Consider the following 503,960-nt stretch of genomic DNA (forward strand, 5'->3'; position numbering starts at 1 on the left):
TGATCTCCCTGATGCACTGTGCATATAGAAGTATGTTCAGCCAATCAGGGAATTAAGGGGAAAAACGCCATATGAAAAAACTCAATCAACCTACTTTGAAACTTGAAAATGCACCCACAAAAGGCTGCCCTGGAATTCATGGTTATCTAGATATTGCAAGAACACATCAGACCTCACTTGAATTACACACCCCTACTGACAAATTTGAATGGAAATGATACAGAAGCACTACAAACTTAAAGTAGCAAACTTCCACTCTTTAGAGTTAAGCATAGAGTCAGACTTTAAGATCAGAAGGGACCAATATGATCGTCTAGTCTGACCTCCTGCACAATGCAAGCCGCAAGCAAGTGACCCATGCCCCACGCTGCAGAGGAAGGCGAAAAACCTCCAGGGCCTCTGACAATCTGCCCTGGAGGAAAATTCCTTCCTGCCCCCAAATATGGTGATCAGTTAAACTCTGAGCATGTGGGCAAGACTCACCAGTCAGACACGCAGGAAAGAATTCTCTGTAGTAACTCAGATCCCACCCCATCGAACATCCTATCACAGACCATTGGGCATATTTACCGCTAATAGTCAAAAATCAATTAATTGCCAAAATTAGGCTATCCCATCATACTATCCCCCCCATAAACTTATCAAGTTTAGTCTTGAAGCCAGATTTGTCTTTTGCCCCCACTGCTCCCCTTGGAAGGCTATTCCAGAACTTCTCTCCTCTGATGGTTAGATTTCAAGTCTAAACTTCCTGATGGCCAGTTTATATCCATTTGTTCTTGTGTCCACATTGGTACTGAGCTTAAATAATTCCTCTCCCTCCCTGGTATTTATCCCTCTGATATATTTATAGAGAGCAATCATATCTCCCCTCAGCCTTCTTTTGGTTAGGCTAAACAAGCCGAGCTCTTTGAGTCTCCTTTCATAAGACAGGTTTTCCATTCCTCGAATCATCCTAGTAGCTCTTTTCTGTACCTGTTTCAGTTCGAATTAATCCTTCTTAAACATGAGAGACCAGAACTGCACACAGTATTCCAGATGAGGTCTCACCAGTGCCTTGTATAACGGTACTAACACCTCCTTATCTCTACTGGAAATACCTCGCCTAATGCATCCCAGGACCGCATTAGCTTTTTTCACGGCCATATCACATTGGCAGCTTATAGTCATCCTGTAATCGAGGTCTTTCTCATCCTCTGTTACTTCTAACTGATAAGTCCCCAGTTTATAACAAAAAAATTTTTGTTATTAACCCCTAAATGCATGACCTTGCACTTTTCACTATTAAATTTCATCCTATTACTATTACTCCAGTTTACAAGGTCATCCAGATCTTCCTGTATGATATCTTGGTCCTTCTCTGTATTGGCAATACCTCCCAGCTTTGTGTCATCTGAAAACTTTATTAGCACATTCCCACTTTTTGTGCCAAGGTCAGTAATAAAAAGATTATATGAGATTGGTCCCAAAACCGATCCCTGAGGAACTCCACTAGTACCTCGCTCCAGCCTGACAGTTCACCTTTCAGTATGACCCATTATAGTCTCCCCTTTAACCAGTTCCTTATCCACCTTTCAATTTTCATATTGATCCCCATCTTTTCCAATTTAACTAATAATTCTCCATGTGGAACCATATCAAATGCCTTACTGAAATCAATGTAAATTAGATTAATTGTTTTTCCTTTATCTAAAAAATCTGTTACCGTCTCAAAGAAGATCAGGTTGGTTTGGCACGATCAACCTTTTGTAAAACCATGTTGTATTTTTTCGCATTTACCATTGACCTCAATGTCCTTAACTACTTTCTCCTTCAAATTTTTTTCCAAGACCTTGCATGCTACAGATATCAAACTGACAGGCCTTTTTTTCCCCTTTCTTCAAAATAGGAACTATGTTAGCAATTCTCGAGTCATACGGTAAAGCCCCTGAGTTTACAGATTCATTAAAAAATTCTTGCTAATGGGCTTGCAATTTCATGTGCCAGTTCTTTTAATATTCTTGGATGAAGATTATCTGGGCCCCCCGATTTAGTCCTAATAAGCTGTTCGAATTTGGCTTCTACCTCAGATGTGGTAATATCTACCTCCATATCTTCATTCCCATTTGTCATCCTGCCATTATCCCTAAGCTCCTCATTAGCTTCACTAAAGACTGAGGCAAAGTATTTGTTTAGCTATTGGGCCATGCCTAGATTATCCTTAACCTCCACTCCATCCTCAGTGTTTAGCAGTCCCACTTCTTCTTTCTTTGTTTTCTTCTTATTTATATGGCTATAGAACCTTTTACTATTGGTTTTAATTCCCTTTGCAAGGTCCAAAGGGACCTTTAATTCCCTTTGCAGGTTTTAATGTTCTGACCTCAATAAGGTAGCTTTCCTTGCTGATCACTCCCATCTTCCACTCCTTGTAGGCTTTCTGCTTTTTCTTAATCACCTCTCTGAGATGTTTGCTCATCCAGGTTAGTCTACAACTCCTGCCTATGAATTTTTTTCCCCTTTCTTGGGATGCAGGCTTCTGATAGGTTCTGCAACTTTGACTTGAAGTAATTCCAGGCCTCCTCAGCCTTTAGATCCACAAGTTCTTCAGTCCAATCCACTTCCCTAACTAATTTCCTTAATTTTTTAAAGTTAGCCCTTTTGAAATCAAGAACCCTAGTCACAGATCTATTTTTGTTTATCTTTCCATTTAGTTTGAACTGAATTAGCTCATGATCGCTCAAACCACGGTTGTCCCCCAAAACCATTTCTTCTATGAGGTCTTCACTACTTACCAAAACCAAATCTAAAATGGCATCCCCTCTTGTTGGTTCAGCAACTACTTGGTGAAGGAGTCCATCAGCTATCGCATCCAGGAAAATCTGAGCCCTATTATTATTACTAGCACTTGTCCTCCAGTCTATATCTGGGAAGTTAAAGTCTCCCATGATCACACAATTCCCATTAGTATTTACTTCATTAAAAACATTAAAGAGGTCTCTATCCATATCCAAGTCAAATCCTGGTGGTCTATAGCACACCCCAGGCACTATCCCAGGGGAGGTTCTAGTAGCTTTCTTCCCCAATGTGATTTTAAGCATTTAGTACAGTTCCAGATTAAACAAAACATCAATATTTTGAAGAGAAGAACATGCTAAAATGACTTGTTCAAGAAGTGGGCACAATGAATAGTAATTTCTTATTGAGGCATTTGCTTTCTTTGATTCAGATCCACTTGTCTTTACTGATTGGGTTTCCCATGTAAGACAGGCAGCTCATTTGCAAGTAAACAATTTGCATCCAAACTCCTCAAATAGGGACTTTCATACTGATATTCTTGAACATAATTTATGTCTAATTAACAATACAGCAATGTAATTAAAGTAGCCATTCTGCTTTCACACCTTTTCTATTAACTATTCTATATCTTTGCAAAACACAAGTGTAGCACCAATGACAATCCCTGTTAAGTGAGTTCAAGTTAACTTTATAATAAACAGTTCTATAAATTATGGACAGAAAAGAATTCCTAGTTATAAAACATTAAATAAAATTGATTGACTACCACCTAAGCAAAAGATTGTGTGATTCTCTACCATGGTTGATAGCCTGGTTACCAGTCCTAACTTCATTTTCTTCCATGTAATTTTTAAGGACTCAATTCAGCAATCTATTCCTGTTCACAGAATCACCTAACCACATACTTAAATCTTCAATGGGACTTAAAAGTATTGCTGACTGGGTATGAGCTTAAGTATGTGCTTAAATACCTACCTGAACTGGGGCCTTAGAGCTGCTGTTGTCCTGTAGATGGTCAAAATAATCAGTTTTGGAAGTTGGAATATTGATTTATTGATCACTACAGGTGAAGGCTAATTAGACTGCACTTAGGTCAGCTTGCTTCAGTTCTGGAAGAGCATGTTAAATCTTATTTGTCACTCATGGAAGCAGTTAAAGCAGGGAAACAATGCTGGTGACAATACCATTTAGAGATTAATTGAAGGATATGCTGACTAATATAAGTAAAAGCTGCATGGAATCATAATAATTTCTGAGGCAGACATCTTAAAGTGTGCTTCTAAGAGAATCTTTTTTAAAATAAACCAAAATGACCCCATCATGCTCAGACATTTTTCCTATATGTATCCAGAGTTTCTGAACTTACTCCAGGAATTAAAACCAGCTTTTACCATCATTTACTGCTTTAGCACTATAGAGTCAACAATTAATAAGAGAATGAGCTAGCTTCTATTCCACCTTCTGCATCATCAAAATTATTTAAGAATTAGTGATATTCAATAGCATCAGTGAAAATCCAGCAAAGGCAACAGGTTAGCACAGGTGTAGCCTAGGAGGCAGAACTTGGCAAGCAATATCTCAACTACAGACAACAGTGTGTGAAAAAGAAAGTACCCAGATCCATTTCTAGAGCCCAAACAGAGTTAATGGAGCTGGCAGCTTATTTAATAACATCAACAAAAGTTTTAACCCAGCACATTCCATATCAAAACTGGGACACAAACATGGAACTCCAAAATGCTATTTTATAAAGTCACCTTTCAGAGCAAGCCCACACAAATTGTGTGGGTGTTTGCTTTTTACAATTTGTCAGATGAGAGGGTTTTTAATGTTGAATACAAGTGTCTATGAACCATTACACTCCAGTGATTAATTTTTCCATTGGAAATCTCCACCCTTTCCTGCTTTGACATTTCTCATTGACAGTTCTGATCAATCTTCTGCAGAGTAGCTTATTCCTACAATATGCTCCTTGTTTGGGTTTAAGTCCGAGGCATTATTCTAACCCCCTTTTAATCAGAGGTCCCTCTATTTTACTATATTTTTATCCTTGTATAAATCTTACTTCTATTAGAGAAGAGAGGGATATTTGTGGTGAGTAGCACCATCACAAGCCAAATATCACTGGGAGACCACTTCTAAACTTCAGGAATAGCCTCTGGCAAGGCTCACACTTATCTGCAAATCCTCAGTTCCAAGTATTACTATCGGCATTCAGAGGTGAGGTTTACAGAACTCTCTTGTCTACCCAGCCAGGTCAAAGAAATGTCCTAATTTCTCAGGCTGATTTGAGAAATATCCCAGGATATCCCACTGCCCAAACTCTTAATTTTAAAAATACATGATACATGTTTTCTTTCCTACTACACAGGATACATCAAGCTTTCTTATAGCTGTTTGCAGGTTTTATGCTTACTACATACACTTTTCAAAAAAACAACAATCCATTTAATGCCAGGTGCTGAACCAACAACAGTTGAACCTCCTTTTTACCTGAAAACAAGGGTAGAAGAGATAGCGGTAGTAGTGGACCTTCCCCATGCTGCCATACCAATGTGCCTCAACTCTGATGGATAGCAACAATAGACAAAAATCCTACTAGTGGTGCTGCTAGGTTCCTAGAGCTGCCTTGCCCACTCCCCGCAGTTAGGGTGACCAGACAGCAAGTGCAAAAAATCAGTACAGGCGGTGGGGGGGTAATAGGAGCCTATATGAGAAAAAGACCCAAAAATCGGGACTGTCCCTATAAAATCGGGACATCTGGTCACCCTACCCGCAGTGGAGAGGGAAAAGCTGCCCAGTTTCCACTGTCAGATGTTTATTCTGCTGCTTGCCTGCCTCCTGCTTGCTCCAACTCTAGGCAGACCCAGGAGCAACACATAGGAAGGAAGTCACCTGTCTAGAGTAGAAGCAAAAGAGTATTGAGTAAGGGACAGACACAACAAGGGTTAAGATGGGGGGTGGAAGCAGCAGGGATTTGGGTCTGATGAGATCAGGCAAGAGCAGAGCTGCCAAGGAGTGAGGAGGAAGGAAAAAGTAGGTGATATGAATGGACTGTGTGGATGGGCTTCAAAAGGAGCAGGGCTTGTGAAGGGGCACTTCAGTTATATAGCTAATTTATGCCTGGTTTCCCATCAGTATATTGTTATGGCCCTGGGAATACCCACAACATGGGTGTGAGAAATGACATTAAATCTCCGAGCCAATCCAGTCATTCTGTTTTGTTTGCCAAAAATGCCAAGAAATCATTTAAGTTATGCTTATCACAGAGGAGCCATGTATGCAGTGGTTATCTATCTTATAGGAACTGAGCTGACATTACCAACTCTTTATGCACTGGTACTCAAAAGCCACACAAACATGGCACTGCAAAAATAATCAATATCAACAATTTCAGATGGTAGTTTCCAGTTGCTATTGAGCTACGTTTGATCTGAACCAGAACTAAAAAGCACGAGATTACAGTAACAATCCCCTATCCTCTAAGTGTGACTCTAACCATTTTTCCAATTTAAAGTTAGCCTGCACTATGTATTTACTGATGTGGATAGTTTTCATATAAGTAGTTTTATTAAGATTAAAGCTTCCAAGAGAATTGTATGGCTCAGGAAACAGGTAATAGGACATAGAGTTTTTCACCTCCTGGCTGCTGGATGAAATCCATCCCAGGTAAGTAAGGACAAAAGTTGCTACCATCTGATTGTTCAACAGACTAATTAATGGTCTCAGCCTAGTTCTCAGGGTAAAAGGCATCCACATATTGACATTAATTCTTGCATCATTGGCAGTCCCAAAAGAGAAGACGAGTGTTGCATGGGTCCTGGTAACTGAATTCCCCCAACTCCCTCATCAATGGAAATGGTCCCTCCAGCTGAGCACTGATGGCAAGCATTAGTAGGGCAACATGAGGAGGTTTGTACTGTAGATGTCCATGCTGAAACTCTTTTGTGGTTAAAGAGAGGGCTTCAGAACTATTGAGCCAGTGCTTTACACAAGCAGCAAACTAAATCACCAACACGTGAACTTATTTTAAAAGATTAAAACCCATATTTTGTCATATGGTTTTATTAACGGTGTCTTACAAATGTGCAGTCAGTAAATGTGAATGTCCTTAGCTTGCAAAACTTCAATTAAAATAAACAGGCTTCTATATAGTGCATAACTATATTCGCAAATGAGAATCAAGTTGTATTTATTTTCAAGCAATGTACAAGGGACCAATACAAAATAAAGCCAATAAAGCAAAAGTGGCAATCTAATACAGCAGTAGTAGTAGTCTAGTAGCTGGTCAAATGTAACTTGATTATCACACCATAGTTTAATAGCACTTAGTCCTTTCTGTGTAATTTTTAATACATGGAAATTGAGACTATTTACTTTTCCCTGAGGCACAATGTGAAAATCATTTAAAAATTAACAAAATGACCTGTTCCTACAAATACTGTAGAGTTGAAAGAGCTAAAATCTGTAGCGATTTATAGCCTGTCCAATCCCATTGACATATAGAATTAATATCCCAGCAGGCTTAAAGAGCTAGGGTAAGACTGGAAATTTCATGGATTTCATGCCTGTCTTGCTGACAGAAGTTGGGTATTTTTCTACTGGGAAGGGCATCTTCTCAAAGAGAGTAATGAAAACAAACACTTTCATTTCTCCCAAGAGAATGAGAATTTACAATATCGTTTAGTCTTCAGAGCATCCCTGATTCTGATGAGTTTAGGAAGACAGAGTGAGTTTTTTATAATAAATTATGACTAAATTAAACAGAAGTTGTAGGGAGTTTGGGCTGGAATTTCGAACCTGTAACAAAGAAATGTCCGTAGGCACAGATGGAAAAGAGACACTGGCCGAGTGGATGAAGACTTGAGATATCCTCTACACTTGAGGATTTATATGGGCAAAATCTATTACATGAGCACATGGTCGTGTGTTGTCTGTCTTAAATATTAGCAATTTCCTTATTAGGGATTTCTCAGTGGTAACAGCTCCCACCTCATATACTTGAATTTAAATATATAGACCAATGTACTTAAACATCTTTGAGGATCTGGGCATTAGGGTTCAAAATAGTAGAAAGAATCATTTCCCCTCTATCATTTTGAACCCTAATGGCCAAGTCCTCAAAGGTATTTAGATGCCTAACTCCTACTGAAAATCAGTGGAAGTTGGGCACCTAGGTACCTTTGAGGATTTGGACCTTAGCACTACCAGTCCATGTTCTGCCTCAGACTATCATCAGCAGTCCCTTTGCGGTAGTTGGGTCCTGACAGGTACATTAGCAGTTACACAAACAAGCATTATGAAGTGTTTGATGCATGATTGCCAGAGAGTTGCTGTAGAAACAGCTGGATAACTTAAGAACAGGACACAGTCACAAGACAGGGTATTTGGGGGGCTATCAATATGTGCTTCACCTTTTGAACAATGACAGTGAAAGGGCTTTGAGGACCTCAGAACAATGTCTGGGGTGGGGTGTATTTATTTGCTTTACCTACTCTCCCCAGGCAGGAAGAGATTGCCATCCTCATCCTGATGCTGACCACAAGGTGCATGAGATCCTGAGTGGGAGATAAGACTCATTCTCCACCAGGTTAGGTGGAAAAAGGTGAAAAAGTTCCAGGTTCAGTTGAGCTACTGATTTGTCTCCAATAGGGATGATCCTAAACACTCCTCAACCCTCAGCTTTGTGAAAACTTCAGTTGACTTCAAACAAAGCAGAAGGGCATAAAATTGTATGCCAAGTCCCTGCTTAGGCAGAATCTCTGGTGCTGAACTGCTGTCAGCATGCAGCGATAACCATGTTGAAAGTCCACCGATGCCAGACAGTTAGCTAGGCTGTCTGAACAGATACCAGTTAGAATTTTGCAATGGTGACAAATATTTTTAACACTTTACGTTTAAGATGGGTTTCTTCCTTGTGACTTTTGGGGTACAGTGAAGTAAATAAAGTAATTACCTGTGATTTTACTCTGCTGAGCAGGGATTAACAGTTAGCTGGATGCTTTGCAAGTATTTAAGTGAAACTTGGACTTGGAACAGCACTCCTGGGGAGTATAAGAAGTCTAGAAGCTACTAAAGACCCTGGAACACTGCTCAGTAAAGCAACTGATGAACCTCCTCTGATCTAAGCACAAAGAATCTCTTCGCTCTTACATGGTTGTAAATCAGAAGTTATTCCAATGAAATGTATGGAGTTCTGATAGTATAAACTTAGTATGAAAAGAGAATCAGGGCCCTTGTCTGAATTCTTCATAAATGAGGGTGTGACGGTCCACGCTCCTGGGGTCAGGGCAGCGTGGACTATCAGTCACAGTCAACCCGCCCGGGACGAACCAACCTTATGAGCCATCATATCGCAACGACGCCCGGCCAGAAGGTGAGGGACAACCATCAACCACTGCCCCAGAAGATGTGGGCCATGATATGACTGGAATTGGATATGATGCTGGAGATGGGCGTGGTCGAGGAGTCAAAGAGTGAATGGCGTAGTCCAATCGTTCTGGTCCCAAAACCCGACAGGACCCCCCCGATTCTGTATCAATTTCCGGAAGGTGAACGCTATCTCGCGGTTCGACGCGTACCCAATGCCATGAGTGGAAGAACTCCTAGAACGACTCGGGGAAGCGAAGTATTTGTCAACCCTAGATTTAACCAAAGGGTATTGGCAAATCCCCCTTACACCAAATTCCCGGGAAAAAACTGCCTTCCCAACACCATTCAGCCTCTTCCACTTTGTAACCATGCCGTTCGGGTTACTTGGGGCCGCAGCGACTTTTCAGCAGCTGATGGATAAGCTCTTGCTACCTCATGACCAATACGCAGCGGCATATATAGACGACATTGTGGTCTACAGTAACAACTGGAAGGACCACCTCAGACACCTCACGGGGGTCCTCCAGGCCCTCAGAGCAGCCGGACTCACAGCCAACCCGGCGAAATGCCATCTCGGACAGGAAGAGGTGACCTACCTCGTGTATGTCGTAGGGGGAGGGAAATTGTGCCCCAAATCAATAAGGTGCAAGCCCTTATGGATATACCCACACCCAAAACAAAGAAGCAAGTGTGCCAGTTTTTGGGACTGGCCGGGTACTATCATCGCTTTGTACCAGACTTCGCATCCCTGTCAGACCTGACGAAGAATTCTCAGCCGCGACAGGTACTGTGGTCCGATCCGTGTGGCAAGGCCTTCAGGATTCTGAAAGAATGGCTCATGCAGGAACCAGTCCTGCGGCACCCCGATTTTACAAAGGAATTCATACTCCAAACGGACGCTTCAGAGGTAGGCTTAGGGGCAGTGCTCTCCCAAGAATGGGAGGGGGAGGAACACCCGGCACTGTATCTGAGTCACAAATTATACGCCCTGACCCCAAGAGCGTGAACTGTCATAGGCTGCTTTATGGACTGTGACCGATAGTCCACGCTGCCCTGACCCCAGGAGCATGGACCTTCATACGTGGTGGAGAATGTGGGCAATGCCCGGGACCTGCTGAAAGGTCCAGTGCAAGGAATCTAGACGGCGGGAGCCCCACTGCCATCTAAGATGGATACAGAGAAGCTTCTAAAGTGGTTGCTGGAGAATCAGTAAGAGCAGGCGACCCAACAGCGACAGCAGCAGGCTCACATGATGCAGCAGACGGCCAGCCAGCAGCAGTTGCAGATGATCCAGCACCAGGAACAACCGCAGCAACTCCTTTGAGAGCTGGCTGCCTAGCAACAATTGCAACAGGAATGCCTAATCCAACAAGTGGCAACTTTACTGCACACGCTGGGAGCTCCAGCCCCCACACCTACAGGAGTGGGATCTGGAGAGGCTCCGGTGGGGCTGCCAGTTCGCCTCACTAAGATGGGACTAGGCGACGACCCCGAGGCATTCCTGGTCACGTTCGAATGGGTCGCCACTGTTGCTCGGTGGGCCCCAGAACACTGGGCCACCATGCTAGCCCCTTATTTGATGGGACACGCAGAGACAGCTACCATAACCTTGATCCTTGAGAGGCTTTGGAGTAACCCCGGGTGAAAGCGGCCATTTTAGACCAGACCAGCATTAGCCCTGAGACGTACCGCCAGTGCCTACATACAGAACAGTATCCTCCTGGGGCTCGACCTCGGGCCGTGGCCCAACGGGTACAGAACCACTGTTGGAGATGGTTGGAGCCAGAAGGCTTGACTGGACCTCAGGTAGCGGAGATGGTGGTGCTTGAACAGTTCACCCAGATCCTCCTGGCAGGAGGGAAAGCATGGATCAACATCACCGGCCGGCAACCTTGTCAGCAGCCGTGGGCCTGATGGAGGACTACTTGACGGCCGAAGGAGCCAAGGCAACCCCACGGAGGTCCAGAAACCTGAGCAGGAATCTCCACCCAACACCAGCCCCAAACCCACTAAGCCTCCCAGCCCCGAACCCAGGCACAGAGTTCCACGGACTCCGATTCGAAGGGAACGGCCCCCACAAGGGGGGCAGAGTCCGCCAAGGGAAGGCCTTGGACCCTCGGAAGGCCGGAATCGCTGCTGGGAGTGTGGACAAAAGGGACATTTCCAGCGGGAATGCCCCTTCATGGATTGCAACTATGGGCAAGTGTGGGTTGCCGGACACAGAGCCCGGAAAAGGGGGCCGGGCAAATTAGTGATTCCTGTGCAGGTCGAGGGGACCCCCACGAATGCTCTTGTGGACTCGGGATGCAGTCAGACCCTCTTACGGGAGGGGCTGGTCCCAGATCTTAGACTCTCGGGGAAAAAGATACACCTACAATGTGTCCATGGGGACATCCGCCCTTACCCCATAGCCTGGGTGAGGATCGGGATTGGCCAGCGAGAGGAAGTCCTCCACGTGGGCATAGCCCCCAGATTGGCCGACCCCATAGTGCTGGGACGAGACTGGCCAGAATTTAGGGAGATCCTCCAGCAGTATCAACCACCCGCTGCACAAATGGAAGGGGCTACGTCTGCAGGAAGGGGACTCCTCGGACACACACCGGAAGCAGACCCCGGGGAAGGGATGTCTACGGCGGGGAAGGCTAACGCCCAACATCCCTCCGTGGAAGACGCACAGACAGAGCTGGAGCGGGATATTGACTTTGTGAGGGAGCAGAGAGAAGACCCGACTCTGAGTAGGGCCTGGGAGCAGGCCACCATCCCCAGCCCTGGAGAGGACACCTCTCCGAGACCTCTGCAGGGGCCTCGGTTTGAGATCCAGCGGGACCGCCTATATTGGGTGGCTCGGGAACCACAGACACCGGAGCTGCTTCGTCAGTTGTTGGTTCCCCGGAGGCTGCAATGAGGCCTCCTACAGTTATCGCATGCAAACCCATGGGCAGGACACCTGGGGCAGGAAAAGACCCTTCAGAGGGTGGCCCGCCGATTTTTTTGGCCAGGCATTCATCAAGAGGTCTGGGAGTATTGCGCGTCTCGCCTGGAGTGCCAGCGGGCCGGACCGAAGGGTGTACTCTGAGCCTCATTAATACCCCTACCCATGGTTGGTGTACCCTTTGAACGCATCGGAATGGACTTGGTTGGACCCTTAGACAGAAGCAAGATGGGGAACAGATTTATTTTAGTGATCATGGACTACACGACACGTTACCCCGAGGCTGTTCCCCTCCGTGCAGCCACGGCGCCAGGGATTGCCGCCGAACTCGTGAAGGTCTTCGCTAGGGTGGGGATACCCGCGGAGATCCTGACTGACCAGGGGACTAACCTATCCTCGAAACTGATAGCTGAGCTGTGCCGCCTCCTGAATATATGGACACTGCAAACGTCGGTTTACCGTCCACAAACAGACTGTCTAGTGGAGTGTTTTAAAGGTACCCTGAAGTCCATGTTGCAGAAGTTTGTGCAGGAAGACCCCAGCCATTGGGATACACTATTGCCAGCCCTACTGTTTGCCATAAGGGAGGTACCCCAAGCATCGACCGGGCTCTCACCCTTCGAACTTTTGTATGGCAGGCAGCCCCGAGGAATCCTGGACCTCCTGAGGGAAGACTGGGAGGCACAGGAGTCGCGAGTACTTGGGACCACTCAGTATGTGCTATACCTCCGAGAATGGCTCCAAGCCTTGGAAGCTTTCACCCAGGAGAATCTGCTGTGGGGCCAAGAGACACAGGAATGGGTATATAATAGAGGGGCTAAGGTAAGGAGTTTTAACCCGGGGGACCAGGTATTGCTCTTGTTGCCCTCGGCCGACTCAAAGCTCCTGGCCAAGTGGCAGGGGCCTTACGAGGTGATCCCACGGGTCAGGCCCGTAGATTATGAAGTCCGGTTACCCGGACGACGGAGGGACACTCTGACTTACCACGTGAATCTTTTGAAGGCATGGAAGGCCAGGGAGGCCTTATTCATCATTCCATCGCCCCTGGACCCAGAACTGGGACCACTAGCTGGGGAACCCCTAGACTCAAGGCAGGCTACACTTGGGACCGGCCTCACCACAGCACAGCGGGAACAAATATCGCAGCTCATAAAGGAGTTAAACAGAGAAGATAGGATTGGGGGCCCCAAACTCTTCAAGTGCAGTTCATATTAAACAATGACTTTCTCCGATGAAAGTACCTGACTGGACTATTATAGAAGGAAAAACAGCAAAAATTCTGCCATGAGAAGAAGGAACATTTCTTGGGAACTTGAGAAACAATATCTTATGTGGCATGAACATGAGCTTGAACTTAGTTCAAAACACATCTAAAAATGAAAGGATTCTCTCTGTTTCTGTAAGAGTACCAACTGAAATGCAAAGGGATGTCTTGAACCACCCTCCCCATGGAGGCTTCATTGGAGAGTTGGACTAAGAGGTAGCTTTCCTGGATGATCCAGAAGTTCTCCTCACCACCTCCACTATGAACAGAGAGGTACCCAGAGGGAACCTATGGAGACAATGCAGTCTTGATGTTGTAGACATGAAATATCCTGATGCATTTTATTAAACCTTGAAAGATCTTGTTGAAAATAAAGCCACGTCTTCAGATTACCAGGAATGTTTGCCTGATATACAGTATCAGATGCCAGAAAGGCCATATTAGAATGAGAATACAGGGGAGCTCTTAACTTTCTCACTTTCTCACTCATCTGCAGTATTACCTTGTATTTATTAAGGAAATTCTGAAAATATTGCTGTCAAACTGCAAGGACTCAATTATCTAAGTTAACTGGCAAGTTTAAAGTCCTTCCACTGTTGTACAGGTCAGGGGTAGTTCTAAGAAAAGTGTGTCTACTGTGTGGACTTTCTGACTCTTTTGCTGCTTTATAATCTGTACATTGCATCAGTCCTTTTTGTACTGCATACAGTACATCTGTATGACATATGTACACACACATGCCTTTAGCTTTGTGAGTGAAAAAGGAATTTGGAATTTGATACTGAATTGTTACACAACCAAAATTTATCCATCAAAGTATTTTTCCAGTTTTGTAGGATGATTCTGCTTTTATGAGGTGTTTGTTTCTTTATGTTTCTTTCTTGATAGATTAATCAGCATTTTAAAACAGCTGTCTTAGACATACTTATCTGATGAAGACAAGAAAGGCTTTTTTTAAACAGTTGAGTCACCAAGAAGGGACTTTCCAAGTTGTGCATTAGTGGAGTATGAGTAAGACACAAACATTGGTTTTTTGGACTCTGCATCCTTTTTGGTTTGTACTAACATACATAAATAAACCTAATAATTGAGCATGCCATGATCACTCTGGAGAAATGAGTCCTTCTGCTTTGCCAGAACAAGGAGTAATAAAGTTTTTAAAACTAATAAAATATTGAAAGGCAATTAACATATTGTGCTAAATTCTATCCTCTAATACAGATGAGTTGAAGAATACTCCAGGGATGAAAACCTTGATCCAATTAGTTCAGTGAGAAAACTCCCATTGACTTCACTGGGCCACAATTTAACGTCAGAACTCTAGTAGCATAGTATCTAAAATATTCCAGAAAGAACTCTGTCCAAAATAAAATCTAAAAATATTATCGGGATTGATGCATATAAAAATGACAGCTTACAGAACACAGGTCTGCAAACTCATGGAATCATAAATTAGAAGTGGAAAAGACACATCACCGCTGAGTTCAGAACTATTCACAGTTTTACAGATTCACTTACTAGTGTGTGGTCTAATATAAACTGAAATGCCCCATGCAAAGAGGCCTTCAACTTTCATTCAGGGACTTCTCTGCTGTTTAAAATATATGACTATCCAGAAGCTTTGGGATCTCAAATATTCCCTGATACTTATGACTCCATGAATCATGCTAAATTCCTCTCCATCCTTGATAGTCACACCCACCAAATATTTTCAGAAAACTGTAACCACTTTGCATCTTCATCACCATTAGGCACTCTATCTAGCACATCTCTAGCTCTCTTTAATTTTTCCGTTCAACCCTAAAATTTATATAATTCTTTTCTGAACTCCCTCCAGTTTGCCGATAACTAGCTTGCAATGTGATGCCCAGAAAGGAATGCAAAAAACCAGGGTTGAAATCCTGACTCCACTAAAGTCAATGACAATTGTCCTCCATTCTATGAAACCTCTGCATATCCCTCTCAAAACTGCATTGGCTCTTTTTTTCTGCCATATAAATGAAGCACTCTATATGCAATAAACGGCATAAAAGTATATTGTATATGTAATTAATAAAGCTACTCACCACAGTGGTCAACTACTGCTTTCTTGAACATACTTTTTTTTTTTTTTAAACCCAAAACTATAATGCTTAGAATACTGAAAATGGCCATAAGCAGTTTTTGTCAGCTTCTTGCATTAGTCAAAACAGGACACTTTCACCCTTGCATGTCTCTTTTTTTTTTTCTGAAAAGTCTGACTGCAAACTATCAATAAGCACTTTTCCAGCTGGGACTTTTCCAATCACAACATAAAATACTCAGAACAGTGAAGCTTACTCTGCTGCACTGAACATGATGTTAGATAAAATTAGAATAAAAGTAGGCAGCGAATGCCTTCAGTGGATGACTACTTGGATAGCATAGACACACCAAATATTACAGAAATATATTACCCAAGGATCAATGGTATCTATTCATCATCTGCCTAACATCCTCCGATGTACCTGTAGTGCAAAATCTAGATTACAATGTGACTAACAAGCATAGTCCCTACAAAACTAAATAGTGTGGCTTTGGCATTTATTTATGCTGTTAACATCTTCTAGGTCCAGGATGTTCAGGTTGATATGTTTTCAATAACTAATGTATTTTAAGTAACCCCCCTTCCTCCATCCCAATCAACACAAACATTTCCACACAGTCTTCTTTGGTAAATAATCACTTGACATTTGACAGAACCAAGCAGAAGGCAAGCCCAAGCAAGAAAGCCCAAAGGATCCGACTGTCCATATTCTTGTGACTTATGTGATGTCAAAATTGTTTGAACACGATGGAATTTCTGTGTTTTTCTTTTCCAGTTTGCTTTTATAAAAAACTTAGTAAATTACATACATAAAACTACATTAAATTAATGTTAAGGTTGCAAAGTCAAGTACTCTAAAGTTAGGAAATGCCAGAATTAAGGTTGCTCATGCAACTTTCAATTGCCGCCTTTGTATGCATGAATTAGCATAAAGTCTTTAATGACATTATTACATACTGTATTTTCCACAGGACTCCGGCCTCAATCAGTTCGCAGGATAGACCTGCTTTAGGGGATGAATCAGGATTTCATAGTAAAGGGGTATCCCTACATAGCATTTTGGAGAGAGTGGAAGTGAGCCTCCCAGTCCAGGTAAACAGACTTGGGCTAGTGGGACTCACACTAGCCCTCTAAAAATAACCCAAGCTGCAACTTCAAAGTGCTGTCTATAGAGCTATTTTTTAGAGAGCTATTGCAAGTCTCACTAGCCCGAATCTGTCAGCCTGGGCTGGGAAGCTTGCTCCCTGTAGCCTATATTTAGGTTGAATGGATATAGTTGTATTGTTGGTGGATCAGTTGCCAGCTCAGACCAAGGCTGTAAGTGTCAGCTAAGCACTGACAAATTCATAGCTGGAAGCCAGACCAGTTCACCTATATATTAGTATTGTTCAAGATAGGTAGAATGACCATATTTCCTATGCTGAATATGGGACACCTGGTAAAATTACTCACATTCAAGCGAGTTCAACGGTAATCAATCAGAACTATGCAGTACAAACATTCAAATTAACATCAAGTTCCATTCTATATGCATCCGAAGAAGTGGGCTGTAGTCCACGAAAGCTTATGCTCTAATAAATTTGTTAGTCTCTAAGGTGCCACAAGTACTCCTGTTCTTCTTTTTGCGGATACAGACTAACACGGCTGCTACTCTGAAACCTTTAAAAACAGGACATCTGGTCACCCTAAAGATTGGTGTTAGATTTGTAAGAATGTGTTCAGTCTCTATAACATGTTTGTAAGTTGCTGCATGCATTCATCTTATTTGTAATGTCTGTATTCAATGATACAAGGTAAAATATGTTTGCCTTAATACTGTAAAAGTGTCTGCACTGAACTTGTGAACCTAGGCAGGAAACATGGTTTCCCTGGCTATCAAGAAGAACTATCAAAACTAAGTGGGCCATTGCCGGACAAGAACTTTGTTGATTGTGCCCTCCATCTATGAAGAAGTTACATGCAGGAGTACTTGTCCCATCGGTTTGAACTCTGTGGGGAAGGGCATCTAAAGATGCTCACAAGAAGAAATAGTTATCTCTTTGCTGTTTGAACTCTCTCAGGCCTAGAGACACTAAACTGAAGCAGAAAGCCTAAGGATTACCCCAAAGGTCCTGCCTGAAAGACATTTTGAACTGACAGTTTACGAGATCACCATTTGGAACCATAGACTGCAACTCATTTGTGCATATATGTTGTCTGCTTTAACATGTAAATAACTCTCACATTTCTTTTCTTAGTTAATAAATCCTTAGTTTACAATAAAATTGGCTACCAGCATCATCTTTATAGTGAGATTTGAGGTACAAATTAACCTGGGATAAGTGACTGGTCTCAGGAGACTGGAAGCAACCAGAATATTTTGTGATTTTTGGTGTAAGTGACCATTTATCACTAGGTCCATCTTGCCTGGGTGGCAAGATAACTGGAGTGCCAAAAGGGACTATCTGTGACTCCATGGTAAGACTGGTATAGGACTTCAGAAGTTCATATTTGTTACTGGGTTGGTGAAATCTAATTATAGAACATACCATCAATTGAGGATATCTGCCCTACTTTTGGCAATCTGCCCTTAGGCTGGCAGACAAGGTCGTGAGCCACTCCAGATAGTGTGATAATAGTAATCAATAGTTCTGTGTTAAACCACAGCAGGGGCAATGCTAGTGAGTGGCAGGAATGGTCACATGCCCCATCCCAGATGCGGGGGGGGGGCACATCCCAGAGGGGGCGGGGAGTTACAGCTGTGCTCAGGTAGGTGCCTCAGGTCAGGAGGAGAGTACCTTGCCTGTGCTCTGAGGCTGCTTGCCCAGCCCTGGTGAGCTTCTTTCTTGCAGTAATGGGACAAAATGGCAGGGCTCAGGGGATGGAGGAAGGGAGAGAGAGCAGGGAGGAAGGGGCGGCTGCTGGGGACACTGGGGATGATCGTGGGGATCATAGGAGGGAGAACGGGGCAGCATAGGCCAGGGCTGGGAGTCTGGGGGCGAAGGGGGGGGTGGCTGCAGCAAGGAAACAGCCATGTGGCCTGGATGGATGGGCATCTGGGAGGGTGGGGGGGCAGCAGGGCCAGGGGCTAGCAATGGGGGTGTGTGTTTGGGAGAGAAATAAACCCATGGGGGATGGGAGGGCTCAGGGAAGGAGGAAGAGAGGGCCGCTGGGGACACTGGGGATTATCGTGGGGATCATGGGAAGGGGGGCGGGGGGTCAGCATAGGCCAGGGCTGGGAGTCTGGTGCGGGGTGGTGTCCGCAGCAAGGAAACAGCCATGCGGCCTGGATGGATGGGCGTTTAATTTTTTTTTAAAGATTGAAACAAAGAGAAGCACTGAGCACCTCTCTGGCTTGTAGGAAAAGAGTGGGGTAGAGTCTGTGTGTATAGTGGTAGCCCAGGGAAGAATGCTTGCTCACTCATTGCCCTCCCAGAATCCCAGGTCAGAATTAAAATACCCTAGATTTCCTCCCTCACATGATGAATCCTTTAGAATTAATTATGGTAGGACCACAATTCCCAGGAATTTTCTATTCATGCCATTGTGTGTGCAGACAAGTGGACTTCACTTTGCTAAGGCCCCTACTATTGGGGTTGACAAGAGTAGCTCAAGGTCATTGGCCACCTGAGTTCTCTGGGCTGGGTGTAACTGCTTGAGCTCTCTGGTTGGATGCTCACGTGGACTTTCTAACATGCCCAGCAAGGCCGGTTTTAGCAGGTGCGGGGCCCCACGCCGGGACGCGAATTGTCTCGCCCCCCGCCCCACCCCGACTCCGCCCCCTCCCTGCCCCATTGGATCCTTCCCCAAATCCCCACCATGGCACCGCCCCCAGCCCCGCCCCTCTCCCTGCCCCATTGAATCCCTCCCCAAATCCCTGCCCTGGCCCTGCATCTTCCCCAAGCACACCGCATTCCTCCTCCCCATCCCTCCCTTCCAGGCTTGCGCTGATCAGCTGTATGGCGGCGCAAGCGCTGGAGGGAGGGAGGAGAAACAGGACGCAGCTTTTCTTTTCTTTTTTTTTTTCTTTTTTTTCCCGCTCCGCCGTCAGCCCTGGACGTTGCGGGGCCCTCTTAGGCGCGGGGCCCCATTCCGGGGAATCAGCTGAATCGGCTTTAAAGCCAGCCCTGATGCCCACTGCCCCTTCTTTGTTTCCTTGCCCCTATTCTGAATGGGCAGGACTAAACTGGGAAAATAGGCAGTGTTTAAAAATGAGTTTGCTAACATGCTTGAACTATCACGTTTTTCAATACAACCTATTTCCTAGTCTGGACAGGGTGGGTCAATGTCATATCCCCATATTCCATTCTTCCCTCAGGTATAGGCTTTAAAGAGGGAAATTGCTCTATTGTATAGTAAGCAGGGCTGTGGGTGTATTTTCCAGCAATGTGTCTTTTGGTTTTCACCCTCTCTCATAGCCTTGAGACAGAAACAGTTGCTGACTCTAGGCTCCTCAGAGCCTCAAACCCTTCTCCTGTTTTTGCTGGGAGTGTGATTTGCATCTAATGCTGGAAGAGCTGTATGGATATTTAGCTGATGGCCTCCTTTCACATTATGCCCTTAGCAGCACATCCCGAGGTGGCACCTCATTTCTTATGTAAAGTCTTTTGATTGAAGAAAAGAACAGGAGTACTTGTGGCACCTTAGAGACTAACAAATTTATTAGAGCAAGCTACTCTGAAACCATTGATTGAAGAAGTTTGGATAGGTCAGGTGGTTTATTTGCATTAGCACTCTGGTTTCTGTAGGTCTACAGCATATGCGCCCTATTCCCATAGTAGCATTTTGGTGGTCTTGCTATGTAACAAGAAAGCCACTTCCAGCTCACACTGGAAATACAGAAAGTAGCATTGATGGCAATGTTTTCACTGCAAAGAAAACAAGGAGTCTGGTGGCACCTTAAAGACTAACAGATTTATTTGGGCATAAGCTTTCGTGGGTAAAAAACCTCATTTCTTGGGATGCATGGAGTGAAAATTACAGATGCAGGTAATTTTCACTCCATGCATCTCAAGAAGTGAGATTTTTTACCCACGAAAGCTTATGCCCAAATAAATCTGCTAGTCTTTAAGCTGCCACCGGACTCCTTGTTGTTTTTGTGGATACAGACTAACACCGCTACTCCCTGATACTTCACTGCAAAGAGTTTGCCAAGAAAGGATAAGGACAAAGTGTTATTAGCTGCTCTCTCCCACTAAGTGCAAAGTACACAAAAGGTGTGCAGCGATCCTGAGTGTCACTTTACTGCACCCATCCCTGCAGTGGATGAGTGTTACATGGATACATACTTCAATATTATTTCTATTACAGTACGTGGATACCTAATAGGGGCTTATAAATTACAAGCTCTGAAAATACTGTGTATAGAGTTGGGTATTAGAAGGTATGCTGTATTGTATACAGTGGTGGGTTGGAAGGTATGGCATATTGTGTACAGTAGGATATTGGAAGGTATGCTATACTGTATTGTATACAGTGAGGTACTGAAAGGTATGACATATTGTTGCACTTTGAAAGCTAGGGATATAATTAATCTGTTGTAATTCCACTGACTCCAGTGAAATTACACCAGGGGTAAAATTGGCTTAGTAGATTTAATTCTTTTTCTGTACTGCTGCAAAAATATCTTATGGCTTACATTGTTCCAGAAATTCTCAGCAAACATACAGTTAGTTAATGTTTGTTCCCTGCACTTTAGTGTAACAAAAAATAAAGAGAAATTTAAGGCTTAAGCCATGAAGCCTGCAGGTCAAATGTATAATTGAAATGACTGAGCAATGCAATATGTGTCCAAAAGCTGGGCTACTAAGGAGAACCTGGTGTCTAGGGTTACCATACGTCCAGATTTTCCCAGACATGTCCGGCTTTTTGGGCTCCAAATCCCCGTCTGGGGGGAAAGCCCAAAAAGCCGGACATGTCCGGGAAAATCGGGACATGCCGGCCGGCGGTGCGGGTGCTCGGGGGTCGGGCCGGGGGCTTGAGGGCCGGGACGGGCCGGGGGCTTGGGGGCCGGCGGAGCGGGGCCGGGACGGGGGCTCGGGGGCTCCGGCGGGGCCGGGCCGGCGGGGCCGAGGGCTCGGGGGTGCCGGCGGGGCCGGGCCGGGGACTCGGGGGCCGGGCTGGCGGTGCCAGTCCGGGCCGGGGGCTCCGGGGCCGGACCCGCGGTGTGGTGCCTGGCCGGGGGCTCCAGGGCCGGGCCGGGGGCTCCGGGGCTCCGCCGGGGCCGGGCCGGGGGCTCGGGGGCTCGGCCGGGGGCTCGGGGGCTCCACCGGGGCCGGGCCGGCGGGGCTGGGGGCTCGGGGGCGCCGGCGGGGCTGGGCCGGGGACTCGGGGGCCGGGCCGGCGGTGCCAGGCTGGGCCGGGGGCCTGGGGGCCGGGCCGGGTACTGCAGTGCTGGGTGGGCCGGGGGCCGGGCCCGGGGCCGGCACCCCAGGGCCGGGGACAGCCTGGGCCACGCCTCCTCCTCCCACACTCCCCCTTACCTGCTTCAGGCTTCCCACGACTCAAATGTTCGCGGGAAGCAGGGGAGGGGGCGGAGACTTTGGGGCGGAGTTGGGGCGGGGGCGGGGCTGGGGGCGGGGCCGGGGCCCCGTGGAGTGTCCTCCTTTGGGAGGCACAAAATATGGTAACCCTACTGGTGTCTGGTGGAGAGATGCAATAAATCTGCTCTGGTCCCAAAGCCAAACAGAAAGTAGCAGGTCAGTGGTGATAGAGGAAGTAAACCTGGTCTAAGATGATCACACCATTATCTGTCCCTGGTATTACAGACCTAACGGACAGTTCTCTGCTTATGCAGCACAGAGTGAACTTGAAACAGCCAAAGGAATCTCCCTAGTGGCAGCGATGGTTCTGCTGCCTTCCACATCTGCCATCTACTGTGCTGGAACCCACTGCATGGCATAAGGAAAAGCAAAGGCTTCTCGGAGGGAAGGAGGAGACAGAGCATGTGAGGGAAGGGGAGGAGGCAGAGTTAGGCTCTGATATACTCAGTTCTCAGCTGACTTAAGGTCCTTGTGGGAATCTTTCCACTTGAGCACAGTGGAGAATTAAGCCCAAATCTCTGAAATAGACCAGAGTAATGGATCACTGAAATAAGCGTCTTGGCCTGGTATCCCCATTTATATAGCTGTTGTTACAGGAAAACTGTCTCTTACATTTTTAGCCCATGGCTGGTTTTTTTAAATAAGTAATACAGAAGTAAAGGTGGATCAGCTGTCTCATTGGTTTGATGGGGATACAGCAGCTCAAGGGCATAACATTCTCATTCACTTTAGCAGGGTTCAAAGCCAGCTAGATAGCAGATCAATGACACATTTTTGTGCTCCATCTGAGCAAGACCTTACCAATTTGCTTGTAAGTCCCCATTCTATTGCCCAATTTGCTGGGCGCTCTCCCGAGACAAACTCTGCCTAGCAGTGTACTTTGCTGCCTGCTTGCACACTGCGAGACAGTATGTCTCTTGGCAGCCATCTTCTATGGACACAAATGGACACAAAGCAGACATCAAGAATTATAACATTCAAAAACCAGTGGGAGAGCATTTTAATCTCCCCGGACACTCAATTTCAGACTTCAAAGTGGCCATGCTTCAACAACAAAAACTTCAAAAACAGACTTCAATGAGAAACTGCAGAGCTAGAATTAATTTGCAAACTTGACACCATCAAATTAGGCCTGAATAAAGAATGGGAAAGCCTGGGTCACTACAAGAAGTAATCTCCCATCAACTGTTGTGTATGGGCCATCCATCCTGCTGGAATTTGCCTCATTAGCACTACAAAAAGTAATTTTTACTTTGTTGACATTCACACCTTCTTGTCAACTGTTGGGAATGGGACACATCCACCCTGATTGACTCATTGACCCCCCATTTGGTAAGGCAACTCCCATCTTTTCTTGTGCTGTATATTTATGCCTGCCTACTGTAATTTTCACTCCACACATCTGAAAAAGTGGGTCATAGCCCACTAAAGCTTATGCTCTAATAAATTTGTTAGTCTTTAAGGTGCCACAAGACTCTTCATTGTTTTATCGTCTGTTGAATATCTCTAAACCACAAAGTGCGGGTAGAATGACCGTATCAGCTGCAGGAATTTTTCTGGGAAATGTAAACTTGTTGGAGGGCTAAGATGCTCCTATTATGCCAAGCTTTCACCGCAATGGCAATGCTTGCATTCTGCACGGTTTAACGGTCTGCTTGCATCTTTGTCGCTAGAATCAGGAAAATTCCTTGACACTGCCTATGAAATTAATATGCATCAAGTGTGCTAATATAAATAATTTGTTATCTTAGTGCTTGGGAACGTGAACGAGGGATAGGACTTCACTCCAAACAGTGTTTTTATTAAAATAAAGATGCATTTTTTTTTATCAAAACCTCACTTGGTTTGGTTGTAATTATAAAGCTGTATGCAGTTGTGTTGGCATTGTGTTGGGGTTATATTTATTCACAAGACTGATTCTGGCACTTTATTGTAAGGTGGCAGTGAGCACACCAAAGAAAAAAATGACAAAATGCATAAGAATTTCTGTGAGCGCTCTTTTTTTTAAGAATCTCAAATGTCAGAGCCAGCAACGTACAAATTGGTCTTAATACTAGCCACATATTAGGACAACTTTCTTAAGATTTTTAATGCACGTACGAAACATACAATCATGGTTTTCTTCATGTGTAGCTCTCTTTTAGAACAATCTCCATCTGCTTTTACATAGTATCATAAAATATAACATCAAAAGTAGTGCTAGAAACCAAAACTCCTTTGTCTCATGAGTACCTGCTTTGAACCCTGCTGCATACCACCATAATCTTTAAATTGTGCTCCCTTACTATCGGCAGTTACTAGTCACCTATGAATCATAGTGTCTTCATAATTAACCGCAACATCCTGCTCAATCCAAAATACCATGTAGACATATCCAAGAGGCCACTTCCTGTGGAATCCTGCCTCATTTGTTAGAAGGTATGCAGTGAATGAGGCAGGAGATTGCAGGAAGAGAAGGAATGGTATTATGGTTAGGGCCCTACCAAATTCATGGTCCATTTTGGTCAATTTCATAGTTATAGGATTTTTAAAATCATAATTTTCATGATTTCAGCTATTTAAATCTGAAATTTCATGGTGTTGTAATTGTAGGAGTCACAAGGTTATTGTATGGGGGGGTTGCGGTACTGCTACCCTTACTTCTGTGTTGCTGCTGGCGGCAGCACTGCTTTTAGAGTTAGGCAGCTGTCCAGCGGCGGTTGCTGGCCAGGATCCCAGCTCTGAAGGCAGAGACATTGCCAGCAGCAGCACAGAAGTAAGGATGGTATGGTACTGCCAGGACTGGCTCCAGCGTTTTTGCCGCCCCAAGCAGCAAACAAACAAAACAAAACAAAAAGCTGTGATCGGCAGCACTTCGGCGGCAGCTCTACCACCGCCGCTTCATTCTTTGGCGGCAATTCGGCGGCAGGTCCTTCCCTTCGAATGGGACGGAGGGACCTGCCGCCAAATTGCTGCCGAAGAGCCGGACGTGCCACCCCTTTCCGTTGGCTGCCCCAAGCACCTGCTTGCTGCGCTGGTGCCTGGAGCCGGCCCTCGGTATTGCCATCCTTGCTTCTGCACTGCTGCCTGCAGAGCTGGGCCCTCAGTCAGCAGCCGCCACTCTCTGGCTGCCCATCTCTGAAGGCAGCAATGCAGAAGTAAGGGTGGCAATACCATACCATGCCATCCATACTTCTGTACTACTCCTGGCGGAGTGCTGCCTTCAGAACGGGGCACCTGGGCTGGTCAACAGCTGCCGCCCTCCGTCTGCCCAGCTCTGAAGGCAACACAGAAGTAAGGGTGGCAATACTGTGACTCCCCTAAAATAACCTTGCAACACCCCTGCAACTCCCTTTTGGGTCAGGACCCCCAATTTGAGAAACACTGGTCTCCCCGAAGAAAACTGTATAGTATAGGATAAAAGCACATAAAAGACCAGATTTCACGGGGGAGACTGGATTTCACGGTCCGTGACATGTTTTTCATGGCCGTGAATTTGGTAGGGCCATACTTATGTTTAAGGCAGATGAATGCTGCCTTGCAGAACTAGATTCTATCCCCACCTCTACCACAGAGTTCCTATGTGATGCTAGGTACGTCACTAATATCAGACTTTTCAGAAATGGTTAACTGTGTGTTCCTCATTTTGGGGGTCTGATTTGAGACTCTGGGATCTGACTTGCAGAAGTGCTGGGAGGAACTATGCTTTGAATGTATAACTTGCTAAATAACACTCAGTACATAAAAAGTCCTTAGACTACTGTACTGTCAGTATTGGACTCTCACACTGTGACATTATCAAATATTCTGAATCATAAAAACCCTATTAGAATCACTTTTTACTCAATAGCAGTCTTATGATTAAAAGATAAAGATGTATGTACTATCAGTGACCTATTGTCATTTCTGCTCAGCAGCACTCCAGTTCCCTTTGTTTTTCACCATACCCACAGGATGAAGCTATGTAAGAATATACTATTTCTAGTCTAGAAATTATATAGTCATATTTCTCCATTCCAGGTTCAGCAGATGGAAATGCTGTTGCCAGGAAATAACTTTTTTCTAATAAATCATCCTCTTGCAGCTAGAGATATTTGCTAACTTCACTTCAGAAGCAAAATCATGACTGTCATTAATACAAACTATTGATTACATTTTTGCGGTAGTAATGAACTCTTACAACGTCAGCTGAAGCAGTTGTTGGTAACCAATCTCTCAAAAGTTTGCTGCATTGGAAGTAGATTGGCTAACGTTTACCCTTTGAAGATTGAATATATCCTTGAATGGCAGAAGCAGAGTGTTTGCAGATTGTGCATTTTTATAAACTAGGCTCATATATTTGTACTACAGCTTCCCTGTCAAAAATATCCTCCTCCTACTGCCCCTTACTTATCCCCTCCTTATCTCAAAAAGGACTGCAGATAAGAGAGGCTCATTGAAGATTTCTTCAAAGAAAAACATAATCTTGCCTTTCCCAAAATATTTATTTTTATCTCTAATGGCTTCTCCTACCTTACAGAGTTGGGGCGGGGAGGGCGTGGAAGGAAGCAAAAGATCATGGCACAAGTCCAGTTCTGTGAAGTTAAGATTAGAAAACAATGGGTCTGATTCTCACTAATGTTAATTTAACACCTTCAGTGGCATTGTTTCTGATATACACAGGTATGCTATCAGTCAAGTCCAGTGTATTCAGTCCCTCACTAAAGGTTGGATCCATCCTGCATTGAAGTCAACTGGAGTCTGTCCAAATAGAAATTGGATTGGGCTCTAAATTTTGACCTTACTCTTTAAATTGTCAAAAGCTTGAAAAAACAATCTTTAAAAAGTCAGTAGCTCCCTAAGAAGGGATATCTGGTCATATACTTCTGCAAAGTTTGAATTAATGCTCCCTCCATTTTTTTTCTCCCTCACTGAAGTGTTTCAGAAGAACTGACTTCTAAATTTCACCATGAGGGCAAAATAACACTTTGAGAGGGGAAAAGAGGGAATTCTAATTTTTAAACAATATTGACAAGCAACAGTTTAATTTAGTTAACTGTCCAAATAAAGAAAACTGTTCATTACTACACTTCTACCCCAATATAACGCAACCCAATATAACACAAATTCGGATATAACGCGGTAAAGCAGCGCTCCGGGGAGGGGGCGGGGCTGCGCGCTCTGGCGGATCAAAGCAAGTTCGATATAAGGCGGTTTCACCTATAACGCAGTATGATTTTTTGGCTCCCGAGGACAGCGTTATATCACGGTAGAGGTGTATGTCCAAAACTGCACATGATCATTCCTTGGTGATTCAAGACTCAATTACAGTTTTAAATTAGCCTAGTTGTAATTTTTCATAATTTCCCTTAAGGAAACTATTCCAGTCTGAAAAATTGCCCTCTTAGGAAGCTTCTTGATATTTAACCTAACTTCCCTCTTGCTAATCCAAAATGCCAATCTTTGGGGAGGGACAAAGGGAAGCTAGGTAGCATATAGCAGTATTAAGCCTTATGCACTGATCCAAGCTCTAGAAGTTTGGGTTCAAAACCAGACTCAAGGTATTAGTAAAGATGATCTTGGTGGTTTTCACCATGCCATCTAGTATGTTTAAGCATAAATGGCAGTTTTCTGAAAATGTGTGAGCCCTAAGGATGGTTGCATATGCTCCTGTAGCTTATGTGCTAAGAAGTTTAGCAGCTTGCTAAATTCTATATACAAACTAAAATCTCCTACTTTATATGCTGTCATAACTATTTATACTAAAATGGTCCCAGGAAACGTACACAAAAGATCTTCCAACTCCGGGAAAAAAAAAAAAAAAAAAAAAAAAAAGATTGTGGCCTGAAGGAGTCACAGCAAAGCCATGCAACTCTGGAAATGCAAACTTACTGCAGACAACTGAATGTAATGCTGCTCTGAGAGGCATCAACTTGCTATGGGCAAAAATCCACAGTCCTTATGGCAAAGCATGTTTCACTGAATGTCTTAGCATCCATGCAACATCTGCAACCAGTGGAAGTGTGCTGGGTTCATCTCAGACTGCAAGAGGCTGGGGGGGAAAGTTCACAGTGCTTTTACGTATTCTGTGGCTTCATGTTACAGATTCTGCTGCTTACATACAATGTGCACAGTTTGATACTTTTCCCTCTCTTTGTCAAAACTTTTCTAAGGATGTCCAATGCTGGTTACTGCAAATATTTCTCTTTCCTAATTGAACAGCATGATGTGAGGAAGCTAGGGACTTATGTACAGCTAGCCAAAAAATGAGAATTATTTTCCATGAAAAGTTTTGAACAAAATGATTTTTATTTGATTGGAAACTTTACATGAAACAAATGTTTTTTTCAATTGGAATGATTCCATTGAAAAATCAGGAATTGAATGCAATTCCCACCCCCCCTTTATTTATTTATTTGCACTACAAAAAGAGCAATGGGGGAAACAAACTAAAACAAAAGAAATATTTATATTGTATTAGATAAGGAAAATATTTTTAATAGTTTTGCTGAAAATTTAGATATTTTTAAATAATACAAAATTCTTTGTATTCTTTGATGAGTCATTTTTCATAAGTTTTTGATGAAAAATTTCAACTGGCCTACAGTTTTAGAAGGCACTAGACTGGGAAACAAGATAGCAGCAATCTCATTTTTACAATTTATTGTATTATGGAAGGCCCAATTGGCCTCAGTTGTGACCCTGGCCCCTGCGAGGCACTGTACAGACACACGACAAAAGTAAATGTCCCAAAGATCTACCACAGGCAATACCCTTATTTATTCTGTGCCTCATTTTCCCTTCCTCAAACAGGAACATTTCCCTTCCATACTACTGTTGAGGCAAAATATATTCATATTTGTAGTAGCACTACAAATACTAATGTGACAAGTACTGTAGAAAAAGCAGTAAATAGACTTAAGATCAGTGCCATAGTAGTCTTACCCTGTTTTTCAACAGTGTAGTGCTATGGAGAAGCTAGAAGTACCCACCTCTGCATTAAGATCTGCCTTAATTCCACCATGATTGAAACTGTCTCTTACTTTTGGCATGCCCTGGAGAATTCTTATTAAGGAAAATGATATAGTTGTAAAGTATATTGAAATGTTGACATTTGCCTATGCATGAATATGCTTTCTGCCCTCTCCTGACAAAAGTGGGCTGTTGATTTGAGATGTAACCACCTTCTTGGGTGGCAAAGATCTATTTGATAAACTCTTGCAGCTCTTTTCAACAGAGTCATGCTGCATCTACAGAATTCCCCTTTCAAAATGATAGCACTGTACCCTGCACAAGTTAGGTAAGCTATTTTACTTTGTCAGAAATAACACAGCCATATGAATGTCATCTCAGCAAGGTCTCACACTGTTAACTCAACATTTGAAATGAACAAAGCAACATACTAATATATTGCTGTGGCCCTATTGTGTCTGCTCAGTAAAAGTGACTATCTCCAGAAGCCAGGGTGGGAAAGTTTTCATAATAATGCCTTTTGACACTAGGACTTCAGATAGCAGTCCCTGTTTTCACAGGCATTAAATTTTAATAGTCATTTCCTCACCTTCAGACCCGCAAGTCAAAAAGTGTTTGGAAGTACAGATTTACTTAGTTTCGGTGTTTCTCATCCAGCATTATTAAGAAATGCAAAAGGATCTCGTATTGCCTAAATTCATCTGCCACAGTCAATCACATCCGACTTATGAAAAAACAGTTAAACGTTCCCTTTTTCCCAACAATATTTCTATTCCCTTCTGATATTTTAACTTTAGTGTCTTATGAAGGCTTTCTAGCTTTAATATGCTATGGTGATTTTAAATTGTTGCAGTGGTTTCGTGACTAATATATGCAGCTTTCCCTTGTGTGTCTTGCAGGATCCAACTCACAACTAGAACTTGTGAGGGGAGAATGCCTACGAGAATAGCTCTCTCACATAAAAGTGCTCACCAGAAAGAGAAACTATTTATTTGTAATATTGAGATTTTGTATTTTGTGCAGCATCTACATTTCTCATGGGCTGTCACAACATTTTTCAGTATAATGGTTCAGAAAATTCTTATCAGGCTGCATAAATTTAAAGACTTCAGATTTGTTGATAATATTTAAGATACTAAAAAGAATTCTGTGTGGTCAACAATGCTGTCAAAATATATACTGGATTTTTCCTGAGACTTTTGTCAAGTTTACATCTACACAACTGAAGGAAAATTTAAACTTACTCCTGTCTAATGTAGCTACTTCATGAACTTAAAAAGCTCAAAGCCTGGTTCAGAATAAAGCTTGCTAAACTTGTGCCCTCCGTATGCTCAGGAATGTTAAGGATTAAGGTAAGCAGCACACCATGTTTGCCAACATGTTTCCATGGGATTCTACTTCTGAATAAACATGAAGCAACCTTTGGTAGTTCTGTTGTAAAATCAGATACTCCAAAGGTCAAGAATTGACTTCAAATAAAGTATGGATTGTCACCTACAAGTAAAAGAACGTGACCTTCAGTGGTGACCTCCTTAAAATATTTTCTATGAATACTTTTATCAGAAACATCTATCTGCCAAAACAAAGTGTAACATTATAAGGAGACAACAGAGAAATACTCATAGTTTTATTAAACACAGCTAGCTCAGCACTTACATAAAAAACATTATGGTATATGAGTATCTCAACATGCTTTACAACAGTGAGTAAGTGTCCCCATTTTACACAGGGGAAAACTGAGACGAAACCCCTAAATTAGGAGAAACTATGGTGTTGGACACCATAGAAATGCCTATAAAGGATTACAGAGAGACTCCAACAGCCTTTACACAGGAATAATTGTTTATGTAACTTGAGAAAGTTATAAATGTATTGAAAGATATCAATTCATTTTCACTGTAGATTTGGTACATGATTAAGTGCCAGTTCTAGGGAGTGCTTCCTATAAAAGAAATTGGCTGATTACACTGCGTTTTCTTTCATGCAATCATACAGCTGAAATATTTCTTTGCCTATTCAATAGTCTGCAGACAAAGGCAAAATACAGACTTCTCTAGATTCCTTCCATTATTCTAATGTATAATTTCTCTAATGTCACAAGATGTTATTCTGAAAGATTAATGCAGTCTCTAGGGAATTACACTTGAAGAGCCAGATCTTTCTGGTGCATCTTAATAATCGATTGATTTTTAATCTACATTGTTCAGTAAACTGCATCCAGAGCAGTGCAGTACAGCAGCTGTAAAGGGGTTAATGAAGACGTTCAATTGAAAGGAGAGGAAAGCAGAAAAATACTGAGCCATGACACTTTTAAAAAAAATTCTATGTTGCCAGGACCAGGGAGCATATATATATATGCTGTATATATATATATACACACACAGTACTGCTTCTGATAAAATACAGTTTCCTAAAGTTCTTGCATCCAAGGAACTGTCCGGTAGAAAAGGAAATAAGTTACTTTTGCAAATGGGCTAAGTTTTTACTGCTAAAGCAAAATTTCTTTCTACAGCAGAAGTGTTAGCTGGTGCTGTAATATTTTTAATAAAATACTTATTCTCTCATATTTACAGAATGCTAACATCAGAGAATTAAAATACCAGGATAAGTAGCAAGATAGCTGTCTGTTGGCTTTATTTTATTTTATTTATTTATTGGAAGGCCCACATAGAAATCAAACCTTCTCATGCCCTCTTTCATGCAAGGTTGGAAATATCCCACACAGTGTGGCTCAAAATAAGTGGACTCTGCTTGTGTGAGCTAAATTTAGGGGACTTCTTTATTTTCCAAAGCATACATAAGTTCAGTTTCCCCTCTTTACTTCCTAAAAGCATTCTCTTCTGCCTTTTAAATTTGATCTTTCATATCTTAAGCAGTCCTGAAAATGTTACATTTCTGCAGATATTTCATTGTATGGAGAGAGATTTCACTGTAGATTAATTTAAATAAAAATTCACTAAACTAAAAAAAAAAAACACCCCAAAATTTGTTCAACTGAATTTGCTTTTCCCCCTAACATTCCTGCTACAGTGTTGTATGTCAATATTTTCCAGGCAAAATGTGCTTTTTATCTTAGCTATAGCAGAGAGAAAGTATTTGCACAAAGTAAAAGTACCTCTGATGAAGAACAAGCGCCACCTCTTCAATCCTAATCTGATTAGGACAAAATGGCCTCTGTTCTGGATTATACTTTACTTGATGACAAAATTGGTATTTCCCCAAATGCCCTGAAAATAGAAGGGTTGGGGCTCATTTCTTCCTCCCCTGGGGACTTCTTCTGTTTCCCACTCATACATTTAAGATTGCAGATAAATCTTGAATGCTACATGGAGAATATGAAAACATAAATTCTGAGGTTCCAATTGTATTTAACACAGTGATTCTGTAACAAAATGAATGAGTCCTTTTCTTTCCTTGGGCTTCACACAAAGTTCCTTGAGAAATTCTCAAATGATGAAATTACCTTGATAAATGATAAAACAGCCTCCTATAATCAACCCCCATTTTGTAAAAATTTGCACAAACTTATTTTTCAGGGATCCTTTCAATTACTTGACTTTCTCCCAGGGCTGTACCAGTCTCTCAAATGCAGCTCAGTGAGAGAAAGAAGATCTTTGCAATGGAAATGCTAATACAACTAACTAGTCAGGGACAGTTCCACTATAAAAACCCGTTGACGAACCCATGGAGTCTAAGCTTTGTTATAGTATAAAATCTGTAGATAAGAAACTTTTTAATGACACTGTTCCCAACCAGAAAAGCCCTCAATTTATCCTAAAGCATAGATAGATACACATGAATTTCAGGTTTCTAGGGCTTGACCTAAATCCCACTGAATTAAACAGGCAATCTTTCTACTGACTGCAGTTTTGGACAGGACTTTAAGGTTAAAACCAAAACAATATTTTAAAAAATAAATAACAGCTAGTCAAAAATAAACTTTAATTTCCAAATTTCAACAACTTCAAATTTCATAATTTGAAAAATAAACAAGAATTTGTTTATTAAATGTGTAATGGTTTCGGTCACAGAGACCCCCTTGAGACTGTCACCTGACATGCTGAGATTACCTCTGAGCCCATTTTCCCTGCCAGCTTGGGACTCCAGAACCCTGCCTTGTTGCGCCAGACATGCTAGCCTGCTGCAGCACAGACCCAGGTGTGGGCCACCCCCCAAAGCTGCAGACTTTAACCAAAAACTGCTCAGCAGGTCACTTATCTCCAGCACCCAGACACCCAGCTCTCAATGGGATCCAAACCCCAAATAAATCCGTTTTACTCTGTATAAAGCTTATACAGAGTAAACTCATAAAATGTCCACCCTCTATAACACTGATAAAGAGATATGCACAGCTGTTTGCTCCTCCAGGTATTAATCACTTACTCTGGGTTAATTAATAAACAAAAGTGATTTTATTAAATATAAAAAGTGGGATTTGAGTGGTTTCAAGTAACAACAGAGAGAACAAAGTAAGTTATCAAGTAAAATAAAGCAAAAACACGCAAGTCTAAACCTAATACATTAAGAATCTGTTTACAGGTAAAATCTCACCCTCATAGATGTTCCAATAAGCTTCTTTCACAGACTAGACTCCTTCATAGTCTGGGCCCAATCCTTTCCCCGGTACAGTCCTTGTTAGTTCCAGCTCAGGTGGTAGCTAGGGGATTTCTCATGACTGGTAGCCCCCCTTGTTCTGCTCCACCCCCTTGTATAGCTTTGGCCCAAGGCAGGAATCCTTTGTCTCTCTGGATCCCCACCCCTCCTTCTAAATGGAAAAGCACCAGGTTTAAGATGGATTCCGGTATCCTGTGACATGGTCACATGTCCTGTGAGACCTCATTCTTCATTCTTCCAGGGCTGACCCATACCCAAGTCGGTTTGCAAGTAAACAGAGCCATTTACAACTGATTGTCCTAGGCAATGGGAGCCATCAAGCTTCCAAACCACCATTAATGGCCCACACTTTGCATAGTTACAATAGAACCTTAGAGTTATACTTTATATTTCTAGCTTCAGATGCAAGAAGGATACATGCATACAAACAGGATGAACACACTCAATAGATTATAAGCTTTGCAATGATACCTTACAAGAGACCTTTTGCATAAAGCATATTCCAGTTACATTATATTCAAACTTATAAACATATGGAGTGCAACATCACAAAATGTTAGTTAATTTTCCTTGTTGTTTGACCAATTACATCAATATTTCACTCACAGGCATAAATCAACTTACTTTATGAAAAGTTATAGGCATGATTCAAAATTAGGCAGCAATGAATCAGATTATTCACTGACAAACACTTGACCAAATTCAGAAATGAACTAACATGCTCAGGGTCCCAGATCAGATTTTTGGTACAGATAGGAATAGAATCTGTGTCTCCTGAGATCAATGCCCCATCCAATGCTTTGACCTACATTTAAGTTAACTATATTGTTATCATGAACTCTATTTAATATCATTTCTACTGACAATGTTCCTTCATTACTGCAGCCATGGGCTAGAGCACGGTGTATTTTTCCATTGATGCAAACAGTTGTGTAGCTTTCCTGAGCATTGTTAAACAGGTGGAACATTCTACACCAGAGATGACTGCACTTCACAAGCCAGGTACACAGGAATATTGTAAAGTTACCAAAGCAGGCTGATTATTTGGGATGAAATATGCTTGTAAGAGTAATGACTGACTCGGTTCTAATGAATTCAACAGGAATAACTATGTGTGCAGTTGTAACTCTTTACAGGACTGGACTAAGAGCTGGTGCGTTGGATGGACCGTGTATCTTTAATTTGAATGTAAGTTAAAATGTTTCAGGTTCCTTTGTAAAACACCTGGGAACACAAAATACATGGAATAAAATGGGTCCAGTTATCTCCTGCTACATAAAACCCCACAAAAAGAAACTAAGGGCATGAAAAATCTGAGATTTCCTTAGACTGCTCCACTCCACTATCATTTTAATTACTGATGCTGATGCATCCCCTTCTGCCATCTCCTCCATCCAAATAAGAATCCCCAGGAGATCAGCAGGAGGGCTGCTTTTGGGTCTCTAAAGAGCTCTCCCCTCAAAGTGCAAGTCCAATGGATTCTTCCTTAACTACAGATGTAAAATTAGATCTTTCTCCCCTCACTCTTTCTGTTTCAAACATGCACTAGAAATTGACCTACTTCATTACTACTGACTCTAGAGTTCTAGAATGCCCCACTGGGTCCTGCTGCTGCCACGCCAATTCTCAGTCACTTGAAGTAACTTCTTTGTCTTCTGATTTGGTTGAGTTATTTCAGTACTTATCCATTCACTCACTCCCCAGCAACTCCAATGGAAATTGTATTCTCTCAGATATCAAGTCTCCTAGGAATGCTAAAACAAGGAACTTAAGCTTTCTGCTAATTGTACCATAAGAGTTTGTGGGGAGATAACGATGTAAAAATGGCAATGTTGGTATGTGCTTCATCTGCCCCTAAGCTAATATACTTCAAAGAAAAGAAATGTTGCTAAACTTTAACTTTCTCTATATGTTACATTTAAATGCAGTATTGGGTCTTATTCTCACACTGTTCAATTTTTCAGAAATGATACCTGTCCAGTACTGTCACTAAATCTCCAGCAGACTTAATCCTATACGGGTATCTGAATTGACCAGTATATCACTATGTTCTATGCACAAAAACATGCCTGGTTCAGGAATATGGGCCTGACCCAACAGTGTACTTCGACAGAAAGCACACATATAAAATAAAAAAGTTTAAATAATCATCCTACCTGTAAATCTGATGGATTGATTGTTGGGCTTTTATTCTTCCTTTTGTAATAAAACAAATTCAAAAATAAAGTTAGGCTACAAAGCTCACAACTACTACTACTACTAAGTATTATGAAGGCACCACAATTGTGGTTCTACAGTTAAGCCTGAGTTCAGTTTTTCAGTTAAGGTGACAATTAGACCTTTATTTTGCATGGAGAATAGTATTCTCTCCCCTAAATTTACAATATATAATCTATAAGTGAAGATTGAGATTTTTCTGATGATTTTCAAGTAAATTTGTTAATTACTTTAAGTTAAAATTCATTAAATCAATGCTTTTAGAAACTTTACTTTCAATCTCTTATTTCAATAACCTCCTGGAAAGTGGGTAGGGGTGAGAGGAAAAAGGGAGAGAGAGAGGTGGTTATTTGAAAGTTATTTCACATGTAGATTTTCAGCAGGTTATTGTGTTATCTTTTGGTTTGATAATATCGGTCATAGCAGTTAAAAAAAATCTAACTATCCTAATTGTGTGAAAAATCTTGAAAATATGGACAATATTATATTTTGTGGCTAGTTTTACAAAAATAATCTCATTTTACAAAAATAATCTTGAAATTCCTGTTCTTTGTGGAAGTGTAAAAAGCCACTTTGACATCCTTTCTAAAAATACAAAATGGTGCAAAGGAAGTACACATAACACAATGTAAATCTATCAGACAAGACTGCTGCACACACACCGCCAGACAAAACCTCAAAAAGAAATGAAAAGTGAAGCCATCTAACTGCACACACCTTCTCCTCATCTACCCAGTGCCACACACCTCAATACAAGTACTCTATAATACAGACAATGGTTCACAATCTTAACGCTGCCATAATAGGAATGTTTGCCTCCCAGTAGTTCCTTCCCCAAACTTGAATCAGTATGGTCCCAGACTGATGGGACAGTATGGCCTGGGAGGAATCTGATTTATTTGATAGGTAACAGGAGGTAAGACTCTGGAGAACAGAGTGCAAAAAGATTGGCAACTCTGTCCCAATAGGGATGAGGCTGTAGTGTACACACATGGGGGTTTAGTGGCTGTGCATGCAGTAAGGTGCATCACTGCATGGAGGAAAAGGGTTATATACTGTAAAACAAATTATTATTTCCTTTTCTTGCTTTTGAAGTAAATTATGGGTGTAGCCAGCCTAGTGTTTTTGGTGTAAGTATAGTTAAAACCTGATGCAGTTACCTAGAGAAACTCAGGAAAAATGTATATGGCTACTTTGTGCGACCACAAGTGACAGAAGGTACCTTGTTTTCTTTTTCAAATACTCATGGTATGACATAAAATGCAAGCTAAGTGAACGCCTCTGTCTCCACACTTCTATAATGTACTTGAACATCTTCATCTTCAAAAACGTATTATTTCACTTATAAAGGTTTCTTTAACTTTTGGGTATCTATAAGGACAACCTGGCAATGATTAATCTCCTTCAGCCTTTAACAAGACTATTGGGCACTGAATGCATTTTTAGTAACTTTGTGAGATGCTAAGATAAAACAATGTTCTCTGCAAGGAACTCATTCAATTTTCATGACTGAATTCTTAAGGGGATAAATATAATTTCAAGTGGCACCCAAAGAGGGAATGGCAATACTTGCTCAGCCATCAGACTTCTGCTTCTAAAACTTAATTGTCATAATCAAAAGACAAAAAATGGAAATTAATTGCAAGTCAGTAAACTGCATTTCAGCAAATTTGATACAGCAATTCAGACTTCTTCCAAACCAGGGTTCGTCCAGTTTTCTCATCTCTAGGGTGCTATCACTCTGTTCACTCTCTCTAACACAGTGAAATGGACCCCTTTCCATGTGATTGTTTTTTACTGATTTTAGATACATTAAACAAGAGCTCTAAAATAACACAATAGCAAGTTCCCTGCCCCTTCACCCCACCTGCTCTTAGGACTGAAGGCTACTTCCATTGAAGCCAGAGACATGATTCTTTATCTAGAGTTAGCTAGCTTGCCTTCAAGTACAGTTTCACTCTGAAATGTGAATCTCTAGGAATGACATTGTGGGGTACCATTTCATTACCCCTTAATGGCTTTCAGATGAACTACACAAATAAATAAATAAATATGTAAACAATAAACATTTGTAAATATTTATTTTTAAATACAAATATGACTGTAATTGCCAACCCTGCATATTCAGTCTAGGAACAGAAAGTCAAGCTGGAATCTGTTTTATAGATGGTGATGTGTATGAAGGAAAGATCATGGAGGCCAAATTCTGCCTGAGGTAATATTCTCGTAACCACAGTAAAGACCTGTGATGCCTGTGCAACCTCAGAAAGAATCATTTCACATGCTGAATATTTATGAATTGATGTGTGAGAAGAAACGAACCCATCATGTTCAGAACCCAAGCTGAGTCTGAATTACTTTAGTAAAATTTTATCTGGGAGTTGCTATGTCAAATCTCAGATCCACAGTAAAATTGGATATTTTACTGATTTTGGTGCCATTCCCGAAGATCCTCTGCCTATCTATCATAGGAAGGAAAAAACACAAGTTATACTTTTGAGTATGAACTCCTGCTTGTTGAAGAAAATATTTGTGTCAGCTGAGTAGAAAGTTGGTCCATTTCAGTCTTTAATAGTCTTATAAAAACCCTCAGTAGCTAACAACTTCATTAATAATACTTCCCTCTGCCAAGGAATTCAAGTTGTTATACTTAAATTATTAATAAGAAAAGATTACTTAAACTTTCCAAAGTTATAGGACAGAAATATTTCTTCCCAATTTTCTGAGTAGTTCTCATGAAGTCACATTCTTAAACTATTCCCAAATTTTGAAATTTAGGTCACGTTATGAAACTGTGTCTAGATAACATGGTTTCAGAGTAGCAGTCGTGTTAGTCTGTATCCTCAAAAAGAACAGGAGTACTTGTGGCACCTTAGAGACTAACAAATTTATTAGAGCATAAGCTTTCGTGGACTACAGCCCACTTCTTCGGATGCATCCGAAGAAGTGGGCTGTAGTCCACGAAAGCTTATGCTCTAATAAATTTGTTAGTCTCTAAGGTGCCACAAGTACTCCTGTTCTTTTTGTAGATAACTTGGGTTCCTTTTTCATTTTTTGTATAGGATACCTCCTAATCCTTCTTTAAGAAGGAATAGTTTCAGACAGGACAAAACAAATTGGAGGAACTTAGGCACCAGTGGAGGTGCCTCCTTATTTCTTTTAGCCTGCTGGTTAGAGGGCTCACCTAGGATGTGGGACACTGGGGTTCATTTTCCCTCTACCTGAAGGGCAGAAGGGATTTTAATTTGGGTCCCCTATATTTCAGGGGAGTGCTCTAGCCGCTCAGCTATTGGATATGGGGTCTCTCGCTCCTGTTGAAGCTGTTCCACTATGTATAAGTAATTAAATAGTAATTGGTTATCGGATAACCAATAGCAGACAGGCACACTTTGACCAAATTACCCAAGCTTTGACACACACCTTTTTCTACAATTCTAAAGTACTGACAAATGCAACAATTCTTGCAGCCTTAAACTGAAGTTTCAATGAAGTAGAAACCAAGACAAGCACTTAGATTAGGAAGCAACCACAAAATACGAACTGTTCCTGCCTAGCCTTACAGATATTGTTAATACAATTACTAATTACCTATTCATTGGAAGTAATTTGTTGTGAATCTGAAGGTGGAAGTGAACTTCAGAGGAAGTGAAAGGGAAAAAAAACAGGTTAAAGGAAATTTAGATAAGATAGTGTATTCAAATCAGCAGGGCCTGACACAATTCATCCTTGGATATTTAAGGAACTAGCTGAAACAATTTTGGAACCATTAGCAATTATCTTTGAGAACTCCTTGAGGATGGGTGAGGTTGCAGAGGACTTGGGAAGTGCAAACATAGTACCTATCTTTAAAAGGGGGAACAAAGAAGACCTGAGGAATTATAGATCAGTCAGCCTAACTCTGATACTTAGAAAGATACTGGAACAAATTATGAAACAATTAATTTGTAAGTCTCTAGAGAAGTGGTTTTCAAACTTTCTTTCCGGGGACCCAGTTGAAGAAAATTGTTGATGCCTGCAACCCAACGGAGCTGGGGATGAGGGGTTTGGGGTGTGGGAGGGCTCAGGGCAGAGGGTTAGGGTGCAGGGGTGAGGTCTGCGGGGTGGGGCCAGGAATGAAGGGTTCAGAGTGTGGGAGGGGGCTCTGGGCTGGGGTAGGTAGTTGGGATGTGGGAGGGGGTCAGGGCTCTGAGCTGGGGATGAGGGATTTGGGGTGCAGGAGGGGCTCTGGGTTGGGGGGGCTCAGGGCTGGGGCAGGGGATTGGGGCGCGGGCACAGACTTACCTTCGGCAGCTCAGCAGCGCAGTCAGGGTGCACCGCAGACTGCGCTGCACCCTGGAAGCAGCCAGCAGCAGGTCCGGCTCCTAGACGGAGGCGCGCAAGTGGCTTTGTGCGACTCTTGCCCACAGGCACTGCCCCCGCCCCAGTTCCCATTGGCCAGTTCCCAGCCAATGGGAGTTCGGAGCCAGTGCTCTGGGCGGGGGCAGTACACGGAGCCCCATGGCCCCCCTGCCTAGAAACCGGACTGCTGCTGGCCACTTCCGGGGCGTAGCGCGGTGTTGGAACAGGTAGGCACTAGCCTGCCTTAGCTGGGCAGCACTGCCGACGGGACTTTTAATGTCCTGCTCGGGGGTGCTGACCAGAGCAAAGCAACCCAGCGCCTTACATACTGCGACCCAGTACTGGGTCACAACCCATGGATTGAAAAACACTGCTCTAGAGTATAATAGGGTGATAAGTAGTAGCCAACATAGACTCATAGACTCTAAGGTCAGAAGGGACCATTACGATCATCTGGTCTGACCTCCCGCATGATGCAGGCCACAAAGCTGTCCCTACCCTTTCCCTTGACTCTGCTGTTGAAGTCCCCAAATCCTGTGGCTTAGAGACTTCAATTAGCAGAGAATCCTCCTGCCATTGATCCCTGCCCCATGCTGCGGAGGAAGGCGAAAAACCTCCAGGGCTTCTGCCAATCTACCCTGGAGGAAAATTCCTTCCCGACCCCAAATATGGCGATCAGTAAAACCCCGAGCATGTAGGCAAGATTCTCCGGCCTCACCCTCATTTGCCATTATACTAATTACCTGCCATGGCACGCTGTTCCTTTGACTAAAATCACATTATCCCCTTAAACCATTCCTTCCATAAACTTATCTAACTTAATCTTAAAACCAGACAGGTCCTTCGCCCCCACCGTTTCCCTCGGAAGGCTGTTCCAATATTTCACCCCTCTGACGGTCAGAAACCTTCGTCTAATTTCAAGCCTAAACTTCCCCACGGCCAGTTTATACCCATTCGTTCTCGTGTCCACATTAGACTTGTCAAGAACAAATCATGCCAAACCAACCTAATTTCCTTCTTTGATAAGATTACTGGCCTGGATGCAGGGAGGGGACGCAGTAGACATGACATACCTTGATTTTAATAAAGTTGTTGACACAGTCCCACCAAGACATTCTCATAGGCAAATTAAGGAAATGTGGTCTAGCTTAAACCACTATGAGGTCGGGGCAAAACTGTTTGAAAGATTATACTCAAAGAGCAGTTATCAATGGTTCACTGAGAAACTGGCAAGATGTATCTCATGGGGTCCCTCAGGTGTCAGTCTTGGGTCCAGTATTATTTAATATTTTTATTAACTACTTGGATAATGAAGTAGAGATTACGCTTATTAAATATGTAGATGACTCCAAGCTGTGAGAGGTTGCAAGCTCTTTGGAGGACAGGATTAGAAATTCAAAACAACCAGAGGTATCATATCTAAGACGCGGGAGGTAGTTTTTCCATTCTACTTGGGTTTGGTAAGTCTAACCTAGAGTACTGGGCACCACACTTTAAGAAAGATGTGGTCAAACGGGAAAGAGTCCAGTGGAGAACAACATCTGATGAAGTGGGCTGTAGCCCACGAAAGCTTATGCTCAAATAAATTTGTTAGTCTCTAAGGTGCCACAAGTACTCCTGTTCTTTTTTTAGAAGTTATAAAAGGTTTAGAAAACCTGACCTATGAAGAAAGTTTAGAAAAACAGGTATGCTTAGTCTTGAGAAAAGAAGACTGAGGAGGGACCTGATAACAGTCTAAATATGTTAAGGGCTGTTATAAGGAGGACAGTGATCAATTGTTCTCTATGTCCACTGAAAGTAGAGCAAAAAATAGTCAGCTTAATTTGCAGCAATGGAGATTTAGGATAGACATTAGGAAAAGTTTTGTAATTATAAAGATTAAGCACCAGAATAGTTTCCCAAGGCGGTTATGGAATCTCCATTACTGGAGGTTTTTAAGCACAATTAGACAAACACCTGTCAGGGATAGTCTGGTCTTGGTGCTGCCTCAGCAGAAGAAGAGGAATTCCGGAAGGGCGGAGTGGGAGATAACCTGTAAGAGTATGCTTACACTGCGATACAAAAACATGCAGCACCAAGTCAGAGCCTCGGTCAACTGACTTGGGCTGAAGAGGCTCAGACTGCAGGGCTAAAAATTGCAGTGTTATGTTTGAGCTTGGGCTGGAGCCTAGGTTCTGAGACCCTCCTGTCCCTTGTCAAATCAGGCAATTGTAAAGTGCAATGAACAAATGCACTAGTTCTACTGTGCAAATTGCAAGTAAGTCCAGGGTAGCCTGTTCACACTCATATCCCTGTGAAACTGCAGCATATGTTTCACTGAACCAGTCTGTCAAAAAGGAGAGGCTAAAGGAAGAGACAGCACACAACTGCATTCTAAAACATCAGTCCCAGAGATTGTAATTGCTGCCTTTGGCTGTTTCTTTTGTGCAGCAATGTTCTGAGTCTGATACAGGCTGACATCATATGAGCCTAAATAGCACTGTGATTGTTTGCAATTCCAATTTGTACTCCTAACTAATACAGAACATAGATGTCTGAAAAAAAAATTAACAGCATAAAAGTCTCTATTAGATCTTTCCCCTTCCGAAAGGATGGAAAACACGCATAATACAATGTTTAGAAATTTATGATTATACAACAGCTTTTGTTTAAATATTTATATGGGCATTGCAGTAGGTTAAGCACTGTACAAAAACAGAGGTAAAACAGGCCCTACGCTGAAAAGCTTGTAGTCTAAGGCCTTGAATTGCAAGCTCTTGCATGGGCAGATCCCAATGACATCAAAGACGCTCCAGGAGATGCAAGGTGGTGCTGCGAACATGAACTTATTTGGCCCTAAAACTTCAATTCTGAGCACTTTAGATGTTACCTAAGAACTTATCTATTATACAAGAGAAAATGGAAACTGGGTAATTAATTTTAGAAGCCTAGTCGTACATGGATTGCAAATACCTAGAAGTACTAATCTTAGAGACAAGATTATCTCTAGTGGGTTCCTGAAAAAGTATGAAATAATGAATTCATCTAAATGAACATCCTCAATGGATCACACTTAAATATATTCATTCAACAAAGAAGACACTCTGCAAAAGAGGATGCACAGTTTGTGGCTTTATCCTCTCAAACTGCAAATCTGTCAAAAACAAAAAGTGCTTCCACTTTGTGGGATTATAATGCAGTTATCACTGTACCTTGTGGTCAAATTCTCCAACTGGACACAGTCTATTAGTCCCCTGTTACATGGCTGAGATGTACTGTGTGTGTGTAGCATGCATATCAATCTATTCTAGTCTCAAACTAGTACTTCATGGTTTGTAGCAGCAGGATTATCAGGTGAGCAAAAGGACAACTTGCTATTGGCTACTAATGATATTTATGGAACAAAGTGACTTAAAATCTGTTTTCAGTGTAATAAGAATTTCTCAACTGAAAGATACTCCAAACACACAGCAGTTGTTTAATAAGCTCAGCAATTATGTTGTATGACATGAGTAACAATCAGTGCCTAGCGCAGGAGCACAAAATGAGGGAGAAATGGCTATTTCTTACGGATTTGAAGACAACTGAACTAAATGAGGTATATAGGAATTATGCAAGACTTAGGAGCTCTCCAAAACCAGTTTGATATTATAATTAGCAGAATTGGTCCAAATACATAAAAATAGGTGACAACTCTGTTAGCCCTCTCCCATCTTTCCCAAAGAAGTTGAGGGTGTTAAATAGTCCAGTCCCTCTTTTTACAACAAAACTTTTAAAATAAATCTCAGAAACCACAGTATATCTTAGAATATAAATGACAGTCTCTGTTCCAGAATACTCTATGCCTGTTGCATTTTCTTGAGCCACAATCAGACAGCTAAAGCTAAAATCTTGAGATATCTACCAATAGGTGAGGTGGTCTATTCTTGCAGATCAGGTACAGCAAGTGTCTGTCTGCTGATATCATATAAAGCCTGAATGTCAAAACCCATAAATCTGCTATCAGCAGTTAAGTCAGGAGCTGCCCTTCCTTGTTTTCCTGATAAATGTGTACATTATGTAAACAAAGGCAAGACAGGGGGGAGGGATAGCTCAGTGGTTTGAGCATTAGCCTGCTAAACATAGGGTTGTGAGTTCAATCCTTGAGGGGGCCACTTAGGGATCTGGGGTAAAATCAGTACTTGGTCCTGCTAGTGAAGGCAGGGGGCTGGACTTGATGACCTTTCAAGGTCCCTTCCAGTTCTAGGAGATGGAATATCTCCATTATTTTAATTTAATTTTTAATTTAATACCCACCTAACTCTTCTTTGGAACGGAAGATACTTCTGGATCTAGGAAGTGGGAACGATCTGCTAGAAATAGAACACAGTGCTGCAGGGAAACAAGTCTCCCTCTGGCTTTTCCTCATCTATGTATCCTGCATGTCTGGGATGATGTCCTTTCTCCCCACAAAATCTTTTGCCTACTTAGTGTCCAATCCTGGAAATACACATGATTATCCTTACTACTACAAGTAGTTCCAGTGAAGCAAACAGACTGAACAGCAGAAATGGATGCCTGTTGTAGTGATGCCCAAATAAAACCTGTCACACTTGAGAAATCATTGCTAGGCTCTATCTTCTGAGGGCTGATGCTGTGATCTTGGCACTACCTTGGTGAAGACTTCTAGAGCTGTGGCTAAGCCAAAGGGCAAAGGAAGAGTAGTGCAGGAAACTAATTCCTTTATTTGGTGAGTATTTCATGGCCTAAAGCACAAGGGATGGTATACTTAATTCTATTATTAGCACCTATTTAAATCCTTTTAAAACTGGCCACACAAAATGATAATCTTCTTTTGAACCCTAATCTTTCTGATTTCCAGTGGCAGTGGGTTCATCAAGTTCATGATGCACTGTATTATCAAACCTTTAATTTCAACATTGTGTCTTTAACAATGCCTATAAGCCTCCACTTTCAAGGTAGCCATCCAGACTGATGGATACATTGCATTTTAATGCGCCTCTCAATCACAAACTGCTGTTCAAATCACTTCAGAGCTAGGATCCATAGATCCTCTTTAAGACATGAAGCACAGATTCTATCCCTGATTCTCTCCCAAAACTGACAGCTCATCTGATTGACACAATGGAAATGGAGTGTGAAAATGACTCACTTTTGGTTTGGTGACAATGACAATGTCTTTCCTGGGAAGCAAAGGAAGGTGAACAAACAATGACAGCCTCTATTATAACTAAACTAATCCAAAGCACAGTCTTTGAGTAGATGGCCTGTAGGTTTCTCCATTCATGCTTCACAAAGCGTGATGGCTATCAATAATAGGGAAAGGGGAGGCTGGCAGCTAACAGCAGGGAGTAGGAGTTTTCCTTTGGAAAACTTGCTGGAATTTTCTATAACCACAGACAGATTGAAAAGACTGAATATGGTCTCTTTCGACAGCAGTATTTCCCAAAGCTCGGGAGCATGGGTGTGCAGATAAAACTCTCAATTGTCCTCCAGAGTCTTGGCTTTTATGAAAAAAAATTAGTCTCCAACTTCAAAATGTGACACAAGTGTAACTCATGTAACATCGTCTGCCTGATTTTGCAAAGAGCACAGTACCTCTGAGAGATGACTTTCCCCATTAATTTCAATAGGTGTTAATTCAGGGGTCAATGGTACTTTTAAAGATCAACCTTAACTCTTTCATTGTTCAAAGCATATAAGAAAAGAGGGTTTCTATCCATCGATATCATGAAGATCTACCCCAAAAAAGTTAAGGACACATTTTAACACAATTCAACTTCATTTCATTAAAATTCTAAAGTTAATTAAATTTATAAATTAAATTCTCAAATTTCATTAAAATTCTAAAATATGGGTAAGCCTCTAACACAGGGCAAGGTTGAAGGGGAGGGTGGGAGGTTTCATTTCCCTGAAGGGCTGGAGGAGGGAGGAAGGAGCGGTTCAGCAAGATTCCTGCTCCAGAGAATTTGAAATTAGAAGAGGAGAGCACATAAGGAAACCTACTATTTATATATAAACAAAAATCCTCTTCACTTCTCGAGGTTAAACTAGTGACTCTCAATATAACCAGTCACCTATGAAACCTAAGGCTAACATTACATCCTCTGTGTTCCCAGCATTTTTCTTGCTTTCCTAGACTCCTCTCAAAGATTTAAATCAAAGACACAAGCGGACAGACTATTTTCTTTCAGGACTTGTAACTGTCTCTAGTGAAGTAGAACTGGCTCAAACGTCACATGGCCTCAAGGTGCAAAAAGTCAATCTTAATGGGTGGTATTGTTGCTTCCCATCTCAAGAGCTGCACTTTGTCTGTAGTGAAGATATTGTCACAGTCTTGCCAAGTCTCAGTTGAAATATAGGTAACACTTTTTATGAAGGGTACATTTGTAAATTGCTGAAGGATTAACAAATGTTACAAGCCTCAAACTGTGGGGAATGCAAAAGTTATCAGGGGAGTGTTAAGAATTTTTCTTGTTTCTTGTTTTCTAGTTTCTAGCTGAGTCTCCAGCTCCTGCTGGCTCCCAGACCACAGACATCTGTGGAAATACTGTTTTTAGACAGAGGGTGACATGTATGTAACATAAATCCCTGAATGGGGATGGGGGGGGGGGTCAGAAAATGTTTGGGAACCTCTGTTATAAGCATGTTACAGGCATGAATAGTGAGTTATTAGCAACCTCTTTGGCTCCATTATAATTGATTTGTTACATATTAAAACTGCTATCAATCATTTATTAACTCTTTTTGTTCACCCATGAGTGAAATCCTTAAAATATAACAAAAATATTGGTAGTACATTAGCCAGAGGCATCTTTGTTTCTTTGTTGTTTGTTTTTTACATTCACAAATCCTTTCCTGTAGATGAACAAATTAAGAATAAGCCAGTTCCTCTAACTAGATAGTTGAAAATAGACATTAAGAGCTTGTCCCAGAGTATCATTCACCTAAATAGTTCCAAAGGCCAACCATGTAAAAGCCCTATCTCTGACTGTCACAGACAAATAAAAGCTTCAAAATGCAAGAGTAATAAACTAAAGGGTAACATGAAATAAATAGTTTACTTTGGGGCTTTAAGATGTCTAATGTGTTTTAAGTTTGACACTGGAAAATAATTTTTATTAGTTGGCTTCTATATTCCAGTGGGCAGCGAACAAATATATGAACAAGGGCTAATGGAAAAAAAGCTATTTTTATTTAGCTGAACACTGCTGAATAAGTGAAGGGGGAAAAGGTAATATCAACAGGGAAATGCACAGCTTTTAGCTAAATAAGCAATTTTAAGACTCGCTTTGCTATTTTATTTAGTGCTATTCCTTTTGCAATCTGTGGTAAAGTCAGCACCAATTATAAAACTTTTATTATAAGCTGTTGACACTCCTCTTTTGAGTTCTAAAGAGATTAGGCTTGCATTAAAATAACTCCTTCAACTTGCTTTTATATATAAGCATTTTTCATTACAAAGACAGTTAGCTAATTTTCATAACTGAATTAGATTTATTACTGTTTCCTTTGATGCTGTGTAACACTTTTTGGTTCTGTTAAGTGGAACATAATTACACTTTTTCCCCCTCTGCACATCATAAATCACTCATCTTTCTGACAGCTTCAAATAACTATTTAAGCTTTAGAAAACTATGCAGTTATGTGAACCTTAGTTTAAAACTTATGTGAAGTTGCTAGGCTTTTTGATGCTAGGACTGGATTAACCGGAAAGCTCTGAAGGTTGGTGGCTCTATTCCATTTCTTACCTTCAGGCACTATTCTCCCAGAAAGGCATTTCATCCATCGCTTTAAATTTAAGATTATACCAAAACAATCTTGAGTATTTATTTCCTTGAAATTTGTGAACTCCTCTTCTAGTGTTAGTTGTGAATATTTAGAGCCACTATTCATGGTAGCCACTAGGGTGCACATAGCAAGGAGGTAAGGCTCCATGTAAACAGGAAATAAAGACATCTTGCATTCACCGTAATGATGCTCTGCAGGCCTCTAATCTCTACACCCCCCACTTTCAGTGCTCATGCAGAGACCCATTGGACCAGTTCTCTTCTCTCCCTTTCAACCTTAAAATATCTTGGAAAGATAGGTGACCATGTTGGTACACTCTCACACTGCATTAGCTCATATTATAGTGTTTAATACAAGAGAGGCAATTAATAAAACATGGCATAACAATAGCACTTCATGAAACAGTGAAAAATAGATTTTATGAACTAAAGAATGTCTTTGTCTTTACAAAGATATTCTGCACATTGTGACCATATTTGCTGAGATCAACAGAAAATCTTTTTATGCTTAGTAAACTGATGGAACATAAGAATGGCCATAGCGGGTCAGACCAATGGTCTATCTAGCCCATTATCCTGTCTTTTGACAGTGGCCAATGCCAGATGCTTGAGAGGGAATAAGCATGACAGGGCAATTTTTGTGTGATCCATCCTCTGTCTTCCACTCCCAGCTTCTGACAATCAGAGGTTTAGGGACACATCTTGGCTAATAGCCACTGATGGACCTATTCTTCATGAACTTATTCTTTTTTGAACCCCATTATGCTTTTGGCCTTCACAACATCCCCTGACTACAAGGTCCACAGGTTGACTGTGCATTGTGCGAAGAAGTACTTCCTTACGTTTGTTTTAAATTGGCTGCCTATTAATTTCATTGGGTGATCTCTGGTTCTTGTGTTAAGTGAAGGCGTAAATAACACTTCCTATTTATTCTCTCCACACCATTCTTGATTTTTTAGACCTCTATCAGATCCCCCCTTAGTCATCTCTTTTCCCAGCTGAACAGTCCTAGTCTTTTTAATCTCTCCTCATATGGAAGCTGTTCTATACTCCTAATCATCTTTGTTGCCCTTCTCTGTACTTTTTCCAATTTTAATATATCTTTTTGAGATGGGGTGATCAGAAATGCACACGGTACTCAAGGTGTGGGCACACTATAGATTTATATACAGGCATTATGATATTTACTGTCTTATTATCTATTCCTTTCCTAATGGTTGCTAACATTCTGTTAGCTTTTTTGACTGCTGCTGCACATTGATCAGATGTGTTCAGAGAACTATCCTCAGTGACTCCAAGATCGCTTTCTTGAGTAGTAATAGCTAATTTAGACCCCATCATTTTGTATTACCCTCCACACTATTTAAATCCCTGCACTGATATTGCATGAGCAGAAAGAGTCATAAAGGGAGAAACACAGGATCTTCACTTACCTCGCATAATACCACACATATTGAAGGCTATGAGTGCCAGCAACTGCTATTCTGGCACATGCACTGTAATAATGGAGCCAAGGCAACCCCAAAGCCTACCTTTTAGTTTATAAAAAAATCCAACACTGCTTGGTTTAGAGTAAAAATTTCCTGCTTGGAGGTAAGGAACTTTGCATTGTATCAAATGTAAACTCTAACTTTCTTTGGAATTAGAAAAATTGGGCTCATATAAAAATATATCCCGTCAGCAATGTTTGTGGCCTACTAAAGTAGGACAACACTGTACAAATGTTGCAAGTGTGCATAGGAGTCTTCCCCTCAGAGTGAGCACAAATCATAGTAAAACATCCTGACTGGAAGCGTAACTGGCTGACTGGTTTCCTTGATAGGCCTGTAGTGTGTGTGTGTGTGTGTGTGTATAATGTTCACTGTATTAGGAGTCATACCTCAGCTAATGGGATCCTCCTCTCTGAAGAACTTAAATAACCCCTAACTTAGACCCAGCTCTCCAAGGTGGGTGACTGCTGATAGCACTGCTATAAAGACTCAGGAACATGTAAAGATAAAGTAGGAAAGGGCACACCTACTATAATATATTGGAAAAGTGGAGGATTACTGCAGAGCTATATTGCAGTTTCGGATGCATTCAGGTGACCAAAACCAAAGTACTCTAGAATATACATTGATTAGTTTTGTGAGTATGTCTAACACCTTTTATTCCCTGACATTTGGGTGAGTGAGCTTTTATGCACCAGAACATAGAGTGAAAACTAAACCATCACTAATACTAGCAAAAATTAATATTCACAAGAATGTTTTTACTGGAAGTGCTCTGGGGGCCATTTTGAATTTTTTTATTAATAATTATTATTATTCACATTAAATTTTCTAACAATTACAATTGCTTGCAGGTAATTTTCTCTTTTTTATAATGCCTAGATCATCCAGTTGGCCAATCAACACACCAGGCTTAGGTGATCAGCTGTAAGGCACAAATTGTGAATAGCAAATTGCCAGTTGTTAACTATGCAAAATAGCAATAGTTGCAAATAGTTGTTATGCCTAGCAATAGCCAGAGTGACTTGTCAACCTCTGACTTGTTTGTACAACACTCTACCTGGAAAAATTGCAGCTAAGCATTAGTTCTTAAAAATCTATTTGCAGCTAATTCATGGGGAAAGTATTCAATTCATAAGAAGTTTATTCCAGGAATTGAACTAGCACTAGCATGCAGTATCTTTGGGACATTATCACTATGCCAATAAAATGGAGCAATGATACATTCTTGTACGGATTCCCCCCGCAAAAAAAAAATTACTGCATAATACATTCACTAATATGCTTACACCACCACACCTTAGATTCTTCTCTTCAGCTTCTCTGATAAAGGACAGGAGTATAGTCACCTCTGATATGTTTAATATATGCACAGATAAGAATTGAGTGTGTTTGCCAAATAAATGAATTCAGCAAATAGTTGCACAGCCAAATTTGCAAATTTCCTTAGGATAGCAATAATTCTGGTTTGGCCAGCCAGCCGTAATGCAGCAATGTTCTCAGGCAAAGCCTCAATAAATATATATTCCATCACTATGCCCATTTTTTAATAGAAGGGAGGACAATTTTCTGTAGTTCACTGACCTCTAGTATCAGAATTATGAAAGGCTAAAAGTGCTGAATCTACTCTTGCAAATGGAGCTTTTATGTAACTCAGAACAAATCTGGGCAGTGAGGTGTCTCTAATATGTTACCTTTTTTCCTTCTGTCAAATACTGAAAATTAAGATTATACTATGTTTTTATTCAAATTTGGGTCATGTCTCCTCCTCCAGACCTGCCACTCCCTGTTTTGTTTTGTTTTTTTTGTTTTGTGAATAGGATATTCTGAAACATGTTTCTGTAGCAGGTGATGCTGGGTAAGCCCCCAACTGTCTGGATGCTTCAACACCATAATATTTAAATAGTTCTCTAGATTTTCCTAATAATTTCTTGACTGCAAAGCTGGTCTAGAAATTTCATAAGAACAAACTTAAGTGATTGCTCACCCACAGCAATCCAGCATCTCCTTTTGCAGTTCTGTTTGTAAACTATGAAAACAGGGGCTTATAAAAGTTTGAGATTGAGACAATTAATCTAACACTATCAAATCTCACATAAAGTTTACTTTAGATTCACATGGGGCAACTGTCTGGGCAAATTCTTAATTTCTCACCACCTTTCCCTATTATTGGTCTCAACTGAATGAAACTGAACGACACTTAGGCCTGGTCTACACTACCGCTGCCGGTTCATCTAAGCAACGCAATTTGAGTTATCTTAGTAGCGTACTCAAGTCGACATAGCTTAAATCTACTTATTGCGGGGTTCACACTAAGCTATGTCGATGGGAGATGTTCTTCCGCCAACATTGCTTCCACATCTTGTTGAGGTGGAGTACAGAAATCGATGGGAGAGTGCTCTCCCATTGACTAAGCATGTCTTCACTAGACCCGCTAAATCGATGCCGCTGCTTAGTTTGTCCATAGTGAAGACAAGCCCTTAGTTATGGGCAATTCCAACACCTACCCACTTCCTTGCACAAGTAAATGTCCCAATAGAGAGGAAATCCAGTGCAATTTATCAAACAAGGGTAGTTGGCCCATAGAATTAATGTGAGATCTGTCAGATTATGTAGGTCTACTAGCCAAACTCTTCCATTACCTTCCCCTCCAAAAGGGGGTGAATAGCTGTAGATGTCAACCAGCCCTGAGGCTGCCACATTAGTTATCAATTGTTTTTGTTGCAGCTCTATGGCCTAAATGGGAGGAGTGAATTTCCCTATATACATGCATCCCCATTGTTGACTCCTTTCCCCAAGCCTGTTGACTTTGCCTTATCACTAGGCAGTGGATTTATCCCTAAAAGTTTGGTATTATGCTGCAGCCCCATGAAGACAGACATGTGCCAACACAGGAGAATCTGATTCCTGAATCGAGCTAGTCAAAAAAATTTCCATTTGATTTATTTTCTGATAGAGAATGCCCTTTTTGCAAAACCAAAATTTTGTTGCAGAAAATCAAAATGATGGCTCCTTGACTGCCCACCCAAAAGGCTCTTGTCAAGTTCATTTTCTGCCAGTGAAATGGGCAAAAGTTTTCCTGGAGGGCTGCTGAAGCAGAGTTCTGGGGAACGGGGAGAGACAGAACTCAGATGCTCTGCTTCTGCACCTCCACATCAGCTCCAGGAGGCAAAAGAACCTCAAAGGCAAAGGTGCCCCAACTCTCTGCTGGTCTGGAGCTAGGGGGTTTAGCAGGGAGACTGAAGGCATGGGCTCTCTGCCTCCAAGTCTGCCAAGAACCTTTCTGGTAGGCAGCTGCAAAGCCAAAAAATTCCATTTTGATTCTCCCTCAACTGGAATTTGTCTTTGAAACCCTTTCCATGACAAATTTCACGTCTGATGTTTCAAAAAGATGATTTTTCCCCCCGGAAATGGATTCCCTTTTTCAGACAGCTCTATTTCAGAATTTTAAATATCCTGTTAGCCTTGTTTACCTCTTCCACTGCATTAGCTGCAGATTGCTTAATGCATCATCTGAATTGGTTCGAATTATGCAAGTTAGATTTATTAGTCCTCTGAGGCCTTTTTTTAAATGTCAGGAAGTGAATTTAGTGCTGTTGAAAGGTGCCAGATTAATACATCATTGGAGACTGAAGTCTTCTACTTTCAGGAGAAAGTACAGCACTTCTATTCCTATTGATGAACCTCAGACTCAATCTACATCTAGAAGGGGCATATAGCTAAAACCATGATTTTTAAACTTCTAGTCTCCAATTAGACTGAAGACAAAGGTGTCTGTGAAATGCTGTGGTTGTGATCTCATCTACCTATTTAGATTAAAATATCAACTAATTTTCCTTCGACCAATGCACTTCAGATAGTCACTTTCATTATCCTCTGCTTGGAAACTACTTTAACCTGAATGACCTGAAACATAGTGTCTTTCAGAATGCATTTTTCCCCATTAAACATGGCTAAAATGGTTAGCTCCTCTTGAGTTTTGAAGTGTCACTAAAACTAAAAAAATTTCATGTTTTATGACAAGTTTGGGCCATAAAAACCTTTTTTTTGAACAGTCCATTGAGCTATTGTTCAGCATGTGTGTGTATATATAACTATTGATGCTTAGAAGTTGTTTTCAAATTACTTACAGCCAATGTTAATAAACTTCATTTCACACCACAAGCACAAAAATATGGAGCATTTATTGAATGTAGGCCTGTGATATTTTATTTAGATGATTAAGTCCTGAACCTAATATACTTTGAATTGCTTTTCTCACATTATGCAATAAGATAGATGTTCCTGTGCATTAAAAATTTAGCTTCTATTATATCTGTGATTCTGTAAAAAGAGACCTGTCATTACATATCACAGTGAGATCATACTTAGCATTCAATGAGCCTGCAAGCAAAAATGTTTTACAGATTTTTAAAACTTGTAAAAACATACTTAATTTTAATGTGGATACATATAATACTTGCTTTTCGCCACCACCATCAGTTTATTGCAAGGATTCAAGCATTTTTTTAAAGTGATTGTTTCTGGTCTCTCTCTTAAGTGATCAAAACTCCCCTATTAATGATTACAAATTAGCTAAACAAGCACAGTAATTACTTCCAGTTGATTTACAATGAATACCACAAACCCACAATCCACCTCAAATGCTGGACTTCTTTACTGCATGGAACTTGAGAGCTTGTGTAATATCCTACATACTAGTGCTTTTGTTTAAACATTTAAAAGCTAAAACACCTTCAAACATTTTTGTGTCCAATCCTGCATTCATTGTACACCCACAAATGGCCACCAACATCACTGAGCGTTTGAGTGTATGGAGAATACAAATTCAGACCCATAACATCAGCCAGCATTTAATAAGAAAAGCAAACCAATTAAAAAACAACAAATGTGTTACAGTCTCTGTAGGTCTGTGTATCTAGTTAGTGAAGCATCCAAGAAGAGGGGGAGTCCACTATTTATTATAAATATTGAATTGGTAACCATCACTGTAGTATCCACGTTCACAACAAGCAAGGGAAAAACACCTCCTATGTAAAAAGTTAAAACATTATTCAGCACTTTGTAAGGACAGAGATGAGGAAGATTGCTATATGGATTAAAACAGTAGTTCTCAAACTTTCCAGACTACTGTACCCCTTTCAGGTGTCTGATTTGTCTGGCGTGCCCCCAAGTTACACCTCACTTAAAATTACTTGCTTACTAAACTCACACATAAAAATACAAGTGTCACAGCACACTATTACTGAAAAATTGCTTACTTTCTATTTTTTTATAATTATAAAATAAATCAATGGGAATATAAATATTGTACTTACATTTCAGCGTATAGTATATAGAGCAGTATAAACAAGTCATTGTCTGTATGACATTTTAGTTCATACTGACTTCGCTAGTGCTTTTTATGTTGCCTGTTGTAAAACTAGGCAAATATCTAAGTGAGTTGATGTACCCCCTGGAAGTCCTCTGCGTACCGCCAGGGGTACACGTACCCCTCATTCAGAACCACTGGATTAAAAGACAATGGAAATTATTGCCACAATTATCGAGAAACCTACAGAAAGTCATGCATCTTCCAGTGCATTCCGATTGGGACCAGGCTTGGCTTAAAGCCAATCTTGGCAACAGCAAATTCCAGAGGCAACGGTCCATTTCTGAGAATGGCCCTGCTTCTGATTTGCTTGGGCTTCGTTCTTTGGGATGGTTAACCTTAAATGTCCTAGAACATTGCAGACGGTGGTGTGGGCCATATCAGAGATTAATTCCCAACCCATGACAGGCTTTATAGATAGTAACACCTGCACCATATATTACACACATTTACTAGCAGCCAGTGCTGAGCAGAAGTGCAATATCTTCTCAGGATCCACCTGGATGGATGGCAGGTGAGCAAGCAACATTCCATGTTAACTGAAGATTCTGGTACCTTAGTATCAGTCTCACTGAGAGCACAGTGCAGTAGCATAAACAAGAAGTCACAAAAGCATGGATGCCTGAAATTAATCAGAGGAAAAGAGGGTTCTCCTTTCTTGCTATCTGTAAACGCAGAACAGTAAAACCTGAAAAAGAGGGACCACTTTGACATGGAGTAAGCAGATCCCTTCAACCTATGGGGCAGTTAGATTATTTTCCTCAAGACATTTGCTCTTGACTAAGGAGTGCTCAGTAGTCTAGGTCCCTGTCTCTTCCAGAATCTATGAAAGAAGAAGAATGGCTCTGAAAAGACCTTCAGGGGAATTTCATTTGTATATGGATGACCCTACAGCTTACACTACGTTACAATCTCCCCACCCCCAGTAGCTTCAAAGACCTTTCAGACAGGATCAAGTAGAACCACTTAAAACAATTCTTCTCCCTCTCAAGTGCAACAAACATTGGCATTTCCTAATTAACTGAATCAAATCTCACCACCAAAAGGATCTCAGATTAGAATCATAGTTCTGTAAGGGACCTTGAGAGGTCATCCAATGATGGAGATTCTACAATCTTCCTAGGCAATTTTATTCCAGTGCTTAACCACCCTGACAGTTAGGAAGTTTTTCCTAATGTTCAACCTAAACCTCCTTTGCTGCAATTTAAGCCCATTGCTCCTTATCCTATCCTCAGCGGTTAAGAAGAACAATTTTTCTCCCTCCTCCTTGTAACAACCTTTTATGTACTTGAAAACTGTTATCATGTCCCCTCTCAGTCTTCTCTTTTCCAGACTAAACAAAGCCAATTTTTTCAATCTTCCCTCATAGGTCAAGTTTTCTAGACCTTTAATCAAATCTATTGCTCTTCTCTGGACTTTCTCCAATTTGTCCACATATTTCCTGAAAAGTGGTACCCAGAACTGAACACAATACTCCAGTTGAGGCCTAATCAGCGCAGAGTAGAACGGAAGAATTACTTTTTGTGTCTTGCTTACAACACTCCTGCTAATACATCCCAGAATGATGTTCGCTTTTTTTTGCAGCAGTGTTACACTGTTGACTCATATTTAGTTTGTGATCTACTTTGACCCCCAGATCCCTTTCCACAATACTCCTTCCTAGGCAGGACATATTATGTCTCTCCACTACACTTATGAGATCAGACCATTGAGACTCAGGATATTTATGTACTGTGTCCTGCTCTGAAGCCTGACTGATAACAAAAAAATCCAGATGTCAATTGCTATCATCACCTCAGTCCTAGAAAGGGGAGTTTAACGATCAAGCGATCATTTGGCCAAATGCTCTCTCAAATGCAGCCAGACTGCCATGTGCTTGAGGGTGGCTGACAGCTGGCCATCCCTCAAGAAGGCATTAACAAGCCTTAGCAATTGCAGGTGCATTTACTCCCTACTCAATCTTACCATCAACAAGGGCCAAGGACCCAATTCACAGGTGACCATGTGGACCTTCCAAAATGTCTCTTGAACCCTGGATTGGGAAACTGCATTATTGAAGAAATAATAGTTTACTTGCATATGATTACGGCACATCAGATTATCTGTAATTAATCTGGGTTTCATACATTTTAAAATAACTACTTTGCATTTGGCTTTTATTTATATTAATTAAAAAAAACCCTCATCTACACAAATGAAAACTTTATCATTCAATATATGGTACCTAATGATAAAATCTTGTCTTGTGGTCCTCTTTGTGATGAGGTTTTACATACAGGCAAGTTTTACAAATAATATAAACTGGAGTCACTTGACCCACCTGTAAAATGCATCCATCCTCTCATGAGGAAAATGATATATATTGAATAACTCACAGCAACACACCGCAGTATAACCACCTGCTTAACTTTCCTATGTATTGTTTTCTGGGGTAGGCATGTTACATTTCCTTGAGCTTTTAAGACTTGTGACCAGCGGTGCTAGAACAATTTGTGGAGGTGCTGAGAGCCATTGAACCTAACTGTAAACCCTATATATGGCAGAAACCACTTAAAGCCAGTGGGTGCAGCAGCCCCCTCAGCACCAGCACTTATGCTTGTGACTGAAGACCTGGGGGGAAAAGGCAGTGTGTGACACCATGTTCCAATGCCTTTATGTATAAGTTTAACAGTTAGTCTAAATAGAGCCTACTCACTTACAAATTGTCAAAATACAAGAAACTGATCAACTATTTTAGTACGTTGTTCATCGTAGAACTAAGTTGACATGATACTGCAAGTTCTAGAGATTTGAAGAAATGATACTAAGTTCAGAATCACAGTATGGGGGATCGGGTAGGGGGGGATTAAGAATTGGATTCATCTTCACAATACACACATTATTTCCATCTGTTTTCCAGGCTGAAAAAAAAAGGTTTTAAAGCAAGAGCCTGTACCATTGCTGCTACTACTGACGTATCATCTTAATTCAGTCATGTCTAGATTGCTTTACCTAATGGGCACAGGCTACAGCATAATTTGTTTTTGCCAATTTAATAGTCGATTTTATTGGAGCTGGACCGGGCACAAACTGCTACAGTAAAACCTGAGGAAGAGTTTCTATTAAAACATTATTTCAGCAAGTTTCACCATTTGGGCATATTTTTCATCCCATGTGTCTATCTTACAGGTGGCTTTTTATTTTGTATTTTTTCAAGTTTAAGCAAAATCCCACTGGCTGTTACTGAATGAGAAGAGTGGATTTTTTCTTCTTAAAAAAAAATACTGCAACTTTTTTCAGAGGGTAATGGCATGTTTGAAAAGTTCAAAGTGGAAATAAGATAGACCTTTAACTGCAACGTTATCAACCATAGGAACAGATTACCAAGAGAAATAAATAATTTGTCATTACTTGAAGTCCTTAAATCATAAGAACTGACTCTCTCTCTAAAAAGGGATGCTCTCTTGAACCATTTATTCCTGCCATGGTGGGGTTCCCTGCTACTGAAATGAATAGTGAATGAAGATCTAGGAGTTATGCTGTGCAGGAGGTAGGAGTAGGTTGATTATAGTTTTCTATTCTGGCTTTAAAAATCCATGAAAATAGACTGAACCTTTAAATATGAAATTTGATATGTATGTAGTCTTTGAGGTGTAGCACGGGCTTTGGTAAGTTCAGGGCACCTGGGTGTAAAAGGAGTTAGGAATGTTTGAAAATCAACTTGGTCATACAGAGTAGAACCTTTAAAAAATATATTATGTAAAAACCTGAGTATGCAAATCATTGAAAAGAGTTGTAGTGCAACACCTCGGCCCCTGTACTGCACTACACAGGTCACAACAGCTTTCTGAATGTCCAGGATCTAATAAAAAGAGATACTTTTCTTGCTGCTTCCCTACCACTCAAGCACTACAGAATGAGCATGAGGCTGGGAAGCAGGAAGCAAAGTTCTATTTCAACCTCTTCCCCTGATTAATGTTAATACTCGATACTTGAAAAACCTTATTTTAGACTCATAGCAGTGCCCTAAGAAGTAAGCAAATATTGTCCCCCATTTTATAGTTTGGGTAGCTAAGGAACAAAGTAGTTAAGTGACCTGCCCAAGATGAGATAGGAAGTTTGTATGGCAAGGCTGCAAGTGAACCCAAATCGCTGAAATATCACATCAAAGTTGTCTTCACTGGATCAGCATACATCTCATGTAACTGGTCTGATCTCCACTTTGTATGGATATGTGTAAAATGGGGTGGCTTATGGTTATCCACTTCTGTAACAGAAACTTCTATGTTCTTGTCCAATTAGAAACCAATTTTCTATATGAACTCTACATAAATTCTCACTCTCTTCAAAGAAAGTACATCCAGTGGTTTGAAAAAGTAATACTCAAACTTTATTAAAACAGTCTGAGGATAAGTTACATGGAAAACTCAAAATAGATACTTCTATATAATCAAATGGTGAAACAATAATGCCTTAAAAAATATAAACAACTCTTCTAACAGAGAGAATCATTCAAGTTCCTCAATAAGTTGCTACTGGTCAGTGGCCCATCTGTCTCCAGAGAAAAACGATCTCCTGATGAACATATACTGTAGTACACTGTAGCTGACCACATTATTGATATATATCTTAAAAGACTAAGTCAATGCATACAAGGACTAAGTCAATTAAGCTGTACTGGACCATTAGGACAATTAAACTAGTTTAAACATACAAGACTAAAAAAAATTAAGTTTCTACACAACTGCATCTAAGGATGTAAGAAAATGTTTTATGATTGCTCAACTATTCACTAGTCCATAATCATTTCCAGTGTTTCTGAGCACCCACAACTGGTTGAGCTTGATGCAGCTCTCCTCACCATACTATCTGAGTGCTTTAAAGACAATGGGATATATTGGAAGTTGAGAACCTCAGAAAAAGGAGGCCATTCAGGTGCCTAAGTACAAATCTGAATGCCCAACAACAGGCACCAAAGTTGATAATATCATCTTCACTCATCTAATGCATACAGCAAAGTTGCCTTTCCTAACTACTGCTCAATGAGATATGTTTGTCCTTATATACAAATGCCCAACTGCCATATTGGTCGTGTTGTGACTGCCATTTTGGGTCGACCTCTTTAGATGTCAGTTGGCATCAACAACTAATTTCCCCTCTTTGGAAAGATTGAACTTTGCTTGCTTCTTCTTCTGCACAAAAGCACCAAGAGTCAATGTGATGGCTTCAAATTGCCCTCGCTGTTCTGGATAACCATGATTGCAATAAATGCTGAGACTTCCTATTCCTGATGTTCTTACATGATTTGGGATGGAATCTCTCTCTCTGTCTTTCCCCCCATGGGGCTTCATCCTGCAAGGTGCTGATTACCCCCAATGCCAATTAAGTTAAACAGAAGTGGAGGACACACATGTATTGTTTATGAGTGACATTCAGTTACAAAAATGTAAGTGCTTGCTGTAAATTTGAATTAATGTAACAAGAGGATACTCAGCCCCTGGGAGGATTTAGCCCTAAATGGAGTGGGAAGGTTGCTAGGCTGCTCCCTTTCTGTAACATTCCCATACGCTTTCTCCAAGATCCAGAATTAGATGCCTAAAAGGAACTAAATTGATATCCTAGCTCACCTATCCAGCCTTATTCCTCCAGTCACATGTGTGAAAATCCACATCATTGACTCCATGACCTATATTTCACCATGACAGTAAACAAAGCAACAGTCGGCAAGACAACAAAGTTGACACTCAGTTACCACCAGGTGGAATCTTAACATGTGTTCATATTTACATGAATAAAAAAGATGGCTATCAAGCTATTACAAAAATTAATTGTGATTAATCACATAATTAAAAAATCAATTGCGATTAATCACACTATTAAACAATAATAGAATATCATTTATTTAACTATTTTTGGATGTTTTCTACATTTTCAGATATATGGATTTCAATTAAAACACAGAATACAAAGTGTTCACTTTATATTTATATATGTGCATTGTAAAAAAACAAAATAGTATTTTTCAATTCTCCTAATACAAGTACTGTAGTGCAACCTCTTTATTGTGAAAGTTGAACTTTCAAATGTAGAATTATGTAGAAAAAAACCCGCATTTAAAAAAAATGTAAAATTTTAGCACCTACAAGTACACTCAGTCCTACTTCTTGTTCAACCAATCGCTCAGACAAACAAGGTTGGTTACATTTGCAGAAGATAATGCCGCCTGCTTCTTGTTTACAATGTCACCTGAAAGTGAGAACAGGCGTTCGCATGGCACTGTTTTAGCCGGCTTCACAATATGTGTATATGCCAGATGTGCTAAAGATTCATATGTCCCTTCATGCTTCAACCACTATACCAGAGGACATGTATCCATGCTGATGATGGGTTCTACTCGATAACAATCCAAACCAGTGCAGACCAATGCATGTTCATTTTCATTATTCTAGTCAGATGCCATCAGCAGAAGGTTGGTTTTCTTTTTTGGTGGTTCGGATTTTGTAGTATCCACATTGGAGTGTTGCTTTTTTAAGACATCTGAAAGCATGTGCCACACCTCATCCCTCTCAAATTTTGGAAGGCACTTCAGTTTCTTAAACCTTGAGTCAAGTGCTGTAGCTATCTTTAGAAATCTCACATTGGTACCTTCTTTGCGTTTTGTTAAATCTGCAGTGAAAGTGTTCTTAAAATGAACATGTGCTGGGTCATCATCCGAGACGGCTATAACAAGAAATATATGGCAGAATGCAGGTAAAACAGAGCAGGAGACATACAATTCTCCCCCAAGGAGTTCAGTCACAAATTTAATTAACACATTTTTTTTAACAAGCATCATCAGCTTGGAAGCATGTCCTCTGGAATGGTGGCTGAAGCATGAAGGGACATATGAATGTTTAGCATATCTGACATGTAAATACCTTGCAACACCGGCTACAAAAGTGCCTTGTGAATGCCGGTTCTCACTTTCCAGTGACATTGTAAATAAAAAGAGGGCGACATTATCTCCTGTAAATGTAAACAAACTTGTTTGTCTTAGCGATTGGCTGAACAAGAAGTAGGACTGAGTGGACTTGTAGGGTCTGAAGTAAAACTTCAGACCCTACATTGTTTTTGAGTGCAGTTATGTAACAAAAAAATCTATATTTGTAAGTTGCACTTTCACAACAAAGAGATTGCACTACAGTTCTTGTATGAGGTGAATTGAAATACTTTCTTTTGTTTATCATTTTTACAGTGCAAATATTTATAATAAAAAATAGTATACACTTCGATTTCAATTGCAACACAGAATACAATACATATGATAATGTAGAAAAACTTCCAAAATAGTTAATACATTTCAATTGGTATTCTATTGTTTAGCAGCGCAATTAAAACTACAATTAATTGTGATTAATTTTTTTAATCGTGCTAAAAAATTTTTTAGTTAATTGCGTGAGTTAACTGCGATTAATTGACAGCCCTAATAAAAATGCAATAACCTGCTGCTCTACAAAGCAGCCTTCCTTCCTCCTGGAACCCAACAGGTCAAGCATAGGCTAGATGCCAGCTCGCTATCAACACATAGTTATTAGTTTAAGATGCTGCAGCAGTGGAACACAAAACATCTGATACTCTGATGCTGAATCTTGGTGCCTCTTGACAGGCCAAAAAAAAAGTGAATGACAGAAAATGATCTGGAATTTTAACAATGCATCAAGCAAAGAAAAAGAAGTCATTCTTCAGCTCTAGTTTAGATTGCATATTATTTGATACTGGCAAAAAGCCAAGCACAAATTATATAAATTCTGCTACCGCAGCCAAACATGGTACACAAATTCTGCAGAAAGATCTGACCTACTGAAATGACAAGCTGCTAAATGGAAAAAGCTAAAAACAAAACCTGTAAAAAAACAAGGAGTTCTATGTTTTCCCCTGACCATGAAGGAAAAAAAAGTACAAGTAAATGAATTTATGCATAGCAGGTCAGTCATAACGTAGGGCCCAATACTCTAATACCTGTGTAGGAAGAGTAGAAAATCTGCAAGTTTGCATTCATGGAGTTTCCTTGTGAGTGTCTTCCTTTGGAAAAGGGTATGTGATCTACCTCCCACCCACTGCTGTGGAAAAGACCAGGGGTTCCATGCTCAGAGCTATCAGAGACACCAGTTCCTCATTTACAGCTCCCTTGCCTGGGAGTGTCACTCGGGCACTGAAATCCAGGACAGAGCTATGCCCCCACCCTTCAAAAATCTACGCTTCGGCAGCTTTGCCTTGCCATTTTCTGAGCTGCCCCATGCGCATGCCCAGCTCAGCAGATGAAGCCAAGTGGGCGGGGGAGGGGGAACCAGGGCTAGGAAGAGGGCGTGGCGTCGGGAAGAAGCTGAGCTAGCATTGTGTGGGCCCACCCAAATTTCCACTCCTACCTGTGCCACTGCCTGACTGTCAAGGGCTGGGCAAACAGCTTAATGTGGGAAACTTAAAATGTTACAAGTAGTGCCTTGACATAAGCTATCCACCTTCACCCTTTCTCAAAAACATCAAAATTGCTGTTTGAAGGTACTGCCTTGTATCACATGCTGTGCATATGTATTTTAGTTTGATTTGAAGGGAATATCCATGAGATGCTGCATACAATAGTTTCCATTCTCACTGATGTCTCTCTAATAACATTTAGAAATTCCTACTGCTGTAGCTGATTGGGGTGGGGAGAGGGGAGGAATACAGAATCAGTCTGGCTGCCCTATAAAATTGTAGTGATATTCTGAATATGGTCACCAAGGACGGTATATTCATTACGAAGTTTTCTGGAACACAAGTGTTTGCTCAAATACTAGCTAAACAAAATAAATTTGTATATCTCACCCTGAAAAAATCATCTTTTATAAATGCTTTTAGCCACTCAAGGATGGCTTTGGCCAAATGACTTGGCATTAGTGGAGCAACAATTGATAAGACAGTCATGATAATTACAAAATACTTATTGTGGCCTTGTGACAATTTGGGGAATCTGTCCATACAATTTAAGAATTCTGTGTGAGATTATGAACTCAACTCTCTCTATGTATCTTTACCACACTGCAAACTCCATTTTGAATGTGGGGGCTAGAAGCCTTCTCTCTTGTCTCTTTACTTCCATGTTGGCCTGAAATGGCAAGGAGTGGTGATACAGGGCTGACAACAGAGGGTCATTAAATCGGGATGGTCCTCTATTCAAATACCAACATCCTAGCCCACGGGTGGGCAAACTACAGCCCGCGGGCCGCATCCAACCCACCAGCCATTTTAATCTGACCCTCGAGCTCCCGCTGGGGAGCGGGGTCTGTGGCTTGCCCTGCTCCGGCGCTCCAGCTCGGGAGCAGGGTTGGGGGCTGCTCCGCGTGGCTCCCAGAAGCAGCAGCATGTCCCCACTCCAGCTCCTACATATAGGGGCAGCCAGGGGGCTCGGCACTGCACGCTGCCCCTGCCCCAAGCGCCGCCCCCGCAGCTCCCATTGGCTGGGAACTGCAGCCAATTGAGCTGCAGGGGCAGCGTCTGCAGACGGGGCAGCATGCAGTCCAGCCGCCTGGCCATGCCTCCGCATAGCAGCCAGAAGGGAGACATGCCGCTGCTTCTGGGAGTCACTTGAGGTAAGTGCTGCCTGAAGCCTGTACCCCTGAGCCACCCTCCCATGCCCCAAACCTCTGCCCCAGCCCTGATCCCCGTCCTGCCCTCCAAAACCCTCGTTCCCAGCCCGGAACATCCTCCTACACCCCAAACCTCTCATCCCCAGCCTCACCCCAAAGCCCGCATCCCCAGCCGGAACCCTCACCCCCTCCCACCTCCCCCAGGCCGTAGCCCCCTCCCGCACCCTGAACTCTTCAATTCTGGCCCCACCCCAGAGCCCACACCCCCTTCCACACCCCAACCACATTTTCGTGAGCATTCATGGCCCACCATACAATTTCCATACCCAGATGTGGCCCTCGGGCCAAAAAACTTGCCCACCCCTGACCTAGACAATAGACTGACTCCCACCTAGAAGAACTGGTTTGCCAGGGGAGAGGCCACCTGGCAACAAAGCCACCTGGCATCCTGACCTTGAGTCACCCTCAGAAGGCTATTCCAGGAGTCATCTGACAGAGGGACTGGAAGATTATGAAAGGGCAGGAGCTGATCTATTCAGTGTCTTCAGCCATTTTTGCCAGCCTAGCTTAACTCAGACTGGTCCCTCAAAGACTCCTCCAGGGAAGGGAGAGTTAGAAAATATTTCGGGAATCAGCAACTGGATCCCCTCACAGCAGTCTAGCAAGTGTCCAAGTGGGGGCAGCTCAGCTAGATCTGTGACAGGCCTCATGAGCCCTGATGTAGCCCTTTAATTCCTTTCTTTTTCCAGGGCACACTTTGGGGAAATGCTATTTTCCAAAAAGGAGAAGACACCTAATTTGCCTAATATACTATATGCATAATATGCATGCATACTTCATGTGCAATCTTCTGGAGATTGTGCTAGAAGGATTTGAAGAAAATTAGGGCAATCCCTACCAATGACTCCAGACCCAATGAAGGGATCAGCTAACAGCTACTTTATCTTCCAAGGGCAGAGGCAACGTGTGGGGGGACATGCAGGGTCCTGTCCCCCATTCCTAGATTTGCTACTTGTTTTTTACTGAGTATGCTCACATGGACTGAGCATGCTCAGTAACACTGCTGAAGCCGACTACCCTCACTCTGCCCTCCCACTAATGCCTAGCACATGTCATCTCTGTCTGAGTGGACAAGCCATTGGATGAGACTTTGCGTAACTGAGGTTTGAACAAAAATACGGAAATGAAATACTAATATCTTTCAGCGATGAACTGTCTTTTAAGGAATTGTTCAGGAACACTGCTGTGCTAGTCATTAGGTGGGAACACATGATGTGCTGGCCAATTTTTAAGAAGTCTGAAAAGACAATCAGCTATAGTAAATATAGGAATTTTTAAGAGACATTAGAAAATATACTTTATGGGATGGAATAAAAGTTTGGTGACTGAACTGCAGTTTCTTAAAACCCACATAGGGAGAGTGAAGTTCTGTCTTCCAATAGACCAGTTTCATGGGCATAATTATCCACTTTATAATGGAAAGAAAATAAGCAACATGAGTATCTGTCTTTTGATAACAAGATTTGTTGCACAAGTAAATGGCTAACTGCAGTAATATAAAATATAGAACGAATTGTGCTGAAGTTGTACCAAATGGGAAAGGAAGATAAATGTTCACAGTAGCCAACTTAATCACAACTTCCTTAGTTTTAAGTAACTTTGGAATTATACTTTAAGTTTCTGGTATTCACCTGTAATGGCAAACAAAAGAAACATCATTCCTTTCCTAGCAATGAATCTCTCTTGCTTATCTCTGCAGCATTGGTGTAGCAAATCCAAAGTACTTGGATAAAAGTAACTGGAACAAGATCACCTGAATAGGTAATGGACTACACAAATATACAGATGCCTAAAAGAAAAAGGAAAGCCACATTCTCATGAAGTTATAAAACAGTCCAGGGGCACAACACATGGGACACCATGCACTGTCACATTCTGTTAAGCTTCATTGAAACTATTCCATTATTGTACATCAGCATATAGCTCAAATATTTAAAAGATGTTGAAAAAAGCTTAAAATGACAGGCTTTGGTCATGAATTATAGCTTAACGGTATAAATCACCTGAGTAGCCATGCCTGGTGTGATAAAACATACAAATTCTCTTGGCTTTAGACCAGCTCCCCACCCAAGCGGGCAATTTAGAATTCCAGCTGATAGCTTCTGAGTTAATCAAGTACAGCAGATTAGTCCACTGATAATTGATCAGTACAACAGTAAAAAGCATTTTTAAGTGAGCTCATTATCCCATGATTCTCACTGTTGTGTTTTTGGTTATTTAGTGGGATAGTTGCATTACGTTTCCTTTTTTAAAGATCATGTTTCAGTCTAATTATGCTGCAAATTAGTTAGCTGTATTACAGTCCAAATTACAGACTGTATGCTTTCCTGCTTAAAGTGACACAGTAGACAGATTGCTTGAAATTTACCACCAGGTAGTAAATATTGCTAATTTACCATTAATCACTAGCAAATACTAAATACCACATTACATATCAATATCTTCCAGTCCTATACCCACATCATGCTGATAGCATCGCATGCAATGGTCATGGCATTACAATGTGATACTATTACAGAGAGGAAGGTCTTGAAGTGAATGCATTCACAAAGCACTCTAGAGAACTGTGTTCATTTTCTGGTTCTGCTACAGCCTCCTTGTATGACTTTGGGCGAGTCACAATCTCAGGGGCACTGAAGCACAGTCTGTCTAATTAGGACAGTAATACTTCCTTTGTCTGTCTTGTCTAGATAGTAAGAGACAGTATCTGCCTCCAAATACCTTATAACGTATGTACAGTGCTTAACAAAATGGGACCTTGATCTCAACTGCAACCTACTGAAGGAAGAAAAAAGAACAAATTACTTTCATTACTTTCATTTTTAAAAAGATGGAATATCAATGGAATACCAATATTAGCATGACATGGGAATGGTGATTACTAAGAATAAAGAACAGGAGTACTTGTGGCACCTTAGAGACTAACAAATTTATTTGAGCATAAGCTTTCGTGGGCTACATCCCACTTCTTCGGATGCATAGAATGGAACATATGTTGAGGAGACAACCCCCCAACCTGAAGCAAATACTCACCAGCAACCATACATCACTGAACAAAAACACTAACCCAGGAACCTATCCTTGCAACAAAGCCCGATGCCAACTCTGTCCACATATCTATTCAAGTGACATCATCATAGGACCTAATCACATCAGCCATGCCATCAGGGGCTCGTTCACCTGCACATCTACCAATGTGATATATGCCATCATGTGCCAGCAATGCCCCTCTGCCATGTACATTGGTCAAACCGGACAGTCTCTACGCAAAACAATTAATGGACACAAATCTGACATCAAGAATCATAATACTCAAAAACCAGTGGGAGAACACTTTAACCTGTCTGGTCATTCAATGACAGACCTGCGGGTGCCTATTTTACAACAGAAAAGCTTCAAAAACAGACTCCAAGGAGAAACTGCTGAACTCGAATTGATATGCAAATTAGACACAATCAATTTAGGTCTGAATAAAGACTGGGAATGGCTAAGCCATTATAAACATTGAATCTATCTCCCCATGTAAGTATTCTCACACTTCTTATCAACTTGTCTATACTGGGCTATCTTGATTATCACTTCAGAAGTTTTTTTTCTCTTACTTAATTGGCCTCTCAGAGTTGGTAAGACAACTCCCACCTGTTCATGCTCTCTGTATGTGCGTGTATATATATCTCCTCAATATATGTTCCATTCTATGCATCTGAAGAAGTGGGATGTAGCCCACGAAAGCTTATGCTCAAATACATTTGTTAGTCTCTAAGGTGCTACAAGTACTCCTGTTCTTTTTGCGGATACAGACTAACACAGCTGCTACTCTGAAACCTGTCGTTATACTAAGAATAAGATTAACATGAGTAGGTATGTTCCCTAATAAAATTCTAGCTCTACATATACAAACACCTGACAGTTAAATTCAAGGAAATTATTCCCCAAAAAATTCTACTGTCAGCAACAGCTAGAATAGCAGAATGTGCAAAGATATTTTCACAACATCCTCAATAGTGAATTACAGCCTTCTGTCTGACCCTCAGGATGGACAATAAATATATACTGAAATCATGGAGAAAGACCCAAACCCTAGTTAACTCTTTGCAGTTAAAACTACTTCACCTATCATAACAGCTCTTACAGTTCAGCTTTATGGCACATAAAAATGGAGCTATTTTCACTAAAACAATGCGTAAAGACCAGTTATGAGACAAAAATTGAAGCTTTGAATGACATACGTATTCAACCCTTTAGCTTCCAACAAAACTGAATGCCAACTTTCAATCAGGCATTTAATAAATAGATACTTAAGCAAAATGTATTATATGGATCAAGTCTAAGTATTAGGTTTCAGAGGAGGCTTTTTAGGGTGAGATTTTTAAAAGCACTTATTGACACTATTCCCTATAGCTGGTCAGAAAATGGAATTTTTACTCCATAGAAAATTCTGACATTTTGACATTTGTTTTTGTTTTGAATTAGAATGAAATGCTGAAATTACCTGTGAAATGAAAATACTGAAAAATGTAGATACAAAACTAATAATGTTGAATGTTAAAAAAATGTTGAAAAAATTCATTTTGATAATTGCAAAACATCATACAATATAAAAAGTTAAATAGACTATATACATTTAATATAATAAAATATTTTATTTAACATAAAAGTCTAAATGAAATGAATCAAAATGATAGTCTAAATGAAATGTTTTTACCTTATCTAAATGTTTTGACACTATCAAATGAAACGAGAAATTTTCCTACAGAAAATGTTGTCAAGTATCAGGGGGTAGCCGTGTTAGTCTGTATCTACAAAAACAACAAAGAGTCTGGTGGCACCTTAAAGACTAACAGATTTATTTGGGCATAAGCTTTCGTGAGTACAACCTATCCTGGAAAATGATCCCTCACTCTCACAGACCTTGGGAGGCAGGCCAGTCCTTGCTTACAGACAACCCCCCAACCTGAAGCAAATACTCACCAGCAACTACACACCACACCACAGAAACACCAACCCAGGAACCTATCCCTGTAGCAAACCTCGTTGCCTACTCTGTCCCCATATCTACTCTGGCAACAGCATCAGAGGACCCAACCACATCAGCCACACCATCAGGGGCTCATTCACCTGCACATCCACTAATGTCATATATGCCATCATGTGCCAGCAATGCCCCTCTGCCATGTACATTGGCCAAACCGGACAGTCCCTCCGCAAAAGAATAAATGGACACAAATCGGACATCAGGAATGGTAACATACACAAGCCAGTAAGTGAACACTTCAATCTCCCTGGTCATTCTATCACAGATTTAAAAGTCACTGTCATTGAACAAAAAAACTTCAGAAACAGACTTCAAAGAGAAACAGCAGAACTAAAATTAATTTGCAAATTCAACACCATTAATCTGGGCTTGAATAGGGATTGGGAGTGGCTGGCTCACTACAGAAGCAGCTTTTCCTCTCCTGGAATTGACACCTCCTCATCTATTATTGGGAGTGGACTACATCCACCCTGATTGAATTGGCCTTGTCAACACTGGTTCGCCACTTGTGAAGTAACTCCCTGCTCTCCATGTGTCTGTATATAATGCCTGCATCTGTAGCTTTCACTCTATGCATCCGAAGAAGTGAGGTTTTTACTCACGAAAGCTTATGCCCAAATAAATCTGTTAGTCTTTAAGGTGCCACCAGACTCTTTGTTGTTTTCCTACAGAAAATGCAGTCAAAATCAACATGTTCCCACAAAAAGTTTCCATTTTGATTAAACGGTATTTTTCCATGGGAAACTCTTAAAAAAAAAAATTCACTCAGCTCTACTGCTCTCATTGAAGTTAACAATTCTCATTAAGAAAAGCTTTCCATTATAGCATTAACATATTTTCTCACTGGTTTTATAGTAGCATGGCTTTCAGTATAAAGTGAAAGGAGTACACTTAATAATTCATCCCAAGTTAAAGCTCTTAACCAAAGCTGTGTCTTCCCAGTGTGAGAGAGATAAGTGGAGCAAAGAATAGCACCAAGCAGACAACTGAATGTTCGAATCAGATGCAGGTTAAAAAAAAAAAAAGTTTCAGGTAGACCCAAAATTTACACAATTTTGAGCAAGTTGTAATGTTAGGAAAAGTTTTGTTTTAGTTTTGAGGATTTTAGCACATTTTTAAACATTTTTAAAAATAAAATTAAGAGAAAATCCAAAATAAAATATATTTCCAAAACAAAAATTCAAAATGTTTCATTTTGGAAATGCCAAAATACGCCATTTTGACATTTCCAGAAAAAAAAATCTACCAAAACAATTTGCTGAAATCTACCCAAAGTCACATTTTGTTTGTGGGGGAGTGGTTTAACACACAATAATCTGCACAGCTCTACTAGGGAACCTCCTTTCTCCCTTTGATTAGCGAGCTTATATCCATAACCTCCACATCTTTTCCCCACAAGGCAATTCACCACTTTTTTGCATATATCAGGATTGCCAAATAGCAAGCAACAATGCTTGTGAATTTTTATTAAGCTGACCAAAGCTCCTATGCTTGGAGCCATCCCAAGTTTGTTTTTTGTTTTGTTTTGGGGGCAGAAGGGGGGTTGTTGGTTGTTTGGGATTTTTTGGTCCACCTCAGGATCTTATAATGGCCACAGTCTATTTTCAGCTTTTGCCTGGTTACAAACATAGGGCTTGATCCAAGCTCAGTTAGTGGGACTTAAATAGACTTTGGATCAGGCCCTCAATACTCCTTTCCCTGGATTCTAAAACAGCAAGTTCTTTGAGGAAGGGACCATGTACCCCTATTTGTTTGTATAGTGCCTTATGCAAGGGGACTCTGGTTCCTGACTGAGGCATTTGGGCACTACCATAGTATATACAAAATGAAGAAACACCAGGAGTATTAGAAGCACTTCTTACTCCCACCTGTATAGTACGAATTCGATTTTCACACAACTCCTAGGCTCAAAATAATATCACAGTGCTTAGTCTTTAGAAGAACAAAACAATCAACATTAAAGGAACATTTGCAGTCCAAAGCTGCATCATGTCCCGGGGAAGAAGATTTTGCCAAGCAAGGACAATGCTGAAAATAGGTTTTCCTAATAAGTCAAGTAGAATAGACATGTATGCAATACTTGGATATCGTTTGAACTAAATGACTTTTACAAGATTAATACATTGAGATTTAATACATATGTGGAAAAATGAGATTTTTAAAGGAATTAAAGCTAGAGAACCAAGCACGAATGAAAATAAATGAATTCCATAATGTACCCTGATTGGGAATATTTAAATTTGTTCTTAAACGCAATTGAAAATAAGAATGGAAGGTGTAGAAATAATGTCCCTGTCAGTTTCTTTACAGTCAGGTGCATCATTTTCTTTATCGTTCACACAAGAGCAATCACCATCAAACACCTCTAACCCCGCCATTGCTCATTCTGTCAAAATCTAACATATTGGTAATGCTTCTGCAGTCTGCTATTAACATGGAGCTTTTTCAGCATACGGACACTAGCATTAAATCTTGAAGAGGACACTACAACTTTTGAGATGCATTTACAATGTTAAAGTAAACAACGTCAATAGAGTCTATACATGCACCGATACCCCCATGTTATGATAAATACATAGCTAAAATGGTAATAACCAGAGAAAGCTGACTGTTTCTAATGGAAACAATGTTTCTAATGGAAATTAATAAAACCAGTAAATGAAATAGGCTTTAATCGAGAATAAATGCAAGTGTTTTCCTATACTGAGGAAGTGAGGAAATACAGGTTCACTGACAGTTTTTCTGTATAATAGAGAAGCTACTGATATTCCAGGACATAGTATAAACCATGCAGAGAGGACTTTAAAGTATTCTCTTGATTTTAGAGAAGAGTGGATTATAACAACTTTCCTGATCTTCAAAACTACCTCTAGTACAACAGAAGTCCCTGAACAACAAGTAGAAAAAGATATGAAAGGATATATCGTTCTCCAACAAACAAAAAAATTATGAAAAAAAGTTTGTGGAAATAAGAAAAAGAAGTCTACCTAAATGTAGGCTACTCCAAAGTTATTCATTTTAGATATCCTTAATTAATATAGGATTATGTATGTGATTAGGTGTTAAGCAGTCTAGGAGTAATGAAAGAACACTTGCAAGGCCAAATGCTGTGGAGCTGAAGGTGACCTATCTTATTATAGATGCAAAGGACAAACCCAAAAGGAAATAGCCCGGGGCACAAAAGTGACATTTCCTTCCATGTTATTTTAAATATTTTACATGTATCATCTGATTTGAATCACTCACTCCAACTTTCCCCAATGGGAAGGATTATTTAGACTGAAAAAAACTAACCTCAGTGCTATGTATGGGCATTGGATCAGACTCCAACTAACCCTTTACCAAATGCAGTACTGGAAGAAAAGGGTTTAGAACCAAGCAAATCAACCAAAAGTAAAGCATAGTTATCAGACTCAATATTCATACCAGTGCAACAAGTTTGTGTGAATTTGCCCCTGACAAAATCTAAAAAGGTATTCAAAAGATAAGAAATGTGCTATATAGACTGAAGTGGTTTTTAAGCCCAAAAAGTATCTGAATAGATTTTAATGTGTCATTTATGTACAGTATCTGGATTCCTTATTATAAGGTTTTATTAGTTGTGATAATGCTCACCATGCACACCTAATATGCTGTAGTAAATTAAAAACAATATTTAAATTTGCTAACTTACAGGTATACCTGCAAAATACTGCATGCTGACTATTGATCACTTCAAGACACTAGACATTTACAATTCAATATGAAATCCAGGAGGGACACACCATAATATTATAACAAATTTGTGACCACCTAGGACTGCATGGTTGTCACTATAATCCATACCTGGGCCACTGAGAAATTAATAGTAATAACAGGGATGGAAATCAAATCCTCCTGCTCCAAAATCACATTCCCCCTTAGCATACAGCTGTTCAGCTGGGTGAGTAATGGAAACAATTATATATCCAATATTTTATATAAAACGTGCCATCACATTTGAGTATGTTATTTTAAAAAATAAATTATTAAACCAGGTCTAGTTAGCAAAACAGGGAGTAAAGTACACAACTAAACCATTATGTTTCTATCCAGCAGAAGACATTAGTACACACTGGCTAATTCATTGCTATATGTTTGACTAAATCATTCACTGAAGTATTCCCATTTACCAGATGATGATATAATAGATTCTTGGTTTAAGTATTAGGAAACATGGTGTTGACTTTCCTCACCTCTGTCAAAAATAACAATACATTCTCAGACAGTCATCTAAGACTACATGAGTTAGAAGAGACATCAATTTAAATACAGCTTGCATCATCTGGGTAACATAGTGCTCTCCACACAAACAAAAAGTTACCTCAGGGAAGTCCCAACAGTTATACAGATAGTTACCACTGGTACATTTCTGAAGATAGAAATCATGCATTAAATTCTGAGTTGCCTCACAGAGGTCAATTGCCTAAACACATTACTATCAAATATCATAGAAACTGAGAATTTAGAGATGGAAGAGAACTATTAGGTCATCTGCTGCTTTGCATGAGTGAAAAGGCAGCAGGAAGCGCTAGTGGGGGGGTTGTGTCAAACGGGAGAAGATCCATATTTGATTCTACTGAGGCTGACCTTGGGAGCATCAGGGACATCAGGGAAGCCCCAGAATACTGTTTTAATGGCACAGCATATTCCATCTTCATTGTCTATTTTCCCAAAATTCCCTCACATAAACCTCATGGCAAACCCTCAGAAAATATATACCAAGTGAAAATAAATGGGATATCTGTCACATTTCTAGTCTTATGTGCTTTGTTTATCTTATTTTTAAGTGGCTCATGCAAAGAGACATCCACCATTTCCCTGGGGAGAGTATTTCATTCTAATAGACATCACTTCTGGGAAATGTTACTTACTACTGCGTTCAGCAGAAACTTTCATTAGATCAATTCAGCCCACTATTCTTAGGCCTACCCACAAAACAATTCCTAACTGTCTTTGTTTGAATTCCTCCAAATATTTGTAGATAGCTGTTACTCATTAGTCATTGTTTGTCCAAGCTGGACATATTTCAGGCTAGACTGTAACTGAATTCCCTACAACATGACATTTCTAGTATTGAGGTGCTCAGAAATCTACATAGTTTCCTAAGTGTGGTCTCACCAATGCCATGTAAAGTGGAACTAGCACCCCTTTGTTTGGACTTACTTTGTTATTTGTGCTCCAGGTATGTCATATATTTATAATGAAGCAGAAGAACCTCCCCTTCATAGCCTCCTATGAAATCCACATTCATTTTAAAATCTGCAATTTGATACCCAATAGGCTTAAAGTAAAGTGATTTCATGCCATAAGGTTTCATATTTCATGAGTCCAAAACCCTCTTCTCTACACCATTTGCACATCCACAGAGGAGTAGATGAGGCATTTCTAGCACAAATAACAAATATCCAAAACACAAGACCTGATAGTAATGGGGGATTTTAAGTACCCAGAAATCTATTTGAAAAGTAATACGGCAAAACACAAAATTTCCAATACGTTCTTGGATTGTATTGGGGATAACTTTTTGTTTCCGCAAGTGGAGGGAGTAACCAGGAGGACTTGATTCTGACCAACAGGGAATAATTGGTTGTGAATCTGAAAGTGAAAGGGCACTTTGGAGAAAGTGATCAGGGAATTTAGATTTCATTATTCTAGTGAAAGGAAGGAGTGAGAGCAGCAGAATAAGAACAATGGACTTCAAAAAAACAGACTGTAACAACCTCAGAGAACAGGTAGGCAGAACAGATTTTCTGGGAAGAAAATCTAAGGGAGAAAGAGGTTCAGGAGAGCAACAAAAATGATCAAAGGTTTAGAAAACCTGACCTCTAAGGAAGGATTTAAAAAATTATGCATTTTTAATCTGGAGAAAAGACTGAGGAGGGGACCTGATAACAGTCTTCAAATATGTTAAAGGCTATTATAAAGAGGATGGAGATCAATCATTCTTCACGTCCACTGAAGGTGCGACAAGAAGTAACAGGCTTAATTTGCAGCAAGGAGAATTAGGTTAGATATTAAGAAAAACTTTCTAACTACAAGGGTATCTAAACTCTGGAACAGGCTTCCAATGGAGGGTGTGCAATCTCCATCATGGGGAGGCTTTTAATAACAGGTTGGAGAAACATCTGTCAGGGATGGTCTAGGTTTACTTGGTCCTGCCTACGCGCACAGGGATGGACATAATGACTTCTCGATGTCCCTTTCAGTCCTATGTTTCTACAATTCTATGATCCTCCAATATTCGATATCCAATATTTTCTTTCTTTACTAACCCTTGGTAGCAGAAGGATCTCAGAAAATATCATCTATATCAATCTTACCTTCAGTTTTCTTCTGAGATCACTGAAGTCGCCTCTAATTCTTACTGTAACTGATTCCCATACAAATAATAATGAGCCTTCTTTCTCCATATTTTTCACTCTTCTTGCAATATCTCTGCCCAGGCACCTAGATATAAGGTCCCATGGAAAGAATTGCAACCTACTCTGCTGTTCTCTAAGATGGAGAGAGCCTAGGCCATGTTATTCACTTCCGAGTTGAGCTGGTGGGAAAACTTATTTTCTCTGCATTCCATCACACTTTAAAATTAAAAAAAAAAAATTGAACCACTCTAAAACAAGATAATTTTTTTGTGAAAATTTGTCATTTTCTTTTCTGGAAAACACCTAAATTTCAAATTTTTCAACAAACTGTACTTTTAGGTGACTAATTAAGATCATGACCTCCTACTCTCCCTCTCTCTGGTGGCTCCTTTTCAAAGTCACTGTTTAGGCCCCCATGTGCCCTCAGACTCTTCTCAGTTTGGTTATCCAATAATGCATGTCATGGATGGAATATATTTTGCTGGTACCTAGGATGAATATCCTCATATGAGTTTTCCCTTCTTCCAGATGAATTCATCTTCACATATAGACATACAAACCAGAATCTCTACCTTTCACCTCAATCCATCTTGTGGCCCCCTTCATGATCTTACTCAATTTCCCACGTGTTCTCGGATGATTTTGATGCCCCCCACCTTTCCCTCAGTGGGAACTAGCTTGCTTTCCATGCCTATGTATGGGCCTACTCTCCTTCAGACAGAAACAGGAATGTTGACATATATAGAAAGTTCCTTCATCTATAGTTCCTATTTACAGAACACAGTCCTTCCATATAGCAATAGAATGTGTCCTGTTAGTCTCCTCTTCCCTCTCAAACTAATTAGGTCTCTTCAATAGCTATTCAACATTCCAATGGATGATGGGGCTGTTTTTTTAGTGGTCTCCTTCTCTTTTCAGAGCCTATCAGTGTTTTGAAAATCTCTTCCTCCCCACTCCCAAGAGCTTCAACAGGAAAGTTTGCAGCTTGCTAGATTTCATGGGCCAAGGTTATAACAACAATCTCAGCTCGTTTCCCACATTTACATTCACTAGTAAATCCTCATTTGCCTTCAAAACAAAGCATGTTCAAGAGTTCTAAGAAGACTCTGCACCCAAACGAGCTATTAATTCACTGTTCTAAGTGCAGATTCTGCACTTGCTTCCCTAAAGCTCTTAATACAAATAAAATCAATCTCATCTTCCTGCTTGCTAACTTTAATTATTGTTTTCAGCTGTCACTTCCATTGGTCATTCAGCCTCTATGAATTCCCACTCAAACTTCCTTATTAGGATTATATTTCTTTCCTTGCAGAGTTGGCATTTCACAATAGCCCTTCTTCTCCAGGGTCAAGGTGACTATGGTCTATAAGGGATAAATCTTTAAAATTTCCCAATGAAGGATGAACAGTGGAAATAATATCTAACAAAGTTTTAAAAAAATGAAGCACTTGTCTCCAGAGAACACATTCTGAGAATCAAATCAAGGAGGCTATATTGCTAAAATTATATCAAAGTTCAGGGTTATAATTATTAGGAGTATAATAAACGGCTGTCTTCATGCCAGATAGCTCCCAATAACTATTATGAATCTACCATTATTTTCATTTTATGCTTCATAGAGGAGAAGGCAGAGAGACCTGTCATGCCCTGTTCTATCTCAGCTTGCTATGTTTGAGCTCAAACAGGTGTTTCTCCAATAGAAATGCTTCATCAATTCCCACTCCCCATACACTCCATTAATGATAGCATCTTTTACCATTTAACTGAAGTCTAAATTCCCCTCGCATTCCAGGAGGTCAAATTAAAGTCAGTCATTTATACAAATCATACAGAAAGCAGAGAGAGTCAACTGAATTTTAATGAAAATGAAAGGCTGTGTAGGCAGGAAGAGCTGAGGCGTTCCCACTCGCCTGTTTTTCTGAACACAGAAGTCAGTACAATATGTACCCTTCCTTCAAAAGAAAGAAAAACAGAAGCAGAAAATAAAAAATAATTCAAAACAGTCCCCCCAAAAAGGCAGAGACAAGAGAAACATACCCTATCTACTCAAACCCAAAGTTATTCATTAAATATTATACAGGGTTATTTAAATATATCATTCATATTGTGCTGTATATTTAAAGCCCTGAAGAAATATTGACTAATATTCACTATTTCTGTGAGGCAGGCAAGAATCAGTTGCATTTTATGGGTGGATTAACAAGCACACAGAAGGTAAAGATTTACCTAGGGTAACACAGGGAGTCAGAGTGAGGAACAGAATTCAGAAATTCCTGAGTCTAAGCCCCATGCTCAGTTCAGTTAGACCACACAGCCTCTACACAATATTCCAGAGCACACAATACTTAGTGTAAATAATACCAAAACTCCATACATGCCTACCCTAGCACCCACTTATGTAAAGAGTTAACAAATCAACGTGATGGTTGTGATTTTATATATGATGCACATTCCTGCATTCTGAGGCTGCACAGGGGCCTACTTGGTTCCTGGTGTAAAACAGAGCAGCCTAGGGCACCTCTAATTTACCCACATCTTGAGCAGCTCCCCAGGGGCTGGTGCAGAGTACAGCAGTTCCACTTGCTACTGGTGTACCCTTCTGTGCTGGGCACTTTCAATTGTGGCATCCCAGCCATCAAGAGAAGCAGTTATGGTTTTCAGACTACTGCCTCATTATGAGTCTCACTGTCCTTCCCTCCCCCATATGCTGCTATAGCAACATAAAAGGGGAATAATCTTAGTAAAGTAGCAAAAGCTATATCTCTGTAGATGTTTGATATTCATCTAAATTCTTTGGGGGCAGAGACTGTATCTATATAAAGGTAGGTACAGAACCTTACACAATCCAGCATGGGACCTCTTGGCCGTAACACTATGCAAATAATATTCTTCTTCTTCTTTATGACAGGAAGATTTGAATTCCATTATATATTTTCCATATAATTATTTTAGATGCTGCCCTTGCTCAGTAGTTCCCACCTTTTACCACACAAGCTAAAGGCAGAAGTAAATTCAAGAGGTCTTAGTTTCTTAATGCAAATGAAATTGACTTGGTGTGTCCTAGTCTGTGGGAAGCTTGCTTCTGATAATGAGCATAGAGAGGTTGGAGGGTTGTTTGAATGCCAGGAGAAGGGGTTCAGAGAAGATTTCTTTCAGGATGTGTTCCCTATCAAATATTGGTTGTAATTGTTTGATGATATCCCATATTGGCTCCACTGTGCGATGGGAGGTGACAACTAGAGGTGTGAGGTTGAAGGGGGTCTTATTTCTGCACTGAAGCAGGAATTTGCGTGGCCCATTTCATGATATGATCTACTTCTCTGGTGGAGTGTCCTTGTTTACATTCATAACTTTGTTAGATATTAAAAATCATAGACTGAATAGGGACACTGGATTTATGGTTTATTACAACAATCTATAACTCACTTAACACCCCCACACACACCTCCCCCACTTCCCCTTCCCGCATGGCTGGAGAGGTGTTAACAGGCCTCTTAACCTTGAATGGTGCCCTGAAATATGTGTTAACTACTTATGCTAAACAATCTTTTCCACCTAGTATTTAGCTGTGACACTGAGTACATTTCCCAAACCTGATGAAGAGCTCTTTGAGTAGCTCAAAAGCTTTCTCACCAACAGAAGTTGGTCCAATAAAAGATATTACCTCACCCATCTTGTCTCTGTAATATGGAAAATATATACATTTTAAAAAAATCTATGCCAGTGGTTCTCATCCAGGAGTCCGGGACCCTCTTGGGAGCCACGAGCAGGTTTAAGGGGGTCCACCAAGTTGCGGCAGCATTAGATTTTCTGGGGCCTACGGCAGAAAGCCGAAGCCCCACCGCATGGGGCTGAAGCCCATGGCTTCAAGCCCTGCCATGCAGGGCCGAAGCTGATGCCTGAGCAACTTAGCTTCACAGGGCCTCCTGTGGTGTGGGATCCTGGGCAGTTGCCCTACTTACTACCCACTAACACTGGTCCTGGCTTTTATACGCAGAAAAACAGTTGTGGCACAAGTGGGTCATGGAGATTTTATAGCATGTTGGGGGGTGTGCAGAAGGAAAAAGGTTGAGAACCCTTGATCTATGCAACTGTTAGTGCACATTTTGGCAGCTCTTGCAATATTTGACATAGTCCAATTTCTCATGGGTTTTAGAAACATCTTCCTTAACCCATCACCTGCCCGTGAAAAGTCAGTCAGAACTGCTGCAGGGCATCACTAAGAGCCAAAATCATGTTCTCTATTCCAATTCTGCCTGAGCTGTGGTTTCATAGCTTGCAAATTCCAGAGATTGGTCAGAATTACTGGATTTACCTCCAAGAACTTTTGTAATCCCAGAAATTAAATGGGCAATGACAACAATATTATTAGCCACTAAACTAGCATATGGAACTGTTGGCATAGCCATTTGAGGCTCAACCTATTCAGCTTTCATTGTATTATTTGTAGTACCATCAGTTCCTGACCCTACGTATCTATAAAACTGTTCTCTGCTGGGGTAAATCTAATCTGTTAAATGTGACTGAGTGATTAGGATGCTGTTTTGAGCAAGATGCAGGTGACCTCACTAATATCTGTTAAACTAGGAAATACCATGTGAACAGATTTTAATTTGTCTTTGCAATACAGTAATAAATTGCACATAGCATACTGCCATGTCTCAGAATGCACGTCAAAATACAAATAGTTTTTTGTTTACAATGGTTCACCACCAGGTAACAATGTCATCAGAGTGTGAATATTGGGGGGTCATTGGACAAAGAAACTGGAGATGATTGGTCGGGGTGAAGTGAGCTTTTCATTTCCTGAAAGAATGACAAGTGTTTCTTTCCTTTCTTCATTGCCTTCTTCTTTTTTTAATTGCATAGTTCTGCAGCCCCATCTACTTGAACTGTAGTGTTGGCAGCAGTTTAAAGATTCTCAGCATCAACTAATCTTGCTGCTGCAAAACATTTTTGGTGCTTCAATTGCTCATGAAAAGAGGTTTGATGGTACAGTAGTCACTAGCAGTCAGTAATAGTTACCAAATTATGGTGCCTGAAATACCACAGGTTTCAGAGTGGTAGCCGTGTTAGTCTGTATCAGCAAAAACAACAAGGAGTCCTTGTGGCACCTTAGAGACTAACAAATTTATTTGGGCATAAGCTTTTGTGAGCTAAAACTCACTTCATCAGATGCATGGAGTGAAAAATACAGTACGCAGTATAAATATTACAGCACATGAAAAGATGGGAGTTGCCTCACCAAGTGGGGAGTCAGTGCTAATGAGGCCAATTCAATTAAGGTGGAAGTGGCCTATTCTCAACAGTTGACAAGAAGGGGTGAATATCAAGAGAGGGAAAATTACTTTTGTAGTGCTAACGAGGCCAATGCAATCAAGGTGGATGTTGCCCATTTCCATCAGTTGACAAGACGGTGTGAGTATCAGCAGAGGGAAAATTACTTTTTGTGGTGACCTACCCACTCCCAGTCTTTATTCAGGCCTAATTTGATGGTGTCCAGTTTGCAAATTAATTCCAGTTCTGCAGTTTCTCATTGAAGTCTGTTTTTGAAGTTTTTTTTGTTGAAGAATTGCCACTTTTAAGTCTGTTATAGAGTGTCCAGGGAAATTGAAGTGTTCTCCAACTGGTTTTTGAATGTTACAATTCTAGATGTCTGATTTCTGTCCATTTATTCTTTTGCGTAGAGACTGTCCGGTTTGGCCAATGTACATGGCAGAGGGGCATTGCTGGTACATGTTGGCATATATCAGATTGGTAGATATGCAGGTGAACGAGCCCCTGATGGTGTAGCTGATGTGGTTAGGTCTTATGATGGTGTCCCTTGAATAGCTATGCGGACAAAATTGGCAACGGGGTTTGTTGCTGGGATTGGTTCCTGAGTAAGTGTTTTTGCTGTGTAGTTGCTGGTATTTGCTTCAGGATGGGGGGCTGTCTGTAAGCGAGGACTATTATGAATAGGTTGGAATATGAATGAAAGGCTGCTAGGCAACTCTCTGAAACCACATTCTACAGGCTATTACCCTCTGATCCCACTGAGGGTTACCAAAAGAAACTACACCATCTGCTCAAGAAACTCCCTGAAGACGCACAGGAACAAATCTACACAGACAGACCCCTAGAGCCCCTACCAGGGGTATTCTATCTGCTACCCAAGATCCATAAACCTGGGAATCCTGGACGCCCCATCATCTCAGGCATTGGCACCCTGACAGCAAGATTGTGGACTCTCTCCTCAGGCCGTACGCTACCAGCACTCCCAGCTATCTTTGAGACACCACTGACTTCCTGAGGAAACTACAATCCATTGGTGATCTTCCGGAAAACACCATCCTAGTCACTATGGATGTAGAAGCCCCCTACACCAACATTCCATACAAAGATGGACTACAAGCCGTCAGGAACAGTATCCCCGATAATGTCACGGCAAACCTGGTAGCTGAACTTTGTACTCACCCACAACTATTTCAGATTTGGAGACAATTTATACCTTCAAGTCAGTGCCACTACAATGGGTACCCGCATGGCCACACAGTATGCCAACATTTTTATGGCTGACTTAGAACAACGCCTCCTCAGCTCTTGTCCCCTAGCACTCCTACTCTACTTGTGCTACATTGATGACATCTTCATCATCTGGACTCATGGGAAGGAGGCCCTTGAGGAATTCCACCAGGATTTCAACAATTTCCATCCCACCATCAACCTCAGCCTGGATCAGTCCACACAAGAGATCCACTTTTTGGACACTATAGTGCAAATAAGCGATAGTCACATAAACACCACTCTATACTGGACCACTATACTTACCTGCATGCCTCCAGCTTTCATCCAGACCACATCACATGATCCATTGTCTACAGCCAAGCTCTAAGATACAACCGCATTTGCTCCAATCCCTCAGACAGAGACAAATGCCTACAGGATCCCTATCAAACATTCTTAAAACTACAATACCCACCTGGTGAAGTGAAGAAACAGATTGACAGAGCCAGAAGAGTACCCAAAAGTCATCTACTACAGGCTAGGCCCAACAAAGAAAGTAACAGAATGCCACTAGCCGTCACCTATAGCCCCCAACTAAAACCTCTCCAGCATATCATCAAGGATCTACAACCTATCCTGAAGGACAATCCCTCACTCTCATAGACCTTGGGAGACAGGCCAGTCCTCGCTTACAGACAGCCCCCCCAATCTGAAGCAAATACTCACCAGCAACTACATACCACACAACAAAAACACTAACCCAGGAACCAATCCCTGCAACAAACCCCGTTGCCAACTCTGTGCTCGTATCTATTCAAGGGACACCATCATAGGACTTAACCACATCAACCACACCATCAGGGGCTTGTTCACCTGCACATCTACCAATCTGATATATGCCATCATGTGCTAGCAATGCCCCTCTGCCATATACATTGGCCAAAAATACAGGGGCTGTATTTTTCACTCCATGCATCTGATGAAGTGGGTTTTAGCTGACGAAAGCTTATGCCCAAATAAATTTGTTAGTCTCTAAGGTGCCACAAGGACTCCTCGTGGTTGTTTTTTTAAATACCACAGTTATTTCCCTACAGTTAGAGACAGTTGACTTCCTTTGTGACTACTGTAATTGTCTAAACTAAACTATATTAGGAAAAATATCATACATAGTGCATTTTATACTTTACTGATCTGCATTTCTGCTTACTGGTGAAGTTTAATGACACTGAAATATAATGTGGGGTAAAGGGGTTGTTATAAGAAAGAAAAGAAAAAATCTTAAAAAGGGACTCTGAATTCTCACCAGGAAAAAAGCCTTTGGATACACATTGATGCCAGATGAAGAGAGCAATCAACCACATTGCTTTCGTTCACTGTGTTACATTTCACAACTGTGTTGAATAACTCATGTTGTCATGAAGAAGAAGAAGAAGAAGAAGAAGAAGAAGAAGGCCAAACATCAGTCCTGGATTTTTTTTCAAATCTAGAACTAGGAGATTCATATCATTTTGGCAATATGTCTTATATGACCCATACCGATGTCATCATACTGCATCAGACATGAAGATCGTGACGTAGTTAAAAAATATTTAAAATTGTAAGTGCACACTAAGGGAAGACAATATGCTGTTGAATGTAATCCAGTTACTAAAAATAAATACCATTAGAATTGTTTCAAAAGGAGCCAATATTAAAGAAGTCATTTTGGAACAAATGAAACCATAAGTAAACAAGCTTTTAAAATAATTTGATGGATGAGATTATCAAAATTTTAAAATAGATTGCTTTTCTGACTACTACACTTGCTTTCATTGACATAAGAAACGGGAATAATTAATGGATTTGGTTGCTTCTCTCCAGGGATGAAGATAATTGATCTGTGGAAGGGAAAAAAAAAAGGCCTTCATCTAGCATAGATACAGTATACAGTACAGCCGATGGAAAAAATCTGAGAGATCATTTTGCTGGCATGTCTCCAGAACTGCTTATCAGCTCCCACTGCTGAATTTTAAACTAACTGAAAGCTGGTGTTTGAAATACTGAGGATGATCATATTCCCTTTGTTATATGAACTAAGATGAATTTATCTTTCTGTTGAGTATGATGACTGTAAGGTGAATACCCACTCAGAAGAAATAAAAAGGTTAGAATTTCCTTGTCTGGCAAGTTCTGTTCTTTTAGCCATCCGGACTCAAGGAAATTGTTTTGTTTATAGATGTATGTAGTTATAATAATAATAAACACAAAATCATTAGCCTGAGAATACATGAATTGCAGGCATATCAAAAGTGCAGCTGCTAAGATTTTGCAGCTATTTACCTCAAATGTTCTCTAATAGAATAGTTCTTGGGTATAAAAACACCTGTTTGGCAGTGTAAAATAGGTTCAACTCATTTAATGACTAATAAATACACTTTTGTGATTAGTTAATGAGATTATTAAAATCTGTGTCACCAAAGCTTTAAACCGAAACTGTAAAAATACAGAATTGAGCTAAGATTTTAAAATGGGTGCCAAACGTTAAGTCCAAATTCGGGCACCTAAATAGGTATTCTGATTCTCAAAGGTGCTGAACACTCAGTAGCCCCTCCCTAGACAATGCATCCACAAATCATTGTATATGAAGATATTATGAATTCTGTTTGTATTTTCTTTTCAGTATTACAGTGTAGTGTAATGTGAATCTACTTTCTTTTCCATGGGGACAGGACATTTTTATGCACACACACACACACACACACACAATTTAAAAAGTTAGGACTTACAAAGAACACTATGTTAAATAATCAACTGACCATAATGAAGAAAAGGGATGAGATTTCATATCTCATTCATTGAAAACTGTCACATATTTCTTAACTGGCAGCTGTAGATTGACTTCTCAGTAGAATTAAAAATGTGAAACTGCAGAATGTTACTTTTAAGGACTTTATCATTTCTCTTTTCTCATGTGCCTGATGTGAATTATCCCTTACTTCCTGCTGACCACATGAGACTAAGGTGATAGAGGGTTGTATGGTTAGAATAAAAAAAAACAAAAAACAATGGGAGGGGGATACAACATGAGATGATGGAGATTAGCTGAAACCAAATGCCTCTAAAGTTAATCTTATCTCCCAGGACAAGATAGTTCAGACTATACCTACTCAAGGCTAGAACCTTAGCCAAACTAGATTGAGAGTTTATGTTCAAGCCTATGGGTGGAGTGCAAAACTGTGCCAAGAGTGGGTGAGCTCCTGAAAGAGTGGGTGACTCTGACATGCCTCTTCACAGCTCTTGCTGTGAACAGGGTGGGTACAGCAAAAGGTATGCTGCATCAACCTAAATGCACCATAAATTGTTGATCCTCTCACCCACAGAATCGATCTCAGGGTAGGTTCTGCCTTACATCCCTTTGGTGCATAGAATTGCTTCCCAATCCACACCTTAATATGTAGTACAGACATGATTTTCACCAGTGCAATGTGATCTGAACTGCTGGAACCTAACTCACTTTCAAGTGGGGTTAAGCTACACTGAAAAAATTTAGCTGTACTGGTGAAAATAGTAACTACATTAACGTTTTTCACCAATTACACCAGCTACATCAGTAGCTAACAATCCAATGTATAGACAAGGCCCCAGGCTCAATACATCCACACTCAAAACTACAGAAACTTACCAACTACAGCTGTAAAAAGCGACAAAGTGTCCTGTGGCACCTTATAGACTAACAGAAGTATTGGAGCATAAGCTTTTGTGGGTGAATACCCACTTCGTCAGATGCATGTGTCTGATGAAGTGGGTATTCACCCACGAAAGCTTATGCTCCAATACTTCTGTTAGTCTATAAGGTGCCACAGGATACTTTGTCGCTTTTTACAGATCCAGACTAACATGGCTACCCCTCGGATACTCAACTACAGCTGATTACTAGTCAGCCAAACTGCTATTCCAAGAATGCAAACTAAAATTGAATACAGACTGAAAAATAAAGATGTGCTTAACTGATAAACATTTTGACACCTGAAGGGATACAATCAACTCCAATCCCACCATTCCCCAAAAAAGAGGTATGTTCTGTGAGCATTGCTATTCAGCCTTCATCTGCACTGCACCTTTTCTTCTGTTGAATATAGGCTTACTACACTATTTAAAAAATCCCATTCCATGAGTTTTAATGATTTTACTGGCTATTGGTGAGTGTTTTAATTCATGATAATATATAATAGACCTGAGGGTAAAGTCCAGTGCATATTCAAACATTTCTTATCAAGTTATGTAAATATTAAATTCAAATAGCTATGTTAAAATACTAACTATAATTGTTGCATTAACTGCACAGAAATCAAGACATCTAACATTACAGTTTTCAATTTCTCATGTACATTTACATTCTTTGGCATTACCTCTCACGTTAATACAATACAGTTAAATTTTACCCTCCAGGGAAATACCCTCAAGGAGTATAAGTTGGCCTGGAAACCCCATGAAGTTGACTTGCCATAGCTGAGTTCCTCTGCTGTGGGATGAATGGATTGGGCTACCGAGAAGGCATGGTAAGCCCTCCAGCCCTATGGGGCTTTACAGGAAAGTCCTTCATTTTCAATATGTGCAATAAAATTCTTCAAATCTAACCATAGGCAAAATGTGACCAAATAAAAATCCATTCACGTAAAAAGTTGTAAAATCAAAGACCTAGCTATATAAATAAGTCAATGAAATTATGAAAATACTGAGTATTCAAATGTAATTGCTTGAGATATCAGATTCTTCTGCATTTTGGTAAGTTTCTTGGCTGAACACGTTGCCATTTTCCCAGTAATAAGATGATTATAGTATCCTCTAATTTTTATTCATTTCCCTTTTTCAGTCTTCTTGTCAGCCTTTTTAGTGCAATTTACTTGGCAAATATTGAAAAAGATACTTAAATTATCATGTAGCTTTGTAAAATATAAAATCATTAATGCTAAATCAATGTAAAGAAACTGTTAGCCTGAGATATATTACCACATCTGGAAACAATTGGTTATACAGTAATGCCTTTGGCTTATGTCTAACAGATATTCTAGTGCCAACAAAATCTCTTGTTGAATCTTCATTGTCCTTACTTTCCAGTGTATCTATCTAGTCCTGCAGTTACTATGAGAGGTTTGAGATGGGCAAAATGACAGAACATTTTTCCATCCTTAATCTTTGACTTTTTTCATTAAAATATAATGAATCGTTTTGATCACCTAGAAGTAATTACTACAGGAAAACTACAAAATGATTAATCAGTATGAAATGTTCCTGTTATGAACTACATCCAGACTATTTTTCAAAGGAGTTCTTCCTTTTATAACGTAACTTGACTCAAAGAAACCAATATATTTTGTAATTTTTGGCATTCTTACACTGGATGTGAGTTTAAACATCACCCCATCTGAAGCTGAAGAATCTATTTCAGTCAGAATTAGTGATGTATTTCATTTTTATATTATGAAAAAAAACCTCAACATTGGAAAATAAAATGAACAAAAATGAGCATTTATAATGCCACAATATAAAATGACATTTATCAGAAAATCTTAAACTGTTGGCCCATTGTTCTAGAATTCCACTATGAATTATTATGAACTCCTGAAGAGAGTTTATAAGCATTAAACCCCTTCCCCCACCCACATTCTCCAAAAACCCTGTTGATATGTTAGAGGTGAATTCTGCATTATGTTTAGCAAAGTAGAGAGTTCTGGGAGTGTTCATTGGAACAGGGGCTAAGCACTGCAGAGGGACATTCAGAGGACTCGTGGATTGGTGAGTGCTTATCACTAACCTAGGTAGAGAGAAGCCCTTCAGAGGCCTGGCAGGCAGTGCTTGCACTGCCAGAGTGTGGTGGTTTCAGTGAGCTGATCCACAACAGGCACAGACAAGACTTCCTCATGGTAAGGGCAGGTGGTGGTGAGGTGCCTCACAACCTGGGGTACCATTGGAAGTGTCACAGCTGGTCACTCTGGCCATGATCCAGCAAAGCACTTAAGTATGTGTGTCACTTCAATGAGACTATTCACGTGCTTAAAGGTAAGCATGTGCCTAAGCGCTTTGTTGGACTGTGGTTTATATAATGAAATAATACTGCATTGGATAAACTAATTTTTAAAAATTTCTTTAACATGTTTGGGAGGCAGGGTGTAGCATGCGTGTTTTGGTTTGGTTTTTTGTTTTACAAAAAATGTAATTTGGTTTTGCTGGATGTATGCTATGCATGGGGACTTCAGTAGGACTGAGCGTGGGGATTTGAATGTGGCCAACTAGCAAATGTCTTGTTTTCTACCTAGCAAATGTCCAAGTTGAAAGCCTTTGCCAGCACAAGAAAAATCTATGGTTATGTATGGCCTGTGACTGGCACTAATTCAGTTGAACTATATAAGGCCACAGTAATTTCAATAAAATGTTATTCACCAGTGTAAGAGAAATGCTACTGATATCTTCAACTATTATGGGCACTGGTACCCTTGGTAGCAGTTTCAATCTCTGCATAGAGTCCAAGGACTGAACCTGCATTGAGACTTCACTACCATTTCATATCCCAGTTAAAACTAAAGTCCACTGATGCAACAAGGTGAGGAAATTTGCCCTGCTTCTGACCATACTGTATTTATTCTGTAGGTATCTGGAAGATTTTGACCACCAAGGATAAAAATCTCTAACCTTTCACAAACAATAAATTAAATGGAGAGGTATTAGAGCAGATGCTTTTATGTGCATAATTGGACATTAGTGCATATAGAATAAAAGAAAAATCTGTAAGGCCAAAGCTCCATTTGTTCACAATTTCTTTACAGGCAGTTTCATACGCATGTATGTGTTAAAAGTAAAATATTGACTATACTACGTGTTTGGGAGATTGGCTTGGAGTCATCTGTTCTAATATATTGTATTTAAAAACAACTTCTTAAATTGAATGATTCCTACTAAAATCATAGGGTATGAGTCGATTTTTTTTTATAGGAAAGAATTTATAAAAGGCAGTCTTGCCAGTCCTCATGGTTTAACTATTTTATTGCTTTTTAATAATAATATTACAGTCCACACAGATATCTACATCACCTTTACAAAAAGAACACTGGTTCCATATATTTAAGTTTACAGAATAGTCTGTAATTGTTAATGTTAATCAAGTCTTCTGTCTTAAACCATTAATGTTCCCTCAGAACATCAATTAAGAAAAACAACTAGGATATAGTAATTCTTCTTGAGATTCATGGGTAAATATTTCTAATGATCAGTTCATTATTTTGGGGGAGAGGGGTAATAGTAAAGAACTGAATGTATGAGAATTGTTGCCAAGGTATCTTTTAGTAGTTCAGTCTTAGAGTTATGCCTTCTGCCTTTTAACCAAGTGTTATTAAGTAAGCAATATTTCTGAGGATGTGCTGTCCGGAAGGTTTCATAGCTTGTCATTAAAGTGTTATGTAAGTAATAGTTGGGGTCAGCAGACAAAGCAGAGGTAGTATTGTTAACTTAGATGAATGAACATAGTAACAAAGATAAAAATTTCACTGTATTTTGTATGAAATATACTTTGGAGAGAAAGGAGATGTCATATTATATATATATATAATATATACATGACAAGATTGGAATAAGTTTAATTTTCAAGAATGACAGGCACAGTCCACAGGAGATCAGCAGTGGCACACAATAGACCATCAACAAACACAGTATGAACTGTGTATACAAGAATATTCCAGCTAACCAAAATCAATTCTGTTTTTGCTTTAGCTTCAGATATATTTTGGCATTTTTTCTCCTTACAGAAAATGTTTCATATTCCATACTGCTTCATAATAAAGACCTAAATTGCAGACACACAAAATGAAAACAACAAATCAGAACAAACAACTGTGATTAACCTTTTCAAATGTTATGTTGGCATAAAAGTGTTCAGCACTCACAATACAGCCTTTTTTCCCCTGCAACATAAATAGGGTTCTGAGGAGTGGAGGCACAATGCAGACAATCCAGTACATTTTCTCTCATAGCGATTCAAATCCATTCTAGGAACAAAAATTCCTTTCTGCATTCACCACTGGAGAGGTGTAATATGAAGTCCTCAGTATAATGTATACCCAGATACTGGGGTGATGGTGGTGATTACTTCACCTGGATCCAATCAAGGTCAAATATGTTTTCAGCTTACATATTCAAACAGTTTACCTATGTACCCTGCTGAGTTCTCCTCTCCATGAATATTTTATCCATGTGGGGAGTTTCAAGGGATTTAAAAAAAAAAAGATGCCTGTAGCATTAGGTTTTGTTGTTCTTAAGGTGGGATGGTCCAATATGGAAGTAACCGTGAAAAATGGGATGGGAGGATATTTCAATTATATATAACATCTAATTAAGTTAATAGTTTGTGAAGGGCTAGCAGGGAAGGGGAACCAGCTCCACTCTGATGAAAATCTATTTAACACTCCAGTGGGCAGAAACTGAGGCATTCAGGTCTTGATTTTATTTTGTGCTTCCCTTCTATTAGAGCTTACTGGAGTGTGCAAGAACTCCTTTTGCTTTCCCTCCATAACTTATACGTGGAAGGAGCTAGAGGATTTTACTGATTATGTCCAGTCAAACACGTTCTCCTACTTTCTTCTCTCCTTTTTACTGTGCTTTCTCTAGGTCTATTTTTTCTCTAAAGTTGCTTAACATAGTATTCTCTCCCCTATCCTTGTGTTGTGGTCCCTTATTTTCTTCTATCATTCTGTCATCCTCTTTCCTTTATAATATCCTCTCTCTCATCCTTCATAATTTTCTCCCTTTATCCACTACCACATATGCCCCACCTCAAGCTTTTCCTGTTCACTCTGGGTATGCTGTTTTCCTGTCCCCACCAGAAAAGGACAGGAGAATCCAAAGTAGCGAGGATCTGGATGTCTCAGAGGGTAGCTGCATCCTGCTCAAAGCAAGCCAAAGGGGAAGTTTCTTAATGTGCAGAAATGAACTAGTTGGTAGGATTTCTCTCAGCATTTCAAGTTTCTGAGCTTGATGCCCTCCTTCACATGAATCTCTGGGATCCCACTTTGCTGCTCTGATGAATGCGGAGAGCCACATACACACGTGAGCAGTAGCATTAGAAAATACTCTAACTTGCTCAACAGCCTGGGCCCCCTGCCACTTCATACTTGTTCCGCCTCACAGCAGCCTTGAATGCATGCAGCACCAAACATCCTTGCTGCAACTGCCTTCAAGAGTGGCCATCCAGCATGGATATGCCATGTAACTCAGATGTGTTCTTGACGTGTAAAATAATTGACCATCTAGTGCTCCAGCACAGACAGATTTTTTAACCTATCTTATTCTCAGATGCCATGCTGGAGTTGGCCCCCAGCACTTCCTGAATACAATAAAACTAACATGGTTTGAATAAGTAGGAAGCCATGGTTCACTAACATTTACTTTACCTGTCAACCTTAGAAGTACTATTCCCAGGGACACTGTCCAAGCTGGGAAATTATCATTCAGAATGAACAACAGCTCCAAAACATACCCAGCTCCTCTTCAATTTATCAACATTTTTAATATGCACATATTTCCAAAAGAAAAAAAAGCCCAGTATTCAAATATTCTAGCTAAAATATACGTAGTATCAAAGACATTTATTTTTATGTAAAGTACTTCCTTCCTGTCATCCCTTAAAGTACTTATTTCAGTAATTCTAGGACAAAGAGGAATAAATAAGTATTCCAGCTGAAGGGATATATTGAGATTAGGCAGAATTCTTCTTCATCAGGCAAAAATGTACAAATTAAAATGAATGTCCACATTTGCAGAAAGAAATCTGAAAGCTGCATCAGCTCTTTGAAAGATGTCTTTGCTGTAATGTCTCAAGTGAAGGCCAGGCAGCTCCTTCCTATGAAAACGTTACTGCCTTCCATCAAGGCTAAAGCCTCTTCATGGATAAAATGTGTCCTAACACTCTTTAGACATTACGCCCTCCACTGTTCACTGGGCTGCTGCAGTTTAAGCTCTTTCCTTCCACTCCTTTCCCTTCATGTTTAAGGAAGAATGTGGAAGGGTCTAACTTTAAGGTTTTTAAATTTAGATTTGCTGTATCTTTTCCTGTAAATTTTCTGGAGGCTTTTATAGGCTCAGTGGTTTTCCACAGGGGATTTTGAAAGGGCATTTGCCTGCCTCTGAAAAACAATGCTTCTCTATTGAACTCTGAGCTCCTTCACAGAAGCTTTTATCCAGCACAGAAAGTATCTATGTCCTCCACAAGAGCTTTCAAGGAGAAAGAGCTAAAGGTTGCAGCTCACCACCAGGGAGTGTTTGTTTGAAATCAATGCAAAATCTGATCTAGACAGTGAGAGCACATAGAGCATTCCCCACAAAGTCTTCTTATGATGGGGCCACACCCAATCATAGACCTTATACACTTCCTGAGCCAAAACTACTCCAGGTTAATGCTGCTGCTCACCATCCCCAAAGCCCTAAGAAGGTAGGACTATTGCCTTGTCCTGTCCCCACCTCACTCACCAAAGGCAATGGCCCTGCATGGGTGAGCACAGGACACCTGGCTCTCTTTCAAAGGGTGGCAGAGATCCATCACCAGAATGCCCTGCCTTCAGCAGCCACAGCAAGAAGTCTGCCTAAATAAGCCTGAAATTCTCCAGATTCATGCTGGGGCTGCGCCTCTCACTTTCCACAACGTGAGCCATGCATTGCATGCATTCTGGCTTTCTGGGTGCATAGTAACGGAGAAAGGTGTAACAGCATGCTCTAGTGCAGCAGTTTTCAACCGGTGGTCCTTAACTCCTAGGGGTCTGCAGACTATGCCTAAGGCGTCCTTGAAAGGTTATCGTTACTATAGAACAGTGGTTTTTAACCTGTGGTCTGCAGACCCCTGGGGGACCACAGACTATGACTAAGGTTTCCAAAGGGGTCCACACCTCCATTCAAAAATGTTTAGGGGTCCACAAATGAAAAAAGGTTGAAAACCACTATGCTAGTGCAGTTTATGTTCCATCATTTAAATCAGAGTCCCGAGCTTCCTCTGACTCATTTTTGGTCTATTTTCTTCACAAACAGCAACATTGCCTCTGCACATAAGGGTTCCTGAGATTATTTACATATAGTTACATCCCACTTGGGGAGGACATTGCTGAAAAGTTCCTATGCAGAGTGATCCCAATGTAACTGGCTTGAAACGTATCCCACATTGCGCAAATTTGTGGCCTTTTCTTTGAGTCATTGTTTCTATACTCATCTTAAAAAGACATGATCATAATATATTAAGATCAGGAGCAGATTATGGAAGAATTTTTAGGATCCAGGAAAAGAGGTCAGAATGGAGCCTAGATGCAGCATTTGATAATATAAGAGCTGACTGCTGCCCATCAGCCAGATGCTGGGATAATCATGAAGTATAGGGATGTTGGGAAGAAGAATTAAGATTCCAGGTCAGGAGAGAGACAAGACTATATGGGGGCAGGAATCTCTTTTTCTGAGGGGGTTGGAAAGGGGATGTCTAAGATAGGAAGAATTATCTGCCTGAGGGGTCCCCAATGTTTTCCAGATTCTAGCCCCAGTTAGCCTTACTCTGCCTTGGAAGAATTTTTCCAGACACAGAAGCTGACTCCTACTGATATAAAGAGAAAACTGAGGATCCATTTCACAGCAGCATAAAAGGGCACCACAGTTCTATCAACTGATTAGCAGGTGCTCTTTGCCAGACAAGATGAGATTACGAGTGGATCAATGTTAATATGAGCACTCACTCCTACACAGTCTCCACTTTGTGTATGGTTTAGCATATGCACCTGATCAGCTCCAAACCAGAATTTATTTTTTAAATAAATGTGCTTATGAGAGAAAAGTCTTAATTAGAAGAGGCTTCAGTCTAGAATTTGACCTGGTCCTTAATATATCAAATGTGGTACAGACCTAGAGAGGTAAATAGCAGATATCAAAGAAGAAGATGAAGCTAAAATAGAAGCAGTTAAGCTCCTAAAAAAGAAAGCTGATCCTACTGCTTCAGTGGAACAATGCAATGAAGGATGCAATTCCAGATGGAAATTTGCCAATCTGTGACTGGGATTCTAGTTCTGTACTCCAAGGTGGACAGAGATGTTTTCTTTCAGTTCAGGATACCATTGCCACTGGCCGAATACTGTTACCAAAAGAAAATACAAGGTATATCCAAACCCTTGCTTCACCCTCCTGAAAGAAAAAGATGTAAAGCAGCACATTAAACAAATTAGCACAAAAAAATTGAAGGTAGCACAAAAGAGGAAAGAAGGAATTTTAGAAAATCATTTAAATATTGCAAAAATTTGAGGAATATTCAATGTTCTCCAATGAAACAATTGGAATTTAGGCAAAACAGAAAATACACTAACAATATAATCTCTCCATAGCAAAACTTTTGTTTTACTAACAGCACTTTGACCTAAGACACTTTTAGGTCATGGTTGTATATTTTACCTGTTTTGTATATATTATATTTTAAGAGTTTTGTATAGTAGAGTTCAGCTTTGTTCCAATCTAACTTTCCCAGACTACAAATCATCACAATCAAAATACACCTCGCTTATTTTAAACATCCACTGTCCATTTCCATCAAGAACTTGTGAATATTTATCTCCTTTAAAACACCAACAGATATGGACTCTGAGTTTAAAAATAATGCTAATGTCTCCTGGTATCTGTTAGAGCTGCATAAATAATATCCACACACAGCGGTATTTACCATAAAGTTATCCATAAGGCAATGCTAATCTTATTTAAGAAGTATTAATGTCTTCAAAATTCTTCTAGGGGAAAAAAGGGAATAAAATATTTACAAGATATCTTTTCACCCCTGTGAATTTTTAATTACTGAAGAATAACCCAGGCCTCAAAGTATTGTGTGATAAATGATCGCTTACTACTACAAAGCCTCTCAAGTATCACATCTGTTAAAATTTCATGGAGTCACAGCTTTAATGACGTCTGAAAACTCTATATTTAAACAACATTGAACTTAGCTGGACCAAAAAGGATGATATCAGTTTGAAATGCTTCAGCCATAGAGGTTGATTCACCAATACTTCAATATTCATATAATGATCGCTTAAGTTAAGGACCTAATTCAGAAATGAGACTGATACAAGAATTACTGTAGATACTTTAACTGGTGATGTAACACTGAATTTAAGGGGGGAAATTTTTTGTCCAGCATCACTTGGCCCAAGCAAAACCTTAGAGTCACAGAATGCAGCCATTGTTCCTACTGGGAAAAGTTTGATGAAAGTATTGTTCATCTTCATGGACATAGACTCCTTTGAAAATACAGCATTTTTAATGAGTTGTTCTTGATACTAATGAAATAAAGGACCTTTTCATGCATCAATTGGAATGCAGCACCATGGATGCCAGCATTCAAACAGGCATATAATAATGGAGAAGAAAGCATAATAAATTGCATGATATGCTTTCAACATAACACCAAATTTTGGAAAGAGACATTCTATACTTTGTGATCACGTGCCCTCTTGGAAGCATCATTAAATGATCACTGCCAGCATGCTATTTACCAATACCATGGTAGAGACTTTTTGTTAACTTCAAAGGTCTTTAGATCAAACCACAAACAACTTTCATTTTATGTTTATAGATACTTTATATTATAGTGCAATACAGGAAAAAGCTGTCTGAGATATGGCACCATTTTAATTTTCCTCCTGCTCCAAAGTGACTATGCTTCATTGCCTCATATTATATTCTGAGACGGTGACAGATCAAGCCAATAACCCATCACCCCATCAGAACAAAATGAACTTTCTCTAGCCTCAAGTGAGGGAAAGCAAACGTCTGTCAGAAAACAAAAATCTTCAAAGAGCAAGTTAACTGCCAGCAAAGGCAGCGGCTGTGATGCCATTTTAATAATTACTAAATATTATTTTTCAAATAAATATAAATTTGCTATAAACACAAATTTTAGTACCTAAAAAGAAAGTGAACAAATATCTTTAAATCCACCTATCAAAAAAAGTTGCTCTGGTAGAAAAAATATTTTTAAATCATTATTCAAAATGTAGCTGGTAACTTTTGTAAGAGAGAAATCAGGTTCTATATACTAATATTTTAAAATGTTTTGAGGGTGTGCATTTCCCCAAGAGTTATATTTCATAATTGTACTTTGGATTATTTGCCCTTGGAATACAACTAACCTACAGAATGGCAAAAGAAACCAAAACATGTAATTTGGTAGAGAACTGATGGCTTTGAACCAAAATACAAAGCATTTCAGCTCCATTAACTGTACTTATTTATCACAGCCCTTGTTGCAAGTAAATGTCATGGTTAATATTACTTTTTGAAAAGCTCTTTGAGTAATTGATGAATCAAAACAAAATAAAAATTAATAAAACGGCAAACATTTATCAGTGATTCATCATAGCATGACATGCAACGGATACATTTTTCATAACAAAGCAGTTTTGACGTCCCTAACCAGGGACTCCCTCCATTCTTTCAGAATAATGGAATGCATAATTTGTATTACAAAAATAAAGCCAGAAATCCACTTAGATAACAGAAAATTAAAATAGGCCAAATAGTATGCTGTCATTTAACTGCATCAACAAAATGCTTTGTGGACAAGCAATGTATTTCAAATTAAGGCCCCAGTCCTGCAAATACTTTGCACTTCCTTAACTTTAAGCACTTCAGCAGTTCCATTATGAGCCTTTGTGGCTGTGTTCAAACAATGAGAATCTGATTTAAATACCCAAAAGCTAGTATATGCTGAGTCAAGGCACAGATATATACCAAAGTATATACTACATATATTTGTATACATAGTATACACACACACACACACACACACACACACACACACACACACATAAATATATACTGCAGGTTAGGAAGTCATGCTAAACTCTCTCCTTTTATGGCTGATCTAGGTACTATGGCAACACTAACCAGCCCCTCCTCCCCCCAAAATCAATTTAAACGTTTAGTATTTGTCACTCTTAAAATCCATTAGTGGTTGTTTTCGGTATGTGTGTGTTTGTTTTTACTGTCCCTTTGCTTTGAAATAAATATATCTCATTTATGAGACCTATTGTTTTACTATTCACTTCAATCCTAGTGAAAGTGTGAGACCCACTTCTAGTCAGTGAATATTAAGGAATTTCTGAATCTCTGTTTGTGAAGCATTAATGTAATAGATGGTGGAAAGTAGCCATTGCAGTGTATCAAACTCCACTATAATGTAACTGATTTTCAGTGTATATAACCGGATGCATTTTAACTGATTCTTCAGCATGCACATTAGTGAATGGACAGACCATGACTATCATGAAGTTATGGCCCAGATTCTCAGCTGTGGCCAAATGGCACACCGATTAATTTAAAGATGTACAAACTGGCTTTTAAACATCACTGCACTCCCCCTCTCTGGGCTGGTTGTGTAATGGGCCAGTCCCCTGGCACAATTTAGAGTAGCCTGAGGGCTATTCTAACTTTTTGCTGGTTGCCAGTGGCCCCAATAAGCCTTGTTTACATCCTGTTTCCCTTGACTGTGCCCTATACATTAGCTTCAAGGAGGGAGATTGGAATAGGAACTGTTACCTTAGCTCTGTGCCACTGAAGGATCCTCCTTACACTGGCACCATTCTCCTGAGTCTGCCTTCGTCAGCTTTAGGGATTCTTTGTGCCAGCGGCATAGCACAAATCAGTCATAATGCAGGGAAGAAACAGTGCCTATGTATCACTAAACTGGTGATATAATAGCTCCTTTGTACCCTTTATTATGCAGCGTGTCAAAAATTAGCTGGGGACTTTATCTTGTGATTCAGTGTTTTCCTTGGTAGGCTGTGTTGACTATTTGTTTTTAATACTGAGTACGAGAACATCTGACCCTCAATCTGGTTGTCATACCAGACCCAAAATTTGGATAGACAGTTAGTTTCAGTTCAGAATAGGAAAATCCACCAGTTTAATAAAACAAATTAAATGGGTAATAACCCCCCAAACCTGAGGTAAAAATTTACCTCCTGGCTGAAGTCCAGCAGCAGTAAATTTGCTGTCTTCCATCATGTATTAGGTATGAGAAAAATATAGTTTAAGAAAAATCCCTCCCTTTAATTTTAACCCAGAATTGTTTTAAAATATCTCTTTCCCCCGAATTTCATTCCTTGCACATCCAATTTAACTGTGCTACACAACCACTGAAACGAATCAGTTCAGTCACAAAGCAGTCAGTATTATTAAACACTGGCTAACTTGAGTACAGACTAGGAAATGCTTTGCTAGCAAACAAAACAAAACTGTAACTGTAATGTCCAAACTCTGGCCTGGGGCCAAATGTGGCCCTCAAGTGTGACTGGGTTATAGATTTTCTTATTACTTGATTTTGAATTTAGAATGTGTTCCCTGAGCTGTATTTAACAGAAAAGCTTGAATCAGCTCCTGCACTACAGAAGAAATCACTGGTTCACCTACAGTCCAAGAAGCAGCTCTGGTGAGAGCTGGGAACGCTTTGTCCCTATCCTGCTGGCCTCTTGCTGCATCACAGGGAAAGGAGAAGGTAGCTCTGGCTGCTCCTATTCCTGCTTCCCTACCAAACTGTGAGAGGCCAAGGGAGAGCAACATAGGAACACAACTGGCTCTGTGAGAGCCTAAAAAAGAATGGGTCCTCTCCCCCACACAGTCATCAAGAGCATCCCAGGATAGTAGAAGAGGGAAACTGAGAATCAACAACCATTTTTGCCTCCCTTGTTCTTGGCCGCAGCCTGGATTGGAGAAGTCTGGAAGCTGTTCTAACTTGCTCTAGTTGGCTGTGCTCCCCAAGGGACTATACAGCATCTGAGGAAAGCTATAAAACTTCCTTAGATGAGGGGTAGCATTTTCAAAAAGTGCCTAAGTGACTGAGGAGTCTAAGTCCCATTGATTAGACTTAGGCTTCTATGTGCCTAAATCTCTTTTAAAAATGGGACTTAAGCCAGTTCTCAAATGTATGTAGGCCTAAGTATACAGACAGGTGTCTGTTTTCAAAAGTGCAAACTCCCATTTAAAATCAATTGGATTTGCCTGTCTCTTTAGGCACATGAAAACCTTTGAAAATCTGACCTTTAGGCATTTTTTAAAATGTTTATCTCCATTCACTAATGAACCCCTACGGGCCATTTCTTTCCACATTATTCTACTGTTGGGACTCTCTAACAATACACACACCCCCACACTTTAGCTCCAACTTGAGCAAGCCCACAATTAGCTGCTTTATAACACAACCAACTCAGGCTTCTCTTTGCCTACAGGAACAGTGAGTATTAACATATTTCATGGTATGACTTGGTTATCAAGTTGCTCTATTTCCTTCTCCATTACTGGGGTTCTTTTAGAAGCAGCCTTGTGTGTGCCACCTACTCCTTTTGATTTGTCTTTTCCCCCCGCTTCAGGTCTTGGCTATTGTCCTCCATAACAAATAGTTTTATTCACAGAACTTGAAACCTGTGTCTTCAACTTACAAGTTCTAGCTGTATGAGTTGAAATTTTCCTCCAGCCAAGTCATTGAGCTTTCCAATCTCTTACTTCTGGTCATCAAGTCTCTTTTTATTTACTTTCTGTACCACTTAGAACCTGAGCAAGGGTTCCTTGCTGATGGTAGGTGTGGCCTCAGTGCACACGTCATATACTGATTTTGCTACATTTCAATGGTTAAATTTAATGGCTTTTTTTCTTTAAAAAACAAAACAGTTTGTATTGCTTTTCAGCCTTTGATTTTTCTCACACTTTTTCCCCTAGCACTTGGTTAGCTTTTTCTGCTAACAGCTCAGTAAACTCTGACTGCATGCCCTTCCTTGCGATTCCTCTTCAGGAAGACAGGTGACATTCCACTACATGTCTACCATAATGGATCTTTGAGCTTGCAGAGTGAAGCTAGACACCGGCATTTAGAAAAAACTAGCTCACCAGCACAAGCCAATTCTGAGTATTTTTAAAAGGTTGGAAGTGAATCTTTTCAATAAAAATGCATCCAAGATAAATGATTGAGAAATATCCACCCCATTTTAGGACTGTACCTTCAATCTAAGTAACAACGTGTGCATTGTTGTTATGTGATTTCAGCTAAAGCTCCCCGAGGCTGGTCTGTGTTTTAAATGTTTGTACAGTACCAAGCACATTGATAGTTGTCAAATAACAAATTATATAGATCACTGGAAGTGTACAATCTTCTCCCTTTCCCTTTTGATAACTATGTTTAAATTATTCATCTCTTTAGCAACAGGAACCAAGAATTTAGAAGTAGCATGTAGCAAATCTGGTATGTTGGAAGCAGAATGTGAATGATTAAATTTGTAATTACCTTTTTCAGTTGTGGCCCTGCAAATTCTTATCCTTCAGGTTGTTTGCTCATTGCTTCTTCCCTGTAGTTAGAGTAAACGGGGATGTTCTAAACTAGAGTTGTCAATTTTGGTTGGACGTATTCCTGGAGGTTTAATCACATGACATAATCTTTACTTAAAGATTAATCTTTAATTGTTGGAGACTCCAGGAGAATCCTGGAGGGCTGGCAACCCTAGTTACAGCACCTCAGCTCTTGCATGTAGTAATTCCAGTATTGATGTGCTCAGCCCCATCTTGAAGTCTCTGGTTCATTTAACAGAATGGAGAAGGACGAGGTGAGAGAAGAGAAACAAAGGGGAAGAACTAATTTGTTTCTTTTTTTTTCTTTTTTTAAAGGTCTTTCTTAAAAGACTAATCAAAAAATGTTCAAAGAATTGCTCCATATAAATAAAAATGCTGTTTAATTAGAGAGTCAAGGGTCATGGGAAATCTGCCTCAATTATATAAAATATGACGACTTCCCAGATTAATTTTGGTACCAGAATTCCATAATGCTCAGCTGTAAGAAAGTTAGATATGCACCTGGAAACACCTGCAAGTCTGCCCTACAAAGATTATCTAAACTTTAATTTTTAATTGTGTTTTTAGTTGTGTTTTAACACATATTAACATGCATTAACTAAGACAATTGTAAATGCTAGTGTAGACAGGACACAAATGTTTGTTCCTGGTGGTTAAATACAACTAGCAGCAAGCGTGTGCAGTGTTTACATCAAAATTTACAATTATGTTAAAAGATTACTAAAAATGCAAGTGTAGACATCCCCTCACAGGCAGCAGTGTGAATCTCACCTAACGAGTAGGACACAACCTCTGAAATTTGTTTGGTGGACGAGCCTCATTCTGCATGTATGTTTTTACTTTTTTTGGATTGTTATACAAAGTGCTACTAGTCTATGAATTGGAAGTGACAATGTGAAATGCAGTATAATCTGAATTTCCATGCACCCAAGCGCAATGCTTGAGAGGGCTGGTAAGTAGCTGCCCTAATCAAATTTCACTGAAAGACTTTTGCACTTTGCCCCATCCCCAAGTCACTTATTGACCCAGTAGGCTTCATGCTGCTTGAAATACTCTCACATATGTAGTTGCTTAGTATGCTGCTGTGCTTTCATAAGACTTTCTTTTCCTAGGTTTGAAGACAAAGACCATTTTTAACTTAATTTACAGTACTATTAATAACGAAGCAAGGAGGTGTCAAAAGATATATTATGAACTAGTGCTTGGTGAACCTTAGACAATTCAGAGTTTTAATTTGGGTAAGCATCAAAAGTTCAGATGTGTATCTGGACTATTTGTAGTTCACAGGGCTGCACAATTAGTCATAAAATCATGTAAATGTTTGAGATATTTCTGGTACTTCTGATTTATGGCTCCAATAGTAAACCCAAAAAACAGGCTCTTTTTTGAGGTATTTTCAGATGTCTTGTAGTACCACCCAAACCAGAAAGGGCTGTGATGTTTCAGAAGGAAAGCTGTGGGGATACCAGGTAATTTTGATGAATTTTTGAAAGTGTTGGCTCAAATAAACATGGAGCAAATTTTCAGGTCTCTTTATTTTAGCCAAACCTTGCCAAGTCCTTATTTTTAAACTGAAAATTTGTTCTCTCACTCGCTCACACAAACAGAGAGAGAGACAGAGACACAGAGAGGACTCACTCAAACATTCAGAGCCTGATTTTGAAAAATTCATGGTCGATAGTGTGCCTAAACTGGCATGCATGGTTATCACGAATGCATGCACAAATGGATATTTGTTAATGCAAATAGCCAATTAGATATGAAACTGGTCATTTACATGCAGATATCCAACGTGCCTGCATAATCTTGATACTCCCTTGACCATTCTTCTGAATCCTGGATACAGCAGATGTGCTACTGCTATTAAAACATTAGATGAGTGATTCAATGGTCAGGCCCCAGCGCATCTTTCCCTCTGTAGCTCCTGAATACAAATTGCAGGCCAGGTGCCCTGCCTGAAAGGCATGCAAATGCCCTCCAACAGCCAACCGGCTGTGTTTAGAAAGCAGTTGCCATAGCTGTGAAGAAATGCACCAGATCTACTAGGAAGCCTGCTTCTGTCCTGCATAATTCAGCAACTGTGACGCAATGGAGAGCTCTCTGATTAGTGAAGTTAAACAGGGCAGCGCTGGTGCCTCCTAAACTAACTTCATAAAAGTCTGTTTAATAAAGTTAACTGGTGCCACAATAAAATCTTTCTAAACTTTTATAATGCATTTATCCTCATAATATCTGAGCAGCTTACAGAACAATCATCTCATTGAGCAGTAAGATAGCTTTAGTTCTTTCTTCTCACGATGGAGCGGGGGAGATGTGTATGCTTTTGTTTTTTCTCGTTTGGAATAGCTGTACCCAGAGCCGGCACCAGGCACCAGCTTGGCAAGCTGATGCTTGGGGCGGCCACTACGGACAGGGGCGGCAGGTCCAGCTATTCGGCGGCAATTCGGCGGATGGTCCCTCACTCCCGCTGGGAGCGAAGGACCTTCCGCCGAATTGCCACCGCAGATCGCGATCGCGGCTTTTTTTTTTTTTTTTTTTTTTTTGGTGGCTGCTTGGGGCGGCCAAAACCCTGGAGCCGGTCCTGGCTGTACCAGAGATGAATCTTCACAACTGGTCCACACAGTCAGTAGCACACCACCTCTCTCTTGTGTAGACAAGGCCACAGATAGCTGTTTCCCACAAGTAGCCTGGGACGAGCCCAGTGACAACTTGGAACTCAGAGACCAGAACCTTGAAAATCATGTTATAGTGTGGTGCATGCAGCTCGTATGCACAGCAGAGCAAATCCATGTCCCAGGTCGTAACCAGGGCATGCAGGGCCTCTGGATTTTAATGCAAAATCATTAATAATCTTTGCATTGTATTTAGCAATCCATTTCATGCTGATGCAAACAGGGGCTGCGAGCTTTGCGAACAGGGGCTGCTAGGGAGTTTCGCAAGGGAGTTCTCCAGGTGAAGGAGGAGCAAATACAGCAACCTTGGGGTAAGTGGCTGTCTGTAGTGTGTGTTTGTGTTTGGGGGTTACTTGCTGGGTGCTGAGCTTGTGTTTGTCTGTTTGTTTGGTTGTTTGAAGGACCGTGTGCTGTGGCTGGCAGTTGGAAGCTGTCAGGTTTGAAAATTAGAAGCCTCTGTTAATTGGCTGAGTCTTAGTCAGTGGGCAGGGCTATCAAGAAGACCAGGGCTTTATAAAGCAGTGCGCAAGCGACCAGGGAGCTTTGCGAATAGGGGCTGCTAACAGGGAGTTCCTCAAGGGAGTTTGGAAGGGTAGTGGGAAGGGGGCAAGGTTCACTTGCTGTTCTTTAAAACCTGTAAACTAAACTATATTCAAAACTTCTTGATTTAAACAAAACCCTTTCATTAACTAGGTAGCTGCAGGAGACAATGCAGACAGAAGTCCAGCAGCAGAGTGGGGGCTATCCAGTTTATTGTGCTGAGTGCAGCATGTGATGTCCAGGAGAACTGTATGGTGACTTGCCTGCCTGGTGCGAAGGTTGTGGATCTCTCGAGGCATCTGGAAAGTCTTATGTGTATTGCTGGGGAGGAGCCGGTGGTCGTGGTAGGTATCAATGACATAGGGAAGGGCAGGAGAGACGTCCTGGAGGCCAAATTTAGGCTGCTAGGGAAGAGACTGAAATCCAGGACCTCTATGGTGGCATTCTCAGAAATGCTCCCAGTTCCACGCACAGGACCAGGTAGGCAGGCAGAGCTTCAGAGTCTCAATGTGTGGATGAGATGATGGTGTAGAGAGGAGGGGTTTAGATTCATTAGGAACTGGGGAAACTTTTGGGATGGGAGGAGCCTATACAGGAGAGATGGGCTCCACCTAAACCAAAGTGGAACCAGATTGCTGGCACTTAACATTTAAAAGGTTGCAGACCAGTTTTTAAACTAAGAGATGGGGGAAAGCCGACTGCTGCAGAGGAGCACGTGGATCGGACAGAGACTTCTCTTAGAGGAGAGTCTATTGATAGAGATTCTCTAGCTCAGGGGTCAGCAACCTACGGCACGCGTGCCAAACACGGCACGCGAGCCGATTTTGAGTGGCACACTGCTGCCCACTGAGAGAAGGAGTGGCGGAGGGGCCAGAATGCACCAAGCTGGGGGAAGAACGGGGAGGAGGAAAACTTGGCTGCCGCAGGACCAAGCTTCTGCCTCCTGCCCCTGCAGGGGAGAGTGGTGGGGGGGGTCCCGGCCCCCCACCCCACTCAGCCCCCCCACCCACCGCTCTCCCCTGCGGGGGCAGGAGGCAGAAGCTTGGTCCTGCGGCAGCCAAGCTCTCCCCCCGGTTTCTTCCCACAATGTGGTACATTCCGGCCCCTCCTCCTCCCCCCTCTCCCTGCCAGCGAGGGGGAGGGGGAGCGGAGCAGAGCCGAGCGCAGCGTGCTCGCTGCTCCCTAGAGCAGGCAGAGAGAGGTAGGGATGGGCCTCGGGGAAGGGGATAGAACAGGGCATATCCCTCCCAGCCCCCTGCCCTGAGCCGCTCAGGGCAGGGGGCTGGGAGCACCTCCATGAGCCGAGCACCCCAGCCTTCTGCCCAGCACCCCCCCACACACACCCCCGCCCTCTACCCTGCACCTCCTCCCAACACCCAGCCCTCTGCCCTGCACCTCCACACACCCCCAGCCCTCTGCTCTGATCCTCCCCACACACACCCAGCCTTCTGCCCTGAACCCCCACACACCCCCAGCCCTCTGCCCTGACCTCCCCGCAACACCCAGCCTTCTGCCCTGCACCTCCACACACCCCCAGCCCTCTGCCCTGACCTCCCCCCAACACCCAGCCTTCTGCCCTGCACCTCCACACATGCTCCAGCCCTCTGCCCTGACCTCGAGGCGCCCCCAACACCCAGCCTTCTGCCCTGAACCTCCACACACCTCCAGCCCTCTGCCTTGACCTCAAGTCGCCCCCAACACCCAGCCTTCTGCCTTGCACCTCCACACACACCCCAGCCCTCTGCCCTGACCTCGAGTCGCCCTGCTCAGCCCACTGCAGGCCTAGGTGACCAGAACCCCAGGCTGGAAGCGGCTGGCAGCATAAGATCAGCATTTTAATTTAATTTTAAAGGAAGCTTCTTAAACATTTTGAAAACCTTGTTTACTTTACATACAACAATAGTTTAGTTATATAATATAGACTTATAGAGAGAGACCTTCTAAAAAACGTTAACATGTATTACCGGCACGCAAAACCTTAAATTAAAGTGAATAAATGAAGACTCGGCACACCACTTCTGAAAGGTTGCCTACCTCTGCTCTAGGTTATAGTCAGGAGCAGAGGACCGAAGAGGATAATGTAAGGGCCAGATCAGACAAGAAACATTCACATAAAGAATCGGACACATCAGAAAAGGGCAGACAAATAAACAGTGATAAGTTTTTAAAGTGCTTGTACACAAATGCTAGAAGTCTAAATAATAAAATGGGTGAACTGGAGTGCCTCGTGATAAAGGAGGATATTGATATAATAGGCATCACAGAAACCTGGTGGACTGAGGACAATCAATGGGACACAATCATTCCGGGGTACAAAATATATCGGAAAGACAGAACAGGTTGTGCAGGGGGATCAGGGGTGGGAGTGGCACTATATGTGAAAGAAAATGTAGAATCAAATGAAGTAAAAATCTTAAGTGAATCCACATATTCCATAGGATCTCTATGGATAGTAATGTCATGCTCTAATAAGAATATAACATTAGGGATCTATTATTGACCACCTGACCAGGACAGTGATAGTGATGACGAAATGCTAAGGGAAATTAGAGAGGCTATCAAAATTAAGAACTCAATAATAGTGGGTGATTTCAATTATCCCCATATTGACTGGGAACATGTCACCTCAGGACGAAATGCAGAGACAAAATTTCTCGATACTTTAAATGACTGCTTTTTGGAGCAGCTGGTACTGGAACCCACAAGGGGAGAGGCAACTCTCAATTTAGTCCTGAGTGGAGTGCAGGAGCTGATCCAAGAGGTAACTATATCAGGACCGCTTGGAAATAGTGACCATAACATTTAACATCCCTGTGGTGGGAAGAACATCTCAACAGCCCAACACTGTGGCATTTAATTTCAAAAAGGGGAACTATGCAAAAATGAAGGGGTTAGTTAAACAGAAATTAAAAGGTACAGTGACTAAAGTGAAATCCCTGCAAGCTGCATATACGCTTTTTAAAGACACCATAATAGAGGCCCAACTTAAATGTATACCCCAAATTAAGAAACACAGTAAAAGAACTAAAAAAGAGCCACCGTGGCTTAACAACCATGTAAAAGAAGCAGTTGGAGATAAAAAGGCATCTTTTAAAAAATGGAAGTCAAATCCTAGTGAGGTAAATAGAAAGGAGCATAAACACTGCCAAATTAAGTGTAAAAATGTAATAAGAAAAGCCAAAGAGGAGTTTGAAGAACGGCTAGCCAAAAACTCAAAAGGTAATAAAAAAAATGTTTTTTAAGTTTATCAGAAGCAGGAAGCCTGCTAAACAACCAGTGGGGCCCCTGGATGATCGAGATACAAAAGGAGTGCTTAAAGACAATAAAGTCATTGCGGAGAAACTAAATGGATTTTTTACTTCAGTCTTCATGGCTGAGGATGTTAGGGAGATTCCCAAACCTGAGCCGGCTTTTGTAGGTGACAAATCTGAGGAACTGTCACAGATTGAAGTGTCACTAGAGGAGGTTTTGGAATTAATTGATAAACTTAACATTAACAAGTCACCGGGACCAGATGGCATTCACCCAAGAGTTCTGAAAGAACTCAAATGTGAAGTTGCAGAACTATTAACTAAGGTTTGTAACCTGTCCTTTAAATAGGCTTCTGTACCCAATGACTGGAAGATAGCTAATGTAACATCAATATTTAAAAAGGGCTCTAGAAGTGATCCCGGCAATTACAGACCAGTAAGTCTAAAGTCAGTACCGGGTAAATTAGTCGAAACAATAGTAAAGAATAAAATTGTCAGACACATAGAAGAACATAAATTGTTATGCAAAAGTCAACATGGTTTCTGTAAAGGGAAATCGTGTCTTACTAATCTATTAGAGTTCTTTGAAGGGGTCAACAAACATGTGGACAAGGGGGATCCAGTGGACATAGTGTACTTAGATTTCCAGAAAGCCTTTGACAAGGTCCCTCACCAAAGGCTCTTATGTAAATTAAGTTGTCATGAGATAAAAGGGAAGGTCCTTTCATGGATTGAGAACTGGCTAAAAGACAGGGAACAAAGGGTAGGAATAAATGGTAAATTCTCAGAATGGAGAGGGGTAACTAGTGGTGTTCCCCAAGGGTCAGTCCTAGGACCAATCCTATTCAACTTATTCATAAATGATCTGGAGAAAGGGGTAAAAAGTGAGGTGGCAAAGTTTGCAGATGATACTAAACTGCTCAAGATAGTTAAGACCAAAGCAGATTGTGAAGAACTTCAAAAAGGTCTCACAAAACTAAGTGATTGGGCAACAAAATGGCAAATGAAATGTAATGTGGATAAATGTAAAGTAATGCACGCTGGAAAAAATAACCCCAACTATACATACAATTTAGCTACAACGAATCAGGAAAAAGATCTTGGAGTCATCGTGGACAGTTCTCTGAAGATGTCAACGCAGTGTGCGGAGGCAGTCAAAAAAGCCAACAGGATGTTAGGAATCATTAAAAAGGGGATAGAGAATAAGATGGAGAATATATTATTGCCCTTATATAAATGGATAGTACACACACATCTTGAATACAGCATACAGATGTGGTCTCCTCATCTCAAAAAAGATATACCGTCACTAGAAAACGTTCAGAGAAGGGCAACTAAAATGATTAGGGGTTTGGAACGGGTCCCATATGAGGAGAGATTAAAGAGGCTAGGACTTTTCAGCTTGGAAAAGAGGAGACTAAGGGGGGATATGATAGAGTATATAAAATCATGAGTGATGTGGAGAAAGTAGATAAGGAAAAGTTATTTACTTATTCCCATAATACAAGAACTAGGGGCCACCAAATGAAATTAATGGGCAGCAGGTTTAAAACAAATAAAAGGAAGTTCTTCTTCACACAGCGCACAGTCAACTTGTGGAAGTCCTTGCCTGAGGAGGTTGTGAAGGCTAGGACTATAACAGCGTTTAAAAGAGAACTGGATAAATTAATGGAGGTTAAGTCCATTAATGGCTATTAGCCAGGATGGGTAAGGAATGGTGTCCCTAGCCTCTGTTTGTCAGAGGGTGGAGATGGATGGCAGGAGAGAGATCACTTGATCATTACCTGTTAGGTTCACTCCCTCTGGGGCACCTGGCATTGGCCACTGTCGATAGACAGGATACTGGGCTAGATGGACCTTTGGTCTGACCCAGTATGGCCGTTCTTATGTTCTTATGTAATTCACATCACAGCTTAGACAGGCTCTATGTAGTAACACTGTCCCGGACAAACTGTACTCTGTAGACTGCAAGCTAGAATGCTATAATGTCTGAGAAACCTCAGGAAGGAAGGTGCTTATTACACCTTACTACACTATCGTTTATACAGGTCTACATCATCTGTCTACGCTTTATAATATCCTCTTCCTTTATAATATCCTGATGTTCTCTCTACACTTGCCTAGGGTAGTACTATAACTAGTACTAGTGACTTTATTTAATAGAATTTGTATATACCCAGTACTACGTACAATTATTATTTGCATTTAGGGTCTCAAATACAGGTATGTATTATATTTAAATTTCATAAAACACTCATCAATTGCCTAAAACAGAAATATTAATTAATGGAGATATCCCATCTCCTAGAACTGGAAGGAACCTTGAAAGGACATTGAGTCGAGCCCCCTGCCTTCACTAGAAGGACCAAGTACTGATTTTGCCCCAGATCCCTAAGTGGCCCCCTCAAGGATTGAACTCACAATCCTGGGTTTAGCAGGCCAATGCACAAACCACTGAGCTATCCCTCCCCCCAATTAGCCAATGTTTTTCTTCAAAATGAAAGGAATGGGCTTAATCTTATTATTTGCTCTTCCAGTCTGGATGACATCATTTCCATTTGCATCTGCCAACTGCTATAAATACTGTTGCCCCTTTTGACCTGAGCAGTTAGTCAGTGTTCGGGGTCTTGTAGGTTGTTTCCATTAGGAGGAGAAATTGATGGAATACAGTATTTCTTTGATGCAATCCTGTTTATTTACAAAGAGTGACATAAAGTCCCGTTTCTCTGCATACAGTAGGAATCAAACAAGGAGACAGGTTCTTTGCTCACACTACCACGCCTTGTTCAGCCAGAACTCTACCCTAAGAGAGCTCTCTCTAGGCTCTTTTTCCAAGGCTTGTTCTGACTGTCTCTTTGGCTTTCTGCTGCTGCTTTGTCAGCGTCTCTAGTGTTTCTGCTTTTTTCTTCACAGGTGCACAGCTCCACCAAAAACAATAGCCAGCTTGCCTGCATTTGCATTCAGCCCACAGTGAAACCTCTCCGTCCACATAACTCAGATGCCCGACTGGAATTGCATGTGGCCTGTGTTTTGCATGGTGGCTCCTATTGCTTCAGTTACCTTATTCCATTAAAAACGCTTAATTGTTTCTTACACTTATTCTGAATGTTATGCCCATCAGCTTCAAGGCTATTTCACCCAATCCCCAGCATAACAGTATATTCCAACCAGTTTTAAATTCTTTATACATTATCACTGAGTTGCATCACTGAGTTGTACTTTTATAGTTCTTGGAAGATAGGACAAGCTTAGTGACCACTTCTCTGACTTCTAAGGTAAGATGACAGAACAGCAGTTACACTTTGCAGTTTCTGATTCCCTTTACATCTTGAGAAACTCCAGCCTAAAGTCAGATCTCAACTGCAACTACATTAGAACATAAGCTAAGGTTATAGCATTCTATTTTAAGCTTGTTGATGGTAATTTTACATTTAAAAATGATGCTCATAAAATATACATGACTTTTTGGATTCCTTCCCTTCTTTACATTGGATGTTCTATTCATGAATAGAGTAGGACTCACAAAGGAACTGCATACTTCTAAGCATATTCGAAGGTGAGTGTGGCCTGAGCACAACCCCACATGAATTCTGTCAAAGCACCTCAGTGCTGACCAATAGTTTCATTTGCTGACTCATTTCAAGCAATGGGATTGAAGTATGCAAATGAACCGGAGGAAGTGATTGATGACTGGCTGAGTTATCTCTGATGTCACAATGCTCCTCTGCCTGCAGCACCAAATGGGCACCCTGTGAAAATTAGGCTTTTCCAGTATTCTGATTTTCCTACTGCCACCATAATCAATAAGGTTCTGCCCACTGATGCCTAGAATATTCCCTAAAATCTTGGTATTGATTGGACATGCTCTTCAAGAATTATTGCTTTACAGAAAGACAGACAAATAGAGAAATACCATCACGTTAAGTATTAGGCCTAATTTGCTTGACCAACCATTTAAGCACTGGTTCAGCAAAGCACATAAGCATGCACCACTGAAATCCATCCTCATCCAATAAATCACTTTAAGCACATGCTTAAATCCCTCCCACTGGAAGTTAACCACATATAGCAAGTGCTTTGCTGCAAAGGTCTGGACTTAAGTACATGCTTATATGCAGTGCTGAATGGGGGATTTAAAGATTACCAGAGAATAATAAAGTTCTTTTTTTCCCCTCTCATTAAACTCTGCAGTAGCTTCTCTTATACGAGCATCACAGAGTCACTGATTCCCTGTAAATCATTAGAATCAAATGCTGATCAAACAATACTTACTTTTTTGACAAAGTATTAAGGAAGGGGCAGGTAGATACTGTGGTGCAGTACATTACAGGCCCAACAACAGACACATATTATTGTGAATAGAGGGGATATATTTAGGACATAATAATTAGGCCCTATAAGCATAAATAATGATGTGCAGGACTGTGAGGAAGGCAGCTTGTGTAACAGCTTAAAATTTAGAGCTACATTAGCTGATCTGGGAAAACATTTGTCCCACAATAAGGCAAGCATGACCAGCTAAATTTTCCTTTTTTATAAAATGGCTTGATATGTGTAGAAAGCCTTTAGAAGAAAGAAGCGTGTTTTCTTGGAGTATTCTAAAAATATGAATTCCTAAAGAGGAGCTCATTTGCATGACAAATTCTCTGTGCATTTTCAGAAGCATCTTTAAAAAAAAAAAAACCTCACAGTTGAAGGAATTATTCTGCAAGCTGAGTTTCCACTAAACTTTGCACTTGCGATAGTTTCTTTTCATTTTCATCAGCATGTAATTTGAATACAAGATAAGGATCACAGTTTTTCCCAAGTGTGAATTTGTTGCTCACATATTAATGCAAACAGAAATGCCACTGAGTTGAGTCGTAGACCTCAATTTGATTGGCCAATGAGCTCAAAGCAGCAGATTACAAAGCAGCATAACATAAGAACATAATGAATGCATTACCTTTGCATCTCTCCATCCCTTTTCAGTTGCCTCACATAAGGATTTAGAATTTTAAGGCAGAATTAAGAGAATTTAAAAAAAGCTTCATGTACACCTGTATGGAAAAAAACTTAGAGCTTTAAGCTGTCCCAATAAATGATTTATAAGCCACCAAGATGCTCAGAATCAGTAAGAAACAGCATGAAAATCTTAGTATTAAAAGCACTTCCAATGCCTGCATTGCAATCGATAAAGCCAATTGTCCTTGCCCCAAAAGGAATCTGTTACATTCTTTCATTTCCAAAGATTTAGGGACAGATTGCCCGGCCGTGAGGGGGGAAAAAAAACCATCAGGGGGCCCAAGAATCTACATGAGGTTATCCCTGATGGAGTCTTTTGTGAAGTATCACATCAAATCAGAAGGGCTTGGCAGTTCCACAAGTAGCTTCAGAAGGGCTTGGCAGTTCCATAGAGGCTGAAACCATCCTTCTGCACCTTGGCAACACAGTTCTGTGAGCAATATTGATTGAGCCCCCTGGAGGGAGCTCACTATTTAACTGTGGACAGGACTGTCCAGGTATTCAAGCAACATTGCCTTCCAATGGGATTTCCACATGGAAATCTCCAGGCTAAGCAGAAGACACTAGCAAAGTAGAGCAGCTGGATTTTAGCCACTATTTCCTGGGATAGGATTACATTAGCCCAAAGGAGCATCTTGAGACAACAAGATGTTTAGTGTGAAATATCTGTCACTGTAGTTGGAGTAGCTCAGCAGAGGATTCTCTCTACCTCTTCCCAGCCAGCTTTCCTCCTTTTAAGAAGAAAACAGGTAATAATAAAGTAAAAGGGCAGGTGCGGGAAAACAGTAATTCTCTTTCCAATGCCTTCTCTGGATTCTCTACCCTGTTCCACCCAGTTTTTGCCTGTCTGTTCTAATTTCCCACTCTAATCTTAGCACATTTTTTGTTCCTCTCCTTCTGTCTCTCCTACTCTGCTGTCTGCCTGCAAGCTCTTCCATTTTTCTTACATAATACAGTGCAAATACTTTACAGCTAAAGGGGGATAGGGGATTTTTTTTTGTTGTTTTTTGGGGTTTTGTTACAGTTGCATACCTTACATAATTTTGGTCAAATTCTCCTCACATTTATATCCATACATCTTAGCTGCACCGATACAAATTAAATATGAACAAGGCTCATTTCTTTTCAAATGAATTTATGTAAATGGTGTGTCTAGAATACATAAAGAATGCTTACTGATCTGGAATGATTTCATTGGCATGAGTCTGGAACGGACACATTACTGATGAGTATCATTGAGGCATGTGTGTATATATTTGGCCAATAAATATATAAATAGCTCTGTAGTTTTATGCCTCTTAAACTAAGCCCTTGTCTACACTTAAAATTTAGATCAGCTACGTTGCTCAGGGGTTTGAAAAATTCACACCCCCAAGTGTCACAGTTAAGCCAGCCTAACCCTGATGTAGATGCGGTTAGGTCGACAAAAGAACTCTTCCATCTCCCTAGATACTGCCGCTCAAGGAGGTTGATTATCTACATGGATAGAAAAACCCCTTCCATCGATGTAGGGAGTGTCAGCATGACAGTGCTACAGCTGGCGTGTAGCGTAGACATGCCATAAGTGTGGGTAATAGAACTACCACAGCTGAAATGTTACAAAGACTGATACTGTAATACTCGCAAACACAAGAATTTCAAAAGTGAGCAGGGACTTTGGGTGCCCAACTTGAGATACTTCAAAAGAGGCCTGATTACAGGAAGTGCTGAGCACCCACCCTCTGAAAATAAAGTCACTTGCAGTGCCTCAAGCTGGGCACCCAAAATTGAGGCACGCAAACTCTCTAATCTATTTTTTAAATGTTGGCCACAAGGTTTGTCTCAGAGGTTTTTCAGCTCAATCTACAGGTTTATAAGTGATTTCCCATTCCCCCCACCTCCACTGTCATGGTATTTACCATAACAGTATGGTAAACCATGGAACTAGGTCATACAAATTATTCATATTCATAATATACATTGCCAGCAAACACCATCCTGTGCTTGTGACCTCAGAAGTTGATGACCATGGAACTGAGTCTGATGTTTCGAGCACAGGACTGCGGTATTAATTACAAAGCCAGGAGCAGCAGGTTGAGTAGAAAGCTTAAACATCTTAATTCCAAGCAAGAAAACATATTTTAAAATATTTTACTTTTTAATCAAGTGTTTTAATATATTCATTTTTAATGTTTGCTGCAGTGTAATAATTTAATTATTAATAATTATAATAATTAATAATTCAGAGAATTAAATTGTCACCTGTATTTCAATATTAGTTTTGTATTTCAAAAATATAAATAATTACAAATTTTACGATAAGTGGATTGTTGGTGTAAACCTAAATATCATAATAAACAGCAGAGAATGCTACAGTGTAACCCAGAAATTAGAATAATTTAAAATATTGGAACCAAGTTTGATGTCATTTCATACATTTTTAAAGTTCTAAGTGCTAATTGCTTGATGGTGGCTTTACCATAAAGGTGCTTTAAAAGCATGTTGGCAGTATTGTTGTAGTCATGTTGGTCACAGTGAGGATATGGGAGAGACAAGCTATCAAATTTTGCAGTTTAAAATGGAAACTTCACAACTCGAATAAGGAAGCCAGACTAAACAGTGACATCTATTTCCTTAGCAAATGCAAGAAACTACACATCATCCCAAGAGGATTTGCCATCTATAACCCTCTAGCCACTACATACAACTCCAAATATGCTGAACAGCTCTGACGAACCATATCCTCCACTTTACATAATCCAAAAGGGACCATCTTAAACAAAAAATCATCATATGCTCCCACACACTGGAAGAAAAAAAATCAGAAAACCTACCTAGAGATTACAGGGCAAATCCAAAGCAACTATCAAAAAAACCTGATGACAACCATCCAACATAAAAACAAAAAGTGGAACCAACTACAACAATCCACAATCAAGAGAACACCACCTCCGGGAGAAACCAAGGCATCACAGCCCACCACATGGACACTACATGACACTCTAACATTATCAATCTATCAAGACTACCCCTAACTGGAACTGATCTGTACTCTCCAAGGGACAGAATTTCTGCCCCACAACAGAACCAGATAATATAATAATGTTGAGAGAAGTATTTTTCCGCAGACTCCGCCTCAAGGAATTATTTCACAACAAGCCCAAGAGACAACTCTCTGACACCACCTACTACAAGGAACTCAAAGATGACCCCTCACCACAATTCACACAGGAATTTAAAGATAGCATCAAATCCTTCCCCAAAGTTCTCCAAGAAAAACTCTACAACCTGATCCTCCATGGACCTATCCCAGGAATCTTCTACACACTTCCCAAACAAGGGAATCAAGGCAGACCCATCATATCTGGCTACAGAAGGAATATCAGGACTCATAGAAACCATTCTTCCACAACACTACCAACTTCCTCCAAAAACTCTGCAACATTAACAACCTCCCTCAGAACCCCATCCTTACCACATCACTGCCTACATCAAATACATACAAGATAACGTACAACACTCAGAAATTCACCCAAACCACTTCAAACTCACCCATTTCATCCTCACCCACAACAAATTCACATTTAACAACAAACATTTTCTCTAAACTATTGGAACAACCACAGCTAGTAGGATGGGTCCACAATATGCCAACCTCTTCATGGACCACCTCGAGGAAGAATTTCTGTACAAAACCATCATGAAACCAATGAGATATCTGAGGTACATCAATGATATTTTCATCCTCTGGACAGATCTAAACTCCCTCATAGATTTCCACAACACTTTCAAAAACCACCATTCATCCATCCAAACGCTCTCTAGAACACCCCCACAGCAGCCACACAAAAATCTTGGAAGAACCTGATTCAATACAGGGAAAAAACCCTATTCACCCCACATGCCTAATTGTCACTTCCCACCCCACAATGGAACCTACACAGGGCATCATCAAATAATTACAACCCTTATTTGATAGGAACCACACCCTGAAAGAAATCTTTCCTGAACCCCCACTTCTGGCTTTCAAATAACTCCCCAACCTCTCCAAGCTCATCAACAGAAGAAAGCTCCCCACAGACCAGGACACGCCAACTCAAAGTGGCACCAGACCCAGCTAGAACAAGAGATGCAAAACCTGCAAACTTATCTCCACTTCTACAACAATCAATACCACCCACAGTACACCTTTCAAGATTCATGGATCCTACACAACTTTATCACAATGTGTGATGTACCTCATCCAGTGCACGAAATGCCCCCAATAATAACTCTGTGGGTGAAACCAGATAAACACTATGCTCTCAAATGAACTCAGACAGAAAAAGGATAAATCTGATAGTTCAATACTTGTCCTCAAGAGGAACCTGCACAACACCTTCAAAAGGCAAGCTTGGGAACTTAAATTCATAACTCTTCTAAACACACAGGCTTTGTCTACACTGCACTTTCGTCGCCTCCAAACGACAAAAGTTTTACCAACAAAAAGCGCCAGTGTGAACAGTGCTCTCCAGCTGACAAAGCTACCGCCTCTTGTTGGGGGTGGATTTTTTTTTGTCGGTGGGAAAGCTCTCTCCTGCCAACAAAGAGCAGCTACTCTGTGCACCTTTTAGCAGCACGGCTGTAGCAGCACATCTGTGTCACTAAAAGGTACGTAGTGCAGATGTAGCCAAAAAAACATGGACTTAACAGGGACACTGGTTTTATGGCTCTTGACAACAATTTGTAATATACTACATTGCCTGCTACCCTCAATTGCCCACTTCAAACCTTTATGCATAACAATCTAACCCCCAATTGCCCACTTTATTTCAAGTGATCACCTCCAACAGGCTTTACCCTTCTGCTTAACAATCTTTCCCAACTTGCATTTAGCTCAGACACTGTGCTTATTTTCCCAGAAAAAAGAGTTCTATGTAGCTCAAAAGCCTGTACCTTCCTCAAACAGAAGTTGGTCCAATAAAAGATATTACCTCACCTACCTTGTCTCTTTAAAAGCATGGCATTGAAAAAATACAAAAAGGGGTTCTATAATGCTATTATAAATTATAATTAGACTTAATGTAATTAACTGCACCCACTTGCAGCTTTATGCCAAATTCACACAGTTTGTAGAAGTCTTGCATGTTTATTAAATAACTTGAATAGATTCAGACAGATGATGAAGCAACTTGAGAGGTCCTTCCATAAGGTGCTTATACATGGTGTCTGCTTAGTGGCAACGCACAGCAGTGCAAATTTTGTTTTTAAAGTGGTGCAACATTCCAATTACTGCATTCTTAAAAAAAAAAAGCAGCTATTCACTCAGCTCTAAGTGCTTTGACTACATGCCATGAAAACAGGGTATCAGAGAACCTAGAGATTATGAACACAAAACACTATTAAGATGGTGCCAAAAAGATTTAAGGGGACGAGGGGTTATCTTAAAATTTCTTGTTTGATTTCTGCTTCTTTTTAAAGTTGTTCTCTGAAGAGCAATGTCTCTTGCCCCAGACACATTGTTGTATTGTTAAGGCAGAAATTCCATCCCTGAATACTGGTTCAATATTGATTTTGGATTTTTAAAAAAAAAGAGATTTAAGTGCAAATGATAGCATGCAACATTTTAATTTAATTCAGAACTAGTGAGTGAACTTGCAAAAAATAATGATAAAATATCTATGTATAAATTTCTTATATTCAGTTCACCAATATTTAATATTTCTGTATTATCACTACACCCCAGTTTCAATTAGACACTCAATACAAATGCAAAACAGAAAGAGAGAATAGCTGAACATGTAGGTTCACTTTAAACCCAAGTATGTGAAATTAATATTATCAGATGGGGCATTCTGGGTCAAAGCTGCCTGAGAAAGGTGAAAGATCTTTATAAAGCAGCACAGGGACTGCAGCAGCATTTCTCAAACCTGACGTGGGACAAAAGGACAGTCATTCACTGCCCTGATGATGTTAATGGAGGACTTGGGCATGGAGCAGCAGACTTAGGAGCCAACCACTGCAAAGATTCTATACAGGCTGACTGGCCCCAAGGACTTTTCGGGGAAGAGGCTATTGTAATAAACTCCTATCCCCCGAGGAGACCTTCAGGTAAACAATGAAAAACAGTTTCATGGGGGGGAAAACAGTTTTCCCAGTTTAATTTAGGTTTTCTAGGCCATACAAACAAAGAACTTACAGCAATCTTCATAGAGAACCAAACCCCAGGTAACTCCAAACTGGCAATTTTTTTACAATCTTAACCTTATTCTCTGCTATATAAAAGAAACTGACTGGGAAATAGTCACAAGAATTTTATTCAGTTAATTAGCTCTCTTCAAAAGATAAGATTCAGTCTGCATTGATCTCCTGCACCCCCTGGTGGCAAACTCAAAGAACAGCAAAACCAATTCAGTGGAATTGACCAGATCCAAGCTATAGGTCCATTGGTACATGCTCTCTCATGACCTCAGTCGCTCACTCACTGTAGCCCTCCTTCACTTAACTTTAGCAACCCCAGACAATTCCCTATGTTTTATTTCCTCCTTCAGAAAGCAGCTCCCACTTACAATCAGTCATCTGAAGAGGCCACCTTAATTCCTTAATACATCCCAGAACATGTTGCATTGCCCAGAGTTGAAAGCCCTTCCCTGGTTGCAACTGACATCTCACAAGGAGAAATGTCATCTCAAAAGGAGTTAGTCAGAGGCCACTTAGCGCTGCATAGGTCAAAAGGAAAACCATGAAAATGAATCAGAGGCCAGTGCAGATCAGGAGACGCAGTGCTCCCTGTGAGTAGCACCGCCACTGCATTCTGAACTAGATGAAGTTTCTCAATGGTCTTCAGATGCAGGACCTTGTACAGCACACTGCAGAAATTGAGTCTCAAGGAGACAGACATGGATAACAGTGGTGAGACCCACATCTGAAAGATAGGACTGTACCACCTTCTTGCCAAGAGTAGATTGAAGAACATTCTCTTTATAACCGCTACTACTGGGGGAAGCAGCCAAGGATCCAAAGAGACCCCCAAGCTGTGAACATGAGTAACAAAAGCAGGCTAGTTCCCTTCAGCCAAAAGCACCAATATCATCTTTGCCATTCCCTTCAGCTGTTCCCCAGAATCTAACAAACTGTGTTATCCATATTGAGTTGGAGCCCGCTAAGCTCCTATTTGGATATCTATCTCAGACACTGGAAAAGCTGATCAACTAAACTGTCTTCAGAGCCATCCCTTGAGTAGGGTGAATCAGGACAACTGCTCTAGGCCCTGCACTTTGGGGGGCCCTACGGACCAGTGCGATTGGCCGGTGTGGTTGGTACCAGAAGAGATTAATCTATCACTTAATCCCAGGTCACGCACCCCCCTAGGGACAGTCCTGACTGTCTAGGTTCAGTAAAAGAGAGAGGTGTGGAGGTGTATGTTATCTTCATACTGAAGGCTTCCCAGCCTATAACACCATACCACCATCTCTTATAACCACATATATCTGTTCAACAAGAAGGCTGACAATGGAACCCCACAGATGACAGCCCTCAGGGCACGACAGCAATACCACCCTCTCGGTCCACTCCAAAATTAAAGAGCAAAGTCACATTAGAGAAGTTCCTTGATCACTGCTATGATCTGCAGTATGTCAAACCACATCTCCATGGTCAATGATATCAAAGATTCCTGGCAGAAGGGGGAGACTTAGCATGGACACTTTACCTTCATAAATCCACCAAAAATTACTGAACATAATGGGATTCAAAGAACTTTTCATTCTAATTTTGACAGGAGAGATTATACCATCTCAAACAGATCTTTTGGGTCCAGGTAAAGATACCTGCACTGTAAATACCGTGCACACAAAGGGATATGGTCAAGCATTTTTTTTACCCAAATGAATGCCCTTTTCTACTATTCCAAGAAAGGAAGTTGAAAGACCATAAAATAAACTGCCCATTGTCAGTATCTAATGTAGAACTGCCCAGCCTCTCTATAGAGCAGGTTTGAAAAAACAGGGGTTTGGTACTGTGAGAAAGACTTCTTTGCTGAGAAAAATAAAAGACTTGCAATTCTAGAAAGATAACAAGTGTCTGGCAGGAAAATGACAACTATGGAGCTCAGACAAGAACTTGTCAAGCTTGTGAAAGCACTTAGCTGATGTTGGAAAGACTACAGAGAAGACAAATACGGGACAGGAAAATTCAAGCGCACCCTGCCCAACGATTAAGTGTTATAATGAACTGAACTGACTCATTCTCTTAATGACAAGTGAAGGTTGGAAGAGAAATGCCAAGACTGGGATGTCACTGACAAGAAGGATTTGAACTATAGTTTAGCAATAGAGGTCAAATCTTTGTAAAATACAATAACATGAAACACAGGTTATATTAATTAGCTTTGCTTTGGATCACTATGGTTTAGAAATGCAGAGAAAGGTTGAGTTTGCAAATTAACACAACCCAGTGGTTACCCTCAGAGTAGGGTTACCATATTTCAATACTGCAAAAAGAGGACACTCCACTGGGCCCTGGCCCCGCCCCAACCCCACCCCTTCCCCGCCCCAACCCCACCCCTTCCCCAAAGTCCCCGCCCCAACTCCACCCTCTCCCCTGAGCACCCCGCATTCCCCCTCCTCCCTCCCGCCCCCCGGCTGCTGCTGTGCTGGGGAAGTTGCTTCGGCCCCCCGCTGCAGTGGAAAGCGGCGGGAGCCGGGAAAGTTGGAGCCCGGGGAGGAGGCGGTCCCCTTACCATGCCTCCCTATTTTCCCGGACATGTCTGGCTTTTTGGAAATTCCTCCCAGACGGGGATTTGAGGACCAAAAAGCCGGACATGTCCGGAAAAATCTGGATATATGGTAACCCTACCCAAGAGCTGCCTCCTGCCCGCCTGCCGGACCCCCCCAGGCCTTACCCCAGAGCTGCCTCCCACCAACCTGACCCCCCAGGCCTCACCCCAGAGCCACCTCCTGCCCGCCTGCCGGACCCCCCAGGCCTCACCCCAGAGCCACCCGCTCTCCACAGGGCCCATCCTCAGCCTTCTCCTGCCTCAGTGCCACCTCTCCTGACAGCCTGCCCTCCGCAGCCCCCCCGCTCTCCAAAGCCCCTGCCTCAGAGCCCCCTCCCAAAGCCCCCACCTTCCATAGTGCCTTCCACGGCACCCCCACCTCAGTCCTCCCCTTCACCTCCCTCCATAACCCCTACCCTTCATTTCCCCACCTCCTCCCATAGCCTACCCCCTCCACAGCCCCCCACTCTCCACAGCCCCTGCCTCAGAGCCCCCCACCCCCTCCCATAGTCCCCTACCCTCAGAATCCCCCCCACCTCAGAGTTCCCCACCCTTCACCTCCCTCAGGGGAGCCTCCACCCCGCTCCCAGCCAGACCTGGCAAGGCTGCGGCAGCTCAGGCTCCCGGGAGCCACCGCGCACCGAGAAACTTTCTCTGTGCCGGAACCCGCACCCGGGCAGCGGCTCCGCCGGGGGGAGGTAGCCCTGGCTGCACAGACTGCTGTCGGGGGGGCTCCTTGCACGGCCAGGACGGAGGGGTTAGACTGAGGCTCTGCCAGAGCCGCGGGGGATGCTTGAAGGAGGAAGAAGCTGCCGCGGGTCCCCTGCACCAGCAGCTGGCTGCAGAGATGCCACCGCTCCTAGCCGTGGGGCGCAGGGTTGCAGCAACACAGGGGGGTTGCAATCCGCAGGCTGAGCGAGCTGACACCCCAAGAGGAGGGGGGCAGTGGGTAGGGTTATCATACGTCCGTATTTTCCGGACGTTTTTATATATTTAAAAAATCCTCCTGGACGGCAATTAACAACTAAAAAGCTGTACATGTCCGGGGAAATACGGACGTATGGTAACCCTACCTCAGAGGAAATATGTTGCATAAAGTATGCCGAAAGAGGGAAAGTGCACGTTAATATTACTAGTAGGAATAGGCCAGCAGAAAGACTGTTTTCTGCTGTAGAGAATGAGTAATGTGGACAATTTGAGATGCTACATGGCCTAGAGAAATATGGGTGGTTTAACAGCAAGGAAGCAGAGTGTGACTACTTAATGGCCCAGGACTCCTGCCTTAGAACAAGTGATTGGTCCAAGTTCCCAGACACCATAGAGAATGACAGCTGGACAGATATGGTTTCCATTTGAAATTTGGAAGCATAGGGTGCTTCTCAGCCTTGACTATATAAACATTTTAGTTGACTGTCAATTCTGTGCATGTATGTAAGCAATTTATGTGATATATGCTGTAATACCAGCCACTTCTACTCTGATTCTAATCTCTGTGTACAGTCACCACCAATAAATATTTTATACTAACATCCACATGAAATGGAAGTATGCCTCCCGCACTGGCAATGAACTCCATAACGACATTGTTCACACCATATTTTTTCTTGCTTAGAAGGAATTAATAATGCTGGATGGTTAGAGCTAAAGTTAAAATATACAATTCTTAATATACTTTGTTTTGTCATAGGTTCAGTGTGGGATGGGGTATTGGTCACTAGTATAAATGCAATTGTATAAACATAACTGCCAATGTTGCCAATATGAATTATTCCAATAGAGTTAAATAATATTTATATTCAAACCACATGTAAGCTCTCCCTCATCTTCAGACTACTTTGGTATTTGCTGAAGAAGCAGTTGATTCAGTTTCTTGGTCCATCGCAACCCTTGGCATCATAACTGACTTCTTGAATAACTTTCTAAAACAGGCAGAGGACAGTAACAAAAACTGTTGTAAAACCCCAAGCTGTAGTTTAATCTGCAAAACATCTACTTTATCAAAAAGCTAACAACAAAAATCACAAAATGTTCTATCAAGCCATGCATACAATGAGTCTGGTCCCAATGATTTGGAAACCCCTATTATGTACAAGCAATGCTCTGATAAACTTTTCAACTATAGCTCAGTTACCATTTCTCTTGTTTTTGCCCAGTATTCAAAGAGAAGCACAGGTGAAACACAATCAAACAAAATATGGCCATCATACAGAGAATTTAAAAAGGATATTGAGAGAGAGATTTTCAAAGGCACTCCTATTGACTTTCATTGGCACCTTCCTGCCCTTTAGTGCCTTTGAAATTCTCCCCCTTAATCCTTTCTGTGCTATTGTATCTGTAAGTAAAAATCAGAATGTGTTCTGCAGATTGTGTTCTTTGATAATTTAATTGTGCTGGGGAGTACCTTTTTTTTTTTTAAACAAAACCCAGAAGATCTGCTGTGCTTTGTTCCAGCAAATATATGTATAGTAATTTCAAGTTTTGCACACATTTTAGAACCCAGGGCAGTTCAGCATATACAAAGTTTGATTTAAAACATGTAATCAAGAAAATAAGGGAATATAATGCAACTCCTTTCTGAAGCAAAGATTTGCCACTGTGTCATTGCATCTTGTAGCCAGCATCATAGTTTCTTGGTATAGAATTCAAGGTACTTTCAAAATGACTCAGTGAATCATCTTTCTCACAACTGGACATCAGAAAGCATTAAAAAAAGCATGTTAAATTAGCATGCTATTTTTTAAGCACACTGCATTTTCTGACTAGCTAACAAAATAATCCATGACACTGTATGGAACAAAATAAAGCATTTGTGAAGATCATCACTCTCATCCAATATACAAGTGATTTAAAAAATCACAACCTCTTCAAACACAATAAGGGTCTCTAACATTGAAGTCAATTTTTCTCTAAGAACTACTTAACTATAAATAGAGATTCACTAAAACTGGAAGGACAGTCTGCACATGCTGCATGAATACATTGGAAAACCTCAGCCCTATAGTGAAATCTAGAAGTAGAGACAAGGGGGTATTTCATCAGACAGGTTCATCTGTATGCCTCTTCTGGTTCCACCGCATTTTCACTTTACTTACTGCAAAACTATGACTTCTGTTGATACAAAAATGCTGACAATATTTTTAAATTAATGTTACAAAAACTGGGCCAAATGTAACCTGAGTGCAATGCTATTGATTTCAGTGAAATTCCACCGATTTATTCTAAGTGTGAATTTTACTCTCCAGGTGCAATATGTAAGCAAAACATGAGGTGCCATAGAAGGGTTTTTAATAGCATTTTTGTTTAACTGAATCGCAGTACTCAACTGCAAAACATGATAAATATCACTGTTCACTTTCTAAATACCATCCCAGTTCCCTATCTAAATGTTACGAGGAGTCCTTGTGGTACCTTAGAGACTAACAAATTTATTTGCCTCTAAGGTGCCACCAGGACTCCTCGTTTTTTTTGCTGATACAGACTAACACGGCTACCACTGAAACCTATCTAAATGTTGTGATAGTTCTTTAATCACAATTCTGATGGCTGTGCAGATTCCACAAAATGGCTGCAAGAATCCCAGATTAAAATATTTAGTGAATGTCACATCAGTCCAAAAGCAAAAGCTACACAGACATTTATTACAAAAAAATTAACCAGTAATATGGAAAATTTTAGCATGGCATTCTCCTATTCTACACATGCCAAGTAAAGGCATCTGTGCCTTCCAGCCCCAAACCCAACTGAAATCTTCAACCTGAAGCAAGAGAAAGGAGAAAAATAATGTATAGCTTACCACTATCTAGCCAAAATGAGAAGGCTAAACCTTATTTCACACAATAATTCCCAGTATTAATCTTGTCCACTAGCATTCTACATGGGCAACTAATTATCTTACTAAAATCCACTGATTGAAAATATATTGACTATACTATGTGAGCAGTCTGAAACTTCAGCATAAACCAGAAGAGAAAGACAATGAAGGTACCATGAAATAAATCATAAGAAAAGACAGATCTGTTCATAAACAGAAGAGACTAAACTAGAAATAACTAAATAAATAAAATGGAGATTTGTGGCAATTCCACTGAGTCAACTCTTCCTGCTGTTGTTTTTCTACTTCTCTTCTACACAGAATGAAGCATCTGTACAGTCTTCCTTCCTGCCATTCATAGCCATGAACAAGACTCTCACACTTCTTGTGCAGGGTATATTTTTTGAATATGTCACTGCAGAAGTTTTGTGAGCTCTTTTTAAACAAGCCCAACACCACTTGAAGATTCTAATTTCTTTTCTCCATGAGTAATATGAAGCTAAAAACAGGAAGACAAATCTTGCACCCACCCTTAGTTAATAAATGTAGAAACTGACATTATTTTATGGTGTTTTGATTATAGTTCCTCTTTTTAACATCCCCTCTATTTCTAAGTGATAGGCTCAGCTTAGACTATAGGAAATGGGAAAAAGAAGGTAAGGCCAAGAGTCCTCAAGACCAAAAAACACAGACAGGTTAATCAGAACTTCTGCTTATCAGCCATAACAAGGGCAGGTGACTCAGTTGTTCCTAACTAGTGAAAAGGAGAAAAGAGTAAATATTGATAGGTGTTTTTTTTTAAATAAAAGCTATGTCACTCATATTAAATCCAGGTTAATTTATTAGCCTCAAAGCCAACTGCACTTATTTGAAATGATGAACGAAGTAGAATCAGTGCAAATAAACCATTCTTGGCTTTAGAAGCAAGTCATGTCTATCCAGAAAGGAAAATATGCAAGGTTGATTCATGAAGTGATTTATAGCGGCAAACATCACCTTAGTCAAATAACTATTTTATAGTACAATACTGATTTTTCTAAACCTAACCTGAGTGTCTGAATGATCTTACTAATGAGATTTTTTACCTGCTCTCTCACTGCACCTACTCAATCTATTAATAAATAAGAACCAAAATCATCCCTCCTAAAAAATAATCACAGTGAAAAACATCTTTGAACATAAATTATGCTAGCAAAAGAAATTTTACTGCACTGAAAAAACTTACCATGAGTTAGTAAGTGCTTTTCCCTTCAAACTCATAAGCAATGTACTGATGGGATACATTGGGAAGAAACATTGATACTCAGCAATTATTTCAATAAATAAAGCTACTTAGCATGGATCTGAGGTGTGCCTGGGTTTCAGGAGAGAGCGATGACCATGAACTTGAATAGCCTTTAGCAACAGACTTATAGAACAGCAGGGAGATATGTCTGAGAAGCCATTACTTTCCATCCACCCATCAGACAAGTACCACAATGGTGGCCATAAAACACAGGAAGGAGAGTTTAGAGAGTATGAAGAAAGATGAGAAAAATGTAATGACTTGTAGGATGGGGCTTATTCAACTTAAAACTGAAGATGGTACAGTGTGATGGCTAAAAATATAGACCTTCAGAGTACTTTTTCCTCATCATAAATGGATGTCTATTCAATCAGATCACAATACTAAATGCAACACAAAATGAATATTTACTGGAGACCTATTAGCCAGAGAACAAAACATACTATTTGGAGGCTGATATGATAGTTGACTGAGGGTTGGGGGGGCACCAAAAAAGGTCCAGGGGCAACACCCCATGTTGGGAAGTCCAGCATGCACTGCCTCCTGCTGGGAAAATAAAAGGGTGCTGAGATTCTAACCAGCTTGCTGCCCTTGGGCCCTGCACCTTCTTTTATATCACTCTGGGTAGTAGGCATCTAATATAACCTCTCTTCACAGCTGTTGGGGAAAAGCTGCTTCTCCAACAACCCTCACCATAGGCCTCCTGGCTGCTGTATGGGGACTAGGCCTTTTTTGTTTGTTTTATTGTTTCCTTTTTAAAATATCATGTGTAATAATGCTGGAAATGGATTGTCTGTCTCTAACCTTCTCTCTATCTCTATCTTAAATTTTGTTTGGAAATTGCCTTAGTTTGACAACTTTTTTAATGTTAGCTTATAAAAATCATTTTTTCTGTGGAGTTGGTACAGTCTCAACAGACAGTGAGCCAGAGCAGTTCCTGGAAACAGAGAGCCTGGGATGCTTATATGCTATAAAGGAGGCCACATATTTAGATCTCTGTTCCAAATTACAGTTATTACATCTACATCAATGTTACTAAAATATGTCTAAAAAACATAATAAAAAGTTTCTTGTGGAGCTTGCAAGTCCCATATTGCAGTGCAAGTGAATTCACTCATCAAAGCCTTCCTCCGACCCCCCGACACCATTGCTTCTCTTTTTAGACGTTTAAAAATATATCACATGTAGATATACAGTAATTTAGGCATCTGATAAACACTTAACAGCAACTTTGAGGACTGCTGCTGCTTGTTGTCCAAAGAGTTTGAGAATTTCCTATTGAAATGTTCTAATCCATAAAAACCACTCAATCACTACATGAGAAGATATCGTCAAATAGATAGTCAAGAATCTGTCATATTATGAAGCCTCATGCACAGTGCTTCTGAGGCTGTTGCAATGACCTACTGACAAGTCTCTGAGCATTAGGTACAGTACTTACCATATCCAACCCTAGCGAAGTTATCAGTAGCAGTAAAGCATACTACTGAAGGAAAATAGCGAATTTAGTACCCATGAAAAGTGCTGGACTGAAGGCACCTGGAGACAAATTCTGTGTTTAAAAAAAAAAAAGAAATAATCCAAGCTGCAAAACACTTCCCCCTACAACATGCCTTAACCCAGTATTGGAGGGATTTATTCTACAGAGTAAGCAGCCCCATCACTTCCTTTTTCGCCCTTGTTTGTTGAGACTGCCATCAAGGGGACCAATTAGTGCACATTTTGATAGTGTTTCTGATGTAGACTTTTGTCCAGTTGGAAATGGACTGAGACACCAAACACATTTGAACCTAGAGTTGATGGGAAAGTTATCCTTTTGCCTCACTTGTCAGAGAAATGAGAGAACCTTAAGAACTAAGTTACTAGTAAGTGAATCAGCAGACATACAAGGGAGGAATTACCAAGGGCCAATTGTGTTCCACATTTTATGAAAACACATAAAGGGGGTTGGAATATCTATATGATTTGCAAAAGGTTTTACTTTATCTCTGGTTTGAGGAAGAATCAACAAGCAGAAGAGGTTAAAATACATAGACACTGTGATGGGGTGTTCACCCCACACCGGAGAGGAAGGGGTTAATGGATGTCGCATGGGCCAGCCATACCCTGTCCCAGAGAGCAGCAGTGGAGATGAATCCTCCAAGCAGCCTAGGGAGGCTGCGCAGGAAGCCTCCAATTGGAGGGAGGCTGCACAGAGCAGCCAATCAGGGACCAGCGGGCTCACATAAACGGGAGCTGCAAGGCAGAGCAGGGTCAGTGGCTGCTGGGCACTCAGGGAGTGAGGATTGTGACCCTGAGAGGCTGAGAGAATATAAAGTACCTTGGACAGAGCAGTTGCTATCAGGGACCAGGGAAGCAAGAGGGAGCTTCTAGCTGGCTGCTAGGACTAGCTGCTTCAAGGCTCTGAGAAGAGGGCAAAGAAGGTGTTGGGGCTGCATGGAAGTGAAACAGCAGAGATGGAAGTTAGAGGCGCAGCAGGAGGCTACTATCTACAGGGTCCCTGGGTTGGGACCTGAAGTAGTGGGCGGGTTCAAGTCCCTCCCACTCATCACTAGAGAAGTGGCTGGACTATAGAACTGAGAAATACTTGCCCTCTGGCGGGGGGAAACACGGATGGGCTGAGTCATGAAAAGGATGCTGTGGTTCCTGGACTGAGGTCATGTCTGCAAGCAGACATGAAGGCGAGAGAGATACCATTAGGAGAGGTAGACAAGACAAGGGCTGAGAGAGCTAATCCCTGAGACAGCCAGCAGGAGATGCTGCTCTGGTGAGTGAACTCCATCACAAACACCAAGAAACTAAATCTTCATAAATGAGAACTACACGTACAGAAAAGTGTAAGCATCTTTTTCCCAGTCATTAAAGTTGGCCTGTGGAAGCACTCTGTGATGCCATGCTGATTAAATTTAAATTTACTGTTTTAAGCTCACAATACCTCACTTATTTCTCCACTGGTCCTGCATTTCTCAGTTACTTCTGTTCCCAAGTAGGTAAAGAAGACCCATCTAGCACTGAGTTTCTTCCTTTCACAAAAGTCTGAGTCTAAGCTAAAACAGGACCACTTGTAACACACTGTACCATTCATCATGACTCAGAAAAAAACAGAACTTTTGTGTAGGTGGAAATGACACCAAAAGAAAAGCTAAGAAGCTGCCTGATTAATATAAGCATACAAATGAATCTCTTATTCTTCTTAGGTGACTACTCCAGCACCCTCTTTTTAAATGCGTCTTCACTAGGAGAAGCCTAAACATTTGCCCTCTATGACCTTACATTACCATTTCTGAAGTGCTAGCCTTGACATACCATTCACCCAATTTTACAGCCTGCTAACCTCATAATTTTCCTGAGAATGATGCATGGTTTAAGAGAATCACACGTGCAGTTCTTCCAGGAGTATTTCCCATATTTCCCCTTAGCAATAATTACATTTCATGCACCACAAAACTCTAAGGAAATTGAGCTCCTTAGCCATAAAAACTACTGTACTTTTTCTTCCCAAAGATTTGTCTCCAACAACAACCGAGCGTCACATGAGTGAAAGTCTGAATGATATTTCACTCATGTGATTCTGTTTCTATGCAGGCTAAACCTCTCTTTTCTGTTTTGCATGACTCCACAAGCTTTTTTGAGATTTAAGGACTAATCCTATTTCACCAAAACATATTTGTTTGCCTCAGATCCAGTTTCTTTCTCCCTCCTCATTGCCAGTGAGCGAGTTTGGATTCTTTTCAATCAGTATGCAGAGCAGTGCTGAGAAATACGTTTACATTTTTTAAAATACTGCAGTAGTAAATGTCTATTAAAAATCATTATGGTTTATCTGAGAATTTTAAGCCTTTAAGTCAGTCTTTTTAGCTGGCATGTTTTAGAAATGAATTCAATCAGTTTAATACATTCTGGGGTTAATTTTAATGCTTATGAAACTGAAAATCTAATAGCATTTGCTAGAGCTAACCATACTTTAGTTTGGGCAAGCACTGTGCTAATGTCCCTACATAGCTCTGCCAGCATGTTTTCATGCTGACCATCATATCCTTGTTATTCCACTAGAAGGATTGCCGAGTACACAGTTCTTGTGATGGAAACCATGGTCTCATTCATCTGGTTGGCTGACACCTTCTAACGGGGGAGTTAGTCACTCTTGTTAGTGTTTTGTCATGACATTTTATGGCGTTCCCCAAAGAGGGATAGGAGCTACTTTTTCCATGTCTTTGGAGGTACTGTATATGTGGTGCAACAATGACTGTGTTGTGGTTTCAGGGCAGGGCCGGCTCCAGTATTTCTGCCGCCCCAAGCAAAAAAAAAAAAAAGTTGCGATCGGCAGCAGCAGTTTCAGCAGCAGGTCCTTCGCTCCTAGAGGGAGTGAGGGACCTGCTGCCCCCGAATTGCCGCAGGTGCCGCCCCTCTCCCTTGGCCGCCCCAAGCACCTGCTTGTTAAGCTGGTGCCTGGAGCCGGCCCTGTTTCAGGGATTCCTGGAAAGTCATTTAAAATCCTTTTAAAAATAAGCATTAATCCCTTTTTCCTTTTGTAGATATTGGGAATAATAGAATTCCAGGGTTTTCTGCATGTCAATCAGGAAACGTCTGTCTCTGTATCCACATGGAGCTCACTGCAAGAACAGGGTCTCTCCGCATTGCTTACATGGATATACGCTGTGATACGGAGAGAGGATTGCAAAGCAGTTACACAGCAATTTAGCAGGCAGTGTTTGGCATCCTCATCAAAACCTCTGCAGAATCTAAATAAGTAATTTAATTTTCTTTTCATTTATATTTTGCAGGCTTTGAGCAGATCCAGGGATGAATCATTGTTACATTTCAGATTACATTATAGCAGTGTGACAATGAATGATCCAATTTCAATGATTTATGCAGGTGATTCTTCTTGAGAAGAAATGGAGAAAAAGAAGAAGTGCTGCAGTGAGCTTGCCTCATTTCCAGACATAAAAAATCTCATGGCAAAAATTTGAAAATGGAGAAGTCAAGTTGTGAGATTGGCATATGTTGAAGTTTATGGCCAGGCAATTTCTTTGAATCTTTGACATAAATTTGTCTGGCCTCAGAAAAGTCTCTATTTAGCAGCTTTGGCAGGCAGGGATGCAATAGTTACAGGAGATCAAAGCCGGAAGATTCTGTATTTAAACCAGAAGTGATTATTAACATCTATGCAGAAGTCATCTCAGCAGACTCCAAGAGATGTCACTGAGCTGCACAATCATTGGTGCACATAATGTACCACTGTAATAACAATGTTATTATTACTGCATCATTTCCCATCCTCCACGCAAAGATCTTCCCTCTTTGTAAGTCAGTTTCAATGACGGTTCATGAACTAGTTCCTATAGAAGTTAAATCACCTTAACTGACTGTGCTGGGCTAACATCCAGAACCTATAACAAGAAACTAAACAAACAAAATAAAAAGCTTTTAGACCTTGTATTGACAGGCGTACACTATTCTAATAATCATGGAGATGGTAGGAAATTCCTTTGATGAATGGCTAAATGTATTATTAGCAGAGACTCTTGGGAAAGGAGAATGGTTCCACTTAAGTCTATTATGAATTATGTATGTACGGATTTCTAGAAGAGCCTACAAATAAAGTGGTTTAGTCTTTTTGAAAGCGCTTAGGACTAGCATGTGACTAGCCCTAGAGCAGCTGAACAGTTGGGGCCTTTAAGCAGTCATGTAAGGACTTCCTGGTTTGCAGTTCCTGGCATTTAGGGGAACTCAGGGGCTGTGCCTGAGATGTTTCTCATCCAGCCATCTCAGAAGTAAATGGACAGGATTTATGTGGGGAGTAGGCAGATTAGAGTTTACTGGACATACAGGGGGAATATACTGAACCCTCAAATTATAACTCATCCCCCAACAGAACAGGGTGTTGAGGTGGGTAAAGAGAGTAGGTAAAGAGGATTGGTGATGAGATACCAGATGTCACTTTTAAAGTGCTGATTCAGAGTCTAGTTCAATAGGGATTGGAAGCTTACTTGTCACCAGTTCTTATAGGGCAGGTGTCCATTTCACAAGAAAAACCATGACATTTGCCACTAATGGGCAACCTTGCAGCATCCTCAGCTAACAGACCTACTATCTGCTCACTCTCAGAAGTGGTCCCATCCAAGTCCAGTGGGTAACTTTGCCATGTCTGTGCTGTACTGTACTCTGCAAATAGAAGACTTCAATTTCCCGTACTTTCAATCTGGCATCTTTCACAAGCACTAATATTTAAAAGAGCCACAGAGGAAAGACAATATAGACCCTTACAGGGAAAAGTGGAAACTTGGTTTCCCCATTTCTGTTTCATCAACAGGAAATTGCCTCTCCATCTAGTCTACAGAAAAACATAGACCATAAGAAGAGTTAAGAGGGAAACTGAGAATCACTGAAATCAGGACAAGTTCACTTCCTCTAAAACATCTTCATAGATCTTCATGTACAAAGCCTCATTCCTACTCCAACAATTAGCATTTGTACATTAACTTCTGCGTTTCTAGTCTGAAATTTTAAAAGTAATGAATATTTTAGTGCTGATAAATGGTTATACATCAATGGCCCTATATATATATATATATATATATATATATATATATATATATATATATATATATATTACTATAATAGAATATTTAATTATATTTAATTTGTGTTACAGTAGCACCTAGGCACTGTACAAGCTCAGTCTCTGTGGCCTATCTAATTCTTGGCATCTTTGCTGAGCCTGCCTGATCACCTTGCCAGTTAGTGATCACAATACTGGGTTTGGGGGGCTTTTTGTGTTCTAGATATCTGTCCACTGGGAAGACTTCTAAATTTATTTCAAAAGCCCACCAAACAACAATTAGATGGGGTTAATGTCAGTTCCTATCTGGGCTGGAGCAGCCTAAGTGAAATATTATATCATATTACCAGTCCCGTGGGCTATTTATTCATTTGCTTGTTTTTTATCCTTTTTGTGGATTTGCTACACAGAAGATAAAATAAAAACATCTCTCAATCCAGAGGCCAGTTATTAGTATCTTTTTTTTAACAGGTACTTTAGCCGAATATTTAAATTCCTCATTTTCTGCGAGGCTCTTTTGCAAAAACGATACTCTGCTCAACTTAAAGCTATATTTTTTAAATGAAAAATTTAAGTGCATGTAATGGTTTTTTTCTAACTGCTTATTCAAAAGGTTGTTGAGATGTATAAATAGCTAAAACATTTTTACAACACAATACCATTTTTAAGCATAACATCCCAAGCCTCTGTAAACAGGCCAGTTTACTATAAACAGTCTATGCTCTGAAAGGCAGCCTTTACACACTTGGTATTTTAAATCTGTTACTGTTAAATGAAGTAACCAACCATGGTGTTCTAATATATTCTGAGAACAAAATGGATTTTGGCAAAAAAAATGAAGGTTTTATAATTTAAAAAAAATCCTTAATACAACAGACTTGTATTACTTGATTCATATAAACTAGAAGACATTCTTGATCTCACCAGTTTTGCTAAGAAAAGAAATCTTTTGAGAGCACAAGGGACATCTGAAGAAACCAATACCAACACATGTGCATGCACATGCCCGCGTGCACACCCGCCCCAAATTTCTATACGCTTTATCCAGTTAAAAAATGTCAAGACTGGAATCAATTTGCTTCAGTAGTTGAAGAGAAGTCTAGTGAATTATCTAGCAATATATATGTAGATGTTCAGTATATTAATAAGATGCTGGGATGATTTACAAGACAGATTTCATGTGATTTTGCATAATACAAAATTTTTCTAATATTGAAGGAGGTGCTGTATATTTCTAACTCTTGCAGTATGTTGTGCTGTATTTATTTTCACTATTCTGTTACCAAATATAAACCCACATTTCCCAGAGAGAAAAAAAGTAAACTACATTTTTATCAGTAGCTAAAATCTAACTCCTGACCCTATGAACAGAAAATAGAACAGTCTTTCTCTATCACTGGGATATTGGGAAAACAATGCTCTTCGGATGGTAACTCACTGAGTCAATAAATTTAATTGCCGTGGGCAAAAAATAAAAATATAAACTTGGCCAAATCAGTTCAATTATATTCCAAAGAAGATTTTATAGAAGATCAGATAAGGAAGTCTGCTATAAAAAGACACCAAATTCAACTATTTAAATTTTCCCAACTGTTTTCTGAAGGAAATTAACAATTATGCGTAGACATATTATCCTATAAGTACAACTAGCTACTGTATTTTACAGGATATTTACATGTTTGATCAGTTTCAAAAATTCATATTCTCTGTTCAGATTAAATAATTATCCACCCCATACACAACACTTATAACAAAGTTTTGCATTTTTCCATTAGTCTATCTCTAAACAGTAAAGCTTTACAGATTATTGATCTGTGGATAGCAGTGTGACTAGAGTTGTGCTGAACAAGATTATTAAGGTTATAATTTTTTATTAAAGTTCATTGATAGATTTATATAGACATCTGTAAAGCTATGCTTATTTTTACTAGTTGCACTTTTGAACCAGTTAAAAAGAGTTACTCAGCAGAAAATGAACTTTTTATAATTCACACACACAACTGAGTCCCTCTGTTGACAATTCTTGTTTCCAGTTCCACGTAAATTGATAAGTGAGATGACTGTATAATGACAACTTGTGAATGTTTATAGTGTTTCTTTCAAAGCAGTTGAATAAAAGTTGGGGTTTTTTTGTTTCTCTATTTAAGGAAGGAGAATATAAACAACCACCTGCCTTTTTTGTAAACTTCTCTGTCTTGCACTTAAATAGTCCTGTGTAAGTTGTTCAATTGTTCAATTAGTTACTCAACTGCCTTATTTTTGTGCATCAGAACAATTAAAAAGTACAGTCTATTCTCCAGTGATAAGAACAACCTGATTTTTTGTTTTTATTTCACATAAATGCATTTTAATTTGTTAAAGGTAACATAAGTCTGGTCAACTACTGGAACACATTTTTTTCTGACAATGAATATATATTAGTGCAGTATTGAAAAAAGCATAGAATTGCTCTACTATAAAATTATGCTGAACACATTCTATAGAGTAAGCAAAGATCAATTGTCAATTCTGGCCTCATTACAAGTTTCATTTTTTATAAATAGCAGTAGGTTATAAATGCATTCAAAGTCTTAATTCCTTCTGTTTGCACCTTATTATTCTTGAATAAGTGTTATCTACACTTGTTTTATGCAGGACTACCAAAGGGCATGTCACTAGTTAAAAAAAATGCTACAAGAATAGTAGCACACTGATGTTTCTCAAACCCCATCTGAAATTGAAATTAGTTTTCTGACACAATCTGCTGGTGTCTCTGTTTAACAACATTATAACTCCTGGTAGACAGTGCTTCATTTACAGATTACTCTTTTCCACATAATGTATTTAGGTTTTAACTCTTTTGTGCATTACATTTATCTACATGCATTTTACATTATCTGAAATGGGATAACAACAAAGTAGGAGTTTTAACTAAACATTATCAATAATATATCATGCACTTTCTGTCCCTATTAGTTCATGGCTACTGCTGATGTACTTAGCATAAGCAAGCTATTAGACTTGCCAAAATGGCTCAAATGAAACAGAATTATAAAGTTATTAGAAAAGAAGATACAAGGCCAAATTCAGGCTCATTAATGGAATTTTGCAAAGTAAGCATACCTTCTGATATAGAAGCAATGTTATTAACTGCCTGTATTATGTCTGGCAGCAGCCTCACCAATAGATATTATCCCAAATAAGTTGTTCTTGATAGAAGCAGGAATAAGTTGAGTGGATGCTTCTAACGGGTGTGGCTAGTTAAGGAAGTTTAAGGGCAAAAATATACAAATGTTGACCCCCTTGTTCCTAGATCCTGCTTGCAGTTTTTCTCATAGACGTTCTGTGGAGCAGATCATCTACAGGTTTCAGGGAACAGAGTCAAAACTGAAGCGAAAACCACATTACTCTAGTTGTACGGCTTTTCTGCTGGGATTCTTGAGCACAGCAACCTGCAAAGATTCTGCATTACAAGTATTTTCCAAAATTTGTCAGGATTTAAAAGTTCAGCATGAAGATCTTTGAAAGCACTGAGTTCTTTAAACTCATCCTTGCTTCGATCATATAACAAACCGATAAAGAGTGGGTTTAATTAATTCCTGTACAGAGGGTTGTCTTAAAGCCTAACACTTTGAGTATACGCTCTAAGTATAAAAGAAGAGATAACAGATGGATGCAGACAGATGGGGGAGCACAAGGAAACAATGGGACAATATTAGCGGATAAGCATCATCACAGCACACCAGCAACCTAACCATTGTCAAGTTTTTTGTATGCATCATGGCAAAGGAAAATTTTGAGGAGGGATTTCAAGGTGAATAATAAGGTAGCTTTGTGGATGTTTACAGCGAGCACCTTCCAGAGCAAACACTTTTTTGGACCCTCTTAAATCAGCTTACAGAAGGCTTACATTAATGTATGTTAAGTCAGTTCAATTAATATAAGCCATTTGTAAACCAATCTATGTGTTAATACCGGGTTTGGTTTGCACTAGCTTAACTGAATTTATTTAAATACCCATTACAGTTAAACAAATGTATAGGCCAGCTCTAAAAGAACATGATACATCAGGTTTAGGACATTATGTTTAGGTTTAACAATTTTCCCTGTCATCTTGCATATACACCGCTACCTCGATATAACGCGACCCGAGATAACACGGATTCGGATAGAACGTGGTAAAGCAGTGCTCGGGGGAGGGGGGGCTGCACACTCCGGTGGATCAAAGCAAGTTCAATATAACGCAGTTTCACCTATAATGCGGTAAGATTTTTTGGCTCCCAAGGACAGCGTTATATCGAGGTAGAGGTGTACGTACTTAAAACATGGGACCAGAGATTACCCCATCCCACATTACAACCAAGGGAAGGAGATTTTTAGAGGAAAAAAATATCCATAGGGCCTTCCTCACAAAGAGTCCCATCAGGAGTGTGGGAAGGACTTGCATGCATCTGTACAGAAAAGGGTGTTAGGCCTACTCCCAAACCAGGTGTATCCTGGGAAGAAAATGCAGGAATCCAGGACCACTTGCACAGGATCCCTGGTTCTTTGCACAGCTTCAGCCCCTTGGTCCCTCCCACTGTCTCCCTGGCAGCACAGCAGAAAAGCAGGAGGGGATATATGCAAAGAGGAGGGATGCACAGACCTGGAGAGGCACAGATCTGGAAGGACTCAAATGGCCTGTGGCTATTTGGCTCTTAATTTACCCCCCTGCCTTTTTGTCAAATCTTTCTAAGCTGTAAATTCTTGGTTTTAAAGGGCAAGATACTTGACCTCTTGAAGAAGTTTTCAAAAATTTATGGGTAAAATATTCAGCTTCCCCTTCCCCCCAATTCATCTTGGGCTTTGAAAGAGCCTAACAAGTGTTTTAATTATAGGAAGGCAACTTTGCACATTTCACATACACAGAGTGATTTTACCTTCCTAAACTCTGAAAAATTAAAATACAAGTCCCACCGAGAAGACAAACTTTGCAGCTCCACCAGGAGATACTTCAAAGGTTTGCGCTGAAATATGCCATGCCAGGTGAATATCAGGCTGAATTTTTTATTTTATTTTTAATTTCAGTCAATTTCTAAGAAGGTAGCTAAGGGGGAAATGGTTTAGCCCAGGTTAAAAAATTGTGATAACATTTATTTTAGACCCTCTATGTCCCCCACCCACTACATTAGAGCAGGATCTTGAAATCGGACAAGGGGCTGGCCTTTGTGTCAAGGATGTGACTGTTTTTCCCATGCAAATCTGGCTAAGTTGTAAGTCTTTGAAAAAAAAAACAATTTGCATATGCTCAGTAGAGACTTGCTAGAGCAGAGGTGAGCAAACTATATGTGGCCCGCGGGACCCTCCTGCCCGGCCCCTGAGCTCCTGGCCTGGGAGGCTAGTCCCCAGCCCTTCCCCTCCTGTTCCCCCTTCCCCACAGCCTCAGCTTGCCCTGCCACCGGCGCAATGATCTGGGCAGCGCCGCTGCAGAGCCCAGCCTGACCCAGTGCTCTGTGCTGCGCGGAGCGTGGCTGTAGTGCTGCCAGCCACCGGTGCCCCAGGTAGCGCGGTAAGGAGGCAGGGAGCAGTGGGGGTTGGATAAAGGGCAGGGGAGTTCGGAGTGGTAGTCGGGGGTGGAGGGTGTGGATAGGGGTTGGGGCGGTCAGAGGGCGTGGAACGGGGGGTTGAATGGGGGCAGAGGTCCGGGGGTCAGTCAGGAAGGAGGGGGGGTTGGATGGGGTGGCGGGGGCAGTCGGGGCAGGGGTTCCGGGGGCGGTAAGGGGACAGGGAGCAGTGGGGGGTGGATGGGGCAGGGGTCCCTGTGGGCCATCAGGGAACGGGGGGGTTGGATGGGACAGGAGTCCCAGGGGTGGGCTGTCAGGGGGCGAGAAGCAGGGGGCGGAGGCCGCCAATGCCCCACTCCCCTAATCGGCCCGCCATACAATTTCCAAAACCCGATGCGGCCCTCAGGCAAAAAGTTTGCCCGCCCCGTGCTACAGCTTAGCAGCTGAATTCTCCGAAGATTCCATCCATACTGAGCATGTTCCAGGCCAGATCTGAGCAGTGCTTTCCCTGAAATTGCCACTCTGGACGGCTACAAGCCCAGGCTGGGTCTAAGCACTGGAACTCAAAGCAGGGAGGCAGTCTCTCCTGTGCTCTCAATGACCCCACTGCTGAGCCCACTTAGCTTGTAGGAGGAAGCTGCCTGATTCAAAAGCAAATGGATCAAGAGCCAGATCAGGGGTAGGACTGGGAGGGATGGAGGAGTAGATTGGAACCCGAAAACCTGAAGGAGCCTGAAGGGAAAACTGGGAGTGGAAGCTGACAGGGACTGGAGAGGAAAACTGGGACTGCAAATTAGGTTGGGACTGGGGAGGATTCTGGGACCGGGTGGGGAAGGAGACCAGGAGTCAGTGAGGAGAGAGACAGCTCAGATAGTGGGTTGGGAGTTGGGGAACTGGGACTGACTGGACAAGGAGACTCGAGGCAAGGAGTGTGGGGTGTGGGTGAGGCACTGAGAAAGTAAATGGCAAGGAGACCAGAGCTTTGAGTCTAGACAGGTTTGAACAGGATGTGCTGGGCAACAAGACTGGAATGAGAACCCTGAAGTGTGGAGACTGAGACTGACTAGGAAGGAGAATGGGACACTGGGATGAGGAGCCGGGATAGGAAAGAGACAGGGGCACCTTGGAGAGGATAGCATAGGAGTCTAGTTTGGGGAGCAGAGGCAGAAGTATCTGTGTCCATTAGAACACCCCTCTCCAGGGCTAAGAATGGCACCTGGATTCCTGAGGGCTTGTCTTCACTACCCGCCTGGATCGGCAGGTAGAAATCGATCTCTCAGGGATCGAATTATCATGTCTCATCGGGACGCGACAATCGATCCCCGAATTGACACGCGTACTCCACCAGCCCAGGTAGGAGTAAGCGCCATCGACAGGGGAGCCGCAGTGGTCGATTTGCCGCCGCCCTCACAGCGGGGTAAGTCGGATCGGATACATCGAATTCAGCTACGCTATTCGCGTAGCTGAATTTGCGTATCTTAAATCGATTCCACCCCCTCCCCCCCAGTGTAGACCTCGCCTGAGTCTCACCATTCCTCTGTTGTCAGCAAATATCTGTGAAACCCACTGGCACACGGTTCCATCCCCTTCTTGTGCTGGGCCTCACAGAGGATGACAACTTACTACTGCTATCACTTACTCCATTAGTTCAAGAGGCAAAGGTCTGTATGATGGATCTAAAGGCACCAATCCTGCTAATACACCATGTGGGTGAAAATATGATGGTACATGATGGAATTTCTGTTTTTTCCCCCATCTGCTTTTTTATGAACCTAGAAAATTACACCAAAAAGCTGCATTAAAAGAACATTATGAAACTTATAGTCAAGCACTCAAAAATTAGGAAATGCCAGAATTGAAGTTGCCTCTGCAACATTAGTTCAGCCCTCTTGTGTGTATGCATTATGATACAGTCTTTAACTATATGATTACATACTAATGCCTGCAACTACATTAGATTTTAATATAGTATATAGGTGGCAGCAAATCAGCCTACAGCACCACTGCTCCTCTTTTGCTGGACCACTTATCTATTCACTTGTTGAGTCTGTATTCTTTTTCTTTAGGATTGAAAAATTAAATGGCCACATGCTACCTTTAATTCCTAAAGTTAATATGATTTTCTTTATTTTGAGTCATTCTGCTCAATTACTTAAGCCATGTAAATAAGAACTATTTTCTGCTTATCATTGCTAGTAAAAGAATTTTCATAGTTTCAAACAGTCTTTCAGGCTGTATGCCATTTCTCAAAGATATGTCCTGGACCTAGATTAGAGCAGTTGCCTTAGAGAATTTACAATGACAGAAGAAGAACATGGCCTCCACAACACATAGAGAGCAATGCAAGTAGTTTTATCTCAAAAGATGCATTATTGTCAACCATAAGCATTAAAAAATCATGGGTTTTAAAAAAAATCTTAAAAACCATGAAGGTTTTTAAAAAAATATATTTTGGGTGCTTTTTATTTACATTCTGATGTTTGAGCGGTTAAGTACATTTTAAATCTTTTTTCTGAAACCATGAAGAATAGGTACTTTTTTTTAAAAGGCAGCCAAGATTCTTACATTATCACTTGACTCCTGAAGCTGTGGGTTTCAGAAAAACAGAAAATATTGTGAGAGTTGTAAGAGAGTTAGTAAGATAAACTTTCACCAAGAAACCCAGAACATTAAATCTAATCCAGGCACTGTATCCCCAGTCTTTACATTAAGCTCTGGAAACTTCCTATAATGTCCGGACTTCACTTCTTCTGTACCTCTCTTATGTGCACAACAACTGAATCTGACTCATCTCAATTTTTTTCTGATTTAAAAAAATTATTAACTATGAGACATCAGGGAGAATTAAAGCTGGTCAGAAAAAAGATTTTATTTTCTATGGAAACATTTTCATTTCAACAAAGACTCCAAAAGTTTCAGTGAAATTTTCCACTTTACAAAAAAAACAATCAATAAAAAAGTAGATGCTAAATTTTTATCTGCTCCAATGAGACTATAAGGGTGCTACATTGTGCCAACTGCATAATTGCAGCATGTATCCTGGCATTCTCTGGGTTACACAGGAAGTGCAAACATAGCTACACTCCTTCATGGTTTGTAGTGTGCTCATGTCCCCATCACCCCACAGTCAGTACATATGCATCCTACATGCTCCTCTATACACCCTAGGTGAGTAAGACAAGAGCAGGCCCAGGGCTCCCATAGACAGTTGCACTTTTATGCTAGCTCCAGTTTAAGAGATGGGGTGGGGGAGTGAAAATGCAGAGTGAATATAATTTATTTTGACTTGTGTTTGATATAAAAAATAACACTCATTATATTTCTAAGCCTAGGATGAACCATCAGAATTAATGTTTTTTCGTGTCCCTGGTTATTCTGAGGGAAGCAATCATCTAGACATCATTTAAACCCATTATGAAACTCTGGCAGTGGTGAAAGAGGAGCAAAAACCAAACATAATATTTTGAGTATGACAACTTAAACGTTGCTTAACTTGTATGTATAAAACGTGTATATGTAGGATAGACCTCAATATTGATAATAATTTTAATTATTTTTTGTATTTACTCATTATTTTTGGTTATTATAACCTTGATTTTGCCTTTACCGTATTTTAGGAGACACAATTATTTTCATACATATGATGCTTGGAGAATCACATGCTTGGGTTTTTGCTTATTTATTTAATGAAATTAAATACCCCAGCTAATTAAGAAAATTATTAGGAAATCTCTGCTTTTGCCAACCAGTGACAGACTCCAGGTGTTAAAAGGGATGACACCTCCTTAGCCATAACACTATATTTATTACCTGCATGTGTGTTAACACAGACTATGGAATGCAGAAAATTTCTATTTTCTTTTATGCTCCGTTTTGAAAGATATATATAAGTGTTAATTATCTTGATTTATGCTTTGTATAGAATATTTGATAGAACTCTTAAATTGCAAATGCACTAGAAAAGGTAGGTAGTAAAACTAGGAACCATTTGCTTGAAAAGACAAACCAACAAAAGTGTCTTCTCAGAGAACAGGGCACCTCCTCCTTCTACAAGAGACCAATTTGGTATAGATCTTTATCACAATAAAACAAATTTTGTAAGATATTTATGGTTTGGAAAGAGACCTGACTATATAAAATAATATTCAGGATATCACAAAGAGGAGTGGTGCTTAGGATGTGTTATCAGAGCTATAACCCAAGTCATAAACAAGTCTTTATCCCTCTTTGCAAAGAAAAAACACCTTGTTTTTAAACCCCCACAAAGAATCCTAGAAATGTCCTTATTGAAACATATTTAGTCTATAAACACTCAAAAGTCTGTGTTCTTTCAACTTCAAGAACACATTTATGACTGGGGAAAGTTTTGCAAAAGATGTTGGTTACTTCTAACTCATGTTTCCTCTTAATGGTGAAAATCTTTGTTGTCCCTGAAATGCTTAAGATGGTATAAGCTTCTTTTGAGATGTATAATTGCAAAAAGTTTGTATCTAAATGCAAGCCTTCACATAATAACTATCTGAAACTATTGTTATGTGACTATTAAGATGTATGTACAAGTATAGCAAGGTCATTTGATGTTGTAACTAGTTACTAATATAAGAGCCATTTCAATATAAAAACATTTATATTAATTGGAGAATTAATTATGTATTTGGCAATGCTTAAGCAACTTCATTACCAAACGCAGGAAGACTGTGCCCACCTCAATCTTTATCCAAGTGTGTGTGGGGGAATGTCTTTGTCTGGCTAACTGAAAGAAAAGATGTGTTCCCTCTTTAAGGGCTCCCTTGCAATAGAGAGAAGAAAGGGGAGAGTTTTCAGGGATGGACAGGAAGCTTTTAGGGCCAGATCAGGGGAAGGTCATTGCACTGTTGTTTCTGCTGATGGGAAGAGTGAGGGTATTCATAACCCATGCAGCCCTGGAGAGGCCCTTTCTAGAATCGGGTGGCAGCACCTAATCACTCATGAGCATGGCAAACGGACTGGGAGCTTTATAGTGCCCTTTTCGTTGTGGGGGATGAGAAGAAATTTTCCCCTGACTGCCAGATTGGCCAAGTTGGGATGGGTTTTTTGGTTTTGCCTTCCCCACAGCAGGTCTGGGACCTGGTGGGGTTGGAGTATGGTGGTTAGGTCATAGCATTGCAACTTAGTACCTAAAACTTGTAGATATCCAATGCAGGTACACTGCATTGAAGGGATATGGTTATCAAATAAAATTAGAAAAGGATTTGAAGAAAAGCATCCCTTAAGGGAGCTGAGGAAGGAAGATTTGGGATTTCTGCACCTCATACAGGAGGAGCCAACCCCTCTCCTTTATCTAGCCCTTTAAGACTGCTGAGGAACAAGGTTTTGGGTTCCTACATGTGAAACAGTAAAGAGCCAACCCCTTCCTCTGATAGGACCCTTTCACCTCAGATGAGGGGAAGGCAGCAGGGTCCCAGCAGCAGGATACCTGGTATCTGGTTGGGGATTATTTGAAATTATTAAGGAAAAATTGATGATCTGCACCATACAATTTAATGCCAAGTACTCCCAGATAGTTTAAGTGAATAAAGTTGCAGCCTAATTAAGCCACATCCTCTGCCTCTGGTCTAGCCATGCCTGAAAAAATACGGGAGAACCTTTACAAGAACTGATAAAAAGAAAATACAATAACTTCTCTGATGACCATTTAAGCTTAAAGACTTTCTTTAAAAATCATCTAAGTTTAAAAACCCTATTTTCAGAGCAGAAAGGCTTTTTATATAAAAAATTGGAGTGCTAAAGGGCTTTCACATAAGGAGGAGTGTTTGGACTCATTTGAAATGGAATTTCAATTCCTATTAAACCTTAATGGAACTGAACATATATATAACAGAAAATGTACTGAATAAAAGAAAGAATTAAAACTAGTTTACAGCTATGCTGAGAATTTCTCACCAAGAAGACAAAAGCAACATAACCGTAAAATTGAAGAATTGCAACTCTGCTGTATGTGCATTAGGAGATTGCATATTTATGAGCTGAAAATGCTACAAAGACCATCCAATTAAGATGCTGAACCAATGAAAGGTGACAGTGGCTTATATGAATCTAGTGAAGCCCCTGAAAGAGGTGAGCCTTCCACATTCAGTGAGACTGTGGAAAAACAGTATAAATTTTATATGTTCTCTTGCTCTTATTACACTCTTACACTTAAACTCCTAAACCCTTAGACTCTATACACTACATGCTTAAACACTCAGGTCTTATCTCAGTCTATACATCTCATCTTCATAAGCAAGCAAACAGTAGCAATAAGACAGCTAAGAAAGAAGCCATAACATCGCAGCAGAAACTGCAACCTTCTAGTCCAGCACCACTTCTGCAACATGATGACATAACCAAGACTTCAGCATTATGGTGAGAGGGAGTGTGCAAATACACCGCTAAAGGATTACATTTAAATTTTTCTTATAATAATTTCAATGGGATACTGTAATTTAAGGTACTAACAGCTTTTCCTGATAAACACCAGATTGTTTGGGCTGTGTACTTCTGGAGAGGAGACATAAACTAACCTTGGTAAAGAGAGAAATGTGGGATTTAATATTCATTAATTTTCCTGTCTCAAGACTACTCCTTGAATGGCTTCTTTTAAGTCACTGAGTTAAAATTTTTCTTTGGTTTCATAGGACTTAATTAAGATCACTCATCTCTGCCTATTTATAAACTGTTAGGTTATCCACGATAAACCAAACAGAATTCACCAACCGGTAAATAAAATTCCTTTGCCAATGTATAAACTGTTTTCGTTAGCTAATAAACCTTTAATTTGTTTACTATAGAATTGACTGTCAGCGTTGTCTTTGGTGTAAGATCTAGGGTACCAATTGATCTGGTAAGTGACTGTTCTCTTGGGACTGGAAGCAACCTAAATGTGGTGTGATTTTTGGTGTAAGTGACCTTTTATCTCAAAGTCCAGTTTGTCTGGGTAGCAAAACAGACTGGAGAGTCTAAGGGAACTGTCTGTGACTCCATGGTAAGACTATAGTGATCTAGAAGTTCACATTTGTTATTGGCTTAGTGAAATCTAATTATAGAACACATCACCTGCTTGGGGTGTTTGCCCTTCTTTCTGACAGTCTGCCCTGAGGTAGGCACTCATGGTCATGAGCCACTCCAAACAGCATGACAATTGGTGTAGTTGTAACCCACACCACCTGGGTGTGTTGTTCTGTCCCATCTAGTGGCACCGAGACCACTTAGAGAGAGAGAGAGATTAATGAGTCTGCTCTATAGCCTTAGCCTTTTAGCTCATGCACTAGAGGTTCATGCACTAAGCTCCAGAGGTCCCAGGTTTGATCCCGCCCACTGACAACAGGGGTCTGTCTGCTAAGCCAGTTACACTAAGTTTCACTAAGCCAGTTACAAGTGGAGGCTCCTCCGGGATTTCAACTGGGAAATCTCTGAAGCTCAGGACACACTTCCTCAGCTAGGGGAAGGACGTAACCCACACCTCCTGTTGTGGTGTTCTGTCCCATCTAGTAGCACCAAGACCACTTAGAGAGAGAGAGATTAATGAGTTTGCTCTACTACCTTAGCTAACAGCCAGTTGGCTTTTAGCTCATGCACTAAGCTCCAGAGGTCCCAGGTTCGATCCTGCCCACCGACGACCGGGGTCTGTCGGCGTTATATAGTCATGACATGATTCACGTGCCATGAGTGCAATGAGTCAATTGGGCTTAAAGATCAAAACTCAACGCTGTTAAAAGTTTATATTTGATATTGAGAGTTTTAAGGGTTAAAGCGTAGTTACAATGAGTGAATCGCAGTCGTATAAGGGTCTTGACACAAAAGCCCTTGACAAATTATGTAAAAAATAGGGGAATATCCCATAAAAAAAGAAGCTTCAGACCAGGAACTGAGGCTTTGCTCATAGACTTTGACCAAAGACAGGGTCTGAGCACCAGATGCCACAGAGACCACAGCAGCAGAACTGGTCAGCTGAAGCTCCTCGAAGCCCAGAAAGAACGTGAACACCAGATACTGATGGTGGAACTCCAAATAAAGGGAAAAAAAGAAACTGCTGGAATTGAGAAGGAAACTCACCAAAGACACAAGAAGTAGCTAGCATCTGAGAAAAAATTTACACACTGCAGCTCAAAGTCCTGGAGCAACAAAAGAAGCAGCCTCAGACTGTGAGTACATCCTCTTTCAACAGCCGGGAGTCGTAGAAAGCCTGTTCAATTTATCAAGAGGCTGACTGTGTTGAGGCGCTCCTGTCCACATTTGAGAGACTATGTGGGATCCATAAGATTCCAGAGGACAAATGGATGCCTATTTTCTTAACCAGTTTGACTGGGAAAGCCAGACAAGTTTTTAATGATACGGCAGAAGGTGATGCTAAGGTACACAAGAAATTTAAAGAAAATGTATAGAAAATGTTTAAGATTACCCGTGAGTCCTATCAATTGAATTATAGAAATTTTAAAATTAACAATATTATTTATGTTGAATATGTGCATAAGATGTGTAATTATATGAAAAAAATGGGTAGTAGGGGCAGAGGCTGAAGGGAGCTATGAAATACTTTAATCTGGTGGCACAAGAGCAATTATTGTGGACTATCACTGATGAGGTAAAAGCAGCTATCTGTGACAAAAAACCTTCAACAGTTTTGGAGGCAGCAGAAAGTATAAATGTTGACATATATTCTGATGTTGAGCTACTTTAGTACATTCTTAGGCTTGGCAGAATTTGATTTTTTTATATAATTAAACAGAAAATATTATATAATTTAGACAGATATTTAGGTTTAAACATTTTAAATATATTTTATTGATTTATATTTTCACTAATGCATGAAATTATGGGCTTTAACCATTTTTTCTATTTTTATCTATTTAGATTTTCTCAGTTACGGGAAATTATGGAAGGGTCAGACAATTATTTAATTATAGTAGACATTCAGATTCAAAAAGTTAAAGCTTTATAACCATTAAAACGTATGTCAATATATACAAAGTAAATATCCTTAAATAAACAAATCATACCTGTTTTTACCATTCATTTATTAGTCCATTTGTAACAAGCCTGCTACAATTGTCTAAATCACTGGATTTTGAATTTAATAAATGTTGAGGCAAAGTAAGAAAAATGGTACCTATCTGTAAACTTTTATTATCATCTATGGTAATATATCTTTTCATCAGTTTGTGCATGTACACTTAAATTGACATTTACCAATAAAAATCCAATTCTTCCAAGGCTATTCATTGTGTAATAGGAATAATAATGTGTGTTCGGTACATACTAGAACTGTTTTACAAGAAATCTGAGGCATAGTAAGCTTAAGTGACTTGCCCAAAAGTCGAAAGAATCAGTGAAAGAGCAAGTACTAAAACCCAGGAGTCCCCTGCTCCATCTACTGTATACTTAGCCTTTCTACTGTGCTACTGATTTGACTAACAAGTGTGCAGTATAAATAAGGCACAAAGTCTGGCTACAATGGTAGAACAAAGACCAAATATTTTCTCTCCTATTGCAGTAATCTAGAAAACCACACAAACACCCTTTTTTCAGGATGTGGGGGTGAGTGGAGGAGAGAAACACTGACTTCTTTATAGATATAAAAACTATTGTTGTATGTTCATCTAGGACAAAGAAATGCAACACAGTTCAAAGATTAAATAGTTCAGCTATGAGTATAGGTTAAACAATTGTAGAACACAGACAAAGAAAGGAATAATACTAAAGCATACAACATAAAGTGTTACAAGTATCATTTTTTCCTCCAGTTCTTTTTTGTGAAGAGCAAAATCTCACACTATGAAGTCAAAAGAATGAGGAAAGTCACAAAAAAAATGCAACTCTACCGCATCATCTTTTTCAGCCGGGAGGCAATAAATAGTAGCAATGACATGCCAAGCAAAATATATGAGATGAATACTATAGGGTCAGGCAAAAGGAACAGGATACTGTATCTTCTTTAGGAAACAATGTATCAACAATGAGACTTATCGGCTTTTATGCCATATTCTTGTTTCCATTACTCTCAAGTTCTTTTGTGTTTGACACTTTCTAAAATGGATAGAATTGAATGGAAAAAGTTTACACCCCAGGTTTTTAACACCAGTATTTAATTATGTAGTCAGACTAGTTCTACCATTTTAAAAAGAGAAAATGTGGAATCATCATCAATTTTCACTTTGTCTATGTACAGATAGGACACAGCATGAAACCTCAATTCTGATTGGCATCTTTTGGTCACTACTGTAATAATTACTTTATCTAATAAATAAGGACCACCTTCAATAAGAGGAACAGATTATTTTTTCAGACATTTATACAATGTTTTGCTATTTTACCTTAACTGTTACATATAAAATTAAGGTATATTTCTCAGTCTTTTATTCTTTTTAAGAACTTGGGAAATTGTCTCCTTTAAGTTATATTTTGAGATAAATATTGCATTCTTTAGCAAAATACTGATAAACATGATTTTGTAGAACAATGATAGCAGTAACAACAATGCATTAGTACTTTTGCACTAAAGAACAGAATTTCAAGGGAATACACAGAATAGTTATAGGTATATACACATGTGCTAATATCACCATTAATTTGATTTGTTTTTCTGCATATTCCCTGCTTGGAAGATTGTTATCAGCATTTTAACTTGTATTGCTGCTGTTCCAACATGTGAATTCACAGCCCAGTTCCCTAAAGTGACAAAAATCCACAACTATGAGACAGAGGGGGTTGAATATACTTTAAGTGCTATATAAGTGCTAAGTAACATGACAGTACCAAAAGAAACTTTGAGATACAATTGATTATCTTTAGCCTTCACCTATGGTAATCCTAATTAAAAATATCCCAAGGCTCTCACCACTGGAATACTGGCAAAGAACCACTTTTCTCACTTCTAGTTGATTTCCAATTTCAGAAATATAAAAAATATCCAAACATTAACTTCATAATGAACAGGATATTTCAATCCACTCTCAAAGAGTACTGAAAAGATTATTTTAAAATAATTTGTATCTTTTCACTAATTATTTTAAAGAATCATTCCTAACTTATGTACATATGTGAGAAAACAATCTTTTTATTTTATAATGCATTGAAAATAAATATGCAAACATATTACATACAAGTGTGTCAGTTTCATCTGTACAGCAAATATATTTATGCCCTAGTGCTCTACCACGTGGGCATACTTTGTATCCCCTGGTGAATGCAGTCATATCTACTGTGATGAGAAACTTCCTAATTTTAGAACCACCACCATTGATGGAGAGGAGCCCCCATTCAAAAAACATTATTAAATATATCTCAACACCATGTATGCTTGGGGTAAAATCACCACTATCACATGGTGAAACGACATGGGCATTTGAAAAGTGTCTCTTTTGCACAACCCATGTTCTTAAAGGATTTGGAGAATGGTTTCATATGATATGACCTTAAAGCAGAGCATCTGATCCACTGTAGTTGTGACACCCACAGCCAGTTTCATTTCTCAAGATGTCCGACTGATTTTGCATCAGAGATTTTTACATGTTCCTAAAACATAATTGTACTACGTTTGTTTAATGTAAGTTATTTTAGACACTTTAATAGAGAAATTAGGTCAAAGGTAACGCCAAAATGTCCTAAAATGAATGGGCTTATTCATTTTAGAATCATGTGCTTACGTGCTGTCATGAACAGGGATGAGTTCCTGAATATGGAATAGAGAGATCCAAGCCATGAAGTTCACATCCAAATCCTACTTGTCACCAAGTTTGGTGGAGAAGGGGATGTTCAGTTTTTCAACTCTGAATTATGCCCCATCTTTAACACTGAATTACAATAATACATCCTTTTTTGAATAGTTCCAATTAAGTTGGTAATTAATAGTGCCAACTGACCAGGGGCACAGAGGAGGTGCATATGGGTTACAGGGATCTCCTGGGTCTGGCATGTACCTCCTAGTTTATCAAAGAGTGTCATGTGAGGTCTCAAATAAAAGCTGTCAAGTATCAGGGGGTAGCCGTGTTAGTCTGTATCTACAAAAACAACAAGGAGTCTGGTGGCACCTTAAAGACTAACAGATTTATTTGGAAGCTTTCGTGAGTAAAAACCTCACTTCTTCGGATTTTATTTTGTAAATAAAAGCTAGTGTCACACTGGTCATCTATATCACCACAAAACACATGCATGGAGTTATATAAGGAGTTATGTACATATACTGAAAATTATGAAAAATATACTAAATGTTTATTTATCTGGTTGTGCACATGTAAATTAAGTATTGTATGGTTCACAATGGGTCTCCTCTCATCAGTTTGAACCAACTGATAATGAAGGATTTTGAAAACTTCAAAGAGAGAAAAGTAACAGGAAAAAGTAAACAGTGGGGAGGGATAGGGGAGGAGACCCTATCCTGAAGTCCATATTAAAGGTTGCTCTTGTATATTTGGGGGACAGACTCTCATCCTTCACCTAGGAAATAAATGGACAGCAAGTTTGCTTAGGGAAAGAGGGGTTTCAGACAGCCGTGGCTGAAAACACTGGAGAGAACTTTGGGTGAAATGAGCTTCTTTAGACAAGAGGGTAATTTAGTAGTTAAATTTAGTCTCTAGAAAGAAGATTTTTATTTTGTTTTATAGCTAAACTTTTGTTTCCAATATTCTTACTCACTATCACTTGACTGTTCTTTGATAATAAATTTATACTTGTTTTCACTATAAATGTATATAAGTGCTGCATTGGGCAAAGTGATTATACTGAGTTGAATCTTAAAAACGGGTATATACTGTTCATTTGGGAACAGCAGGTCTGGTAATTCTGAGAGTGTTCAGTGGACAAGGGAATGGATATTACAGAGAACTCTCAGAGAGCTCAGGGGCTGGTCAGCTCCTATCACTACCTGTACAGAGAGAGAGCAAGGCCTGCAGAAGCCTGGAAGGCAGTGCTTGTGTTGCCTGTGGGTGGTGGTTTCACAGCAGGCACAGACAAAACTTCCTAATGCAGAGGAAAGGTGATGGTGAGGTGCCTCACAACCTGGGGTACCCCTAGGGAGAGTCAGAAACTCTTTTTCACAAGAGTAGTCCCACTGATGGCAACAGAACTATTTGCATAAATAAAAAATATTCACGAGTAATGATAGCAGGATCAGTCTCTAGTCTATATTACAATGATCACATAATGTAACTGTTTCACTAGCATTTGGCATTCTGAAGATAGCAGCTTCTGTCTGGCTCAAGTGAATAAAATGCTTACAAGAATTAGCTCTGCCTGGGGTCTGCAGTAGTCTTTATAGTCCTCTCCTGACTCCCAATCCAGTACAAATCCCCTAGGCCAAAAGGTGGGGGATTGGCTGCTCAATTCCCCCAACCCAGGATATAGGTCTCCGCATCCCATGTGAGAAATCCAGCAGAGCCTGAAGGGATGTACACATGATCATTGCAGGTGGCATCAGAAAGGTTCTATGAAGTTGCAACATGCTCAGTGCAGATGAAGTGTTAGAAGATTTTAAGTAGTAAGCCTCTAGGTCAGGGGTGGGCAAACTACAGCCCAGGGTCCGGATCTGACCCGCCAGCCGTTTTAAACCAGCGGGGTCTGGGGCTTGCCCCACTCCAGAGCTCCAGCTGGGCGCAGGGTCAGGGGCCACCCCATGCAACTCCCAGAAGCTGCGTCATGGCCCCCCTCTGGCTCTTACGTGCGCCAGATTCAAGTAGCATAAGTTAAAAGTATAAGAAGAAAAAGTTAGTCCTTAGAAATCCTACAGAATTAAACATCAGATCCAGCTTGACTTGACTGATTTCAACTAGACTTCTCATTTGAGTCGGGCTAACAGGTCCAACTGGGCAGAAAAACCTCTGACTTTTCAGAAATGATATATTATTCCTTCACTTAATCCTGCTATGAGTACAGGGGACTGGACTAGATGACCTCTCGAGGTCCCTTCCAGTCCTATGATTCTATGACTCTATAACCCCCAAGAATCTTCTTTTCATAGCAAGTATTAAATATGTGCAGACTATTGCCTCACAGGAAGTTATCTAAAACTTTTCAGACTTGGCTCCCAATGTTTGGAGGACACCACTGGATCTGATATTAGGAGTCCGATCCAAAGCCTATTAAAATAAATGGCATCTTTTTATTGATGTCAATGGGTTTTCTACTTTCTTCTGTGTCTACTATGTATTACCTATTCTGCATTAAAACATTTTTGCCAGAATTCTCTTAGAGACCAATTCTATAATAGCCTTTTCAACTAATTAGAATACATTTCCACCCTTTCTGATATTATAGCATTGGCAACTTTGATTCATGCAAGATTTACTGCATATTTATACTTTGCATTGCTTTGGCAAGTTTATAGTTTATTTTGCCTTTTAAAGATATTATTCATTTTTGTGCTTTGATTTTTTTGTTACAAATATTTTTGCAACATTGCCTACATGTGCTTCTGTTGTTGCCTAAAACCCTTAAAAATATTACACCTTAGAAGCTCATTCTAATAGCAAACTTTTACTAAACATCTAGACTTTAAAAAAAAATCAGAATTTTTGAGTTAAAACCGGATCTCAATTTTATGTAACATTATTTAAACATCTTTTCTTCTTTCTTTCCTAAGGAATGAACTTCCACTGACTCACTAGTATTGCAATCCAGTTAACTAATGGATTTTCCCTAATAGAAAATTTAGATAAGCTTGGAGAAAAAAAAAATCCACAGTGTTTTCATCAAATCCTTATCTATCTTGCATTTCTAATGCAAATCAAATAATATGGTGAGTGCTCAGATTTTAGAAATTTTAATTTCTGGTTTGCCTACTCCAACTTAAAGGGTCACTTGCAATGTATTGGCAAAATTATCAGAGAGTACAAAATGTTGCTTTGATTCATTCAGATAGGCCCCAAACTAGCAAGCACCTATTCATGTGAGTAACTGTTTTAAGGCAAGCAGTCCTATTGGCTTCAAGCAGGCTATTCACATCAGTGAAGTTACTCGTGTGTGTTAATTTTTTGCAGGATAGGGTCCTTAATCAATAACACTGAATAGGCAACACAGAGGCACACCAAGCACCATCTCAATATGATTTTTTTCATTATATTCTGATAAAATGAACCTCATTAATATCAGGTGACAGCATCACAAGTAATATATAAGTATCAAAGTTCAGTTACTATGAAAAGTTTCAGAGACATCAAAAATATTTGGATAAGCAGGAATTCAGAGTATTGGATAGCTATGTGATTCATATTGAGATATATAACCAAAATTTGGATGAGTTTCAGAGTAGAGGAGATTGGATAACTGGAAGATTACTATACTGGAGTTCAGCATTGAGAAAGTGAGGATTTGAGTAAAGAAATTATGTGAGCCAAAGGTAGCATATAGAGTACTTAAAGCTCCTTTAAAAATGAAATAACATTCAGTATACTTAATGATAGAGTGAAATAAGACAAAATAATTCTTTCATAAGAAAAAGATGGGAAAAAAATATTAAGAAGCTATTTTTCTTTACAGCATTGTGCAGTTAGAGGATGAAACTGTACATCAAATCACAAGCCTCAGTGAACAATACTGTACCGCTTCATTCACAGAATGAGACACATGTACACAAGCCCTGCAAGCCATTAGTTATAAATATGAATCCTGTGAACAGTTATACATATAAGTAGCTACATTCATGAGAATAGTCCTGCTAAAGTTACTCACGAGTAGTACTGCAGGCTCTGATGCCAAGAACTTGATCTTGTGAACGCTACCATTTAAAATGCAAGCAGTCCCATTGAGTTAGAAAGGACTGCTTACATGACTAATGAGTTGCTAGATTCATCCCTCAGATATTACCATTCTTTAAAAGGCTCTGCAGCAGATAATTATGAATTTCCTCAGAATTTTTTTCTTGGAAATACGTGATAGCTGCCTCAACTCTTATACTATATATAAAATTATGTTTACTACTTTACTACTTTAGAAATTCCTGAACTATACTATTGCTAACTAATAGTTTGTATAGCTTTTATTAAAAAATATGTTAGCTCATAAACTAACATACATACTCCCCATGTATCTAAATTGTATTACAAAATGAGTATTGTGCATAAAAAAGTTATTTTATAACAACTAAATTTTGCATCAAAAAAGAGATTACATTTGTTTAGGTACAATCCACAGTGTTATCAAAAAATGTAGCTATAATATTTTTATATGAATGTAAAGAAAATGTAAACAAAAAAGTACAGAGAAAACACACATTTCTTATTAGAAATGTCAATTCAAAATGAAAGATAAGATTCCTTCATATAAAAATCAATCAACTTTTCAAAGATGTTGTCATACTCATTAGAACCATACAGAGCAATAAACTAGCTGCAATATATTCTCATATCAAATCATTACCCCAATAAAAACAGCCATGTGTCCCTATAATTAATAAATAATATAATAATTGCTAATAATGTCGGCAGTATTCTGAAATTGTGGAGACTGCCTGGAGTTTGGGGTTACAGCATTTACAGCTCTGCTGCGGACTTACTGTGTGACTTCAGGCAAGTCACCCATTCTCTTTGCCACAGTTTAGCTATGAATTTAAATAACCATAATACAAATCCTACCTCAGTAAAGTGTTGTGAAGCTGGGTTAATTAGTATTTGTAAACCACTTAGATCCCCCAAATTAAAAAAAAAATCTCTACAATAGCTAATTGTTACAATAGTCTACTTCTAGTCACACAAATGTGCATCCAACATATGGAGAAGTACGGTTTAGTTGCTCTGGAGAGTCTCTTTTTTCATTTGTTTTATTCATCTGGCTCAAACAAATGCAATTTAAGGAATCAGACTGTAAACTATAAACCTTTTTGGAACTCTCCAAAAAAAGCAAGTTTTGTTTTACATCATTGACACACTGAAGCCCACTACAAAAAAAAATAATTTTGTTCACTTTTCCTTAAAATTAAAAACATCACAGATTTTAAAACAAACTATTTTGTGCCTTAATGAATAGAGAGTAACTTTTAATTAGTTTAGTGTGAACTGCTGTGCTGCAAACTAGAATGGAAGGGTGGGTATATTTCCATGACAGTATTTACTTTTGCTTCTTGAAGTGGTTAAACAAGAATGAAAACAGCAAGTTTCATTAACTATTTACTTCTGTCTTTTTATTCCGTGCATTAAATAATGCCAGTCTTCCTACACTGAAACCAAGCCATTATTTTATAAAATGGTTTTACTCAAGCTCTGTTAAATCAGCTAGTCCAGTTAAAGTTCTGAGCATGCCCTTCTGTGCCAGACTCATGGATTAGCTTAAAGTAACAGCGTTCTAAAACGTAGCACAAGATGTGTCAGCCTTGTGTTTCTATTTACAATATGGAAACCCCCTGAATGGAATTTTACAATCCGCTGCAGGATGGCTATTGTAAACAGACCGAGCCTCAGCCGCCTAGGCTGGGCATCTGGGCTGGGCATTTTCACAGGGACAACTTTCCCTCTCTGCCTCCAGCCCCGAACTTCCAGAGTTCCTTGCTACCGAGCGAGCAGCCTGTCCTCAGCCAAGCCTCGTCTCTCCCTAGCTATGCTCCAAGCACAGCAGGTTGGGAACTACTGCGGCTGGGACACACACACACGCACTTGGGACAATCACAATGACTATCTCCATCTCCGCCCCACCTCCAAAGGTCCAAGCCTAGTCTCCTAACGCTGCTACCCAGCGGGGCCGGGACCTTTGCACCAGTCCAGCCTCGCTCAGCGGATGGTTCCCACATTCGTCTGCCAACCTCCCCCCATCTCTGGCCAGCTGCACCAACCCCCTGCCCCCGCCCTAGAACGCGTAGGACCCCTTCGGAGCTCCCTGCAGCCCGCCAAGAACCTCCCCCGGCTGCGGAAACCCTCCAGCACGGACCCAACAAATCGCCCCGTCTCTCCCATTCCCCCAGCCCGTGGAGCAGCTCAAGGTCACCTAATGACAAAGCCGGCAGCACCTGGAAGGGGGAGCCTGCTGCAAAGCCGCTGGTCAGAAACACCTGCCGCAGGAGGGATCCCCTGCTTTGCACTGGGGGGTTGGGGGGAGCTGGCGCTTGATACCCCCTGCCCCTGCCCGGCCCGCCAATGCTGCAGGATCGGAGCCGGAACGGAAAGTTCCTTTGCTTACCTGGGCTGGGGACTGAGGAGCGCGCGCCTCAGAAGTGAAGCTGCTGGCCGGCCGGCCGGGGCGGGCACGCGGATGCTGCTGCTGCTGCAGCTGTTGCTAAGTCACACAGGCGGCTGAACAAGGGTCCGCTCAAAGCACCAGCATCCCCAGCAGCTCGCGGCGGCGCCCGGGGATTCCTCGGCTGCACGACGCCTCCTGCTGCTGCTGCACCATCCTGCTGCGCCCTGCTGCTGCGCTCTGGCATTCCACCGCCAGCCTCAGCCCAACTTTGGCTGGCCAGACGTGAAGGGGGAGCCCTGCAGGACAAACAGATCCTCCGCCCTCCGGAGAAGGTTCCAGCCCTGCCCCATGGCAGGCAAGGAAACGCCTGGCAGGCCAGGTGCCAGGGAGAAGGGTTGGCTGAAGAACCGGGACTCTAATTGCCACTCACTACCCACTGCTCCCATTGGCACAGAGCTTCCCCAAGGAGGTGAAGGGGGAGCTGCCGTGGGTGCTACTGGAGATGGGAAGTGGACAGCACGACTCCATTTCCCTTCCCAGAAGGGAGAGGATGTGTACCATAGGGAAGGGGATCACCACCCCTCCATTCTGTCATTTCCACTGGGACAGGGGATAAGAGGGAGGCTGGGTGTCCAGCCTGCAAGGAGAACAGTGTTAATCATTATTATCTAAGGGCTGTTAGGACTTGAATGCATCCAATCATTTTCTTGTTTAGGACAGAATTAGGGGGCAGAGCTGGAGGAATGTGCTCCCTCCCAGATGGATTCCCCTTGTTTAACCTGGGCCCTGCTCTAACCCCTCTTTTCTGATGCTCCATTCAGTAGGTCACCTAGTCAGGTAGGCTCCTGATGCTAACATGTCAACCCCAAAGGCCAAGTCAGGGTATTTCTGAGACTGGGACGCTATTTGTTTTCACTTCACCGCCATATCAGCATTTTTACAGTAGCAGACAGAAAATAATCATATCAAACTTTGACCTTTGGAGCACTACTTCCATCCATGCAAGAGGGGATTTAATTGTGTAGTTATCACTACCATAAATGGAAGTTTTCCTGTCATTTCCATGCCTAATTAGGGCCTGACTCAATGTCCATACAAATCAGTGGGAAGAACCCCATTAAACTTCAAGAGGTGATGGATCAGGCCTTAAGACAATAGACTTGTGCATATCAATAACATGGTACCGTATCCGAGGCACCCTGAGATATAAGTACAGTTATTGTATAGTAATATATATTGCAAGGGGGAAGGCGGTGTATGTGAAAGAGTGTGTTAGACATTTCCCACCAGCACAGACTACGTGTTAATTAGAGCTGGTCAAAAACATTAAAAATTTGCATTTTGAATCCACATTTTGAATTTTGATAAGAATAAGATGAAATTTTTCTGAAAGTTTTCTCAAAAATATGACCCATTTTTCAACCAGCTCTGTTAACATTTGGTGATTTAACCAAGCTTCCCTGGTAAAAACTGTACTGTAGTAATTTATCTTTCCCCCCAATATGTATTAAACTATTTATTTTAATAGCTTAACTGAGGATCTGTATTTAAATCCAGGATAAACTGACTGGATATTTGAGAGCTTTTCAATCTCTAAGGTCTTGTCTATGCTAGAGAAATTTGGTGTGCTGACCATTTTTTGTTCCTGTAGCATGCTTGTAACACCCTGTTGGCTAAATTTTCAGCACCCAGCAGCTCCCTTATCCACTGGTGCTGGAACTAGACGTTTTGGAGGTGCTGCCACACTCCTTGGCATGAAGTGGTTTCCATTACATATAGGGTTTAGTTTGGTTCAGTGGCTCCCAGCACCCCCACTATAAAAACTGTTCCAACACCCCTGCTCTTATCTGTCTACATGTGCCCATGTATATGTAACACCGACAGACCCCGATCGTCAGTGGGCAGGATCAAACCTTGGGCCCATGGAGCTTAGTGCATGAGCCTGTATCGCATGAGTTAAAAGCCAACTGCCTCTTAGCTAAGGCTATAGAGCAGACACAAGCTCTTTCTCTCTCTCTCTAAGTGGTCTCAGTGCCACTAGATGGGACAGAACACCACACCCAGGACGTGTGTGGGTTTTACTCTCTCTCTCTCTCTCCCCCCTCTCCCCGGTGCTGAGGCTATCATACCACAACGTGAGTCAGTTGCTTGAAAATCTGTCTGCCAAGAGAACAAACAATTCACTGTACTAGCAACAATTGCTAAGTGCTACTTCATGATCTGCATGGTATATCCCAGTCCCATAGCAGCTGTTTTAATGTATGTGCATAAAACTTTTCTAATTTGACTAGTACACCTTCTGCAGGCTGTGCTAAAATAAGTTAGAGCCTACATGCAGGGGCAACAGTTTTTTTGACTAACTGGGATTAATTTGTAGCAAGTCTTTCTGCCTTCTCCCTTCACAGTGTCTGGAGTGCACTATTTTATATTAGATAAAACGCAACAGGCAAATATTGTAACAGAAATAAATAAATTAATTAATAATTATTTATTATTTAATACATAATTAAATAGTAAAGGACCAGTCATTGAAAGTCCACTTGCTTTCAGTTTGCCAACAGCACACTCCACCACCATCCTGCACTTGCTGAGAGTAGCCTGAATTTAAATACTCAGGCCATAGTTTCATAAGCCAATGGAAATAATGGATATACTGTGAATGACTGTGGAGATGGAAACATCCTGAGTGGTGTTGATGATGATGATGGTGGTGGAAGAATTTCTCCTCTGACCGCTCTTGAAAAGTCCAAAGTTTTTGAAAACTCTGGCATTGTGTACTTCGACCTATGGACATAGGCACCAACTTCCCCTCTTCCTGGTGGGTGCTCAACCCCCCTGGCCCTGGCCCTGCCCCGCCCCCTTCCCCCAAGTCCCCGCCTCTTCTCCGCCTCCTCCCCTGACCGTGCTGCATCCCCGCTCCTCCCCCTGCCTCCTGGAAAGTCTTAAGCACCGCCAAACAGCTGTTAGACGGCAGGGCAGTGGGAAGCGCTGGGAGGGAGGGGGAGGAGCAGGGACTCAGCACCCTCCTGGGTGGGAGAGAAGGAGGCCAGGAGAGGGGAGCTTGGCTGCCGGTGGGTGAAGAGCACCCACTAATTTTTCCCCGTGGGTACTCCAGCCTCGGAGCACCCACGGAGTCCGCGCCTATGCCTATGGAATGATCAAGGTACCTGCCATAATGATCCTCTATGTCTTGCATCACCATTAATTAGTACACCTTTCTGTTGGTGTAATCCTGGCCTTCTTGGTGGAGGTACAGAATGGATGCATGGATTACATCTATAGCTCCAACATAGATCAGGAAGCCATTTTTTGAAATTCCACATCAACCTCAGGTACATAGTCCACTCCAATCACAGTTCTCCTGCAGTATGGTTTGTAATGCCATGGAAACTGCTCCCACTGTGGACTTCCCAACCCAAAGTGTGCCCAGCTGACTAGAATCTGTCTGGATAGCCAGCTTCCCTAAGGCAAATGCCCCTCAATTTTCCATACTGAGTTCAGTTCTAATCCTCATGGTCTGACTGCTGCAATATTGAGACTAATTTACCACCCTGAAGTCCTCCACCCACTATTGTACCTCCTAGGTCTCAAAAATAATGTGGTCTTACCAGTCACCAGAAGTACTGTCTTAAGCCAGATACTCCTAAAGGGATACAGATGGCAATAAATCCATTAATTCATTATCTCTCCCTGGCTCTCCACAGGCCTTCCCCACTGCCTCTGGTGCCATCTGAGACACCTCGTGGCTATTTTTCAAGTCACATCCATTATATTTCTGCAGTACTTTCAGCACACGCTAGTTAGCAATATAGAATTAGGCTATTCGTGCAAAGGCTGAGTACCACGTTTTAAAAGATGAGAAAACATCCAGTTAAGGTTCCTCATTTTATCTTCAACAACAAACGTACAATCAACTGAGAAATAACATTTTCCAATCCTTTCCCCAGCTACATCTCATACCTGTGTAAACATGAAGAGCAAATAAACTGGGAAAACCTAATCAAAAATAGCAGCATCTCTGTTTTGACAATGTTTAAATTGACTCCAGAAAAAAACAGAATTAAAATGTTTACAAAACAAAACAAAAAATAATCATGCAGGCATCAGGTAAATCTGGTGCTATTTTCAGCTTGTGCTTATTAATCATTTAGAGCAGATGGTTGGGATACAAACTGAAAAGCATTAGGTGTGCATTCTTTCTTTTGAATGTATGATAGTAGGATAGTAGTTGAGTGTATGACTGGAGCACATCATAGTCCCTATAGCAAGTCTCTTAGGCTTGGTCTACACTAAACCCCCAAATCGAACTAAGGTACGCAACTTCAGCTACGTGAATAACGTAGCTGAAGTCGACATACCTTAGTTCGAACTTACCGCCGTCCAGACCCTAACATGAAGTAGGACTGGTAAAACAAAGCACAGGGAATACTAGCAATTCATCCTTTTTCTTCCCTTCTCTTGGCCTCAGATCCTCGCTCCTTCCCTCCTCAGAGTGGCTTTATATATTGTTACAAACAGGGCCGGCTCCAGGGTTTTTGCCACCCCAAGCGGAAAAAAAAAAAAAAAAAAAAAAGCTGCGGCAGCGCGATTGTGCTGCTCCACTCTTCGGCGGCAATTTGGCGGCAGGTCCTTCGCCCGAGAGGGACTGATGGACCTGCTGCCGAATTGCCGCCGAAGACCCAGACGTGCCACGCCAATAGCAGCCGGAGTGCCGCCCCTTGGTATTGGCCGCCCCAAGCACCTGCTTCTTTAGCTGGTGCCTGGAGCCGGCCCTGGTTACAAAACAGCATAAATTCACAGCTCTTTAAAACGTGTGATGGTAAGATACACCTAGAATCCAGGATGCACTTTACCCATTTTAGCTACATCTGCCTATGAAAATCTATCCAATTTAAACAAGCATGTAACAATTCTTTAAGTTTGCTAAGGTTCTGGAATCTATCCCATTCAGGTTTCTTATATGGGGCACATCATTGTAGTCTCTGAGGGCCTATTAAGTCAGCCCTTACCATTCCTGATGCTTGCAACTGTCCTACATTTTTTTGTCCTTTCCTTTAACTACAGTATAACTAGTGGATTACCCTGACTGGCTGCAGGTTGCCCACCAATGATCTAGACCAGGGGTCTCCAAACTACGGCCCGCAGGCCGGATCCGGCCCAGGGCTGCCATTTGTCCGGCCCTCCAACCAACAGGGGAGAAGCGAACAGCTGAGTGGGCACAAGCAGCCAGAGGGAGGGGCTGCCGGCAGCAGTGTGGGGGTTCAGCTGAGCTGAGCTCTGCAGAGGAGTGAGTGCCTCTGGGAGCCAATGTCCCCCCAAAGGGGAGCCAACTTAGGGGAGAGTCGTTGCTGCAGCCGAGCAGCCATGGACCCCTGCCTTAGAGTAAAAATACAAGCCAGATGCTTAATTATATCTCCAATAAATGGAGTAAAGAAAATGGAAATTAACAATTTCATAATGGTTAAATTTTAATTACATCACTAATAGAACCAAACAGTATTTGTATGATACAAATGTGAGTTTTTAGAAATAAAATAAAAAAAATGTGAAATGATTTTTAATGTATTGACAAATATTTTGTGTGATTTCACAGTACCTGCATTGATTAACTTTTATACCTGATTTAGAATTTAATGCAATACTGACACAGTAGAGTAGTGTTGTTTTTTTTAATTATTTTGCATATATTTGCATATATTTAAATTCTTTCAAGTTGCTTCAGCCCCTGAAGCCCTTCAAAAATCTAATATGGCCCTCGTCTCATGAAGTTTGGAGGCCCCTGATCTAGACTATCCCTGACAGTTGTTTGTCTAACCTACTCTTAAACATCTCCAATGATGGAGATTCCACAACCTCTCTAGGCAATTTATTCCAGTGCGTAACCACCCTAACAGGAAGTTTTTCCTAATGTTCAACCTAAACCTCCCTTGCTGCAATTTAAGCCCATTGCTTCTTGTCCTATCTTCGGGAGGTTAAGAAGAACAATTTTTCTCCTGCCTCCTTGTAACAACCTTTTATGTACTTAAAAACTGTTAACATGTCCCCTATCGGTCTTCTCTTTTCCAGACTTGAAAAAACTGGGTTTGTTTATCTTCCCTCATAGGTCATGTTTTCTAGACCTTTAATAATTTTTGTTGCTCTTCTCTGGACTTTCTCCAATTTGTTCACATCTTTCCTGAAATGTGGCACCCAGAACTGGACACAATACTCCAGTTAAGGCCTAATCAGCACGGAGTAGAATTACTTCTTGTGTCTTGCTTACAACACTCCAGCTAATACATCCCAGAATGATATTTACTTTCTTTGCAACAGTGTTACACTTTTGACTCATATTTAGCTTGAGTCACTGCGTCACTTGAGTCACTATGACCCCAGATCCCTTTCCGCAGTACTTCTGCCTAGGCAGTCATTTCCCATTTTGTATGTGTGCAACTGATTGTTCCTTCCTAAGTGGAGTACTTTGCATTTGTCCGTATTGAATTTCATCCTATTTACTTCACACCATTTCTCCAGTGTGTCTAGATCATTTTGAATTATAATCCTATCCTCCAAAGCACTTGCAACCCCTCCCAGCTTGGTATTGTCTGCAAACTTTATAAGTGTACTCTTTATTCCATTATCTAAATCACTGATGAAGATATTGAACAGAACCAGACCCAGAATTGATCCCTACAGGACCCCACTCGTTGTGCCCTTCCAACATGACTGTGAACCACTGATAACTACTCTCTGGGAATGGTTTTACAACAATTATAAACCCACCTTATAGTAGCTCCATCTAGGTTGCATTTCCCTAGTTATGCGAAAGTCATGCGAGACAGTATCAAAAGCTTTGCTAAAGTCAAGATATACCACATCTACTGCTTCCCCCCATCCACAAGGCTTGTTACTCTGTCAAAGAAAGCGATCAGTTTGGTTTGACACGATTTGTTCTTGACAAATCCATGCTGACCGTTACTTATCACCTTATTATCTTCTAGATGTTTGCAAATTGATTGCTTTATTATTTGCTCCATTATCTTTCCGGGTACAGAAGTTAAGCTGACTGGTCTGTAATTCCCCGGGTTGTCCTTATTTCCCTTTTTATAGATTGGCACTATATTTTCCCTTTTCCAGTCTTCTGAAATCTCTCCCATCTTCCATGACTTTTCAGATATAATCACTAATGGCTCAGATATCTCCTCAGTAAGCTCCTTGAGTATTCTAGGATGCATTTCATCAGGCCCTGGTGGCTTGAAGACATCTAACTTGTGTAAGTAATTTTTAACTTGTTCTTTCCCTATTTTAGCCTCTGAGCCTACCTCATTTTCACTGGCATTCATTATGTTAGACATCCTATCACCACCAACCTTCTTGGTGAAAACCAAAACAAAGAAGTCATTAAGCACGTCTGCCATTTCCATATTTTCTGTTATTGTTTTCCCCCCGTCAATGAGTAATGGGCCTATCCTGTTTTTGGTCTTCATCTTGCATCTCATGTATTTGTAGAATGTTTTTTTGTTACCCTTTATGTCTCTAGCTAGTTTGATCTCGTTTTGTGCCTTGGCCTTTCTAATTTTGTCCGTACATACCTATGTTATTTGTTTATATTCAGCCTTTGTAATTTGACCTAGTTTCCACTTTTTGTAGGACTCTTTTTTTATTTTAAGCTCATTGAAGATCTTCTAGTTAAGCCAAGGTGGTCTCTTGCCATACTTCCTATCTTTCCTATGCAGTGGGATAGTTTGCTCTTGTGCCCTTAATATTGTCTCTCTGAAAAACTGCCAACCGTCTTCAATTGTTTTTCCCCTTAGACTTGCTTCCCTTGGGATTTTACCTACCAACTCCCTGAGTCTGCCTTCTTGAAATCCATTGTTCTTATTTTGCTGCTCTCCATCCTACCATTCCTTAAAATCATGAACTTTACCATTTCATGATCACTTTCACCCAAGTTGCCTTCCACTTCCAAAATCTCAATCAGTTCCTACCTATTTGTCAATATCAAATCTAGAACAACCGCTCCCCAGTAGCTTTCTCCACATTTTGAAATAAAAAATTGTCTCCAATACATTCCAAGAACTACTTAGATAATCCATGCCCTGCTGTGTTATTTTCCCAACAGATGTCCGGGTAGTTGAAGTCCCCCATCACCACTAAGTCCTGTGCTTTGGATGATTTTTGATAAAAGCCTCAGCTACCTCTTCTTCCTGGTTAGGGTGGTCTGTAGTAGACCCCTCCCATGACATCACCCTTGTTTTTACCCCTTTTATCTTTACCCAGAGACTTTCAACAAGTCTGTCTCCTATTTCCTCTGTTCAAGTATATACATTTTTATTATACAAAGCAACACCTCCTCCCTTTTTCCCTGCCTGTCCTTCCTGACCAAGCTGTACCCTTCTATATCAATATTCCAGTCATGCATATTAGCCCATCAAGTCTCTGTGATGCCAACTATGTCATAGTTGTGTTTATTTACTAGCATTTTGAGTTCTTCCTGCTTATTCCCCATACTTCTTGTTAGTATACAAACATCTAAGATATTGATTTGATTCCCCCCGTCCCCCAGTTCTGTCTTGTCTCTCCCTTATCCCTGCTATAACAGCCCATGCTCCCCCCAGATTCTGACCCTTTTCTCAGGTCTCCATGTTTTTGATTTACCTGTGGGCTTTGGTCACCTGCCCCCTTCAAACCTAGTTTAAAGCTTTCCTCACTAGGTTAGCCAGTCTGTATCCACATATGCTCTTCCCCTTCCTCGATAGGTGGACCCAATCTCTGCTTAGCAGTCCTGCTTCCTGGAACAGTATCTGGTGGTCAAGGAAGCCGAAGCCCTCCTGGTGACACCATCCTCGCAGCCAGGCATTCACCTCCAGGATGTATCTGTTTCTGACTGGGCCCTTACCCTTGACCAGAAGGATCGAAGAGACTACCACCTGTGCTCCCAACTCCTTCACCCTTACTCCCAGAGCCCTGTAGTCACTTTTGATCTGCTGAGGGTCATACCTCACAGTATCATTAGTGCCCACATGGATGAGAAGCATGGGGTAGTAGTCAGAGGGCCAGATGATCCTCAGCAATGCCTCCGTAACATCTCTGATACAGGCCCTTGGCAGGCAGCATACCTCCCAGGATGCCATGTCAGGGTGACAGATGGGTGCCTCTGTCCCCCTCAGAAGAGATTCACCAACCACCACTACCTGACATTTTCTCTGGGGAGTGGTGGCTGCGATCCTCACAGCCTTAGGAGTAGATGGCTTCTCCTCCTCCACCTTTGTGAAATCTGAAAATATCCAACATCTCCCCATTTGTTTTGGAGCCTGAGACCTTTCCCATAGGATTTTCTAGACCCACCCTTTTCAGGCCTGGATATTCAGGAAAATCCTGGAAACTCCCTGCCTATTTTTCTAGGTTAATGAGGATGAAGACTGTGATGGGTTGCCCCCTTTAGGATGCCACCTGATGTGCTGAGATACCACTGAGCCTGTCTATTATGCCAGCCTGGGTACCCTTTTTACCTGTCTTGCTGAGCCAAGCTACTCTATTAAGCCTCCTCCATCGCACCCACAGGCAGGACCACACCCAACTGCAGAACGAAACAGACACTGAGATCAATTCTGGGAAGGCTCAGCTTAAGGGACTTGCCTCAGCACTCAGGTGTCCACCTCCCTTGGGGTGCAGACCCAAATATATATTATGAAATCCACCTCCTCCCTCAATGTGGAGGAAGGTACGCACAGCTTCTTACTCCCCCCACCTCCCTTCAATTATGAATTGTACACACAGGGTTATGTTATAAACAAGAAATACGTTTATTAACTACAAAAGGTAAATTTTAAGTTAATATAAGAGATAACAGACAGAACAGGGCAGATAACTGACCAAATAAAGCAAAATATGCAAGCTAAGCTCCATATACTTAAGAAACAAGTTACAAAATGTAAATTCTCACCCAAAATGTTATTTTAGGCAGGTCGCACAGTTTCTGTGGTTCAGAGTTCCAGTTATATTCCTTTTCAGACTGGACCCCTGTCTCAATCTAAACTCTCCCCTTGCCTTCAGGTCGCTTTAGCAGTCTTTCTTCTTGGGCAGACAGGCCATGGAGAGGAGGAATCTTGTTTGCCTTCCTTCCCACCCTTAAATAGGATTTACACAAGGTGGGAATCCTTTGTTTCCCAAACTTGACCCCCCCCCCTTCCCTTCCAGTGGAAAGTTACAAGAAGTCACAGGTGATATTTAGTATCAGGTGACAAGACCACCTGACCTAGTAGTGTTACAGGTCCTGTCTACACTGGCAAGTTTCTGTGCAGTAAAGTAGCTTTCTGCGTTGTAACTCCCGAGCTGTACACACTGCCAAGCCACTTATTGTGCAGAAACTGGGCAGTTGCAGCACTGTAAAAAACTCACCCCAACGAGAGGCATACAGCTTTCTGCACCAAAGGTACAGTGCTGTGGTGTGAGTGTAGACACCGTGGTAGATTACAGTGCTGCAATTGGCCTCCGGGAGGTATCCCACAATGCCTGTTCTTGTCTCTCTACTGTCCTTCCCTCAGATGACCAACAGTCATCCCCACCCCGTAAATTCCTTTTGAATTTTGAAAATCCCCTTCCTGTTTGCTCAGTATTGTGTGCAGTGGTCTCAGCGCATCTTTCCAGCTGGCCATGCCTGCTCCATGCACCAGGCAATTGCCTGCTTGGAGCAATGCCGAGCTGCTGGACCTCATCAGAATTTGGGGAGAGGAGGCTGTCCAGCCATAGGAATTATGATACCTACAGACAGATTTCACAATGCAATGACAGAAAGGGGCCATGACAGGGACACACTGCAATGCAGGGTCAAAGTGAAGGAGCTGCGGAACGCCTACCACAAGGTGCGGAAGGCAAACCACTGCTCCGGTGCTGCGCCCACAAGCTGCTGGTTCTACAAAGAGCTGGACGCGATACTCATAGCAACCCCACCTCCACTGCGAAGGCCACTGTAGATACTTCAGTGACTTGTGTGTGCCAGTTGAGAATGGACCGAGCCAGGAGGACGAAATCTTGGACGAGGATGTGGAGGGGGAGGGGGACCTAGAGGCAGAGGATGACTGAGGGCAGGTCTTCACTACGGGGGGGGGTCGATTTAAGATACGCAAATTCAGCAAAGCGAATAGCGTAGCTGAAGTCGACCTATCGGAGCCGACTTACCCCGCTGTGAAGACAGCGGCAAAATCGACCTCCGTGGCTCCCTGTCGACGGGGACCACCTCCACTGGTGGAGTAAGAGCGTTGATTCGGGGATCGATAGTCGCGATAATGCGATCCCCGAGAGATCGATTTCTACCCGCCGATTCAGGCGGGTAGTGTAGACCTAGCCTCAGAGGTCAGAGATGCATTTAGCCAGGAGCTCTTTTCTACACCAGAGGAGGATAGCCAGTCACAGCTGTCAGATCTTGGCGAAGCGCAAACAGGAGAGGAGGCCCCTGGAAAGTGGATTTGATTTTGGGAATCGCTGAGGCGAGTTGTTGGGAGCAGGAGGATTGCAGAAAGCAGGCTTGTCTCTGTATGATGCACGTACCTGTAGAAAATGTGGGTACAGGAATGATTACACTGCTCTACAGCCAAAATGCTTCTGAAATAAATGTGTCAAGTATCAGAGGGGTATCTGAAATAAATGTAGTCAAACTTTACTAATTCTGGGTCACTGAGAACGAAAATGATGCTTAAAATTGTTTATTGGCTCTAGTTTTCAAGATATGCTATTGGGTCAGTATATACGACCCTTGACTTGGGAATGGCGGAGGATAAGTGAGTTATAAAGGGAAGGGATCTCAATTTAAACCAGAAATGACTAAAATACATCTTTGACTGGATCGATGAATAAATCTATGACTGGGTTTGGACAGTACTTGCTTTTTAGGCAAAACAATGAATGATGCAATCTGAAGCTGGTATTGCGTCATACAGGATATGAATTGCATCATGTTATTCCTAGAAGTCATGGATGATGCAGTCATAACGAAGCTTACATCACTCTGCTGAACAAATTGCCCTATATCAGCTCTAGAAATCATACAGTGTCGTGCTCTCTTATTTGTCAGTGTTTGATTTTGCAAAGGGACACATTTCTGTTTGAGCAGAGATGCCTCATACTTGTGTGAACAGTGCAGATAACTTCTGCTATGTTTGTGGTGAAGTGACTTTTGCATCACAAAAGCGCAGTATAACCACTATGGTTAAGAAAGCCCATCACCTTTATTTTGGCTGCAAAATTGGAGATCAGGACAAGAGGTGGGCCCCACACATATGCTGCAACACTTGTGCAACAAATCTTCGCCAGTGGTTGAACAGGAAAAAGAAATCTATGCCTTTTGCAGTGTCAATGATTTGGAGAGAGCCAACAGATCATACCAGCAATTGTTACTTCTGCATGGTGCCTCCAGTTGGGAAAGGTGTGTCAAAGAAGAAAAAGTGGACTGTGCATTATCCAAACATTCCATCAGCTATACGCCCAGTACCCCACGGAGAAGGACTGCCGGTTTCTGATGCACCAGAATCATTCTCACTTGAGTCAAACGAGGAAGAGGACGAAACTTCTGGTCCTGAACCATCAATGTCACAGGACCCACATTTTCTCCCATCCTCCTCCTCTCAACCACACCTCATAACACAAGGTGAACTGAATGACCTTGTCAGGGATTTGGAACTACCCAAGAGTAAGGCAGAGCTGTTGGGCTCCAAACTACAGCAGTGGAATCTCCTGACAGGTGATGTTAGGGTTTCCATGTTCCATGACCGTCAAAAGGATCTTGTCCCATTCTTCTTCATGGAAGGTGATCTTGTAGCCTGCAACAACTCGATGGTGTGATGGCAGCCCTCAACATCGTTCACGATCCAGATGAGTGGAGACTGTTCATTGATTCATCGAAGACAAGTCTTAAAGCTGTTTTACTGCATAATGGCAATGTTTTGCCATCAATTCCAGTTGGTCATGCAGTCCATATGAAGGAAACCTATGACAAGATGAAACAACTTTTGAGGTGAATAAACTATGACCAACATCAGTGGCAGCTTTGTGGCGATTTGAAGGTTGTTGCTCTCTTGCTTGGTCTGCAGACTGGATACACAAAGCACTGCTGTTTTCTCTGCGAATGGGATAGTCGTGCAAGAGATTCCCACTCCATCAAGAAAGATTGGCCTCTCCGACAGCCCTTGGAGCCTGGGAGGAAAAGTGTTCAGCATCCACCACTTGTTGAATCAAGGAAGATTTTGTTACCACCCTTACACATCAAGCTGGGTCTGATGAAGAACTTTGTCAAGGCCATTGACAAAACACAAGCAGCTTTCAAGTACAACCATGGAAAATTTCCAAGGTTAAGTGAAGCTAAGATAAAGGAAGGTGTCTTTGTTGGTCCTCAGATTCGTGAACTTCTTCAAGATGATGCATTTGACCATGCACTGCGTGGCAAGGAAGAGACGGCATGGAAAGCCTTCCAGCTAGTGGCAATACATTTTCTCGGAAACAACAAGGCAGACAACTACAGGTTGTTGGTGGAAAACCTCCTCAAGGCATACAAAAGCCTTGGTTGCAATATGTCACTAAAGATACATTTTTTGCACTCTCGTCTAGATTTTTTCCACCGAACTGCGGAACAGTGAGCGACGGAGCACGGCGAGCGATTTCACCAGGACATTGCAACAATGGAGAAACGCTATCAGGGCAAATGGAGCCCATCAATGCTTGCAGACTATTGCTGGACAGTGACAAGAGATGCTCCATTTAATGAATACAAGAGACAAGCCAAGAAGTGCCGAGTAGACACTGAATAGGACTAAACTATGTACATAATAGTTTTTTGCCTTTTGTTTCATAATAAATTTTATTTATATAACCCTTTTGCTGATTTTTAAAGTGTTACATAAACAGGACAGGTGAAATATTATCATGGAAAGCAACCATAAACACATGAAAAGAGCTAGGTTTACAAATTATGATTAAAACTCTACTATCTACACTATATACATAGACATAAAATGTAAAAACTTAAATATCTTAGAAACAGTAGCCAACCAGTTGTTTTAATTGTCATATTTGAATTCAGCACATCAAAATACATAATAAATAGCACATTGTATCTCTGAAACAGACGACTTCTCAAAAATTGTAGACCAGTGTTATCAAGCTCCCCCTACAGTGCTGGCTATAGCCACGTGCCCAGTGTACAGCAGGGTCTGGGAAGAGTGATTTACCCTGCCACTGCAGCTACTCACCATTTTGGGGATTTTGTGGCACATGTGTGCTTGCTTGGGGTCAGCCAGTTAGTGAGAGGTGTGTGAGAACTGGCTGTGTTTTAAAGCACTGAATCAGTGTTCTGTATGTTGCAAACAATACTGCTCCTGTAAAATGTTGCATTTAAACTTCACAGAGATGACCTTGGGATCCCAGCCTCCCTCTTTGTAATCACCGGCTGAACGGCTGTGCAGAATTAGAAAGCGCCCACGAAGAACTAAGGAGGACTTTCTGCATGATGTTATGATGCATTCCATGGCTGAAAAACAGGAACTGAAGGAGTGGCGGGACAGCAAGAAGAGGGACCAAAAGGAGAACTCTGCATGCGAGAATGAAGTCATGGAGAGGCTCTTAAAGGTTATGGTGCACCAATCGGACATGCTCCAGGCAATACTAGCTCTTCAAACTGAGCAGCTCCGCACCCGCCTTCCCCTGTAACTGCTGTTGCAAAACTCTTTCCCATGCGCTCCCCAGACACCGCCAACACACTGTTATCAACCTCCTGGCTCCACTCTCTACCCACAGCATTCCACTCCTCCCCCGTCACAGTCCAGCAGCGTGAACTCCCAGTACTGACTGCACTCAACATCCATCCCCTCTGCAGTTTGGCCCTGCTGAAGTACAGTACCCGCTGCATTGTACTCCAAAGGAGAAGTCTGGATATGATCCCTGGACAGACACAAATCTTTAGCCATCCCAGGACCCCTCCTCTGCCTGGGATCTTCCCTTCTCCCATCCCCCTCAGTGCTGATGTGTTTTTTTGTTTGACTCTCTCCTCTGGTTGTTGTTTTTTAATAAAAGAATTGTATTGGTTTGAAAGCAATCTTTATTCTATTAATTGAAAGCAAACAGAGCCCTGCAAAGCAACAGACAATTATGTTAAACTTTCATATTGCATCCTCTGCATCAATCACAATCACCTCCTAGCATTACAAGCACTGCAGTCCCAAGCATAGCAACAAATATTAGTGGCTTTCAGCTTCAAATTGCTGCCTCAAAGCATCCCTGATCCTTATGGCCCCACACTGCGCCCCTCTAATAGCCCTGATCTCTGGCTGTTCAAATTCAGCCTCCAGGTGCTGAGCGGTCCAGCCCTGAGTGAAGCTTTCACCCTTCCCTTCACAAATATTATGGAGCTTACAGCACGCAGCTATAAGCATTGGAATATTGTCATTGGCCACGTCCAACTTCCCATATAGGCAGCGCCAGTGGGCCTTTAAACAGCCAAAAGCACACTCAACAGTCATTCTGCACTTGCTCAGTCTGTTGTTGAACCGCTCCTTGCTGCTGTCAAGTTGCCCCGTGTATGGCTTCATAAGCCATGGCATTAAGGGGTAGGCGGGGTCTCCCAGAATCACAATGGGCATTTTGACTTCCCCTATGGTGATCTTCTGGTCCGGGAAGAAAGTCCCTGCTTGCAGCTTCTTGAACAGGCCAGTGTTCCGAAAGATGTGTGCGTAATGCACCTTTCTGGACAAGCCTGCATTAATGTCTGTGAAACGCCCACGGTGATCCACAAGTGCCTGGAGAACCATTGAGAAATACCCCTTGCAATTAATGTACTCAGTGGCTAGGTGGTCTGGTGCCAGAATTGGAATATGTGTGCACTCTATCGCCCCTCTGCATTTAGGGAAGCCCATTTGTGCACATTGCCCAGAGTCACAGTCTTTCAGAGCAGGATGCGATTAATGGCCCTGCACACTTCCATCACGATGAGTCCAATGGTTGACTTTCCCATTCCGAACTGGTTAGCGACCAATCAAAAGCAGTCTGAAGTAGCCAGCTTCCACAGTGCAATCGCCACGCGCTTCTCCAGTGACAGGGCAGCTCTCATTCTCATGTCCTTGCACCGCAGGGCTAGGGCGAACTCATGACACAGTCCCATGAATGTGGCTTTCCTCATGCAAAAGTTCTGCAGCCACTGCTCATCATCCCAGACTTGCACGATGATGTGATCCCACCGCTCAGTGCTTGTTTCCCGAGCCCAAAAGCAGCATTCCACTGTGGTCAGCACCTCCGTGAATGCCTCAAGCAATCTCGTGTTGTAGCTGCTACGTGTGGCGAGATCAAAGTCGCACTCCTCTTGCCTTTGTAGTTTAAGGAATAATTCCACTGCCACTCGTGACGCATACTGATCAGTAGTTCGGGATCTATTCCTGCAGACTGAGGAGGCAGAGCGCGCAGTATACAAACCATTGAAAGATGGCACCAAATGCAGATGGAAGCACAGGGATTGCTGGGACATGAAGCAATGCATCACAGGGCATTGGGACAGGACCCAGGATGTCCCACAACCCCCTCCATCTTCCCATAACTCTTAGCAGCAGAAGAGAAAGAGGTGCTCTGTGGGACAGCTGCCCAGAGTGCACCACTCCAAATACCGCTGCAAGTGCCGCAAGTGTGAACACACTATTACATAGGCAGCTGATAGCGTCAACACACAACAGCGGTTTCCCTTCAGCGCTCTCTGAGTGGTGCTGTAACTGCCAGCGCTGTAACTTTGCCAGTGTAGACATACCCACAGTTACTTCCCCAGAAACCTCCCAGGAGAGAGATTAGTATCTTCATGGTTTTGTTGTTCCTTCCTGATGGCTCATCAAATTTGATGGCCTGTCGTCTGGTGGGTGTCTTCCCAATACACACTCAGTTGTAATTGTTACATAGTCCATATTTCTAACTTTAGATACAGAAATGATACATGCATACAAATTGGATAATCACATTAAATAAATCATAACTTTTCCAGTGATACCTTACAAGACCCATTTTGCTTAAAGTATCTCAGTTATGTCATATTCATATCATAAGCATATTTTCATAAAGAATATGGAAATATCGTCACAAAGACGATCTACTTAGTCCACAGCATGGGAAGCAGCAGAGAGCATGACAACCACAGAACCCTCTTGCCATTACAGCACTTCCCTGTGGTTGAAATATCTAGACGTATGGTTGTCACACAGTTCTCCCCACCCTCCCAATCCATTTCACTGACAAGTGGAACATCTTCACCATCTACAACTTAATCTCCACAACTCAACAAATAGAAGATTAATTTCAAGAACACTTATGAAGCGAGGCTCTAACTGATGCCAATACAGTGTGCTGCTGCGCCAGCCAATTTGTTAACCAATAACATTGGAATCGAATAGCCCTATTTCTTAAATTTTGAGGTCCCTTCTGAAATTCCTAAAAACAAGTGTACAACGTAACTACCGGTACTTATATTTATATAGTACATTACACCTTCCATCCCAAAGAATCCCAATGCATCTTACCCACCGTGTACACACAGCAGACATTTCTCCTACTATTAAAATGCAGCTGCTGCTAGAATGAGCAACTATGTAAGAGAGGAAGGGCGGAACATTTTATCCAACTGAAAGTGCGGCTGGGAATTAAATAGGTAAAATGCAGTTATGACCAAAATGGAATCTGGCATGGCTAGCAGGGTCAGCCTCCCATCCTTTTATAAGTAAGTGAGATATTTAATTATCAGAAATGGTCAGTATTACAGTTTCAGATCTCTTCTGAAACACTTAGCTGCCAGCAGCACAGTGCTCCCTAATATCAAAATAGGTCACTGACCTAGAGAGAGGAATGCCCCCTACTGAATTACCAGCAAAATTTCCTGCAGTAATCTGGCATTCCCTTGGAAGTCTCCCATCCAAAAACAGACCATTCCTAATTCTGCCTAGATTTTAAGAGCTAAAACAGTCATAATTTAAGATGATGGCTGTAACACATCCTCAAAGTTTGTCCATGAAGATTTATACCAAACAAATAATCAGTTAATGTTCCCCAGGAGGAAGCATCTTCTCATACATAAAGTTTGAATATGGCATGCATTACAGAAGGAGATTGGGAAAAATTGGCTTAAAAAATCTGACTTTCATTTGGAGAGAAGTGATGCCTGACTTCAAGATTCTTAAATATACTCGAATACTCTACTGCGCTGCTAATATTTCATTGGTCTCCCTTTCCATTCTGTATCACCTCTGATTCAGCACCAAAGCAAAAGAGATGCAGCTGGAGCCTAGTATCACAGCAGATAATGTGTAGTACTGTGTGTACCTAGCTGTGATGCCCTTGGAATGGCCTAAATTTGCCTGTTAGATGGACTTAACCATCATCTGGTGTGAAAAGCAACTTTGTAGCCCAGACATCACAATCTAACAGTGCCCAAATAGCTGACCTTTCCAGACTGACCCCGGTTACAGGGAAGAGCAACTAAAAATTACTGATTGATTTCTTTCTAAAGTAAATCTGACATCTGCCTGGAAAGCATTCTCACAGTTAAGCAATATGTTAAACCTGATATCAAAATTGATGAACTTGCACTGAAAAGCACTTCAGAAACTAAGTGAAAGGAGAGTTCCTTTGGAGGTTAATTTTTGGTGGAAATGTCTAGTACCCGCCTAATCTTAAAAAGCTGTTGTCTGAAACATACAGCAAACAGGCATGAAATAGATCAGAGCCCAGAGAATTCTTAATTTCTCTATGTGTGTTTATTTTATTAAAGGGCTACAGCCAATATTGGCAGATGCATAATTTGTCTTGCTTTTTGCTCTTAAATTAGTTTGCCAAATGGATGTTCATATAAATGGGGATGGAGGAGGTGCATATTTGATTTTTTTTAAAAAGCACTCCAGAACTCATTAGCAATCACACCAGGATAAAACAGTTCATATGCAAAATGGACTAAAATTTGAAAGGAAACAGTCTGGTTTCAAGCTTTTAAGAGATTATTATAAACAACTGATTTCAGTACAACAGAAGAGTGTTTTAGAATTCTACAAAAATTCTCGGACAGCTCTCTTATGTTACTGGACAGGTTTATTAGGCAGTGGCCTTTGACTTTTAAAAACAAAATGCTATGCATTACTCTGTACAGAGGCCATCATGACAAGTAATTTAGCAGGACTTTTAGAAAGGATGGATGGATCCTTTTATAAACATTCATATCATTTGCAGAAGTCTACTTTTTGAGGAAAAAGTCACCATTGACACCTTTGTCTGGCTTGTCCTCATCCCTCCCTCCACAAATGCAAGTCAACACCACACAATTCAATTTTGTTGCAAGCATGTTCTTTCCATTTCTGGACAAAGAGTTTTGTCATGGGATTGGCCCAGTGTGTTTTTGGTCTGCCCAGCAGCCTGGCAGACCAAGGAAAAAGTAGGTGGAAGAAAAGTAGATATGGATGCCGAATGTTGAAGCAAAGAGCATTTGTGTTTAAATAAAATGGAGGCACTGTAGATCTCAGGAACCCAAGACAGTGTGCCATGGAACATTACATTACAGTAGGCGCTAACTTACAATTCAGATATAAGGCTACTTCAGATTTTATTTTGGGGAGCTGGACATTATCACAAATCTACTTCTAACAAGACTCCTCTTTATTTTTCTTCTATCTATGTGGTTTGTATTCAGTAAAGTACTGATAAAGTAATCTGGGTGGATTGTGTTTCAGACACTTGGAGACATGGTCAAAGTGACAAAGAATTGCTACATTTTGAATTTGGTCGATGATTAAATTCTTGGACCTGTGTTGGGGACATCTCAGAAGTAAGGTAGAAGTCAGGCAAGAAGTTTAACTTTGACGTAGGTAAAGCACAAGGCAACAGTGAAAGGTCACTATTAATAAGAATTTTCTGTGATTATTGACATGCTTGATTCAACAGAACAGTCCACTATTTTTACAAGTAAATCTTTTGCTTTCTACAATATTTTCCCAGGGGAAAAAAGGAATAATTGATGTAAGTGCTAGTTGTCATCACCGGTTCTGGCAAAAATTTACTGTGCAAACATAGAAAAATCCTAAAGCAAAATATTTATCAATACTACAGAAGTCCTGTCACAAATCAAGATGGATTTAGCGAGTTCGAACACATGACACAGAAATGGTCCCAATGGTCATAATATAAATATCAGAGATAGCTTGCTGCTGTTTGGTTAAGAAGACCCCTCTTATTTTGTTGATGAGAGAGTTTTGAAATATCTTATTTACAGTGAAAAATGCCAGCAACATTTATGCTGTTTTGCTGGGATGCTCACTTATCCTTTACACTTGTACTGCTAGTTTTAGGCACACATAACAAAATCAAACATCACAAAGGCAAGGCCAAGTTGCCCCAAAACATGGTTTACAGCAAGATTTATTTGTATATATATGTAAGATAAGTGGTCTGCAGGTAAAATCTTTATTTCAGAATAATGGTTGTCAAGGAAACTAATTTGAAAGCCATTAGGTTCCACTCAGAGGAATCCATGTCACTGTAAAAGAAAGTTAATGATAATAAACTGCTTTGCTTTTAGAATATTGGTTCTTGTTTTCTCACTTTTCCAACCTTTGGCCAAAAGCTGCTGTTTAAGATAGAACTCTAATTTCTTACAACATATTGTAAAAAGTTTCTCCGTTTCTTTTACTTAGCCCTAAAACTGGCTTTTTAGCCAACCAGATGTAAAACTTCCTAGTGTCCTGATGATGCTTAACGTCTTTAAAAATTCAGGCTTGGAATTTTTAGACTTTTATAAAGGGACTTGCCAATGTATTGAAAGTACAGCCAAGATCACTTAGGCACCTAAATGCCTTGAAAAATCCAACTCTTGGTGCTTTTACATTAGGTGCATTCATTTGGCTAACCCATCATAGATCTTAAAGATATGGTGCTTCAGATATGAATGCAAATATTTTGAAAAACCAAAATATGTACATAAAAACAAATGTGCTCTGAAGAATTGTACAGTACAAACCTTGAACTTTCCTTGCTGCTTATGCCATGTGCCCAACTAGCATGTCAACAACACATTGGTTATACTGTTCAGACACTTTTAGATACAAAATTAGACTCATCAATTTGACCTAAAATAAAGAGTATCCTAATCACAGTATCCTTGACCTATATGGGTTGTAACAAATTTTTCTGTATGAACCCATCAAAATGTTTGGAAATTCCATTTCCAAAAACTTTTCTGGAGTTGATCTGAGCTTTTCCAAACATATTGGATTATTATGTTATTTCCAGTAGTTCCTGGTGGAACAGAAATATCTGAAGGATCAGAAATACCGCTGGCGAGCTTTTGTCACAGTGTTTCAGTATATTGCCTAAAAATAAAGAACAAAAAAAGTTAAGTGAACTTTTTTCAAAACTCAGTAAAGGGACCAGGATCTATATAAATCTGGGGAAGGTTTAAGTTGATTCCTATTTTGCGCAAACCAGTTATCCCATCCCTAACAAGTCATTAGAGGAAGTGAGAAACTATTATTTGGACATGGAATTTACTTGCATATTTTAGGCTCTGGAAACATCCGATGAAAAAAATAACATTTCACTTTTAGTCTTAGCACTGGTAGCTGTTGGTCAGTGCTGACTTTTTCCTTTCTCCACATTCACAAACTGTTTTATCTGTAAATCTTTAGATGCAGCAAAACACTAACATCTACCTTCCCAATGGAGTAGATGTTCTGCAAAGTAGAAGACAAGCCCCTGTGCAGTTTTATATTAGGAAATCTATAGTTCTTACAGTACTGCTAATGTGTGGTATTACAGCCATTCAAATTCACCTTAACACTTAAACCAACTAAAAACTTACTAGACAAGTAGCTGTCCTAATTCTGCTTAGAAAACATGGATCTTAACAGGCGAACAGACCCAGCAAACGGGAAGGCGTAGCTGCGGACTCTGTGCTTGGAGATAGAGGGGTAGAGGGGATTAATGAGTGGTGTGTTTTGTCTGTCCGTCTGTTTTCCATGAGGATTGTAGAGCTAGGCTGTGGGCTCTTCTGGAAGAGTCTGTTTGTGACTTGGTGTGAGCCATGTGGCTAGGACACGTGAGTCTTTTATCAGACCTGGTGTTTCATGAGAGTTTGAACTATTCAGAGACTTCATACACTCCTCAGTATCTAATCCCTCCCTATTAATGGGAGGGTGGAGCTGAGTAGCAAGACTTAGTATATAAAATAGCTGCTAGGCAAACGTCTGAGCAGGTGAATAGGAGTGGCAAACAGGAGTTAATCAATAGACCCAAACATGGGTTTATGGAAAACAGATTCACTGGTTGGTTTTTGAAGCTAGATAAATTAAAGCTAGAAATAAGGCATAATTTTTTTTAACAGTGAGTTTAATTAACCATTTAACAACCTACCAAGGATGTGTGGTGAATTCTCCATACTGGATATTTTAAAATCTAGATTAGATGTTTTTTTCTGAAAGATATGCTATAATTCAAACAGGAATTAATTCAAGGAAGTCTTGTGGCCCCTGTGATATGTGTGGTCAGAGTAGATGATCACAGTGGCCTTATAATCTATGCACACTTTGGGGAAATTAGATCTGGATCCATATTGTGCATCTTGGGCCCCTCTTTAGTTCTGCTCTTCCCTGTTAGAGATTGTAGAAATAGAGGTCCCATTAAACCATTTTTTTCTATATCCAATAATACTGGGTTGTTACACGTAGAGGTTTCCTTCTTCTTCCAGAGATATAGAAAGCAACCAAGTAGATTAGAGTGGGATGGGAACTGACCAGGATTGACAGCCTGAAGACACATGGGCAAAGGACTATCAGTGGTACCCTGTACTGTGGACTATTGCTATCTAATGTTGTTGAGTTTTGTGTAGTAACAGCTGCAGTTTTTTGTTACTTTTTGTGTGTGTGTTCTGAAATGCCCTGCATACAACAAACATTTCACCATTTTTGCCTGCAGCAATTAAAAAATCTTATTTAAAAAAAAATCTATGCTATGATACAATTTTATGTGAACAGAAAAAAATAAGGACAAGTCCAGAAATTCCTGCACTAAAGGCAGAACTAAATCTAAGGTCTGAGATGAGTGTGGTGGAGTCTAATAGAACCCTGTGCAGTGGCAAAGGCTTCCCAGGGGCCTTGTAAGCTGCAGACAAACAGAGGAGATGGATTTAAGTGTATGTACAGTTATGTAAAACCCAAGAAAAAAAACTCCAGCTGTGAAGCATTCTTGCTGGATACAATATTGGGAAAAAAGGTTGATTTATTGCACAGGACAGCACTGTATCCATAAGGGAAAAGAAACTAAATTTTGTAACAGCAAAAATATACAAGCAAAACATCAACCATTCTTTGAAACATCTCTGAGATTGTATATGCACATTACTTACTTTTAATGAGCTGCAATGGCATACATTAATCAGATATTCTAAGCTAAAGTTCCACCATAATCATTACAAAGTCCCACAATTATAAGGTGAGTTTTCAAGTAGATGTACTTAGTACAGGTTAATATTCCTTTAATTATATAAATCATTCGGATCTGAATAAAAATGAAGCTATATTGTGACAAACTTTTTGAATGCACAGATTTACTGGCTTCCCAGGAGCAGGCAGACATGACAAACCTTCACCAATCTCTCATATTTTTTTTTCTGTTCATTTATCATATGCTTACAATAAAAACAGCAGAGATTAATTATGCATATTTTTGAGCACGCAGAAAACTTAAATAGAAATGTTAAATACAACTTATATGTAAGATCTGTACAAAACACTCACTGACCTTGCTAAGCTTTAAAAGGCATTCTAAGATTAGCCTGGCATGTATTTCAAGTGTACAAAAACAACAATGTAAAACTGTTTTTTAAAATGCTGGCACAGACTGTTTCATGCCTAAATCCTTATTATGCTCAGTGTATTTATAGGAAATGACTCAACTTTAAAATAGTTAAAAGCAAGGAACACTTCTTTTATTAGGGAAAATTGGTCTTCAGATGCTGAGAGACTAGATCTTCAATCTGCAACCTCAGATAAAATGTGTTTTACATCACAGTGAATGCGACATATATGGACTTCCAAATTTTGTAGAGCTTAAGTTAATATTATAGCCCTGAAACATTTTATGATTTAGTAAATATATCTTGGAGGGTTGTGAGTGAAAGAGGTAGGAAGGGGAAAAAGAAAAACCCTTGAAACATGTGCCTAAGCTCCAAATCCCCTTAAACCTACAGCTGTAGCCCCATTCCTCAATTCAACACCTAGAATTTACCATCACTCATTACTCTTGTCTTAATTTAGGCCCTGTTCCTGAACTGTGGGGGCCAAATGCCAATGCCCACACAGAATCTCCTTTAATTTATTCCACCTGTTTCTCCCCCCTTTAAAGAAACATCTCTAAGTTTTTCATTGCTCCCTGGTTTGTTTGGAATGAGCGTTGCTGGCTCATTATTTATTACTTTTCCTTCCCCTCTATTTGATCATCTAGTTTTGTAACCTATAGGACCAGATTGTGACATCCTTACTCATGCTGAGTAGTATCTTACATCATGAGTACCCCATTAAAGTCAGATTAGTAATGGTTCCTACAACGTCTGCATCACAATATTGTATTTTATTGCTGTATAATGCACTGAGAAGGGTGGAAACTTTTAAAAGATAAATTATTAATAGGCAATTAGAAGTCAGTGAGGCACTCAGGATCAACCCTTCCAAGCAAAGTAGTAATGAACATGAGGAATAGATTGGAGGGTACTGCAAATGCAAGGAAGAGAATCTTACCAAATCATCATGATCGCACAAAAATAGTTCAAATATACAAAGATGAGAGAGCTGTACAGAGATCCAACTTGGAAAAGGGTTTGCTGTTTAAAGATCAGGTTAAATAAGGCACAAAAAAGGTTAATTTACCCTCTTACAACGATTATCAGACATAAGAGCCCTGCACTGTGATTTGAATATGAGCTTTGGAAAGCTAAGTGCTGGACAGGTGTCAATTCTTGTCCTGGGCACCACCTCTGTATTCGCCTCCTCCAGGCACTGTCTTTCTCCATTGTATGTGCAATATTTAGGTAGCACAATGTGATGGTTACAGCACACAGTGGTCAACATCAATGAATAAGGTGGTGGGGAGAGAATTTCAAATAGCAGGCACATTAAATGTATTTCATCTAGTTTTCTGCTTGATTGAAACTGCTTTGCCTAGATATTATAAAACACTCATTTAAATCCCATGAAGGCTAATCCAGGCATTGAGGTTAGATTATATATGTATTTGCATATATGCAGCAAAATGTAGGCAATTTAAGGATGACGAGGGAGCTTTATCTTGATGTGACTGAGCATTTTTCACTCCACAGTCAAACAATTTGACTTCACATTGTGGGAAGGAGTATTGTCTTGTACTTTGAGTAGGACACTGGAAGTTAGAACTCCCGGGTTCTGTTCTCTATTGACTCGCCATGCCTTTAAGCAAGTCAATATACTTCTAGGTGCTTTCGTTTACTTATTTATAAAAATGGAGACAATACTTCACAGAAGTGAAAAGACTCAATTAAATTCAATATTTTAAAGAGTTCTAAAGACGGCAGATGGCTATACTATGTAAGCATAAAGCTGCATTTTATTAAAGTAACTCTTGCTTGTGCTGTGAACTTTTACTACATTTCAGCTTCATGTGAATTGTCCCATCAAACTCTGAGGAAGGAGAGATTAAGAAAATCATAGAATATCAGAGTTGGAAGGGACCTCAAGAGTGAATTAACACAGTGAATTATAAACTTGTTCATTCTCCTCTGTGAAGTTGCAGCAGTATCAGATGTTGAAAAAACAAAGACCAATGTCTTGTTTATGAATAGCTTTATCAAAAGAATAGGTAAGATAAAGGATACTACTTGAGTGTATCTCAAAATGGGAAATGCAAATGAGATGTGGCAAGTAATATTTAAACTCACTGTTGACTCATTAGACAAAATATAATATGCACTGGAAACAGCTTATCCAGCACCCAGGCTGTCTCCGAACCGATTCGCAAGCCACTATTTTTGCCTTATTCAAATCCCTGCTAAAGAAGCATCATCTGCCACAAAGTCCTCAAGAAGATGAGTAATAAAATTATACAAATAATTTTGTCTAGGCCAAAATTTAGATCATATTAATCTTATTTGATTAGGCCAACAAGTCCTCTCCTTTGTATTCATTCTCACCTGTGTCACATCTAAAGTCCAGAGAGTAAGCTCTCTGTGTGGTCACCTTTGCCTGAGTCAGAGGTTGCAAAAGTTTCTCCCATATGCAGACCTTGCTACATGATCCATGCTTTTGTCACCTCTAGACTGGTCTAATGCAATGCACTCTCCCATGGGGATACATCTACCTGGAAGCTGAAGTTAACCACCAAGCTGCCACATTCATATTGCAGAGCCATTGGCCATTATCTTTGAAAACTCATGGCGATCGGGGGAGGTCCCAGTTGACTGGAAAACGGCTAATGTAGTGCCCATCTTTAAAAAAGGGAAGGAGGAGGATCCGGGGAACTACAGGCCAGTCAGTCCCTGGAAAAATCATGAAGCAGGTCCTCAAGGAATCAATTCTGAAGCACTTAGAGGAGAGGAAAGTGATCAGGAACAGTCAGCATGGATTCACCAAGGGCAAGTCATGTCTGACTAACTGCCTTCTATAAGGAGATAACTGGGTCTGTGGATGAGGGGAAAGCAGTGGATGTGTTATTCCTTGACTTTAGCAAAGCTTTTGATACAGTCTCCCACAGTATTCTTGCCAGCAAGTTAAAGAAGTATGGGCTGGATGAATGGACTATAAGGTGGATAGAAAACTGGCTAGATCGTCGGGCTCAATGGGTAGTGATCAACGGCTCCATGTCTAGTTGGCAGCCGATTTCAAGTGGAGTGCCCCAGGGGTCGGTCCTGGGCCTGGTTTTGTTCGATATCTTCATTAATGATCTGGAGGATGGCGTGGACTGCACTCTCAGCAAGTTTGCAGATGACACTAAACTAGAAGGAGTGGTAGATACGCTGGAGGGTAGGGACAGGATACAGAGGGACCTAGACAAATTAGAGGATTGGGCCAAAAGAAACCTGACGAGGTTCAACAAGGACAAGTGCAGAGTCCTGCACTTAGGACGGAAGAATCCCATGCACTGTTACAGACTAGGGACCGAATGGCTAGGAAGCAGTTCTGCAGAAAAAGACCTAGGGGTTACAGTGAACGAGAAGCTGGATATGAGTCAACAGATCGAGGGACGTGATCGTTCCCCTCTATTCGACATTGGTGAGGCCTCATCTGGAGTACTGTGTCCAGTTTTGGGCCCCACACTACAAGAAGGATGTACAAAAATTGGAAAGAGTCCAGCAGAAGGCAACAAACAGGATTAGGGGGCTGGAGCACATGACTTATGAGGAGAGGCTGAGGGAACTGGGATTGTTTAGTCTGCAGAAGAGAAGAATGAGGGGGGATTTGATAGCTGCTTTCAACTACCCGAAAGGGGGTTCCAAGGAGGATGGAGCTAGACAGTTCTCAGTGGTACCTGATGACCGAACAAGGAGTAATGGTCTCAAGTTGCAGTGGGGGAGGTTTAGGTTGGATATTAGGAAAAACTTTTTCACTAGGAGGGTGGTGAAGCACTGGAATGGGTTACCTAGGGAGGTGGTGGAATCTCCTTCCTTAGAGGTTTTTAAGGTCAGGCTTGACAAAGCCTGGCTAGGATGATTTAGTTGGGAATTGGTCCTGCTTTGAGCAGGGGGTTGGACTAGATGACCTCCTGAGGTCCCTTCCAACCCTGATATTCTATGATTCTATGATTCTACACTAAATGGAGCATCTCATCAAAAGCACATGACAGCAATGCATCATGATTTGTACCAGCTGTCTACTGCGTTCTACAGGGAATGTAAAACATTGCTTTTTTTGATTTGCCATATAAATCCCTAAATGAACCAAGACCTGAAAACCTGCCCCCAACCCCATCCCTCTCCATGTGATATGGAAAGATGCTGGTTTGGTGTAAGAGAGCAATTGCTGGCAGGGTATTCTCTATGAAGTCTGCTCCGGCTTGGAAACTCACTCCCCTCCAACTTCTTTGATCCAAAATAGCTCAGAGTGATTGACTTGCAGGGCACATTGCAAAAAGCCACCATTTTGACAAGGATGGGGTGGCTGCTGTTTAGCTTATGTATTTGGGAATCAGGGTGGTGGATTTCTGATCTGTAGTGATTTTTTGCTGTCCGGATCTTTTATGTTGCTGGTGTGTTGTTTTGTCATAGTTCTGGTTATGGATTGTATTTTTATTGGATGGCAAGGCACCTACAGCTTCGGCTAGAGGTCTTATGATGCTGAAATCAAAATTAAAATAAACACAGATACACTACACGTAGCAAAATCCTGCTCAGACAATTGCTTCACCATTATCAGTACTACTGACCAGTGATAGCATTATTACAACATATACTCATAGACTTTAAAGCTAGACGGGACCATCATGATCACCTAATCTGACTTCCTACATATTGCAGGCCACAGAACATCATCCACCCACTCCTGTAACAAATCCATAACCTCTAACTGAGCTACTGAAGTCCTCAAATCATGGTTTAAAGACCAAGTTACACAGAATTCACCATTTACTCTAGTTTAAAGCCGTGGAGGAAGGTGAAAACCTCCCAGGTCTCTGCCAATCTGACCTAGGGGAAAATTCCTTCCTCACCCTAAATATGGTGGTCAGTTGGACCCAACAGCCAGACACCTAGGAAAGAATTTTCTGTAGTAATTCAGAGCCGTCTCCATCTAGTGTCTCATCACCGGCCATTGGAAATATTTGTTACTAGCAGTCGCAGATCAGCTACATGCCATTGTAGGCAGATTCATCATACCATACCCTCCATAAACTTATCAAGCTCAGTCTTGAAGCCAGTTAGGTTTTTTTGCCTCGCACTGCTCCCTTTGGGAGGCTGTTCCAGAACTTCCCTCCTCTGATGGTTAGAAACCTTCATCTAATTACAAGCCTAAACTTGCTGATGGCCAGTTTTATATCCATTTGTTCTTGTGTCAGTGTTGATGCTTAACGTAAATAACTCCTCTCTCTCTCCCTGGTATTTATTCCTCTGATGTATTAATAGAAAGCAATCATATCTCCCCTCGGCCTTCTTTTGGTTAGGCTAAAGAAGCCAAGCTCTAAGTCTCCTCTCATAAGGTAGGCTTTCCATTCCTCAGATCACCCTAGTAGTCCTTCTCTGCACCTGTTCCAGTTTCAATTAATCTTTCTTAAACATGGGAGACCAGAATTCTACACAGTATTCCAGATGAGGCCTTACCAATGCCTTGCATAATGATACTAACACTTCTCTATCTCTACAGGAAATACCTCGCATTAGCCTTTTTCATGGCTGCATCACACTGCTGGCTCATAGTCATGTAATCAATAAATACATTCAGGTCCTTCTCCTCTTCTGTCACTTCCAACTGATATGTCCTCAGCTTATAGCAAAAATTCTTGTTGTTAGTCCCTATGTACATGACATTGTACTTCGCATTATTACATTTCATCCCATTTCTATTATTCCAGTTTTCAAGGTCATCCAGATCTTCTTGTATGATATTCTGATCCTCCTCCATATTAGCAATACCTCCCAACTTTGTGTCATCTGCAAATTTTATTAGCATACTTCCACTTTTTGTGCCAAGATCATTAAAAAAATGTTAAATAAGATTGGTCCCAAGACTAATCCATGAGGAACTCCACTAGTAACCAGCCTGACAGTTCACCTTTCAGTATGATCCATTGTAGTCTCCCCTTTAACAAGCGCCTTAACCACCTTTCAGTTCTCATATTAATCCCCATCTTCTCCAGTTTAACTAATAATTTCCCATGTGAAACTGTATCAAATGCCTTATTGAAATCCAGGTAGATTAGCTCTAACTGCATTTTAGTTATCTTCTCAAAGAAAGCGACGAGATTGCTCTGGCATGATCTACCATTTGTAAAACCATGTAGTATTTTATCCCAATTACCATTTACCGATATGTCCTTAACTACTTTCTCTTTCAAAATTTGTTCTAAGACCTTGCATACAATTGAGGCCAAACTAAGGGTATGTCTACACAACAATGTAAGCCTACGGTCAGTGGGACTCGAGTCGGGTGATGCATGTCAGGGAACCCTGGGGTTGAGCTTCTACACTACATTTTAACACTGGGTTTAGGATTTTCTGACCCTTGCTCAAATCTAGGGCTCTGGTATCCACACTGCAGTGCACAGACCTGAGCCAAAGAAAACCTATCCCCAAATGCCTAGCATCCATTCCCTCTACAGTGTCGACACTCTAGCCCTATGAATGTATTGCACTGTGGGAGAACTCTACTGCCCACTGTTTCCTAACTGTGATGGTGCTATTGCTGGGACTCAGGGAGAATGGCTGCAATCTGAAACTTTATATGAACTATCATCTAATCTGAGAATTGGGCTCTCCACCTCTAGGCTCAGTCACCTTGGCAGGAAACTATCTATGTGCACCTGTTCTGATGATAATTAGGATATCAGTCTCCAGGGCTGTCAAACAATTAAAATGAAACTTTGCAATTCTTAATTTTTAGCATAAGATGGTCAATGAAGGTGTTTTTGTTTATTTATTTATGTTTATTTGTTTTGAAGTTTGACATAATATATAAGTTTCAGAAGACAAAACACACACATACCCACAGCCTGGCTGCTGTCGGCTGTGGAGCGGTGAAGTGCATCCCCAGGGCTTCGGGTGCAGCATGATCCAACACCACTCCGGGATACCTTATCCCTGCCCCTGCCTGTTGCACTCTGGGAGGCAGGGCCCAGGGACCCCCAGGAGGCTGTGGGAATTTTGGGGCTGGCTCTCACTCACCACCTTCACAGTGCACGATGCCCAGGCACCTCTGCACACGCAGCGTCAGAGAGGGCGAAGGGGGAGAGGGCAGAAGCAAGGGACAGAGAGGAGTGGGACCAAGTGGCTGCCCTGAAGGGAGGGAGAGTGGCAGAGCTCCCAGCTCAGAACAGTCAGGGGAGGAATGACCCCCAACATCTTAGCAGACAGGTGCCACCTCCTGCCTGTCAGCTTTGCTGCCTGCTTCGGGCAAGCTCTGCACAGCAGGAAAGGAGGATCTGGGGTTGGAGCCACAGGAGGCTACGGGCAGGTTTTGGGGCTGGCTCCCACTCGATGCCCTGACAGTGCATGCTGCTCAGGCACCTCTGCACATGCAGACCCAGGTAGGGGAGGAGGGGCAGAAAGTGGAGCAGGGACCAAGCAGCAGCCCTGAGGAAGAGGCCAGAATATTAGGGGTCATCCTCCCGCATCTGTGCTGAGTCGGGAGCACTGCTTCTCCCCATCTCTGCAAGGCATCTGCTTTGTCCCACTCTGTTCTCTGGCACTTGCTCCTGGACCCCACCTGCCCTCCCTGGGGCTGCATGTGCAGGGGCACCCAGGCAGCGTGCCAAAATCTGGCTGTGCTCTTGTGACCAGAAAGCAGCTCCCTCTGCAAAAAGTTTCATCTGATCAGTCTCCATTGAAAACCCTGCAGGCTCTCTGATAGCGTGCTTGCAGACTGGTGCTTAGCAGACATAGGTTAATGCTGACCTGAGCTGCTGCCGTTTGCAAAGGAAGGTGTGGCTTCCGTTTGCAATAGAGTGCAATAGACTACACTTTAGATTGTCAACACAGAAAGGACTAAGGGAGTTGCTTTAAGGAACTCTGGGATATATCCAGAGGACTTCCAGGTCCCGAGTCAAGCCAGGGCCATGTGCACGCAGGAAAACAATAGGGCTCAAACCGTAGGTCCCAGCTTAACAGGGGCTTGGACCCTCCAGCCCCGCAGGGTCCTGGGACTCTAGGTTCAAGTCCTAGGTTAACACAATTGATGTGTGGGTGTAAAGGGGGTTGTATTGCTGTGTAGACATACCCTAACAGGCCTGTAGTTTCCTGGATCACTTTTTTTCCCTTTCTTAACAATAGGTACTATATTAGCAATTCTCCAGTCATACAGTATGACCCCTGAGTTTACAGATTCATTAAAAATTCTTGCTATTGAGCTTGTGATTTCATGTGCCAGTTCGTTTAATATTCTTAGATGGAGATTATCCAGTCACCCGCCATTGTGTCCCATTAAGTGGTTTGTGTTTGACTTCCGCTTGTGATGTGATAATTTCTACTTCCATATCCTCATTTCCAGCCACCCTGCCACAATCCCTAAACTCATTACTTTCATTAAAAACTGAGGCAAAGTGTTTATTTAGGTGTTGGCCATGCTTAGATTATCGTTAATCTCCACCCCATCCTCAGTGTTTAACAGTCCCACTTCTTTTTCCCTTGTTTTATTTTTAATTTACATGGCTACAGAACCTTTTACTATTGGTTTTATTTTCACTGCAAGGTCCAAGTCTGCGTGGCTTCTGGCAGTTCTCCCCCCCACCTTTTTTTTTTTGACCTCCAAGAGGTAGCCTGCCTTGCAGATCCATCCCATCTTCCATTCCTTGTAGGCTTTCTGCTGTCTCTTAATTGGATTACAACAGTTCCCTACAATTTTCCCCAGTTTCTTGGGATACAAGCTTCAGATAGTTTCTGCAACATTGACTTTAAAGTAATTCCAAGTCTCCTCCACATTCAGATCCTTGAGTTCTTCAGTGCACTCCAGTTCCCTAACTAATTTAAAAAAAATGGGGGAAACTTTCCCCCTTTTAAATCAAGGATCTTAGTTGCAGATATATGTTTGTTTATCCTTCCCTTTAGTTTGAACTGAATTAGCTCGTTATCACTCAAACCAAGTTGTCCCCTACAACCAGTTCTTCTATGAGGTCCTCACTAATCACCAATACCAAATCTAAAATGGCATCACCTCTTGTAGGTTCGGTGACTGTTAGGTGAAAAAATCTGTCAGCTATGACATCCAGGAAAATCTGGGCCCTATTATTATTAGTAGCAGTTGTCTTCCAATCTATATCAGGGAAGTTAATGTCTCTGCAGTATTTATTCCATTAAAAATATTAAAGAGGTCTCTATCCATATCCAAATTGGCTCCTGGAGAATCTGTAAAATACCACAACCACTATCCCAGGGGAGCATCTTGTAGCTTTCTTCCCTTAAGTGATTTTGACTCAAACATACTGTCTTTTATCCATTGCATCACTTCTAATTTCTTTACAGTCTACCTCATCATTAATATACAATGCTATCTACCACCTTTACCTTTATTGCTGTCCATCCTGAACAGCATATACCCTTCAAACCTCGTACTCCAGTCATTCCACCATGTTTCTGTTATCCCTAGTATATCTGATTTCACTTTTTTGCACCAGTAGTTCTAGTTCCTCCATTTTGTCACCTACACTCCTTGCATTGGTATACAAACATCTTCGTTGTTTCTGCTTGGCTTCACCCAGATTCCTCACCCAGTTAGGTAAAGTCGTTCTACTGCCAGTATCACCTGTTAGCTTCATTGGCACCATCTTTCCTCTTAGTGTCTATTCTCTCTACCAATCATGCCCCAAATTCTGGCACTATGGAACATTGATAAAGCTAACATCACCAAGACTGACAGGGATGCTAGAACAATTTTTATAGTGTGGGTGCTGAGAGCCATTGAACCAAACTGTAAACCCTTTATATAATGGAAAACACATCAAGCCAGGGGGTGCAGCAGCACCCCTACCTGCAGCACCTATGAAGACTGAAATGGTCTTTCACTCCTGAGATAAGTCCAAAAAAATTAAACAACACAACCTTCACTTCTTACAAATGAAAAAAAAAAAATCTTTCAAGGATAGATGCTGCATTGCTCTGTGTTAGTCTCTCTAATCTAGGGGACATAAATGGTAATCCTGGAAAAGCCTCTGATTATATTCCAGAGCACTATCATAAAATATTTACAACAGCAGGTGGACTACAATGTTTTGTTAACCTTGTAGCTCAACAGTGTCCTTTAGAGGCCAAATTTGGAATCGATGTGGTTTTCCCCCATCCAATGATATTACCATGTTTACTCTGTGTGTTCAGCCTGGTTTATTATTGTGCTTGTTTTATGCTCACTGTGAAATTTGTAAAAATGCTCAAGCCTCTCTCTTCATTAATTAAATTACGTGTAAGAGGAAAATGCAGACAGATCCCTAACCACAGAGTTACTGCTGGCCACAACTATAAAATAGCTTAATGACCCTTTTGAGAGGAAGAAGACATTTTTTCAAAGTGATTTTTATTTCTTGTAAAAATAGTTTTAAATTGGCAATATTTTAGGAAGACTATTACAAAGGTACATAAAACCTATTTGGTATTTTATTACCCCATATAAAGTACCTTGGCCTCTTGCCAGTCCAACACCTTCTGAAAAACATTCATTTGAGACGACAATTTTGCAGTAAAGACTGAACATAGTTTGTATTTCTCTTATGTCCCTACCCACTCCTTTGTCTCCCCCCTCCAAATATGCACATTTGCATGAAAACATGTTCTATGTCATTCTGACCATACTATCTTTCTTCTGTCCCCTTTTAATATGATGAAAACTATTTAAAAAAATAATTTGTTGCTGGTTAGTCTGAAGCTAAGGTCTATTTCTCACGCTGACATCACAACCAGCTGCTATGAAGATTACTATGATGTCACAGACTGATGACTGAATTTGGGTGGAAAAGCACCAGCAGGGACAGATGCATTCTAAGGTCTGGGTTAGTGGGAATTTTGCCACTGAGTTAAATGGGAAACTGGATAAGGTTAAACCATAAGCTGACATATTAATTTTTTAAAAATGCAAACATGAGAAGTAATCAGACTATTTCTTAGCTCCATAAAAGCACTGATTTAATTTGTTTCTTTTTTTGGCAACTCTTTTGTTCATGTCACAAATGTAAGGTAACAATCAGTAAAGCCATGGTTTCATTTTGCAACTCGCACTTGGCAATTCAGACACATCATAAAAGTAATCTGAAAGCAATCAGACTTGGAGTTAAGTGAAGTAACACTGCAGGCTAACAGCCAAGTTTTCAAAGAGGCCCTTAATATTTTTAAAAACATTAATGAACTGTCGTTTATAACATTAAGACAATAACAAGGTATTACCATACCCATACATTATGCTTAAAGAATAGTATCTTGGGAGTGAATAAAGCACTCAATAAAATGAGAGTGGAAATAAAAGGAAGGATTGTCTCCAACTCTTAACCTCACTCAGGCCATGTCTACACTGCACTTTCATCACTAAAACTTTTGTCGCTCAGGGATGCAAAACCCCCAGCCCCCCAAATAACAAAAGCTTTAATGACGAAAAGTGCCAGTGTGGACAGCGCTTCATCGGCTGGAGCCGCTCTCTCCTCGAGGAAGCTACCGCCCCTTGTTCTTGGTGGTTTTATTTTGTCACCGGGAAAGCTCTCTTCCGGCAACAGAGTGTGACTACCCTGCGCACCTTACAACAGTGAAGCTGCAGCGGCACAGCCGCATCGTTGTATGGTGCGCAGTGTAGACATAGCCCAAGTCACAGGAAAAACGGTCAAGGCATTCACAGTCACCTGAGGTGCCACTGTTCTTGATAAATCTAAGGAAGGTTTCCAAATTAATGTACTTATTAAACTTCCCACTTTGCACTGTCTACTGCCTATGCGCAATAATTTACTCATGTAGAATTCTATACATAGGCACCTAAACTCATTCATTTTGTAATTATGTGAAACACACACTAATTCAGAATGTTGAAAGCAGCGTTCGAACCAGACAATAGCCCACCAGTGCCTATGTTACCACCTGGGAAATATAGCTGTTGAAGGCCAGTTGTCTAACTGAGTATTGCATATTTCACAATAATAAAGGTCAGGGCTCACTATTTGATTAGCTTTGTCAGTCCTCTTGATTCACATTCTGTGCTTCTGACTTTATATTTTCTGTACTGATGATAACCACCATAAAACCTCACTCAGCTCCAGACTGAGCTGCCTGCATCTGTGGCAACAGAACAGTATTCTGAAGGGATTAGAGTTTGTGAAAGAGGAGATGGTAAATTTTTGGTTTTGTGTATTGGTTTCTTTTGTGTGGAAGAAGGTTGCTGGTTGACTATTGGTATTTTTGTCTTAAATTGATTGATTAGTGCCAGACATTCTTTTTATGTTTATAGGCTGAAATAGACTCAATAAAACAAATAAAATCAGAACCGCAAATTCACCTGACACTGGCTGAAGTAGAAAACTCAGCTTAGAAGGAGAAAAGATCTAATGCCTATCAGGAACATTGCAATTTGGACCTCAGACTTACACAGCTGAAAGAAAGAAAAACTAACAGTCAGAAAGGACTTCTTTCCTACCATGTTAAGATACTTTATCTTGCAGTGCTGAGCAATATGGCTACCTGAGATAAGAAACACAGATTGAAACATTACGTAGCCAGTAAAAACAGCATCACATGATACAGTAACTAAGGAAAATGACATCACAACACCAATTATTTTCCCCTTAAACTGTATTGAAAATGGTTTCCAGCAATTACTGCTTAATGCTTAACTTCTATGGTGGGGATCTCAAACTGGGGGTCGGGACCTCTCCGGGAGTCACGAGATTATCACATGGGGGGTCGCGAGCTGTCAGCCTCCACCCCAAATCCCGCTTTGCCGCCAGCATTTATAATGGTGTTAAATATATAAACAAGTGTTTTTAATTTATAAGGGGAGGTTGCACTAAGGGGCTTGCTATGTGAAAGGGGTCACCAGTACAATAGTTTGAGAGCCACTGCTGTATGGCTAGTTACCAGTCAATCTGCTTTGTTAATTTTCAACGGTAAAGTTTAGATAAATTCTGTCACTGACATAATGATAAAGCAGACACCAGAGAGAGGGGTTAATAGCAGGGCTGGCTCTAAGAGTTTTGTTGCCCACTGTGGAAAACATTTTTGGCACACACTGAATGGGGGAGAAAAAAAACTGATTTGGGGAACATCACGGTCATCTGCCCCTAAAGATGACCTACTTAACATAGCTTTAGGGCTGGTAGGAAATAGAGGATGATGCTGAACAAGGAACAGGCCACAAAGAACGTGGTAGGAAGGAACCCAAGATGAACTACTTCCCATGGGAGTCGTTCTAGGGCAGAGGTGGGCAAACTTTTTGGCCTGAGGGACACATCTGGGTGGGGAAATTGCATGCAGGCCTATGAATGTAGGGCTGGGGCAGGGGGTTGGGGTGTGGGAGGGGGCTCAGGGTGCAGGAGGGAGTGCAGTGTGAAGGAAGGGGCTCAGGGCAGGGGGTTGGGGTGCAGGAGGGGTTCAGGGTGCGGGCTCCAGCCTGGTGCCGCTTACCTTGAGCAGCTTCAGGGTGGCAGCGGCGCACAGTGGGGCTAAGGCAGGCTCCCTGCTTGCCCTGGCCCTGTGCCGCTCCCGGAAGTGGCCAGCACCACATCCCTGCTGCCCCTAAGGGGAAGAGGGCTCTGTGCGCTGCCCTCACCTGCGGGTACCACCCTGAAGCTCCCATTGGCTGCGGTTCCCCATTCCTGGCCAACGGCAGCTGCGGGGGATGGTGCCTGCAGGCGAGGGTAGCACACGGAGCCCTCTGCTCCCAACCCCAGGGGCTTCCGGGAGTGGCGTGGGGTCAGGGCAGGCAGGGAGCCTGCCTTAGTCCCATGACGCCATGAAGGTGGCAATCCCGCGGGCCGGATCCAAAGCCCTGACGGGCCAGATACGGCCCGCAGTTTGCCCACCTCTGCTCTAGGGCATCAAGATTGGGAATGTGTTGTTTCCAGTTCTAACAGCCTCAGTATAACATAAGATGACTTCGATTATTCCCTTAAACTGTAGTTTACGTCCCACTGATTGCCCACTATGCGCACACAACTGATCTTACCACCACTTGGCTACAGAAATGCCTATATAATGTAAATTTTTGCACACGCTCTCTACTATATCTTTAATATAGCTACTTTTTGATTCCTTCTGTACTAAAGCTTCAGCCAAGCTGATGGTACATCTGACTTCTTATTAAACCATATGTTGGGACCAGTAAGGGCCAAATTCTTGAATAGACCCAAATAGTACTAGGAAAATCTGCTGGGGCATCCAATTTGCACGTGTAAAAACTGGTAAAAATGGACACAACTACCTGTCTTGTACATGAGAATGCAGGATTGGCATACCCGTACAAGTACACAATCAGGCAGCAGCAGAGAGCCAAAAACAAAATAAAAAAAAGCAAATATAGTACAGTGTTAAACTACTAAAAAAAAGGAAAGCAGCATTTTTCTTCCTCAAAGTTTCAAAGCTGTATTAAGTCAATATTCAGTTGTAAACTTTTGAAAGAATCACCGTAACTTTTTGTTCAGAGTTACAAACATTTCAGTGTTACAGCCTCCATTTCAGAGATATTCGTAAACTCTGAGTTTCTACTATACTCACTTAAGCATAGATTGCAGAATCAAGTATCCTAAACTAGATTTCTCCACTAATTCTTAGACCTTCCTCTAACTTCCTTGAGTTACACTGATTGGCAGAGCTCACTTCATATATAATTAGTAATCAGTATAGCTCAAAAGAGCTTGAAAGATAAAATATAAAGGCATTTGGATGCATGATTAGTCATAAAAAACATGGTGTAATTCTGAGTTCTGATTATTTTTCCTTTGCAAATTACCAATTCTGCAAAGTAAAGAAAATGATTTGTCCTTCAAATGTACTGAAGATGATATTCTATGGAAGTACCTTATGCACAGATGTCTAATTGTCATATTCTATCAAATACAGCAATTTATAAGCATTGGGTACCCTGGCAATTTATCAGAGATGTATGTGTCAGTGTTTTAATCACTGAAGAGAATTGGGAACGAATTGCAAAATGAGGGTAATTTCCACAGAATTCCCTGATGGCCAAACCAAGAAGCACTTAAAATGTAATAGCAATACATATTTATGGATGGTTTCATTTGAGCATTAAGTGCACCTACAAGATTTTTTTTTTTAAATCTACCTTCTGAGGAGCTGAGTGACCCATCATTAGAACTCTTTACAGACAGGGACAGCAAATTAGCTTCAATATTCAGACATATTGAAATAGGAGAGACTTTTCTGCAATTACATAAAAGCTATAATTACATTGGTTATATAAGCATTTTAATTGTGAAAAAAAGTTAGATAACTGGAGGTGCACACTGCCCCAACCCCAGCCAACCGCCACTCAAAGCACAGCAAAAAAGTAACATTAACTCAGCAAATAGAGCTTCATGCTGTAAGCTGCTTCCATATGTCTACAGAATGGAAGTTTCCTTTTTTTCTTCCATTTTTTTTTTTTTTTTTTTTTAAGGAAAACCTTGGGGAACATTTATCAAGTTAGTTTACACTAATGCACAAGCTTTTCTTTAGCTGTTTTGTTGATGTCATGAGCTGATACCATGGAAAATCATATAAATAACTACTAAAAAAAGAATAATTGCTTCCTGCTTAACCAATGTGACAAGGCAGTCTAGACAGCCCTCAAGAATGATGAAGGAACGAGGAAATTAGAAAGATTCACAATGGCAAAGTGGCTATAGTGTGATCATATTTGATGCAATCGGCAAACAAAACTCAGTTGCTATGAAAAAAAATGATTGTGGATAAAATTTTGATGGGAAGAAAGAAACTTTAAAAAAGCCAAGAGGAATCTATACCTTCACTGAAAAGAAGTTAACCATAAGACGTGCCGTGATAATAATTGCCATGAAGATTTTGTCTTTAATATTTTATTGAGTGCACATCAACAATGCACAATACACAGGTTCTCTGCACTATACATTCATATAGAAAAACTAAATTAACACCTTGTAACATGACTATACAGATCCACCACTTCAGTCTGAATTACAATCTGGGGGGAATCTGGGTTGACAGAGCTAGACCCTGAAATCCTCTCTGTTGAGCTGGAGAACAGGTGCAGTACCAGGAGCAGCAGAACCATGTTCCCCCATGCTGCCTTGCCAATGTATGTACTCACCTGGAGAGATCAGCTCTAAAGGTGAGGATAGAATCATAGACTTTAAGGTCAGACGGGACCATAATGATTGTCTAGTGTGACCTCCTGCACAACGCGGGCCACAGAATCTCACCCACCCACTCCTGTATCAAACCCCTAGCCTATGTCTGAGCTATTCAAGTCCTCAAATCATGGTTTAAAGACTTCAAGGTGCAGAGAATCCTCCACCAAGTGACCCGTGCCCCACGCTGCAGAGGAATTCGAAAAACCCCCAGGGCCTCTGCCAATCTGCCCTGGAGGAAAATTCCTTCCCAACCCCAAATATGGCGATCAGCTAAACCCTGAGCATGTGGGCAAGAATCACCAGCCAGATACCCAAGAAAGAATTCTCTGTAGTAACTCAGATTCCACCCCATCTAACATCCCATCACAGGCCACTGGGCATATTTACCGCTAATAGTAAAAGATCAATTAATTTCCAAAATTAGGCTATCCATCATACCATCCCTTCCATAAACTTATCAAGCTTAGTCTTGAAGCCAGATATGTCTTTTGCTCCCACTGCTCCCCTTGGAAGGCTGTTCCACAACTTCACTCCTCTGATGGTTAGAAACCTTAGTTTAATTTCAAGTCTAAACTTCCTGATGGCCATTTGTTTTTCTGTCCACATTGGTATTGAGCTTAAATAATTCCTCTCCCTCCCTGGTATTTATCCCTCTGATATATTTATAGAGAGCAATCATATCTCCCTTCAGCCTTCTTTTGGTTAGGCTAAACAAGCCAAGCTCTTTGAGTCTCCTTTCATAAGACAAAGAGTCCTGTGGCACCTTATAGACTAACAGACATATTGGAGCATAAGCTTTCGTGGGTGAATACTTCGTAAGATGCATCTGACAAAGTGAGTATTCACCCACGAAAGCTTATGCTCCAATACGTCTGTTAGTCTATAAGGTGCCACAGGACTCTTTGTCGCTTTTTTACAGATCCAGACTAACACGGCTACCCCTCTGATACTTTTCATAAGACAGGTTTTCCATTCCTCGGATCATTCTAGTATCCCTTCTCTGTACCTTTTCTAGTTTGAATTCATCCTTCTTAAACATGGGAGACCAGAACTGCACACAGTATTCCAGATGAGGTCTCACCAGTGCCTTGTATAATGGTACTAACACTTCCTTATCTCTACTGGAAATACCTCGCCTGATGCATCCCAAGACCGCGTTAGCTTTTTTCACGGCCATATCACGTTGGCAGCTCATAGTCATCCTGTGATCAACCAATACTCCGAGGTCCTTCTCCTCCTCCTACTTCCAACTGATGTGTCCCCAGATTATAACAAAAATTCTTATTAATCCCCAAATGCATGACTTTGCACTTTTCACTATTAAATTTCATCCTATTACTCCAATTTACAAGCCATCCAGATCTTCCTGTATGATATCCCGGTCCTTCTCTGCATTGGCAATACTACCCAGCTTTGTGTCATCTGCAAACTTTATTAGCACATTCCCACTTTTTGTGCCAAGGTCAGTAATAAAAAGATTAAATAAGATTGATCCCAAAACCGATCCCTGAGGAACTCCACTAGTAACCTCCTTCCAGCCTGACAGTTCACCTTTCAGTATGACCCATTGTAGTCTCCCCTTTATCCATCTTTCAATTTTCATATTTATCCCCATCTTTTCCCATTTTACTAATAATTCCCCATGTGGAACCATATCAAATGCCTTACTGAAATCGAGGTAAATTAGATCCACTGTGTTTCTTTTGTCTAAGAAATCTGTTACCTTCTCAAAGGAGGAGATCATGTTGGTTTGGCACGATCTACTTTTTGTAAAACCATGTTGTATTTTGTCCCAATTACCATTGACCTCAATGTCCTTAACTACTTTCTCCTTCAAAAATTTTTCCAAGACCTTGCATACTACAGATGTCAAACTAACAGGCCTGTAGTTACCCGGATCACTTTTTTCCCCCTTTCTTAAAAATAGGAACTATGTTACCAGTCATACGGTAAAGCCCCTGAGTTTACAGATTCATTAAAAAATTCTTGCTAATGGACTTGCAATTTCATGTGCCAGTTCCTTTAATATTCTTGGATGAAGATTATCTGGGCCCCCCGATTTAGTCCCATTAAGCTGTTCGAGTTTGGCTTCTACCTCGGATGTGGAATATCTACCTCCATATCCTCATTCCCATTTATTATCCTACCATTATCCCTAAGCTCCTCATTAGCCTCATTAAAGACTGAGGCAAAGCATTTGTTTAGATATTGGGCCATGCCTAGATTATCCTTAACCTCCACTCCATACTCCATCTTCAGTGTTTAGCAGTCCCACTTCTTTCTTTGTTTTCTTCTTATTTATATGGCTATAGAACCTTTTACTTTTGGCTTTAATTCCCTTCGCAAGGTCCAACTCTACATGGCTTTTGGCCTTTCTCACTTTTTCCCTACATGTTCTGACCTCAATAAGGTAACTTTCCTTGCTGATCACTCCCAACTTCCACTCCTTGTAGGCTTTCTGCTTTTTCTTAATCACCTCTCTGAGATGCTTGCTCATCCAGCTTGGTCTACAATTCCTGCCTATGAATTTTTCCCCTTTCTTGGGATGCAGGCTTCTGATAGGTTCTGCAACTTTGACTTGAAGTAATTCCAGGCCTCCTCAGCCTTTAGATCCACAAGTTCTTCAGTCCAATCCACTTCCCTAACTAATTAGGGACTGCACTCTCAGCAAGTTTGCAGATGACACTAAACTAGGAGGCATGGTAGATACACTAGAGGGTAGGGATTGGATACAGAGGGGCCTAGACTAATTAGAGGATTGGGCCAAAAAAAACCTGATGAGGTTCAACAAGGACAAGTGCAGAGTCCTGCACTTAGGACGGAAGAATCCCATGCACTGCTACAGACTAGGGACCGAATGGCTAGGTAGCAGTTCTGCAGAAAAGGACCTAGGGGTCACAGTGGACAAGAAGCTGGATATGAGTCAACAGTGTGCTCTTGTTGCCAAGAAGGCTAACGGCATTTTGGGCTGTATAAGTAGGGACACTGCCAGCAGATCGAGGAACGTGATCGTTCCCCTTTATTCGACATTGGTGAGGCCTCATCTGGAATACTGTGTCCAGTTTTGGGCCCCACACTACAAGAAGGATGTGGAAAAATTGGAAAGAGTCCAACGGAGGGCAACAAAAATGATTAGGGGTCTGGAGCACATGACTTATGAGGAGAGGCTGAGGGAACTGGGATTGTTTAGTCTCCAGAAGAGAAGAATGAGGGGGGATTTGATAGCAGCCTTCAACTACCTGAAGGGGGGTTCCAAAGAGAATGGAGCTCGGCTGTTCTCAGTGGTGGCAGATGACAGAACAAGGAGCAATGGTCTCAAGTTGCAGTGGGGGAGGTCCAGTTGGATATTAGGAAAAACTATTTCACTAGGAGGGTGGTGAAACACTGGAATGCGTTACCTAGGGAGGTGGTGGAGTCTCCTTCCTTGGAGGTTTTTAAGGCCCGGCTTGACAAAGCCCTGGCTGGGATGATTTAGTTGGGAATTGGTCCTGCTTTGAGCAGGGGGTTGGACTAGATGACCTCTTGAGGTCCCTTCCAACCCTGATATTCTATGATTCTAATTTCTTTAATTTTTTAAAGTTAGTCCTTTTGAAATCAAAAACCCTAGTCACAGATCTATTTTTGTTTATCCTTCCATTTAGTTTGAACTGAATTAGCTCATGATCACTCGAACCAAGGTTGTCTCCTACAACCATTTCTTCTATGAGTCCTCGCTGCTCACCAAAACCAAATCTAAAATGGCATCTCCTCTTCTTGGTTCAGCAACTACTTGAAGGAATCCATCAGCTATCGCTCCAGGAAAATCTGAGCCCTATTATTATTACTAGCACTTGTCCTCCAGTCTATATCTGGGAAGTTAAAGTCTCCCATGATCACACAATTACCATTAGTATTTACTTCATTAAAAATATTAAAGAGGTCTCTATCCATATCCAAATCAGATCCCAGTGGTCTATAGCACACCCCAGGCACTATCCCAGGGGAGGCTCTAGTAGCTTTCTTCCCCAATGTGATTTTTGCCCAGACAGACTCAGTCTTATCCATTCCATCCCTTCTTATTTCTTTTCAGTCTACTTCATCATTGATATACAGTGCTACTCCACCACCTTTGCCTTTATTTCTGTCTTTTCTAAACAGCACATACCCTTCAGTACATTTACTCCAATCCTGACTACTATTCCACCATGTTTATGTTATTCCTATAATATCTGGTTTCACTTCCTGCACCAGTAAGTCTAGCTCCTCCATTTTGTTACCTAGGCTCCTCGCATTTGTGTACAAACATCTTAATTTTTGCTGTTTGGCTTAGCTCACATTCTTTAGCCGATTAGGCAAAGACAGTCTACTGCCAGTATCACCTATTAGACTGGTATCTACACTACCTTTCCTCCTTTTGTCCATTCTCCTACCCACAGCTATATCCTTTCTTACTTCGTTTTCTTCCTTCTCAATGTTAAAATATGGCGTGGAGATTACCTGGACATCTCCCAACCATCTCCCCCAAATTCATAGTTTAAAGCTCTCTTAATCAGTTGTGCCAGCCTCCATCCTAGAAGTCTATTTCCCTCCCTACTCAGGTGAAGGCCATCCCGGGAGAACAGTCCTCTGTCCATGAATGCCTCCCAGTGGCCATACATCCCAAAACCCTCCTTATAGCACCACTGCTTGAGCCATCTGTTGATCATCATAAACTTGTCACACCTTTGTTGCCCTTCTCTAGGAACAGGCAGAATCCCACTGACGATTACTTGATCCTCGATTTCCTTAAGCGTCTTCCCCAGCCTGGCATAGTATCCCTTGATACGTTCCAGTGAGAATGTAGCCGTATCATTTGTTCCCACATGAAGGACAATCAGTGGATTCTTTCCCTCTCCTGTTAGGATCCTCTTCAGCCTTAGGTCCACATCCCGTATCTTAGCACCCAGAAGACAGCATACCCTTCTGTTCCCTGGATCAGCTCTGGTTACAGGCCTGTCTGTTCTTCTCAGTAAGGAGTCCTCAATCATGTAGACCTGCCTTTTCCTGGTGATGGTGTGATCCTCCGGTCTATCCCGTTCCCTCTGGCTGCAAGTTCTCTTGATTCCTATTCTCCCTTGCAATCTTCTGCAACCCATCCTGTATCCTCCTGGGGCTCATATTTGGTGTTATCTCCATTGACTCTTCCCCTCTTCCTATAGGACTAGCTGCTCTTCTCTTCTTCCTTGCCCTCTCACCTTCAGTGACCACCTGCTGTGCCCCTTCTTCATTTTCCAACTCCACAAACCTGTTCCTGAGCTCTATTTCTCCTTCACTAGTCCGTCTTTTCCTCTGCCTGGTTCTCTTAGTCACATGCCTCCACTGTCGACTTTCCTCACCCAGCAGTCTCCCCTCAAAGTTCTTTGGTCCTGCTTCCATCTGCAAGTCTGAGCTTTTCCCTTCAGCCTCCTCATGTCTTTGCTCCATCATCTGCTCGAACCCCCTTCTAAACTCAACCAGAGTTTCCACCTGCATCTCTAATCCTCAGATCTTTTCTTCCATCAGCTCTATCAGGCAGCACTTCATGCAGACGAAACTCTTTTCAGGTACCCCCTCCAGGATCATGTACATGTCGCAGATTGCACATCCAGTCATCTTCATTGTGTCTTCCACTGCTTGGGTCACTACCACTGCTGCCTCTGTATCTGTCATTGCCTTCCTACCTAAACCCTGTAAGTCTGAGAAACACAAACCAAACCAAAACACCACCACCCACAGCAAAACAAACCTCCAACAAGCACCAAAACACTGCCAGAACACCACACACTCCCTTCACTAGCCTGTCTGTTCCTCTGCCTGCCTCTCTTAGTCTTCCCCCAAACTCCCCTTGCAAACTCCCACTCAAACTCCCCTGTTTACAGCTCTGTTTGCTGACTCCTGTGCCACTGTAGCTGTCTGTGCATTCAGTTGTTGGCCCCTCTATGTGTGCCAACAAGGGTGCCAATTGTGGTGGATTTTGTGGAGTAGACACCTCTCTGGTAGGAATTGTTTGAATACAACCCACTCTTATGGCCCAATCCAACTCCCCCTGACTGCAAGAGGAGTTAGCGTGAGCCATTAGGTACACAGTGGCCATAAGATCAGGGAAGAGGGAGTTGTATAGAAGAAAAATATTGACATTTTAAAATACAAGTGTCCACCCTTTCACTTGTTTAAACCACATTACCATGATTTTGGACACAGTTGCAATGATAAATCTATTTTGTAACACTACCTAAAACTCCCCAGCAATAAAGGGCTTGCTCAGCAGAGATCAGCTCTTGCAGATTGCTGAAAGAAACTTCTATTTCAGTGAGATGAGAAAGATGGGATGCTGTATTACTGTCATCAGTTAAAAAGTGAGAGAGAAAAATCAGGGGATTGTTGCCAGGACTGGAAGATATAAACTCTTAAAGTAAGGACATGCTCTGCACTTGATACAGGCTTCTGCAGATGCCTCTTAGCATTACATCAAAATGGCCCAGGACCTAAATTATACAACAAAAGACAGTTAAGAGGGAAGTCAATTGAAGTACATAAATCCTAAAGAGTATCACATCAAGTCAAGCAAGTATTTTTAGCTTAATCTAGATGAAACAGCAAGACAGCAGGCACAAAAATGAAAGAAAAACTAATTTAAAAAAAGTAAGTAGGAAACTTTCCACATTTCATGAAAGCCCATGAGACAAGATCGCTGAAGAAATAATTAGAGAGTACCCTGGGGGAAATGATGACTAAAAATGGAAAGGGAAATAAAAAGAGTTCAACCCAAAGGGTCATTGCTTGTTCCCAATGATTTCTTACAGTAAGTTTTATAGATATGGGAACTTGATGAGCTAACACTGCAGCAGCCAAAAGTTGAACTTGTATACTAATCCTCATTTGTTAATTACACAACACTAATATGCATAAAAAAAGGAGGCCAAAGTAATCTGGGGACCTAGCAATCATGCTCAATAATGCCATGTGAAAAAACTCTGGCTTAGTCCATTGTCTTATTCTTGCACTGACTACCTGCCCTGGGTGGGTGGGTGTGTCCCACTGTGAACGATGACTGATCCTGACTGAACCACAGCAACAGCATTTAAGGTCAAAATCAGCTGTAGCTGGAGAGACCACAATTTCTCTTCTATCCAATCACAGCTCCGGAGGAGGATAGGATACAGATATGAGAACATGGGTAAGCCACTAAAAAAACTAGTAGGGAAGGCTGCAATAAACAGAGAGAAAGGGAACAATACGCGGGTGATACAATGGAGAAAATGAATAAAGAGAGAGAAAAGGGGGGAGAAGATAGGGAATACTATTATATTTATGGCACGGTGCAAATTAAGACACTAGTCCTGGAAAAAGAACCACATGGGTGGAGCCCTGCACCCATGCAAAGCCCACCCACAGTTCTCTTTGGAAGATCAGTACTTTAAAAAAGCTCAGTGGAAGCAAATTATTTGAGGAAATTGCAGCTTTAACTTTGGTTCTTTTCAGCACAGCCCTTCTTTTATATTTAAGCACAACCTTTATATGGAGAAAAACAGCAGAGTGCAATGAAGGAGTTATGCAGGCAACTTATCTAAAGGCAAAACTCAAATTGTTAGTTGAATATGCTCCTTGACATGGAGAACAGACTTGCACTTGCTTGAAAGATGATCCATTGTGCCACACTGCCACTTGAAACAAGAGACGCTCAGATTTCAGTGATCCCAATTAGCATAGTGACGGAAACTAGAAGTACTGTCTCATGCCATTCGAAGGGTGGTAACATTTACTTCAAACACATATTTGGGAATACATAATGCATTATACTAAAGGGAAAAAATAAGACTAGGTAACACTATGTTAAGACAAACCAAAAGCTTGGAGGGGGAAAAGTAATTTTCACTTTAAACACAACAAAACAAGACAGAGGGAAACAGCTCTCCAGCATATCTCCCTACCAATGCAGGATTTAGCTTCTTCTAGTAATTTGTCTTGTCCAGTTTGTTTAAATTTAAATTAAATTAATGGAGATTTCCTATCTCATAGAGCTGGAAGGGACCTTGAAAGATCATTGAGTCCAGTCCTTCACTAGCAGGACCAACTACTGATTTTGCCCCAGATCCCTAAGGGGCCCCCTCAAGGATTGAACTCACAACCCTGGGTTTAACAGGCCAATGCTCAAACCACTGAGCTATCCCTCCCCCCAAAGTGTCTGAATCAAAGCTTACAGAAGTCAAAAGAAAGAGTCCGTTGAGGGGTATTTCTACAAGTTCTCATTGAGGAATTGTTCTGTAGCATAATATATCTCTGTCAAGACGTTTTCCCAATATTCAAGCCATATTTCTTATTTAAATTTCATCTAGTTGTACGTAATTTGCCTTGTACCATTTGTGAACTTTCAGGTACACAGCAATTTCTATATTGGATCAGACAAATGGCCCACCTCCTCCAGTTCGGTCTCTGACAGTGAGCAGCATCAAATTCTTTAGAGAAAGCAACAAGAAACCCCATAGCAGGCAATTATGTAATAACTTGCCATGGGGGAAATTTCTTCCTCACCCAATTAGTGGTTTGTTTATGCCCTGAATGATTAGGGTTTATATCCCTTACGAAAATAGAACAAAAGAAATCAATTTTTGCTCATCACTGCATTGCCTTCAGTTTGTCAATATCTTTCTGTTAATCATGTGTCAAAAAAAAAAAAAATTTAAATTCCAGGTTCAGTTACACCAACGTTGTATTGTGTTGCCTCTACATAAGCAGTTCAAAATTGCCTTGTCCTTTTTGTCAAATTTTAGACTACCAACTCTTAGGGCAGGAACGTTTTCTTATGTCTGTACAGCACATTGAGATGCTACTGGAAACACGATAACTATTACCTTCTTACATCTAACACTGTCCACTTCTCTCAGAGTAACTGCTTTCCTGCTTCTTCCCTCTCTCATAGATCTGGATTTTAGATTATTTTTCCAGATGGTAGGTTGCATTAGTCTATGTTCAGTCTCATTTTTATTACTTCCTGTCTATATTTAGGGCTATTTGTTTCATTTCTCTCTTCTCGAGCATATTTGCAATGCCTCCCACTTTAGTGCCACCTGAAAATGCAATTAATATACACAAATACTGGCACTGCTCAGATTCTCTGCCTTCTTGGACCATCTTCTCTAACCGCATTCTGGTCAGACTCTGCTTCTGAGGACCCATGGAGGCTCCTCTTCTTGATTTGTAGCCTAACATCAGGGTCTTATTGCTGTGTTCCAGTCCTGATTTGGGCACTATTAAGCAAAGCAGTTGCTCTCTCTCTCTCTAGCTCAGTAAACTTGTCTGTAAACAGGCCCAATACATCATGCAGGAGCACTGAACATGATCAGGTAATATTTGTATAGCAATTTGATAACAAAGTGCAAATATTACTATTAATGTGAGAAAAAAAATCAAATGATGTTCCAGAACCTCCCTCCCAATTTGTCCTCGCTAATGGAGAAATTGCTTTCCTGTGCCTCACAGGAAAGGAGGTCGGAGCGGGGAAAAATTAAGGGTGAGATTTTTCTAGAAGTGCTCTCCCATTGAAGTCAATGAGAGTTCTTTGACTTCAATGGAAGCACATATTGAGATGCACATTGAGAAAGGGTTGTCATTACTAACTTAGCTTTCAGCTACTGCTGTGACAGTCAGTCAGGGTACATGCTTTCTGCAGTAAACATTCTTGTAAAAATATGTAATAGACACATGCAGATGATTCATGTGTTAATACAAACACATGTCAACATTCCCCCTTCATCCCTACAGAGTAAATAACTTACCCAAACTATTTATTGCCAAATATATTCTCTCTTTTTAAACTGGAGTATCAACAAGCATTACTTTTAACAGTGTAACATAGGTTCTGTACTTTTGCAAATAGCCTTTGTAGTGAAGACTGGTATTTAATGAAGGGGAAAGCAGCTGTTTTATTTTCATCTGCAGAATATTCCAGCTGCTTATCTAGAAAGCCTATTTTGGCTACATTTTACTGGATACAATTGGGAGATCATCAGACTTAGCCCATAGAAGGTATTCCTTTGCTGCAGAGTGGATTGCATTTTTGGCATGAAGCAGCATTGTGCATACTTTGAGAAAGGGTAAAGATTCTGAGAGATTTTGACTTTTTTCTACTGGTAACTCAGATTCTGACTTCAATTCATATCCCAGGTTTTTTTTAAGAGATATGCAGGACGTAGCCATCCATCATCCACTAATAAGATTTGTTTGACTATCCCAAGCAACTCTAAGATGCAGATAATTGTGTTCTATGTTTCAATATCCTCATTAAAATGGATTTCTCATCTCATTAATAAGATTTTTTATTTCAGTTTTTACTCTGCTTTTATTTACTTTTTGTAAACATGCAAAGCAAATTCATTAGCTGTAGATCAACAGTTTCATCTTCACAGAAAGTATAATCCTGAACACATTACTTCAAGTGCAAGGACAGATGGCAATAGATGAAGCCTTATTTGATTTTCATGTGACTAAATCAAGAGATAAGCATGGTTTACGGGAAAATAACTTGGCACTGTCCAATACTTCTAGAACTGTGCATTCCCAGTATTTCAGGAGATACAGATTTTCAGAAAGGGCTTCATCACACTACAGGCAAAAATACACGTATGTAGCTACATGATAGAAACTTGCTCCACTTCAAGTGAACTGTGTGTATCTCACTGAAGAACGGTAAGCAAGCATAATAAAAGTGATATTTATATTTGCCACAGATATAGTATATTGTGAAAAACACCATTCAATTTTGTTTTATATCTACATTTAGCATAAAGATGAGAAAGCAATGGAGCATAAGGATGTAGACCAATGGAGAGGTATTTTTTAACTAAGTGCTGGTTACTCTTATAAGATGTCTTTTGCTATAATCATTCCTGTTTCCAATTTACTTAGTTGTCTTCAAAAACTAAGAGGTAAAACAGTGAAGGTAACTTTTATGCCAGTGTTTCATAGTGAGTACAGACTCCAATACCAGATCACATCTCTAAAAGGAACCTGTATCAAATCCAGTGTCAATTTGATAAGATCAAATAGTCTGATTTATTTGTTTTCTTCCCTCTTTGGACCCTAGGAAAGTTCATGAATTAAGGGTTTTAGTCGTTTGGGTTATCAAGCAGAATACTGTAAACAAAACTAAAAACAAAAATGTTTTGCAAATTTTACAACCTAACCATCCATAACATCCACTTAGACAAACTGTACAAGTTTCATGTTTTCTTTAGATTTTGCTGATCCCAAAGGAAACAAAGTACAATCTTCTTTAAGGATGTAGGGAAGTGAATTACCACCCAATTAGGAAAACACTGTTTTGGAGATAAAGAAAATTTATTGTTCCAAAGTATGGAAATTAGGAAGTATTTTCATCAACACCACACTTCATTAAAACCCAACTAGTGTGAAAGCACAGAACTGGGTAACTCCTCCCTAATTAGTTTCAAAGCTGTAACAACACACCCTTGGAGACACGGCTTAGAAAATTAAAGATGGCCTCTGCATAAAGGACAGGCAGAGAACGGCATCACTGAGGTATGAGTCCATTTCTTTTAGGTAAATTACTGCATAGATATCTAGGCTTAAAATTTGACATTACTCTGAATAGCCTTTATAGTATCTTATAATAACAACGAAAATACATTGTATTTGAAACTGAAAGCAGCATATTACACATGCACTGGTAGAAAACATCATCGGTGTACAACTGCTGATGTTGAAAATATAGTACACAACTTGGATGTTCATTAAAAAGCATACTAATCAGAATCAGATCTCTCTTCTGTGAAAAAAGTCTACGTAGGCTTATTAATAAAAATGGAATCCTCAGCATTCAGCTGTTGTTGGTATAACATGAACATACAGAGTCTTCGTATTCAGGGTCTTCATGGAGGTGTCCTTTGTAATCTCTGAACAAAAGGCAAGAGAAAAGATGGAACAGAATTAGCAATCTCTATACAAACAGAACACTGTCAACACTCTTATTTCCATATTCTGAAATAATAATCCAGTTCTCTTTATCTCAGCCAAAATGATGCTTGGACAGGAAATCCTCAGCTGAAATCAGAGCCTGTCATGATAATGTAATAAAGTCAAAGGAGAGATCAGCATACATTAAGCTTGCCACTCATCAACATTTTCAAGGTACTAGTATGATTTCAACAAAGCTAACAAGCAGTTTAAGATTGAAGGACACACACATCCCAAAATATGTTCTGGGACAAAGCCCTCAGCAGTTTCAAGGCCTCATAGTGTTATGTGGAGGATGACGACGACAACAGGAAGAAGATGTTACATTGCACGAATATGAGATCAGGAGTCCACTATGAAAAAGTTACAGTACAACATGATGAAATTGTAGGATTCCTTAAATGTTACCAAAGTCCCCATTTTCTATTTCTTCTTAGTCTCTCATCACTTATGTGCTAGAACTGTGTAGCTCAAAAGCTTGTCTCTTTCACCAACAGAAGTTGGGCCAGTAAAAGATATTATCTCATCGACCATGACTCTCAGACTTTGGTACACAAATGCTTCTCTCCATCTTATCTTTCTGCAGCATTAAAGATTCTGAACTGTGCTGGTTGTGGCATTCAGTGGAAGAACAAGAAATCCTGACTCCCAACTCCATAGATACTAACGTAAACAGAGAGTGTTAGCATACTGGGCTGCATGTGAAGTACAGATTTTTCACTTCATCCTGATAGAAAATCATCTCTCCTGCTAGATGTCTTCCAAATAAAATTATTTGAGCAGCATAAAGTGTTCAAGGATATTTGGGAAGTTTTCAATAGACATTATACTCTGACAGGTGTTTACATTCATTCCTCCACATGGCTGCCTGCGCCAAGCAGCTTTAGCTGAGCTCAGTGCTACTAAGAACACAACATTCAGAGAAAGAGAAAAGGGGTGGGAGAAAACTAGGTGGAAAAAAAAATCTGTAGTCAGAGAGTGAAAGTGAGTTGTACGTGAGCACATTTAGATGTTTATTTTAGTCTCCTTCCATTAAATAATACCTGCTACATATTTAAAAACAAAGAGTTTAACAAATAATAGAAGAGTCAGTTATAAATACATGTGGCAAAGTATTCCTAAATATGCCATATGCTACAGGTACACTGTCTTCCATTTCCTTTTGTAAGATGAAGTGAAAACAAAAACAGCACAGAACAAAGAATGAAAATGTCATTTTATCTAACTCTCTGCACTTGAGAGGTGGATTAGTGTGATCAAAACTAAGAGAAAAAACAAAGTCTCATGGAAGTCTGATGGATTAATTTCTTCTGTACCACCTTAGTAATAAAGGACACCCAGCTTCTGGCTCTGACTTCCCTGCTCTAAGCAATTTGTCCTCAATTGATACTCTCAGTAGTGTCCCGTCGGAGCCCACTTCGTTACAGCAGGACCGTTGTTTCTCTGTGGAGTTCTATAAAGCTTAGTGGGACTCTGCACAGGCAGAGGGCCTCTCTCGCAGGAGCATATAGGGAATGTATTGCAGCAGTGAAGTGAGGCCACATCTAGAGTCAAACGCACCACAACAATTCTCCTCAGCATAGGAGACAGCTGACCTAAACAGCTTTCAATTCTGGAACATTAGAAGGAATGCCCACACTAAAATCTGCAGCTATTTAATATTCTGAATGATTAAGAATATAATATACACTTAATATAAATTACACGCAATAACTGGGCAAAATTACAGTGATGAAACCAGCTTGATTCATATTCTGTATTTTATACATGTTCAGCGTTCACTGTCCTGCTACCTGGATGAACATCAGTTTCTCTCAGTATCACAGGTACAACTCACCTGACGATTCAGTGGCTATTTTTACCTGTTTGAAAAAGAATCTAAGACCATTCTGATGTGAAAAAATAATATTGAGCCACCTGATTCAGGTATCAGAGGGGTAGCTGTGTTAGTCTGGATCTGTAAAAGCAGCAAAGAGTCCTGTGGCACCTTATAGACTAACAGACGTATTGGAGCATGAGCTTTCGTGGGTGACATGCATCCGATGAAGTGGGTATTCACCCATGAAAGCTCATGCTCCAATACATCTGTTAGTCTATAAGGTGCCACAGGACTCTTTGCTGCTTTCACCTGATTCAGATTACTGTGATACCACACCCCATATGTATCTTCTGCAGCAGTACTTTTTTACACCGTTTTCATGAAGCATGGCATTACATGATGGCATGCCTAGAGAGTTAACATTCTGGAAGTTTTTTAGGATCAATTAAAAATGGTGTCAAAAAATATTAGTGCAGGGATGGTCCTCATTACCAAAGCTGACTGAAAACCACCAAACTTTTGCACTAGGTTGGTGGTTTCCATGAAAAACTAAGCGCACCAAATGAAATTAAGTGCCTTATTATGCACTCCCGGACTATGACTCCGCAACTAAATCAGAGCTGAATTTTACATTTAAGGCAGGGATTATAGTAACAATTGCTAAAATAGATTAGTGTAGCGGTCTTGTTAAATATACACCTCTACCCCGATATAATGCGATCCGATATAACATGAATTTGGATATAATGTGGTAAAGCAGTGCTCCGGGGGAAGGGGGGGGCGGGGCTGTGCACTCTGGAGGATCAAAGCTCGATATAACGCGGTTTCACCTATAACGCGGTAAGATTTTTTAGCTCCCGAGGACAGCGTTCTATCGAGGTAGAGGTGTAATAATGTATTCCACACTGTGCCAGATTGGTAATTTAAATCTTCTTTCCAAAACAATGTACATGGAGTTCTAAGGATTATTTGGTGACGTTTGTTCCAAAGATAGGAGGACATGTTTCAAAATTCCATGGTAAGAAGTGCTTGTTATCAGAGAACAATAGGAGGATATATGTCACCAACAGAAGTGATGCACCTGTGGAGAATAACTGCCTGGAAAAGGATGGAAATTAGTCTTAAAATCAATTCAGAGCTGCTCTTCCATTGTGGTGGCTTGCTATGGCACAAGTGTAGGGGAGGGATGGAGATAGCAGGCATATTACCTGACCTAAGGATAGGTCTTTCAGATAGCAGAATGGTAGAAGATCTTGCCAGATGTTTCACAAACATTGCCAAGCCTGTCAAATATCTCTGCTGCATCTATGAAACAGGATTGCTTTATGCTCCTGTAAATACTAACTATAGTCTCTGAATTGATTTTAAGACTAATTTCCATCCTTTTCCAGGCAGTTATTCTCCACAGGTGCATCACTTCTGGTGGTGATTGTGGGGTTTTCAGTTTGTCTCTCTCACTTGGTCTACATCAAATGCGCTTCTTTTACAACTAAAATTTACTTTTTGCTTAGATAACTGCCCGTGTAGCTGAAAGTCAAACTGGATTCTTTCCTTCTCATGCATCACCATCAGTAATACACGTGCCACAGGTCAAATTAGATGTGCACCTGGGTAACTATTAGCCTTCGAGGGGGGAGCTTTTCTCAACATAATTAGTTGCATCAGAGCAACTAATATACCGATTCTGTTTTACCAGTGGTGACACACAGGAAGAAAAGACCCAAGCTCAACACTCGGAGCCCAGGATGACTCTGCAGGGCTGTCTTTAAAAAAATGTTTTATTTGTAAATTGAGCCAGTTTTGTACGGAATTAATAAGACAAATCATGGACCTGCATGATGCCATTTTTACAGTCTCTCTTCAGAGCAGACTTCCGTTTTAAGTATTTTAAATCCAAATTACAAAAGGTATAGGGTCAGGGCACTAATTCATTTCAGCAATTAACACTTCTTCCCCTCAATAGCTCCCTTACACCCTCCCCCCCCCCAGAAAAGATTCTCTCATTAAGAAAAAAATTTAAAAGAATTATTCTGAAGCAGAGTAAAGCCAAATTCACTGCTAAATCACTCAAATTGTGAACTTGGTCCCAAAGTTTTTTTTAAATTATTTTTGAACATGATTGATTATATAATACCTGCTTGAGATGGGTTTATTATCACCATCACATGGTTAAAGGTACACTGTAACCTTACTCTATGCATAACTTCATTAAGAAATAGTCAAAAAACTTCCCCTTTATTATTGTAAGATAGTTTTAATTTGGAACATGAAATAAAAATACACTAGATAGGGCTTGTGTTCTAAACCAAATATATTTCAATTAGGATTTACTGTAACTGTTAACATTTAAATGTATATGGTAATCTTTTCCTAGCTCTGTTGAAATTCTAAGGTCTCAGATACTTTGCCCATCAGTGTAAACTGAAAGCCTTATTTAGGCAAAACTTACCATGCTAACATTTATGAGAGATTTTTCCAGGAGTTCCATAATGAAAAAATTATAAAAGAAACTGCATGCCCTCACTTCCTTTGACACAAAAACATTAAAAAAAAAATAAGTTTTTCAAGACTTTCAAAACTCAGTTCAGCCTGTGAGAAACAGTCCAACACCTGGCACCAGCAGTTTTACAATTCCAGCTGATATTTTATCAAGTTCTTTAACTATTTACCAATGAGTAAATTATTATTTTGTATTAGAAGTAGCCCTAACGAGTTAATAAAAAAAAATAGAATCTCCAAGACTATGAAATACCACAGCTGCTGTTTGCCATTTCAAAGTTTTAAACATTTTCTGGAGTTGTGGCTATAATGATAGATGGATAAAAAGATGGTTAAAAAAATAAGTAAAATTGCAGAAATATGCATTTCCATTAGTTGTACTAAAAAATTTACAGAAGCCCCAAAATATAATTTACTCCAAAAACATTTGCTAGATATTGATCTTGGCTCATTGTGGCAGATAATTTAATGTAATGATGTCATAAAAAAGAATTAGAGTCATATAACTCAATTTGTGTATTTATACTATAAAAAGTGTTGCCAAATCACTTCCTATATTACATCATATTAATAGAGAAAAGGAAAGTGAGAACTTGAATCAAGACAATAGAATTGTAACCATTACACACATAGTGTGTTAGCTACACAAATCAGCCTGTAAACCAAATGAAAGTACTATGCTTCTTGGGGCTCAGGTATGATTTAGAGAATATTCCAATCAGGGCTTTTAGCCTTTAAAGAAGAGTATTTACAGAAACTGCAGCACATTTTAAATTTACATGTTATGTAAAAATTATGGTTTATCCATCGATGGATGGTATGACTTTCCTTAACTTAATTTATACTTTATTTAACCTTAAAAGTAAATCTATCCATTTTCATTTGTGTAGGAATTATAGTATAAAAATGTATTAGCTACTGTACTGGTATATTTTGCTGCAGAGAAAAAAAAAAGTTTAAAGTCATTCCTCATTTTTTCCCTTCCAATACTGGATAACTGTACATTACATTGTTTTTCTAATTTATTTTACTATTTCAAGCCAGTATTTTCTCTGTGATAATTATTTGCGCAGCTACACTGATCATTCGTTGCACTGAGATCTTTCTGCCCTGCAATAACATTGAAAGAAACCAACGACAGATGAGGTTTTAACAAAAAAGTGTAACATCAACTGCTGCCAAATGACAGTGTTCTCTCTAGTCAGCAAGATTTCATCTACAGCTACATTTACACAAATTAAAACTGTGCAGGGTATATTCTGTTCTTATGTCTTCTGCAGTGCTTTAATGATGGTAATTTTCATTCCTCTATATTCATTAACATCAATCTGCAAATTATCTTTAGCATGAGTTCAAACTAGCACTGGACAGTTACAACATTTCACAATCACCTCACTTAAGAAAAGATCTTTTGGATAACAGTATTTGTGGTTCACATGAAACAAGATCTAGTATGACCTAGTACTAAAGCCCATCATGTTCCTGATCCTGAATCTTGGCTCAGATGATAATTCTGGAGTGACTAGAACCCATCAAGTAGACAATTCTAGGGTTATGGTCTCCCCCAGAACAGATTCTGAAGTGCACAAATACAACCAAACACTTACCACAATACAGTGAAAGCATTCATAATATTTGAAGACTAGCAAATATTAACACTGAACACAGACTCAAATGGACTACTTTGAACATTAGTGTGAGCAATTCACAGATGAACTCAGTAGACGTGCTTCATGATTGTGAAAGCACAGGCTGGTGGAATTAAACTGGGTAATGCTGAATCAATTGTTCAAAATGAAAAATAACAGGTAAAAAAGTGTCACTTGCTCAGATTCCAGTCTATGCAACAATTCTGAAATGGCTCCTCTGATCCATACTGATATACTCCTTTCCTCAATTCCCTTTCGCCAAAAGAAAAAAAAATCAAGCCAGTCCTGTAACAATGTGCAGTTTACTGCAGAACAGATTCTCAAAATCTGATCTGCTACTATTTAAATTATTTTTTTCCTCTAAGTAGAGACTTCTTTTTAAATTTACTCATCGCATCAGTACATAACTGACATTTTCATTAGACTGACTGACCTTTCAATTTCAACTGAAGAGGCTCCTAGAGAACTATTCTTAGCCATTTCAGCCAATGCATGTAATTGCACTACTCATGCAAAATTTTACTACATGAAAAGTACTCTCTGTTGGTATGTATATGATGTACTTTGGATGAAATAAATTTAACACTGATTAAATATAGGTTTGAGACCCCAGATCAGATGCACTCAAGTCTGATTAACACACTAAGGCCCCGATATTGCAAACACTTACATACTAATCTAAGGATTTTAAAAACTAAGTAGAAAACAATGAATTGTCAGGCAAGATAATTAGAAAGAAATGTAGACTGTAGGCAACTAAAATAATCCACTGGAATCCAATTAAAAGGATATGTCGCTGTTGTTGAAGAGAAAAAACAAAGTACATAAGCAAAAAAATCCACAGTACACTCAGGCATTAAGTAACTTACCCTGTGTGTGTGCTTCATCTAGGAACAATTTTAGCCTCCTGCTCCTGAGACCAAACACTTTTGCTGTTTCATAGAGAAGACCTTGATATGTTAGTCCATTCTGACCAACTGGGTTTTCCATTAGAAGAGTTCCCACCACTCCTTTCAGACACTCTAAGGAAACAAATTGTGTATTATTGCAATCTGAGCGGAGGAAATTGCCTCCTACTACACATTTGCATTTGTCTTGACCCATAAGCTTAGGACTTATTCCTTCAACTCACCTGTTTCCTCAACAGCATTCCTTAATAGCATTCACTTACCCATGTATAAGCTAAAATACAACAACAAATATCTATCACAGAGTCATCGCTGGAAAGTTGTCTTTTTGAGCTATAAATCCATAAACACTGAACTCTGTGAGCACATCAACAAATGAAAGGAAATCACTAGCCCCCCTACAATGGGCAGGCCACAGTTGCTGAAGAGGGGTTATGGAAAACAAATATTTCAGTATGACACAGGTGATCTACTCTTTCACAGAAGTACAGATCATAAATGCTCAAGGAAAAACACCAAATAAATTGCTGATCATGGTCCTATTTTCTGCCCAGGGTCAGCCCACGCCGATTTCCAGTGACTTCAAAAGGAGTCCATGCAGGAATAAGGACAGTTCTTTGCACAGAAACCAGGCCTAAAACAAACCCTTCACTGGAAAGGCAAGTCTTTTGGAGGCAAAGTAATGAGGGAGGGGAGGCAAAGTAATGAACGTACAATGGGATTAATGAACAAGAAACCAAATTATACACACATCTTGATCTCTAGATTGATAATGAAATAATTCCCCTAGTTCTTAAATCCGTGTATAAGCCGTGGTTGTGATTCCTGCATCATGCACTCAGTGATAATCCCATTACAAGAGAAGCTGGCCTTTTCAAGTCAATTTTAGGCTTGTAGCCTTTTAGAACAAGTTTTGCATATGCAAACCAATAGTTAGAAATAGGAGAACAATTCTGAAACTCTTACTTAAATGCCAATAAGACCATCATCCCCTCTCTCAACTTATCTTTTCCCCTTTTTCAAAAGTGAGGAAAAACTAAAACTCAACTTCCACTTTGTACATTAGAAAGTTTCTATTATATGGGATACAATAAGTAGAACACACCAACTACCAACCCAAACATATGTATAGATCTCAAGTGAACACTGTTGTCCAAAACTTAAATTACAGCAGATAAAACCGGTAACTGAAATGAGAAATATCCTACATACAGTACCTTGCGGTTTTGCATTCACTAGCTGTAAGTTGATATACTGGCAGAGGAGGGTATCATGAGTATTGATCAAAGCAGGGGCTGACCCTGATGTCACATGAAGAGTCTTTCCACTGAGACTCAGTAAGTCAGTGTTGCTTAACAGTTCTGAAATGAAAAATGAAACCAGTCAGGCCGTTACAGGCTAACTAACATCTAGCTCTCATCTGATTAACTGACAGAGTATTTCTAGCTACTGTTTCCATTACAGAAATGATTTCCTTTCTCAAGAGAGATATATTTCTTCATTCTGAAAAGCGTAAGTGAACTTGTGCAGTGAGTTAAGAGATACTTTGTTTTATGATACAAAGTATCTCATCTGCTATGGAAATTAGCATGTCAAGCATAATGGGCTCAGAATGCACAACAGCACTATAGTGCAAAAAACGTCGAAGATTGTATAAGAGGCTGGGAAGTTAAGATGATGTCTCTTAGAAGTGCAGCCCTAGTACAGGAAAACCAGGAAACTCATTCACTCAGCAGGTCAACTTCTAGAATCATAACTATATATACAATAAATAAAAATTTTGCTTGATAGTTTATAATAAGCCAGCAATGATTCCTTTGTACCAGCCATTTCCAAATCATCAAATTAAAACTTTAAAGTCTTTGCTTCTATCTCAATTTTGTTAGCTGAAGCATCATAGAATGGTTTATTCAAGATATTTTTCTGATGCTCCAGGTGCCAATTAATGCAAAGGCAGTGGCTAATAAAATGATTTGATCGTGTATGAAGCCCTTGGCATTTGCATGCAATACCCAAAACAGAGTCAAAGAGCAACAACTAAAACGTTTACTTTCTCATGCCCCCTTTTTGAGAAGCACGTGGCCTGGCGAGATGGAGCTGGCATCTCTCAGAGAGAGGTGACTCACATGTCACTCAAGCTTTAAACAAGTAGAGCTTGACTACATGGAGACGCAGTGTGTAGCAAAGTCGGGCTGTGAATCAACAGTACACTAGCATGCCGTGCATTGTTTCCATGTAGACAAGCCCATATACGTAGCTATATAATAAGATTCCAGGAATGTCACTCCGAAGCCTAAAATGTCTATTGTGTCAGTGTGAAATGATGGAAGCAGCTACGAGCATGGCTGAGAACTCTCTTTGTGCAGAATATCACCAGGTTGAATTATCACTGTGTTTTCTTTTCTGCTACCCTCCAATTTTTTAGTTCTCAGCCATTTTGACTTAATGAATTACACTCATGCAGTGTACAGATACTATAAGACAAGAATCTATGACATGCCAAGAGTCCTAAACTATTATGATATCAGAGGTAACTGTAGAGTGAGGGTGGTGATTGGTTGAGCTAATTTGCATGCAAAAGTTTCATGAGTTGTATGAGGAAGTCTTGCACAAACAGTGGATTACTTGGCCCAACTGTCATACCCATGCACCCTAAAGCTGCCCACATAAATCAACACAAACCTCCAAGACATAAATCAAACACAGCCACCCACACATGAACACAACCAGCAAAACAATGACCCTGAACATCACTCTGAAGCCCAGAATGTCTGCTGAATTGGTGTGAAGTGATGGAAACAGCCACAACAGCAGTTCTCAACCAGGGGTCTGAGGTCACCTGGGAGGCCGCAAGCAGGTTTCAGGGGGTCCGCCAAAATAAACCAGAGAGCAGGGTCAGCGTTAGACTCACAGGGGCCCAGGGAAGAAAGCTGAATCCCAAGCCCTGCTCCTCGGAGCTGAAGCCAAAGCCCAAGCAACCTAGCTTCACGGGGCCCCCTGTGGCATGGGGCCCTGGGTAATTGCTTTGCTTGCTACCCCCTAATGCCAGCCCTGGCTTTTAATCTAGTGAAAAACAGTTGTTGTGGCACAGGTGGGCCATGGAATTTTTATTGCATGTTGGGGGAGGGGGGGAGAGAGTGAGAGGAGGGGCTCAGAAAAAAAAAGGAGAACCCTTGAGCTACAAGCATGATTGTGAGCTCTTTTTGCTTAGAACATCACCAGGTTCAATCATCACTGGGCTTCATGGTCTGTTACTATCCAATTATTTAAAGTTCTCAGCCATTTTTGGCTTTAAAAATATCATATATAACTTTAAAATTACACTTATGAGACAGCATGGGCTTTCAGCTACTCACAGTAAATATCTAAGCTTATGGGTATAACACTTGGAACAAAAAAAGTATTTTCCCAACTAAGCCACTAACTGAAAAATCAAAGATTTTAAGATACTAAAACATCCTGACACTGGTAAAATGAGACCATAGAAGGGATAAATAATTTAGAACACTAAGTTAGTGGACTTCACTAAAGCTGATATGGCTAAGTTTTCCCTTCAAAATGCTGAATCAGACAATGACAAACCTTACCAATGACCCTCACCACTTGGTGATGAGACAGCACCTTCAGCTGTATTCCTCTTGGTTAATATGTTCCGACAAGTGTATTGCTTCTGTCGGCTCATTTCATTTCATTTTAATGTGGAACTAATGGTATGGTACATCTTACTCCAAAGATCAGGGGGAATATTTGATGCAACAGCAAGTATATAAGGAAACAAAATATTCCACAAGATCATTAGGCAATAAAGAAATGCACAAAATTCCCTGGTTTCTCATGAAACTGGCAGATTTGAGGAATAAAGGGCCAGATTAAAGCTAAACTTAAATTTTATGCTAGCATATTCCAGCAAACTGAATGCTGAAGGGGATGTGTTTACATGTGTATGTGTCTGCTGTCTCTAGAGAGTTAACAGTTATTTTTCAAACAAACAAAGCAGAAAAAAAAATCAAGTCACTAATGCACAATACTTAGTGAAAAGAATTTATAACGTAGAGAGACCTAGCAGCAGTTATTTTTAAGCTGCATGAAGCTAGAACAGCTTTGCCTAGCACTGCCATGCACTAAACCCATGATTACTATGTATTAATTATATAACACCTTCAATGTGCAAGGTGTTTTACAGAACAAGTAAGAGACATGGCCCAAGGAGCTCACAGTAATATTGGATAGCTGGAATAATCCAGGTAGGAGGTGGACAAGCATGAGTGACAGAAACTGTGATTTATCTTTCAAGTAACTCTAGTATTTTGCATCACAGGGCCATTGCCATGTCAACACAGAGACAACTCTCCATCTGCAATACTTTCACCATTTCCTTTTTTTTTTAGTCTTTCAGAGTAGACAGAATCCAATATTGTCACATACTTGTGAAAAAGTGTGAAAAATCACAAACCATCATTGTACATCAATATTAAAGCTTTTAAAAAACCTTCAGTTCAGCCTGAGAGCTGAGATTTGTAGTAGGAAAGCACAGCCACTCAACTGGGAGTGGCAGTAAGATGGACTTCCCAAAACCACAGTCCTTCTCATTCTAGGCCAAACCACCCCCCACGGGGCAAAATTTAGCCTATCCACAACTGCACAATGTGTACATTTTATCTTAACTGTTAAAAAAAAAAACTTTTCATTTTAAATGGCTGTCAGCTTCATTCTGCTGAGGCCCTTTGTCCCGGACACCACAGGAAGAAAGACTAGATAATCAGGAATGTGATTTAACTAGACCACAGCTTCATTAAGGAACACATCTGAGAATTATCCAGCAGTAACTTGTCCAGTTCAGGTCATCCTTTCTTTGTAACCTATTCCATGTGGTTGAAGGCTGCTGTTAGCCCTCACCCTCCTCAATCCCAGCATTGTCCTGGGGCCCCACCACCCTTGCCTCATACAAGGATTAAGTGTCTGGGGAAGAGAGGGCTGTGTCCTTCTGTACAAGACATAAGGTGCCCCAACCCCATTCCCCACCTTCTTTAGGAGATACCAGACCCATCACTGAACAATCACCTTAATTGGACTCCTGTCAAGTAGCAACAAAATTAATTATACAGTCTAACCTACCCACCAAGTCCCTGAGGGGAAGGCAAGAAAACCCACCCTATCCAGACCAATCTGGCAGTGAGGGAAAAATTCCTTCCTAACTCCAAAAAGGCAGTTAGCACGATGCCCAGAGCATTGCCACAAAACCCAGCCCTACCTTAATATCGTGGAGAGATGGGGAGAGGGTATCTTCCCTGAGCAGAACGGTACCCTTGGACAGGGGGAAGGGCTTATAAATCCTCCCCTTGGGAGCAAATAGAATGCTGCACCCTTCTGTCCAACCAATCAGCCACAGAGCCCCCCTCCTCAAGCCCAAAGGCAGGCACAATCCTTGAAGGAGCCAAGGGTTTTCCTTCCTCTGCTGATCCAGACAAAGCCCGCACAACCACCTCAGACTATAGGATGTGAAGTGGGGGGAGGGAGGGAGCGCATTCTGGTAAACTATGGTTCTACCGACTACTTATCTCTACAACTTCACACCAGACTACTTTGATTTTGTTCTCGTTCCAAATACACCACATTACTGCTATTTGGAAAATTATTTTAAGGAAAGGTTTTCTTCCACAGCCAACTTTATTTTAGATGGTCTTGTTAAGCAATCCTGAACAGCAGAGTACTCTTTTCATATGGTAGAAATATTCCACTTGGTTCTGTTCAACCAACCGCTTTAAGCATCCTGGCTATTAACAAGCTGAATAAGGCAAATGAAGTGTGTCAGATAGAGAGGCTCAGTGTGGGTACCCCAAAGACATTCTACTAAAGACATGAAGATAAAAATATTTTTTCAGGGAATGAGAAACAGGAAAGGCAAAAATGTAAGAAAAAAAAATGTGGGGATACAGGTCTAAGGCAAGTTACTGGTCCAGTGATGTAATGTATGGGTACAAACTTCTGCTCCTAATAGCCCTGTAGGAATTTTAAGGCAACTGTTCATACTTTCCATTCACAATGATCAAATTATTACCTCCATCTCCCCCTTGTATTTTAAAGATACAAAATAAGCTTTCCATAACCATTGACCTCTGTCAATTTTGCAAACACTATCTACAGGTTTCCTTTATATCCACACCGGTTGAACCTTGAATTGTCTAATATGTAGAATCCATATTAACTTTAAATGCTTCAGTTTTTAAAACTCTCTAGAGCAATACTACTCAAGGTGACATGTCTATAAAGAACTCACTAATATACTATAAAAATAAATTTCCAATTCTTGCTAATCAAAGTTTTTACTTCGCTGCAGCCACTTCTTTTCTCTTTTTTGATTTATTCACTGAGTGGTTTGGTTACTTAGGGTCTTTATACTACCAGCCAATCAATTGTCCCTTAATTCTAATACAACAGAATACACAATGTAATCTTATCATAAAACAGAATCTTGATCTCACAGACATGAAAATAAAGCTAGTTTGTTTGCTAAGGTATCATGGTCACGAATTGCAACATTTTTCAGTTGTATCAGCCACTTTATCTCTGTTATGTTTGCTAAATTATGTGTGCTCTGTACATAACCCATAAAGTGCACTTTACATTTTCATTTGTTTACAGAGTCGGAACACAAATTCAATCCTACAAAAATATTTTCAAAATAAACTGTTCTCTAACAGAAGAAGTCTGGAGATCTTCAAATTGCTCTGCTGTAAAATACAAAAATATGGCAACAGCAAAGAATTTGACTAAAAAGGAAAATCAGTTTGTACTCAATTTAAGTTCTAACTCCATCTATTAGTGTATTTGCAAAATCATGCAACTATATTTCATGGCAGCTTGCCAACTCATGGTACAGTACTAAACTGATGAAAATGCTTTCTGAATTAGATGAAATTTCATCCTAATGAGAACTGAAAAAGAAATACAAATTGGAAATGGATAGCATAACAAAAGTGATGAACACCATTTAACAGGAACTTTTAAAACCATTTAGATTGTTTATAACTGTAAACTATCTATAAACACATTCTCATATGCTTAGTAAAAATCAGCCATAGAATACTGGGCATACTTCCCAGGAGCTCTTTTTTAGAAACTTCATACACACAATCTGAGAAAATGATACAATAAATGATACAAGCTGCCAATGACATTCTTTGAAAATCAACTGAATTGCTACTGTATGCACTTCCTCAGCTTTCATCCTCAAACACCATGTACCTGATTTTCCATTGAAAACTGACAGCTTTGAATTTTTAAGGCCAAAAATGCAGGACACAGCATCTACAAGTTTAGTATAGTTTAATTTATTATCTCCTTTTGGATTTTCCAACAGCAACACACCATCTAAAAATAAAAACAAAAATGAAGAATTAAAATGTAATTTAAGAAATGAGTTTGTATGTTGCAATGATGAACTACTTAGAATTGGTTTGCTATATTATGTAAAACCAATACTGATTATAGTGAATGAAAAAAATGTCTCTCACATTTCTTTATCCCAGGAATATGAACTATGGTTCTCCTCTTTTCTTAAATTAAGCCCATTATAAGAGGGAAAAAAACCCTGTTTCTGGATAGGTTTAGTTAAAAGAAATCTAATCTCCATTGAAGAATTTGTGTGGGTGTCTTTCAGTAGCTTTAATCAGCTGCAATAATCCTATACATTTTGACAGAAATTTAAATCTTAAAGGAAGCAAATATTTATGCATGATGCCATCTTAGTAACAAAATAACAGTACAGAGACATACTTATTTGTATGCGATGTAGACAATTTGGGTATTTCTTGAAAACTGTAAATACAAATGTGCTCCTTTGCTACATCAAAATCCTGTGGCAAATGTTTTATATTGTATTGGATAAATCAATATACAACCAAAAAAAATATACATTGAATGTATATTAAATGCAATATGCACTCATTAAAATCTAGCACGTGCAGGAGATTGGTTTACATATTAATCTACCAGGGAGATGTACATGCATGCAAATTAAATAGACTATAATCAAATCAATTATTTATGTATATATTCAATGATGGCATGGTGCATTATATTTGCAATTAAGTGAAAGTAACTGATGTGCCAAATGCAGGAGTGGTTTTCAATTAACTGGCAGCTTGATCACTCTTCTAAACACATACAGGGTAAAGTCCTAAATAGTGATGCTCTATAGACATGCAGTATTTTGTCCTGTATACAGACACTGTTTTATGCTACAGATTTCTATTAAGAAAGTGTCAACATGAATACAGTAAAAGTTAAATCGGTGTTCCATCACAAATTTAGCATTTAAGTTCAATTAAAACAGAAAAGACCCTCTCAGAGACCTTTAAAAGGAGATTTAAGCTATCACCTCAAAATACTGCCATCATTTCAAAAACAAAATAGTTCAATATCCAAAATCCAATTATTTTCAGTATCTTATGGGAGCTGCAATATCCCAGTTGGCATTTTGGGTATGCTCCTCTCAGGGTGAATCTCTGTGTCCCTTGGAGACTGACATCATATTTGAACTCAGAAAAATCTTATACACTTTAAAGAACGGAAGTCTTCAAAAAACAATGTTTAATCTTGTATTGGATGTATTAGTGTACTTCCCTATCAGGCATCAGTCAAGTGAGTACCACAGCTTAGGTTATGGTAGCCTGAAGGAACATATATTTCACTGCTATAGGTGATATCACTGAATAAAACCAAATCTGAACCCTAGAACGCCACCAGATAGTTGTGAATGCATTATTTCCAGGGATGTCAATTAATCACAGTTAACTCAAGCAATTAACTCAAAACAAAATTAACTGGATTAAAAAAATTAATTGTGATTAATGGCAGTTTTAATCACACTGTTAAACAACAGAATACCAATTGAAATTTATCATAAATATTTTAGATATTTTTCTACATTTTAAAATATATTGATTTCAATCAGGGCCGGCTACAGGTGAACAACTGGTGAACCAACTGGTGAACAAGCCTCTGATAGTGTGGCTGATGTGATTAGGTCCTATGATGGTGTCCCCTGAATAGATATGTGGACAGAGTTGGCAGAACTAGCGGTCACCTTCAGCCCCCAACTAAAACCTCTCCAACACATCATCAAGGATTGACAACCTATCCTGAAGGACGATCCATCACTCTCACAGATCTTGGGAAACAGGCCAGTCCTTGCTTACAGACAGTCCCCAAACCTGAAGCAAATACTCACCAGCAACCACATACCACACAACAAAAATACTAACCCAGGAACCTATCCTTGCAACACATCCCGTTGCCAATTCTGTCCACATATCTATTCAGGAAACACCATCATAGGACCTAACCACATCAGCCAAGCTATCAGAGGCTCGTTCACCTGCACATCTACCAATGTGATATATGCCATCATGTGCCAGCAATGCCCCTCTGCCATGTACATTGGCCAAACTGGACAGTCTCTACGTAAAAGAATAAATTGACACAAATCAGACGTCAAGAATTATAACATTCAAAAACCAGTTGGAGAACACTTCAATCTCCCTGGTCACTCGATTACAGACCTAAAAGTTGCAATATTACAACAACAAAACATCAAAAACAGACTCCAACGAGAGACTGCTGAACTGGAATTAATTTGCAAATTGGACACCATTAAATTAGGCTTGAATAAAGACTGGGAGTGGATGGGTCATTACACAAAGTAAAACTATTTCCCCATGTTTATTTTTCCCCGCTACGGTTTCTCACACCACCTTGTCAACTACTGGAAATAGTCCATTTTGATTACCACTACAAAAAGTATTTTTTTCTCTCCTGCTGATAACTCACCTTAACTGATCACTCTCGTTATAGTGTGTATGGTAACACTCATTGTTTCATGTTCTCTGTGCTCTGTGTGTGTGTGTGTTTATATATATCTATAGATCTAAAATGTACAATTTTTTTTTACATAAATGCACTCAAAACCAAAAACAAAACAATGTAAAACATCAGCTCCTGCAAGTACATTCAGTCCTACTTCTTGTTCAGCCATTCACTAAAACAAACAAGTTTGTTTATATTTATGGGAGATAATCCTGCCTGCTTCTTATTTACAATGTCACCTGAAAGTGAGCACAGCTGTTCGCATGGCACTTTTGTAACCGTCTCTGACATTACACCCTATATTCTTCATAGAAATATTGTTATGATATGAATATGGCATAACTAAGATATATGTTTTATGCAAGATGGGTCAGGTGAAGTATCATTATAAAGGTTATGATTTACTGAATGTGATTAACCAATTTGTATGCATGTATCATTTCTGTATCTGAAGTTAGAAATATTGACTATGTAACAATTACAACTGTGTGTGTACTTGGGGAACGCCCACCAGACAATATGCAATCAGCCTGGATGGGCCCTTAGGAAGGGCAACAGGACTTTGAAGATACTAATCTCTCTCCCTCCTGAGAAGTTTCTTGGGATGCTGCTTTGACACTGCAGGGTCATGTGATCATGTCACCTGGTACTGGATACTATCTTAAAATGCTGGTATTTTTCCACAGGATGGGAAACAAAGAATTCCTGACATATGCAAATCCTATTTAAGGCTGGGGAGTCAGTTAATCTTGGCTCTTCTCCACTGCCTCCCCGTCCAGGAAGAAAGGTTGCTGAAAACACCTGAAGAAACAAAGGAACTAAGATGAGGGGGGCCAGGGGCTGAGCCCAGGTGAGAAAGGTCAGCCTGTAAAAGGAATCCCTTGAGATTTAAGCTGCAAGCAGTGCAGTTTACCTTCAAGAAACTCTGCAACCTGCATCAAACAACATTTAGGGTGAGACCTTACTATCTGTAGCCAAATTTCTTTAATGTATTAAGCCTAGTTTGCATGTCTTGTTTTATTTGCTCAGTAATCTGCTTTGTCCTGTTTGCTATCCCTTATAATCACTTAAAATTTACCTTTTGTAGTTAATAAACTCGTTGGGTTTATTCGAAACCCAGTTTTTGCAATCCATAATTGGGGGCCGGGGGGAAGGGGCAAAAAGCTGTGCATATCTTCCTCCACATTGAGGGAGTGGCAAATTTCATGAGCTTACGCTGTATATATCTCTATACAATGCAAGACAATATAATTTTGGGTTTACACTCCAGAGGGTGTGTGCACCAGCGTGCTTGGCAATTCCCTGAACTGAGTCTTCCCACACAGAGCTGACTGCAGACTCTGTGTGATTCTACAGCTGGGTGTGTCCCTACCTGTGTGTATGCTGGAAGGAAGCTTGAGAGCCTGTCACAGCAGCACAGAGTAAGGGGAACCCAGGCTAGTGGGACAGACGGGCTCAGTGGGACCCTAGCACATCAGGTGGCACTCTGGAAGGGTGGGGTCCAACCCATCACACCAGCATTGCAAGGTATTTTCATGCCAAATATAAAAAACATTTGTATGCCCCTTCATGCTTTGACCACTATTCCAGAGGACATGCTTCCAGCTGATGATGCAAGTTAAAAAAAAAAAAAAAAAAAAAAAAGAGTTAAATTTGTGACTGAATTCCTTGAGGGAGGATTGTAGGTCTCCAGCTCTGTGGTTTTGCCAGGAGCTGGAAATGGGTGACAGTAGATGGATTACTTGATGATTACCTATTCTGTTCATTCCCTCTGAAGCACCTGGCACTGGCCACTGCTGGAAGACAGGATACAGGGCTAGATGGACCTTTGGTCTGACCCAGTATGGCCATTCTTATGGCTTTATCTGCATTCTGCCATATATTTCCCCTGCCGCCAACATCTGGGAGCTGCGGGATACCCCCACCAGTGGCGATGGCAGGGAGCTGCGGGGTATCCCTACCACCTGCGGGGGCTTGGAGCTCCAAGGGCCGCCAGAGTTGCCGGGGGTACCACATAACTCCCTGCCACAGCAGGCAGTGGGAAACCCTGCAGCTCCCAGCCACCACAGGTTGAAGTCACGGAGGCTGCTGGAAGTCACTGATTCTGTGACTTCCGCGACCTCTATGACTAAATTGCAGCCTTAAGCATAAGTAACCATCCTTTCGAGTATGTGTTAGGGTGGATCCCACCGTAGGTGACTCACAAAGAGTATCCCCTCAAGACAGTGGGAATGAGGAGTTCCAGCTGCATCAGTGAAATAGGAATTGTAGTCCTGCTCTCCCGAGAGTTTGACCTATCAATTAAATCCAAGGCACTGTGTTAGTCAAAGGTCCAGTGGGTTACTCCACATCAACGCTTTGCAGATTTCGCATACTGTATTATTACATTTCTGAAGCAGGCGGAGGATGCCACTAGAGGGAGCCTGGATGTTCCGGGTGAAAGCCAACTCCAATCAACAGGTGACACAGTGAGATACATCACATTATCCATTTTGAAAGTTGCTGTGATGAGATGGCCTGACCTTAAGAATGCCCACTATAGATGGAAATAGACACTGCAACAGTCTGAATGGATTGCTCCTATTAATGTCACAAAGCAAAGTCCTGGACACAACTAGTGCAGGCAACTTCTTTTCTCCTGGTGAAGAGTGTGGTTTCAGGAAAAAGATAGGTTGATTGATTGGTTTAACTGGAAGTCTGAAACTACTTTGGGAATGAATTTCAGGTAAGATTTTAGTACCCTTTTGTCTCTTTGAAATGTTGTATAGGGGGTTCAGTCACAAGCATCTGAAGCTCAATCACTCCTGGCCAAAGTGACCAGCATGAGGAAGACTGTCTTCAGAGTCAGCACATTGATATAAGGAATACTGTGAAAGAGGTTCAGAAGGAGGCTCTATGAACCTCAGGATGACTATGTTGAAGTTCTTGGCAGAAGTAGGTTCTCTGATCTATGGGTAAGTATGTAACAGCCTTTTGAGGAACTTTGTCATTATCGGATGAGAAAAGACAGAGCATGACTGTACCAGAGGATGTCAAGGTGAAATTGCTGCAAGTTGGACCTTAGAAGTGAAATACCAATCTCTTAAGTGCAACAGGTAGTCAAAGATCTGTGGTATTGAGGTCTGAATCAGATTCAGACCATGTTGGGCTATCCATATTGAAAACCACTCACACGGAGATGAAAAAACGGTTACTTACCTTCTGTAACTGTTGTTCTTCGAGATGTGTTGTTCACGTCCATTACACATTAGTTGTGCGCGCACCGCGTGCACGGACATCGGAAACTTTTTCCCTTAGCAGCTCCCGTCGGGTCGGCAGGGCCCCCCCTCCCGCCAGAGCGGCGCCCCGCTCTAAGGTATATATATCCCTGCAGACCCGACCCCTTCGGATCCTTCTTGCCGGTGACTCTGACAGAGGGGAAGGAGGGTGGGAAGTGTAATGGACGTGAACAACACATCTCGAAGAACAACAGTTACAGAAGAACCGCAACTCTGGGAGACCTGCCCGCGCAGCCACCGAGTCCAGGACTGCACCTATGAAGTCCAGTCTCTGTGTGGGAGTTAACGTGGACTTGGGCACGTTGACCAGTAGGCCGAACCTGCTGAACATCTGTAAGGCCAGCGTCATGTGAGAGCGGACCTCGGCCTCCGACCTGCCTGCAAGGAGCCAGTCGTCCAAGTACGGGTACACGTGCATCCTTCTTTTCCGAAGGAAGGCTGCTACCACGGACATGCATTTCGTAAACACTCGCGGTGCAGATGCTAGGCCGAAGGGCAGGACCGTAAATTGAAAATGGCGCTGGTTGATGGTGAAGCGCAGGAACCGCCAGTGGGCCGGGTTGATGGCGATGTGAAAATATGCATCTTTCATATCGAGGGCAGCGTACCAATCCCCCGGATCCAGGGATGGGATAATAGTTCCAAGGAGACCATACGGAAACGCGTCCTGAACAGAAACTTGTTTAGTCCGCGCAGGTCCAAAATGGGACGGAGGCCCCCTTTTGCCTTGGGAATCAGGAAATACCTGGAGTAAAATCCTTTTCCCCTTAGGTCTGGTGGGACCTCTTCCACTGCTCCCACTGTGAGGAGGGTCTGCACTTCCTGCATGAGAAGTTGCTCGTGAGAGGGGTCCCTGAAGAGGGACGGGGAAGGGGGATGGAAGGGAGGGGGCGAGGAGAACTGGAGGGTATAGCCCGCCTTCACTGTGAGCAGGACCCAGCGGTCTGATGTTATGCGTGACCATGCACAGTAGAAATGGGACAGGCGGTCCTTGAACCCCAGAGGTGGATCCGGAATGGGATGCGGTACGCTGGCCTCGAGCATAACTTCAAAAGCCTGGTTTATTCCCTGGCTGCGGCTTGCCCTGGCCATGACCTTGGCCTTCGTTAGGCGTATTGTTACGTCTCCGCCTGTTATCCCTGCCACGACGGCGGTACGGTTCATGCCGATGGCGAGGGTGATACTGCCTCTGTGGAGGGTGAGGCTTAAAGGGCTTCTGCTGTGTCACCGGGGTATGCATTCCTAACGACTTTAGGGTCGCTCATGAGTCCTTGAGGCTATGTAGCCTGGCGTCCGTTTGGTCTGAAAACAAGCCTGACCTTTCAAACGGAAGGTCCTGCAGGGTGGTCTGCACCTCTGGCGGAAGGCCTGAAGCCTGTAACCATACTGAGCGCCTCATCACTACCCCGACGCGATTGTCCTAGCCGCTGCGTCAGCTGAGTCAAGGGAGGCCTGCAGCGAAGTTTTGGCCACCGCCATCCCTTCGTCCACTAGGGCCGTGAACTCTGGATGTGCGTCCGGAGGTAAGGATTCTTTGAACTTGGAGACTGATGCCCAAGAATTAAAGTTGTGTCTATTTAGAATCGCCTGCTGATTAGCGATCCTGAGCTGGAGGCTCCCAGACGAGTAGACCTTCCTCCCGAATAAGTCTAAGCGTTTCGCCTCCTTGCCCTTGGGCGCAGGGGCTTGCTGGCCATGACGCTCCCGTTCGTTGATCGCAAAGACTATCAGCGAACAAGGAGACGGGTGCAAAAAGAGGAAGTCAAACCCTCTAGATGGGGCGAAGTATTTCCTCTCCACGCCCCTTGCAGTTGGTGCACTGGAGGCCGGCGTTTGCCATACCGACTTATAGTTAGACTGGACTGTTCGTATAATCGGGAGAGCGACTCTAGAGGGGCCCTCCGGGATCAGGATGTCGACCATGGGGTCCTCCTGCTCTACGGTCTCCTCTGCCTGCAAGCCCAGATTGAGGGCTACCCGGCGGAGCAGGTCCTGGTGTGCCCGATGATCAATCGGGGGAGGGCCAGACACTGTTGTGCCCACCACGGCCTCGTCCGGCGAGGAGGAAGAGGTCGGGGCCTTTTGCCCATCCTCACCTTCCTGCAACCCGTCATTGACTGGTTGTTCCTCTGGGGCCTGTCCCACGGCATGGGACTGAGATGGTACCGTGCTCGGTGCCGAGTCCACTCCTTCCTGCTCCTGCGGTCTAGAGATCGTTGCCTCCTTGTGAGAGGGCGGGCGGTACCGCGGAGAGCGGAACCGGTACCCTGATGGCCCAGATCTCGAGGCCCTAGATGGGGGGCCTTGCTGGTGGTAGGCCCAGGGTGTCCAGAATGGCCATTGGCCTGGCTGGCCCCATTGAGGGTGACCAGAGGTTTCGTAGTCTCTACTGGCCTGTGTCCTGTGGGCATACCCGCTGTACCGGCCCGAGTCAGTCTCCGACACCACAGATGGTGATCTTGAAGGCCACGGCGGTGCCGTGGAACGGTGCCGGTCCGGGTTTGGAGAGTAGTGTCTCCGCGACCAGGACCTGGAGTAGCGTCTCGCCGACCTGGACCTGGATCGGTACCAGTGACCACGGGACCGGGAATGACTACGGGTGGTCGGTCTCGGGGAACGTGTAGCCGACGCGTCCCGGTGCCAACTCGAGTATAGCTGCTGAGTCGGTGCCGACCACTTATTGAGGCCCGACAGCTGTGGCGCTTTCTGCGCGGAGGGCAACAGGGAGTCCACCAAGGCGGAACTCGACCAGGACCGGTGCCGTGAATGGTGCCGAGATGGCGACCATGAAGGGCACACCATCGCCGGCTTGGCTCTGGATGGCAGTCTCGGTGGAGCATCCTTAGTTTGTGGAGGGCCCTCAACGGACAATTCAATGAGGTCTTTTGCTGCCTCATGTGTGTCCGGAGTGGAGGGCTGTTCCAAGAGCTCCTCCAGCCCCTCCTCCTCAGTCGACGCGCCTATCCCGGGGCTCGACGGGCCTTTCGGCGCCGGAGCCACTACCGGGGCCTGTGCCGGGGCCATAACGGCCTTAGGCGCACTCGAGGTCTTCGCTGGCGCTGCCCTCTTATGTGGGGAGCGTCCTCGGGCCTTGGGTTGGCCCTTCGATTTTTCCGGCGAAGACGACCGGTGCCGTAAATGCCCCCGTTGGGTCGGTGCCATGGGCTTCGGGTGACCCGCCGGCGCCGGGTCCCGAACCGATGCCGGGGCGCTCCGCACTGAGGCAGACGGTGCCGTCGAAGTGGAGGGCTGTAACGCCGTCTCCATGAGCAGCTGCTTGAGGCGAAAGTCTCTTTCTTTCTTAGTCCTGGGCTTAAATGCCTTACAGATCTTGCAGCACTCTTTCTGGTGAGTTTCCCCCAGGCAACGGAGACACGAGTCGTGGGGGTCGCTCAATGACATAGGCTTACGGCACGTGGCACAAGCCTTGAAGCCTTGGGCGTGCGGCATACCCCGCCGCCCAGGGCCGGTGCCGGGGTTGACCAAACACCTACAACAAGAACTTCGAGTACTTCCTAAGGAACTGTTAACTACTAAGCTTAACACTAACAACTAAAACTGATAGCATAGTCATTAGTGTTATCTCAACAGTTAAGGGACACTCTCAGACGAGAGAGAGAGTTGTTCCAACGCCGCCACAGACGGTAAGAAGGAACTGAAGGGGTCGGGTCTGCAGGGATATATATACCCTAGAGCAGGGCGCCGCTCTGGCGGGACCCTGCCGACCCGACGGGAGCCGCTAAGGGAAAAAGTTTCCGACGTCCGTGCACGCAGCGCGCGCACACCTAATGTGTACTGGACGTGAACAATCACTCGAAGAAGAAGTCTTTCTGGTTAAATATTTCCTGCTCTCTGTCAGGATTTCCTAGACCTGCAGGGAGCAGTCCTTCTCTATGGTACCAGCCAACTGTCATGCCCTCATGTCTGAGTGGAGTATCTGGCTGTGGTGTTGGGAGATCAGGTCTCAACAGTCCAGGAGCTGGATCTGTGCTTGAATGGACATCTGCAGTAGGTCAAACAGTCGAAACTGCCTTAGTAAGTATGGAGCTACAAGAATGTGGCTGTCTCTCTTCTGATTTGGGAAATCCCCTGGGAATCTATTCAGAGTCAATGTTTGCTGCTGAACTGGATTAGCTGGTTTCCATCACCTGCTGGTTGTGCTTCTCCTTAGGCAAGAGCTTGCTGCTCCCTGACACTGTTGGCTCTTTCAGGCACAGGCCACCTGCTAGACCCCCATTCTTGTTTTAATTTAGCATCCAATCCTGCAATATATTTATCAACAAGCATAATGCTTACTTCTGAGTAGTTCGTTTGGATATTCAGAGCACTATGTGCTACACACTGTAGTAAAAGGATTTTTGGGTTGGATACTTAGGCTGTCAACTCTTTCAGCAGGGCACTGTCCCTTTTGTAAAACATTATGTGCATGTAGTTTCAGAGTGGTAGCCGTGTGGGTCTGTATCAGCAAAAACAACGGAGTCGTCCTTGTGACACCTTAGAATTTGTTAGTCTCTAAGGTGCCACAAGGATTCTTTGTTGTTTGTGCATGTAGTGATATATACATAAATTAAAAAGCACTATACACACTATTTTTTTTCACCCAGTTGAGTATCATCTCTCATTTAAAGACTTAGTTATAACAGTGAAAGTTAGATTTCCTCAATAATCCTTTATCAAATATTATTTACAACTACTATGTAAAGGAAGTCAGCACCACCTTGTGCACATAATCTCTTTGTTCTGTTATCCATCATATTATTCCTTAATTCATCTTATGTGGTGATGGCTCTGAAACATTAAATATGTCTAGTTAAAACAAAAATCTCCTACCTTGCTCTGTACCATTAATACAGATGTTGAGATTGACATAAGCACAGGCTGGGTCAACACGATGATGTAAGCCTCCTCTGACAAGTGTGATTTCTAGTTCTGACCCCTTCAACTAAAACAAAACAAAAACAAGAGTATTTTTACTTCAATAGTACTCTATTAAGATAGAAAACAAAAACAAAACATATGCCTCAAAATAAGCACACATTAGGACATTTCTATGGATCATTATATTAAAAAATAATTACACGAGAACATAATTGTAAATTCTATAGTGTTCTCTCTCTGAGGATCTGAGAGAGTGTTGTGAATATGAATAAATTCACCCTTACTATGCCTATGAGATAAAGAAGGTGGGAGGGGGGTGAGAACTGGAGCACAGAGAGCTAGAACACCCTAATTTTCTGAAATGCTGTGGTCCACAAATCCCACTGAAGTCAATGGGAACCGCAAGTGCTCGAACACCTTTGAAAATGAAATCATAAATGATTTGCCTAAGGTCAAACAACAAGACAGAGGCAGAGCTGAGAAAAACTTCCATCTCCTGAATTTCAGTCCCATGTCCAAACCACAAGCCTACACCTAACCCCACTTTCCACCTTGTTGTGAAGTGCTATGTAAAAACTTCTTAAACCCCCTGGAATATGGAGAGAGACACATGAACTGTGGGCTGGTTTTGTTCTCCTGCTTCTTCCCCCAATGCCCTAAAATCAGAAACACCCTGCAATTAGTCAGAAAGCAAGTTCTAAGCAAGCAAAAACACCTTAATCATGGACTATGCTATTTAAGTAACGCCTAGCAATGACGCAGAGCATTCTCTTCTTGACAGCAGAAAAGTCAGCATTTTCTGGTAATGGATTCTTCACATGCTTAAAGCTTTGTTTTTTCTTTATTCCTATTCAGTTCAGGATTCTTCCACAATAAAATTTGCAGAAGTGGACAGGGTAAAAAAGAAGGCAGGTGTGTGTTCTTTTGGGGTATACAGAACCTTATGGTCATTGGAAGCACATTATTTTAACAATTCCCAGACCTACTCCCCCAGTCTGAAATTTATTCAGACACCTGTCTGACAATAACTAAAAAAAATATAACTGATATCCTATAGCAGGTATAAAAATAACCATGTAATAATATACATTATATTACTTGAGAACTAGTATAGAATCATGTAAATCAACAGTATTTTAATGCATACATTCGAAAAGAGCTAAGGTTTTCATTACAAGCCAACCTTTTTCTATCAGAGGGGTAGCCGTGTTTGTTGCTTTTTACAGATCCAGACTAAGAGTCCTGTGGCACATTATAGATTAACAGATGTATTGGAGCATAAGCTTTCGTGGGTGTATACGTCACATGCGTCTGACGAAGTGGATATTCACCCATGAAAGCTTATGCTCCAATACATCTGTTAGTCTAAAAGGCGCCACAGGACTCTTTGTTGCTTTTTTCTATGGCACTCACAGAGGCATCTGACTACCCCAGAAATATTAATTTGCTCTTGCATCACCCCCGTAAGAAATGGAAATAATTGTATTTTCATTTTGCAGATGGGGAACTGAGGGATAGAGAAATTAAGTGACTTGCCCATCATCATACAGAAAGTCTGTGACAGAGTTGGAAAAACAAAATGTGATTTGTAGTCTCAGTCAAACATTAACTTTCACGAAAGTTATAGTTGTAGCCCATAGGATTATTTTGCTAGCTATTATATCCCACTAATCCAGCCAGCAGTATCAATTAATGTTTCTTTTTCTGAAATTAATCCATTTTATTCTTATATTTTATCAGTATTAATTCCTGGGAATTTAGGATGTGTTGAGGCGTGTGTTTCCTAATAAGTTTTGCTGAAATGCAAGAAGCCTACCAGCCTGTAAGATCCGGTAAGATCTGCTATATAGCAAAAAGTATAATCAGTTATGAATATGTCAGCATAAAAGCTCGCAATCTTTGGCACAGATAAGAATGGTCCCTGAACTTTGGGGAACCAAAGGGAGGAACTATCCACATCACATCACAGGTTTATCCGGCATCTACCTCCGATAGGTAACCGCAGGGTACACCACAACTCGGAGGTCATCAAGAGAGCCTAGGTTGGCAGTTTTGGAGTGAGAGAATCCTTATTAATATATTTAGAAAGTAAGCGTCATAATCCACTAACCTATAGGAGAAGTGTACCCATAAATTTCTTAGGGTACGGAAATAAAATTTGGGTATAGTAAGTTGGGCCTGAATTACATAGGTCAGGATCCTATAAAATACCTTGTAAGAGAGCTTTTCTAAGTTCTAGTTCTAGGCTCTTCTAATTCCTGAAGCTTCGGTTTCTTTGAGTGCTTTTTCCCAGTTCTCTTATACTCTATACCCTTTTCATCTATCTAGCTATTCTATCACGCTACCAGCTCAGCTTGTGCAGTATAGTATAACTGCTCAACATTCCTAACCATTGGGGAAGCCAGCGCCACCGTGTAATCGGGCATACCAGGAGTGAGGCTGGTCCTCCACCTCCTATTACCGGGTCCTCAAGAAAGGGTGTGAGTATGTTAGGTTAAGGTATTTATAATAGAAATGTTACCACCAGGAGTTTCGGAATTCTTTTAATGTTTTGCAGTTATAAGTTTCATTGAATTTCTTATTTTTATGTCAATCTCAATAAAGGTTTTATCAATTTGGTATTGTCCTCAGTGTATGTGTTCTTGCCAAGCACCCCAAGAGTCCTCTCCTGATATAGAACTCTGAGTTCTTGAACTCTGTAGTCTGAATTGGACAAGAACCTATAAATCTTCTGGTCAGATGCAATCAGTGGCGAGCCATAACAACTAACCCATCAAATTCAGGTCAACAGATTGGCGAGCCAGCCAGGAGTCTCAAGGTGTGCGTGGCAAATACTTACTTAAGAGGTTAAAAAGCAAAACTCTGTGTGACCTAATCACTGGGCATAGTCTGGTAACAGTTTCCTTTGTAACAGAAATTCTGGGCATTGATCCCAGAGAATTTATACTACTTCCTTTTTTTTTTTTTTTTCTCCTTGTAGCTTGTGGGTTAAAAAGTTTAACTGTTTTATGTCTGTTTCTTTTATGTGGCCAAATATTAGGAGTAATGGTAGTGTACACGTGATAAAGGATGTTTTTTGAGTATTGATAAGGCAATTGCATTGGGCCCAATGACCCACACTCGTGGTGGTGGCAGAGTTGATTAACGTGGTTAGCTCAGAACTTATACGGTTCCAGTTACCCCCTTGGTAGTCCCCTCAACTCCCCCGGATTGCCCCCCTTGAGCCATCTCTGAGCAGTATTTGCCCCTCTGTTCAGTAGGTACCGCCAGGGGTTTTACCTCTTGATCTCCTAATACACATTGGCCATCAAGGGAAGAGAAGGATCCTATCTCCATTCTTTCTTTTGGAACTTGTTTAAAGTATTGTTGGACCGGTCTGGGGTATATTTTTTATTACTATTATTGGTTTTGTAAGGCGCCTTTAGATTTCTTAATTTAGATTTAAGATTTAGAGTTAAGTTACAGTGTTAAGTTTCCCTCCTTGTTATTTTAAAGTTAAGTATATTCAGTGTAAAAGCAAAAATGAGTGAGAGAAAGACGGCAGAGCCTGTGGAGGCTGCCTGCGATATAGCTTTGGAAATTTTTGTCAAAAGATACATCAGGGAAATTGGAGGAGGATTGGAGCAATGGAAAGATAGAAAAGTTCTCTACGGGCATAGTAACCCGTGGGGTCTCGTGAGTTGAATATTTGAAACTGAAACTGAGAGAAAGAAAAGAAAAGATAGTGAAATGAAAGGGATTGCAATGGAGTTTTTGTTGACAGCATGTGGTCTTTTAAGACGGAAGTTAAATGCAAAAATGGAGCTGCTCAATAAGGCACAGAAAGTTGTAGGGAAGGAGGATAGGGAAATTCAGGAATTAAAGGAGCAGTTATACACTGCCTCTGACTAGCAGTTTTCTCTTTTCTATAAAGGAAAAGAGTTGGAAAGAAAGTTAGAACGGAGTCACCATCATGACTGTGAGTTGTGTGAGGAAGTGTACAGATGGCAGAAATGAGCAGCTGCCAGTTTAAAGTCACTGGAACGTTATAAACTAGAGCGTGGTCGGTTATTGGATCCGATCAGAAAGTTAGAAGGCAGTTGTGATTCACTCAGAAAGGATAAGGCAAGGTGTATGGGAGTGACCACAGGAGTAACTGTAAGCACCTGGGTTCAGACAGAGATTGTAGATAAGGAAGAGCCCCCACAGATTATGGCCAAGGAGCTAGGAGAGACAGGAGATGAGTCAGCAACGGTTCCTATCCCTATCGGGTTAGTGGAACCAACAGAAATTGATTGGCCCATGGGGCCATTGACAAGAGAGAGAGCGAGAGAACTAGCTAGTGTGGAGGTGGCTTCTGAAGCCGCTAACACAGAGGAACAACCCGGTGAGTTAGAAGAGGAAGTTGACAGTGAAGTGATGGGAGCCAGTGTGCCAGCAGAAAAGGGAAGTCCTCCGGCCATAGTGCCTGAGGAGGAGGAGTTAAGTGAACCAGAAAGTATCATCTTAGAAAAGCAAGTAGATGTTGCAGAGGGAGAGAGAGAAGGTGATTCTGAGGAAAAGACTGTCTCAGCTCTTAGTAGAGCAGGAGAAGTGCCTTTGGAGGTTCAAATCGCGCAGGAAATGGAGCATGCTGTATCAGAAGTAGTTCAGGTATCTAATGTGTGTGATACAATCACCAGGATTCAGGAGAGAGAGAGAGAGAGAGAGAGAGAGAGAAGCCTAGGGATGTCATTCACGCACCTAATGTGGTAGCACCATCCAGTTTAGGAGGTTTTCAGGATTCCCTGAGGGGGACGGTCCTTTGCCCTACCAACCAGGCCAGTCACCGGCACCGCCCAGGTTCATGGAATACCTGGGAACTCCCACTCCATGGTACGTGTTAACGTCACCACGTGTACCAGTGGAAATGTCAGTATGGTATGAGAGTACCTTACATAAGAGTTATCCAGAACACTACACTAACCATATATTTCCCAGGTTCCGCTCACGGGAAATATCTGACAGTTCTGATGAAGGAAGTACTGACTCGGGTAGGAGAAGGCCTCAAGGTTTTGGGGGAGATACTTCAGATACTGATTCCAGTGAGAGTTGACCAAACTCTCCAGTAACTCCTGACTGTCCCGTAGCAATGGTTATAGATATTAAAATATTATAGATTTGGTAACTAAACAAGTAGGAATGATGGAGGATTCTTCTGTTGCAGTATAGGCACAGTGGATTCAGGAAACAACACAAATATTTGGTTTGCCAAGTGATGATTGGGTTAAAATCTTACAGCTTACAGTAAATCGAGCCTTATGGAGCACTTTGCTCCCGGAGATTAGGAAGGGCGAAAAGTCTTTTTCAGAAAGAGTGGCCGTGCTTGAGTGTAATCAGCATCCTGGACAAGCTGGAGTGGCTATCCTGTCTAATTTGAAGCAAAAGCCAAATGAGTCTCCCCACCAATTTCATCTTTGGTTAAGTGTAACCTGGCACAGTCACATAAAAGAGGACACAGAGGATACACAGTATATTAGCTTGTTGGTTAATAATTCTCTTCCCTATTTAAGGGAAATGGTTAACATGCTTATCCATGATGGGACCTCTCTGGAGGAGGCCCTGGATTTGCTGGCCAAGGGCCATATCCAGGGAAACCCTAAAGCAGATCAACGTGGAGCCCCAGTTACAACCCTACAAGAGCCACAGTCTATTCCTATTGTAAGGATTGAGGGTCCTACCGGAGCACCTCAAGGGCAGAACCGGATGAATCCTAGGTCCCCTCAATCTCAGCGCAGGGCCAATAATTACAATTCACGAAACAATCGACAAGGGTATGCATTTGGACCTCAAAGAGGGCCTCGAGATAGTGTTCCTTTTTTTGCAGGTGCTGCACATAACTCTTCTTATCCTCAGGGTTCTAGATCCCCACCGCCTTGTCAGAAGGAGGACCTCTCAGTGGTGTCGATGTTCAAGGCAGTGCAGCCAGAATATCCGAGAACTCTGGACACGTCTGAATGAGTTGGTGTTGGGAGATCAACGTCCAAATCCTTTAAACCAACCAGTGGCCTCTATGGACTCAACCCCTCCTCCTGATTGGGTGGCTTATTCTCAAGCAGGGTCGGATACCCCTGAGGAGTTGGAGATGGAAGTTCCTGAAGGCAACCCCCCTATCCATCCCATAGATTACGTCGCATGACATCAGTCGGCCCCAAGGAGCATCACAACCTCTTTGGGAAGAGATGCAAGTGGAACACCCACGATATCTTTAGTGGTAGGGGGCTGCTACCTAAATTTTGTTGTAGATACCGGAGCAGCAATCAGTATAATTCATGTGAAGGATCCTAGATCCTCTGTTTTGGCATCTGGGAAAACAAAGATGTTAACATTTGTAAATTACCAAGTTATGCCCATGCTATCTAAACCTATCGAAGGACAAATTGGTCACCTGCACAAGACCCATGTCTTTGCGTTGCTCACACTGTCAGACCCAAAAAGTAAATCTGTTGGGATCTGATTTCCTTGGTAGGCAGGAATGCGTTATTGATTCGGCTAATCAGTCGTTGTGTCTTACTGTAGGACAAGAGTTGGGTTGCCCGCTAGTGGTCATGCCAGAGTGTGGATATCTACCTACAAAATCTGCAGGAACATTTAAATCAGATCCATCTGCAGGTAGCCGCAAAATTGGGGAAATCAAAATCCAAGGCTAAGGCCTACTTCAATAAAACCCAAAGAGAGACTACTTGCGAGGTTGGTGATCTAGTAATGCTGTTATCCTACAAAGCACAGGCTGTATAATCGGTGGATCGGACCTTTCTGAATCATGGATAAACTCAGTTCAGCAGTGTACAAGATTAGAGCAACAGGAAGCAAGCGTACTAAAGATAAAATCTACCATGCTAATCAGTTAAAGCTATATCAATCATCTAGGTCCCAGGAGCAGCTTGCTTCCCAGGAGCTAGCTGAATCATCTCCTAAAACCCCCTATAATCAGAGTTCAGAAGATTGCAGCCATGAAATGGACATTGAGATTTCTGATCATTCATCTTTGCCCTGAGGGTAGGACTAAGCCAAAATCAAGACTGCCCAGGACCATAATACCCAACGACGCCTCCACACTCAGGTATTTGAACATTTGAAACGTATCGCACCACCAACAGAGACTGAATGAACCACTGAACTTAATTTAAAGCTATATGCCAATTTGCTGGAAAATGGCTCTACGGACTCATTCCCACATCTTGTAAACATCGTAAGTGTTGATGCGATGGTGAATATTGTTTGGAGTTGGAAAGAGGAGACTAGATTTTTCACCTTCACATGATTCAAAGTCAAAAGGATACAAGGTAATCATAAGTTGGCAATACAAACAAAATCAGGGAAAATTGGTCACAGCGATAAAACGGCGCACCAAACTATCCTCCTGGACTAATGATACAATATTAAAAATACATAATGTACCCACATATATGTCCGACAGATATAGAGCAGGAATTTGTACAATTCTCCAACCATTGCCTAATAACTGCATTTGGTAGAGCCATACTAAATTAATTGTTCAACTACTGCACGTAAATGAGTTTCCAGAAATTGTAAATTTGGATCTCCATCCTGAATTCAGCAACCATCCAATCCAGTACATTACAGGAATTAGAGGGGAAGAAGTCACCTTTAAGTATCAATTAACAGGGGTGACATCACTGCCATCAAGTGGTTGGAAAAAAAATTCAGCCATTAGATGAGGAGTCAAAGGGGGGAGGATGTAACACCTATATCTTCACATTAACCAATTCCACATCTCTCAGACATGGAATTTCCTATGGGGATTGGAAACACAAGGCTAATTGTGAAACCTCTGTAACCAAGGAAGTCTAACTTTACACAAAGTAGAATATGAAGATGAAGGGCTATATGAAGTCTGTCTCATAGCTACCTTTCAAACTAAATTGGGAGATAAGAAATACATATTGGATATGACTTTTGAACTTAAGGTCCGCAATCCAATAACTGACTATGACTATGACAACACCATTGGTGATGTATTGATTTGTCCAGCAACAAATCCAGGACCAGCCAGTGGTCTCACCACAACGCCCATGTTTGGTGTATTAATTAATCAAATTCGATTTATGAATATTCCTGTGGTGTTAAACTTGTCCAACTGGCATCTAGGGGACTTTGAATACTTCAAACATACCAAAGTAGCTTCCTTTTTCTCAGTACTCCTTGTGGATAAGATTGTAAGTTATCAGAAACAAGCACGAGGCGTATTAATGTTGGGGGTAGATAATAAAATCATATACCTCCAGGCAAAAACGTAGCTTAAACCCGCTGGGAGGTCTGGGATCCATAGCAGGACTATTTGGTTCAGGGATGTCAATGTAGAACCGTATAGATGTTTGGAAAATCCGCAAACACATAAATTAAGTGTTACAAGAGGAAGCTAATCAAGTGATGAATTCAATGTTGCAAGGCATAAAAGGGCTATCATAAGAGGAACGTTTTACTATTTATAACATGCATGACATAGCACAACTATTCAATGACACTCAATCCAAAATTAACCAACTAATTGCTCATAATAATGATTGGCAAAAGGACCAATCATTAGGAAAGGAAATTATTTGTTCTGCATATGGGGACTATGTTATTAACACTATCGCTGAGGCGTTACAATCCCTAGAATTGGGAAGGATCCCCAATCTAATCAAAGATGAGTAATTATTAAATTGGTATTGCCCTAAATGTTTTGAAAGGCCTGAAGGGGAGAGATCTGTATGTTTGAATGCATGTCTGCATGTATCCACTGAAACTCTGAGACAAATGGGGTCTGTGACACCACATCCAGAGACAGTTGTTTATCTTCTCAAAACTGTGTTGTAGCACGATCCTTGTATGTTTCATTCACAGTCTCTTTAACCGTGTTTGACTCAGACAAGGATGTGTATAAGCGGTTTGCTGCAGTACAGTCGATAGATCACCTCGAAGACAGCATCTACAAGGAACGTTCAATGTGCCTCCCTTGGTAGTCTATCACACTGCAACCCAAACATGGAAAGTTCTGCAGATGGCCTGTTGCTCTAAAAAAGGGCCTCAGTATATCTGCAGATGTAATGTGTTTGAGGCAAATACTATCTTGTGTGGACTGCAGGGAGAGCTCTAGAATCAATCATCGTTAGAGTGTATGGTCCAACTAACCAGATGGAAGACACCTATGGAGAGGGTGACTTATGCTGGAAATGGCCAATTTTGCATAGTAACGAACCAGGAAAGTTTCCTATATGGCTCCTTGGTGTGTCAGGTCACAGATTCAAACTTCTGTTTTACTCCTAAGCAGTTTACCTCAATTGGAAATCAAGTAATTTCCCCTATTCCTGCCTTTGAAAACACAATTATTTTGGAATCTGATTCCTCCTATCTGGATTTGACTATCCTACATACCCCAACATTTTTGGTACATATTCCCTCTCTGGGATTACAATTAAAACAATTGGTATCCTGAAAGGAAACCCACCTTATCCAAATAACAAATGACGTGGATAAGGCTAAACAAGCAATTGTCCAGTTATTAGATCGGGAAGGCCAAGAAGTAGATTCTCCCTGGGAGGAAATTGGATTGAAAGGATGGATTATCATCCAAGGTATTGCAACTGGGATTGTTTTCATCATTGTGAACAATGCTGTTCTCATAATCTATGATCTATAGCATGGCCATGCTGGGTGACATTTTAAATTCTTAACACAAACTGTGTTCAAATTAATGCTGATGCAGAATGCTCTGGAGAGTTCCTTTTATTTGGAAACAAATATAATCTGGAAATAGAGACAAACATGGAACTACTATTTACATGGTGGCTTCTCTTTTCAAAGAGCTGGGTTCTAATATAGGAGGTATGAGAGCCTAACTTAAATGCCCTTCTGCTAAGAAGCACAGGGATGCGTTTTGAGGAGGAACATTTTGATTAGATGACTAGAGGCCCAAGGAAGGGAACAAAATTCATCTGGGAGGCTTCTTGTCCATCATGAGTCTAGAGGCTGTCAGTCATGAAAGCAGGAGGAGGAGCTCTTGAGGATGGCACTCTCCTATTAGCAATTAAAGAATCAATACACTGAATCATGTACTTGTCCATCCCATAGTATTTTTCACAATAAGAATATTAAATTTTGCCATTTGTTAGAACAAGCCTTTTGGAAGACAGTTTGCTATGAGACGTGAGGTTGACGGCCTACATAAAGAGTTGACGATCAGTGTGAACATCAGAGAAGGAATGAGGTTAGTTCAAACAAAATACTTTCAACAAAAAGAGGTTAAGCTTGATTTCATCTTGAGTCTGCATAGAAGTTCAAGTTCATACAAAACTGTTGGCTTAACAACAAATTGCACTCAACTGTTTATAAATTTGGTAAAAACCAACCTGCTAGCTTTCAATTAATCTGCAAGGTGCTTTGGGGATCTATATGCACCTTGTTCTTTAAAATTTATCTGCTTTTTCCACTTTAAGCATTTTAAAGTTATATAACCTTAATCTATATCAGTGTTGACATGAAAAGCACTTAGGGAGTTCAACAAACACACAAGAAAGTCTATGTATAAAATAGTTTCAAATTCATATTGGACCTGATTTGCTAACACCTGTATTTATCCACTTAACTGCTGTATGCACAAAAATATCTATAGGTATAAATTAGGGATATATTTTGTGCACAAAACTACATTATTTGAAAATATTGAATACTGAATACAGGTTGTGGTAGGTAGCAGTTTGTGTAACAGAATTTGCACACACACACACACACACACACACACACACACACACACACTGAGCAGTAGCTTGTGAAAAGAAAGGTACTATACAGTTGTGCACATCTACAGTAAAAGCTTTAACACGCAATGAATGCCAAGGTACTCTTTCATTTAGGGCACAGCTAATAATTTCTCTTTAATTTATAAAAGGTCTCCAACCTCTCCTTACCACCAGGTACTCTAGAAGCAGGAAACTTCACAAATGTTAATGGGGACTAGATTGGAGCCATATTTTTTTCTCTAAATAAAATCATTACTGTGATTGGAGTTCAAAATCTAAACTAAGGAGAAAGCATTGGAGTGTTACCAATTTCTAGATTCCCTTTGCAATTAGTTTTCATTGGGATTCACATGAGATTATTTAATTTTCAGTGTTGAGCAGCATGGTTTAAAAAAAAATTTAAATGAAATTAAGCTACTTTTCCTCCCCCTTAAAATCTTCCAGAGACTATAATGAGAATTCCACACTCAGAAGAACTATGTCAGTGGGTATGCTCCTCGTGTGAAGAAAATCATTACCTTTAGCTAGAAGCTGGATTTTTCTGCTCAATGTAAAATGCAGCAACTGCTTGTGGCCCAGTGTTGCCAATTCTCTTGATACTATCACCAGTCTTATGTTACTTGGTGTTTCTCTTAAAGCCGCAGGTTTGGGACTCATTTGAGTATGCACAAATCTCAACATTCATTTAATAATAAAAAAAAAAAAAAAAAAACACTTTCAAGTTTCTAGCCCTCGTGGTCGATGAGAAGACCTCAAAAACACAGGTCTGAAAGGCTCAAAACTGAAAAACCAACATAAAAAGAAGCCAACATTTACTACTTTAAAAAAAACCTCATGTTTTTTCAGAAATTATGAGTTGTACCCCCAAAATACCATGAAGACTTTGACATTACTTTTTCTAATATACAGTAAATTTTAAAATGTGAAACCAAAACTAATAATGCATCTATAACCACCATGCACCTTAAGGTCACATTCTACAATGAAAGGATTTCAACTTTTTTTTAAGTAGTTATTGATATTTGACAGTTAAGATGACCAAACACCTACAGCAAAATGAAAACACAGTAGAATTTAAGTGTTATGAACACCAGAGTTACAAACTGACTCAACCACACAGCAAACTTGGAACCAGAAGTACGCAATCAGGCAGCATCAGATTAAAAAAAAAATAATAATAAAAAAGCAAATATGGTACAGTACTATGTTAAAAGTCCTACTTCTTGTTCAGCCAATCACTAAGCAAAACAAGTTTGTTTACATTTACGGGACATAATGCTGCCCATTCTTAATTACAATGTCACCTGAAAGTGAGAACAGGCGTTCTAAAGTGCCTTCCAAAAATCTGAGAGGGACGAGGTGAGGAGCATGTTTTCAGAAGTCTTAAAAGAGCAACACTCTGATGCAGAAACTGCAGAACCCAAACCACCAAAAAAGAAAATCAACCCTCTGCTGGTGGCAGCTGACTCAGATAATGAAAATGAACGTGTGTTGGTCCACACTGCTTTGGATTGTTATCGAGCAGAACCCATCATCATCATGGACACATGTCCTCTGAAAAGGAAATTGAAGCATCAAGGGACATGTAAGGCTTTAGGCATGTAAATATGTTGCGATGCCAGCCACAACAGTGCCATGGAAATGCCTGTTCTCACTTTCAAGTGATATTGTAAACAAGAAGCAGGCAGCATTATCTTCTGCAAATGTAAACAAACTTGTTTATCTGAACAAGAAGTAGGACTGAGTGGACTTGTAGACTCTAAAGTTTTACATTGTTTTATTTTTGAATACAGGGTTTTTTTGTAAATAATTCTATATTTCTAAGTTCAAGTTTCATGATAAGGAGATTGTACTACAGTACCTGTATGAGGTGAATTAAAAAACAAAAGAAATAGTATTTTTCACAGTGCAAATATTTGTAATAAAAATAAATATAAAGTGAGCACTGTACACTTTGTATTCTGTGTTGTAATTGAAATCAATATATTTGAAAATTTAGAAAACATCCAAAAATATTTAAATAATGGTATTCTATTATTGTTTAATCACACACTTAAAAAGATCGCGCACTTAAAAAGATCACGCAATTAATCTTTTTAATCGCTTGACAGCCCTAATGTAAATGGTAACCAAACACAGATTAACAACTTAAATATATAGAACATCCATACATCAAGGAAAACTAAACACAGATTAACTTCAATGTGATTCATTTGTTAAAGATTGTCTGTTTATTACTCTGATTTTTTCTTTTATTAAAACGTTTGCATTTTTTAAATGTTTACTATGAAATAGCTTTTTCAGTGTATAAATTTGAAACTTGCATCAATTCTTAGCCAATGTTTATGAGTGACCTACCATGACTGTAGATTTTAAGTCAACAACAGCTGTCAAAACTCAGTTCAACAAAGATCAAGATTTTGTTGTGTGCTTCCATTGGCCCATTCACCATTTGCAATAGTCACTCAATTTTTCCCATATAAAATTTTATCTCTGCTAAAATGCTTTAGTTTTTGTAGTCTGATCTCTTTTCATCATCTTCACATGACGAGCACTACCCAACATAACCATCTCACATGTGCTCTGTAACTAACTAGCTGTTAATTTCAAAAATAGCTGACTGTTCTTTCTGCTATCTGCAGAACATGTTCAACACAGCACATCTACAAAGAAACCAGCACTTTTCTGCCAGGATCACCTCTCAACATCACATAGAGAAATTTTAAAAATACTCTCGTGCTCATCCTTAGATATTCTACGATACATCTTTTCTTCTTTAGATGGATAGGTAAGTTTCTCTGGTTTTTCATATTCGCACATGCACAAAAGTCTAACAACAAAATAAGTTGACCAATATTAAGCTAAATACAGTACTCAACATCGCAGTTATGCCGTAAACACAAATGTGCCCCACAATCATACCCTCAAGCAAAAGTCTGAGCAAATAGATGGACTATCCATGAGGCCTTGAAAATCAGATCTTATGGAAAGCATTTTAGAATATTGTGCCTCATTCATCCCATTTTTACAAACCATCTGCACATAGTCTACTAAGAATACAATTTCATTCACACTAAATTCACTATTTCCAGCTGTCCTACATTCTCTAGTGTTTGCGCTCAGATTTGGACTCAACTTTCTAAGGTCAAATCTCCAGTCAAGCAGCATCTAGCTCCATATTCATCACAAACAAGCAAATATCTAACAGGAATATGACAAACTACTTGCCGGTTCTCAGTCTTTTACTGTGTTCTCACCAACTCTTACATCAGCATGTTCTCTAATTGTAAGTCAAATATTGCCCAATGCCTTTGTCAAGGGATAACTAACTGTGTTGAACAAAGACAAGAGATCGCCTTGTTTGAAACTCTTCTGACATTACAAATTCATTCATAAGAAAAACAAATATGTCCTTCTGTATCAGTACAGGGTCAAAAATGATTCACGAATATCTACCTCTTCGTTTTCAGATATTCCCAGGGCATACATCATTCTGCAGATCAAATCAGTAAGTTATTTTATGTCTAGACTCTTCCGCCATGTGGGCTTGTCACTCTTGTTTAATTCTGAGCAGACTAGTGAGATAAAGGCATGCTCAAGACAAGGTTTGGGCGAAGGAGGCCAAATATCTACTAAAGCAAAGGAAGCAGCTCGACTTTGGTGCTGAAAAATGTAAGCCACCTGGCAAAAGATACCAAATTCGTGCTCTGTATTATCATGCAAGGCTAAACTCCAAAACTATCATTAAAAACTGGGTTAAAATGTTTTTTTCAAGCCTTATAAAGGATCTTAATAAAAATTAGACTTAATTTTAATGTAAAACCATCTTTATCACACATGCAAGGGCAAAATACCCCTGGATTCACACTCTATTATAATATTTTTGTGCAAAATACGCCTAATGAGGTATCATTTAAAAACTAATACCACACAGATCATCAATATTTTTGTGTAATGTATATACAAAATGTGCATTAAGAGTTATGAACATTAGCTGAAATTATGACCGTAATGTGTTTACCAGACAAGTCTGGAGAGGGGGTAAACTGGTTTCTCAAAGACAAAGGACAAGCTGATGCCTCTAGACAACTGTCAAAGTTGGTTAGCAATCACTTGTCAAGTGGCCATTCTTTGGCAATGAAGGGGGCCAGGAACAGATCGATCTGCATTTTAGTAAGCAACAACATGGAACCTCTTTCATGAGACTCCATCTCTGTCCTCACATCAGGAAGGAACTTTATCTAAGGGTAACGCTCAGGAAAATGCATGTCAAAGGGTGACTGGACTATAAAAGCGAGGGGTAAAAACACCCCAAGCTTACTCTCTTGCTCTCATTTAAGACGACAAAGGAATCAACCCTTTAACTTTGGGGAAGTTCCTGACTTGAGAATTTGGTCACACAGTGCTGCTGGGGACCTGTCGTAAGGATTTTTCCTTGAACAAAGTCTAGCTTGTTAAATTTTAACTACCAGAAAGCGTTTTTTCTTTTATTTCTCTTGTAATAATTTCCAACTTTAATGTCTTATACTTGTACTCCCTTAAACTCTCTCTCTGTAGTTGAATAAACTTTTATTTAAATCAAAGCTAATCCAGTGCTTTGTTTAAACTGAACTGTTTGGGTAACTTCAGTTAAAGTAGAGTACTGTGGCATAAGATCCTCTATAAGGCCTGAAGAAATCATTATTACCCAGTTTTTATTCATAGCTCTGGAGCCTGAGCCGAAACGTCTGCACTGCAATTTTAGACCCACAGCCCAGGTCAGCTGACTCAGCCAGCTACAGATGTTTTACTGCACTGTAGATACACCCTAAGTGGCCTGATTTTTAAAGATACTGAACACCCAAGCAGAGCCCCTTGATATTTTGTACTTAAAATGCTAGCTATGGCAATCTGCAGGTCTGAAATGGTTACAGCCATCTGATAAAACAAACACGGAATGTCAACATGTAGGCCATCATCTGTAGTCCAATGTATCATTCAGTTTAATCTGAACAAAAAATACTTTCAAGCATGTAGTTCAATGTATCATTCTTACTTGGGTTTTCTCTTGAATGAGCACTTCTCTTGAAGTAGGCACAGGGTATGGCTTCAGGGCAGCCTTTATTGTTGCAAAAATGAAATCCGTATGCTCCTTAATAACAGAATCCAGGTAGTCACCTTCAGGATGTGATCTGTAATATACAGTAATCTCATCCGTAGGAACTAGATTGCGCTGAAACAAAATCCAGAATTTCAGTTCAGTGACAGCAAGTTTATATGTACATATACAAACTTCTGTAAGAAACATGCAAGTTAAAACTTTTTTTAAAAGTATTTTAGAAAAATATCAGTCATATTTCTGTTAATATGGAACTAAAAGTTTTTCCTGAAAACTGAAAACAAGGCTATTCTTTTGACAGAAGCAGAAAGTATCCTTTCAGTCAACGGAATGAATATAAATAAACACAATATGTTTCTGAATCAAATGAACTAATTTATAGATATTCAGTTCTTCAAGATGTTAAATAATTCAGATAGGATTAAAACAACATGTTAGTCTCAGACCAAAGCTTTTAACAAGTTAAACTCAGTGATTCTGCAGCTGTCACAATCAAGCACTGAAATGTATATATAGATATCTTAAAAGATATGGCAGTAACCTGCACACATAGTGCTGGATGCACATCAGTGTTTCGGACCAGTACCTCACATGAATTATGAGTTACAATTTGTTGGGGGTAGGGACTCAAACTCCCCAAGCCTCTGAACAGTACCATTCTTGCTACATCATACTGCAATATGTTTTTGAAAGCTTAGGATGTTTCTAAATAATTCATTAGGAAAAACAACCAGACTTTAACAAAAGGAACAGGAATGAAGCAATGGAAGTTGTAGCATGTTTTTTTAGCAATGACAGTTATAATAAATAGAGATAAAAAAAATATATGGGGTTTAGTGACCAAATGGGAAGAATTTATGACCCTAGAACATTCTGATAGTGAATTTAACTTTTGCAATAGCTTCTGTTAAAGGGTAATTTTCTTGCCTGTATTCTTTCCTATCTTTATTATGTACCATCATTGATATCAGTGTGTCAATCTTTATGGATGCTCTCTAAAGAATTAACTCTAAACATATCAGACAGATTGATTCCCCAGAACCTATCCCATGAATAACAGAATCTCAATCCTACACTCAGGAAAGACTTCAAATGGGAGTCAGTGTAGATACGTGTACAATCTGGCCACACTGGCTGTGGAGAATTAGCTTTTACTTGTGGATTTTGAAGCCACTATATTTTCTTGCACGGGCTATACAGTACTATAGGTCCTGTCCACATTAAGAAAATCTGAACCAGGGTAGTCACACTGATGCATATGCCTAATGTACATCGGTGCAAAGTGGAGTTTCCATTGAGTGGAGATAGTGTATATACCTTAGGGGCGTGGCACCACGCTAACTATATTAACAGTTATACTGGTTCAAATTGCCTTAACATAGACAGGGCTGTGGTTTGGGAAACTAAGCCAAAAACAATGTTTCATGCAACCAGGAAGAGAGAAATAAATTGGCAAAATACTTCTGTCAACACAATGTTGTCAGACATTCCTCGCACATTTTGGTAAAACACACATTTGCGTTTGTGAATGAAGACATACGAGCTGTGGTGTCTTCAAGTATGATGATGGCAGCCAGCTCATCTCTCTGTCACTGATCCAGCTGATGCAGTCTAACTCACCCAAACTGGGCCAGAGATCTCACACTCACTGTCTGGTAGAAACTGGGGCATGGATGAGGGTTAGCAGGCTGAGGCTCAAACCAGATAAGACTGAATTGATGCTAATGGGTGGGGAAAGAAATCAGAAGATTTGGTATAAGCTGTATTTGCTCCACTTCTGGAAGATGTGTCTCCACTATAAATGATATAGGCATGCAAGCAATATGGGGTCTGGTTAGACTGCTAGCTGCTATGAGACCAAGAAGGAGTGATCAACATAGCTTATTTCCACTTATGTCTTGACCTGTAGGCTGCAAACATTTCTACAGCTAACCAAGCAATATTAAAGTACATGGAGCTGCACTTTAAATCAATTTGGAAACTTTAACCTCCTCAGTATAATATATAAAACTGATTTTTCAAAATGATATCACATTCCATCACTTACTAACCTTCTTGCGAAGTTTTTGGATGCGATTAATCACTTCGCGAGCAACTCCTTCGTCAACCATTGACTGATCTGGGGTGACATCTAGGAGAACTAAAACCTGAAAGAATGTACAGCAGAAGCATTAGTAAAATACACCAGTTATTGCATTAATATGCACGGTTTCATTTTTATAAAGCTGTTTACTTAAGGTTGGTTATGGCGAGGAGACAGATTTAATAAGGTGTGTTCATGTTCAACAGATCAGCTCCACGTATGGATTTGAAGTCACAGCTTCTTTAGTGACAAAGATCAGCCTTTACTGCTATTATTCCTGTTACAAATGAACAGTCAATACCGCTGGAGAAGAGTGAGCTATCCATGATACTATCCTGAGTACTGGCATTTCCATTGACATAGATGAGTGTCCAGTAAGAACTAGGTTAAGACGACAGCGCTCATTTCTAGTTGTGTACTAAATATGATTTGAACTCACTCACTGTGTCACAATTACTTCACTTAAATATTTAAATGCTTACTTTCTAGCAGGACCGGCTCCAGGGTTTTTGCCGCCCCAAGCGGCGGTGGGGGAGAGGAAGCGCGATTGCAATTGCGATCGGTGGCACTCCGGCGGCAGCTTCACCGCACCGCTTTCTTCTTCGGTGGGAATTCGGCGGCAGGTGCTTCCCTCCGAGAGGGACCCGCCACCGAATTGCCGCCGAACAGCCAGACGTGCCGCCCCTTCCCCTTGGCTGCCCCAAGCACCTGCTTGCTGGGCTGGTGCCTGAAGCCAGCCCTGCTTTCTAGGGAAACACTTTGCTTAAAGCAGAGAAATAATTACTACAATACCTGAGCATCAGAATGCGCTTCATACTGGGCAGATCCGCCCATGACCTGATCGAAGGTGTACATGAGACGGAGATCCTCCTCATGTAATTCATGACCTTCCACAACAATGGTACCTATATAATTAATAAGACAATTATTTACACTAGCTTATTACAAAACAAAGCCTTTCTCTCTTAGTCATGTCAGTGAGCATCCTGCAGGTAACTCTTGAATTAAGTATACATTAATATCAAACTTCAAATACAAGAAATACATCACATTATGACATTTCTTTCAACAGGAAGACAGTTTCCTCATTGTGTTAATACAGGTAACTGATTATAAGCAACTAAATTGATAGAAATCCTGAGCTATGTTATTTGAAGTCCAGCACTGCTGTCCAACATTGCTAAGCAATTCTCAGGAACATTAAAACTACTCCAAATTTAGACTTTCCAAAGTAAAGTCACTACAAGCAGCAGAATTTAAGCTCAAGCACCACGATTGGTGCAGACCATTTGGAATCAATAGCAGTCTATTATTAAAGCTGAATAAAAGTTAAACATACAAGACAGAGTAAAGATGTTTGGAAAAATCCCACCCACCGGAAACTATTAAACAAATATTTTTTAAAAAGTTTCAGCTAGATGTTTACTTCATAAATGAATTTAAGAGTCATGGAACAATCCAGCTCTTGTACTCCATACAAGAATCTATTAGTCTACTCTGTTCTACATAATAGTTTTCACCACAGTACATAAAAGCAATGTGTAAATTAAGCACATAAAGCCATTTATTTCTACTCTAGACAAGTAGGTTCACGGTATCAATTCGCAGCTTCCCTTTATTCACTTAGAAAGTTCACTAGTTTGCCTGGAATGTTATCTGGGGGTTGGGCCTTTAAAATCTCTTGCATTTTGATGTAACAATGTATTTGTGTTTATTTTTTACAAAAAATGTGTTAAACTGATTACTATAATTTAAACTAAAAGCAATGGCTTGAGCCTGAGAGGCCTGAAATCCTTTGGCTCTTCTTTGCAAGGTCCACATCATGACCATCAACTGCTGATCAATGCATACAGTCCCACTATGCACCTGTCTTTTGGAATTCTTCCAGCTGCTCACTCTTCAGCTCCTTGATGGCAGTCATAACAGCTTTAAAGGCCCCTTTCAGGCGCTTCCCAAGCACCATATGATCCGGTTCTGCTCTTAGACGGATTCCGTACTTATCTTTATCAGTAGACAATGTCACCTGACGTACGTTAAGTTCCTGTATAAATTTGCCAAAAGAAAATAAACATATAAGCAAAATAACAATTATCACAAAAATAATACTATACTTGGAAAAATAGGGAAAAGGGATGGGAGGAGGATTATAGCATGAAAGCGAAGAGTTTACTATCTAAATGTCCTTATAAATAAAAGGATTAATCTGTTATACCAGTGTGACAATGTATAAACAAAACAATGACATGTAGATTATTCTTTAGGAGCAGATCCCACTCCCATATTTCAGCTGCAGTCCATTTGGCCTATTGGGTAAAGATTTCACTACAATCTAAAGATTCTGTGCAGCTCTAACCTCAAATCAGACTAGCCTTCTCTGATGCTTTTCTACCACGTGAAGAGAGAGGACTGTAGGATCTTTGTGTATCCAATAAATTATATTGCCAGACATTGACTCAAAAGGATGCATAACATATTCAGGATTGTGTTAAGACGTTGGCTGCAGTTTATTTGTAGCCAACAAACTACTACAAGTTTTAGTTCTTCAGTGGACCAAACATCAACCTGAGTACCTCATTTTGCCTTTTTCCTTTTCTGGTTTTCCTACAACCTCATTGTATGTGGATGCATTTTGAACAAGTTAAATTAATGGCCTGTGGTTCTGGAATTCTGCCAGTAAATTCTGATGCAGAACTACAGATGTTTTCCTCATCATTTAATTAAATTAAAAGTTGCCTCCGAACTTTTACCCTTGTTACATATTTTGGCCTGAAGTGATGCAGATTTTCAAGAACCATTGTAGACTTTTGTACTTTACATTCAACTCTATTGAAAACCAGAGATCACTACATGCACCACTTGTAATTTCTGTAGGTTTAAGGAATTTCCTCCTAAAGAGGAAAGCACTGTATCTAGATTTAGACTACACTAAAAGTGCTCTGAGTCTTATAGAAAGCCTGTGGTTATTCTGTCTACTTTGTAAAATTAAAGAAGAATGTCACACTCAAGACACACAATTTCGTATCTAAAATTGGAACTTAAGGCAGAATCTTGCTCTATCTTCTTTCATTGTTTGTTTGTAACAGTGCTTTACAACTTCTGCCCCCAGCATACCATACATTAACTCTTTTACTGACATTGTTGGTTGTAAAATTCTATGCACTTACCAAGACTACCTATATTGAATTTGTTGAATAACCTACACGTTTTGCTTTTAGTACCTGACAGGTTAGCAGAGTTCACACAAGTTGCGATAGAATCACCTAATGCATTTAATAAGCAATCTATTTGTATAAGATGTGGAAACTAGAAAAATACCACCCATGTCGGTATGAAAGGACCCAACAGCTGAAACAGTTAGACTGGGGTTATGATGGCTAAATATTCTCTCTACACCACAGACTCATCTCTAAGGAAGTCCTGTTGAAGAGAACAGCTCAGAAGAATACTCATTTAACACACTGTCCCATTTAACAAACTTGCTTAGGAAAGAAAATTGAATTGGAATTAAATGTTTCAGAGGTAATTAAGTTTTAACTCTGTGCTGTTAGACACAAACCCATATGGAAAGTGACAAATGACAGACATAACAAATAAGACACAGCTCAAGTTTATACAACATCTCTGCCTGAGTTTTAACAAGGTAAATCCAAAACCTAGCCATATTAGCCAATCAATGTTCAAGAATAATCAGATTAAAAACTAGTTTTCTGCATATAGTGTTAGTGATAATACTAGTAGAATTATTTAAGCTAAGTTGCTTGTGCAATCAAGTAGCAGGATAGCATAGGTTTAATTGTGTATTAGTCTCAACATATTGTTTTGATTAGAAAAAACGGTTTATTTGACTTTGCCACTAGGACATCCTTAATTTTCTCAATATAAAATTAAGGCATTATACTGTGTGCATGAACGTGTAATTATATCTGTACAATTACACACAAAGATATCTATACACCATGTAAGGATACAATGTGCATCTGTACTACAATTATTTTAAATACTTGCATCACAATACTTTAACAATCTACAGTACACAAAGTAAAGCCACAAAGCAAAAGCTCTAGTTTTCAAAAATGTGTTAGTTTAAAGTAAATTTTAGTAACTTACTCCAAAATAAATAAATACATATTAAATTAACTAAAATATTTAATTTACCAGGAAAATAGTATATCATGAATGCCATTAAACTTTCCCATTGCATTTGTTTAAAATTTTTCTCAGCACTCTAATTTGGCCCCATCCTTTATTAGAGATATTAGGAGATGGATATGTATTTTAAGTCATTTTATTTACATTATCTTGTACTGAATGCTTAGACTCCGCATTTCTCTCCAGAATCCAATAGTGAGCATGGCATAGGTCCTTTCATCCTGGATTAATCATGACCTTCATTTATATTTTTAATCAATGCAATAATAAATAATAATTTCAAGAAGGTATTTGATTAATAAAGTGACTAAAATAATGTATGTAATATAATTCTTGTCCTCCTAAATGTTTATTCCTTCACGACATTTAAAAAGTTAGATTTTCTCCTGAAAAGCCAACTTTTAAGAATAGTACTTGCTGCGTCAAAACCTTTATTTTTCATTGTTGGGGCAGAATCTGCAGTTTTCATACACAAAAAAAAATTCATGAAATGAAATCAAATGGTTCTTGAAGTGAAGCATCAGTCTGTCTGAAACAAGAGATTTCAGCAGCATGATCTGACACAGAAGAAAATGGCTATGGACTTTGCAGACATCTTTATTGGATAGTATCCATCCATAATGGACTTTATTTTCAGTCTTGCCTTTTAAATGTATGGATTAGTGGCTGTGTGCTGTCATTTCAGGTGGTAGCTCTGCGGACATCTTATAATAACAGAATTACAGGTAGAGCTAGCATAACATGAACATATTTTTTTGAAAGGGTGGACGTCTGCTGCTGGAGTATTTATAAAGCATTTTACTTCTTCCTCCGTGTAGCAAAAACTGTAAATGCTCCTATAGAAACTGAGTGGTTTTTTTTATTCTGATAACTATTTATGTAATTTTTGTTTTGCTAAGCATATTTAATCTGATAAATTCTGCATCAGGGATTAACCAATAGGATTTCCTCACATAATACAACTGACACCCTATCTAACACCAATTAGATTACCTCTGTGACAAACTTGCACACAACTCCAAGGCCTGATGAAATTCATCCTAGGCTATTTAAGGAACTACCTGAAGCAATCTCAGAACTGTTCGCAATTATCTTCGAGAACTCGAGGAGGACATAAGAATGGCCAGACTGGGTCAGCCCAAAGGTCCATCTAGCCCAGTATCCTGTCATCTGACAGTGGCCAATGCCAGGTGCTTCAGAGGGAATGAACAGAACAGGTAATCATCAAGTGATCCATCCCTTCGTCCATTCCCAGCTAGAAAGAAAAAAATTAATGCACAATCACAAAATGGGGAATAACTGGCAAGGTGGTGGTAGTGCTGAAAAGGATCTGCGGGTTATAGAAGATCACAAATTGAATGTGAGTCAATAATGTGATGAGCTGCAACAAAAGGTTAATATAATTCTAGGAGCTATTAGGAGGAACATTGTATGTAAGACAGGGGGTGGTAATCATCCCATTCTACTTGGCAATAGTGGGGCCTCGGCTTCAATATTGTATCCAATTCTGGGCACTCCACCTCAAGAAACACGTGGGTAAACTGGAGAGTCCAGAGGACAGCAACGAAAATGACAGAAGTTTTAGAAAACCTGAACTATGAGGAAAAGTTAAAAAATTGGACACGTTTAGTCCTGAGAAAAGAAGACTGAGTGGGGATCTAATAACAGTCTTCAAATATGTTAAGGGTCATTATAAAGAGGACAGTGATGAATTGTTCTTCTTGTCGATTGGAGGTAGAACAAACAGTAATGGGCTTAATCTTCAGGAAAGGAGATTTAGATTAAAAATTAGGAAAATCTTTCTAACTGTAAGGGTAGTTAAGTTCTGAAATAGGCTTCCAAGGGAGTTTGTGGAATCCCCATCATTGAGGTTTTTAAGAACAGGTTGGACAAACACCTGCCAGGGATGGTCTAGGTTTACTTGGTTCTACCCCAGGGCAGGAGGCTGGATTTGAGGACTTTGAAGTCCCTTCCAGACCTACACTTCTATGATACTTGCAGTAAGTTGTGTACTGATTAAATGTGGACTGAATTCTCCCAATAACTAAAGTAAGATGAGTATTCAGCATATTACATTGGAAGAAAAAAAAAAATTAAGACCATAATATCCAAATCAGTTTTAGCTAGCCAACTCCTTTGCCAATCTAATGCTCCATCATGCACTATGCTGTGGCATCACAATTAATATGGAACCATGGGAGATCCTGGATATGGCCCATATTGAATAGATTATGTTCCATTTTAATATGTAGGGTGAAGAATTGCACATTTCTTTTTTGGAGTATAAAGCTATAAAAAACTTTAATACATAGATCCCAACATTCCTGCTCATACAGTATGTTGGGCTATCTGATGGATTTCAAAACTATGTAAAACCTTGTTAGGACACTGATCCTTCACTGAAAGGGGTTTGCAACAAGTCCCTCAAACCAGTGCTGGAAATGGCTTAATTGCTAGTGCTGACAGGACAAATCCATTTTTGACTCTGTTACTAAAAGCTTTCTTAAGACTTGTTTCTCTTGTGAGCTTGATCTTGGTCCTTTGTGCACTAGCACTTAAACCATTTTTGGCAAGGAATCGATTGCCCAGTCTAAGAGCCCTACCATTAGTCTTAAGTTTCATTTGTTTAAAATAATTGCTTAGTTTTCATAATAAAGAATCAAAGATTGCAGTTCACAAAGCAAGTCAATTTAAAACAGAGCTCGCCGAAGAAAGTTGTTCTAATAAACGAGGTTTTACAAAAAAATGACATCTCCTGTACTTCTCAATTTCTTTTGTAAGGAGTTGTACTAAAAGCTTACACTGTAAGTGACATCACAGAGGTAAATCACAAGAGAAATCCCACTTTATCAAAGTTACCAAAAATCATTTCTGGCATTAATGCTAAAGAATAAAAAATAAAAGTCACAAATACTCTGATTACATTATCAAGTTTGATGAACAACAAAGCTGAGAAGTATAATCAAAATGGAGCAAATTGGCTGAGTTCACATGGATATCTCTAGGTCTGTGCTCTCCTTTCCAGTAACTAACTTGAAAACTTTCCATAAGTAGCAAAACAAATATTGGGTTTTGGTATCAACCTGAAAGACTAAGATTTACACAGCACAACTCTAACCCAGGGGCAAATTAATACACCCTAAGAAATGTCTTATTGAGTGTGTTGCCTGATGTTTTTAAGAAAAAAGATGTCTCTTATTTTTGTCATAGGTGCGGAACTTTAATTAATCCTTAACACCATTTATTACAAACTTTCCTATGTTTAATTTGAGAGGTCAACCCAGCCTTACTTTTATACAACTGTCTGTGTTCCCAAAAAACAATGTAAGTTAATGCTACATTATACAAATGTAAATTAACAAATACTTTTAGAGCTTTACAACAACCCTCATAACTCCCTTGTGCCTTGAGTATTACTCCTAGGTTTACAGATGAAGAAAGGCAGATGAGGCAGGGAGGCTAAATGACTTGCTGAAGACAAGAGGGTCAGTGCTAACAAAACCAGCATTCGAACTCAGGAGTTGCTGGCTCCCAGCCCAATACTCATACCACTGGACCACACAATCTCCAACTGCCAAGAATTGGAGAGAAGATATTATCAAAGACTGGGTGGCTATTCAACACATTCTACCACTCCAAGAGCCAGAATGGGAGGCTATCTTTGTATGGCCATGAAGGACATAGAAGATTCCTAGTTAAGATACTTTATCAGTCCTCTGGAGTCTAGTTTGGTATCAGTCAGTGTCTGATGGCTCTAGAAAAAGTGAAACACTCTCAGTACATCTAACCAGACTGTGCAATGCTACGCGGAAGAATTTATATTTTCACATTTAAAGAGACCAGTCAAAATTGGCCTAGTGTACACAAAACCAAGCACTGGTAGAAGTGTTTCTATAATTTTATTTTCTATTTTATCACTAAACAAAATTCTAATGAGAGCACTTTTTATAAACAAACATTTATTGCAGTACTTGTAGCCCAAACTTGGCAGAATTTTGCTAGTGGATATGAACCTGAAAGTGAAATTGATTAGTCCATTTATATTGCCTAATTGAAGAGAAACAAGTATTAAACAGCAAAGAAAAAATAAATTCGTTTTTAAAATCTTTTCCAATCTTGAACTATCTCCCTTGTTATTTGGTAAAAACAAAAAGATTTTTTCAAGTACATTTTAATCTGTTTCTTTAGTGAATATTACCAAGATGATGCACAAAATGAAGTTATATTACAACAAAACAATCAAGTTCATGCAAAGGATGACTGGATGAAGTAACTATTACATTCAATGTTTATGTGCAGTTACCGTTCCCTATGGAGGATTTAATCACATGCTCAATGAAGATCCTATGTAATTTTTGTGCTTTAATTTGGATATTTATTTTATAACACTAATCAGATTTTCACCATTGCACACATTTTCCTATAGACTTCACGTGACAATCCACCTAAATCATCAAGCTAAACAATTCAACTGTATATTGCTTAATTAATTCTAAACACCTGGCAATCTCCATGTCATCCTTTTACCAAGGTAGATAACATGAGTATAGAGTTCAAAGTACCCCTAAAACTAGCCACTCCAGCTAAAAAACAGTCTTCCTTACCAAATGTTACCTTCCTCTCCTTCTACCCACACACTTGATTTTTCTACTGCAGGATATCTTTGAAGTGAAAGAATACACACTTTAAAATGAGCTGTTTGTAATAGCATTTAATTGAATTCAAGAGACAATGAACAACAGCTCCACAACCAGCATTTAAAGGTAAAAAGAAATAAGTTTGTTTCCCCACCCCAACTTCTTGAATTTGGTACAGAGATTAAAAGCTTCAAGAACATCTTGAAACTACTAATTTTTAGATGACTGGCTGAAAGCAGGATGCCCAGACAATTTGACAGTTAACTTAAATATGTCAAATACCAAAAAGGTTAATTTATTTTGAATGGCAGGGTTTTTATCCTAGTAAAGTATTAAAGGAGGGCAGAGTGCATTTTCTCTAATGGATCCACATAAAAGAGAAAGTACTACAAAGGCATATCACAGGGGATGCTCAAGATAATTGCAAGAAATTATATAGACCATAAAATCTTACCTATTTGACATTTTATTTTCTATAGAACTTTGGAAAAACAGGTTAAGCTTTGAGAACTTTTGGAACATACTCAATTGTTTTCTGCTCTTACTTTTCACAGAACTTTCCATCTAAGCAAGCTATGGATCTGTATACTTCCTTAACCCTTCAGCATATACTCTAGTCATTGCATTTTAATATCCTTGAATTATTTATTGATAAATAATGATTACCCCTACAATTTCACCTCCAAGATTTGACTATAATATACTTCGGCAATCCTGAGTGATTTAGCATGCCTCATTTTCATTCAAACTTAATTTCTGCCCCACAATGAACATGAAAAAGTATATTTCTAAAGTTCTCTGAATGACTTGTATATTACCAAAGTCATGCTGTGTGGTCAGACACATTCAGAGATGAAGTGTTTCTCATAAATGTAGTCTGTAGATTTAGGGTCATAATCTACCCTTTGCACACAGCTCTCTTTTATACGACTCACAAATTTGCATACTGACCAAATATGGAATGTGGCCCAAAAGAGCAATATATGTAACTTACCTCACTTACTGAAATTCAGTTATTAACCAAGCCAATAGCTATGATATAGTAGAGCTTCTTTCAAACTGACTTGCACAGTAAAACTCCATTAATCTCCTCTGTTGATTATGTTCTTACCTCAAGTATATACTTCTCCAAAGACCTGATATTTTCCAGAGCCTCTGGGTCCTGATGGATAACCACTACTTCTTTCAGTGGATACTGCAACAAAAATCAATACAGGTTCAGTCTGAGAGAAGAAATAAAGGGCTACAGAAAGTATTATTTTGGTCATTTTAAACTAAATTCTGTTTAATTCTGCTTGCTAGCACAGATTTAGTCACTTACTTCCCCCTTCTCCGAAAGTTACAGAGCTGCTATATATTCATGGAATATTGATGTAAGAGATATTAAGAGCTTCTAACCTTTACTGGAATGGTTTTTCTGTCTCGGATTACCCGGCCAAGCTCAATAACAGATTGCATCCAGGAAACGGCATTTTCAATTTTTTTGTCAATCAGATCCTCCCTAGATTAGGAAGAAACAATTTAATGTTTTCATCTCTTTAGATTTATTTAAGTGAACCTTTAACCCATCGTCACATCTGTCAAAAATTTCCCATAGCAGATTTGGTCATATCCATTTACTGGTAATGCTAAGAAGCAATTTTGTGTGGGAGTTCCTTTTTTTTTTTTTTTTTTAATTAAAGAATTATTCTTATTAGCTGTCATTAATAGCTTTCACATGACTGACTGATGTGAAATAGTTATCAAGACTATTATTTTACAAGTATCCAATGAAGAGCAGGATTTACATTTATTATATAATGGAATATCCAACAATATATAACAAATGAAACAGTTACATTGCTATTGAAATACCCACACACAGTGAACTGGTGGGATCTCCATAATTTTTTATCTTGAAAGTGTGGGTTATAAAAGGATGATGGGCCATGTGCATTTTTCCAGAATTCAGACCTGAATTTTCCAGAAAGCTTATGTATTTCAAACCTTTTGCTTTTCTCTGTGGCTTGATAACAAGCTCGCACCACACCTCTCTGTTTCCAGACAGCTTGTTTTTCAGGTTAAGCACAGAGTCAAAGCTTGTTTCAAATGTAAAAGCAATCACCAGTTCTATGAGCGATGCCAGTTCTTCTTCTTTGTTGACTGTTTGAATGTATCTGTAATTCAGGCAGCTCCTTCAAAACTACATAAATTTTCAAGCAAAGCACACAGTCATTACTATTTTGGTATTGATTTGTGTCAGAAAAGCTGTGAACAAAGGAAAAGTATACTATGGATGTGAAGTTGCTAATTATACCATTTTAAGTGGAAACATTCTTGGTGTAAAACAGAGTAGTCTGGAAGGTTTACCAGAAGGGAGAAGAATCTGTGGAGCAAGATTTAAGACTTGTCATGCCCTAATCTGTGGTACCAAGAAGTTTTGGATTAAAGTTATTGACTATTTCTAAGTTTCTGTGCTTCTTCAAGCAAATTTCCCAGGAAAGGACTTAAAAAAAAAAAAAAAAAAAAAAAAAAAAAGTTTAAATTTGTACTTTATTGCAATATAAAGTTTTCTTGTTTTCATTCATAAATGTTCATAGTAAGAAATATTTCCACTAAGACTTTAAAGTGTTATTGTGAAACTGCATGTGAGAATATTTTTCATAGATTTATGATTTATTATAAAACTCAATGAAGTATTACAAAAACAATGTTTCTGATTTTACCTGTTACTTTGGACAGAGAAGAATCTAGTTAGCATACAGCATAAGTAAGGCCTTCATTTTCAGTTATTACTTTGTTTGAAAATTTCCTGGGAATTTATCAATATTTATTACAAACATTTTAGAATAGGTGAAAATTGATGCAAAAAAACTAATTGAGCAGTTTTCTGGGTAAATATTGGGAGAGGTTAGGACAGAAAAAAAGCAACAAATAGAGAAAAGTAAGAGTACTAAAAGTAAAAGCAGTTTAACGGTGTGGTTTATTTCATGAACTGCACATTTACAGTACATACATATTTGCACATGCATGTGTGTTGTTCATTCCACAACTCTGCCTTACTTGAGCTGACAGCCTCATATTTACAATTTAGACTAATTTATTATTAAAATAAACATATCTACTTCATGTAATGTCCTGGATTTTCTTATCATCGTCAGTATTTTCATGTATTGCAGGGTCAAAAATTCAGGTAGGAAAAAAAAACAATAGAAAACCAAATAGTAGCTTTTATAAAACCCAGGAATTTTTGCTTAAAAAAAAAAAAAAAAAATCAGTAAAAACTGAAAACAAAGAGCCTGAAACAGAAATCATTGCTAAAAAAAATCCCAATATTTCAGGGTCAAAGTTTACAGATCTATTGTTTATTTGACTGTAATTGAAGTACAGATCTATTAGAGCAACTCAAATTCAACTGTTTCTATAAAAAGTATTAACTTATTGGATTTCCAAGGCATATAAAAGTCTGCAACAAGCAATGTGTCAGGAGACTGTGCATCTAAATGAAGAACAGGAAATAAGAGCCACAGTTGGAGCTCAGAATTCTGGGAGTTAAGGCAGGGCAAAAGAGTTGGATTAATCTCTTGCATCTTGATGGCCGTCTTGAAGGTTATCAGAATTTCCCTAAATCACTAATCTGAATAGCACTTAAAGGGAAAATGAAATCACATTTTTGTGGACTCCCAAGAACTCAGAGCTATTACCATTAGTTGTATATATCAATATATTGCTTAAGTGTCACAGAACCAATTCATTCTCTTACACACATGCAGTTTTAAAAGCTGGATACAAATTTACGTCCAACCCTGAAAATGACACAGTCAGTTTAATCTGACAACCATGATATTTGCCATATAGCTTTTTTTGTATAAACCTATCATACTGCTGTGAAAGTACACACCACACAGCAGTCTACAACTGCCACAAAAAAAGATTATGTCTTTGTTGCTATCTGTGCTACTGCCCTTGGAAAAGCTAGCTCATTACAGATTAACTATCACAATCAAAGCTTAATTTAAACATAACACTAAGACAAAAAAGGCACCAACAAAGAAAAATGACTGCCTGATTTTTAGCCACTATAAAACCTCAAGTGTAATTTAGTTTTAAAATCACATCTATCTTTGATTTGATTAGTAGAAGGGAACAGGAATGCACATGGGACCCAATAAGTTACACAAATCAAGTTGCCATGAATAACTGAATTTCCTTGTATTTGTCCATATAGACCACCAGTTCAAGGGCATTCCTAATGACAACTTATCAGTTTCACATTCTGTGCCATAGAAAATACACTTCTAGAATACATAAAATCAGCAGCATTGCTAAATGAATCTCAGTAGATTTCTTGTAACAATACTTTCCAATTAGTGTATACTGTATAGCGTACACTGTATAGCCATCAGAAGGAACACAACTGATAGCTCTCTTGCTTGGTCAGAGACACCAAAAGGCACAATATGCATAAAAAGAAAAACCTAGGTATGATTTAAACTCTGGGTGGCCCAAGCTGACATCTGAGGTCCCAGATATGTTCCTGTGTCATTCTTGCTGGGTTGTGAGGCTGAGCTGTAGTAAAACAGGAAAGAACCTTTTTTCTTCTCATTTCTGAGAAGTCCCCAGTACCACCTTGGATCCACAGGAACCAAGGACCCCATGGATTTGCAAATGACATGAGCTTACTTTAGAACTGGGGCCGCCATGGTTGTAACGGCTCACCTTCACGGTGCTAGGGGGAAGACAGTTTCAGAGAAAAATCTCTCCACAGCCTTCAAAAGCTGTAGACTCCTCATATATGGTCAGACTGATATAATGGGTGACCTGATGAGGCAGACTGATGTGACCAACTTGGATCCAAGAAAACCCTTTTTGGGACCCCTCAGTTACAGGACACTGATCACACCAAAATCCAAGCAGATTCAGTGACAGGATCCTTATCTTTCTTACCATGTATCCTTTTGTAAAGAGGAGCTTTCCTTGGCTCCATCTGAAGAACACAGACCCTTAGCCAGTGGAAATCATTTTCACAGTTCCTTACGGAGCCCATTCAAGGCAACAACCTCTTTTAGCCTGAGATTTAACACCAGACTGGTACTGAGGAAGGCTTATGGCCAGACATATTCAGACTTGAAAAGGTTCTGGCACAGAGTTTTACGATCCTTTGGGGGGTCTTTTTGGAGAAGGCAGGCACTGCAGCCTCCAATTAAGCATCCACCTTGAAAGAGACACTTCATGCCTATGAGAAATGGGGAACATTATAGCTGTGTGACCCCTCTTCTCTTGCCCCAGCAAGCTGTATACCCAAGCTGTATACCCTTCTCAGCATGCAGAGAAACCCAAGTGTGTAGCCAGCTTCTTTGCTGAAGGGGAGAGATTGGATCTAGAAAGAGTGCTAACTCTGCACCTTTCCTCCCAATACTGCCACAGCACCTTATCAATACTGCCGCAGCCAGACCTGTCAAGGTAACACACTTCAGCAATGGCAAGTGTGTTAAAGACTAAAAGGAAACACTCCCCTAAAGCAAAATGGTATACAGGAGTAAAATAGTTTCATAAACACTTTTTGAAGATTCAATTACATATTTTGCCTGCCTAAGGAAAACAGAAGTGTTTAAAAAAATAAGCACGACTGCAAGATCATTTTCTGGTTGCAAAAGGCATCCTTTGTATCAAAAAATGTGTTCCTTGCATGCTTGTAAATACCCAAGACTGGTATTTTTGCTTTGTTTAAATATGTGAATAAGGTATGAAGAACTTCTCTCTGTAACTACAGGAAAGAGAACCCTGCCCACTATCACCAATAGAGACTGTTTCTTACCTCACTTGAGGAAGCATCAGATAGTGAATGCTATCACAGTTCTTCTCCTGAACGGAGGCCGGATCAATAAGGGTCTTCAGATTCTGGTACATCAATTCAGTGATAAAGGGAGTATAAGGTGCCTGCAATATTTTATATATTATTACTCATGAATGCACTCTTACTGAATTGTATCGTCTATATTTTCAACCAATTATCTTCATCATCATCATCAAAACACAAGTTTTTGTGTGTGTTCCTTTTTTCTTATTAATCAGGAATCCTTATGTTACAGGATTATACTGTCCAACAGACAACTCTGCAAAAATGGAATATTTACTTTGCGTTTTAACACTACAAAGTATAACACTAATTCAAGGAATAGGCCATGATGAACAAATTAAATTGATGCCAGTTGTTCACCTTCCATTTGCATTTAACCCATTATTATTCAAATCTCTTTATAATCTCAGTTGATGTCTGCCTTTAAATAATTAGAATTGAGTGTAAAACCCTTACCATGAGTCTGCACATTGCATACAGAACACCGAATAAGGTTTCCAAGGCCATAATGCAGTCCTCATTCCCATTTTCACCCTATTCAAAGTATCCATGGAGAAAGGAAAAGGATTAGAAAAACATCTATACTTTTAAAATCATGAACTACATTCTCACACTGTAATACATGATTGTACTCCTTCACCCAATAAATGCTAGCTTTCCAAGAGCCACAATTACAGTTCAATCCTACCACACAAAACAAAAATTATGGGCTACTGTGTATTTTTACTGGCCCTATGAAGAAACAAGGGGCAAGAACATAAATGAAGTAAAAAGGGAAAATCATATTTATTTGCAATTTCAGCTATTCAGCCGAAAGCTACCCAGTTTTATATAACACACAAAGATTCTAAAGGATTTTATTAGCTTAATTAATCTATTTAAACTACATTGGGCTCTATCTACAGTAAAAAGTTAGCAACAGAAATAGCATCTACCTTTAATCTTCTGCGATTCATTCTGACGTACCAGTTGGTCAGTACATCAACAAACTTAACTAGTCGAGGGACTACAGTGTATAGTCTGTAGGCTAGGAAGAAAAATTATTTCTTAGTGTACAAAACACTTGCCTTCTGCATCAAATTCTTCACTTAAAGAATCACACAGTAATATAAAGCCTTGACAATTTAACACTCATGACTTTACAGAAGCAAATACCTTCATAAGATTAAAAAAATGGATTAGGCACACTAGTATTACTAGAATCTGAACTTAAACTATATCATAAAATTAAAATTACAAACATAATCAATTCTCATGCTTAAGCATGTCACCACCTTCTGAAGGTCAGAAATAAATTGTCACCCATGGTCTAGTACTGCACAGAGGTGCATTATGGCCGTTTTATGCCTTAATCTGAAGCATACTGGAAGAAGATAATGGACAAGATGGGCCATTGATCTATTATGGTTTGGCAATTCCTAAATTTGAACATACTGCTAAAAGAAACAGCTGAGTACTTAAATTCACCAAAAATTGTGGGAGAAACATGAATGGAGATGTAATTACCCAATTCAGAAACCATTTTAATTTTTATTGCAACTTTTTTTTAACTTTTTTTCCCTGGGAGAGTTTCTTGTACAGTTCTTCTAAATAATAGAGTAGACTAAAGGCTATAAAGTCATTCATGCAAACAGATTTTATTTTATCTCATGAATAATATTAACAAAATAAAAAGCTAGGCACAGCCATTTTCTTAGGTTCTGTGTAATTCAAATGCATGAAGAACTGCTAACACAAATAAGAGGTTCTCACAAACATCAAAGTCCAACCAAAGGGAAACATGACCTTAATTACTCAAACGTTTTTAATGCACAAAAAATTGTTTTCTAGAAAGGTTAGATAAACTAGTCCTTATAAACAAAAGTTACTAACTTGCAGACAGCTTGGTTAAAAATAAGGAGCTGCTATGAATAGCATAGTCTTTTGCTTCTGGAATTTATTTTAGTACTCAAACAGCTATTGAATTATACACCTTTCCTTTGAGAGTTCCTCAGCACACGTTTTACAACTGCATTTCACAAGCTAGTAATATCTTTCAAAGGCCTGGTCTACACTAGGAGTTTATCTTGAATTTAGCAGCGTTAAACCGAATTAACCCTGCACCTGTCCACACAACGAAGCCCTTTACTTCGATATAAAGGGCTCTTAATATCGATATCTGTACTCCTCCCCCGACGAGGGGAGTAGCACTGAAATCGGTATTGCCATTTCGGATTAGGGTTAGTGTGGCCGCAATTCGACTGTATTGGCCTCCGGGAGCTATCCCACAGTGCACCATTGTGACCTCTCTGGACAGCAATCTGAACTCGGATGCACTGGCCAGGTAGACAAGAAAAGCCCCGCGAACTTTTGAATTACATTTCCTGTTTACCCAGCGTACAGAGCACAGGTGACCATGCAGAGCTCATCAGCACAGGTAACCATGCAATCCGAGAATCGAAAAAGAGCACCGGCATGGACCGTACGGGAGGTACTGGATCTGATCGCTATATGGGGAGAGGATTCAGTGCTAGCAGAACTAGGTTCCAAAAGACGAAATGCCAAAACATTTGAAAAAAATCTCCAAGGGCATGATGGAGAGAGGCCACAATAGGGACTCACTACGGTGCCGCGTGAAAGTTAAGGAGCTCAGACAAGCCTATCAAAAAACAAAGGAGGCAAACGGTTGCTCCGGGTCACAGCCGCAGACATGCTGCTTCTACGCTGAGCTGCATGCAATTCTAAGGGGGGCCACCATCATTACCCCACCTCTGACCATGGATTCCGAGGCGGGGGTAATCTCAGCCACACCTGAGGATTTTGCAGACAGGGAAAAGGAGGAGGAGGACGACGACGAGCTTGCGGAGAGCACACAGCACTCCGTTCTCCCCAACAGCCAGGATCTTTTTCTCAGCCTGAGTGAAGTACCCTCCCAACCCTCCCAAGGCAGTATCCAAGACCATGACCCCATGGAAGGGACCTCAGGTGAGTTTACCTTTTAAAATACAAAACATGGTTTAAAAGCAAGTGTTTTTTAATGATTAATTTGCCCTGAGGACTTGGGATGCATTCGCAGCCAGTACAGCTACTGGAAAAGTCTGTTAACGTGTCTGGGGATGGAGCGGAAATCCTCCAGGGACATCTCCATGAAGCTCTCCTGGAGGTACTCCAAAAGCCTTTGCAGAAGGTTTCTGGGCAGTGCAGCCTTATTCCATCCTCCATAGCAGGACACTTGACCACGCCATGCTAGTAGCAAGTAATCTGGTATCATTGCATGACAAAGCCTGGCAGCGTATGGTTCTGGTGTTTGCTGGCATTCAAGCGACATCCATTCTTCATCTTGCTGTGTTATCCTCAGGCGAGTGATATTGTTCATGGTAACCTGGTTGAAATACGGGAATTTAATTAAGGGAACAGAAGTGGCCGTTCCTACTGGTCTGTTTGCCTGTGGCTGAAAAGAAATCCTTTCCTGCAGTTAGCCAAGCGTGGGGGGGGGGGGGAAAGAGTTGGAGGGGGCGGGGAGGAAATCTTCCCTGATACCAGTCACGTGGTGGGGGAGGGATAAAGAGATCACCCCAGAGAATTGGATGGGGGGAGAGGGGGGAAGGTTTGGTTTCTGCTGTTGCACGTTAACAGGAAAACCGCAGCACTCAAGGGGCTTTGCTTGGTATGTGGGAAAGGAGGGCGCTGCTTGTAGGAAAGCTGCAGAAGCCAAAAGACAATGGCTTACCATTGCCGCATGCAAGCCGAATTCTGTTGTCTGGACCGGCGTCTGTGCTCCCTAACACCAAAGCCGCAGGCACTCAATATTAAAAGATGCAAAATGCGACCTTGTACCGAAATCACATGTGCTATGGAATGTGAATAGTGTTGTTCTCCGTGAAAGAGTATAAGAATTGGTCTGTAAATGCATCTTTTTAAATACTTCTCTCCCTTTTTCCCCTCCCTCCCGCAGCTGCAAATTTTTCAAGCCTCCCTCCTCCGTCCCAAAGGCTATCTCAGATAAGGTGTCGAAAAAAAGAGGATGCGAGACTAAATGTTCTAGAAAATCATGGAATCCACCCGCAATGAAAGAGCTCATCTGAATGAGTGGAAGGACACGGTATCAAAGCACAGGAAAGATGACAGTGAACGTGAGGACAGGAGGGACGCTCAAGATGAGAGGTGGCAGGCTGCAACGCTGGGGCTGCTGTGTGATCAAACGGACATGCTCTGGTATCTGGTGGAGCTTCAGGAATGGCAGCAGGAGCACAGAGTGCCACTGCATAACCTCCCTCCCCCCCTCACCATGCTCCATACCCTCCCAATCCACCCGAGTGGACAGCCCAACCAAAAGGCTGTCATTACTTTGAACTTTTTTAGTGGCCTTTTCCTTCCCTCCTATCCTCCTCCCAAACCTCACCCGGGCTACCTTCTCAGTACTCTCACTCTTTTTATAATCAATTAATAAACAATGCATGATTTTTAAACTATAGTGACTTTATTTCCTTTGAAAGCAAGCTGGGATCGAAGGAGGAGGGTGGGTTGCTTACAGAGAACGAGTCAATCAAGGGGGTGGGTTTTCATCAAGGAAAAACAAAACAGAAGGTTCACATGGTAGCCTGGCCAGTCATGAAACTGGTTTTCAAAGCTTCTCTGATGCGCAGCGCTTCCTGGTGTGCTCTTCCAATCACCCTGGTGTCTGGCTGCGCGTAATCAGTGGCTAGGCAATTTGTCTCAGCCTCCCACCCCGCCATAAAGGTCTCCCCCTTACTTTCAAAGAGATTGTGGAGCACACAGCAAGCAGCAATAACAATGGGAATACTGGTTTGGTTGAGGTCTGAGCGAGTCAGTGAAGATCGCCAGCGACCTTTTAAACGTCCAAATGCACATTCTACCACCATTCTGCACTTGCTCAGCCTGTAGGTTGAACAGCTCCTGACTACTGTCCAGGCTGCCTGTGTATGGCTTCACGAGCCATGACATTAAGGGGTAGGCTGGGTCCCCAAGGATAACTATAGACATTTCAACATCCCCAACTCTTATATTCTGCAGTCCCTTGCTGCAGCCGTTTAAACAGAGTAGTGTTCCTGAAGACGCGAGCATCATGAACCCTTCCCGGCCAGCCCACGTTGATGTTGGTGAAACGTTCCTTGTGATCCACCAGGGCTTGCAGCACCATTGAAAAGTACCCCTTGCGGTTTATGTACTGGCTGCCCTGGTGCTCCAGTGCCAAGATAGGGATATGGATTCCATCTATCGCCCCACCACAGTTAGGGAATCCCATTGCAGCAAAGCCATCCACTATGACCTGCACGTTTCCCAGAGTCACTACCTTTGGTAGCAGCAGCTCAGTGATTGCTTTGGCTACTTGCATCACAGCAGCCCCCACAGTAGATTTGCCCACTCCAAATTAATTCCCGATTGATCGGTAGCTGTCTGGCGTTGCAAGCTTCCACAGGGCTATCGCCACTCGCTTCTCGACTGTGAGGGCTGCTCTCATCTTGGTATTCTGGCACTTCAGGGCAGGGGAAAGCAAGTCACAAAGTTCCATGAATGTGCCCTTTCGCATGCGAAAGTTTCACAGCCACTGGGAATCGTCCCACACCTGCAATACTATGCGGTCCCACCAGTCTGTGCTTGTTTCCCAGGCCCTGAATTGGCGTTCCACGGCATGAACCTGCCCCATTAACAGCATGATCTCCAAAGTGCCAGGGCCCGCGGTTTGATAGAATTCCATGTCCATGTCCTCATCACTCTCGTCGCCGCGCTGCCGTAGCCTACACCTCATCGCCAGGTTTTGCAGGTTCTGGTTCAGCATAAACTGCACGATAACGCGCAAGGTGTTTACAATGTTCATGACTGCTGTCTTGAGCTGAGCAGGCTCCATGCTTGCCGCAGTATGGCGTCTGCACAGTTCATCCAGGAAAAAGGCGTGAAACGGTTGTCTGCCATTGCTTTCCAGGAGGGAGGGGAGGATGTACCCAGAAACACCAACGACAATGTTTTTGGCCGCATCAGGCATTGGGATCTCAACCCAGAATTCCAATGGGTGGAGGAGACTGCGGGAACTATGGGATAGCTATGGGATAGCTACCCACAGTGCAACGCTCCAGAAATCGACACTAGCCCCAGTACATGGATGCACACCGCCGAATTAATGTGCTTAGTGTGGCCACATATATTCGACTTTATACAATCTGTTTTCAAAAACCGGTTTCTGTAAAATCGGGATAATCCCGTAGTGTAAACATACTCAAAGACAGAGCACTAGATATTTCAACTTAAAAAGGAAACTTTCTGGAGTCATGTGTCAAGTAAAATAAAAACTATTTATGGGGTTTTATGTTCTGATAGAGACCCCACTACTAACCCTGCTTGAAAAGTAACTACGATGCACAACAAGAAAAGCTTGCCAACGTACTTACATATTTTACAGTGAGATATTTGTTTGTTTTGAAACTACATTTCATTCACTTTTAATAGTCTAGAATCTCCAGTTATAACCTGTACAATGATATTATACTTTGAGCTGACAGAAGGGAAAAAAAGAAAGACACTAAGTCAGTGGTTCCCAAACTGTGAGACATACTCCCCTAGGGGGTGCAGAGAAACATTCGGAGGTCGGTGCATGGCAGAGCCTGGGCCAGTTCCCAGAGGGGATGGGGAGGGAGCGCGACCCAGCCCTGCTCCAACCCCAGATTCACTCTGTCCTGTGCTCTGCCCCTAGCCCAGCTCCAGCCCCACTCCACTCCACCCCACCCCCAGCCCAGCTCAACCCTCATTCCCTCTCCACCCCAAGACCAGCTCTGCCTCTAGCCCAGCTCCTTCCCCATCCCCAGTTCTGTCCCCAGCTCTACCTTCAGCCCAACGCCTCTGCTGAGGAAGCCTTGGCTGTGCAGTAATGGAGGGGAGACGCGACAGATTCCATAAATGCAGGGGGGAGAGGGGGCTGGAACGACGACAAGAGAAGTTTGGACACCACTGAACTAAGCCATTCTCTCAAGTTTAACCAGCATGAGAAACATCAATTTGTAACAGAACTAACAACTTCGGGTTTGTTTGGTTGTTTTTTTGTTTTGTTTTCAAATAGTGGCCATTCATCTCCATTTTTCCAGTTCTGCACCTCTAATGAGCAGAGATGGGGGGGGGGGGAAATCTATGCTTAAAGAAAGAGTTTAGATTGTGACACAAATCAACAAAAATCCAGTAAATACAAAACTGAAACCAATTCTCTCTCTACTGCAAATGCTACTGTATTTCAACATAAGCTTGTCCTAACTACTTATTTTCTATAATACTATACCTACTTATACCAGATTGGAAAAGTCTTCAGCAATTCTCTGGGTGGTTTTGTAGGAGAAACAGAGAGAACCCAATGGAATATTCCTTTCTACAATATAGTGATAAGGTATTGGGAGCTGAGCTATGGAAGTAGCATTTGAAATTGTGCTCTTTGACGGGTAAATTCTTTTTATTATTTGCTTTGTAGCTTTTTTAAGACATCAGACGCAAGCATTAATGCTTGTCTGTGACATTTACGTTGCTGTTGTGGCTTGCCAGACTATACCTGAATACCAGCAAATTCACATTTTGGATTTTAAAAACCAACCTATTTTTAGCCACTGACTCACTGCTTGCTTGCTAGCTACAGTAAATTAAAATAATGGAGCATGAACTACAGGGCAGTGGTACGCCCAGTATCCAACTAAACAGTAAAATGATTAAGTATGCATCGATTGTACATTTGAAACAGATTATATTAACTATGCTTCAACCAAAAATGTTTCAGCTAGCTATTAAATACATACTACTACATATTAAATGCACCCACTTATGAATCAGAGGTCTCTGTGTAAATGGTAGAGGGAGCTAATAAACAATTCAACCCATTAGTAAGCTGAAAGGCTCAGACGAGCTAACCTTGATTATCCCCCAAACTCCTCTGGACTGTGACACGGATGGAAGATCAAGGGTATTGCATGGAGTCCCTTGGTCGCTGGCCCTCTTTTTAGGTTGTTAACCGGTCAAAGTGGGGAGAGGCACTGTAAGGTGCTCCCTGTTATAAAGGTCAATGAGGGAGAGAACCACAGATACTCCCTGTAGGAGGATTAAGGAAAGTGTGTTGAAAGCCTTTAACCGGGAAATTGTGGAAGGGACACTTCCACCAAAATAATGTGTTAAGAGTCCAGGAGACTAAATTAAATAATGATACAAAGAAATGGTCAAATGAGTATGTCTCAAAGGACCGAAAGAAGGAACCTCTATTTATCAAACGATAACAAAAGCTTAGTTGCTCACAAAGGCATTGTAGCTATGTATTTCGTAAACCATCGGAGAGTTCCTGGAATCTGCCAAACCTTCGATCACTCACTGGTAATCTTTCTACCTCCATGTCAGGTAGGTAGAAAGATTTATGTAAAATGTGTGTGTGAAATAAATAAAAGATAAAATTTATCTTTTAAAAGGATTCCATAAAAATCTGTTTGCCTTAATGATTTTTTTTAAAGTAAATTAAAGTCAAGGGTGTTTAGGCATATATACCTCTGTGCCTTTAAATTGTAGCTCTGCTAGAGTGATTTCTTTAGTCAAAGCTGACAGAAATCAGTAAAAAATTAAGTTCTTAGGCCAGCACCCAATCTGCTGCTGTATATAAAAAAGGGGAGCAACTTCCCTGGTCTGTATCTGTTTAAAACAAAATAAAAACCGACCAAGCAAATTGCTTTGCATTTACATTCAGCTTAATGAAATTAAAATTGGTATTCCATAAAGCCAAGTTACAATATTTATTTCAAATAAACTGTCATATAGGGACATTTAATTTAGCATTCTTCAAAAATATCAGTAAGATATAAGGTAACCTTAAAACAAGGATATGCCTAATATAAATGCAAGGGGTAAAGTGAACACTGCTCATTACTCTTCTAACCTGTAACATATGACAGCATGGAGAAAGGAAAAGGATCAAAAGTAAAACCCTTACGTAAATTAAAGTATTATGTGTGTATATATATATTCTGTTGCTACACAACTGCATTAACTAATTTACCATACCTACAAAATTTGTTTGGTTTAAAGTTTTGTTTGTTAAAGAATATATTCTTAATGTAGCTAATTGGCTATTGTGTGTAATCCCAAATATTGGTATCAAGTTAATGATGATTCTGGACACACCCTGGCTGTGATAAAGGAAATCAGCGATGTATAACTTTTTTGCTTTCTACAGAAATCATTTTTAAGGATGTACTAAAGCTTTACTGAAGCCTCTATCAAAATAAATATATATATATATATATTTATTTATATATAAATAAATAAATAAATATTTATATATAAATAAATACATAAATAAATGTAGCAGCCTCTATTACACACAACATAGCAGTGATGATTATTATTACAGGTCTTAATTCACCGTTTTAGTAAAAGTGTCTAAACTCACTCCTTATAAAATGTTTATAATTTCCTTTTATTTTATCTAGGTAATTAAAGCATGTGTTGTTGTTATTTTTTGTTAAATCATTATTGTTTGTTTGTTTTTTTAACAGCCAAAAGTGTCTCCCCTGAACATTCATAGCCTAATTAAACTATTTTTATAGGCAAGTTAAGGTGTAATTTAGCTAAAAGAAGGTTAGCTCAAGTAGTTTTTCTAGGTATTATTTATTCTGTTTAAAAATGGGTAAGTTTTCAGTGACCATCTGCCTTATTGGTCGATGCTGGTGTCAACTAAGTACTGATTAATTAATAGTTTTAACCCTTAGGTTTCCTGGACCCGCCCTAAACAGCAATGTCTAATTCATTGTATAGTAGTTTATCTATTTAAACCTTTGTAAGGTATTGTATATTATATGCTTATACATAACAATGTTGAGATTATTTGTCTCTTGGTTATATGTTTTATTTCACTTAACCACTTTTTTTTTTTTAAATTTTGGGGTTTTATTTTGTTGTTGTTGCAACAAAAACATTTTTTGCATGCAAAAGTATGAAAGAACAACAACATTAAACCTTTTTATACCACCACATTATTTCATTGTAATAATTAGGATATAACTATCATTCGTGTATTATAATATACTAATTTTTTTTTGCAAGTATCAGTCATAAATATGATATGTTTGGTTAAACATTAAATTAAAATTAACAATAAGTTTAAAAAAAGTTTAACCAACAATTTCATTATAAAACATTTTTTTATTGATTAAAATTTTGTTTAACTTGGTTAATTTTAATTTGGCATTTGTTAAGCAATGTGGCCAGTTGTTTGGTACTACCCAGTTTAAACTTCGTAAGTGCATTAAAAACAAACAATATTATGCAGCGTTGATGGCTATATTGTAGCTACAACAATATATACTGTTTGGTTACCTGTGTTACAGATCCTGGCTTTGGTGGAACTCTAGGCGAATGCAGCAGCTTCTCGACAAACTTGGGGGAGATTAGTTTCAGGGCCTAGGCATTTGGATTGGAGGGTCTCCACTGCCATCAGGAGTGCCAGACATGGGGTCTGGATATGGAGTGTGTGCCTAGAGACCCAGACCCAGAGAGACAGTGCCTATACTCTGTGTAGCTCCAGGAAGTCAAGAGCATGCAGGAACCAAGTTTTGGTTCAGCACAGCACCCTGGTGAGCAACTAGGAGTGGGAATATTCATTGGGTGTCAATAAAACATTTACCACAATATTACTTTTACCAAGGTATAAACTGGGAAATACTACAATAAGTTAAATTACTGCAGGTGGTAAAAATGGCTCCCGCTCTAACAGTGGCAACCGTTTGTTTTTAAAGCACTAGCAGTTATACAAGTTATTCCCATTTTTTCTAAAAATGTGACATTTTAGTTCACACAAATAAGATGGAACCAGACTGATCTACTTTTTAAGATCAGAGCACTTGCATGATTTTCTCCCTTTAAAAAAAAAAAAAAAAAAAAAAAAAAGTTGAAGCTATTTCAAATATTTCCAGTGACCGAGTTTGCTCTAAGTCACTGAAAAAAACACCACCACATTTTAATGAACTTGTTTGCGCCACTTCTAAACAGGTCCGTAGGAGTGCTCCCATGTCAAGAGACATTCAGTCAACTTTCTTCTTACCCTATAAACTTTTCATAACTCTTTCTAGGCTCCAATCACCCAGAAGTTGGAGTGTTCTTATTCTCTTCCCTTTTCTCCAATGCCACCCAATTTAAGTATGACACAAAATAGGGACAACCGTCATTGAATCAAATTTAGCCTAGATGCTGGCTACCTAAACTGCTGGTTAAAAATGTGGACAGATTTAGCTGTTATCAAGGGGTTAAATGCTGCTTTAGGACTACAAGTAGATACTGTACTGTAGGTGGCCAACTGATATGAAATTTAGCTATATTCTGAATACAGAAATTGCCAAAAGAGAAATAAAGCTGAAGTGCAGTGAATTACCTTTTCATTCAGTGCAGTATTTCGTGCCCTTTTAAAATGTTTCACACACACACATAAAATAGCCTCTTATGTTGTTCAACACAGTTTTTCTAAGTACAAGGATTCCATTGTAATTGGTTTGATTTTGGTTCCTCTGTGTTCTGTTATTCTTATCCAGGTAGTTAGTTAGATCTTTAGCACAGTAACTATGACGTCACGGGCATTTATTGCCAAGAGTGACCATCGTGACATACATCAAGTTTAGTTCCAGTCACTCTTCAACTATAAATGCTACTATGTCTATTTGTTCATTATTTTTGAAGTCTCACCTCTTTGATCTAATTGATTATATAAAAGTATAAATGTGAAAATTCATCAAAAAACCAAGCTGATTTTTTTTGAAAAGTACAGCAGATTATGACAAGGTAAAACTGGTGAAATCCAGTAATGTATTTGCAAATTAAATGGATTCAGATGTTTTATGCAGAAGTATAAGTAAAAATATTACATTCATCAACATTCACCTCAACATGAGATGTGATACTTATTAGGGGAATGTAACATACTTTCATCCAGCCTAAAAATAAACATTAGCATCTAACATCAATATATTGCTACAGCAGAGCAGCTTCTTGACTTCCTTTTTCTTATGTTTTTCTTTTAAGTGAAAGTTTTTCTTCTTCTTAGCAAAATACACACTTTTCTTTTTTATAAAGCCAGTCAATAACACCTCTCTCATTCTTTGTTAGATTTTTTTTCCCCATTAAGAACCCAAGGTGGAGAGATCTGATGCATAAGAAGAGATCTCTTCCCCGCATTTTTCTTTTTTCTATCAACACTCTTCTCTTTAGAACTCTAACCAATTCCTATTCAATGTGTGCACAAATACGATACCATACAAAGAAAAAAAAACTTACTTTACACTCTTCTCCCAGATATCTGCATTCTTTCCTCTACAAATCAAGGAAAGGATGGCCCTAGGGGGTCTTTCCTCTTTTTTAACCGGAGACGTACTCAGAGCTCTGAAACATGAGGCTTGTTCCCATTCTGGTCACAATTTCAGAACTTGATATTCAACCAATAAGCCTATTTCATCATGGCAATGATGAAAGAATCGCTTTACCATGGCAAAGGGAACAAATTCATTAGAGCTGTCCTCGTGGCAGTCAAGGTTCCACCAGAGGGAGTTCACGAAGCTATAGAAGCAGAGGAAAGCCTCTGCAGAGCTTTACAACAGATTTCTAATAAATGGAATAGTTGTGTACCAGATTCCCTCAAGTGCAATTTGTGCCACACCCTAAACATCTTTACTGCTACCATAAGCTGAATTAATTCAGTGTACAGCTCCGATAACTGCAGCCTCAATAATTCAGTGTAGGATTTCTAGAATACTTTCTTGGACAAATGAAGAATTCATAGGCTTCCAAGCTATGCTAAAGTTCTTGGGATTTAACAAGTGCTATGATGGTGAAAGCCAACCTCCTTTGCAGATATCTCTGAGGGCTTGTCTACATTGACCCACAGTTTGGACTAAAGGGCTGCCAATAGTAGTATTCAACAAAGCGCAATACTGTAACTTCTGCGTGTGAACGCTGTGGGCACAAACTGAAATATTCCTAGTTCGCATTAATGGAATCTTCTTCAAACAAGACTATATTTAATAGGAATTAGGAATCTTTTAGTCTGAGCCCACAGCGCAGCACTTTGGTGCGCACTGCTATTCACAACTCTGTAGTTCCAGCTACAGGGCAGTGTAGACATAGCCTAAGTGTCCAGTGCCCTTTAAAATATGCTTTGACTCACGGGCATATAGTTCATTGCACCAGACTACTTGCTTCAGTGGGTTCCTGCACCTTCCTCCTACATTTAAATGGCACACCAATACAACATGAGCATATGAAGAGATGTGACAGCATGAAACAGATATTTTATATAAATAAGCCATAAAAATGATAAATAGTATGTGTTCATGGTGCTGTGATTTAAGACGCAACTAGAGAAATCCATTCTCTTCAACATATCCAAGAGGGTTACTGACCTAAGAAACAATGTCAAGCGATTTGCCCAGTGTGGGATGAAATTTACCCAATATGGTTATTTCTCAAGATTATTTTATCTGGCTGAAATTATCTTTTACCATTTTGATCTTCCTCACAACTCTCAATTTTTGGGGTGAGGAGGAGGAACGCATTTTTGTTTAAGACTGTCGTTCAATCACTACTTCCAGATTCATTAGTATTTCATAATAGGTTTGTTAATTGCCCGAAATCTCTGAAAGGTTCTATTGCACCAGGTAAACTCAATAAATTTTTATTACTGAGCCCAGATGGGCGAGTTCAACAGCACTGTGAAATGAATGTGAGTATTTCAAAAACCGTGGTCATCTTACAGACTTCATTGTGGGAGAAGTTACTCCAGGCTGAAGGCCACAGTATCACCAGAACTAAGTTCTTATAACAGCAAGAATTGCATGTACATCAATTAAATTAATATTCTGTAGCTGCACATTTCCCTGTGTTACTGTTTTAAGATTTTTTTGCCCCTTTCATGCAGTCTGATCTGAAATCTGAAAATCCCTGGATAAATGCATCCTTTGTGCAAGCCCCTCCCTAGTCACCAGTCAGTGAAAATTACTCAAATGAAATCTTTTTCTGAACTGAAACAAAAAGCAAAAGATGCACATACCTGCCATTTCGGCCTTGAAGAACTGAATGAGTGACTGTGTGAAGGAAAGAATCCATTTATCCATGATGTTGTTGCTCTCCTTCATCGTGTTCTCATTGTACAGGAATTCCTTTCCATCTTCCTATAAACATCATTGGAAAAATGAATAGTAGTATAGCGTGTCAATGCTTGAACGCATTAAATCCTATAAAATAACATCTATCATCAGATCTCAAAGCGCTTCACAATCTTTTAATGTGTTTATCTCACAACATCTCTGAGAGTTAGGTCAGTGCCATTTTAACCTCATTTTACAGATGGGGAACTGAGACAGAGACTAAGGGTATGTCTACACTACCAGCCAGATCGGCTGACAGCGATCAATCCAGTGGGGGTCGATTTATGTCATCTAGACACGATAAATCGACCCCCGAGCGCTCTTCCGTCGACTCCTGTACTCCACCGCCGCGAGAGGCGCAGGCAGAGTCGACAGGGGAGCGGGAGCAGTCGACTCACTGCGGAGTATACACCACGGTAAGTCGATCTAAGTAAGTCATCTTCAGCTACGTTATTCACGTAGCTGAAGTTGCGTAACTTAGATCGATCCCGCCCCCCACTGTAGACCAGGCCTTGGTGTCTTGCCCAAGATCACAGTCTGTGGTAAAGCAGGGAACTGAATCCAAGTCTCCCATGACCATCCTACCTTAAAAGCCCATTTGTTATCCATTGAAAAAAGCCTCCTGTCCAGGCTCTTCTCCATTACATTGGTTAGTAAGAGTACTCAGTGTCAGATACACATTTGTTCTTGGGACACATTAACAGAAAAAGCCAAGATAAACTGACTTGCACTGATCCCTGTTTCATTACACAACAATGTAAACTACAAAAGGGATCAGTTTTTTGTATTTATTAGAATACAGAAATAGTAGTACAGTACACAAAGGAATTCAATAACCCCATGTTTTACACCTTTTACATGTAGTCTAATCACAATTTACAAACACAGGCTAATGATACTGATTTTACATCCCCTTCATCCAGCTGGAATCCAAAGCATGTAACAAACTTTACTGACTCTGAGTGTGTGTGTGTGTGTGTGTGTGTGTGTGTGTGTGTGTGTGTGTGTGTGTGTGTTAAAATATACATAAGTGAAAATTATATAGATAGATATAGGACATGTACACCTCTACTCCGATATAACGCTGTCCTCGGGAGCCAAACAATCTTACCACGTTATAGGTGAGACCACGTTGTATCGAACTTGCTTTGATCCGCTGAAGCACGCAGCCCCCTGGAGCGCTGCTTTACCGCGTTATATCCAAATTCATGTTATATCGGGTTGTGTTATATTGGGGTAGAGATGTATATAAATAACTTTCATTTTGAAATGCGGCAGTTGTTCAACAGCACACCCAAAAGAATTGTTAAGGGTAGGTGGAAAGGATAGCAAACCCAACTGGAACTGCCGGAGGAATTTTAGGCAGGCATCATGTCATTACTGTACATATTTAGCATTTCATGAGAGGCAGCACTGTCCACTGCCCCTGAACACTGGACTCTAATGTATTATACACTGCAAAAGAGAAGGTGGGAAAAGGCTAGAAGTATAAGTGCTAAATTGGTAATCTATCCATTCACTTTGCTCTTTCAGGGAGGGAGGGAGGGAGAATATCACATTGACTTCTAACTGCGCAGCTTTTAAACAATGATCAGTGGAGATCCCTACTGAATCCCCTATACCACTCCCTACAAGTTTTCCCTAAAGGCCTGCTATCCCTGTTGTGAGGATTTTCATTCTTGAAAAATCTAATTTAAAAAAAAAAAAAAAAAAAAAAAAAAAAAAATCACAGTTTGAGAGGGGTTAGGTCTGAAGACAAGGAAAAAAATGGACAAGAATGTGTTGCACTAATTTTCAGGCACACTTATCCAACCATAGAATTAGCAAGAGACATGGTAAGACACATGTTTTTATGTGACCTTTAAGCAAGTGCATCTTGTTTAGAAAATATGAAATAGGAAGTCTTCTGTTATTTGTTGAAAGTAATTACAGTAGGCTTCCTAATAATAAGAACTGTTCTTTCCAAATGCCACTGAAATACATTTCTTCTATATAGGAGGCTTGCCTTTGTCACAAGGTTTCTTGTAATGGTATAGTAAAGAAATAGTATCTCACGTACAGCATCTTCCATCCAAAAAGATCCCAAACTGCTTTGCAAACTTAAAAGAATTATCTACATGAAATACACGGATTAACATACTTGTCTTCACAGATCCAGTTATCACCCCAAACACACCAAGAAATCTTAGCTACAGCCAGGTACTCAGATACCATAGAATATGCTCTGAGGAGAAAGTCCGTGATGTACACCTTAACATGCTTAAAAGCACCGTCACCAAACAAGGACACTCCACCAGAGAAGCAGATTGTATCAAGGAACGGGCCACACAAATAATCCAAAAGAACCTGCTTCAATACATAAATAAAACTCCATCACCACTAGCTGTTACCTACCACCCCACACTGGAAACCCATACTGGGTATCAAACAATTACAACCCATACTTAATAGGGAGCACACCCTGAAAGAAATCTTTCCTGAACGCTCTCTTCTGGCCTTTAAACAACCTCATCATCAGAAGCATAGAATCATAGAATATCAGGGTTGGAAGGGACCTTAGGAGGTCATCTAGTCCAACCCCGTGCTCAAAGTAGGACCAATCCCCAGACAGATTTTTGCCCCAGATCCTTAAGTGGCTCCCTCAAGGATTAAACTCAACTCTGGGTTTAGCAGGCCAATGCTCAAACCACTGAGTTATCCCTCCCCCTGACCCCCTGCCCCCAACAGGCTCCCCACAGACCAGGACACACCAACTCAAAGCAACACCAGACCCTGCCAGAAGAACAGATGCAAAACCTGCAGACATCTCTCCACTGCTGATGATCAGCACCCCCCCACAACACACCTTTCAAGATCCAGAGATCCTACACATACTTATCACTGCATGTGGTGCACTGGACGAGGTACACAAAATGCCCCAATACTAACAATGTGGGTGAAACCAGACAATCACTATGCTCTCGAATGAACTCTCACAGAAAAATAAGACAAAAACACCATACCACCTGTGGGTGAACAATTGTCACTCTAGGTCTGACCTCTCAGTCCTCATCCTCAAAGAAATCCTGTACTACACCTTCACAAGACAAGCCTGGGACCTTAATTTTATCACTTTGCTAGACACTAAAAATCATGGACTGAACAGAGTCACTGGATGTATGGCTTATTACAACTATCTGTAACCCACTTAATCCCCTGCTCCTGGCTTTTTCCCCCCCCTCCCTTTTCCCCCTATGACTGCTGGGATATTAATGGGCCACTGTCCCTTGAAATATGTGTTAACGACTTACTCTAAATAATCTGTTCCACCTTGTATTCAGAATCTTACAGCTGAATACATTACCTCACCCACCTTTTCTCTCTCGCAAACTTAAAGCAATATTGTGTGGCCACAGTCCCAACCTATACCATATCAAGGCTGTTAAAGGCTGGAAAGCAAAAGCCATTAGAATTTAACTCAGTACACCACATCTGGCCATAGGCCTCTCTACATTGCAATTAAAAACCCACGTTTGGCCTGTCCCAACTGACTCGGGCTAAGGGGCTGATTAATTGCAGTGTAAAAGTTCAGGCCTGGGACCCCAGAGCCCATGCTCCATCCTGAGTCCAAATATCTACACTGCAATTAAATAGCCCCTTCGCCCGAGCCCCACAAGCCTGAGTCAATGGTGCGGGCCAGCCGCGGATGTCTAATTGTAATGTAGGCATACCCTCAGTTGAGGAGCTCATCTTTGAACTGGGATTCCACTGATTCCCCGGACAAGTGAAACTACATATGGATCTCTTTGTCCACTATTCATGCAACCCCCTCTGTGGTGCAAAGTGCAAGCTGCTTAATGGTGCACAACAAGATTACACAACAACTCAGGGTAGGGAAAGTGAACAATAATTTACCCAACTGTAACTGCAATGGCAATTTTAAGGGGCAGAACGTAATTACCAGATTTCAGCCAGGACACTGGGATTAGCTATTTCTCTCTTACAGGAAGTATAATGAAATTAACAAGTGGCCAGAGCCTCTATATTAGGTCTTACTCAAAAATAACACCTTCAGCAGCATATTATCTTCTAATTCTATGCTGAGGTATTGTTTCATTATTGACTCAAAGAAAAATTACATTTGCTGAATCAAAAAATTATTCGCTGAAGGGTCCAGGTTTTCTACATACGTCTCCTAACCCCAGCTCTGCTGATCTTGCAAAAATCTAATGGGATGACAGCACAAAATGGTTGGCTGCAAAGCTCATTTCAGCTAATTCCATGGTCACAGGTGAAAAAAAAAATTTAATGTTTTTACGGAACATGAGAAATTTCTTATGAAGGCTGTGAGGATCCTCAGAAAAGCCTCGTTAATTATAAGGTAGTTACCAAACTTTCCTTGAAAAGATTACTACTAAAAAGATAAAACCATTTGCACAACTATTTATTGAAGTCTGCTGCCATTATCACTTCAAATGGCAGCCTTCCAAAGTGATTATTAATAGTGGCTACCATAATTTCAAGAGTACTACAAGGTCTGAACTTTTTGCTTAGTTTTTGCTGAGTTTCCAGCCTATTGGAAATGTCTGCACTAATAAGTGGTAACTTGTTATATGATGACTTTGTTGAAAGGAAGAAATTGCTTTCAAAGGATCCCACACTCCACATATGTAAAAATTTCAACATCTGGCAAAATAATAGTGTTGCTGAGGAAAGACATTTTGATCTTTTTTGTGGATTAACAGGAAGCATTCAAAACACATATCACTTACTCCAGTGTCTTTCATTAGCTCTTGACATTTACTGGTTACATTCAAAGACCTATTGCAGATAGTAACTATTTTACAAAGATGCAATATAGGTTATACATGGTGCTGTCCTCTTCCTATTGCTAAGTGATTCATAGAATCATAGGACTGAAAGGGATCTTGAGAGGTCATTTAGTCCAGTCCCCCATACTTATGGCAGGACTAAGTATTATCAAGACCATCCTTGACAGGTCTTTGTCTAATCTGCTCTTAAAAATATCTCCATTGACAGATTCCACAACCTCCCTAGGCAATTTATTCCAGTGCTTAACCACCCTGGGAGTTAGGAATTTTTTCCTAATGTACAACCTAAACTGCCCTTGCTGCAATTTAAACCCATTGCTTCTTGTCCTATCCTCGGAGATTAAGAAAAACAATTTTTCTCCCTCCTCCTTTTCTGTACATGAATGTCTAGTATCAAGTATTCTTGACTACTAAATATTTTTATGCAAATCTACAGTGAATGCAGTTATCTTAGGTGGCATGTGTGACTTTTTTTAGGAATGATGAATTTCTTTATTCAGTATTACTGATTTACAGTATACTGGGCTAGATGGACCTTTGGTCTGACCCAGTATGAGACTTCTTACAGTAGTCTAATCTTCTCAGGATTAGACTACTCTCCGTAATTTTTTTTATTATTTATTGGTGACTTCATTGATTTTTTGGTACGTATGCTATCAAGAGTGCTTTTGAAGCTCTGAGAAATTATCACTCCAAACTTAAGTCAAAAGTCAGCAAGATGAGAGAGTTAAAGCTTCAAACCCTCCTTTCCTATTACCTAGTTGTGAGCTATGAAGCAAAACATGCCCTGGCGCTCAAGGAGGCGAGGATGGATTTGTGGCAGTTGCTGCCTTTAAACTAGAAAACATGTCCAGATTATTCAATTAGGGACAGATTTACAGGCTCGGTACGAGAACAAGGGTGCAAGACAGGGTATGGTGCAATTTCCAACACTGTTCAATTTCTTCAAAATAAGGTCCTGACATCAAACCAACTCCTGATCCCAGAGTCCAATAGAAGCACTAGGATAATCTGGTGTACAGATGCGTTAGATTTACAGAAATAAAGAGCAACTAAATCAGTGGGAACTAACTTTCGCTTTTAGATGAAGTTCCAGTTCACACCACAGAGCTGCTCCCATTTTTCACATGAAAATACAACACTCCAAAAAGATTTAAAAACCAAGCATTTTGAACAAGAATGTTCAAAACTAAACTACAAATCTAACAGAATGATGGGATAAGCCAATTTTATTTTAAAACAAAGTTCTGTTTTTGGTGTAGTATGAGCCAGTTCCTTCCAAGGAAAGAAAAGTTAGTTGAAGGAAAAACAGAAATCTGCTCTCAAAGGACCAACAGACCTCATGGAACTTTTTTCACAGGTGTTAACTCTGGTGTCCTCAGTAGTTAGTGTTTGGTTGGTGAACTTACTCCTCGTCGAAATGTGATGCTAGCAGCATTGATCTGATTTGAAGCCAGGCTTAAAACGAACATGTACTACAGAAGGTTCACTCCACAGCTCAATTTTTCTATTTCAGTTCCAACACTATAACCTTGCTATAGCATAAAGTTTATTTCAAAACCAAATAAAAGCACCTTTGTACTGTAAGAAATGTTTATATCTTGAAAAGGAATAATATTTGTAAGAGCAAGAAAGCTAACATACTACAGACAACAGTAAACTTCCACCTCCTTTATAACATCATAAACCTACACAGTGCTTTACAGACAACTAAAAATGATGTTTACAATGTAATTTATGACAGGGATGTAGCCAAGCCATAAGGAGTGGGAAGAATAGGATTAAAGAGCTACAGCAGTAAGTTAACTCTGGCTGCTGATGTATGCAACTTGAGAGTTAACCTCATTTTTTATCCTTATCCTTCCTCTGTACCTTCTATTTTCCTTGATATACACATACATGCACTCATTATGGCTTAGAAGGGAAGATTAGCGTTTGTAGCATTTGGGGTCTGATTCAAAATGAGTTGAAGTCAATGCAAATGACTTGTATTGACTTCAGTGAACTATGGCTCATGCTTTTGGAGCACAGGATGGAAGCATGGTGGACTGGGTCAGAGAACCATACTCCAGGCTTAAGGAGCTTAGCAAGAGAAGGTATGGAGAAAATAAAAGAAGACTAAGGGGGTGGGGTTAGCTTTGTGGCAAGAGGGCATGTTATTAATATAACATAATCCACCAAGAAATAGTACCAGGTGTACAAACTAGTCTTTGCCTTCTCAGTGTCTCAAAACTTCATACCTTATGTTGCAGGATCACAATATTTTGAATGAGAAAGCGATACGCATTGTACCAGGGCAGGAAGACATCCTTCAACACATCTCTTACTCCTTCCTCCTTAAACCGCAAGTTTTCTGCTCTTACCACAGGAGAATTGATGAGGTACAGCCTGCAGAGAAACAGTGCAATAGGGTCAACTAGGAAGAAGTTTAATGACATTTCCCCTATGGTCTCTATTACTCATATTAGAAAGCTTGTCATTTTAACAGAAAAAATTACATTCTCTAAAAGCTTACCTGCAAATACTTATCAAAATGTTTTACAAACCATAGCAAATTCCAAACATTGTGCCACAGTGTTAGAAAAACACTAGAGGGGATGGATTCACAGAAAAGAAAATCCATAAAAAGACAAAATTGTAAGTAGGTACAGCATGCTGAAGATGTGAAGGTTTGTACCCTGGTCATATTCTTGTTCCAGCTAGAATACTACCAGTATTAACATGGTAGAACTCAGAAGGAAAATAGTCAGGACTAAGAACCAAATATGAATCAGAATACTAATATATCCTCTCCTTAAAGTCCATAAGGGAGAAGTGCTCTTGCTGTTGTGACTTATTCAAAAGCTGTCCTGATGCTGAGGAGTGATCCAATCAGCTCAGCAGGAAGGAAGGCCACTCCTGTTTTCAGAATCGCTCCTGCTTGCACCTGGAATCCAAGAAGGCTGGCTGCCTTGAGGCCAGAGTCAATTGCTGGATCCTTCAGAAAGTGTCTCTTGACTGTTCTAGGTTTCAAGAATCCATGTTAAGACAGAGGTCTTCTCTGGCACAATCTGAAAGTCTTACGTCCTTTAGCAATGGATACTACTTAGATGAACGGTTTGTTTTTAGGGCTTCCTCTAACAGCATGGGGCCCAAAGGATCCCAAGTTCAATACCAAGGAAGGTTTCAAATTGGATCTACTTGGTCCAAGAAGCATTCTCTCAGATCAGTGTCTCCTGAGCCAACAGGTCTCATGTAATTAGAAAGACAACCCTATTGACCCAATCTCCTTTCTGGATCTTGGGAGAGATGACTTCACAAACAGCATATCCCCTGGAGGAGCGCCCTTCCCAAAAGCACTGAAAACCATTAGCCATGCAAACATCCCACTGATGTTTTGGAAGGGAAACTGATCCCTGCCTTTTTCTCTGCCTCCACTACAATAGACAAGGCCCCCGGTATATTTTAGTCAGATAACAAGGAGGAAAAAAACAAAGAAAATTTTCAACAACTTTCCCTGTACTAATCCTATTAACTAAATTGAAAGGTTTGTAACAAAAAGCTAACTTTCCCACATAGAAGTAGAGGGAGTAAGGTACCAGGACCGCACTGGCTAGTGGTTAGAAAGGAATGGAGACATGGTGGAAACCAGGTATTTACAACCTGATTCAATAGAATATTGGTCTTGAGGGATGTTATGCACATGCCGGCTAAATGCCAGTACTGCACAAAAAGATTCAGGGCCCACATGGGCAGGCTCACAACTCCTATAGTGTGGCTCAAGAGATGCAAAGTCATTAAGGAGAACATAACTGATGGGAAAATATCTTCCCACTATTTGCTCAACTCTGCCAGTCAGAACAGACTACTTTAAGAGCTGCCAGTTGAGATTTTCCCATACTGCATGAAGAGCAAATAAGAGTTTTTAACGTTGGCTTAGACAAGGGATTTTCACTTCCTGCCTCCCCCCCCCCCCCCCCCCCCGTTATCTCATCTTAAGGACAGGATAGTGGGTGCCTGTTTTTGGAGTATCCATTTCCATAGCCACATGAAGTCAAATTGAGCCACTATTCCTCTTAACCAGTTACCCCACTAGAGCCAACAATACAGAACTTAAGGTGTCCTTACTGAACAAAACAAGTCAACTTCCTCCACCAGGCACTCAGTATGCCAACATTTTTTTTTTAAAGTACCAAATAAAAACACCGGTACCTAGAATAATGCATAATGTTTCTGTGTTTGGTTAAAAATTACTATACGTCTACAAGTAAGCAGTGAAATCTGAAATAATTTAGAATGAGATTTAAAGTCTCTAGCCTGTAAATCTGCTGCAAAGGAGAAGAGTAGTTCACACAAATATAAATATAGAAATAGATATATATTATATTTTTGCAGTAATAATGAGAACAATATTCACTTACCTTTTTTTTCAGTGTATCATAATATGTATCCAATTCGGTTTGAAAAAATTTATCTTTTAAAACCTTATATATGCACTGCCCTAAGCTAGTATTTTAAACTACAAAGACAACTTGGTTTCTACTAGCTTAAGTATAACAGAGACTACTGTAGGTCAGAACTAGTGTCTCACTCAGCTAACTTAACCTATACAATTATTTAAAATAAAGATGTATGTAGTACTTCATTCAACTTGCCAAAAAGGTTTTCTTTTAAGATTTCAACATGGTCAGTAACAGATTTATTTCAGAACTCAATTTGTCATGTTTTATAAACTTTTTAAAACACAAATTTCTAAACTAATGAATACAGAGATTTCCTTTAGGGCACTTGAAAACTCTAACTTGGGCTGACAGAATACATTCAAAAATACTGGACCATGAATTCTTCTTGAAAGACCTTCTCACATAAACATAATACATGAAATACAGCTGTTCGGACAAATAGATGGTAAAGCATGAATGTCAGCAGTACAGGAATGTGTACTACTTTGAATTTAACATTCAACTCTAAAAGCTGGACTTCAATACATGTTTAAAAATAAAAGAAACTTTCTTTTGAATTTAGATGACTTATATGTGGCAATGTAAAATAGTTCAGTATTAGGTCTAATTACTAAATAAATGAAACAGCAATTTGACCTCCAATTTTTTTATTTTTTGGTATAGCAAATCTCATTGTACAAGTCTTTGTACTTGCTGTCACTGACTCTTGCGATTTGTTCTCAAGTCACAGGATTTTGGCTGGATCTGGAACCAGTCTCAAAGTGATACAAGAAGCTCCAGTCCCCTCACAAACTTCAGCCCAGTCACCCACTTTCCTGCCTCCTGAGGAAGAGTAGCTCAGACCTTCTTCTATTCACATTAGAGAAGGAACTGGAGCAAGGTGGTTGGTCCGTGATGCCCCTTATACCCTTGGTTGGGAGCACAAGGCAGCAAAGGGAGCAGGCATGGACCAACAGACACTGCTACTGAAAAGTTTCCAGTCTGAGGGGCATGGAGCACATGCACACCCACAGTAAGTACCCACAGGGACCAGCACTGTGAGGGGAGTGAAGAGGACCCCAGGCAGCTGCCCACCCAGGCCTGGCAGAATGGACATGGGGCGGGGGAAGAGAAAGGGGAGAATGACACAAAAATTAATTCATTAGAATGGGGGATAAGCTGGAAGATCCAGGCTACCTTACTCAATAAATCTGGCAGAGTTTACGACCCTAATTGCCTCACATATAGTGGAGGTGGGGAGGGGAAATACAAAGATCTTCAAACAGACCAAAAACTCTACATAATTTTTTAATCTCATAATTTGTGAGCCAGTCTCACATGATTTATAAGTGTGACTGGAGATTTTGAACTTTCAGGGCTGGCAATAATGTATAACACAGACACTGCAAACCAATAATACTGTCGTCTCTACATTTTCCTAATTTATTTTACATAAATGTCATTTTAAATCTTTACCCACTGTGTTCCAAGGTTACCACAACAGCAAATGGCCTGTAAATAAACTTAGGAAAGTAACAAACACTACTGTCTGCAGGCTTCAGAAAACATGCACTTCTCTTGGTTTTATCTGGTGTCCTTGTGTACTGGCAGCTGTGTAATTACAGGACACTGAAGACACTGTAAATAAATTATTTATTGTACCAGAAGCATGGACTGTTATGGACTAAATGCATCTTCAAATGAAATTTGTTTTTAAAGCTAGTCAGAATGAAATGCTTCTGAATGTAAAGAAAAGAAACTAGCACAAAACAAGAGTTTATTTTATTTTCAGTCATTTTAAGGACACTTGCTTATGGTAAAACGCCTTTTTAAAGCAGTTTATACTGAGCCTGCTCAGCTTGCAATAATATCTTTACCTCAAAATCAACGTGGCCTGTGTTTACTGAAGCAGAAAATTATCTGACTTGCTTCAGATGTATTTGGTATTTAATGTTGTGTACAGGTGTTTTTACATCAGTTCTGTGTGCAAGGAGGGGGAAAAAGCTTTGTCTTAGAGTTAAAACGAAGCAGTAGATTTAACTTTTACAACCTTGACATTTATGGTCCATATTATAGCCATACAAAACTCTCTGTGCTTTGGCTTTACCTATTTTTACAGGACTTAACATTTTTAATCATTTTACACCTGTATTGTCTCCACATTGAACATTTGGTCATATAGGACTCTCGGACTCCAACCCAAGACACAAAAAGACAGTTATCAACTTTTCTCCAATTCCCCTAGGGAAAAAAAATCCCAAACCTAAACACCTACACCGTAGGTCTTTGCAAACCTGGCACCCTGGTGTGTGAGCAAGACATCATGGTGAATAGTAGCCTGACTCGTTATGAATAGAAGTATGAGAAAGACTGATTGTTTACAGTGATTGGAATTAATGAGACGGTCTCAAAAAACACACTGCAGATCATCAAAAGCCTCTGGTTTCTAGAGAAGAAAATATAGGTGATCTTCTTGGAGATCCTTCCTATCTCATGAGTGAGAGAAGATAGACCTTATGAGGAGAGGCTGAGGGAACTGGGATTGTTTAGTCTGCAGAAGAGAAGAATGAGGGGGGATTTGATAGCTACTTTCAACTACCTGAAAGAGGGTTCCAAAGAGGATGGATCTAGACTGTTCTCAGTGGTATCTGATGACAGAACAAGAAGTAATGGTCTCAAATTGCAGTTGGGGAGGATTAGGTTGGATATTAGGAAAAACATTTTCACTAGGAGGGTGGTGAAGCACTGGAATGGGTTACCTAGGGAGGTGGTGGAATCTCCTTCCTTAGAGGTTTTTAAGGTCAGGCTTGACAAAGCCCTAGCTGGGATGATTTAGTTGGGAATTGGTCCTGCTTTGAGCAGGGGTTGGACTAGATGACCTCCTGAGGTCCCTTCCACCCCTGATATTCTAGGATTCTATGACCTAGACAGCAGATGATACTTGAGGTTAAACATTGTCTAGGTAAGTGGTATAAAGTATAGGGGTTTGGTTTTGTTGCACAATGGACTATCTTCTATAAGGAGATAAAGATGTATGTCTTGGACGACCTCTGAATTAACAATAACACTGCTATATTCTTTCCTGAATACACAATTTATTCTTCTGGCACCTCATGCCATGAAAATTAGTTGCCAAATGCAAATAGCACATTTTCACAGAGTTGTATTGCTAGGATACCAGTCTGAACTTTGAGGGATAAGGCCTCAGTGAAGCAAACAAAAGCTCAGCTGTAGAAGCTATTGCCCTCTGATTTAAAAAAAAAAAAAAAAAAAAAAAAAAAAAGTGTGATAGAATTGCAGACACTCAGCAGGAGTGGCTGAGTCTATTTGTTTACCTGTGTTGGCAGATGGGGGCTTAGGTTACTTGATTATATTAACAATAGTGAAACATTACTTTCAAGGTAATGTAGGAAGAAATTGATTACTCTGGAACCAATCCAAATAAAGGGACAAAACTTGCATACTTTTATTAATCGTTTATTCTTATAAGGGCTTGTCTACACTGTGAAGTTGTCGACAAAGGTTTTGTCCTTCATGGGTACTTAAAAAAGCCCCCCCGCGAAAGACAAAAGTTTTGCCGACACAAGTGGCCATGTGAACATGGCTTTGTCAGCAGGAGCGCTCTCCTGCTGACAACGCTAATGAGGCTTGCGGGGCTGGAAGTATTTTGTCGGCAAAAGTACCAAAACCAAGTGTTTACACATGCTGACGTTTAGCAACAAGGCAGCCTTGTCGCTAAAAGCTGCATGGTGTAGACAGCCCTTAGACCTGCATTTCTTGGCCACTAAATCTTCATTGCCTTTATTGCCATGTAGTTCTGAAATTCTTAGCATTTTTGTTAGACTCCACAATCACTGACGCCAGTTCACACTCACCATCAATCTAACTTCATGGTAACATTTTAGTATACCCTTATCAGGCACTAGATATCAGGCTGAGGAAAGCCAATTCCCCATCACAAATATATTGATATGGCAAGAAGGGCAAAGTCTACATGTTCATTCTTTCCAAAAAGGTGCAGAGAAAACTATCACCAACTGATATTTGGAAATTATTTTTACTGAAGTTGCAGTTTTTGATCCAGACCAGCACAGTAGAAATATTAACTGTAGCATGTGAAGCATAGAAATCCCCATAGGATAGGTTTTTAGCATGTTGAGCAAGAAAAAACTGCTGAGTTCAAATGCTTGTCTACACACAAAAATCGTACTGCATTAACTATGCTGCTATAGTTAAGTCAGTGCAGTCCCCCTAGTGTGGGCACAGTTATTCTAGTATAAAGATGCTTCTACTAAGATAGGGGAAGAAGAAATAAGCTGTACCAATGTAACTATGTCCACATCAGTAGCTGCATTGGTATAGCTTTTGGCAGAAATATCACTCCTAACCAAAACAGTTATACTGGTTCCAAAATATTATGTGACGCCCATAGAAATAAGTATTTTCCTCCTCTCCCCACTGACCCCATCCCTTCCTGCAGTCCCCACCAGTTTTTGTTGCCCTGCTTTTGGAAATACAAAGCAGGCAGAGTGGAGAGTATAGCACAAATACATTCCCTTTAATGTGAGGACCTTCTTTGGAGCTCATGGAAGTGAAGGAAAATTAAATGGGGAGAAAGAGAGAGAACACCACACTTTTTCCCTCACTGCACGACTTCATCTTTGGCTTACAGCTCATCTGAGTCAAGGTGGTTAAGACTGCCCAAGTGTGATGGTAGCTTTAACATTTAGGACTGGTCTACACAGTGCAACAATGCACACGAGAAAGGGTGTAAAATTGTAGAGGGCTTTGAAGTGTTGAACTCTAACAGCTTTGTGTTGACCCCACTGATATGCTCTAAAAGGTTCCTAGTGTGCATGAATGTAGTCCTGTTTGAAAACAATACAACATAATACATACTTTTAAGAGTGCATCAGTTGGGTCAACACAGGGCAGTTAGAGCTCAATACTTTTCTACAACTATACACCTCTTCTGATGTGCATTGCTGCACTGTGTAAACAAGCTCTTAGACACTGAATGGTTTCACATACAATTCAAAGAACACTGGAATTAAAGATTTTAAAAGTCAGAGACCAGTGTGCTAACTCTCTGTGCTACCTAGCTATTCCTTCCATCTGGAGTTCTCATCCTATTATACATTTAAGCAGCTTATGTGTGTAACTGCTGGGGATGCTGTATTTACTAACATACTGCTGTGCTGAGACTAATTTGAAGCTACCGTTCGTAAAGATTCTCCTGAGGGGGAGGGGAGAACTTCCTTCACAGAAGCTAAAGTAACTGTGCATAGAAACCGTGCCAAAACGACAAGAAAATCTAAAGTAGCTTATTCTATAAACAGTATACAAGAAGTGCTTCAGTGGATAAGCACAAACAACTGAATCACAGAAGTCTTTCCTTAAATGAACCTAGTCTGTACTGCTTTATACTCTGTGTGTGGGTGTGTGTATAAATAAATATGACATTAGAGAGTGAATGTCAGGCAGAAAAATGAATTAGCCTTTTATTGAACAAAAATGGGGAAATAATGGAATTGTACCTTTTAGCATTTTTTTTTTTTAAGGCAGAAAAAAATTAGGAAAAAACAACAACTGAACATTGAGTTTAAAAGCCTCTATAACAACTGGGAATCTCTGCAGTCATGCTGCTTCATATTCTGCTGACCATGGTTAGACTATTATAAAAGAGTTTGATCTTGTTGATAAACTCAAGAACTCTATTCAAGCCTTCACAGTAAATCTAGTTTTTTATGACATTTTCTTCCTGAACTGACGAGATACAAGGTATTTACCAAAAGGGGATTTCAATGTTTCTGAAATGTGTGTGTGTTTGGGGGTGGTGGGGTAGCTTACATTTTAAAGTTGTATCAAAGTAGAGACCTCTGTTCCATTTTTCAAGGTATTCAAACACAAGTCTAGTCTTCTTAAAATAAATGTTAATTTTAAAGCAAGTTTCAGTTATGGCAAATGGAAAGTTTTCAACAGACACAGACACACATACTTATTATTTGATCTGCCATAGTCTCAGCATGCAATCATGATGCCTGGTGACATATTATAAAAACTTGAATATAACAACATTCAAATGGCTCTTTACAACCATAAATAAGATATTAATTCAGATATTCAATGTCCATATTCCACCTTCAGGTTATGAAGAGATTTTATTGCCCCCCGCCAAATTAAATGCCTCTTATACTTGAGCATTTATATTATTTTAATGAAACAACTTAAATTGCCCAAAGCCCTAGATAGTTTGATCAGTAAGGTGCTTTTTGTACATGAATATATTCAGATCTGCCCCTTCACTTTTGTCTCCAATTTTAACTGAACATAGTGCTTATGAAAGATGCTGCATTAAACAGCAATGTAGACCAAATCTTTTCTCCATAGGTAATATATAGCACAGGTAGCGACTGCACAAGCAGCGACTGCACAAGCTTCCCTCCACCATGCAGCCTATGTGCAGATATGCTATTCTAGAGTAACTAGCTCTGAGGAGGAGTTGATCAGAGTTTTCATGACCATTCAAATACTTGGCGTCTATGCTTATAAAGCCAGCAATGATACCAATTAGTGTCAGCTTAAATTGACATATTATATAATAGGAACTGGACACAACTCATTTCCTAACCAAAAAGCCATCAGATAGCAATTAGCTTCAGTCATTATCAGCCTTGTTAGGATCGGAACCAATGTTTTAGAAGTTCAAGGCTCCATAACCCATTATCAATCCCTTGGGTCATCCCTTCCCGCAACTACTTCCTTGCCACAGAGTTCTGAAATACTCTAAACTGAAGTTCTTTCCTATCGCTATCTGTCAAAACCCATTACATCCTTTCTGGTATACATGTCTGATACAACTATTCATAGGAATTTGAAGTATTAGGTATCTACATTACAGAAAAAAAACAGACAGTTGCCAGTTCCTACCTTAGTGCATCAGCTCCATAACCATTTACAATGGTCACTGGATCAGGATAGTTCTTCTTGCGTTTGCTCATTTTTTGGCCATCACTAAAAAAAACAAATGCCAAGTGTGGGGAATGAGTTCTTAGGACTCTGACAACACAAGAGTTGCAACCAAGTATCCTTTTACATCCAGCTTCCTTTCCAAATAATTGATTAAAACTCAAATCTGATTGTCACAATATGTTTACAGTTACCCATGCCACTGTCATGCACTCAGCACACTATTTCAGCATGACGGACAATTCCAGAGCACTGAGAAAATCTGGAAGCAATAGGCTCCTAAATTACAGACTCAATTAGAAGAGTCTATCTTCCTCTGAGAAATTAAGGTGCATAATAAGGTGCAAGAGGATAAAAACAAAACATTTGCTTTGGATCAGTATCATCATCCTGAAGATGTGGCAAGTTATGACACTGAAAAATATATTTACTGTTATAAAAAATATATAAACCTCCAAATCAACATGTAGCTTTTAAACAACAGGGTATCCTTCCTTGTGTACAATGGCATATCATTTCTTTCCTCAATTCCATCCAGTTTTAATTAGCTTTGTGGCCGATAAGTAAGGGCAGATATTCCTGTGAAGAACTAGGCATTATTCCCGGATAGGAGACAGAAATGTCCCTCTCTGACAGGCAGTTAAATTCATCTTCTGTAACGTTGCTACTTTGTGACAAGTTTCTCTCTCATTGGTAGCCAAAACTGACCTAACTATAACCACTATGTACTCCTAGGCTACCAAATGTCTCACTTGTGATTTAGAGTAACATATCTGAACCCATTACAATGAGGTGACAATAAAAAGCTGTTCAGTAAAGAAAACTAATATACTAACCTAGCAAGAACCAGCCCATTTACAATTACATTCTTGAAAGGCGGCTTCCCAAAAAGAGCTGTGGATAGCACCAGGAGAGTATAAAACCTGAAACAAAAAAGTGATAACTTTATCAGACAGTTCAAACCATATTCTAGGCATGTTATGCTAAAAGCACCATGCTGTCAATTACAAATCAAATTTCAATTAAGCTGGATTTATTCACTCTAGCACATTAGAATTAAAAAACATCTGAGTGGACATATAACTGGAAAATATCCATTAAAATCAGCTTATTGTACAATTGCTTTCTTGCTGTGCAGTATATACTATTATTTCTCCAAATATTACACACAAGTAATAGAATACTAATAAATGACAGTGAAACATTTTGGGAATAATTAGCAAGGTTGGGAGACAAGACAGTGGAGAATTTTCCACTTAAGTAATAGATTTTTAAAATCCACAAAATATAAATTAAATATATATATTTATATAAACAAAAATAACGAGGAGTACTTGTGGCACCTTAGAGACTAACAAATTTATTTGAGCATAAGCTTTCATGGGCTAAAACCCACTTCATCGGATTCATGCAGTAGAAAATACAGTAGGAAGATGTATATACACACAGAGAACATGAAAAAATGGGTGTTGCCATACCAACTCTAATGAGACTAATCAATTAAGGTGGGCTATGATCAGCAGGAGAAAAAAAAACTTTTGTAGGGATGGTCCATTTCAAAAAGTTGACAAGAAGGTGTGAGTAACAGTAGGGGAAAAAATTAGCATGGGGAAATAGTTTTTACTTTGTGTAATGACCCATCCACTCCCAGTCTTTATTAAAGCCTAATGTAATGGTGTCCAGTTTGCAAATTAATTCCAATTCAGCAGTTTCTTGTTGGAGTCTGTTTCTGAAGTTCTTTTGTTGGAGAATTGCAACCTTTAGGTCTGTAATTGAGTGACCAGGGAGGCTGAAGTGTTCTCCGACTGGTTTTTGAATGTTATAATTCTTGACGTCTGATTTGTGTCCATTTATTCTTTTATGTAGAGACTGTCCGGTTTGGCCAATGTACATGGTAGATGTGCAGGTGAATGAGCCTCTGATGGTGTGGCTGATGTGATTAGGTCCTATGATGGTGTCCCTTGAATAGATATGTGGACAGAGTTGGCAACAGGCTTTGTTAGAAGGATAGGTTCCTGGGTTCGTGTTTTTGTTGTGTGGTTGCTGGTGAGTATTTGCTTCAGGCTGGGGGGCTGTCTAAGCGAGGAGTGGCCTGTCTCCCAAGATCTGGGAGAGTGAGGGATCGTCCTTCAGGATAGGTTGTAGATCCTTAATGACGCGCTGGAGAGGTTTTAGTTGGGGGCTGAAGGTTACGGCTAGTGGCGTTCTGTTACTTTCTTTGTTGGGCCTGTCCTGGAGTAGGTGACTTCTGGGTACTCTTCTAGCTCTGTCAATCTGTTTCTTCACTTCAGCAGGTGGGTATTGTAGTTTTAAGAATGCTTGATAGAGATCTTGTAGGTGTTTGTCTCTGTCTGAGGGATTGGAGCAAATGCAGTTGTATCTTAGCGCTTGGCTGTGGACAATGGATTATGTGATGTGGTCTGGATGAAAGCTGGAGGCACATAGATAAGTATAGCGGTCAGTAGGTTTCTGTTATAGGGTGGTGTTTATGTGACCATCGCTTATTAGACCATCACTTGTAGGGTCCAGGAAGTGGATCTCTTGTGTGGACTAGTCCAGACTGAGGTTGATGGTGGGATGGAAATTGTTGAAGTAATGATGGAATTCCTCAAGGGCTTCTTTTCCATGGGTCCAGATGATGAAGAGGTCATCAATGTAGCGCAAGTACAGTAGGGGTGTTAGGGGACGAGAGCTGTGGAAGTGTTGTTCTAAGTCAGCCATAAAAATGTTGGCATACTCTGGGGCCATATGGGTACCCATAGCAGTGCCACTGACTTGAAGGTATACATTGTCCCCAAATGTGAAATAGCTGCGGGTGAGGACAAAGGAAAAAGGACACTAAACTATCTAAACTACTGCATTCCACAAGGGGCCACACAACAGTGGTTCCCTTAACTCACCCAACAATATTGTTAATCTAACCAGCTATACCCTTAGCCCAGCAGAAGAGTCTGTCCTATCTCGGGGCCTCCCCTTCTGCCCCTGTACCCCCATGAACATGATATAGTTTTTTTTTGACCTGGAATTCTACTTTCGAAGTCTCCGACTCAAGGAATATTTCCAACACACCTCTGAACAGCACACTAATCCACAGAAACCTATTCACAAACAGGATTCTTGTCAGAGGCCTGGGCCTGTGCAACTCTTTATTTTTAAATAAGTTAAGGGTGTGGCACAGCCTTGTTAGCTAAGGGAGAATATCAAATACATCAGCAATCTACAGAGCTAAAGCTAACACAGCCTTTAAATGAAAGATGATTTTATGGAAACTAATTGACTCAAACCAAGCCACAGAAGGTTATGCTTCAAAACTGTTTATTAGCATAAGATTTAGAGAAGAAATACTCTGCTGAAAGAAAGGTTCATTTGTATCCTCTGAAGTGGCTAGATCTCAAAAAGCTGCATAGAATTGAAAACACATCTGTGGCACTTGAGTATCCAAGACTTGGTAAACGTTGCTTGGGTGCATTACTGCATTTATAAAACGGCTTAGATGAAAGCTGTGATTCTTATTCCCTAGAGAGGCTTTCAACTCACATTATCATCTCAGGGCGCACACCCCTCTAGGCTGTAAAACCTCATAACCAACCAAATTACAATATAACTTACAAACCTTTATCAAACATTCACACATACACAAAAAGTAAAATACAAATCTTTGCCATTTTAAGCTACTTTCCCATTCTTTACTCCTTGTCCATAATTCTCTACCCTCCTCCTTACATCCCACCCCCACCCTTTTTTCCTCCCTCATCTTTAGTCTTCAAAAGAAAAAAAACCTCAATCCTGAGCTTTTGCCCATATGACCAAGGCAAATCAAAACTAAAGAGACTGCATACTAGCTGATTCTTCCCTCAGCTGGTATGAATACCCAACTGACAAAACAGTAATGGGTTATGGCATGTAAATATACATGCAAAACAAACAACAAACTGATCCCAACAACAGCAATTGTCATGGAATGACAACAACAGTGTGGGCATGTCTACCCTTACCTCCGGAGCGATCGATCGATCCGGGGGGGGGTGTCGATTTATTGTGTCTAGTGAAGACGCGATAAATCAACCACCGAGCGCTCTCCTGTCGACGCTGGTACTCCAGCAGAGTGAGACGCATAGGCAGAGTTGACAGGTGAGTGTCAGCAGTCGGCCTACCGCAGTGAAAACACCGTGGTAGGTAGATCTAAGTACCTAGTTGAAGTTGCGTAACTTAGATCAATCCCCACACACACACCGTAGACCAGGCCTGTAAGGCATTTCTATTTTAAAAGCAAAAACTGACTTTGACTAGAAGGAGCTTCAATGTTTTTTTGGGTTTTTGTTTTTTTTTTTTTTATAGGAGACTGGTACATGAGGGTTACGCACTTTGAGGTGGCACATGCAGAAATTTTTTAGTGATTGAAGAAACTTCTCCAGAGACATTAAGTTAGATAGTTCAGTTTCTTAAAAAGCTGAAGAGAAGAATACCCACAATCATACTGGACAGTGTATCTGGAATTAATTGAAACATGCCTGGTGTATAGTGTTGGGAATATAGTGCTAATACTAATTGCTTGCAGTAGTAAATGTTATGATTTTAATGACAACCACTGTTGTCATTTCAAAATATCATCTACATATTCCTATTCATGATCATTCTGTGGTTTGATTTGCTTTATAGACACTACTTGGTGGTTTTAAGTTTTACATTTATAAGATGCTTTTGATATGCACATCTATAAACCAATTAAAAACATGCCTTTCATAACAGCCAATAGACAGCCAACGCTGGTAAAACATTCTGTATAAACATGTACAAGTTGGGTGGGGTTGGGGTAAAGTCCCATATTACCCCAACACTAACAAACCTCTGTCAGAATTTAAAGGCCTGGTTAAGCAGTTAATTCTGGTATGAGGACCTACAGGTAGGGCCAAGACTGTCGTACAAAATGTGCTGTTTTAAATATTAGCCAAACTGAGAAAGACGCTTCCATGTCTAATACATTAAGTAGAGTTACCAATGCTCAAAGAAAAAAGAATGTTAAATGACAAAGGGCAGCATTCTGCCTGAAATAACTGTTTGCTTGTGACTGAGAAATCACAATTTTAAAGATATCTACGTTCTAACAGTTTTACAAGGTTTTGCAAATACAGTCTATTTAAAGCATCAATATTTCAGAGTTGACTGGACCATTGGCCATTTAGCAGTGTTGTCATTTTAGCACGTCATAACTAGAGAAGGATATATTCATTGGCATTTCCCAGAATCTCAATCTTTCACAAGTATAATGAAGATATTGGGGAAAAGTTAACTAAGGGCTGGTCTACATTAAAGAGGTAAGTTGATCTAAATTACGCTAGTTCAGTTACGTAACTGAGGTCAAGGTAACTCCTGTTGACATAGCTTCCACCTCTCAGGGACGTGGAATACAGATGTCAACAGGAGAGTGCTCTCCTACCAACTTAGAATGTCTTCACCAGACCTGCTAAATCGACACCGCTGCATCAATCTAGCCCCTAGAGTAGACATGGCCTCAGTGTAATCCAGCTTTATAATGAGGATGAAATCTAGCAACTGTCTAGTACAGTCTGATGTCACCATCATTCCAGAGGAACAATCCTAATCTTAATTCATTTTTCTGTCTGAAAATTAATAGCTTTATTGGGAAGGTAACAGGCTAGCACTGCCTATTTGAAAAACACCACCTTGTTAGCAGATCATCATCTTGGGAAATGTTTGTGGGTTCTCATGACTTTCTGAAGCAATTGGCTTAATAGCCTCCTAAATAGAAGGAAGGTGACAGCAGCTCTCAAGGGAGTAGGATCTAAGATGCAGCTCAGTGGTTCTGAGGGCGGAACCTTAAGAGTAAACCAAGCCTGGAGAGAAGGCTTGAGGTGAACTTTATGCTGCTGTTAATAAAAACTAACCCCATGAAGCAATCTACCCAGGCGTATACAGTTTGAAAATCTCCACATCTGGCAGCAGTTATGTAGCCTACAGAATATAAAGTGAATTGGCAGGCTCAGTCCAATACCCAATGGATCTACGTCCATATCACAAAAATCAAATCACAATTGGCATTACAGGTGGCCTCTCTTTTGAGATTGACAAAGACAGACTCAGTCTGGAGACAGACCACCCATAAACTCCCCCCAAGTCTCCCTCCAAAAAATGCTCTCTCCAGATCAGGCTCTACACCCTTTAATATGAGAAAGCTTGTAAAGGTGCTGCTCAGATGGCAAAACTTAGTGTTTGGTGCTGCATATTTACTACCTTTCATGAACACTAATCATACTGTGGTAGTGTTTTTAAAAAAAAAATAGAAGAGAAACTAGGAAGTGTGCTAATTTAAAATAGGTTTGTAAATTATAGTGGCCTCACATTTAGATTATTACACTGACAATATAAAAATTCTTCCTGTGTAAAAATGTACCAATGTTCTTCAGTGATACTACCAGATTTTATTTCAGGAACTGTCCTACTGGATCAGACTAGTGGTCAACCTCATCCAGTATTCTATCTCCAACAGTGGCAACAGCCAGATATTTAAAAGGATGGCCTAAGAACCCTAAAGTAAGCATATGTGGAATAATCTGCTCCCCATATTGGTTTCATCCTGTTCTCTAATAGTCAGATTGGCCTAAAATCTGAAGCACAAGGCTTAATTCCTCTTCCAGATATGTTGTCATTAATTAGGACACTTTTGATATCCATATTGATACCACATCCCTTTTTAAAATCTTGTAAAATTCTTGGCCTCAACCACTTTTGTGGCAATGAAGTCCACAGCTAAGTTACACACTGTGTGAAAAAGTATTTCCTTTTGTCAGTTTTTAATTTCCGCACTTTTTAATTTAATTGACTGTCCCCTTGTTCTTGTATTATGAGGCAGGGAACAGAACCTCCCAATCTACCTTCTCTATATTCATTGTTTTATCTACTTCTATCATGTTCCCTCTCATTTGTCTCCTTTCTGAAGTAAACAATCCCAGGCTTTTTCATCCGTCTTTATGAGAGTTTTTCCAGGCCTTTGATCATTCTCATTGCTCTTCTCAGAACCACATTTAGGTTTGCAACATCCTTTTTGAGATGGGGTGACTAGTACTGCATATACTATGACAGGTGAGGTCACACCAATGATTTATATAAAAGTGTTAGAATATTGTCCATGCTGCATCTCATTCCATAGGAGTGTTAACATGTTAGCTTTTTTTGATCACAGCTGCATGTTGGACAGAGATTTCCATTGAGCTCTCTACAATGATTCCCAGGTCCCTTTCTTAAACTGACACTTAATACAGAAACCCTTGTTTTAAAATAAATGTATATTCCATATATATATGATCTATTTCTAGGACTTTTACGAAATACAGTATTGCATAAAAACTAATAAATTAAATTAGGGAATCTGGGATCAGTGCTTAGTAACAATGTCTAGAAAACTACTTGAGGAATAGTGTGCGAAGAATAATCAGGACCTGTAGGAAGTTGTGTCTCAAAGTAACAAGGGATCAATTCTCTTCAATGTTGGGATTCACTGTATTAAATATTCTTTATTAATAATCATTCTGATAGTGTACAGTGAATAATAAATCAATATATAAGCATGGGAAATACAAACTGAAGTAAGATCTTATCAGGTGGGCTAGCAGGTAGCAAATGGAGTTTAATGTAGTAAGGAACAAAATAGTAAAAGTAATTTTAGGGTTAACGGAACAAAATTAGAAAGGACTAATGAAGAAGAATACTTCAGAATTGTAATAAATAATTAATAGAATTTTACATATAGTGTGAGACTGCATATATAGGGTAGTAATGTTGAAAGAGTGTTGACGGTGTATAAAGTTTTGGTGAGGATCCATTTAAAATACTATCCACTGCTTTGAACAGAGTTCAAAGTACAGTTCTACTCTGCAAAGGAACCAAATTTCTGTGAAGGTTCTGGTCTCAGTGATTTTGTGTTAAGTATACTCAATTGGCAAATAAAATAGGTGTTGTTTTTTTTTTTAATTGCCAGCCTTCAAAGCAAAACCTGGAATTTGGCAATCAAGTTTGGTTCTTTCCATCTCACACATCACCACCAGAAATAAAGTATTGCAAGGTTAAATTAGGCCTTCATTTATACCTATGCAACTTTTCTGTATTCATATCATGCCCTCAATGATACCTGTTCCACTACCTTTTAGAAATTAAACCCAATTCATTTTCTCTAATCTCAGAGATTTGCAAAAATACAAATGACTGGAATTGAATAAACAAGTCTATTATATACAAAATAATGCTGAATTTAGCTCACTTGGTCCTGACTGACTTAGAAACGTAACAGATCTGTTTACTGTGCAAGTACCACTTCAATATAGTGAACTATGCTAATTTGGGACGATGGAAGGAAAGTCTAGTTAAGAAAGGTTTGTAAAACTAAGCATAGTCAACCTCAAAACTAAGACTTCAAGGACACATAATTATAACAGACATTCCTAAATGGGACAAAAAGACCAAAAACTAAATATTATACATAAGAAATTACCAGGGACAAACCTGAGATTAGAGAAAAATTTAGCTTTACATCAGGAAAGGTTTGTTTGGCCATGGAAATATCAGTAAATGGAGCAGTTCACAACATTGTGGAAGCAAATTTAAGTCTAGACGTTTATATTTTTGAAAAGGAGTGTCTCCTACTAGTCACATAAAGGTTGACTTAGTTACACTTTTGGCCCTTTCCCAAACTAACACAGAAAAGTTAAATCGCATCTAGGGCATGGGGTTTACTGGCTTACTCATCAGGTATGAAATACCTACCATCCCCAGAAAAGTTTTTGTCTCAGCTCAGTAAACTCAGTCTTTCCTCCTTTTATGGTAAATAAACTGAATTCTGCGCAGTTTACTTTGTGGCAAATTTCTCAATGAGAATATCCAATGGCAAGTCTCAGAAAGAATAAGAGATTGCCCTGGTATTTGCTGACTACTTCCCTCCCACCACTGACGTAGCTGCATTTTAGTGAAAGCTGTATACTTATACACCTCTACCCCGATATAACGCGACCCGATACAACACAAATTCGGATATAACGTGGTAAAGCAGTGCTCCAGGGGGGCGGGGCTGCACACTCCGGTGGATCAAAGCAAGTTTGATATAACGCAGTTTCACCTATAACGTGGTAAGATTTTTTGGCTCCCAAGGACAGTGTTATATCGGGGTAGAGGTGTAGTTTGCACATCACTTAGGGATGGTTCATATGTTAAATGCACTCTCTCTCTCTAAAATCTTGAACAGAGTATATTACCATCCTCTGGTTTGGTCAATGCCTTCAGCAATGAAGTCAGCAGGAAAGGCATCTTCAAATTCTTTTCTGTTCTCAAATGGATAATGGACTTGTGCGTAAGGCATGCTCCCACTCTCAAACCAACAATCAAAGACTTCAGAAACACGGTGCAACATTCCTTTTCCACAGCGTGAAGGGATGGTTAGATGATCAATGCTGTAAGAGAAAAAGATGGACAAACGCTAATCCAAATACTAAGAACTTTGATATAATAGAACTTAATCCATATTATGGTTATGCATTAGATAGAGAACAAAAACAACAACAACTCAGTTTCACCGTGATTTCCAACAGGCCAAGATTTCATATAAAAAATTTTAGAGTTTAAAATGGCTTTGTACATTTAGTATCAATCTCAAATTGAAGTTCCATAAGAATATAACAATGACCATACTAGGCCAAACATGTGGCACATCTAGCCCAGTATCCTGTCTTCTGACAACAGCTGGTGTCAGATGCTTCAGAGGGAATAAACAGAACAGGACAATTTATCGAGTTATCCATCCTGTAACCCAGTCCCAGATTCAGCAGTCAGAGGTTTAGGGACAGCCAGATCATGGGGTTGCATCCCTAACCCTCTTGGCTAATAGCCATTGATGGACCTGAGCTCCATTAATTTATCTAATGCTTTTTAGAACCGAGTTATTCTTTTGGCCTTCATCACATCCCCGGCTACAAGTTCCAAGAGTTGACTGTGCGTTATTGTGAAGAAGCACTTCCTGATATGTTTGTTTTAAACCTGCTGCCTATTAATTTCCAAGAAAGAAATATTTGTATACTTAATACAGTATACATAAAGCCATTCTAGTTTCCTCCATATGCTCCTAAAATCTAAATGATTATTCAGGTTTAAGACAATAATAACTAACATTTCTGCGTGCTACTCCCTAACAGTTGCTAATTAACTATAGGAGCAGTTCATGCTGGTATATGTTCGCAGTGACTGACCTTTCTCTGTGGAGATCAGTGACTTTCACTCCTGACAGCTCTTCCAGTTCTGCCACTGACCCAATGCAAACCACCTGTTAAAAGATAGTAAAATACTTTAGAACCAATTGAATGGATATTTTAAGAGATATTCCAGAATACTGTGCTATTATGTATCACTTTCAAGTACAATACAGACCTACAAACTATAAGTTAAATTTACCCTTTTACACGGAAACCCTGCAACATTTTATAGTTGTTTTCACTTTGGGAAAAAATTATTTAAATCCAAAACCCAATATATATTATTTATATAAAACACACAATACTTAGCACTTCAACAACGCCTTCCATCCAAAGATCTTGAATCACTTTACAAACCTGATTATCTCATTTTATATTTAGAAAAAGAGGCCAAAGAGGTTAAATAATTTGCCTAATCACAGAGATGAGCAGTGGTAAAATTTGGCACAGAACCCAGATATGCTGATGCTTAGTCTCCTGCTCTGACCACTAGAAAATGCTGCTTTCCAAGGGAGTCAAAATAGTCTTTACCTACAAACATGAACTGCTGCATAATGTCATTAACCATTTAAACTGGAACCATTAGCAAAATGGTTAGATGGGAACTAGCTAAGATCCAGAAGTGACACTCATGTTCTAAATCAGTATTTCCCAAACTTTTTTGGGTGGTGACAGCTTCTAAGTCAAACTTTCCACAACACCCGATATTTACTATATGAAAGTAGAGTTAAAAATGTGTAAGTGATCACCTTTAGCCCAGTGGTTCACCCATCTGGGATGTGGGAGACCCAGGTTCAATTCCCCCCTCTTCCTGATGTGGAGCAGAAATTTGAATTTATATTTCCTACACTGCAGGAGAATGCACTAATGACTGGGCTATGGGATATTCTGGAGCAGGTCTCTCGCAGTCTCTCCTATTGAAGCTGTTACACTGTGTATAAATGCTTAGTCACTGGAGCAGGAACTTGAACTTGGGTCTCCAACATCCTAAGTGAGTGCACTAACTACCAGGCTATAGGGTCATTCTCTGTCCTTGCCTGAGAGTTGACAACATCCCTTTCACATGTCTAAGAAAAATGGGATTTAGCACTACAGATTAGCAACAATTAGCATTTTATCAGACTTTTAAACTATGTGTCTAGACAAAATGCTCCCTATTTATTAGTGCTTTTAGAGGCTGGTATTTCAATGTACAAGTAGCGTTTTGACTCCATATAAAAGAGCAGCAAAGGGGCTTTTTAACATACCTATCCATGGACTGGAGCTGCCTCAATCCTTCTACCAATGTTTGCTTCAGCAGAAGTTGGACACTCCACATTACATTTGTTCGAGGTATAGCAGATGAAAAGGAAGTGACTCAAAAAGTGTTTTGACCAGCTTAGAGGTGACCAAGGAAGAGGCAATTCCCCCACCACCAAAATGACTTCTGACAGTCAAGGCAGGCGGATTTTCAGAAGTTTTCAAGCCTCCTTTAATACATGGTCTCCATCCATCTTAAAATTGATCTGAGTTACCAACCATTGTTTCCATCCCAAGAGCTGTCAATTCATGCTCATGAAAGAGTTTGACTATACTAAATTGCTAAGACTACCATGAGGGCATAATTTACCATCTGGCTCAATTGGGATTTTTGGGTCCTGGAAAGAGTTAAGTGAGACATATCTTATTTAAAGTGAAAATCAGAGTAATCTATCAAGGAAGAAAAATGTGTGTCCTTAAAGCATCCTGTACCCAGAAGAAAACTCACATCTGCACAACCAAACCTCCAGGAGAACCTTCCATGGAACTGATGCAGCTAGAACAGATTCACAGGGTAGACAAAGGTGGGGAACCCGGATTGGCAATTACATTTAATGGTGGGCCAGTTTCCCTTGTCCTTGTGTTATGAGAAGAGAGAACAGAAGATTCCCACCTGCCTATCAGTACCAAGCAAACCACCTAGGAGCTTTAAAAGAAACGTACAGGGAATGATTTATATGAAGAACACTTGACAAGATGAGCTAGAGGTGGCAGACTAGTAGCAACTGGACCAGGGCCGGCTCCAGGCACCAGCCAAGGAAGCAGGTGCTTGGGGCGGCCAATGGAAAGGGGCAGCATGTCCGAGGAAGAGAGGGAGCTAAGGACTCGCTGCCGAATTACCGCCGAAGAATGAAGCGGCGTGATTGAGCTGCCGCCGAAGTGCTGCTGATCGACTTCCCTCCCCCTCCCCCACACACACACTTTGCTGCTTGGAGCGACAAAAAAGCTGGAGCCGGCCCTGAACTGGACAAGTGGAAACAAAACAGACTGGGCACGGGACATAGAAAAGATTTCTTCACAGACTAAAAACAGCATAGCCAGAGATTTCCTGTGGTTAGTGCTGTTATACAAGACTACTGGCAATAAAACTAGTTGGTCAAATGCCTTAGTTGAGTGACAGGAGCTCCAAGCCACATTAAAGCATCTGAACCACATCTTCACTAAATATTGAGCAACTTCAATTAAACTGTATGCCAGTTCTTTAGAACTTAAACATTTTATCTTCCTGCTTTATGAACCTGATCATGCAGCGTTAAAAGATTTTACATCTAGTTGAAATGGGTGCTTTTCTGCTTAGTCCTTTCTTAAGAAACTTGTAGGTTTAAGCTCTCAAATCAATGATTTTCACAGAGTAATAAAAAACATAAGTTTCAAATCTCACCTTCCACTATGTGTTTCTACTACCTTATAATTATACCAAAACTTAGTGCAGCTAAAATAAAACTGTGGGAGACTAGATATTGATTTGTACTATTTTTCACTTAACTTGCAATTAGTAACCTTTCTATATATTCAATAATAAATCCACAATTTTTTTCTGATTTTAACATGAACAATATAATTGCACGCATTAAGTGTTCCTTTTTGAAGGGCACATTGTTGAGGTTCAGTAGTCTGGTATGGCTACTGGACCACAGTAAAATTAAAAAGTTTGAGTGTTTCAATGTTAACCTTTTATATTAATTTTTAAACAACATCCCCTTTCATATAAAATATGAGTGAACATAGGCACACTCCGTTTGGATTTTACTGTGGCCCAGTGGCCATACCAAACCTCAACACTTGCTTTCTAGCCGGTGGGTACATGCAGCCTCAGGAGAAATGCAAGATGTCTGTATGCATTAGACCATTTCTTCCCCAATGTCTGATTCCTGGAGGTTATTTTCACTAAACTGCATGGACACTAAACTCAATCTTCCAAATTAGAAAAGGAATTGTAAAAATGTCATCAGTAAAAGAGGGACAGAGATTGTAAGGAGCATTACCAGAGGCCAATATGGATACTGTAGTCTTTTGTCCAGTCTTTTTCAGCTGCAGGACCAAACTTGAAATATTTTAGCATGATACAGTACTGAACCTTTACTAGTACTAGTACTAAAACCCTTACTAGTCAGTACAGAGTATTTTCATTTTGACTTGGCCATTCTGTACCCATTAGGTACAAAACTGTCAGTCATGGAAGTGGATTTTAATCCACAGGTGGGCACTCAGAGAATTACAGCAATTGCTTCCAAGGAAGAGTAATATAAGAAAATGTTTGTTTTATTTTTAGCCATCTTAATGCAGTACAACATCTGCTTCAGGGAAACATTGTTAGCATAAAGCAACCAATCAACTCTCCATGGACCACCAACAAATAGTCCAGGGATCAGTTTGAGAATCTGTGTCCTAGTTTTTCCAAGGGTCATGAAGGACATAATACTGCAAGGGAAGGATAATATACAGCTGTTGGATGCAGGTCAGGATTCACTTAGCCTAAGAATCTCCACCATCTCCCTGCTGTATAAAACCTCTCCTCATTTGATGAAACCCGTCTCATCGGTGGCCTTAGGAAGATCATGTCAAAATCAGCAAAACACCATAACAGGAGCCTGAAGCATCTCTAAGCAGGAAAGCAAGATGGGTTAATATAAACGGTAGCTTCTCAAATTTAAGTTTTTATAGTACAGTAAGACAGCAGAGACTGCCAACATATTTGGACAATACAGCAATAGTTGTGTAAATTTTTATGGAAAACACACCTTTTTGTTTATAAAAGTAAACAGTGGGTCAAGGAAGAAATAATTTGATCTTGCTCTGTTGGGCAGTAGAAATGTTTTTAAACATAAGAACAGGGAAAGGGTGTGAGGCATAAAAGTTACTTTTTACTTACATATATTTTTTCTGTTATCCTGCTTCAGCCCAGAGTGATAATATGTGTTACCTCCTTATTAGTAAGGGGGGTAGAAAGGATAAGAAGCTTCAGAATGCTATCACCACCATTCAGGCTTATATGGGCATCCTGACAACTTCACTTGTTTTCTTTTTCCATCTAATTGTGTTATCAGAATTGACTAATCAAGCTGATCCCTAGAGTAGCAGTATTTTACCTTTAAAAAAATTGAACATCTGGGTGTTTTATGAAACCAGGAACTTGGGCACTGCCCAAGTACCTTGGTATATAGTTTTGTACATTTACTTCATGCTACTAATGCTGAGACACCTTACAACTCACCCAGTCCAATACCATATATTTATATATCAGCTTTTCTGCTAATGTAGGCTTAACTTGCAAGAGAAAATTTCAGGCAGTTTGTATCTACCAGTTATACACAGACTTTTTCTTGAGTGTTAAAAATTAAAATCAAGAGCTGAAAAATAGTGACTAAAAAAAAAATCCTTCTCTTCTCAGTTTTATTTTATGATGTTATAGTTTCACTAGTTCTCCTGAGTGTAGATTCTTCCAGGATAGAGCTTAATTTAAAACATAAAAAACAAAAGAAAAATACATCTGAAATTTTACATTAGAGAGATGAAGAAAAAAGCACTACTTTTTGTCCTTTACTTGCATAGCAGTTTTAAGAACTATTAGCGGAGTACTTCAAACTGCAAAGCACTAAGACCGTTCTGTGCTCTAGGAAATTAAGCAAACCAAAGTAATATAGCAGGATTTCTTCTGTCAATAACTGGAGATTTTTGTTTTCTTACGTACCTCTTCAAAATCACTGCTGACCCACAAAGGGATAGGTGTTCCCCAGTATCGGTTCCTGGAAATAGCCCAGTCACGTGCATCTTTCAGCCAGTTTCCAAAACGTTTCTCTCTCACAAAGTCAGGAACCCTGTTACGAAAGTTAAAAGCAATTACATTATTATCTACAAACGAAACCTTTCAGTCATCTGATAGGCAGACATTACATTCAGACCTCCATATCACAACAAAATTGATTTACTTTCTGATATTTGCATTAATTGGTGTAGTTTCAGGTTAATGTGTTGGTCATTTGCTAGGAATTGCATTTATTACTTGTATGACCTTTGGAGAAAAAAATAATAGTATTGCTTCTTCTGACTCCTACAGATCCTCAAATGTGCTATGCAAGTGCAAGAATATTATGTTTTATTGTTCATTCTCAAAGTAATTCAATCAACATCTGTGTTAGATTAGACAAATATCTACAATGTGCCCATGGATGCATATTATACCCATACAAAAGGTAATAATGATGTTCACACTTCACTGGGATACCTTTCTTTAGAAAATTACTACTAAAAGTTGAGATAAAGATTTAGAAAAATTCACATGATCACTATCTTACAAAAACAGTTCTTAAAGAAACAATCTTTTTTGACATTAACTGAGGATTCTGATATTGCAGACATCCACCCACCCACCTGTTTCTGGCTAATGCATGAAAATCTTATAACGGGGTTATAAGACAACAATAGTTAAAAGTTCAGTTGACTAGGCTAAGTTGGCACTGTGGGCCACTGTTTAGCACCTATCACCAGCCTTTGCTCCATGGATATCACTTCTATCAATACTGCATGAGTTAGAGACTATTCCAGAGCATGGATCCTTGAGAATAAACAAAGTTCCAGATCCTCTCACTCTCCCACAAGGTCATGGCTCTTGCCCTATTCTTGGTAAAACTGTTCATGGATCTCAAATTAAAAATATATATATATATATATATATATATATTATAGTCAATGGCAGCACTCTTTGAAGACTTCATTACTAGCTAAATTGGCTTTGAGAGACGTTTAACTATGAGATCTGACCATATGAAATATCTTGAAGATCAAAGATAATGCTGAGGATTATACCCCATCAAGGCTAATTAATCTGATCGTTTGGTTAACAATTGGTTATTCACATTCTCTACATAGTCACAAGCCACAGCCTGCTGTATTTGTTAAAAAACTAAACAAACCCAAACCTCAGTTAGTTACCTTCTTGTAACGGTTGTTCTTTGAGCTGTGTTGCACACATCCATTCTGCTGTAGGTGGGTGCGCACCTACACTAGAAATGGGCATATACTATCACTCAAAGTAGAACTTGTGCATTTTCCAGTTCTTTAGTTAAAAAAAAAAAAAAAAACCTTTTAAAAAAGAATTATTTGTACCTCATAGAAGCACTTATACAAAAATAAAAAGAGTTGCAAGCTAAATCTTGATATAAAGACAACCTTTCAGGCTTAGGGAGAACTTTTTTGGGATTATGGGATTCACTTACATAATTCATTTGCGGCTTTACAGCTTATACACATATAGTTACAGCTGAAGAGAATTTTAAGACATAACTGTGTTTAATTCAATTCAGTGACTATACAATGTACTAGAAAAAGTGATAACTTTTGAGGTCAACAGCATATTACTTTCATGCCTAAAGAAACATTTTAAAAGTCACAGCACATAAAAGAAGTGGTGGGTTGTAGGAAGCAGCCCCGGAACTTAAAATTCATTATGCATATTCCTTAGGAAGTCAATGCATTTTTTTTTGAAGTTTCACTGAACATCAAGGCACTACAACATTTTCAGACCCCGTATTGCCATAGGCTTATAAGCATTACTGAGAGCTGGTGATATATTGCTTTAAGCCAATGTCACAGATACACAAATAAGAGTGTACAAAATTTAAGGGAAAAATATCCAGAATTATTTTTGACTTTCAAAAAGACTTCAGAGATTTAAAATGTCAAAAGCACCCATGTGATCATAGACTAAGTCTTAAGTTGTAAAGTGTCAATGGAACTTAGGTGCTTTAGAATTATTTATCCTCACTGACTTTACCTACACCCCTCATAGCACCAGTGTTAATATTCCCGTAACTCCACTCCCCAAGCCCCACCCAACTATTTAAAACTGAAAGTGGGTAAAAAGAGCCTGACTTATCCATAGGAACATTTTATTTACTGATTTTTCTAAGATTTGAAGTAGCCATGCCTCAAAAAAGTACTTGCATGCAAGTATGCAAAATGGTATGGAAAAATGCTAACTCTGAAGTATACTAATTAAATAAAAGCAAAACATCAACATAAAACTAATGAAATTCAAGTTGCAATACTTATGAGTCTCAAAAAATATTTAATGAAATTCAACTCAATTTAAAATGAGTAATTTGCCAAAGAGTATGAACATTGATCAGTTTGGTGATACAAATATGGTCCAATTATAATAGCCAGGTATAATACAGATGTATGCAATCGAGCAGTATTGTGAATTTCCTAATTCTTACCCGCCTATCCAGCCAGTGATTCAAGCAGAAACTCTTCCAGAGGCATCCTTCAAGCAACCATGTTGGGACTTTCTATAGTACTCATCACCATAATATCTGAGGGTGTATCTGTCTAAATATGCTTTGCTAGATTCCAAAAAATATTTCCACAAACACTAAAGAAGGCTTCACTGGTTAAAAAGCCATCTCGGTTAAATGGTGAGATGAAAGCAACAATAAAAAAAATTAATTAACAAATGGAAAAACAAAGAAGCTGATCGCAACTAGTACAAATCAACAGTTAGGAAATTCTGACAATTGATAATGGAAGCTAAAAGTAACAATTAAAAAACCTACGGCCAGCAGGGTTAAGGACAATAAGAAGGAATTCTTTAAATGTGTATCAGGTTGACTGACTGGGAGCCATCTTGTGATAAATTATGATACTGTATATTGACCTTGTTATTGGGGTATTTTCTATATGATTATATTGGTTTCTCTCAGCAAGGGTCTGTCTTGAAAAACAGGTAAGAAGGAACACAACTCAAGCTAAGCCACTCCTCAGCTGTTAACATACAGAACTACTGGCCCTATGGATTCTGGCTAGACCTCCTACTGAGCCTACTGGACTGGTTTTGACCAGAAGAACAAAAGAACTATAGCAGGGTTTAAAGAGAAAGGGGCAGTAGCTGTTATGGGGAACCAGACAGATATAGAGACCTGTTGAGAGTCTCTAATGCTTTGTTCCTACTATTAACCCAACAATTCTTGTTTTAAGAAGGCTGCCTGATCATTGTATACCACGGATCACAGATTCCCAAACTGAAGAACCACAGGTGAGAGAACTTAGTGGGCAAGCCATAAAGAATTAAAGGACAGTAGCATAATTAATGCCTATCAACATGGTTTTATGGAAGATAGGTCTTGTAAAACACACAAACTTGATAATGTTTTTTGATTAGATCAAATGTCTGGTTAAAAAAGGTAACTCTGTTAAAATAATAGATTTGTGTGGTATCTGACTTTGCCCTCACATTGCCATAAAATCTGAATTATCCTCCCCTCTCCCCAATATAAACTCTGATGGAGCCCATATTAAATAGATTAAAAACACCTGACAGATAGATCTCAGAGTAACTGTAAACAGGTAATGCTCATCCAGTGTAGGTGTTTCTAGTGGGGTCTCAGAAGGATCAGTTATTGACACAATACTATTCAGTATGTTTTTCAGTCACCAAAAAAAAACCCAAGATAATTACTGGAAGATGACAAAGAAATTAGTGGAGTGGTAAAGAGTGATGGATACAGACCACCCTTGGATTGTTTGGTAAGGTGGGCTCATTTGAACAACCTGTATTTTAACACAATCAAATGCAAGGTCTAAAAACAAAGGACATAGATCACAAAAGAAGGGGGAATTTCTCCTCAAATATAATCACACAAAGAATTAAGGGGTCACTGTAGACAACTAATTGAATATGAGGTCCCAGTGCAATCCCGTAGCTAAGAGGACTAATGCATTCCTTGGATGTATAAGCAAAGGAAAATCAATTAGGAGGAATAGGGAGGTGATATTTCTTCTCTATATGGTATTGATGAAATCATTACTGGACTACCGTAGTCAGTTCTGGTGTCCACACTTCAAGCAGGACATTGAAAAAGTGGATAGGTTCAGAAAAGAGCTTCAAAAACGATACCAGATCTGGAAAACATGCATTATAGTGAGAGACTCAAGAAATTTCATTTAGTTTATCCAACAAGTTAAAAAGTGACAATCATCATCTACAAGTACCTACACTGGGAAGAGATTTCAGATAATAGACTGCACTTTGATCTAGCAGAAAAAGGCATAATAAGATCCAAATATAGGGAGCCAAAACTAGAAAAACCTAGACTAAAAAAAATTGTGTTATTTAAACAGTGAAGGTAATTAACCATTGGTACAATTTATCTGGTGATGTGATGGATTCTCCATCACTTGACGTATCAACATCAAGACTGGATGTTTTTCTAAAAGACATTCTATAGTTCTAACAGAAGTTACGGACTTGATACAGAAGTTACTGGGTGAGGTTCTATTGTTTGTGTTAGGTAGGAGGTCAAACTACATGATCACAAGAGTCCGATCTGGCCTTAAATATATATGATGTTGAATCTCTTTTATCATTACCTGCAAAAAAGACCTAGTGGTTTTCTCTTCACCTTCAACATATTGAGGGGAAAAACAGTCTAAGCCATTCATTGCTTGCCTCTTCCAGTCACTTTCCCTTCCCACCCCAAAATTAATCCAGCATTTCTTGGAGTATAGGCAGTCTGGTCCATAAGCCAGATCCTACAACAGCAGCACTTAAAACCTCTTCTGCAGCCTGCTGAAGGTACTGGCTCTTTAAACAGTTTCATTTATGTGGATACAGGTGCATTGGAAATCTCAAGGGATGTGATTACTACTAGGCCAGAAAGCTTCTTCAGCCAACTAAGGAAGCATCAGACATCAAAAATACTTGAGACAGATAACTAAATGATGTAACTTTTTGCTAATTTTTTCTGACCTTTTTAACTTCAAAAGTTATCTTCCACTACACTATCATTTTTTGTTTGTGCTAAGAGTATAAGCTCTGTGTAACTACCAACATCAAGTAATTATGGCTGAAATAGCTTAAAGAAATCGAACAGTTAAGCTTTCTTGCACCGAAATTAAGAATATTCAGGCTTCACGGATTCTTTTAGAGTTGAAACTTGTTACTGTAACACTCTTCATGCTGACCTTCAGAGACCATCTCTCCAATCACAAGTGGAAACTGTATTACAAACATTAGCATGTGACTATCAGACCAACAATGTGGAAAACTTCTCTTTACACTGCTCTTACAGAAACTAATTGCCCTTTTTTAAGAAGTTCTTAGACACTGTGATTAGCTTAAATTATTAGTCCTATTTAAAATAGCCAGCGGTTGGTACAATCCCCCGGGATATTAAAATGCTTAAGCGTTTTCTCTTAGCCTCCTCAAAATGTATATATAAATAATTTCTTTCCCTTAATGTGTACAATAACCGGGAAAGTTTAAACATTTGAATTCTCTCTCCCCTTGAGCTATAAAGCCATACTTCCTTTTTCTAGAGAAATTGTCTGAGCCCGATGCTAGCCTTTAGTGCAACACTAGAGATCATGTCATGTGCTACAGATGGGGCTCACTAATAGCAATGGTATGCTGCTCTGTTGGATTTATAACATGAGAGTCATCAATTGGTATAATAAGAACATAAGAACTGCTATACTGGGTCGGACCAATGATCCATGTAGCCCAGTCTCCTGTCTCTTACAACGGCCAGTACCAGAGCTTCAAGGGGAGTGTACAGAACAGGGTAATTATGGAGAGACCAACCCATGTCTGCCCTTCCTGGATTCTTGCAGTCAGAGGTTTAGGGGTACCCCAAGTATGGGGTTACAGACCTGACCGTCTTGGCTAATAGCCATTGATGAACCTAGGCTCCATGAACTTAACTAGTCCTTTTTTGAACCAGTCATACTTTTGGCCATCACAACATTCCAGGGCCATGAGTTTCCACAGGTTAATTGTACATCGTGTGAAGAAGTATTGCCTTGTTTGCATTAAACCTGCTGCCTATTAATTTAATCAGTGACCCTTGTTTTTTTTGTTACTGTTGCTATTATTCTAATAAAATAGTGCTTTAAATATTTGACCATTTTTAACAAGGACAATATGTGACTGATCAATCGACTAATTATTTGTGGACTGGTCAAATGCCAAATCCTAACAACCATCTTACCAATCAGCTAATCGTTCTGCCAGGTGGCGCTCTGTCCCTTTGTTTTGTTTCAACAGAAATAGCTACTGATTTTTCAGTCTGACACATCTGGCTTTTCTGCACATTAGAAAATATCAGGAGCACCTTCTATTTAGAACTTTTACAAGAATGGTGAACTGAATACTAACTATTCCAAATAATATCTATACAAATATTTGTTTATTATGTTGCAGGGAATAGCAACAGTCCTTGAGTTAATTTTCCAAAGCTTAATTTCCCAGCCTGTTGGCCACACATAATGCTCTTCCAATCACAAAAGGGAAAGAAGATACTCAATGTTCTTCCTGTAGTTCCTGAAGAAAGATCAAGACTATCTGTCCAAGATACCCATTCCCTTTCTGGAGACCTCATCTCTGCTCTTCCATCCCCCTCCCCCGCCAAAAATATGGACTGCATTCTTCTGTGCCACCCACGCAGAAAAACACAAAATAAATCTGCAGGGGGACACGTCTCTCTTCCCCAGAAGGGCGTCTGTTCCAGCATTCCTGGAGCAGCTTCAGAGATGCAAATCACTGCAGCAGGAGGGAGACTGGGCATGCGTGCCTGCAGGTGAGACGTTGATCACCATCAGGGGGTGGAGATAGCCAACAAGCGCGAGAGACACTGTCTCTCTCCCTTGATATTGTGGCTCGAGGGGCGTGGAGGAGGGTAGGTCTTTTTGTTATGCAGGAGGAAGGCTCTGTCCCTGAGGCAGAAATGTAGCAGCCTGCCTAGAAAAATTTAACTTCTTGAGAATTGGAAAAAAAAAAAAAAAAAAAAAAAAACACTTAAACATTAGTATTATGTTACTGAAAATTGTTTCTTTTTAAGTTAAAGAAAATAGCTTTTGTAAAAAAAAAAAAAAACATTTTGTTAATGTTGCTGTTGATGGTTAATTGATCTCATTCTCTGAGGAAGACATGTAGCAACCTATCTGCATATTAACATTGTTAATTATTCTATCATTAGTTAACTGTTCCCATTCTCAGACAATTCCCCCAGGAACATAAAAACCTGTAAAAGTTTTAAGGCCCCAGCATTGCCAGTGATGTAAAACCTTATAAATTACATGAATAGGCTTTTCTTCAGTGAAATTTTAATTCAGGCTTCTGCAAGAAGGTTCTATGGAAACCAGATTTACTCTCCCTCAGTCTTTCACTGTGAACTATCATTTTTCTTTGTCTGACCCATCCTTTTCCCAAGTTAAGAATCTAATGCCAAAATTTAAACTGGCAAAAAGCAAGCCATGAGGGCCAATGGGATATAAAGTCCTTCAAACAGGATCTTTGTCAGCTGAGTTCTACAGGAAAATTGTTTCCCCTGTCCTCCAAGTCTAAATACTGCAGTGTCTAAGATATAAGATGTCTAAGCCTGTGTGACCTTATGTGTAGGATGGGAAGAAGAGCAGAGAGTGGTTCCAGCCCTGAATTATATATTAACATAGAAATAATTAACTCATTGTTGCTGATCTGGTCAGAATTTGCATCCCCACTCAGAAACATTCTGAAGACTAATACTGGTTAGAATCAGTTCTGGTACTTTCTAATGCAACATGTTTTTTATTTTCAAAATTGATGGGCAGGGGTAAAAACTATAAAGAAGTACATAATGATAAAATAAAAATGATTGACAGGAAAGACAGACAGCTGTTCCTTTTTCACAAGCCTACTTTGAAATGTTTCTACAGTGCTCATACTGTAATTCTAAATATTGATTTAAACTCATTCTACTCCAGAGCTCATACGTGCACTGCAGCACTAAATGAGTTGCTACACCTTTCTCCATTTCTTCCTCCCAGCACGAGATATAGGACTACTGTCTCATCGCTATTTCTTCTATGTATTGCTGAAGACAACAGTGTAAATATTTAAGTAAATAGTACTGTCAAATACTGCTATAGCAGAAATGTCACTTACTTTACCACTAAAACAACTTTAACTGTTAGATGAAATTATATATCTGATTATATAGCTTTAAGTACATTAAATATTTAATATATACTAATTCTTTTTCATCCATCAACTATTTTTTATTCACTACATTCTTCTGAAAGCCACAGTAACTTAGCTATAGTTAATCAAGTTTCACTTGATAAATTTCTAATGATTAAAAGAAGTTCCTTGGGCTATGAGCTATTTTAAGACATACATTTTTAACATCCTGAAATTTAGTGCAGCAGCCAAATATTTAACCATCCACTATTTTAAGAGTTAGATGGGAAAAAAGAGAATTACCTTAACTAGAATAAGAAAGATTGTATGATGGAGGAGTAAGCTACTGCACTAGTTTTCTTCCTCTTCTACAAGCACAAATCCTAGCTTAGGTCTCAAATGTCCATTTGTTTAATCTTATCTGGGGCCCAAAACTAATCTGCCCTTTGGCATAATGGGAATTCTCTCTTTAAGCAAATCATAAAACCAGAAACTAATGTGGTTGCTGCACATCACAAATAAGCTGTATTAATGGAGGGGTAAGTAGAATCTAATAAATGGCACTAGTCCCTCAATTTCAAACACCAACGTTTCTTCAAAATCTAAACACATTTTGGTTGAAAAAATAGTTTGAACTTAGTATAACATTTACGGTCACTGCCTTTTTAAACAGGCATCTAGACCTCAAACACTCTAGAATCTAAAATCTCCTTTATGTTAATTTATCCTACAATAACCAACTCTCAATGTGCCTCAAATTAATTTTTAATTGTTTTAATTCAAGGAGAAAAGTAAGTGAATTCTCATGCCATTCTGATACTAATTAGCTCCAATTCTATATCATAGGCCTAATTTAACCAGCTAGCGAGGGGATTAATAGAGACAAAAAAGAAAAATCAACAGTTTGCAAAGACATGCAGAATTTTCAAGAAAAGAATCTCTCCCCTCCAACTCATGGAAGTTTATTACAATAGTCCTCATGCCATCTACCCTACACAAAGAGTTACGGTCACCTCAGTAAAAGGAAACTGTATTCTTTCCATATATGCCCTACTAATTTTTGAAGTTATTAGTATTTTCAGCCTTTTTTGTATCCTACCCTGTTTTTCGTAGCAACAAACACTTTAGAGCAGCAGTTCTCAACCAGGAGTCTGGGGGGCCACAAGCAGGTTTCAGCAGGTCCACCAAGCAGGGGCCAGTGTTCGACTCACTGGAGCCCAGGGCAGAAAGCCAAAGCCCCGTTGTGCAGAGCTGAAGCCCAGGGCTCTGAGCTCTGCCATCTGGGGCTGAAGTTGAAGCCTGAGCAATTTAGCTTTGTGGGGTCCTCTGTGGTGTGGGGACTCAGGCAATTGCCCTGCTTTCTATCCCCTAACGCCGGCCCTAGCCTTTATATGCAGAAAACCAGTTGTGGCGGCACAGGTGGGCCATGGAGTTTTTATAGCATATTAGGGGGGCCTCAGAAAGAAAAAGTTTGAGAACCAACTCATTTTATATAAAGTGCACACACAAGCAAGCCTCAAAGATTTTTACTTTGCACGATGCAGACACTATGCTAATTACTCTTATCCTAATCTGGCCAATGATGCTGAAAATTTTGCATTTTCAAATGCAACCTTTTACTTACTGAAATAAAGCCTTCACTCTACTCTTTCCACACCATTTTCTTTAAAATGTTTTGACCTTTGCATGCAAAAGTAGGTTACAATGGAGTACAATTTAATTAGCCTGTTTTAACAAATATACATTAATATTTTTACAGACTTATAGAAGGACAGACATTCAACATAATGTATTTACTGATAATTTAGTAAATTCTCTAAAGACTTTGTGTTAAAAGTAGATTAGTCAATTAGTCTTCCAAATCTGAAGTCCTTATTTCAAATAATCCCTTAATTGGCAAGTGACATGGAATTTTTTTTGTGGCCACTTCATTAGGGAGAAAGAACATTTGCCACAGATTGTCACAATTGGTAATCTCTGCTCTAGAGTCCTTGAGCAGGAATAGCAGATATATTGAATCAGAATCCAGGTGCATGTCAGGATTGCTAGAAAAGACCTTAAATTACTCTAATCTACACTAAATCTGATTTTTACCAGTGATAATGCCCTCTCACTTACATTGTGCTAAAACAACACATACAATGAGTTACTTTTGCAGTTGTTTTCTTTTACATCCCAGCCTAGATGACAGAAGGAAGTTTGCATTCTCCCCAGTAAATGCTACCATCTAGTGTTGGACTTTGCTATATGCTTAGGCAATTGTGGATGCCTTAAAGGAAACTTAATTGGCATTTAGATTACATGAACCACAAGATATATTCGGTCATATAGACACAAAATGACAATTCTATTATCATATTAGAAAAAGTAGGAAGTTACAGTGTTTGGTTAAAAAAGTCTCTACTTATGCCAAATAAAAGAAATATAACTTTCACATTTAAAATTAAACAGCTTACATGGGGAAAAATATCCATTTGTTATTCTTAACTAAAGCTTCACTGATAGACAGCAAAAAAAGGGACTTACGGAATTAATTTTATTGCTAGAAGTTGAAAGAGGTGTAGTAAAACCTTCAAGTTAAATCAAAGGGTTAAAACAAGTTAGCTTTCTCATCCATAAAAACAAACTTCTATCTTTTCAAGTATTAAACATCAAATTGACACTGAAAGTTACATTTGCAACAAGTGAATTTGCAAAATTCACAAGCCAAAAAGTACAAAATCATTATATAGCTACAGTAATATACTATTACATTCAGGAGGCCAGATCCTCAGCTAGTGCAAGTTAGCCCAGACTACATTTATACCAGCTAGTGATCTGGTCCATAGTATGTTTGATTATTACAGTAATTAAGTTTATATTCAACTTAATCACTAATTATCAAAAATATCAGGTATGCATTATAAGTATGAAAAGCAATTATTGTTAGAACCTTAACATGTTCTGACTTTCTGCTTTTAATGTTGCAAAATTATCAATATAGATTTTTGCTCTAGATTTAATAGACAATGGGACTGTTTTCAGAGAAAAAAATATGACTTTGGGACCTTGCTTCTAGTTGGGGACAAGATGGAGAAAAGGTAAGAACTAGCTGACCAGTCTTCTCTCAGAATTTCCCATTATCTAATGCAGGGGTCGGCAACCTTCGGCACGCAGCCCATCAGGGTGATCCACTGGCGGGCTGCGAGACATTTTGTTTACGTTGACCATCCGCAGGCACGGCCTCCTGCAGCTCCCAACGGCCACGGTTTACCCTTCCCGGTCAATGTGGCCACGGGCCACAGGGTCGTGCTGGCCACCACTCCGATTGGTCATATTTTTTTCCCCTCTTTGAAAATAATGCTGACCCCTGATCTAATGCTTTGTGCAATCAAGCCTCCTGCAGGTGGGAAATGTAATAGGTTAGGATGGTTTTAAAAATAAAATGAAGTTACTTATTGTCTTTTGCATCTGTCTCCCCTTCCATCATTCTTCCTTTCCCCCCTATGATGGGGCTTTTACTTTAGATACAAAGAATGCCTGATCTGGAAGTTGGTGGGTCATGCCTGAAGGTAGAGTTTTTGATAACTAGTCACGTGGGGACTCTTTGGCCAAACTTAATCACAGTACTACCAGTAGGTGAGAGAGGGTGAGAAAGGGAGACCTTTTAAAAACTGAAATTTACATGCAACAGCTGACTCAGCATCTCTCTTCTGTTTATTTCCACACTTTTCTACAGTCCTCATCAATTCAAATATAAATTACACAGACTTCCGACTCCAGTGTGAGGTAGGGAAGTATTATCCCTCTTTTATAGATGGTGTGACAGACCCATAGCAGTGGGGTACAGGAGTCTGGTAGAGGGCAAATATACTGGTCACTAGATGAGTAGTTTTCTGTTCCCTGACTGACCAGAGAAGGGGCTGCACTAGAGTAATCAGGAACCTGCTAGAACCAGTTGAGGAATCAATTAAGGCAGGCTAATCAGGGCACCTGGGTTTTAAAAGCTCACTTCAGTTTGTGGTGCTAGTGTGAGGAGCTGGGAGCAAAAAGCTGAGAGTGAGAGGGTGTGCTGCTGGAGGACTGAGGAGCACAAGCATTATCAGACACCAGGAGGAAGGTCCTGTGGTGAGAATAAGGAAGGTGTTTGGAGGAGGCCATGGGGAAGTAGCTGTCATGCAGCTGTTACAGGAGGCAGTATAGACAGCTGCAGTCCACAGGGCCCTGGGCTGGAACCTGGAGTAGAGGGCGGGCCTGGGTTCCCCCCAAACCTCCCAATTGACCTGGACTGTGGGTTTTTCCAGAGGGGAAGGTCTCTGGGCTGTTCCCCAACCCACATGGTGAATCTCTGAGGCAAGAAAATCCGCCAATAAGTGCAGGACCCATCAAGATAGAGGAGGAACTTTGTCACAATGGGGAAACTGAAGCAACAAGATTAAGTGATTTGACCAAGGTTGCAACATGAACTGTAATTCCAGCAATTCTAACCTTGTATAGGAACATAGGGGAAAAGTTCATGGAGCAGAGTCTTAGGTAAGGGACCGTGACTTATTGGCACTGGGGATCAGGGCTCTTGAGTTTTGTTTACCAGTTTTACCACACTTGCTCCAAGACATTTGGCAAGTCACATGTCTGTACTTCCACCTCCCTAGCTGTAAAATGGGTAGACAACCAACTTCAGTCATAGGAGATTGAGAAGCTTTTCTGTAAAGCTCTGAGCTCCTACTTAACTTTGAAGTAGTACTGTTCCATTTGCTCATGCATTCTTTCAAGATATTACTAGCTCATTTTTCAAAATGAAGACAGTTGCTAGCTTTAAAGCCATGCCTGTTCAAAAATGTATTAATGGTAAGTTAACTCATTAAAAAACTAATTAGGAATTCAATTAGGTTATAAAGTTTGTCCAACTATGTTTAAAATTTAATCTATTTTGTCAAAAGCAACATCTATAAGAAGAGAGTATTCTTAAGGGACAATATTCTTAACAGTCATTTTTTTGAATTAAAAAAGCAAGGCAGTCATAAAACTCATTTGCAAAGGTTAATACAGCCCCAAAGGCATTCATCTCCAGTTTTCCTGTTTTTAGGAGATGCTCAAGCCCTCAAGAACCCAAATCAGAATTTAAAAAGTTAGGTCCTACTACCAAGGCCGTAACAAAATGGCCAAATCCCTCCAATACAAAGCTCCTGATTTTGAGACATGCTGAGTACCTACAACCAAAGTCAGCGGGAAATGACGGCAGCACCTCTGAAATCAAGCCCCAAGGCTGTCGTACATGTAAGTGAGAGTTATAGTACACAGAAGGGAAATGTTTTCACTGAGCAGCCTTTTTTGAGAGAGTCTAAAACTCACATCATTTTTGCTACATAAAGTTTTTTTTTTTAATACTATATCCTGGATGCCTTTAAATTTTTTTTTATGAAATCACATGCTAGAGAAATCAGCATAATTTTACAAGACATTTTAAAAGTACAAGCTTCCCTGCGTCAGTGAAGCCACAAAAATGAAATTATGCTAATCCATAAGACATCATTGCTTTTACAGGATGCCTTTTAAAAAAAAAAAAAAAAAGGCGTTCAGTTAAGTCATGGCATGTGTGTCATCTGAACAGACAATTTTTCCCAAATAAGACAAACTACTTTTAATTATTAAGAGTTACGAATATTGTCAATTAACAAAATCATTGGATGGGGGAAGTGTAAATTTTTTAAAAAATTACTGGCATACTTTTCTTCAGTATCTTATACTATTAGCATAAGCCTATCTTTTCTATGACAGCTGTCAACATTTGGGGTCAAGTTTATCTCCAGGGCAAATGATGTACATACAGCTGTAGTCATCACTTAAATCCTCAACGTGATGATTAAGTAGAATTCAAGTGGAGATCTCCTGGATCAGGATGAATGTTGCCGTTGGTGAATATACCTTCAAGTTCTACCTCTACATGTCCTCCCACACCAAGATTAAAAGCCCATTAGACAGATATTGTTTTTACTATTGGAACACTCCTTTTCCTTATTAATGAATAAACAACTGTAGTTTTCACATTGACATCAGGCAAATCAACGTGTATACTCATTCTCAGTCATCAGAACAGTAAAAACTTCTTGTAAAAGGTAATTCAAGCAGAGGGCAAAACACTTGTGCCCCCTCCTTCCATTATTTTTCCCAAAAGTGGAACCAGCAGTATGCTTTGCTACTAAAAACTGAAAGCAACATTAAGTATAAAACCACCTTATAAATCCAAGCTGTTCATTTTCTTACCGCACACTTAATGAGCCACCTCTGAAGCATTTTGGATAATCTACAACAAGGAGCTGCTTAATTCTCTCATGTCAATTAATATTCACAGCAGGCATATCACTTTAAAAAAAATCTTCCATGCAAGCTGAGTTTCATAAGAGCTATTTAGGGAGATCTTAATTGCTATCCACCTGCTAAAAAGGAGTGCAGGGATGGCAGAAATTAATTCAAGTCGCCCCTCAAACTTGGCTACATTTTGAGAGTCCCAGAGTATACAGCACTAAAGCCTTCACTCTGAGCTGTCTTAACACCAGGGTATTTAAATACTGTACACCCAAAAGGTTCTCTATTCTGCTCCTCTTCCCTCCCCCCATTTGTGAGGGTACATTTTCGTCTTCTCTTCCCTTTTCCTCTCAACCTTCTTATCATGGACTTATATTGGGGTGGAAGAAGGAAGGCAGGCACTACAACAATCTTTGGAACAATAAATGCTGTATCAGTGGGCAGAATGACAGACCTGAGTGCTGTCAGCACACAGCTGAGTCACAAAATCTCAGCCTGTCAAAATGGCTGCCATCTCCAATAACTCCCTCTTCTGTTATCCCTTCAGTCAAGTCTTAGTTACTTATAGTACATGGATATTTAATTTTTTTCCCCGTAAGGCATCATTTTATATATTAAAAGTATTATTTGGTTTATTTGCCAGGGATACCCATTTTTAACCAAAGATCCCCCTGCTGAAGAAACAAGGTGCGAGTACTAACATTGGGGGTGAGTGAGTTTGCTTGGCTGTTTGTGTTTTTAATCTCTCTTTCAGGTTATTTCAGTTATTTCAGTTACTGGGTCAGTTGGGATTGTGTGTCTGGGGATTGTTTGAGCCTTTGTTCCCTGGATCATCCTTGATCAGCCTCAATCAGCCTTGTGATCACCCTCCCTCTGTGTGATTAACGAGGCGGAAGGGCTGACCAAGGAGAGAAGTCCTTAAAAGCCAGAGGCTAAGCGACCACAAATAAGGGACCACAAAACAGGAGAGTTTGGGAGGGAGTCATAATATAATTGCTATGGTTAGGAAGCATCCGTGCCCACAAGGAATTCATTGACAGTATTCATATGGAGACTTCCAAGGCTGAGCAAGCTATCCAGCTACAGAGGACTGCTGTCACACCACCTGGGGGAGGAGGAGGATATGGCTCTCTCATAGGGAGGACACTGGCTGCTGGTTACTTCTGGCAAAAGATTAATATAAACAAATAACAAAAATGTAGGGACAAAATTAGAAAGGCCAAGGCACAAAACAAAATCAAACTAGCTAGGGATATAACAGGTAACAAGAAAACATTCTACAGATACATTAGAAGCAAGAGGAAGACCAAGGACAGGGTAGGCCCGTTACTCAATTGGGGGTGGGGTGGGGGGAAGAGGAATAACAGAAAATATGGAAATGGCAGAGGTGCTTAATGACTTCTTTGTTTGTCTGAGGTAGGATCAGAGCGTAAAATAGGAAAAGAACAAGTTACAAATTACTTAGACAAATTAGACAGGTTTCAGAGTAGCAGCCGTGTTAGTCTGTATCCGCAAAAAGAACAGGAGTACTTGTGGCACCTTAGAGACTAACAAATTTACTAGAGCATAAGCTTTCGTGGGCTACAGCCCATTTCAGAAGTGGGCTGTAGACCACGAAAGCTTATGCTCTAGTAAATTTGTTAGTCTCTAAGGTGCCACAAGTACTCCTGTTCTTTAGACAAATTAGATGTCTTCAAGTCACCAGGGCCTGATAAAATGCAGCCTAGAATACTCAAGGAGCAGAGATATCTGAGCCATTAGTGATTATCTTTGAAAAAGTCATGGAAGATGGGAGAGATTCCAGAAGACTGGAAAAGGGGAAATATAAATGCCAATTTATAAAAAATCAAATAAGGACAACCTGGGGAATTTACAGACCAGTCAGCTTAACTTCTGTACCCGGAAAGATAATGGAACAAATAATAAAGCAATCAATTAGCAAACATCTAGAAGATAATAAGGTGACAAGTAACAGTCAGCATGGATTTGTCAAGAACAAATCGTGTCATACCAAACAGATAGCTTTCTTTGACAGGGTAACAAGCCTTGTGGATGCGGGGAAGCCGTAGACATGGTATATCTTGACTTTAGTAAAGCTTTTGGGGGGGAGGGAAAGCTCAGTGGTTTGAGCATTGGCCTGCTCAACCCAGGGCTGTGAGTTCAATCCTTGAGGGGGCCACATAGGGATCTGGGGCAAAATCAGTACTTGGTCCTGCTAGTGAAGGCAGGGGGCTGGACTCAATGACCTTTCAAGGTCCCTTCCAGTTCTAGGAGATAGGATATCTCCATTAATTTAATTTAATTTTTTTTTTATTTAATTTTGACACTGTCTCACATGACCTTCTCATAAACAAAATAGGGAAATGCAACCTATGAGTAGCTACTAAAAGGTGGGTGCAAAACTGGTTGGAAAGCCATTCCCAGAGAGTAGTTATCAGTGGTTCACAGTTACCCTGGAAGGGCATAACGAGTGGGGTCCCACAGGGATCAGTTCTGGGTCTGGTTCTGTTCAATATCTTCATCAATGATTTAGATAATGGCATAGAGAGTATACTTATAAAGTTTGCGGACGATACCAAGCTGGGAGGGGTTGCAAGTGCTTTGGAGGATAGGATAATAATTCAAAATGATCTGGACAACTGAAGAAATGCTCTGAAGTAAATAGGATGAAACTGCAAGGACAAATGCAAAGTACTCCATTTGGGAAGGAACAAGCAGTTGCACACATACAAAATGGGAAATGATTGCCTAGGAAGGAATACTGTGGAAAACAAACTCGGGGTCATAGTGGACCACAAGCTAAATATGAGTCAACAATGTAGCACTGTTGCAAAAAAAAGCAAACATCATTCTGGGATGTATTAGTAGGAGTGTTGTAAGCAAGACACGAGAAGTAATTCTTCCACTCTACTCCACGCTGATTAGGCCTCAACTGGAGTATTGTGTCCAGTTCTGGGCACCACATTTCAGGAAAGATGTGCGTAAATTGGAGAAAGTCCAGAGAAGAGCAACAAAAACTATTAAAGTTCTAGAAAACATGACCTATGAGGGAAAATTGAAAAAACTGGGTTTGTTTAGTCTGGAAAAGAGAAGATTGAAAGGGGACATGATTACAGTTTTCAAGTACATAAAAGGTTGTTACGAGGAGGAGGGAGAAGAATTGTTCTTCTTAACCTCTGAAGATAGGACAAGAAGCAATGGGCTTAAATTGTAGCAAGGGAGGTTTAGGTGGGACATTAGGAATAACTTCCTGTCAGGGTGGTTAAGCACTGGAATAAATTGCCTAGGAAGGTTGTGGAGATTTTTAAGAGTAGGTTAGACAAACACCTGTCAGGGATGGTCTAGATAATACTTAGTCCTGCCATGAGTGCAGGGACTGGACTAGATGACATCTCAAGGTCCCTTCCAGTCCTATGATTAATTCAGTGTGTTATATATACGATCACAGTTGTCATATTGTTTCTTGTTAAAATTTTTGAACTGTACACTTAAGACAAAAAACAACTGTAACTCTGCAATGTAATGACAACATGCAGACAACTGTCCAAAAACTAATTTAATCTGATTTGGAACCATAAACATAATCACTTAATCATAATCATAGGTTACTGCATAGTATCTCTGCAGGACAAAGCTAAGGTTATGCCTTAATGGTGCATTTCCATACCTTAACACATTCAGATTTCTTTTAAGCTTAAGGTTTACTCTGGATTTTCTTGGTTTGGGGATAATTGCAGTATCCCTATAACATATTTTGTCCAAAATTACTGATCAGTACCTAACCTTAAAAATTCATTTAAGACTAGTTTTTCTCTGGAAATGTATATGTGGGTAAAGACATATGGGTATTTCAGACAGCTGTGAGACTGTGTGTATTTATGTGGAGTTTTATTCTGTCCAAAGAAACAGGTTTATTAGTGCCAGCACTGCCTCAATCTTATGACCCAATTTGAAGCCTTTATTATTATTGGAGGTGGTTAGTTACTCCTGGAGATTTGGTCACTAGCACCATCTCACTAACTTTACTCCAGAAGGGTAGAAAGGAAACAAGACAGTAATCACAATGTATTACTAAGCAGAAGTGAAATAATAAATATATGCAAGATACAGTACCAGTAGCATTGACCATTATTCTCCAACAGCTTCTCCACCATGTGCTCTACTCTTACAAACCAGCTTGGTACAGCTTTGTAAATTAGAGGGGTATCTGACCTGTAAGAAAAGAGTGCACAAACAGGTTCACACAGATATGTTTTAAATATTTTGAATATCTTCTTACTTAGCAAACAATATATTGTTATGATGCCAATTTCCTCTCTCCAGAACCAAACACTTCAATGGTCAATATTTAGTTAATGTACTGACAGATGAATTTCTGCACAAAACACACACTTGTTAGGAATTATTGTACTTAGTCAATTTATTTTTGTAACAGTTCCATATTTTCAAAACCCACAACAAAATGTAGCAAGTTATTTTTGATCTTGAAAATAAACAAGAGAAACTATTTGTGGGGGATTCATTTTATATTCCTACACCTTATTTTACATCTGACTGATGTATATCAATGCTGATTTTAATGTAAAACAAGTCAAATTCTTAAGCCTTCCAACTGAATTTATGTTGTAGCACTTCCCACCACATATAAAATCAACCTGAAATGTTATTACAGAAACAAGTTCATTTAGGCATGTTTCAACTAGCAGTGTAAAATACTACAAACAATTAGTAAAGAAAATTTTAAAAATTAACACTCAGATTCATAAAGTTTAAGGCCAGTCTGATGTTCTGTATATCACAAGCCATTACATTTCACACAGATACCCTTGTATTGAGCCCAATAACTGTGTTTGAGTGAAGGATATCTTTCAGAAAGGCATCCAGTCTTGAAGACTTCAAAACGGCGAATCCACCACTTTTTAGTAGTTGGTTCCAATGGTTGATCACCTTTTAAAAATATATGCCTGATGTCTGGTCTGAATTTGTCTGACTTCAGCTTCCAACTACTAGTTCATGTTATGTCTTTCTCCAGTAGATTTTAATACTTAGTATCTTTTGCAGGGCCGGCTCTAGGTTTTTTGCTGCCCCAAGCAAACAAAATTTTGGCTGCCCCCCATCCCAGCCCTGGGCTCCTCGCCACACCCCCCTGCTACCCCAACCCTGGGCTCTCCCCCACCACCTGCACCCCCAGCCCTGGGCTCTCAGCCCCCCACCCACACCCCCCTGCCGCCCCAGCTCTGGGCTCTCACCCCCCCCACCCGCACCCCCCTGCCGCCCCAGCTTTGAGCTCCCCCTACCCCCCACCCCACCATTGCCCCACACACACCTCCTGCCACCCCAGCCCTGCACCCTCCTTCCGCCGCAGCCCTGGGTCACTGGTAATTCGTTCTCAGGGCGGGTCATTCAGCAGGAATTTTGGATGTGCACAGAACACAGACAGGATTGGTTCCCATATGATTACAGAACTGCAGTAAAGTGGAACAATTTTCAGCTTGTGTGATTGGAGGATATCTGGATGCATATTATAAGACTGTCCTACATAAATGAGGAAAAGTTGAGGTGCCTTTATTATTATTTTGTTCCACTTTTTCTTTCTATGGGAAATTTGCCAATGCAATATCACTGTGTTCCTTTTAAACAAAACAAAACAAACAAAAAGGCAATGGCTGTTGAAAATAGCAATTCCAGTCCTAATAACCACTGGGAAGCATTTCTTGCTCAATTTTATCCTATTTTTTTCTACAGCAAGTTACAGTGGAACAGTATATTTGATTTGGGAGACATGAAGTAACAGCTGCCCAAACTGAGTTTGAGCACTCCTGAATTTTGAGGTGTTCAAATCTGGAAGGCAGGTGCTGGGGGGGCTGTGGCTCTGCAGTGGAGCACGGCAGCATGTATGCAGCAGTGTGTCTGGCGCTGCGCGAAGCCAGACCCGCTGGTTTGAGTGGCACGGTAAGGAGGCTGGGGGGTTGGAGAAGGGGTAGGAGGTTCTGGGGGGGGACAGTCGAGGGACAGGGAGAAGGGGGGTTAGATGGGTCAGGGGTTCGGTGGGGAGCAGTCAGGGGGCAGGCAGCAGTTGGATAGACATGGGAGTCCCAAGGGTTGTTCAGGGGACAGGTAGGGGGTGGGGTCCTGGGGGGGAAGTTGGGGGGGGGGGTCTCAGGACGGGGCAGTTGGGGACAAGGAGAAGGGAGGCTTAGATAGGGGGTGGGGTCCCAGGAGGGGGCAATCAGGGGACAAGGACCAGTGGGGCTTAGATAGGGGGTGGGATCCTGGGGGGCAGTTGGGGCAGGGATCCCGGGAGGGGATGATCAGGGGACAGGGAGCAGGGTGGGGGTTGGATGGGTTGGGGTTTCTGTGGGGGGCAGTCGGAGGGAGTGGACGGTGGCAGGGTGGGGCTACCCTCCCCCCCCTTGGAGTGTCCTATTTTTTGAATGTTAAAATATGGTATCCCTACCCTTCAGAGTGCAGCTCTCCATTCAAAGCAAGCTGCAGCGTGAGGTCTCACTCCCTCCCCCTCTTTCCTGTTGGTAATGGCCAAGGGAATGCTGGGAAATGTAGTTCTTTCCCTGCTCCAGGGCTGGCTCTATAGGCAGGGAGCTAACCAAGGAACTACAGCTTCCAGGGCCCCCTGTTGGTTCTCAGCTCCCATGCTGGATCCCTGCCGCCCCTGCAAATGGGCTGCCCCAAGCACTTGCATGCTTTGCTGGTGCCTAGAGCCGCCCTGTCTTTCGCCAGGGAAGGAATTTCCACACCATAATCAAGTAATTTCACAATCTGTTTATGTTAAATTTCTCACTTTAGGGCATATACTCTCTCCAGTCCTTGAATCATTTTTCTAGCTCTTTTCTGCACATACTCTATAATTTTTAACTTTAAAACGTGAACACCAGAACTGTACTCAATATTCCAATATGTATATTGGTCTCAACGATGCCATACATATATTCAGAGCCTAAAGGATTAGAGAGTAGGAATAGGGAGGTATTTATTTCTACATAGTTCACACTATTAACTCAGACCCCAACTTTATTTAAAAAATTGTTTAAAATGTGTCTGTTTCATTAACAAAAACTCAGGTTTGGCTGTACAGGATCATATTTTAGTCCATTTGCAGTTTTAATGAACAAGAGGGGTTCAATCATGCCTCAGCTAAAGATTTCTTATTTTAACAGTAGAACACTTATTCCAAGATTCTGGAACTGAAGCTTAGAGCCAATATTTTCTGAAGAGACTAGTGCTAGTTCTGAAAAACCTGACTTTCAGAGAATAGGTGCTCAGCAGTCATAGAAAAGTCAGACCCTTTTAATGAGAACAGAAAAATTGAGGCATCCAAAAATCACCAGGGCACTTTAGAAAACCTTGGCCTAAAGCAATACAGGTTCAATATATAAACACTTCCCTAGTAGGAGAACCTCAAAGAGTAAAAGGAGCAAAACATTTTCTAAATTTTGTCTATGTTCAATATATGATTCTTCACTTGATCTTCTACCCCTGTCTTTATTCAGTGGGGATTTTCTTAAGAACTAGAATAGGGCTCTTTAATGTTTGTCCACAGCATGGACCACATTTTAATAGAAACTGTTTTAGGGATCACCCTCCCCCCCCCCCCCCCCCATTTATGGGCATTCAACATCTCTGGCATGCATAGGAATTATACACATGGAAAAGTGATATTAGAGAAGTAACTTGTTTTAACTATCTTAGTGCAATTTTGCATTACAAATGCTGCTTGATTGACAGGGAGCTCGGTAGAAGCTTGCTATCTAAATTAAGACACCTGTGGATGTATACTACCTTTTCTTTCCAGTAATTTCTGCAAGTGCCTGCATGTAAATTAGTAGACTTTCTTCACTGCTGTATTTAAAAATCTCATTTTTATTAAATGAAAATAAATTCTGTAAGTGAAACAGTAAAGATAAGATTTCAATATAGATTTTGATTCTCCTACACCTTCATAAATTATACGTGTATCCACTTATGCTGTTTGACCTAACAGAAAGCAGAACCAGATCCAAAAAAAGATCAGAAATATAAAGGTAAGATTCCCACTGGACAGTCTCTTCCACACACCAATCTCTGTCCTCTTCATATACAACATCAACAGATATTTCACTAGGCAGTCACTGGGTATTTTTTCCTCACTTATTTGACAAACATGTGTTAAACCAGGATACAGGTACAGAGTAGGTCATATTAATTCTAGCCATTCACTTGTTACACTTTAAAGACATCCCGCTAAGATGCAAACAGCAGCGTATGTTTGCATGTTACTACAAACCAATTCCTCAGTATTTATTTTCTTCTACTGTATACAATACTGACCAGAAAGAGGATACAAACCAGTTGTAGGACTATATGTACATTGTAGTCAATTATAATTCTGGATCTTCATTAGTGAAACTAAACAAAAGGCTCTCTATGAAGGGGTGCCAATTAGACAATATTTAAAATGGGTACCAATCACACATACATGATTTTCATAGACTTAGGATCTCACAAGCAAAACAATTTTGTCCAATTAAAAAAATAAATCAATCAATGAATGGAATTTGTGTGTGAAGAATTATAGTCTTCAGTCACCGCTCAAAAGCTTATTGCTGCCACCTGCTCGATGCTCTTTCCAGGCAGGTTAATACTGAGCAGATTGTAATCTGGAGCTGGAGACTGCTTGATGGTGATGGCCAGGGACTTAGTTTTACCTGAATTAGTAACCAGATCAATACGTGTTGCTTCTTATCCAGTCAGATGACCATCAGCTGCAGTGATTCACCAGTCCAAACCAACAAGACAATGTCATCAGTGTATTTGTCCTCCAGGGATCGGTACTTTCACATCACGAGGGTGTTTACACTGAAGCTGACCACCTACAACAACCTGGTCAATCATCTTTGTAGATGAAACAGCCAAGAGACTCTGTGCCACTGAAGCAAAAATAACCAGTGAAACCTTGCAAAAAGGCTATTCTGGTATCCTAAATGTTGGTGGCAATAGTGATCACTAATACTGAACTCTTATATGAAGCACTTTATCAACAGATCCTCAAGTACTTTACAATGGTCTACCATTATCCCAACCTTAGATGGGGAAACTGAGGCACAAAGGGAAAGTGACATGTCCAAGGTTACACAGCAGGTTTAGGCTAGAGTTTAGGCACATTATCATCTCTTCTTAGAAACACTGCTGTCTGCATAAATGAGCAAGGTCCCTATCCAGTCTGCTTCTGTACTTGAAGTGTATGTTTGACAGACATTTGTAAGCAAATATCCTGAAGAATGACCAGCTACTATTTCCAAAATGCAGCCATTACTGTCAACAACCCAATCTTAAAACGCTCAAACACCTTGCCTATATCCACTGAACTACTTCACATCAAGGATTAGCCTGAAATGTACAGAATACTGATGAAAATTAAGAGGTAGTTCAATTGTTGTGAGAATACTGTGCCTAGTGGTGAGCCTTCCTGAGTGACAGAAGAAAGGAAAGGAAAATCCACCAGCAAAGACTGTTACTCCCACTTCTCAGCTTTATGTTTCATGCTGCCTGATAATGGAAGTCACATCAGTTTTCTTCTCCGATACTGTATCTTGGCCTCTATTTCCCTTTAATCCCAGGCTATAAACTTAATTGTGCAATTAAGAGTTACAATATCTAGAACTTACTTTATGGGGAAGAGCAAGAGCCTGGGGCGGTAATATTCTTGCAGTATTCTCTTTATTGGAGGAAAGGGGAAGTGTAGGCACATTTATGTTACCTTAAAACTTCACAACCTAGGTATAACCCCTGCCCTCAGCTATGTCACATCTGCAAGGGGAACCCTCCCCGCAACCAGGGCAACCCTTGTGGCAGCAGGAGCACTACTTAAAAAAAAGAAACTCTTCTGAAACTTCAGGCCGCTAAGGGGTATTCCAGGAGCAGGCACCTGGTTTCAAACAGGGGCAAGGGTATAATCAAGCACCAAAGCTTGCATTAATGGGGATTTAATGGGGATAAAATCTTTTTCTAGCATTCAATGGTAGAGCTTGATATTCTACATAATATTGTATAATCTTACACCGAAAAGAATAAGGCCTTTACTTTTCCCTCTACTAACCCCCACCAACAATTGTACACCCAAATCAATATCAGCTGGGATTACTCCTTTCTGTCTGATAATAGTTAAAATTTCAGGAAATACCTTTTCCACATGGAATCCTTGGAGTTTCTACAAAATGAAACATCAACTGAGTATCTTACAGCAATGTAGAGCTAATAACAAAGAGTTAATGTGTAAAGAAAAAAAAAGTCACACAGTAAAACAGCTCAGGCAAAACCCTAGGGTGATTCAGAAGTAAGAACGTACCATCCTGAAGCTATTATTATTAAACCAAACTTAATTCAAAAGTAAAAAATCAACTTTATTTCAGTCATTTAAAATATTTGTTATTCTGCTTTGCTGAAAAGTTTCTCTGCTCATGCTAATGCCTGACAGAGCCATGTAGCAAATGTCAAAACATATCTAAGCTATATAAACATTTTAAGAAAAATCTAAAGGAGCAATAACTGTAGATTACTGTTGATGTTCAGCACCAGTAGTTCTTTTGTAGAAACGATAATGGTAACATGCTCTCTGGACACTTACGAAATGTACTCTCTCTTTAAAATTCCTCTATTTCATCACGTTGGAGAAATAGAAGCTACACATCACTTAGCTGTATACTGGAATGAGCATCCCCTCAAATCCATGAGATCCTTTTGTACATAAGGAGAAGAAGGCTGGAAAGACTGCCTCTCTGCCTCGGTAATGGATTGCTGTGTGTCCAGTACATATTTCCAGTAATTTTCTAATGCGGTGGTTCTCAACCTTACCAGACTATTGTACCCCTTTCAGAAGTCTGATTTGTCATGTGTACTCCCCCCACCAAGATTCACCTCACTCAAAAACTACTTGCTTACAAAATCAGACAAAAAAAGTGTCTCAGCCACTATTACTGAAAAATTGCTTACTTTCTCCTTTTTACCATATAAATATAAAATAAATCAATTGGAATATAAATACAGTATTTGCATTTCAGTGTATAGTATATAGAGCTGTATAAACAGGTCAGTCTGTATGAAGTTTTAGTTTGGACTGACTTCACTGGTGCTTTTTATGTAGCCTGTTGTAAATCTGGGCAAATATCTAGATGAGTTAATGTACCCCCTGGAAGACCTTTTTGTACCCCCAGGGGTACATGTACCCCTGGTTGAGAACCACTGTTCTAATGTATGTTTTTGGACCGCATTGTCTCAGACAAATTAAAATGTGGGTAAGGTAATATCTTTCATTGGATCAACTTCTGTTGATGAAAGAGAAACTTTCGAGCTAACCAGAGCTCTTCTTCAGATCAGATATTTGTCTCTCCGATATCCTGGAACCAACATGGCTACAATACTTTTAACTTGGCTGTCTATATTTAATTCTGGATATCCTTACTACTTTTTCATTTTCTTTTATGCAGTTTTGCGGTAGACATTATCACCCGTGGGAGAAAACTTTTTACAAAGCAATCACTCTATATCTGACCTCTCAGGCCTTATCCTCAAGGGAAACCCGCACAATACATTTGAAAGACAAGCCTGGGAGCTCATAACTTTAAACTCATAACTTTGCTAGACACTAAAAATCATGGACTGAACAGACACCCTGGATTTATGGCTTATTACAACGATCTGTAACCCCCCTACTTTCCCCCCTTCCCCATGACTGGATCAGTATTAACGGGACACTTCATCTTGAATGGTCCCTCCAAATGCATTAACTATTATGCTAAACTATCTGTTCCACCTTGTATTTAGCTGTGACACTAAGGCTTCGTCTATACTGGAACTTCGTCGGCAAAATTTTGTTGTTCAGGAGTGTTAAAAAAACACACACAAACAAAAAAACCCCACACACCCTGAGTGACAAAAGTTTTACCAACTAAAAGCACCGGTGTGAACAGCGCTTTGTCGGAAAGAGCACTCTCCTGCCAACAAAGCTGCTGCTATACTGCGTGCCTTTTAGCAGCACAGCTGTGGCGGCACACCCATGTCATTAAAAGCAAGGTAGTGTAGACAAAGCCTGAGCATATTTCCCAGAGCTAACGAAGAGCTCTGTGTAAACTCAAAAGCTCATCTCTCTCACCAACAGAAATTGGTCCAATAAAAGATATTACCTCACCCACCTGTCACTTTTCCCATTTTCTTGTCATTTTAATAAACAGAAATAATTTAAATTAAGATACTGATTTCTAACCCATCATCCTTTAAGCTTTCTACCTTCGGTTTCACTGTGGCTGATGACACAAAATATACAACCAACAGCTGTAGGTTCCTGATGTTGCTACAGCTATAGACGTGCATAGAAAGGCTGGACTTTCTTCTATCTCTTATCTTTCACAGTTCTTAGATTGCCTGTTACTGACACTTTTATCAAATCAAGCACTGTTGATATTAGGCTATCAAGGTCATGTGGGGTCACATTTGTCACTAATGTCAGTGACGTTGCACTCTATGATTTTATGAAAATATGCTAATGAGTTTGAATATAATGTAACAAATATGCTTCATGCAAAAGGTCTCTTGTAAGGTATCGTTACAAACCTTATCATGTGGATGTGGTCATCCTATTTGTATAAATGTATCACTCTTGTATCGCAAACTAGAAATATGAAATAACTCTGAGGGCCTATTGTAATTATGCAAAGTGTGGGCCATTAATGGTGGTTTGGAATCTTGATGGCTCCCATCAACCAGGACAATTGACTGCAGATGGCTCTGTTTTACCTGTAAGTCTTCCTGTATACCTGTGTGCTGGCAAGTGGCTAATAAGGTCTTACAGTGATATGTGATCATGTCACCTGAACTGGAATCCATCTTTAACCTGGTGCTTTTCCACTGAGAAGGAGGGGTTGGGAACCCAGAGAGGGACAAAGGATTCCTGCCTTATGCAAAAGATATATTTGTCCGTGGAACAGAACAAAGGGAGGCAGCCATCATGAGAAATCCCTTAGCTACCACCTGAGCTGGAACAAGGGCTGTATCAGAGGAAAGAACTGTGCCCAGACTAGGAAGGCATCCAGTCTGTGAAAGAAACATATTGAACTTCTCAGGGTGAGATTTTATCTGTACTCAGTTGTATTACTGTATTAGGCTTAGATTTGCGTGTTTTATTTTATTTCACTTGGTAATTCACTTTGTTCTGTCTGTTACTATTTGGAACCACTTAAATCCTACTTTCTGTATTTAATAAAATCACTTTTTACTTATTAATTAACCCAGAGTATGTATTAATACCTATGGGGAGAGGGGGGCAAACAGCTGTGCATATCTCTCTATCAGTGTTATAGAGGGCGAACAATTTATGAGTATAAGCTTTATACAAGGTAAAACTGATTTATTTAGTGTTTAGACCTCATTGGGAGTTGGGCATCTGAGTGTTAACGACAGGAACACTTCTGTAAGTTGCTTTCAGTTAAGTCTGCAGCTTTGGGACACGTGGTTCAGACCCTGGGTCTGTGTTGGAGCAGACTGGGTGTTTGGCTCAACAAGCCAGGGTGTTGGATTCCCGAGCTGGCAGGGAATGCAGGGCAGTAGTAGTCTTGGCACATCAATTGGCAGTTTCCAAGGGGGTTTCTGTGATCCAACGCGTCACAATGTCAGTTAAGGGAACGTTGCAAGGCTCCATTTTATATGCACTTTCCAAGCTGTCACCATTTTTCCCTATTGTTTGTGATTTACTTTTAAGACTTATCTGAATGTGTATCATAGCAGTATGTTGTCATCCTACAAAAAACCCTAGTTCTGATCATGTATTAAAGGAAGAACAACTCTTGACATCAGCAAGCAGTAAACCTTGATTTAAATAACTGAGTTTGAGTTTTAGTTTTGCATTTGTACTTTTTAGCTATATTCCTAAAGAAAGCTTGATGCAAATTAGTTGATAACATTAAAACGTTGATTTGTAACTAAATATAGCGTTTACACTAAATTTGGAATTTCTTTCTGCTAACCATGAAGATACACTACAGCTATATACATTTACCTAAACAATTATATAGCTAATTTATTCAAATTCTTAATTTTTACATTTATGTTAGAAAATGGTGAATGTTTATTTGCTTAATAATTTTTTATTTGTAATTTACAAGAAGTCCTATTTGTGCAGAAATTCAAATTCAATTAAAAATTAACAAAAATAGCATTTTAAAATAGTTTAAACTTATCAAAAAATCTTAAATGTACTAGTTACATAAAAACTTTTATTATCAGAATCTTTATCAAAACATGTTTTGCACTTTAAATTAACTGATTTTTTAAAAAAATCTCTATTTAGTGAATTTAACTGTTTCTAGTTGCCATGTGCTTCAGATTTTTAGAACTAATAGATTTTATCTCCTCTCACAGCTAGGTTTTATTTATAGATTGGAAGAGGGAAGCCATTTTCGTTTCTTTTTAAAACTTCCTATTTGGTTTCTCAGTTTTGAATATACTAGGTTAGTGAGCCGAACTAGCTGAATAAACTGAAATGAAGAAAATATTCTCTCTGCACCTACAGAAGAAGCTACTACTCTCAAAAGCTGCTTTAGAACTTCAGCTAACTCTGGTTCAGTGGTTTGACTTTCTTCAAAATTTCAGCAGCTGGCATGTACTGCTTAATATCAGGGTGGATAAAAATCAATGATTTAAAAAAAAAAATAAAAAAAATCTAATTTTTTATTTAAAACTTTTTTTTTTTTTATAAAATGCTTTTTTGAGGGGAAAACCTATCTAAAGATAGTTTTAATTAAGATACATTATAGCTCAAAGATATCTCATCATGGAATAGGATTATAAATTCTAATTCTATGGTATGAAACAATATATTCATGTAATGTTTAAGAAAAGTTTTTTAAATGAATTCCAATAGTTCATGGATGAGGGACCAATCTTATGGGGTTCCAGGGGCTTCTGTATAGATTATTTAGGTTAATCTTTCTATCTCTCCAATGGGACTCAGTGCTCAGTCTAGAAGATACCATCAGAGATGCTTAGTTTTGCAGTTTTCAAACTGTGAATTTGTTTCTCCAAAGATAACATTCTTGTTAACAGCAAAAATGTTTTTAAATAAATATATAGACAGGTGAGAAATAACAGACCTCAACCCTATTGTCCCTCTGCAAATTTGTGTACACAGAATCAATCCCTTACCTCTCTCTAAAAGTGCCAAGTTTCAAAAAGTTCAATGAATAGAAGATTGTTGGGAGCGGAATAGATCTAGACAGGGAGAAGAAGTCTGGAGATAAATGTGAGAAGGGAGGAACACGCAGCAGAAACAAAAGTGAAACTGTCTGAGCAGCATATTCCAGAAGTCTTGAGGTCTTTCTGAGAGTAGCCTTCGTTGATTTGAGATGTACCATACCATTCTCTCACTAGAAGGAAAAACCTATAATGGCAGCAGGCTGTAAAAGAGACCCAGTTTGGGAATATTTTAATGAAGTTCCTCTACCTGTGGGTAAGACCGGCATGCATGCAAAATGCAAACAGTGCAACAAAGAAATGCAAGGCCTCATGGCCCGAATGAAACAACATCATGAGACGTGTTCCTTCTCAGGAGGAGACTGTGTTAAAGATGATGAAAGGAACATGTCTGAACATGCAAGATCTTCAGGTTGGTAAACTTTTTTATTTCATACTTCTTTCTTAAGGACTGCCTGTCTTCCTTCTGCACTATTCTTGAATTCTCATTTTTGAGCAAAAAAATATACCGTAGTTGTTACTCTATGGTACTGTCATTTTAGATGCAGTTGTGATAAAAAATAAATAACTGAAATAGGCAGCTCTTCCTTTTACAATTTCACCTTTAAAGTACTACTGAGTGTCAGTGAATGCAATGAGTAATACTAAATGAGTAGTACGGTAACAATTAAGTAACTGCATTGACTTATTTTGTTTAAGAGAATCCATCCTTAACATACAGGATTCTGAAGACTTCAGATCACCTTCAAGATCACCATCATTTTCTATAGTTTCAGAGTTATCTGCCAATGATAGTGTTTCAGTCACATCATGCATGTCACATAGTCACAGTATATCACCTGTACCAAAAAAAATATCCATCATCCAGAAACAAACAAAAATAAGCAACAGAGGGTCCTGTGGCACCTTTGAGACTAACAGAAGTCCTGGGAGCATAAGCTTTCGTGGGTAAGAACCTCACTTCTTCAGATGCAAGTAATGGAAATCTCCAGAGGCAGGTATATATCAGTGTGGAGATAACGAGGTTAGTTCAATCAGGGAGGGTGAGGTGCTCTGCTAGCAGTTGAGGTGTGAACACCAAGGGAGGAGAAACTGTTTCTGTAGTTGGATAGCCATTCACAGTCTTTGTTTAATCCTGATCTGATGGTGTCAAATTTGCAAATGAACTGGAGCTCAGCAGTTTCTCTTTGGAGTCTGGTCCTGAAGTTTTTTTGCTGTAAGATGGCAACCTTTACATCTGCTATTGTGTGGCCAGGGAGGTTGAAGTGTTCTCCTACAGGTTTTTGTATATTGCCATTCCTGATATCTGACTTGTGTCCATCCCACATACAGATGGAATACAAGCTGTCAGGAACAGTATCCCTGATGATGACACAGCACAACTTATTGCTGAGCTCTGTGACTTTATCCTCACGCACAATTATTTCAAATTTGGTGACAATATATACCTCCAGACCAATGGCACCGCTGTGGGCACCCGCATGGCCCCACAATATGCCAACATTTTTATGGCTGACCTGGAACAACGCTTCCTCAGCTCTCGTCCACTCATGCCCCTTCTCTACCTACGCTATATTGATGACATCATCATCTGGACCCATGGGAAGGAGACCCTGGAAGAATTCCACCATGCTTTCAACAGCTTCCACCCCACCATCAACCTCAGCCTGGACCAATCTACACGGGAGGTCCACTTCCTGGACACCACCGTACAAATAAGCGATGGCCACATTAACACCACCCTATACCGAAAACCCACCGACCGCTACGCCTACCTTCATGCCTCCAGCTTCCACCCCGGTCACACCACACGATCCATCGTCTACAGCCAAGCACTGAGGTACAATCGCATCTGCTCCAACCCCTCAGACAGAGACCAACACCTACAAGATCTTCACCAAGCATTCTCAAAACTACGATACCCACACAAGGAAATTAAGAAACAAATCAACAGAGCCAGATGTGTACCCAGAAGCCTCCTGCTACAAGACAGGCCCAGAAGAGAAACCAACAGAACTCCACTGGCCATCACCTACAGTCCTCAGCTTAAACCTTTCCAACGCATCATCAGTGATCTACAACCCATCCTGGACAATGATCCCTCACTTTCACAGACCTTGGGAGGCAGGCCAGTCCTCGCCCACAGACAACCTGCCAACCTTAAGCATATTCTCACCAGCAACCACGCACCTCACCATAACAACTCTATCTCAGGAACCAACCCATGCAACAAACCTCGATGCCAACTCTGCCCACATATCTACACCAGCAACACCATCACTGGACCTAACCAGATCAGCTACAACATCACCGGCTCATTCACCTGCACGTCCACCAATGTTATATATGCCATCATATGCCAGCAATGCCCCTCTGCTATGTACATTGGCCAAACTGGACAGTCACTACGCAAGAGGATAAATGGACACAAGTCAGATATCAGGAATGGCAATATACAAAAACCTGTAGGAGAACACTTCAACCTCCCTGGCCACACAATAGCAGATGTAAAGGTTGCCATCTTGCAGCAAAAAAAACTTCAGGACCAGACTCCAAAGAGAAACTGCTGAGCTCCAGTTCATTTGCAAATTTGACACCGTCAGATCAGGATTAAACAAAGACTGTGAATGGCTATCCAACTACAGAAACAGTTTCTCCTCCCTTGGTGTTCACACCTCAACTGCTAGCAGAGCACCTCACCCTCCCTGATTGAACTAACCTCGTTATCTCCACACTGATATATACCTGCCTCTGGAGATTTCCATTACTTGCATCTGAAGAAGTGAGGTTCTTACCCACAAAAGCTTATGCTCCCAGTACTTCTGTTAGTCTCAAAGATGCCACAGGACCCTCTGTTGCTTTTTACAGATTCAGACTAACACGGCTACCCCTCTGATACTAAACAAAAATAAGTTTCTGATAAGAATCAGCAGATAATAAAAAGAGGTAATTGATGAAAAAATTGCCCGGTTTGTTTATGCAACAAACTCTCCTTTCCAGGTGATTGAGAACCCACACTTCATTAACATGGGTCAGTCATTAAGACCAGGATACAGTCCAACCAATAGAGCAGATGTCTCAGGCAAATTGCTGGATAAAGTGTATGAAAGAGAAATTGAGCAGTGTGCAAAAGGTCTAGAAGGTAAAATTGTTAACCTGAGTCTTGATGGGTGGAGCAATGTCCACAATGATCCTGTTGTAAATGCCTGTGTAACAACAGAAGAAGGGAGTGTCTTCCTTACAGAAACAATTGACACATCAGGAAATGAACACACAGCAGAATACCAACAAGAAGTAGCAGTAAAAGCTATAACAAACTGTGGAAAAAAAAAATTCAAATGCCTAGTATGCAGCTTGGTCACAGACAATGCTGCAAATGTATCCAAGATGAGAAGAAATTATTTAGAAGAGATTGATGAGAGTCCCAAGCTAATGACATACGGTTGCAGTGCTCATTTGATGCACCTCCTAGCCAAAGACTTCAGTGTTCCAGAAATAAAGGCTAATGTTGAAATTGCAAAATACTTCTCTAACAATCACTTTGCAGCAGCTGCTCTGAAAGAAGTGGGAGGAACCAAGCTAACTCTCCCACAAGACGTGTGATGGAACTCAGTAGTGGACAGTTTTGAGCACTATATCAAGAACCAGCCTAATCTGATGACAGTTTGCGAACAAAATCATGAAAAAAAATAGATGGCACGGTCACAGCCAAAGTTTTCAACATTGGGCTTAAGCGAAATATTGAACACATGCTGAGTACCCTGAAGCCTATTTCTGTAGCCTTGAACAAAATACAGGGAAATAGCTGTTTTATTGCTGACACTGTTGAAATTTGGAAGGAACTGAGCGAGATCTTAAAAAGAGAAATATGCAAGCATTAAAAAACGAATAGGACAAGCATTATCTCCAGCTCATTTTCTTGCAAATATTCTCAATATTCAGTACCAGGGTCAAACCTTCACTGGCTATTACATGGACATCCAGCAATCATCCCTCCATAATGCCAACTATAATAAACTTCAGAGCTAAAGATGAACCATTCAAGAAATATATGTTTGCTGATGATGTCTGAAATAAAATCACACTAGTGAACTTGTGGAAGTCACTTAAGCACTTGGATTCAGAGACAGTTGAAGTGATAATCTCACTTTTAACAGCAGTAGCTTCTTTTGCCGGTGTAGAAAGACTATTTTCTTCCTTTGGACTAATTCATTCCAAATTGAGACATCGTTTGGGACCTGAAAAAGCAGGAAAGCTTGTTTTTCTTTTCCAGATGATGAACAAACAGGAAAATGAAGGTGAAGACGACTGAGTTAGCTGCACCTCCCAATGACTTCATAAATATCTGCTTCAATTACCTTTGGTAAATGAAATAACCAAACAATCATTCATTTTCTGATATAGCTGTAAAACTAATCTGAAAAGTTTTCAAAATAAATCACTTTAAAAATGTATAGTGTGTACCTTCTAAAAATAAAACCTGCATCTATCTCTAAGTTGTAAAGAATATGTATTAAGGTTATAACAACCAACAAGAATGCACTTTTATGCAGAAATCCATGATTAAATCAAGTCTTCCTGACTACTGATTTAAATCATTAATTAAATCAATTTGATTTAAATCAAACCCACCCTGCTTAATATTTAATTTAATTTGAAAAGATTAGAGTAAATGTAGGTGTTAAAAAGGCTGTCATCATTTCAAACAAGCTTATTTTTTGAAGTAAAACCATATTTGATTTAATATTTTATTTAAATTAAAGTATCTGATTTAAATAAAAACAACTTGTAAAGGGTTTTTTTTTTTTTTTTTTTTTTAATATCAATTTGTATTCACCTTTGCTTGATCTGTTAGGGAATTTAGAACTGCCCACTCTCAGGGAGAAGGAGGAAGAATAGTTAAGTAACTTAACACAAAAATCTGGAGAACATGCCTTCAGTAAATCAGCTCAGCCTCAGCTATGTTACCCTATATTGCCCAAACCAAACCTACTATGAAACTCTGGGGGGGAAAGAGAGAAATCAAGAACGTATTCCTCTACTTAGAACACATCCCAACGATGGTTTTTGCTTCTGTTGGCACTGAAATGAAGTTTATAAGTGACTGAAAACTGTTATTGCTTCCTTCCAACCAAGTGTCTGCCTCTAAGTATTGCTTGCAACTTACTATCATCAGTAGAAAAGCAAATACAGACTGCAGGAGTATTTCTGTCTCGTTTAAGGCACCCCTATAATATTGGTTTGGCTTAACGTCCAGCACTGTAACGTTTGCTACATCAGAAAAATTAGATCACGTTAGTTATTAGTATAAATTCTCCCAGACACAGTGATTTGCCAACTCATCAGGGAAACAATACATGAAGGGCATTTTCCCCTTCTCCCACGCTAATCCCAACCTAGATAAAATAATGATGCTGTTCAAGGAAAATTAAAGGTTATCCTTGATACAGAGCAAAAGAAATGCTCATTGCCCAAGGATTCCATCTAGTGGCATTAAAAGAAGTCTGTACTTTTCTACGTATCTAGATTTATCTAGTCCTTATATCAATGCTGCTGCCAAAATGTGTTGAGTAGGATTAGTACAATTTTAAAGCTTTTTCAGAAATGAAACAGCATTAAAAAAGTGTTCCTTCTTAAAGAGAGACTTGGATTAAAAACAGTTTAAAACCAAATATTCTTACCAGATTACTGAACTAAATTTTTAAAAACCTAACTTTGTTCTTCATTGTTTAAGGTCTTTATTTACTTTTTCATTGTCCATCTGAGAAATGCATAGTGTTGAGTCATTTTTATGTACCCCCTACCCTGATATAACGCGACCCGATATAACACGAATTCGGATATAACGTGGTAAAGCAGCGCTCCAATTGTTGTGGCACAGGTGGGCCACAGATTTTTAGCATGTTGGGGGTGGGGCTCAGAAAGAAAAAGGTTGAAAACCCCTGGTCTAGGGTTTTATCAATATTATAAGAGCAAATCAAATCTAACTCAACAGTGATTTAGATGTCTGACTCTCTCAAGTGGTTGAACACAAACAATCCTGTGTATAAACTTCATATAATGCAATTTTCCTCATATATTTTATTCCTCACTCCAGCGCATTCAAATATGTAGTCTTTGGGAAGAAAACCGAAGGTCATATTTGTCAACAGATTTTGGATGCATTATGACTTGAAGTCTTTAGCTTTATATTAGGCTGAGCTGGGCAAAGAACTAACTGTCAGCACATCTTAGAGATCTGCATGGTGGATTACAATAGAGCACTGGTTCTCAGATTTTTATCTCAATTTTTTTTTCTTTTTTGTGTGTATATGTGTATATATATATTTTTTTTTTTTACAGTCACAAAGGATTGAGCGATTCAGGTCATGGTACAATCTGAATGGGAGGCTGTTGAAGTCACGACAGTGTGAACTAATGAGATGGGGAGCTGGGCAGGTTAAAGTGGTTCTCCCTCCCCTTTTAAGGAGCCCAGTGAAGCAGTATCTCCCCGGCGCTGGAGCTGATCATTGTTTTGACAGGGTCAGGAGCTTCTCTGGTATTGGGTGGGAGGAAACAGACTGAGCAGGGGTGGAAGAAGCCATGTGATGGGATGAGCCCCTTGCCTAGACTTTTATTCTGCCCTCATGATCCAGGCAGTTTGCTTATTGCCAGCTAGAGGCTTGCAACCAACTTGCTTTCACTAGCTGATTAGCGCTATAATTGGTAGCTCAATATTTGTATTCTTCTGGACAATTTACAACTCCGTGGCAAAGCACAAAGATGTCCCTTTAGCTCAGTGGTTCTCAACCTGCAACCCAATCAGGACAGAGCTGCAGCCCATGTGACATCCTCAGGGCCATACAGGTAGTACTGGATGTGGCCCACAATGGTAAATAGGTTGAGAACCACTGCTTTAGAGAAAGCCTTCCAACTTTGTATAGCTAACAGTAAGGGGTAATTATTGCCTTACGTAACAAATCTAAAAAAAAAAAAAAAAAGGCAAATTTCAGACACCTTTAAAAGAAAGGCTTCACGCAGTGATCACAGCACAAGGGTTCTCAAGACTCTTCCCAAGTGTGGCCTGCAGTTGTCTAATTGCACCCCTCCCATCTGTGATAGCCACCTACTATCCTCCCATTCACAACTGCATAATGTCCCTATGGCAGCTAGAAGAATTTATGACATGGATAAATATTTTTAGCTACTTCTAATGTGATTTAACAACTTGAAATTAGGAAGACAGTCAGCACTATGTGACCACCAAGAGGTCCACAGGCCATTGGATGAAAGCCACAGCGGTAGAAAAATTCTTTCACTCAAGACTGACTATGATTTATCTACAAACACACAATTCTAGAGGTTGAAGAATCACAGCAACTGACACTACTAGATTAATCATCACAGTGAATAAAACAGGCAATGTTGTCGGTGATATGTCAGTCACTGCTCTTTCTGCAAGCAGTGGACAAAGCAGGCGTTATAAGGGAGCATTGCGTAACTTTAAACGAGCACATTCTCTAACTGATCAGCAATGTAACAACGAAACAACGTTAACCGGGATGACGTTAAGTGAGGGTTACTGTATATATGCTACAGCCATCATTTGGACTCCCAAAAACTAACTTTTTAAAAATAGTTCTCATTTTATAAAATGTAAAGATAATTATCTATGGCAGTGCACTCATTTCCACACTAAGCAAGTTACCTTCGACTATGTGCATATGAAAACTTGTCCACAATTCACCTTTGCATGATTACCAGTATACAGCCTCACTGTAAAAGAAAACATGACTGGCCTCACACAGTTAATTCTATGTGTGAAAAAGTTATAGATTTTTCAAGTGGACTTATCTTTTTTGTTGCTTTTACTCTCTCCAAATTTAGCACAAACCTAAACAGAACAGTGATATCAAAGTCTTAATTTTAGCAGCCTCCAAAGCTTCTAACTCATATTTCCTCCCACAATATCCCTCCACCAACACCTCTTTTTCCAATAGGAATAAACTGGAATAAAGGATGGAAACTATGTATTGCGTTGTGTAATATATATTCTATACAAACACACAAATGCAACTCAGTTAGAATTGCAGTTGGCTCCGCAGTTCAATTTATATATTAAAAGTTTCTTAGGGAGAGAAAAACAAACAAAAAAACCCAACAAAACAAAACTTATTTACTTCTGCCCACCAGCCATCATCAAAGGCTCAATAAGTAAGATCTTTCCTCCAGCTAAAAATTGTAGCTCTCCCCAGACCTAGTCAACACTAACAGATGGAAAGATGGAGTTTCCCAGGCGTGATGAACTTCTTCTCCAATCCTTCTAAGGAGATGATAACTCGTGCCAAAAAGTGAGGGTAGAAACACACCACCATGTTGAATAGGTGAACAATCTGCCCCTGAACTGCTTAGCTAATGTATCCCCCCGCCCCCCCCCCCCTTTTTTTTTTTTTTTTTTTTTTTTTTTTTTTTTAAATATCAGAGTCATTGTAGTCTGGGAGAAGTTATATTTACATATATTAGATTAATGATGCTTATCTGAAGGTCCTTAACTGTACAAAAAAGTCTGGTTATCACATCCACGCTTCCAAAAGGTGAGTAAAACTTACAAGCAACTTGAGCTTCAATTGGTTTGAACAACTGCCGAGTATCTCCGCTTTTAAGTGACAAATTGATGCTGTACCCTTCTGTTAACATTGATCAAAATGTGTATTTTTGGGGGTCAATGTAAATTTTAAAATCACATTATTTGCAGTTTTTGGTAAATGACATAACCACCAATACCTTTATCCAGCTGAATCCCAGCAATAGGTGATAGAGTATAGTAGACACTTGTCTGCAGCAACACCCTGTAAGAGCAATCACTACTTAAGAGCAACATTTCTCCTGGGAACACTTTGCCTACCGAGAATTGTCGCCTCAGTAACAACAACATAACTGCCGCATATGACCAAGATTTGTGACATCACACCAGGGGCAGATTTTGGGGGACAGAGGGCATATAGGGGCATGGCCTCCCCAAACTGCATCATCCCACTCCCCTCCCAACCCTGGCCTTCAGCGCAGCTTCAGGGCACACAGCGCAGTCCACTTGCCCTGCCTGACAGAGCCTGTGTGGAGAGCATGTGTAGGGGGGAGTTTGGGGAGAGGGTCTGGAAGAGGGATTTTTCAGGGGATGGGAGAGATGGGGTGGAGGAAGCAGCAAAGGCACAGCTAGAATGTTTCTTCCTCTCTTCCTCAGCATCTGGCTTGCAGATGGCAGGGGGCGGCTGGGGGAGTTGCTATTTTAGAGTGGGGAGTATCTTGGCTGCTGGCGGCAGGGTGTAGGTGTGCTGTTTTGCAGTAGGAGGTCGGGCGACCCCCTTCCCCAGGCCACTGACCTGTCCCCTTCTCCACTCTGTCTCCGCTGTCCATTCTAGGAGCCATCACTCCCCTCCATTGCAGGCTGTGCACAGTGCCCTCCCCAGCCAGCCCTCACCAGGGTGGAGCATGAAACTGTCAGTGGAATGTGATACGCCTGCTACCAGTGATGGGCAACACCAAGGGAGCTCAGCCACACCCCCACCAGCACACCTACAGGGCAGAGGTCAGGGGGACCTTACTTATGGTAATAGGGGGAGGAGGAGACTTGAAACTTTGGCTTGATTTGAGGGGTGCGGTGAAGGCTTTTGCAGCTGGCTCAATAAGGGAAAAGGTGCTGAGCATCAATGGGGTGCACTGCCTTTGGTGTACTGTACTGTTTTACGTATCATAAAAAGCAGGCTGGTCAGACAACACTCCCCATAACAGGAACAGCCACTTAGGAGGAACATAGCAAGAGGACTCCGATATGTCGCTACTAATGAGCATCTACTGTAGTAAAATCAATTCATACAATATGCAAACATTTATGTGGATTCATAGAATCATAGAATATCAGGGTTGGAAGGGACCTCAGGAGGTCATCTAGTCCAACCCCCTGCTCAAAGCAGGACCAATTCCCAACTAAATCATCCCAGCCAGGCTTTGTCAAGTCTGACCTTAAAAACCTCTAAGGAAGGAGATTCCACCACCTCCCTAGGTAACCCATTCCAGTGCTTCACCACCCCCCTAGTGAAAAAGTTTGTCCTAATATCCAACCTAAACCTCCCCCACTGCAACTTGAGACCATTACTCCTTGTTCTGTCATCTAGTACCACTGAGAACAGTCTAGATCCATCCTCTTTGGAGCCGCCTTTCAGGTAGTTGAAAGCAGCTATCAAATCCCCCCCTCATACTTCTCTTCTGCAGACTAAATAATCTCAGTTCCCTCAACCTCACCTCATAAGTCATATGTTCTAGCTCCCTAATCATTTTTGTTGCTCTCCACTGGACTCTTTCCAATTTTTCCACATCTTTCTTGTAGTGTGGGGCCCAAAACCGAACACAGTACTCCAGATGAGACCTCACCAATATCGAATAGAGGGGAATGATCACGTCTCTCGATCTGCTGGCAATGCCCCTACTTATACAGCCCAAAATGTCATTAGCCTTCTTGGCAACAAGGGCAAACTGTCGACTCATATCCAGTTTCTCGTCCACTGTAACCCCTAGGTCCTTTTCTGCAGAACTGCTGCCTAGCTATTCGGTCCCTAGTGTGTGGCAATGCATGTGATTCTTCCGTCCTAAGTGCAGGACTCTGCACTTTTCCTCGTTGAACCTCATCAGATTTCTTTTGCCCAATCCTCTAATTAGTCTAGGTCCCTCTGTATCCTATCCTTACCCTCCAGCATATCTAGCACTCCTCCCAGTTTAGCGTCATCTGCAAACTTGCTGAGAGTGCAGTCCACGCCATCCTCCAGACCATTAATGAAGATATTGAACAAAACTAGCCCCAGGACCGACCCTTGGGGCACTCCGCTTGATACCAGCTGCCAACTAGACATGGAGCCGTTGATCACTACCCATTGAGCCCGAAGATCTAGCCAGCTTTCTATCCATCTTATAGTCCATTCATCCAGCCCATACTTCTTTGACTTGCCGGCAAGAATACTGTGGGAGACCGTATCAAAAGCTTTGCTAAATCAAGGAATAACATATCCACTGCTTTCCCCTCATCCACAGACCCAGTTATCTCATCATAGAAGGCAATTAGGTTAGTCAGGCATGACTTGCCCTTGGTGAATCCATGCTGACTGTTCCTGATCACTTTCCTCTCCTCTAAGTGCTTCAGAATTGATTCCTTGAGGACCTGCTTATCAGCTTTATTTATTTTTTTAATCAACAATATCTAGTAGGAGTACAATGCCTCAGTTCGAAGATACTAAGTAACAAGAGTCTCATGGGATTCTAAAAAGCTGAGGAAATCTGTGTAATTTAAATGAGATAAAGACAGTAACTGTAGTAGAGATGGAAAAAACTGTTTAATCCAACACACTGAAAGGTTAAACATAAAAATAGAGTTTAAGTCACTTTGAAAATATACCTGTCAAGAAAACGTTCAAAGAGCCTCCACTAAGAATGTCATCCAGTCAACATTTAAAGTTCTCCAGGCAGAAATCCCTTTGATGTTAATTAAATAAATAAACAAAAAAATCTAACAAACAATGAAGTCCATTAAAGTGAGAAACCAGCAGCATAGTCTAGCACAAGACATACTGCAAGCTCATGTTGAGCAAGTTTTCCAGCATAATTCTGCCAAAGCACCACTTCTGCCTGGTAGCATTTTCAGACAGAAGTTGGGTAGAAGTTTTGCAGATTCAGTAAAGTTATGAATGAACACGTTCCACGTATGTGTCCACCCAAATTTGGAGCAAAGAACTACCAGGGCAAACCACTTGGACACTTAGTACCCTTCGAAGGTTTGCTGTCATTTGGAAGGAGATCAGGCATCTACTCTCAATTTTGGAATTAAATGACCATGTGTTTTAAATGCTAAAAAATCACTTCTAGAACTAAATTACATTTTCAGATTTAATTCAGTGCCACAAGTTAATTGCAATTCAGCTGTAATTTATTTCTTGTACTTTCACTATCCTTGCCAAAAAAACAAAACAAACAAACAAAAAAAACAAACCACAAGAAAAACAACCTCACTTAAGAAATTACTAGTTATAACCCTCGCATTTCTCTATCAATCTGAAAGTCAAATGTATTTCTCTTCTTACCTCCAGCAGAAAGGGTAATTGTGCTTGAAAGTACTGGTGTGAACCAGTCTACCTTGTTCTTTCAGAGATTTGATGATGTTCTTATCTGCATCCTAAAGAGAAAAAAAAGGTTTTCTGAACAGAACTTTTAACTATTCTAGGGAATATTCATTCAAGGTTGGGTCCTCAATTTAAAAAAAAATATTTTTTTTAAAATCAGTATTTACATGCTATGATGTGAAACAATGTTATGGTTGCAGAATTTGTATATTTTCAATGATGTGCATCTACTGTGGAGGTGCCATAACAACTACTCTAAGATTCTTGAAAGGGAACATGCTCCCCAAACTGGGATGCATACCTGCAATTCTAACTTCACCTTATTTTTGTATGTGTGTACAATATAACTTTATTTAAAAGTCACAAATATTTATGCATACCCAACACCAGCCAGACACACAAATTCAGTTATGTTTTCAGCTATGCTGTTTTGATACCATAACATTAAGTCTTTTGGGACGTATCTATGCAATTGCTTCAAACCTGATCTTTGAACCTCTTCACTAAATTTGCACTACTTTATAGCGTGAAACTGATGTGGAATGATTCTAAATTTAGATGTGAAGGCCTAGAAACCAATAAAAGACATTTTATCATCTTTTATAATACCTCACCAACTGAATTTTTATTATTAGATTCAGGCCCCAAGTCGGAGCAGTAACTGATATTCAAAGAAAGCCTGCTGGACTAGTTAATTGCTACAAATTATTCCTTTGATTAAAAAAAAATGTGCTAGGAAGTTTGATAGAACAGCGCTCCCATGGCGAAAAGACAATTCAATATCATGAAGCCATTTTTTAAGAGCATAAAACTCTGGCTTACAGTACCAGTATCCTAAACATGAGATCCTCAATATTTCCTATTATTCTTACTGCCTTATACCTATTAGCTGGTAACTGGAAAATATTTGAATGTGTGTGCATTATCCTGTATGCGCATCCTGGGTTTCAGCTTCACAGTTTTCATACCATTTCCCCCCTCCCCCTTTTTAAAAAAAAAAAAAAAAAACTCGTTTAGCTATCAATGTTACAAGTGGGAGATCCTTATTAAAAAAAAAAAAAAAAAAACTAAACAAAAAACTTGATTCTTCCCATGACAGGCATATAGAGTAGGCACTAGAGTACACTCTCCTTTCCTTTTTCTAAGACTTACATTATTGTTAACATATCAAGTTACTTATTTCCCTAACATTGTAATTAACATTTTGTGAAGTGACAGTACACAAGAAATCCATATTTCTCTGTTGTAGTCCCAACTGGAGAAGGATAACCTTTTTTAATACAAAGTCTTTGTAACATGGCTATCAAAAACATACTGAAGACAAAACCACCTGGGGAAAGAAAAATGAGTTTCTACCACATGGAAATGCTAGATCAAATAAAAAAAAAAAAAAAAAAAATTTTTTTACTATTTCCCCAAGTCCACCAACCTTCACATATTGTCCAGCAAAGTCCGTCACTTCTGCTGTGAAGTAGCCTGAAGCATCAACAGGACAAACTGGAACTGAATCTTTCTGAATAATATTAAAATCCATGCAGACTCTGTAGTCATCCTAAAACAGAAGTACAAAATATGTTATTCCTAAATGTAGCTTTCAATAGTCAAGACTTAGGAAAAGGGATTAAAAACTTAATATAAAGCTACTTCATAATTATACAAAAAACAAACAGTCAAATAATCCCCAAAACACTTTTGAAAGCATTTTTAAGCAAAATACTTCATCCATCAAGATGAAAAGGATGATGTAGGGCACACTTGTTCCCTATCACTTAGGATTGTGCCAGTTTTCTAGGGAAGGGAACAAATTTGCTCTATTTTGCAGCTTCTGCCCATCATTTCAAAATAAAGGGCTGGGGAAATACATTTCATGCTACTGTATGAATTAAGAGGGTACACTGAAGTTGTGGTATCTCCTTAAAGCACGTGCCTATAATTCTGTTTCTCAGACGACATGTCATTTTTAAGAGCTCTCCACTCCTTGGTCCATGCTCTCCACATTTAACTGATATGATTTCCCCCAATGCCTCAGTTCTCAAGCCTTTTAAACCTTTTAATCAATAAAACTAAGCATCAGACACATCAAATACCCTCATGCTTTAAATGTGGGGGAGGAGGGGAAAGAGGGGGACAGGACAGTTAGAGTACTCATCCCAAACAGCAGCCAAACCTGAAACTGTCACACCAAATTAAAAGCTAAGTGTTGCTTTCCTACTGGAGTTGGAAAGTACATTCTTGCCACGAAAGGCACATGAGCACAGAAAAAAAGTTAGCAACTAAAACTCTGACATCACCTTCAGGAGGAAACAGGAAGAAACCAGAGCATCATTTTATTTTCTTGAAAAGCAAGGCCTTTGTACATGCGAAGAGCAGAACCGTGCTATAGGTGAGGTCCCCTTTTGACACTTGCAGGCTATTGCATTTTCTCTGACCAAACCAGGAATGGACTTTGGGTTTGAGAAACCACTATTGACAATGTTCGTTAGATATGGTTGCAGCTGAACTGTTGCGGAACATGGTCAGTCCTCCTTTACACTTGCTGCTAAGCCTTCCTCAGATCCAATCTTTGTCAGCAGCAATTCTATTTTGTAGCACAGTCAAAGCTCTTGTTATAAAATCATACTACAGAACAGCTTCTATTTGTTTGGCTAGCACAGCTATTATATCCTTGTCCATATTGGTCAAGGAAGTCATGCTACAATCAAGTGTTATGGATGAAATAGTGAAGCTCACTCACAGTGAGCACAAAAATCAACTGTTACAAGGACTAAAGCTTTACATGTAAAAAACACCCTCAGGTTTCAGCGATCAATTGGCTCTAAAGACACCACTGACTTTCTCCTCCTCAGCCTACTACATGTACAGTATCTATCTGACCTCATCTGTGTGATTTAGCTCATTTGGTTATTAGATCAATTCCTTGGTTAGTCTTCCATCATCCATTATCATTACATGTAGCAGGCAGACTGTGGTGTTAGTGTAAACCAGATAAAAAAAACAAAGCAAGAACTGGAATTACCCCAATAGGGCTAATATCATGAACTGTAAAAGGCTTCAGAGAAAGAGCCAATGCAGAGCACATCAAAGCCTAGCATACTGACATCTGTCCTATATATGACTATGACCCCTCAGCATTATAGGATCTGGGCTAAGAGGTGGCACACTGTGGTATTTGCATCCTCAATGCAGCCCACGAAATATATAATGACCTAATTACTCCAGTTTTCAACTGCTGGGTGCCTTGACTCTGAACAACTCAGACTTGAAGCTTTCCAGACTGATCTACCATTTAATTAGTGAAAACTTACTTGGGTGAGCATGCCTGAATTCAGGCATAGATATCGGAGTTGCAATGATAGCAAGCTCCATAAGAAAACAAGTAAGGCAGTGATCATGTATGTCCATGACGGATATCTTTATCTTGTGACACTGAGACGTACAAAAAGATTAAAAAAACAAAATGAAACAGAAGGTGGTGGGGGGAAATCTATATGAAACTAAGTCTCTCCCAACAGTTGTTTCCTTCTTTGAAAAAAAATTACAAAGAAAATAACTGGAAAAAAAAGTTATGGAAAACTTAGGACTAAAAGCTAAAATTCAACTAAAATAAAGGTTGTGATGCAACAACCATGATTCTATACTGTCTCAATCATGATTCTATACTATCTCAAGCCCATATCATTCAGTGGCTAGGCATTTAGCGGCATTATAGCGTCTGCCATTTGAAGCATGGAGTCAAGTATGGGGCTGGTATTAACACTTACATGATAAATAGCTGGATGGGGGCAAACCCTGGTTATAAGATGCGAAAGATCTGCTATATAGCTAGCAAAAAAAAAAAAAAAAAAAAAAAACCTCAAAACCACTGTATGTTACTGTAGATGAAGAACTGTCCAGGATGCTGAATTTTAGTAGCACGTACTTTCAAATAAACAAAGATCAGAAATTTAATGCAAGGTTTATGCAGGCTGGTCTTGTTTTCTGATCTATGTTCTTTTTGAATTGTGTGATATTTAGTTTCATGAGCTGGCTAACTGTGAACTAGTAGGGGACATGCTAGCTCAAGTTGGGGGAAAGACAGTATCGCAAACTGGTCTTGGATTAAGAAGTGTTCTAGAACTAACTGCATCTTTTTTTTCTCCCTTTAAGTTTTGGTTAAGAATCCTTTTCACAGTAATACATGGAGGATGGATTTCTGAGATCTCATGGTGCAGAACACATCTATAGAATACCAAAGGTTCATACTGAAGCCACATTTTACATCATTATGTATCCTTCCCTCAAGGAACTTCTCTTTATTCAGAGACAGTACACTAGGTAACAGAACAAGCAACGAGTGGTTGTTTAAGATGTTTAAATATTTCATGGAAGGTGTGATTCTCCTCAGTTCCCCCCCACGCCCCCACTTTTCTCTCTTTTCCCTCCTTGTTGCTACTTATATACCCCTTCTTCTCCCCCACCCCAACGCCATTCATTTCACTTCCTAATACAAAAAAAAGTAAATGAAGTGATAGAGAAGAAACTGAACTACAAAATGTGCTCATCAGAACTACGGTCACATGGCTTTTTAGGCTGTATCTCTCTTCTCTCTCCTCTACCTGTTTTTCTCTTTAATTACACTGAAAGCGTTTTCAGGACAAGGATCAGGTTTCTCCTATGCATTTGAACAGCACTTAGGTCATTGGAGCCCTGATCCTAACGGCAGCCTTTGGGAGCTAGTGCTTTTTTGAACTAACTGGAGGGGATGAGGTGAGATGCAGAGTTGCTAAAGAAGAAAAGGTTTCAACGTTCAAATCAAATGTGTTATTTAAATATGTCCTTAAATAATTCCTTCTGAAGACAAAATATCCATGTATTCACATATCAATTTGCTATATCATGAAGTTATCTACTCTACAGGCAAGTAACAGAAAATTTGGTCTGTGGAGTTAGAGCCATACAACAACATATGCACTATTTGCTATGCATTAAACTGATAAAATCAAAGTTTTTAAGAGATACTAACAGACTGCTAATTATTTCATAGCAGACAGCTTTTTTTCTCTAAGTTAATTTATATTTTACTGCTTAGTCCTTGTGTACTAACAACTGTAACAGGTTCTGTGAAATTTTCAAACTTCCTTTATCACACTAACACTAACACTCCCTGTGTGGGTTCATCACTTTTCAGTTAACACTTGATCCTGAGTCTGCTTTTATTTGTAGATATGGTGAGGCAATTGTTAAATTAAGGCAATTGTGAACCTTCTTTGCCTCTCTAACCAGTTTATTCTACTTATGTAATTAAAAGTAAAAAGCAGGTTGTTTTCCTGTGTAATATTTGTATAAGAATTTTCATCTTGACAACATGAAATAAAGCATAGGAATATACACATTCTTCAAAAGGAGACAACTAAATAGGACGTCACTGAGGCCAAAAAAAACAAGATTCAAAAAAGGGATTGGACATTTAGATGGATAACAAGAACATCCTGAGTAGCAGCAGTGCATGCCAACATACAATTTGCAAGAGAGCATATATTTAATGCTTCAGGAATTAAACCAATTTCTAACTACCAGAGGTTAGGAAATGTCTTATATCTTCCTTGGATGCATCCGTTGTTTGCCACTGAGACAGGATAGCGGATTAAGCAGACCATGGATCTGATCTAGTATGGTAATTCTTGGGTTTATAAAGGCCAACTGATTAACTCTTAAGAGAATCTGTCCAACTTTTCTAGTCTTCAATATCTCAAGCAAATTGGGGAAAGGAAAAGGAAATAAAACATCCTTAAAAAAAAAAAAAAAAAAAGACCATTGTGCAAAGAACTCTTTTAGCCCAAAGGGACATAAAGAAGGTACAGAAACATGTTAAGTCATTTTATATGCTCACCACATATAAATTAACAAATGATAAAATGTTGAAAGGCATAGCATGCTGAACAGTCCTGATATTTGTTCAATTTATGAATTAGAACAGCTGGTCCCTACTTAGCAGTAGAGTACTCAGTTCTTCTTTGTGATGAAGCTGGCATTTCTCGATCTTCAGGGAAGAGAAGGAGCTAGAGCACTCAGATGCTACAGGGATGGACATTTTATGAATAGTAAAGATGACAGTAATGGACATCTAAACTAACTCCCCACTGATGTGCAAGTAAAGGGCAACTGCATCTACAAAGAGAAGTTTGAGCATTCACCAGAACGCAATGTTTTAAAAGCAGCTGATTACCCTTCTTGGCCTGCAGAGAGTCAGCATTGTACATCTGTAAGAGCCCTTGGAGGCCATGGGAACATGCTCCAGACGAAACATATAATAAAAGTTAGTTTTTACTTACAGCACCGAAGTAAGGAGCCTGATGTACAACCCCGGTACCTTCTTCCTCCTTCACATAGTTGTCTGTGACCACAGTGAAAGCACCATTGTTTTTACACTGCAACACACAAATATTGAAGTATTATATTCTTTTTCAGACATACAGGAAAGTAGCATTTTTCAAAATGATTGGAAAATGTACATTGAACAGGTCAACTGTTAAGTCAAAAAGCTGCAATAGCTAGAACTATATTTTAGTTTGCTTTATACATAGGGCATTTTTAACCACTTATCTCAGCTAAAATGCCAAGCCAATCCATTCTTTTTACACAGCACCAAGAGTGTAAGACTAAATCTAAGACTTCTGTTGACAACTTCACAAGTTGACTAATACATATCCTTGCACTGATGCAATCTCATGCTTGAGACTACAAATTAATAGGATCCTATAAACAAGATACATAATAAAAGAAATTTCCAGCCATTTATAGACCTATATATACACACACATACATATAATAATTATTTTATAAACAAAGCAGCTTCCACATCTCCATTGTTTCTTATTACCATAAAAATAGGGGGGGTTGCTACTAATTATTTTAAGTCAACTTACAGGATGATAAGCACAAAGGAAAGCATGAAGGTAAAAGTTTGGGATGACATTTAACATTAAGTTTTAACTTTAATGGTGGAAGAAAACCGTGAAAGATAACGGAACCAATTATCTGCCATCTGTTCAGCAAGCTGATAATTAAGAGTAATGAGCCATTTTCGTATCCCTCACATAATTTAAAAGTAACTTAAAATGAACTATCCTGGTGATCACAAATGAAGCAATGATTTGTCACAGTACTGTATTAAGTTTTGTCTTGGTCTGTAATACAGTAAAAGCTTTGTAATCCGGCATGTTGGGGAAATGGGGGGTGCCAGTAAGTGAAAAATTCCGGTTAAATAAAGAAGGAAGGAGTTTGGGTGCAGGGCTGGGGCATGGGAGGGGGTGTGGGATCTGGGAGGGACTTCGGGTGCAGGAGGGGGTTCAGGGCAGGGGGTTGGAGTGTGGGAGGGGTTTTGGGGTGCCAGATCCAGGGGGCACTCATCTCGGGCAGCTCCCCACAAGTTGCATCCTGTCTCTGCTGTTCCTAGGCGGAGGCGAGGCTAGGCATCTCTGCACGTTGCTCCCGCCCCGCGTACTGGCTCCGCAGCTCCCACTGGCCAGAACAATGGCTAATGGGAGATTTGGGGGCGGCGCCTGCGGGCAGAGGCAGCATGCAAAGCCACCTAGTCACGCCTCCGCCTAGGAACTGCAGGGAGCCACCCAAGTTGAGCGCCCCCCGGATGCAGCACCCCGAAACCCCTCCCATGCCTTAAGAACCTAAGAATGGCCGTACCGGGTCAGACCACAGGTCCATCTAGCCCAGTATCCTGTCTATCGACAGTGGTCAATGCCAGGTGCCCCAGAGGGAGTGGACCTAACAGGCAATGATCAAGTGATCTCTCTCTCCTGCCATCCATCTCCATCCTCTGATAAACAGAGGCTACCATTCCTTACCCATCTTGGCTAACAGCCATTAATGGACTTAACCACCATGAATTTATCCAGTTCTCTTTTAAACGCGGTTATAGTCCTAGCCTTCACAACCTCCTCAGGTAAGGAGTTCCACAAGTTGACTGTGCGCTGTGTGAAGAAGAACTTCCTTGTATTTGTTTTAAACCTGCTGCCTATTAATTTCATTTGGTGACCCCTAGTTCTTGTATTATGGGAATAAGTAAATAACTTTTCCTTATCCACTTTCTCCACATCACTCATGATTTGAATATACCTCTATCATATCCCCCCTTAGTCTCCTCTTTTCCAAGCTGAAGAGTCCTAGCCTCTTTAATCTCTCCTCATATGGGACCCATTCCAAACCCCTAATCATTTTAGTTGCCCTTTTCTGAACCTTTTCTAGTGCCAGTATATCTTTTTTGAGATGAGACCACCACATCTGTACGCAGTATTCGAGATGTGGGCGTACCATCAATTTATATAAGGGTAATAATATATTCTCCGTCTTATTCTCTATCCTCTTTTTAATGATTCCTAACATCCTGTTTGCTTTTTTGACCGCCTCTGCACACTGCATGGACATCTTCAGAGAACTATCCACGATGACTCCAAGATCTTTTTCCTGACTTGTTGTAGTTAAATTAGCCCCCATCATATTCTATGTATAGTTGGGGTTATTTTTTCCAATGTGCATTACTTTACATTTATCCACATTAAATTTCATTTGCCATTTTGTTGCCCAATCACTTAGTTTTGTGAGATCTTTTTGAAGTTCGTCACAGTCTGCTTTGGTCTCAACTATCTTGAGCAGTTTAGTATCATCTGCAAACTTTGCCACCTCACTGTTTACCCCTTTCTCCAGATCATTTATGAATAAGTTGAATAGGATTGGTCCTAGGAGTGACCCTTGGGGAACACCACTAGTTACCCCTCTCCATTCTGAGAATTTACCATTAATTCCTACCCTTTGTTCCCAGTCTTTTAACCAGTTCTCAATCCATGAAAGGACCTTCCCTTTTATCCCATGACAGCTTAATTTACGTAAGAGCCTTTAGTGTGGGACCTTGTCAAAGGCTTTCTGGAAATCTAAGTACACTATGTCCACGGGATCCCCCTTGTCCACATGTTTGTTGACCCCTTCAAAGAACTCTAATAGATTAGTAAGACACGATTTCCCTTTACAGAAACCATGTTGACTATTGCTCAACAATTTATGTTTTTCTATATGTCTGACAATTTTTGCCACAACCCCCTGATCCCTCTCCCACACTCTGACCCCCTTGTGGCTGTTTCTCCACCTAGGAGCAGCAGGGACATGCTGCTTCCAGGGAGCCACGCAGAGCCAGGTAGGGAGCCTGCCAGCCCTGCAGCAACCGGACTATAAACCAGACTTTCTATGAAGATTAGAAATGCCCGTTTATAGAGCTTTCCGGTTGGTACAGGGCCAGATAACACAGCTTTTACTGTATTGAGATGCAGAGAGGCTACCATACAAACCTTTCAACACGTTAGTGTAGATCCTATCTTTATACCCTGCAGTCCAGTTAATGGCTACAACTGTGATTCCCACCTTCTTCCAAAAATAGGTCTGCTCCCTATTGAGTTGATGAACTCCTTTTACCTCTGCTGACTTCAGGAACTGACTGCATACACCAACTATTCTTTTATGTAAAGTAATTATATATCAGCAGTTCAGTATTTTAACTATTTATATCATTCAGTCAAGTTCTATCAAAATGTTTATACACCTATTCTATTCTCCATAACTCATTCCCATGATGTGTATTAAACTATGTTCTCAGTACAGTAAAATATGTACTCCTGCTTTAAGTGCAGCATAACAAGACATCCATAAAGACTGGAAATGCGAACAGTTACAGCAATATAGGGTCTTAATACTCCAAATGTAAAAGCACAAAGAACCTCCAATTTCAATGTCATCATAATTCCACTTCTGAATATGGAATTTATGGTTTTAGAAGGCAGAGAATGAGGATGCTGGCTTCAACTGAACGGAGCTAGGTCATAGATACTATGGAATACTGACTGTTCAATAAAGAGTCCTCTGAAAACCTAGAGTCATCCCCAGGACCAGCACCAGGGTTTTTGCCGCCCTAAGTGACAGCACTCCTCTGAGCATTCGTCGGCGGGTGTCCTTCCGCTCCGCGTCTTCGGGGCACTTTGGCGGCGGATCCCGGAGTGAATGAAGGACCCGCCTCCGAATTTTCACCGAAGACCCGGAGCGGAAGGACCCCCTGCCGCCGAATTTCCACCGAGAACGGCAAAATGGTGCCCCCCCAAATCCTGCCGCCCTAGGTGACCACCTAGGGTCGCCTAGTGGAAGCGCCGGCGCTGGTCATCCCTACTCTCAATCTTCATCACCACCAGGGTGTGTACTTGTATGAAGTATGAGCATAAAGGACATAAGAAAGAAAGATAAAAACAGAAGCAGCCAACTTTCTGGCAAAGTGACAATGCTCTCTGTGTTTGGGGAAATGGAGGCCTGAGATTTAACTTGCTTGGTATTTTACCTATTTTCCCCACGACATCTTGACAGTTGGGATTTTATTTCAACATATAGCCAGTATTATCAGTAAATCCAGTCAAAGTATGGGTCTTAAAATAAATGAAAGCAAATTCTAAAGAAAGCACAATATTCATTTTGTCATCATATCAAGGGGAAATATTGATAAAAAATGTACAACTATTTAAAATTGCAGTCTCTTGGTTTTAACATTGTCATTTGGTTCTGTCTCTAAACACAAGACTGACTTATCTTACCTTAATAAAATATTCAAATAGTGGTTTATATTTCTTGCCTTTAAGAGTAATGCCAGGAAACCTATGTAGAAAAAGATTTATATGTACACACATTAACACACTGTAAATTGCACTAGTTGTCTTATAAAGACTAAATATAGAAGTACTATTTTTCTCTTTTTAAATATTTTTCATACTGAAATCTGATATGAGGAAAAGCACTTGTTTTCCAAATAGTTTGCTTCCTACTTCTACCTTTATTTGTCAACTTTAACACTAAATGAAAGCTGAGATATTTGTTAACGATTTGCCACTAGTATAAATTCATTATCCCCACAATAAAGTAGACGTTTATAAATTAATGCAGTAGCAAAGCATAAATCAGTAATCCACTTCATAAGAAGCTATGATAGGACCTTCAGGAAATAAAAAATAAACTGGTTATAGTGGCGCTCTGTAGTATAAGCAGAGTGTCTTTTGGTATTTACAAGAATGAATAAAACTAAGTAAACATTAGCCCAAAATTACTAACTCCAAGCTAGAGAAATGTAGAAATGTCTAGAACTGTAGAAATGTAGAAAAATCTAGAACTCCAAGTTGAGAAATGTAGTCTCCTGACAACACCAGAAGAGGATGAGAACTTAGAGCTCTAAAAATGGACTGAAACAATTAATGTCCCAAGCTTCAAAGAAATTAGTTCCAAGACAGAAAAAAACAAATTTTAACATGCTGGAAAACAGCACAGAAAACATGAAGGTGTGAACTATACAGGTGAAGAATAACAATAACACAGGGAGGAAAATCTGGGAAACTAATAAATCTTCCACTATTAAAAAAAATCCGTAAATACTAAAGAGCCAATATACGAGAGACAGATGCATAACTTGCTTAAGATTTTTCTAGAGAACTGCATTCATTCTCAAAAAGATGTTAAGGTTACAAAAAATGCAATTATTTTGTAAAAAGGGGTAAAAACTGGTTTTATCTAGGTGCAGGAAGTTTCCAGTTCTTGGAAGACACCCAAGAGTGGTTAGGGTATCATTGCAAAAGGAAAGGTAAGGATGGGCGGGAAGGGGAGGGAGCATAAATGTTTCTGTCATACTGTATGCCTTTTATAAAAATTATGTTTTTTATTGAAGGGTAATAAAAAAGGTATATCTCTTTACAGCAGCATTTGAATTATGAGGTTTTATTTGCTATTCTAAACTGTATTGGGATGAATAAAACAAATAAAAAGTCCTTAAAAATGTGTGCTGACACTAGCTTTACAAGCGGAAGAGGTAGACTACCATATGGGAAGGATACTGAGATACTAAAGACAATTTTTTTCCTACTCTGGCTTCCAAAGTTATTGTGTTTACAACCTTTTCCTTAGCTACAATAAACCCAGATGCAGATTCTACGCTGACAAAAACTTCCATCCAAGCCTAATTTGCAGCGACAGATCTCAAACCCCTTGACAGGCTGTAGCAGGATGTACATAAAAAGGCACTCATGTGTTAAACCACTCTCCTAAGAAAGCAGTCTTGGATTCTGCAGTTATCTAACTTCTTGCAGCAGTTCATTACTTATTTATAAAAAATGGAAGTTCAAAAGTGTGCAATAATTCATGTACTTGCCTGTCAAGTATCACATATTCACTTTCAGATTTGTACAGTGCTACCAGCCTGGCTTCCATCAAAATATAAATCTTCCCTGTGGCACTATCTAAAAGGGAAAAAAAAACAAAAACAAATGAACACTCTACTTTTGCACCATTACAAAAGTTCCCATTTTACATAAGAGCAATAAGACAGCAGGTCTAAAACTACCCAGAATAATTCTGTGCAAAGAGCTAAAATTTAGAAAACACCCTCTTGACATCAGCATTATCACAAACTCCCCGGATTGCAGAGCTGATGCTTTCAGGACCTGACCCACTCAACTGACTTTTAGCAGCCTTTGCATTGAAATGCCATGGTTGCCTTAACAGATAGTTTTTCCACTGTTCTTTCTGGCAAGGGAAGGCAACCAGATAGGAGCAGCCCAGCCAGGTAAAACTGAGGGCAAAACACATAGCTAAACTATAATAAATTAAACAGGAGCTGCAAGAATTAGTGGGTCAATGCTTTACATAACAATCACACACTATCCCATTTTGCTGCATTTCTGAGATTTATTAGAACAACAACATGAAATTACTCTTAGCTCCTTTTTTCTTGGATTTAAAAAAAAAAAAAATGAAGGTAAATGGGAAGCTTTAGATCAGGGATCTCAAACTCAAATCACCACGAGGGGTACATGAGGACTAGTACATTGGCCCGAGGGCCGCATCACTGAAACCTTTTCATACAACGATAAAAACGTATAGTCAAAAATGAAAAAAAAAAATGAATAATGTAGTATGCTATTAAAAGTCAATGTATTCCCTTTTTTAAAACTGTAATGCGAAAAGTCAGTGCTAATTTTGACAGTCATTTCATTTTTGGCCACTTAGCTGGCAGCGTTTTGTATCAAGCCAAGCATCAATATTAGGTTTGATATCCTGAGACTAAACCAATCTCAGTGTTGCTTTCAAATGTTCATCAGTGAGCCTTGACCTTAACACAGATTTGTTAATCTTCATGGAAGAAAAAAAACTGTTTATGTTCATATATATCTATATACATCTGTATCTGTACTTCCAAACATTGCCATTACCCTTGAGGAAGCAGAGAATAACATGGGAAATCTTTCTTGTGAAAGAAACCGGTTTCTTTCACAATTCCAACCTCTGTATACTTCTGCTTAAAAATGGTATCACACTGAAGCTGTGGAACGAAGTTGAAAATATGGTTCAAGTGCCTTGAAATCTTTAAACCACACATCAAACTGTTTGTGTAAGTTACAAATTATATCTGCATATTCTTTCAAGGATTTGGGTTCAGCTTTTCCTAAGGAATTCAGAGTCGAGAAATGGACCAAATTGCCAGTAGTCAACTGTTTCTCCCAAAAAGTAAGCTTGACTTTGAATGACTTAACATTGTCATATATCTGTGTTATCACCTGTTTTCTACCCTGAAGCTTCAAGTTCAGTGCATTCAGGTGATCAGTTACATCTGGATGCAGATAAAAGTGGAATCAGCAAACTGTGGAGCCTCCTTGTTTTTCATTTTCATGAAGGAATCAATCTCCTCCCTAAGTGCAAAAAACACTTCAAAACATTTCCATGACTCAGCCATCTAACTTGAGTGTGATACAGAAGTTCTCCATATTCACTGTCCATACTTGCTAGAAAAGAAGTGAACTGTCTGTGATTCAGATCTCATGGACGTATAAAATTAACAGTTTTAACAACTACATCCATAACTTCCTTCATTTGTAGACACTGTAGACTACACAGGGCTTCTTGGTGCAAAATGCAATGTATACTGGTGAAGCAAATTCCTGGTATATTGAGACTGTTCAGTTTGGTCTTCAATAATCCAACCACAACAATGTTTTCAGAGCACATTGATGGGGCACCGTCCGTAGCCAAAAAGATATGAGTTTGTTCCATGGCAGCGCAGCTTTTTCAATGCACTCTTCCAGTCCTTGAAATATGTCAGGTCCCTTCAGTGGCACTAAGTCTAGCAATTCTTCAGTTATATTCAAAATGCAATCCACACCTTTAATGAACACTGCACAATGTGCAGTATCTGATACATCTGTACTCTCATGAAGAGCAATTGAAAATGCTTTGCAGTTTTTTGCCATTTGAATTAATTGTTTTTGCACATTATCTGCTAAATCCATTATCCTGCAGGCAACTGTATTGGCAGACAAGCTTATGCCTTCAAAAACTTTCTTCCTATCAGGACATAAAATTTCACTGGCCATCACAAGGCATTCTCTTACGAATAGGCCTTCTGTAAAAGGCAGCGATGATTTAGCTATCATTTCGCTTATCATAAAACTTGCTCTTACTGAATCTTCGCTAGACTTGTTAATCTCCGAAAAGAAATTTCTTTGCTTGGCAAATGCTGCCAAAGTTTTTCCTCTCGGATTTTTCCAGTGAATACATCATATTTTTCATGGTGCATCATGTCGTAGTGCCAACACACGTTATACTCCTTGGGAACAGCAATCGTTTGCTGACAAATAAGGCATTGAATTTTATCTTTTACCTCTGTGGAAAAAATATAAATTCTCCCATTTGTCTTGGAAAACTCTTTTCTTCCATGAGTGTTCTTTTTTTCGATGAAGTCATTTCCGAGGGGGTTTTAATAAAATATAAACACTCATTTACTTTTAGAAGTACTTCTGTTAAAGTTCCCCATTCTGCCCCCGTCCCTGCCCCCACTCCACCCCTTCCATGAGGCCCCACCCTGCCCTGCTTCTTCCCGCCCCCATTCCAACCCCTTTCCCAAAGTCCCTGCCCCAACTCTGTCCCCGCCCCAACTCCACCCCCTCCCTGCCCCTATTCCAACCCCTTCCCAAAGCCCCACCACGGCCTCGCCTCTTCTCTGCCTCCTCCCTTGAGCATGCTGCGTCCCTGCTCCTCCCCCCTCCTGGAAAGCCTGAAGCGCAGGGATGGAGGTGGGGGAGCAGGGACGCAGCGCACTGGGGGGAGGGGAGCTTGGCAGGCCGCAGGAAATAATGCGGCCCAAGGGCCGCGTGTTTGAGACCCCTGCTTTAGATAATCGAAGTTGAACCTTTATCAAGAATAGCGTCATTCCTCCCCACCACCCCACCACTAACTCCCATACCCTTATATCAACATGGAATATTTTCCACTACTAAAGCAGATTGCTATTCTTCCTCACCCCAGCTACCTTTAAAGGTGTAGTTATAGTTTGACAATCAATTTAGGATTCTCCCCAAATTAGCAGAGGTCTACTACTCTGTACTGGATTAAATTATTATCCAACACCAAAATCAGCCATGATGCTGCCATGCAGGAGGCAATGAGATGTTTTTCCATAAATAATATTAAGCTCTTATATAGCACTTTTCATCCCCAAATATCACAATACTTTATAAAAGGAACATAAGTATCTTTATTCCCATTTCACAGATGGGGATACAAACACAAAGGTGATTTTTCCACAGTCAAACAAAAGATCAGTAGCAGAGCCAGGAATAGAAAACAGGTCTGACTCCCAGTCCAGTACCTGCCCTATCCAGTAGGCCATGTTGCCTTCACCTAAATTAATTTATTAATTTGAAGAGGCCTGTGGAAATCCTAGAAGTCCTGGACTTGGAAGAAACTAGCAGTAAGCACCTACTCTTGAAGATCAACCAATGTTTTGCCACTATGGGAGAGGCTGTGGCCATGTTCAGCTAGATGTGCTTTAAGAACAGTCTGAGGAAAAAATGGCATCTGAAAGCCAAATGTTTTTCTAGTGCTCATTCATTTTAGGAATTTAAGTTCCAAACAGTTGTTTGTTTATAATATTCTGTGGAAGACTATTCTAACTGAGGACAAGTTTGCTTGGTTTCTAGTTATAATGATGAACCAATATTTCCCGAACTAGATGTTCCTGAGTTAAATGCCATACATCCTCTGGGGACAATGTGATCCTTGGGTTAAATTAATTTTGTACATACAGCTGTTTAAAGGGCTTAGAGGCAGCAACAATTTAAAACGTTTCAGTTTAAAAATGTTGGGGGGGGGACTTTTTTCTAGCATACTTAGTGCATTTGGCAGCACATTACGTGTAGTCAGTGTCACTATTCCTCCAGTATAGTCAGTAAGCAACAGGTGAGAAAGAAGTTTAGACAATAGTGAAATGTGATTGCAAAATAATTGGTAGAAGGTAGGTGTTATGCCTGAAACTACGCTTAACTCTTTTTGAGCTGCATAGGTTTCAAGATGATTGTGCATCTTAATACTTGAGGAAGTGCTCAGGAATGAAGACTTAATGAACAAATATGAATTTATCCAAAAGCCTGTGTGTCTTAAGAAACGGTTGATTTGTCTCCCAGTGTTTTACATGTGCCACTACCTTAGGCATGCATAAATTACATTTTAAAATCTATGTTAAAGTGAAAACTAACTGTGCCATTTCATCTGCATTAAAAAAATGCCAGAGATAATCTGAATCACTGTATTTGGTTATGTATGCTGCAAATTTAGAAAAGGTCAGCAGTTTTGGAAAATCTGAAAAGTTCAAAGCAAAACTGACTGCTTACGTTCAAGTCAGTGAACATGATCTTAGTGTATTACATAGTCTAACTACAATAAATATTAAAATATACATTAGAAGAAACTTATCAGAACAGGGAATCATTAGGAGGAACTGCATTTCTTGTACGGATATTGCACGATACTCAGTTAAAAAAATTCCTTTCTGAAAATGATATGAGGAACAAAGGATGAAGATAACATTCCTCTGGCTGCTGAGAAGCTGGAGCTGTAAAGTTCTGAAAGATGGTGGGAGAAGTAGCAAGTAAAGTAAATCTATTTTGTTCATACATCCTACCCACCTGTTATACGTGAATTCCCTTTTCAACCATAGGAACGTGCTGCAGTGCGTCTCCGAATGTATCAGGGGCCCTTGAGGAACAGGCTACCTTACACACTGACTTGAACTAGCCTAATACGTTCTGATTCTCCTCACCAAAGGCAATGAGACAGTTTGGTCTGAAATGGTTGGGAAATGGGGCAAAGCAGAGAAATTGTCAGACAAGGAAAGAGTTAGGATTACTTGGTGTGAGACTCTTTGGGGAATGATGGGGGATTTACTGGTGAGATAACTAACACCCATATTGCATACCCGCTGTTGCTCACTATGTAGTAGTGTAGTATGAGCATTTAGTATGTAACTACTAGTCCTTTAGTACTCATGTAATAAAGCTACGATACAATCAAAGAGTACAAAATGAATGGAGATTTTAGCAACGGTAAATTGGACTCATCCTTCAGAACAGTATACAGTCAACTCCAGTGAAATGCTACATGTTGAATGTCAAACAGAATTGTCTATCACAGAAACTGCCATACACATGCATGAGTTCAATGGAACTACATTTTCACTGTATTTCATATCAAGTTAGCACTTGCCTTTTAGTTTCACATATTGCAATTCTGGGTTAACACAGAGGGCCAAGTTACTAGGCAGGGTCCAGGGGGTAGTTGTCCAAGCAACAAGAGAGATGTTTTCATCTTCATCCAATGGGAAGCTCACAATCACCGAAGGATCTTGAACATCCTTAAATGAAACAGAGATAGGGAGACGGATATGAAAGGTTTCTTGAGAGTTGGCGAGAACACACACTCCAAGGAAAAGCAGTGACAGCTGTTGTCACTCAGTTACCTGGTTCCTTTAGTGCCCTGCAATCTGGCTTGTCAAAAAACTCAGTAAGAGTGAATGCAGATGAGAACCAATTTAAGCATGTCTCTCCACCTCCCCCGTGTAGGCTACTTGACCAAATCACGAGGGACACAACTGCCTCAACATAGTCAGAGTTTATTTCTAAAGGCTGAGAGTTGGGTGCCTGACTCCTTCAGATGCCTTTGATAATCCCAACCTAAGATTATACAAAAATAATCCAAGATCATAACTGGTTAAAGGTTTCCTTCATAGTTTAATAATTTTTCAGCTGCTGAAATCTGGAGTTCAACATTCACCTAGTTTGTCCTAGGGGACCAGGAGTTGGGAGGACAAGCTATCGCTTGAGAAAATTTTCTCCTGGCAGGCAACTATTTTTAACCAAGGCACATAAACTATATGTTCTTAAACATAGGAGTACATGGATGTTTAAAACATACTGCACAACTGACAGATGGTTTTCTACCTCAGCCTCCAAGAGTCCTGCCTTCAATCAAGTCAAAGGAATCCCTTTGTATTATTAATATCAGTGTTACTCTAAGAGAAGTTGTCTCAGACACATTAGAGAGAGTCAGTGGTGCAAGTAAGCAGGTACGGTCAGATACAGCATACCATTAAGATATTTATTGCCGGTACACCGTACTGGAAAGACAGTTTCAGAACCACAGGGCACTCCCGGGAATCGCAGCGGTGAAAGGAGCAGAACGTGGGGTTGCCACTCCCAGTAGCCAGTGCCCCGCGCCAGCAGCTTCTCTGGCACAGCTGTAACAGGACTGCCTTCAGCCCCTCCCCCAGCCCTGTCCTCTGGTGAGGATGTACAGACCCCAGACAAGAGACACAGCTGCATGGAAGGGCTGGGGCAGTACAGCCCGGATCTGCTTGCGTGGCGCCACCATGCGGCCCCACGTTCTGCTCTTTTGGCCGCTGCAGTTCCCGGGAGAGCCCTGTGGGTCCGAAATCAGTATCTGGTGCAGCGGAAGGACAGAGCTCCCCCACCTGGCCCCCAGGTAACATGGGATGGGGAGGGGACGGGGAGAGGGTGGGGGCCCCCGGCTGGGAGGGGTCAAATGGGGGGAGGGGGGAGTGTCACGTGCCCCCCCCCTTTAGCTCATGCCCCCCTTTGTGTCCATCCCATGACTTGCCTATGCATACCGGTGAGAATTAAAACCTCCTCACACCACTGGAGAGAGTGAAGCACTTGCACAAGTTATAGTTTCTGTATTATCAATACTATTGGACTGTGGAAGACCTTAAATGAAGTTATGCCCTGACGAAGAGTCCAGAGTCTTAGGGTATGTCTACACTACGAAATTAGGTCGAATTTATAGAAGCCGGTTTTATAGAAATCAGTTGTATACAGCCGATTGCGTGTGTCCCCATATAAAATGCTCTAAGTGCATTAAGTTGGTGGACTGCGTCCACAGTACCAAGCCTAGCGTCGACTTCCGGAGCATTGCACTATGGGTAGCTATCCCACAGTTCCCGCAGTCTCCGCCGCCCATTGGAATTCTGGGGTGAGATCCCAATGCCTGATGATGCAGAAACAGTGTCGCGGGGGGTTCTGGGCACATGCCGTCAGGGCCCTCCCCCTCCGTCAGAACAACGGCAGACAATCGATTCGCCCCTTTTTACCTGGGTTACCTGTGCAGACAACATACCACGGCAAGCATGGAGCCCGCTCAGCTCAGCTCACCGTCACCATATGTCATCTGGGTGCTGGCAGACATGGTACTGCATTGCTACACAGCAGCAGTTCCTTGCCTTTTGGCAGTGGATGGTGTATTACGACTAGTATCCGTCATCGGTGTATTCCTCAGGGAGTTCAATCAGAGGCACCTGGGCAGACATGTTTTGTCTCCTGGAGACTAAGTCCTGGCGGCAGTCCTATTGAACTGTCTTGACGATGATGGCTAGCAGTCGTAGTACAGTATCTTCTGCCAAGCACCCAGAAGCTGCCGATGGCTATCAGTCATGCTGCACTGTCTGCTGTCAGCTTAAGATGTGAAAAATAGATGGACCAGATTTGTTCTATATTCATTTGCTTCCCCCTCCCTCCGTGAAATCAACGGCCTGCTAAACCCAGGGTTTTGAGTTCAATCTTTGGGGGGGGCCATTCTGTGTGACAGCTGTTTGTGTTGTTGATTTTAATTCCCTGTACCTGTAAGCCACGTCCTCACTCGCCCCTCCCTCCCTCCGTCAGACAATAGTTTCACGCCTTTTTTCAGTCCAGACGCCATAGCACTGGGATCATGGAGCCCGCTCAGATCACCGCGGCAATTATGAGCACTATGAACACCACGCGCATTGTCCTGGAGTATATGCAGAGCCAGAACATGCCAAAGCAAAACCAGGCGAGGAGGCGATTGCAGCGAGGCGACGAGAATGATGAGGAAATTGACATGGACATAGACCTCTCACAAAGCACAGGCCCCAGCAATGTGCAAATCATGGTGTTACTGGAGCAGGTTCATGCCATGGAACGCCGATTCTGGGCCCAGGAAACAAGCACAGACTGGTGGGACCGCATTGCGTTGCAGGTGTGGGACGATTCCCAGTGGCTGCGAATCTTTCGCATGCGTAAGGGCACTTCCATGGAACTTTGTGACTTGCTTTCCCCTGTCCTGAAGCGCCAGAATACCAGGACGAGAGCAGCCCTCACAGTTGAGAAGCGAGTGGTGATAGCCCTGTGGAAGCTTGCAACGCCAGACAGCTACCGGTCAGTCGGGAATCAATTTGGAGTGGGCAAATCTACCATGGGGGCTGCTGTGATCCAAGTAGCCAACGCAATCAAAGACCTGCTGATATCAAGGGTAGTGACTCTGGGAAACGTGCAGGTCATAGTGGATGGCTTTGCTGCATTGGGATTCCGAAACTGTGGTGGGGCGATAGACGGAACCCATATCCCTATCTTGGCACCGGAGCACCAAGCCAGCGAGTACATAAACCAAGCCAGCGAGTACATAATGTTGCTGCAAGCCCTGGTGGATCACAAGGGACATTTCACTAACATCAATGTGGGATGGCCGAGAAAGGTACATGACGCTCATGTCTTCAGGAACTCTGGTCTGTTTCAAAAGTTGGAGGAAGGGACTTTCTTCCCGGACCAGAAAATAACCATTGGGGATGTTGAAATGCCTATCGTTATCCTTGGGGACCCAGCCTACCCCTTAATGCCATGGCTCATGAAGCCGTACACAGGCAGCCTGGACAGTAGTCAGGACAACTATAGGCTGAGCAAGTGCCAAATGGTGGTGGAATGTGCATTTGGACATTTAAAAGCGTGCTGGCGCAGTTTACTGACTCGGATAGACCTCAGCGAAGCCAATATTCCAATTGTTATTGCTGTTTGCTGTGCGCGCCACAATATCTGTGAAAGTAAAGGGGAAATATTTATAGCGGGGTGGGAGGTTGAGGCAAATCGCCTGGCCGCTGATTACGCACAGCCAGACACCAGGGCGGTTAGAAGAATACAGGAGGGCGTGGTGCGCATCAGAGAAGCTTTGAAAACCAGTTTTGTGACTGGCCAGGCTACGGTGTGAAACTTCTGTTTGTTTCTCCTTGATGAACCCTCCGCCCCTCCCCCACCCCAGTTCATTCTACTTCCCTTTAAACTAACCACCCTCCTCTCCCCCCTTCGAGCACCGCTCGCAGAGGCAATAAAGTCATTGTTACTTCACATTCATGCATTCTTTATTAATTCATCACACAACTAGGGGGATAACTGCCAAGGTAGCCCAGGAGGGGTGGGGGAGGAGGGAAGGAAAAGGACACACTGCAGTTGAAAACTTTAACTCTTATTGAAGGCCAGCCTTCTGATGCTTGGGCAATCATCTGGGGTGGAGTGGCTGGGTGGCCAGAGGCCCCCCCACCGTGTTCTTGAGCGTCTGGGTGAAGAGGCTATGGAACTTGGAGAGGAGGACTGTTGGTTACACAGGGGCTGTAGTGGCGGTCTCTGCTCCTGCTGCCTTTCCTGCAGCTCAACCATACGCTGGAGCATTTCAGTTTGATGCTCCAGCAGCCGGAGCATCGACTCTTGCCTTCTGTCTGCAAGCTGACACCACCTATCCTCTTCAGCCCGCCACTTGCGCTCTTCAGCCCGCGATTCAGCCCGCCACCTCTCCTCTCGTTCAAATTGTGCTTTTTTGCATTCTGACATTGACTGCCTCCACGCATTCTGCTGTGCTCTGTCAGCGTGGGAGGACATCTGGAGCTCCGAGAACATATCATCCTGAGTCCGCCGTTTTCTCCTTCTAATCTTCACTAGCCTCTGTGAAGGAGAAACATTTGCAGCTGGTGGAGGAGAAGGGAGAGGTAATTAAAAAAAGACATTTTAGAGAACAATGGGTACACTCTTTCATGTTAAATTTTGCTGTTCACATTACACAGCACATGTGCTTTCGTTACAAGGTCACATTTTTCCTCTTATATTGAGGGCCTGCCGGTTCGGTGTGAGAGATCACTCATGCAGTGCCAGGCAACAGAATTCGGCTTGCAGGCAGCCATGGTAAGCCACAGTCTTTTGGCTTTTTTAACCTTCATAACATGTGGGAATGGTTTCAAACAGCAGCGCCCCCATTTCCCAAACCAAGAACCCGTTGGATTGGCCACTTAAAATGGGTTTGCAGTGTAAAAGGAGGGGCTGCGGTTTCTGGGTTAACATGCAGCACAAACCCAATTACCTTCCCCCCACACACCCAATTCTCTGGGATGATCACTTCACTCCTCCCCCCCACCGCGTGGCTAACAGCGGGGAACATTTCTGTTCAGCTGAGCAGGAACTGGCACTTCTGAATGTCCCCTTAATAAAATCACCCCATTTCAACCAGGTGACTGTGAATGACATCACTCTCCTGAGGATAACAAAGAGAGTGAAGGAATGGATGTTGTCTGCATGCCAGCAAACACCGGGTCCATATGCTGCCATGCTTTGTTATGCAATGATTCCAGACTACGTGCTACTGGCCTGGCGTGGTAAAGTGTCCTGCCATGGCGGACAGGATAAGGCAGCCCTCCCCAGAAACCTTTTGCAAGGGCTTCGGGAGTACATGAAGGAGAGCTTTCTGGAGATGTCCCTGGAGGATTTCCGCTCCATCCCCATACATGTTAACAGACTTTTCCAGCAGCTGTTCTGGCTGCAATTGCCAGGGCAAATTAATCATTAAACACGCTTGCTTTTAAACCATGTGTAATATTTACAAAGGAACACTCACCAGAGGTCCCTTGTGTGCCCTCAGGGTCTGGGAGCACGCCTTAGGTGAGTTCAAGGGTTACAGGGTCCAGGGTGATAAACATATCCTGGCTGTTGGGGAAACCAGTTCCTCCGCTTCCTTGCTGTGAGCTATCTTCATTGTCTTCATCATCATCTTCCACGTACCCAGAACCCGCTTCCCTGTTGCGTAATTCTCCATTGATGGAGTCAAAGCACACAGTTGGGGTAGTGGTGGCTGCACCCCATAGAATGGCATGCAGCTCCGCGTAGAAGCGGCATGTTTGCGGCTCTGCCCCAGACCTTCCCTTTGCCTCTCTGGGTTTGTGGTAGGCTTGCCTTAGTTCCTTAATTTTCACGCGGCACTGCTGTGCGTCCGTTATGGCCTCTGCCCTTCATGGCCTTTGAGACTTTTTCGCCATTTCATTTACTGCTATGGAGTTCAGCTAGCACTGATTCGTCTCCCCATATGGCGAGCAGATCCCGTACCTCCCGTTCAGTCCATGCTGGAGCTCTTTTGCGATCCTGGGACTCCATCACGGTTACCTGTGCTGATGAGCTCTGTGTGGTCACCTGTGCTCTCCATGCTGGGCAAACAGGAAATGAAATTCAAAAGTTCACGGAGCTCTTCCTGTCTACCTGGTCAGTGCATCTGAGTTGAGAGCGCTGTCCAGAGCGGTCACAATGAAGCACTGTGGGATAGCTCCTGGAGGCCAATAACGTCGAATTCCGTCCACACTACCCCAAATCTGACCCGCAAAGGCCGATTTTCCCCTCATCGGAGGTGGAGTAAAGAAACCGGTTTAAAGGGCCCTTTAAGTCGAAAAAAGGACTTCGTCGTGTGGACGTGTCCAGGCTTAATTCGATTTAACGCTGCTAAAGTCGACCTAAACTCGTAGTGTAGACCAGGCCTTACAGGATTAACATTTTGCATAATTGTGTAAGGAATATTTCCAACAGGAAAAATTTAAAAAGCAAGTGTTACTCAAACCCCACATCTTTTGAAGTAACATCAGTTTTATGGCTAGAATCTAAGTGGCAATACAGACCTACTATAGCTCTGTGAGCTTGTTACCTAATGGCAGCCTGCAGGAATGGTAACATTTTTGTTATAGAACTAAAGAACAAGTTTGGTATTTTTGTAACTAAAAGTAACAGCATTATCAGGCTCCATGATAGATTTTTAATGTGGAGTTTGATTATCTTTATAAACCTCAAACTGCATCCATTTATCTTTCCTACCTACTTCACAGAGGTGTTGTGTGAGTAACTTAATGCTTGCACGACTTGGCAAACAAATACTACATATACATTGAATATTTAGTAAGCACAAGTCTTCAAATTAGTGCTCTGATCTAAATAGATAGACTAAACAGGGTTGGGAAAGGTCGGTGCTCTAATAAAAAACCTTCAGGTGAAACCTAGATGGATATCTGAAGTTGTTCAAGTAAGTAGACAGCACTTTTCTTTCTGAATTGTTGGTGAAACAACAGCCCCCACTGCAACATGGTACTAGTCGGCCCTGTAACGTTAGAGGTGCCGCCTGGTACATGAAATATGAAAACCTGAAGATACGACCTCTTTTGTTTGCAAGAGAAGTGTGTTATCTGTAAAGTCCCTGACAAAAAGGTAAATGGGCAATGTTCTTCTGCCTGCCTAAAATCTCTCTGGAGTTTCAAATGAACAATTTATTCTTCACTTTCCCTCCTAAATAACTGGCTCCTGCATTCCACCCATAAAGGATACCACTTCCATGGCAAGAAAGCTGATCCTTTGGTGTACTGTACAGTCTCTCTCTAGTTTGTGTGCTATGAAATCATTAAATTTAGCAAAATATGCAAGGCTTTCCAAAGCGAAAAGCTCCAAGCAGCATTAAAAAGCTTTCTTAGGCCATTTTTACAACACCTAACAAATTAACATCATATGCATAAACCAGGAACACTCAAACAGATTATGTCACATTGCCATTTGTGCACTGAAAGCATCCCTGGCTCCTCTCCAGCAACACAGCTCAGAATCGGTAATTCCATTATGGAATGGGCAGCTATTTAAGTCACAGCTAAGGGCTGCTTCAGAAGGAATTCTTTCTATAAGCAGCTGGGGCGGCAACAGTCAGACTCAAACAGTTATGTAATGCTTAGATTATGGGCAATACCCAGTGAAGACTATGCTATCAATAAAATTTAGTCTCTACCAATTGTTAGACAAAGACTATGATGTTTCTAACCAGCTTGTTCTAATGTTTCACAAAGTACTAAACAGGCCAAGCAACTCAACAAAATCCTGGCATTTTGAAAGATGAATTATGTTACATTTACAAACGAAATAATTGCTTAGTATTTCTCTGTTTGAGTTATCTCAGTTTCCTTTACAATATACTTTTCTTTACTCAGACACAAAATGACTGGAATTTTATTTATTTTTCAATTGTGAAAGTTTGCTACATGGGGGCTTCTTCTAAGCACACTTATAGTTTCTGTTACACATTAAAACAGGGTTTTATACTATACAGTAACTCCTCGCTTAACGTTGTAGTTATGTTCCTGAAAAATGCAACTTTAAGCGAAACGATGTTAAGCGAATCCAATTTCTCCATAAGAATTAATGTAAATGGGGGGGTAGGGGGGGTTAGGTTCTAGGGAAATTTTTTTCACCAGACAAAAAAAATATATATTATATAGATATACACACAGTATACGTTTTAAACAAACAATTTAATACTGTTCACAGCTATGATGATTGTGAAGCTTGTTTGAGGTGGTGAAGTTAGAGGGTGGAAGAGGGAAGGATATTTCCCAGGGAATGCCTTCCTGCTAAATGATGAACTAGCACTCGGCTGAGCCCTCAAGGGTTAACACATTGTTGTTAATGTAGCCTCTCACACAAGACAGCACGAACAGGAGGGACAGGAGACAGCATAGCAGACAGAGACAGACACACATCTTGTGTGTGGGGGAGACAGAGAAAGAGAGAGCGAGAGAGAGAGAGAGAGAGAGAGAGAGATGCACACTGCCCCTTTAAGTAAGCTGACCCACTCTTAAGTGCATTGTCTTTTTAAGTGGATCAGGAAGTGGAGACAGCAGCTGCTGCCCCAAGCTCTCTGTGTCTCTCTCCGTCCGTTGGTGTCCCCTCCCTGCTCTATATGGAAAAGGGGTAAGCGGGGTGCAGGAGCAGGGGGAGGGGGACACCCTGACATTATCCCGCCCCTCCCCCCCCCTGCACAGCAAGCAGGAGTCTCTGGGAGCAGCTCCAAGGCAGAGGGCGGGAGCAGCACATGGCAGTGGGGGGAGGGACAGCTGAACTGCCGGCAATTGATAGCCTGCTGGGCGGCTGCAGCACAGGGAACTTAGGGGGAGCTAATAGGGGGGCTGCCAGTCCACCCTGGTTACAAGCCCCCACCAGCTAGCTGCGACGGGCTGCTCTTCCTGCAAGCAGTGGACAAAGCAGGCAGCTGCCAAATGACTTTAGAAGGAAGCACTGCACAACTTTAAACAAGCATGTTCCCTAATTGATCAGCAACGTAACAACGATACAACGTTAACCAGGACGACTTTAAGTGAGGAGTTACTGTACTAATAATATCCTGCTTCATTGCAGAAGTTCATGATTCCATTTCCTTCTTTCATTTCCTGAAACAAGGGCTAAGGAGTAGCTTTACTAATGGCACAAGAGAAGGCAGAGGAGCAACAAGTGGTATTTAAGCTGCAATACTGGATCTCAGATCACAGAATTCAATTCTCCTCCCACAACTCATCTGCTAACTTTGATAAGTTACAGGTGTGGCTGCTGAGCTGCCAGCTAGAGCTCCCCAGAAGATCAGATACAATATACAGGGAATCCTCTGCTGAGGTGAGCAGGAAAGGTGCAGTGTAAAATATTCACAGTAGAAACCCAACACAGTGAGGTACACAAAAATGTGTGAGGAAGAGTGGAGCAATTTCCCAGATCAAAAACTGTGAGAATGGTGAAAGGGGCAACAAATAATGACCAAAGGAACGGTCAGGAAAAAATCATAGCAGGACATATACATGACTAGGTCAGCTCTTTACTAGCACTATTCTATCAGTTTTGAGTATGTCGATAAGCCTACATTCCACCCAACTGAAGTATTAAAGCTTTCCGGTCCAAAACAGACACTCACTCCAATGTGACAGAGCAGTTACGGGGGTCAGATTATTATACATACATATAGACAATGATATACCTTGTAGTTCTGGTGAGCCTCAAAATTCGAAAGAGGAGTGTTACATGCTGTGGAGAAAGGCATAACCTTAACGCCTCTGTAAACCAGTCCTTTGTCGTACAGCTGTTTGAAAACCCACCTAAAAATAAATAAGGAACATATAATAACTTAATAGTTTAAGATTCAAACTAAAGGCAGCTGTAGTGTAGGATTATGATGCAGTAGGGAAGGTATTCTGAAAAGTTCAAATAATTTTCAAACTACAGACAATATTTACTACTTGAAACACCAGAACTCAAAGAATCTGCACATACATATACAAGTCGTATCTTGAAACAATATAAATACTTAATGCCACTACGACATTTTTATTGTGAATATTCTTTCAGTTAGATTCAGCTTTGGGTCATCCTGCCAGCTCTGCCTTGCATGCACAACACATGGCAATATTCAGATGGGATATAAATCACTGTAACAGTTGAATCTTTCCCCAACTGCTTGCTTGGGGGCCATAAAACTTAAATTTCAGTGATTAACACAAAATGCTTTCCTCAAGAGGCCACATCTAGGCAACTAGGTTTGTTTAGAGAACAAGAAGTTTTGTGATTCCAGGAGTTACATTCATGAAGCATTGTATAACACTTTCCATCCCAAAAGACCCTTGCTTCACCAGCTATATGTATGGCACCATGCATCATTGGCAGGGGAGAAAATAGTGGATTTTTGGCAACCCAGGTGAATGATGACTCTTCAAATAGTAGGCAAAGATCTTCACCGTCTACACTGTACACCTTTATTTGTAAAGCCTCATTCAAGAGACTTGCATATTCAGTGACACAGTTTTCCAAGGGCTCAAATTATCACACCGGAATCTGGCCCTGTGGTCCTGGGGAGTCTAGTTATTTTGTAGTTGGATGATCAGACTATTCAGCAATCTCTACTGACTTTAAAAACTCTTGAACTCTCCCACCCAAGCTACGTTTTCAAAGCATTGTTAACATTTTCAGTGTTTCCTTCCAGATGAACATCTTATTAACATGCAAGCAAACACAGAGCCGTCTTGTTAAATAGTATGTTGATGAGACCAAACTGCACTGGGTCACGCTGTTTTGGCAATTGGTCCTTTTTTCTGTACGCCATCCTTTTGTGCTTCAGAATCTATGCATTCATTTAAACAAAGATCTTTTGCTCTTATGTTTAGGATAACCATTCAACATGGGAAATCAATTCCAAGAGCTACAGTGTTATCAGTCTGCAGCCTGAATCAACAGCACTGAGAGATATGAACTGGCCTATTGACAATGAAGCCTAATGATAACCTAATAATCAGAAATGTCAACTATTACATTGCAGAAAGGAGAAATTAGAGACCACATTATGAAGATCTGCACAATCTACTGAAAGTGTCATCCATGACCCAACAGTAGTAGACCAAAAGTTCAGTGAGGACTTTAATCCACTCCAGGGAGCAAAGTGCAGCATCTAAGCACCACCAAGAGGAATCAAGTCTCAGAAGCCCGGAAGGGCATCCAGCCACAACCAAGGGGAGCAAAAAAACAAGGAGTTGAGCAAAGCTTGCAGGATCTTATCATGAAGATCTGCACAATCCATTGAGCGTGCCTTCTCAAACTGGTAGGGCTCAGTTTCTAGAAGGAGCTGAAGAGTAGTAGTATTTACCCACATAGAATTTGATCCCTAGGCATATATTCCTCCACTCTCACCCCAATTCAAAGAACTATTCAAATGCACATTATGAGACACATTCTTTCCCCTGACCAAGTACATATAATTCTGGTCTGGAATAAAGGTGCTCTGAATGTGAGGAAGCCAAATAGTTGACCACCTTGACATGGCTACCTTTATGTTTTGTTCTATGCATTCCTTTTACAATTTGAGCATTACTCCTAAGAAAGGAGATATACCTGCTAAATTTATAAAAAGAGCATCATTGCTAGGACTTAATTTAAAGCTACCAACCATTCAAGCAATAATGTAGCCAAAGTGTAGTGAGATAAATTTTTTATTGATATGCATTTTCAAGCATAGGTATTTCAGTATCCTAACTAGGAAAGCTCTGTTGCAACTGAGCAAAAGTATAAATTTTCATTTTATGTTTTATCAACTTAAGCTATATTAAATGACTTAGTTGTGATAAATCACTGATTTTGGATTTATTCTTCAATATTCTTGTATTTGCCTTCTGAAAAGTGTTGATTAGAATATTATAGATAGATAGATACACAAAAGATGTCCAATTTATTTTTTATTTTTTTCCTAAGGGGATATAGCTTACTAATCCCACAGAGGAAAACAGTTCAGTGCCACATCTATCAACATTTAATGACTGCTTAGATGTACTTGTAACCTTAACAAAAAAAATCAGAGAAGGGGGACCACTAGGTGGAGCTACAAAATTCAAATACAAATGAACAGCCTCCTCTTGTTGTAATTTTATTCAACTGCAGTTTAAAAGCTTCAATTTTTTTCACTACCAGGTAGACACTATTTAGCTTTCAAAATGCATTCCCATTCAGAGACCTCTAAACAGAGGTTACTACATCTCACACTAAAAAATTGTTTTTCAATTTCCATTGTCAAAGGATATAGTCATTTGTATTCAGAGCAGACTACACTATAGGGCAGAGGTTCTCAAACTGGGGGTCAGGACCCCTTAGAGGGTCATGAGGTTATTACATGGGGGGGGGGGTCACGATCTGTCAACCTCCACCCCAAACCCCGCTTTGCCTCCAGCATTTATAATGGTGTTAAATATATTTATTTAGAAGCGTTTTTAATTTATAAGGGGAAGGGGGATCGCACTCAGACTTGCTGTGTGAAAAGGGTCACCAGTAAAAAAAGTTTGAGAGCCACTGCTATAGGGTCATAAAAAACAGATTGTTGCTTGATGAAACTGCCTGTGTTACCATGACAAAAATATATTTGTCATCTCTGAGCTACACGTAACTGTCTTTCTATCAATAAAGTATCAGTCACTAGGAGACAACAAAATAGACAGGATGTAACTTTTGTTGCTAGCAGCATTCCCTACCCCAAACCAGCACACTAAGCATCAGCAGTTTTGCTTAGATCTAAAAAATAAATAAAAGCCAGTTACTACTTGCAAGTGGACAGTCCTTTAATTCATCTTTATGTGCCTAAATTAAGCAAAATATATTTGATGGCTAGTCTGAAAGAGGCATTAGGCTTGTGATCCTGGCATAGAGAAACAGCAGCTCTTTCTGGAAGGTCAGCAATACTACTGGGAAGCATGCAGAAACTTCTTGCGCCACAGGTCACTTCTGTGTGCAAAGGAAATAGGTTACACACACACATAATATTTAAAACAGAAAAATCTATTCCCTTGAATTTCACTCTATAAACAACATTAGACAGGTGAACCCACACTTCTGATTGCCATCTTAAGCATCTGCAAACTGATGACCTAATTCTCAAAAGACACATTGAACTCCTACCAAACAATGGGATTTGCAGGTGCTGAGCACCTCTTGGGATCTGGCCCTGAGCCCCATATTCTGATAAGCACTATATTCACAAATAAAAAAAACAAAAAAAAACCCACACACAAAATAACAATCCACCCCCACAACACATCACAAAGCACAACCCACAATGGGGTTTGGCACCATAGTTTTGGGCAGTTGAGATCACATTTAACCTTAATCTGGGTACCAAGAAAACTGTCACAAATCTGTGCTTCAGAGGAGCCTGAAGCCTGTTATCCTGAAAGCAAAGATCTCCCCAATTCTCAAACAACCAGCAGGCCACCTACCATGCAGTACATCCTTCAACATACCTCCCAGATGCAAAGAAGTGGTCCTGCATACACACTTACACCCCACATGGGAAGTAGCTCAGTGGACCACTCTGACGGGGAGTCTAATATCTAAAAGGTCCTTGTGGAATTATTCTCAAGCCCATTGCTTTAGGGATTTATCTAGTTGCAGGTTTAGCATCTTGCCTATTCTGGATCAGGAGTCAGAGATCTGAAACCATTTAGGATTCTTTGCTCTCAAGACAGGGAAAGCAATCCCTTCCACTATTCAAGGTAGCTTGGGAAACAAGACTCTCAAAATCATCACAAGCCAATATTATAGCCATGGGGGGGGGGGGGTTTGCACTTGTTCTTTAACAGGCAAGTCCTTGTTGCCTTAAACAGGATTAAAAAATAAGGCTTAGGCAAGGAGTCCAGTACTGTCATTAGCCATAGAAAAAGCAACTCGGGAAGATTAGGGCTTTTTTTTTTTTTTTTTTAAGAAAAGTCTTTTAGAGTGCAGCATCAGGGTCTACACAGACATTTAGTATGGAGCAGGCTAGTGCAGAATAGATTTACAGGCCAGCTTACCACAAACTAAGTGCTCATGTTGACATGCCCATAGACCAGTGCTTCTCACAGCTGGTCCGCCGTTTGTTCAGGGAAAGCCCCTGGAGGTCCGGGCCGGTTTGTTTACCTGCTGTGTCCGCAGGTTCGGTCAATCGCGGCTCCCACGGGCCGCGGTTCGCCGCTCCACGCCAATGGGGACTGCGGGAAGCGGCACAGGTCGAGGGATGTGCTGGCTGCCCTTCCCGCAGCTCCCATTGGCCTGGAGCGGCGAACTGCAGCCAGTGGGAACTGCGATCAGTCGAACCTGCGGATGCGGCAGGTAAACTAAGTGGCCCGGACTGCCAGGGGCTTTCCCTGAACAAGCGGCAGCCTGACTTTGAGAAGCACTACCATAGACTGTTTTTAAATTCAGCCATATTCAGGACTGAAGCTTTCAGAATTAGACTCTAGATGGTGCTATTAGACGACTATTTGAAAAAAAGCACCGCTCCACATAAACATTGAGAAACATTCAAGGTCAACAGGTCGCAAAATATATCCTCCTTCTGATATTTAAGAAAAGATCAGGACATGTTGGAATCCAAAACAGATTTTAATATAAGAGCCACAAACACACTTAATATCCTTGCTGATAAATAGTGTGGGGTCAAACAGGTGTATCGGGATATTTCTCTATTTCTAATTTTCATACTGCCTCCATTCTTATAAGCCAGCGGAAAATAGACAATGGCACATTATGTCTTCCTAGCAACCATTCTGATCTTTGATTGTTATAATAAGTGAAACAATTACATTATTTTTTCTGTTAACACTTCTCAACATGACACCAAATCTCTCAGCTATGAGCAGAGTACTATTTCCTCAACTCAACTTTATTTCAGACCTTTACCCATTGACCAGGGAAAATTCTGTTTAAGATCCAGGACTCAACTGACCACAGCACTATCTGGAAAGGTACACCAATAGTTGTGTTAAAAATCCATACTGTCTTTCATTGGCACATGTATGTCTATCACTGTTACCCCTTTCTGAGACATTTCCTGCAGGTCTCTCAGGTCAGTAAAATGTAAGAGGGTACCAATTGTTTTCACTTTGACTCAATGCAGCTCTGTTTGGGTCAGAAGATAAAGTATGCTGTATGCCAGCACTTGTTTCAATGGCTCGGGATGGTGTGCTCTCAACACTATTTTAGACAATAAATACAGTTACCTCCTGAATCAACCTTGCACTGAAAGAAACAAACCTAAAAATTCCACACACGTATGAATAAAAGTATTTTTAAAAGACTTAGAGGTCTGACTGTACCTTCTCATCAGAAACCCTCACAGAACTCTCTTAACAGAGCACAAAACTAATATTTAAGTAATACTACTGAACAGTAACACCTATGAGTCCTTTAAAGATTCTGCCAAAGCATCTCAGTCTTTAATATTAAAAAAGATGACGTTCTGTTCAAGGGTAAAAGTCACCCAACTGGAAATGCCTGTTTCACCTTTAACAAATAGTCATCTGCCGCCACCATCACCACCAAGCAGCATGAAATGCCAATACAAACACAAAATTTTGTCAAGCACAGAACAGACATTTCATTAAGGGCCTTTATTTATATAAAGATAGTATGACCAGGGACATTAGCTGGTGCAATGCTTCAAACACTAGCCTTCCACTCATGCAGACCTGGACACAAAATCCTGCCTGGTTTGCAAATGAAAATCAGTTTGGGGACTCACCCCAATTTCCGTCTAAAGGATATTCAATCTTAAATGGACTATGCAGTTTGTCACATCTAGTATTATAAGTTCAGAGAGGGATTCACAACTGTAAAACAGCCTCCACTATAAGATTAGAATGGAAAGCATTAACAAAGCTGTATAAAGCAACTCTACCCGCATGTGGTTCCAGCAGATCTCATCCACTCATCCATATAAGGACTAAGTAAAGCCACAACTAAAGGGTTGGGGGGGGGGGCGGGAGGGAAATGATTTTGTTGTTGTTGTTGTTTTTGGAGGGAGTTAGTTTATTTTTAAAAGAAGGCTTGAGTCCCTAAAGACTATTTTGCAGAAAACAGTCTTCTATTTAATGTAGCTCAGAGGAAATGTGCTTAAAATCAATTAACAGGTTTCATACTAAACCTCCATCTCTTCATGAAATGCTTTTCTGTCCTTCTCTTGAATCAAGACAATGCTTAGAAAAGTGACCAAGACACAACCCTCCCCCTCCCCCGCATTAATGGTGTAGAGAAACCATTCATCCACCCCTGTATGGGATACACCGAAGAAAAGAGAAATTTACATACAACTGGCACACCTGAAATTTACAATCCATGTCAAATACAAACCCTGTGTTTGGAACCAGCTCCCCCTTCCCCTCCAGTTCTTTTAGAGTCTCTCCCCTAACTTTCCATTCCACATCTGCTAGCAGCAGAAGGAATTTTACTAGAATTTCTCTTTGAAACATGTATGTATTGTTATAGGAGATAACAGAATTATAGCTTGTCAAACTACAGCTAAGGGTAGCATAAAATCCCTCCTTTACTATAAGGGGCTAAGAGGCTCAAATAACCTGGTTGGCACCTGACAAAAAGGACCAATAAGGGAAGAAGATATTAACACCCCCCCCCCAGATTTGAAAGTAAGGGGGGGGGGAAGAGAGAGAGAGAGAGAGAGAGAGAGAGAGGTTTTGTTTTTGCTTTCCTTGTTGTTCTCCCCGGGACAGAGAAAGACCAGGGAAGGAAAAACCCATCTCCTAAAACCCTCCCTGAAATAAGCATCCAAGATTACAAATTGTAAGTAATAGCAAGGAAATGTGTTAGATTATCTTTTGTTTTAGCTTGTGAATTTTTCCTATGCTAAGAGGGAGGTTTATTCGTGTTTTTTGTAACTTTGAAGTTTTGCCTAGAGGGGAATCCTCTGTGTTTTAAATCTTATTACCCTGTAAAATTACCTTACATCCTGATTTTACAGAGGTGCTGCTTTTACTTTTTTCTTTATTATAAAGTTCTGCTTTTAAGAACCTGATTAGTTTTTAGTGTCCTAAAACCCCAAGGGTCTGGTCTGTGCTCACCTTGTTTACCTATTTGGTTGGTATATTATTTTCAAGCCTCCCCAGGAAAGGGGGTGAAGGGACTTGGGGGTATTTTGGGGAAATATCCAAGTGGTCCTTTTCCTGAATCTTTGTCTAACTCACTTGGTGGTGGCAGCGATACCATCCAAGGACAAGGAAGAACTTGTGCCTTGCGGAAGTTTTTTACCTAAGTTGGTAGAAATAAGCTTAGGGGGTCTTTCATGGGGGTCCCCAATCTGTACCCCAGAGTTCAGAGTGGGGAGGGAACCCTGACATAGGAATCAAAGTGAAATAGGCTAATTTAGAACTATTCAGTCACAGAAAGAAAGCCTAACTGCCTTTTCTCAGTAGGAAGAATGGAGCCAGATTTTAAATAAATTGGTTCTTTAACCACAGATATAATATTTGTTCCTAGGCAAGGACAGAGACAGCATGCTCTAAAGGTTTATGTCACTTGTAATATTTAATAAATTCAGCCACTGCAGGACAAGGTCAGTAGATACTTCCCTACCACAGATATAACATAGCATTCAAGCCCCCACTACAAGATAAGACAATTCCAGCAAAAAGTATGCTTGGCTTACACACAGTTTCAGCAAGTATGACCTATCCCAGTCACTCTCAACCTTTCCAGACCATTGTACGCCTTTCAGGTGTCTGATTTGTCTTGCATACCCCCGAGTTTCACCTCACTCAAAAACTACTTGCTTACAAAAAAGTAAAAATAAAATATATAAAAATACAAAAGTGTCACAGCACACTATTACTGAAAAATTGCTTACTTTCTCAATTTTACCATACAATTATAAAATAAATCAACTGTAATATAAATATTATACTTACATTTCAATTTATATATAGACAGAGCAGTATAAACAAGTTATTGTATGAAATTTTAGTTTGTACTGACTTCGCTAGTGCTTTTTATGTAGCGTATTGTAAAACTAAGCAAATATCTAGATGAGTCGATATACCCCCCGGAAGACCTGTGGTTGAGAACCACAGCCCTAACCTATAAGAAATGTGCAGAGTATTTGAATGCTCATTCACCAGTTACCACTGGGACCTAAGTTTGTTTTAATGCTTACAGGTGGTTTCTAAGCTTCCACTACTACAGTACACCATGGGAGTCAGATCTCTGGAATCAGAGAAGAAGGAGTAGGAAAGGCTAACTCCAATGGCATCCTCCTCCTGAGCAAATGCATAGAATATGGCCTGCTCATCACAACCACCCTCTCTAGACACAGTGTGAAGTATAAGACCACCTGGAGACACCCACGCTCCTGGCATTGGCACCTTCTTGACTAGGTTATTGTTAGAGCTCGAGATCAGAAGGATGTCTGCATCATGAGGGCCATGCATAGAACTGATGACTGTTGGACAAACCATTGCCCTGTTAGCTCAATCATGAATTTCCAGATCACCTCAAGGCATCGCAAGCAGGCAAAATCAGTACGAAAGAAATTCAGCGTCAAGTCCCTTGAAGATATAGTGACTCGGGAGAAACTTCAGCAGTGTCTTCAAGAAAAAAGTTTGCCGCTATGCCTACAGCTGATGATGATAAAAAAAAAAAATCTCTGGAAGGGATTAAAGACTGCCATTCTCTTGGCACTTGCTGAGTCCATTGGCTATGTCACCAGCCATCACCAAGATTGGTTTGATGAGAACGATGCTGAGACTCCGGGCCTGCTGGACCAGAAGAGAAAAGCTCATTGCATGTGGCAAAATGACATATCACACCAGCAGAAGAAAGACTCATACAAGCAATTCAAGGCTGAAGCCCAAAGGAAAATCTGTGGCATCAAAAATAAGTGGTGTCGAGAAAATGCCAAGGAGATTGAGCTTTATGCTGATAAACAAGACATGAGGAGTTTCTTTCAGGCAATAAGGGCTATTTACGGCCCATGCTCCCACACCACTCTAAGCCCAAGACAGGTCAATGTATTTTAAGGACAGCGAAGGCAACAAAGCCAGATGGAAGGAGCATTTTGAGCTACTCCTGAGCCATGAGTCAACTGTCTCTGATGTCAGTATCAAATCTATACCTCAACAACATGAAAGAGAATCTCTTGCTTACCCCTCCCACCCCCCGTACCCTTGAATAAGTAACGTGAGCTATTATGCAAACTAAAAACAACAAGGTAGCAAGGCCAGATGGCATACCAGCTGAAGTCTACAAGTTTGGAGGTAAAGAACTTGGTAGGGAAGCTCCACAAACTTTTTCTTCATATCTGGTATAAGGAGAAGATTCCCGAAGACTGAGAAACACTAATATTGTTACAATCTTTAAGAAAGGAGATAAGTCGGAGTGTGGAAACTATCAAGGCACTGCCTTGCCATCTACAGCAGGGAAAATTCTTGCCGGGATCCTCTTAAACCGATTATTTCCTCAGCAAGGGGAAGTATTGCCAGAATCTTGGTGTGGTTTTAAATCATCCCTCGGGCTAACCGACATGATCTTCGTTGCGTGCCAAAAAACTTGGTGAAGCCCTGTAGAAGGTGCTGGCCAGATTTGGCTGCCATCCAAAATTTATCAAGGTCCTAAGGCTTCTCCATGATCAGATGACTGCCACAGTTTTCTGAAATGGCCTTGAGATGGAACCTTTCATCATCAAAACTGGGGTTAAGCAAGGATGCATTGTTGCCCCTCCAGCATGGCTGTACTGCCCCCAGCCCTTTCACACAGCTGCATCTTATGCGTCCTGTCCTGGGTCTGTCACGCAGCCCTGCTGGAGGACACGGGTGGGGGGGCGAGGCTAGGGGCAGTACAGCCGCGCCGGAGGAGCTGCCGGCATGGTGTTCTGCTCCTTTCGCCACTGTGGTTCCCAAGAGAGCCCTGAGCTGCAGGCTCTCCCAGGAACCGCAGCGGCGAAAGGAGCAGAACGTTGGGCAGCCCCATGCCGACAGCTCCCCCAGTGGGGCTGCCTACAGACCCCAGACAGGAATCACTAGATGCAGCTGTGTGGAAGGCTGGGGGTGGAACAGCTGCACCGAAGGAGCTGCCGGCGTTCTGTTCCTCCTGTGTCTTTCCAGTACGGTGTATTGGCTATAAATAGCTGACTGGTACAGCATACCGGACCATACTGCCGTATTTGCACCACTACAGAACTCCTAGATTAAATCAATGGACTGAATCAATGGCATGATGTGGTCCCGTTTTTTTAATATTCAGGTTACTATCCAGCCATTCAGCAAAGCCCATCTCTAATAAAATTCTCCCTGCCTCAGCCCTGCTTCCCCCACTCACTACCCCGGGACTATGACAGCTCTGTTAAAATGCAGAAAGGAAGCCACAGATTTAACATGGACAAATGCTGAAATGCTGTGATAGCAGACCCAAAGGGATAGAAACAAATCATTAGAATCATGTTATTTGCACTGAGAAATGTTAATGTTCATGTTCGAGGCCTCAGTGTTCTGCTTTGTCCTAAATCTGAACACTAGTTCACAATTCACTAGCATACACACTTCGGAACAGAAATTCATCTAAGACACTCAAATTTGGAGACCCAACCTGATCACCTCTCCTGCCTCCTTGTCTATCACAAACCCCTGTGCCCTGCCATTTGGACCAGCTATGGGGAGGAGGGGTCCTCATTAAATATCTTCTCCCCAATGGAGTTGACATTCAATACAGAATGGATGGGCAACTCTTTAATCTTCAACGTCTCCGCTCGAAGTCTAAAGTCTTCAGGGCGTCCATTACTGACCTTCAGTATGCTGATGACTGGGTCATCCTTGTGCACACAGAGAATGACCTTCAGTCCATACTGGATTTTCTTGCACAAGCTTACCAAAGCCTAGGACTCTCACTCAATATTGAGAAGATGAATGTGCTCTATCAACCTGCTTCAGGCCTTGCATATGACCCACCACAAATCACTATCGAGGACCAGATTTTGGAGACAGTTGAGCACTTTTGTTACTTCAGTCGCCAACATTCTGAAAATGCAAAAATCGACAGAGATCCAGCACAGGATCCAGTGTGCAAGTGCTTCTTTTGGGAAATTGCTCCAACGCGTTTCACAGACCAGGACCTGCAGCAGGACACCAAGGTCTATAAGACAACTGTTATTCCAACACTCCTCTCTGGATGCGAAACTTGGGTGACCTATCGACAGCACCTCAAGAGTTTGGAGAGAGATCCCCAACGATGCTTCCGGAAGATCCTTTGTGTCAAGTGGCAAGAATGCCGCACTAACAGCAGCATTATCGCTGAAGTCAATGTCACCAGCATTGAAGCAATGATCCTCATGCACCAACTTCGCTGGGCTGGACATTGTGTGTGGATGCCAGACTCTCACCTCCCAAAACAAATCCTCTACTCTCAGCTCACCCCAGTCAGAGATCCCGTGGTGGTCAGAGAAAACGCTATAAAGATACATTTTCAGTGTATTTTAAAGAAAACTGATGTGGATATCAAGCTGGGAAGAACAATGGCTCCATATCCTCCATCAGGCAGTGGCCTGCTTCGAGGAGAAGCGCCTTGCCCTCGAAGCTGAAAAGAGAGAGAGGAGGAAGGAAAAAGAAATAAAACTTTGTCTCAACAGGCCTCTGGCCTGCCACAAAATGTCTGTACCTACTGCAGGTTGATTTGTGGTTCCAGGATCAGACTCCTGAGTCATCTCAGGACCCGTATGTAAATCCATGGTAGAGATCATCCTCGAATCGAGGGATCACCAATCTATCAATCACACCATGGGTAACTGTTAGAAATGCTGTTTGATCAGTCTCCAGGATCTTGTGTCTTGGGAACAGATGGAAGAGAAGAGTCACTGAAATAGGTAGAAACTAATGCCAAAAATCCTTAGTGTATTTAACTGAAGGACTAGGGACAGTGAGACAGTGCATTTGTTACCAATATTAACATACTGGCATCTCGTCCTGTAGGACATAGGAGCCATATTTTCCTCCCACAGTCAGGTCAGAACACCTCAAGAGGAATAGCTGTGGTTCATTCTTAAAGTCAAAGCAGAAATTAGTAATCTGCAATTTATTTTACCCATTTAATTTGACTCTAAATAGGTTTTACTTTTTCCATGCAAGAGAAAACACTAAAAGACAACAGAAAAATTCTATAAAAACCCATGAGAAATTTAATACATCATCATTCATAATGAGCCTCAGAGCTAAGTTTAAACTTAGCTATCTAAATCCACTTATGAGTTTAACACCTGAAGGCCAATATGATTTTGTCCACCGTGTTAGCTGAATTCAGGAATCCACGGCCATGCAGGATTTCTCTCCTTAGAGAGACAAAGCAGGTGAAGTAATAGCTTTTTTCTCTCCTTCAGAAATCTAGTAACTACCCTTGGCATTCCACCAGAGGGCTGATGAGTCATCCTAGTGATTTTCCAGGGAAGTCACAAGAAGCTGCCAAAACCCAGAGCCACAAAAATAAAATGCAAGAGAACTAGATTCCCAGCATCTGAATTCAACCTAGCAAAAAGTGTTTTAGCTACAGCTATCCAGAGTTTGAATTGTTCATCCTCTTGAAAACATCAAGAAGGGAATTTTTTTCTGGGCTAGATACTCTTACTTGTTAAAGAGACATAGGGTGACCAGATGTCCCGATTTTATCGGGACTGTCCCGATATTTGCTTGTTTGTCCCGCGTCCCAAGCAATGTTTGGTCGGGACACTGGACAAACAAGCAATTTTTGCCCTCTGCTCCGGCTCGCCCTCCTCCTTCCCCCATTGGATAGCTCCCCAAATCCCTGTTCTGGCCCCGACCACTCACTGCCACATTGGATCCCTCCCCAAATCCCCGCCTCTTCCCCAAGCACAACGCATTCCTCCTCCCTACCAGGCAAGCGCTGGAGGGAGGAGGCCCGGGGACGGTGGGGTGAGTCCGGCCTGGCCTGAGCGCAGGCAGGAGGGCGGGGCGGTACCTACAGCGGGTCAGCCCTGGGTCCGGCCTGGAGAACCGGCTCCCTACGCGCCCATGGGTGGGAGTGGGGTTGCGGTTCCTCGGGGCTTCACATCCACCATGTGCGCCCCGGCCATGGAGCGAAAGCGGCCGGGACACGAGTGGGCATAAACCAGCTTGGTGCACGCAGGCTCTCAGGCCCCGCACAGCATGCGCTGTAAAATTGCGCAGAGCCTCCACTGCCGCTGCGCTCCATTCCCCAGTGCATGGCTGGAGCTTGAACCCGCGCGGAGGGACAGGTCAGGTGTGAGCGGGGCTGCGAAAGCCTTGCCTCAGACCCTGACTGTGAAAGCCCCTGCTGCCACCACTCTGAGGGGATTGCGTGGGGGGAGGTGGAGACGAGGCGTGGGGGGGGGGGGCGGGCGCGCTCCGGCTTTCCCCCCCCACGCCGCCATTTTTTTCCTCCTCCCCGTGTCCTGATATTTCAGTTGTGTCATCTGGTCACCCTAAGGAGACAATAGAAAATCTTCAAGGTCATTCTGCAGACCTACTATGTTTGAATGGAGTAGATCAGGGATGAGACTTCAGGGCCAGACTAGCAATGACCACTTCTTCTATTAATATCCACTTCATATTTTTCTTTCAGAAACTCAATTCAAGTGAACAAAGAGCAGGCAGATAATTAAGTCTCTTGCCAGACACGTTTTCACATTGTATATGGAAATAAGCTCCAAGAGAAATAATAGGTGAGATGCTTAAACTGGCCCATTTTCCATACTTCTGACTCAGTAGTGTAAAAGAAAATCTCCTGAGAAATGTAGGAAATATGCTTCTTTATGAAAACACACATCTCACTATACAATTTTAATAACCAGAGCATTTCAAAAAAGAGATAATTTCGAACAGCATCAACAGAATGCTAAGACTACTTACCAGACAGTCTCCATGAACTCAGGATATAGAGTTTTATAGTCATTGTCAAAGTCAATCCAGCGTCCCAGTCTGGTAATGCTAATCTGTTAAAATATGAACATACAGCTTTAAAGGCAGCTTAAAACAAAGATCATGGTACATTTCCCAGATTTATCTCTTTGTAATAGCTTGTTTAAAAAGCAACATGTTCTACCCTTATCAGTGAACCAAGCCCACAAAACAGTCAAGCCTGACAATGGTTCAGGGTAGAGCACTTTATCTAGCATGGAGTATGCTAAGGAAAGGTCATGAATACAGGCCTTTCCTTAAATTCAAAGCCATGCAATACAGAAGTATCTACTCACTGCAACTAAACTTGGAGATTCAGAGTGTATTGTAGCTGATGGGTCAGACCTTTGCTCAGCATACTGCCAAATGATTCACCAGAAACTTGGCTTTGCCTGCACTAGTTTTGTTTTTGATTAAAATCATGTAACTGCTATGGCGATAGTCAAAATGGGGAGAAGAACAGAACTTCACAGTTCTCTCCATTTCTACAGAGTTATAGTCTGAGAGCTCTGAACATTTATCTAAATCAGAGCTGGAAAAGCTATTGTGTAGGCACTGTACAAAATTATTTCAGGACCAGCTGCCTCCTCTGGCCTCCCTATACTTGGAAGCCACATTGCTAAAGCCACAAGGACTCTGACAAGTCTTTGCTTCATATCTACTCACACAGAGCACATAAGTCAATTAATGAGTAAATTACATGAACATTATGCTTCACTTTGATAAGGGATATCCTTTTGTTGGTTGGGTAGCTATGCAATCTGCCAACTTTGCAACATGACCAAAAACAGGATAGACCTTTCCTGATATTGATATATGTTGGTACAGTAAGAGTCAAACTACATTTATTCCTGGAATAAAGTAGATGCACATCTATAAAGATTCACCATCACAATCAAGCTACATGCACAAAAAATGCTGACAAGATTTGTGGGTACAAACTGACCAAAATTTGTGATGTACGCACAATGTTCTTGGTCAATGTTTTATCGAAGTTAAAATCTTACTCCTTTTCAGATTTAACTTTTATTCACATTGAAACAGTGGATCTCAATTTGAGAGTTTGCTCTCTCTAAATTCCCTTTAAATGTCACCACACAGTAACATCCAGACACTGCGATTTAATAGTGCGTCAAGACAATGCCATGCAATTTCACAACCCCTTGCCTCAATTCCTTATGACTCGTTCTGAAATGCAGATGCCAGGACCCACCTCCTGGTAGTAGGGACTCTGGCAGCTTAATTACTTTATCTCAGAAGGCAGAGTTGGGAGTGCTGCTGTCATAGATGAACACTGTTAGCTCTGCTCTATTTTTCCTCAGGCGCAGCAAAAGTAGTTCCACCATGTCCTACTGAATTGCATAAGAATTGCATGCAATTTTAGACACACAGGCAGAGTTAATACTGACATTCTACTTACCCTCCATTCGGTAGAGTATCTCATCACAATCCCCCTGCACTGATTGTTATATTCCGCAATACCCATTTTGGCCACATCCTCTGGCCCTTTGATTCCTAGTGTTTTGTCAATTTCATACTCCTAGAGAGGAGGAGGAGGAGAAGGGGGAAAAAAAGAGTCAATACATATTGCAGTGCGAAATCTTCAGGATTTTCCAGTTAGTTAATTTTTGTCCCAGCCCTATACAATGCATCCAAAGCCCCAGACTCAAATCTGCATGTGCAAGTTTCTCATGCAAAAAAGCATGTATATTTGAGCTCCTATTTCGCACGTACAAGGTTTTCTCCTCCCACAACCATTATCTGTACTCACATACACAATAACACCAGTAATGGATGAATCTGTCCTTCAGAAATAAGGGCTGTCAAAGTCAGTCAGTCAATAAACGGTCATCCTTTGCATGGTAACTACTAACAATAGGCTTGCATAGCTACCTGTACTTTGCACAGCAAATTTACAGTTTATTGAATCATTTGCTTTGGAACATTCCAAATTTCTAAATGACATGCTAGTCCACTAAAGTTATTACTAGGGATTATTCATTCAGTTTCCCAGGATCAAATTTGGGATGCAGGGGCCAAACAAAAAATACATACCATGCAAAGGTACTCCATGTACAAAGGAGATGATAGAACCAAAAGGGATTCCTATAGCACCTTTTCATGGACAATTCAAAACCACTACACAAGGAGGGGAATTTAGATATTTCAGCATAATGTCAAAGTCACGAACAAAGCAGAACATTCAGCCCCATTATAAGTGACTGACGGGCTCCCAAGCTAACCAAATCCTCATGGGTAACAAAAGAAAAAAGGACTCAAACGGAGGTCTCCATCAAGGTTTTAGAGCAGAGGTCTCCAAAGTGGGGCATGCACCCCACTGTGGTGGCATGGAGGACCATGAGGGGGGAACACGGTAGGGGCTGGGCCATCCCCTACAGGGGCAGGGAGGGAGCGCCATCCAGCCCCTGGCCACCCCCAGCTCTGCTCCAAGTCCCAACCCCAGCCACATTCCTGGCTCCCAGGCCTGCGCACTCCTGGCCCCAGCCTCGGCCACGGCTCTGTTCCCGGCCCTGGGCTAAGGCTGGGGGAAAGGCCAGGAGCGGAGCTGCACCTGGCCATGGGCCCGGCTGACAGCTCCCACCACAGCCCAGCTGCAGCTCTGCTCCTGCCCCTGACTGTGGCTTAGCTCCCAGACCCAGACCCTACCCCAGCTGCAGCCCCCTTATCCCGGTCCACGTCTCCACACCCTCCAGCCATGGCCCCGCTTCCAGGCCCAGCTCCAGAGAGGCAGGGAGGGGGAAGGGCGACAAGACCCTCAAAAGTTTGGGGACTGCTGTTTTAGAGGAATTCTGGGGGGTTAATAGAGGAGGGCAGGGAAGAGGATGTAACAAATTATCCAGATACACAGATAACCATATTCAAAGATCAAGATAGCAAAAGTATCTGCAGGATCACTTATTGCACGTACCACAGGTAAACCATGACAATCCCATCCAAATCTTCTGTCAACATAAAAGCCACTCTGGTGAGCAAATCTGGTTACTACATCTTTAATGGTTCCTGCAAGAATGTGGCCATAGTGTGGAAGCCCAGTTGCAAATGGAGGGCCATCATAGAAAGTAAATCTGTGAAACAATAGGCAATATAAATTATTAGTTCAAAATCAGCCCTCACAAAACAGGAAGACCATTCTCTGTGTTTGTGCTGCTCCTGCTTATATGGCTCCACAAGTTGTATAGTAGAACCTCATAGTTATGAGCACCTTAGGAATGGAGATTGTTTACAACTCTGAAATGTTCGTAACTCTGAACAAAACATTATGGTTGTTCTTTCAAAAGTTTACAACTGAACATTGATTTAATACAGCTTTAAAACTTTACTATACAGATGAAAAATGCCGCTCTCTCTCTCTCAAATGTAAACTACTAAAAAAAAATTAACAGTAACATACTGTAATTTTTTTTGTCTCTGCTGCTGCCCAATTGTGTACTTCTGGTTCCAAATGAGTATGTGGTTGACTGGTCAGTTTGTATCTGTGGTGTTTATAACTCTGAGGGTTCTACAATACCAGCACCAGAGCTAAAACTGATGTGAACTCTGCCCGTGTTGTTGTTGTTTTTGTTTGTTTTTTCTCCCTCTCCTCCTCTCTCCATTCTTACACACACACACACACACACACACACACACACACACACACACACTATATTATATATATATAAAAAAATAAACACACACACCTTCAGGAAGAAAAAAGAAAAAGTAATAACATGGAAAGTGGTGCTGGCTTAGACAGAGTTCTAAAAGAAGGCAGCAGCTGTAGTATGAGTGAACAAGCAGAAGGGAGAAGAGCTACAGGTAAATAAGCTCTTTATTTTCATGCATACTAGCTGTATCTTTTATGCCGCTTTTTACCTTGGTCTGTTTTTTGACTGTTTCAGGCATTCCTGAAAACAATCAAGCGTGTTCCAGAGATTCAGTATCTTCTCTTCCTCCTGAGGAAAATTTATGTTTTCTGCAACTTGCTGAACCATTCTTTCCCCTATAAGGATCAAACAATATCATGTAGAAAATGAGTTTTGATTTTCAAGACAGAATAAGCAAGGATAAATAGCTTCTCAATACAGTACACTATGCCATTAGAAAAGCATCTCATAGTATATACGACCATATCACAGTATGATTCTTGATCACAGCTTAGGATCTTGTTTCAAAATACAGGCGAGTCCCATCTTACGCTGGGGTTACGTTCCGCTGCCAGTGTGTAAAGTAAAAATCGTGTATAGTCAAAATTCCATTGAGTGTAATGGCGGGCGGAATCGCCCGCACTACAGGTACAGTATTTAAATTGTTATTTTTCTCTTTTTTTTGCCGACCACGCAAAGCTGAATTTGCACGTTACATGCGCGCAAGATGAGGCTTGCCTGTAGTCACTAAGGTAGCAGTCTGTTCTAAATACACTATGAAGTAGTTTCATGGTGATACAATAGTATGAGGAAGTGGTTCTCCATTTACTCTTGGTTATGTTCATTGTTGATTTTCCACTGAGTTTCCTTGGCTACTTAAAACTAAATGCCTTTTCAAATTTTCTTCCAGATTTGAAGGAACACTTCCATGCAAAACTTACAAAATTGTGCTTTCCCTCTTTAGTCAGGTTGTGATTCTCCCCAGCATCAAAAAGCAGATCAAATTCAACACTTTAAATTTAGAGATCTGAGCTGGCTCACAAATCAGCATTTAAACTAACATGGCAATGTAAAAGAGAGTACAATAGATGTGTTTTGAAGGCTGAGGATGGAAGGGTCTGGACAAGGAGACAGGGAATTAGATCAGTGGTAAGAAAGAAAAGTGGAGAGCAACAATTTCTATCTGCCTTTGCAACCATAACTGTTCAGTAACATCTTCCTGCCCTTGTTCATTACTTTTCTCCTTTTGCTCCCCATTATTTGGAGGTAAGACCTCCACTATGCACCTTGGGAATTGGTGAATGACTCTGACAAATTCTAATCAACCTGTTCGCCTAATTTTCAGAGGCGGAGTTCTCTGCTCACAGAAAAATCAAGCCAAAGTTTTCAGCCAACAGCCCATTCTTGCTTATTCCTGGCAATTCCCTGAAGAACTAAAAAACACCCAAGTGTAAAAGTCAGAGCCCAAAGCTGTACTCTAATTCTGACTGAGTCAATGACTCACTACAAGGACAATTATTTCTCACTTACAAACAAGATTTCTCCAGCATATGGAGATGCAATAGTGCTAAAATATTTGACCATTAGAAATACATGAGTATGTGACTGAGACATTCAGGTCTGAACACAAAAGATTTCACAAAACATCTACATAAATTTTTAGTGAGTGCTGGGGTGGAACCCGTGCTTATGGAACATATTGGTACCAATGACACAGGGATATTCAGGAGAAATCCTGTCTGCTTAAGTGGCTACGGAGATAGATGAAAGCTTCTTCCCTTTTTCACCTGTCTCTATTCTTTTAGTCCTCCCCCCACCTCACCCCCAAATAATTCCAATATCTACTTCTACTGCTCTGGGTTTCCCAAACCACAGCAAAAATGAAACAGTCAGAGTATTTGTTTTCATTGTTGCCCCAGGTTTGTGAATCACAGAACTGAAAAGACAGAGCCTTGTTAATTGTATTTAGTCTTGTCAAGTACCAGCAATGAGAAACATCAGAAGGACTACTCAGGAAGACAGCATCAATTCATGATCAAAAGGGTTTTTACAGCTATAAAATCCAGAAGCTTCATTTTTTTAAAACGTGAAAGTTTAAATGCTGCAGAAAATGACAGCTTAGCCTGTCCACCCATCAGTCTCAAAACACATCCAAGTACCACTCACCTAAGTGAGGTGGAAGGTGACTTTTTCAATCCCTGATTTGAACTATATTCATAACACTAAGGGTGGCTCATTTTCCTCTATAATAATCATATTTCCTCAGAAATACATGGTCCTTTTAGGAGGAGATATGCCACATATCTTTCACATGTTTGGGGCCAGACTGTGTCTGACCCCTGTGCAAATGTTGGAGGGAGTTAAAGCACCCAGTGACACATAAAGGGAGTCCTTGTGCTCAGAGTGCAAAGATTCCATGGAGCTGGAGATGATGAAAGTGTTTTTCTGTGCAAAAGACATATGAAGGAGGCAGGTCCACGCCCCAACAAGGCCAGCCAATTGGCCAGCCAGTTGACAACTGACAAAGATCCATAGAACCCTGGTGTAGTACCTCCTTAGAGAAAAATGTCTCTTGGGACAGCACGACTCTGCGCCATCTCCAGTACATGGCTTAATGCCACAATTTAACCCTGGTTATTGCTGTAGCACAAAGTCATCTTCTGGTACATAGCTCACCAGGGAAACCACTAGATGAAGATTATAAGGAGTCTTGAACAAGGCAATGTTTTTCTGTATTCTAACAAGGCTAGCAATAACCCTAGATCAGCATTTCTCAAATGCAGCAACCGTGGCCGCATGCGGCCACCAGGGGCTTTTCTTGTGGCCACAGTATCTTGAGTGGTGATTTGGGGAAAGGAGGAGCAAAGCAGCTGCCCCTCCTCTGGGACTGCTAGGAGCGGTTGAGCCTTGCTCCCCCTTTGGAGCCACAAACACCGGAGGAGCAGACAGCTGGCATGAGTTGCCCACCTTCCCAGGGCGGTGGGGCTCAGGCGTCTTGACTTCAGCCCTAGTATGGCGGGCAGCAGGCTCTGGCTGCGTGCGCCTGCCACGGGCTATGACCACGGGGCTTTGGCTACTCAGCGCTGGGCTCCATCCCTCAGCCACAGGACTCAATCCCTGGGCTCACCAGCCCTCTCATTGCCACTGCTGCCTCCCTACCTACCTCCCCATCCAAGGCTTAATTTATTCCCCAGCTTGCCAGGGCTAAGTAAGTCTACTGCGAAAAGTGATATTTGTATATTTGTTAATATCACTTTTTACTGCTTCCCAGCTAGCTAACAAGTCTGCTGCTGTGAAAAATGATATTAACAAACATACAAATACCACTTTTCACAGAAGCAGACTTACTAGCTAGCAAGTCTAAAAAATGCAGCCAAAAAAAAGCAAGAGAAACAATAATAAAAAAATACAAGAACATGCAGAGCACCTTATTTGTGTTTCTATTCTGTTTAGGTCCACTAAAGAATAGAGACAACTGTACGTTACTTTTATTACTGAGTCTGCAAAAAAAAAAAAAAAAAAAAAACCTACATAAATAAATTACTATGATGTGAACCTAGTTATGTGCATATTTATTTGTTTTTTTCTAAAGTATTTTATGAAAAATTGTCTAAGCAGTTACCAGCAAGAGTTCGTGGCCACACTTTGAGGCCACCAGAAAAATTGTTGAGAGAACCTCTGGCCTAGACGTTAAGACTTAATTAATATAAATAACAATACTTCACACTTCTGCAGCAGTTTCCACCCTAGGATGTTGGAGTGCTTTACAAACATTAATTAGCTCCATGTCACTATTGGAGGAACGGATCATCTATGTTTTCCTCACAGCCCCAAGGTCACACAGCCATTTAGTGGCTGAAGTGAAAATAAAACCAATATTTACCAAATGCAAAGCCTTCTGCTTTAACCTCAACACACGCTCTCTCAAACACAATGGTTCCTCTCATTGGCAGCAAATACAAACACACTAGGCATCTGCACTCATTGCTAACACCATGAAACCCAGTCTTTAAAAACTATAAGTTTACTCAGTATCTACCATGGTGATCTTCTCTGAATGAAGTCATCAATTCCTCATGACTCACTATAGTAAATATTTTAAACGTCTTTTGTTCACAAGATACTAATAAAATGTAACTGTAATCGGGCTATGGAGGCTGCTAAGATATCACAGACTCCATGCATAAACCACAGTATTACTTTTGGCCCATTTTTACTAACTGGAGCACTGTACCAACACAACAGTTTCCAGTAACCACAGGGCACACATTCACCTGCATAGCAGAGACTTTCTATTTTTAACAGCACAAAGATATTTTACCTGAATTGATGGAAGTCTAATGTTTCAGAGCTGTGTAGAAAAACCATTTAATGGGCAAGATCAGTGATATAGTAACTCCTCATTACAGGTCCATTTTCTCAATTTGCAGGACAAAAAATTAATTGCCATTAATCGCACTGTTAAACAATAGAATACCAATTGAAATGTACTAAATATTTGTGGATGTTTTTCTACATATTCAAAAATATTGATTTCTGTTACAACACAGAATACAAAGTGTACAGTGCTCACTTTATTATTTTTATTACAAATATTTGCACTGTAAAAATAACAAAATAAATAGTATTTTTCAATTCACCTCATACAAGTACTGTAGTGCAATCTCTATCATGAAAGTGTAACTTACAAATTAGATATTTTTTTACACGTAGCTGCACCCAAAAACAACAATGTAAACTTTAGCACCTACAAGTCCATTCAGTCCTACTTCTTGTTCAGCCAATCGCTAAGACAAATAAGATTGTTTACTTTTACAGGAGATACTGCAGACTGCTTCTTATTTACAATGTCACCTGAAAGTGAGAACAGGCATTCACATGGCACTTTTGTAGCCAGCATTGCAAGGCATTTACATGACAGATATGCTAAACATTCATATGTCCCTTCATGCTTCGGCCACCATTCCAGATGACATGCTTCCATGCTGATGATGCTTGTTAATGCATTTTTTTTTTTTTTTAATTAATTAAATTTGTGACTGAACTCCTTTGGGGAGAACTGTATGTCTCCTGTTCTGTTTTACCTGCATTCTGCCATATATTTCATATTATAGCAGTCTCGGATGATGTCGCAGCACATGTTCGTTTTAAGAACACTTTCACAGCAGATTTGACAAAACGCAAAGACGGTACCAATGTGAGATTTCTAAGGATAGATACAACACTCAACCCAAGGTTTAAGAATCTGAAGTACCTTCCAAAATCTGAGAGGGACGAGGTGAGAAGCATGCTTTCAAAAGTCTTAAAAGAGCAACACTCTGATGTGGAAACTACAGAACCCAAACCACCAAAAAAGCAAATCAACCTTCTGCTGGTGGCATCCGACTCAGATGATGAAAACGAACATGCGTCGGTCCTCTTTGCTTTGGATCGTTATCAAGCAGAACCCGTCATTAGCATGGACGCCTGTCTTCTGGAATGGTGGTTGAAGCATGAAGGGACATATGAACCTTTAGAGCACCTGGCACATAAATATCTTGCGATGCTGGCTACAACAGTGCCATGAAAACGTCTGTTCTCACTTTCAAGTGATATTGTAAACAAGACGTGGGCAGTATTATCTCCTGCAAACTGTCACCAAACTTGTTTGTCTGAGCAATTGGCTGAAGTAGGACCAAGTGGACATGTAGTTTCTAAAGTTTTACATTGTTTATTTTTGAATGCAGTTATTTTTTGTACATAATTCTACATTTGTAAGTTCAACTTTCATTATAAAGAGATTGCACTACAGTACTTGTATTAGGTGAATTGAAATATACTATTTCTTTTGTTTTTTACAGTGCAAATATAATAATCAAAAATAAGTATACAGTGAGCACTATACACTTGGTATTCTGTGTTGTAATAGAAATCAATATTTTTGAAAAATGTAGGAAAAACATCCAAAAATATTTAAATATATGGCATTCTATTATTGTTAACAATGTGATTATCGCAATTAAATTTTTAATCGTGCGATTAATCATGATTTTAATTGCTTGACAGCCCTAATTATACGTTTTGTGTAAAGTATGCCTTGTGAGGTATTATTCGAGAAGTCATGATCTGTTTAACATTACAATCCTCTGAAGTTAAGAAGTTTTGCTACATGCTTGTTACTGAAATATGTTGGAAGTCCAGGAGATGCCCACAGCTAGCCTTTTAGTGGCAACAAAGGAGCAACTAAGAACCCCAACACAGATTTACATAAGGACTACCCTGCTATGTGTTGATGGCCCACTAAGGACAATCTACTTTTCCAGTGGGCCCCTCCCAAAAACCCCTGAGAGAACACAATGGGGGCTGTCTAGCTCCCGTGACCAGCAAGGATCTTTCCAGCACCTGGAAGAGAGTTTAAAATGAACAGGCAATGTCATCACCACTTGACCGCTCTCCTCTCCCACCTAGTCTGAAGGCAACAAGAACTTTGGGAAGAAAAATAATTTGAACTGGGGAGATTGGTCCCAGGCTGAAAAGGGAATTCAGCCTGTGTACTAAGAACTGTAAGCAGCCTGCAACATCCAGGAGGGTGAGAAAAACTGCTTGATTCAAATCTTGCTTAGTCTGATAAAGTTTAGGACTTAGACTGTAATTTTATCTTGCATTTCTTATATAACCAACCTCGACCTCTCTGCCTACCACTTATAATCTATCTTTCTGTAGTTAATAAAGTTATTTTGATGTTTAACCTTAAACAGTGAGTTTGTCCTAAGTGCTTGGCAGAGCTGGCTTTAGGAAGTGCAGGGCCCGATTCGAACAGTTTTGATGGGGCCCTGGCAGGGATGACTGAAAAGAAAAAAAAAAAACAAACAGGTAAAAAAACACGTGGGGCTTGTACTCACCGCGCGGCACTCATAGTCTTCGGCAGTTTGTCCTTCATTCGCTCCGGGTCTTTGGTAGCACTGAAGGACCCGCCGCTGAAGTGCCGCCGAAGACCCGGAGAGCTGCCGGGTGAGTAAAAGTTAAAAAGGAGCCTCTAGCCAGGGAAGGGATTCTCAGCCACTTGCCCCTACGCCGGCAGCCCTGCCACTGGGCGCGGGGCCCTCTTAGGCGCGGGGCCCAATTCGGGGGAATTGGTGGAATTGGCCTAAAGCCAGCCCTGGTGCTTGGGGTATCTGCTCAGAATACAAAGGCTGGTGCATGTCCACTATCTTTTGATTAAGTGGTGAACTAATTAACGAGTTTGCATTGTTCAAGAGAAGGTTTTGAGCAGTGTGATATGGTACATTTCTGAGGTGCGAGGCTGGGTCAGGGGGCGAGAGGGGGGAGTTTGCTGGTCTCTCCCTGTGTGCAGTTCATGAGTTGCTTCGAGAACATTCATGCAATTTGGCTGGGTGTGTCTCCACATGCTGTTGGTTGAGTGATCACAAAACCTGGAGGAGTTTGCTGCTTGTCACTAACATAGCATTTTAAGGGACAGCCCAGCCCAGACTGGAGAGTTAAGGGGGAACAGTGGTCCCACAGGTCCAGGTTGTACCCCAGGGGTCTGTAACAAGGGTCTTAACCAGAATGATGATAAAAGCTGTATGGATTTTGGCTCTACGTTTACTGGTCAAAACAGTTTCTGTTTTTAAGATCCATCATTCTGCTGGCATGAAAGCATGAAACCAAGTAAGCTGAATTTTTCAGAGTTTAACTGACTTCCTAAACGAGAAGTTCTTTTCAAAAGGTTACTTCTGTCTCCAAAAATGTTTTAAAAAGCAGTATACACTGGATCTTTCAGAACTGATACCAAGAGGAAACCTTGCACCGTAAGTGAAGAACTTAACCTGCCACCCACTACTGATGCTGCTAAAATCATATAAGTAAAAAGAGATATAGTTAAAATGCCATCAATCTCCAATACAAGTCAGGCATCAATACAATAAAATAGCTCAGGACAGAAAACCCCAAGCAACCAAAAAGATATACACAAAGCAACAAAAACGACATGATTACTTTCGGAGTCTACTGATGTAACTTTGCAGGCAGAAATTATTGTTTTTTGCTAGTGATGAGAGAGTATTTTATTGTGGAAATCTCTGTATACCTACTTTTGGTGAGACAACAACATTTCCACACAAAACGAAACACTAAGCTATTTCTTTTAAGAAAGAAATAAGATTTTGCCATATGCATATATATATATATATATATATACACACACACACACACATTTGTACGAGTACTATGATTTGGCTGTCTCTCTTATGTCTTCTTTACTTCACTATTTAGTGCTATTACTGAATAGTAACAAATTAAATGTAAACAACATACTACCAAGAAATAAATTTTAACATACTTTTTTAAAAGGAGACAACATTCAGTGGAAATGGCGTTCTTCAATGTGTACTGATGATGCTACAGCTAACAGACAAATAGCAGCCTTTGTACCTAGAACAGGGAAATACAATGACCTAAGCATTAAAATAAAGGAGCCTACTAAAATTCTATTTAAAATAAATCAATAATTTAATTATACCATAAATTAATACAATTCATATAATTTAGCATGGTGGATTTAACATATTTCAGTCATTGTGTGGGTTGTGAACTAAAAAAAAAATTACAGATCACTTTTTGCCATAGGTGCAACCCAAAGTATTTAAAATGAGGAAAAAGTAAAATATTACAATCAGAATAGTGATAAAAATGTACATAAAGTATCAGTTAGTTTCTAAAGTCCTATAGAACCCTAACTATAGGTCTGATCCAAAGATTCCCACTGACTTCAGCTATCTTGGAGTCAAGTTCCACATCACCTTCCTATGTCATGATGTGATCATTCATGCTCTATTCAACTTCTCCCACTCTCTATTCCATGCCTGATTCCGCATGTATGAAATTCCCTCCCCAGGCTAGTTCAAATCTCCTCCTTCCTCTTATACAAACACCTCCTGAAGATTGACATATGAGTAAATTACTTTAAAAAAAAAATACAAGTCTCTTTTAGGCTGAAAACTCTTTGAATCACAGTGCTGAGCACATTCTCTGAGTTAAGCAAATGAAATACTACTACATCTCAACACTGAAAATCCACCACTGCTAGAACTTAGGGTAAGAGCCAGGTAGACAACCTGTGAACAGCACAATTTAACATGTGCCTGTGGACAGGGAATTTGTCCAACAGCAAAGGATATCATAGGATCTTTGATTGCCACACAGCCAACTTGCTTTTAAATGTCTTACACTAAAGGGTCACATGGAGAATAAAACAATAACACAATGTATCTGTTTCATCAAAATGAAGGACTCAGCCAGCCATACCAGGCTCTCAACATGCAGTTCCAGCATGTATTTAAAATCTTATGCTTAGACCATAAAACCCAACTCTTCTGGATGAGTTATTCTGTTCCATTCTAAGTAGCATTGTACACAGCTCATCACATAGCTGCTAATTCAAGATTAACCTTATAGAAAGTTTTCCATAAATGATTTTTCTTCCCGCACTAGAACTTTCCAGATAGCCACCCAGAAACTCTGTGTGATACTCCAACATATTTAGGTTGCACCCACACTAGGAAAAATTGGAAAACAATCCTTCCTCAAAACAGCTTGGCTGGTGGTAGCAATGGTGGAGACTGTAGTATAGGATGTGGACCTTTTCACCCTACTTAGAGCAGAGGTAGATCATGTGGTGGTACATATGCCTAAACCTTGTCTAAAGCTTATAACAATGCAACTCCTGGTAAAACTGCAGGAGTGAAATTAGGGATCCCAATTTTCCTACAGCAAGCTATACCTAAAATAGCACTCTGTGTTTTCTCTCTACCAATTAGAGATTTAAACTTATTATGATTAAAGTGAGTTTTTGAATCCCAATCTGGGAAAATGACTGAAATGCAAGCAGAGATTTATGGCAGAACCCAGAAAGGGAAGAACAAAAAAAAGGACTTGATTTCATCCCAGTAAGACATCACACAAGATGCAACTTGTCTAAAATAACTATAGCCACATTCCTTCCAGAAATAATGTTGAAATGCCTCAGAACACATAGTATTTCTTTAATTGGTCCTATGATAAAGGCCAAACTGTTAAAGAAATGTATAAAGTTTACACCTACCTATCTAAAAATCCCTGCATAGAGTTACTTCAATTTATCTCTTCATCCTACAACTACTGTTGCAAATTTTTCTCTCTTTATATTAACTTGATCAAACAAACAAAACCAAGAGAGATCCTTTATTGAAGGGACTGACAGCTCTGCAATGACTGCAAGTCACTCCATCTAACAGATAAAAAACAATGGCCAAGATTTGGTTAATGCTATAGTTCTTATGATATTGCTATTCCTGATACATGGTAAAAGAGCCTCCATCACCTGACAATAGCCTCATGTCATCTCACCAACAACAACAAAAAAAGTAGTAAAAATCCCAACTATACGTATAAAATGATAGGGTCTAAATTATCTGTTACCACTCAAGAAAGATCTTGGAGTCATTGTGGATAGTTCTCTGAAAACAACTACTCAATGTACAGCAGCAGTCAAAAAAGCAAACAGAATGTTGGGAATCATTAAGAAAGGGATAGATAATAAGACAGAAAATATCATATTGCCTCTATTTAAATCCTTGGTATGCCCTCATCTTGAATACTGCATGCAGATGTGGTCGCCCCATCTTAAAAAAAAGATATATTGGAATTGGAAAAGGTTCCGAAAAGGGCCAAACAAAAATGCTTAGGGTATGGAGCATCTGCCATATGAGGAGAAATTAATAAGACTGGGACTTTTTAAGCTTGGAAAAGAGACGACCAAGGGGGGCATATATTGAGGTAAATCTATAAAATCATGATTGGTGTGGAGAAGTGTTATTTACTCCTTCTCATAATACAAGAACTAGGGGTCACCAAATGAAATTAATAGGCAGCAGGTTTAAAACAAACAAAAAGTAGTATTTCTTCACACAACACACAATCAGCCTGTGGAACTCCTTGTCAGAGGATCTCGTGAAGGCCAAGACTATAACAGGGCTAAAAAAAGAACTAGATAAATTCATGGAGGATGGGTCCATCAATGGCTATTAGCCAGGATGGGCAGAAACGGTACACCTAATCTCTCTTTGCCAGAAGCTGGGAATGTGAAAGAAAGATGGATCACTTGATGATTACCTGTTCTGTTCATTCCCTCTGGGGTACCTGGCATTGTCCACTGTCGGAAGACAGGATACTGGGCTTGATGGACCTTTGGTCTGACCCAGTATGGCCATTCTTAAAGATGCTTATTCCAGATCAAAGGAAAAGGTAACTACATTCTACAGATCTTTAAAAATACCAGTGAGTAAAGAATCAATATCAAATCCATGGAAGGTTAGTATAAAATGAGGCATATTAAGATCTCATATTTCTAAAATTAAAAAGGCATTGACAATTTAAAATTCCCACATATTAAACAGATATCTTTACCATCCGTGCATTGTTTGCCACTTGAACATTGCAGTTTTGGGAACCTCAAAAAGAAACTGACCATAAAAGCCATGAAACTGGCTTCATTGATTTTCACTTTCCAAGCTGAGAGAAACATATAAAGCAAGTAGCAATTATAAGGACAAAATTGGACTTTCTAAAATATTAGTTTTAATAACTTAAAAGTTATTACCAATGCATGTTTCCTTATAATGCAATATTTGGACTACTGTATTCATTATTAGCAGTTTCCCTTTACTCTCGGGGATAAAGGTTAAGAACATAAGAACGGCCATACTGGATCAGACCAATGGTCCATCTAGCCCCGTATCCTATCTACTGACAGTAGCTAATGCCAGCTGCTTCAAAGGAGAACAAACAGAAGAGGGCAATCAAGTGAGCCATCCCCTGTTGTCCAGTCCTAGCACCTGTCAGTAAGAGGCTTAGGAACAACCAGAGCATGGACTCGTATCCTGGACATCTTGGCTAATAGCCATTAATGGACCTATCCTGCATGAAGGACTGTAATTCTTTTTTGAATCCAGTTATAGTTCTGACCTTCACCTCATCCCCTGGCAACAAATTCCACAAGTTGACTGTGTGCAATACTTCCCCTTGTTTGTTTTAAACCCACTGCATATTAATTTTATTGGATGACCGCAGGTTCTTGGGTTATGTGAAGGAGTAAATAACATTTCCGTATTCACTTTCTCCACACCATTCACAATTTTATAGACCTCTATCATATCCCTCCTTAGTCATCTCTTTTCAAAGCTGAATAGTTTCAGTCTTTTTGGTCTCTTCTCATACAGAAGCTGTTCTATAACCTTAATCATTTTTGTTGCCTTTTTTTTAAATCTTTTCCATTTCTAATATATCTTTTTTGAGACGGGGTGACGAGAAATGTGTGCAGTATTCAAGGTGATGGATGGGTGTACCATAGATTTATATAGTAGCATTATGATATTTTCTGTCTTATTATCTATCCTTTTCCTATTGGCTCCTAAGATTTTGTTAGCTTTTTTGTTATTTATTTATTGTTGCAGCACATTGAGCAGATGTTTTCAGGAAACTATCCAGAATAACTCCATGATTTCTCTGTTGAGTGATAACAGAGAATTTAAACCCCATAATTTAACATATATATTTGGAATTATGTTTTCCGATGTGCATTACTTTGCATTTATCAACATTGAATTTCAGCTGCCATTTTGTTGCCCTATCACCCAGGTTTGTGAGAGCCCTCTGTAACTCTTCACAGTCTGCTTTGGAGTTAATCATCTACCCCCTCAAGAACTGGGCACAGACATACCCCTGCCCAATCTTCCTTCCGTTACTACCACAAACCAAGAACCCCTTAAGAGCCAGGCACTCACAGCCTCCCCTACAGGGTCCTGCGTGGGGCCCAAGCAACCCGTTAAGCCCTCAAGGGCTAGCACGTCCCCTCCCACACGCACACCCCTCCCTCCAGTCACTGCTAAGGCCCAGCGCTCCCCTCACCTCCCAGACACAACCTCCCTCATGCTCAGTCCCCACCCCAACAGCCTGTACCACTGAGGGGGGTCACTTCACCAAATCCCTGCGAGTGAATGGGCAGCTGAGCCCCCCTGCACAGTGCCGCTCCACCCCACCTCCGGGTAACTCGCCCAGCTCCCTGCACTCACCAGTCACCTCGCCCTCCACTGCCCCGGCAACCGGCCGGCTAGAAATGATGCAACCAAAAGAAAGCATGACAGGAAGCAAAGGGACACGCCTGCCTGCTGTAGCCAATCACCGCGCTCCATACACAGGCCGCAACAAGGCAGCCTCTGATTGGCCAAGCGGATCTCTTGGTAACTGTAAATCATGGGGGATGTGAGACTGAAGAGATAGGGCGAGGAAAAGGAAGGAGTGCAGAAGTGACGTAAGTAGCCTTGGAACCACGCCAGGGTTTTGTAGGGGCGTTTCCTGGGAGGCCCCACGCGTGATAGGAGGAAATAGGCTGTTGCTCGGTGCTGCACCCGAGTCGTGTTGACAGCCCCAGCTCTGACACACCGCGCGTGGGTTCGGCGCAGCGGCGCTGAGTTTGAGCATTTGCAGGCTGGGGCTCTCTGCATCTGCAAACCGCGCGCTCCGCAGCTTCAGACACGGATTCCATTTTAAACGACAGGTCTAATTCAGCAGAGGACAGGCCCCCCGCACACATACAGTGTGTACCCGCAAAAGTTAGGCTGGCATAAGAGGCACCCGAGGTATACGATATAGTGGCAATTTATTTCCATCCTTCTCTGCTTCCCTTCTTCCCTCCGCCCCCCTCCAATCTATCTGGGTTGTTTTGCTCGTTGCTGTACTTTTCATCCGAATTTTGTTCTCTCCATCCTGTTGTTTGTTTGTTTTTAATGACTCCTATGCGTACACTGAATTGGCCTGCCTAGAGCAAGGAGTGTGTGCAAGAACCAGTTTCTTAGCCAGGCTTGCTATTTAGCAAATGGTCATACAAGCCACAGAAATACAGAATACAATAAAATACACGCCTTATTTGGAAAACTGGATGTTGAGTCTCTGAATGCCGATTTAGAGTGGAAGTTTCCCTAGCTTCCCTGCCTGCATGCAAATCACTTGTGACTTTGGGGGTTTCTTAAGATTGCCTACAAGAGTGCCTCTTAATTTTATTTTTTCTCAGTATTGATACTAGGTGAATGGAGATCAGCACTCCTCAAAGCCACCAAATAATTGGCAAATGGGTGAAGCATGAACAGTTTTTTCAGTGGTGAGTTGTGATGAAATAGTCCTAGGAATAATCTAAAAATAATGAAGTGCAATAATTGTATTCACACTGAAAATATATTGGTTGGTGAGATATCCTTACTGTATGGTGTGTTATTAGAATTGCCTGTTTGATTGAATTGATCTAACTTAATAGCGGTTCATGGGAGGAACAAATAGGAAAGCAACACAACAGATCTAAGTGAGGACTTACCAGCACTCACTAGAAAGATAATGTGGCAAGCTGTTAGTTTCAAGGATCCTGTCTCTGACAAATCGCAAGAGCTAGGACCTGGAAATCAAAGGAACAGTTAAAAAGCAAAAAGAATGAGGAGTACTTGTGACACCTTAGAGACTAAACACATTTATTTAAGCATAAGCTTTCGTGTGCTAAAACCACTTCATCAGACATGCATCTGATGAAGTGGTTTTTAGCCTACGAAAGCTTATGCTCAAATAAATGTGTTTAGTCTCTAAGGTGTCACAAGTACTCCTCGTTCTTTTTGCTGATACAGACTAACACAGCTACCACTCTGAAACCATATAAAAAGCAGTTCTCTGGGGAGCTAGAGGGTCGCTTGTCAGAAGCTATCTAGGGAGATAAGCTGATATAGAGAGACTATAGGTAGTCAGTCTCTCTGAAGAAGTTGGGCCTTCCTAGTTCCAGGGAATATTAAGCTTTAGGGAAAAGTAGATATAACTATAGTCTGTTATTATTTTAAAAATATTTTCTCAGAAATGCTTTGTTCTAAAAAAAATTAATATTGCTTTAAAGAGGCTGTCTGGTCACTGTATATACCTCTGTCATTGCTCTTGAAAGGAACACCCTACATGGTCTTTGCCAAGTGATGTCTGCTGAAGTAATCACAGTTTGTACTAGGGAACTTCAACCCACACTGCCCACCCTGACAGTGGGAAAGTCATACAATTGCACCCAAGATAGAAGTGACAGCCTGAGGCCTGAGACGTTATACTCAAATAGACCAGGAGGGGTCAGAGATGTAGTTAAGCTACTACAGGGGTAGGCAATCTATGGCATGCGTGCCAAAGGCAGCATGTGAGCTGTTTTTCAGTGGCACTCACACTGCCCGGGTCCTGGCCACTGGTCCGGACGGCTCTGCATTTTAATTTAATTTTAAATGAAGCTTCTTAAACATTTTTAAAATCTTATTTACTTTACATACAATAGTTTAGTTATATATTATAGATTTATAGAAAGAGACCTTCTAAAAATGTTAAAATGTATTACTAGCACATGAAACCTTAAATCAGAGTGAATAAATGAAGACTCGACCCACCACTTCTGACAGGCTGCTGATCCCTGAGCTAGTAACTGTGAGGCAAGCACATTGCAATTGTTAGAATTTGTAAAGAAGAACCAAGTAAATGTAAGGGTAAAAGTGTTTAATATGGCCTCTTGGTGATTTTTGTTGTTAAGATCCACAATCTTGTCCTTATAGCTCACAACAAAGCAATACAGACACTAACATTTGAAATACTACATTGGATTTCATTAGCTCTATAATACTGAGGAGGCTAATTATTAAAATGTTTCCTGTAGTAAATTGCTGCTAGCTACCTGTGCAATTAGTTCTGTGCTATATTGGGATTACTTCTGCATTGTTCATTGTTGGTGTCAATGACTATGTAAGAAATTACAGCTCCACTATATATAATAAATAGGGCCCTACCAAATTCACAGTCCATTTTGGTCAATTTCATGGGCATAGGGTTTTAAAAATTGTAAATGTCATGATTTCAGCTATTTAAATCTGAAATTTCATGGTGCTGTAATTGTAGGGGTCCTGACCCAAAAAGGAGTTGGGGGGGTCACATGGTTACTATAGAGGGGGTTGTGGTACTGCTACCCTTACGTCTGCACTGCTGCTGGCGGCGGTACAACCACAGCAACCCTTCTTCTCCACTATTCCTGGCCATCCTTCCAACTCCATGCCACCTTACATTACCTATCACAGCCCTATATTCCATCTCTTTGTGGGCTGCTCCTTCTTGGCCTGGTGGTCTCTCTATCAGTTCCCTAGCCCACTTCTCCCAGGTTGCACCCACTCTACCCTTTCCTCCCTCAACTCTGTTCCTGACAATCTACCCTGCCAAATCCACTTGACCTGTCCCTTAGTTTCAGCTGACTATGTTACAGTTATAGTGACTATGATTCAGCTACTTCCAGCTCCCTTCCAGGTTACCACTAACTTCTCTTTCGCTGTATTCCAGTTCCCACCCCTACCTCAGGCTCCATCTATCTAACTAGAGTTTTTGGTTTTTAATACTGTTGAGAATTGTAATTTCTCTATCTAAATATTCACCACTCCTCTCCACCCACCAACAAATGTTATAATATTGGCATCATCCACTGATTGTGAAGTATGTTAAAATGTTGCACTAAAGAGAAAAAAAAAGCGGAAAGTGCTCTTTATTTACACATTTAATACCTATACAACAGAAACATATACTCAAAACTCATTTGCAGCAGGGCACATTGCTAATGTTTTAAAAACCACTAGGAAGCACTATATCTCCACAATGATGAGGGAATGACTACATAATGCTTTGTAAGGCTGTTAATGATTGTGCGTACCTATGTGCCCTTAAATGTGAAATCAAGCTGTTTTCAACTATCACCAACATGTTTACATTCTCTTTCACTTTTGTTCCCTAGATTTGAGACTAGGAATAGGAAGTTTTGATCAATGGCCCTTTCTCTCTGAAATTTGTTTTTCTATTTATCTAACAAAGCCTGAGTTGTTCAACCTTCAGGGCCTGGTGCAAAGCCCATCAGTTCAGGCAAGTTTTTGCCTGAGGCAGTGATGGTGGGTCTCTTCTGCTTTGAATTTGAAATCTGAGGTCAAATCTACTTTATCTATTATATTTTACATTTGTCAACCAACTGAGAAGAAGGACAGTTTGGAGGAATGCATGAGTACATGATTGAGGCACAGACTTTTTAGTTATCCTCACCCTCTAACTGAATTGTGTTTGGCTTCAGGAAAGCATTTTATCTCTGTGCATCAGCTTCCTTATCTGAGGAAAATTAGAGTGATATACACTTACAATACTTATTGTACTTGTTGAAATAACTAGTTAGATAACATCTGTGCAATGCTTTAAAACAGCCCGTGGAACTGCCCTGTCCGGCCCTTGAGCTCCTGGCCAGAGAGGCTCGCCCCCGGCCTCATCCCGCTTGCTCCCTCCCATGCAGCCACACAACCCCACGGGCGGCGCTCTGGGCAGCAGAGCAGCGCGCTCCTGCAGAGCAGAACGGCAGTGTGTCTAGCTTTGGCTGGACGGCGCGGCTGCCAGACATGCTGCTCTGAGCGGCATGGTAAGGGGGCTGGGGCCGGGAGGTTGGATAAGAGGTGGAGGGTCCCGGGGGGAAGTCAGGGGACAGAGAACAGGGGGCAGTTGGATGGGGCGGAGGTTTGGGGGGAGCAGTCAGGGGACGGGGATCAGGGAGGCTGCATAAGTGTGGGGTCCTGGGGGGCCTGTCAGGGGGCAGGGGTGTGGATGGGGTCAGGAGACTGGGAATGGGGGGGTTGGATAGGCATGGGGTCCCCGGGGGCCTGTCAGAGGGTGGGGGTATGGATAGGGGTCAGGGCAGTCAGGGAACTGGAAGCAGGGGGGCTGGATAGGGGGTGGAGTCCTGGGGGGTGGTTGGGGCGGGGGGTCCTGGGAGGGGGCGGTTAGGGGACAAGGAGCAGGGGGGTTGGATGGGTCGGAAGTTCTGAGGGGGGCAGTCAGGAGGCAGGAAGTGGGAGGTGGCGGATAGGGGGTGGGGGCCAGGCTGTTTGGGGAGGCACAGCCTTCCTTACCTGGCCCTCCATACAGTTTTTCAACCCCAATATGGCCCTTGGGTCAAAAAGTTTGCCCACCCCTGCTTTAAAGAGATTGGGCAAAATCATTCTTCCTTCGCTCATTCAAATAGATTCATTGACTTTAGTGGGACTATTCACTTAGGAAAGGTAATCTGGATTTAGTCCCTCTTCAAATGCTATCCATGAACTAATTTTATTTTTTAAAACACACATGTGACCAGACACACATGTAATAAGAACAGGAGTACTTGTGGCACCTTAGAGACTAACAAATTTATTAGAGCATAAGCTTTCGTGGACTACAGCCCATGTTATGCATCCGAAGAAGAGGGCTGTAGTCCACAAAAGCTTATGCTCTAATAAATTTGTTAGTCTCTAAGGTGCCACAAGTACTCCTGTTCTTTTTGTGGATACAGACTAACACGGCTGCTACTCTGAAACATATAATAAGTGAACTTTTAGAAAATCAATAAAGCCTAAATGTTACCATAACATTCTTCTCTGACTTAAGTGTGTAATTACAGAAGTTGCATTTTTAGATAAATATGACCAAATATGACTTTTACTTACGTTAGTTTTCTCTTCTAAATGGTGTATGCCTTTAGAAATGGGTTTCTTTTAGGACTGTCAAGTGATTAAAAAATTAATTGTGCAGTTAAACAATAATAGAATGCAATTTAAATATTTTTGGATGTTTTTCTACATTTTCAAAAATAGTGATTTCTGTTACAACACAGAATAATAAAAAAATGTGAGCACTGTACATTCTGTGTTGTAATAGAAATCACTATTTTTGAAAATGTAGAGAAACATCCAAAGATATTTAATATATTTTAGTTGGTGTTCTATTGTTTAACAGTGTGATTAATTAAGATTAATTTTTAATTGATTTATTTGAGTTGAGTTAACTGACTAATCGACAGTCCTAATTTCTTTAATTCACAGTTGACAAACATTACTTTAACATAACTGCTTAATGACAGGTTTCAGAGTAACAGCCGTGTTAGTCTGTATCCACAAAAAGAACAACAGGAGTACTTGTGGCACCTTAGAGACTAACAAATTTATTAGAGCATAAGCTTTCGTGGACTACAGCCCACTTCTTAGCTCCTGTTCTAAAAGAATTTTAAAACAAATTACTAGTTAAAATATGTATTCAAGCAATATTAATAAATTATATTTGTCATCTTTGATAGAACATAGCATGTGTCTGGACAATTCTGTCCTCACCTTCTATTCCTGTTGCTCAACTCCATTTCTTCTCCCACAAGTACCTTTTGGCTTGCCCTTGTTCATTCTCTCTCCGTTTATCTTTCTCCCCCTCCTCTTTCCCCTTACCACAGCTACAGTCAACATATATAAGCACCCCAATCTTGCTGTGCTTATTCATGCCCACATGCTAATGAAAATTATTTTGACTGCTGGACTGAGTACATGGTAGTTATTTTTGTGGTAAGTAATGTGTCTTCAAGACTGGGGAGAGTAGAGAAGTCACTGTCAATGTGTCAGAAGACAAAGTTAAATGCTAACTGTTTAAACAGCCCTTACGCCACACTCTGGTACTAAAGTTCAAAATGCTCCAACAATCACATGGCTGTTTGAAGTTATCTAAATAAAGGCAAAAATCTACTCATAAATACAAAGCCCAAGGCTTGCAAATTTATGTGCCTAAAATTAAGCATCTAAATGCATATTTAAGCTCCTAAATTAAGTGACCTGATTTTCAAATGTTAAACACCCACTACTCCTCCTGAAGTAAATAGATGCTCAGCACTCCCTAAAAATCAGGCCAGTAATATCTATGTGACAAACCAATTAAAAAGGTGGCCAAAAGGTGCAAACAAGGCTAATGGAAACATTTTGCTCACTCTAGCTAGTGGCAGATCCATCTGGCATAATCTATAAGTATTTTAATTAATACACTAGGTTACTAAACTGCATTAAGGAACAACATGCAAATAGTTAACTATTTGAACACTCCAGCAGAGTTCTTGAGGTGACAGTTTGTTTACACAGCCCTTAAATCCTCCTCCTCCTCCCCAAAAGCCGATGAGAAGGGGGGAGGGTGTCTGTGTGTGTCTGCCTAGAGGCCAAGGGGGAGCGCAGGGGGGTGGCTAAACCTGATGGCTGTAAACAAGGCTGTAGAACAAGTCCAGCACGTCCCTTGCGAACGGATCCTCCCCAGTCCTCCACTCCGCCCCCTTGTAGTCAAATAGAAATTGAATGCACCAGGCCCCTGCAACTCCTTCCTTCACTCCCACCATACTCCCCTTGCTATTGCCGTTTCGTGAACGAGATCAATCTTGTCTTCGTGTTCTTTGTGTAAACGCGAATATGCAAACAATTTTATCCTGGACCTTTCGAAATGAGGAAGGGTCTTCCTGATCATTTCTCTACAGCTATTAAGCCAAACTCCGAACCGTGCCCGCTAGAGGATGTTAGACAGACTTGCCCTCGGGATATTTTTAAAAACCATTTGCCTTTTTTTGAGATGTAAAACGCACAGCATTTGTTAGAATGGTTCGGGGGGGAAGGGAATGAATAGCTTCAGTGAGCTATATGTAGGGATTTGCCAGAGTCCAAACAGCTGATGTTGGGGGAAGGGGGACGTCTTGGACGCCCACCAATAAAAACAAACCGGAACCTACAGCTAAAATGCCCACGATCAATCACGCACCCCACCCCTATTTTCTCAGCTTTCAGTGGCAGGATGGCCGCTTCCCCTATCTCCAATTATTGCTGGTGTGCCACCCAGACCGGACATGCAAGGAGTGGGGAAGGCTGAAAAGAGTTCACACACACTGCACCTCTAGCATATCAATCATTTGCAAACACAGCAGTAGTGTGCAGCTAGACCCAGGGGTCCCCTGCTAACTGTCTCTCCTGCCAGTTCGTAGGGATTCACTTGCCCAGGCACCACCCCTGTTTTCCTCTTAGCAAGCGCTTGTTTGTGCTTCCACCGGCCGTTAAGCACTTTACGTACACGCTGCAATCTAGGCAAGCTCGGGGTGGAGCTGCGCAAAAAAATCCGAATGTAGGCGAGGGTTGTGCATGGAAGTCACATAGAATAACTCGCCTGGAGTTGGGCCAAACCAATATTGTGTAAATGCAACAAATGTAGGGGGAGAAGCAAAAAACAGCACTGACACTCCATGGCGATGCGTTCCTCCTTGCCTGGCATGTAGCATGTTGGTTTTGCATGTCGATGCACGGGTTTGGAAGGAAAAAATATTCGTTGATGCACACACCCCCTCCACAGTGGCTGCTTTTGGACTGCTCCATGTCCTGTACATAAGGGGGTGTGGACTGGAGAAGTACTAAAAAGAGTCAGCAGGCAAAATCCGGAGGGTGGTGTGTGTTTGTTTTCTCGGGGCTGTGCAACTAGATAGTCTCAGCGGCAAAGAGCGTCCGACGCGACCTCCCTGCTTCTCTCCCCTTCTCCTTTTGTCAAACACACCTACTGTCCTTGGCAGTTGTTATTCTGTGGCCGTTTGCACCGGGATAACAATCTGCTACAGAAGGAGGCGAGATAATCTCTTCTAGGCAGCAGCCTAAAGCTGGTCAAGCTGCCCCCCAGCCTGCAGCAGCTCAGCCAGGCTATGCACTGTAAAAGGGCTCTGGTCAAGAAAAAAACAGAGCGGATTGTGAAAAGGTAGAGGCAGCAGGAAAGCCCCTTCGGCTGGGGGGAAACCGCAGTGCTTTACAAACCAGCAACGAACAAGCCAACCCAGAAGGGGGGAAAACGCTAAGAAGACGCCGACGACATTGAATTTGCTTCTTTGGTGGTGGTTGGCAGCTGTCCAGGGCTGCAAAGAGTATGTGAGAGGGTTACTATGTTGAGAAGAAAAGAGCTGATCACGTGTGGCACAGGAGCCAGGGGTGCCCCCTGGGAGCCTGCCAGGGCTGGGAAGGAGGAAGAGGTCCCGGAGGCCTACCAGCAGCAGCTGAAGGAGGGAGCGCCCCGGAGGGGCTGCAGCAGAGCTCGCTGGCACCATAGCTGGCGTGGAAGGACCCCCACCTTCTCCAGGAAGCTTTTGGGCAGTAGGACGCGCGCCCATTACCACCAGCAGCAGCAGCATTGCAGGGCCTCCCAGCGGTGCTACCGGCCCACCCGCCCCAGAGTGCTGCTCTCTCTGCGCCCCGTCAACATGATGGGCAAGCGAGCCCCGGGCATGCGGGCCCCCCGCAACACCAACCAGTTCCTGATGCGGGAGAAGTACCAGCTCATGCACCTGCGGTCAGACTCGGTGGGCACCGAGAGCGGCGGGTCGGACAGTGAGATGAACCCGCTGGATATGGACTCTTACCTGGGAGTGCTAGAGAACTCCCGGGGGGCGCTAATGGATTTTGCCGAGGACTCTCGCTCCTCCTCCTGGTCTCCGCCCGCTTCCTCGGCCGCCACTGACTCTGAGCCCTCCTCGCAGCAGCAGCTGCGGTTTTTCGGTGGCGGCTTAGCGGACGTGCACCAGGAGGAGAGCTTGCAGTACTTCCCCTCCGAGGACGATGTGATCGAGAGCGAGACATTCATGGAGAGGGACTTCCACGAGTTCTGTAGCAGGATTGCCTGAATTGGAGGGGACCTATTTATTTGATACAATTACCTCCTTCCTCCCCTTGCGTTTTATACTTGGCTGGGTTATGGGGGCGATCGTATCTCCGGGGCACAGCTGGATCCGGTCGGGCTGGGTATGTGGATTCTCAAGAGTAAAATGGTTTTCCAAACGTTAAGTCCATCTACTGGCATTTGAACTCTGCAGCCCGGGGAGGGGAGGAGGTGGCGGGGCATTTTGTCCCCCGGGGGAAAGGGATATGGGATTACATACTAGGCCTTGTTTGTGGGAGCGCTTTATTTATTTTACCGCCACCCTTTTGCGTTGTTGTCAAGGGGGGCCAGGTCATTTTATATTTAAAAAAAAAAAAACACGCTCCGGATTGTAAATAAAAGGAACTTTTGTAGATTAAAACAAATCGCCTGTGCGAAGTGTTTGTGCTCTATCTGGGAAAATGTGTCTGTGGGAGGAGGGTGGCTCCTGCGTAGCTGTGCGGAGTGTGCGCCTAGCGGAAGGAAGAAGGGCGGAGGAGCGCGTCTAGTGCAAGGGTGGCGGGGAGGATGGAGTGCGCCGGTTTTGCGCAAAATCCGAGAAGCCACCGCAGCAGCGGGTTGTTTCTGCTGTTGACAGCAGTGGCACAAAACACACTCCTTGGCTTGCTTCAGCGAAGAGATAGCGGTGGGATGGAACAGAGGACGGACGTAATCCGCTCCCAGTTCAGTGCAAGGGGCGGGCCTCAGTGCGGGAGGATCTTGCCTGGTAGCCACCAAGAGGGAGCCTCTGGAGGTTGCAGAGTACATGGGAATATGAGCATGGCTACAATAATCGCATTCATCATACTTAAGGTTAAGATTTTGTCACTGTTATTTTTAGTAAAAGTTGGGGGGGGGATCACAGCATAAGCCCTGCTGGCCAGGATGGACTGACGGCCTGACCCCTGCCACCAAGGGCTTTATCCCGCCGTTGGTGGGGGGAGAGCTGAAAGCCCACGGTCCACTGCCAAGGACAGACTGACAGCCTGAGCCACAGGTGCCGACTCCGTGGGTCCGCCGGGGCTGGAGGACCCATAGGGAAAATTTGGTGGGTGCAGAGAGCGCCCCGCCCCAGCTCACCTCTGCCGCCGCTCCACCTCTTCCCCTGAGCATGCTGCGTGCCCACCTTTTCCCCCTGGCTCCCAGCCCTTGCGCTGTGAAAGTTTTGCAGGGGCAGGTGCTGGGAAGAGGTGGGGCTGGGGTGGGGATTTGGGGAGGGATCCGATAGGAGCAGGGAGGGGGCAGAGTTGGGATGGGGACTTTGGTGAAGCGGTTGGAATGGGGGTGGGGTGGGGCAGGGATGGAGTTGGGGCAGGGGGGCGTGAGCACCCACTGGTGCCGGGAAAAGTTGCCAGCTATGGCCTGAGCCCCACCACCCACAGCTCACCCTGCTGCTAGGAGGGGGTGGGGGAGCTGGTAGCCTGAGCCCCACTGCCTGGAGGGGGAAGCTGCTAGCTAGAGCCCAGCTGCCTAGGGCAGACTGGCAACCTGAGCCTCGCCACCTTTTTGCTCAGCCAGGGCAGGACTCGGCTTTTTTTTTTTTTTTGCTCTGCCAGGGGGCACCCCCCAACGTGTCCCAATATTTTCTTCCTGTCATCAGGTCACCCTAGGGCAGACTGACACCCTGAGCTCTGCCGCCTGGGTGGGGGGAGCTGACAGCCAAAGCCCCGCTGCCCAGGGCGGACTAGCAACCCAAGCCCCACTGCCTGTAGCGTTGCCAACCCTCCCAGTTTGGCTGGGAGTTTCCCAGGATTGGGCTCTATCTCCCAGAGGCTACTGAAGCCAATCCGGGAGATTTTAGTCTGCTAAAAGTCCAGCGGCGCAACAGGGCTAAGGCAGGCTCCCTACCGGCCCTGGCTCCGCGCTGCTCCCAGAAATGGCCGGCATGTCCCTGCAACCCCTCCTTGGAGGCACAGCCAGGGAGTCTCCACGCGCTGCTCCCGCCCCAAGCGGCCACTCCTCAGCTCTCATTGGCCGGGAATGGGGAACCATGGCCAATGGGAGCTGCAGGGGTGGTGCCTGCAGGCAGGGGCGGTGTACAGTTGCCTTACCACCCCTGAGACTAGGAGCCACTGTCGGACATGCCGCCGTTTCTGGGAGCCACACTGCCTAGCTGGAACTTGCACCCTAAGCCCCCTCCTACACCCCAGCCTTGAGCCCCCTCCTGCACCAAAACTCCCTCCCACAGCCTGCACCCCTCACACTCTCCCCCACCCCAACTCCCTGTCCCAGGCTCAGCTCTGAGTCCCTCCCAAACTCCCTCCCAGAGCCTGCACCCCCCTCCTGCACCCTTACTCCCTGGCCCAGCCTGGAGCTCCCTCCCACACGCCAAACCCCTCAGCCCCACCCCAGAACCCCCACCCCCTCCCAAACCTCAACCCTCCTGCCCCAGCATGCCACCAGTGGGAGATGACAGACCAAGCCCCGCTGCCCAGGATGGACTGACAGCCCAAGCCCTGCCAGCCAGGTGGAGGGAGCTGACAGCTGGATCCCCACTGCTCAAGGCTCATCCTGCTGCCCAAGAGAGGGGCTGACAGTGAGAGCCCCACCAATCTAGAGTTACCACCTTTGAAATGGAAAAAAAAAAGGCACCCACCCCCCACACACAAGGCAAGTCTGACGGCACCCCAACCACAAGGCAACTCCACAGCCTGCGCTTCAACAGCCACTTATAGTAGTTAGAGAAAGAACACATACAGATAAGACTGATGACATCATTTTCTTACTTAAACTGCAGAAGTGGGAACACTGCCCATCTTTAGCTGGACACAGAAACCTTTAACATTAGATATCCAAGTGTATTGTGATAATGCAAATCTTTAGAGCCACATAAAAAAACCCAGCAGATTAAATTATTTTTCTAGCAACTGGCAAATCCATTTAAAAAAATGGCCAGGTCAGTCAAATACAGGCCAGGTGGTAAACCTTCGCCACCCAGGGCTCACCCTGCCACCCACTGACAACCCTATTTCCATCACCTAGGACTGACACTCAAAGCCCTGAAGTTGCGGAGGTCACAAAAAAAAAAAAAAAAAAAAAAAAAATCAGACTCCATGACAGACTCGTAGCCTTAATCATACTGAATGTGAAATGGTGAACAGGCATTTTACTGTGAGAGTGAACTACAAAACCAAACCAGAAACATTATTGATCTTACTTATATCATGGGCCAGGGGGAGCAGGACTGATGGGTAACATGGGGGCGGGGAAAATAAAGCAATAGATATCTTTGCACTCTCAGATTCCAGCCATGAATAGTAGGGAGGAATGAATGTCTACACATCCCCTCTTCCCCATTCTCACACAGGGGATTAGATGTGAGACCTATTTTAATACGACAGAGAAAAGACGAGCCCACATGTCAGACAGAGGATCTGTCATACCCCAGTCCATTTGCAGCTATTAAAAATATAATAAGCACCAGCAGCAAATGGGGACTCTAAACAGAAAGAGTACTGGATTTTTATGATTAATAAATATTGCTTGTCTAGACCCTTTTTACATCTAAACAAAAAAGGAAAATTTTTACCCACACACCAGCCCACATCTTGTTTTCTGGCTCCTTAAGGATAAAATGTTTAATTAACAGTACAGTTAGAAGTTAAGAAAACAAGAAGCAGAGCTGGCCTTCTACAAGAATAACATGGAAGACGGAGGCATCTACAAATTTTTGGTGGGGGAAGAGGAGAAAAATGAGATTAATCAATTCTACATGTTACTGGAGATCAAAACTCCAGGAGGTTTGGAAAGCTTTTCCTGAGTTCTTCCTTGGCATTGCACAGCTCAGTGCAAGGCTCAGAGCTGCAGGCAAGAATGTTCAGTAGAAACACAGCAGCAAAGGTAAACAGTGTAGCCTGATTCTGAAGCTTTTTATTATCCCCTTCATTTTAAAGAGGGCAATCACAGCAAAGTGGCACATTGGGCATGAGCTACTGAATAACTTTAGCACCACAGTGTAATTTTTTGTACTCTATATAATTAAAGTATTATCATGCCTGCCTTAAGTGCTTGATAGCAGGCTTTTAGTCCTACTCTGCTAGATACTAAGGTGGTAGAAATGCCTAGAAAGATACTTTAAGGATCTCTGCACACTTAAAAAATGTAGACACCTAGCAAATGAGAAGTTATTTCAGTTTTCCAGGAGTGGGTTTGTTAGGGATGTGTTGTGTATAGCCCTATCCTTACAAACCACAAAAAATATACTTTTTTTTTTTATTTTATTTTATTGGCGTTGATCCTGTACCTCTAAACTTAGGGTAAACTCCCACTGAACTATAGGAAAAAAGCATTTAGAAAATTTAAAAATATATATTGAAGACAATGTCTGCACTCTTTATGTTTGTTCCAGTATTATGAATATAGTTGTTAAACACCTTAGTACATGCATACATAATCTATCACAGTCTATTTGTTCATAGATTCACTGGGAGATATTTGAAGTTCAGGGTTTGTCTGTTCGTGAATGGCACCTTCCTGTACTTGGAAACAGTTTGGGGCTATTTTTTACCATCCTATTTACTAGGTAAAATAAAACTAAGTAAATTCTTTTAGAATCTTAACACATCAGCTGTAGCTCTGTAAAGTATGATTTATGGTAATGGAATCTCTTTGTCTTTCCCCAAAGCTGGGCTGTCTAATTTCAGGAGCGCCAAAATTACTTGATTTTTTTTTTACATGAAGCATGGGCTGTGGCTGTAAGTTAAAGCCCATATACAGTCAACCTCTTGATCCAAAGCACAGGTCTAACTGGCAATGGGAGGTTTGCAATAAGACCTTGCCTACAGTGGACATTTGTCCCCCTTCAAACATGAGAGGTCAGTCACCACTGTAGTTGCACCTATGCAAATCTCTAGTGTAGACAAATCAAGCTGCAATGTGCATCAAAAGAAACTAGTGGCATGAATAGACTTGATCTTCAGAAAGTTTATATTTTATTGGCTAATCCAGAACTGCAACTACATGTTCAAACGAATGATTTGATGTATGATTTTTCCGACTTGACATTTAAATGGTATGATGAAAGCTCACTAGTAATATTTACATGAAGGTTTACTCTATTATTGTTTTATAGGGTGGCAAAACAATCAATGTAAATTATATTTATGTTTCAGATTGCAGTTTTTATCTATTGAAAACAAAGTATAATTGGAATGCAAATTAGTAGAACAGTGTAAAGAAATAATTACAGGCCACATATTGCCTGCCAGAATTACAGAGGTGGATTCACATTAATAAAAGAGGCTCTCTGTGTTCCCATCACTAATCAATGGAACATGCCATGTAGGATCCATTCCAATTCTAATTTGAAATTTCAAATCTTAAGTGGGAGCTTGCTTTTCATCTTATCACCTCTGTCACTATTCTTATCTCTTAATCACTGATTCCAAACATCAGCTCCAGGCAGGAGTAAAAATAAACAGCTAAATAACAAAACTAATAACAATGCTTTAAATTAGATATCATCTTTCCACATAGCCTTCTCAGTTTCTTACACAATCACCTTCATGCCTTCTTTCAGGCAGTTCCCCATGCTGGTTACATCCTCAGTGACCTCCTTAGTATGTCCTCTAAACCTATCCACTTGCACTGAATTGAGCTGACTTGTTTGTAAATTGCCTGTTTTTCTTCAAACCTCTTTTCTGGTCTGTCTTTAGTTGCTGGAAGCAGGGACTATACTTCTGGTGTGTTTAGAAAGTACCTACATAAGAAACATAAAAATGGCCATACTGGGTCACCCCAATATCGTACCTTGTCTTCCAACAGTGGCCAGTGCCAGGTGCTTCAGAGGAAATGAGCAGAACAGGTAATCATCAAGTGGTTCATCCCCCATCATCCACTCCCAGCTTCTGGCAGTCAGAGGCCTAGGAACACCAGAGTATGGAGTTGCATCCCTGACCATTTTGGCTAATAGTCATTAATGGACCTAATTCTTTTTTTAATCCGGTTATAGTTTTGGCCTTCACAACATTCTTTGGTAATAAGTTATACAGATTGACTGTGCTTTGTGTGAAGAAGTACTTTCTTATTTTTCTTTAAACTTGCTGCCTCCAAAGAATTAATTTAGCTTCTCCACAAACGCCTTGTCTTCCTTGAGTGCTCCTTTGGCACCTCGATCGTCCAGTGGCCCCAATAATAGTTTGGCAGGCTTCTTGCTTCTGATGTGCTTAAAAAAAAAATTGCTGTTAGTTTGAGTCTTTTGCTAGTTGCTCTTCAAATTCTTTTTTTTTTTTTTTTTTGCCTGCCTAATTATACTTTTTATAATTGACTTGCCAAAGTTTATGCTCCTTTCTATTTTCCTCAGTAGGATTTCACTTCCAGTTTCTAAAGGATGCCTTTTTGTCTCTAACTGCTTCTTCTACTTTCTTGTTTAGACATTCTGGCATTTTTTTGGTTCTCTTACTGTTCTTTTTAATTTGGGGTATACATTTAATATGAGCCTTTATTATGGTGTTTTTAAAAAGTTTCCATGCAGCTTGCAGGCATTTTATTCTTTTGCAGGGCCGGCTCTAGGCACCAGCAAAGCAAGCAGTTGCTTGGGGCGGCAGATTTGCAAGAGGCGCAAGAATCCAGCATGGGAGCTGAGAACCAACAGGGTGCCCTGGGAGCTGTAGTTCCTTGGTTAGCTCCCTGCCTATAGAGCCAGCCCTGGAGCAGGGAAAGAACTACATTTCCCACTAGCAACAGGAAAGGGTGTGGGAAAGGAGTATGGAACCCCCTGCCGCCCCAGCTCTGGCCCCCACCTGCACCCTCCTGCTGCCCCAGCCCTGGGCTCTCCCCCAAAGAAGGAATTGGGGGGGACTAAATGGACAGTGCACCTCTCTATCTGAAGCCTAGCAAGGGAGGTATGTGGATCCCACTAGAATTTAAAATGAAAAGTAAGGGAGGGGAGGCTCTGGACCTGGGCAGCTTTAGATACAGTACCAGGCACTTAGGAGGATTTCCACTTCTGAGCCATGGAAGCAGAAATTGACTTTTCCTCTCCAGATATAGCTAATATTCAGAAAGGGAATCTAGCACCTGCCTTACAGATTTGAACACCCTCAAAATTCAGGAGTGCTCAAGCTCAATTTGGGCAGCTGTTACTTCATTTCCCCCAAATCAAATATACTGATCCACTGTAACTTGCTGTAGAAAAAGTAGAATAAATTGAGCAAGAAATGCTTCCCAGTGGTTATTAGGACTGGAATTGCTTTTTTTTTTTTTAAGTTTTAGTTTTATTTGTTTAAAAGGAAGACCGTGATAGATAGTGCATTCCCCATAGAAACAAAGAATGGAACAAAAGAATAATAAAGGCACCTCAACTTTTCCTCATTTATGCAGTGCCAATGATTTGGAGAGAGCCAACAGATCATCAAATAGTAGCTGAACCAACGAGGGGGGAGGCCATTTTGGATTTGGTTTTGGTGAATAGTGAGGACCTCGTTGAGGAAATGGTTGTAAGGGACAACCTTGGCTCCAGTGATCATGAGCTAATTTGGTTTAAACTAAATGGAAGGATTAACAGAATTAAATCAAAGACTAGGGTTTTACAATTTTAAAAAGGCTAATTTTAATAAATTAAGAGGACTGGTAAGGGAAGTGGATTGGGCAAACATATTAATGGATCTAAAGGCAGAAGATGCCTGGGATTATTTTAAGTTAAAGCTGCAGGAGCTGTCGGAGGCCTGTATCCCAAAAAAGGGAAAACAGTAAGCAAGAGATTTAGACCGAGCTGGATGAGCGACCGTCTCAAAGGGGCGATTAGGAAAAAACAGAAAGCATACAAAGAGTGGAAGAGGGGAGGGATCAGTAAGGAAACTTACCTTATTGAGGTCAGAGCATGTAGAGATGGAGTGAGAAAGGCCAAAAGCCATGTAGAATTGGACCTTGCGAGGGGAATTAAAAGCAATAGTAAGAGGTTTTATAGCCATATAAATAGGAAGAAAGCAAAGAAAGAAGAAGTGGGACCGCTGAAGACTATAGCTGGAGTGGAGATTAAGGATAATCTAGGCATGGCACAATATCTAAATGAATATTTTGCATCGGTGTTCAATGAGGCCAATGATGGGATTAGGAATATTGGCAGCGTGACAGAGGGGGATACAGGAGGGGGGATTACCATATCCCAGGTAGAAACCAAACTTGAACACCTTAACGGGACTAAGTCGGGCAGATCGGATGATCTCCATCCAAGAATATTGAAGGAACTGGCGCGAGAAATAGCAGGCCCCTTAGCAATAATTTTTAATGAATCTTTAAACTCGGGGGTGGTACCGTTGGACTGGAGAATAGCTAATGTGGTTCCTATTTTCAAGAAAGGGAAAAAAAGTGACCCTGGTAACTACAGGCCTGTCAGTTTAACATCTGTAGTGTGCAAGGTCCTGCAGAAAATTCTGAAGGAGAAAGTAGTTAAGGACCTTGAGGTCAATGGCAATTGTGACAAATTACAACATGGTTTTACCAAGGGCAGATCGTGCCAAACCAATCTGATCTCCTTCTTTGAGAAAGTAACAGACATATTAGGTAAGGGAAATGCGGTGGACCTAATATACCTTGATTTCAGTAAAGCGTTTGATACTGTACCGCACGAGCAATTATTGGTTAAATTGGAAAAGATGGGAATCGATATGAAAATCCAGAACTGGTTAATGGGGAGACTGCAGCGGGTCGTACTGAAAGGTGAACTGTGAGGTTGGAGGGAGGTCACCAGTGGAGTTCCTCAAGGTTCGGTTTTGGGACAGATTTTATTTAATCTATTTATTACTGACCTCGGAACCAATTGTAGGAGTGGGCTGATAAAGTTTGCGGATGATACAAAGTTGGGAGGTATTGCCAATTCGGAGGAGGATCGGGATATTCTGCAGGGAGACTTGAATGACCTTGTAAGTTGGAGTAACAGAAATAGGATGAAATTTAATAGTGAAAAGTGTAAGGTGATGCACTTAGGGATGACTAACAACAATTTTAGTTACAAGCTGGGGACACATCAGTTAGAAGTAACGGAGGAGGAGAAAGACCTCGGAGTTCTAGTAGACCGCAGGATGACTATGAGTCGACAATGTGACGTGGCGGTGAAAAAAGCCAATGCGGTCTTGGGATGCATTAGGTGAGGTATATCTAGTAGGGATAAGGAGGTGCTGCTTCCGTTGCACTGGTGAGACCTCATTTGGAGTACTGTGTGCAGTTCTGGTCTCCAATGTTTAAAAAAGATGAACTCAAACTTGAACGGGTACAGAGAAGGGCCACTAGGATGATCAGAGGAATGGAAAACCTGTCGTATGAAAGGAGACTCGAGGAGCTCGGGTTGTTTAGCCTAACCTAACGAATGCTGAGGAGGGATATGATTGCTCTCTTTAAATATATTAGAGGAATAAATACCAGGGAGGGAGAGGAATTATTTCAGCTCAGTACTAATGTGGACACGAGTTTATATCCGAATGGATATAAACTGGCCGTGGGGAAGTTTAGGCTTGAAATTAGACGAAAGTTTGACTGTCAGAGGGGTGAAATATTGGAATAGCCTTCCGAGGGAAACGGTGGGGGCGAAGGACCTGTCTGGTTTTAAGATTAAGCTAGATAAGTTTATGGAGGGAATGGTTTAATGGGATAACATGATTTTAGTCAAATGAACAGTGTGCCATTGCTGGTAAATAGTATCAATGGCCAATGAGGTCTGGCTGGAGAATCTTGCCTACATGCTCGGGGTTCTACTGATCGCCATATTTGGGGTTGGGAAGGAATTTTCCTCCAGGGTAGATTGGCAGAGGCCCTGGAGGTTTCTCGCCTTCCTCCGCAGCAAGGGGCAGGGGTCACTAGCTGGAGGATTCTCTGCTACTTGAAGTCTCTAAACCACAGGATTTGGGGACTTCAACAGCAGAGTCAAGGGAAAGGGTTGGGACGGCTTTGTGGCCTGCATCATGTGGGAGGTCAGACTAGATGATCATAATGGTCCCTTCTGACCTTAAAGTCTATGAGTCTATGAGTCTAGGACAGTCTTATAAAATGCATCCAGATATCCTCCAGTCACACAAGCTGAAAATTGTTCCACTTTACTGCACTTCTGTAACCATATGGGAACTAATCCGGTCTGTGTTCTGTGCACATCCAAAATTCCTGCTGAATGACCTGCCCTGGGAGCGAGTTACCAGTGACCCAGGGCTGGGGCAGCAGGAGGGTGCAGTTGGGTTGGGGGGAGGGGGAGAGCCCAGGGCTGGGGTTGGGGGCAGCCAAAAATTTTTTTGCTTGGGGCAGCAAAAAATCTAGAGCCGGCCCTGTTCTTTTGACTGTTCCTTTTAAATTTCTGTTTAACTAGCTTCCTCATTTCTGGGTAGTTCCCCTTTCTGAAATTACATTCTACTGTTGTTGGCTTCTTTGGTATTTCCCACCCACCCCTCACATCCTGAGACAAGTATGTTAAATTTAATTATAATATGGTCGCTATTAACAAGCAGTTCAGCTATATTCACTTCTTGGACCAAATTCTGTGCTCCACTTAAAGACTAAAACAAGAATTGCCTCTCTCCTTGTGGATTCCAGGACTAGCTGCTCCAAGAAGCAGTTAATTATGATGTCTAGAAACTTTATCTCTGCATCCCATTCTGAAGTGACATGTACCCAGTCAATATGGGGATAGTTGTAATCCCCAGTTAGTATCAAGTTTTCTATTTCTATAGCCCCTTTAATTCCCTAGAGCATTTCACAATCACCATCTTGGTCAGGTGATCGGTAGTATATTCCTACTGCTATATTCTTATTATTTAAGCATGGAATTTCTGTCCATAGAGATTCTGTGGTACTGTTAGATTCATTTACAATTTGTACTTTATTTGACTTTATGCTTTCTTTCATATATAGTGCCACTCTCCCACCAGCACGATCTACTCTGTCCTATATATTTGGTACCCTGGTTTTACTGTGTACCATTGATTACACTGCTCTACAGCCAAAATGTTTCTGAAATAAATGTAGTCAAACTTTACTAATTCTGGGTCACTGAGAACGAAAATGAAAACTAGAGCCAATCAACAATTTTAAGCATCAAGATATGCTATTGGGTCAGTATATACGACCCTTGACTTGGGAATGGCGGAGGATAAGTGAGTTATAAAGGGAAGGGATCTCAATTTAAACCAGAAATGACTAAAATACATCTTTGACTGGATCAATGAATAAATCTATGACTGGGTTTGGACAGTACTTGCTTTTTAGGCAAAACAATGAATGATGCAATCTGAAGCTGGTATTGCGTCATACATGATATGAATTGCATCATGTTATTCCTAGAAGTCATGGATGATGTAATCATAATGAAGCTGAACAAATTGCCCTATATCAGCTCTAGAAATCAAACCATGTCATGCTCTCTTATTTGTCAGTGTTTGATTTTGCAAAGGGACACATTTCTGTTGAGCCAAAGTGAGCAGAGATGCCTCGTACTGGTGTGAACAGTGCAGATAACTTCTGCTATGTTTGTGGTGAAGTGACTTTTGCATCACAAAAGCGCAGTATAACCACTATGGTTAAAAAAGCCTATTACCTTTATTTTGGCTGCAAAATTGGAGATCAGGACAAGAGGTAGGCCCCACACATATGCTGCAACACTTGTGCAACAAATCTTCACCAGTGGTTGAACAAGAAAAGGAAATCTATGCCTTTTGCAGTGCCAATGATTTGGAGAGAGCCAACAGATCATACCAGCAATTGTTACTTCTGCATGGTGCCTCCAGTTGGGAAAGGTGTGTCAAAGAAGAAAAAGTGGACTGTGCATTATCCAAACATTCCATCAGCTATACGCCCAGTACCCCACGGAGAAGGACTGCCGGTTCCTGATGCACCAGAATCATTCTCACTTGAGTCAGACGAGGAAGAGGAAGAGGATGAAACTTCTGGTCCTGAACCATCAATGTCACAGGACCCACATCTTCTCCCATCCTCCTCCTCTGAACCACACCTCATAACACAAGGTGAACTGAATGACCTTGTCAGGGATTTGGAACTACCCAAGAGTAAGGCAGAGCTGTTGGGCTCCAGACTACAGCAGTGGAATCTCCTGGCAGGTGATGTTAGGGTTTCCATGTTCCGTGACCGTCAAAAGGATCTTGTCCCATTCTTCTTCATGGAAGGTGATCTTGTAGCCTGCAACAACATCGATGGTGTGATGGCAGCCCTCAACATCGTTCACGATCCAGATGAGTGGAGACTGTTCATTGATTCATCGAAGAAGAGTCTAAAAGCTGTTTTACTGCATAATGGCAATGTTTTGCCATCAATTCCAGTTGGTCATGCAGTCCATATGAAGGAAACCTATGACAACATGAAACAACTTTTGAGGTGCATAAACTATGACCAACATCAGTGGCAACTTTGTGGCAATTTGAAGGTTGTTGCTCTCTTGCTTGGTCTGCAGACTGGATACACAAAGTACTGCTGTTTTCTCTGCGAATGGGATAGTCGTGCAAGAGATTCCCACTACATTAAGAAAGATTGGCCTCTCCGACAGCCCTTGGAGCCTGGGAGGAAAAGTGTTCAGCATCCACCACTTGTTGAATCAAGGAAGATTTTGTTACCACCCTTACACATCAAGCTGGGTCTGATGAAGAACTTTGTCAAGGCCATAGACAAAACACAAGCAGCTTTCAAGTACCTCCGTGGAAAATTTCCATGGTTAAGTGAAGCTAAGATAAAGGAAGGTGTCTTTGTTCATCCTCAGATTCGTGAACTTCTTCGAGATGATGCATTTGACCATGCACTGCGTGGCAAGGAAAAGACGGCATGGAAAGCCTTCCAGTTAGTGGCAATACATTTTTTCGGAAACAACAAGGCAGACAACTTCAGGTTGTTGGTGGAAAACCTCCTCAAGGCATACAAAAGCCTTGGTTGCAACGTGTCACTAAAGATACATTTTTTGCACTCTCATCTAGATTTTTTTCCACCGAACTGCGGAGCAGTGAGCAATGAGCACGGCGAGCGATTTCACCAGGACATTGCAACAATGGAGAAATGCTATCAGGGCAAATGGAACCCATCAATGCTTGCAGACTATTGCTGGACAGTGACAAGAGATGCTCCATTTAATGAATACAAGAGACAAGCCAAGAAGCGCCGAGTAGACACTGAATAGGACTAAACTATGTACATAATAGTTTTTTGCCTTTTGTTTCATAATACATTTTATTTATATAACCCCTTTGCTGATTTTTAAAGTGTTACATAAACAGGACAGGTGAAATATTATCATGGAAAGCAACCAGAAACACGTGAAAAGAGCTAGGTTTACAATTTATGATTAAAACTCTACTATCTACACAATATACATAGACATAAAATGTAAAAACGTAAATATCTTAGAAACAGTAGCCAATCAGTTGTTTTAATTGTCATATTTGAATTCAGAACATCAAAATACATAATAAATAGCACATTTTATCTCTGAAGCAGAAGACTTCTCAAAAATTGTAGACCAGTGTTATAATTGTTCCACCAAGTTTCTGTGGTGCCTATTATATCAATATCCTCATTTAATACTAGGCGCTCAAATTTACCCATCTTAGTATTTAGACTTCTAGCATTTGTATACAAACACTTACAAAATTTGTCACTTTTTAGCTGTCTGTCTTCATGTGATATAATTGAAGGGGAGTCTTTCATTTGACTGTTACTCTTCAGTTCCTATATGTACTTTAACAACTTCTATCCTTTCCTCTTTACTAAGACAGAGACTCCCTGTTAATAGATCCTCCTTTAAGGGATGTCTCTGTCCAAACCATGTGCTTCTGTTGGATTTCCCCCAGCATATAGTGGGTGCTAGGCTACCACAAATAACCTTTAATCTTAAGGTTTGAAAGTACTTTACAGGCTGAAATTCAGCAAGTTACACAGTGAATCACTGGCAAAACTGGGAATAGAAACCAGGAGTTCTTACCTCATAAAATCACTTATCTGACTACTAGCCAGCAATCCCACCCACATTCACAAACTTCTTGACCACATTATTTCAGTGTGTTTCATTACCTAGTTGTTGTGCCTCTTCCCAATTTTCCTCCTCTCATACACAAATTTAGAGGCAAAATGTTAAGGTAAATCATAAAACTACTGATAAGTTTTATAAGATGTAGCATGCATACAGGCACTTTTGAGTCTGAATAGACAAGTTTCAGCTTGTTTCAGTCTTTAATCATTGTACTTTTACTAGGACATGCATTTTGCTCTGATATTCTTCCTCTTGATAACTGGTTTGATTATTTTAGTATTTAGTATGATCAGAAAATCAAATTTGTTAGTTGGTGAGAAAGACATTAAAGATGGCAAGTTGTTTAAATTTCCAGTCTCACTTCCTCATTCCCATTTTTCAATGCCACTGCATTACTATTTTTTTTAAATATTCAGGTTCCAAGCACACATGAGCTTTATTATAGAGCTCCTGAACATGATTTTGTTTTTGAACAGAAGACATTATGGGCTTCACCATTTTGAATGCCAATTAAAAATATCACAAGAACGTGGAATTTGGTAAAGACTATAACTGGGAGTTCATTGTAAAATATCTATATGCCTAAAAAGAACCTTATGCACCCATTGTATTCAGTGGCAAAATGGGAGCAAAGACTGAGCCCTACATCAACGATGATACGCTAAAACAACATTAAGGGCTCAATTGTGGCTTGCAAACTTCACTGTCCTTGCCTGCCACTATACAGGGATGGTTGGGGACCTGCTCAGTCCAGGCAGGGAGAATGGACTTGGTAATATCAAAAAGTGAGCAGAGCTTCAGCTTCCTTAAGCATTAATTCAAATTGCAAGAAGAAAAGGAGAGGGACAAAAGAATACACTACTACTATATTCAATCCATTATAAATGCAGAAATATTACTTGTAATCACTCAAATCATCTCAGCAAAAAAGTTCAACACTTCCCACCCAAATTAAGGTAACAACATCAGCACAATCTCATTGTGCAAGAAATGTAATAAATATTTAGCTTAAAGTAGTAATTTTAGAAATGCAAGTACCACAACAGTTTATGAATTTCAAAATTTTCTGAACGAATCAATGGCCTATGGATTGATTAAAAAAAATTCAAATTTAGAATTTTATTGAAACACACGATGTTACAATGTAGTTTATATTAAAAAGGACTTCCTTTATATCTACAGTACTATTAAAATTCAACCTTATGAAAAACCATATGTTGCCTCTGCATTAATATCAAACAGACCCTGTTTTTAATTTATATAGACTAAGTTAAATTCCTTCTACTCCTACTCCCAAAACATTAAGGCGATATACACGTATAACATTTAAAAACCCACTTAATTTGAACAGTGCTATTATTCCAATGGGAAATGTTAGGACATCAGTATCTCATTAGTTATTTCTAGGGCTGTCAATTAAGCGCAGTTAACTTCACGCAATTAACTCAAAAAAAAATTGCGATTCATCACACTTATAGCAATAGAATACCAATTTAAATGTATTAAACATTTTGAAGGTTTCCCTTCATTTTCAATATTGATTTCAATTACAATACAGACTACAAAGTGCACAGTGCTCATTTTATATTATTTTTGATTACAAATATGTGCACTGTAAAATGATAAACAAAAGAAATGGTATTTTTCAATACATCTCATACAGTACTGAAGTACAATTGCTTTATCGAGAAAGTAACTTACACATGCAGATTTTTTTTGGTTACATAACTGCACTCAAAAATAAAACAGTGCAAAACTTTAGAGCCTACAAGTCCACTCAGTCCTACTTCTTATTCTGCCAGTCGCTAACAAACAAGTTTGTTTACATTGACGGGAGATACTGCTGCCTACTTCTTATTTACAATGTCACCTGAAAGTGAGAATGGGTGTTCACATGGCACTTTTGTAGCTGGCATTGCAAGATATTTACATGCCAGATATGCTAAACATTCGTATGCCTCTTCATGCTTCGGCCACTATTCCAGAGAACATGCTTCCATGCTGATGATGCTCGTTAAAAAAAAGTGTCAATTAAATTTGACTGTGCATGCTTTTAGAAGTCTTAAAAGAGCAACACTCCAATGTGGAAACTACAATACCCGCACCACCAAAAAAGAAAAATCAATCTTCTGCTGGTGGCATCTGACTCAGATGATGAAAATGAATATGCGTCAGTCTGCACTGCTTTGGATCATTATCAAGCAGAACCCATCATCAGCATGGAAGCATGTGCTCTGGAATGGTGGTTGAAGCATGAAGGGACATATGAATCTTTAGCACATCTGGCACGTAAATATCTTGCAGTGCCATGCAAACGCGTGTTCTCACTTTCAGGTGACATTGTAAACAAGAAGCAGGCAGCATTATCTTCTGCAAATTGTAACCAACCTTGTTTGTCTGAGTGATTGGCTGACTAAGAAGTAGCACTGAATAGACTTGTAGGCTCTAAAGTTTTACATTGTTTTATTTTTGAATGCAGGTTTTTTTTGTACATAATTCTACATTTGTAAATTCAACTTTCATGATAAAGAGATTGCACTACAGTACTTGTATTAGGTGAACTTAAAAATACAATTTGTTTTTTACAGTGCAAATGTTTGTAAAAAAAATAAATATAAAGTGAGCACCATACATTTTGTATTCTGAGTTGTAATTGAAATTAATATATTTGAAAATGTAGTAAACATCCAAAAATATTTAAAATAAACGGTATTTTATTGTTAGCACGATTAATTGCGGAAAAAATTAATTGCTTGGCAGCCCTAGTTATTACATTTTAACTAGACCAATAATGAATTATGACTTAAGGACAAATACTTAAATAACTAGCTCTATCAATCAAACCTCACCTTGTTCCTAAAAATATTCTTCACTGAGAACAAAAAGCCTTCAATTCTAAAAAATATAAAAAAAGAGCCTAAAGTTGACCATGACCAGTTTATACATCTTTAGAAGTGTTAAAAGCTGTCTCCACTAGTGTTCAAAAATATTAGGTAAAACATGGTAGGTAACAAAATCTTAAACTTTTTTTTTTTTAATTCTAGACCTGGTCTGAATCACTAGAGTAGGCCACACCAGTTTAACTCCCACTTTATTTCAGTGCAGCATGTCTAACTCAGGGGGTTTCACAGAAGTAATAAATGTACTAGTTACACCCGTGTTAATTTTAATAATATAGACAGGGCCCAGGATAGTTTTTTCTGCAACTCCCGGCCCTAAGCCTGGAATGGGGGCAGAAGTGAATCAAGTATGTGAGACCAGATACACGATTACTCTAGGATGATTCTTCTTCTAACCAAGGTGGTGCCAGAGGATCATGAATCTCAGGTTGCTAAAGGTCAGGTGAAAAATAGGAATTCAGATCCCTTTCCTCACCCCCACCAAAATTCCAAGTAAATTCCACATCTGCATATTGTTCAAATCTATAGTGTGAAATTTGTAAATGTAAAAGTCATAAATAGGATATGAAAAGCATGGACAAACATTACAGACAAAACTTCCTGTTAGCCATAAAACATGACAACTATTATGCTGCTTAGATTTCACAATTTCAGTTTAATGTAGATAGATCAGAGGTCCCCGAACTGTGGGGTGCAGCCAGGGCCGGCTCTAGGCACCAGCCCTCCAAGCATGTGCTTGGGGCGGCACTTTCTAAGAGGCGGCACTCCGGCCCCCCTTTTTTATTTTTATTTTTTATTTTTTTGCTTGGGGCGGCATTGCCGGGAGCCAGCCCTGGCCCAGCCACTCGCCCTGCCAGCGGGAGCTGGGATCCGCGCCCCCTGCCCAGCCCGGCGGCGCCCTGTACAGCGCTGCCCTGGGGAGACTCGGCGCAGCAGCTAGAGGGGCTAGAGGGGCTCCCGGAGTGTGTGAGGAGCAGGGGGGGCAGGAAGGGAAGCGGCGCCCGGAATGCAGAGAGGCAGATGGGGTCCTGCTGCCCCTGCCGCGCCAAGTCTTCCCTTCCCTTCCACCCCCGCCGCTCCTCACACACTCCAGGAGCCCCTCTAGCCACTGCCGCAGCCCGGACTGCAGCGGCCACGAGAGGGGCTCCCGGAATGTGTGAGGAGCGCTGAGGGAGAGAAGCGGCGCCCCCTGGAGCCGAGCCTGGGCTGCGGTGGAGGCGAGGGGCTCCCAGAGTCAGGGCCGCCCGGGGGGGGGCAAGTGGGGCAATTTGCCCCAGGCTCCGGGTATATCCAAGGCTCCCCCCGCCTCCGTCTTCCCCCATCCCCCGGCATCTCAGCCAGTAAGGGGGCGGGGCTGCAAGCTGCGGCCGAGCAGCGGGAACTCAGGCCCCGCTGGAGACACCAGGCGGCTGCAGCGATGTTTGGGAGAGGGATAAGCGGCATGGTAAGGGACCGGGGCACCCCCGACCCCATCCCCAACAGCCCTGACCCCCAAAATTTTTTTGCTTGGGGCAGCAAAAGACCTAGAGCCAGCCCTGGGTGCAACCCCCCCACCAGCAGCAGGGAGGATCATTTGAGGAGATGCAGTGGGGCCCAGGCCAGTCCCCACGGGGGGTGGGGTGGGAGCGCCACCCAGCCCCACTCCCACTTGTGCTCCAGCCCCGCCCCCAGCTTCATGCCCGGCTCCGCCCAGCCTCAGCCCCCAACTGCAGCCTAGCCGCAGCTCTGCATCTGGCCCTGCTGCCAGCCCCAACCCCAGCCTCAGCCCCCTTACCTCTGTCCGCCCCCCACCCTTGGGAGCTAAAAATGGGGTTATGAAGCCTGAAGGAGCTATTTTGAAAATAAAACAAAACCAAAAACAGCACAGACAAGATTTAATTCCTTAGTCAAGAAGATCTAAATGTGTAATGTGCCTATGCTGGGTTTTTTGTTTGGGTTGATTTGTTTTTTTATTTTGGTTTGGTTGTTTGCACTTATGCTGCCAGAGGAGTGCAAACTCCTAGCACAGATTACTGCACTGGTGTCAGCCATGAAAAAATTAAGGAACACTTTACGCCTTGCATTACCTTACATTTGCATTAGTGCAGCTACATTGATGTAGCTGTACTAGCATGGAAAACTAGCACAGGTAAGGCTTTAGTAGGATTATGACCTCACAAGTATCAAGAATTTGACACTTGATTAAATGAGGGAATGTTTTTTATTCAGACTGTTCCTTAGTTTTGTTTGTTTGTTTTTGTGTAAATTAAATAGTACACATAGTGAGAAAATATCTCTTTGCCACTTTTACCCCTTGACTTAAGGGCTGAGAAAATTCCCAGTATACATTTCCGTTGATCAAGACTTCACATATCTGATATTTCTAAGAAAAAAAGAACAGAAAAAAGCCTTAAGGAATACCCTTTGGGTCTTCTCTGTTTGTCATAAAGAAAAAAATGCACAAACCCATTTTTCCCCCTTGGCAGGTAACCTTTAAACCAGGGGTGGGCAAATTATGGCCCACAGGCCAGATCCAGCCCGCCAGCCATTTTAATCTGTCCCTTGAGCTCCCGCTGGGGAGCGGGTTCTGGGACTTGCCCTGCTCCAGCCGGGGAGCAGGGTCATGGGCTGCTCTACGCGGCTCCCGGAAGCAGCGGCATGACCCCCCTCCAGCTCCTATGCAGCCAGAGGGCTCCACTCTGCATGTTGCCCCCACTCCAAGCGCCACCTCCGCAGCTCCCATTGGCTGGGAACCAGAGCCAATGGGAGCTGCAAGGGCGGTGCCTGCAGACAAAGCAGCGTGCAGAGCCGCCTGGGCACGCCGCTGCATAGGAGCCGGAGAAGGGAGATGCCACTGCTTCCAGGAGCCGCTTGAGGTAAGCACCGCCCGGAGCCTGCACCTCTGAGCCTCTCCCCATGCCCCAACCCCCTGCCCCAGCCCTGATCCCCCTCCCGCCCTCTGAACCCCTCAATCCCAGCCCAGAGCACCCTCCTGCACCCCAAACCCCTCATCCCCAGCCCCACCCCAGAGCCCATACCCCCAGCTGTAGCCTGCACCCCTTCCTGCACTCCACTCCTCTGCCCCAGCCCGAAGCCCCCTCCCACACCCTGAACTCCTCATTTCTGGCCCCACCCCAGAGCCCGCACCCCCAACCAGAGCCCTCACCCCCTCTCACAGCCCAACCCCAATTTTGTGAGCATTCATGGCCTGCAATACAATTTCTATTTCCAGATGTGACCCTTGGGCCAAAAAGTTTGCCCACCCCTGCTTTAAACACTGCATACATTTGGCAGAGCATGGGTATGAAAAATCTCATCCACAAATATTCATAAAGATTTGCCAAACAGTGCAGCAGTAGAGGTACTGTTTTTACAGCATACTAAAATGCCTTCATGTATCCTGATAGATCAGAAAGAATCCATATATGCAACATCTTGGTGTATGCCTTTTAGTATCAGGCACGTGCTGTATATTCCTGAATCACACATACCGGGCCAGAGTTTCAGCTGGCCCTTGCATAGGCATGGAAGGAGCAATGAATGTTTTCTTGAGTCTAGAGATTATTCCCTGCTAACACCACCTTGGAGGCAAGGCACTCCAAAAGGGTCAGGGAGGAGATGGAGCCATGGAACTGCCCCACCTTGCCAGTGGTCAGTGCAGCCAGGCACTGTTGTGCACGCCACTCTGCCAGGCAAGGGAGCATATGGTGCTTCTCCTTAGGGATGCATGCAGTATTGCCAGCTCTATGCTTTCAAAAATCATGAGATTTTTCAAAAATAATAAATGTCTGGGTTTTCTTATTTACCATCAGATTTTTGAAGCTTTAGGGGGGAAAATACCCAGGGCTGCCCAGAGGATTCAGGGGGCCTGAGGCAAAGCAATTTTGGGGGCCCCTTCCATAAAAAAAGTTGCAATACTATAGAATACTATATTCTCGTGGGGGCCCCTGTGGGGCCCGGGGCCTGAGGCAAATTGCCCCACTTCCCCCCGCCCCCGGGGTGGCCCTGAAAACACCTAAGTCCCACATTTGTAAGGGTATTTAGGCGTTGCCGCACTTGGTGGTGCAACACCTAACTGAGTTAGGAGCCTGGGTTTAATTTCCAAAAGTGATTTAGGCACTTAGGAGCCTAAAGCCCAGTGGCTGTCTGCATGAGCTTTTAAGGGTCAAAATCCAGCCTCAAATACACATGCAAAAATGTGTCCTTCCCAATGGCGCTTGCAAGGGATTCCTCTTTCTATCACCCTCAGGTTGGGGTCACTGCCATTCTATCCCTCTTCATTTCCCACTCCATCATTATCCTCTGGACCCCCTTAGTCTCCTTCTGCGCCACTTCAGTCTTCTTCCAGCTTCTCATGTTACTCCATTCTCTAGGGTTGCCAGGTGTCTGGTTTTTGACCAAAGTGAATAAGGAAAAGTTATTTACTTGTTCCCATAATATAAGAACTAGGGACCACCAAATGAAATTAATGGGCAGCAGGTTTAAAACAAATAAAAGGAAGTTCTTCTTCACACAGCACACAGTCAACTTGTGGAACTCCTTGCCTAAGGAAGTTGTGAAGGCTAGGACTATAACAGGGTTTAAAAGAGAACTGGATAAATTCATGGAGATTAAGTCCATTAATGGCTATTAGCCAGGATGGGTAAGGAATGGTGTCCTCTGTCTGTCAGAGGGTGGTGATGGATGGCGGGAGAGAGAGTGAGAGAGATCACTTGACCGGAATGCCTGGTCGAAAACGGAACCTGGCGGCTCCGGTCAGCACTGCCATCTGGGCTGTTAAAAGTCTGGTCGGCGGTGCTGCAGGGCTAAGGCAGGCTAGTCTCTACCTGTCCTGGCACCGTGCTATGCCCCAGAAGTGGCCAGCAGGTCCGGCTCCTAAACAGGGGGGCCGCACAGCTCTGCGCGCTGCCCCCGCCCCGAGCAGGCGAGAGCAGTGCATGGAGCCTCCTCGTCTTCCCTCCTCCCACTGCCTAGGAGCCTGACCTGCTGGCCACTTCCGGGGAACAGTACAGAGCCAGGGCAGGTGGGGAGCCTGCCTTAGCCCTGCTGCGCCGCTGACCGGAAGTCCCCGAGGTAAGCCTCTGCCCCAACCCCGAGCCCCAACCCCCTGCCCCAACTCAGAGCCCCGTCCTGCACCCTGAACCCTGCATTTCTGGCCCCACCCCGGAGCCCGCACTCTGGGTTAGAGCCCTCACCCCCTCCGGCACCCCAACCCAGTGAAAGTGAGTGAGGATGGGGGGAGGTGAGCCACCAAGGGAGGGGGAATGTAGTGAGTGGGGGCAGGGCCTCAGGGAAGGTATGGGGCAGGAGGTGGGGCCTCAGGGAAGGGGCAGGGCTAGGGTGTTCGGTTTTGTGCGATTAGAAAGTTGGCAACCCTACCATTCTCCTTAGTCTCCTCCTGCCCTGCACATCTCCCTGCCCTCCCATACCCCTGCAACCCTTATATCAACTTCCTGCTTCCCCTCTTAGGCCATGTCTACACCAGTGAGCTTACAGTGACACAACTGTACCGATGCAGCTGTGCCACTTTAAGATCACTCATGTAGCTGCTCTATGCCATAATTAACCCACCTCCAATGAGTGGCGGTAGCTATGGATATAGCGCTGTCCAAACTGGCACTTCTGTCAGTGTAACTTATGTCGCTCAGAGGGATGTTTTTTTCTCATCCATGAGTGACATAAGTTATACCGACAAAAGTGCTAGTGTAGACATAGCCTCAGTTTCCGCATCCACCTTCAGTGTCTCCAGTGCTCCTCACAGTCTGTTTCCTAATAGTGTCTTGTCTAGCCCTGCAACCACACAGTGGCAGCCGTCTGGCCTGTGAGCAAGGCCGGCCTTAACAGGTGCGGGGCCCCATGCCGGGATGCAAATTGTCTTGTGCCCTCCCCCGCCCCAACTCTGCCCCGACTCCGCCCCCTCCCTGCCCATTGGATCCCTCCCCAAATCCCCGCCTTGGCCCCGCGTCTTCCCCAAGCACACCGCATTCCTCCTCCTCACCCCTCCCTCCCAAGCCTTTGCTGATCAGCTGTTCGGCGGCACAAGCGCTGGAGGGAGGGGGGAGAAGCAGGACGCGGCTTCCCCCCCCCCCCCACTCCGCGGGCAGCCCCGGACGTTGCGGGGCCCTCTTAGGCACCGGGCCCCATTCCAGGGAATTGGCCAAATCGGCTTAAAGGCAGCCCTGCCTGCGGGTAGGGCTTTGGTCTCACTGAAAACAGCTGGAAATGGTAGGGCTGCTACATTGAACATAGGGAAATAGCAGCCATCTTGCTGGCTTCAGCCTAATTGCCAGTAAATAGACCTGGTGGCCATTTTGAATAAGAGAAAATTAATGAGTTGATAGCTTTTCATTGCATTTTCATGGGACAGGTAAAACATCTCAAAATCACTAGCCTTGAAATAAAAATTGCAAGAGTTGGCAACATTGTCACATTGAGAATTGTTACCAGTTCTCCTACAGCTAGTTTAGTATTCATCCACGCAAAAACTCTGATAGAAGCATTAGTGTAAACGAAGAACAGGCTTAACCACTACTCTATAGTCTAACCCTGAACAAAGCAGGCCTGCACTAGTGCTTCCACCTCCATACAACAACACTTTGAACCAAATTCAACCTTGGCACAAATGCAACTCCCACTGAAATGAATAGGAGCTGTGTCTGCACATGTCAGGGCTGACTTTGTCCCTTTATGCCTGAAGCTTTCCTTTGTCTGTGTTTCCCAAAATCCTACACTGTTTTTTTTTGTTGTTGTTTTGTTTTTTGGCAGAGAATTGTTGATGGAGGAGTATTTATTAAATAAACTATAAAAGGCTTGTATCTTAGAGGTTTGCACAGCAGTTGTCTGTACCACTCCCATTATGGATTGGCCTGGCCATTCAGCTCTTTGCCACATCTCAGTGGAGTGAAAATAACTGGGAGTGTTAGGAAGCTGATAGCTCAAGGTGGAGACTAAGGGCTTATCTTCACTACCTGCCTGGATCGGCGGGTAGAAATCGATCTCTCGGGGATTGAATTATCGCGTCTCGTTGGGACGCGACAATCGATCCCCGAATCGACGCACGTACTCCACCAGCCCAAGTAGGAGTAAGCGCCGTCGATGGGGAAGCCACAGCGGTCGATTTGCTGCCGTCCTCACAGTGGGGTAAGTCAGCTCGGATACGTCGAATTCAGCTACGCTATTCGCTTAGCTGAATTTACGTATCTTAAATCGTTCCCCCCCAGTGTAGACCTAGCCTTAGAAACAGATCTGGGCAGGAAAATGTTTCCTTCTGAGAATAAACTGATGCTTACACTAACTATTTTTTCTTGATTTATTCCTCACAAAGTAAAATGATAACTACAGTAATCAGGAATTAATCACTAATCACTCCATCCCACGCACAACATTTCACAGCTGACTTGCTGATTTATGTAAGGGTGGAGTGACAAAGGAAAGATGGATGCAGTAACCGGTACTGGCTATTTTTGGCATCATAATACCAGACTAGCTGAGCGAATGATATGATCTGGTACAGCAAAATCCAATGTTTCTCTGACAAATATGCATTTAAAAATGGCTGCTCAAACTAGCTCATTTTTATTTATAATAAAAAGTCTCTTATTAAATGAGCTAATTTGTGTTAAATTAATTTATATTGAATAGCACAATTAATTGCTACTGGGACTACAGAATAGATATTTGTGTAATCAATTTTAGAGGTAAGGAAGGTTCAATTTAAATAATTTTGATATTTCAAGGATAGCTGTGCTTTACTTTCAAATACTAAATAGGCAAAGATAATCATACGCCCAAATGTAACCTCTGCTGGGCATGGTTTAAATGCATAACACAACACTTCCATCATCTGTAACAGAGAAAGATAGAGTCTGACACACAATTTGGCATGAGCACTTATCTATTTTTAGGGCTGCACAACTGTGCAGGACCTACTGCAGTATGTGCACAGAGAACAGAAATTTGAACCAAACTACTTTCTGATGTAGATGTTTGCAATACACTGAGAGTCTGAAACTACTTTGTCAAGGAAGTAGTGGAATAAATGCAGGGAAAACAGAAAAAGAAAAAATGTCACCACCACTACATTTTTACTATTAGTAATATTTAGTCAATACCTGAGGCCAGAATTCTCCTCCAGCAGGAGACAAGTAACTTCTACTGAATTCATTGGGAGTTACTTGTATGCTGGGAGGTTGGGGATGGTGGTGGGAATAAGGCCCTTTAAAGTGCCAGCAAAGTGGATTAGCTATAAGTGTGAAAGTGTTAAGGCCTCCGCGGGAGGAGGGGCTGGCTTGGGGGGGGCAGAGGGGGAACCGCCCCCCAGCACAAGCCAGCAGAGCAGAGCGGGTTGGGGCTGGGTTGCTCCACTTATTTCCGCTGATGAGTGCAGGCCCGACCCCTGCTGCAGTCCTCAGGAGAGTGGGGGCAGGGCTGGGGCAGAGCAGGAGCAGGAAGAGGCGGGGTGGGGGTGGAGCAAGGGCAGGGGCTTTGGGGAATGGGTGGAGTGGGGCTGGGGCGGAGCAGGGGTGGGGGCCAAGGGGAAGAGGCGGAGCAGGGGCTGGAGCAGCATGCAGCTGCGTAGGGCACCAGGAAATTTGGTGCCCAAAATTTCCTGGTGCCCTACGCAGCTGCTTACTTTGCATATGGGTAAGGACGGCCCTGTATGGCTTCATCTATGCTATAAAAGCTGAGCTGGGAGACCAAGTTACCACATGGTAAAATCCTAACATACCAAAAACATAGTTTCCTTAGTTGTCATAGTTCCTTAGTATTTCAGATTACTTTTTTGAACACACAACCTTCAGCTAATGTCCTTGTGATGGGGTTCGACTCACCACTGCGACACCTCCTGCTGGCTGTCCTGGGGATTAGTTCTGTATGTCAGTGCACCCTCTTCTGGTGATGTCTCGCCATCATCACTTTTGTTCCAGGGACCCATGTCACTCCCAGGACCGCAGCATCCTCTTCAATGACACAGCCCCCAGCTGTGCCACACTCTGTGCTCCCCCCTTCCGGGAGAATGTCACAGTCCCTTAGTCCAGCCACTTCCTCAGTGGCAAGTGAGGGTTGGGAGGGGGAGAGGGACCCAGGCCCGCCCACTACTCCAGGTCCTGGCCCAAGGACCCTGTAGATGGCCGCTGCCTGCGACACCCACCTCTGACTCCTCAGTAGATTTCTCTGGGCCACTTCCCCATGGCCCCAGCACTCTCTTTGCTCTTGCCTCAGGGCGTCAGCCTCCAGCTCCCTGCAGCACACCAGGAGCTGCCTTTAGCTCCCCAGGTCTCTGCCTGCAGCACTGCTCTGTCCAGGGTGCTTGCTGCCTTCAGCCTGCAACGCAACCCATACACCTCCCTTCTTAAGCTCCAGGGAACGACTGAAGCTGCTCTGTACTGCATTTGTTCTTATATGGGCCTGCCTGACCCTGATTGGCTGCTCCTATAAGCCCTTCTGTGATTGGCTGCCTCCTGCGCAGCCTCCCTAGGGCTCCATTAACCCCTGGGAGATCCCAGTGTGGAGCAGGTGCCCCATCACAGTCCTGGATTTAAAAGTCATGTTATGCATATGGAACAGTGCACCATTAAGTCCAGAGCTTTATCCCTCAAGAAGAGCCATATAGTTAAGGAACAGGACAGGGAGTCAAGAGATGTGAATTGTATTCCTGGTTCCTCTATGTATGTGATCTTGGTCAAAACCAATTAATCTCCATACTCCACTTACAGGACTTCACATGGTGAGGAAGATTTTTTTCATAACATATTTTGAAGTAGTGTCTTCTCTTGGTGCTGACTAATACAGCTCTTCAGAACCTCCTACATCATGTTACTTTGGTTCACAAACAGAGGCCTGGTCTACACTGCAAGTTAAGTAGTAAGCGGTCTTTCATCAATCTAGCTGTGGGAGTGTCTTCACTTAAATTTGGCTCCCATTGACGTAAATGCCTCTCTACGCTGATTTAGTAACACTACCTCCCTGAGCGGTGCAAAGTCACAGTTGATATAATTAGGCTGATGCAGTGTCAGTGGCTTTCAGGACCCATCCCACAATGCCCCACACTGACAAAACGATCGATACAAGCACTCCTGGTGAGGCTGAGCATCACCAAGCATACGCACACACAAGCGATTTTATAACTACAGTCTCTGTATGCTGACTTAAGTTAGGTCAACACAATTTTGTAGTGTAGACATGGCCTCATTAGCTTACCACTAATATCACCATGAATAACTTTTATTTCCAAAATATCTGAGCTTTGCTTCCATCCCCCTCCTAATCTTTTTGGCCATTTTTTTTTTTTTTTTTTTTTTGCTAGTATACATCTGTGAAAGCTGGAGATCTACCAAAACAGTGTTAAGAAAAATTAGATGCCCTTGAAAATAAGTGCTGTTGTAACAATTGGGCCTACAAGTATACCTGAATTGTAAGCTTAACTGTAAGAAAGTTTATAAAGTGTCACAATAAACAATACCAGTAAGCATTAATGGGTAAAGGTGCAAAAGGAAAACAAAAAAAGACTAGATTAGCTTAAACAAAAAAGCCAACTAATATAACTTAAGAACTGTGTAAAACTCAGGCCTGGTAAACCAGAGAAATGTGGAACCAGTCATTAATGAACCCAAACTGGTGTGCTGGAAATTAGGCCTAAATGATGGACAAAATAATAAGAAGATGGGCTATTACGCCCATCACTTCTTTTTGGGGTACTTAAAAAATGACTTTTAGGGGAAAAGTTGGCTACTGCAACCCTAGCAGGTGGAGGCTCCGCAGCTCTTACCATGGCTGGGCTGTGGCTCTGAGATCCCAACCCGGCTCCAGCCGGGGAATGGGGCAAGAGCCATATGGGCAGCTGTGGGGAGCTGCAAACCCCCCACCTGTCCCGGGCAGAGGGCCCACAGGGCAGGGACACAAGCCCAGGGCTGCTCTCGGCCCCCCCACCCCATCCCAGGCTGGTAGACGGTCCGTAGCTCCCAGCCTGCTCCAGCTTCTGGCTTAGCTGGGGGCAGGGCCTTGGGTGGAAGGGGTGGGGGTCCTGCCCCCCGCCACTTTTGGGAAGGCTCCGCCAGAGCTGCCTGGCAATGTATTCCTTCCCCACTTTATTTCTTCCTGTTCCTATTTCTCTCCTTCTTTCTTCTGTCTAATAAGAGCCTGGCTTAGCCCGCCAAGACTGCATATTTTACTATATTGCTATAAGCCGGTTGCCATAAAGGCAGGCCTAAGCAGTCTGATACTGATTACAAGTTTGCCAGGTCTCAGAGTGGCTGAAAGGACCATGTGCTATGCCTGTGTATTTCCAGCAGTGAGGTTGCAAGTGAGGCCTGGTCTACACTAGGAGGTTATGTCGAATTTAGCAGCGTTAAATCGAATTAACCCTGCACCCGCCCACACAATGAAGCTATTCAGTTCAACATAGAGGTCTCTTAAATTCGATTTCTGTACTCCTCCCCAACGAGGGGAGTAGCGCTAAATTCGACATGGCCATGTCGAATTAGGGTAGGTGTGGATGGAAATTGACGCTAATAGCTCCGGGAGCTATCCCACAGTGCACCACTCTGTTGACGCTCTGGACAGCAGTCCGAGCTCTGATGCTCTGACCAGCCACACAGGGAAAGCCCCGGGAAAATTTGAATTCCTTTTCCTGTCTGGGCAGTTTGAATCTCATTTCCTGTTTGGACATCGTGGGGAGCTCAGCAGCACTGGCAACGATGCAGAGTTCTCCAGCAGAGGTGACCATGCAATCTCAAAATAGAAAGAGGGCCCCAGCATGGACCGATCGGGAAGTCTTGGATCTGATCGCTGTGTGGGGTGATGAGTCCGTGCTTTCGGAGCTGCGATCGAAAAGACGGAATGCAAAAATCTACGAGAAGATCTCAAAAGCCATGACAGAGAGAGGATACAGCCGGGATGCAACGCAATGCCGCGTGAAAATCAAGGAGCTGAGACAAGCGTACCAGAAGACCAAAGACTCAAACGGACGCTCCGGATCCCAGCCCCAGTCATGCCGTTTCTACAAGGCACTGCATTCCATTCTAGGTGCGGCCGCCACCACTACCCCACCACTGACTGTGGACTCTGAGGATGGGATATTGTCGACGGCCGCTTCCTCTGAGATGTTAGCGGACAGGGAAGATGAGGAAGGTGAGGAGGAGGAGGAGGCAGTCGACAGCGCTTACAACGCTGATTTCCCAGACAGCCAGGATCTCTTCATCACCCTCACAGAGATCCCCTACCAACCATCCCCAGGCATTAACCCGGACCCTGAAACAGGGGAAGGATCAGTCGGTAAGTGTTTTAAACATGTAAACATTTATTTTGAACAGAACAGGAATATTATCAATGGGTTTTTCATGATTTGTTTGCCCTGGGCGCTTATCGTTTTAGTCCTTGGCAGTGCAACTACTGCAAAAGAATCTAACAATGTCCGGTTTATCATGATTAGTTTGCCCTAGGCGCTCAACTTTTTAGTCCTTGCCAGTGCAGCTACTGGAATAGAAGGTCTATATGTACGGGGATAGAGCTGAAATCCTCATGGGACATCTCCACGAAGCTCTCCTGGAGGTAATTGGAAAGCCTTTGCATGAGGTTCCTGGGGAGAGCGGCCTTATTGTGTCCTCGGTAGTAGGAAACTTTTCCTTGCCAGGCTATCATCAAGTACTCTGGGATCATTGCCTTGCAGAGCATGGCGGCATACGGCCCTGGTTTTTGCTGGCTTTCACGCAGCATGCGTTCTTTGTCGGTCTCCGAAATTCTCAGCAGAGTGATGTCGCTCATGGTGACCTGCTTAGAATTAGGAGAATGTTACTATTGGGACTGCCTGCCTGTTCCTTTACAGAACTCTCACCAGCGGTTTACAGCCACGCGGTGGAGGCGGGAGAGGGGCAGCAGACAGGGATCTTTCCCGGGGACAGCCACGAGGGGGTGGGACAGGGGCAGAGTTCATGCTTGCTGGATTGCCGGCAGCAGGAACTGGCCAACGATAGGAGCATTGCTTTTAACTTGAAAGGAGGGCACAGCTATAATTTAAGTTTTAAGCAGCCAAAAGTCTATGGCTTCCCATGTCAGCCTGCTACCCGAATTCCGCTGTCCTGCCCCGCTTGTCTGATCTCCACTGCAAGACCCCAGGCACTGAATGCGAAGGCCGAAAATTCGACCTTGTCCTGAGTGCACATGTGATAGGTGCTGTGCATGGTCTTGTTCACAGAGAAAGACTATGTTCATTGTTCACCAAAAATTATCTTTGTGAGGAATTCACTCCCTTTTTCCCACCCCACAGCTGCCATCCTACCCTGCCATCCCCCTCACAGGGGCTGGCGCAGATTAGGCGTAGAAAGAAAAGGACACGGGACGACATGTTCTCAGACCTTATGGGCTGCTCCCGAGCTGAGTCGGCACAGCAGACCCAGTGGAGGGAGAACATGTCGCAATACCAGCGAGCACACAGCAAACGGGAAGAGAGGTGGCGGCAGGAAGACCAGCAGGCGACTCAAACGCTGCTTGGACTAATGAGGGAGCAAATGGACACGCTCCGGCGCCTTGTGGATGTTCTGCAGGACCGGAGGCAGGAGGACAGAGCCCCGCTGCAGTCTCTCTCTAACCGCCATCCCCCGCCACAAAGTCCCATACCCCCCTCACCCAAAGTCCCAAGAAGGAGGGGCGGCAGGTGCCGTGAAAACTGTCACTCCACCCCTGCAGACTGCTCAAGTAGCAGAAGGCTCTCATTCCCAAAAGTCTGATAAGTCCTTTCCTTCCTGCCTCACCCACGCCCCCGTCCCAGTTTCATCCCCTAAGTGTGTAGTTGTTAATAAAAGATATGTTTCTGTTAATTACTGTATCCATCATGTTCTTTTAGAGGAGAGTGTGTTTGAAGGGAGGGAAGGGGGTTGGTAATTGAAGAGGATAGTCACCTTTGCCAGGGTACAGACACGGGGGCAGGTTCAGCAGAAGGTCACACACACATTGCAGTCACTAGGCACCCTGGTCAGTCTGGGAGGTGGTTTTCATGTTCTGGGGGGGGGGGGGGGGGGCATGTGACTTTGTGGCCGGGGAGGGCGGATAGAGATCTTATGCAACGGTCCTTGTCCTGGATCACAGAGCCACGCAGCAGGGGATCTGTAACCGTCCTCCCCCGCCACAAAGTCGCATAGCCCCCACACACAGAGTCCCGAAAAGGAGGGGTGGCAGGCTCCGTTGAAACAACCAGTCCACCACTGCGGACCTCTCTAGGAGCAGGAGCCTGTCATTCCTCCAGTTTAGAAGCGTTCTTCCCATCACTACGCCCGCTCCCCACCACAATCTGTGTCCCACTTTTAACACTTTACCGTGAAATGCGTAATAAAGAAAACGGTGTCCATTAACAAAGTTCCATGTCTTTTATTTTTAAACGTGTGTTGGAAGGGGAGGGACGGGGTGAACAGGGTATGTAGCTGGAGAGGATAGTCAACAGTAAGTGGGTAAAGAAACGGGGGCAGGTTCAGCTTCTCTTTAAACAAACTTAATAGTCACAGGTTACCCTGCTCACTGAGGAACCTAGCTTTCAAAGCCTCCCGGATGCACAGCGCCTCCCGCTGGGCTCTTCTAATCGCACGGCTGTTTGGCTGGGCGTAATCAGCAGCTAGGCTATTCGCCTCAACCTCCCACCCCGCCATAAAGGTCTCCCCCTTGCTCTCACACAGATTGTGGAGCACACAGCAAGCTGCAATAACAATGGGGATATTGGTTTCGCTGAGATCAGAGCGAGTCAGTAAGCTTCTCCATCTCCCCTTGAGACGTCCAAAAGCACACTCCACCACCATTCTGCACTTGCTTAGCCGGTAGTTGAAGAGTTCTTTTTCACTATCCAGGGCGCCTATATAGGACTTCATGAGCCAGGGCATTAGCGGGTAGGCTGGGTCCCCAAGGATCACTATAGGCATCTCCACATCCCCAACAGTTATTTTGTGGTCCGGGAAGTAAATACCTTCCTGCAGCCGTCTAAACAGACCAGAGTTCCTGAAAACACGAGTGTCATGAACCTTGCCCCGCCATCCTATGTTGATGTTGGTAAAACGTCCCCTATGATCCACCAGTGCTTGCAGCACCATTGAAAAGTAGCCCTTTCGGTTAATGTACTGGCTGGCCTGGTGGTCCGGTCCCAGGATAGGGATGTGAGTTCCATCTATAGCCCCACCGCAGTTTGGGAATCCCATCGCGGCGAAGCCATCTATGATGACCTGGATGTTTCCAAGGGTCACTACCTTTGACAGCAGTAGCTCAACGATTGCGTTGTCTACTTGCATCACAGCAACCCCCACAGTAGATTTCCCAATGCCAAAGCGATTCGCGACTAACCGGTAGCTGTCTGGCGTTGCAAGCTTCCAGAGGGCTATTGCCACTCACTTCTGGACAGTCAGGGCTGCTCGCATCCGGGTGTCCTTGCGCTTCAGGGCAGGGGACAGCAACTCACAAAGTTCCAGGAAAGTTCCCTTCCGCATACAAAAGTTTTGCAGCCACTGTGATTCATCCCACACCTGCAGCACTATGCGGTCCCACCAGTAGGGTTACCATATTTAACAAATAAAAAAAGAGGACCCTCCATGGGGCCCTGGACCCACCCAATTTCCCACCCCAGCCCCACCCCAACTCCGCCCCTTCCCCGCCCCAACCCCACCCTAACTCTGCCCCCCTCCTCCCTCCCAGCCACGCGAAAAGGGCTGCCCGAGCGCTACCAGCTTCACGGTTTGCAGGGCAGCCTCCAGACCCTGCGCCCCCGGCCGGCGCTTCCCCAGTGCAGCTGGAGCCCAGGAGGGGAAGCGCCCAGCCGGGGGTGCAGGGTCTGGAGGCTGCCCGGCAAACCGTGAAGCCAGTAGCGCTTGGGCTTCGGGCAGCCCCTATGCCTCCGGACCCTGCGCCCCCGGCTGGGCACTTCCCCTCCCGGGCTCCGGCGGCGCAGGGACCGGAGGTATGGGGTCTGCCCAAAGCCCGTAGCGCTCGGCTCTTAAACAGAGCCGAAGAGTCAGGGGAGGAGCAGAGCCGCCACAGCCGGAGGCTCTGCTCTTCCCCTGACTCTTCGGCTCTGTTTAAGAGCCGAGCTGCCCGAGCGCTACTGGCTTCGGGCAGCCCCCATGCCTCCGGACCCTGCGCCGCCGGAGCCTGGGAGGGGAAGTGCCCAGCCAGCGGCTGGGATCCGGAGGCAAGGGGGCTGCCTGAAGCCTATAGCGCTCGGGCAGCTCGGCTCTGAAACAGAGCCGAAGAGTCAGGGGAGGAGCAGAGCTGCCGCGGGAGGGGAAGTGCCTGGCCGGCATTTTCCCGGACATGTTCGGCTTTTTGGCAATTCCCCCCCGGATGGGGGTTTGATTGCCGAAAAGCCGGACATGTCCGGGAAAAACCGGACATGTCTGGGAAAAACCGGACGTATGGTAACCCTACCCACCAGTCCGTGCTTGTTTCCCGGGCCCAGAATCGCCATTCCACAGCATCAACATGACCCATTGTGACCATGATGTTCACTGTGTGGGGTCCCGTGCTTTGCGAGAGGTCTGTGCCACTCTCAGACTTCATGTCCTCAGCGCGGTGCCGTAGCCTCCTCTCCCGATTTCTCAGCATCTGCCTCTGGAAAAGGTGGATGATAAGCTGCGAGGTGTTGACAACGGCCATAACTGCAGCGATGGTCACAGAGGGATCCATGCTCGCAGTGCTGTGGCGTCCGCGCTGTCACTCACCAGAAAAGTGCGCAAACTGATTGCCCGCCGGTGCTTTCAGGGAGGGAGGGCGGGAGTGATGGTTGGATGACGACAGTTACCCAAAACCACCCTCAACACATTTTTTTCCCCAGCAGGCACTGGGCGCTAGACTCAGAATTCCAATGGGCAGCGGGGACTGCGGGAACTGTGGGATAGCTGCCCGCTTCCAATGTCGACGCTTGCCCCGTTAGTGTGGACTCACAAAGTCGAATTACTGTCCTTAGTGTGGATACACACATTCGACTTTGTAATATCGATTCCACATATTCAATTTAAGTACAATCGAAATACTCTCATAGTGTAGACATACCCTGAGTCAACACTAGAGACAGAAGCTTAATTTTTTATTGTTTGCCTTCCCCTTTTGTGTCTTGTTTGTCTTGATTTTTCTTCTAGGAAGCAGGAAGAAACTTTAACAGCAGCAGCAATGACTGCTCCAGCCCATTTCAACTAACCACTTTTCTTTTCCCGAAAAGGACAATTATTGCCATTTAAAAGACCATCAAACAAGGGGAATTTTCCTTCTACAGACTCCCTCCGACTTAAAGGAAAGGGAACAAGGAATGTTGTTAAAATGAAACCCTTACTTAATATTTTACATTTCAAATGCTTTAATTGTTTTTCTTTTATTCCTGTTTCTTTAGTAAAAGGTTAAAAGGATTTTTAATAATGTGTTTGCCATTGTATTAAGCACAGTACTAATGATGACAGTGACAGGGTCATGTTAACACCTTTATTCCATCTAAATTAACACAACTGTGTCTATTAAAGATTCTGGACATTGGTTGGAAAAACTTCATTACCAACAAAGAGATCTGAGAAATCACCAACCAACAGCTTGCTTCCACCTGAATCAGAAGGAAGCATTCAACATATTTGGGACATGTTTTCCGAATGCCAACACACAGACTCCTACATGAAAATCAACTGGTGTGAGGAAACAAGGGCACCCAAGAGAAAACTCACAAAGGACTTTTAGCAGGGAGGCATTCTCAACATCAAAGAGCAGATGGAAGCAGCAGCAAAAGACAGAGAGGAATGGAAGAGACTAGTTTCCACCCTGATCACCAACATTGTCACAGGAAGAATGCATTAAAAAAAAGTTAATGTATTTCTTGAGAGCGTGGTATCCTCCATCTCACTCAACTTCCCATCACCCTAATGTGGACAGCCCTTGAAACCAAGCTCCTCTTTTGGCTGTTATCTGGATCAGGACAGGAAGCAGCATTGTAAGCTTCTGCAGCATTGCCTTGCCAATGTACTCCAGCCTGGCCTGAAGGGTTTGCATCTCTAGTGGTGAGAGGGTAATTCTACCTCTATGCCTAGTTAGTCTATGCTCTCTCTGCTGACACTGCCAATTGTAATGGTGTTTTGGGATGTGAGCATCTGTTTAGAAGGAGCTGGGCTAAGACCCATCAACTCAATTCACTATATGCTGCTGAAGAACATGACCTACACTTAAAACTCAAGGTATAAGGCTCAATATATCCCACTTGAACCATCCAGTCTCCTGACTGTTCCTACTACTGACCAACAGAATGTGACCAAATGCCAAAAATAAGATGGTGAGAAAAAAGGGAGGGTTTGACACGACTGTATCACGCTGATAAGGAGGAAAAGGTTTCAGGTTTACATTGGAATAATCCATATCGTCTAAAGGCAGATTGTGCCTTTTTCCATGGAAAGGCAGAGGTATCCACGTAACACTTTCACATCTCTATTTGCCATAAGAGGTACTTTCCATTTATGTACCCGTTTTGCGCCATTGGCAATAGCTGCTGAAGTTTTAAATTAGCTTACTAGTTTCCCATTACAGTAGCAACTGTGAGTAAGTGGCAATTAAGCAGACACAAAACACTTTAAAATCAGATCTTATACATACAGTTCTTACTATACCACAAAATGTTCACTCACTGCTAGATTCTTTGAGTATTCTCACATTGATGTGACTCCATTGTCTTCAGTGAAATTCCTCCTGATTTACACCACTGTATGAGAGAGGAGAATCAGGTCTATGTTGTACAGCTATCCCTAGTGTAAAACTACTACACACTGGTTGCCATTCCATTACAAACTCAGGGCCAGAAATATCCCATGGAAATACTACAGGAAGGCTAATATTGGAAAAGCTCCAAGCTCCCAAGATATCATATAGTCATGATGGCTCGAGTTAGCCTCCATGGAGAGCAGGGACCAGACCCTCCAACCATGAATACGCCTAGGTGCAGCAGTGTCTCCAGGCCCTCCCATCTTATCTCTCCTCTGGGGTTTGAATCACAGAGCAGGAACTAACAGGAATCACTACTAAAGGGGCCACTATAGTTTTGCCAATTGATGATGCCGCAGAGACAAACTCTTCTACGGTACTATCCCTACCCACTAATACATCCCATACCCAGAGAATCTCAACCGGGGTGTTTAGGAAAATGGGTTTTGAAGAGGTAAGAGAAAAAGGGAATAACGCTACTTAGGGTCAGCTCTAGTCCCTGTAAAATAGTATTGCAAAAATCAAAGCTGAGCACTTTCTTAGGGATCTGCATTTATACCTCTCTATCGTATATCTTGAAAAAGTTGGTGTTTCTACCCATTTTAGGTTTAATCTGAAAGCAGGTTTATAGCATATTAAGCATTTTAAAAAACTGAGATAAGATATCTCTAGGTGGGTTTTCCTCTGTGCCATCATATTATAAACATTAACATGGAAAGTATGGATAATGCAGTCTATAAAACTTGTATTATTATTTAAACCAATGAACGGTTGAAGTCAACTGAGAGCTTTTAAAAAAGGCTTAGCTTCTGTACCGCTTTGTATTTGGTTATCAGTTTGGTATAACAGACTATTCTAAGTCTGTTTCATACACACATCAGTGCCTCTATAATTAGCTCTGAACTGAATTTGTCTGCCTCTTCTACCTATTTCAATGTGAATGGCTCATCCGATCAAGGGAGGCTTTTAAGCGGATACTCAGGCTGCTGCCATGACTCAATGATGATAACAAGGCTGGACAATTTAAAACCTTTCTATTGTCTCTGCTTCAGGCCCAAATTGGCACCCCACTGAGATCCTTCCTCATTTGCCTAGCCTTTATGGTAATGTAACAGGCATGGCTCATCACAAACAATGCAACATTTTCTACTGGGACCATTTGGACACTACTATTTGCCTAATTATTGCTCTATTAATTAATTCTATTGGCAGCCAAGGATCCTTTGGTGTCATAGACATTTTCCTGTGTTTGGTCAGCTAATTGGGAGGATTTGTGAAGCCTAATAGGTTAACAATGAGTTAAAACAGCAGCATAACCACCATCTGAAACAGAAAAGTTTATTAAAGCTTTCTGGTCAGCACAAGACTTAGAGCTAGGCTATACTAGCGCTGTAAGTTGATCTAAGTTACGCTAGTTCGGTTACATAGACTCTCCCATTGACATAGCTTCCGTCTCTTGGGAAGGTGGAGTACAGACATCGATGGGAGAGCGTCTCCCATCGATTTAGTATGTCTTCACCAGACCTGCTAAATCAACATCGCTGCATCAATTGCAGCAGTGCCGATTTGGCTGATAGTGTAGACATGGCCTTAAGAAGGAAAAGTAACAGGTCAGCAAAGGCTTTTTTTTTTTTAATAACAAAGAAAAGTATTAAATCAAATAACTTTTTCCCTTTTTCTTTCAGAGCTGATGAAAGATACCAGATTGACAGCAACTAAGGAGTAAAAGCCCTTAGTTATCCCCATCACAGGTAGTGGTAGTATAAGCTTCACCACAGTGTCCCAGCATATGTATTAACTATGAACTAAAGGGATCGTCTGTAGGGGGTTAGCAGGGCGATGACCCTTTTTATTCTCTAAGACAAATGAGTACTTGGCTTCTGTTGAGACTGCTAAAAAGGGTGCCAAATGCAACAATGTGTTTGTGTTGTGGACACTGCTCCAATAGAAACTAGACTGAGAGAACCATCTTATTTACCTAGATCATAAAGCCTACAACTTTCAGTCATTGCCAACCAGGTCTCAATTATAGGCACAGCTCCATATCCCATTACTAATGTTGTAGATGTGTAGAAGAGAAGTAATGGAGTCTACGATTTCCATATTTAAACTATGTAACAGGAAAGCTCTGGGAAGATTCCGTCCATGTTTCTAATCGAGACATAACCCAAGAAAAAGCCCTTCCTAAATTTCCATCCCAAGTTGTATATTGGGCCCACTGCATGCTGGGACAGGACTTTAGAAATTAACTTGTGTGAATATAAACAAGTTAAAGAAAGCAGATTAATACAATAAATATCCTTGGATACCTCGCTGACCCATCATTTAGGATTCCTACCTTTTCCAAAGTTTGCAGTAATACCCTGTTTTGTCTGGTCCAGCCTACAGGTTGCAAGGCCAGTTTTCAGGATGTTTAAAAATACATGATAACAAGTCCTAATGTTACTTTTTGCCCCACATGACAACAGACCAATCATGGAAACTTTGCCTATGGGATGGGGATGGGGATTAGCCAGAATGATATGCTACCAAACCAGTAGTTCTATGAGCTACAGACAGGACCCAATCTTGGTCTTAATTGGTAACATTTTGAATTTGGCCATAGAAATTTCTAGGACCCTTCAAATTCTAAATATGTCTTGACAGTCAGCTAGAAGGCATTTGAATAATTAGCTTTGGTCATTATCTATGGAGTTAGAGTGTATTGGATCACAGATTTGCAGTCTAAAGAAATTCAGTAGACTGATGGAAATGGGTTAAATGAGTTATTACTGACTATGCAGTGTTGTTGTAGCCCTGTTGGTCCCAGGATATTAGAGAGACAAGGTAGGTGAGGTAATATCTTTTATTGTACCAATTCCTGTTGTATTTTGTCTCTGTATTTTGTCTTTAAAGAACAACATCTGACTTGGCAGAGTATAAATAAGAATTCATAATGTTTTAATGGGTGAAGCCTGGATGATGGGGAAAGTGAAGGGAAAAAGAGTAGAATTAATGTTTGAGGAACCAAGAGAGTGGCTTATCAGATCCTTACCCTCTTTGGGGATTTAGGAAAATACAGTATGGGGGCTTTTTTGTATGCAGAATTACTATCACATGAATTATCACACTATTAAAGAGGAAGTATTTATACTGTACACACTAGCTTGGTATTTTACAAAGCGTTACTCTCAAATGGGTAATAAGAGAACCCCCCAGTTTTTAATAAAGTAAAACAACAGAAGGAAGTGTGCTGCAGTGGCGCAGGGAGGCAGAATCCTCAGCTGCCACACATAGGATCCAGGAGTTGGGAGTCCACACCCTGTCTCAAAAAAAACCCCAGCTGCTTCTATGGAAATGTGGGCCAGGGAGCTTTGCATTGTTTAATTTTTCTGGCCCCTCTTGTCCCCATCCTTTGGCTTTTTCCAGTGGGGCAGTGAAGGAAGGAGATCTCTACCTGGATTGTTTTTCATTCATTGTAACAAAGCAAGGAACTTTATCTGCCTGCTACTAATAATCATAGTCACAGCAGGATATTGCTAGGCTGCACTGGAAGTCAGTGCTAAATAGACTATATTGTTACTGTTTGTACCCAGTAATAAGTGCTGCATCACTACATCAAAGAACCTGTTTATATTAAATTAAGCCCTTTGGCCAAAATATTATAAATTTTCATTAGAACACACACATTTAAACAAAGGACTTTTCTAATCCATGGCATGCCAAGATTCCAGCTGTGAATTTGTCAGCAATCACCCAGCAGTAATACCAAATTTAATAGGGACATACAGTTGAATCTGTGTTTCTTGGCACATATCTGCAGATGGAGAAAATCTAGCTAAGCAATTGTGCTAGATAAGAGGGTAATTAGGAAAAAACCCATGCCAATTAACCAAATAACCTTACAGGATAGCAGTATTTAAACCCATTCTCCAGGAAACATCCCAAGTGTCCTGTTTAAGTGACTGACAATTAAGTCGATTATGTTATATATTTATAAGAGCTTTCCTTTCTGTCTGTTTCTGGAATTATAAAGTGTTCTTGTGAGTATTGTCCAAAAGTGAACACCTGTCCACAGTAGGCTAAATGGTGTATTTTATATATTAACTAATACATTTTAACTAACATGTTTTAAACCCCTACTGTAGACAGAGCAAATTGTACATTAACACACTTTATCAAAAAAATGTTTCTTGCATTTTCATCTGAATACACAGGATTCAGAAGCAAAATGCTGACAGTATAACCTTCATTATGGTTAAGTAATCTCCCCCGCCCTCCCCCACGAAGGCCATGTATATACTATGAAACCATGAAGGCCATGTATACATTACAAACTTTGGTCGACACAAGTTACCTTGGCATAAAGCTGCCACAGTTATAACCTGCAGTTTCAATGAGAATAATTTAGATTGTCCTTGTTCTGTCTTCATGGCAAAGACCTACCCTTAGTTCTTAAGACAAGGTACAGACTTGTATATTGCACTTCTCACTTCTTCCCTTTGAGTCTGAATATAATATAAATCTTGGTTCTGAAGCAGGTACAGATAACATATCCTTCCCAATGCCATTTCCATTTCCATTTGTTCTGATAATTTCCTTTTTTTAAGCTTCTAATCCATTAGTGAAGAAGCACAGAATAGTGCAAATACGTTATTCTAAAATCAGGTATTTTTAAACAAATGCTACAGAGTTTCAAGCATGCTGCATTGAGCAGATCCATTCCTCTGGCCTGTTTACATCTGGGTTCCCATCTCCTTCTCATCCCTGGTGTACAACTGAAACTTGTCTCCTTCAGTCCAATATCCAGTTCCTCAGGGACATGCAAGTGTAACTAACAAAAACTAAACAAAATCATCGACAACTTCTTAAATATAAGGCCAAAATCTGCCCAAATCTTGGCTTTGGAAATACATTTTTCCTGCTAATATTTATGTTATTTATTCATCCATCTATTTTCATATGCAAAAAGACTCTTATCCCAGGATCTAGGCACCCTGACAAAATATTAAAAATACAAGTAATGACAGAAATAACCATTAAAAAAAATCTAGAAAAACACCAGATCCCACAAAACAGAGCCCATCTGAAGAAAGCGTATCTAACATCCCCATCCCTGAAGTCTCCACAACCTTCTTCACAACCCATACGCTTCTGTTCTTTCCAAATGTCAGTCCAAAACAGCATGCCCTCTAGCTCAGCATATAACCTTCCTGTTTTACAGCCATACAAAATTCCTGGACTCATCATAAACGTCTATTTATTATTTTGTGAATTTGGGGCTGGTATAAGATTAATAGTTTTAGATATTGGAGTTCTGATTCCGATGGACTAGATACAGTATAGGCAATGGTAGTGAAAGTTTACTCAATACTTCTCTCTTGATCTTGACTGTTGGGGAGAGTGGGGAGCCCAATCTCCAGACCACTCTGTCCTCTGCTACAGCGAGGTAGTTTAGTTATCCATTATGGGGGTGACTTTTGGGATGTGGACCCCTATCTATCTAGACAGGTCTATGGCCCTCATCATCATCATCACATCTCACAACTGTTAATGTTTATGCTCAGAACACCTTGGTAATGAAGATAAGTATTATCCTCATTTTACAGATGGAGAACTGAGGCACTGGGTATTTTAAATGACTTGTCCAAAGGAATACAGGAAGTATATGGCTGACCCAGGATTTGAACCCTGATCAGAGTACCAGTCTAGTGTTCTATCCACTATTATTTGTTTGAATTACGTAGAAGCCCCAGTCATAGACCCCCATTGTGTTAGGTGCTATACAAATTCAGAACAAAAAGATGGTCCTTGCTGCTCCAAAGAGTTTACAATCTAAAAATAAGACAGCAGACCACAGGTGGACCAAGAAAAAGGCAGAGAAGCACAGCACAAGCACCAATGAGACAATATTAATCAGCACTACACCATCCTTCTTCCCCACCTACTAAGCTATGAACTGAAACCATGAAGGCGATGTATACACTACAAACTTTGGTCGACACAAGTTACCTTGGCATAAAGCTGCCACAGTTAGTCTATCATTTGTACGCATGCACACTTGGCATATTGCATCAGCGCTGCCTGTACTCAGCAGTAGTGCTTATGTTCATGCACAGTGTGGTGCACCATCGGTAAGTATCCTCAGGTGCAACCTACCACCATTGAGTGCACTGTCTTTTGGAATGTTTTGGCAATCTGGTTAGATAGAAATGAGTCGTGCAGGGGTGAATGGGAGCAAGGGGTCAACTTTCCAGCATGAAACTATCTCCATCCCATAATGTCATCTCTATCCCATAATTTTTGCACTTTTTTTAGAAATCCCGTGAACCCATGCAAGCCTCATCGTTGCCATCTCTGACAGAAGCATGGACCCAGGGACGACACTACCCATACATAAAGTACGCAGCTGCATAGGGCACCAGGAAATTTGGGGCACCGAATTTCCTGGTGCCCTGCGCAGCTGCATGCTGCTCCAGCCCCAGCCCTGCCTCTTCTCACCCCTGCTCCACCCCTTCCCCAAAGCCCCTGCCCTGCTCTGCCCTGCCCCTGCTCCACCCCATCCCCGCTTCTTCCCGCCCCTGCTCTGCCCCAGCCCCTCCCCTACTCCCCTGAGGACTGCAGCAGGGCTGGGCCTGCACTCACCGGCGCAGCCTTCTCCTTTGTATCTTACTGTCAACTACCAAGGGATATGGCAAAGAACCGTCTCTTACATAATCTCCTTACATCCTGATGCCCTCTCTGAGAATGAAATTAACATTGAAATGCTGCCCCGCCTTACGTAATGGAAAAGTTGTATAGAATTGAGAGATTTTTTTATTAATTTCTGTGGGCTGTTCAAAAATATAGAAAATATAGAAAAAATATCAATCACTGTTTTTTAAAAACTACATAAAGTTATTTTCTATTAAACTCTGTTGGTAAAGTAATCTCTATGCAATGTTATTTTACAGAGCCCTACTGGTTTAATCCCTACCAAATTCGATTGGAATTTCAAAAAACTGTAGAATGGATATGACTGTCAATTCAGTAGGTACAGTAATCTTTATTCAATCTTATTACATTTCTACAGAGCTCTGTTTAATCTGTTTCCCAAAAGGGTGTGGGCCACAGATTTATCTCTCTAGAGCTTCAGACCAGCCCTGACAGGTATTAAATGTTTACATTTTGAATGTGGTTGTTTGTTTTCCCTGACTTGACATGGCTTTTTTAAAATGCACTGCTGCACTTTTGAGGCATCCATTTCAAAATGCTGCATATCCTGAAATTTATACAAAATATATCCCTACAACATGTATTTCTCTATCCAGCCTTGTTCTGTCTTGTTTTTGCACAGTGAGTTTGTATAGCTGAAGTATGAGGAAGTAAAATAAGACTAAACTGTCCTAATTGCTCTGGGAGTCATTTCTGTTGCAGAGCTCCCTCCAAGCTCCAAACTCTAATGCAGGTAATCACTTAAGGCCTCACTATCACTATCTTACCCAATATATTAATGTAGTGTACATGCAGCCAGTACACAGAATAAGAGCCTGTTTTTGCTTCCATTATCTTCAGTGGGAGCAGGATTAAGCCCTAAATCTTCCCTTGTGTTATAAAATTACCAATAGTGCAGCTCAGTGGTTGTTCTCACTCATTCCTCCCACTCTTTGGAAGAGAAGGAAAAGCAGATTCCTCTTATAGTGATTGGGAAGGATAAGCTAAAGGCTTGTGTGAGTTAGAGTCAGCATTTTAAACATGTTGAACATACGTATTTTAAGGGTAGGTCTACACTTACCTCTGGGTCCAGCGGTAAGCAATCGATCTTCTGGGATCGATTTATCGCGTCTTGTCTAGACGCAATAAATCGATCCCAGATCGATCCCGGAAGCGCTCGCCGTCGACGCCGGTACTCCAGCTCGGCGAGAGGAGCCTGCCTGCCACGTCTGGACCCGCGGCAAGTTCGAACTAAGGTACTTCGAATTCAGCTACATTATTAACGTAGCTGAATTTGCGTACCTTAGTTCGAAATGGGGGGTTAGTGTGGACCAGGCCTAAGTTTCTAAATAAGGGGTTGCATACTTTTGTTAAAAATTTAAAAAACCTGAATATATCTTAAGAATGTAACTAGGGTAAAACAGGATTGTAACCACTACAAAATACATCTCCATTGACCATAAAATACTGGTAACTCCAGACTCATGTCTAATACATTGATTGTAATGTAAGAAATCGGTATGGCCCCTATTCTGCAAACACATACCTAACTACCCTTATGCCTTTGAGTAGTCCCGTTGTACTCAAGCATTACCATTTTTCAGAGTTAAACTTTAACTAGACATATAAGGTTATTTTTTAATTAAGTAAATTCCATCCTGTGTGACAGAAGGTAATGAGCTGTCCTTTCTCTTATATAGTAAAGAACACCTTTTGTAAGAGTAAGCCTCTTCCAAAAGTCCTGTAACCTTTTGCATTTAAATCACTACTGTAGATGAAGGATTTACATTTGTATGTCTGTTATAAGGCCCCACTTTTTAACTGTTTACATCTACTCTTGGTCTACCCTAGAGAGTTAGGTTGCTCCCACTGATGTAAATCACCCACAACTGACCTAATAATTCCACTTCTGCGAGAGGCATAACACTTAGGTTGATGTAGTTAGGGCAACGGAGTGTCTGTGTAGATGCTGCGTTACTTACATCACCTTTTGGCTGTCAGCCCCGCGCAGGGCGCACAGCTGGAGCCCCAGCCCCAGGGGGGAAAGGAGGGGGCTCCAGCTGTCAGTGCCCCACACCGTGAAGTCGGTGGAAGTACTCCTGGTGAGGATGTGCACCACCGACAGAGAGGATGTAGAGTGGACGTGAACCACCTCAGTACTATAATTACTGCAGTGACTGTAGGTCAACCTAACTTAGGTCAATATAATTTTGTAGTGTCGAAAAGGCCCTAAAGTGTAGAAGTAAAGCTATATTCCATCTGATCAACTCTAGAAACCACGGTTCCAGAATAGAAGGCTTGATTTTTTATGGAACTATCACTGTTTATAGTACCTGCAAAGTAGCTTGTTTTACTTAAGAAAAGCAAAGGAAACTTAAAGAATTACCTAAATAAATAAATATGGAACGAGACATAGAAGCTTCTCCTTTCTTGTTGTTGCAATTTAGTATTGGTTTAAATACTGGGATTGGGGATGGCTGAGCCTCATGGAGTTAAAAGGTGTGTAAGGCCTTCAAAATATATTTGTGGGGGGGAGAGGGCTCAAGAGTTTGCAAAAAACTAATTTGAATTCATAATATTTTTTCCTTTGCTTTAAGCATCTCTGTTTTTAAATGGAAAATTCATTTAAATTAAAAGGGGTTTCATACGAAACGAGAAGTCTGTGCTATGTATTATGGACAAGACCCTTCCCAAGAGGTAGGTTGGCACAATGGGTTCCAGGTATATGCTATATGGAATAAATACACAGATTACATCAATTAGTATATTTTATTTTGCTTTCTCTCCTCGTCTTTTTTCCCGAAGTTTCTCCTACTGAGAACATTAGAGATACAGTCAAATTTCCAACCCACACTATTCCAGTAAATTTGGAATTACGCAAATCAAGTTTGTCCATGCATAACTGGAGTAACAACATAAGCTTAGGACATGAGATACATTCTTACATTTTTGTGGTTTGCATAGGCTCTTTCCATATTCCCTCTTTAATTAATCTCATGTCACTAGCTTTTCACTTTCTCCCACTAGTTACCTAATAATTCCATTTTCCGTTATGAGCTTAAAACATGAAACAAAGCAGAGTTTTAGGATATTGCTCTACAGTAACCACCACATACAATAGGGATTCTCAACCTTTTTCTTTCTGAGGACCTGCTCCTCCACCTCCCCCCACCCCCCAACATGCTATAAAAACTCCATGGCCCACCTGTGTCACAACAACTGTTTTTCTGTATGTAAAAGCCAGGGCCAGCATTAGGAGGTACCAAGCAGGGCAACTGCCTGTGGCCCCATGCCATAGGGGCCTCTGCAAAGCTACATTGCTCAGGCTTTGGCTTCTACCACAGGTGGCAGGGCTCAAGGCCCCAGACTTCAGCCCCATGCAGTGGGGCTTCAGCTTTCTGCCTTGGGATCCAGCGAGTCTAATGCTGGCCCTGTTTGGCAGACCCCTGAAACGTGCTCGCAGCCACCCAGGGAGCCCCGGACCCCTGGTTGAGAACCGCTGATCTACAGTATTAGTAGGGTTACCATATTTTGTGCCTCCAAAAGGAGGACACTCCACGGGGCCCTGGCCCCGCCCCCAGCCCCGCCCCCTCCCCAAAGTCTCCGCCCCCTCCCCTGCTTCCCGCGAACATTTAATTCGCGGGAAGCCTGGGCAGGTAAGGGGGGGTGTGGGGGGAGGAGGTGCGGCCCAGGCTGGCCCCCCCGGCGGCTCCAGCCTGGGTCGGCTCGGGGCCTGGGGTGCCAGCCCTGGCCCCCGGCCGACCACCCCCGGCCCGCCCAGCACTGCCGGCCAGCCCCCGGCGGCCCAGCGCACCCCCCGGCTCCCGGCCCCGGCGGCCCAGCGCACCCCCCTGGCGGCCCGACCCCGCGGCCCAGCGCACCCCCCCGGCGGCCCGACCCCTCGGCCCAGCGCACCCCCCCGGCGGCCCGACCCCGCGGCCCGACCCCCCGGCTCCCGGCCCCGCGGCCCAACGCACCCCCCCCCCGGCGGCCCGGCTCCCGGCCCGACCCCCCGGCTCCCGGCCCCGCAGCCCAACGCACCCCCCCGGCGGCCCGGCTCCCGGCCCGACCTGGCGGCCCAGCGCACCTCCCCGGCTCCCGGCCCGACCCCCCGGCTCTGCTGCCCAGCGCACCCCCCCGGCTCCCGGCCCGACCCCCCGGCTCCCGGCCCCGCTGCCCAGCGCACCCCCCCCGGCTCCCAGCCCGACCCCCCGGCTCCCGGCCCCGCTGCCCAGCGCACCCCCCTGGCTCCCGGCCCCGCTGCCCAGCGCACCCCCCCGGCTCCCAGCCCGACCCCCCGGCTCCCGGCCCCGCTGCCCAGCGCACCCCCCCGGCTCCCGGCCCGACCCCCCGGCTCCCGGCCCCGCTGCCCAGCGCACCCCCCCGGCTCCCGGCCCCGCTGCCCAGTGCACCCCCCCGGCTCCCGGCCCCGCGGCCCAGCGCACCCCCCAGCGGCCCGGCTCCCGGCCCGACCCCCCGGCTCCCGGCCCCGCGGACCCCCGCTGCCCAGCGCACCCCCCCGGCTCCCGGCCCGACCCCCCGGCTCCCGGCCCCGCGGCCCAGCGCACCCCCCAGCGGCCCGGCTCCCGGCCCGACCCCCCGGCTCCCAGCCCCGCGGACCCCCGCGGCCCAGCGCACCCCCCCGGCGGCCCGGCTCCCGGCCCGACCCCCCGGCTCCCGGCCCCGCGGCCCAGCGCACCCCCTCGGCGGCCCGACCCCGCGGCCCCGGCCCGGCACCGCGCGCCCGGCCCCGCGACCCCGGCCCAGCCCTCCCTCCCGATTTTCCCGGACATGCCCGGCTTTTGGGGGATTTCCCCCCGGACGGGGATTTGAGCCCCCAAAAGCCGGACATGTCCGGGAAAATCCGGACGTATGGTAACCCTAGTATTAGTTTACCACACTCTATTCCTCACGCATTGAGATCTGTTGGAAGTTGTTAGACTAAATATTCATATTACAAAATCTGTAAAAAAAAATATATGAAAGGTGAGACTAAAACAAATAAATGCACAGTTCACAATTCAGACTAATACATTGCAAGCAGGTGCAGAAAGGTAATTAAAAGAGGTTTTGTATTGTGCTTAATCCATTAATTTGCTTGCTGTTGTAATGGGTTTCTTATAACAGTAAGTTATTTAGTATAGCTTTCTAAATATAGCTTTTTTTTAACTGAACAAGAGGAACACCACAGAGGAGACAGGACAGAGTAAGAAACATTTTAGGAACAGCAAGCAAGGTTGCAATTAGTCATCAAGTTAGGCTGTCTGCACCCTAGCCTTCTTTCTAAAAAAAATTGCTTCCCACCTTGGCTAACACTGGGGCAGCTATACTACATGTTGCCTATGGGGTAGTGCTAGTGTTTGCACAGCCTCTGGTGTTTTAGCCATGTGGTCTAACACTACTCAAAGCCCCCCATACAACACTGTGGAGAAAATAAAATGCTGGTGGCTCCTGCTGATACCACTGGTGGAAAGCTTTTCAGAAAAATATCTTGTGTAGACAGCATTTAATAAGGGTAAGGAAAATAGCATATCCTTAAACAAAACCAGCCAAAACAAAATAGGTCTCACACACACATACCTGAAACTGCTTCCTGAGAGAGACACCTTGTGTACACTGGTATCAGAACCATTTTAGCTACTCCTGCTTGATGCCATCAGGATTCAAGGATACCAGAATCATGGAGGAGATTTATTTTTGTCATATGACTATACTTTAAAACAGTGGTATACACTACCAAGAGAGGCGGGTGAGATGGAGGGGGAGGAGGCAGTCTATCACATAGCTCGGTAGTACAGTTTTCAGGTGGAAAAAATCCCTCTTCCTTTGTTGGCATAGAATGGTGTCTTGATGACAACCATGTATAAGAGCTATCACTGCTCTACTGTGTACATGGTATTGTATGCAAGTAACAAAATAATGAAGAAATAGTTGGTGACTGTCTCATATACTAAAATCTAAAAAAACAATCTCCCCCCCGCCCCCTTTTTGCCCCCTCTTACTTTCTCAGCTTGCCCTCTGCTTTTCCCATTCCCTGTTGGGGGGGGGGGGGGAGGAAGGGGATAGTGACAACAACTAGCATTTCTATAGCACATGCCATCCCAAGGGCTTTCAAGCCACCTCACAAATTATGGATCCAGGGCTGCTCCCAGTGATTTCAATGGCAACATTCCTACTGGATTTCAGAAGGGTCAGAATTATACACCTGTGTATGTATACAGAAATAATTTCAATAATCTCTAAAATACAGCTACCTGTGCAACAGGAAACATTGAAACTGTTCAATATTATGCAGCAACACTACATAAAAAATGTAGGACAGAAAGTGAAGAGGAAAATCATACCCAATTCAAAATGCAAAGGGAAATTAGGTCAGAAGTGGCTAACAATTTGTCCTGGACACCAGTATAACATCTCTCTAAGTCCTACAAAAAGTGCCACGGGATCTTTAATGACCGCATATGGACAGGTGTTCGATTTTCTCTCTTATCCAAAAGATGAAGCTTTCAACTGCACAGAAGACATTTTGACAAATGGTATACATTGCTATATGAGGCGTGGTTTTCAGCAAGTTTGCAGAGGACTGAAGGAATTTATTTTGCCTAGGGAGACTTAGCTAGAGCTAAACACAGTAGTTATTTTGCAAAATCCTTAGAAGAGCCTTAGGTGAATTCTTGGTGCATGTTTCAGCTGATGACACAGTAGTGTGAAAGCTTTAAGATTTCATATTCTTCACTGGATAATTCAGACTGAAATGCTGCAGTACACAGGTATCTGGGTGTTTAAATTTCTGTCTTTGGAGGGCATAACCCCCTCTAAATACTTTCATAGCCCTGCAGGAAATCATTAGTCCCAGCTGATCAGAAACTATTTCTCATAGATGATAGGGCTTAAAGAGAATTAGGACAGTGCTTATTCTTTTAGGCTACTACCTCAAAAAAGAGGAAATTGGCCTTTAAAATAAAGTTAAAACAAAGCATCAGTCTAAAATGAGAGGTTTTGCAAGTATATTTTCTAATATAGCTTGCCAGATAAGATCATAACCATGTACAGATGTTTGTTGATCTGTGCGAGCTAACAGGTTTTAATTTTAACATTTTTATAACCAAGACTTATAGAGCAATGTCTGTTAGTATACATGAACATGTCCCCTGACTCTTCTACCCTCTCTCTCCTAATTATTGGTCACTGCCTAGACAACAATGCAACCCTCTTTCAGAAATGGCATACTTTCAAAGGTAAACTTGATGATCAAAATTTTTTTAAATCTGCTAACACACCAAGTGCTGGTATTTGGTGTTAATCACACCGATGTCAAATCCAAGTAATAGAATTATTTCCTAATTCCCCTCACAATTAAAAAAAGACAATGACCAGAATACAGGTTTCCCTTTCTTATGTTTTGCTACCACAGCATGTTTCACAAAGTGCTTCCTTTTGGCTTGACGCTACATATGTGACGCATAACATAAACACACACAGTATGGACTTGGATATTTGGTACATCCCTAATGCAATGGCAGAATATGATGGAATGCTCGATCCACACTTGTGGTCTGGATCAAAGGAGTAGAACCGAACATCTTTGGGAATTAGTTTGCCTATTTCTGACAGACCTTACAAACCACACACACACACACACGAGGGGAGGACATGGGACAACAGGATTTATGGCTATTGTGACTAACAAATAATGTAAAGTGAATGTCAAATAAACTGGTGGGGTTTAAATTAAAAAAAAAAATCTAAAGGATGAGTTGCTTTCAATTAGAGAAAGTGGGTCAAATTTTTCCTCATTTATACCTTTTAAGACCTTCCTTAAATAAAGGCTGCAGGATCAAGGCTTTAATTTATTGTTCAATTCAAATTTCAGCTGAAGGCTAGATTTGGAGAGCATTAATATATTTGCTGTTTCAGACTGCACCTACAAACTTCTCTGATAAAGTTAAATGTCACACACAAAATAGCCCTGTTGAGGTATTCCCTGAACAGAGGCCCTCTGCTCAAAAGCTGCTCTGTCTGTTACGCTCTCCTCCCTTGCAATAACTGCAGTTCGCTACTTGTCTGTATTCATAGCCCATATGCAAGCCAGCTAAGGCAGGGCATTTTTAAGACACATAATGTGTTATGTCCTGTTATTTCTGGAGTCATAAACAAAGCAACATTATAAATACCCCTGTATGAAATACAGGGTAAATGAACCCACTGAAATAAGCCCTTACATACTGGATATCTGTTATGGGATCAGATTTGTGTGGTAAAAAAGGTGCTGCATCACCAGTGGTAAAATCATTTAAAGGCAGAATCAAGGGGAAAACTTTGTTTTGTATGCCCAGGCACTGTGCAGCACTGGACAGGTGAGCCCAAGGGACTAAACCCAGACAAGCAAGTGTAAGTGGCCATCCTATACAAACACACAAGAGTACATGTGAAAGACACAAGGACAAAGGCCATGTCCCTTCAGTCACCTAACACATTGAGTATATAATACAGGTAATTGCATTTCTTTAAGTGTCACACTGATTTTATAAAATGTTTGTAACTGATGGATAATATCCTGATCTGTGTAGCTGCTTATCCCTGCTATCTGCACTTCTGGAACTTTAGAAAACTATTTTTAACAACATGTTTCTTTAACTAAAGTTAGCCACTTAAATTATCTGTGGCTGTTTTTAGATAAGATAGCTCAGTGCCATAACTGTACCTTGACATCTTTTCAGAGGCTGTGACTGTTGTGGATGTGAAAGAGGCTCAAGTGTGTGCAGAAGCTAACTCTTAGCTTGTCTTTCTGCAGCTGTCTCTCCACTGCACTGCCAGGAAAAAGCAGAATGCAGTGACACCAGACACCAGATTAACCACTGTTGAGTGATCTCAATAAACTGTGAAACAGGAAACCACAAACATAAATGCATAGGAGTAGTCTCCAAGAAAGGGAAAGGAAGGCTTCCCCAAGAACATATTTAGGCACCTAAATAAGTGGCCCAATTTTCCAAAGTATACTGCTGAGCACCCAGCGCAGTGTTGCCAACTCTAGATGTAGTGGTTTCTTTAAAGTCCTAGCTCCGAGACTCATATGACTACATGAGAATCTCAGCTTTCCATTAAAAATGTTTCAGAGAAAAGCTTGAACTCCGGAAGGAAAAATCTAATCTATTAATCTAAGGACCCCAAATTTTATTTATTAAATCATTGTTTTAAAATCAATTTCATTATTTATTAGGGCCTGATAATGATTTCTGGCTGCTTGGGTCTGGCAATATTGGGCAGGGAGGAAGTATTTAAAAAAACTTTAATAAGCAATATGCTAGGTGAGTGGCAGAAACCACTGATGCGGTTGACTTAATGTACCCTTTCTAAACACACACATATGAAAGCTTATTATATCTACTTTAAGATGAAGTATGATATGGAGCTGTCAAGTGGTGCCGTTACCATAGAGATGGGAATAAACAACCACACCATGAACATGTTAAAATGATCACTTGAAATATTTGCATTCATTTCTGTTAGTTTAATGACTCCATGTTTCTTGGAGCAGTTCCTCCAAGCAATTGCTCCAGCTTCTGGGAGGTAACGCAGCCCCCCAACCACTTCATTTCTTGCTCCTCCTTTTATGAGGATCAGCCAGTTAAGCCTGTAGGGCTTTTCCCAGGTGCAGGGGGCAGGTCTAATCCGCCAGCCAGGTAGCTGCCAGTCTCTGACTTCAGTGGAATGGTTTCCTTATATCTTCACAGACAGCCATGGCATCTCTGATGTATTCTCTGCTTTCTTTGTTGTGTGCTCTTAGCTTATGGAGTTTTTCAGCTTGAGCTTTCAGCTGATGCCCTAATTCAGTTTTGTCTGTTCTTCCCATTGGTCCATCAGCATGGCAGAGGGACATAGTTACAGGTCCTACCTGGGTGAATAAGAACAGCTGCCATTGAAACATCACCTCTGAATCTTGCTAAGAATAGGGGTCTGCAGAAAACAATTTCTGGATTGATAGACCCTGCCTTGCCAGATTTAAATTTTGTCTTCTTGACCATGTCCACAAATAAAGTGCCCCTCTCACAAACCTCTCCATTTGTTCATTACCATCATCTGCTGCTGTCAGTAGAGACTCTTGTACGTCTGATGTTACACGCAGTCCAGCAGATATGTTCATAAGCACCTCTGGATGTGACTCACGGTCAAATGGATTTGTCATCCTGTTGATGCCATGGTTGGAAGAGCTGTAACATGCTCTTCATCCCTCTTCAGTGCAGAAGCAATGACTTGTTTGTGTACTTTGTCTTCACTACTTCTTGTTAGGCCACTTCTTTCTATCATAGCTTTTGCCTATTCATAATATGAAACTGTGTATTATCATCTCTAACACTAATACTGACCTGTGCATAAGTGTCACTGAATTAAACTACTTTCTAGAATATTTTTAAGGCTAGTACTGCATGCATAGGCCATTACAAATTAAAACCTTCTACCAGGCAGACTAGATGCTACATTGTATGTACAAAAGCTTACAAATGGAGAAGCATTACATTAGAAATTCACATACATTTATATCTATCCACTATGCAGTATACACCGTGGTACACACTCCACTGCTACTCGTGCAGAGTGAGACTATCTGATCAACAAATTTCAATTGAAAATATAGAAAACTATTATAATCACTTGTGAGATACTTTGACAATAAGAATATGCAATTTGAAAACATTTCATATTATTATATTACAAAATGTTTATATTTGCCATTTTTGCCCTGCACTAAACAGCTTCATAATTTCTGGGAGGAAAAACTTGCCCATGCAAGACTAATAAAAATCTTTTAATTCATTGTTGTTTGGTAGCTTTCACTAGTAAACACCACATTAAGGTGTTGAAATTAACTTAATAAAAACTGTGGTCATAGTCACATTGCAGTCTTTCTGGAACAGAGCAAAAAACTGACATTTTCTTCTTTTGGGTACCATTATTTCATTGTGCCTACAGGTTTATGTCACCACTTGATAGCTCCATATCATTCCTCATCCAAACATACATAGCTTTCAAATTATATATGATGTGGGTGTGTGTACAGTGGATACATTAAACTCCAAAAATATGGCCCTTTTTGTATAATTGCCACACACCTACTCTACCATAGTTCAATGGAAGTCCAAATAATTGTTAATGAAGATTATTAGAATGAGGTTGAATGAAACTGGGTGTATGATGCACTCATATTGTTATGTTAGGGCAGAAAGCCTTGTCTCAGAGTGGGTAGTGAGATAACAGCTTCTTATGGATTCTCTCATTTTCGTCTAAACCAATGATATGGAGCAGCATTGTGTACTACCACCTTAGGCTGACATTAACAAACACAATGAAGAGACCACTTGTGAAACCACTCCCTTCTTTCTGCAGCTGATCCAAGCACCCCCTTTCTGTCAATGAAACAATGGAGGGGATATCTGCAGTGGCAGTTCAGGGCAGTGCTTGGCACACAGACAAGAGGCAGGAGAGCTAAAAACTAGGTGAGGGGAAAGTAAAAGGGAGGTTTTTAAAAAGATCTCTCTGAAATTTAAAGCAGAGAAGGGGAATTAAGAGCAATGACAAATGGGTTAAAAGATTAATCTACCAAAGTATATGTGAGAAACCATGCTTCAATTTACCAGCCTCCACTCTCTCTTACTGTTTGTTTAGTTGTTGTAAAGATAACTAATTTATATTCTTATGTTGAGATTCCAGCTGCTCCAGTCATTCCAAGTTTCATGTGACTGGGGTATCAAAATATATAATTACTTTTAAAGCTTCAACTTCACTGCTGCTTGCTCCAGTTTTAGGTCAAGATGCTTATCCCTACAAGCACCCAACAGTTCTCCTTGATGCTCCCTACTCTGAGATCTCTCCTGAATAGTGTCTGTTGCTATTGGCATTTCTGTTCCTGCTGCTCATCTCTAGTCAGTTAAATGTTGGCAATTAGCCCTCCATATTTGTCTGAGGGCATTATTGTTCTTCTTCGAGTGATTGCTCATGTGTATTCCACAGTAGGTGTGCGTGCTCGCCACGTGCACCGGTGCCGGAAGTTTTTCCCTTAGCAGTACCCGTAGTGGGGGAGCCCCGCTGCGACCCCTGGAGTTGCATCTCTATATCATGCCATAATGGGGGCTGCGCGCTCCCCCCACCCTCAGTTCCTTTTTGCCGCCAGTGAAGGTAGTCGGAACTTTGTGCTCCAGCATTGCTGTAGCATCTATCCTTAGTAGTATGATCTTCGACCGTAAATAGTTTTCTATAGTTAGTGGCCTGACTCGGGGCATGCCCCGAGCCCCAGGCTTCAAGTCGTGTGATTCCTGTCACAATTCCATGCCCAGAAGCAATCCACACTCTCAGTGTCTTCGCTGTGTGGGTGAGGCTTGCAGAAGTGAGAGCTGCAAAATTTGTAAGTCGTTCAAGCCCCAGACTAAGCGCGAATGAGATAGCCGACTCTGGGCCCTGCTTATGGAGCTGGCATTGGCCCCGGCACCGGCGCGCCGACCCGACCCAGCGCCGGGCACCGCATCCTCGGTGTGGAGCGAAGCCCCATCCACCAGTTGGCACTGCTCTCCCACTAAGAAACAAGGCAAGACCAAGCGGCGCCGAGACAAGGACAGGGGTGAGGCCGGACCCGAGTTGGGCAGCCCACGATTCCTCTCGGGACCCAGACCTCTGACTCGCGTTGAACGGAGTAGTCCGGCCCTGTCCGCGCGTGCCTCTCCGGTGTTGAGGATGCCATTGACGCCGGAGGCAGCTCAGGCAGCGTGTGATATCCTCATCCTGCCGGTGCCGGGCGTGCCGCCCGAGTCAGGCTCCCAGTCCCGAGGGAAGCCGCCGCTGGGCGCTCACCAACCCTCCACTGCCAGGTCGGAGGTTGATGTCCAGGCTCAATCTGCGGGGCCTTCCCATAGCCTGTGGCAGATCTCTACTCCGTTGACTGGGTCACCTGAGAGCGAGTCTCTGGAGTCTTCCTCTGCCCAGAGGGGTCGCAGGCGCTGGGACAGAAAGCATCGACGCTACTCTTCCACTCAGAGTGATAGCAGATCTCGACGCCATCGGCACTGCCGCTCATACCATGGCGCGCCATACTCGGAGTGCATCCCGATCAGCACCGGCACCGAGGCGTCGTAGTCACGGTCGCCGAAGGGATTCCAGACATAGCTCCTCCGACATGTACATCTCCTTGTCGTCGAGGTCCAAATCCCGCGGTCGGAGCTGACATGGCGGGGACCGGTCCAGCCGCTCGTACGGCACCGTGCACTCCTCGGTAACTTCGGCCTCGGCTCCCAGCTGTCCTTCCCCGGGCCGCATTGTCCCTCAAGAGCAAGCAGCTCTCCTAGAACCTCAGATGGCTCAGTGGCAAGGGGCACTCTGGCAAGGACGGTGGTGTCAGTGGGCACCGTGGCCCTAAGCGCCCACACCAGCGAGGCCCCATTCAGTGGCTGGGGCGTCCCAGGTCCACTTGGCATCCCCATCTTGGCACCGAGAGCAGTCCTCGGGTACCGAACCACCGGCACCACGCCCGGACCCAGACGCAGAGTGCAACCCAATGGTACCACCCGACGCCCTAGGGGCGGTACCGGTCGTCTCGTCAGCACTGGATGAGCCCATAGTGGCGCCGCCCCCTCCATCGCAGGAGCATTTTAAGGCTCATCAAGAGCTTCTCCGACGCATAGCTGCAAATCTCCAGCTCCAGGCTGAGGAGATGGAGGAGCCGTTGGACACTTTGTTTAATGTCCTGTCCTCCTCGGCACCAGGCCGTGTGGCCCTGCCACTTCACCAAGGGGTAGCCAATATTTCTGTCGGGCTCTGGCAAACCCCTGCCTCTCTTCTGCCCATTTCTAAGAAGGCAGAGCAGAAGTACTTCATGCCAACAAAGGGGCAGGAGTACTTGTACACTCATCCTGCCCCGAACTCACTGGTCGTGGAGTCTGTCAACCACCGTAAAAGACACAGCCAGCCCGCGGCCAGCCCACCCCCACCCCCAAGGATAAAGACGCCAGGAGACTAGACACTTTTGGGAAAAAAGTTTATTCTTCTGCGAGTTTCCAGCTCAGGGTGGCAAACCATCAAGCACTCTTGAGCAGCTATGATTTTAACTTGGGTGGGTCTCTGCCGAAATTTGAGCTTTCCCTCCAAGAAAAGGACAGGAAGGAATTCAAGGCTCTAGTCGACGAAGGTGCAGTAGCGGTGAAAGCGGTGCTCCAGGCAGCGTTGGATGCGGCCAACACTGCGGCTCGTTCGATGGCCTCAGCTATCTCCATGCGACGGGCGTCGTGGCTCTTGCTGTCAGGGCTGTCCGTGGAATCCCAGTCCCTTATGCAGGACCTGCCCTTTCACGGAAAGGCCCTGTTTGCGGACCAAACGGACACTCGTCTGCACGGGATGAAGGACTCCCGCACCACCCTGCAGACTCTTGGCCTGTATGTCCCGCCAGCCAAGGACAAACCCAGGCCGCAGCCCTCGGCTCCCCCCATAAGGGGCAGATACGAGCCCCCGCCTACGAGGCCTAGGGACCAGAGGCGCAGGTCACAGCACCAGTCCCATTCGGTCCCACGCCCTGGCCCCTTGAAAGGCAAGAGGCAGGGGAAAAGGTGTTTTTGAGTCTTTGCGGGGGGCCACTGGGCCTGTTGCCAGGGAAGCCCCCTAGTTAATAAAGTTGGTTTTTGGCAACCATTTATCTGCCTTCCGAGTGCAATGGTCCCGTATAATGTCAGACCAGTGGGTCCTCAGTACCATCTCCAGGGGTACATGCTGCAGTTCGATTCACCCCCACCCCACCATTCTCCGTCCCGCGATGTCCCCGGAGACCCGGAGCACACCCTCCTTCTAAATCAGGAGATGACGCGCCTCCTCACCCTAGGCGCGGTGGAGAGGGTACCTCACGAATTCCAGGGCAAAGGGTCTTACTCCCGGTATTGCATGATCCCGAAGGCAAAAGGTGGGCTCAGGCCCATCCTCGACCTGCGGAATCTCAACCAGTTTCTGGTCCGCTGCAAATTCCGTATGGTGTCCCTGGCCTCTATGCTCCATCCCTAGACCCGGGGGATTGGTTCGCAGCCTTGGACCTCCAGGATGTGTATTTCCATATCCATATTTTCGAGGGCCACAGGCGCTTTCTCCGCTTACTGGTAGGGAGAGACCACTATCAGTTTACGGTCCTTCCCTTTGGCCTTTCCACAGCCCCCAGGGTTTTACCAAATGCATGGTGGTAGTGGCAGCCCACCTCAGGAGGAACGGATTGCAGATCTGCTCCTACCTGGACGATTGGCTGCTCAAGGGCAGGTCTCGGTCCCAGGTGCAGGCGCAAATGAAATTCCTGCTAGATACCTGCACGAGTCTAGGCCTAGTGGTAAACAAGGACAAGTCCACGTTAGTCCCGGTTCAGCGCATACACTTTATAGGGGCGCTGTTAGACTCGGTGGGGCCACAGCCTCCCTCCTCCAGGACAGGTTCGAGACGCTCAAAGGTCTCATTGCCTCAGTCATGGCCTTCCCTGTGACGACGGCACGGGTGTGTCTTCAAATCCTAGGCCATATGGCAGCATGTACCTCAGTGGTGCGACACGCCAGGCTCAGGATGAGGCCCCTCCAACTCTGGCTGGCCTCCCAGTACTCCCAGTCCAGGGACGGCCTGGACAAGGTCGTCACATTGCCACCCAGTGTAGTGGCCAACCTGCAATGGTGGTCCCTCCCGAGCAACATGCTTCATGGTATCCCCTTCCGGGAGACCCCACCCTCACTAGATCTGGTGTTGGATGGCCATGTGGGGAGCTTCAAAACCCAGGACAGATGGTCGCCCTCGGAATTGTCCCTACACATAAATGTCAGGGAGCTCAGGGCGGTGTGCCTGGCGTGCATGGCTTTCTGCCGGCACCTAGGGGGAAAGGTGGTCAGAGTCCTCACGGACAATACGACCGCAATGTATTATATCAACAGGCCAGGGGGCACACGTTCCGTGGCCTTGTGCCAGGAAGCCCAGCTCCTGTGGGAGTTCAGTATAGCCCACTTCTGAGGGCTTTTCACCTGCCCAGCAAGCGCAATACGCTCGGGGATCACTTAAGCGGGGTTTTCTCCCAACAGCACGAGTGATCTCTACACTGGGAGGTGGCCAAGAGGCTCTTCCTGGAGAGAGGCACTCCCCAGGTAGATCTTTTTGCCACAGTCCAGAATTGCCTCTGCCCTCGGTTCTGCTCCAGGGCGGGAGAGGGCGAAGGGGCAATATTGGACGCGTTCCTAATTCCATGGTCGGGCCACCTGTTCTACATCTTTCCGCCCTTCCCCGATAGGCAAGGTCCTACAGCCCGTGAAGGCAGACACGGCACCGATTATCCTGATAGCCCCGGATTGGGCCTGTCAACACTGGTACGGGACCCTCCTGCAACTTTTAGTGCCCCTCCCCAATGCAGGCTGCCGCTTCAACCGGACCTCCTCTTCCAGGAGGGAGGATGTCTCCTCCACCCCAATCTAACTGCGCTTCACTTGACAGCCTGGCTGCTCCATGGTTAAACAAGGAGAAGGGGAGGTATTCTGAGGATGTTAGGTTCTGCTTGAGAGCAGGAAACAGTCCACACGACGAACCTACCTGGCCAAATGGTATCGGTTCTCCACATGGGCAAGGGAGGGGGCTCCTCCCCCTCCTCTGCATCTATCCAACTCATCCTCAATTACCTCCTGTACCTTCGGACCCAAAGGCTGGCGCCCTCCTCAGTCAAGGTACGCCTTGCGGCCATTTCGGCTTTCCACCCCCCGATGCAGGGCCACTTGGTGTTTTCCCACCACATGACATCCCGGTTTTTAAAAGGGCTGGATCAGGCATTCCCTTACGCCAGACCCCCGGTCCCACTCTGGGACCTGAACCTAGTCCTCTCCCGCCTCACAGGTCCCCCCTTTGAGCCCTTGGCCATGTGTTCCTGATCCCACTTATCTTGGAAAGTGGCGTTCCTGGTGGCTATCACTTCAGCTCGCCGGGTCTCAGAGCTTAGGGCTCTGACCTCTGAACCCCCATATACAGTCTTCCATAGGCATAAGGACCAGCTCTGCACGCACCTGGCTTTTCTGCCAAAGATAGTCTCGACTTTTTGATCAGGACATTTTCCTCCCAGTCCTCTGTCCAATGAGGAACGACGCCTGCACATGCTAGGTGTGCGTAGAGCGCTGACTTTTTACCTAGACCGGACCAGGCCATTCCGGAAATCCCCTCAGCTTTTCATTGCATTGGCTGAGCGCATGAGGCGGCAACCGATTTCCACCCAGCGGATCTCCCGCTGGATCACCTCGTGCATACACACGTTACCCCCCGCCTCTTATAGTGAAGGCTCATTCGACGAGAGCTCAGGCCTCGTCAGCTGCCTACGTGGCTCATATCCCTATTCAGGACATCTGTAGGGCTGCTACATGGTCCTCTGTCCACACCTTTTCATCGCACTATGCGAGCGTCTCCCAAATGTGGGATGACGCCGGGTTTGGTAGGGCGGTGCTCCACCCTGGTAACCCTTAAACTCCTACCCACCTCCATCACGTATAGCTTGGAGTCACCTACTGTGGAATACACATGAGCAGTCACTTGAAGAAGAAAGGACAGTTACCTGTTCCGTAATGCGTTCTTTGAGATGTGTTGCTCAGGTGTATTCCACATCCCGCCCTCCTTCCCCTCTGTCGGAGTTGTCTGGCAAGAAGGAACTGAGGGTGGGGGGAGCGCACAGCCCCTTTTATGGCGCGATATAGAGGTGCCACTCCAGGGTCGCAGCAGGGCTCTCCCACTACGGGTACTGCTAAGGGAAAAACTTCCGGCACCAGTGCACGTGGCGAGCACGCACACCTTCTGTGGAATACACCTGAGCAACACATCTCAAAGAACGCCAGTTACGGAACAGGTAACTGTCCTTTGCCAATCCGTGTGTGGCTCCTCCTGCTGCTGTTCTTCCTTTCTTCTGTCTCTGCTCTTCAGGGCAGAGAGGGTCACAGGAGGATGTTGGAGAACTGGCCCAGTGTCACGACTCTGACTGGTCTCCTCCTCTGTTTTCCAAAACTTGGTCTACTAACACATTCTGCTTTAGGGTGCTTCTGTGTGGCTGACATGGTTGCCTGGGGAGGAATCTAGTGGAGTCTGGAGATCAAACACAACAGTATATCTTCTAGCCAGTTAAAACGCACCTGCAACATTTTTGCTGGCTGACCCTAATGAGGCACAGGGTGGATAAATTGTCTGATTTTTTTATAAAGGAATTTTTTTTGGGGGGGGGGCTTTTTTGGCTGAAAACTCCACTTCCTTGTGGAGAAGTAAGATGCCCATCAGCAGGAGACAAGGATTGTTGGAACAGCAGTGTGGCTAACATTCATATTGGGGATGGAGGTGGTGGGGAGACCCCCCCCAAAAGATAGGAATAATGGGGTATTTGCAGGGCCCTCCTGGCTTCTGCCCCTGCTGGGCTGAGAAAGTCACATAGAGGCCTTGGTGCAGTGCTCACCTGGTGCTTTTATTTACAGGTTGTGTTCCCACCCCCTTTCCACCATACACATAGTCCCCTTCTTACAGTCCACCAGCAGGAGAGAGGGCGCATCCATCCATCCCCCACCCCACCCCCAGCTCCTCTCCTGGCTTATCCAGCCCCAGTCTGATGAGGCAGCAGCTGTTCCAGCTTCCCCAATCAGGGCCAGGTGATCTACCCAGCTCCAATTCACCTCCCTTAATTGGAGCTGGAGTGACAGAGGGTTGGCTAAGCAGTTTTCTGCTTAGCACCCTGTCACAATAGGGCTTTCTGGGGAATCAGGAACTAGAGCCCCCAAAAGACAAGAAGAGGTTTATGTTTGGAGAGACAAAAATTTCTCCCCTTCAAAGAATGGTTCTAGGTTTCTAATAGAGAAAGATAAATGGGTGAATGGGAACCCCAGTACAGAGAAGTGGGAGACACTTGCCCAGAGGGTATGTGAGAGCAGGCAAATATTCCAGATCCCCAGGTCTCATGGATATTACACTCTGATCTGTTTTCAGGGTGGATCTCTAGATCAATTCAGCAATTCGGGCAAGAGTCCGAGCGGCGTTTTTGTGTGTGTGTGTGTGTGTGCGCTTCGTTGTGGCAGGGGGTGCGTGCTCAAAAATTTTTTACTGATAGGGGTGTGCGATCAAAAAAGTTCGGAGACCACTGCTCTAGATCTCTGTACCAACATGTTTCTCTCGCAGTAACGACTGTTTCTGTCTGACCACCATAATACTACACTTTTTTACAGAGGGAGCAAATTGTGATCATCCAGAAGGGTTAATATTCGTGCAGCAAAAGCTTTACCCATCCCAGGACTGTGTATGTTTTTGCCAAAGTGTTGCTGGCGCAGGGAGGAGGAGACTGGTTCCTATACAAGAGAATAAATGCTATTGCTGGATCATCTAGACAACTCAGGTGAGGTTTTAGTGCTAGTTTTTAAAATCTAACATCAGTTACCTGCAATAATCAAAACAATAAAATGCTAAAAACAACCTTGCTTTAAGAGTCACTTGGCAGAACTGGTTTTCCTTTGAAAAAAACAACAAAAAAACAGACACACTGCAGCCAGAGCAGGAGATATGATGGACAGTGACCTTTTCTGCACGGTGGAGTTAGCTACTTCAGTTTGTAAACACTGAAAGATCTAATCTTCAATCATTGATGAGCCCATCAGTCAAATGCCAGTAAAATATTACAGACCCCATGATGTAAAGTCTGGATGCTAGATTAATAATTGCTTAGAGTGCACCTCGCTTAAAGTAACACAGTAAAACCTGGCATATTATGTTATGTTGCAGCCTCTGATACACAGTTCACATTATTGTTCATTTGGACTAATAGCATTTTGTCTGGCTTATAACATCTGTGGATGTAATGTTCATTGTGGATATAAAATGGCTGTTTTCCTTTTCATTAGTACTGTGTGGCTTCATGCATATTAGTAATATCACATGTGGTTATATCTTTTCATCTTCACCTAGCGGCCTTGCTGATTATTGAGAACTCTATGGCATGAAGGAAATGTGAGATGGTATTCTCAACAACAATCATGCTAAATTACAGGTCACTAATGCAAGCCAGCCTATTTCCTTGCTTGAAATAATGTGTCTATAAATGCAACCTTGCAAAAATGTCACATGCCAGCCCAGGTAAAAAAATCTACTTGCCTGTCCTTTACCACGATGATAGCAACGAAAGATTAATTCCATTTGCTCATTTAAAAAAAGGCTACTCATTCTATTGAAATTTTGAAAGAGTGATACAACATCCCATATTACTGAGTGAAATTAACAAAAGGACTTACTACAGCATATTTGAATAGAACATTAATGAAAATTAAACACCAGAAACATTGCTCATAACCTTCAGTTAACATGCTCTTTAGAGAAGGGGAATGTTCACTTCTCACAAACAAATCAGGAGCAGCACACTATACTCAAATTGATTCCCGACTGACCGGTAGCTGTCTGGCGTTGCAAGCTTCCACAGGGCTATCGCCACTCGCTTCTCAACTTTGAGGGCTGCTCTCATCCTGGTATTCTGGCGCTTCAGGGCAGGGGAAAGCAAGTCACAAAGTTCCATGAAAGTGCCCTTATGCATGCAAAAGTTTTGCAGCCACTGGAAATCGTCCCACACCTGCAGCACTATGCGGTCCCACCAGTCTGTGCTTGTTTCCCGGGCCCAGAATCGGCGTTCCATGGCATGAACCTGCCCCAGTAACACCATGATTTGCACACTGCTGGGGCCTGTACTTTGTGAGAGGTCTATGTCCATATCAATTTCCTCATCACTCTCGTTGCCGCGCTGCAATCGCCTCCTCGGCTGGTCCTGGTTTTGCTTTGGCATGTCCTGGCTCTGCAAATACTCCAGGACAATGCGCGTGGTGTTCATAGTGCTCATAATTGCCGCGGTGATCTGAGCGGGCTCCATGATCCCAGTGCTATGGCGTCTGGTCTGAAAAAAGGCACGAAACTAGTATCTGACGGACGGAGGGAGGTAGGGGTGAGTGACGACATGGTGTACAGGTACAGGGAATTAAAATCAACAAAGGTGGCTGTGCATCAGGGAGAAACACAAACAACTGTCACACAGAATTTGGGCCCCCCCAAAGATTGAACTCAAAACCCTGGGTTTAGCAGGCTGTTGATTTCATGGAGGGAGGGGAAGCAAATTAATACAGAACAAATCTATTTTTTACATATTAAGCTGGCAGACGACGGTGCAGCAAGACTGATAGCCCTCGGCATCTTCTGGGTGCTTGGCAGAAAATAGCATACTACGACTTATAGCCATCATCGTCAAGACAGTTCAATAGGACTGAGCATGTCTGCCCAGGTGCCCATGATTGACAGCCACTGCAGTACGATGATGACGGATACCAGTCGTAATATACTATCTTCTACCAAAAGGCAAGGGGGCTGCTGTTGTGTGCAATGCAGCCCCACATCTGCCAGCCTCACGTCTGCCAGCACCCAGATCGCCGATGATGGCTACCAGTCATACTGCACCGTCTACTGCCAAAAGGCAATTAGCTGCTGCTGTGTAGCAATGCAGTACCACGTCTGCCGGCAACCAGAGGACATATGGTGATGGTGAGCTGAGCTGAGCTGAGCGGGCTCCATGCTTGGCGTGGTATGTTGTCTGCACAGGTAACCCAGGTAAAAAGGCGCGAATCGATTGTCTGCCGTTGCTCTGATGGAGGGGGAGGGGCCTGACGATATGTACCCAGAACCCCCCACGACACTGTTTTGCATCATTCAGGCATTGGGATCTCAACCCAGAATTCCAATGGGCGGCGGAGACTGCGGGAACTGTGGGATAGCTACCCATAGTGCAACGCTCCGGAAGTCGACGCTAGCCTCGGTACTGTGAACGCGGTCCGCCGACTTCATGCACTTAGAGCATTTTATGTGGGGACACACACAATCGGCTGTATAAAACCGATATCTATAAAACCGGCTTCTATAAATTCGACCTAATTTCGTAGTGTAGACATACCCTCAGTCACAACCATGATATTCTCACTTTGAAGCCTGGCTGGCTGAGCAGCAGGCTGCCATTTTAATCTCTGGGGCAGATCACTTTTTAAAAACAAATGCAAATGGGTATGTGGGGCAAGAGATCTCATAAACTTGAACTGAAACCCTTGCCAAAAATGCTACACGGGCAGCATACAGGGAGTGTCTGTTTAACAACTTGTCTGTTTCAAGAGATAACATGGAGATCTTCTCTGAAAAGTCAACTGCTATTACTCAAGGTTGGACTTTGTTACTGAAACAAAGAATCAACAGAGTTGCTACCTGCTGCTTAGCTCTCCCTGCCTTGTCAAATGATTCTGACAGTTAAGGTGGGGGTGGAGTGAAGGGGTGTATGTGGTTAATTTTTGAGAGCAACTGAAAACATCGTTTTTTTAGAAGCTAAAGGTCACTTTATCTCTGTCTGAGAACTAATGTGGTTGGGTAAAGGGACTCAGGGCTCCCCCAGTCACCTTCTCGAGCGCATATGACTGTCCCTGAGTACAAGGCAGGTGACACTAAGAACAGACAATTTCCCAATTCAAACATTTAGAACTTGCATTACTCACTTCCTAGGTTGCCTCACTTCCTTCCAATGCAAGGATTACTGTGAGGGCCAACTGCACTAACCCTCCGAACTCGGGAGCCCCCGTGGTTGGGGCACCCCACTAACGCTAGTGTTATGTTCACTGCTCATGCTCCACTGTCATATGGTGTGAGGCATTAGTTTGTTCTTGTGGCACATAAATTCCCACATCTCCTGATTCAATAGGTTGCAATAGAGGGGTCAGGCTGTCTCTCCCCTAACTGTAGCCTTGTTAAATCAGGAAGAGTGGGAAGCTGCAATGAGGGCCAGCAAAACCTTCATCCACTACCTCCTCTGACAAACATGCATGCATGAAATTCTAGGTACTTACTTTGCTGACTCCTGCAGCTTCCAGGGCATAGGAATTTAGGGCAGGAGGGGTAAGTCACACACAATCTTACACCTTGCAAACATCATGGGCCACAACTGAAAGACTAAACAAGTTTGGCTTGAATTGTTGACTGCTCTTTCTATATGATGCTTAAATTCTATAGCATAAAACACACTCTAACCATAATTAATTTCCTTGAGGTTGAAGTGGAGGAGGGGACAAAAATAGGCAGATTATAAGGGGAAAAGGAAGTGAGACAAACGCTTCCAACTTTAACTTGTCTGTGCTGATTGGTTGGAAAAGCTGTTGCTACACAGACAAACTCAATCTCTGTGCAGTACCTAATAATCACACACGTCCTAGCTAACTAAAATGCATATTTCCTTTCTGTTGTACAAAGCAGCAGTGTGGCAAACTCTACTTGATTTGACCTACCCAGTGACTAGTTTCCTTCCTTGATTTTTAAAAATGTTTTTATCTAACAGATTTGCCTGAAAACACATTAATATATTAATTCAAGCTCTATCTACGTATAAGCAAAACCCTTGAAGTATGGACCTTTTATGTCAAACCATTCAAAGTTATCTTGCTTTAGTTCTTGTTTCCAGAGCAACAGAAGAATACATTTCCAATACCTGCTGATGTATTATCAGATAAAATTCTTTTGAAGCTGCTTGATCACTGGAAGAGGGAAAGAAAGAAGACAGGGCCAAGAAAAGCATTCTGTATTGAAATTAACAAGCAGACAAAACACAGGCAAGTAGCTTAGCAAATGCACTTCAATGACTCTTTTATGAAATCAGCTCTCCCTATTTCATGTGACACACACATAGTAAAACTGGCACTGGTACAGTTGTTACCTGAGTGCCTGACATTGCTGCTGCTTCCCCTATTCTGTTAGTATATTTGCGGAAAGTCAAGGGTATGCCTTGGCTAGCGAGGGGAGGGGACACATTGCTGTTGGTTCAGCTATGAAATGGAAAACCTAACACACTTCCTCTTCTGCTCCTAATCAAGTAAGACTCAGGCCAGGTCTACACTAACCCCCTAATTCGAACTAAGGTACGCAACTTCAGCTACGTGAATAACGTAGCTGAAGTTCGAAGTACCTTAGTTCGAACTTACCTCGGTCCACACGCGGCAGGCAGGCTCCCCCGTCGACTCCGCGGTACTCCTCTCATCTAGCTGGAGTACCACAGTCGACGGCGAGCACTTCCGGGTTCGACTTATCTCGTCCAGACAAGACGCGATAAGTCGAACCCAGAAGTTCGATCGCTCGCTGCTGAACTACCGGGTAGAGTGTCTGAATGTTGGACAAACAACATAAAGATCCAATAAGAGGCCTAAATGTATATCAAGAGAAATACAGATGTCTGAGGCTGTTTATATGAACCTTCAGAAGGGTCATGAGAGTCACTGGTGTATTTTGATCTGACATGAGGAAAACATTCATGTGACTAAGCCTGGACAATGTGACACAAACTACATGGAAACCAGGGAATAAATGAATAAGGATGTCTGGATAAATATGATCAATCACCACACTTCAAACATAACAGCATTAGGGAGTCAATTTTCAAAGGTGGGAACATAATGTATGTATGACAACCAATGATTGCATGTATACAGATATCAGTTATGAGTGGGGATTGAATCAAGATCTCAGCACTGAGGGCTCAATCCTGTTGCAGTCAAAGGAAAGACTCTCCACACAGCCCTTAACCTAAAAAGAGTAGTAACCTGCCTGCCAGTAAGTAGCTTAGTCACCGGGGCCCACGACACAAAGCAAGTATATGAAAGATGCACCCAGTATGCATGTACTGCACCTGGAAAAAAAAACATATATAGAACAACAAAATAAGAAATTGCATGTGCAAATAAAACACTTAAACTCCCCATTCAACAATGCTGCGACTAGTCCAAATTCTGCAGTCCTTACTTAGGCAAAATTCCTCACTGAGCTAACTCTACTTGGGAATTATAATTGGATAAGGACTGCCAAACTGAATCTTCAATAACCCTATTCTAAGTTACAGTGTCAGGGGCCATTATTGTACAATACTATAGTGTTTTAGATGGGCCAAATTCTGCCCTTGCATGTACATGAGACTCCCTTTGAAACCAGTGGAATCCATATGGTTCTGTGAGCAGAATATAGCAATAATTGTGGAACTAGATGGTGCAGGTTAGTCCCTGAAAAAATATGTGTATGTATTTTTAGTGCTTTCTCCATTTGGAAGTATTTTGATCAAATATAAGCATAAATCCTTAAGGGAAAAATATAATCTGAGCCACACAAAAACCTAGTGATAGCCAGTTTTCAGGGTAGATGAGCTGAAAAATCACCCAGAGACCTGTGCTAGGAAGGAAATTTTGCAGAAATAAAAGTTTAAGTTAATGTTGGAGCAGGAAAGGATTCTGAATGCCTAAGCGGAGTGTAAACAGAAAAGTAAATAAAAATATCCTTGCTTTGCAAGGGCTAAATCCAAATAATTGGAAGCCTCCCTCTGCAAAGGTACAAGACATGGATTGGTGCATCCTAGTTCGAAGAGTGTAAGTTCAAACAGTGGCCTATTTCAGCCTAATTCTGAACCACTACCCTGGCAGAATGTTAGAGGATACTGTGTTACTGAAGATGCTATTCTAACAATGAAGTGTAAAATGGAGGTCCTGACAGGATCTCATGGCATCTTCCACAGGAATAGGTATCCTGGCCAAATTCCTATTGATTAAACTCTGCCTACCTGGAAAAAAAACCCAGACTAAACCAACTAAATCGTGTAGCTTCAGCTAGAAAAAAACGTTTACTTCCTGACTAAAGCGATATGTATGAGTTAAACCTGTTTCCCTTTACCCCAAAGATGGCATTTGTAATGTATATATTGTTTAATCAATAGGTCGAATGTTTGGGTAATAGGCAGCATATAAGGATCAGCTGTTTATCTACATTTCTTGAAGGACTTTGAAGCTTGTTTTTGTCTTTAAAATTGTTTTTGTAAATGATCTTCATTCAGCTGCTTGCAGTCTTTAAGGGCCTTATGCCTATTGATATAGCCTTGAATATGATAAAATAATATAATATTCCTAAAACAAATGGTAAAGCTACCTGTTCCTAACCTGTAGGTCCTTGACTGTGAGAGGGTTTATATATTCTGGTACAACTTGCAAGTAAAATAAATAGGTTACCCAATTAAACATTAACCTTAGGATTGATATGCTCACAATGCACTACAGTATGTTCAGTACTGGCAGAAACAGCTATCATTCAGTCTGCTAAATGCCTTATCTTAATATTTCCCTACCCCTTCAACCTGCATTAATAACTGCATTGAAAACATGCCTCTTTGTACTTTTTTTCTACTTGCTTCTTAGTTACTTTGATCTGGTAAAAAAAAGTTTAAGAGGTACCATCTGTGTTAAAGAAGGGGAAAAAGCTTCAGTTTATAATTCACGTTAACATAAAATATTGTATGGGAGTAGGGCCGGCTCCAGGCACCAGCGCCCCAAGCATGTGCTCGGGGCGGCACCTTTCAAGGGGTGGCATTCTGGCCCTTTGGGGCGGCACTTTTCAAGGGGTGGCACTCCCCCCCTCCCTTTTTTTTTTGTTGCTTCGGCGGCAGCACCCACCTGTTTTTTTTTTGTTTTTTTTTGCTTGGGACAGCATAAAACCTGGAGCTGGCCCTGTATGGGAGACTCAGACATCACACAAGGTTCTTCTCAGTAAAATGGCACAAATGATAGTGCGGTGCACACTACAGAACTTTCAGATAATCCTCCTCAAACTATGGAATCTTATTCAAACCTGGTTTCCTTTCTACCTTCCCTTCAACCAACTTCTTCACTCTTTCTCAGAAATCTTGCTCAGGGTCCAACTGACTACCATATTCGGGGTCAGGAAGAAATTTCCCCCCAGGTCAGATTGGCAGAGATATTGGGGTTTTTCCGCCTTTCTCTGCAGAATGGTGAACAGGTTGTGCACAGATTTAAACTAGACCAGGGATCTCAAACTCAAATCACCACGAGGGCCACATGAGAACTAGTACATTGGCCCGAGGGCCACATCACTGAAACTTTTTCATACAACAATACAAAAGTATAGTCAAAAATGAAAAAAATGAAGAGTAATATAGTATGCTATTAAAAGTCAATGTATTAACTTTGTTAAAACTGTAATGCGAAGAGGGGTTTTAATAAAATATAAACACCTGCTACTATTCCTTATGTGGTCAGTAACACTGATGATGATCTACACTAACAGTCTATCAACATAGCTGTAATGGCAGGAACTTTTTAAAGTAACTATTCATACAAAATACGTTGCCACTTTTAACAAACATTCTTCCCAACTACTCACAGCAAAGAATCATACATGCTGAACTTCATACCTTAGACTGCTTGTAAAGTCCATGAGGCCCCGCCTCTTCCCCACCTCTTACAACCCCTTCCCCAAAGCCCCCCCCCCAACTCTGCACCCTCCCTGCCCCTATTCCAACCCCTTCCCCACCCCGGCCCCGACTCTTCTCTGCCTCTTCCCCTGAGCACGCTATGTCCCCGCTCCTCCCCTTTCCCTCCTGGAAAATCCTAAGCGCTGCCAAACAGCTGTTTGGCGGCAGGAAGCGCTGGGAGATAGATGGAGGAGCGGGGACCTGGTGCGCTTGTGGGGGGGGAGGGGGAGTAGGGGAGGGGGTCCCGGGGAGCTTGGCTGCCGGTGGAGTCAGCGCCTATGGCGGGCCACAGGAAATAACTCCACAGGCTGCTTGTTTGAGATCCCTGAACTAGAGTAAAGAATGGATTGTCAGTAACTTGAAGTCTTTAAATCATGATTTGAGGACTTCAGTAACTCAGCCAGAGGTTATGGGTCTATTACGGGAGTGGACTGGTGAGGTTCTGTGGTCTGCAATGTGCAGGAGGTCAGACTAGATGATCATGATGATCATGATGGTCCCTTCTGGCCTTAAAGTTTATGAGTCTATCTTATTCCTTCTTCTAGAACCTTAACAGGTCCTCAGTGGTATGAAAGGATTTTCTTTACTAATAATAATAATAAAAAAATCCTCTCTCCATAGTCTTGTTCCAGCCCCTCTGACAATACATATTTCAACTTCATCTTCTTTCATAGTAATATAGTTGTCACTGTGATGGTGCTTTACAGATACTGGACCAGATGAGAAGAGAAACATCTGTGGAAGATGTATCATAGAGGGGCTATAATGGTGGAAAGTAGCTTTAATATTCCCAGGCTGGGAAGTGGAGCCGAAGGGTTTGGTGTATGGGAGGGGGCTCTGGGCTGAGGCTGGGATTTGGGGTGTTGGAGTGGGTATAGGTTCTGGGCTGGGCATGCAGGTTCCAGGGTGGGGTCAGAAATGAGGGATTTCAGAGTGCAGGAAGGAGCTCTGGGCAGAGGGTTGGGGTGGGAGGGGTGAGGGCTCTGGCTGCGGATGCAGACTCTGGGGGGGGGGGGGCTGGGGATGAGGGGTTCAGGGTGCAGGAGTGTGCTCCGGGTTGGGACTGAGGGGTTTGGAGGCCAGGAGTGGGATCAGGGCTGGGGCAGGGGGTTGGGGCCTGGGAGGGCGTCAGGGGTACGGACTCCAGGCAGCACTTACCTCAGGCAGCTCCCGGAAGCAGCGGCATGTCCCCCCCCTCTGGCTCCTACGTGGAGGCATGGTCAGGTGGCTCCGTGCACTGCCCCGTCCACAGGCACCGCCCCCGCAGCTCCCACTGGCCATGGTTCTCAGCCAATGGGAGTTGCGGAGCTGGCGCTTGGGGTGGGGACAGTGTGCGGAGCCCCCTGGCTGCCCCTACGCGTAGGAGCCGTAGGTGGGACATGCCGCTGCTTCCGGGAGCCATGCGGCGCCACGGCAGGCAGGGAGCCTGCCTTAGCCCCACTGTGCCGCTGACTGGACTTTTAATGGCCCGGTCAGCGGTGCACACCAGGGCCGCCAGTGTCCCTTTGAGACCTTGTGTTCTGGTCGAAAACCGAACACCCAGCAACCCTACTAGGGTTCAGCAGATCAAGAAGAATCTACAGCTGCACTGTTACCCACTTAACCACTAGGAAGGCCTGCTAATTGCAAGATAGATAGTCAGACCTGCTGATTTCCAAAGATAAACTCCTGCAGAAGCTGGAAGCCTTTTGAGACCAGAGGGAAGATTATTTATCCGAACCTTAAAAAGTTTTGATAAAGAATATCACTCCAGCAAAAATAAATAGATTTTTAAACTGTATGAAATTGAGCAGGACACTTTAAAAATCATGCAGCATTAATGGAAATAATAATGATAAAATGCAACCAATCCTCTGCTAAACTACAGCATGTGGGATTGATACTGATTTGTTATCCCAGTACTCACCATTATAAATAGTCTGACTGTGGCCACGGGGGAAATGAATTTCTATAGAACAGAGATATTCCAAAACTTGCCAAGGTGGTGATTGACTAGAGGAATTCTTGGGGGGCGGGGGCTAGAAGGAAGCTGCACACAAAAGGTTTAGCAGCTGCAGCCTCAGCTATACTGGTTCATAAAATAACTAGTAACAGAAAATGCAAACCACAAATATATAGAGGAGAAGATACATGCCATGGCTTGAAGTTACTAAACATAACATGCCAGGAAACAGACATAATTGAAGTTATTTGCTCGTAGGAGTGGAAATCACTTGGCTCCTGTTCTTACAAATAAATCATTTAGTATAACCTATCCACCAGGATGTTGTGCTCCAAAACTTGCCACCCGTATTGATTTTCAAGCCATTCTGCATTCACTCTAGCACCATTACGATCTAAGCTGATTTAACAGAGATTTAACACTATTGGTTTCCTTCACTGAACTCTGGTGAAAGCATGATGAGTTGCTTAAGTACAACATCCTGAAGATAAACAAGGGCACTGCATGTGTAAAACTGGGTTCTAAGGCAGCTGACAAATGCTAGTTCTGTACACCTGATTGGCTGATCAGGGGGTGTGGGGAAAAGGAAGTGCTTGAATTGTCACAAAGCCAGGCCATGAACTGCAAATGCAGAACCCAATGGAAAAAGGAGGGGAGTTAGTGACAAACCAGCCATCAGTAAGAAGGGAAGGAAGTTCAGAAAACAAATACAAGCCCCTTGAGCCGCCTGCCTCTCTTCTAGCCAAACTTTTTTTCTGGCAGTGGGAAGCAACAAATCAATTCTGTTTTGCTCCAAAGGGCAGTTTGTGTTTAATTCGTTGGTGCTGTTACAAATGAGGCAGGAAAATCTGGGAGCTGGAGTTCTGTCTCTGTGCCAGCGTTTTGGTTGGCAAGCAAATTTTAAAACCTGTGTGAAAATAACATAAAACATAGCTGCCCTTGTGTGACTGCAGCCTTTGAACAGAAATTGGCACCTTCCTCACTCATTCCACATCCTTACAGAATTTCTCAAGGGGCTTAATTTAGGTAACAGATTTTGGGTAATGCATTTTTTTCTCTTCTCGTCTCTTTTAATAGATATCTAGATATCTCCCCAGTTCTCGCCTTTACGTTGCCATTCTCAGTGTTTCTACTGCCCATAAAGACCATTTCTATACTAGAAAAAGGCTAGCTCGTGTGTTAAAATTCTAGTGTAGATGCGGCAGTTGCAGTTCAAACATACTAACTGTTTGAGATAAAATCCAAGGATGAGCACAGGGTTTAAAATCGACCAGCTAACACATTAAAACTTCAACTGCCTTGGTCTATGTTAAGATTTTAACATGCTAGTTAACGTATTAAAAAACACCTTTTTTTGCAGAAAAGACAAAGCTGAAGTCTCCTGGTGGAACTTATCAGTAAGTTGCATCACACTGGATGTGTTGTAGTGTGAAGATACACAATTTCATAGTGAATGGCAATAGCCCCCTAACGACAATTTGAGAAAATTGACAATGACTAACCTCACTTTTCTCACTTTCAGAAGGCTCTCTTACTACAGAGTAAAACAACAGCCTGTCTAGGATGACAAAACTACAGCTGTCATCTTCCTTCTTAGTACAAGCCACTGTACCACACTGAGGATTTTTGCTGAGGATAATGTATTTACTAGTGTCATAGTTATAAAATTCTTTTGAATTTGTTGGTTATTTAAACTGCATGTTGATAAATTTGCAGTACTGAAATACCAAGTTTAAAAAAAAAAATCTTTCTTTCCAAAGGAGAATATTGGCAGCTTCTGTAGACAGATAATGAGACAGTTCCTAAGATGGTATGCTCTCAACTGATTTTACAATGACACTTCATTTATAAGTCCTTTAGAGTGTGTGAGGGACGGGGGTGGTGGGGATATGGGAGGTGGGGGGATTTAGAATACTATTATATAACATGGAGCTGGAAGCTATGTCCAAGCAAGAATTGGACACTCCCTCTTCAGCTGTCACATGCTACCTCCTACCCTGTTTTGTTTTTTCCTTTCCCCATCTTCCACTACAGCGCTTAAAACCTAGGGACTGTACAACAAATCACGTGGACTGAACTAATAATGGGAGGATTTTATTGTAATGCTTTCGTAGTTTTATTATCATTAACTGCCTGACTTATAGTCACTAGACTCAGGTTTAGGCAATAATATAGAAATCTTGTAAATTTAGCCTATTGCTTATTTGTCTTTGTGCACAGAGCTCAGATGCAATAAAGCCAATTTAAAAGTGAAAATCAAACAGGCTGCTTAAAAACATGTTAAATCCTCAAGATGGTGTTAGATGGCTCCAGGCACAGAGATGCTTATGCACAGCAGCTCGGAAACACTCATACCTGAATCTTTTCAAGCTAGTGCCTCCATATTTCCAGTCTGATCCCTGCAGGGACTGGCAAAATTTGAGAAATCAACAACAACCACTGGCTTTAGGAGTTGGAATTTATGGCTGTGGAAATGCTGATGGCGTACTGCATCATACTAGGCTCACTATTTCTAGCAGTTTGGTAGCCACCTCCCACCCCCCTCCTGCTTTTCCAGTCTGGTTGCTGCTTTCTCGACATCTGTTTTCCTTCTGCCTCACAGTTCCTACGGTGAAAACTGCTCAATGGTGCCATCATGAGGGAGATATTGGTACATCACCCCACCAACTTCCCATCAAGTAAAATGCTTCCAACTTTGCAGGAAGAGAAAAACAAAAGATTGATATCTTAATATTGACAAAGAAGAGGTGTTTCTAATGAAACATCAGAAGTTCGCATATCTAAACAAGTGAACACATGTAATACAGTATATATTTGACTTACAAAATAATGCAAAAGGAACTACATGATCAAAAGAAAAGAGGAGGGAAGAAGTATTATAACAAAGGGGAAAGTGTCCAAATAAAGCCTCTGAACATCCGTGGGCCATGTCTGTAATGCTCAAGTATGACAAACTATCATGTGAAAAATACAAGATGTGGTTTAAGATGTTGAATTGTGCCCTTTTCTTCATTTTAAAATAAGCCAAATCCTACATCCAATGTGTCATTAACCCTTGCTAGGTCAGGCTTTTTTTCCTGTTACCAGATTTTAATAGTATGTGGCTCTGTACAGCACACTTCACACCTGAAATATCTCAAACACCTAAACAACTTAATGAGTTGGGTGTTAGGGCAGCCATTTTGTGCTCAGCAATCACTTTCATGCAGATCTGTATATAAACATCTGCATTTACAGGGAAAAAGAGTGCCACTGGATTTTATATTCTTTCCTAAAAAGCAACAGAGGGTCTTGTGGCACCTTTAAGACTAACAGATGTATTGGAGCATAAGCTTTCGTGAGTGAATGCCCATGTACATGCTTCTGACGAAGTGGGCATTCACCCACGAAAGCTTATGCTCCAATACATCTGTTAGTCTTAAAGGTGCCACAGGACCCTCTGTTGCTTTTTACAGATCCAGACTAACACGGCTACCCCTCTGATACTATATTCTTTCCTGTAAACCAACAGAAACTGGTAGATATGACACTCCAACAGAAAATGAAATCCTCTCTCAAATCACCTATTAACCCTCATTCCTTCCAAGAATTTCTCTTCTAACTTCAAGTTATCCAGCATGGCGCAGATGCTTGCACTTACAAACAGCCCCACTGACGTCAATAGGGTTCTCTGCAGGTATCCTCCATCCTGATCTGTTTGCTGGATGGGAGCCTTCAAATAAAAGTTCTTAAGGGCAGGGACATGTACTAAGCTAAGGGCATGACCATAAAAACACATACTCTGGACTGAAATGCTCACTATTGTGAGTAGTTCTATTGAAAACAGTGGGCCCAGCTGTCCTAGAGGACACTAGGTGCCGTAGTAAATGTTTGTCACTGCCCTCCCACACCCCTTTTTAATATAATTATTACTAGATAAATTCTTACCCAAAGTACAGTAACTTTGTAGTACAGTAATGTCTTAGTACTGTATTGCATTGTCAACAAAGAGGTGGAGCCCAACTCCTGGTTTTTAATCGGATTAGCCATAAGCACACACATGGTCTACACAAACATTAGGAAAGAAGGGTCTGCTCACTCAGCCACTCTCTTTTGGGGAGAAAGCAGTAACACAATTCAGAGCAATGACTCAGAATCTTTACCATCAAGCCGCACATTATTCAAAGCAAGTAAGCTTAGGCCCCTACCTTCATGTATGCTAGAGAGAATATTGGCTATATCGACAATCATAAATGGAATTCTAAAAGTATAGGGAATGTCTCAAGTGGATGATCATGCTTTTTGTGAATGTAGATTATCCAGATGTGGAAAGCCTGATCTTAATTGACCCTGAAATGACCCACAAGACTGCACAAGAACAAAATGGGGCTTGGACTTAAGGGGAGCCTTCTTCCTCTGCTCCCCCTCCCCCACTTCCATTCTGTCTCTTCACATGTTTCCCTTTTGAGTGCCTGTCTCCCTCCCATTTTATTTTCCTCAGCCTTTCACCCTGCACTCCCTTGAGGCCTGCTATTCTTTCCCCCACTCTGTCCTTCTCACACGCCTGCCAGACCCTGAGGCAGCCAGCGGCACTCACTCATCTCCTCCATTCTCAGGCCTGGTCTACACTAGGCGTTTATGTCGAAGTTAGCGCCGTTACATCGAATTAACCCTGCACCCGTCCACACCGCGAAGGTATTTAGTTCGACATAGAGGTCTCTTTAATTCGACTTCTGTACTCCTCCCCGACGAGGGGAGTAGCGCTAAATTCGACATGGCCATGTCGAATTAGGCTAGGTGTGGATGGAAATCGACGCTAATAGCTCCGGGAGCTATCCCACAGTGCACCACTCTGTTGACGCTCTGGACAGCAGTACGAGCTCGGATGCTCTGAACTGCCACACAGGAAAAGCCCCGGGAAAATTTGAATTTGAATTCCTTTTCCTGTCTGGCCAGTTTGAATCTCATTTCCTGTCTGGACATCGTGGCGAGCTCAGCAGCACTGGCAACGATGCAGAGCTCTCCAGCAGTGATGGCCGTGCAATCTCAGAATAGAAAGAGGGCCCCAGCATGGACTGATCGGGAAGTCTTGGATCTCATCGCTGTGTGGGGCGATGAGTCCGTGCTTTCCGAGCTGCGATCCAAAAGACGGAATGCAAAGATCTACGAGAAGATCTCTAAAGACATGGCAGAGAGAGGATACAGCCGGGATGTAACGCAGTGCCGCGTGAAAATCAAGGAGCTGTGACAAGGCTACCAGAAGACCAAAGAGGCAAACGGACGCTCCGGATCCCATCCCCAGACATCCCGTTTCTACGAGGCACTGCATTCCATCCTCGGTGCGGCCGCCACCACTACCCCACCAGTGACCGTGGACTCTGAGGATGGGATAGTGTCCACGGCTGGATCCTCGGACATGTTAGCGGACGGGGAAGATGAGGAAGGAGATGAGGAGGACGAGGCAGTCGACAGCGCTCACAACGCTGATTTCCCCGACAGCCAGGATCTCTTCATCACCCTTACAGAGATCCCCTACCAACCCTCCCCAGCCGTTACCCCGGACACAGAATCTGGGGAAGGATCAGCCAGTAAGTGTTGTAAAAATCTAAACATTTATTTGTAACAGAACAGGAATATTAACAATTTAAAAAATGGGTTTCTCATGATTAGTTTGATTAGCTTAACGGTTCAGTCATGGGCAGTGCAACTATTGAAAAAAAATCTAGCAATGTCCGGTTTTGCATGATTGTCCTGCCCAAGCCGCTCTACTGGTTAGTCACTGCTACAGCAGCTACAGTAAAATGCGGTCTATATGTCCGGGGATGGAGCAGAAATCCTCCTGTGACATCTCGAGGAAGCTCTCCTGGAGGTAATTGGAAATCCGCTGCATTAGGTTCTTGGGGAGAGCGGCCTTATTGGGTCCTCCGTAGTAGGACACGTTGCCACGCCACGAGACTATCAAGTACTCTGGAATCATTGCTCTGCACAGCATGGCGGCATACGGCCCTGGTCTTTGCAGGCTTTCCCGGAGCATTCTCTCTTTCTCGCTGTCAGAGATCCTCATGAGGGTGATGTCGCTCATGATGACCTGCTTTGAATGAGGTAGGGGAATGTTAGTGTTGGGACTGCTTTGCCGTTCCTTTACAGAACTGTAACCGCTGGTTTGCAGCCACGCGGTGGAGGCGGGAGAGGGGCAGCCGAAAGGGATCGTTCCCGGGGACAGCCGCGAGGGTGTGGGACAGGAGCAGACTTCCTGCTTGCCGAATTGCTGGCAGCAGGGACCGACATTGATTTCAATGTGAAATGAGGCCATTGCTAATATTAAAGTTTTAAGCTGCCACAAGTCTACGGCTTACCATGTCTGCCTGCAACAGAAATTCCGTTCTCCTGAGAGGCTTCTCAAATGTGCTGTAGAAGACCCCAGGCACTGAATGCGAAGGCCGAGAATTCGACCTTGTGCTGAGTGCGCATGTGATAGGTGCTGTGCATGGTCTTGTTCACAGAGAAAGACTATGTTCTTTGTTCACAACTACATTTATCTTTCTGAGGAATTCACTCCCTTTTTCCCATTCCCACAGCCCCATCTGCGACTGTCTCACAACCTAGCCTGTCATCACACTCCCAGAGGCTAGCGCGGATTAGGCATAAGAAGAAGAGGACACGGGAGGACATGTTCTCGGAGCTTATAGCCTGCTCCAGAGCCCAGGCAGCACAGCAGACCCAGTGGCGGGAGAACTTGACCCGAATGCACCAAGCCAACATGGATCAGGAGGAGAGGTGGCGTCAGGAAGACCAGCAGGTGACTCAAACCCTGCTTGGACTAATGAGGGAGCAAACGGACACGCTCCGGCGCCTTGTGGATGTTCTGCAGGAACGGAGGCAGGAGGACAGAGCCCCGCTGCAGTCCATCTCTAACCGCCCTCCCCCGCCACCAAGTCCCATACTCCCCTCACCCAAAGTGCACAGAAGGAGAGGCGGCAGAGTCCCTGCTAACTCTCACTCCACCCCTGCAGAGAGCTCGAGCAGCAGAAGGCTCTCATTCCCCAAAATTTGACAAGTTCTTTCCTTCCCGCCTGACACAAGCCCCCGTCCAAGTTTCACTTTCCCAGTTCCATGTTTGGTTGATAATAAAAAATACGTTTCTGTTAACTACTGTTTCCATCATGTTCTTTTGGAGGAGGGGGGGATAGGGGGTTGGTAATTCGACAGGACAGTCACCTTTGGCAGGGTATATAGTCGGGGGCAGGCACAGCAGCAGGGCACATACATAGTGCAGTGATGCAGTGACTAGTTACCCTGGTTAGTCTGGGAGGTTGTTTTCATGTTATGTGGTGGGGGGTGGGTTGCTCTGTGACTTTGTGGCAGGGGAGGGCAGTTACAGATCTTAAGCGGCGGTCCTTAGGCAGGATCACAGAGCCACACAGCAGGGGATCTGTAACCGTCCTCCCCCTGCCACAAAGTCACAGACCCCCCCATACACACAGTCCCTATCAGGAGGGGTGACAGGCTCCGTTGAAACAACCATCCCACCGCAGCGGAGCCTGTCAATCCTTGAGTTTAGAAGCTGCATTCGCGCCACTACAGTACACCCGCTCCGCACCACAGTCTGCGTCCCAGTTTTAAAAAATTCCCGCGAATACAGTATTAAAGAAAACGGTGTGCTTTAACAAAGTAGAACTATTTTTATTTTGAAACGTGTGTTGGAAGTGGGGTGAAGGGGGTATGTAACTGGATAGGATAGTCAACATTAACTGGGTAAAGAAACGGGGGCAGGTTTAGCTTCTCAATACACAAACTTTAAAGTCACAGGTTACCCTGCTCACTCAGGAACTTTGCTTTCAAAGCCTTCCGGATGCACAGCGCTTCCCGCTGGTCTCTTCTAATCGCCCGGCTGTCTGGCTGTGAGTAATCAGCAGCCAGGCTATTTTCCTCAACCTCCCACCCCGCCATAAAGGTCTCCCCCTTGCTCTCACAGAGATTGTGGAGCACACAGCAAGCTGCTATAACAATGGGGATATTGGTTTCGCTGAGATCACAGCGAGTCAGTAAGCTTCTCCATCTCCCCTTGAGACGTCCAAAAGCACACTCCACCACCATTCTGCACTTGCTCAGCCGGTAGTTGAAGAGTTCTTTTTCAGTGTCCAGGGCGCCAGTATAGGGCTTCATGAGCCAGGGCATTAGCGGGTAGGCTGGGTCCCCGAGGATGACTATAGGCATCTCCACATCCCCAAGAGTTATTTTGTGGTCCGGGAAGTAAATACCTTGCTGCAGCCGTCTAAACAGACCAGAGTTCCTGAAAACACGAGCGTCATGAACCTTGCCCGGCCATCCCACGTAGATGTTGGTAAAACGTCCCCTGTGGTCCACCAGTGCTTGCAGCACCATGGAAAAGTAGCCCTTTCTGTTAATGTACTGGCTGGCCTGGTGTTCCGGTGCCAGGATAGGGATGTGAGTTCCATCTATGGCCCCACCGCAGTTTGGGAATCCCATCGCTGCGAAGCCATCTATGATCGCCTCCACGTTTCCCAGGGTCACTACCTTTGGCAGCAGTACATCAACGATTGCCTTGGCTACTTGCATCACAACAACCCCCACAGTAGATTTGCCCACCCCAAACTGGTTCGCGACTGACCGGTAGCTGTCTGGCGTTGCAAGCTTCCACAGGGCTATGGCCACTCGCTTCTGGACAGTCAGGGCTGCTCGCATCCGGGTGTCATTGCGCTTCAGGGCAGGGGACAGCAACTCACAAAGTTCCAGGAAAGTTCCCTTCCGCATGCGAAAGTTTCGCAGCCACTGGGATTCATCCCAGACCTGCAGCACTATGCGGTCCCACCACTCAGTGCTTGTTTCCCGTGCCCAGAATCTCCTTTCCACGGCATCAACATGACCCATTGCCACCGTGATGTTCTCGGCGCTGGGTCCCCTGCTTTCTGAGAGGTCTGTGCTACTCTCAGACTTCAGGACATCACCGCGTTGACGTAGCCTCCTCGCCTGACTTTTCTGCATCTGCCTCAGGGAAAGGTGTATGATAAGTTGCGAGGCGTTGAGAGCGGCCACAACTGCAGTGATGGTTGCAGCAGGCTCCATGCTCGCAGTGCTGTGGCGTCCGCGCTGTCACTGACTAGAAAAGTGCGCGAACTGATTTCCCGCCGGCGCTTTCAGGGAGGGAGGGCGGGAGTGATGGACGGATGACGACAGTTACCCAAAAGCACCCTGGACACATTTTTTTTACCCAGAAGGCATTTGCGGCTCCACCCAGAATTCCAATGGGCAGTGGGGACTCCGGGAACTGTGGGATAGCTGACCACAGTGCACCACTTCCAATGTCGACGCTTTCCCCGTTAGTGTGGACTCACAAAGTCGAATTACTGTCCTTAGTGTGGACACACATGTTCGACTTTGCAATATCGATTCCAAAAATTCGATTTAAGTAAAATCGAACTACTCTTGTAGTGTAGACAAGGCCTCAGTCAGTCCACACTAGCTGGGCATTCCTGGGTCTGGGAGAGGTCATGGAGAATAGAGGAAAAGAAACAAGCTCTCTGCCTTCAGTGCTGGTGCCACAGTTGCCTCCCCACAGTCCGATAGTTCCTCCATCTTGTTATTTTAGACCAAAAAAAAAAAAAAGTTTTGTTCTTTATGTACATTATTTTCCCTGGTAAATCTAAGTTGTATTAGGTCACAAATCTTTGATTACAATGGACTCAATTTTGAAGTCCTTACACAGGTAAAACTCTCACTTAAATGTCACTGTCTGATGCAGGATTTAGCCCCATGTGATTAGTGGAAAGTTTTACTAGAGTTTAGCAAATGGCGAATGCTGTGCAGCCAAAGCTATGAATATGAGAGATGTGTTGGAGAGAAGCCTGTTTCTTCCAAGACACAGTGGAGTGGTTTTAAATTGTGAAATTAATTTTGAAACATTGTTTTTAAGTGCATGAATAAAGAGAATAAAAGCAAATTAGTGAAAAGGCAGAAATGGCAGTTAGATATCTTATTCCTGTTGGATGTCAATAAGTTAGGTGCCTAACTGCCATTTATGCCTTGGATTATCTCCCCCTGCAACTTTATACCACAGGAGGTGGTTCACCCTGCAGTCACTTTAAAAAGCAAAGACAACGGGGCCTTAAGTAGCTATAACAGAGTTACCAGGGATTTTGTTTTGAGTACCAAAAATTGCTCAGAGTCTATGCAGGAGGAATGCTGATTTACTGTAACTCTCCTAACTGTCACTACAGACAGAAATATGACACACATGGATGTCACCTCTCAGTTCGAGAGGCTTATGTTCAGAAAAAGAGTATGAAAGTAATATAGCTAAATTTGATAGCATCAAAAATGTTGGTAGAAAAATAACTTATTTCCTAATTTGCTTGTCTTCTATAAAACACTGAAGTGTAACTTAGTTTTATAGTACTAGTAGAAGCAGATCTTTCCTTTGCCACATATGCTTTGCAGAACTGTTAGATGCTGTCGGCTTGCTTTTTAAATTTGTGTTGCTTTTTTGTGTAGTTTATCATAGCTTGAGGGCACAATCCCCTTGACTTCACTCCTTAAATACTAAAGGTTCAATTTGTTCTTTATTGTGTTGTTGCACCGACATTTCCCCTTGCAGCAACATGTCTTTCAGTCTAAAGTAAGATGACAAACCTACGGTTCTTTTAAAAAAAGAAGAACAGGAGTACTTGTGGCACCTTAGAGACTAACAAATTTATTAGAGCATAAGCTTTCGTGGACTACAGCCCACTTCTTCGGATGCATATAGAATGGAACATATATTGAGGAGATATATATACACACACATACAGAGAGCATAAACAGGTGGGAGTTGTCTTACCAACTCTGAGAGGCCAATTAATTAAGAGAAAAAACTTTTGAAGTGATAATCAAGATAGCCCAGTACAGTTTGATAAGAAGTGTGAGAGTACTTACAAGGGGAGATAGAATCAATGTTTGTAATAGCTCAGCCATTCCCAGTCCTTATTCAAACCGGAGTTGATTGTGTCTAGTTTGCATATCAATTCTAGCTCAGCAGTCTCTCGTTGGAGTCCGTTTTTGAAGTTTTTCTGTTGTAATATAGCCACCCGCAGGTCTGTCACTGAATGACCAGACAGGTTAAAGTGTTCTCCCACTGGTTTTTGAGTATTTTGATTCCTGATGTCAGATTTGTGTCCATTAATTCTTTTGCGTAGAGACTGTCCGGTTTGGCCAATGTACATGGCAGAGGGGCATTGCTGGCACATGATGGCATATATCACATTGGTAGATGTGCAGGTGAACGAGCCCCTGATGGTATGGCTGATGTGATTAGGTCCTATTTATTTATTTATTTACCTGCTGATGCGGCAAGTTCGGCCCCCATTGGCCCCGGGACGGCGAACTGCGGCGAGTGGGGGCCGCGATCGGCCAAACCTGCCGCGTCAGCAGGTAAATAAACTGGCCCAGCGCGCCAGGGTGCTTACCCTGGCGAGCCGCGTGCCAAACGTTGCCGACCCCTATTCTAGTATTCTTCTAATATGTTTGCTTGAAAACTAAGTACTGAGCATTCTCTCTCTCTCAGGTGCTTGACTGGAAGTTCCTTGCTCCCAGACTCTGGGCTAAATGATTGTGGGGTTGAAAAGGAATTTCCCCCCAGGTCAGACTGGCAGTGACCTTGAGAGCTTTTCACCTTTTTTTGCACAGTTTGAATATGGGTTACGTGCCAGGATTATCTGGGTATATAATTTCCCTACCATTGCAGAGATCTCAGGCATTGATGCAC

General features: G+C 41.6%; 2 protein-coding genes, 2 long non-coding RNA genes and 1 other non-coding gene across 9 annotated transcripts; 1 reads left to right on the forward strand and 4 right to left on the reverse strand.

The window, feature by feature from the left end:
• Positions 1-207,854: 207,854 nt before the first annotated feature.
• IARS1 (isoleucyl-tRNA synthetase 1) lies at positions 207,855-446,891 on the reverse strand. 5 transcript variants are annotated; one of them, XM_054035750.1, is made up of 35 exons: positions 446,390-446,891; positions 406,471-406,562; positions 398,380-398,506; positions 397,436-397,592; positions 395,927-396,046; positions 394,459-394,541; positions 380,274-380,391; positions 370,596-370,743; positions 365,212-365,299; positions 363,614-363,674; positions 359,306-359,401; positions 354,424-354,546; positions 352,956-353,047; positions 329,728-329,826; positions 311,086-311,212; positions 306,093-306,166; positions 305,106-305,300; positions 296,679-296,765; positions 295,804-295,887; positions 286,693-286,840; positions 279,545-279,665; positions 266,439-266,530; positions 265,960-266,037; positions 265,462-265,583; positions 261,063-261,165; positions 260,776-260,859; positions 252,745-252,919; positions 251,671-251,783; positions 250,847-250,942; positions 248,733-248,909; positions 232,887-232,998; positions 222,157-222,282; positions 216,129-216,272; positions 214,873-215,025; positions 207,855-207,975 (listed from the first exon to the last, which is right to left on the reverse strand). In XM_054035750.1, the coding sequence occupies exons 3-35, from the start codon at positions 398,496-398,498 to the stop codon at positions 207,893-207,895; spliced, it is 3,798 nt and encodes a 1,265-aa protein (XP_053891725.1). In that variant the 5' UTR covers positions 398,499-398,506; positions 406,471-406,562; positions 446,390-446,891; the 3' UTR covers positions 207,855-207,892. The 5 variants fall into 5 exon arrangements, with proteins under 5 accessions (XP_053891725.1, XP_053891724.1, XP_053891727.1 ...); XM_054035749.1 differs by lacking the exon at positions 446,390-446,891 and adding an exon at positions 411,239-411,311; XM_054035752.1 differs by lacking the exon at positions 406,471-406,562.
• On the reverse strand, positions 374,536-377,330 carry LOC128841063 (uncharacterized). The gene is made up of 2 exons (XR_008445763.1): positions 376,074-377,330; positions 374,536-375,153 (listed from the first exon to the last, which is right to left on the reverse strand). It is a non-coding gene; the product is annotated as an uncharacterized LOC128841063 (long non-coding RNA).
• Positions 402,280-402,414, reverse strand: LOC128841390 (small nucleolar RNA SNORA84). Its single transcript, XR_008445831.1, has one exon. It is a non-coding gene; the product is annotated as a small nucleolar RNA SNORA84 (small nucleolar RNA).
• On the forward strand, positions 421,407-451,251 carry LOC128841062 (uncharacterized). Its single transcript, XM_054035755.1, has 3 exons — positions 421,407-421,544; positions 449,200-449,831; positions 450,823-451,251. The coding sequence occupies exons 2-3, from the start codon at positions 449,255-449,257 to the stop codon at positions 451,050-451,052; spliced, it is 807 nt and encodes a 268-aa protein (XP_053891730.1). The 5' UTR covers positions 421,407-421,544; positions 449,200-449,254; the 3' UTR covers positions 451,053-451,251.
• Positions 451,252-482,302: 31,051 nt separating this feature from the next.
• On the reverse strand, positions 482,303-487,002 carry LOC128840578 (uncharacterized). Its single transcript, XR_008445670.1, has 2 exons — positions 485,834-487,002; positions 482,303-483,855 (listed from the first exon to the last, which is right to left on the reverse strand). It is a non-coding gene; the product is annotated as an uncharacterized LOC128840578 (long non-coding RNA).
• Between the last annotated feature and the right edge of the window lie 16,958 nt (positions 487,003-503,960).

This window comes from Malaclemys terrapin, chromosome 7 (assembly GCF_027887155.1).
Source record: "Malaclemys terrapin pileata isolate rMalTer1 chromosome 7, rMalTer1.hap1, whole genome shotgun sequence".
In the NCBI taxonomy this organism is placed as follows: domain Eukaryota; kingdom Metazoa; phylum Chordata; order Testudines; family Emydidae; genus Malaclemys; species Malaclemys terrapin.

What these genes read in the sequence shown, in the direction of transcription:
- IARS1 (XM_054035752.1), bottom strand. Translation starts at nt 398,498, where the DNA reads ATGGTTCAGCAAGTTGCAGAAAACATAAATTTTCCTCAGGAGGAAGAG. An exon ending in CTGATGCTTCCTCAAGTGAG is followed by an intron (nt 261,166 to 265,461) that starts GTAAGAAACAGT and finishes TTCCTAATCTAG; the next exon opens with GGAGGATCTGATTGACAAAA. An exon ending in GAAAAACCATTCCAGTAAAG is followed by an intron (nt 260,860 to 261,062) that starts GTTAGAAGCTCT and finishes TTTTTGTTGCAG; the next exon opens with TATCCACTGAAAGAAGTAGT.
- LOC128841062 (XM_054035755.1), top strand. Translation starts at nt 449,255, where the DNA reads ATGCAGAGTTCTCCAGCAGAGGTGACCATGCAATCTCAAAATAGAAAG. An exon ending in AACAGGGGAAGGATCAGTCG is followed by an intron (nt 449,832 to 450,822) that starts GTAAGTGTTTTA and finishes CCCACCCCACAG; the next exon opens with CTGCCATCCTACCCTGCCAT.